This window comes from Eumetopias jubatus, unplaced genomic scaffold (genome assembly GCF_037043125.1).
Source record: "Eumetopias jubatus isolate StellerSeaLion01/CBP00866 unplaced genomic scaffold, mEumJub1_p1.0 scaffold_2, whole genome shotgun sequence".
In the NCBI taxonomy this organism is placed as follows: Eukaryota; Metazoa; Chordata; class Mammalia; order Carnivora; family Otariidae; genus Eumetopias; species Eumetopias jubatus.
The window spans coordinates 165,851,321-166,428,036 of record NW_028274808.1 but is presented as its reverse complement, the minus strand read 5'-3'; the positions used below and the strand labels follow the sequence as shown (position 1 = coordinate 166,428,036).

Here is a 576,716-nt window from a genome sequence, read left to right as displayed (position 1 = left end):
GGTGGTATCATGTGAATGAACCAGAAAAAAAACAAAACAAAAAAGATTTTCTAGCACTCTTTAGATAAATTCCCAGTTTTATTTATTTGAAAACCTCTTCTGTTTTAAATTGTTTTTCAGAATAATACTAATCTCAATAAAATTTAAAATATTCTATAAGAAAAAGTTCTCCCTCAGTTTTAATTATATTTAATTGAAAATATATCATTGTACTGTGTATAATGATAAGATGTTGAGGCTCCTGGGTTGCTAGCTGAATTTGAGTGAGACAAACCATAGTCGAAGACAGCAAAATTTATACATAATGCCAGGCTCTAAAATTAAAGAATGGAAGCAATTATACACTGGCAGATCTATTTTGTAAGAATATTTATACCATTTTATATTTTTAATAGACTTTTTTGAGCAATTTTACATTCACACAAAAATTGAGCAGAAAGTTAGAGAGTTCCCATATACTGCCTATTCTTACACATGCATAGCCTCACTCGTTATTCACATGCTGTACCAGAGTGGTACATTTGATACAATCAATGAACCCACATTGGCTCATCATTATCACCCAAGAACACAATTTACACTAAGTTTACTCTTGCTGTTGTACATTCTATGGATTTACAAAAGTATGATGGCATATATCCACCAGTGAAGTATAATATAGAATAGTTTCACTGCCTTAAAAATCTCCTGTATTCTGACTATCCATGAATTCTCCCCTTTCACCCCTGGCCACTATTGGGTCTTTTACTGTCTCCATAGTTTTGCCTTTTCCAGAACGTCTTTGAGTTAGAATTATGTAGTATGTAGCCTTTTCAGATAGACTTCTTTCACTTAGTAATATGCATTACTAAGTTTAAGAAATATGCCTTACTAGAATTTAAGTTTCCTCCATGCCTTTGAATAGACATTTTTCCGAAGAAGAGATAAAGACGACCATAACAGACACATGAAAAGATGATCAACATCACTCATTTCATTAGGGAAATACAAATCAAAACCACAATGAGCTATCACCTCACATCTGTAAGAATGGATAAAATTAATAATACAAGAAACAACAGGTATTGGAGAGAAGGTGGAGAAAGGTGAACCCTCTTACATTGTTGGTGGGAGTGCAAACTGGTGTAGGCACTCTGGAAAACATTACAGTTTCCTCAGAAAGTTAAAGATAGAACTACCCTACAATCCAATATTTGCACTATTTGGTATTTACCCAAAGGAAACAAAAATACTGATTGAAGGGATACATGGACCCCAGTGTTTATGGCAGCATTATCAACAATAGCCAAAATATGGAAAGAGCCCAAATGTCTACTGACTGATGAATGGATAAAGAATAAGTGGTGTATGTACACACACACACACACACACACACACACACACACACACACTGGAATATTACTCAGCCATTAAAAAGAATGAAATCTTGCCATTTGCAGTAATGTGAATGGAGCTAAAGGGTATTATGCTAAGTGAAATAAGTCAGAAAAAGGCAAATACCATATGATTTCAATCATATGTGGAATTTAAGAAACAAAACATATGAACATGGGGGGAAAAAAAAGAGGCAAACCAAGAAACAGACTCCCAACTGTAGAGACCAAACTGTTGGTTGATGGACAGGAAATGGGGGTGGGGAATGGGTTAAATGGGTGATGGGTATTAAGGAGGGCACTTGTGATGAGCACTGAGTGTTGTTATGTAAGTGATGAATCGCTGGATTCTACACCAGACACTAATATTATACTCTATGTTAACTAACTAGAATTTAAATAAAAATTTGGAGGAAAAAAATGTCCTCCATGTCTTTAATGCCTTAATACCTCAGTTCTTTTTCATACTGAATAATATTCCATAGTCTGGTTGTACCACAGTTTCTCTCTTCACCTACTGAAGGACATCTTGATTGCTACCATGTTTGGGCAATAATGAATAAAGCTGCTATAAACATCTGTTTGTGGGTTGTTGTGTGGACATAAGTTTTCAACTCCTTTGGTTTTAAATACCAAGGGATGAGATTGTGGGATCATATAGTAAGAATATATTTACTTTTGTAAGAAGCTACCAAGTTGTCTTCCAAAGTGGCTATACCATTTTGCATTCCAACCAGCAATGAATTTGAGTTCCTGTTTTTTCAAATCCTTGCCAGTATTTGGTGAGGTCAGTGTTTTGAATTTGGGCTATCCTAATATGTATCTCATTGTTGTTTTAATTTGCATTTCTCTGATGATATACAATATGGAGCACCTTTTCATATGCTTATTTGCCATCTGTTATCTTATTTGGTGAGCTGTCCCTTCTGATCTGTGGTCTATTTTTTAATTGAGTTGTTTGTTTTATTGAGTTTTAAGTGTTCTTTATATACTCTGGATAAGAGTCCTTAAGCAGATATGTCTTTTGCAAATATTTTCTCCCAATGTGTGATTCGTCTTTTCATTCTATTGACATTGTCTTTGCAGAACAGAAGTTTTTAATTTTAGTGAAGTCCATCTTATTAATTATTTCTTTCATGGATCCTGACTTGGTGTTTTATCTAAAAAGTCATTGCCAAACCCAAGGTCATCTAGATTTTCTATGTTATCTTCTAGGAGTTTTAAAGTTTTGTGTTTTTACAATTAGGTTGATCTATGATACATTTTGAGTTAATTTTTGTGAGAGATATAAAAACTGTCTAAATTTAGGTTTTTTTTGCAGGTAGAAATCCGTTGTTCCAGCACCATTTGTTCAAAGACTATGTTTTCTTCGTTGTATTCCATTTGTTCCTTTGTCTAAGATCAGTTGACTGTATTTACATAGGTGTTTTAGATCATTTAATTTTTATTATAAACAATCAGCTCACTTAAAGTCTTTCCTTGGATTTCTTATCTGACTCTCTTAATTATAAATGAGAATGTTTAGGCCTAGAGACTTTCCAGAATTCATTTACCATGGCCAAGACAGGAATCAATAGTTTTGACTTCCAGCCCTGCCCTTTTTTTTTTAAAGATTTTATTTCTTTATTTGACACAGAGAGAACACAAGTAGGCAGAACAGGCAGGCAGAGGGAGAGGGAGAAGCAGGCTCCCTGCTCTGCAGGGAACCTGATGCAGGACTCGATCCCAGAACCCCAGGACCATGACCTGAGCTGAAGGCAGACGCTTAACTGACTGAGCTACCCAGGCGCCCCCCAGCCCTGCCCATTTTTTAATCAGAATTCTGTTGTTAAAAAATTTATTTTTATTTTGATGACATAGTGCTATCATTTATTTATATTTTAGAAATTAAATTTCAATTTATATTAACAACATAATGATACATTACTTTGGCTAGTGAATAAATATTTCAAGAGCGTCAATCAGGTTGTTGTGAGGGACTTCAAAGTTTCTAACATAATTAATTCCATAAGGTCTTTGATAAAGCATGGGGGGAGGGGGCACAAGCCTCATTGAAAGATGCCATAGTCCGGTTTGATCCTTTGTAGTTGCCGTCCTTGTGGCTTCTGCTTGTCTCTGATTGAGGTATATGGATTTCAATTCCTTACCTAATCTTATATTTGAACAACAACAACTGTTCTTTCTTCTCTTCCTTTATTGTTAGATTACTAATCATCCTCAAAGCAACCAAAGCCTCCAGTTGAATAAGAAGTCATATAGAAGGAAACAATTAAAAGAAAGTTACAAGTATACATTTCAAAAAAATATATCCTTCTTATACTGATCATTCTCCATTTAAGTACTTTTACTATGGAACTCGGTTTCATCTCAATCGCTTCCACCTATGAAATCTAAGTATCCCAGTTTCTGGCAGTGTCTTTGGATTTAAAATAAGTCTCATACGTACAGCTTATGTTTTGTTTTTACTCTGCCTGGTAAACTGTCCTTTAATTGGAATGTTCAGTACATTTACATTCAGTGAAATTATTGATATGGTCTGTCTACCATATTCCTCTTCACTTTTTTCTTGTACTATTGTTTCTTTGTTCATCTGTTTTCCCTTTTCTGCTAAGAACAGTGCATGGCACATGGTTGGCATTCAACTCTTGTCCATTCCTATTTCCAAATGATCATTAATTCCTTCAGATATAACTCATTAACCCTTTAAAATTTACACAACTTCTCTCACCCGTTATTACTACTTCCTTTGTTCAGATGATTTTCAGTTCACATCTGGTTAAACAGTTGACATTTAATTTCATGCACCAGTTTTCACCTAAATTTACCATATTACCAGTAGACTTCTCTTTCTAAAATGCCAGTTTGAATATGTCATATTCCTATAGGATCAACCAATGGCTAATTTTTGCTATAGTTTTGGAAAAAAACTGAATGACTTAGGTAGAGCTACAAAGCTTCTCTCCCTTCTATAACCTCATCACATTCTCTGCAACAAATACACTGAACTACATGATGCTCTTCAAACACATTATGTTATTTTTCTGCTTGAAGTCTGAGAATGTTTTCATTTTCCTCGTAAGACAACAAACAAATAAACAAACACACAGTTCATGTAACCTTCACTAAATCAGCCTCCAAAAGAGAGCTAATCACTCATTTTTTTGTTTCAAACACTTCTCGTCCAAAGATATCTATTTTAACATGCCATGTTGAATCACAATGGTTTGTCTGTTCCTTTTGTAAACAGTGGAATCCTTCAGGGCTTGGAAATTAATTTTAAATGTATAATTCTTGAAACATAATAAGCATTGGGTAAATGTTAGTTGTTGTTATTTCCTGTCTATAACAAAAGAACAGTGCTTAGTAGATAGGAGGGATTCATTAACATGTTGAACAAATGTTTCTATGCATGCATGAGTCAGTAAAGGGTGAATAAGCTAAAATATGAAAATATGCACTAAGAGAGAAAACTACGCCAGATGCTAACAAATATTTCACTTCATCTTTTAGAATCTCAGAGGTAATAGCAATGTGAGCATGCACTCATGAGGATATTGCTTATTTTTCCGTTTATATTGAAAATGTCTTTCCTTAACCAGTGTCTGGAGTTGGAAGGCACCATAGAGCTCATGGCAGATTTTGGAGAAATTGTAGTAGTCATATTGACACAGCACTGAAGACTCTTTGAGAACAGCTGTCAGTTAAATATAAATAAGTGTAGAAGGGGAAAAGTACATTTTCTTCTCTTTTCTAAGTTCTCATTTGAGACCCCTATAACAAAAGACAGATTAACAAGAGAAAAACAGTTTATTTACGTGTGTACTTATGTACATATGAGAGATGCCCATGGAAAAATGAGTAAGTCAAAGGTTTGGTTAAAACTTGAGTTTATTTTTGCCCTTGCTTCCCTTGCCTTTGGCGATGTTTCTAGGAAGAAGTTGCTGCGGCTGAGGTCGAAGAGGTTGCTGCCTGTGTTCTCCTTTAGGATTTTGATGGACTCCTGTCTCACATATAGGTCTTTCAACCATTTGGAGTCTATTTTTGTGTGTGGTGTAAGGAAATGGTCCAGATTCATTCTTCTGCATGTTGCTGTCCAATTTTCCCAACACCATTTGTTGAAGAGACTGTCTTTTTTCCATTGGACATTCTTTCCTGCTTTGTCAAAGATTAGTTGACCATAGAGCTGAGGGTCCATTTCTGGGCTCTCTATTCTGTTCCATTGATCTATGTGTCTGCTTTTGTGCCAGTACCATACTGTCAGCAATGTCCATGATAGACAAACTCTGGAAAGAGCCAAGATGTCCATCAACAGATGAATGGATAAAGAAGATGTGGTATATATATACAATGGAATATTATGCAGCCATCAAAAGGAATGGGATCTTGCCATTTGCAACGACGTGGATGGAACTGGAGGGTGTTATGCTAAACGAAATAAGTCAATCAGAGAAAGACATGTATCATATGACCTCACTGATATGAGGAATTCTTAATCTCAGGAAACAAACTGAGGGTTGCTGGAGTGGGGGGGATGGATGGAGTGGCTGGGTGATAGACATTGGGGAGGGTATGTGCTATGGTGAGCACTGTGAATTGTCCAAAACTGTTGAATCACAGATCTGTACCTCTGAAACAAATAATGCAATATATGTTAAGAAAAAAAAAAGAAGAAGATAGCAGGAGGGGAAGAATGAAGGGGGGAAATTGGAGGGGGAGACGAACCATGAGAGACGATGGACTCTGAAAAGCAAACTGAGGGTTCTAGAGGGGAGGGGGGGTGGGAGGACGGGTTAGCCTGGTGATGGGTATTGGGGAGGGCACGTTCTGCATGGAGCACTGGGTGTTATGCACAAACAATGAATCATGGAACACTACATCAAAAACTAATGATGTAATGTATGCTGATTAACATACAATAAAAAATTTTAAAAAACCAAACGAGTTTATATGCTATCTTAGCTTAGGGACAATACATTTTTAGAGAAGTCACAAGACAAAGGAAAAGGCCCTTGAGTTTCTAGGGGCAGCAAATTGTGGGAATGCAAATATATGGGAAACTAATGGTAGATAAAGAAAAGTTAGTAACATTTCTTACGTAGATTTTGCTGTTGCCCTTTCAGGGTGATAGGGATTTCAAATTTCCTCTGGTGATTAACTTTTGTTCTTCCTGGTGGAGAGGGAGGAGGGACACCTTTGAAAATTTGTGTCCTGCTTTTAGGGAAATAGGAGGAAGGTGGGGAGTTTCCTTGTATCTGCTTCTTCTCAATAGCCTTCAGCTCAAAATAATTATTAGGCCTAATTAGCATATTTGGCGGTGACACATTCGGTCACTCTTTAAAAAAAATACATGACTCAACTAAATGTAGTAAAGAAATTTTTTATTAACTAAACAGAAATAAAAAAAACTTCAAATTTCTTTAGTGCATACATTCATACACACACACATAATTTTTTTCATGATAGAGTTTTTAGGCTTTTTTTTTGCTGACTTATTGTTGAACTTTGCAAATCCATGAACAGATAGAATTACATTCTGTATTTCAGAACTCACTTGTTGAATGTGAGCCCAATTTACAATTTATAAGCTAGAGTAGAAAACCTCCCTCTAAGGGATCAGAATTTTATCACTAAATAGAGGTAGTTCACTTTTTTGACTTTCCATATGTCTGTTTTATTCTACGGTGGCCATGGTTTACATGTCTATGTTTATGATTTTTCAGTGTAGGTCAGTACATACCAAACTCAACTTCTCTTCCTCATCTTTGTCTTTAATTATTAATTTATCTAAAACTGGCTTGAATAGTAGTTTCCTATTTTTCAGGGCAAAATCTTCATTAACAATCAAAGTTGTAGGCACTTTTTCTCCTGAAATTTCAAAAGAATCATATTTTCTTTTAAATCCAGAGTTAAAAAGGAAGACATTATAAAGGAAAATGTTGATGCTAAGGTACAAATCCCAAACTTACAGAAAAATGGAAGGAGCTGGACTCTGAAGACTCCCCTGAAAAGGAGTGTAAATCCCACCTCTGATATCTGCCACTCAATAGCTGTGTTAAATAGGGACAATTACAACACCTTTCTGAACCTTAGTTTCCTTATTTTGAAAATGAGGATAATGGTTCAAATTTGTTAAGATTACATATTTCATCAAGGCAAAACTGAGACTATTAGCCTAGAACCTCCATGGGAGCAGAGATCATGCCTCTTTCACTAATTGATAGAGTCAAACATTCAGCACATAAATGGAGCTAAATAAATATTTATTTAAAAATAATAAATGCAGAGAGTCATCCTGAAGATTGATATGTTAATTAATTGGCACATTTGTAGGCACTTAACATTAGCACATATTTCCCTCTTACCAATTTGAGTTGGTCTTTTCAAGTTTTTCACTTTCACAATTTTGTTATAAATATTTTATCATTTTGTTGAAGGTGGTGGTATCTTGCTGAAATTGTTAGCATTTTTTGGACAATACTAATTATCTTTCTGGATAAGCGTATTAGATTTACGTTATACTTAAAATTTATTTTACAGTTGTGTATTCTTACTGGATCTTCAACAATACAAAATTCAATAGGAAAAGTAAAATGCATTAACAATAGAAGAGGAGATTTTCATGGATTTTCTTTAAAATAACTGTGCAGTGGTCCAACATAAAGCTGCTTTTATTATCTTGCTATGTCTGCAGCCCATGGGAAACGCTACAAGTCTCCAGGCAGATTATGGCTCCCTGTAAATGAAGAAAAGAAAATTAAAAGTGTGAGACCTTTCCCACCCTGTGAACAACTCTGTTTAAAGAAAAAATAAATGGCTTTCCTTACTTGTATGTCACAGAGAAACAGGTTTAAATCACTAGAGCTGGGTAATGTGAGACATGTTTAGAAATTCAGCAAAGCATAAGAAAAAAGCTTTCAATGGTAAGTAGAGCATCTGATTGACACAGCTGTCCTTCCAAAGTATCTAAATGCTTCATTTGCGGTAAAGTGTAGCTCAGATTTCTCAAGAGGTTCAAAAAACGGATGAGAACTTGCCTTGACATCACTCCTTGAGCATTAGTTTTAGATTCAGTTCCTTTGTTAAACATTGTTATTTGCCCTCATTTTTTATTTTTCTCTTCAAAGGTGTAACTTATTTAAATTTGGAGAGAATGAACTTACATTATAATATTCCAAGATAGAAAAGATTAAAAACAGTTATTGAACCAATGTCCAACAGTTTCTTAAATGGACTCCACAATAATAACTACGTAAACTTCTCTAGAGAAGTTTCTTTAAACCTGAGTATCCAATCAAATTCACTATTTGTCAAGGAAAACAGCATCAGTGGATACTCAGGTTTAAAGAAAGATCACATCTCTACTTCGGATCCTTTTAAATGCCGATGATTACTAAACTTTTCTATATGTAGCCATCCAGAGCAAATCTAATATTTTTGCATATTACAGAGACACACTCGTTTCATAATGCAAAGTAGTGTCTTCAATTTTAGGTACATTATTTTACCAATGTTTTCCACTTGATTTCAGATGATATATAATAGAAATATTACATTCTAGGATTGTCTATAGTGCACAGATAAGTTACAAAAACAGTATCTATAAAAAAAAAACCTCTCCAATTAATTGGTGCATTTTTAAAAGAAGATGATTTCATTAATTGAACTTTCCAATTTACATAATTTTTGATAAATGGAAGAAAATGTGTATTGACCATTTTTTAAGCAAAATTGTACTTATGTATGCCAGGCACTCTCCTAAACCTTTTACTAATACCAGTTTACTTAATTCCCATAACAACCTACAAAGCAGATACTTTTCTGTTTCTTGTTTTATGGAAAAATAAAACCTGAACATTTGAGAGTAATTTGTCCAAGATCACAGAGCTAGTGTGATCAATAAAAGAGCTGAGATTTGGCAGGTAATCTGCCTCCTGAGTACTTTCTCTTAACCAAGAAATCTTCTAAGGTGGGTACTAGTAGTCTCATTTTACAGATGTGGAAACTGAGGTAGAGAATAAATAATTTTCTCCTAAGTATATATAAGGGCAGAGCTGGAATCCAAATCCTGTAAAAATAATACACAGAAGAACATGTGAAATGCACATTAGTAAGAATAAATGTAAAATAAAAATAAATGAAAGCTCAGTCTTTGCTAAGTTTCATTAAGTTGACTTGACGAATTGAAATTGGTGATACTAAGAGTGTAGATAGAGGCATTTAGGAGTTTATGCCTAAATCCACTAATCAACAGCTCCCACCTTCCAAATAACAAAATTGAAGCTCATCTACTTTTTTTTTTAATCTCTGTGAGTCAATGGGATTACTAAGACATGTAATTCATATTGGTGGCATTGCCTCTATTCACACCTGGTGCAGTTGCTGCTTCCAACACTTCTCTTGACTGTCCACAGATGTTTCTTTTCTCATTTTTTTAATGCCCCCATCCACGTGGCCCCCACACTCTTGTTCAGCTCTGCATGCAGTAACAATGGTCCACCCTGATTTTGATTCACCTAGAAGTATTTTGTTTTCTGTGCTTCACCAATTAGAGCTACATCTCTAGATGCTTCTGTACCCAAAGCTGTTTGAACTAGGAAAATGCCTTTTCTATCTCTTGTACTTGTGTCTCCTGGGTAGAGGACAAATGTTGACTTCGCAGCATCCATTCACAAACAAGCTTTGATTTTCTTCTAGGAAACACAATTCACTCCACTTATAGGCCATCAGGGTTCACTGTGAACTCACAGAATGAGAAGATGACTGAACTTAAGCTAGTATTACAGAAGTGTTTGGTTTTGTGATGGAACTGTGACTCAATCAGGACAATGAAATAAATCTTTTGGCAGAATGTTATATGAAGGGGTCTCTTGATTTTTCTATGGTACCTCAGATTTCAGAACCGAAAAAACACTCTCATTGTATTGCACATGGTGCTCAAGAATAAAAACAAGAAATTGCAAAACAGAACCAAGAATTGGAAAGAAATCTTGTCTGATGATAATTTTGGAGCCCCGAACTGAGTCACTTTTGAAGCCTACACACCACCTGATAGTTCTGATTTAGGTATTATGCAACAGTAACAAAAAAGTTCTGAGTATCTTAATCTGTGATTCTTAGAAAGCCAATTCTGAGGCAAATGCTCATTTGCCACACTCTCATTAGGTCTGCAATTCAGGAAAGCAAGAGTGAGGAATAAAAGAAATGACAGGAAAAGAGAGAGAGCCAACCTGAGACCCCTGGGAGTGACCGATTCTACTAACTTTGCTTCTTTTTAGAAGTTAAAATATCACATCAGCTGTATCTCAGAACATCTTACAGTGATGGAGGGTATGGAGACATGGGATAGTAAATATATCCACCAATTCCTATTTTCTATTGTTCAGAGTTGCAGCCCATTGAGAAGTATTCCTCCCCTCCCCTCATTTCTGGGTTGAAAAATACAAGGTCCAAGCAGGGTCCCAAGGTATTCCAAGCCTTTACACTGCAAAGACTCTCCTCTTAACCAAACTTGAGTCAGGTTCTTCCAAACTCTTTTTCAACTAGGCCTCATTTTGGGCTTTGACTTCAACAGCCAAATCTTGTTAAATCTGCTGAGGGAGAATTCCCCACTCTCAGTATCTGATTGCTCTCTATACCTGATCATATTTTTTTGTCTCCATATGCCCAAGTGGATATCTGATAACCCTGGTCCACCTTCATTCAGCAAGAATCCTATCAATTGGTTTACCAGAAATCCCCCTTGCCTCCTGATATTTCCTCTTAGTAATTCTGCATCCACTGATCTTCACCATGCCCCTTGGCTATAAATTTCCACTGGTTCATGCTGTTGTTAGAATTAAGCCCAGTTCAATACCGAGGTCTCATTTTCAGTCCAAAACTCAGCCTCTTTTCCATTGCACAAATAATTTTAAATAGATAAAAATTCAAATATGAAAACAAACATTTACAGCCATGAGAGTAAATCACAGCAATAAAAGAACAAATACATTGAATGATTAATTGACAGCAGACAAAAATGTAAGAACTCATCATTTAAAAAAAATTAAAAAGTAAAATAAAGGGAAGTATCATTTATTAACAGCAATATATAAAACAATACAAAGCCGATCTCATTATGTAGGTTCTATAGAGTTCTAGATTCTATAGAGTCACCATGAACACTGAATTAGTGAAAAAGAACAACTGTTCCTAGGGGAAAAATAGAGTTAGAATTCTGGAGTCTGTAATTACATTTTTGTTAACCGATCAATATATAGCTTTTTTTTCAACTTTTGTTTAAAGATACCTTATTCAATAGATATTGCTGATTCATCAGACTCACAGCCAACAGCAATATAACTCCTACCAAACGAAGTTTATGTAACACACATATTTCCTCAGGAAGTTTTATCATAGACTTTAGCACTTCTAGGCCGCACTTCAACACTATGCTTGGGGGCCATCGTAAACAGCAGAATCACCAACAAAAAAGCGCACAAATGTGGAAGTCATGGCATTAAATAGATCCGGAAAAGGGTGCTTGTTTTCATTCTGAGACTTAAAACAATGCGAAGTCTTGCCTTGTTCGACCTCGGCTGGGCACATGAACATCAGATGCCGAAAAATTCTCGCCACTCTGTGCATGTTGGCAAATGACCCCAAAGTACCACGCAGATTGATTTGGGGGTAACAGTTAAACATTAGCGAGCTGGCAAATTTGCAAATATGGAATCGGTAAATAATGAGGATCTACTGAAATAGTCTAACATTATAAATTATAGAATTTGAAAATCGAAAATCCAGTGAATTCCAAAAAATCAAGAAATGAGGCATCATTGAATGCTGTGCTGAGGGTGCTCTCTTGGCTTTGAATAAACAACGTGGAAGCAGAGAGAAAAGGTCTTGGCTTCGTTCATTCCGTTCCTTTATCTTCTGCTTCAGGAGATTGAATTGCTAAGTGTAGGGAAAGGGGCAGGCTACAGAGAAGGGGGGCTAATCAATACACTGCAGCAACCCACTAAGCAGGCTTACTTGAGGTTTTATGTAAAGATACATGAATTGTTATCCTGAAAAAAAATCAATGCACTGACTACCTTGTATTTATGTATACTTTAATGTGACTTTGCATTTTGAGATGTTTAACACTACTTGAGATTTCCATGTATGTTATATTCACCCTCAATTTACCTGTTTCAGGTAATAGAGACTTACTTCCTTGGGTGTTTATTTCTTCTTTTTGAGATACATGCTTTCAAAAATTGGTGGGAGACTAATATTTGATTAGAGTCTAACAATATTTGAATACATCTGATGTATAAATTATCCGGAGAACTATGCCGGAGTTAAGAGGTATGATACATTCTCCACCTTAATTATTTCTTTTCTGAGTAGTTTTTTCACATTCAGGATTTTGAAGTAATCACTCCACTGCGTCTGAAGCATTCTTATTAATTGAATAAAGAACTATTATTTTTTTAAGACACAGTAATGCCCTGATTTGCCTAGTTCTTACTGTTTTTCTTAATGAAAAGAAAGCACTTTCAAATTATTTTAAAGAATACTCATGACATTCTTTCCCTAACCTACAACATAGCTATTTAATACAAGCTGCTAATGGATAATTTAAAATTTTTTTCTTGATTTACTGTAGCCACAAAGAACACATTTACAAATATGCAAAGTGAAGTGCTTGATACAGTGCTTGACACATCACAAGGATCAATATGTGGGTTGTGATTAAGAAGTCAAGTTTAGGGGCACCTAGGTGGCTCAGTCGGTTAAGCATCTGCCTTCAGCTCAGGTCATGATCCCAGGGTCCTGGGATCCAGCCCAGCATCGGGCTCCCTGCTCAGCAGGAAGCCTGCTTCTCCCTCTCCCACTCCCCCTGCCTGTGTTCTTTCTCTCTCTGTGTCTCTCTCTGTCAAAATAAAAAAAAAAAAAGTCGAGTTTAATAATAAGCAGCAAAATAAATCAATCGGAGAAAGACAAGTATCATATGATGTCACTGATGTGAGGAATTTGAGAAACAAGACAGAGGATCATAGGGGAAGGGAAGGAAAAATGAAACAAGATGAAACCAGAGAGGGAGACAAACCATAAGAGTCTCTTAATCTCTGGAAACAAACTGAGGGTTGCTGGAGTGGAGGGGGTGGGAGCGATGGGGTGGCTAAGTGATGGACCCTGGGGAGGGTATGTGCTATGGTGAGCTCTGTGAATTATGTAAGACTGATGAATCACAGATCTGTACCCCTTAAACAAATAATACATTATATGTTAATAAAAAATAAAAAATAATAAAGTAAATTAATTTTTACTTTTTGTGAAAAAATTCAATTATTTTTGAAAAGCTTTTCTTTTATGCACATCAAATTGATTAGTAAGAAAAGGGTAAAGTTAACTTTCCAGGTAAAAGATTTCAGAGGTTCATTCTGTTCAAGTACATATAAGAAGAAAAATTAATCAAGAGAAAGTTTTTAACAAACAAGAATTTTAAACATATTCCAATGAAAAAAGAACTCGCTAAGAAATGTAGTTACAATATAATGAGTTACTATGGTGTCAATTCAGTGAGAAGTCTAAAGATAGAGAAAAATGCATTAATGAATGAATGAAATTGAAAGAAGGAACAAAAAAAAGCATTAAAATTGAACATACTGAAAATCTCTTTAAAGATAGTATTTTTTTCAACCTGTCAAATTAGCCAAACTGAAGACAGTTTTTATATTTTAATAGGAAATTAGTTTGCAAGTCTCTTAGGGATTTTTCCAGTTTCTTCCACCATATTGACACTAACACTTCCCATGCATAAACAGTGGCATCACACTCCAACCACCACCATCTTTCAGAATTAAAGTTATTTTGTTATCATATTAAAATACAATAATATTTTGGGGCACCTGGGTGGCTCCGTCAGTTAAGCATCCTACTTTTGATTTCGGTTCGGGTTATGATCTCTCTGTGAGATCAACTCTGCGTTGGGATCCGTGCTCAGCACAGAGTCTGCGTGAGATTCTCTCTCTCTCTCTACCTCTGCTCTTCTACTCGCTCATGCTCTCTCTCTCTCAAATAAATAAATAAAATCTTTAAAATAATATATTGATAAGTTGCTTCAAATCAAAATGTCATAAGATTAGAGTTGAAAATAACTCTATATCCTTAAGTGCTGTGATTGGTACATTTTAATAGAATACACTTGAAGTTTATGTAGTTTGCACAAGATTTTAAAAGACTTGCCTTTGTAAAGCTTCTATTTCTAAAGACAATGCAGCAGAACTCATTGGTTTGGTTTGAGAATCACTCAATAATAAGTCATTTTTGTTTTTTTTAATATTCTAAGGTTATATAAGCATATATTTTGAGGAAAACAATTTTGAAGTTACATTGATTCAGATTCATTATCATACTTACATAAATACTTATACAAATAAATTCATTATGGTACATTTATATAAATAAATTCATACTCAGAACATGATTATCTCACACATAGCAACATCCTCAACTATTAAAGATACAGTCTACTGTTCCATGCTCCCTAAGACAGAGAGGTACATTTATATATTTTAGAGAGCTTTCCAGTGAGGGTAGAAATCAGAGTGATACCTGCCTAACAACCAATTAACAAGAAAACGTCAAGAAAATAGAGTCTGAATTCCTGAGTAGTCTCAATGTTTACTTAGACTTAGATTCAAATAAAAGTTAAATGCTAACTTCCATTTATATGAAATTCTACATATTTTGTTAAAATGTATCATCATTTTATAAGTAAAAATAGACATTGGTTTAGGTATCTAATTATTTCTGAAAATGTGAGACCCACATTTTTCAGAATGAGGCAGGAATTTAGCACCCAGTTCGCTAGACCCAACCCAGATAAGCCTCTTCTTTTCCTGAAGACTGGCATTACTGACATTCCAGTTCTTTTCCAACCTTCAGTGAATACTTCTGCCCCTGGATGCTGGCACTCTCCCTTCACTGCCCTGCGATCAAGATCAACCCTCATGGTGCTTTGAACACTGAAGTCCACTGACGATCCATTCAACATAACCCACAGTTCCTTGATATCTTCAGTTAATCATTTAATTACTTTACTGTTATCCTCTGTAACTATATCAAAGTCTCATTTTGAAACATACCATTTTTTGGCCATCATTTTCATCCTTCATCTCCCTGGGCTACTATACCACTCTGATAAGTGTAAACACAATGACATTTATAATAAACATTAGAATCTCATATCCTCAATTCCCCTGAACCCATTGTAACCTCTATGATCCTGTACTACGTTCATTCCTTTACAAACACTTTACAACTCTTTCCTTATCTCTCCTTTTTTTTCTCAACTGACAAAATTCCAACCCTAGTTAAATCCAGGTTCTCACTTCCATTTAGCCAAAAGTTGCTGTAGAAAGGTATAATGAAGTTTTGACTGAAATCACTTCAGTTATGATTGTAAATGTCAAATGATCTATACTACCAGAAAATATTAGGGCTTTTCCCTTAAAATTTTATTTTCCCACAATCTATGACTGTCATTTCCACAACCTCATATTCTTAACTCTTCGTTACTTCCTGCTTCCTTAAATCTCAGGTAATGACATTTTCTACTTTTTCATAGGAAAATATAAGTATCAGATGAGTTGACTTCTCATTAATTCCAGCAAGTCATTGATACCTGTGCCACATATTCTATCTTCCCTCTTATTATAATGCAAGAAATGTTTCTGTCTTCCTTTTATCATTCTGGACGTCATTTCTTCTTGCAAAAGCCAACAGTCAATTCTCTGACTTTATCTTACACCCTCTTCAACATTTGACACAGATGACAATTCCTTCATTTAAATACTTTCCCCTCTTGAATTCCAGGATATCACTTTGTCCTACGGTTCCTTCTTTTTCTTTTCCCCCATGGGGTTCCTTCTTGAACATGGTTTTCACCGTTGGCTTTTTGTCCTTAACAGGCCTCTAAATATTACAGCAACCAGGACACTATATTCAGCCTCTACCTCTTTTTAACTGCGTTCTATTTTATTTCCTGCATTCTAAATTATTTTATCCAGTTCAACAGCTTCAAATATGATTCTTCATCCTGGGCTCTCACCTGAGCCTTGAACTGAAACATGTATACTACAGTTCCATATATGTAATTGTCTATACATAATTATACTTGAAAACTCCATTTTAATACTTAATAAGCATCTCTAACTAAATATGATGGAAACTGAAGTCTTCATCTCTTCCCGTTGAAACTATTCTCTACCTGAAGTCTTCTCAGACTCAGTAAATGATACCATCATTTATCTAGTTGATTCATCTTTGAGGTTTCTTTTTTCCGCGCAAATTTTTTTTGTATTTTTCTTAATATATCAGCAAGTCATGCTATTTATATCTTCAAAATACATCCATTTCTGAAAGTCTCAGCTACTAATTTTATAGTTCAAATCACCATCCTAACATCTAACATAAAAATAGCCTATGGCTTAATCTCCCTGCTACCATTATTGTCTCTTCAAATGTGAGCCAGCATGATTGTTCTAAAATAGAAATCAGAGCTTGACACAGCTCCACTGAACATCCTCACAAGTCTTCTCATTATTCTTAAAATAAGATCCAACTCCCTAACAATGGCCAGAACTTCATCTCTGACAGTTTCTCTAACTTCATCTTCTTCCTCTCTTGCCACCACTCATTACACTTCAACAAATTTTGCTTTTATTTCTTGCCCCTTAATCAGGAAAAGCATATTGCCATCTCAGGATCTACAAATTTGCTTCTCTGGTTTCTCAAGCTCTTTCCATAAGGCTGCCTAGATTTTCTAGTCCAGGTCTCAATTCACGTGAGACCTCGCCCTAGAGCTTTTCCTTGGCCACCAACTCTGATAGTTACTGTGAACCTCTCATTTCATCTTCTTCATGACATTTGTTAATACCTACCATTGCCCTCTGCATGTGTTTGCTTGTATGTTCATTAGCTAGCTCTCTCTCATTCTATATTATAAACACCTTGCAGGAAAATTCTCACCCTTCTTCCTGTGTTCTACCAACTGAACAGAATCTAGAACATAAAAGGCAGTCTGGGTGGCAGGTACAGAGATTCTAGTCAGAGACTATAACCGTGAATCTGTATAGGTGAGGAATTTTCTCTGATAAGTTTAATCTGGGGGTAAGACAGGAAAGGATACTTGGATTTAACTACATTTAGTTAGATCGAGGGCAGGGCTTGGATCAAGGGTCTTGGAATCAAGAGCAGCAGGTAAGCGAAGTTAAGGTATCCATAAAAGAATAATGGATATGGAAAGGTCACCAATAAGTAAGTAAGGATGTTCAATAAGAAAGGAATTAAATATATATAGAAATGAGGAGGGGGTGTCAAAGGATTGGCAGTGTAGTGGTAGTAGTAACGTAGTGAGAAATCTAGAAGAAAGGTGGTTCATGGTTAAAAAGTGGAATGATTGATTCCTTTGAAAGGAGAAATGCCAAGCTCTGGTGTGGCATAAATTACTGCTTTCAGTTGCTTTTCATTCATTCACAGGCTTATCAATCAAACCTTTATTGAGCCCTCTCAGTGTGCCTGGTGTTGCAGACCCAAAGATGACCTGACTTGCATTGCGCCTGCCATCAAGACACTCACATTCTAGTGTGAGATACAAAGGATGCGGTTACAGGGAGAAATGTTTTCATTGATTTTAGTCTTCCTTTAAAACTATATATGCTTTAAAAGTATGCTATCTATCTAACCACTCTACAACTATAATCATATAACCATGATAATCCCTATTTAACCTTTAATTGATCACAGATTCCTTAATCAGGAGCCACAATATAATTGATTTGGTTTGTTAGCAATACAGATTTTCAAGTTTAATTTAACAAATTCAAATGCCAAAACCTTCAATGTACCATTTTTAACTGTTTTTATTCTCCATGCTTGATTCCTACTCCTATGTAAGTGTAGCTTTCTAGCCCTTAAGGAAATCTGAGAAATATATATTAATTCCTTACCAGAGACAGTTGTTGCTCTTTTACAATCATTGAACAATTAACATTCTCACTTCTTTGCCCTCATAAACCATTTTCTTCTGGTAATGTATCTGATGTCAATGCTCTGTCTATTATTCTTACCCTATTCTGCTTAGGTGAGATTCATAACATATCTTAACCATTTATTTACCACAAACTTTCCTTCAAGTAGTTCTAGATGTAACAGAGCTCATATTGTATAAAAAGGTGCAATTTAAATCTATAAATCTTGGTCCTAATGAAACCAGTCAATATGAAAGACATAAATATTTCTGGAATTAAACTTGATAAAAGTCTTTTATATCAACAGAATGAAGTTGGGCTGGTACCACATATTCTAAACACAGGACTGCATAGATTTAGATTCTATCATATTTTGATAGGACTGTAAAATTACTAACTAGCACTATTTTATTCTTGCTTTATCACATAAAGTTTGGCCTGTCCAATATTTACAGAGCAAATGGATTCTTTTACAATGTTGATGAATTTGGGTTACATTTGACTCTTCCATTTCTACCTTTTTTTTAAGATTTAAAACTTACCTCTGAAAAATTAGAGAATATGACAAAATTGGTAGTAAGAAATCAAGAACAGTGAACACAAAGATTTTTGTGTTACATAGATCTATTTTTATCAAAAAAGCTAAGTACTAATAATTGTGACATTTAATAGCAGCAGTTTTAGATAATAATTTTAATATGTTGTTCTCATTTTATAGAGGAAGAACCAAGGCTTGGAGGCCTGTGTAAAATGTTAAAAATAGTCAAATTATTAAATGATGAGCCATGATTCCAGCAAAGGTCTTTCTAATTCTAATTTTAGACTCCTCATACCCACATTGTTTTGCATGTACTTAGAGGAAGTTTTTTCAGAGGGAGAAATGCGTCTTTTTAGGTAAATATCTGGTGAAGTATATACTTCATTCTTGTGGGCTTAGCGACAAAAAACCTGAATTGTAACAGTAGAAGAATGAATAAAAGAGAATTAGGCCTTAGGCCAAAGGCAGATGGGATTGGAAGATTTAATTTGGTGACTACAACCTGCTCAAAAGTCAAAGGAGGGCAGCAAACCAGAGTGGGCTCTAAAATGATATCTACATGATCCATTCTGGAAGGGTGGGTTCATGGCCATAGATTTCTGTTGGCAGCAATATCCTTTCACTGATTAAAATATTCTTATAGAAAGTTCATTAATGTTTCATAATTTTCTTCATATAAGACCCATACATTCCTTATTAGATACTTACAGCTACTTAATAATGTTTATTTTTTCTATTGTAAATGGAACTATTATTTTCACTATTCCATTGTTTGCATATAAGAAAGCTTTTTGTTGTTGTCATCATTTGGTGTATGTTTGTGTTTATCTTATTATTAGACACTTTAGTAAATTTTTAATAGTTCTAACTATTTTTTCCATTGATTTCCACTGACTTTTTATGGATCAAGTAATGCTGCCTGAAAATGATGATTAAGTCTCTTTTACTACTTTTATCCAAAATACAATATATACTCTGGTCTATTTTAGCTGCCAAAGTTTTTTGCAAACTACAACCCATTTAGTTGACCTCTCTGTCTTTTTTGGGTATCTCTTGTCTAATTATTTTCTTTAATATTTCCCTTACCACTACTTTTGTAAAAAATTTCATAATTTTTTTCTTTTCCAAGTCTCTATTTAAATTCGTTAGTTAACATATAGTGTAGTGTTAGTTTCAGTAGTAGAATTTTCTGATTCATAGCTTACATACAACACTCAGTGCTCATTACAAGTGCCTTCCTTAACACCCATAATCCTACATCTTTATTGTTTCATCTTCTTCAGTGTTAATTATTTCTACAATTCTCAATTTATATTTTATGTACTTAGTGAATTTTGAGCAGTCTTAAACACTTTTCTGAACCCAAACAATATTTTCTATTTCAGATTTCATTTTCAGTCTATTCTCTCTTTATTGCTTTTATCTCTTTTTATTCATCCTAGTGAAATCATCACAGAACTTTCTACAATTTTCTCATGTTTTTAGTAAAATTCACCAAAAGTTTTTCTTTTTATTCATATCCTCATGTATACGTTACTATATCTTCATACATAAGATATTGTTTGTGACATAGACCCCACAGTGGTTTATTTTTTTCAAATTACATCATTTTATCTAATATAGGAATTTGCCATTATTGTAAAACAGTGAAGAAGAGGAAGTAGGTAAGTTATCTCTTGCCCAAAAAAATGAATGACACCTCCACTTGGTCAGGGACCGCAGCTGTTTTGATCATCACAATTTCTACCCTATGTACTTAATGTATTCTTGAATGGGTGAATCATAAAATTTCATTTTTAGTTAACTGAAGAATCAGTTGATATACACAGCTTCTGGTCCAATTAACAGTATCTATCAGGCATTCATCTTCACTGATTTGAGGTGGACTTTCCCCCTTTTCCCACTGCGTAATTCTATTACCATGTGAAGGTAAACAAAAGCAATCACCCTCTACACACACACACACACACACACACACACCAATCTATACTATGTAGTTCTAGTAAGGCTTTTACTGAATTCCAAAGGGCTTTACTTGGGAGGATTTCATTTCCCCGCATACATTGTATCATAGACAGGTATACCACTTTGATTTTTGTGGGAATTGTAGTCTGAAAATCTGAAGGCCAGAGGAGAACTCAAATACTCAAAACCTTATATATCGATGGCAAGTGTTCCTGGATAGTTCAGGGTGCCAGGAATCAAACAAGAAAAAGTGCTTAAGCTTGCCACATCTGTGTTCCAGTAATGCTCTTTCATTAATGGGAGATCTTCCCAGATTTGAAGAATTTACTAACCAAACGTTGATTTTTGGTACTGTCATGAATTTCTATCTTTTTAATGTCTTCATGTTTCACTTCTTTCCCTCCTCCTTGTTTCGCCAGAGCTTCAGAGGCTGCTAGCCATTCGACATTTTATTTTAGAAGATATACATGATTTGTTTGGGATTTTATGACTGCTTTGAGGTATCATCTTCTGGGATTAAACCTGGCCTTAATATCTTATTACACATGTGTGATATTTTCTCAAGAACTGTATAAGGACATGAGAAAGAAATAGCTGGTTGTCCCCAATATCAGTTTACCTCTTTTACTGTCATATTCATATTTATCTTGGAAACTGGCTGCTCAGCAAAAGATCTCTGTTTCCCAGACTGCCTTTTTGTTAGTATGGCCAAAAGATGATGTTCTTGTCAATGGGAGGCAGGTGAAAATTGCCATGTAGCAGATTCCAGGCAACTTTTTTAAGAGCATATGTTTTAAATTTTTATTTTTAATTCTTCCATCCCACTGCTCAGAACATGGGTGCCTGGAATGTAATCGCCACCCTCCTGAACTAAGTTAGTGGAGCATCATGGAACAACAAAATTGAAGATGCTTTATTTCTTGAGTTCTCAGAATATGAAGAGGGCTCAGACTCAATTTCTGGAATTATAATTTAAGATTTTATAAATTACTTACCATTTAATAACAATATATCAGCAGTAAATCCTTGTGTGGAAGATAACAGGAATACAAATAAATAAAATACCCACCCATTATTAGATGAAAGAAAAAGTCACCGTTACAAATAAAAATAACCATTGGAATCTTATGCAATAGGATTTATAAGTTGAAGACATCCTTCAGAAGTCAGTTTGGGACTAGTGTGGATGGTATATCATTTGACTGATCCTTGAATAAAAGTTGTTAATTTGAACCCCACTTAGTCAGAATTTGTGGTAAATTTGAAAAGAACTCATCATTACCTAGGGAGAATAGCTTTACTTTAAAATTGACAATATAAACATTGTTAACGGATTTTGATGCACCATTTTATATGTAAACAAAGATATTTTAATTTCTAATTTCTCTCATCTGCTAAAAGCAGGTCCCCAAACACCTAATTTAGGCACTGCTTGTTTATGCTTGAGTTCCTGTGTGGCCTGGTTAAGAAGAAATCTCAGTTTCTTATGAGCTATTCCCTGGTGAAAATGTTTCATTGGTTTAGAAAAGTTTCATTTTAAACCAAACACATGAAAAGAAAGAACTATCAGAAATTTTAGGTACTTTTCAAGAAAAAGTTCTCACAATAAAGTATAACATAGAGACTTCCAGTCCATCCTGAAGACACTTGCAGAAAAGTTGGAAATGCTGGCCAGGGGAATGCTGGTGAGATTATGTTGCAGCTGCAGTTTTTAACTCTACAGTTAATAACTGATAAAGAAACAAAATAATCTTACTTCTTGCCATCAAAATTATGAGTGCATTTACTCATGGACCCAATAACTCCACTTTAAGAGTATATCCTGCAGATACTGTTGCATATGATTAAAATGCATTTGAGAGTTTATTAATTGACTCTTATTCAGAATTCCAAAATGTAGATAACAGCCCAGTGTTCAATACTACAGGACTGAGTAAGTAAACTACAAAATATCCACACAATGAAATGCTCTGCAACTGTTGAGAACATGAGGGAAAGAAAAAATAAGGACATTCTTCATGTCCTAATGTGAGATTTCCAAGATATGTCGGATCATATGGAATTGATGAAATGTAATAACATAGTAGTTCTTGGGCAGTTTTATGTGGTTCATATTACTAATTGTAAAATAAGCAATTGAGAACCAAGATACAGAAAATGCACGTTATGCTAACTTTTGTGAAAGAAGTGAAGAAATTTATGATTTTGTATGGTTGTATTTTCTTGGAAACAGAAACGTTAATAAAATTAGTTACTTATAGTAGAGAAGTAGGAGGGGCTGGGGTGAGAATGAGGAGTTTCATTGTGAACTTTTATATATTATTTCATTTCTTTAACCAGGTGAATGCATTACTTGTTTTAAAAACCACTTTATTTTTGTACATATTATGCATGATGAATTTTAACCCAGCCTGCTTCTTTTTTTAAAAAGAATTTGTGCTATAAATCTTAAATAAATAAGATAAAACGAGAACTGAGATATTGGTTGCTTCTAAGATGTCTCTTGTCTAATCAAATATTCATTAATAGAGTTTTTAAAATTACAGAATGCCAGAGCTTTAAATACCTTATCTAAAAATGGCATTCTCTTAAAGTCATTTTGTGGTTCAAAAGTATGCATTTATAAGACTTGACTTTGTGTATTCATGCCTGATAAATTAAGACGTTTTACTACAGCATTCTGGCTATTTTTCACAGCCTCATGAGTCTCCCCAACAAAATGTTTATTACTTTCTTTTTCTTGATTACAAATGTAGATATTACAAGGGAGTAAATGGTTATTAACAATAGAATCTTCCACATTTAATGAGCACCTGCTAAGACTGTGGGTCAGTGTGCTTGATGAAACATTTACCAGCTACTTATTATAATTAGCACCATTAGGCCTTTTAAACTGCTGTTCCCATAAGAAGAAAAACATTTTCTTAACCCACTTTGTAAGTGTTTATAATGCCTGCTGATTTTCAGCTGTGAAGGCATCATTTATTATATTCATAGGTTTTTATGGAGAAAAGGCTGCATGAGCTTTTCTACTAAAATACTTTCCCATTTGATTATATCATTCTACACCTAGTGCTTACAGAGAATTTGAATTCATTCATCTGAAAATGCCTCCCTGTAGGTCCTAGACACATGTTTTGTGAGCCATCTAGGTGCCTAAATTTTTATATCTATAGAGAAAATAAAAGGAAGGAATGGAACAGAGTGTAAAAGTTGCAAAGGGCAAAGCCTACTCCTAAGTACTAAATACATAAACAGCAGAATCTTTTACTCATATAATAACGGGCACACAAGATGCTTAACATATATTAAAGGCATTTAATGCTCTTTAGAGACTAACACAGTCTTGAGGAGGTACCTACAACTATTGGCTCTGTTATAAACGAAGAGGAAGCTGAGAGGTTAAACAACCTCCCGCAGTATTACATATGCAGTAAAACCAGGAGAATTTGGGTCCAGCAGCTATGTTGTTAATCATTATGCTACAAGGAATTACCAAATAATTAAAGGAGTGTGCACTACACTGGTTGAATATATGAATAAATGTATGAATGAATGATTAAATGAATGAATGGATAATAGTTTAAGGCAGTGAAATGAACAATACTATGCAACAGATTCAGTTCCAAGTCTACTTCAATTTATTTTCTGCATCTTAGTTGCCTCACCTTCACAATTAAGGTATTGGACTAAGAGATGCTCCCTTCCATTTATAACTACAAGGATTCTGATTCCATAGTGGGGGATAAAATATTTTTTCTTAAACTCAGCCTTGTTCTCTACTACCAGTCTTACTAGATAGATTATAAAATGGGCTAAAAGAATCAATATTTTATTAAAGTAGTTTTAATAGAATGCCTACTATGGTTCAGGGTCTACGTAATACCAAAGGGACATTAAATAAGGCATAATCTCTGCACTTTGTAGATGCGTGTCATCAGGCTAGCACTCTCCATTTGCAGAATGTTCAAGGAACATAGGGCAGCCTGAGGAGTTGGCAGCAGCAGAGACATTTCCCTGAAAAAAGAGTTTGGGCTAGTTCTGGAATATAAGTAGAACAAGACATTAAAGAGGAGAGAAGGACAAGGCAGGGAGTTCAAGTAGTAAGTCCAAGGTCCAGAGGCAAAGGAAAGTGGGTACTTTCAGGGAAATGCTTTAGTTCAAAAATAGTGTTCACCTTTAGTTGGGAGTGGTAGGCGAAATTAGATTGGGAAGACATTTTGGGCTACGACTGACAATTTTAATTTGAACCTGAGTGCAATGCTGAGCTAATGAAGAATTTTAATCTGGAAAGTGGCACTCCTCTGTTCTCCCATACAACAAATAATTATTGACTGCCTACCACATACCAGGCACTGTTCTTGGCTCTTGGAATAACTAGATTTGCAGTTTAGAAAAGATTACTCTGGCTTCAGGGCAGAAAACTGATTGTAGAGACTAAAACATAAGACACAGGGATATCAGTTAGGAAGCTGGTCCTATAACATAGGAACGAAAGTGTTCTGAACTAAAGGAGTAAAAAGTGGCATTGGGAAATGGTGTACAAATTTGAAGGACATTGCAGAGTAAAACCAACAGAACTTAGTGCCTGATTTGATGTGGGATTAGACAGAGTGAGAAAATTCCAGGCTCACTTAAGAACTCTTCTCTCAAACCCCAACTCAAATAGCATTTACTGCCTAGCCTAATTGCATTACAGCAACATGAAGGTGTGAGCAATTAGAAAGACAGACATAACTCTAAATGAGATAATATGGAGAAACCAGTTTCCTGGGAAAAGATGACAAGTTTAGATTTGAACACAGTTATAGATACATGAGGTTATGTCAGAAAGGACATATCCAGTCGGTAATAGCTCCGAGGCTCAGGGGACCAAAATGAACTCTAACAAAATATTAGGTCAGATTTACCCCCCCAGACTTTAGCAAAGTAGTTAATTATTGACCCAGTGTTCCTTTATTCTGTATTATGTCAGCTAATGATAAGAGTCTTTTTTATGATAAAGCTGCCCACATTTGAAGTTTACAATTTGATGTTTGACATAAATTAAACCGCACTATATATACACATGAAATTATATGCATGCATATATGCAAATATGTATGTGAATAGACATGTATATATAAATATGTATGTATATATAGTTTCATATATAATTTTATATAAATCATATATATGGTTTTATATATGTCAAACATCAAGTTGCGTACTTCAAATGTAGACAACATGTATATAGGTGAAACCATCACCACAGTCAAGATAATGCACACAACTGTCTCACCCCAATTTTCTTCCTACTACTTTGGAATCCCTGCTCTGGCCCCTCCTACCAGGCAACAACTGTAACTGCTTCCCATCAGCACAGAGTAGTTTTATATACATAGAATCACACAGTGCACATTCTCTTTTGTCTGGGGCTTCCTTCAATTGGCATAAATACTTTGAGATTCAAGAGGTTCTTGCATGCATCAAGAGTTTATTATTTTTTTGCTGAGTAGTATTTCACTGTATTGATACATCAAAATTTGTTTATTCTGTCATTTGTTCACGAACATTTGGTTCTTTCCATCTGGGGACTATTACAAATAAAGCTGCCCTGAATATTCATATGAAAGTATTTGCATGGACACAGGCTTACGATTCCTTTGGGAAATTCTTATAAGCAGTATGTCTGAATTACATGGTGGGTGCATTTTAGCTTTTTAACAAAATGTCAAATTTTCCGAAGTGACTGTACCATTTTGTATTCCCAACAGTGACGTATCCACTTCGTCTACATCCTTGCCAACACAAAGTGTAGCCAGTTGTTTCAATTGCAGTCATTCTAGTAAGTCTGTAGAGAGTTCACTGTAGTCTCAATTTGCATTTCCCTAATGACTAATGATATTGAGCTTATTCTCATAAGCTTTATATGTCATCCATATATCACTTTAGCAAATTTTTAAAATCTTCTGCCCATTTTTAATTGTATTGATTGTTATTGGTGAGTTCTTAGAATATATATAGACTATAAATAATATATAATACATATATCTTATATGTAATATTTAAAGAATATATAAGATATATATGTATATTTAACAATGTACTGGAGGTCCTAGTCAATGTCATCAGGCAAAAATGAAAAAAATAGAAGGCATTCAGATGGGGAAAGAAGAAGTGAAACTGCTTTTAATTGAAGAGGACATGATCATCTATGTAGAAAATGTTGTGGAACCTAATAACAAAGCTCATGGAACTAATAAATGAGTTTAGCAGCATTGAAGAATACAAGATTGATATAAAAATGAAGTGTATTTTATATACCAGCAACAATTGGAAATTGAAAGTAAAAACACTCTACCATTTACACTGACATCAAAATATATGAAATATTTATATAAACACCAACCAAATCTGTGTAAGACATATATGCCAAAAACTAAAAATTATTGCTGGGAGAAATTAAAAAAATCTTAAATAAATACAGAAGTACAGTTTGTTCATGAGTCAGCAGACTCATTAGTGCTACAATATAAATTCTCCCCAAACTGATGTCTAGATTCACCACAATTCCAATTAAAATTCTTACAGTTTGTTTTTGGTTTTGTTTTTTCACAGAAATCCACAAACTGATCCTAAAAATCAAAATGCTCAGGGTCTGGAATGCTAAAAGAAAAATACCATTCCCTTGAAAAAGAAGAACAAAGTTGGAGGGCTAGTGTTAACTGATTCCTGATTCCACGAATAGTGATGTGGTGATTATAAAGCTGAAGTGATCAAAAGAATCCAGTATTGGTGTAAAAGTAATGAAATAGATCAAAGGAACAGAATTTGGAGGCCAAATATAGACCCACACATTTATGGACAGCTAGTTTCTGACAAAAGTGCAAAAGCAATTAATTCGGTGTAGGAAGGATCTTTTCAACAAATGGTGTTGAATTAATTGGATATTCATATACGAAACAAAGCATGAGCCTCCATGCATCCTTCACATGATAAACAAAAATAACTCAAAATGAATCATGCATCTAAATATAAAATCTGAAACCATACAATTTCTAAAAGAAATAAAATTTTGTTACCTTGGATTAGGCAAAGATTTCTTAGATATAAAACAATCTATAAAACCATAAAAGAATAATTTGGTAAACTGAGCTTCATCAAAATTAAAAGCTTTGCTGTTCTTCAAAAAAAAAATATTAAGAGAATGAAAAGACGTATCACAGACTGGGACAAATACTTGCACAACATATATCTGAAACTATTTTTTGTTTGTTTTTTTTTCATTGCTTATTATATAAGCTACTAAGAGTCCAGGGCCTTGTTTATAATTTTAAGAGCTGTGTCCTCTAAACAGGACTAAAATAGTGCTCTGCACATAATAGGTCCTCAAGAAATATTTCTTTAGTGAAGGAATGACTTAATGAACTAACAAATCAGAATAGAGGTGGGAACAGTGAATTTGGAAAGCTTGAAAGCATGTGACTCTACACTTTAGGGTAAAATGGAGTCATTTTGGAATCTTGTTAGAATCCAGATTTTTGATTTGGTGGTTTCTGAGATGGAACTTGAAGTTCTGCATCTCTAACAAGTTCCAGGTGAGGGCAAAGCTGTTGGCCCTGGCACCACTCACTGAGAGGCAATGGCGTAGGCAATGGTATAACATTTGAGTCAACTCAAGACACACGTATATAAGCAAAAATTAAATTAAAGCATGGAAATGAACATTGTTTTTATGAAAGAATTGACAATTTCCTCATTAAGTTACATGGGGTCCTCTGCTGAGGAATAGTGACATGGAAAACTAGAAAATATTCAGAATAAGGAAAGAGGAAATAAAATAAGAGTTGTTTTCAAAGAGGAAAGCAGGTAAAGTAATTCCCATTGATCTTTTCAAACATATATTAACAGAAAACATTAAAATATAGATTTTATGTATTTTATAAATAAAATAAAAGATATATATTTTATATATGGAAAGTCAATGTTCAAACAAATTAACCCTTTACAAATATCTTCCCAAACTTCAGATCTCATCAGGTTTTGTTTATTTTCCTGCTGCTTATTTTCCCCTGCCCCCAGTCCTTGCTTAAACCAAATAAATGTAAAAGGTCTGAAATGTAAATCAGTTCGGTAGGCCAGCTTGTTAACAATGTCAGGAAGATTTGATAAGGGAAGAAGGTTGGAATTTAATTGCTCAAATGAAATTTGGGATTTGCTCTAGATTTCATTAATGTGCTGCATCTACCTTCCATTTCTACAGAGAATGAAGGGTTGAGAGTAATGAGCACATATTTGATATTCAGGGTGGGTGAAAAAAAACTGTCACCAAAGAATACATTTTACACACTATTAAATTTTATATATTTTATTGAGAAGACAAAACATTTTAGAGACAAGACCCTCCCAATCATATAAGTGACTCATTACATTGCTGAACAGCTCTGCCAGGCAACTCTTCCTTTTATTGAAATCAAAATCTGTCCCCATTCAGTTGTTCTCATTCCCGTAGCCCTATGGAACATAAATTCCAATTCCTCTTCCATGTTTTAGATTTTCAAATACTTGAAAGCAGAAATGGAGCTGCCAACTCCTCTAGGGCTGAATATCTTCTGCACCTGTAAATGTTTCTCAATGACAGGAGCTACACTTTATTATATTGTTCACACGGCTCTTAGTCTGTCTTCAGTGTCTGTGTCCTGTAGAAAAGTGTCCCAACAGCAGTAAATATTACTTCTACACATTGGAGCAAAGGACTTTCTTAACCCAAACACTATGCATGTGCCAATACAGTCCAAGTTTACAATTAGTTTTTACACCGAGTAAGCATCAAGTGAGATTCAGTTTAATTCAGAACTATACTGCTTCTTGTTAGCTTCAGTGAAAACTGGACCCACATATCCTACTTTCTGTCTCTCATTTAGACCACATAATATACTGGGAAAAAGTGACAATATCTCTACCAATTGTTGCATAAACTTAGCAAGTCATATACTCTCTTTTAACTGCAATTTTTCTGTGATGCAAAGAATGTGCCCAATTATATTTGCCTGTCCATAAAAATCATATGCATGAAAGTCCTTTGTGAAAAAAAATCACAAAACTAAGTGTTTACTATTTATTTCAAGTTTTAACAAATTTATTAATAGTAATCAAGCTCAAAAATTTTCAGATTAGGCAAATCTGGATCTAAAATGTAGCTGTATTATTTATTCTATTTGATCTTAAGCAAGTTTTTTAACCTTTCTGACCTTCAGCTATGTTGCCTATACGTGCATTATTACTATCCAACTTGTATCTTTTTGAGGAGGATAGAGATAACTTGTGCAAAGTGTTTCGGCATGGTATAGAGTGAGCAGCTCCTGGGAGACCCATAATGGCCACTCTTCATAGAAGACTTCATCATCAAGAACAATTGTCATTATTTTATCGTATATCTTGGCTGACTTAGAAAGGGAAAAATATATGTGGCGCATTTCAGAGAGTTTCGAATTTAAAAGAACTTTTTAAGAATTAACTCAAAACTCAGGTTTGGTTACGTAAAATGTAAGCAGATTAGCTCATTTGCTTGGAGTACCAGATGTTATTACACATTTTGATTACAAATACGAATCTCAAATAATGTTCCAAAATATGATATTAAAAATAACTATATATTTTTAGAGAATACTTACTTTGTGCTTGGCATTGTGCTAGGTAATTTATGTATCTTACGTGAACCTTACATCAGCCCTGTGGGGAGTTATTATATTTATTTTACAGAGAAAGAATCTGAAACTGAAAGAGGGTATAGCCAGACTGTTTCAAAAAATATGAGGAGAAAAGCAAAACTTTATAAAATGAAGGCCATTAAAACATGGCTCGTTTAAAACAAATGATGAGTGTATACATCCTCTTCAATGTCTAAACCACTAGCTGATGAATCAGAACTTTGAGAAGCAAAAGGGCAATAATAAATCTCTGTGCTGAAAACATTGATTTAATATACTTGCAGGTGAGGGAATAAAGGTCTTAGGGTTTGGAAACACACACACACAAATTAAAAACCTACTTAGTAAGAAAGAGTTAGAGGTTATATTAAATTCTGACATGGGATTAGGTATTTAAGGAATTAAGCATAACTCCAGTGACATCTTATGACAACAAAACTAATGATATTATTTTTTAATTTTATATTTTTGTTCTTTGTAAAGTTTATTTTCGTAAGTAAGCTCTACACCCAATGCGGGGTTCAAACTCACAACCATGAGATGAAGAGTCGCATGCTCATCCAATTGAGCCAGCCAGGTGGCCCAAAACTAACAACATTTTTTAATGTTTTACAGGCTTTCTTTTTTTTAAAGCTCAATACAATAAATGGATATTATGCCATGAAAACTGTCCTTATTTTTTTCAGTTGGGCTATTTCTAAGAAGGTATTTTGCCCAACGTAAGGCTGGTTAACTTTTCCAAACATCATATATAAATAAAGTTTAGGTTTGTTTATTTGTTTTACTTTTAGTTTTTTGTTTTTATTTTAAAGTGAGGTGATTGTTTTCACGGTTTCTTTAGGAATTCAGCAGACAAAAAGAAAACAAGAAGGGAAATAAGAAGACCTAGCCACAAGTCTATGCTGGGTGTTAACAAAAGATGTCAATATCACTTGGCAACTAAGATGTACATTTCCAGACAAAAGGAAATTAAAATTACAATAGTAATCCCCTTTCAGTGAAGTACCACTTTAACCAGACTTCCTTTTCCATGCCATCCAAAATTCTTCTAAAAGATTAGACTTTCGTTACTGATACAATTTTTGTGTCAACATCCTACAAACTTTATTTTAAAAAGTGTAGAAACTTCTACGCATTGATGGTATCTTTCCAAAGTTGGAAATCATGTTCTCTTTGTTTTTTTATGTATGAAAATTAATCACTTCAAGAACATTAAAAAGCTCCTCTGGCAGAAAGCCAGACTCTATTCCAGGCTCCTACTTTACCACAATACTAAAGACATATATATATAGATATAGATATAGCTAGCTAGCTAGATATAGATATATATGAGTATTTGAGCTTTACAAAATTAATTTTCTGATTCTGTTGTACTATTTTTGAGTTTTCTGTTCTTGCTGAGCATCATCTTGTGTTTCTGAAGTTTTAAGTTCAGTGGTTTACTTGAATTTTTAATCATGCATTTGTTTATGAGACATGCATAATGTCAACACCATCGTCAATTACCCTCTACTGAAACATTTGCAGCACAGGTAGAGTGTCAAGAAACAGTTTGGATCAAAGAATTTCCCTTAAGGCCATGACACATTTTCTCTTACCAGTTAATCAGCTTGAAGCTTTGCAATAAATTAGATATAATAATTTGAATTCTTCAAACCAAGAATGACACTAATTTCTGTGAGGAAACCAGCCCTAGTTATAAGTAAGATTTTCTTTGGGGGCTTGTGCCTTGTGTAAAGTACATAGAGAAGGGAAAAAGCAAAGATTGGCCTTAACTGGAGCAAAAATATGGTAATCATAAGTAGCACAATTCTCTTTTGAAAAACATTAGATCATATTAGAAGTAACTGATATTAAGTCTCTTGCTAATATTCTGCTGCCAGTGAATCTTAAATCAACCTTAAAAAATTTCCGAGAACAAAAATTAGATGGCATTGTCTCAGTAAATAAGAGTCTTGATTTATCAATGATTTCCTGTATGTTGATGGGTAATTGGGAGATTTTTTAAAATTATATAAATTTGATAACATGGATATTAGTATGCTATTTCTTTTTAATTTCTCTAAGTATATTTATGGAGACAGAAGGGGGAAGAATTTCAATGCTCTATTCTCAATTAACAATTAAATAAGAGCTTACTTCCCTATTAAGCATCTTCAAAAATATCTTTTTTCCTATGTCCATTGATTCTTTGGAATAGATTTTTATTTCACAAAGCTTCAAAGGAAATGTTATGCATTGACTGAAATTATGCTTTAGAAAATCATAGCCCAGGGGCACCTGGGTGGCTTAGTTGATTGAGGGTCTGACTCTTGGTTTTGGCTCAGATCATGATCTCAGGGTCGTGGGACTGAGCCCTGCATCCAACTCCATGCTCAGTGGGAAATCTGCTTAGGATTCTCTCTCTCTCTCTATCTCTGCCCCCCTCCATTCACCCCCTCTGGAATAAGTAAATAACACTAAAAAAATGTAAAAGAAAATCACAGCCCAGTATTTTAATATATCATAGTATTCTAACAACAGCATCACCTACTAATCCTGGTTGGAGAAAACTTTTACTTCAATATAAATAAGTCTTTTTGTATTAACCCAGTGTCTAATTTTCTTAAAGTGAGTGGTTAGAAGTGGAGATGGAACCTCCAGAAATAGCTTTGGACCAAAATTCTTCTATTTTGACTCCGCTGTCTTAGTATAGAATCCACACACATCAAATATCTATACTTTTTTTTTGTTCTGAATATCTGTACTTTTGAACCCAGTTGACTGTCAATGACTCATAGAGTAAATTGTTCCTCATTCTTGTCTAAGAGAAAGAGCATGATTTTACCACCAATTTTTAAATGGAAATCCTGAGCTTTACTCTGATTAAATTGATTTAGGGTTTCTATGACATTCTCCACCTATTTCCATGGCCTAAGAGAGAGATTACTCCATTAGTTGAGACCAGACTGTCATGCCTACTTCAAGATCAAAGTCAGCTTCCAGTGAAGCGCAGGGAGAGGTTGGAGAGTACTTATTCCTAAGTAGTCAAAATTAGCAAATGTCCACTATCCCAAAGGAAACATAAAACACTCTTTAACTCTTCCTTCAAGAAATTCTCTATTTTGGGTGGTTTTAATAGTGCAGAATAAAATATTGAAATGCCAATACAGATCAGTTATAGGTTTAAGCATCAGTGTCTGTAGTACAATGCTAAATCATGCATGCATTCATAGCAATTCACCAAGTAAATGAAATTAGATAACCTCATTCTTGCCACGTTCTCACTAGGAAAGCTTTTATAGATAAAGATAACTTGGTTCTTATGGGACATTTAGATTGGTGAAGAAGAGAAGGAACAAAATTGAAAGTGACAATTTAGCAGGAGTAAAGGTTGTGTTGGAGGAGAAGGTATAAACTAATTCAACTTGAGTAGTGGGTTGATAATTTAAGCAGAGTAGGAGTTAAGAAGCAAAATAGATTGAGACTCAATTTCAATGTTATTCTATGTCAAGGAATCTTTAATTAATTAATTAATGGAGGATAGAGTAGGAAGCTGAGAACTTAGGAAATTATGCCTAACGATCTATAATAGAAATTTTCTTGGTTTACTCTGAGGTCCAGCTCAGAACTAATATGATTCTCTAAGAATTGAGGATTTAAATATTTGGAGATCATCTATTCTAAATAAGAGAACTTTAAGGGTACCTTAAATTCTTCTTTGATCCATTCTTCCAAACAACTGTTTCTCCTTGATGTTAATAATTCTTGCTTTCAGTCCTCTAATTTATAAACTGGTGATACCTGCTTTTACAAAATAAGAAGACAAATAATTTAAAAGCAAGTTGAATGAGGAAAAGCCTTTCTAATTATGACTCAAATACCACATGCAATTTAAAAAGAAGATAGCTAAATTTGACTACAAAATTTAATGACAAAAAATATATAAGCAAAGTAAAAAGAAATGATAAACTGAAAAAATATCCACAATATATATCAGATAAAGAGCTGATATCCTTAATTTACAGAAACTAAAAATTGATAAAATAATGACCAAAAACTCTATAGAAATGGACAAAATACACAAAAAATTTATAAAAAGAGATTTAAGAATGATCCTTAAATGTTATATGATGTTGATTTCACTCATAATGAGAAATGCAAGTTATACTATAGAGAACTATCACTTCTTGTCCATCAGTTTGACAAGGATTAAAAAAAATAAAATAAATCCACTATGTTGATTTGGTTGTGTGAAAACAGGCCATCTACACGTTGCTGGTAGAATACAAAATAATTCAACTTTTTTGGAGGCAAATTTGGCAAATGGAAATATCTAACAAACTTTGTGTTCATCTCCCCACCCCATTTCCCAAAAGTTCACATTTGGCCATTTTGTTTTTATGAAAAAAAACCCAAAAACCTACATTAATAAGGTAAGAACTGTTTTGTAAAAGTGAAAATCCTCTTCAGATTTCTTTCCACTGGAAAAAACTTCAGTCTTTCATGAAAGTAATGTAGTATAATGCAAACTTTCAGAAAGTGAGGGGATACCTGTATGTGTCTGCTCTTTGAATTCCTTTTTGAACCAATTGTAATACAGTACTTTGTCCTCATTAATTAATGTATTCTTTTTATGTTTGAAAAGAAGCATGAATTTGCCTTTTGGAAAAAAACAATTCTTTAATAATGTGTGTATGTAGAGGTATGTATATAATTTATATTAATACACATACATTTATTTCCTTGCTCTGTCTACTGAACATTCTTGCAGTATAATGAACAGATCTAACACTCAGATCTAGGTCTCTAATATTATTTCCAACTAAAAGGAACCAAGGCTTCTTCTTTTTTTTTAAAGATTTTATTTACTTATTTGACAGAGAGGGAGACAGCGAGAGAGGGAACACAAGCAGGGGGAGTGGGAGAGGGAGAAGCAGGCTTCCCTCTGAGCAGGGAGCCTGATGCGGGGCTCGATCCCAGGAGCCTGATGCGGGGCTCGATCCCATGACCCTGGGACCATGACCAGAGCCGAAGGCAGACGCCTAACGACTGAGCCACCCAGGCGCTCCAGGAACCAAGGCTTCTTGAAGAATTTGCTGTTTTCAGATTTGTAGCAGGGTAAGTACAAAAGTACCTGGGGTATTTTGTGATACCAAAAATAAAAGAAGTGCTCAAAAATGATGGGCACATGTCACACGAACAAAGGAGCTTGCTCAGAGGAGCTCCTTTAGCCAAATCCAAGACACCAAATTAAACACCAAAATCATTAAGTAGGGAAATTAATTATAAACAATTGGAAAAATTGGATTCCATGAGTTTATACGGATAGACAGACAACAGATACACACTTACACACTTGGATGATAGATAAAACAAAAAGGGAGACTTCTTGAAAATAGATGCCAACAAGAAAGAAATGGGATTGGCAAATCATCATTTTGCAACAATCATTTAAAAAATTCTTTTAGAAAAGAATCATGGATGGATGACAAACCTAGGGTAAAATTTTGATGAGGAGGATATTTGTCTCCCTATAGATTACTTAGTAATTACAAGGGAAAAAATAGTGCCTGTGCCACGGAGAAATCAGACAACACCTTGACCAATTAAACATCACCAATAAAGGCTGGATGGATACAGAGCCTCTAGATGTAATACCCACAAAGCACACAGCTTTGGGTTATAATATTTTGGCCAGGAACATATAAACTGAGTTTAATCATGACCAAACACCAGACAAATGAAAATGAGGAAAGAAGTCTCAGTTAAAAGCAAATAGTATACAATGTCTACAGCAGGGAATCTAGGTAAAGAGTATATGAAATATTTCTATTGATCTGACTTTTAAGTTTGAAGTTATTCCCCCAAAAAAGTTGTCTTTGTTTTTGTTTCTTAAGTGCAGTAAGGGGCACCTGGATGGCTCAGTCAGTTGAGTGTCTGACTCTTGATTTTGCCTCAGGTCATGATCTCAGGGTCGTGGGATTGAGACCCATGTCGGGATCCAAAATCAGTGGGGAGCCTGCTTGAGATTCTCTCTCTCCTTTTCACTCCACACACTCCTCTCTCTAAAATAAATAAATAAATCTTTTTTTAAAAAGTGGGGTTAAAATATTAACTTCTCTTGACAGAAGGAATTCCTTTTTTCTTATACTTTCAAATTAGAACATATTTCCATTTAATTTATGTATACTCTGCACTTCTGGAACATTCCAACAGTGAGTTTAAATAAGTGTGCACTTACTTGTATGGCTGAAGTAACTATAGAAATTATCTTTAAAAGTGGCTGACTTGGGGGACATATTTCTAAGTTTTTAAATAAACATTCACACAAACATGTATTTTAATTACTTTGAAAATGAGAGTTTACTTATTAAAAATGAAGAATGTTGGAAGAAAGTTTTAAAGAAGTGGTAAGATACAATCTTCTAAACAGTAGTGAAGGTACTGCAAAACAACTTTTTATTATATGAACATTTCCATCTTATTAAGATTATTTTTTTTCTGTAAGACATTATCCATTTTAAGAATCTATGTAAGCACATTGTGCTGAATTATAAAAAGTTGATTGCATCATATTATGCAGAATTCTGCAAAATGAACATCAGTTTCAAAAATATGTTATATGTAGACATAATGTCTCAATAATCCAGTTAAGAAATGGGCCGAAGATATGAACAGACATTTCTGTGAAGAAAACATACAAATAGCCAAGAGACACATGAAAAAACACTCAGCATCACTCATCATCAGGAAAATAAAAATCAAAACCACAATGAGATACCACCTCACACCTGTCAGAATGGCTAAAATTAACAACTCAGGAAACAGCAGATGTTGGCAAAATATGTGGAGAAAGGAGAACCCTATTGCACTGTTGGTGGGAATGCAAACTGGTGCAGCCACTCTGGAAAACAGCATGGGGGTTCCTCAAAAAGTTAAAAATAGAGCTACCCTATGACTCAGCAGTTGCACTACTAGGTATTTACCCAAAGGATAAAAAATTGCTGATTCGAAGGAGCACATGCACCCCTATGTTTATGGCAGCCCTATCAACAATAGCCAAACTATGGAAAGAGTCCAAATGTCCATTGACTGATGAATGGATAAAGAAGATGTGGTATATTGGGGCACCTGTGTGGCTCAGTCGTTAGGCGTCTGCCTTCGGCTCTGGTCATGGTCCCAGGGTCCTGGGATCGAGCCCCGCATCGGGCTCCCTGCTCAGAGGGAAGCCTGCTTCTCCCTCTCCCACTCCCCCTGCTTGTGTTCCCTCTCTCACTATGTCTCTCTCTGTCAAATAAATAAATAAAATCTTTAAAAAAAAAGATGTGGTATATATGTATGTGTATATTATCCATCAAAAAGAATGAAATCTTGCCATTTGCAACAATGTGGATGGTACTAGAGGATATTATGTTAAGCGAAATAAGTCAGTCAGAGAAAGACAAATACCATATGATTTCACTTATTGTGGAATTTAAGAAACAAAACAGATGAACATAGTGGAAGGGAAAGAAAAATAAAATAAGATAAAAAGAGAGAGGGAAACAACCCATAAGAGATTCTTAACTATAGAGAACAAACTGAGGGTTGTTGTGGGGAGGTGGGAGGGGAGATGAGCTAAATGGGTGATGAACATTAAGAAGAACACTTGGGATGAGTACAGGGTGTTATATGTAAGTGATGAATCACTAAATTTTACTCCTGAAACCAATACTACATATAATTTTTTTTAAAAAGGGTTAAATTAAAAAAAAGAATCTACATAAGCACATTGTGCTGAATTATAAAAAGTTGATCGTGGGGCGCCTGGGTGGCTCAGTCAGTTGAGTATCCGACTCTTGATTTTGGCTCAGGTCATGATCTCAGGGTCATGGGATCAAGCCACATGTGGGCTCTGAGCTCCAGGGGAGTCTGCTTAAGATTTTTTCTCCCTCTCCCTCTGCCCCTCCCACCACACTCTCTCTCTCTCTCTCTCTCTCTCTCTTTCTAAAATAAATAAATAAATTTTTTTAAAAATTGTTGATTGCATCATATTATGTAGAAACCCAGAAATGAATATCAGTTTTAATAATGTCCTATATGTAGACATAATATCATAATTATGTATTTACAAATCATAATTCATGCTTATAAACTACATACATTTTTAGGTCACCAAAGTGTTTTTCATTATGCAAAAATAAATAAATTACAAATCTCAATAAGTTTTCTATTGATTGACATATATACATATATATATATATACACACACACATATATATGTATATATACATATATATAGGTATATTCATCAGTTCATTATTTATTTATGTTTTACTGTTTATATATCCAAATTTGTTCTGGGGGTTTATTTTTTATTTTTGGGGGGGTTATTTTTTAAATAGCCATCTCTGAAATAAGTGGTATATATTGGAAAAGATTTTATTTTGGTAATAAAATGATTTAGTTACATGGAAGTTATGGCAACTCTACGAGCTTGTATTAAAAATATATTAAAAATTAGATATTAAAATATTTCTCTCCTAAGCAAAATGATTAAAATTAGTAAGTGAAATAAATGTTAATTTAATAAGGGGGAAATTGAAATTTAAAAAAATGAGGGAAGGACAAGTTAAATATCATTTGTTGTTTTCTAAAAGTATTAGAATGATGTTTTTTATTATAACAATTATTATATTATATTATTATATATTATTATTAGAATTATTATTACAGAATTATTATTAGAATTATATATTATTACTCTAGAATTGTTATAACAATGCTATTCTTACTTCTAAAGCACTTTCTTCATATAAGGCATTACATTGTTTACTGGGAATGAGTTACAGCTGCTAGTCTATTGCCTAGAATCACCCAATCTCCAAAATGGCTACTAATTCTAATTAGTGGACAAAAAACATCCCCCAGCCACAAAGTGGTTATCCTCACAAAAGTACCTATATGTTCCAAAATACTTATGCTTCAGGTTAATCCATCAGAGCCCAATAACAAAATGCAAATATATTAAAAAGAAAAATAACCATCTAGTAAAGTACCATGCTTGTCCTTTGTCAACCCTGAACATACTAGTTTCAATTTTTATTTATTTATTTCTTATTTATTTATTTATTTATTTGTTTAAAGATTTATTTATTTATTTGACAGAGAGAGACACAGCGAGAGAGGGAACACAAGCAGGGGGAGTGGGAGAGGGAGAAGCAGGCTTCCCGCAGAGCAGGGAGTCCAATGTGGGGCTCGATCCCAGGACCCTGGGATCATGACCTGAGCCGAAGGCAGATGCTTAATGACTGAGCCACCCAGGTGCCCCTCAATTTTTTTTTTAATCAGGCTATTGAAATGTATAGGACATTAAAAAAAAGTCATAAAATAACTATTATGTAGATAAAAATAGAAAAACAAAAGCTATACCGAGGAAGAGTTGGAGAACTCTAAATGAGTCCTACAGGCAAATCTTACCTATATCACCCTTTTGACTGGAAATGGTAAATTGATCAAAATATAGGACCCTCATGGATTTTTTAATGTGTTCTGATACTTAATGCTATGTATGATTCATAGACATTACAATTAAGGAAGCGGATGCCAGAGCCATAAAAGCAGAAAACTATGGCTACCTGCTGCTCTGAAGATCTTGGTTTCACACAGAGTTCCTGAATCTTCAGCTCTAAAGCCTTTATTGACAAAAAGATAATGAGCTAGTGAGCAGACTTCAAAGCGGCTCCACAGATCCAAATTTCTGAATTTCTTCATCATTCGTCTCCTGTGTTATTTAACTTTCATATGGAGATCAAATCATACTAATTGTGATATCTTTCTAATTTAGCTATCATGTTGGGTTAGATCATGGGTAAGCATTCATCTCTTGTCATCCATTAGCAGGATACTGCTATGAGAAATGAGTAATCTATTCTATTAAACAGAAATGTACTTGATTAGCTTGGGGTTCTTTTTCTTTACATGTGAAAAAGGTTAATCAACTAAAGCACAAGTTTGTGTTTTTCTCTCCATGGTTGATGGCTCATTATCTGGCCATTTTGGTATAGATTAGGATTCTGTTGGCAGATATTTCTAGTTAAGACATTACCCATATGACACTATTATGTTCACAATGCTCTATTTGTGTTACTGTTTTAAAACATTTGGAATTGGATATATGCATTTTCCTCAACTAAGAAATCAGATCAGCAATTCAAGTTTAAAGTCCTATTATCTGTCGTGATTTTCCTTTGTTTTATAAAGAAATTTCTCAGTTTTTATTCTTGATATTAAATAGTATGAAAAAGGGACACCTGGGTGGCTCAGTTGGTTAAGCATCTGCCTTCGGCTTAGGTCCTGATCCCAGGGTCCTGGAATCCGGCCCCACATTAGGCCCCCTGCTCAGTGCAGAGCCTGCTTTTCCCTCTGCCCCTCACCCTGCTTGAGCTCCCACTCTCTCTCTTTTTCTCTCTAGCAAATAAATTAACAAAATCTTTAAAAAATATATAAGTAGTATGAAAAATGCTTAAATTGAAGTCTGGATACCTGTTTGTTTTTTTGAAGAAAAATATATTTGTGTTGTTAATTTGATATATTAGCATTGTAGTCAATTTCAGACCTATTATATATCTCCTAGCACTACACACACACACACACACACACACACACACACACGCACATGCACACATGCACACACGCACACACAATTTGGGACAAATTATGTTCAAAGATAGATATTTCAGTTTTTAAATTTGAGTTTTAAAGATCATGCTACAATGTGTTCCTTCTTTATCAGCACATGGCCCTCAAAGCTTTCTTTAAGTGTTGTGCTTTATATGTTTCAACTTAATTTTATTTCTATTCTTTACATCCTCATATGTAGTGAGTCAGCATCATTACATCAATATTTGGTGTATCCAGTTACAGCTCAGGTACTCTAGCATAAAATTATTCTTGTATCAGTTATCTGTTGCCATTATAGTGATGTGTAACAAACAACCATTAAGCCCCAGGGTAGAGTAAACATGACAATATATGTTTATATTTACTCCTCAGTCTGTGGATTGTCTGGTCAGGTGTTTGTATCTGAATTGGGCTCAGTTTGGCTCACTCATGCAATTGCTGTCAGGTGTTGTTTGACTAGATAGATTTGCAGAACTTGCTGGGCTCTGTCACAAGTCTGTTGCCTTAGCTGGATCTTCTGGGGTAACTTGGCTCTGCTTTCTATATTTAATCCCCCAACAGACAAGCCTGAGGGTATTCTGGTGGAGAAAGCAATGGAACAAGAGAAAAGATGGGAGCATGAAAACACTTTTCTAGTATCTTCTTATACCAAGTGGTCTGCTATCCCATCAGCCAGAGCTACTCACATGGCAAAGGACAAAGTCACCTCAGCATGGCAACCACCAAAGGGAGAAGATATGGGAAAACATGAAATATCAATGTCATTAATGAAAACAATCTTCCACAGTCCTATTATTATTTTCCCACAGGATTTTAATTTCTTCTTTTCTTCCTCAATAATACCTTTTTACTGGAAAAGAAAGTAAGTGAATTTAGTTGTTCAATCAATGTGTGTTCATTAAATACCTAATAATATGTTCCAGCATAGAATGTTCATTCAAAGGGTGAGTCCAGCAAAGAACAAGACATAAATAAGTAAAATATATAGTCAGGTAAGTGCTAAGGAGAAAAATGAAGAAGGTGTTGATGAACTATTTTAAGTATGCATTCAGGGAAATCTTCACAGATAAAAAGAAAGAGAGGAGTAAGCCATAAGAGTATCTCTATGATTTTTTTTTCCAGAAAGAAGAAATAGAAAGTTGAAATGTCCTCCAAAAGTTGCAAGAAGACCATTGTGGCTCTTATGGATGCTCAAAGGGGCCAGGAGGAGGGGGTGGGAACAGAGAGCTAATGCAAGCTCATCATACCAGATGGGACATTGTAGGCCATCATGAGGGTTTTGACTTTTATTCTGAGCAAAGTGGTAAAGAATTGGGGGGATTTAAGTAGAGGAGTGAAGAGATCAAACTTACATTTAAAAAGCTTTTTTTTTTTCTTCCCTAGTTGCTATATTGAGAATAGACTTGTAAAGTAGAGTAAAAATTGAGATTTTACTCATTGTGGACTGTGGAAACAGCAGTTTTTTGGACAGGTAGGAGAACAGTCTCCTTGGAAGTGTTTCAAGAGAAAAAAAAGGAAAAGTGGAGGTAATAATATAGATAACTCTTTTGAAGACTTGCGTGAGGAGAATAGTAGTTCAACAGAATGTGATTATCAAGAAAGAGTTTTGCTTACGTGTTTTTTAAGACTGGGGAAATTATAGCGCATTTCCCTGTTCGTGAGAATGAACCACTAAAATGCAATTAAAAAGTAATGAAATAGTGATGTGTGCTTCCATATGGATGAGCCTCAAAAACAGTATGTGAAGTGAAAGAAGCCAGATAAAAAGGAGCCCACTGATAAGAAATATCCAGGAGATACAAATTGATGGAGACAGAAATCAAATCAGCAATTGCCAGGAGCCTGGATTGGGAGTGAGGATTAACTGTGAAAGAGCTCTTAGAAATGTTGTGGGGATGATAGAAATGTTATAAAACTAGATTGCAGTGACGATGGCATAGCCCTATAAATTTACTGAAACATAGTCAATTGTACACTTACAATGGATGAGGTTTATGGTATGTACTTCATAAATACTTTAATAAAGCTGTAAAAAAAAAAAGCAAATAGCTGGAATGGCTTTCTATTATATATTACCAAAAGAGCCTTAATTAAGATATGCCTATATTACTCATCCTGGAATTGACAGAATGCTTGGGAATCATGGAGTCATAGTTCAAACGTCAGGGATATCAAATTGTAGCTTTAGCTTCAATGGTCTTTCTAGTAATGATGACCTGACATAAAAGTTAAGACCTGGTGTCTGACGAGGGAAATTTGTGCAAATTTTAGGTAATAGAGAATTATCCTGGATTTTCTATTTGTCCTTATAGTTCCACACTGTCCTGTGAAGCTGACCTCTATGGGCTGCATCAACTGGGTCTTCTTGACTTCTGACTTCCAATAGGAGGCACCAGGAGGAAATAGGGGTTCACATCCCTGCCTTCTTCACTACTGGGCTTTAGGTGGCGGACAATCCCTGTGTTTTTCTATCAAAAGCCACAGGTTAGTCCTTTTAGCTACAGCTTTAGCTCTCTCCAGGTGCACACGGTCACTGTTCTTTCAGGCCTAGGATTGGTAATGGCTCCTGTTATTGCCAATCCTGGAGTGCTTCAACAGTCTTTATTGGTTTCCTTTAATTCTGATTATATTTTTGCAAATAGTCAATTAATTTTCTCTCTCCTTATTATCTCATTTAAACATCTATCTTTTCCCTGCTAGGAGACTTAAAAAAGAATAATACCAGGAGTACTAAATATTTCTGGTAATTTCTAGCAACCTTACATATTTGAAGATTGCTTGAAACTTGCTTCCAGAAGGAAATGAGGCACTGAATCCTTGCATGTGGAGGAACAATTATAACAATTATTAGTAGGATGGCGTTGAATGAGGGCAGGTTGTGAACAAGGCATTAGGAGATAATTGTGACTACCAAGGCATTTAGTCATTATGGTGACAATGGTGTCACAAAGATTGTAGAGCCAGGAGGCTGCCATTTTCAACCATATTCCAGGCAATTTTTACACTACTGATACTATGGAATTTCATGCATATTACATGAAAAGTTTCCATAGTGAAATAAGTTCTGAAAGGCTGCCTCAAATTTAAACAGATTTAACTATTGGAATGTGATTGAAAATGCCGATTATAATTTTCAAAAAAAAATTTTTTGATTCTTATATAAATGTAGCATGATCTGAAGAATGTCTATAAATTTTTAGTGAAGCACGCTGAACTTAATTCATAAACTCGTCAAAAATTTATTTAATTTATGTATGAAACCAGTAAGATGGTAAAGCTGATTCAAATATTATTTGTTGAAATGAGTAATTTATAAGCAGTGAAAAATAAACATGAGGATAAAATTGGTACATTATATGTAAAACTAGTTAATAACCTACAAGGCAATAAATTCATAACCATAACCTTTGAGGTTATTATTTCTATCAGAATGAAACCATTTGCATAACTATCAGACAAAAATCTACAAATTAGCTTATAATTTCATAGAGTGTGAGCTCTAACTGGGAGTAAAAGGCTAAATCAAACACAGATACATTATCCCAGAAAGCTGAATAAGCCTTTAGTTAGACCTGATAAACAACCAAGTATGACATTAGAAGTACATGCTGCTATCCCTTTCATTATTTCCAAGTTCTAAGTATTTTTTTCTTAACCATATTAAATAATAATCAATATTTTTAATTTTATATTTAATCAAGTGTGATTTGCCATATATTTCATATTCTCGGCAATCAGTGAAATATGGACAATATTATAAAAAAAATTCAGGATTGTTTACTATAAAGTAATGAACATGCTTAGGGTAACAGTAGTGGTTTCCCAAACTTCATGTCAGCTAACATGATTATTTATGTATAGATTCTAATTCTCATAGTAAAAATGTATATACACATGGGTTTTTTTTAAAATCAGGAAAGCCCTTTTGAGTGGTAAGGTAAAAAATATGTACATTTTTCTGAAATCTTCAATTCAGAGCTGAGATTCTTCATTCAAATGAGCCACTGAAAATCTGATTGCCTCTTACATGTTGGAAACACCATTAGAAATCGCTTTTATATGCCAGTTTAAAATTCTACCTGCTCACTAGGAAGCAAAATGTCAGAAAATAATGAATCAACATTATACATATTGAAGTTGCAAGATGGAAAATAGGATTCAGATCAAAGGTCTCTGAGAGACAAAACTTATAAACAAATGAATTTTTGACATTGAGAGGTACATTGCAGCCTAATTTTAAATTCCTATATACAGCCACTGGAGCATACTGAATGGCTTTGTGTTTCTAAATTTCCTTTATATTTTTTCTCAAAAATCTCCTCTGACAGAATGAGGTACTTGTACATACAAAGCTGTCGGTAAACCCATGGATCTTGTGCATTCTCTTGAATATGAAGATAAAAAATATAGTAAATTAATCACTATGAATTTAGATTAACCCCAAAGATTACTTCTAAATCCATCATGGTAATATAAATGCATAACCAAACTCATATGAGAGAGGATGGTGAAATTTGAAAACTATGCTTTACAGCTTCGGTGACAAAGTCACTCACCACTTACAGACACAAAATTTAAAGATTGTCAAATTAATAGTTTGGCTACAGACTCAAAATTTAACTAGGTGAGTTTTTTTTAGACTAAATCTGGATTACCCAATTGCTATCATCCAACATGGTATTTTTCCATCTATCTTTGCTAGTCTTTGGAAAATGAATTTTAGGAGTTGGATTTTATGCTTATAAAGATCTGTTATATGAAAGAGGGTCTTTATGGTCAATACATGTATGAACCTGGATTTCATTCTCATACTACAGAGGTCAGGACACTTAACCAGTGATAAATCAGCAAAATGTAGAAGACAGTTAAAACCTGTCTGAGCCCCAGCACAAACTGGAATAGTACTTAAAATTGGTGAAGGCAAACAATAAAGAGACTGATAGGACAGCGGTAAGATCGAGGAAATACAGAAATGGAAAAGTCGTGTTATCACCAATCTGTGCTGGGAACTTCCCAAGATGACTTCAATAGCCTGATCTGCCAGACTCTTGGGGTGACAGCAAAAGATAATATTTTGTGGAATTGCCACAGGCTGATCTCTTATGCCAGTAAGTATAAGGAGGTCAAATGATCAAAATATACCCAAAAACTTAAAAAATGCAAATCATTTAGTCAAGTAAATTTTGGTTCAAATTCTTCCTTTAATATTTTTGAAATATACTGGGTGCTAATAAAATAAGCAAGCAGTGTGGGCTAAAATTAAAATATAGATATATTCTAATTAAAAAGGTCTATTGATCTTCAAATACTGTATTGCCTGGTTCTATCATTTCCATTTTAAAGCTTAAAAACACAGTCCATGGTGGTTGTTACTTTATAATAACAATGATTGTGGTAGTCATCTATTGCTGTACAATAAATTATTCCAGGACTTAATGGCTAAAAACAATAATCATTTATTATCTCTGTTTCTGAGAGTCAGAATCCTGGAGTAATTTAGCCAAGTGGGTCTTTTTGAGAATGTCTCCTGAGATTGAAGTCAACTTTTCAACTAGGTTGCATTAGCTAAGGTTGTGGCTGAGGTTTGAGAATCTACCTTCAAGAAGGTCCTCTCACATAGCTGTTACCAAGAGTCCAGTTCCTTGCTTGCTTTTGGCTGGAAGCTTTAGTTTCTTATCCTGTGGTTCTCTCCACAGTTATGTCTGAGTGTCCTCAAGGTAGAGCAGCTGGCTTCCTTCAGAGAAAGTGATCTGAAAGAGAGAAAAAATATGAAAGAATGACAGAAGCTGAAGTAGTATTTGTAACCTCATCTCAAAAGTGACATACAGGGGTACCTGTGTGGCTCAGTTGGTTGCGTGTGGGACTCGGCTTTGCTACAGGTCATGACCTCATGGGTGGTGGGATCCAGCGCCATGTCTAGCTCCCCACGCCCCCGCAGGGAGTCGGGCTTGAAGATTCTGTTGCTCTGCTTCTCCACCCACTCTTGTGCTCTTTCTCTCCCTCAAATAAAATAATAAAATAAAATAAATATTTTTTTTTAAAAAGTGACAAACAATCACTTTTGCCATTTTCTGTGGATCACACAAACCAACTCTTATAAAATATGGGAAGGGACTACCCAAAGATGTGAATTTTCCAGGAGACTCAGATAGTTGGGGCCATCTTAGTGGCTAACTAGTAGTTACAGTGACAGAATCAAATAAGTAGTTTACACTGAGAAAATGCATGTCATAATCAACTAACTAACCAATTATCCTAACTACAATAAAAATTAAAAGAAGATATAATATGGTCTATGTGCTTGAATCTGTAAAGAATCTGTAAAGACATCTAATCACGTGGCAAATGAGAACTGAGTTAATTCTAAACTTTACTGCTCTGCCTCCATCTGAGCTTAGAGGGTTAAATTGAATTAAACACATAAACACACAGTGAATGTTTAGTTTGGAAAGGTACTTCTGTTTCACTAACACTGGATACTATTTCAAGGTGTTCAGACTATATATTTTATTTGATAGGAATTAATTTCATACTAGCTATCAAATTTTAAGATGATTTTACATGCAAATATCATATCATCAGTGGCAAATCATAAAAAAGAGAAACATCTCAAAGTAAAGGATATAAACAGAAGAAATAAGAAACACACACACACACACACACACACACACACACACACTATATAAAACCATCTTCCCTGTAGTATATAGAATAATGGTCATCCAATGATGGCCATACTCTAATCCCTGGAATTCATGAAATTGTTATGAAATACAAAACAGGAAATAATATTGCTGACAGAATTAAGGTCACTAATCAGCTGACCTTAAAGTAGAGAAATTATCCTGGATTATCTGTGAGTGCCCAATTTAATCATAAGAATAAGCCTGGAAGAAGTTTTCAGAAGAGGCATTCAGAGTGATATTATGTGAAAAGGATTTGGCCTGATGTTCCTGGCTTTGAAAATGGATGAAATGGGGCCATAAGCCAAGGAGTGCGGGTGTTGGAATCTGGAAAAGACAAGGGAATAGATCCTATCCAGAGCCTACAGAAAGGAATGCAGCCTGTCAACTCGTTGGCTTAGCCCAGTGAGACCTAAGTTAGATTTCTAACCTGCAGAACGCTAAGAGAATATGCTGCATGCCACTAATTTTAGGGTAATTTGTTAAAACCGCAATTGAGAACTAATATGCTCCCTTATTGAGTTAGAAAAATTCAGTAATCTCTTCCTGAGTTAGAAAAAACCTCAGTCTTCGTCCCGTGTCTATCTCCTTTACTTTTACACAGAATACTTCACTTCTGACACTCTGGTCACCAAGTATGTGGGAGCCTTCCCTCGCCAAGGAATTCTCTGACACCAGCTGGGAGTCCTACAACTGAATTCAGTTTTGACACTGCCCACTTGGAGAGAATGTCAGATCCCACAGGTTAAGGGCTCAGTCCCACAAGACTTCCCCCCACTTCTGATGCCAATCAAGAGTAGTAGGTCCCTGGTTACCCACAACTTCTGTCTGACTTGGCTACAAATTAGAGGTTCGCATAACCTCCCCCTTGGAGTTAATTATTTGCCAGAGAGGCTCACAGAACTCAGGGAAACACTTACTTATATTTAGCAGATTATTAAAGGATATGATAAAGGAAACAGATGAAAGGCAGATGAACAGATGCATAAGGACGGTCTGGGAGCTTCTGGAGTTCAGAAGCTTCTGCCCTCCATGGAATTGGGTGGCATTACCTTTCTCATCAACCTGGAAGCTCTGTGAACTCTACACTTTGGGGATTTTTGTAGAGGCTTCATCACTTAGTAGTCATTACCTATCATTAACTTCATTTTGAGCCCCTCTCTTTTCTCACAGAGGATGGTGAGTGGAGCTGAAAATTCCAAGCTTCTCATCATGGCTTGGTTTTTCAGATGACCAGCTGCCACCCAGGAGCCATCCAGGAGCTCACCCAGAGTCACCTCCTTGGAACAAAAGATATTGCTGTCGCCCAGAAATTCCAAGGGTTTAGTGCCCTGTGTCAAGACCCAGGGTCAAAGACCAAATGTTAGAACAAAGGATGCTTCCGGTATTTTTATTAGTCAGGAATTTACAAGGATTTCAGGAGCTCTGTTTAGGGGCAGAAATGAATATATTTGTATTTCCTATTATCTCACACTCCTCAAAGTAGTGACCAAATAAAGGTAAATGAAATTAGAATTTTCAGAGCGTCAGATTAGCAAAAATTTGAAAGACTAACAATACTTACTGTTGAAAGCAATGTGAAGAACTTCATGTTCCTATGTTATTTTCTTATGAGTTTAAATTTAAGGTTGGGAAATGTGTGTTTAATGAAAGAATATAAGCCACCAGGCATACATCCCCCATTCCATCACAATGTCAGCAGGACTATGTATGCAAGTGGTCAGTTTTACCTCCTTCTTTCTTACTACCAAAAGGGAAAAAAGTCCACCCCAGTACAACACCAGTGGATCTTTCCACTGCACTTTGAATCCCAACCCTCTCAACTTCGCAAGGGTTTTACTCCAGTTCCTACGTAGCGTTTCTGTGTTGTCTCTCTCTCCCTCTCTCCTGAGCCATTCCTGTCAGTGTAAAAATGTACCACAGTTTTGCTCATCTTAAAAATCCTTCCTTTGCACTGTTCCTCCATTTCCAATCCAATTTCTTTGCTTCTCCATACCATAATCCTTGAAGAACTCATTTTCTACCCTGCTATTTCTTCTTCTTTATGTCTCACCTGTTTTTATTAGTATTGTCTGAGGTTTTTTTAAACCATAATAATTTTAAAAATTTATTATATATAAATACACACAATTTTACAGAAATGTATAAATGTAATTTCATATGTCATTTCTTTCCCCCCATAAACACTATTTTACTTGGCTTTCCTTTTTCATTTCCTCTTCACCAACGCTAGCTTATCAAAAAAAGTAAGTACACAGATGCATGGTGCATTTGTTTCTCTGTGAGATAAGTGCATATGTGTATACATATAAGTACATATGTATGCATGTAGGATATATATGTATATTCACAAAATATAAAAATACCTAGTCACTGTTTTACAAAAAATATGGTCATATTAAATTTTTTTTACATTTTCTTTTTTTGCTCAACAATATCTAGTGAGAAATCCTCCCAGTCAAGTATCATTTAATTCATTCTTCTCTTTATGATTGCATAACATGACATAGTGTATATATACTATAGATTATTCAGTGACCCCCTTGTTCATTGTAATATACTTTATTCATTTCTTGGATACTATAAAGAGGTTATAAAAATATTCTTATTTCTATGTATATCTATCAATCGATTAATAGATATCATTGCTATGAACTAAATTTCCAGGAGTACAATAGTTGTGAGTGAAGATATATGATTATTTGTAGTTATTTCCAGATTGCTTTCTGAAAAGTCTATAATATTTTACATTTCCACTAGTAACATAAGCCCTTACCCACACATGACTTGAAGAATAGGTGATATAGATCTTGGTGATTATTATTACTCTGAAAGATATAAAATTGTAAAGCTACTTTTCCTGTTGTATTTTCCTAAGTGTAATGAACATTTTTTCGTTAATCTTTTCTTAAAAATAATTATTTCTCTTAAGTAATTTTTTTTTTACTAATTTGTCCAGACATGTTTTGCCCATTTTTTATACATCTGTCAACTTGTTGGTGCTTTGTAGATTATAGTTACTAATTCATTATCTTCTATATTACATGGTTCCTAGTTTTAGGCTTTGTCTAATGATATTGTTAATGAATTTAACATTTAATATTTAAAATTTTTAATATAGTTAAATATATATATTTATTTTCCTTTCCTAGGTATCTTTCCATATCTTTATTTATACTTTTTCCTTTAAGAGAAAACCTATAATCTTAATTATGAGTTTTCAAGTTTAGCTAAGGTTTCCCCTTCTCCTAGCCACGTGTACTATCAAATTTTATGAAATAGTCTATTTATTTTCCTCCTAAACTGAACTGTCATGAATACCATATATTGTGTTCTTTGAAATTCTAGAGTTGATGTCTAGGTTCTTCGTTCTATTCCTCTGGTCTGGTCTATTTCCAAGCCAAAAGCAAATGATTTGATTACAGTGGGTTTATTAGAATAATGCATTTTGATATTGAGTTAAAGAAGTTCCCCCCTCACTGGTCTTTTTTATTTATTTCTTGTTAGTCTCTGATATTCATTTTACCATGTAAACTTTAAGATCCTTTTATCCATACAGCTTCCAGCAATATATTCCTTGTCAATTTAGGGACACTTGATATTTTTGTTAAACAAAGTCTTCTCATATAGAATTTGTATGTCTTTCTATTATTCAGACTGTGTATATATGACATATGACATGGTATCTTATTATCCAAAAATGTTAGTATTCCTCAGTATGTTGTAGCTTTTTGCTACTTAATGGGCACTTTATTTCACACTTCCTTTAGATACTTTTCACAGAGTAGAGAAATAGTTTTGACTTATGGATATTTATATTGAATCCAGCCACTAAACAAAGTCTCATTAATTTTTATTGTTTTGTTTTTCATCTCTATCACTCAAGGTTTTTAGTCATATCATCAGAAAAAATGTATTTTGTTTATTTTTTCCAGTGTTTACATCAGGCATTTAGTATTTTAAATAATAAAATAACTTACAGCATTTTCTAAAATCTCCATATAAACATTAAGTAAAATGAGAAATTCCTGCCGAGTTCCTGGCTTTATTTTACATGGGTTTTGAGTTTCAATATATAGCATCATTTGACATTGATTTGGGGGTAAATAGCAAGTGTTACATTTAGGTAAGAAATGTGGCTTATACTTAAATTTTAGAATGACTACCAAATTGTTACCTTTTCAACATTTGACATCATTTCTTTCATTTGTTCAGATAAATTTTGTATACTTGATATTAAATTATCCCTGTTTCTTAGATGAAACCTTGGTCTAGTCATAGCACAGTCTTCTGCTGATACCCTGTACAATTCCCTTTGCTGGTCATGTAACTGTGGTCTTAGCATTCCTATTAAAAAGAAGGAGTTTTTAGCTACCATACATTGAGTTTTATTGTTTTAAAAAACTGTATATTTTGAATCATTTATTCATCACAAGAACCCTATAAGTTTACATAGAGATTTCCTTTTCTGGACTATTTTTTTTTTTTTAAGATTTTATTTGAGAGAGAAAGAGAGAGCACATGAGCAGGGGGGAGGGGCAGAGGGAGATGGAGAAGCAGACTCCCAGCTGAGCAGGGAGCCTGACACTGGGCTCGATCCCAGGATCCCAGGATCATGACCTGAACCAAAGGCAGACGCTTAACCGACTGAGCCACCCAGGCACCCCTGGACTATTTTTAATCAAGTTTTGGTATTAATGTTTGCATCTTAGTCTGTTCAGGCTGCTATAACAACACACCACTGAGTAGCTCATAAACAATAGAAACTTATTGCTCACAGTTCTGGAGGCTGGGCAGTCACTTCTGACACTCTGGTCACCAAGTATGTGGGAGCCTTCCTTCGCCAAGCAATTGCTTGTCAGCATGGTTGCCTTCTGGTGAGGGTTCTCTTCCTGGTTCAAAGCTGGTGACTTCTTGCTGTGACTTCACAGCCACAGATCTCCCTGAAACCTCTTTTATAAGGACACTAAACACATCATGAGCATTCCATCTTCATGACCTAATCACCTCTCTAGTGCCCCACCTTTTAATACCATCATTTTTGGGGATTAGGGTTTCACCAAATAAATTTGGGGGTGCACAAACGTTCCCACCATGGTAACTTGTATCTTTATATCTTTTAGGGCCTTGTATTGTCTAAAATATTTGAATTAACTGGTTTTTGGTCTTGATGTCATTTTTTAAGATATTTTATTTATTTGACAGCAAGAGAGAGCAAGCAGGGAAGCAGCAGAGGGAGAGGGAGAAGCAGGCTCTCTGCAGTGCAAGAAGCCCAATGCAGGGCTCAATCCCAGAATCCTGGGATCATGGTCTGAGCCGAAGGCAGACGCTTAACCAACTGAGCCACCCAGGTGCCCCTTGATGCTATTTTTAAAGGTGGATCTTTAGTAACTTTTCCACTGTATTTAATGACAAATGGTCTAATCCAGTATTTCGATTTGGGGGGATTAATTTTGTTAATTTTAGTTTTTTCAAGAGATCATTTCCTCTGGCATTCATTCATTCATTCATTTTTCTGACCATAAATTTGCACTGAGAATTATCTTATAATTATTTTAATCACATCAATATCTGCTGTTTAGGATCCTTTCCTTATCCTAATCATGCTTCTTTCCTTCTTAATCTTTTAAATTTTTTTCCCAGCTTCATTGTGATATAATTGGTACACAGAAAACTACATATAATTAATATATACAACTTGGTGAATATGGACATAAGTAGACATTCATGTTCCTATCATCAAAATCCAGGTAATGAGCATATTCATCACCTACAAAAGTTTCTTTGTGTCTCATTGTGGGGTTTTTGTTATTGCTGTTATGATAAGAATACTTAAAAGGAGATCTACTCTCGACAAATTTTTAAGTACATGATACCTATTTGATTACTTGGAACTTGAATACAAATCTCTTAGCTTCTTGTCTGGTAGAGGTGGCTCCATTGTGAAGCTAAAAGAAGTGAAGTTTCAGGTTCCTTTGGCTTCTCTGGCTCCATTTAAAACCCTGGAAGAAGTCAAGCAAAGTGTTCACACAAAATTTTTTTTGGTAAATTTTGCAGATGTGATTTTAACTTCAATCATTTAATAATGCTATTTCTTTCCATTCTAAACTTCCCTCCATCACATTTCCCATTATGTTAAATGTCTTTGCAATAGTCAGGGACATTTTTGGCCATCAGCTAAATTGAGTTGGAAAAACATTTGGCTAGGTTTATGGGGGATATCTATATGATTTTCATTCCTTTCCATGAATTATTAGTGCTGGCCATTTGGAAGTAGTAATTGCTACAAAAAATGCTCTAATGACTGTTGGAGGAGGTCTTCAAGAGAACGTGATGCCAGGTTGACCCTTGAGCTGGACCCAGGCAATTGGAGGACCTCACTGCCTTCCCTGTCCTTGGAATGTATGTTTTGCCCACCACTTCTACAATGGGAGCCATTTTCAATGACACAGCCCTGAGAGAACAATGTGTTGTTGAGACCCTCAGGATAATATATGTGGCTGAACCCAGGTAAAGATTCTATATAAATTTTTAAGATTCTGGTAGGCAGATGGAGAGATCTTGTGGCAACCCAAGACAAGCTTTGTAGATACGTTCCCTTGTTTATGAAACCTGCCACCCACCAACCTGGAGGGGCCTGCCTTTTTCTTTGGTCTCTTCTTGCCTTCCATGTATGGATGCCAGTTTCAGATATCACCAGGGAAATTCCTGAGACTGAGAACTAACAATGACCTGTTTTCATTCATCATTTTAGTTTATAATTTCACATTCTTTTTCTTTAAAAAGATCCCCCAAGTTATATGTTTCAGGATCTGCAAAACCTGTCCAGTACACTTTTCTCTATGTTAAAAATAGTTTCATTAAAGTCTTGTTCTCATATAACATATGTATATATAACAAATAAGACACTTAAATCTAACAAATAAGATACTTAAGCATTATTTATTGTATGACTCTATTTATGCATCATGACTATGAAGACTAATTCAGCAAGGTCCTGCCTTTTAGATGTCCAAATCTAAGGGAGTCATATTTTTAAACAAAATAGAACAGAATAGAATAGAATAATAAATGCTGCAATGATGGTATGGCCAAATGTGCACAGGAGCGATATAGAAGGAAACAGCAGATCTGCTCCAGGAAGTTGGACACAATTCAGTGAGAATAGCATATATGAATTGGGGTAGAATAGAAACGGAACCCATCTAAGACAGAAAATTGCATGATCCAAGGCATAAAAGAATTACAGGTATGTGTTCCAGTGCTGTATAAGGTCAGAAGTTATGGATTTTTCCAAGAATTTGCAAGTCTATGTTTACTTATGGTTATTCACCACTTCAGACATTGATTTATATAATTTGGTGGAATCTATTGTCAACAAGACGCCTAAGGCAATTGCAGCATCTTAAGTAAGAAATAGCAAATTTTCATCCAATGTAGGAGTAAAAATGAGCTTGTTTTTTCGGACTATTCAGCTCAATAAAGGAAATTTCAATAACTGTCTTTGGAGAATCATCCTCTTTAGAAAAAAAAAAAGACTATTGTTTCCTGCATCGTAGAAATATAATTTCCAGTGCTCAAGAAACTCATTTGAAATAACTGTGTAGATTCAATGCTTGGCTAATCAAGAAATGTCATACTGAAAAAATATCATATATTTATTTTATAACATAAACCAACATGATGTACTTTATAAAGGATATTTTGATTTAATTTTAGAAAACCATCTTATCTCTTAATAATGAATTTTGTCATCAGTTTATTTGCAACCAGACTAATTTTTTTTATCACATCATTAACTTGTATTTTTTTATTTATTTGAGAGAGAGAGAGAGAGTATGGGCTGGGGGAGGGACAGAGGGAGAAACAGACCCCCTGCTGAGCAGGGAGCCCAATGTGGGGCTTGATCCCAGGACTCTGGGATCATGACCTGAGCTGAAGGCAGACACTTAACCAACTGAGCCACCCAGGACCCCCCCTTTTTTTCCTTTTTTGAGATTTTATTAAATTCCAGTTAGTTAATGTACAGTGTAATATTAGTTTCAGATGTAGAATGTAGTGATTCATCCCTTCTATACAACATCCAGTGTGGAGCCAGACTAATATTAAAGATTTTTTTAATCATTTGAAATGATTTTAAATAATTTATGGTTTTCATAATTGCATACAACTGATGTTTTTATATCAATTACATAATTATAAACCAGTGATGTCATTCATTTAGAACAGATCACCTTTTATAACTTTAAAAGAAATCTTCAATAAAAAAATTCTACTTCCATGTCTGTCTGAGATGAGATGAGATATCAGCAATAGTGGTCATGAACATGAAAACAGTTTCTTCCAAATCTTTAGTTCCTAAGTATTTTCATATTTTCAGTGGTGTTACAAGGAATATACATTCTGAATTACAATTTTTTTACATATATTTACTTTTATGGTCACTTTGTGGCTTTATTTTTTTGCCAGAATCCATTTTATCTACATAAACTGGAGTTCTGTATCATCATTAGTGCTGTAGTTTTTCACAGTAGTGCAGTTCTGATTATTCTTTCTCTACCAAAATAGCTGCTTTGTAAATGAAATGCTGATATAGTAACTTTATTCTCTAAGTGACTCATGCATGAATTCATGAAAGATCATTTTAAAATTCAAGGCACCAGTGATTTTTGAAATCTATTTTGGAGATATAATACACCCACCATCCTATAAAATTTTAAGATATAGAATCAGGTGATTCCACTCCAAGAACTTTCTTTTACACTTTTTCATAAACTGAATACTTTATTATTACATTTATTGAACCCTATTAATATGGTAGGTACAGTACTATACATATAAATAGATATAGTCACCATTTTGTGGATTCTCATTGGACAATAAATCCAGACACATTTATTTTTCAGATGAATTTAATTTGTTCTTTATCACTTTTCATTATATTATTGAACTTATATTGAATTCTTTCATGCTAATCAAACATTAGACTGAATTAAGGAAAACACATTTTCTCCAAAAAAAACAGTCTTTAAGATAAAAGTATATATTTAAAGTTGCTTTTTTTCATTATTATCACCAAAGATTGCTCTTTTATTAATTCACTTACCAATTTTCTTTTGGTGGCATTTTTGTGGTACCTTAAAATGATTCAAAATCATGTTCTGCTCCTTTAAAATATAGAGTTAAGGGGCACCTGGGTGTCTCAGATGGTTAGGCGTCTGCCTTCAGCTCAGGTCATGATCTCGGGATCCTGGGATGGAGCCCCATGTCTGGCTCCTTGCTCAGTGGGGAGCCTGCTTCTCCCTCTCCCTCTGCCTGCCTCTCTGCCTACTGGTGCTCTCTCTCTCTCTCTCTGTCAAATAAATAAAATCTGAAAAAAATAAATAAAACATAGAGTTAATAGTATTCACAATAAAAATGGAAGAACAGATGGAAATGTAAATATGGTAACAATGGATAATAATGAATTTTTTTTCTATTTCCAAGGAGTTTTTGATTACAAACTAAATTTATTCTGATTGGAGAATAAAACACGTGTAATGTGTGCTACATCCACTTAAGAGATGTTTATGTGCAGGATTACACAGATGGTAGTGGGGGTGCTGAAACACAAATCCAGTCTCACTCAACCCATTTCAGGTGCCTTTTCCACTAGGACTCTCAGTGGTGGGCAGCTCAACATTCAGGGAAATTCAGGGAAAATGTAGGCCAGGGAATCAAGGACAAGGGTCAAAAGTGAGAGGCAGTGAGACAACCAGACTGAGACATGGAAACTCTCAAGACAACTGTACCAGGAAATAAGGAGGTAAAGATAATCAGGAGCAGATTATGGAAGGCCTTATATACCAGCCTTAAAGCAAATATTAAAGGCCAGTCTCCCAATTTGTACATTCCTCCCTATCAGTCAGGATCTTTCACACTCTCAAGAACAACTATAAGCCACCTGAAAAGATTAATAAAACTTCCCAAAGTATCCAAGTTACTTGGCACACTGCTAAGCTAAATATTGCTAACTCTAGGGTTTAGTTTTCATTTCCTTTTGTTTTATTGTTGTGCATAATATATTCTTTGTAAGCAATAAAATCATATGAAGAAAATTGATCATGTTAAGATGTCAAAAAGAAATAAAGAAAAACTTAGAAAAAAAAGTAGTGATGGAAACAGAAACTGAAGATTTCTTAACACAGGAAATAATCTTTCCTAAAAAGTTGTTTCCGAGAATGCCTGAATGTGATGGTTAATATTATGTGCCAACTTGCCTGAGCCATGGGTGCCCAGTATTAAGTTTAACATTATTCTGGATGTAACTGTGAGGGTGTTTCTAGATGATACTGATTTTTGAATCAGACTGAGAAAAGAAGATTACCCTGCCCAATGAGGGTGATCCTCGTCCAATTCACTGAAAACCTAAATAGAGAAAAAAGAGAGAGAAAGAAGGAATTCCCTTTCTCTGATTAATTTCGAGCTGAGACATTGCTCTTTTCCCCTCTTCAGGCTGAAACTGAAAAATCAGCTCTTCTTGGATCTCAAGCCAATCAACCTTCTGTCTGGAACTTACACAACCTGCTCCTCTGATTCTCAGGCCTTTGGACTTGGACTAAAATTATAAAATTTCACCATCAACTTTCTGGGTCTCCGGCTTGCCATCTGCAGATCCTGACACTTCCCAGCCTCCATAACCCCATGAGTCAATTCCTTATGATAAATTTCTGATAGATATAGATATAATAGAGATAAAAATGATACATAGGGATGATACAGATTAGAATCGATATATCTCCAATTGTTCCTGTTTCTTGTAGAACCCAGACTACTGCATCTTATTTGCTGGATTATCTGATGCTTATAAAAGGGTGATTAGCATTACCTTTCTACTGAAATTTCTCAAGTATTTTATTGGTCTAAATGCATAGATTTTTTTAATAATGCAAAGAATTAAAAAGTGAGACATTCAGTCAATATGGAATTTTTTCTTTTCTATCACCTGTACTCTTAAGTTTTTTGCTAATCTAATGAATTGTTTAGCTGAAACAATTTTACCAGCCTTATTTGGGGAGACCTGAAGACCTAGGAATAGGTCTAGACCTAGGAATAGGCATAGTTACCATCATATGTCAACTTTGACTCCAGGTTTCTCTTGATTCCTCCCACTCATTTGCCCATAGTGATGTGAAGTCTGCTGTCCCTGGTTCTTTCTCCTACATAGGCTGGCTGGGTTACACAGGAGGGTTTATCATTGCCCAGGCTGTATCAACCACAGCGGCTCTTCTTTGGTATTGGAGACAAGTACTACGTGTTTATCCTGCTCATCAACTGATTTTATTTTGCTGGAACTCACCTTACCTTAGTATCTAGGTGGTAAGATATAGAATATCAAAGGCTATATGTGAGTTTAGATGGAAAAGAGCTAAGAAGTCACTTAGTCAGCTTTGTGTTTAGTTCTCAGACTTGTTAGCTTTCAAAGAAAAAAATAGAGAAAGGAGAGAGAGGAGGAGAAGTGAGAATTCCATGTGACCTGCTCCACCTTCCGAGAACTTGGGGCCTAAATGCTACATGGAAATAAATCATTTATTCATCTGTCTTCATCTCTTGGTATGCTCACCTCCCAGAAGCCTCACTCAATAGGGCCTTGAGTTCAGTTCAGATGAGTTTATTCATATTTTCATTAAATATAAATTATGCAATCACTATTCCTATAAGTAAACAAATCATGGCATTCAGGAACACTGCATGTAAAGAAGTCTGAATCTCAGAAAGGAAGATAATTGACCTCAGATGGTTTAAATGAAAACATTTAACAGAACATATGTCATTTATACTCACATTCTATTGGCCATGTAAGTTCATGTGGTAAAGCCTGAAATCGATAGTGTGGGAAATAGACCCTACCCTCAGGGAAATGTGGCAGAGCAGAAAGGAAAATGGTTATAAATTAAGAACATAAATAGCTTCAAACAGTTTCCACATATTTTTTAAAGATTTTACTTATTTATTTGAGAGAGAGAGAGGGAGAGAGCATATGCTGGGGGGAGGGACAGAGGAAGCAGGAGAATCAGACTCCCCACTGTGCAGGGAACCCAACATGGGCCTTGATCCCGGGACCCTGAGATCATGACCTGAGCCAAAGGCCGACACTTAACTGACTGAGGCACCCAGGCATCGCCACTTAATTTTTTCTATTTGCTATCATAAACAATTCAATGGATTGTAAATATGTCTGGGTTCATAACCCAGAGTTTATTTTGGCCATATACATCTATATTTGGAGCTGCTAGATTATGAAGTGTATAACTCAACACACAAAATAATGTTGATTTATTTTCAAAAATTGTTTTCCCAATATACAATCTTCCTCAGCTATTTGTCTGCCTCTGGTTTGGGATCAAATTATGAGGGTAAAAATGATATTCCATAGATTGTTTTATTTGAATTTCCATGAATACATATCAGGTTGATTATCTTTCAAGTATTTATTGCTCTTTTAACAAAATGATTGGAAGTAAAAAATGCTAGAGAGTAAGGAAAGTTTTTTTTTTAAGTGAAAGAATAAAAATCTAATAAGGAATTTTAAGTGGCCAAATAATGATATTGTTGGCATCTATTTTTGTAAAATTTGTAAATAATCAAACCATGCTTAATGGTAAAGATGAAGTTTCTTTGAGTGATTTGGTTGTATTATTTTAAGGGAAAACTGTGGTACAGATATTGATTATTGTCTGGTAGAAGTTGACAAATAACAACCCTCATTAATTCACTCAAAAAATATTTATTGAATTCCTACTATGTAGCACTCAGGTTCCAGTTGATAAAGAAACAACAGGAAACAAAAAATTTCCCAACTAAGTAACTTACCTTAGAACAAAGTATGTAATAAAATATATAGCATGTAGATGGTGACAAATATTCTGGAAAAAAATGTAAACCAAAAAAGGGAAATAAGGATCTGGGGGTAGAGGTAGGAGTATGGACTCACAAACTAAATAGGCTCTCAAAGGCAGATGAAAGCCCTTGCCTTCCTGTTGACTATTAGCTTTTAGTCCTGAGATCTTACAGAAAGCTGGTCATTATTTCATCTTTCTCTGACCTTTCCCCCATTTCATCTGCCCTACAACTCCACTCTTGTATTCACCATTCAAACATATTTTGTATTAGGGATATCCCTTTATCAAAACCTGGCATTAAGTAAAAAAGAGGAGAAAATGTATATCCAGTGATCTTTATATAAGAATACGGGAATGCATATCATAGTACTGCTTAGATATTTAAGTGTACCAAGACTTCTCATTCATTTGACCCAGGGCTGTAAAAAACACATTCATTTATTTTCTTCAGTCATTCATTATGAGATTCTATAAGACTAGAATTCTTTATCAGAACATAATCTGGTACTTGAATTTGAGAGAATCGTGATCAGTTGCCTTGTCCTCTGTGTTGCCCCTAAGTTTTAATTTAAGGATAACAATCAAAGTGCAGGTGGTTTTCTGGAGATTAATGATCATGTGGGAGGCATCCATGTCCCTGGGATGAATATCTAATCATTAATCCTAGAGAAATGTAAGGTACGGAAGTCATTATCACTGCCATCAAATGGCACTTCTTTTTTTTTCAAGTACTTACTTTATTTCAAGTTGATAAAAAAGGTCCAAGATGGACATTCTGTAGGCAGAAGGACTCTATTAATTTACTAAACAAGGAAATACCAGATAAGAAAAAAAATCCTGGACAGATAGTGCTATAAATCTGACTCAACAGAAAGGAGTTTTAAATTCAGTAAAGTATATCACTAAACACGGGCAACCTAAATATTCTCCATCACCTGCCATTCTCATATGTTTGGATCATGCTTATTTTCCTAATGAGTGTATTGTTAGTAAAAAAATGCTTTAATTCTTCATGAGATTTTCATCAGATTCAATATGTCCTATCCATAATGTCTTCAAATTGCCATATAAACTCTGGAAATAGGTTTAAGCTTAATTCCCCAATAATAGTCCCTTTTTCTGAATGACTAGTAAGTTGCTATCCTGAAATTAGAGATGAACTCAAACTTTTATAGCAACACTAATTTTTTCAAGTGAAAATATAAAACCACATGTAGAAAATTAATTAATTGTTTCTTTTTTTCAACATATATCTACAAGCATCTATTAAGTGTTAGATACTCTTCTAAAAACAGAGGATAGAGCTGTGAAAAAGAGAGACACATTCTTGTCCTTAAGAGTATATATCATTATGAGGAGAAATGGACTGAATAATAAACACATGAATAATATATGAAGGAAAAGTGCCACGCATAAAATTAAACAGTGATTTAGAGTGGGGTGCAATTTTAGATAGGAAGTTCATGGAAGGTTCTCTGAAATGATACTTGAGTACTCCTAAAGGAAATTAAGGAGCAGTCTATATAAAGATACAAATTAGAAGCTTGCAGAAAAAAAGAAGCCAGAAATACAAAAGCCCTAAGATAATAAAATATTTGGTATATTCAATGAATCTAAAGAAGGTTGGCAGCTGGAACAGAATAATCAAGAGGAGAATGTTGGATCTGATTTTGGATGGACAGACTAGGAAAGAGCATTTAAATCCTTCCATACCACATTAAGGGGTTTCATTCTTCTTTGTGTTATGGCAAACCTTTGGAGAATTTTTTGTAGGGCATGACAGAAATTGATTGACTTTTTCAAAAAAGATTTCTCTGGCTGCTGACAAAGACTATCTCCCTAACCAAATTCTACTCCGACTCCTCTGAGCTATTTTCTTACTTAACTAGGCCACAACCTTGGCCTATAAAAGCTGCAGACTCTCCATCCACCTCCACCCACATCCCGCCCCCACCCACTCAAACACACAAGCAATAAGAGATTCAAACAAACACTAACATATTTCTAGCAGCTCAAACTGCTTTCCTGCATGACTGCAGGCCCCTTAATTTCCTGCCTGGGAAAGCTCAAGGCTGCCAAAAGAATTTACTGTTTGTTCCAGCTAACACCTGAAGATAAGGGTTTTGTCTCCAGTCTCTGTGGGGAGGTAATAGCCTAACTTCAGCAAGTGCCAGTTAGCAAACCCAGATGGTCTAATCACATTAACCAAAGCCCCTTCTCATCTTTTGGAAATTTTCACTTCCCTGATTCTGTCCAAGCTCTTGCTCATCCCCTTCCCTATTCCCTAACTCTCCCTCTAAAATGCCTGGTTACTTCTACACAATTGTAATAGAGTTCAGTTCGTGCTGGACCCTCTACCCTATTATAAGAGTTATTGCTGAATAATCTGTCCTCTGGGCTTTAACTAGTGTCTGGCTTTGTTTATCTTTGACACTGCTTGAAGAATAAAATAACTGTAGGGATGTAAGAATTGAAATAGTGGGAGAAATCAGGAGGTTAAAGACATGGTCTAAAGAAAGATATTGTTTTGGTAGAGTTATAATAATAAAAGTAGTGGGAAATTGCTGGATCTTGGTGAATTTTTGAGGGTAAAATCGTAGTTACTATGAGTGGTGGATCGGATGAAGAATATTAGTACTTCTTTTATTTTTTTTACCTAATTATTACCCTAGAATTTTTCACTGGATATTTTAAAGTTTTTGTAAGTTTATAATTTATTTTTAAAATTTTTTATCATTTACATTATAATGAAATACACAGATCTTAAGAGTATAGTTTGATGAGTTTTGACAAATAGTCACAAGTCATAGTCTTACGAATATATAGAAACTTGAAATGTTCCTTTGTGCCCCTTCTTTCCCAGGCCCGCAACCCAATAGACAATGACTGCTCTAATTTCTTTCAGCATAGATTAGCTTTGCCTGCCCTAGAACTTCACATAAATTGAATCGTAAAGTAAGTACTCTCTGTACATGTTTCCTTTTACTTGGAATAATGTTTTTGAGATTCATGCATGTTATTGCACATCTTAGTAGCATATTTTATTTTATTGCTGAATGTTATGGACTGAATGCTGTGTTCCCCCCAAATTCGTATGTTGAAAGCCTAAGCTCCAATGTGATGGTATATGAAAGTAGGGCCACTTAGGTGAGGTGATTAGGTGAGGTCATCAGGGTAAAGACCCTATGGAATTATTGCCCTTATAAAAAGGGGATGGGGGCGCCTGGGGTGGCTCTGTCGTTAAGCGTCTGCTTTCGACTCAGATCATGATCTCAGGGTCCTGGGATCGAGTTCCACATCGGGCTCCCTGCTCGGCGGGAAGTCTGCTTCTCCCTCTCCCACTCCCCCTGCTTGTGTTCTCTCTCTCGCTGTGTCTTTCTCTGTCAAATAAATAAATAAAATCTTAAAAAAAAAAAAGAAAAAAAAGGGGATGAGATAGCAGAACTTCCTCTCTGCCACGTGAAGACACAACAAGAAGGTAGCCATTTGTAAGCCAGGAAGAGGGCCCTACGAAAGCCTGATTCAGTTGGCACCTTCATCTGGGTCTTCACAGCCTTCAGAACTGTCTGTTGTTTAAGCGGCCTACCCTATGGTATTTTGTTATTGCAAGTGGAGTTGATTAACAAGACACACTGTATGGACCTAATACGGAGTGTTTATCCATTCTTCCCTTGACAAACATTTGAGCAGTTTCCAGTTTGAGAAATGCATCTTTATCATGCATAAAGATGTTATAAACATTCTGTATGAGTCCTTTTTGTATTTGTTTTAATTTTTCTTTTTTAAAAAAAGATTTTATTTTTTTGAGAGAGAAAGAGAGAGCACAAGCAGGGGGAACAGCAGAGGGAGAGGGAGAAGCAGGCCCTCCGCTGAGCACGGAACCGGATGACAGACATGGGGTTTGACCCCAGGACCCTGGGATCATGACCTGAGCCTAAGGCTGATGCTTAACCAACTAAGCCACACAGGCGCCCCTGTTTTAATTTTTATTTTGAGAATATCTAAATATGGAATTGGTAGGTCATAAGAATGTATGTTTAATTATGTGAGAAACTACCAGAATGATTTCCCAAGTGGTTATACAATTTGCAATTCACCAGCAAGGTATAAGAGTTCCAGTTGCTCCACATACATAAACAGGGAATGTTATCTGGCCTTTAAATTTTAGACATTTCTGTGGGTGAAAAAGAGTATCACACTGTGGTTTTAATTTGCATTTCTCTAGTGATTGGTCATGTTAAGCAGCTCTGCATGTGCTTTTGAATTATTTGTTTCTTTACCTGCATAGTGCCCACTTATATCTATTAGCTTTTTCATTCAGTTGTTTTTTTTTTCCTAATCATTGCATTGTAGGTTATTTACATATTCAGAACAGAGGCCCCTTGTCAGATATATGTACAGCAACCATGTTCTGGCAATAAAAAAAAACTTGCATGCCCCAAAACCATGAAGGCATTACCTTCTTTCCTCCCAGAAACTTATTTTTTTTTAGTTTTTACACTTAGGTCTATAATCCATCTCTAATTTTTGTGTTTGCTATAAAATATTGTCACCTTTTATTTCTTACGCAGATATTAAGTTTTTTCTGTATTATGTGTTCAAAAGATTATTCTATTCTCCTCAAATCACTTTAGTAACTTTTACTTAAAAAATCAATTAATTATGTGATTTGTTGTCTATCTTTACTCCTTATTTTCTGTCATTGGTCTATTTATTTACATTTAAGCTAATAGAACACTGTTTACTATAAGCTTGTAGTGAGTCTTGAAAGCAGGTATCATAAATTTTCCAATTTAATTTTTTGCAAGCTTGTTTTCTGGCCAATTTATTACACTTCCCGCTGATACCAACTAACTCTTTGGAACTCCTTCCCCCCACCCCTTCCAGGAGACAGATATAAGCATGACTTCTTAGCTCTTCTCAACAGAAAGACCCACCAAGTAACACTCTTTTACTTGCAAATGGGAATATACATCAGGCCTGAAATCCTTTCTCATGTAACTGAGTTTTCCAGTCAATTCATTACACTTCTGGCTAATCCACAACTTTGCTACTGCTTGTGCTCTCTGGCTTTAGCAAGACAGCAAGATAGCAGGATAGTACCACATCCACTCAACCCCACATGGTGAGGTGGTGGAAGGCCCCAGCTCACCCATTTATGCTAGTGGGGTAGATGTGCAAAATGGTGCAAAAAATGGTGTCTGTTTGTCTCTAGGCAGAGTTTTGACAGTCCCCTGATCTTCCAGCATATGCTTTCAGATTAGCAAATGAATGTCCCTCATGCATAGTCTAACTGCTTTTCAAACCGCTATTTTTTGCCTGGGTCTCAGAGGGAGAAAATCTACACACAAGGCTTTTAAAAGGGAAGCTCAGTTTTCCATAACACTTTGGGTCCTTGGACATCAGCCCTGTTGGTTTTCTAAGCCAAAAGTTTTTGGGCCTCATCTCTCTGGTGTCGATCCCAGGGGTTGGGGCACCTGATGTGGGACACCAAATCCTTGCTCCCCTGGAGAAGTACCCACAAGACTAATGAGATCTCTCTTTATTATGTGTCACTGCAGTGGGGGTGGGGTTTTTGGGACACTGTGTTTCTGCATCTCCCACTTTCTTGATGTGGTCTTTTCACTCCTTTGTTGTAGAGAAGCAATTCACTTGGTTTTCAGATCTTTTTCAGAGGCAAATGATCCATATATAGCTGTACATTTGGTGTGTCCGTGGAAGGAGCTGAGTTTAGAATCTTCCTATGCCACCATCTTGTGGAAATGTCCTCAGTGCTCTGTTTATTGAAGATTAGTCTTTTTGGAATGAGAGAAAAGCTGAGTCAAATCCATATTTTTTAGTTTATTCCCCACTTTAAATATTTGTCAAAGATGGCTCATTTTACTAATAGCAAAGCCATTTTCATCTCTACATTATACATTTGGAAATAAATGAATAAATAAATAGTTTTATAATATTCTCAGCAGGAGTTCCCTACGGTTTCTATTGAAAACCAATGAGCTGAATTTAGACTTTCAATTAATGCTACAATAGAACTATGAAGGAAGCCACAAAACATTTAAAAAATTGCACAATATTCATATAAAAGTTATTATTTTTTTATATCGTTTTGGGGGTAAGCTTGCTATAATATGGTTCTGAAAATTACATTATAGTTTTAAAAGACAACTACTGCATTCTGCAATGGTTTCAGGAGGAAGAGAGGAATTGGGGTAAAATTTACCTTTCTTTCCCTATAGGGTTTTAACCCTTATAGTATATTAACAAAAAATCACTAGTAAAGCAGAAAATAGATATCAAAGTGTACATCTAAATATTGTAGACAATTTGTTCAGATATGCCTGCTGAAATCTGACTGGACCAGACATTGTTTTCTCTTTCCTGCTGCCTTTCTGAAGTCAGCCAGCATGCCCCACCTCCTACACTCTCCGACTACCTAGCTAAAATCTTGGCCTGTCAAGAACTGTCTTTTCTATTGTATATTTCCATAGAACTCAGGAACACCAGCCCCCTCGGCCACCAGAGCCAGGCAATCGAAGGATGTTCCCTGCATGGAGTTTTGGAATGCATTCATATTTAAGTTACTATCACCTTAAAATAGACTTTTATACATAGGATGATACAGGTGAACCTCATGATAACCACAAAACAAAAGCTTATAATAAATACACAAAAGAAAAAGAGAAAGGAATCTAAACATAACCATAAAGAAAGCCATCAAACCACAAGGGAAGAGGGAAGAACAGAGAGGAAATACAAAAACATCCAGAAAACAACTAACAAAATGGCAGTAAGTAGATACCTATCAATAATTGATTTTTTAAAAATTTTTATTTTATTTTATTTTTTATTATATTATGTTAATGACCGTACATTACATCATTAGTTTTTGATGTAGGGTTCCATGTAGTGTTGTAGTGTTCCATGTAGTGATGTAGTGTTCCATGATTCATTGTTTGGTATAACACCCAGTGCTCCATTCAGTACATGCCCTTTTAATACCCATCACCAGGCTAACCCATCCCCCCACGCCCCTTCCCTCTAGAACCCTCAGTTTGTTTCTCAGAGTCCATAGTCTCTTATGGTTTGTATCCCCCTCTGATTCCCCCCCTTCATTTTTCCCTTCCTGCTATCTTCTTTTTTTTTTAACATATAAATATTATTTGTTTCAGAGGTACAGGTCTGTGATTCAACAGCCTTACACAATTCACAGCGCTCACCATAGCACATACCCTCCCCAATGTCTATCACCCAGCCACCCCATCCTTCCCATCCCCCACCACTCCAGCAACTCTGTTTGTTTCCTGAGATTAAGAATCCCTCGTATCAGTGAGGGCTTTATTTAAACCTATTTAAAGTTTATTATATCATAATATTGTCTGAATTTACCACCTTTGTCAAAGCCAACTCAAAGCTTCCAATGTAGTCTGTAATTCCTTAATCAAAGTCAGCAATTTAGGGACAGCTTCAGCATCTATAGTTGACCTTTCACTAGCCAGCAAACTTCCCGAAATAATCGCAGTGATTGAGTCATCTTCTCAAATTCTCTTGCTTTTTTATGTCCCTTTTGAATAACCTCCTCTGGAAGATTAGTTAGCCTCGCTGCATTAAAGCCATAGCTTTTAGGACAAGCTCCCTTAATGAATTTATAGAAGAAGGTAATAGTCTCCCGGCTGGGATCCTCACATTCATTTTCTACCATGCATGCCATGTGACCCAGACACACTGCAACATTTTGAGAATAATCTTCTACTAATGAATGGTGTGGGTAGAAAACAATGTACGACACTTTATGTTCTCAGCAAGTCCTTTAACAACCGCATTTGCTATTGCTGTTCCATCAAATGTTGCAGTACCTCTTCCTAATTCATCCACAAGCACCAGAGAACATGCTGTTGCATGCCTAAGTATACTGGCAGTTTCAGTATACTGAAAGATACATGTCTTTCCCTGATTGACTTATTTCACTCAGCATAATACCCTCCAGTTCTATCCACGTCATTGCAAATGGCAAGATTTCATTCCTTTACATGGCTGCATAATATTCCATTGTATATAATATACCACATCTTCTTTATCCATTCATCTGTCAATGGACATCATGGCTCTTTCCATACTTCGGCTATTGTGGACATTGCTGCTATAAACATCAGGGTGCACGTACCCCTTTGGATCACTACACTTGTATCTTTGGGGTAAATACCCAGTAGTGCAATTGCTGGGTCGTAGGGTAGCTCTATTTTCAAATTTTTGAGGAACCTCCATACTGTTTTCCAGAGTAGCTGCACCAGCTTGCATTCCCACCAACAGTGTAGGAGGGTTCCCTTTCTCTGCATTCCCACCAACATCTGTCGTTTCCTGACTTGTTAATTTTCGCCATTTTGACTGGTGTGAGGTGGTATCTCATTGAGGTTTTGATTTGGATTTCCCTGATGCCAAGCGATGTTGAGCACTTTTTCATGTGTGTGTTGGCCATTTGGATGTCTTCTTTGGAAAAATGTCTCTTCATGTCTTCTGCCCATTTCTTGATTGGATCATTTGTTCTTTGGGTGTTGAGTTTGATAAGTTCTTTTATAGATTTTGGATACTAGCCCTTTATCTGATATGTCATTTGCAAATATCTTCTCCCATTCTGTCGGTTGTCTTTTGGTTTTGTTGACGGTTTCTTTTGCTGTGCAAAACCTTTTTATCTTGATGAAGTCCCAATATTTCATTTTTGCACTTGCTTTCCTTGCCTTTGGTGATGTTTCTAAGAAGAAGTTGCTGTGGCTGAGGTCAAAGAGGTTGCTGCCTGTGTTCTCTTTTAGGATTTCGATGGACTCCTGTCTCACATTTAGGTCTTTCAACCATTTTGAGTCTATTTTTGTGTGTGGTGTAAGGAAATGGTCCAGATTCATTCTTCTGCATGTGGCTGTCCATTTTTCCCAACATCATTTGTTGAAGAGACTGTCTTTTTTCCATTGGACATTCTTTCCTGCTTTGTCAAAGATTAGTTGACCATCGAGTTGAGGGTCCATTTCTGGGCTCTCTATTCTGTTCCATTGATCTATGTGTCTGTTTTTGTGCCAGTACCATACTGTCTTGATGATGACAGCTTTGTCATAGAGCTGGAAGTCCGGAATTGTGATGCCGCCAGCTTTGCTTTTCTTTTTCAACATTCCTCTGGCTATTCGGGGTTTCTTCTGGTTCCATACAGATTTTAGGACTATTTGTCCCATTTCTTTGAAAAAAAATGGGTGGTATTTTGATGGGGATTGCATTAAATGTGTAGATTGCTCTAGGTAGCTTTGACATCTTCACAAAATTTGTTGTTCCAATCCATGAGCATGGAATGTTTTCTATTTCTTTGTGTCTTCCTCAATTTCTTTCATGAGTATTTTATAGTTTTCTGAGTACAGATTCTTTGCCTCTTTGGCTAGATTTATTCCTAGGTATCTTATGGTTTTTGGTGCAATTGTAAATGGGATCAACTCCTTCATTTCTCTTTCTTCTGTCTTGTTGTTGGTGTATAGGAATGTCACAGATTTCTGTGCATTGATTTTATATCCTGCCACTTTACTGAATTCTTGTATGAGTTCTAGCAGTTTTGGGGTGGAGTCTTTTGGGTTTTCCACATCAAGTATCATATCATCTGCAAAGAGTGAGAGTTTGATTTCTCCTTTGGTCATTAGGAGGCCTTTGATTTCCTTTTGTTGCCTGATTGCTGTGGCTAGGACTTCTAATACTATGTTGAATAGCAGTGGTGAGAGTGGACATCCCTGCCGTGTTCCTGACCTTAGGGGGAAAGCTCTCAGTTTTTCCCCATTGAGAATGATATTCGCTGTGGATTTTTCATAGATGACTTTTATGATATTGAGGTATGTACCCTCTATCCCTATACTCTGAAGAGTTTTGATCAAGAGAGGATGCTGTACTTTGTCAAATGCTATTTCTGCATCTATTGAGAGGATCTAATGGTTCTTATTCTTTCTTTTATTAATGTATTGTATCACACTGATTGATTTGAAGATGTTGAACCAACTTGCAGCCCAGCAAAGGCAATCTTAAGAGGAAAGTATATAGCAATACAAGCCTTTCTCAAAAGACAAGAAAGATCTCAAATACACAACCTAACCCTACACCTAAAGGAGCTGGAGAAAGAACAGCAAATAAAGCCTAAATCCAGCAGGAGAAGAGAAATAATAAAGATCAGAGCAGAAATCAATGAGATAGAAAGCAAAAGAATAGTAAAACAGATCAACGAAACTAGGAGCTGGTTCTTTGAAAGAATTAACAAGATTGAAAAACCCCTGGCCAGACTTATCAAAAAGAAAAGAGAAATGGCCCAAATAAATAAAATCATGAATGAAAGAGGAGAGATCACAACCAACACCAAAGAAATATAAACAATTACAAGAACATATTATGAGTAACTATATGCCAGCAAATTAGATAATCTAGAAGAAATGGATGCATTCCTAAATATGTATAAACTACCAAAACTGAACCAGGAAGAAACAGAAAACCTGAACAGACCAATAACCACTAAGGAAATTGAAGCAATAATCAAAGATCTCCTCACAAACAAAAGCCCAGGGCCCGATGGCTTCCCAGGGGAATTCTACCAAACATTTAAAGAAGAATTAATACCTATTTTTCTGAAACTGTTCCAAAAAAAAAAAATAGAAATGGAAGGAAAACTTCCAACTCATTTTATGAGGCCACCATTACCTTGATCCCAAAACCAGACAAAGACCCCATCAAACTCTGAAAAACAAACTGAGGGTTCTAGAGGGGAGGAGGGTGGGGGGATGGGTTAGTCTGGTGCTGGGTATTGGAGAGGGCACATTCCGCGTGGAGCACTGGGTGTTATGCACAAACAATGAATCATGGAACACTACATCAAGAACTAATGATGTAATGTATGGTGATTAACATAACAATAAAAAGTTTTTTAAAAAGACCCCATCAAGAAGGAGAATTACAGACCAATATCCTTGATGAACATGGATGCAAAAATTCTCACCAAATTACTAGCCAATAGGATCCAACAGTACATTAAAAGGATTATTCACCATGACCAAGTGGGATTTATCAACAATTACTTTGAATGTAACTTGGCTTAACTTTCCAATCAAAAGCCATTGAGTGGCTGACTGGATAAAAAAAAAAAGAAAAAAGGAAAACAAGACACATCTATATGCTGCCAATAAAGAATTCACTATTCATTTCAGGTAAGGACACATACTGACTAAAATTGAAGAGATGGAGAAACGTATTCCATGCAAATGGAAACCAAAAGAAAGCTGGAGTATCTGTGTTTATACAGCCAGAATAGACATTAAAACAAAGACTGTAATAAGAAACAAAAAGGTCATTATATAATGAGAAAGGGGTCAACCCAACAAAGAGATATAACATTAGTAAATATTTCTGCACAGCAAAATATTAGCAAACCAAACAATACATTAAAAGAATCATGCACCATGATCAAGTGGGACTTAGCCCAGGGACACAAGGGTGGTTCAACATCTGCAAATCATCAATGTGATGCAGCACATTGACAAAATGAAAGATAAAAACGATGTGATCAACTTAATAGATTCAGAAAAAGCATTTGACAAAATTCAAAATCCATTTATGATAAAAGCTCTCAACAAAGTAGGTACAGAAGGGATGTACCTCAACATAATAAAAGCCATATATGACAAACCCATAGCTATCATCATACTCAACGGGGAAAAGCTGAATCTTTTCCTCTAAGATCAGAAATAAGATAAAAATCCTCACTTTTGTTCACCACAGTATTGGAAGTCCTAGGCACAGCAGTTATCCAAGAAAGGAAATTAAAAAGCATACAAATTTGAAAAGAATAAATAAAAACTGGCACTATTTGCAGATGACACAATCTAGATATAGAAAACCCCAAAGGCCACCCAAAAACTATTAGAACTAATAAATGAATTCAGTAAAGTTCCAGGATACAAAATTAATATACAAAAATCTGTTGTGTTTCCATACACTAATAACCAGAAAGAGAAATCAAGAAAACAATTCCATTTACAACTGCATCAAAAAGAATAAAATGCCTAGGAATAAATTTAGCCAAGAAGATGAAAGATCTATACACTGAAAACTATAAGACATTTACAAAAGAAACTGAAGACACAAATAAATGGAAAGGTATTCCATGTTCACAAATTAGAGAATTAATACAGTTAAAATGTCCATACTACCTAAAGCAATCTACAGATTCAGTACAATCCTTTTCAAATTGCAATGGCATTTTTCAAAGAACTAGAACAAATAATTCTAAAATTAAAATAATAATAATAATTCTAAAATTTATATGGAACCACAAAATACATTGAATAGCCAAAAAAATCTAAGAAAGAAGAACAAAACTGGAGTTGTCATGCTCCCTGATTTGAAACTATATTACAAAGCTACAGTAATCAAAACAATATCATTTTGGCATAAAAACAGACACATAAACTAATGGAACAGAATATAAGGCCCCTTCTCCCCCCCAAAAAAAACATGTTTATATGGTCAATTAATTTACAATGAAGAAGTCAACAATAAACAATGAAGAAAAGACAATCTCTTAAAAAAATGGTGTTGGAAAAACTGACATGTACACGCAAAATAATGAAACTGGACCACTTTCTTACACTATATAAAAAATTAACTCAAAATCAATTAAAAACTTGAACATAAGATTGAGACCATAAAAATCCTAGAAGAAAACATAGGTGGTAAGCTCCCCAACATCAACTTTAGCAATGTTTTCATTGGATCTGACTCTAAAGGCAAGTAAACAAAAGCGAAAATGAACAAATGAAACTAAATCAAACTAAAAAGCTTCTGGCACAGCAAAGGAAACCATTAACAAAATGAAAAGGCAATCTACTGAATGGAAAAAAAAATTGCAAATAATATATCTGATAAGAGGTTAATATCTAAAATCTATAAATAACTCATACAACTAAATAACAGTAAGAAAAACAGAATCCAATTAAAAAATAGGCAAAGGATCTGAATAGACATTTTTCCAAAGAAGAGATGCAGATGGCCGACAGACACATGAAAAGATGCTCAACATCACTAATCATCAGGGAAATGCAAATCAAAACCATGGCAAGATATCACCTTACACCTGTCAGAATGGCTAGTATCAAAAAGACAAAAAATAATGTTTTGGTGAGGATGTGGAGAAAAAGGGACCCTTGTGAGGATGTGGAGAAAAAGGGTGGGAATGCAAATTGGTGCAGCCGTTGTGGAAAACAGTATAAAGTTTCAAAAAAGCAAAACCCGGACCCATAGGTATAGAGAATAGTTTGGTGGTTCCCAGAGGGAGGAAAGTTTGGGGGAGGAGTGTGAAATAGGTGAAGGGGGTCATGATGTACAAACTTCCAGACATGACACTAATCAGTCACGGGGATGTAATGTACAGCACAGTGGATATAGTCAATAATATTGTATTAACTTTGTATGGTTACAGATGGTAACTAGACTCACTGTGGTGATCACTTTGCAATGTATACAATATGGAATCACTATGTCATGCACCTGAAACTAATATAATATTGTATGTCAGTTTGCCTCATTTAAAACAAAAACAGAACACCAAAACCTTAAAACAGTACCATTATCCACTTGGAATATAGCAAGATGAAACCATCAGCAAAATGAAGATATATTTAGAGCTCATAATTTGGGCACCATGACACTTTTTTGACTGCACCACAAACTGGGGGGAATTAATACTCTGTAGAAATTGTGGCCGAGATGTGTAAAGAACTACCTCTGAGAAGATGAAAGTCTATAAAACAGACTGAAAGATACATGTTATCTGAGCTTCTGAAATGCTTAGATGGGCTTGGTGATTTTTGCATCCTCTGAATCTGAATTTTCTATCATGAAACAATCAAAATAATATGATATTGTTGACAGGCTATAGTCAAAGTTGTCTAAAAATAGTGAAGTGGAATAGAGACTGAGATTCTGTTACATGTCGCCACGGGGAAACAAGTAGCATATGTAATGGGAATCTTTAAACTCCTGAGGCTAATTTTAAACAATATGTTTCAGGTCCATGTTCTCCTTCTTTTAAATCCATGTCTTTTATAAGTGCTGCCAAATTAAATGACTGGCTTTCACAAAGGTCCTCTGACTTAGCTCACCCTCTTGTGAAAGTGTTAATGAAGAGTGAGATGGTAACAGAAGCAGCAGCAAAGGGAATAAAGAAGGCCGTTGCGACAAAAGACTATATCGTTTTTGTTCTACTTGTTCTTTAAAACATGGATTATAGACACTGTCCTAATAAAAAGATGCAGATTGCTTCTGGTCCTATATATTTTTCATCTGTCTTTCAGTGATGCATAAAACTTTGTGAGATTGTCTTAGTATATAATGATAATAACCCTCTGGGCACCTGGGTGGCTCAGTTGGTTGAGCATCTGACTCTTGATTTCGGCTCAGGCTGTGATCTCAGGGTCCTGAGATCGAGCCCTGGGTGGGGTCGGGCTCCCTGCTCAGTGAAGAGTCTGCTTGAGGTTCTTTCTCTCTGCCCCTCCCCATGATTTGTACATTCTCTCTCTCTCTCTCTTTCTCAAAATAAATAAATAAATTTTTAAAATAATATAATAATAATAATAATAACCCTCACACAGTCCTCAAAATGAGAAGTGTGTTAAGTAGTTTGCATGCATTATCTCAGTCAATATTTAAATGGTAGAACTGTACAATGTAGGAAGGATAGAGTATAATGTAGTAATTAAAACCCTATCCTGGAGACTGATACATAAGTTAAAATCCCATGTATTGACTGATTTTGAGTAAGTTACTTAAACTGTCCTCTCAGTTTTCTCATCCATAAACCAGAAGTAAAAATAATGACAGAGTAGGCAATCATAGGATTAAGTGAGTTTTTACCTAAAGAATGCTGCAAGCATGCTTGATATATAGTAGGCCCTCAGTAAATTATGTACAGATGCAATAAGTTGGATCCATTTAAAGGAGTTAATTATAATTTTCAAGTTTGCCAGGTAGTTGGTGGGAGAAATAGACCTAAAACCCAGATGTGATTGAAAAATGAATAAAAATAAAAGTTCGCCTTGAATTAATACCCTAATCTACCATCCTCCCTTCATCTAGTTAAGCCTCTAAAATACTGGTGGGCACCATTATATTTGTTGAATACATTTGTAGAATAATGTTTGAAAAGAAATGAGTGATCTGCCACACCAATTGATAAATGGTATTTAAGCAAGGCATTCCCTAGAAGGGATTCTATGATATTTTCAATAATCCCAAGCCACCTCTTAACTCATAAATGATAATTGCTTTCTTCTGTAGAAGACCTTCCTGATCCAACCAGGAAGAGGGCATTTAGAGAGAACCCTTGGACTGATCGCCAGGGCCAGGGCTTCGTCTTCACTCTGTCACTAATCAAATCTGCTGCAAGTAACTTTTTTTTCCCCTCCCAAGATCTCTTTTTCTCATGCATCAAAGAAGGTTTTAACTAGGTTTTCACTAAAACTTGTTACAGGTTCCTTCAAATGCATACCACCAATATCAGAAGGGAGAATGATGGCAGAGCACATGGCTGTTCTGGCAACATCACCAACATCACATCGCTAGCCCAACGTGGGCATCACTTAAGTGCCCGTGTATAACAGAGGACAGCAAAGATATGTCAAATAAGTTGTCTAACATCAGTCTTAGATTTAAGACATAGATAACACAAGGTAGTGTTTAGATTCATAAAAGACATCCCATATTCTCATATTTATAAAAAAGCTTCCATTTAAAGTAAATGTTGAATATTATATTTACCCCATATAGTAGAGATCATTACCCTTTTTTTTCCAGAAAAAGAAAGAGCACCCTAAGAAATTTCAAGATGTCTTATATAATAAGGTTTATAGTAAGTATTCAAACTATGTCTTTCAACATCAAATCCAGTATTTAGTTACTCCATGAGAGCTGGGTGTTTGTAAAGTTACCATGTTTCAACTTTGCAATATTTGCCATCTTTTTAAGTCATTTTTTCTTTTAAAAAATGCAACAAAAATTTGAACCCTGTACATTTGTATCATACAAACCAATATGACAACCCAGAAGTTAAAAATCAAATGGGAAAGAACATTTTATAAAGATTTGAGGACAAGAGTGCATCCTGGTTTGGATGGTGGCTCTACCCCTTGCTGGGTCACTTGGGTCATATCGCTTAACTTCTCTGTCTTAATAACTTCATCTGTGAAACTTAGACCACAGTGCACATTCATCTCATAGGCTGGGAGAACTAAATGTTAATGTTTGTGATGTACTACTCAGCACTATTACTAGTGTCCCTCAATGAACGCTAGTTGACATTATTATTGCTGCTGCAACCACTGCTCTTGTTATTTGAACATAGCCAGACCAAACTGTCCATTGTCATCTTGTCTATGGAATCTTCACCCTGACCACATTATATTCCAAAGTACTATACTGTGTGATTAAATAGAATACAAAATCTACAACCAAATAAATAAACAAAATTCACCCGCCCAAGTCCTGATATATACACAGATAGGAAAACAGAGCAGTTATGTTTGTTTAATATTCACCTATTTTGATGACAAACTCATTTTCCTCATTCAACAAATGGTGTTGGGAAGGCTGGACAACAACATGATGAAGAATAAAACTGGACCACTTTCTCACACCACACACAAAACTAAATTCAAAATGGATGAAAGACCTAAATGTGAGACAGGAAACCATCAAAATCTTAGAGAAGAACACAGGCAACAACTTCTTTGACAAAGGCCATAGCAACTTCTTACTAGATATGTCTCCAGAGGCAAGAGAAACAAAAGCAAAAGTGAATTATTGGGACTTAATCAAGATAAAAAAGCTTCTGCACAGTGAAGGAAACAACAAAACTAGAAGGCAACCTTCAAGATGGGAGAAGATATTTGTGAATGACATATCTGATAAAAGGTTAATATCCAAAACCTATCAAGAATTTATCAAACTCAACACCCAAAAATCAAGTAATCCAGTTAAGAAATGGGCAGAAGACATGAATAGACACTTTTCCAAAGAAGACATCCAGATGGCCAACAGACACATGAAAAGATGCTCAACATCACTCATCACCAGGAAAATACAAATCAAAACTACAATGAGTTACCACCTCACACCTGTGAGAATGGCTAAAATTAACAACACAAGTAACAACAGGTGTTGGCAAGGATGCGGAGAAAGGGGAACCCTCCTGCACTGTTGGTGGGAATGCAAACTGGTGCAGCCACTCTGGAAAACAGTACGGAGGTTCTTCAAAAGTTAAAAATAGCACTACCCAGAAATTGCACTACTAGGTACTTACTCAAAGGATACAAAAATATAGATTCAAAGAGGTACATGTACCCTGATGTTTATAGCAGCATTATCAACAATAGTCAAGCTATGGAAAGTCCCCAAATGTCCATCAACTGATGAATGGACAAAGAAGATGTGGTACACACACACACACACACACACACACACACACACACACACACACAGTAATATTACTCAGTAATCAAAAAAGAATGAAATCTTACCATTTGTAATGAGGTGGATGGAGCTACAGTGTATTATGCTAAGCAAAATAAGTCAGTCAGAGAAAGACAAATATATGACTTCACTCATATGTGGAATTTAAGAATCAAAACAGATGAACATATGGGAGGGAGAAATATCTAATATAAAAATTATTCACAAAAATGTCTAAAATCTTATAAAAATAATTTTAAGACTTCATATTCAAAGAACTACTATATAACATAGAACCTATAGCTAACAATATTCTATCGTATACTTAAAATTTGTTAAGATCTTATGTTATGTCTTCTTACCACAAAAATAACAATGGTAATAATAATAATAATAGGAAACTTTGGGGGGTGATGGATTTGTTTACAACTTGATGGTGATGATGGTTTCACAGATGTATACTTATCTCCAAACTCATTGAACTGTATATGTTAAATATGTACAGCCTTTCATATGTCAATAATACCTCAATAACATGGTTTTAAGAAAAGAATTTCTATTACTATATGAAGATTTCATTGATAGTGCTGAAGTTGACAAATATGAAGGGATTTTGAAATTGGTCAGTGGGTAATTATGTGACCCTATTTCAGGGCGGAAAGTATACTTCATATAGATACATGTGGTAAAACTGTATAATGAATTAAAAATAATTCCAAGAATTCAAAGAGAGCATCAAAATATTCACAAAAGACAGAAAATTGACTAATTTGGAATCAAGGAAAATCAAGTCTTGTTTCAATATACCATCAATACCTTTCTAGCCTCAATTAGATATTGATTAATATGAAGAATCATACTGTCTTTGCTAGTATGCAAAGCTATGTGACAGAAACATAGCACCTGGAACTTGGAGACTGTCAGATGAAAGCCTAAAGTCTTTTTATTAACAAAGGAAAATGTGACTATAAGGAAATACAACTATCTTAAATCTGGCAGACCACAGAACATAATACTATACAAAAATGTTTAAGTTGTGAAATGCACTTTTAGTTCCATTTGTTCTATGTGTAACCATCACACCTCCTATATAAAGGTAAAAACTGGGAGCAAAGATACATCATTAAGTCATTTTATGTCACACACACACACATGCACACACGCACAACCCACATTTCATACAAGGCAGATAGGTCTTGGCATATTGTGACAATAGAAAAGTGTTCCCTACTATAATTTTAATCAAGAATCCTACAGAAAATAATTAACCATTGTTCCTGTTTGAGACTTCCAACATAGAAATTCAACTGAAAACTTTATTTCTCCCTAAGATTCATTTTAGTGCCCACCAAGAAAGCATATATCATAAAATGCTTATGTAACATTCCGAAAAAGGTTCTTCTTTATGTGATTCATTCATATATTTGAAAAAGCATATGCTTTGCATAATTAGGATAAGTGAAAGATGTAAATCATTACTAATTCTCATAAAAAATAATTGCCTGCAGAAATTCAAGTTTCCTCCTACTTAGAGATAATATTATTAAATCTTCTCAATAATCGTAAGGTTGAAAGAGATAGTCTTCTAGCGGTTGTCCAGTCCACACGTGTCTTCTGACACGGTGTTTCCTAAATTATTTTGCACTGACAAAAATGCAAATGATTGTTACTGAGACATGATTTATTCAGAGGAACTTATTTGGCAATACGAGTGGTCTCTTTCAATGTTGCACAAACAGCATAGAGCTTCATAAATTAAGAAGTTTCTTAATTAACATTTAAGAAAAGAGCTTGTTGTCACTTAACTACATTATAGCATAAATCTGCAATGAATAATTATTAACTAGCTCTAACAATGTTAGGTACCGATCCTCTGCCAACTTTTCAAGACATTAATGTATAACATTAATAAGAACATAACTATGGCCTTATTAATTCTCTTATATGTGGCTCCTGTATAACAGACCAAATGTCAACTTCTAAAGCCCAGAAAACATTGTTAAGTGGTGATAAATAGTAGATAAAACTACCTCTTATTTCTTCAGGACTCTATATTTAGCAAAATGACAACAATTTTAACAAAATTATAAGCAATGCTCATGACTTAAGTGGCAGGTTATTTATCTCTAAAGGGTTGAAGTGAACTGTGAAACCATCATGATCTGTGGTTGGGACTTGGTGGGTTAAGTATTGTTTTATGAGCTGTAACATGGACAGAATATGTTTATAATCTTTTTTTGGAGAGATTATGATCAGGCAGAACACAGGTGATTTCTTTAAGTGTCCAGAAATATGCTGTTACTTCTTTATTCACCGAGCTTAAGTGAATGCATGCATTTAGAAATTAGTTGATTGGCTTAGTTAAGTTTTTATAGCATAGTTCCCAACTATTTGATGTTAATTTTGGCTTTTAATTAGAAGAAAAGTCCAAAGAGGAAAAAAAGTGATAAAGGTCTAGTTAAATTAGAATGCAGTTTTTCTTCTGATTTGTGATTCCTAGGGCTAGAACTCAAGTGTATATCTAAATGTATTGTCTTTATATTTGTACTACAGATCTCATTTTGAGGAAAGTCACTCATTTTTGCTCATTTTGAGTAGGAATGGGAAGGCACTATATAATAGCGGTTTATTGGAATGGCTTCTGGATATTAAACCTTCCTCAGTATCAACCGGAGATTTATGTGTTTGACTCTTTGCAGAGAAATGCAAAGAGCTGAACCTGCTGCATACCGCCTGGGGAGTGAAACCTCATTAGGAAGAGATGTGTTTACAGAGGGAGACATGACCAGGTTGGATCAAGTTCTGGTGCTTTTGAAAATAATGCAGAGCCAAGTGAATGGTTTAGTAGAAGGTCAAACTTCTCTATGTTTAGCCATTCTGGTTTGTGTTAATTAATAAGAAATGTTCTGTAAATACACTTTCTTAATTGCAACTAAATTAAATATTCATTTGTAACATTTGCTCTAAAACCTTGATTTCTTAATGAGTATGAAATGAATAGGTCATACTTTTAGTGCACACAGAAGTCTGTAAAAAGAACTAACTGAAAATAGCATTGGTAATTTTTTGAACTTTGCAGGATATACAGAAGTGCTCTCTATGACTGTGAAAGTTCCCTGATACTGTTAATATCCTCCTAAAATATATGTTTATAAAAATCAGTAACTCTTTTGTTTACTCTATAAATATTAAGTATAGTAAGTTGTTTCACTGGGTATACTAGATTTGATCAGCCAAACTTTGTATGTAATTGAAATGGACATATACCAGTCCTGGCGCCCGAATCATCCATAACTACTTTAAGGAAAAATTCCCTGTTCTCATTCCAACAACTTTACTAAATATTCCCACAGCCAGCCATCATAATGTTTCTAAAGAAAAGCATAAATAAATTGATGTCGCTTTGTTGCTCAAATGCTCAAATCATTTCCATCTAAAAAAAGGTAAGAATCAACGTCCTTTCATGACCAAAAGCCCTGGCTGCTTTCTGATGTCCTTAGCTGATCCTTAAACTTTCTATGTACACTCATATCACAGAACACCTAGGACATTATCCCCCCAGAGAGTCATTTGGCTTCCTTCATCCTACCCTCTTTTCTTTTCTTCTTTTTTCTCAAGATTTTTTATTTATTTATTTGACAGAGAGAGACACAGCGAGAGAGGGAACACAAGCAGGGGGAGTGGCAGAGGGAGAAGTCGGCTTCCCACTGAGCAGGGAGCCCAACGTGGGGCTCGATCCAGGACCCTGGGATCATGACCTGAGCTGAAGGCAGATGCTTAACAACTGAGCCACCCAGGTGCCCCTTAATGTCTCTTTTCAAATGTCACTTTATCAGAGGAGTCTTCTCTGATTACCTTAATGATAGCAGCAACCCTACCACTCTTCTCACCTGTATGATGCTTTATTTTATTTCAAAGGACCCATTTCCTCCTGAAATATTGAATATTTACACAGCATTTGTTCCTACATGTCTTTCCCTTATTAAATATGACCTACATTAGAACAGGATTTTGCCTGTTTTGACCACGGTTGTAACCCAGAACCTGGAATAATAAATATAATAATAATAATAAATACTGAATATTATGGGACAAATAACTGAATGAATAGACACAAACCCAAGACAAACCTAAGACACAATTATTGGCCCTTTCCCCTCAGCAGTCCTCCCCTCTCTGAGTACCACTGAGTAAGGTGGGAGCTGGGTAATTCAAAGGTGGCCAATACTTTAATTCAAAGGTGGCCAATACTTTAATTCAAAGGTGGCCAATACTTTAATTCAAGGGTGACCAATACATAAGACAAAGTCCTTTGATAAGACATAGCAGAAAAGAAACTCAAATAGTCTAATCATATGCTTTCTAATTTTTAAATTTGACCTACCATATGTCAAGACAATGAGTATCAAGATAATTAGTGTTAGGAGCTAAATCTGAAGAGATGCTGTGAGAAGTCTGGAGTACAATGGGAACTATGTGGAGTCACAGAGAGCCAAAACCGTTAAGAAGCAGTCATAAGCAGGCCTGAAGATAAGCCAAGATACCGTGAGTACACACCACAAATGAAAGGCAGACATGTAAGTACCTTTTTATTATACTGTCTCCTTTCCTGGGGTATTTTCAGTTCTATGCACAATACAATAAAACAAACAATTTGCTGTCTATACACAATGCAATCAAACAAAGATCCATTTTGTTCCAGTTAATTCAATGAGATGCTCCCCTCCTAAATGGAAGAGGGAGAGGAGAAAAGAAGAAGGAGAAGCAGAAGCAGAAGAAGAGGGAGAAAGAGAAGCAGCAGCAGGAGGAGGGGGGAGGAGAAGGAAGAAACTGTAAAAAGAATTTTTCCAGAATTACTACTGCTAATAATTATAAATGCCAAATAGAGCCTTACACATGGAAAAATCCACTACTGATCTCTTATCTAAAAGTGATCTTTAGAACTTCTGTAGACGCAGAACTTTGTGATGTTGAGGGCCACAGTATGGTTCAACTTCATTCATTTGGTATTCTAACTGAGCATAAAATCTTGGCAATTAATTCCCAAATAGTGGGATCTTGTGTAAGTTTTATCTTTGTGTCTCAGTTTAATATCTTCAAAAGGTGGACTAATGCTCTCACTCGATGGCATTTTTTATGATAACGTACAATCTTTGACACATAGTATATACGTATGTATACAGGTACACACACACAATATTCTCCCAAGAAGTGTAGTAATATTCTTTCGCTCTCTGTCTCTGTCTTTCTCTGTGTATGTGTGTGTATGTGTGTGGGGTGCTCCATCTACGAAGGACTAAAAAGGCAAATTAAAGTAAATTAAGCAATCTAGAAGTGACTTCAGGGACAAATATTTATGGATTTGACATCTTGGTGATTCTTAATTAGAGCTTAAGCCTTATCTTTTCTATGATCTCAGGTCTGTCTATCAGTGGACTCAATTCTGCCAACTGTTTGTATTTGGGTGTCCTAGTCAGCTCAGGCTGCCGTAACACAATGCCATAGACTTATACAACTGGCATTTAATCATTACGGTTCTGGAGGCTGGGCAGTCCGGGATCAAGGTGCCAGCAGATTTGCTTCTCAGTGATGGCCCTGTCTTGCAGATGGCTCCCCTCTTGCTTTGCTTTTACATGGCAGAGAGAGGAAGCTCTAGTGTCTCTTCTTCTTCTTTTCTCCTTCTTCCTCCCCCTCCTCCTCCTCCTTCTTCTTCTTCTTCGTCTTCTTCTTCTTCTGGCACTATCCTCCTCAGGAAGTCTATACCCTCATAACCTCAGCTAGTACTAATTATCTCCTGAAGACTCCACCTCTTAATGCTATCACATCGAGGGCTACAGCCTCAGTGTAAAAATTTGATGGGACACTAACATTCAGTCCATTCTGCCCCTAGCCCCCAAAATTCATGTCCTTCTCACATGCAAATATATTCATTCCATCTCATTTCAGCATCAACTCTAAAGTCTAAAGTCTAAAATCCAAAATTGCATCTGAATATCATCTAACTCAGACATGAGTGAGGCTTAAAGTATGATTTATTCTGAGGGAAAATTCCTCTCCAGCCATGAACCTGTGAAAACAAATAAATTATATGCTATTTAATGGTGAGACAGACATAGGATAGACAGAATTTTGTAAAATATTCCTTGTGTAAGAACAAAAAGGACAGAAAACCAAAGGAAAGTCAGAAAAAGAAGAGCAGTACTACAAAAAAAAAAAAAAAAAAAAGGAGGGGAAGAGTGAGTGAGAGATCTAGTCAAATGCCAAATTTCACTTGCATTCTCTTTACTGAGAATGCCCTCCTTTCTTGGTTAAACTAGCTCTCTAGTTCCTAGAGATAGAACAGCCTCATCTCTACATAATATAGTTCTCTCTCCTCTTCCCTTATTTATTACTCCTGATTTTATTTTCTGACTTACATCATTGACCAACCAAAGTTTCCAAATTATACTCAATAATAATAGTGAAACAGAAATCATTTTTCCTGAATAAAAAGAGAAAGTTTTAAAGTTTTGGTTTAAAATATTTCATTAAAAAAATAAAATATTTCATTAAAGAATAATTCTCTAAAACAATTAAATTCAATTTTAAAACTTGAGATAAGACATTTAAGTTACTAGTGTTGCATATTTAATCAATACTATATATTTTTTTTTATTTGGTAACTAACATATATCATTTCATCACCTATACTTTCACTGTTGGATCAAATCTTTTTGGTAATGCTGAATCATATTTAACTATAGCTGTTAACATTTCTGTTTAAATTTTTTGTTGTGTACATATGCGAAATTGGTAAAGAGTTTTCTATTTTTAATTACTTATCACCATTTTGGGATTAAGATAATAATAACTTCATATGATGAATTTGCTAATCTCATATTATTTTTGTGATCTAGAACAGATAATATAACTTGATAATTGTATTGCTCTTCGAACTTTGAAAGATTTCACCAGTCAACCTGTAAAGACATTGTGACTTTTAATGTAGTATTTTTATATTTTCAATTTTTTTGAGTTATTGTCTACTACTTTTTATAGGTCTGTTATATCAATTCAGCTTTGGATTTTTTTTTTTTAGAAAACAATCAATCTCAATGAATGCCATTTGATTGTAGTATTTATCATGAATTTTATATTCTTCTAATGTATGGCTACTTTTCTCATTTTTTTCCCAGAACCAGCTCCCAGATTTATCAATCCCTGTATTTTATGATGTTGTATAAATCATATAAATTTGTAATAATGGATTTGGTTGGACAATGTTCGCAAATTTCTTTATGCTGAATAGTTGTCCCTCCAAAATTAAATCATTCTGCACTTTCAGGTGTCAGCTTACATTAAGAGATGGTATAGCATGTTAATTCACCATATGGATTCTAGAACCAAATTTTCTAGGCACGACTCTTAGCCCTACCACTTACCAACTGAAAATGTAGAGCAAATTATTATACTTTCTGTGCTTCAGTTATCTCAACTGCAAAATCAGGATAATACTAGTATTTATCTTATAGAATGGTATTGAGGATTAAATGCATTGATTCATGTACAGCATTTAGAGGATTGCTTGACACAGAATAAGTACTGGATAAATATAAGCAATTGTATTGATTTTGGTTCTATTTCATAACCTAACAATGATACAAGTAAATATGATGTGTAAGGGGTTGTTAATGTGACTCCCTTCTACTGCCTGTTTCATTTGCGGCTAAGAAAAACGTTTAGGGATCAGACCTGAAAGAAATGAACTCTTATCTAGCTGTTTGTTTTAATATCTGGGTTTATGACCCATCATCATCTCTCTGGGCAACAGATAAGTGCAGTGACTCACCAGCATTTCTCTGCATATGCATAGCAAATCTCTAACAACAAAATGAAAATACCCAAAGCCGAGTGTATATGTATAATATCCATTCTGGTAAGCAAAAATAGCATAACACCTTAAAACCATAACCATGGGCTACAAGGAGACCAATATAAACAATCATTTGTTGAAAATAAAACAGAGTTTTAAGCAAATATAATAGAGCCAGATACCTTTAGAATCAGCCATAACATATGGAGTTTACTGGATATAACTAGACACTCATTCCTCCTGTACCCCTGCAGTAAAACCTTCTAAAACTAAGCAGATGTAATGTAGATGCTAAGTACGATTCCACCTTTTTTTTTTTTATGATCTGCAAAGGTAGGTAGTTAGTGCTGGAAGTGCTTTCAGGCTTTGATGATAATATGTCCTCAGACTACATCAAGGCAGGGAAGTCTTCTTAGATGCAGGGCCAGATGGTAACAAAAAGCTGGTGCTCCAGGATGCAATTCTGAGGCTTATTCAGGACAATGGCCATAAATAATTTTTGGTATTCATCTTTTCACTTCCTAGACTTCCCATATTTTACTTGCAGGTGTTCCCCATTCTGTTTACTTTCCAAGTATCGTTGGTACTTCAAAGATGTTTATTACTTCATTTAACCTGTGACTTTTTTATAAAAAAGGGGGGGTAGTAAACTAAATGCCATGCACCCATGGGCTAATAGATATTTGAAAATTGGCCGAAAATACGCTTCAGTGTCATGACTTTCTCTGAGAAGTCACTGAAAATGAACGCAAAAATATGTAACCAGGAGAGATATTTTAAAAAGTGTATTCACAAGAATACATAAAAAATGAATTAAGAATGCATTTATATTGACATTTTATCAACAATGTAATTTTAAAAGTAATCAACAAAAAGAGGGCATTTAAGAAGTGTTTGTCTCTGACAATTTTTCATGGAAAGAGAATCTGCTGACTAAAGTTTCTGTGCAATTAATCTGCCAGTCCTCAGTGGAACATGAAATTTGTGATGTACAGACAGTGTCAGACCCAACTAATTATACTGTTTGCCTTATGAATAAACTATTACTATGGATTTTTGCTATTCTGTACTATTTTCCTAGTGTTTTAAAAGCTATAGCCGCTGGTATCTCTTATCCTCTGTTAAATACAAACTCACTCTAAGGAAAATTTTAAGAGTGATTATAATTTTCCCATAGTTGGCTTTATTTTAAATAGAAGATTTCCCGGGACCTACCCAGTCTTCTCTGCGGCGCTCTGTCCCTGCTCCAGATTCTTGTGTAAGTAGGAGACTTAGTAAACAATTTAGCTCTTGGTGACAGAGAAATATCCTCAATATCCATGTAAGTAGACATAAGGGCTGTGATGACTTTGCTCATCACTTTAAAAATAGCTGGTGAGGGTTGCTGGAGGGGAAAGGGGTGGCGGGATGGGGTAATTGAGTGATGGACATTGGAGAGGGTATGTGTTGTAATGAGCACTAGGTGTTATATAAGACTGATGAATCATAGACCTGTACCCCTTAAACAAATACATTATATGTTAATTGAATTTAAATTAAAAAAATAGCTGGTACAATGTAGAAAGTCAGAAAATATATCATGAGTTTTTACATTGGATACTGAGCTGATAAAGAGAAACCAAAATTTCAAAGCATGTGTCTGGAAACACATTCTTCCTTAGCAGATTTTATTACTGTCAGAAGAGAAAGGCACCCCTATTGATGAACTGGACAGAGGGGTGCCAACTACTTGCAAACTCTATGTTATACCCACTGCACCATGTTACCTTCTAAAGAAGAATAAGACATAGTTTCAGTCTTCAAGGGGGCTTTAGTCAATTGGACCAGAAAATAAATCAATAAAAATTATTATAATTTAAAATCTAAATAGATACCAAATTTTATCTTTATCTACAACCCTTCTTGAAAGTTTCCAAATCACACAGACATAGGCAATTCTTTCATCCACAAAAAAAAACATGTTTTTTTCCAATTATCAAATTTACTTTAAAACTGCTTTCTTTTAACTTTTCACTTCCCCAAATTTTGAAAAAAAATCAGTAATAATAGTTATAATGTTCATAAACAAAGGTCTTGCTATCCCCTAGTTATAGGTGTTCTGCGTATATTTTTCACTTACTCCTCAAGGAAAGATATATTTCACAGATTCATCAATGTGGTGTAGAGCACTAAGGTTCTTCGTCTAGGAACCAAATAAGTAGTAGAGCTGGATGCTTTATATAATTCCAGAACACCTGTTCTAAGCAGGATACCATACTGCTTCAAGGGCAACATTATAGCTAAAAATGATTACTTCTCAGCATAAACTTCCTTATCTCTAAATGTTCTGCTTTTTTAAACAGAAAGAGAATGGAGCTTTCTAAGTATCACTGAGATCTCAGAGCACTGGTTGATGTGGCTTTATTTATTTTTTTTTTTAAGATTTTATTTATTTGACAGGGAGACACAGCGAGAGAGGGAACACAAGCAGGGAGAGTGGGAGAGGGAGAAGCAGGCTTCCCATTGAGCAAGGAGCCCGATGCGGGGCTAGATCCCAGGACCCTGGGATCATGACCTGAGCCAAAGGCAGATGCTTAACGACTAAGCCACCCAGGGGCTCCTTGATGTGGCTTTAATTAAGAAGACATGTTGTAATTTCTTACTTCATCTCCTCTTCAATAATTAAAATTCTCGTATCACATTTCCTTACACTCAATGTCTATATTCCCTCAGGTATAATCTGCATTATGTTTATTTAAAAAATGTTAAAAAAAATCCTGATGGTTGTTATTACATAACATGTAAGGGTGCATGTGGGAGGAAATCGGTCCCATGTAATCAAGTCAGTAAATAATACCACAACTCACATAATGGTTTTTAGCCTTCATCACTAGTTGTTATTGTTCATTGTCTTACTTAATGAAAAAAAGTGATATGTGATATATGAAGCATCGTTTTTAAACAGTTTTAGAAAAATACTTAAAAATATTCCTTGGTGCACATTTCCAAATTTTCCAAAGTTCCAGAGGGAAAAAAACTGCTTGTTCCCTATACTCACAAGAGGGACTAGTTCAACACACAATATGCGATAGAAAAGATTACTTTAAAAAGTATCAGGAAAATTAGGAAATTTGCAATTGTATTTAATAATTATAATGCTATACTGCTGAAGAACAATGTGGAGGAATTACAGATGATGTAATTGACAAATAGTATATATTTCCAAAAGAAAATGACATCATAAGATAGCTTTACAAGCCTGATGTTAAAGGGCTTAGGAAAAAGTCAAAAAGATGTTAAAGCCTCATCTTCTCACAAGCCTCCTGTATTATGTAAAAGTGAGCATCCTGCTTGTCAGAAGAAGATAATACATACCCAACAGGGAAGAGTTCTATCAGATTTGACTCTTGTATTCACAAATCTCATTAACTATTCAAGTTGTTAATCCTAGAAAGAGAAATTCAATCTCCAACCAACCAAACCACTTCTCCTCTATTCTTCTTAAAGTGGTCAATTTAACCATATAGTCAGACACTAAAGCTGGAAACTACCAGAATCATCCTGGATCTCTGACTTTCCATCTTCCCCTGGATATGGTCAAGCAGTTCTCAACCTCCCCTCCCTGTCGCACTTCAGACACATGTGTTGAATAGTATGCTAGCACTTCCACAGACAGCACCAATTTTTCAAGGCTGTAAAATAGGTGGTTACACATTTACATACAATGTACAAATTTTACTTGCCTCTTAACTAGTTTCTCTCCAACAAATTCTCCAAACACACAGACACACAGACACACACACACACACAGACACACACACACACACACACACAGACACACACACACACACACACACACACGAGTTGAAAACTACTGATCTCAAGTGCGGTCATTTCTACCTTCTTAATCCTCACTATTGCCTTACCTTGGGCACTCATCTCTCTCCAGAACATAGCAATTGTTACTAGAATAGCTCCTCTGCCCACAGGCTTCCCTCCTTATAGTCTTTTCTTCCCTCTACCCCTATTTTAATATTCAATTCTGATTGCATCACCCCCACTGCTCATAATCTTATTGACTCCCCAGTAATTTTTTTACCAGACTCCCTATGATTCCATAGCACTGATTTAAGTGTTTAAAAATATATTAAAAAATAAATTATTTTCACTAGACAACTATCCATTATGCTGCTTTATTTGTCCTCTGACAAAAGATGTATTTTCTATCAATCAGTATGTGAACTATCACCGATACTCATTCAACTGTGTATAATGTGCTATTCATGAGTTATTATTTTATAGATATTATAAAAAAGTATCCTCAGGTAAATGATATGATGCTCTAAAGAGAGGAAAATATTAGAAATAAGTCATAAGTATAAAATGTTTATTAAAAGCTCCAGCAATAGAATATAGAAAACGGTCAGAATCAAGGGTCAGCATACTGACAGGTGAAGTACTGAAAGCTAATCTTTTTTTAAAATACATTTTAAATTATCATAATCATTTCTATTGCTTTGGTAATGTTCCAATTGACTGAAACCTCTTTAAAGACAAGAACCATGTCCTATTCCTCTTTAGAAAGTAACATTGCATAATAAAAAGTGTATAGCATTTGCAACCAGGTAATTTTGAATACAAAGCCAGCTATTTATTAGATGTAGGAGACTTGGCATGTTACCTCATTACTTGAGCTCCTTTGTCCTTCTTAGATTGGAGATATTAATAACTGAAAGATGTGTGTGAAGATTAAATAAAATCGAGTATGTCAAGCTCCTAGCACAGGGATTACCCATGATGAAAAATCAATAAATGGTTTTGTCCTGTTTCAGGAAGTATTTGTTAAAATAATTACCTGGTTCAATTTTACTCTATAACATTTTATTGCTAATTAAAATATTGACCATTTAGCATATTCTGAAAGTATTTAGGAGAGGAAGATAAAAGATTCAATGTGACTTTAAAAAGGCACAAAAAGGATAAAAGTGAAAAAGAGTCAAGCTAATTAAGCATAATTGCCTGTGTACAAAAATGGAAAAGTTCTAGGCAACGTCTGTCAAAATATTACTAATTAAATAGATTTTCTCCTTTGCATCTTAGTGTAAATTTCATCTGTGTCTTCCCTCTTCAGTTCAACCCAAGAGTACAGATTTAAGCATGATTGCTGTCTTAGTTTGTAATATCTGTTTTATCTTAACCTCTTGCCTCTGAGAATTCTTGATAATATTTGCACAGTAAGTTCTTTAATCAAATTTGAGAAGAACTGCTCTCAAAAGCTCACTTTCAAAAGCAATCATCATATTTTAAAAACAATGTTTCTTTCTTAAAACAGTAGCACATGTAGAATAAAGAATTTTAGACCAGAATTGCATGATTCTGCCACAGTATGAGGAAAGGAAATTAAAGTCCAAATTTAAAGTGACATAAATTTCTTTTTTAAGTGATATAAATTCCAAAAAAATTGAAAAGTAATATTGATAAAATACTGTTGATAAAACAGGATTTTTCGAACTTAGAAGACAAGTTTTGAGGGAAGGAATGTTTCCAAAATATTTTACTCAAATACATCATCATTCAAATATAAAGTTAATCAATGAACATTTCAAACCGGAAAAATAGAGAAAGTATAGGAAAATAAATAGTTTAAAATGACAAAACCAAATGGAGGTAAAAAGAAAAGTGTAAGAAAACAAGTATTTGACAGTTGATTCTAACCAAACAAAATATGTGTAAAGAAGCTCCCATAGCAGGACAAGGACAAATTTTCAAGTCAAAAACTTCTTAAGCAGTATATAGAACTCTGAGATAAAACCCACCAAGATGATCAGAGTCTTTGAAAAAAACTATTTAGCCATAAAAGACCAACACTAAACACGGAGAATTTAAAATTCAAACATGAAGAAATAATGGTTAGAAAATTTTATCGCTGTGTATTTCTGAGAAAGTCTCAATTAGAGCAAATGCAAAAGTCTCTTACATCTAATGAATAGCTGACTTTGTATTTAAAATCAAATTTACCTGGTTGCAAATACTATGTACTTTTCATTATTCAATGTTACTTTCCAAAAAGAAATAGGACATGGTTCTTGTCTTTAAAGAGTTTTCAGTTAGAAAAAAAAAGTTTTCAGGGGTGCCTGGGTGGCTCAGTCGTTAAGCGTCTGCCTTTGGCTCAGGTCATGATCCCGGGGTCCTGGGATCGAGTCCCACATCGGGCTCCCTGCTTGGCGGGAAGACTGCTTCTCCCTCTCCCACTCCCCCTATTTGTGTTCCCTCTCTTGCTGTCTCTCTCTCTGTTGAAAAATAAATAAAATCTTTTTTTTTTAAGTTTTCAGTCAATTGGAACATTAAAAAAGCAATGAAAGTAACTATAATAATTAAAAATGTACAAACCCATAAAACATTAGCAAAGATTATCCTTGTAGAGATTAGCAAAGATTACCCATTAGCTAAATCCTACACTGGGCTGAAAATGTCCAGCTCTATTATTAGTATTAACTGCAGTCATTGTCTGGAAGCAGCTTGGTGGGATCATGGCTTTAGTGTAGACATTGAAGTGTATCCCAAAGGTATTGCAGATGGATGATGCCCACTAACTATACCCACACACTGTCTGAGAAGTGCATTACAAAGGCTGCCATTCCCATGAAAGGAAAGAACCCAATTCAGAGTGCAAATTTAGGATGATTCCAAGAATAACTGGAAGATCCTCATGGACCCTGAGAAGCATGTGTGACCTTCAAGAATCTTAGAAACATTAAAATATACTTTGTATCAATCAGGGTTCTTTCATAGAAACACACACATACATATTATATATATGTATAAATGTATCATATATGTATATATATTATATACACAGCAAGAATTATTTTTTCTCTCCCCAAACCCTTGACCCTTCTTTGAAACAAAAAGTTCTCAGTTCTGATCTTAAGGCCTTTTCACTAATTGAATCCGGCTCACCCAAATTATCTAAGACAATATCATTTGCTTAAATTCAATTGATTGTAATGTTAAGTACATTTCAAAAATACTTTTACAGCAACAGAGTAGAGTCTGATTGAATAATTAGAGCCTAGACAAGTTGACAAATAAAACTGGCCGTAATACTTGCTCCTAAAGAATAAAAATCTGACCCAGAAGGATAATCACTGGGAAATAAACATAACTGAGAAGGACAGAAGGACAAATACTGGAGGTAAGAATGGAAAGGTACACGTTGGGTGGGAGAAAAGGCATATCCCAGAAGAGTCTATAATCAAATATAGCATCTGAGGAGGGGAGTGCTATCTCGTGCTGGAATATGAGGCTGTAGGGAGAATATATTCCTAAACCAGAATAGCCCTGAGAAATGAATAGTTGATCACTGATGTGGGGATAGGGAGCAACCTGAGCCATGAACCTAGGAAAATTACTTCAGAAATCTCCTTTCTTAATAGCTCCTAAAGGCTGTGTGATTTAAACACAGGATCTTAAAGGCACAATATTTAAACCTTTACAAATATTTTTTGAAACTTTGAACATATTTATAGGCTGAGCATTGACAAGAATAAACCATGTTCACAAAGCAAATAAAAAATGTGATCTAGGATTTTAAAATATCATTAAAGAAATGTTTTAAAAAGATGAAAGAAAAGGTAATCAAATTTTTAAAATATCAAAAAATTAAGTATAAAAGTAAGACACACATGAAAGGTAAACAAAATAAAAGAAATAAGCAAAAAATACAGATATTAATATAAATTAACTTAAAAATCTTAAAATGTTATGATTAGACAATAAGAGGATATAGAATGAAAAGTGATAGATCTCAGCAATGAATTACAAAATAAAAATTTCAGACATAAAGATCAAACTAGAAAAAACTATGAAACATTTAAGAATGAAAAAAATATCTGAAATAAAAAATACACTGGAAGTGTTTGCCCACAGATTAGATACTAAAGAAGAAGAAAAAAATCAGTGAACTTGATTTTGTGAAGTCAACTTGATCAGTGAAGTCACAGCTTTTGAAACATTCCAAAATGAAGCACAGAGAGAAAAAAGATTGAAAATAAAATGAGTTGTGACTCAGTGACCTCTGGGAAAGTACCAAGCAGCTCCAGAAAAACAGAGGAGAATACAGGTGGGTAGAAAAAATACTGGAGATAAAATTATTTGCTCACATTAGTAACTATAAATCCACAGACATACAAAGTTCAATGAAACCAACGTAAAAGTAATATAAAGTCAAGTGCATCCAGGTGCATCATAATAAAATTGTTAAAAAGCATTGACAAAGAGAAAAATTTTAAACCATTGTGGAAAAAATATATTTTTTTCCAAGAAACTAAGAATTATAGCAAAATCTCACCTGAAACAACAGCATTCAAAAGACAATGGGACACCATCTTTAGACTACTACAAGGATATAAATGTCAACCTAGAAATTTTGGCTAGCAAAAATGTTCCCAAAATGGAGAACATCAAGTGTAGAACAACAACAACAACAAAAAGCTGAGATCATTCATCAAAAGTGACGTTTACTAAGTGACCTTTTAACAGAGATGTTAAAGAAAGTTCTTTAGGAATAAGAAAAATGATACCAGTTGGAAATTTATACCTATACAAATGAATGAAGAGTGACAGAATCAGTAAATATATGGTCAAACATAAAATATTTGTCCATATTTAAACTATTTAAAATTAACTGATAGTTTAAATCAAAACTAATAACAATATATCATGTGGCTTGTAGTAGGGTGAAATACAATGTATTAGTACAGTAAGACAAAGGGCAAGAGGGATGAAATGGACGGTACTTTTGTAAGATTTTTACAGTATTTGTGTGTGTAAAATGTTATTTGGAAATTTGATAAATAAATATGTGTATTATTAACCTTAAACCAACTACTAAAAATCAAAACTAAGAGTTATAGCTCTTACCCTATTATGAAGATAAAATGGAAATATGAAAATAGTCCAAAAGTTGACCTGGAAGGAAGATAAAAAGAGGTAGGTATGAAGGAGACATATAGAAAACGAATAGCAAGATAGGAGATTTAACATCAGCCAATTTCAATAATTCTGTAAAATGGAAATGGTCTAAACCAGAGATTGGTAAATTTTTTTCTATAGAGGGTCAGATGGTAGATATTTTATGCTTTGTAGTCCACCTACAGTCTCTGTCACATTTTCTTTTTTATTTACTTGTTTGTTTGTTATGTGTTTTTTAAAACAATCATTTAAAAATATAAAATCCAGTCTCAGCTAAGGGCCATAGAAAAACAAGCCATGTCAGGAAACAACAGGTGTTGGGGAGGATGCAGAGAAAGGGGAACCCTCTTACACTGCTGGTGGGAATGCAACCTGGTGCAACCACTCTGGAAAACAGTATGGAGGTTCATCAAAAAGTTGAAAATAGAGCTACCCTATGACCCAGCGATTGCACTACTAGGTATTTATTCAAGGATACAAACACAGTGATCCAAAGGGGCACCTGCACTCCAATGTTTATAGCAGCAATGTCCACAATAGCCAAACTATGGAAAGAGCCCACATGTCCACTGACAGGTGAATGGATAAAGAAGATGCAGTATGTATAGTCAATGGAATACTACTCAGCCATCAAAAAAAAAATGATATCTTACTATTTGCCATCATGTGGATGGAACTAGAGAGTATTACACTAAGCCAAATAAGCCAATCAGAGAAAGACAATTATCATATAATCTCACTGATATGTGGAATTTAAGAAACAAAACAGAGAATCATAGGGGAAGAAAAGGAAAAATGAAACAAGATTAAATCAGAGAGGGAGACAAACCATAAAAGACTCTTAATCATAGGAAACAAACTGAGGGTTGCTGGAGGGGAGGGGGTGGGGGGATGGGGTAACTGGGTGATGGACATTAAGGAGGGCATGGGATGTAATGAGCACTGGGTATTATATAAGACTGATGAATCACAGGCCTGTACCTCTGAAACTAATAATACATTATATGTTTAAAAAAAAAGAAGATAGCAGGAAGGGAAAAATGAAGGGGGAGGAAATCAGAGGGGGAGGCGAACTATGAGAGACGATGGACTCTGAGAAACAAACTGAGGGTTCTAGAGGGGAGAGGGGTGGGGGGATGGGTTAGCCTGGTGATGGGTATTAAAGAGGGTACATTCTGCGTGGAGCACTGGGTGTTATGCACAAACAATGAATCATGGAACACTACATCAAGAACTAATGATGTAACGTATGGTGATTAACATAACATAATAAAATAAAATTTAAAAAAAACAATGTGGATGACAATATTTTACCAACTTCCTGTAAGCAGAAATATTTTCAAATAAGATAACATAGCAAAGCATCCCACATATTCAAACAACCAGAATTCTTAGACAATAATAAAAATAAATTAAATTTTTCACCTTACGTTCTTCTTCATAAGCTGCATGGAAGGAAAAAGGATATGCCAGGAATTTGAAAAATAAAATAAGAAATAAAAAAGTCTTGTTTGCTAATCTCTCTCAAATGATATAAGGGATTTACTGAAAATGACTGCAAATTGCTCACCTGAATTCAAATTCCAGCTCTCCAAAGCCATGGGCCAGTTATTCACCCATTGGCTTCATGAGAAAAATCTAAAAGTAGAAAAACAGCTTAACTGTTTACTATTCAAATATCATTTAGAAGGTGTTGAAAATAACATCACAGTGACTGGTCTTGTTCTGAGTGTAATTTCATTTTTTAAAAAAACTCTGATGTATAAACTAAATTTTGACACTGTAGAGGTAATCATATTTTTTTAATTTTTATTTTTTAAAATTTGTATTTAAATTCTAGTTAGTTAACAGTGTAATATTAGTTTCAGGTCTAAATATAGTAATTCAACGATTCTATGCATCACCTTAAGGTGCACTCCTTAACCCCATCACCTATTTCACCCATCCCCCACCCACCTCCCCTCTGATAACCAACAGTTTGTTCTCTATAGTTAAATGTCTGCTTCTTGGTTTGTCTCTCTCTCTCTCTCTTTTTCCCCTATAAAAGATATTTTTAAGAGCCATATTTAATTGAGAAAGATTTAAAATGGGGCTCAAAGGATTATTTTACCCACCCTGCATGCAAAATAATTTATAATTATAGTTTATAACCATGGTGATTGACATAAAATAAACTACTGGTTTTGAATTGCCTCATTATAAAGATGTGTTGATTTTTTGAGATATTTATCAGTAGAAGCATAAAAATTATTTTTTTCTGCTAAGTATTATCAAGGTAAACCAGGGAATATTCCTTTTTATACTTAAAGCTCTTAACATTTCCTGTCATAATAAAAAATCAACTGCTGTAGAGTCTCAGACTTTTAATAAAAAATATGCATTGATAACCTTAAGATTTCTTGAATCTACATATTTTAATGAATATTCAAGATTCATATTATTCCACCATACAGTATTTATTACTCTAAATTATGGCTTCCTCCATTTTCCTTCTCATTCTTTTTTTCCTCTTTAAAAAATTCTAAATTTAAACTATTAAAGCTGCTAATCCATATAACTTATATCTGAGCTAGATATTGCAGCCTTATGAATTTTAGCCCCAAATCTGCATCGATTCATTCTTGTATTTATACAACAAATGTTTATTGAGGGCCATTTATGTGCCAGGCCTTATTTTAAGTAGGGCACAGCAGTAAGTAAAACAGACAGAATTGTAAAACATTATGTATTATATGATTCCATTTATATAAAATGTCTGGGAAAAGGCAAATCTATGGAGAGAGAAAACAGATTAATGGTTGCTTGGGACTGGAAGTGGGAACCAGGGTTCATAGCAGAGAACACAAGGGATTGTATTTGGGAGGAAAATATATTTTAAATCTGAATTGTGGTGATATATGCACAACTTTGGAAATTTACAAAAAACAATTGAAATTTACACATAAATAGGTATGCAAATTATACCTCAATAAAATATTTAGGAAAATAAATTAATAAAAAACCAACAAAAATCTTTGCCTTTCTAGTGAGGAGATGGGTGTAAATAAGAACCAAATATTGGGGCACCTGGGTGGCTCAGTGAGTTAAGCATCTGACTCCTGATTTTGACTCAGGTCGTGATCTCAGGGTCATGAGATCTAGCCCAGTGTTGGGCTCCACACTGGACATGGAGCCTGCTTAAGATTCTCTCTCTCTCTCAAAAAAAAAAAAAAGAAGAAGAAGAAGAAGAAACAAATATATAATATCAAGTAAATTATTTGAAGAAAAATAAAGCAGGGTCAAAGTATAGATGGTGATGGGGAGTAGGAAGAAGTGGCTATTCTAGATGGACTCATCAGAGAAGATGTTTGAGCTCAGGAGACAGCTATGTTAATATGTTGAAGTTTCAGGCAAAGAGAAGAGGAAGTATGAAGGGCAGAGCCAAAATCAACTTAGCTGAGTTTGAGGTAATGTGGCTGGAAAGGGGTAAATATTGGGGAGAAGAGCCGGAAGTGAACTCAGAGTTAATACCCAAGGGTCCTTTTGTAGAGTAACCACTTTTGGATTTTAGAAAATGTCTTTGGAGTGTCATTTTGGAAGGTCTTTAGTCAGGCCATTGGACACCTTCCTATTTCTCTTTGTATAAATTCTTTAATGTGTGGTCATAAACTTTTAAAAATATAATTTTCAAAGAAATAACAGTAATAAAAAATCTAACTTCTTTCGCATCTGACATCAACTTTGGAAAGCCTTTATTTTATTTTAATTTTCTTTATCTTGATAAATGACATTCTTGACTGAATCCAAATTGATTTTACATTGACCATATTGAAGTGACCTATTCCTTACAAGTAGTTTTTATGCTATAAACAGATTTATAGACTTGAATATGCACGAATGTTTGACGCTTTTTACCTTCTCATAACATAGTATCCTTAGTTCCTTTGAATATTTCTCTTAAATGAGTTACCCAAATTAGAATAAATTATTCTTACCGTAGTCTGACTGATAATTCAATCCAAAAGTTTTAGCATGTGTTGGTCCCAAAGGAGTGTTTTGTTTTTAACGTAGAACTAAACAATTGTGTTCATTGTTGCTGCAATCCTAGTTTTTGCATTAAGGCAATATGCATATTTAAAATAGATCTCTTAACATTTCTTTTTCCAAATGAATATTTAACAAGTCTATTTTGTTGTAACATTCTGTTCTTATTTTAAGACCTTTGATTAAGAACCCTAGTTTGAGATTTCAATCATGTTCATTTACTAAATTCTATAACTCTTTGATACTACTAGTCCTGATTAAGGATTCTAATGTCTCATAATTCATTTGCTAATCTTATTGAGATTTTGTATTTGCTTTGTCTTCCAGATAACTAATAGAAATGTCCAATAAGGACTTATACTAATCTGTATAAGATTTTACCTCATCACACAGTGTAAAGAGCAGTGGATTTTTTCCTTCAATTTTATATAGCATAATACCTATTCAAATAATCACCAAAGATCATTAGAAATATTCCACTTTGCCTTGGGAATACCTAAGTGGTAAACCACAAAGGAAATCTAAGAGAAATAGGCAGAGTACATAATCATTGTGCTCAGGGTGTTGACCATTAGCTCTGCTTAAGAACTAATTCAGAATTGTCCTTTACACAGGACAAAAATATTTCATGTAATGTCTTAAAAGGAGAAGAACCTTTGCAGGGGAAGAAGACAGATCTGTGATGAACATAGAGTTAAAGGGAAAGGACTTTTTTTTTTTTAAAGATTTTACTTACTTATTTGTCAGAAAGAGAGAGAGAGCACAAGAAGGGGGAGAGGCAGGCTTCCCACTGAGCAAGGAGCCTGATGTGGGACTCGATCCTAGGAGCCTGGGGTCATGACCTGAGCTGAAGGCAGCTGCTTAACTGACTGAGTCAACCAGGCATCCTGGGAAATGACTTTTCCATAACATTGTCATTGGGAAGCAAAAAGTTATGGCATTATGACGTTGATGAGCCAGGATGCACATGATAGGAATGTGCAGTGTGGTGGCCAGTCACTAGGAACAGTCTAAAAAACAAATACTCCAGATTAAAGCAAGAGAACGGAAAATTGCAAGAGGGAGATACATCCATGAGGGAATGAGAGAGAGAGAAAAAGAGAGACTTTACTATTTTTAATAACTTACACAGGAAAACAGAAATGGAAAAGTACAAAAAGGAAATACAGACACACTATTTGGGTATACAAGAAACTTTATTTGTAGGTTCATTATTATGAAAAACTTGTCCATTGATTTTTAACTTTCAGAATTACGTTCAAAGTTTCAATACTTACATATAAAACATTACCCATGATATTGAAAATATATAGACAGGGGCACCTGGGTGGCTCAGTCATTAAGTGTCTGCCTTCGGCTCAGGTCATGATCCCAGGGATCCGGGGATAGAGCCCCGCATCAGGTTCCCTGCTCCACGGGAAGCCTGCTTCTCCCTCTCCCACTCCCCCTGCTTGTGTTCCCTCTCTCGCTGTGTCTCTCTCTGTCAAATAAATAAATAAAATCTTTTTAAAAAAAAGAAAAAATATAGATATACACAAAGCAAAGAAGTTGAGAACAGTGAAGGAAAAAAAAGTGGGGTAATGCAAGAGCTTACTACATATTCTCAAAATATGAGAAGTCAAGAAGTGGTATTTTGAGGTAATGGTGCAATACACTTTAAATACATGTACTATTCAGAGTGAGAGAAGTAACCAATAGAGGAATTAAAATAATGATATAATGTATTATTAGAAGGGGAAAGGCAAGGGTGTGGAAGCATGCTTAATCATGATCTACCACAGCAAAAATCAGTAGATAATTTCTCAAATTAGGAAATCAAGAAAGACCAATATCAGCATATTATTTAGAGATACGCTAGTGAACAAAAATAAGAATAATTAAGAGGATTAAAAGCATTTGTTCAGAGTAGTTGCATATAGTATAAGGGAAAGGACTACAAATTTTCATTATAAACCTTCTGTGACCTTCCAATAAAATTGAAAACATAATCATGTTTTTAAAATCTATCTCTACCAAAAATCTGTTTACAGTGTAAAATGGACACTTATGATTCTTCTTGAAACATATATTAGTGAAGTATTTGAAATATAAAAAAATATTTTGTCAACTAGTTTACAAAATCATCATTACTCAGAAAGAGAGATAAAATGAAAAGTTTCTGGGAAGTATCACAGGAAGCACTGAACTTCCTTTCTTGGGTCTATAAAATGGCAGAGAAGAGAGACACAATCAGAGGTTACATTTGCAGGATAGAAGAGTGAAACAGCATAAATGCTCCAGTGAAGAAGAAAAAAATTAGCTACTCTGGGAGTAAAGATAAAAAGGTAATTTTAAAGGTTTGGATAGTTTGTCTTTAAGAAATGAGACTATCAACATGGAAATTAACAGCACACACAAGTTCTATTCTACTATCGTGTAAGTGTGCTGTAAGCACCAGTCTGAAGAAGAGTCAAAGTTAAGAAAAAGTAAGAGACATCATCCCAAGAATGGGATCCAGAGAAAATCTCCAGTGCCTTGGTTAGATACAACTAAGTTTAACATGAAGATATATGTGGGAGTCTCTTGGATGCATCAGACGGTGAAAGGTTCTAGTCTGTAGATATGTGCCATCTAGGATTTTTAAAAACAATTTCTGTATTATTTATAAACACACGATACTTTCAGTTTCACATCACTAATGATGCATAGTTGTAAGTTGAATTTGGTTTGCTCTTGTATAATTCTATTATGCTGTGTTCTTCAAAGTAATGCTTTTATACAGGTAACATAGTGTTACTAGCTTTGACCTTAATGGATCTGAATTCAGTGATACGGTGACTTTATGTCAGATAGTTAGTATTTTGCCTTTGAGAAAGGAATATGATCATTTTTAGAGTATGTAATAGGAGACGGTAAATTATGGGAGTGTGCTGCAGTACAGTGACCTTTTCAATATTCAGTAGTTTGAATAGCTGGTCTTTCTATCCCACTTGATTAAAGCTCCACTAATCATCAAGAAAGTTAATGCAAGATAAAACATTTTTTTTAATGGAACAACATTAATCCTTCCATATGGCAGAAGTTGGAATGGAACTGTTAGACATTTGTAACAAATTTCAATGTCTCTGCTGTAGTTGCAAATCTTTAGACAGCAGCCATTGACTTTGGATGATGAAATTGTGACCTGGTAAAACCTTGATCCAGCACTTTTTAGAGTTATGGTATATTACAAATGTGTTTGCCATACATAGAAAGTAGACATGACCTTGGAAAATTACATGGATGTCTCCCTCGCCCACAGAACATCACACATAAACTGTATCTCCTGAAAATCCCATTTTTAACAATATCCAATGACATCAATTTTATACCTTCAGTAACCGCTGCAAATCATAAACGCTGATGAGAGTTCTTATTTACATTCAGTGAAGAAACTTACAATTGATGTGAATCTGTGTTGTACTGATAGGTAGTTTTTGCTGGCTCTTCAACAGGTATTTATTAATGAGGAACAGCTAATGAGGAACAAAAATCTAATGTTGTAAATATTGTAAGTTTTTATATATTGCCAATTTTTGAGAATTGTAGAAATTATTTTACTAAACAATTTTATCCAAAATATTCAGAGTTAAAGTAAGTTAATTTATATTTCAACACATTGAGGAACACAGTAAATTGTAAATAGATATTCCCTCCTTAATTCAGAGTATACTAAGTATACTAAGTTTTATTTTAATTACCAAGTTTTTTTTAATAGGTGGGTTTTTCTTGTTTTGTTTTCTTTTTCTTTTTTTTAAAGATATTACTTATTTATTTGACAGAGATAGACAGTGAGAGAAGGAACATAAGCAAGGGGAGTGGGAGAGGGAGAAGCAGGCTTCCTACCAAGCAGGGAGCCTGATGCGGGGCTCTATCCCAGGACCCGGGGATCATAACCTGAGCGGAAGGCAGCCACTTAGCAACTGAGCCACCCAGGCATCCCTTAATCACCAAGTTTTATTTTAAAATGTAAGATTTGGGATTTTGTTGCAGGATAGAGTTATTATATTTATTTTTCATAGAAAACACAAGAGCAGGCACTCAATAAATGTATGGACAATATATGACAAAATGATGAATGAGAGCACAGGAATAATTGTGTATGTTAAATTGTCTTCATGCTTTCCATGATACTACCAAGTTAGCATGCAATTGCTTTGAACTATGTTATAGATTTGAAAAGTAGGACTAGTAATTATTGACATAAGAGGTTATGTGGACATATACCTATAAACAATTACTCACCAGAGAGTAGTTCATTAGTTAGTTGGCTAATGAAGAGAATGTTAATTACTTGTGGTTTCACTCAATGACCAGGGTTTGAAATGGATTGAAAGTCAACCAGACATCTCAGTTGAAACAGTTTTGTTTTTCCTTAATTTAATGCAGACATAACTTAGTTCTTTCTTAAAGTTGGTAGTCAGAACATTCTTTTTGTGTGTATGAGATTTTACCACTTCAAAGTAGCAATATTTTTATAATTGTCTCTTAAAGCATCCCTTAGTTTGAAAATGGAGTATTTTCATCCTGTTAGTATTTCCTCAAATCAGAGTTAATACTAGAATATCTGGCTTTTTAGCAGTGTTTTTTCTCGACCTCTGCTGATTCATAAATCATAAATATAAATTGATCCAAATAAAATAAGTCTCCATAAAGTTGAAAACAATATCTATGTATATGTGATATTTTTCATATCTATTTTCAGATAACATAATTTTTCATGTTTTATAAGAATATTTTGCATCTGCGAGGCACAAATAAGTTTTTATTTAATGAATGAATGTTTTACAGAATATAGTATATTTCATTATCCATTGTTTCATTCAAAAAATATTTATAAGGTATCTAGAATGTGTCTAACAGTAGGTGCCAGAAACACTTTGATAAACAGAGTGGAAAAGTGACCTGTTAGTTTACATTCCAGTTGGTAAAAGCAGAATATAAACAAATACAAAATTAATAAATGAAACAATCTCAGCTGATGAAAAATTTATGAAGGCAACAAATGTGGATAATATACAAGAAAATAATTGGGGCTCGTACTTTATTTCTGTATTTCCATTTAGCAAATTAAAAATAACTTTACTATTCTTATCTTACAAGTAAAGAAAATAACTAATAGGACAAATCCGTAAGAGTTCATCAAAACTGCTTACAACTGAATTTGCTAAAACTGGCATATCTTTAATTGTCGGTCTTCTTAAACATAATGTGGTGGTCCTTTTGAATATTGTTTTGTATTAACAAATAATAATTCACTTGGCACTATAAATTTAAAAAAGCAACCTAGTGTTTCTTCTTACGAAAGTAGGCTAATAATTTTATATGGATCCAACCAGCAATGTTAGTTCAATTGTCAAATGTCTTCTAAATTTTATATGTCCTTCTCTTCTGTTGATAAACCAGTAGAGGTGACTCACCCATTTTAAATATTGAAGCATGGATTAAAATTCTAGTAACTTGGCCTCCTCTAGATATCCATAATATAAAACTACCTGTTACCCAAGATTACACAGTCTGAAAAACATGACTGAAAATATTAAATTCTAAATAAAATTGCACAAATTTGGTAGTTAGCAGGATTTATCAATTTTAAGAGAAGGAAATAGTTATATTTTAAAGGAATTCAAAATCCCCCAATAGATTCTTTTTTTTAAAGTTTCAGATAGGAGGTCATACATAAAGTAAGGTGCTAGAGAATCTGGCATCTCTTTCTCTACGGACAATGTAGCACTCTTATTAATCAAAATGGGCTAAGGCAAAATTGGGCTTTATTGCTAAAGCATTTGTGCAAAACTCACAGTAGAAAAAATAATTTCTAACCCACTGATGATGAATCACACTCATTATGGGGACCAGTTCCCAAAGATCAACTATAAACCAGAGATGGGGCTCTGTTCATATTGTAAATATGGAAATAACTGAACCCATACCTTGGGATCACCCTCTTATTTCTTATTGAATTCAAGATTATCTTGAGTGTTTTCCTTAGGTGCATATTTATGAAAGGAATATTCCATAGTTAATGGCATCAGAAGGGAAGGAGAGAGGGAGGGAGAAAGAAAGACGGAGGGTAAAAAGGGGTGAGGACAGAGAGAGAGAGAACCATTCCTACCTTACTTCTCTGTCTCTGATCAAGCTTTTCTCTGACAATATAGAAATTTCCCTAGCTAGGAATTGAACGTAAGTGGCTGTTGTTTTAAGTTAGGAAGACTGTCATTTAAAAGTTGAAAGAAATTTCTGTTTACTTAGTGTTAAAACAAATTTATCTTTGTGCCATTTCCTTTGGACAGTAAAAGATAAATCACTCAGTAGAACCTTGTGAGTTAGGCAAGACCTTAATGCAGGGAAGCAACTCACAGAAAGAATTTATGGATCAAACATTTAAGTGCTATATTTAGTAATGTAAATTTACTTTTTATTGTAGCAGATTTATGTTCTTGCATAGGCTTCATTTAGACTAATGTTTTTTTTTTCCTAAGGAAGAATTTAGACTCTCATATATGGTTTATTGCTGCAGAATTGAGCATGCTACTGGAGAATTGTTCCTGAGGGGATCTGAAATGTAGGCCCTTAAAACAGTAGGATCTCCAGACCTGATAAGCTCTCTACCTTCTATCATAGGTGAGTTGATGAAAACAACCTGAACTAGGAATGCAGAGCATGACTTGGCTCAGAATGATGACATAGAAGGCTCAGAAGACACCAGTGCTATTATTTCTCTTTTTTCTTTTCTTTCTTTCTTTCTTTCTTTTTTTTTGTGCTATTATTTGTGACTAAATTCTTTAGATAATAAAAAATCTACTACATTGAATTATTGGTGTGATAACTTTTGCAAGACCATACCCATGCTGCTATGCACAGCTGCGCAATTCGTATCCTGAGAAAAAGCAGCCTGTCTGGGAACAGATAGAGGTTGAAATTCAGCCTGGCCCATGTCTGGTTCCCAACAGAGGTTTTTTTTCAGTTGGTTTGTTTTGGTTTTTGGTTTGGGTTATTTGCTTTGTTTTATTTTGTTTTGTTTTGTTTGTACAGAGTAGAAGTCTGTGGATCTGCTCCTCTGAGGGGCACTGTTTTCTGTTTGCCTGAATGAGATGTCTTTTTCAAATTCAAATATGGGCTCTGGACATACTTTCAGAAGCCCTGACTGCAACAGGAGTGTGGACAGGAGTGGAGATTTCCCTGAAAGGACTAGATTTATCCATTACCCTGACTGCAACAGGAGTGTGGACAGGAGTGGAGATTTCCCTGAAAAGACTAGATTTATCTATTGCAAATTATCTGGGAAATTATCCAAGAAATAAAGACATGGGAGACTGGGCTTCAATTCAAGTGGAGGGAACTTCATTTCTAAGTATTGGAGTCATTTTTTTTTTCTCGATTCTGAAACATGGCAGTGAATAGATCCTTCCCAACGCCACAGAGTTGTGGTACAGGAATAAGGCAGGGAGGTGACACATTAAAGGTATCTAAAACTAAAAAGTTAATAGAATTTACAAGCTGTATTTACTTCCCTCCAGAATTCTAAAGTTTTAGGAAATTCTTATTAATTGTGATGACTAAAGTTGACTGTTCTGTGGAAAATTGCTATTCCTTGTCTAGGATATAGTTGAAAGAAAAGAGCAATACTGGGGCACCCGGTGGCTCTGTTGGTTAAGCAACCGACTCTTGGTTTCTGCTCATGTCGTCATCCCAAGGTGGTGAGATCGAGCCCCGTGTCAGGCTCCTTGCTCAGTGCTAAGTCTGCTTGAGGGTCTCTCTCTTCCTCTCCCTTTGCTCCTCCCCCCATAAGTAAATAACTAAATAAACAAAAAATATAAATAGGAAAGAAAAAGAGCAGGTTTTCCTTCCTCTATAAATAGGACACCTTTACTTATGGGAAGAGCAACATGTGCAGAGAGATAAGACTTAGAAGTCTGGCTTGGCAAGAAAGTGAAAAAGAACTGATATTTTCACATGGAATATTTTTTTCTTAAATACTATGAACATATTTGGGCCAAACAATGGCTCTACAAGTCACATTTTAAGAATATGGAAAACTGTTCATAATAACTGTGGATAATACTTTTATTAAAATTGATTATTTACTAGCTGAAATTAGTTTTTACATTTTTTCCTCCTCTACCAAAGTGTTCAGTTCCTCTTTCTGAATTATGATGTATATTCAAACAATACAAATCCTTTTTTTTCTTTTTTGATATGTAGCCTGGAAAGGATCACCAAAAAAATATACGATAATCTCAAAAGATGTCAGAGCTTTAGATACAAAGAAATAACTGAATTTAGAACTGGTAAATAAATAATTAAGAAGAATACATTTGGAAAATGCCTTTTATATAAACTTTGTATATATATATATAAATTCATGTGGATGTAAAAAAAATCATTGTGAATAATAGCTTGCGGTAGCGATGGGCTTGTCTGTCTTTTATATAAATTTTTCTTCTTCTCCTATTTTTATTGATAAGCCTTTGTTCTCCTGGATACAAAACTGAGTTTAGAACTCTGTCTGAGCTCATCACCATCAATCTGTCTCCCACAGTATGTGGTTCAGAGAAGTGTACATACTCAACCAGGGACCCTTAGAGGCCTTGTGTGTTATGTATCTATGATCCTGGAGAAAAAATGCTGTCCATCTTTCACTAGCATTCCTAACCTGAAATCTTGTAAAATAGAGTGAGCATAGGACTTAACTCTAGTCACATTAAATAAGCACATCTCCAGTCTGAGAAACCTAAGGCCAACCCACTGAGAACAGCAGAGAAGAGATGAATGGAGACATAGAAATCACTTACAAGCCTATATGAGGGCTGGGATCAAGAAGGGACTGAAGGCAGTACTTTTTTTCTCATGTGGTAAGCAAATTCCCTTGGTTTGAGTTGGGGGTTTCTAATACTAAGATTCTCATTCAAGAAAAGAAAGTTGCGGCAACACTGCTAAGTTGGTGAACCAAATTGGTTGGTTACCAATTTATAAGAGACTTTGTTCCCCTATAAATCATTGTATCTTTAAATCAGGCATTTATTCATTCTGAACCGATCTCATAATCTATTAAAGAAATGTGATAAAATGATCTCATAATTTCCTTTTTTGTTCTAACAATCCCTATTTGAAGGCATATTTTATTTTCACATAAATATAGAACTCTAACTCTGAGAGAAGGTGGTAAAGAAACCATTTGCTGTCCCTATAGCACTGTTTTCCAGCCAGAGAAATCAATGAAGCAGGGTTGCCTTGTATGGATGTTGAAAAATTGCTTGTGACAGTCAACAATGCAATATAACTATACAACTGGCTCATTCATTCAATAACTTTTTATTGAAATATACTTGACATATAACATTGTATAAGTTTAAGATGTAAACTATGTTGATTTGATACACTTACATGTTGCAGTATGATTACTAACATAACATAAGCTATTACCTCTATCCCATCACATAATTATCATTTCTCTTTTCTGTGGTGAGAACAGTTAAGATCTACTCTTTTAGCAACTTCCAAGTACATAATACTGATTTGTTAACTATGATCACAATACTGTGCGTTAGATCCCCTGAACTTACTCATCTTCTCATTGCAAGTTTGTTTCATTTGGTTAACATCTCTATAATTTCCCCACCACCTAGCCCCTGGTAACCACCATTCTACTCCCTGTTTCTATGAGTGTGGCTCTTTTAGATTCCACATATAAGTGAGATCATAGAGCATGTGTTTTTCTCTATTTGACTTATCAAATTTAGCATAATGCCCTCAAGGTCCATCCATGTTTTCCCAAATGGCAGGCAGGATGTCCTTCTTTGTTATAGATATATATAGACATATATTCATGTGTTGACAGATACACACATACATTTATCTATTGATGGACTCTTAAGTTGTTTCCAAATCTTGGCTATTTTTAATAATGTTACAGTAAACATGGTAGTGCAGATATCTTTTCAATATCCTGTTTTCATTTCCTTTGGATATATACCTAGTAGTGATATTACTGAATTATATGGCTCCATATTTTTAATTTTTTCAGGAACCTCCACTCTTCTCCATAGTGACTAAACAAATTTACTTTCCCAACAACAGTGCACTAGGGTTTCTTTTCCTCCACATTCTTTTTTCTTGACGTAAGAAAATATTTTATTTTATTTTTATTAAGTTTTTAATTTTAATTTCATTATAGTTAACATACAGTGTTCCCAACACTTGTTATTTCTTGTCTTGTTTATGACAGACATTATAACAGGTGTAAAGTATTTTCTCATTGTAGTTTTGATTTGCATTTCCCTGATGATTAATAATGTTGAACATCTTTGCATGTACTTGTTGGCCATTTGGATATCTTATTTGAAAAATATCTATTCAGTTCCTCTGCCTATTTTTTTTTCTTAAAGGTTTTATTTATTTATTTGAGAGAGACAGGAGAGCAAACAGGGGGAAGAGCAGAGGGAAAGGGTCAAGTGGACTCTGTACTGAGCACAGAGCCCAATGCGGGGCTCAATCCCATGACCCTGAGATCATGACTTGAGCCAAAATCAAGAGTCAGATGCTTAACCAACTGAGCCACACAGGTACCCCCCCCGCCTATTTTTTAATTGGGTTTTGTTATTGAATTTTGTTATTAATGTATTTTGGATGTGAACCCTTATCCTATATATAGTTTGCAAATATTTCTCCATTCCATAGGTTGCCTTTTCATTTTGGTGATTATTTTCCTTTACTGTGCAGAAACTTTTTAGTTTGAGGTAATCCTACTTGTTGATTTTTTTTTTTCTTTATTGCTTGTGCTTTTAGAGTTAATCAAAAAAATTTTTGCCAAGACCAGTGTGAGGAAGCATTTCCCTTATGTTTTCTTTTAGGAGTTTTATGGTTTCAGGTCATGCCCTTAATCCATTTTGAATTATTTTTTGGTGAGTGGTCAGTGAGACAGGGGTAAAATAGGAATCAATTTAAATTTTTCTGAATGTGGTGATCCAGTTTTGTTAATATTATTCAGTAAAGAAACCATTCTTTCTGCTTTGAGTACTCTTGGCTCCCTTGTCAAATATTATCCCCATATATGTGAGGGTTTATTTCTGGACTCTGTATTCTATTCTATTGGTCTATGTGTCTGTTCTTATGCCAGTCCCATACTGGTTTGATTACTATAGTTTTAAAGCATAGTTTGAAATCAGGGATCATGACAACTCTAGTGTTGTTACTTTCTCAAGTTTTGGCTATTGGGTTTTTTTTTTTCTTTTTTCTTTGGTTCCATAAAAATTTTAGAATTATTTGTTCTATTTCTGTGAAAAATCCTATTGGAATTTTGATAGGGATTGCATAGAATCTATAAATGGCTTTGGGTAGTATTGACATTTCGACAGTATTAATTCTTCCAATCCACAAACACATGCTATCTTTCCATCCATTTGTGTTTTCTTCACTTTCTTTCATCAAAACTTGTAGTTTTTGGATTTTCAATTCCTTGGTTAAATTTATTACTATCTCATTGATTTTTTATGCCATTATGAATGGGATTGTTTATTTCTTTTTTGTGTGTTGTGTTTATTTAATTATTATTAATATATAATGTATTATTTGTTTCAGGGGTACAAGACTGTGATTCATCAGTCTTACACAATACACAGTGCTAACCACAACACATACCCTCCCCAGTGTTTATTTCTTTTTCACATATTTCATCATTAGTGTATAGAAGTGTTACTGATTTCTATATGTTGAATTTACATACTGCAACTTTACTGATTAGTTACATTTTCCCATTGAGTCTTATGCCATCATGATGCTGACATCACCCTCCTCAATAACTATTCTTAAAACTACTTTAGTTAAAATTAATTATTTTAAAAATAATCACTATGAATCAGATCCATTCTAGTTATGGGAATGCAGCAATGACTAATGGAAACAATTCTTCCATAAAGCTTCATTCTGGTGAGATTTTTACAATTAATGTTCCATTTCAAGTTACATTACATTAACAAATAATGGGGTCCTTGGGTGGCCCGGTTAAGCCTCAGACTCAGTTTCAACTCAGGTCATGATCTTAGGGTCATAGGATTGAGCCCCACCTCCAGCCCCATGCTCAGCACAGAATCTGCTTAAGATTTTCACTTTGTCGACAATAGTCAAACTGTGGAAAGAGCCAAGATGTCCATCAACAGATGAATGAATAAAGAAGATGTGATATATATATATATATATATATATACAATGGAATATTATTCAGCCATCAAGAAAAATGAAATCTTGCCATTTGGAACGACATGGATGGAACTAGAGGGTATTATGCTAAGCGAAATATGTCAATCAGAGAAAGACATGTATCATGTGATCTCACTGATACGAGGAATTCTTAATTTCAGGAGACAAACTGAGGATTGCTGGAGTGGTGGAGGGTGGGAGGGATGGGGTTGCTCGGGGATAGACATTGGGGAGGGTATGTGCTATGGTGAGCGCTGTGAATTGTGTAAGACTGATGAATCACAGACCTGTACCTCTGAAACAAATAATGCATTATATATTAAAAAAAAGAAGAAGAAAAAGAAGATAGTAGGAAGGGAAAAATGAAGGGGGTGGAAATTGGAGAGGGAGACGAACCATGAGAGACTATGGACTTTGAGAAACAAACTGAGGGTTCTAGAAGGGGGCTGGGGGGTGGGCTAGCCTGGTGATGGGTATTAAAGAGGGCACGTATTGAATGGATCACTGGGTGTTACACACAAACAATGAATCATGGAACACTACATCATCAAAAACTAACGATGTAATGTATGGTGATTAACACAACATAATAAAATAAAATTAAAAAAAATTCTCTCTTTGTCTCCCTCTGCCCCTCCCCCCACACTCTCTCTCCCTAAAATAAATAAATCTTTAAAAAAACACAAAACATTACATTAACAAGTAAATTAAACAATTTCAAATTAATACAGAAAAACAAAGTTAACAAAGTTACAGACTTTGGGGATAGGATATAGAATGAAGGCCCCCATTTAGTTGATTGTTCAGTGAAAATTCTTCTTTAGAAGGAACATTTGATTTGACACCTGAAAAACATAATAAAGCAATCATGTGAGGATCTTGGAAAGAATAGAAGAAAGATTCCAGGAGTTTGATTGAAGAGGCATGGCAGACTTAGACAGACTACATAGCAATCATTAAGGAAATTAATTATTTATTCAAATTCCTGGTTCTTTACTCCTGAATATACTGATTGAATAAATCTGAAAAAGTGAGAATCGTGTACACTTCATTTCCACCCCCTAATTGTTTTTGGTGCATCTGCGAAGATAATCCAGAGGAAACTCTCGAAGTGGAGACTTCTTTCTTACACAGCTAAGATAGATCAATTGGGCAATTAGGGGGAAAAAGACAGGAGGGTGAAAAAGCAGCACCATCTTCATATTACCTTTATTAAATAGAAATAATTAGAATCAATCATAAATGGAGCTGACTCAAGTCATTCTAAAATAAATATTGAAATTCTACCACTTTTCACATGTACCTGAGCACATAAAATATTTAGAAAATTCTATCTCAGCAAATTGAGAAAACACAGTCAATCTTAACTATCTTCCTTTACTTACAAAGATTTAGAGTGCTTTTGAGAGAAAGGAAAAAAGCTATAACTCATCATTCTAGATCAAGCCAGGACCATTAAAATGCCTGTCACCCTTAAGATAAAAACAAAGATGAGCACAAACTGCTTATGTAGCTGAGAAATGATCGGTAAGCAAATTGACAGTATATTTAGATACTTGGTATTTCAAAAGACAAAAATTTTTCTAGGAAAAAATATAAATACCTGTTTCCATTAATGGAACCAAGCACAATTATCTTAAATCCTTTCTGTCAGAATTTGAATCTTAACTGATAAAACAAACAATATAAATTTTATCCATGTCCTCTTGAGAAGGTACGTTAATTGCTTCATTTGTTAAGATTGATATGAATAGCATTTCTATTTCATATTCCTTCCAATGTGCACTTAAGTCCCACTGCATACACAAATATAACTAAAAGCTACAACGTGGGCTGGGTACCTGATGGATCTAGTAAATTTCAATAAACCAGCCAATAAATGCCAAATCCAGATGAGGCATGGGCTGCATGGTATAGGAAAAAAAGCAAGATACATGAAACTGAAAGCCAACTTCTACTTCTGACACTCTCAATAACTAATTGTCAAGAAATCCCCAGTGGAAAATATATTTTGTACCTGGGGAGTTTTATGATCTCAAGAGTACAGGGGCTGCTCTACAAAGAGGGGTCAACGGCTACTATTGGAAAGAATGTAAAATGCATGCACTTTGGTATGAAGACTGCACCTTTGGAATAATTCAAAAGCCAAAGTCTATGAACCATTTGTCCAGGGTTCTTTAAGACCTCAGATCTCAGGCCCACTCCATGCAAATGCTACACTTTAAGAAGGCCACTTTATAAATAAACTTCAACCTTGAATGGTTAGTTAGTATGGAGGAAAATACAAAATTCTGAAGTAAAATGACCTGGTTTAGTGTCCTGCATAGGATCAGTTTCAAGAGCATGTGACCTTCAAACAGGGATCCATGCTCAGAAGGAGGCCTCAAACCTGGGGGTTAATGCTCGGCAGAAGTAATAGTGAAATTCTCGATCTTATCTCTGAATTTATGTTTGTAAGTGAAGTCTGATGGAACAAGGGATCACGTATGCATTGGGGGCTTGCAGTCTTGGCTCACACATGTCCTGCCTCCCAGCCCCACCATCCCTCCTCGCCTCTCCTGGGTGGGTTCTTTGTCACTTGCCCCCATCTAGCAACTGCTGCCATCCTTCACCCATGAGGGGGAAGTGAGGAGCATATCTTGGCGCCACTCCCGCACATATAGAGTAGGCAGGACATCGTACAAGTCTGCTATCTTCATCCCGTCAATATCCCCATGCTGGAGGGAGCATTACATCAAATGGAAAATTAAAAAAAAAAAAAACACACAAAATAAAACACACCATGACAGCTGAAGAGACAGACTGTCAAGGAAAGGAAAAATCTTTTTTCCTGATTTTTGAACAAGGGACCTTGAATTTTCATTTTCTGCTGGGCCCTCAAATTATGTAGCTGGCCCTGATCCCGGATCTACCACTTTACTAGCTGTATGATCCTTGGCAAATCACTTAATCACTCTAAGTTTGTTTCTTCCTCTGTAAACTGTGGGTTATGTTTTCTGTTACACAGTAGTGCCAACTGAAAAAGCCATTCTCTTGATAGGAAACAGTAGCAGGAGGAAACATAATGAGTTGCCTTTGAGCTGATTCATTCATGGTTCCTTCTGGTTGTAAATCACCTTAAACATACAGATCTATAGATTGTACAAATCTGTAGATTGTTCACTGGAACTACCGATTCTAGTTGTTTCACTGCCAAGTCAGAGGGGAAGATGCGTTTCTCAAAGATCAGGTTGGCACTTGAAAACCTTTTCTGTAGAATTAATTTCATAAATTTTAACCAGGTTCTTTAGTACTCTTTAGTCCTGAATTAAACTATAAAGGAGATTAAATAAGATAATGTTGCCCAGTTTAGAAAATCATTATTTTTAACATTATAATGTCATTATTATAGTCTCGTAAGAAAATGTGTTATGTGTTTTAAAACACCCAAACATACCAAAATGAACTTTGATAATCCAGCCTGTTGGCATGCTGGTAGCAGACTGACCATAATGCGTTTTGAGGAGATTTCAGTAGTGGCTGTTAGGGATATACAAATTAAATAGTACTTTCTTCACCCTCTAGCTCTCTTCTGCCCACATTTCTACTTAGAAATTCACAGGCTAGAGGGAGAGCTAGATCTAAGATACCATGAAGCCATGTACCATGCTTTCTCTCTTTCCCTTCAGCCATTTGTCCCTATATACATCTCTTTACCATCTCTGTAAATTCTCCAGTTAAATATTTTTTCCACCAGTTAAAATTTAAATGAACTAATGCCCATGTCGATTTCTAATTTAATGATGAAAAGGGAAGTAAACATGCATATGAAAATATTCCAGAATTGTTGCAGTTTTCTATCCCTCCTTGTTACCAAGAAATATAGTACTTTCAACACTTAATCCTGAAGAAATATTTAGCCCAGGATACAGAAAGATTATCTTCCTATGTACGGTCAAAAGTAAGTACATATTGGAATCATGTTTCTAAGGACTAATTTTACCATGAAGCCAGAGCTATTAGAAGTACATCTTCCCTGCAAGTAGAATTTAAAATTTATAAGCATACCAGATATGTTGGACTTTATGGCATAGCGGCAACAAATACATAATTTAGTATTTGGGCTGATTCTTATTGCCCTACACACATCAATTATCCTCACTCCCAGCCTGTCTATTAGGTTGACAGCAGGTATTTTTTTTTAATTTTTCTTTAAATTTTTTTATTGTTATGTTAACCACCATACATTCCATCATTAGTTTTTGATGTAGTGTTCCATGATTCATTGTGCATAACACCCAGTGCTCTACGCAGAACATTCCCTCTTTAATACCCATCACCAGGCTAACCCATCCCCCCACCCCACCCCCAGAACCCTCAGTTTGTTTTTCAGAGTCCATCGTCTCTCATGGTTCGTCTCCCCCTCCGATTTCCCCCCCCTTCATTCTTCCCCTCCTGCTATCTTCTTTTTTTTTTCTTAACATATATTGCATTATATGTTTCAGAGGTACAAGTCTGTGATTCATCAGTCTTACACAATTCACAGCGCTCACCATAGCACATACCCTCCCCAATATCTATCACCCAGCCACCCCATCCCTTCCCACCCCACCCCCACTCTGTTTCCTGGGATTAAGAATTCCTCATATCAGTGAGGTCATATGATACATGTCTTTCTCTGATTGACTTATTTCACTCAGCATAACACCCTCCAGTTCCATCCACATGGTTGCAAATGGCAAGCTCTCATTCCTTTTGATGGCTGCATAATATTCCATTGTGTATATATACCACATCTTCTTTATCCGTTCATCTGTCGATGGACATCTTGGCTCTTTCCACAGTTTGGCTATTGTGGACATTGACAGCAGGTATTTAAATGCAGGTCTGTAGATACTTTTCCACTTTCTTATCACACAAAGGGCTACAGGTGTGTGGAGTATATTGGGAAAATTAGCAACACATCTGACTGGGTAAGAATATTCTAACTTAAATGTTTTTTAAAGTTACAGAAGATTATATGATTTTAAGAGGAAAAGGGAATTTTTGCAGCTCTCTCATGTACTGCAATCACTTCAAACTAAAATAATCGGATTATATATAGCAAAAAAATTGAAATTTCAATGGAAACTAATGCTGAATATGTGGTTGAAAGGAGGAAACTTGAAACTTACTTACAAGGGGAGACTCTAAGGGTCTTTAAGGCTTTTACTCCAAAAATATGAAGTGAGAAGACATGCATGGTTCACCAGGCTAAAAATAGACCCCATCTTGCAAATGGGGCTCTGCGTTAATTCTATGAGGCGCTATTCTTTTTTTTAATAAAAAAAATTTTTTTAAAGATTTTATTTACTTTTTGACAGAGAGAGAGCAAGAGAGGGAACACAAGCTGGGGTGGGGGGGCGCTGCGGGTAGAAGGAGAAACAGGACTCAGTCCCAGGACCCTGGAATCATGACCTGAGCCAAGGTGGACGCTTAACAACTGAGCCACCCAGGCGCTCCAAAGGTGCTGTTCTGATATGCTAAGTCCATTTATGAATGTTTCATTTGTCACGTATTTCTACATTCAAAACTCACTGAAAATCTTACATTGAGAATGAAATAAATCATATCACTCAATATTCTGATCATTTTTTGACTCTGTAAACCCCTTCTTCAAACATTGTAACATGAATCATGACACATTTTGTCAGAGATTTGTTGAATGTCCCTTGATTCTACTTCCCTCTTTTCTTCCTTCAAAGATTCTTAAGGTTTTTTTCCTTACTTAGTTTCTTTTTCTCTAGTTTTTATTTTCTCCTATTAAAGAAAGTCACTTAATGCTTTTTAAAATTTAACCATATTTATGTTAAACTTCTTCAAATGAAGTCACAGAAATGTCCTGTGTCTTCATATAATGTCTACAATACATAATGTGCATATGAAATAACATAAAATCATATTTTGGATGTATGTATTCACATATGCACACACATATGCACACAAACACAAACACTCCTACTTCAACTCTTGTGAAACTAATGAAATTCTGTATGGTGATAGAGCTTAAATATTTTTCTACATTTGAATTAGATAGAAGGCAATATGTAATGATTTATATTAATATAAAATTAATGTCCTGAGACTAAGATGACCTTCTAAAATTGTGTTATAAAGTTACTTAAGTTTAGAGCATTTAAAATGTACTGTATACCTTAAATAACATATATGAAGTGAATCCTACTCTCAGTTTGTTTTAAGAAATGTAATCATTAGCCCTAGCCTGTTTTCATTGTTAAGTACAACCTATTAAATATCCATCAATTCTGTTTGCACTGCACATCATACACTGAAAGCTAAACACGTGAATTCTGTCTTCTGTAATTTTGCAAATTATATATATATATATATATACACACACACATATATATCTTTCATTATTAATCCATCTTAGAGGGATAAATCACACAAGTCACTGCAGTGCAGATACAAGAATTTGTTATGACAAAAACCCAAGTTAAAAATAAACTTAATACCCTGTAGTAACCTTCACACAAAAGCAATTTTGGTGATTATTGCCAATTTTGTTTTGTTGTTTTGTGAAATAGGTTTACCTCAGATAGTGGTGATATGGTGTGGCTGAGAAAAGAATTACTGATGGGAATTTTAAGTGTGTTTCAGGAAAGGAGAATGGGAATTGTTTGATACTCATATAGCTCCTGTCATAGGAGGAAAATACAAAAGCTAGCGTTTAGCAGTTATTGAAAATAATAAAAGATGTTCAGCACTTTCTCTTTCGAAGCATTGTTCTAAATGATATCTATTTATATCTATATCCATGTCCATATCTTTCTATCCAGTCATTGAAAGCTTGTGGCTATTCTAGAAAAGTGTTCCAATTGTTGCCATTTAATAGTTGAAGATAGGGAAGCACACAAAAGGTAAGTAACTTGTTTGTGTCCCTCCTGATAAATGGAATTTGATTCAGGATTCTAAGTCAGAACATAGTTTGTTAACAATTACAGCTTAGAGGACTGTTAAATCTCACACACACACACACACACACACACACACACACACACACGACACACACACACAGCTTATTTATATTCCTGTGAATTTATTTTATCACTTTGTAACTCTCTCTCTCTCTCTCTTACTCACAGACCCCACCCTTTCTCTCTCTTTAAAGTACATTAGTTTTGTTTCTCCACAGAGTTTCTCTACACACTGGGAAACATGGGCACAGATAGTTTGACAACTTCATGGTTTCTTCCACGAGTAGACTGGCTTCTTTTCTTAGTTCCCAGTTTTACAACCCGAGAGAAGACCAATGATTGCTTTCTGATAACTGTACACCTCAGCCCCAGTCAATGGTGGCCAAAGAGGAGATCATGTGAGTAGTTAACAGTTCCTCCTTGAGTGGCTAGAAAAGAAAAAGGAGCAGCCCCCAAATTAAGAGGGAGGTGTGAGGACAAGAAAAGGGAGGTAATGCTGGTCAGACAGAAACTAAATAAATACAATAAAAATAATCCACACACTACAAAACAATAGATGGAAGGAAGCTAGGTGAACCTTATTTTTTTTTTTGCTTGTTTGTTTAAAAAGAACAGGAATGGATTTTTATGTTGATCAAGATGATAAATCACTACTATTATGGACCATTAACAACAATTTAGACATACCCTTTGTTAATTCTAGTCGACAGATTGTCTGGATGGTCTAATTGTTAATAATGTTATTCTGCATTATATTATACGCTGGCATTGTACAAGTAGTTCTAATACTTATGAAGATACATGTTGCATAAAATAAATCAACAGTGGGTCCAGTAGTGATAGGATCACCATTTCACTTTATTCCCACAGAAATCTGCCCCTCAAGTGAACAGTAGGTGAAGTTTGCCTTCCTTGGCACCCTCTTCTACTCACACATACGAATGTATGTATGGCATATATATGTCCAGTAAGTTAGGGATTTCCTAGTTATGGCCCTGTCATATTTATGCCCAAGTTTTCATTTTTCTTCCATTTAATTGGTTAAGGATAACATAAGATGCCAAAACAAAATTATAATTAAAATAAATTTGTAAATGAAGTTCTAAACATCTAGGCTCCTTCCATTAATAGCCCATGTGATCTCTTACCGGAAAATATGTCCCTATGTATCTGTTATTCAAGTTCAAAGTCTACTTCTAATAAAGAATTTTAATGAAAGAGACATTATTTTACTTATTTGTTTGATTGTTCATTTGTTTGGTTAAAGCTTTTAATACCTCAAAGATAAATTTTTTGAGAGAGACCTCACAGACTTCCAGTGATGGGGAGGGGTTGGCAGGGAAATGACCCCGGATGCTAGCTCCATTATTCAGTCTGACCCTGAGGATACTACAGAAGAAAACACCATGAAGGGTACACAACCAAAAGACAGTAGCATTTTAAAACATGGACTTCTTTCATCTAAAGGACAAGATGTCAATAATTGTAAACAATATGTAAGAAAATGTGAATATGACTGTGTGTCTTATAAGTAAGGTAATCACACCAAAAATTTAATTTGACAGTATTATTTTTAAGACAGAAGAGGAAATTTTAATCTAACCAGTGGAAGGAAAGATAAAACTAAAATAGATTTTTAATAATATACTAAGAAGAAATGAAATAAGACAGAAGAACTATCCCAATATAATGTATTTGCAATATACATAAGTGGATTAAATTCACTTAATCAAAACATGGAGTCTCAGATTAGAAGAAAACTTTTAAAACCATATACAACAATGTGTGTTATAAAAGATATATAAAATGGTGAAGAAAGGATGAAAATAAAGGAGCAGAAAAAAGATATACCAGTCCATTTTGAAGCATAAGAAAGAGCAAGTAAGACTTTCACATAACATCAAATAAAATTTAAGGCAAAAGTACCATAAAATATAAAAATATTATATACTTGTAAAAGATTATCAAGCTTAATAGAGTGTGATGATTATAATTATATGCACATAATAATAGAGCTTCGAAAATAAATAGAGCAACAACTTACAGAACCATAGGGAGAAATGGATAAATCAACACTGGTACTTAGATTTTTCAAGTGTATTCCTCTCAAAAGCTGAAAGATACATAGAAAAAAATACTAAACAAAATTATACCATACTTTTAAATCACAATTAATAAACTCACATACATAATATCTTTTATCTGTCTGAAGGTACACATATAAACTTTATAGTTGATTAACAGAGAACTCCAAGTACAGGTATAACATAAGCAGAAATCAGTGATAATCTAGTCCAAAAAGGAACCTTCATGAATTCTAAAGTTTTAGCAGAACACAGACTTTGCATTCTAACCCTCTATAATTAAACTTGAAATAAAAAAAAGTAACTGCATACTTTGAAAGCTAATCAATAAGTAAACTTTATACTGAATAAGAAATCAAAAAGAAAATTATAACACTCAGGAATGTATTAAAATAAAAATACTCAAATTAACTGTATAGAATATAGCTAAAGTAATCCTTAAAGGTATATTTGTAGCTTTGAACATATTTATCAGAAAAAAATGAAATAACTGAAAACAAATGAATATTCAATTCAAGAAGACAGTTATAGAGCAACAGAGAAAGCCAGAAGATTAAAAAAGGAAGGAAATAATAAATGCGAATAGAAATTAATGGTATGTATTTTTACATGAGGATGAAAAGGCAAATCTTTGGAAAAATCAATAACAGAAAATCTCCTAGGGTGGAATAAAAAATAAGAGGGGAGATAATAATAAAGCAAAATGAAAATAAGGAAATAAGACAGATAATATTAGAAGACTTAAGAAACAACATATCAATACTACATGTCAATGAATTTTAAAACATTGATCAGAGGAATGAACTGCTGGAACCAGTATAAAATGCCAAATTAAAAAAAAATGGGAATCTTGAACAGACCAATGTTCTTAGATAAATTCAAATACTAGAAAAGCAAAAGAACAGGAAAAAAACATGTATTTCATAAAGTTGCATACATATTAAGGCAAATTTGTTATATACTAAAGTGGGATAGAGAAAATAGGAGTAAAGAAGACCAGGAAGAAAGAACAAAATCATGCAATAATGCATTGCAGTGCAACCCCAAGAGAAATACAGCAATAAAGATTCAAGACTGTTGAATCTTAGCTCTGAAGCAAATAATACATTATATGTTAAAAAAGAAAAAAAGAAGAAGAAGAAGATAGCAGGAGGGGAAGAATGAAGGGGGGGGAAATCGGAGGGGGAGACGAATCATGAGAGACGATGGACTCTGAGAAACAAACTGAGGGTTCTAGAGGGGAGGGGGGTGGGGGGATGGGTTAGCCTGGTGGTGGGTATTAAAGAGGGCACATTCTGCGTGGAGCGCCGGGTGTTATACGCAAACAATGAATCATGGAACACTACATCAAAAACTAATGATGTACTGTATGGTGATTAACATAACAATTAAAAAAAGCTTAAAAAAAAGATTCCTTTGAACAAATGGATGATAGCATTGTCCTAATTACTGGGGAGGAACATAAAATGAGAAAAAAATTATCATATACAGGAAAGAGTATATTTAACTAGCTTTATGTAACCAGGGGAGGAAGTTAACACCCACAATTGTTTACCAACCCTCTGAAAAATGTTCTAAGGATGGCAAATATAGACTCATTAACTACTTACACTGACAGCAATTTTGGATGCAATATCAAGTATCAGATATAAATACCCAAGTAAATGCCAAAAGTATAACATTATTGGTTAGTGTGGCATAGTGAATTTTATTTACATCTGCCACACTCTAAAAATGTTTTAGTTTGATCAGTTTGGGTTATGCAACCATTATACAATAACATAAATAATTTATAGGTCCTCTCTATTTTGAGAAATAGTCCCCAAAAAAGTCTGCATTCATTCAGATGCTTGCAGTATAAACAGGAACGGCAACTAAGAAATGGTGAGACACCCCAAGCTTTCTGCATATAGATTTTCAAGGTTAGATCAAATATGATTTCTGACTTCCTCCTTCAGCTCTGTGGTTATGCGCACACACGCTGGGCATCTGGTTCAATGAGAAAGGTCTGTATTTATGCATATTTATCTGTGAACATGAGGGAAATATTCCCGATAAAACTACTTACTATTGTAAACAAGCAGAAATGTAAACACTCTTCTATTATTCTTTACTTCTCTGTGAGTACTGGCACAAGCCTTACAGTTATTTCAATAATTGAATTTTTATTGGACTTAGTGAAAGACATTCTGTATTTATTTTGAAAGCAAGACACTAGATCAGTGAAAACCACTGCTGAATATTGTTTTCATCTTAGCAGACTGTCCACGCTCACATATTTGCCAAATCCCAGAACAACATAAGCAATTACCCATCCTAAATGATGAGGTGGTGTGATGACTTTATAAGTGACAGCACTTAGGCCATAAGAATTTCCAAATTGATTGTTGTTATAAGATTAATTATTATTTCTAAATCATTCATACTTTGTTCTAAGCCTCTCCTTCAGTACATTCTCAGCAATGTCTTATTTAATGCTTTTGCTATAGGAGTGATTTTGGAAATTTTCTCATTTGTTTACTTTTTTGTACTTCATATTTGAAAGAGGGAAATTGCTTTGGCATATTTCCAATATTTTTACAACTCGGTACCTGAATCAAAAATAACACTAAGACCAACCCTGCCCTACAATTGGCAGAATTATTTCTATAAAGTCAGTTAAAGTCAGAATGCTGTATTCCTAGATCAGAACCTTCTGTAAATTTCTAACGTGCTTAAAACACAACAGACACAGAAACGTGCACACACATGTATGCTCACATGTACACAGCCTATCCAACCACATACCGCCCGTTCCTGCAGTGGTGCTGCCTTTTCTCATGTGCTTTCCATTTCCTGATGCATTCTTTTCCCTTCTTTGCCTGTTATGATTTAATGATTTTACTAACAAGCAAAGAAAAGAGCAGATGACCGAAAGGATGAAATGGATGATTATGCCCTGAATTTTTTGCCTGGACTCATATAACATATATCCTCCTACTCCCTAGACTGAATTGGGTTTTTCACCTTTTATGTACCTATGATGTGTGGGATAATGTCTCCTCCCTCTACCAAAGATGGCTTAAGCCCTGAAATTTCTAACTCTACTACCCTATATGGTAAAAGGGACTTTGCAAATATAATTTAGTTGGGAATCTTCAGATAGGGATATTATGCTGGATTATTGGGTGAATCCAATGGAATCACAAGGGTCTTTATAAGTGGAAGAAGGGGGTTGGACATTACAGATAGAAGAAGCTACTTTGCAGCTTCGAAGATGATAAGGCCACCAACTGAGGAATACAGGTGACCTCTAAGAGCTGAAAAAGGCAAGGAAACAGATCCTCCCCTGAAGCCTCCAGAAGGAACGAAGTTTGCTAACATCTTGATTTTAGGACTTCTGACCTCTAGAATTTAAAGATAATTAATTTGTGTTGTTTTAAGCCACAGCATCTGTGGTCATTTGCTACAGCAGCAACAGGAAACTGATATAGTGTCCATGAACTCTTTACAGACTTCAGAAGCATGTCTGCTTCTCCTTCTTCACCATAAGAGTTTCATGAATATCATGCTTTCTTTACTTGGAAAGGAGAGCTTGCTGTATGTCATATTTTCCTCAAAAAGGGGTTTTGCAATGTCGGCCAGATGTTTTTCTCACTTATTTATTATCTGTTTTAAATTTTACTCTGTTTGCAGATGCAGTATGTAAATATGTCTGTGTTTTTAATATGTTGTCTAGAATAATTTTGGAAGTAGCAAGTATTTTATAATTTAAATGCATGCGCTATTTGGCTAGAAAATAGGACAACACATGGTTCACTCTCAACAAAGTCACATAAAAAGAAATATGACTCCAAGTATCTTGAGGAACAGTGAAAATCATTACTGCTGATTAAACAGGCAATCCCGGGCACATAAAAGAAGCAACTTTACATCTAAAAAATCCCAGAAATTATTCATAAACACTGATCTGCACCCTCCCCTCAATGTTCCAACTCATGACAACTGCTATAATTTCACTCGACTTTTTCTAATCTGTCAAATTTCTTCACTCCCTGTTGTTCTCTCTTATCCTGCTTCTCTCACCTCTTATCAAAATTCCAGCCCATCCCCAGCCCCAAAGAGACTCCATCCACAGCCTCCTGACTGAACATAGCCCCCCATGCTTCAGCTTTTAATGACTAGCCGCAGCATCTCACTGCATATTAGCTGCAGGACAACACATTTCCATGCTCCCTCCCCTTTCTTTACTGATGGTATTTTAAAAGATATTATAAAACATTGATGGAGGGTAATATTCTCAGCTCATTATATCAATACGAAAATAAGACCTAGCTAACTAAAGGGAATCAATTGTACACATGCATTTACCTTCATCTGTTTCCAAAGCTCTACTAAAAAACAGGAGATGAATTTTTAAAGTCATAAACTCCCTAAGACAAAGAGATCAAAAACATATAGCAACACCATTTTAGAATCTAGAAACAAAGGAAACTGGTCGATAGTGCTAAGAAAGTTGAATCCTAAGCCAGTTCGGGAGAAATGAGAGAAAAAAGAAAAGCAACTTGATATACAACTCAAAACAAGCGAAAGACTCAGGATTCCAGAAACCAGGTGCTTTTGGAAGTAGTGATAAAGGTCGATCTTTTGATTGATACTTCCTTCATAGTTAAATTCACATGTACCTGAAGTCTACATAAAAGATGGAAAATAAGGGTGGAGGGAGAAGAAGTTAGAATCCCTCTGATCTCATTTTCCTAATGCAAAGCAGGGTAAGAGATCCCTGCATTAGAGAGAGTGCAGCTGATGAGTGAGCATTAGAGTCTCACAGGAGTTAATGAAAACTTGGCTGTATACTAAGGGCTGAGTCATCCCCACAGACAACACCACCTCTCTCCCCAACTTCCCTCAGATCCTCAACTCAGGAACTCACAAAGGTAGTAGCCAAGCTTATATACCCTCTCAGTAGGAGATTATAAATATATTATTGACTACAGACTCTGACCACCCCAAAGTAACAGATAAACAAGCAAACAAAAAGAACCAATGATACTGACCTAGGGTTACTTATTCAGGCAAACCTAAAAGTGAAGCCTATAGCCAGTTCGCCTCATCCCCATACACAAAGCTTATATTTGGTTTTTAGTTTTTCTTCCCAACTCCTATTTATTAGCAGACAACCAAGGATCACCATATTTAAGAGGAAAGCTTCTATGCTTCAAAATAGAGAACGAAATAGAACAAAACAGATCTTTTTTTAAAGGTTTTGCAGGTGGATTAAAAACATTATGAAAAGTTTCCCATGCAAAAGAAATCCTAATAATTTTTGCAGGTACACACCTGTAAGGAGGTAGCATTATGGAACGAATGTTTGTGTACCCTCACCAAAATTATATGCTGACACCCTAATCCAATGTGATGATATTTGGAGGTTAGGCCTGTAGGAAGTGATAAAATTATGAGGGTGAAGCCTTCATAAATAAAATTAATGTCCTTAAGAGAAGAAGCCAGAGAGCTAACCAACTCTTCCTGCCATGACAAAATACAATGAGAAGTCAGCAGTCTGCAACCTGAAAGACATCTCTCACCAGAACCTGACCATGCTGGTACCCTGATCTCCAACATCTAGACTCCAGAGCCATAAGAAATGTTTCCATTGTTGCTTAAATCACCTAGTCTATGCTGATTTGTTATAGCAGCCTGAACTGACTAAGACAGATAGAGAATAACTCCTTACTCCGTAAGAGTGGGCCATGCATAATGACAACCTTCCAATGAGTACAGGATAGAAAGGGGAAAGAATAACTTTACAGTGGCAAACCCTAATAGACCCTATCTCAACAGCTGATCAAAGTTGGGGTACAGTCCCCTGGCAGAACCCTGGAGATGTGAGCTATGGGGACAGAATCATCCCTTCAGTGGACCCTAAAGTTGGGACCTCCACCCCAGTAGGTCCCGAAGGTGGGACTGCTAACTTAGAGGGCCTGAGAGCAAAGAATCGGTTGAAAGAGGATTATTCCCCAGCTTTCAGATCTAATGGAATTTGCCTTGCTATTTTAGACTTACGTGGCACCCATCACTCCTTCCTTCTTTTTTATCCCTCCCTTTTGGAATGGGAATGTCTATCCTATGGCTGTCCCACTATTGTATTTTGGAAGCGCATAACTTGTCTGCCTTCACAGGTTCACAGCTGGAGAGGAACCTCATTTCAAGATGAATCGTACCTCAAGTCTCACCCATATCTGATTTAGATGATATTTAGATGAAATTTTGGACTTTAAACTTTAGAGTTGATGCTGGAATGAGTTAACTCTCTTGGGGTTGTTGGGATGGAATGAATGTACTTTGCGTGTGAGAAGAGAATGAATTTTGAGGGGCCAGGGTGGAATATTACAGACTGAATATTTACATTTGCACAGAATTCTGATGTTTAAACTCTAATCTCAATGGGATGGTATTTGAAAATGGGATCTTCAGGAGGTGAACAGGCCATGAAGATGGAGCTCTCATGAATGAATAGATTAGTGTCCACATAAAAGAGACCCCAGGAAGCTCTGTCACTCTTTCCACCATGTGAAGATATAATGAGAAGGCAGCCACCTGTAAGCCAGCAGAGGGCTCTCACAAGAACTTTACCACACTGGCACCCTGATCTCAGACTTCCAACTCCCAGAACTATGAGAAATTTTTTTAAAACCTGCAAATCATGGGACAAACCAAAGGCAGACCTTGGTTAAGCATCTGCCTTTGGCTCAGGTCATGATCCTAGGGTCCTGGGATCAAGCCCCTTGTCGGGCTCCACGCTCAATGTGGAGTCTGCTTGTCTGTCTCCCACTGCCCCTTTCCCCTGCTCATGCTCTCTTTCTCTCTCTCTCAAATAAATAAATAAATAAATAATATATTTTTTAAAACCCTGCAAATCATATCAGAGAGAAAAAAAAGTTTTTTTAGTGTATAGTTATAAAAGCCTGTAAACTGATAAGAAATAAGCAATTACCAAAATATAAAATTTGGCAAAAAACATAAACAGTTCATAGAAAAGGAAATACAAATGTCTCTCAAACATCAAAAAAAATCTTCCTTCATCATGAGAATAAAATAAATGTATTAAAAATATACTGGAATACTGTTTTTTACCTGTTTAATTACCAAAATTCAAAACTGACTATGGTGTGCAGCTTTGGAACTATCTATCAGAATTGCAAATGTATATAACATTTGATCTTGAAATTGCACTTTTAGGAATTTAGCTCTGCTCATGCATTAAACATATATTTTCCCATACATTAAGTGGCCTATAAACAGGGTGATTCATTGTGGCATTACTGTCGGAATAAGAAATGGGAATTAATCAAACGTCCATCAAGGGAGAACTCATTAAGTAAACGATTATACATAAAAAAGAATGAAGAAGCTTTCTGTGATCTGCACACACAAAAAAACCCCAAATATTAGGTGATAAAAATAAAGATGTAATATTCTATCTTTTGTGTAAAAAGGAGAAAAATACATTTAAAGATGATTTGTATAAAAATCTTTGTAGAATTTATAAAAGTGTTAATTTTGATGGTTGAGAACTGGATATATGAGTAAGAAGTGAAAGAGTAATGCTTCTCATGGTAAGCTTTTTTATAAAATAAATAAATATTAATTATTCAATAGAATGGAAAGAAGAAATTATCAGGAAACAAATAAAAGCTTTTTGAAAAAAATATATATACAAACATTCAAGACACACATATATGTACACCTACCAAAAAATTAATAAAATTATAATTTTTTAAATCTCAAAAAATACAGAGAAAAAATAAGGCAAAGATATAAAAAAGAAACAAGGTAAAAAGGGAAAGAAGAAAATGTCAGAGATTTTTCAAGATATTATCCTAAAAATTAAGTAAATGCATTTCATTGGAAAATCCCCCAAAAGTGTCCAATACTATGCAAATATATAAATATATCCATCCCAAAGCATATGTTAATGAACTTTCAGAACACTGTGGAAAGGATATACTTTCTGAGAGAATAAAAAAATGAACACATTACTGGGGGAATAAAAATAAAAAATGCTTTGGTTTTATTAATAATGTCATCAGGAATTAGAATGAATTAATAAATTGCTTTTTAACTTTTGAGAGACCTAGAATTCTATACCTAACCATGTTTTCAATCAAATGTGAGGATGGAGTAGGGGTATTTTTAGACATCATGGCTTAAAAAATTGTCTCTCTTGCACATTTTCTCAGGAATCTACTGGAATAAGTGATTCAAGGAGGGAAAAACAAAAAGCCATAACTCAATAAAGTAAAACACATGAGATCCAGGAAACAGGTGATCTAACTGCAGAGAGTTGAAAAGAATTCTCTGGTTGATTGTGATGGAAAATAAGAGGTTAAGTTTCGTGCAGCAATTCTGGAGTACAAAGGGTCCAAACTGGCACAGTTTAGAGGCATTTGAGAGAGAAGACAATAGTGTCAGAATATCGGAATCTTATGACTGTATTACATGAGGGGGAGTGTAAACAACTGCAGGACAGTTTATGGATTAATTAGTGGTAAGTATTTTTATTTTTTAAGATTTTATTTATTTATTCAAGAGAGAGAGAGCAAGAGAGAGAGAGCACAAGCTGGGGGAAGAGGCAGAGGGAGAGAGAGAAACAGGCTCCCCGCTGAGCAGGGAGCCTGATGCAGAGCTTGATCCCAGGACCTTGAGATCATGATCTGAGTCGAAGGCAAACGCTAAACCAACTGAGCCTCCCGGGTGCCCCAATGATAAGTATTTCTAAAATATAAGTGGACAAAACAAGAAAAATATTAATACCAATGACAACAAATGTTGTTAGGAAAAATAATTATATTGTATTACATAGATTAAACTCTCACTAGCTTCAGCATGGTAATATTTATGGAAACAGTAATACTTAGTCTGACCAAAATTATAAATTAACAGTATTAGAAGAATGTAAGTATGAAAACTCCACTATTAGTGGTGAGTAGTGATGCTTAAATCAAGCTGAACCTCACCTTGTCTTCCATGGTGGAAATTTAATAACCTTGTAACAGAAAAATAAAGGGTTTAAGTCCCATATGAGTTGAAAATGATTACTTCTAGAGAGTTTTGGTGGGAAGGGGAAAGGAGATTGTAATTTTGGTTATTAAACTTTATGGAATTATTTGAGGAATACCTGGGTGGCTCAGTTGGTTAAGCATCCAACTTCAGCTCAGGTCATGATCCCAGGGTTCTGGGAAAGAGTCCTGCACTGGGCTCCCTGCTCAGCGGGAGGCCTGCTTCTCCCTCTCCTACTCGCCCTGGTTGTGCTCTCTCTCTCTAACAAATAATAAATAAAATCTTTAGAAATAAATAAATAAACCATGGAATTATTTGATAATTCTTTATTCGCACTTATAACTTACATGCAAATAAAAACTAACAAAAATAAAGACAGAATAATTAAGGTATAATATAAAGTTGACTTTTTCATCATTTTTCACTTTTTCAAAGATAAGAAGAATTTTGTTTTCAAATATCAACAAATATCTCTACTATCACTGATGATTACAAAAAGCTTTGTATGGGTAGTCTAAGTGACAATGAAAATTGCCTTCACATGTAAATCGAGTTAAGAATGGAAACTGGAATTTACTTTTTACTCAAATTTGTCTCAAAATGAAATAATACTAAATCACAGGAATACTCACAGAGTCTAACTCTACTGGAGCTTCAATCTACTCTTCCTACCCCCATATTGTACAAAAAAATCCCCAAGAGCTCTTTTGGAATGGAGACAAACCTAATATTCCAACCTATTCTTGGCTAATAGTGTCACTTACCCTGGGCTCACCTCCTACAACTTCTCACTTTTATTAGGAATTAGGAATTTAGTTCACTAATTAGGAACTTAGTTCACTAACATTCTTCACTAAATTAGGAACTTAGTTCACTAATATTCTGGCCATGGATGTTTAAAATACTAATTTTTCTGTTTTATTTTGAAAAAATATGGAAGTAATGAACAACTGAATTATTCATTTATTGTTGCTGTGCTAGTGATTTTAAAATACATAAATAAAAGTTAAGGTGTCAATGTTCTTATCTTAAAAACTGTGAGCTTCCTTTCAACTTATTTTCTATGCGGCATTTTCTCCCAGAGGATATACTGACATAACGTTGGATAATATTTTAATTAAGAAATCTTTTCTTTAAGCTGAAAAGAAAAGGTGCTAATTAGTAACAAGAACTCATATGAAGAATAAATCCTACTGGGAAGGTAAATATAAAATAAAGGTAGTGGTTAATCACTTATAAAGCTAGTATGAAGATTAAAAGACAAATGTAGTAAAAATAACTATAATTACAATAATTTGTTAAGTGATACACAAGATAAAAAGCTATAACATGTGACATCAAAAACAAAATGTGAAAGGGAATAATAATGTGGAGCTTTACAAAGGGATTAAACTTGTTATTGACTTAAAATAGACTGTTATAGATATAAATTGTTATATGTAAGCTTTGTGGTAATCCCAAAGCAAAAACCTATAGTAAATACATAAAAAATAAAGAGAAAGGAATATAAGCATACCACTAAAGAAAGTTATCAAACCACAAAGGAAGAGAGCAAGAGAAAAAAGAAAAAGAGAGGAACTACAAAAATAGCCAGAAAACAATGAACAAAATGGCAGTAAGTAGATATCTATCAATAATTTTACTTTAAATGTAAATGGGCTTAATTCTCTAACAAAAAGACATAGAGTGGTTGAACAGATAAAAAAACAAGACCCATCTATACGTTGCCTACAAAAGAGTTGTTTTAGATGTAAGGACACACAGAGACTGAAAGTGAAGAGATGGGAAAAAAAAATTTCCATGCAAATGGAAACAAACAAACAAAGCTGGAGTAGCTATACATACATCAGGTAAAATAGACTTTAAAACAAAGTCTATAATGAGAGAAAAAGAAAGGCTTTATATAATGATGAAGGAGTCAATCTAACAAGAACATATGACATTAGTAAATATTTATGCACCCAACATAGGAACACCTAAATATATAAAGCAAACATTAACAGACCTAAAGGAAAAGATAAACAGTAAAATAATAATAGTAGGGGATGTAAATATTCCACTTACATCAATGGATAGGTCACCCACACAGAAAATCAATAAAGAAACATAGACCATAAAATGATACATTAGACCAGATAGACTTAACAGATATTTACAGAACATTTCACCCAAAAGCAACAGAACACACATTCTCAAGTGCACACTTTCCAAAATAGATCATATGTTAGGCCATAAAACAATTCTTAATAAATATAGGAGTATTGGAATCATATCAAGTATCTTTTTCAACCACAATGGTATAGAATTAGAGATTAATTACACAGAGAAAAGTAGAAAATTCACAAACATGTGGAAATTAAACAACATGCTACTGAACAACCAATGGGTCAAAGAAAAAATCAAAACAGAAATAAAAAAATGCCTTGAGACAATAAAATGGAAATACACCAAAATTTATAAGACACAGCAAAAAGCAGTTCTAAGAGGAAGTTAATAGCAATAAATGCTTACCTGAAGGAACAAGAAAAATCAAATAAACAACCTAACCTCACACCTCATGGAACCAGAAAAAGGAGAATGAATAAAGCCCAAGGTTAATAGAAAGAAAGCAATTATAAAGATTAGAACAGAAATGAATGAAATAAAGACTAAAAAGACAACAGAAAAGATCAATGAAACTAAGAGCTGGTTCTTTGAAAAATAAACAAAACCCTTAGCTAGACTCACCAGGAAAAAAAAGAGAAGAGAACTCAAATAAATAAAATCAGAAATGAAAGAAGAGATGTTACAACTGATACCACAGAAATACAAGGGATCATTAAGAGACTACGATGAACAATTATATGCCATAAATTAGGTGACCCAGAAAAAAAATTAATAAATTCCTAGAAACAAAAATTCTACCAAGACTGAATTATGATGAAATAGAAAATCTGAACAGACCAACTAGTAGTAAAGAAGATTAAATCAGTAATCAAAAAGCTCCCAACAAACAAAAATTCAGGACCAGATAGCTTTACTGGTGAATTCTACCAAATATCCAAAGAAGAATTAAAACCAATCCTTCTTTTTCAAAAAACAGAAGAGAAAACTCTTTCAACTCATTTTATGAAGCCAGAATTGCCCTGATACCAAAACCAGACAAGGATGCCACAAAAAAGGAAAAGTATAGGTCAATATCTCTGATGAACCTAAATGCAAAAATTCTCAACAAGATATTAGCAAACAAAATTCAACCATACAGGGGCGCCTGGGTGGCTCAGTTGTTAAGCATCTGCCTTCGGGTTAGGTCACGATTCTGGGGTCCTGAAATTGAGCCCCACATCAGGCTCCCTGCTCAAGGGGAAGCCTGCCTCTCCCTCCCCCACTCCCCCTGCTTGGGTTCCCTCTCTCGCTGTGTCTCTCTCTGTCAAATAAATAAATAAAATCTTTAAAAAAAACTTCAACCATACATTAAAAGATCATTCACCATGATCAAGTGAGATATATCCTGGGGATGCAAGGATGGTTCAACATCCACAAGTGAATCAAAGTGGTACACCACATTAACAAAACAAAGAATAACAATCATATGATCGTCTCAACAGATTTAGAAATAGCATTGGACAAAATTCAACATCCATTTTTAAAAGATTTTATTTATTTATTTATTTACTTGAGAGAGAGAGAGAGAGAGAATGAGTGGTGGGGAGGGGCAGAAGGAGAGAGAGAGAGAGAGAAGGCTCCCTGTGAGCAGGAAGCGTGATGCAGAGCTCCATCCCAGGACCTGGGGATCACGACCTGGGCCGAAGGCAGACACTTAACCGACTGAGCCACCCAGGCGCCCCTCAACATCCATTTATGATAAGGCCTCTCAACAAAGCAGACAGAGAGGGAACATACCTCTACATGATGAAAAGTCCTCCTCCTCCTGCTTCATTTTTTTTGATAGACACTATCAGGTGGGATAGATTTAAATTGTAAGTATACTTTTCTTTGTTTCTCTATAGTCTTCTCTATAGTTTGTTTGGAGTTTGAGTATAGAGTATTGAGTATAGAGTCCTCTATAAGTTGTAGAGTTCTCTATAGTTTGTTTCTCAATAGTTTTTTTTTTTTTTTTTTTTTATGGCAGTTTAGCAAATAAGGCCTTCCTTAGATCTTCCTATAGTTCTATTTATTTCTTTTCTGTTACTATGGGCTTCGGAAATACTACTGATATGCTCCACTCACTACCTTATGCTCCACTCCAGATTTTGGCTGTCACAAACTGTATCCTCTGTTTTTACCCTAAAAACACCTAAAAACTTGAAGCAGAGACACAAAGTTTATATTTCTCCAGAGTATGTCCAATCTAAGGGTAAAATAGGGCAGGCCACAAAGGCAGTTCTAGGTTTCAGGATCATGGCAAGAGATGACTTAGATTTGACTCCTTACTTTCACTTTGTGAAAAGCAGTTCAAAATGTCTACAGCTAAGAATAAAAAGAGTGTACACAGGCCCTCAATGTCTCTCATTGTTCCTCAGGGAGGCACACCAATAATTGGATGGGCTTAGTGTGGGGTGTGGAAGGAGGAATCAGCCAGGTCAGGAAAGCCCAGTAATTTTATCCTCCTTTAAACTACAATGCTGGACCATGTCAGCATTCAAAGGCTCACACGGCTACCATAGAAGGGAATCTTTGTCCTATCACAGTTACACATCTATTTACTCTAATTCTTATCGAAGCATGAGTTCTATTTGTCATTTCAGGGCAACAGCCCTGGCCCTGGCCTACTGTGTGACAGAGAGAGATTTACATCTTACTGAAGGTTTTCTAGAAGGGATCACAGAGGAGTATGACAACACACATAATCTCACTCAATGTCTCTTTTCTCAAGCCACTGATGTCATCCATCTCATAACATCCCCTCCCAACCCACTGGGTAATTTTTCCTATTTGCTCTGCAGACTAGTTTAGGTTGTGCCCCAAACCCATCATGCCACTCCACAAAGAGCCCTTTGGTGCATACTGTCCTGAGAAAGGTATCTGGAATGGTAAATAACAGATGATACTTCCTGTCATTCAGTTGTTCAAGCAAAACACTGAGAACCAATAGTGTGGATTTAGGGAGAATTCTCTCCAGTCTCTTCTGGCCTTCCACAGCATACTTGTAATGCTGTAAGACCCATGTGTCTTAACAACCTTCAAACAATCCAATTAGTGTATTGAAGCATTTCCCAGAAAACTACTTAGAGATTGTAGAGGTTCCAGCACCTTACAATTCATGAGAAAGTTAAGCCATAATTAGAATTTTGCTTTTACATCTGCGCTTAAAAGAATCATTACTCCTTTACTAATATTATGAACATTTTATGAACATAATTTATCTCCATTGCCCTTCTCTTGGTCTGTTTCTGTTGATATATGACACACTCCAAATTGTGAAAAATAAGTTATTACAGTGAGCAATTTCTAATTATTTCCTCTGATTAAAGTTCAGTTATGTCAGGGAACCTGATTCCACATGTTGCTGTTTGATGGGAAAAACTATGCTTTATAATTAATCTCTGCCATTTAAAAAATATATGAATAGGATTTTACATTAATGTCTATGAAATGTTTTAATATTTTTATTTCTCATTTCCTTCTGATTTATTGAGTGCTCAATTACCATAGCCAACATATCTTAGAAGAAATAAAGTACTACTATAATGAATAGGAGTATCATATGCTCCATTTAGTATAAGGGTGAACACAGTTAAGCATCTGTCACAAAAGCTTATACTCGGATGCAAATCTATATGTTGGTCTTTTCACTCATACTTCTACTTAGGGCCTTCTGCAGAGAAAAATATTAATTCTCTGAGGCTCTTGTTTTCCCACTATGCCCTCCCATAAACAAGGGTTTGATGAAAAGTTCAATTTTAATTTTACTGAGAATTTTAAAAACTAATTTTAAAGATTAATAACTCATTATAATCTGACCAAAGAGACAACCATGAAAGAAAACAAAAAATTGGTTAGAAAAGTTTCTCCTACCTTTAACTTCCATGTTGCTCAAGGATCAACTGTATTTCTAATTGAGAATAGGAAATAGGGTCCTAGTTTAAAAAATTGTGATGACTGTTAGTGAAAGGTAGGAAAGAGACAAATTTCATTTCACTCTTTTGCAGGTTAGAGAAAGGAGTGGTTTTAAAAAAAGTTTTGGTGGGGCACCTGGGTGGCTCAGTTGTTAAGCATCTGCCTTCGGCTTAGGTCATGATCCCAGGGTCCTGGGATCGAGGCCCACATCGGGCTCCCTGCTCTGTGGGAAGCCTGCTTCTCCCTCTCCCACTTCCCTTGTGTTCCCTCTCTCGCTGTGTCTCTCTCTGTCAAATAAATAAATAAAATCTTAAAAAAAAAAAAAGCTTTTGCATCTCTTAATGTGGTACATTTCCCTGGGTCTAATTATTTTCTTCCCTACTTATTACAAGTAATAAGGCAGCACACTGTTTTTCTTTTTTAAGTTTCTCCTAAAAATATTACAAAAAGATAGTTTGGGATTTGAAATTAGTTGAACTAAATTTAAACTTTTGATTCTGCCTCTCTTTAGCTCTATAATCTTGGGGCATTGCTTAGTTCCTCAGAGACTGTTTCCTTAGAGGCTGTTTGGAGAGAACATCACCAAATCTAAAGTGGTACTGTCAGGAACAAGTTAAATAATGTTTGTGACTAGTCTTTGTAAAATCGAAACACTGTAGAGATGATAAAGGTTATTTTTCAACTACAATAAAAGACGCTAATTTTCCCTGTATTTAATAGCTCATTGACAAGAAGATACTTGATAGAATCATAAACTGTCTAAAGAGAAACCAAGTGTTCAAGGATCCTTGAACACTAATCTATATCATTATGGAAAATGGTTCATTCCATAGAAAGCAAGTATTAAGAAACCACAAGTAAACAGCTTGTGTCACAAATAATGGAATTATAATAAATATTTAATGATAATTAAGATTCCACCAATTTTTGAGCAAGTCAAGTTAATCTAATTAAAAAATATTAATTCAGCACAATCAAATGCACTGTTCTCAGTTCTGAGCTTAAACAAAGTTAAACAAAACATACCATCTTTATTTTATCATTCCACACTATCTTCATTGTGGTATTTGTGCAGATTTGTGATTAAAAAATCACAAACACAAAAGAAAGTAAAAACAACATGTTAATCTCCAAACTGATGATAATTATAGATTTTTCCTCGGTTTCACTCTATAACTGCAATGGAGACAAAAATAATAAGCTTATGTTCAGCACAAAGAGTAAAGAAAAACTAGAGTAATAAATGAGAATCATTTTTAAATAAAATTGTTGTAACATAGTATGTATGTAAAAACATAGCCCCTAAAGCTATGTTTTTGTTTGTGAAACTTTTATTTTATTAAAATTATTCTGTTTTTTTTTAACTCCTGGCACCAATATGTAATCCAAATAGAATCTATAAACTCAGACTAAAAATAATTTTTTTCTTAGAGTTACAATCATTCTTTAATGTTAACTATTTGGTAAAATGAAGACACCCAAAAGAAGAGCCAAGCTCAAATAACACGTTTGTGTAAGACTTAGGAGTATCAGTGGCTCAGAGTAAGCAAGTAAGGATTAATAAACATTTTCTTCAAGGGGGGATTAAATTGCATGCTGAAATTGCTATACTCAGGAGGAGGCTGACTTAGCGAAGCTGGGGGGAAAGGAAATTTTATTTGTTTAATGAATAATATTTGAGCATCTACTATTTGCCAAGCTATGATCTAGGCACAAAGACGCAGTGGCAAATAAGAAAGAGAATAGGTACTTGTGGTACTTAACATTCTGTTGAGGGAGAGGGACAAGTAAGAAAATTCAAAAAAAAAAAAAAGGAAAGGAAAAACAAAACAAAACACCAAACTCCTCCTCCTAAGGAGGGATTTCTAAAAGATGTGTAGTGAAAGAACGCAGAGTAAGAAACAGAGTATGTCAGTTTCCTATGCTATTTAGGTTAGAGAGTCAGGCATGGTCTCTTAGAGGAGATGACACTGGAGAATAGCAAAAATGAAGTCTCCAAAGCAAGCTTAGTGCTCAAGAAACAGCCAAGCATTCAGTGGGGCTGGAAGTGAGTGGGCCAGAAGAACTCGGAGGAGATCAGGTCACTCACCGAATCCTGATTCAGATTCAAGAGGTTCTTTTATGCCATGAAGACTTTTGATTATTCTAAATGTTATGGAAATCATTGGACTTTGAGTTTAATATGCTCTGAAAAATATTTTTCACCTATATGGAGAATCAACTTGAGGGTGAAGTTGGCGAGAAGGGTGAGAGGTAGGGATGGAAGGAATGAGACCGGTTGGGAGATGTTGCAGTTGTCACTGTCCACATGATGACAACTTGAACAGAATAGCAGTGGAGGCAGTGAGAAGTGATTAGATTCTGGATATATTTGGACATATCTTAGCAGGGCATGTTGATGCATTGGATTTGGGCTGTGAAAGAAAAAGGAAAACAAACATGACTCTAGGCTCTTGTCCTGAGCTACTAGTGAAAAGTAATGGTGAAGACTCAGGGGAAGGTAGCGGGTTTGGAGATACAGATCAGAAGTCCTCATTCAAACATGTTAAAATGTATGTGCCAATCAAATAGGGGAGTCTAGAACCGAGGGAAAGTCTGAGGCTGGTGATATCAATTTGGCAATCATAAGGATAGGGATGGTATTTATGGCCATAGCCTGCATAAAATTACCCAAAGTATGAGTGCGGTTGGAGAGGAGAAGAAGTGCAAGGAATGTGTGATGGGAAATGCTGATAGTTAAATGTCAGAAAGAAGAAAAAGAGCCAATGGAAGAAACTGAGAAGGAGCAGTGTTCTGCGTAGGAGGAAACACAGAGCCAGTAGGGAATACATCCAGGAGCTTTGGGAAGCTGGCTCCCACTATCACATCAAGGCTTGGGTGTGGGGTATTAATGTTGGATTAATTATGCAATCTGCCTTTTAGCAAAAAACGAGTTAAATCCAGTCACCTCAGGGATAAGGTACAATATATTGACAAAGACATTGACAATGCAGAGATTCCCCTCACCTATCTTAGAATTTGTGCAATTCTGTGTATGATTTGTGATATTCTGAGCCTCTGCCCAGGGACCATCAGGGCTTCAGTGGTTCCATTCAAAACACAGGGATGGTTTTGAATCTAGAATTGTCTCTATTTTTCAGAAGCTAATCAGGGTAAACTAATCCTGTGAGCATTTGTCTTTCTTGTAAACAGTTCTATGTAAAAATTACATTTTGCCTTCTTTTGCAGACAGTCACAATCATTGTCGGAGGAAATCAAGGCAAACAAAGTATGGTTGCCATTTATAAGGCTGTGGGAAAGAATTCCCACAATAGTTATTTGCTAACGGCGATGTTTTATTGTCTTAATTATAACACTGCTGGAAAATCATGGAATGTATATACAAATTCATTTACCTCATTTGTTTTTCACCCTTAGGTGCAATATTGTAAACAACTGCATTTGAAATCTGAAACAGAGATTTATTTCCCACCAGTGTTATTTATTCCGAGTAAAATGGACTTCCTTCAAGCAACATGTCATTGTGTATAATACTCTGGGAAGCCAGAGTTTTAATTTCATTAAATGGCGCATTTTTTTATGGCTTCAAATGCTTTTTTGCCACCATTTATTGTGGAAGAACTTAGTAATAATTATAAAATATGAACTCCTGATTACTGGGAAGATATTTTGGTTAAATAATTCACTAATTACCAGCTCCATAAAAATTAACACGAATGAACAGAAACAAGTCTCCAGGAAAGCTACGGCAGTGCATTTCTTTATCACTAAGTGAAATCTAGGCATCTCTGAGAAGTAGATATGACCTTATTTTGAGTGAAGCAAAAGAAAGTAAACAGCACATTTCATGATAGATACAATGAAGTCTAACTAGAAAACCAGACTGATCAATATATTTTTTTTAATCTCTTTTGGGAGATTTTAAAAATCTTATCATTACATATTAGATTCCTTATGGTCTGGATTTCAAGTGAAGGTGTGATAGCAGCAGGAATCTGAATGCATTAGTGAATGATTAGCTTTGGGAGATAGGGGTTGAAGGTCACAGAGAGGATGACGATTCCCCTAACTAACTACCAGAGTGAGACTTGCAGTTTGGTCTGTTCTATAAGTCCTTCCTATGTCTTGCATCTTTAAGGAAGTCGTGGTTCAGCCAAAGCCAAAATTTTCTAGAAGAGAAGATCTGACTGGCTACCTCTCAAAGATGTGTCCATCTTCAAATTGAGCTGCCTACACTTTGTTGGATGCCATAATTCATGTTTAGGAGATGGATGAAATTGCCTGGAAAGGATTATTTTTAAATGTTTTATTAGTCACCATTCTACTCAGGAAATAAAAAAGACTAAAGCACTCTGTGCCTGTATTTAGAAAGAGATTTTCTGTAGGGAAATAGGTAGGTACCCACAAAATTATTGCAAGGGTTGGAGGAATAAAATTTAGAATGGGATTTCAAAGACTGACTCCCAAACCCTGACAATTTGCCGGCCAAGGGAGCTCTTACCCCTGAAGCCACCATGAAAACTATTGAGATGAAGATCACACTGCCATGATTGCATTACAGACATCAGGAATCCAGAGTCAGGAAGCCATCACTACCACAAATGTCTCCCAATTCACAAAACTCGTGCCTGGATCCTGGAACATGGTAACAGCTTCTTTATAATCAGGAAGCTGGAGAAGAGAAACTGGAATGCTGACTGCTGCAGAAAAATGTCCTATCCGCATGACCTTGACCACAGAAAATAGTCAAACACCAAAAGATGGCCTCATTCCCAGTTGGGCTTTCCAAATCTTACATGGGTGGGTCTTTTTTAGTGGGAATCAATTAGCATCTGGAACCTTAGCAACAAAGAATTATTAAAAATGTAATTTTTTGGGCTCCTGGTTGGCTCAGTTGTTAAGCGTCTGCCTTTGGCTCAGGTCATGATCCCAGGGTCCTGGGATCAAGCCCCACATCAGGCTCCCTGCTCAGCGGGAAGCCTGCTTCTCCTTCTCCCACTCCCCCTGCTTGTGGTCCCTCTCTCTCTGTGTCTCTCTCTGTCAAATAAATAAATAAAATCTTTAAAAATAAATTTAAAAATTGGAAAAATATAATTTTTAGTTTTCCAATATTTGCATTAGAAAAATGTACTAGAAGATTGATAGAATGGAGGAAGTGCAAAGCAATCTGCATTACCTAACCACAAATACATGTTTAAAACAAGTGTTATTATTTTCAAATAAAGGTAATATAAGAGAATGCTTTTAATTTTAGATTGCATGAATTCATAGAGTGAAAATGTTTGCTAAACTTTTTCAGATTCCCATTCCTCTCTCCAGTTTACCAGAAGTTCATTCTACAGTAGAGTTATGGAATAAAGCAACGTGACATGACATGTTGTGTTTTTTCCAATTCCTAAATTTTTGATAGACATTATGTATGCTACACTGATGACTTATTCTCACTCATTACTTGACAAACACAAAGACAAGCCATTCAGTCATATGTATTCAAACGTCCATAGTGGTGACAGCATAAACCATGGAAACTGATTTTTATTTTGAATTGGTTAATAAGTTTCTTTGGGAAACTTCCAGTGACAACAATAAATCTGACTTTCTTAGACAATAAGATATTGCCATCATCAGTAAATTTTCTTTCATCTCAAGTGGTCTATTAAACTCATTTTTAGCATTTCTTTTTTGATAAATATGAAATACATTTCCTTTGAAATAATACTATAAATTGAAATTTAAAGTGGCTTTTTTACTCATTTAATTTCTTTAAACAATAGTATCAAAGCTTTGAGTTTCTTTAATATTGTCCTTGATATTTTTACATATACATAAATAAAAATGTCATTTTCATTCGTTTAAAATGTTACCAGTTAACCACCTGAGTTTAATTCTGAATATGGCACTAACAAAGATACCATAATGATAAAATATGGGCAAAGATCTCTTGGAGATAAACAAGAAAAGTAAATACGCTATTGTTCCAAGTGTTTTATAAACTTGTAATGAGTGAGATACAAGGAACAACCGTGTATTTACCATTCTTCTTTTTTCTACTAGAAAGACATCATTTGGGTGACAGAACCTAATGCAACTTCTCCTACTTTCTCATTAAGACTATATGACAGAGTTTTGGAAGGGGTTTTGATAGTCTGGAAGGGGTTTCTTCTCTCTACAGAGTCAATGGAACTGGCCTTAAACATGTGCAACACATATTTGTGAGGATTTTTTGCTGTTTTGGTCTTGTTTTATTTTGATTTTTTCCCCACCTTTGATCTCCTTCCTGTGATTGTGAAATTCCACTCTTCCTCCCAACATTTATGAGATCTGGTAGGAAGCAGAGTCCTCATCGATTTCTGAGGACTGATGTTTGCATATCCAGGCTATCTTTTTGTCTTCCTGCAAACTAAGTCATGAAAAACTAACCCAGGCTAGACCAATCTCATTTGACCTCTTAGGACTCTAAATTTGCATCTAATGATTCCAAGAAGCAGGAAGAGGGAGAAGACTTCATTGTGGCAGTGCCAGAAGCACCCACAATGTTCAGGGGCCAAGGAGCAGTGACAGCAGGGTCAATGGTGTTATGCTGGGTCCAGAGCAGCTGAAGAGGAACAGCTCTTCAGTCTGGTGTTCCATGGTTGTGGCAGTGCTAGGCTCACCAGACTGGACCTGGGTCCCTATCTAGGCTGTTTCTGACTGCCTAGACTTCTATCCATTAACTAACCATTTTCTAAGCTTCATCCCCAAAACTTTATGGGGATCTTCACTAAACTGCCTGGTTTTTGTAGTCAGAAAGGAGCAATTTTTTTCTTCTTGAAACTAAGAATCCCAATTAGTACAGAAATAAATAAAATCAGAATAGTGCACGTAACTCTGATAAATGAAAAGAAATATAATTTGTGATTGTATTAGTTTCCAAGGGATGCTATAACAAATTACCACAAACTTGGTGGTTTAAAACAACAGATATTTATTTTTTCACAGTGCTAGAGGCTGGAAGGCTAAAATGAAAGGTGCTGGCAGAGTTGGACTGCCTCTAAAACTCTAGGGGAAAATATTTCTTTCTCTCCCCTAGCTCCTGGTGGCTCCTGGTATTTCTTGGTTTGTGGTAGCATAGCTCCCATCCCTGCCTTCATCTTTATATGGTTTCTGTATCTCTGTGTGTCCTTTTCTGTCTCTTATAAGGACACTTGCATTGGATTTAGGGCTCACCATAATCCAATATGATCTAATATCTATCCTTACCTTAATTACAACTGCAAAAGTCCTATTTCCAAAATAAAGTCACATTCTGAGGTTTCAGGTGGATGCGAATTTCTAGGGAACACTATTCAATAGACTACAGTGATTACATTTAATTTGACCTGAAGACAGTGAAAATCCACTAGTGAGGAATGGTCCTGGAACCCCTTGGTGAATGGTGACAAACCAGTTAATTAAATCACCCCTTTGAAATGAAGGTAAGTCTTTAGGGACTGCCTTGCTACTTCCAAAACATAAAGTCCATTAGAAAGTCAAGGTCTATGGGAAGAGATAGTTGCCTTTACAGCAATGAACACCATAAGAAAAGAGAATCAAAGTAAAATCTGCAAAATACCTATAACTTTGGCTCAACGTACCAGTGGAGGCTTTGAGATATATTAAAAGGTTTGGCAAACTTTCAATATCAAAGGACAGAAATATCTCAAAATTTAAAAGCACACGACTTTATCCTACAGATGACAAATTCTGACCTCAAGTGAATTCACAATGCTTTCAAGATTATTACGTGAGGACTATGGCACTTACAGGGAAAGAAGAAACCAGGACTGGGATGCATATGTATAGGGGAATTTGGAGGAATCTGCACACCCTGTACCCACAAACCCAATGAGCCAAAACAGCCTTGTCTCTGATTTCCTCTAAGTGTAGTCCTGCGTGCAGGGGACGCTGTCACCCTACAAGAGGGAGCCAGTTCTCTCTGTGCCCCATCTTTTGCCTTCCGCATTATCTCCAGCCCCAAAACTACAGTCTTGTCACAGCCCACTTCTAACTTATAAGGAAGCAGTCGAAAGGTCAGCCCAGGGAGGCTAAGTACATGCCAAAAATTTTTAAACTTTTCTAATTTACATTAGCAAACATTTGGGTAACTAGAAGAGGGACTAATTTAAGGACATCAGAAATAGTAGAGAAGGTAATGTTAGGTGAGGCCATTAACTTTAATATGGATGCACTTCCTGTAGATCTCAGGATCAATGTGTCAACCTGAGCATTTGAAAGTCGTTCTAATGGCTTTCTCAACTGGGTAACCGAAGTCCTTACTAAAGAGTTGCCCTGGCTAAATAGAGTCAGGATATCAGAAAAACAACTTGGTGTGATGTAAAGAAGAAACCCAAATACTCTGTAAAAGAGGAAGGTTAGAGTGGATTTGTCATTAGGGTCGACTCACATATTTCCTTACTATTTCTCAGAAGGCATGCCTTGTATTGAGGTTTTAAGAAATGCACTGTTGCTAGGAGTATCAGTAACTTTAAAAGCATTTAAGTGAATGTGTAATCTTGCTGGGCTAGGATGTTGGTTAGAGATACTTCGGTGCTGCAGTTGAAATAGATTCCCTGATTTCCATGGGGCAGAAAGTTACCGAGTGGGTGAATTAAAGGAGTGCTATAAATACCAGAGCCAGATTTGCAGCAGTAACCACTTCAGGAAGCAGAACACATGATGATCAACATCATTTAACTTCTAGTGATCTTTATAGCAAGTTTCTTGACCATAGCATTGATACAGAATGTGCAGTAAGACTACACTTGAGTAATGCAGCTGAAAAAAATCCAAATGAGATGGGCAGAAGTCTGGAGTGTCATTTCCATAGAGAGTCATAACTTCTTATTGAATTTCCAGACCTAAATCCTATAACAGACCTGGTATCCTTGAATTAAGAGGATGTCAGGTATTTATGAGGAAAGACACCATAATGAAATCACAAATAAATTCTAATAATATATCTCCTGGCCTTCCAAAAGATCCTGCCAAATTTGCTCTTGGGCACTGACTCTGAATTGGTACTAGTTCTTGGGAAAATAGACAAAGGTGTTATTGGCGATCAAATAAAAAGTGCAATTTTGACCTATGGCCACCTCACTGTATACCCAATAGGACACTTGTGTTTGGCTCTTCCAGTTCCAGAGTGTATAGGTTCTGGAAATAATGTAAGCAGTTGACAGAATCTTTAGGAAGAGTTATTATAGAAAGAAGAGCCAAGTTACTATAGTTCATCATATCTAAGAAAATTATATATAAAAAGCAATACTGAATCACTAGAAAAGGCAAAAAAAGATAAGTACCACCATCGAAGACTAAAAACGCAAGAGTGATGGTTTATAGCACAGCCCATTTAACTCTCAGATTTGGCCACTTTCAAAGACTGATGGGTCTGTAAGAATGATTGAATTATTGCAAACTTAAATAGGCAGGGTCTCTGATTGCAGCTGCTCTTCCAGATGTGGAACTGTAGCAAATTAGTAGAGTAGAAAGAGGAGATAAAAGTTGGTATTCCCCCATCAGGATGCATTTCCGGTAATATATCTTACTGTCTCTTTTACATGATAGAGAGATATCCAGAATTAAAAATATGCACAATTCTTTTAGTCAATAGTTAACAGATTAGATAGATTTTCTGGAAGTTGGGAAGGGCAAGACGAGTTCTGGGGGCAAGAAGTTTTGAAGAAGCTGTAAAAAGACATACAGCTCAAGAATTAGCCCAAACTATAAGAATAAATCTGTTTCACATAAATATTTACTAAGGATTCCACTGCACACAAGGCTGTTCAAAAAGACCCAATCACAAGGGACACCTGGGTGGCTCAGTTGGTTAAGCGTCTGCCTTTGACTCGGGTCATGATCCCAGGGTCCTGGGATCGAGTCCCACATCGGACTTCTTGCTCAGCATGGAGTCTGCTTCTCCCTCTGCCTACTATTCTCTCCCCCTGCCCCCGATAAATAAATAAATCAAATCTTTAAAAAAAAAAAAAAACTCAATCAGATAGTTAGTGTGGCTATCACTCTTTGCCGATCCAGTGCTTATTTGCTGGATTCACAAGCACAATACTTGTGGAGAGAGTATCTACAGCCTAAGTGCAGATTTTAACTTGTTTGCTCTTAATTACATTCCCTGCCTTGGTCCTGAAAATTATATTTTCTAGGATTCCCTGATAATTGGCTTCTAGTTAAGGTCAGTTAATGGAATGCATTGGTGGGGTACGGGAGGGCATGAGGAAGGAAAAGCCATTATTTGTCCCTCTCTTTTTCTCCACCTCTAGTGGAATCTACAGATAATAGATTTATCTCCTCTGTATTTTCAGCTCCTGCCAGGCAGCCCCAGCTCTTACAGTCCAACAGTCACTCCTTCCCTAAGTACCCCCTGCCCTAAGGATGGTGCTGAAAAACCCCTGGTTGCTTCATTGAAACCTGTCTAATCTTCAGGCCCTTCCTAAAAGTTTTTGTAATAAGTTCCCTATATGTACAACAGGGAGCCTTTTATTGGACTCCTTCATATGCACTCTCTGTTTTGCTATATGATTCCAGACTGATACACCTGGCCTCCAGGAACCATAGTGAAACTAGGAACTGACTTCAGTCACTGTTGTTTCCATTTTAATGTCTTCTGTTTCCTCACTGGACCATTTCTATGTTTGAAATATTGGCTGCCCAACTTGCCTTTTTTTTAAAGTTATTTTCTGAAATTTGTTCTCCAACTCAGCACCACATTTATCTTGTGAAATTGTGTTGGCCCAGAGTCCGTCCTTAAACCTTGCATATTCTAAACCTGATTTGTCAGCACACCAAGAGTACATCTGTTTCTTGAGTGTAGGCTTAAGTAGAAAGCTCATAAGAAAGATCCACAAATACAGAAAGTTAGTTTCCAGTGATGATAACTTCTGAAGCTTCCATGCTCTTGTCCTCAGGCAATGCCTTTTCTGCCTGAAGGAAAGACATTCATGGGAACTCAAACACAAGAGCCCTTATTTTCTACTTGAATGTATTTCTTTCTTACATAGAGGGTGCTCAGGAAAATCATTATTATAGTCTCCTAACCTAAACCAGCTCTTTAAACATTGACAGTCATAGAAAGATTTCACAAACTACCATTTGACTATACCCAAATACTGGTTTGTACCATTACAAGGCCAACCACAGTCAATGTCAATGACCTTTGCTTTATAATCTGAGAAGTAGCAACAATTCATTTTTTTTTCTTAAGACTATATCTTGGGAGAAGGTGGAGTTAATTTTGTGACTCCTGAAATAAAATTAATTAGAACCTCCTCTGTTAAATGATTTTTAAAGATTGATTTACATCTTCTCCATCCCAAAACCCTATGAAATAAAAAGAAGAGGAAAGCCCATAAAGGCAAAATGAGAAAAATAAAGCAGATGGACAAATGATAAATCATTGGAACCCCTAATAAGCTGAAACTCAATTATGCAATGTAGAAATCAAGAAATAAACTGATCTTTAAAAATCCAGAAAGATTAAGAAATTGGAAGAAACTTATAACTCTAAAAGTAGGAGTGGCAGTAAGGAAAAAAAATAAGAGGAGTAGTTGAAAAAATATGTAAGTAGTTCTTGGATTCCATTAATCTAGAAGGACTGGACTTTGGGGGAAATCAGGCACAAGAGAGACCAGAAATTACCATATTGAAAATCAGCCACATATACTCCTCTTCCCTTAGTCGGTTTCAAATATGTATTTCCCAAGTGACAGACAAGATGACTTCATTATCAAGAAAAATGTACCCAATAGAACAAACCCTGAGTTATGTGGATCTCCACCAGGTGGAGAACACCTTACTATGAATCCCAGCTAGTAACAAGTCTTCTTTTCCCTAAAGCACGTACAAAGATTCTGAAGATTTAGTGTATATGTCTTAAACAGAAATATCTAATCAAGGATCAATAGACATTTCAGAAAATTCTTTGATGTGAAAGACAGAGACTAAAACAATCAGTAAAAGGAAGTCAGAGGAACCAGGGAGAACAGAGAGGACAAAAAGACTTCAAAACATTTTATTTAATATCCAAAGGGATAAAAGAGAAGATACTGCCACTCTGAAACAAGCACGGATGAATATGAGGAGCTAACAGACAAACATGCAGAGAACAGAAGTGATTTAAGAAATTAAAAATATCACAGTAGGGGTGCCTGGGTGGCTCAGTCAGTTAACCATCTAGCTTCAGCTCAGGTCATGATCCCACAGTCCTGGGATCTAGTCCTGAGTTGGGCTCCCTGCTCAGCTGGGAGCCTGCTTCTCCTGCTGCCCCCTCCCCCACAGATAAAAACATGAGTTTGAAGATTCCTCCTAGAAAATAGATTAAAAGGCAAAGTAGGAAAAAAATTAAAAAGGTTAGCAGGAGGTCTATATTAATAGCAATTTTAAAATAGAAGAAATAGAGGGGAAGAAACTATCAAGTAAATAACATGAAAAAGGATTACAGACTCAAAGGGACCAAGCTTCCAGACGTAAAGATATTTTTGCTGCCCAGTGTAATGAAGATAGAAAAAAAGAAAAGACACTAAGGTTCAGAAATGATTGTTGGTTTCAGACTTCTCAAGGGCAATAATGAGTTAGAAGCCCATGCATGGACCATCATCGTTAAATTTTGGGAAAAACATTAACTCCCTCATGAAATTCTAGGTCTGAGGATTGAGAATAGAATAAAGTTATTTTCAGACAATCAACGTGTCAAAAAATCATTTCTTAAATCACTTCTCAGAAAGTGACTTGAGGATATGCTCCAGCAAAATGAGGAATTAAACGAAAAAAAAGGAAAATATGGGACCTCCAACATAAGAAGCGTGTTAGCAACAGAGATGTGAAGGAAATCGACAGGATGGTGGGAACTACAAGTATGGTATTGCCCACTGGACCCAGACAACAGCCAGATTGAGACAGACGGAGGAGAGACTCCAGGAGTGATAATCAAGAAAAAGATGAAATTAGTAGTATCCTTGATGTGTGGGTTTTTGTGGTTTTTTTTTTTAATGTATTAAGAGGAGACATGCTTGGGAGGCCAATTATATTAGAAAGATTAAAATAGTTGGATGATTTTAAAAAGGAGAGTAAGAAATAGCTTTTGAACTCCAAGAAGAATGGAAGAGAAGGGAAATGAAACTAGTATCTCACACCAATTGAATGCTAAAGAAGAGTTTTATGTGCTTGTTGTTGCTGCTGTTGTTTTTGTTACATTTCATGTTATGATGACGTTAATATGTTTACGTCATCATAACAACTGAGTAGTGATATAAGTAAAAATCATAATATAACTGCACTGGAGGATGGGTGAGGGAAATGTCCGTGGTAAGGTTAGAGCTAAATCAACATCATCCTTAATAGGAAGGTAACATATAACACATAAAGATATAGATAAGAAACAGTAATACAAAACTAATGTGGATGTAATTGCCAAAAGAATCAGCTAGGAAAGTGAGATGAAGGGGGCGGCGGGGGGCTGGGGGTATGGAGGGAGGATTTGCTGAAAGGCGGCTAGAAGAAGATGGGAAAGAGACCACTGCCTTTTGTAAAGGCCATTATTTGCCACTGAGACCTATCTTTCCCCATCTCCATGACAAGCAGCACATCTCTTAAATGATATAATCTTCCCTTAGATATGTTAATATACTAAGCATGTCACAACAAACCTTCCAGGTGAGGAAGTCACTTGGTCTCTAAGGGTGACTGCAAGTTCATGCTCTAATCCTTATGTGATGCTGATAATACTTCAACCTTCTTGTTTTATTTACTTAATTTTAACTTCTTGAAATATACTTCCCTCTACTCAGAATAGAAACAGCTGCCAACCCTGATTCAAAAGTTATATCCTTACTTATCACTATAACTTACTTCTTAACAGCCTGTTTTAAACACATTAATTCATGCTTAAAGATCTATACTCTTTGGAGACATGTGTAATTTATTTCACTTTAATGTTTTCTCTTCTCAGCTATATTATAAGCAATGTGAGTGCAGGGATTTTGCATTTGTGTATTTAGGACTCTCTTACAATGCACTGGCTCTGTTCAGAGTGGAAGTTAATTAATTGACAATTTTTAAAATATATTTTTATAGTTATCTGCTGAATGCTTTATACATTAAATTTGCAGCAAACAGTATTAAATAACTTGGGAATTTATTATCTAAAAATATAATTTCCCTTATGCCATAAAGCGTGTAAAAAATTATTAGCATAGGAGCTCTGTTGAAATGTTACTCTTTAAGAATTAAATTGATTTAAAAAATAATGTTGATAAAAATTTGACCTGAGAGCTCAATTAATTTTTAACCTTGTTCCAAGGGCAATAAACACATTCATATGAAGATATAGTAAGATAGATTCTGTATTTCTTGCTAGCTCAGTCAGTTCTGAAGGCACCAACAGGAAAGAGATTACACAAATGAATGATTTCACCCCTTGTGGAATTGGACATACCATATCTCTTTTCAGCACTAATGTTCATACTGTACAATTCCATGGCAAATACTGACCAAATCTGTTAGCAGTGGGTGTATCTATGAACAGGCTTGAAGATCAATGCTACATATTTCCCCCCAAATCTAAATATATATGTTTTTACTTAGATTTTAGGAGAGTTTTAAGGCTACACCTGGGTATGTTCAAGGGACAATACATATTTTTAACACCAGAAAGCAAGATGGCATGTTCATATACTTTCCATCAAAAATTAAAATATATATTTAATTAAAAATTAATGTATAAAGTGTTTTATTGGAAGTGTATTTGGATTGAGTGATTACCTTCACCTTCCAGGTAAATTGAGAGGGTCACAGTTTGTTTCTTCAGATCCAACAGTTCTAAATTACCCTAGTGATTAGAAGTAAAGTATTCTTGTTGTTTTACATATTAGCATAGAAATCCTGAGTTTTCTTTTTTTTTTTTTTTAAGGCTTTTATTTATTTATTTGACATCTCTCTCTGTAGAGAGAGATAGAGAGAGAGAGAGAGAGCACAGGCAGGGTGAGCAGCAGGCAGAGGGAGAGGGAGAAGCAGGCTCTCCGCTGAGCAGGGAGCCCGATGCAGGACTCGATCCCAGGACCCTGGGATCATGACTTGAGCTGAAGGCAGCCGCTTAACCGACTGAGCCACCCAGCACCCAATCCTGAGTTTTCTATCAGTGATGATTAGAAGAAACAAAAAGCGAAAGAAAGGCACCAAGATTATTCAAAGAAGGGGGAAACACTAGATATCATCTAATAAATTCCTGCCAAAATGAGAAGTCCTCTTACAAGATATTCTTCTAGTCTCTGCCTGAATAATTACAGGAAAATGACAGCATCCGATTTGTATGTGTTTGATTTGATTGAATCAAGATTCCTGCTTAGGTGACACTGTAGTGTTGACTCCATGATATTAAGTTGTACCTTCTGCTTCTAGACAAAGATACTTCCAATAGTTGAAGACTGTTACTATGATCCTTGTGGGTCCAGTTTTCCACTGCATAAATATTCTCAATTTCTCATTTGTATCCTTACAAGCCATAGCCTTTTAATCCTTTGCCAAATGGAGGTCTGATTCTGGATAGACCCAGAAACAACGGTGTCTCTCTTAATATGCAGTTTCCATAATGGAGGAAAATATTCTAAAAATGGGACTTTACTCATCCAAACCAGTGATTTTCAGTATTTAAAGCCCCTCTCTCCCAATAAATTTTTGGGACATGTATTTTAAATGTATTTCCCCAGAAATTGGTATGAATAAGAATATTAAAGAAACATTCCAAAGAATTTTGACCTGAACTGTCTACAAGCCATACTTGGAAAACCCTAATATAGACTCTTATTGACAATGAAATCATGACATTCCTTAGTTACTATTGGTTTCCATTAAGCTTAAAGTAAACTCAATTTGAGCTTCTGTTAAGCCAGGTGTCCCAGTTCAGTACTTGTGCAATTGATATTTTTATTGTAAATTTCAATTTTTTTAAATTTTTTTCTGTTAAGATTCTTGTTAATTTGGATCTACAAGACAAGGTTGTTGGGGAAAACTATTGAAAAAATTACTGAACCTTTCATCTGTCATCTAAAACATTAGCTTCCCTTGCCAACATTGTATCACTTGTAACTTTGACAAACCTCCCTTCATCCAAGTGACTGATGAAAATTTATAAGGCGAAATAGAGAATCTTATGACAGGTCACAAAATACCTACCTCAAGGTGACAATCATTTGTTAAACAGCACATTTGCGGGTAGTTATGCATTTATTGAATTGTTCTATCACTTAACACATGCACATTTCTCTAAGTATGTCATACCCAAGAGAATTTGCCAAGTATTTTCCTGGAATTCTGATAAACTGTGTCAAGAATATTTTTCTACTCTTACAGATTTAGCAAAGACAGTTCTGCTGGGGAAGGCAATGGATATTTATTGAATATTTAAGCATCATTTCATTTATGACCACCTTCTAAGATGGTCTTTTTATCCTCCACAAATAGGCACAAAAGCTTGGGGAAGTTGTATGGGCATGTGATGTCACAAAATTAGAAGGCAAGGGGTCCAAGTTCTTTTCCACATGTCACTACTTATTAGTCCTGTGGCAATAAACAAGTCTCTTAATATCTCTGCACTATACATATTTCAAAATATACTCAGCTCTGAATAATAGGTTATGACCTGAATTCTATCTGCTAATTCACATTATATGTACAGAGAACCAGAATAAAAGTGCTTAAAATGTAATAAAAACTTACCTATTCTTCACTTAAAAGTTTGCGATAATAGTCCAAAGCTAGTAAAATGCTCTATTCTATAGAATTCTCAAGATCCCAGGTTCTTTTTACCTTGTTTCTTCATCATTCATGGCCTCCAATCCCAAGGTCAACTCATTGTTCATGATGGCTGCTCCAAATTCCAATTATCACACCCACATTCCAGGCAACAGAAAGGAGGAAGGGTAAAGAATGTACAATGCACAGTTCACAGCCCTCACCATATGTAAGACTGTTGAATCACAGACCCGGACCTCTGAAACAAATAATACATTATATGTTAAAAAAAAAAAAAAAGAAGAAGAAGAAGAAGATAGTAGGAAGGGAAAAATGAAGAGGGGAAAATTGGAGGGGAAGAAGAACCATGAAAGACTATGGACTCTGAGAAACAAACTAAGGGTTCTAGAGGGGAGGGGGTGGGGGATGGGTTAGCTTGGTGATGGGTATTAAAGAGGGCACGTACTGAATGGAACACTGGGTGTTATATGCAAACAATGAATCATGGAACACTGCATCAAAAACTAATTATATAATGTATGGTGATTAACATAACATAATAAAATTAAAAAAAAAAGAATGTACAATGCAAATTTGTTTTAGGCAAGGATTCTGGCCACTGTTACATGACACTTCCACATATATCTTATTATCTAAACGTTAGTCATACAGCCATATCTCGCTTCAAGGAAATCTAGAAAGTGCTTTTTTTAATTTTGTGAGCCCATGTGCCCAGTAAAAAATTATGTGTTCTATTACTATGGAATAAAGAAAATGATCTGGGAGACAATTGTGTATCTCCATCACAAATAAATATAAAATACATTATCAGTATAAAATAAACAAGTTCTGTTTCATATACTTGTTTTTGATGAAACCCACTGATTCTTGAAATATAAACTTTCTGTATCGCTTTAAATATGTTCTAGAAATGTCCAGGGATTTAGCACACTTATTTCTTAATTTATTTATCCAGTCAACAGACATTAATAAAATGGTCCAGATACAACACTAGATATTGCTGTTTTAAGAATCAATTCAAGACACGGTTCCTGTCCTTGAGGAGCTCAAAATATTGTGAAGGAGATAGACTTTTGAACAAATATAGTGTTTCACAACAGAATCATATTCAGAGGAGCCTGGGAGAAGAGTAAGATTAAATTAACTAAATCTTGGAGATTTGAGAAAGACTTTAAAAAGGTAATATTAAGCTGAATTCTGCAGGAAAAATGAATTATTTATCAGTGAAAAGAGGAGTGGTACTCTGGGTAAGATAATATACATGTTAAGGCATAAATTCTAAGTAAAAAAAGAATCACGCTGTTAGATATAAACTGAGTTCAATTTGGTAAGAGCCATGAATGCCATTCCAAATCTATCCTATAAAGGGCACTAAAGACTTTAAATAGAGAAGGATATTATACAATCTGTGGAGATTCTTTTTTGGTGAGTGTTGGCAACATGAATGGAAAATGGAATATTGGAATCAGTGAGAGACTAGAGGCTGGATGGTTATTGCCAGTTAATAATTCAAGTGACAGATGATGAGACTCTCAATATGGCAGAGGGAAAAGATGACTCTCAAATAGGTCATTGATCCTCTCATTAGCTCCTCATGTACTGTTTGCTTTTTCCTTTCTAATTTTGAAATCATCCTTCTTTATGGGAGGCAAGAGCCTAAATAGATGTTATGTAGCTTTCCAATTTGTCTATCATCTGTTACTCCATTCACTCTAAAAAAAACATTGCCCAGCCCCCCTTATTTGCTTATAATGCAGTAACGCCAACAACTGAAAATTTTGTTAACTATATGCAACACTCTATGTCAAGAGCTATACATAAATTATTTCATTTTATTCTCTCTTCACCTATACTTACCTACCTATGAGGTGGGTACTATTATTCAGAGAGATTAAATAACTTTTACAAGAGCACTCAAGTTGGTAAGTAGTGGAGCTTAGATGCCAAATCAAGGCTATCCATCAGTAAGTAGATAACAAATCTAGTGACATGTAGATATTCCGATTATTTACTAATGAATAACAAACATAAGCACATTCAATTTATGAGATTTTAGTATAAACTTCACTTTCATTTGTGCCTTCCACGTGGTGTGTGTGGGTGTGTATTGGTGTGTGTGATTGTTGTTTCTATTGTTCCGTGTATCCTTCTTTCAGCTCTCTTATATACCAAGATTTATCAAGAGGAGATTCCATTCAGCTTCTTAGAGAATGGAAGCTCATGTTCATTCAAACTAAGTTTGTTTCTTTTTGAAATGAGATATTAATATAACATATAAGGAGGACAGTTTTTCTATACAGAGACAACCAACCTACCTGAACCAGAGCATTTTTAATGAAGACCACCTTCTGGATATTGTTCAAATTTGTGGAATTGCACCATCTATTATATTTCTCTGCTTTCTTACCCTTCTCTGTACCAGCTTCTAACTTCACCCTTAAACACATAGTTTAGTATTAACCAAAGTATTATTGATAAGTTTTATTCATAAGTATAATTTGTTAGTAGTAAACAAAACTGGGTTTTCTAGGACAGATTATTATAGAACTTAATTTTTTAATTCTGTCAAAATTAGAATTATACTGCTGATATGAATTTATAGCACACGAAAATGATTAAAAAAATAATTTGTTTAGCTAATACCAAGTACAACTATTTTCAGAAAATATTGATTCTCCAATTTTTATGACTCAATCAGACATTTTACTTGATCTTCTGACATTCATTTCTCTCCTTTTAGGAGCACTATGGCAATGGTAGATAAAAATAAAAACATTTGGAGTCAGAAAGACTTGCTTTCAGGTCAAAAGCCCTACCACTTACCAGTTGTACAACCTTGTACAAGTCACTTAACTTCTCTGATCTCTAATTTCCTAATCTGTAAAATACAGGTAATACCATATATATACATATACATATATCTTAGAGTGAGAATTAAATGAGATTTCACCTATGAGATGTCTAGCACAATGCCTAAAACACGGCTGCTTAATACTGTTAGCCTGGATACAGATTCAAGTGGAACACAATTTGGACCTGCAAGGAAACTCTTGGAGATAATTTAATTGAACTTAATCATTCAACAGATGAGGTCACTGAACCCCACACAGGTGAGGTGATTTGCTCAAAGTTACACCGTCAACTGAGACAGAATGGACACCAGATCCTCTATCACCTTTTTTCAGTTTAGCTGTCACCCACTCCTTTATACCATTTCAACCAGAGGAAAACTCTTTTCAAATTCCATGCAAAAGCATCTGTGTAAAGTATTTTACATCCAGCAGAAAAGGAAAGAATTAAAACAAAATACTGTGATGAAAGACCATTACTATGGGATTTAAGTATGCTATCATGTTGACAAAAAGAAAATTGGGCTTTTAAAATCTACTTAACTGTCCTAGACCATCAGAGCATAGCTTTCAGAAAGTGAAATAAGAATAAGAGAGAAAAGTTAATGCACAAGAAATTGAGTTCAAGGAAATCTACTTAACTCTGATCCATGATAATAGAAAATATAGATTTAAAATAGTAAAATGAGGACATTAGAAATGGCATTTTAAAATTATAGATATAGAAACCAAAGTAGATTTAAGTAGATAAAATATTAAAAGTGACTCTGTATAATAAATTGTTCTGATGCTAATAATAGTAGCAAACCGTATTTTACCCAAATATTATATGTGAAACACTGCGTTAACAATTTATTTCTCATCCTAAGGGTAAATAGTTTTGTAATCCTTCGGTAGGTTCAAATAAAAAAAATAAAAAATAAAAACATGACCAAGAAGTTTAAAAGTGGCAAACAGATGCAAACATCTAACTCTGAAGCCCATCATCTTCCTATCGCATTTCTTGCTGCCAAATAGAAAAGGAATACCCCCTCTTCCATTCCTAACCTGTGACTGAGTAGAGAAGCATTATTACAGTGTTGCTTTTGCTTTTATGTCCTGATCATCTCTTTGTTGCCAGAGACGCTCTTCCTACCTTCCATTCATTCAGAGAAAGCCACTGTCCCAAGGAAGGGGTGATACAGCACAACTGAAAAAAATGGTATCACATTTTTACGTTTATCTTCCAAAGCCTGAAGTTATATTAACAGATGGAAAAAGGAGAGATGTACTAGTTTTACTAGATTTATCTAACCAACCCTCTTCAGACTAAATATTTTCTGAGGAGAAGGAGAGAAGGGTTGTAAAGTTAGTCATGGAAATGTGAATGTAGCTGAGGGTCATAGCCCCTGACCCTCAACCCAAATCAACATTGAATTGGGAATCCCTTTAAGACAACAGATGCTTCTGAGAGAATGGAGAACTGATGCCCAGCTTCTGGTGTTAAGGTCAAAGAAATACCAAGCCGTGTGGAAAAGTTCTGTCTGCGGTACATACTGCTGGAACTTCAGTTGGTAGCCAGTCTCATGCTAACCCCTAGGTTTGACATCTATTTTTTTGAATAAGAGAGACATCTAGGGGAGGCGTAAATAGGGGAAGAAGATCTGATGAAAGTTACAAGCCCCCTGAAGGCTCCTGGTGAGTACAGAGCAGGTGAAACTTTTTCGTGCCTTCTAGGGATTCCAGATTTGACTTAGTTTAAATCTGAGATGACTTACAAAACCCCAAACTGACCTATAAAATTTGACATTTTCTAGATTACTTTTTTTGCCAGCATGCAGAATGGGATCTTGTGGTAGAAATTACTTTCACTTTCATGGAAACAAAGTTTTCTTTTTTGGGATACCTGTGTTTGAAACTTTGAAAATGTGTATCAATACATAATAAAATTAAAGGACTAATATTAAAAAAAATAACCTAAGAGAGGTCTTGACCACAGGGCTGTTTTAATCGGCCCTTCTTTTCTATTTTTAAAGACGTGAGTTATCTGCACACTGCAGCTGGTCTATATTGAAGAGAGTATCATAATTAAATTCCATGGACATTAGGACTATAAGGGAAGCCAAGCTATCTGTCCTATGTGTGAAATAATGAACATCTTGTTTGTAACCATTGCCATTATAGTGTTATTACACAAGCATTAAATTGAAGTTCTTGTTTCACTGCTAAAACAAATGATCGATATCCATTTCCATCCTCTGATGGTTGGAACCAAGATGATATTATTGCAAATGAGCCACAGACAGGTAATGATCCTTTCGCACTGAAATATTCAAAAAAATTCCCCAAAGCTTCTAATTTCCTTCAAGGATGGTACAAATTATCAACAAAGTTATCCGTGTAGGTGAGAAAATGTGCTTAATGTCCTCTGTCCCATGTAATTTCATATTAATATTTGAGACAGAGCCCTGAGACAATAAATTGTCCTACAGAACTATTCCCTGTCCCTCTATCTGGAACCAACCCCACTGAGGAAGTCTCATTTCATTTCTAAGTTGAGCAAGCATGGGTTCTAATGAGCCAGGTGATATATGAGCCTTGTAAGACTGATTTACTGATGGTTTCTGTGTTTGGGGCTCTCTCAGAAATAAATAGATTTCTTGCCATCAATGGCATGTGATTTACTGAAATCATATTCATGGGGAGTGTAAGTTCTATGCTTGAAAAGAGGTAGGTAGAAGTTCAGTAATAAGAGGAAGACAGAAACAGACCACTGGAGAAAAAAACAGTATAAATTTCAGCACTTTTACTCCAAAGAGGAAAAAATTGTTGCATACCTTTGCTTAAAGCTTTATAGGATATGTTTTGATTAAAGTAGATGACATAGAGTATATTATATATAAAATTATACTTATATATTACACGTGCAATTATACATATATTTTCAGAAAAAAAATGCTTGGTATATTAATAACAGTTTATTAACTTTTTTTTCAGTAAGTACCAATTACATGCCAAATAATTGAATACAGCAGTGAAAAGAAACTGTTGTTGTCACTGATGCCGTCCTTCCCAGCCCCCCTCATTCGATGAGCTTCTGTCATGGGCTTAATTGCATCCCTTCCCTTCAAAATCGGTATGTTGAAGTCCTAATCCCCAGTGCCTTAGAATCTGACTGTATTTGGAGATAGAGACTTTCAAGGGGTAATTAAGTTAAAATAAGGTCATTAGGGCAGACCCCAATTCAATATGACTGATGTCCTTAAAAGAAGAGATTAGGACGAAGACACATGTCCAGGGAAGCCTCTGTGAAGAGATGGGGAGAAGAGGACTTTACAGTGGAGGAGAAACCTCATAAGAAACCAACCCTGCCGACATTTCAATCTCAGGCTTCCATCCTGACTAACTGTGAGAAAATAAATTTCTGTTGTTTAAGTCTGTGGCGCTTTTTTGATGGCAGTCCTAACAATCGAATTCAGGCCTGTGAACTGGGAATCTTAAATTGCTGACTTGTCTGTCTGGCATGCTCCTCCCTTGCCATAGTGGTGGCATTCCAGTTTGCCAAGAACGCAGGGAGCAGTCCGGACAGCACCCAATTTATCAGCATCAGGAATGGTAAATGTTATCTTTTTGGCTGCTGAGAAATTAATTCTCAGAAAGATGACTGACCTAGGTCGCATCATTAAAGTATGACAAAACAAGGATAAGAACCCATATTTTTCAGCTAGTTTTTTCTTCATACTTTTTACTATATCCCATACCCCTTGAAGAAGTTCGAGTTTACAATGGAAGAGCCATTCAAACTAAACAAAAAGGTAGTATTTTATCACCATGGATGTGTCCCTTTTCCCAAAACTATAAAATTAAACATATCTTAATTTATTATAAATAGTGAAATGCAGTAGTTAAAAATAGAAGCTATGAAATTTCAACTTCTAAAGAGAAATCAAATATGTTTGACACTACTTAATTTCTGTAAACATGACTTATCTCAATATAAAGGAAAGTATCTTTATTACTATTTCATCTCTGATCTATCCTTATTACTCACAAGAAGCCTAACTGCCTCACAAGCTAAGTTTTAATTAATTCAATATGTAAGAGATTTTTTAGGTCCCTAGGTGTTTTCTGTTCTCTGCTAGACTGAGGAACCCAGAAGAGTTTGAAAACTAGGCCTGTGAAGAACAAACTTACGAAGTTAAATTATAGAACTCTTTGCACTTGTAGACTTGAAGCAGAGATGTAATGACGGAGAATATGATTATTTTCCATTATATGAGGTGGATCAAAGGATAATGATTACCAAGGGCATTCATGACAATGGACAGAATTACACGTAATTCTGAGTAACCAGTTTGGTTAAATGTGTAGTTTAAAATAGACCGAGCTACAATGAAGATTTTAATAATGAATTTCACCCTGTCTTGGAAATACCTAAATTAAAGATGAAAACTACCTATTGCTTTATCTAGGCCATACCCTGGGGTAGCAGCCAGATTATTCTTTACAATTTAATGTCTTTCATTTTGTGCAGTCTATCTCCATATGCTTCTAGCAATGGGGTTTCCCTTGCAAAAGGCAATATCCTTTTCAAAAGGCAATCTTGGCACAATTGATCTCACTGTCAGGGAATCTTTGAAGATATTCTCAATAATTTCCTCATTCTCTTAATCATATATCTATGACAATTTCCCAATTTGGAGCCACAAAGTAAATTAAATAATGGTAATAAAAAAAGACCATGATCTTTTGTTAATAGCCAGCGGAGTAAAACATTATTAACAGGTGCACCCACCATAAGCACTATTCCCTAAATCTGTCACCAGAGAATGAAGAGAGGAATTCACACCCATAAATTCTCCTCATTCCATTTAATTAAGACTTGCTTGCCTTCATGGAGCAAGAAACTCACTAGCAGTGTTTTGGATTGTCCTCAATCCAGAACTAATCACATAATTTAAACTGTAGCGACTACACTATTTAGAGCAGGGGTTGAAAATGACAGTCCATGGACTATATCTACTCCCACATGCATGTGGCTTTCCAGTGTCTCTTTTCTCATAGTTAATTGGCATCATTGAAAATTGACAGAGGCTTTGCACAAAATCTGGCTTTCTGACTCGTACTGAAAAAAAAAAAAACTAAAAAAAAAAGAAGAATTAAAAGGAAAAACTAGGAGACGGTGAGAGGAGTGGAAGGGAATGAAAAGGAAAAGAAGAGGAAAGAACAAAAGAACAGAGAGGAGAGGAGGGGGAGGAGAGAAAAGGCAGGCAGGGGAGAGGCAGGGAGGGGAAAGGGAGAAGAATACTAGTACCTCTGGGCCAACATCATCTCTTGGTAACAACTGGCTTCTCTGAATAGCAGGTATTCTCCTTAAGAAGGCATCTCTTAAAAAAATTTCTAAAAATTAAAAAAAAATTATATGTGATTAAAAAAACAAAAAAAAAAAAGAAGGCATCTCTCTACCTTAAACTTGCTATAATCTTTTCTCTATTTTTTAGCATCTGGCAAATTTTACCTTTTATTTTTTTTAGCCTATTCGACTCCCTGTGGTCATTTAATTTGTGCTCCTTAATGTAGACTTCAAACTCTCTAGGGCAAGCCCAGTGCCTAGCACAGTATCAATTCCACAATAAAAGTTATTTGGGCTGAAGTGAATTGTGTAGAATTGAAGTCTCATCGGGTGCCTGGGTGGCACAGTTGGTTAAGCCACCGGCTCTTGGTTCTGGCTAGGGTCCTGATCTCAGGGCAGTGAGATCAAGCCTGGCCCCGGGCTCCATGCTCAGCACAGAGTCTACTTGAGACTCTCTCTCCTTCTGCCTCTGCCCCTCCCCACCAAATAAATAAATTTTTTTAAAAAGATTTGGAGTCTCATCAAATAGTTCACATTGATTTCCATATCAACTTCTATTAGAAATAGTACTTAGTGTCTTTTTAGTCATTCTTCTTCATTTCCCACTCCCAATATCAAATAGCACCTCTATTTTGTACCTACACTCCTGACCTCATCCCTCCCTAGCAATTACTGTAGCTGTCCCCTTTCAGGGACTTCAAAGCCTCCTGATGAAGCCAGTAGCTCTCAGTCGCTGAAGCCAGAATAGGATTCATCTTAAATGAGAAAGACAAGAAATGTTATCATAAAGTAGCTAGGGCTATAAATCTGCTATTCTTCCTCATTATCTAGAGCAGAAGAACTCTACCCCTTAATTCTGCATTACCAATATTTATTCAAGAATTGTGAATCAACTCTTATTTATCACTTTGCCAAGTAAGACTTTTTAGTCTCATGTAAATTAGTTAATTCTAAGCAATTTGGGATCTTAAAACATAATTAGATTCTTCTCTTTTTACTCACTTTATTTTGAACTTACATCTTCACTTAAGTTTATAACCTGTGTTGTCATCCTCATTAGACTTAAAATAAATTTTAGAATATCATGGCTTCTCATATCGAAACAATTTTAAAAATCCAAATATTGTGCAATTTCACTTTATTAATTATACGATTTTTAAAAGTTTGGATTTTTGGAGGGTTTTTTTTTTTAACATTTTGGGTGCTACATGAGCATACCAGAAATTGGAAGTTTTTCCCATCACAGTGTATTTATTTCACCATATTCTTGGGGTTTTCATTTTTTTCCTACTAGCATACTTCTTCTTACTGACTTCAATTCATAACTCATAACTCTAAACTATTGAAAGACATTCAATTCTTAAAAAGTGTGTTGGTCTTTCACTGGAAAGCTTTTATCTTATTTAGATAAACTTCAGGATTTATGTGCATTTTCCTTTAAAGCATCTTCCTATTTTTCATATATCTTTATTATTTTAACACGGTTACCTTTTCTTCTTATGTGTCATTTAAAGACAAGTATAAGGAGAATTAAATAGTTAGGAGCTCTTAAACATTTTAGATCCAATATTATTTTCATGTCTCTCATTTATTTTCTCTCTAGTATTTCTCTTTGCTTAATATCATTGTAAAAGCCCCACTTACTCTATATAATTCCCATGGCTACAGTTGCTCCTTTTAGTTTTATTTTTTTAAAAACCATTTGTGGTTTATTTTATTTTTTTCTTTTCTTCCTTGAAAGCTTCAACTCATAAAATATGATGTGGTCCCTACTCCTGGTTTTGTAAACACTGACTTGGTTGCTTTGGAAGCCCACTTTAACCATATATGTATGTTTTTTCTTTCTTTTACCTTGCCTTTCCAGAGTGCACATACTCCTGTCTATCTCATTTAGATATAGTTTAAAAGTACTGGATGTTGTCATTAATTTCTTATTCTATTTAGCAAGCTAGAGTTCTTTCTGGTTGAGGGACTGAATCCATTATATAATTATAGTTGATCAAATGTTTTATAATAAATGTGGTAAGAAATTCTTAATGAAAATAAACTCAACCATCAACACCCTCCCACCCCTGTTAGATAAACACTGGTAACATTCACCCCACACACTCATTTTCCATGCTGGGAAACCGTGAAGGGACTTAGAATGACTCAGGATCACCCTAATATGTAAAGTGAGATAACACAGTAGAAGAGAAATTAATCAATTTACTACATAATATTAACAAACCATTTTATTATTGCAAACTTTATTTATAAGAGACACTGCCGATGATTGTTTTGAAACTAAAATTTGGAGCAAGTCTGACAAACACAATTACATTTACAGAGAGACTGAGGCAAGTTCATTAAAAGCAGGGTATGTCTTAAATTCCAGAATAGAAAGGCCCCTCAGCAGAGGGAGAGCTCACTAAGTTGAGGGAATAAATGTTTCTGGCAGGACTGACAGGCCCAGCTAGCTGGCTTGGCTCTGCCTTTCCTGCTGACATGAGCAGGTACCTTTCTCTCCCTGCTATTTTAATTCTTTAAAGGACAATGGGGAGCAAATGTCACATTTTTCCCCCCTTAAAATGCTAACTTCAGGCCCTTTCCATTTCCCAGCTTTGCTAGACACTCCCGTAGTTGCTTCGACAGGACATATGCATACTTGTATTTACAGACTCACAATTAGCCCTGTTCCCTTGGATGACAGGAAATACCAACACTGTTTCTAGACTCTCCAATGACTTAGTTGCTTAAATTCTTTTTTTAAACTATCCACTATCATAAAACAGGGCCAGTGATGAAATAAATACTTAAAATCTTCAGATACTTCATCATTTTTTGAGGTTTTTTATTTTTATTTTTTTGAAAATAAGTTCAGAGAATACTATGCAACTATACTTGGGCCCATTACATGAAATAGGTAAATATTAACAATTTCTTTTTTTTTGTCTTATGTCTTCAGATAAATGAAATAAATTATAATGGATGAAGTTGAAGTCCATTTATACTTTATTCTCAGTCTCACTTCTCTCCATCCCTAGAGACAAGCACTATTATAAATTGATGGATATTCTTTAGTCTATATTTTAATAATAAAAACGAGGAAGAGGAGCAGAAGTAGGGTTAAAAAGTAATGTTTTTTTTATATTTGTTGAGCATTCATTATAAAGTAAGGACTCTTCTAAGTGTTTTTCACATGTTAACTCCTTTAATCATCAGAACAACTGATTTTATAAATAAACTAAGGCACATAGAGTTAAAACAAACTGCAGAATATAAATTCCACCATTCTACCATATATGCAGGTAAATGTATCCTTTGATTATGCTTATTATTTTCTATGTTTTAATACTTGTTTTCCTCATTCAACATTTTATTTTTTAAGATACATTCCTTTTTTGTTTTTGTTTTGTTTTGTTTTGTCAAATCAGGGGTATCTTTACAAATATTTGCAAGAAACTCTTTTTACATATATCTAATAATAGAATTTCTGGACCTAATGATTATGTATTTCTATTTTCAGTACAGATTATTAAATTGTTCTCCTATGTGGTCATATTTACAATTCCACCAGTAGATTTCAAAATTTTATATTTATCCCGGATTCTTCTAGCACTTCCTACTGTCAGACTTTTTTTTTTCCATTTAGATATGTGTGAAATGATAATTAAAAAAAATCATTTCCCTTGTTAGGAGAAAGAGGGATATTTTGGGTTTCTTTTCTTAAATTTTCCTAGTTCTGTGTATTTCCCAATTATCTTTTGAAGTTTTCACATTTTGTCATTGGCATATAAAAATTTTAATAAATTATGAATGCAATCAAATTAATAAATTTGTTGCAAATAAATTCTCCCAGTTTATCACAGGTCTTTTATTTTTTTAAGATTTTATTTATTTATTTATTTATTTATTTATTTATTTATTTATTTATGAGAGAGAGAAGGTGAGAGAGCACACGTGTGCATGAGCAGTGGGAGGGGTAAAAAGAGAGGGAGAGAAACTCAAGCAGACTCCGAGCTGAGCCCAAATTCCCATTCAGGGCTCAATTTCATGACTCCAAGATCATTACCTGAGCTGAAATAAAAAATCTGTCGCTTAACTGACTGAGCTACCCAGGTGTCCTTATCACAGGTCTTTTAATTCACAGATCTTTTTATGTTTCACATTTATTTTCTATTTTGCTATGTTTAATAGGATCTACTCCATTACTCTTACTTTTATAATTTGTGTTTTTTTGGAAACTGTTCCCCTCCTATATGTGATAGCTAACTTTTTTAAATTTTATTTTATTATGTTAATCACCATACATCACATCATTAGTTTTTGATGTAGTGTTCCATGATTCATTGTTTGTGTATAACACCCAGAGCTCCATTCAATACGTGCCCTCTTTAATACCCATGATAGCTAATTTTCTATATTTTCTTTTAATAATTTTAGAATTCTATGAACTTTATGTGTGTAGTATAAGATAATCATATCTAACTTTATCAATTTTCATATAAGGAGTGAATGGTTATATTACCATTTAGTAAATATCTTACACTTTTATTGCTGTCTTATAAATGCCAACTCACAGTCAGTGGCTCACAGGAAGAAATGGGAAAGCCATTTTGTTGTTCATCTGCATTGGTTGTTAAAACTACAAATTGCGTGTTAGAATAGAGAATAAGATTGAAAGTACAAATAGAAAAAAATAAAGTCCAAAATCTGAGAACTTGTAAGTGTGGAAAACCAGATATGGGAGATTCTATTTTCCAAGGATGTCACCAGTTATACCTCTCATCTCATATGCTCTTCTGCAATGTGACTTTGCCCTTCCTCATATCAAGAAATATCAAGTTTTCCTAATGTTTTAGGATGGCCTTCTCTCTCCCATGGACATTCACTTAGGCCTTTAAGTTGGAGTTCTTGGAAGACTTGTTGATTCCTTCTCTCACTCTACAAATCCAACTGGTTCCAAAACCCTGTGACTACTACCAGGGAAATCTTTCTTTAAAATGGCCTTCTATCCATCTTTGCTGACCTAAAAAAAAGGTAGTAGTACCATACCAGTAGCAGTAGCAGTGATGACTATCTGTTTAGTGTTGTGTATAATCACTTTACATAGATTATCACGTTTAATCTACATGCAAATCTTGTAACGTCATAGAATATCATTCATTTAGTACATGGTACAGCCAGGATTCCAAGTCCAAGCATCCAACACAAGAACCTATATTTTCAAGACTTCAAGTTTCATCAATTCCCATCTCAATTTTGGCCTCAGCTCTTTATCTGCCTTTTTCCTCTTGCATTGATGCCCTCCAAACTTTTATAACACACTCCAGTCAAATCTAAGTCAAGTCATTCTACTTTCTAATATCCTACAATGCTTTCACATTTCTTAATGTGTTGAATTTATAACTTTTTCAGGTCAATGAGGTCTGTCATGTTTTGGCTCGCTTCTCAATTCCACCTCATCTTTGGCATATTTTCCTTCATATTCTCTGCACATGTGATGATGAACTACTTTAGGTACCCTCTGACAAGAATGTCTTTCCTAATCCTATAGCTTGGTGGATTAGCTGGAGTAAACTAAACTGCTAGAGCAAAAAGATCCAAAAATATAATGTAGTGACTCAAACATAATAAAGGCTTTTCTTTTTTACACAGTAGGCCAGGGTGGGTGTTTCCATACAAGGAGATCTTCTCTGCGCAGTCATTCAAAGTCCATGGCTGATGGTTGCTCTGCCATTGGCACATGGTTTCTAAGGTTGCTGTCATCGTCATCACACCAGTCCATGGGAGATAGAAAGTCGTGGAAGAGTGTTACCTCCAAATTTTATGGATCTTTCCTAGAAGGAGCCATGCATGATTTCCACTTATCCTCCGTTGGCGGGAGCTTAGTCACATGGTGTTATCTGTCTCCAAAAGGCTGAGGTTTATAGTTCCTACCTGGTAAACTATGCCTGAGATACAACAGCATTGCCATAGAAGAAAAAAATCTAGATTATGGTGGACAGATTTGCCACATATTGTTAACTCTTATTTGTCCTTAGGAACTCAGATCATATGCCATCTGCACTGAAAGATCTTTCTTGACTCCATCAATTACGGTGAAGCAGCCCTATTATGAGCTCTCCCAGTCAATTGCCTGTTGACATATTATCTTTCCAGTTAATAAAGAGTTTCTTGTTGAGAAAGACCCATTTACTGAATGTAATATTCTCAACACCTAGCACTTTGCTTAGCACATAATATAGCAGTTCTCCAGAAAATTAATTGAATTGAACTAAATTGAAATGAAATAATATGCAGCATGCCAAGACTAGGGGGAAAAACACTGGAAACTATGAGAGATTGGTGTTAAGGAAGCCAGGTAAAGGAATGGCTGTGTCAAATACTTCAGAGAAACTAATTATGTCTGAAAAATATTACAAGTTTCAGCTAATGAACAGAGGTAAACAGAGAGATAATAAAGAAAGGGTGAGACAAAAGGTGAAACTAGGTGACAAAAAAATCTAAAGAGGATTTTGTTTGTTTTTCAGTTGAGAAGTCATACCTTTCCCAAAAGGTATCAGAGGCTATGGAAAATAAACAGCTTGTTCTCTAATTGTTCCCGAGTGTCTAGACTTGGGTTCAATTATTTTATACTAAGCATAAATAACATGTGCCCTCTGGCATTCAAGGTTAATGATGTCCAATTTTTGGTTTTCTCAATTGTCAAAGAAGTATACTTTGTAAAATAGCTGAGTAGATATGTAATTAAACAGGCATATTTTATTACTGGAATCAGAGTATTTTGAATGACCTGAGTTTTCAAATGTGTTCCAATTCTCGAAAGGTTATTTCCCCCAAGAGTCGTAACCTTTCTTGTATTCTTACACTAATTGTGATTACATTTTCAAAAAAAAAAATTAATTTTTATATCCCTTTGCTAGCATCAATGCACTATAAGTCATAAATAATGTTTATTGAAGCTTTAATGTAGCTTTCCTTGTCATGTGTTCAAAATAAGCATGCTACACTTTTTTAAAGGCTTTTTGTATGTCAAAAATGAAAATCTTCCACAAAACTCTTCATGTCCTTTCTTCCTTCCCTCTCACTCTGCCCTACTCTAGGGGTATGAAGGTAGATCCTGGCAAATAAGGCAAAGTTATCAGAAGATTAAAAGGTTTTGAGAAAGTGGAAGAGCACCTAACTCTGGAGCATCACCCTACTTACCACTCTCTAGGCATGACTGTATTGGAGTACAGAAACTTCCAGAAGAATAAAGGGATTCAGTGAATAGCAGATATTTTGGAACAAAGGAGACCCTGGAAGAGTCCAACGCTGCAGATTTCTTTTCTTTCTTTCTCCAGTGTTCTTTGGGCCTGGTTATGCATTCCCTGAGTGCCTGGGTTCAGAAAGTACACTCTGTGTTTCCATAGAACCTGCATTAATCATGAAATATCACATAACACACTTTATTGGAATTCTCCAAGGAACCCATTTGGAAAATGCAATTGGCTCAGCTTATGTCACATGTCTACCCCATGACAATCACCTTTGGTTGTGAGAATGGAGTCATACTATACATATCTGGCTGCTGCGGTGGGAGAAGAATTCTTAGAATAGTATTATAGACTAGAGGGATGTTTACTATAGGGACAAATTTCTAGTCAGGATTGAAGAGCACATGTTAAGGCTGTACCTATGAGTTTGCAGATAAGAGAGTAGATTACTTCATCTTGTCAGATTTTGCTTTCTTTAAGATATGAGATTTTATTCTATTTATTTATTTATTTTAAGATATGCGATTTTAGAGATATACAAATTGAGGGTGGTAAAAGAACAAGGATTGAGAAACGCTTTCTATTTACTTAAAAAAATGCCTCTGTTCTTTTTTTTTTTTTTTAATGCAGCAAAACTTACTGGTAATGAATAGGGGTCACTTCAGCAAAGCCTAGTTTCTAATTAGCTATCTAGGTTTCAGAGGGATGAGGAAAAAAATTTCATGAATAATAATTAGCAAGAGTTGATTTTTATTAATTATGAAAAAAAATTTTTCCATTATCTGTTTATAAAGATGTTGTGTATTGCTTTTTCTGAAAGATAATGAGCTGCCTTCAAATAACAAATCTTCAGTGCAATTGGACGAAGATATTAATACTACTCTCATTTTTCTTATATATTGGACCAGTGTTTAAAAAAATACAAATAACTTGTTTATAATTAATTTCAAACTTTTAATATAATCTTTCTTCAAAGTAAATGGCTTCTAACAAGCCAATTCCAGTAGTTCTCATTTTTAACAGATTTATTGAGATATAAGTCACGTACCACAAAATTCATCCTTATTGGGTAATTTTTAGTATTTTCACAAAGTTGTGCAACCATCACCACTATCTGTTTTCAGAATATTTTTATCACCCTCAAAAGAAACTCAGTGACCATTAGCAGTTGTTTCCTTCCCTTCGTCCTCACATCCCCAGACCCAGTTCTAGGCAACCACTAAGGTATTTTATGTCTCTATAGGCGTGCTTATTCTAGACATTTCATATAAATTGAATCATACAATATGTGGTCTTTTGTGACTGGCTTCTTTCACTTAGTATAATGCTTTCAAGGTTCATTTAGGTTGTAACATGTACTATCCTTTTTGTTGCTCAGTAAGTTTCCATTGCAAGGATATATTACATTTTGTTTACACATTAATCAGTAAGTGAAGATTTGGATGTCTCTACGTTTGGGCTATTGTGAATAATATGGATATGAAAATTTTTGCACACAAGTTTTTGTGTGTACACAAATTTTCAATTCTCTTGGATATATACCTAGGAGTAGAATCACAGGGTCATATGACAACCTTATTATAACATTTTGAGAAATTGCCATATTCCTTTGTTAAGCGGCTGCACCATTCTGTATTCCTACAAGAGATTTATGAGGATTGCCATTTTTCGATTTCCTCAATACTGTCATTACACATCTTTTTTATTATAATCCTAGTGAGTCTGAAGTGGATCTTATTGTGGTTTTGATTTGCATTCCCTGATGGCTAACTATGTTGAGCAAACTTTTTGTGTCCTTGTTTGCCCTTAGCATCTTCTTTGGAAAAATACCTATGCAGATTTTTGTCTATTTATTAATTGGCTTATTTGCCTTTTTATTGTTAAGTTGTATGAATTCTTAATATATTTTTGATACATGTTCTTTATCAGAGATTTGTTTTGAAAACATTTCTTCCCATTTTGGGGCCATCTTTCTCAATGGTGTCCTTTGAAGCACAAAGGTTTTTTGAGTATTTTTTCTTTGGTTGCTTATACTTTTGATGTTATATCTAAGAAACCATTGCCCAAACCAAGGTCACAAAGATTGATGCCTGTTTCTTCTAAGAGTTTTATAAATTTAGTTTTTACATTTAGGTCTATGATCAAGTTTGAATTAATTTTTGCATATGGTGTGAGGTAAGGGCCCAGCTTCTATCTTTTGCATGTGAGTATCCAGTTACCCCAAGACCATTCATTAAAAGAACATTTATTTCTTAGTTGAAATATTTGTGGGGAAAGAATTTTAAAAATTATTGATATAGTTGATAATTAGAAAAATTATTGTTAGAATTTATAGGAAAAGAAAAGAATGTCTGAGTAAAAGTCACTAGACTCTGGATGGCTAAGTTACTACTTTCCAAGAAAAAAAGTCTGTCCTATTATTTTCCCTCATAAATTATTTACACATTTTGTCAGAAATGCTATTTCCTTCCCAAAAGGTGGTTAACAGTTGCCTCACCAAAATAGTTTATTTTCCAGGCAAGTTTTTAAAATTTTTTTTAAAAAGCCCTAGTGAACAGGAGATACTGGATTTCCAAGAAATCTACCATTTCTCTAATAAAACTTCTGATAAAATGTTCTTTTGCCACAGGAAGATATAGAACTTAATATAAAAGTAACATTTACATTTAATCCAGTTTCAAATGATAAAGAAAAGTTTATTCTAGCAAACTAAGTGTGAATCCTTTTGCAACAACAAATGTTTTCAGTCATTCAGATGATCACTGGTAAAACAACCAAAGGCCATCTTCTACTTTTTGGGTAGTCCAGATATGTTAGAATCCTGGATGGCTTAAAGGAATACATTATATATTTAAGGAATCTTAGATATTTGTTGTTCTGCTTCTTGTCATATTCTGTTTATTATTATCATTGTCTTTGTGGATTTTTGTTTGAATCCAATCATTGCCTTGGTCCAATTGGACTCAGAAACATAGGTTCACAAATATTGTATAAACCAAAATATCATAAGATTTAAACAATTCTCCTATGCATTCCAAATCAGAGACTGATTTCTAACAGATGATGGGAATAATAGGACTATTCTAAATCCATTTACTATGTTAAAAAAAAAAAGAACAGAGAAGCCATTATGCAAATGAGCTCTTATGCAAAGGTTTTCAGAACCATTCTTCTAGAGAAGATAATGTTTAATATGGAGAAAAGGGGCAAACCAAAATGGGTTTGGCTCATTTGATTTCAAGTCTAATACTCAGTTAATGTTTGTTTTCTGAATGGTTATTAATTAATCATCCTTTGTCACCTGTTTGGCATAAATTTATCTCTGGTCATTATTCCCCATACTTTTAAGTTTCTCTTATTATAAGAATATAAGTTTCAGGACTGTGGAATGTTTTAAAGTGTTGTTTGCTGCTATATTCCATAATCTTGAATGGTGTCTGGCACATAGGAGATACTCAGTAGGAATTTTTTTTACTGAATGTCTCTTTTAATTAGAAATAATGGAAATAGTCTCTCTGCTATACTTTGGGAAATGGTAGAAAGAAAAAGAAAGAGAGTTTCCAGCAAATTTATAAATATTTTGAGTATCAGAAATCTATGTGATATGCTTTTGTATATTCACAACCTAAAGCCTTTCAGGAACAAACACAAACCATTAAACATAAAAGATAACCAATAAATGTTGATGAAATCACCTTGGGTAGTCCATTCCCAATGATGAAATATTAGAGCATATTGAATGTTTTCATTTATATACACTCCAAAAATCCAATTCAACGGATAGTTCCTCATACCATTTCTTTCTCAAAGGTCTCTGAAAGAAAATAAAACCATCTAGCCAATAGTGGTTTTGGAAAAAGTTTTGCTCATTCTTTTATAGCCTGGAAAACCAACTAAACCTTTTCCAGAGAAGCAACCTACTATAAGAGCCCCACTGAATTTGAGGAAGAGAAATTAGTTTGATTATGAATATTTTCCATTATGAAATGAAGCTTGACTTTTCTTTTTGCATTGATCCTAGAGTAGTTTTTACACAACAAAATAATTTCAAATTTTTATTGTCTGAACGAATGGTAATTTTAGTAGATTAGACCTTGCCACAATAGAACAGAATAGGGGAATTGCATTCTTCATTACTAGAGATAACACAAATGTCACTTTCATTTGTCTTGAGGATACCTATTATCTATTCTGTATCTTTATTTAATTATGTGTCTGCCCTAAATTTAGAGGAAATTCAATATAGGTGCAAAATTCTGATCCTAAAGCAGCAATATCTGGATCTAAAACCTAGGTTGTCTCACTTGTTAGATGGGTGATTTTGGAAATTTAGTGTCCTTGCCTGTGAAAGTAAACAAAAAAACAAACAACAATAAAAACATGCTTCCAACAACCTCATAATTTGTTTTAAAAATCAAGTAAGTGAAGGAATACAAAAAACAGAGACCTTGAATGTTTAAGGTTAGCAACTTGCATATAAAAGGGAAAGTTCCCCTATAAATGATAGTCCTCAGCAGGATGCTGTAGAGGCATGATTCCGGAAGGGCCTAGAACTGGTCTAATTTTTCTCAACATTTTCTTGCAATCAACTTTCTAAAGTCCTTTTTAAATCTGAGAATGAACAAGTCTATTTTTGAAAGATGTTTTCTTTTAAATCCTGTCTAGAGTGAGTAGTATCAGTTCCAAAGGCATGGCTTATTCTTGGAATCTAAGAGAAAATGGAAGATGGAAATATCTATATAGCAGAGTATTATTCTTGTTGTTCTTATTGCAAATGAAAAGATTTACCTGTACTATTTGAATTCTGGAAGGCATGATAAAGGCTATAACTTTTGAATATCGCCAAAGTAACTGAGAGTTTTTATTAAGCCCAAATCACTAATTTTTATGATGTTTTCTTTATTTTTCATCACTGTGTGATCTGAAGCAAGTTATTTAGATCTTCTAGATCTCAGGAACCCCAAATGACTTTATAAGTGACCTTCCCAGTCCTCTATGCTGTGCTTTGTGAAATTCTAAACCAGCTCTGCAAATAACCAGCTTCCTCTGGCTTTCTTCCACTGGACTAGCAAAGATGCTGCAGTAACTTTACCTTAGCCAAGCCAGGGCCTCAAGGGAAAAGGTGTCCTCATTGTGAAAAGAGAAAGCCGATGTTTGAGTTTCCCAGGAAAGAAATATTGAACTAAATAGAAGGAAACACACTTTAGTGAGGTTTGGCGGAGGATATAAGGTGGGGGAGAAGTGAGAGCTGAGGGAAAATGTGGAGATCTACAGAACTGAGCTGAAAAACTTGGATGTTAGTTTTTCTTGTTTTAACGAGAAAAGTAACCAAATTCTCAGTAATTCTCCCGGCTAGATTATCTTTTTTATGTTGGCTTCTTCCTGAAGTTGGCTTCCTTCAATGCAAAATGTTTTCCAACAGATATTACAGACTATAGTTATAGATTTCCTCATTTACACTTATGTAGCAATGGTGTTGCTTTCCACAACTATCAAGTAAGTTCTCAGTTTCACTCTGATTGGACTAACATAAACCAATAATCATGACCAGATCAAATATTACCTGGTAGTTGGCTTATGCTTGGGTTGTTGCTCATCCTTGAAACCATGATTTAGCAACAAGGATGGTGATTGTGCCAATTTGTTCACATTACTCTGTGTGTACCCATGGAGCTGGAGGTGGGCAAACACCCATACATATTACATGACTGTCAAACAGGAAAAGAGAAATGTTTTAAGAGATGTGGATTTTCCAATGACTTCTTTTCTAAAAAGAGGTAAGGAGAAAGAAATGGTTGCTAAAGAGATGACTGATTAATGATCACTCCAGACCCAATCAAAAAGTACTTTCAATTCAATTGGTAAATACCATCTCTTTCATTGCAAAATGAGCAAACATTTTGAGACAATATACCTATCGTGTATTGATTATCATACATTCTATTACGAGCCATGTTCAAAACATCTTATTAGTCTTGAAATATATGTTATAGAAATGAAGTTTTAGTTTCTTCATCTTACAACTCACATTCAGGAATCATTGCACCTAGAATTGATCTGTAAGTTTCCCCTTCTATCCAAAAGTAGAGCATTCCCATGAAACCCTTTGCAAGGTGAAATGGCATAAATCAAAGAAGCAATTACCATTAATTTATATGGAATTTTTTTCTATTGTTCCCTGACCCCCAAAAATAAACTCTCTTAGGCTTTTCTAATACTTTAGGACACATCGTGTGGATGGATAAACAAAGTAAATCAAGATAAAGCATAGATGTTCACCACACAGGTCAAAGCTATTGCAGCTTAATGTTGAGAGGTTTGGTGTAGTTCCCAGGGAAGGAGTTTGGTGGGGTCCCACTCACTGCCCAGGGCACACTGTGTATATAAACGCTCACCGCAAAAACAAATGCTAAATGCTATTTTTGCTTTTCACAGTTTTTTTTTTTAAATTTATTTATTTATTTGAGAGAGAGAGAGAGACCATGAGAGGAGGGAGGGTCACAGGGAGAAGCAGACTCCCTGCTGAGCAGGGAGCCTGATGCCTGGCTGATCCCAGGACTCTGAGCTGAAGGCAAATGTTCACCTGACCGAGTCACCCAGGGACCCCTTCATCATTTTTCATAAAAGCAAAAATCCTCTTTGCATTTCTGTCAGGAAAACAGGTATTAATGTAGGCCTTTCATAAAAGCAAAGTTGCACAGCACAAACTCCTGCAAAGCAGATATGTGATCTATGTATCTTATGAGATAAAAATCAAGTTTCATTTTTCCCCATGTGGATCCCTAATTGATCTAGCATCAATTATTTAACAAGCAATCAGTAAAAGATCTGTAATCCAAAAATTATAAAACACTTATGGAAGAAATTGAAGATGACACAAAGAAATGGGAAAACATTCCAGGTTCATGGATTGGAAGAACAAATACTGTTAAAATGTCTATACTAAGCAATCTACACATTTAATGCAATCCCTATCAAAATACCACCATCAAGGGGTACCTGGGTGGCTCAGTTGGTTGAGTGTCCAACTCTTGGTTTCAGCTCAGGTCATGATCTCAGGATCCTCAGAAGGAGCCCTGCCTCAAGCTCCGTGCTCAGGTGGGAGTCAGCTTCAGATTCTCTCCCTTTCCCTTTCCCCCTCCCCCTGCTCTTCCTCTCTCTCTCACTCTCTCTAAAAATAAATAAATAATTAAATCTTTAAAACAAAATACTACTAGCAATTTTCACAGAGCTAGAACAAACAATCCTAAAATTCATGTGGAACCACAAAAGGCCCCAAATAGCCAAAGCAATCTTGAAAAAGAAAAGCAAAGCTGAAGACATCACAATTCTGGACTTGAAGGTATATACGAAGCTATTATGATCAAGACAGTATAGTACTTGCACGAAAACAGACACGTAGATCAGTGGAACAGAATAGAAAATCCAGAAATGGACCGACAACTATTTGGTCAACTAATCTTCAACAATGTAGGATAGAATATCCAATGGAAAGAAGACAGTCTCCTCAACAAATGGTGCTGGGAAAACTGGACAGCAACCTTCAGAAGAATGAAACTGGACCACTTTCTTACACCATACACAAAACTAAATACAAAATGTACAAAAGACCTAAATGTGAGACAGGAAACCATCAAAATCCCAGAGGAGAACACAGGCAGGAACCTCTTTGACATCAGCCATAGCAACTTCTTACCAGATATGTCTCCTGAGAAGGGAAATAAAAGCAAAAATAAACTATTGGGACTTCATCAAGATAAAAACTTCTACATAGCAAAGGAAAAAAAATCAACAAAACTAAAAGGCAGCCTACAAAATGGGAGAAGATATTTGCAAATGACATATCTGTAAAAGGGTTAGTATTGTATCCAAAATCCAAAAAGAACTTATCAAACTCAACACCCAAAAAACAAATAATCCAGTTAAGAAATGGGCAGAAGACATGAATAGACATTTTTCCAAAGAAGACATACAGATGGCTAAGAGACATGTGAAAGATGCTCAACATCACTCATCATCAGGGAATTACAAATCAAAACTACAATGACCTATCACCTCACACCTGTCAGAAGGGCTAAAATTAACAACGTAGGAAACAATAAATGTTGCCGAGGAGAAAGGGGTACCCTCTTACACTGTTGGTAAGAATGCAAACTGCTGCAGTCATTCTGGAAAACATTATGGAGGTTCCTCAAAAAGTTAAAAATAGAACTACCCAATGACCCAGCAATTGCACTACTAGGTATTTACCCAAAGGATACAAAAATACAGATTGAAGGGGATACATGCACCCTGATGTTTATAGCAACATTATCAACAAGGGTCAAATGATGGAAAGAGCCCAAATATCCATCAATGGATGAATGGATAAAGATGTGACATAGATATACAATGAAATATTACTGAACCATTAAAAAAAAAATGACATCTTGCCATTTGCAATGATGTGGATGGAGCTAGAGAGTATTATGCTGTAAATCAGTCAGGGAAAGACAAATACCAACGGATTTCATTCATATGTGGAATTTAAGAAACAAAACAGATGAACATGAGGGAGAAAAAAGAGAGAGGCAGACCATAAAACAGACTCTTAACTATAAACAAGAAACTGAGGGTTGCTGGAGGGGAGGTGGGTGGGGGAACGGATTAAATAGGTGATGGGGATTAAGGAGGGCATTTGTGATGAGCACTGGTTGTTGTATGTAAGTGATGAATCACTAAATCCTACACCTGAAACTAATATTACACTGTATGTTAACTAACTGGAATTTAAATAAAAACGTGGAAGAAAAAATAATAAAAGAAAAGAAAAACAAAATAAAATAAAAGCAATCTTTTTTCATGCTGTCTTGAAGTGCTAGTTTTGTTTTAAACCAATTGTCCACATAGGTATGTAATTGTTTCTGGGTCTTTTATTTTGTTCTATTGGTCCATTTGTTATCTTTACACCAATTCTAAACTTGACTAATTATTGTAGCTTTATAATGCATCTTGCTTTCTAGAATAGCAAATCCTCCAACCTTGATCATCAAGAGTGTCTGAGCTATCGACCCTTTGCATTCCCATGACAATTTTAGGGTTTTTGTTGTTGTTGTTATTCTTGTTAAGTCAGTTCTACATAAAATACTAAAGATTTTGTTGGGATTGCATTGAATCTACTAATTTGAGAATTGACATTTACTAATATCTTAAATGGATAATTAATTTTATTAACTGTTTTTCTGTATGTATTAAAATAATTTTATAATTTTTTCCTTTTATCTTCAAATGGGTAATTTATTTTATAATATTGAACCAACTTTGTATTTCAGTAATATACAATTTTTAACAAAGTACATTATACTTTTTTTTTTTTAAGATTTTATTTATTTATTTGACAGAGAGAGACACACAGCGAGAGAGAGAGCACAAGCAGGGAGAGTGGGAGAGGGAGAAGCAGGCTTCCCGCTGAGCAGGGAGCCCGATGCAGGGCTCGATCCCAGGACCCTAGGATAATGACCTGAGCCGAAGGCAGACGCTTAACGACTGAGCCACCCAGGCACCCCTAAAGTACATTATACTTTTTACACATTTCCACATTTATGATTTTTGCTTCAGTGTTAAAGGGTGAATTTGGTTCATAATTTTCCTTTTTTGTAACATATCACATATCAAGTTTACGCAGGCTTCATAAAGTGAGTTGGGAAGTTTTTCAGTGTTTTTAATTATCTGAAAGAATTTGTATAAGATTGACATTTGTTAGCTGACTGAATGGGCTGTTGATGTGACATAAAACTGAAGTTTTCATTGTGGGAAATTCTTAATGCAATTTTACATTCTTTAATAGTTTAAAAACCTTATTTTCTTTTCATTTTGTGTCCATTTTGGTAAGTTGTAAAATTTGGTAACTCTATTATATATTTATTATATAATATACTATTTTTTAAAATAGCCACAAAATTGAAATAAGGACCTTTTTCTTTTCCTTTTTTTTTTTAAGATTTTATTTATTTATTTATCTGACAAAAAGACAGCAAGAGAGGGAACACAAGCAGGCAGAGTGGGAGAGGGAGAAGGAGAAGCAGGCTCCCCACTGAGCAGGGAGCCGATGCGGGGCACCATTCCAGGACCCTGGGATCTTGACCTGAGCCGAAGGCAGATGCTTAATGACTGAGCCACCCAGGCGCCCCAAGGACCTTTTTCATTTCTATTTGCCTATTTTTGCTTTTGCTGTCTGTGTTTTTGGTGTCATAGTCAAGAAATCATTGCCAAAGGCCAAGCATCAAGAAGCTTTTCCCCTATGTTTTCTGCTAGGAATTTTGGAGAAAACACAAATTTATGAAGAGTAATAGTTCAAGTTCAATAGGGTCAATAGGAAATAGAAACAGCAAATTTCCAAAGATAGAGGCAGAAGTTTAAGAGATTTTAGACAGTGTGGCACAGGGTACATTGGATTGACTTGGTTTTCATGGTAAAGTTAGAAAGGAGAATGAGGAAACGTGATTGGGACTGCAGGTTGGAGGAGAGCAAAGTTTGAAAACTGCTAAGGCCATGAATCCAAAAGTAGGCAAAGATTCATGAAAAGGTTGCTATGTAGCTTCAGTGGGTCAAATGAAGACATATGACACAATTGCTTAGTGGACCCAGTCATCTGAGATGTATGACTCTGACCACCACTGGCTGGTAGGATAAATTCTCAGATAGGAAACTGCTGGGTGAAAGTGCATGTAGATTTTTAAGATCTTATGCATGTTACCAAAACTGCACATCAACAGTGTGTGTATTAGCTTAGGCTGCTATAACAACAACAACAACAACAACATAGACAGGGTGGCTTAAATATCAAACACTATTTCTCATACTTCTGGAGACTGGGAAATTCAAGATCAAGGAACCAGCAGTTCTTGTGTCTAGGAAGGCTTGCTGAGTCCTGACAGGAAACAAAAATGTTTAAAGAAAGTTAGTAATAAAACATATTACTGAGATTGGGGCACCTAGGTGGCTTAGTCAGTTAGGCATCCAACTCTTGATTTTGGCTCAGGTCATGATCTCGGGGTCATGGGAATGGAGCTCCATGCTGGGCTCTGCACTCAGTGGGGAATCGGTTTGAGGATTTTCTCTCTCTCTCCCTCTGCCCCTCCTGCTCTCTCTCTCTCTCTCTCCCTCTAAAATAAACAAATAAATCTTTAAAAAATTTATTACTGAGATAAACAATTTTTCAAAATATCATGTTATGTATTTTTCACATTTTATTATGAAAATTTACAATATCATAATGAGAAAAAAATGCTATTTTTTCCATAAAAGACAAGAAAATAACTCAAAAGTGTAGCTTGGCAAGAAAAAAACAAGAGTAAAGTTCTGGTAAGTAAAAGTTTCTAAGATACCACTACAGTCATCATTCAGTGATGATCCAGGTGTGTTTAGGTGAGCAGCTAGCGTCCATGGATGTTAGTGAAACCAAAATATGCATGTGGGAGACAGGGTAAGAATTAGAGGAAACAGAGCATGGATAGAAGGCTTGAAGTCATGGCGAAGTTGAAAAGAGGCTATGTGGAAGGAAGAAATAGGATTGACAGGAGAGTGGGAGTTTATTGGAATAGATACAGGATTCAAAGCATGAGATTTTTGACATGGAGTGCTTTACATAGGTAATCTGTACACAAAACAGCACCTTGGATGTTTTTAAAAAAAGAGACAGATATCTGTGTCCCTACCCATACCTTCTGAATTATTATCTTTTTAAAGATTTTATTTATTTATTTGACAGAGAGAGAGAGAGAGACAGCGAGAGAGGGAACACAAGCAGGGGGAGTGGGAGAGGGAGAAGCAGATTCCCCGCTGAGCAGGGAGCCCGATGCGGGGCTCGATCCCAGGACCCTGGGATCATGACCTGAGCAGAAGACAGACGCTCAACGACTGAGCCACCCAGGTGCCCTCCTTCTGAATTATTTTCATCAAGTTCTTAATATATACTATAGTTTGAGAATAATTTATTTAAGAACTGGGCAGCAGAAATAGGGGAGAGATAGAGACTATTGAGTTCAAAGTTGAAGGAGTGACACTTTTGAGAAAATGATGAATTAATTATTTTACTTATGTCCTTCATAGAGGAAGGACAAATTATGGCATGAACTAGAGGGGGATGGGTCAGGGGGATGGAGGGAGGGGTTATTTATTGAAAGACAACATGGTAGCAGGTAATAAGAAGAATGCTGTTTCCCTTTCCTGATTATAGGAGAAGGTGCATATTGATTAAAGGGGGGTCTGAGAGAAACAAGTATTTCATAGCTCAGTTCATATAATGTGATCAATGTTTGAGAAAATTTCTGAAGGAATATAATGGCTCGTCACACAAAAGCAAGGGTACAAAAACCACTGTGGATGGAGCATAGGAGATGTGATTCTCCAAAGAATTTGGAAACTCAGTAAAATTGATTTTTTTCTTTTTAACATTTTCTTTTTTAATCATGGATTAACTATTTCCATAAATTATACCAGGAAAAATTAGGTATTACACTTAATTGGTTCTCTTTCTGCATAAAATCAATGCTCTTATTTTAACATTACTTTATATTACATAAATTCCACTGAAATGCATAAAAATAAACTGCTAACAGGGTACACGGATTTTATTTTCTATTTTTATTGCAATCTATTTAGTAACCTGGGAAAAGTTCCTTCTTAATTGCTTAAAGTAATTGGGTCTGTCTTGATTACATTACCAAATAATTAATTAGAGAGAAAATTAAGTGGCTATTGATTACAACTCTGAATTTCCTAATTAATTTTAAGATATAAAAATGTAAGTATTAGTTATGTTTTGGATTTTCTTTCATATCTCTTTTTCTTTTTACTTACAGACCAGTCCAGTTGCAGCCAAACTAGCCCTGGAAAATGGCCCAGGGATAAAATGAAAAGTGAAACTGAGTGCGATTGAGGACCACACACAACCAAAGAGGACCTGACAGAAGATGAGGATGGCCAAAAGAAGGAAATTCAGGAGACCTTGCGAGAGAAATAAAAAAAAGAAGCTTTCAAGGGGCGCCTGGGTGGCTCAGTCGTTAAGCATCTGCCTTCGGCTCAGGTCATGATCCCAGGGTCCTGGGATCGAGTCCCGTATCGGCTCCCTGTTCCGTGGGAAGCCTGCTTCTCCCTCTCCCACTCCCCCTGCTTGTGTTCCCTCTATCGCTGTGTCTCTCTCTGTCAAATAAATAAATAAAATCTTAAAAAAAAAAAAGAAGAAGGTTTTAAGACTGCCAGATCCCTCAGGCACATCTCACTCACAGAAACAATTAATGTGAGACAGAATACATAGTTCAGCCTCTACCTGAAGATATTGCACTTTTTTTGTTTGTATGGATTAAATGCTCTACCACTTGAAAACAAATTAAAAAGTGCTTCTTTCCTAAACATATTAATTTGAGACAATTTCTAATTAATCACTGAAGTGAATAACCAAGACAACCCGCAGCTATTCAGAGAACTATTGTCTTTAACTGAGCTTCAGAAAAGGAAATTATTATATACATTACAGTAGTCATTTCCCCAATAGACGTGTTATTGGCAAATATGGTCAAGAAAGAGACACAGTTCCTAACATCGAGAAAAGCAACATTTAAAATATGATAATTTTGCAGGTAAATGGTGTAATTCTTTTATTGTGATTATTATTGACTGTGGTGGTTTTTAACTATGTGCTAAAATTCTTTGCCATTCCTTTTCCTGAAAAGTGGAGCTGAGTTCCTTTCATCTTTAAGTGTGGCCAGAGCAACTTACTAATAATGAAATGCCTATAACCAATATTTTTTAATTATATGCATTTACCCAATTCTAAAATTATTCTGTTTTTCTCTTTTCTTGTTATGTTTTTACTCTTCTTAGAATTGTAAATATTGTCTGCAACAGAATTTTAAAAAAATTATTGGTTCATCTAGAAAACTTTTCCCTGGCTACTATTGTGTGCTTGTCATTGATTAAATTATTGTTCAAAATATGGATTCTCTTTTCTCGCCTTTTCCCACGTATTGATTCTGAACTTGGTCATGGCCATGTGACTTGCTTTAACCAGTGGATGTTATTATATGTAACACAGGGAGAGGTTTAAAAAATTGTGTGATGGTTGGATTGACTCTCTTGTGTCTCTGCTATCACCAAGAGAATATGCTGTGGTTGGATCCACAAGTTCAAGGAGGGTGAAAGACACATAAATTATAAAATTATATTGTCCTTTCACGATCATCTCCGTTGGAACGTGCCTGGATCAGCCAACCCCCACATGAAGCATAAATGACCTAAATGAGAATGCCATTGAGATTTTGTGGCTATTATGTAGCAATAGGTAAACGAAATCCTTCTTCAGAGTGCCTCACTCAACAACCAGAGTGTTTTGGTTTGGGGTGGATAATAGCAGAGAAAATTTAGATGACATAGTTTACACTGCCATTCTAAATGAATGAATAAATGTTGCAATTCTAAATAAATAAAGGGACAAATAAACAAACAAATGTCCACAATCTGGATTTTGTGTATATGGAAGTGTTATGGAGATAAGAACACCTCTTAACAAAATTCATCATGAAAGGGACACATCTCAGCATTTTATACATTTGAGCATCAAACCTCCTTGACAGACTTGCCTCATTTCCCAACCAAGCCATTCCTTTTCTCATTTCTCCTCTTAGCTATTATCCATTCCACACCAGTCTCCTTTACTCATTCCAACTCTTCAGGGTGGCTTGGAAATTTTGTTGTATCCCCAAACTCATCCTTGGAACCCCTCCATTTTCTCTCTTCATTGACTCTTTAGATAACCTCATCAGCTTTGGGGCTTTAAATATTGCATACATGCTGACTTCTCCTTTAATCCATTCTGTTGTTTGAACTTTAGGTTCATAATTTTTATTTTCTTATTATATTCTCCTCAACATAATTGAACTCTTGAATATCCTCCTGAATCTACCCATCCCCAGTATTACCCACCCTCAGCAATGGCAACTCCATCACTTTAATTTCTCAGGTCAAAACCAATAGTCACTTTTGACTCCTGTCTTCCCCACACATCGTAAAATACTGTTGGGTCCTTCAAAACGTATTCAGAATGTGACTATTTATCAACACAGTTTTTGCTACTTCCCTAGTCCTAGCTTCATTCATCCCTCAGCGGGTCTCTGTTGCCACTCCTGTCCCTTTAAGTCTATTTTCAAATATGCAGTGAGAATGACTGATCTCATTAACATATAAATGCAATTGTGATTCTCTTCTGTTTATAACTCTTTAGTGGGATATCACATTACAGAGTTAAATTCATAATTTTTGCAATAAATTATAAGGCTTTCAAATGATTCTTTACCTTATTAAGTCTCTTTCCCCATGCTTTACTACTATTATATGTACAATTCTTCTTCAGATCTACACTGGACACTTTAGTAAGCTATGTACACTCCATCGTGCTCTTGGGGCTCATTCTTCTGAAAACACTCTTCCCTCAGATTTCTGTATGGCTTGTGTCTCACCTTCTTCAAGTTACCTTCTCAGTGAAGACTTTCCTACTCTGGATTTAAAATTACAACCAACCCCCAAACATTTCCTATTCCACTTTCCTGTTCTACTTCTCTATGAAGCACTCATCATTACCTGATACACTGTGCAACTGGACTCTAAAATTGACAATGTTGGTTTTCAATTTAATTTTATAACTTTAGATTTCATATGTGCTACATATTAAAGATGAATTTTAATTTAGATGAGATTAAAGATGCATTCCAAATTTCTCTTTTCCAAGATGTATAAAGATTAAGAAATGTATAAGACTAAGCTACTGAATTAGTTTCCTAGGGCTGCCATAACAACATATCACATAGTATGTGACTTAAACAACAGAAATTTCTTTTCTTTCAGTTCTGTAGGCTAGAAGTCCAAGACTAAGGTGTCAGCAGAACTAGCTTCTTCTGGAGACTCTGGAAGAAGGATCTGTTCCAGGCTGCTCTCTGGCTTTTGGATGCTATCTTCTCCCTGTGTCTTTATATCATCTTCTTTCTGTCCATGCCTATATCCAAATTGCCTCTTCCTATAAAGATAATAGTCTGCCGTTCTTATCGGTAGATAAGAAGTCTACTTGAGTTAGGACAACAGTTACCTGCCTCATTTTAGCTTAATCACCTCTGTTAAGATCTTGTCTCCAAATGTGGCCACATTCTGAGGTACAGGGAATTAGGACTTCAACATACAAATTTGAGATGGAAGGAAAGAAAGACACAGTTCAGCCCATAACCATAACTAATTCATATTTGAATTCATAAATCTAAAATACAGTTGACTCTGAATTAAGCTATAGATACTGTGAATGAGTGTCTACTGGTTGGAGAGAGGGGAGAAAGCAGGAAAGGGTAGATTGATAAATGAAATGCACTAGGTTTGGACATTCACTCACCATTCAGGTCCTGGGACATTTTCACATTCACCGATAGCCTGCTCCAACATATAGAATATTGTTAAAACAGAATCTGTTAGCTAGTTCTCCAAAGGATGTCTGACTTGTGACTTAGACCTAGAACAAACTTAGACTACAATGCATGGAAGGCTAAAAGCCATTCAAATTATACCTAGTTATATTTATGCTCTTATCTCTGCTGTTTTTTTAAAAGAAATTAGCTGCAAAAATGCTGAATTGAAAATGTCATCTTGATTATTCATCTCTTGGGCCTTGGACTTTTTGATTTTGCCAGGCCACTGAAAGCTGAATAAATGCCTGAGAGCACACACAAAAAAATTGCTGTTGTATTTGTTTATCAACTGGTTTTTTTAAAAGGCCACTTAGGAGACTTCAAATAGATTATTGTTGGGTTTTATTTTGCTTTGAATCCTTGATTCTCAACTACATACTATTCTTGGAAAAGAGTTTAATTCAAATTATTTATTTTTGTAAAAAATCAAGGTGAGAAACTGGGATTTTTAAATATTCTGTGTTTGCCAACAATTGATTTATTGGGCACTTCTGGAAATTAGACACCTACACTGTAAGTAAATTATAATCATTTCCAAGCCTGCCTGCCGGGGAATCTCTATTACGGAATTCAGGTCATGACAGGTTTGTAATGTCATGTAGATGATAAATGATCCTGGAGCTAATTTGCCCCACTCTTTTGCCTCTGACATTTCTCTTCATACTTTGGCTACCAGTTCAAAGAATTTAGATACAGAATTCTGGGGAGTCCTTCATTCTCACTCCTGAAAAATAAGATGAGAACGGCTGATTCCTCCAAAATCCCAGAACAGAAATCTTTTAGAACTTAAAGAGAAATAGGCAGATGATTATTGAAAACCCCTCAGGAGCCAACACCAGGCACTCAAAAAAAGGTTTAGCAGTGCTGTTCACTGACTAAGAGCAGTGTGGCTATAGAAACAACTAACAGTGGGTACAACGTAGACAAAAGCCAACCAGGCCTGGGCACCTAGCAACCAATCACAATCGACTCTAATCATAAACAAGCAAGACAACCTTCTCAGTGCACACCAGCTATGAGGATTCTGGCACATGTGCTTCAAATATTCATCCTATGGTGTGACTTTGAGAAAGTCGTTAAACTCTGCACTACTGTTGTGTTTTGTTTTCTGTGTCCTATATCCTAAAAATACTACTACTTCATAGGATTGTTATAGGATTACAATACAAACAGATAATTAAACAAGATAATATCTGTCAAAGTCTCAGCACACAGCATGTGTAGAGTGCACATATGTGTTTGCAAATATGTACATTATGACGTAGGAAAGATGTCAGAGTTTGAAGTTGATGGCCAAGAAAGAATTCTTGAGAAGTCTCTGGTCCAAAAGGAGGGTGGTTTTATGAAAGCGAAGGGACAGGACCGATGGGCAGAAAGAGAAGCACTGGGGTCATGAAGAGTGGCCCATTATGTACGTTCATGTTGGGAGGGGGTTCGGGATAGCGTAACCTCTAAGGAATTTTAGAAGCAAGGTTTCCAAGACCTTGAGGGGGCTAGCTCTTGTTAGGAAAAGGTCATTTATTGTTGTCTAATAAAACCTTAGTCATGAGACCCTTCAGATGTATATCAGTAGGTCACGTGCTTGGGGGATGGAAAGGAAGGAAGTTTCCAAAGGAATTTTTATATGTTAAAGTAGACTCACAGGATCCTGGGGGTTGGGCTAAGATTGCCTTTTGCTCTATTGACATCGAGGCAGCTTGGTAATAATAATACCTGGTTTGCTAAAATGTAACATGGAGGCCGCTGGAGGACGAGGGAAGGTTTTGGAGAAGGGCATGGGCCTTAGGAATGCTGAAGCCTGCATGATCACTCTGCTGTAGGAATGCAGATGGGGAGTTGCCTTCCCCGAAGCTCTCTTAGCCCAAACAGCGCCCTGTGATCTAAGAGATGTGTGCATTGTACCTTAGGCTATGTTAAGTAGAACACACAGATTAGTATATCTTTTCTTTCCCATAAATCCTCTCAGTTTCAGTAAGACCCTTTGTCACACATCATGTGCTTGAGAAATGGTGATAAGGATTTGTGATTCTCCTGAAGGACCAATAAAAGTGGGAGCAAAGACGAGCAAAGGGTCTTCGTCTCTGAGCATTGACCCCCTTGCCTTCTCCTCTCTTTCGCGGCAAAGTTAGGAGTCATCTTTCATCCATCGGTACAGGGATTGCTGGCCATTTCTGGCAGCAGCTGAGTTCCTAGAAGAATGTCCCTCTGCCTGTTTCAAGGACTTGTCAGTGGGCTGTAGGTAGTAAGGAAATTTAACTTTTCTTTTGCCTTTGTTTCCCACATCACATTAAAAGTTTCTTAAATGCTTTTTCATTTGATTTGGAGTTTATTATTTCATAAGGAATAATTGGGGTGACTAAAAATATGAGAGAAGGGGCAATTTTAAGTGATGTGAAGATATGGAGTATTTTCTCCTTTGAATAATTTTCCCAGACTTGAATAAATTTCCCAGGGCTAAATTGGTCAAGAAGAGCCAGGCACTATGAGGTATCACACAAGAAATAAAAATAAAAACCAGAATTCCATTATTATGACTTAGTATTTGATTGGTTTATGGAAAAACTATTTTGAAAAGCTTTATCTAACAATGATAAAAATAACAATATTAATATTAATAGCGAGCATGTATGTAGTTATTAAAGTGTCCTAGACATTGTTTTGAGTGATTGCTGTATATTAACTTATTTAGTTTTAACATAGTTATTATTATTGTTCCCATTTCATAACTAAGAAAACTGAGGAACAAAGGTCAAGGCTTTGTGATCAAGATCATATCCCTAGTAAGTGCAAGAGCTGGGTCTTGAATCCAAATAGTCTGATTCCAGAATCTATATGCTTGACAACTTCCCCACTTTTCCCTTATGCATTTTGACATGCCAGAAACTTTGAAAAGTTCTTTCATCTTATAACATTAATGCTCTGATAAGACTCCTACCCCAATTCTGTATGATAAGCCTCATAGATGTTAAGTGATTTAAAAGTCAAGCTCCAAGGAAGTGACAGATACAGTATTTTCACTTAGGACTTTCAATCCTGTGTTTCATGCAATACTTACCAATATTACATTGAACATTTTATAATTTTTTTTTTTACCTGTCACTAAGTTTAAAGTAATGAAAGTCTTCCACTTGCTTTACTCAAATTAATTCATCTGGCCATTTATGAGGCCATAAATGGAACCTGAAAGCAGGTTCGCTAGTTTTAACACCTGCAGCAAGGCACAAACAACAGAATGAACTGGGATTGTAGCTGAAGGTTATGATTTATAGTCATTGAAATAGAATCACACTATTTGAGAGTTTGCCAGTTTTCATTTGTGTGGCATCTGGATATTCCTGTAAAATATCTCAAACCACGGCTAATAAAAGATACTGATAATGGAGAACTCCAAATGGAAGGTATAAATTGTCAAGAGGGGAACCACTACTGAGTCCACAGTTTTTTCTACTCTTAAGGTAAAACGTGTTCCCCCATAACGAGAAACGAACATGTGGGTGTCACTGTAAAAGGCTGTGATTGATTTCCTGGGTGACTAGTAACAATCGCCCTCCTCCTTTGGGATCACATCTCATATGTCACAACTCAAAGAACCTTAATGCCAGTTAATGTCTGCACCCAGGAAGAACAAGTAATGGATTCATGGATTGCCTTTCTATACTTCATTTAAGAAAGCTAATTGTTTAGGGAATGGATTCTCCTTGGCTCATTGGTTTAATAATACAGGAAACTCTTCTGGAATTTCACAAATCTTACATTTCACAGTAGGAAGCCAAACTCAGCCTAAATGAACAATTCTCCCTTAATTCACACTTGTGATAAAAGCAAAGAGCCTTACTCCTGATTAAAATGTAAACAGATAACGAATGAATTTAGGGACTATTCCTCCCTGCTGGGGCATTTAGCCTTTGGGTAGCCTTTAGTTCTAAACCATACATAAAGTAAATCCTCATTAATTCGAAGCAAAAGATCACATATTAAAACATTTTGTTCACCAAAATTGATATCTGAGCTCAGCAGACCCCCACCACAAGGATATCTTCAGATCACTTGTGAGAAGTGTCACTGGTATTTTATTATTTTACTATTTCTTGCATTAATTAGCATTGATTCAATATAGCCCTAGAATAATCACACAGTCACAGATTTGCTTTGTGCAAATTCAGATAGGAGAAAAAATATTGAAGTTACAACTACCGTATCCAGAATTGTGTATAATCCTAGGTATACCCAGGAAAATATGTCTCATTTGTCAATGTCATGAGTTATGTGTTTGTAGAAATAAAACAGTTTGAAAACCACTGATTTAGTTGGTTAATATTTTAAGTTTGATTTAAAGAAAGTATTGATTCTCGCAGTCAAAAGTATATATAAGCAGAACAAAATAACAGATAAGTACCCAATCCTTGTCCTTTAAGATTACCTTGTAAAGTAAGTACTATCGTCACAAACTAATAAGTGATGTAGTCACTGTGACAAAGTAAAAGCATAATGATAATATGCTTTAACTGTTAACAATTGCTAAAATTCCTGGAGTTTTTGCTGTATAGCAGATACTAATTTGGTGTCTTACATGCATGATCGTATTTAGTCCTCCCAAGCCCACGGAAGAAATTTTTAGAGAAGAAATATGAGGCTTAGACAGGTTAAATAACTTATCCTAGTAGCCAAAAAATCATGAAGGCAAGGTTTAAACCTAGGGTTTATTCAAAATCATGTGCGTGTGCTTTTACCATATGCCACAGAAATATGTCAACAGCAACCGCAGATCAAATTTAGGTCTGATTTTTAGTCAAGGTCAAAGATGCCTGAAGCTAGGAGAGGGTTGAGAAGGATGCTGTTGCAGTTAAAATTCTATATGGCTCCCACTGACCTCCTACCCTTATATAACCCACTTCCTTTGTGGGGGTGGGATTTTGAATTGGATGGGATATTTCAATTCACATGGTCAAAGTGAAGGGATTTTTAAAATGTAATTAAGGACTCTAATCAGTGCCTTCAAGTTAATCAAAAGAGACTTTTCAGGGTTTTGAAGGTAAGTCCTTCAGCAGAAAATGCATGCCTTCCTCAAACACAAAGGTGCTCTCTGGCTGGCCTTGAAGAAGTTAAGCAACGAGGTTGTAGGAGGGATTATGGAAGGGGCCACAGGGCACGGACCTAAAGGCTGTCTCCAACTGCAAAGAATGGTCCCTCCCCTAGAGCCATCAAGTAAACAAAACATTGTGTTTCTAATCATTGTGGATGATTTCCTAGAGGAAGAATTCAGAAATCCACAGGGCATCATGCTCTGAAATATGGCAAATAGAAGGCAATTTATAAATGGGCATTTGGAGAATGCTACTTTACAAGTGACACTCTGATATAATGCCTAAGCACTATAATTTCCAAACAGCATTAACAAAAGAAAGAAAAAAATAAATTTAATTATGTAGTAAGAAAATAATGACGAGTTCATATAAGGATGTAATTTCTCTCCTAGAAAGCCTGAGTAGAATACAGAGTGAGTGAATCTGTGAAGAAGTTTTGAAATCCAAGTTTAGGTATATTTAATATTTTGTTAGCTTTACTTTATTTGACATGACAAATGCACAGAGATCTCGATAAGCTTTCATATTAAAAAACAAAAAACAAAAAACCTCATTTTGACCAAGAATTTACATCCTAAAAGATCATTTCACCTCTAGGCTGAAATGCAAAATACCACCTCTTGCTTGTCTCTTGTTTGTTTCTGAAGCTTTATAATCTTTCCTTTTCTGATTTCTGGAGGCTCAATTAAGGTGCCCTGAGCGGCATCAAAACTTGAGATTTAATACAGATTGTGACATCTGTATTGGCATTAAAAGCGTAAAGGGAAGTAGGACATCACACCCAAGCCAGGATCATGGAAAATATATAGGAAGCTGAGTCATTAAATGGAAAACAGTACATGATCATGTTATAGCCATAAAGTGAAATATGATTGATGAAGGAACAGAAGGCAAGCTGGGGACAAAGCAGAAGCTGACACCCCACAACACCCCCTCCCAGATGGGATATATGTGACATTCCTCATGCACTCCTGGCTGCCCTAAAGCTAAGGAAAGGGAAAACAAATAGTTGAAACTCACAGGGATCAAAATCCTCCAAAAACTTATAGGAGACAGGAGTCTCCCTCAGTTTATAAACGTCTTCGCAATCTACAAAAACAAAGCATTTCTATCAATAACTTCGCTTCCAGAAGGAAATGTAGATACAATTAAATGTCCTTATAACCTGCAGCCCATTGACAGATACTTGAAGTAGGCAGAGTGTAATGTTCCTCCAGAAGCTACCAGCTATCTTAATGTTAATGCCTTGCTAGAAGGAAAAACAACCTTAACTTGACAATAGCAAGGCCTCCGGTTTCTGGTAGGTCCTCTTTAGCATATGAAAGTTCTTTGGAAAACCTCCCTTTTCCTTAACTCTCCCAACCCCATAGTAAATGATCAGCCACCCTTCACAACCCCGGTGCCGGAGCTCTTTCTGCCCGTGCGTCCCGTCCCAATGTTTTTAATAAACCACCATTTTGCACCAAAGACGTCTCAAGAATTCCTTCTTGGTCGTCGGCTCCGGACCTCACCCCACCGAGCCTCACCTTATATTCCAAACCCCCATCACTATGAAGCTATTATAAATTTCATCGTCAAAATACTTAATGACTTGAAAACATTAGCAGTGGTTAAAATTTAAAAAAAAAAAAAGGATCTTAGTCTAAGGGCTATTTTGTTTAAAAAAATTCAGACAGAAGACAGGATAAGATAGACCATTGTGTTAGCAGCTCTGAGCTCCAGACAGAGGGATTATGTGTAATCTTATCTTAAATGGGCTTTTTCTCTTGCATTTATGCACTTTTATGTATTTATATTGTTCATTAGCATGCAAATTTAAGTGATTTTTATTATTTTTAGAATCAGAAAAAAAATCGAGCTAGGGAAATTGAGCTTCATAGCAAAGCATTAGAATTTGAAATTATCTAGGTGGTCTATAAAAAGTGAACAAAATGCAATCATCGAATCCCTTCCAGCTTCTAGATGCCCTGATTCTAAGTTCGCACAGGGACATGTGCAAAGACAGGAACATTCTTTGGCATTTAGTCAATGTCTATAGTTCACAATGTATCATAAATAAAACATTACTCACTTCCTTAACTATAAAAAGTGGCAGTCACATCAGATGATGAGCTTTATGATATCTTCCAGCTGTAATACTCTGTAGTTCCATACTATGTGACTCATTGGTATAGAGTTCTTATAGATTTTCAGGCTCAGGTGGTATTTAGAAATTTCATTTTGTTTTAAAAAAAAAAACAAACTGAAAACATGCAGCCTTAGAATCTATTATATTATGAATGATCTGGGATGCCAGCAAAGAGACAGTCCATCCTGGCACTGACAAGGTCATAAGCACTGGGGCCAGACTGCCTGTGGTTGAATCATGTCACTGACATATATTAAGTGTGTGACTTGAGACAAGTTACTTAACCTCTCTGTGCTTCAATTTTCCCATCGAGGGATAAGTGCTGACCTCATAGAGCTGGAGTGATGATTAATTAATAGATTTGAGGACTTAGAACAGTGTCTGGCAAATGTTCAATAAATATTAGTTATTATTATATTCCTCACCTGCTGAAGTTGGAAAAAAAATGACTAAAATGAAAAACAGCCCAAGGGGATTGGAGCAATTTATTCTACATTAGAAAAGAGTGAGCAGGGACATCTGAAACTTCTCAGTCAAAGCCACCTTATTAACTTACATGATTGCTTCTCCTCTAAAATCTGATATTTTACCTTTAGAAAGGATGGAGGAGGAATGATGTGGGCATATTGCTAAAGATGGCAAAATAACTCTGAGGTTCTAGCTTAGGGGAGGGAGGATTCTGCACATATCCTGGTTTGCCAATTTATTTTTTACCTTTCTTTCAAGGCCACACTCAAATGTCATTTTCTCTGTTACGTTTTTCTGTTCATCAAAAATAGAAGAGCTCTCTAGCTCATCTATACTCATCCTTTGTGTCAGCATGCACACGGCACTCTTTATAGACTTATTTCATATGGAAGTGTAGCTGTTGTTTCTTCTCCAATAAAATGTATTAATGATTTATTCAATGAACGTTTATGTAGTGCTATGTTCTAAGCTCTGCTCTAAGCGCTTTGCAAATATGATCTCATTTAATCCCGTGGAAGATTGCAAAATATAGCGACGATTCCTCCCATCTGTGTTTGCACACCTTTTTGTAATGTGACCTCGCCACACCTCCCAAGTCTCCTCTTCAAGGCGTTGCCCTTGTGATTTGTTTTGACAGGGTAAAATGAGCAGAAGTGACATTTTGTGGGTTGTGAGGTGGGGCTGAAGAAGTCTCTCAGCTTCTGTTCTTGCTCTCTTGTGGCCCTGAGATTGCCAGGTAGAGGGATCCACACCAGCCTCCTTGAGTGTAAGCAACCCTGTGGAGAGTTGGACAGTCAATGACTACACCCACCTGCCACATAACTGAGTGAAGTTCTTCCATCAGATATCCTCGGGGAAATCACCGGGTGCTTATAGCTGCATGAATGACTCAAGCAAAAGCAGCCAGAGAAATCACCCAGCTGATTCCAGCCGCTAAATTTAATTTGTTTTGCAGCAAGAGCTAACTGATATACTCCTCATACTATTACTATGAACTAGACACGATACTAGTCCAATTTTACAGATTGAAGAAGCTGAATGAAGCAAGCTAAATAAATTGTTCAAGGTTACACAGCCAATGCAATCCCAGATTTTAAACCTAGAATCTGTGGTCTTAACCCTCACACTGTTCTGACTTCTTTAAATTCATATTCCATTTTAGTCTCTTCAGTTATACAAACATTTATGAAGCTTTCTTGTCCTCATTAAAGTCCCCAGGTTCTAGTGACATTCTCATAAGTATCATCTTGTTTGAATCATCCAACTGTCTTGTGAGGTAAGCAGGCCAAATGCCAATATTTTCCAAGTGATAGGTTTGAGAGAAAGATTCCTAGAGGTTAAGCATAATGCCCCAAATTATACATAGGAAGAGAGTAGAGTCTAAAGTATATTTTCCTTTTTACTCACATTGCCCAAGGTGCCAAGTGCCAAGTTTTACCTCAAGGTACACACATTAAAGTATCTAGCATGTAATAAGTTTTCTGCAGATATTTATCGTAAATAAATGCAATGGGCCATATCATTTAATCCTCGCTTAATTTATCTCTCCCCCCCTTTCTTTTGCAAATTAGGTCTTTCATATTTCTTATTTATGTTTCCTCATTGCAGATTTCACATGCCACAAAATATGACAAAGAAAAGGCCTCATAGCCCTCAGGAGTGACGACAATAAAGCAGTGATACCCAGAGAGAAATGAATCTCTCTTCTTGCTGTCTCTGACATGTTTCAATTCAGTACCTAGGGACTGCAGGTGACAATCACCTTAAAATGTGACTGCTTGTGAAAGGAGCAGAGAGGCTTGTAAAAGGCATATAGACAGAATGATAGGTCATACACTCAGGGACAACAGGATTTTGGCATAAATTTATGGCAGAAAAAGGAGGTTATATGTGGGCAATCACTCTATAAAATCAGATTTGACCTCTACAGAGCAAAGTTATGAGTTCTTCATTACGTTCCCATAAAAAGATATATATAGAGAGACATATAAACAGAAAGATATATGTGTGTGTATATATATATATACACACACATATATATATATATACACATATATCTTTACTGCTTGAATAACACATATGATAGCTCTCTGATTTAACTTGAGAGGAAACTTTGCATTATATGTGAACTTCAAGTGCTGATAAAAGCCCAGACACTTTTGATTTATAATTAAATGAATAAATATTACAAATCTTTGGCACACTAAATATCAGGACTCCTGACCTATTCAGATGCTAATGTTTCATTGAAGTCCTCTGTCCCTTGCCTTAGGAAAATAGGGCTTATGGGAGAGTCATTAATGCCAGCCCCAGGAGGCTGAACTTTAAGAACCAATGCAAACACCCACCAGGAAGGCAAGATCTATTTAAGCAGAGAGGATGTACTGAATGGAAAATATAAATATAAATACACTGTTCTTCTTCCTCTTCCCTTTCCTCCCACAGCTGTGTCTTTTGGGAAGATGGAGACAAGAAGGTTTGTCGATTTAGTAAAGTGAGTTCACTGTCAAACTTGAGAAAAAGTAGGAAGCAAATTGATAGTATGACTATAATAATTTAAAATATTTCTAGTGCAAGAAGCGTTCACAATCCAGACAGAATCTGTGCCATTCTGGGTTGACCTAAATTTCAGAGGCTGCATATTACAGTCAGTCATGTGTTTATTTTCATTGGAATCTCTTTTATGCTAAGAAATCCAAGAATCTAAGGGTGGAAACTAGAAGGTGAGAATAGGAGAGAATCAGATACCATATTATTATAGAACACTGAACCACCATATCTAAGAAAATGAAGGATAAAGTTTGCACATTTTTATTATTTCTTTCTTGTCTCCTGGTGCAGAGGGACCTTAATGATTGAACTATTTAAAGGCTAGGATCTGGACTTAGAATTGGAATATATTCAATACTGACACAGTGAATAGAAATGACATACATATCATCTTATATTCAACTCTAGGTCTGAAATTAATCTGGATCTAGAATAATGTTACTAATTCTACTAAAAGCAGTTTATCTTCTAACTTCCTGTCTTAATGATAGTTTCATTACTCAGAAAAAGGAGGAATTTGCTTCATATTTCAGAGATTTTGCATATTTATACCTTCTCCCCTATGGTATTTAACTAATTTAAAAAAAGAGCACAAAGGGGCACCTGGGTGGCTCAGCTGGTTAAGCCTCAGTTGTGATGTTGGAGTTGTGAGATCTAACCCCATGTCCATCTTGGTGCTCAGCAGGGTGTCTGCTTGAGATTTTCTCCCTTGCCCACTACCCCTCCCCCTCAATGCTTTCTCTCTCTCAAATAAATTTTTTAAAAAGCACAAAAATGAAAATAAGGTTTAAAGAATTATATGAGCTTTGTTACCCCAAAACATGGCAAAGAAATTATTAAGTGTAGATATAAGCAGAACTTTTTGTTTCCTTCTACTTTCCTTCCCATCCCTCTAAAAAATGTCCTTAATCTAAATTCTGGTAAAAGTCTAGAGTAAGAACATTCTGTCCCGGAAAAAGTTCTGTTTTCACAGCAAACTCTTACGTATATGCTGACAAGTACAAGATATGTAACACAAGAAGAGGAAGGAGACAACCTAGCACTGCTTCTTAAAATAATCATTCACCTTAATGTGTTCCATAGCACCTGTCTGGAGAGGGACTCTTCCTGTGTTCAGAAAGGGTTTGCAAATACTTTACTGCTGTTTCCTCTGGAGAGTGGGATGGAAATCCATTAGCAAAATATAAGGATATGGGAGGAAAAACCTTGTTCCTTCCTCCTTTAATGAAGAGATGGTAGGAATTGCTACTTTCAACTCAAATTGGACTAATAAGGCAAATGACTAAAGTAGATTCATAAAAGACAAGAACTTTACACCCAAGCCTATTGCTTTAATAGCATAGTTCTGGACAAAGATTATCATAGGATTTATATTCTTTGTCCAAAGAAGGAAAGAAGAAGGCAGGAAGGAAGGAAAGGAAGGAAGGAGGGAAGGAGGGAAGGAAGGAAGGAAAGGAAGGAAAGGAAGGAAGGAGGGAAGGAGGGAAGGAAGGAAGGAAAGGAAGGAAAGGAAGGAAGGAGGGAAGGAGGGAAGGAAGGAAGGGAGGGAGGGAGGGGGAGGGAAGGAAGGAAGAAGAGGAAGAATGGAGGGAGAGAGGAAGAAAGGGAGATAAATTATGAAAAAACTATTAGTATAATTAACTGGAAAAGAGGGAATTCAGAGAATAGAGATTTATCTCGTCCTTTTAAGAATTAAAGAAGACAATTTATTACTTAAAAAATCAGTAAAACATTGTCAAAACAAAAATTGCACTGGACAAAATCAAACCAGCAAGGAAGATTTTATTCAAGGCTACTGCAATAGGGAAGAGAGGCCAGAATTCAATCTGAATCCAGCTCTTCTGATATAAAGGACTGGAGAATATGAAAATCTGGGCTGGGAGAGATTGTAGACGATGTGGGTTTAAGTGCCCTTACCCAAAAGAAAAGTAAACTAGGGAGGAGGTAGTTTTAGAGGTTGGAGCAAGGCTCCCCTGAAATTAGTCTCCTACCCTCCCATAGAGACTGGCAGCTAGAGGAGTAGCTTCCTTGGTGATTACATTCCAAAGACTGTTTCCTGGTCCCTGAGAAAGACACTTCTGGGCTATAAACTGGCTGGGGGCTTTTAAAAAAGGCTTACATCTCAAAGAGGCAGGAGAAGGATTTACAATTTTAAGTGTTCTAAACTGAATGTTCTAGAAAAAGGGAAGTCAGAGGTCTACTCAGGAAAAAGCCTGTCTAAATTTGGTTAAGCTGAAGGGGATGTTAAAGCCTATCTTGGTCAATATCATAAACAAGAATTTTAAAATGGACTAGAGGACATGTTTAAAAATTTGTTAAACAAATGCTAATAATCTAAATAAAGAATAAAAAGGAGTTATTTGACATAAATGTGGCTGTTCACTGAGCTTTCTGAGGAGCACAGATTTACAGTGAACATATGTATAAAAAACTTATAAGATAACCAAGACTGAACATTAAAAGGATAATATCATAAAATAATGTCCAAGATATGAAAAGCAACAATGTGCCAGTGATTCACAGGGACTTGACTTGGCACTAATATTTTCAGCTATGAACAATTTTAAAATAATAATAAGAAAACTCAAAATTCATTTTATTTTATTTTTTTAAAGATTTACTTATTTAGTTTAGAGAGAGAGAGCATGCATGTGTGAGCAGGGGAACGAACAGAGGGAGAGGGAGAGAGAGAGAATCTCAGAGTCCCCACTGAGTGTGGTGCCCACTGCAGAGCTCAAGATACATTTTTCAAAAATAAGATAAATATTGTACTATTTTAGTAGAAAGAAGGCAGGCCCATCCAACCTTGGAGTCTTTAACCCAAGAGACTGATTTTAAAGTAGGAAATGCTAAAGCAAACATCATTAAAAGTAAATTAATCCTCAATAAGAAAAATAGCAAGAGTATCTAGACATTTAAAATAAATTTACATATTGAGGCCCAGGTCCCCAGAAGAGATCATAAAGCTCAACTTTTCAGCATATCTGCAAGGCCCAGAATACTTGCAGAGGGAGTTGCAAGGTTATTCCAACGACATGGTTGAGAACCCATGGAAAACAAGGAGTATGTTGAAAGATTTTCAAGTTAAAGAGTGCAAAAGGGAAAACTTTAAAATTTACCAAATGGTTCCTCTATAGCCTTGACATTTATTTCAGTTGATATGTGGGAATGACTGCTGTGATTACCCACATATAAAAAGAATTAACTGTTTTTTTAATCTAGGATTTACAATGGTTCCAAACATAAGACTAGTTTGAAAGGGAAGAGATGAGTTAAAAATACTGTCTGACTTCTCATAGAAAATACCTCTGTGGGGAGTACCTGGGTGGCTCAGTCGGTTGAACAACCAACTCTTGGTTTTGGCTAAGGTCATGATCTCATGGGTTGTTAAGACAGAGCTCCACTTTGGGCTATGAGCTCAGTGGGCAGTCTGCTTGAAGATTCTCTCCCTCTGCCCCTCCCACCACTTGCATGTGTGCTCTCTCTCTCTCTCAAAGAAAGAAAAGGAGGAAGGGAGGAGGGAAGGAAGGAACAGAAGAGAAGGAAGGAGGGAAGGAGGGAGAGAAGGGAAGGAGGGAGGAAGGAAGGAAGTACCTCTGTAGAAAATCTTTTCATGTAAATAAGAAATATGCATGAAATACATAATATATATTGCATAATCTATGATTCAGCAAGACTTAGATTAAATAATCATTTTTGTGACTCTCAACAATATTAAAATATTTTAAACAAAATATCACATGTCTATTTTTACTTATAAAAACCCTCTGGTTTTACATGTAGAATAAAATTAAAAAACCACATCCAAATATTCGCTGTTATCTTCATATGACTGCTACATTTTATATCTCAAGCAAATCTTAGATAAGACTTACTATCAATGCTTTATCTAATAATTTACGATTTCTCTCTCACATGCAGTAATCTAAGGATAATAATATTATTATAGGTGAAGACTGGATTGAGAATCCCAATCTGTCTTTCTCCATTTTTTTTAACCCATTTTAAAAAACAAACAATTACATCAACAACAAAACCTGGTCATTTATCTTCCATTATCAAAATATATCCTCAGAAAAGATTCTGATATTAATAATTTACATTTGAGGGACGCCTGCGTGGCTCAATCAGTTAAGCGTTTGCCTTCGACTCAGGTCATGATCCCAGGATCCTGGGCTCAAGTCCCACATCAGGCTCCCTGCTTAGTGGAGAGCTTGCTTCCCCTCTGCCTGCCACTCCCCCTGCTTGTGCTCTCTCTTTCTCTCTCTGACAAATAAATAAATAAAATCTTAATAATTAATTAATTAATTTACATTTGAGTATAAATTAAATTTAATTTCTTGTCTCCTCCAAAGGTAATTGCATTTAAATGGTTGGATCACCTGCAACGTATCTTTTAGAGTTTTCCTCTGTTCCCTAACAATATGGGGCAAGTTAGATATCACAACACGGATTCTTAAAGCATTAATTTATTTACTTGAATGATTATCACCTCAGTAGGCAATTCAGTAAGTCTGATGTCCCAAGAAATTCCAAAAACAGATTCCAAATAGTTCCACTGATCTAACCCTAGACCATCCTAGAATGATCTTACTCTTTTATGACTAAAACAAAATCGTTCGATGTAGATTTTTCTGTTTTCTGTTGAATTAATTTATATATATATATATATAAACATATGTGTATTTCACCATAATATTCTTCACCTGTGTTTAGAGTCACTACAAGCATAGTAATGGGCAGTTCGGACTCAGCCGGATCTGCTCTTTCATTTGTTCAAGTTACTACTTTCATCTGGGCTTACCTCACTCTCCAGACCACAAAAAATGCAAGCATTCTGCTGTCTTCTTTTTATCCTACCCTGATTTTCTATAAGGTTGTGGTGATCTATACATGCTCCCCTAAATTCACTGACTTAATACTTGCTATTTCTACTAGCTACACTTGATACACTGTCTTTATCCAAGTCAATAGATTTCTATTCCAAACAGACCTGCTAGAATGAATTTACTCTTTTGGTGTTAAAGGTATTTCAGACAACAAGAAACAGTAAGACATATATTCAGGACAAATAGGTCCTCCTGATGTCCTCAAAAAAGGATATTTGGGATATTTGCTTTGTGATATTTTGTTGTATGTTGATACATGGGTGTCCTCTGCTTTTTGAAAGTTTGCATTAAGCCACTTTACTTTTATGAAAGACTTATAGTAGTACCTGTTTTCGCTAGCCAAAAGAAATCCAAAGAGGATTTTCACTTTTACAAAAAAAGGTGAAAAGTGAAAAAAAAGCAGTCTGTGTTTGCTTTGCAGTCAGTGATACCTCTATGAGCTGTCCGAGAGGCAGCACACTCCCTTGAGCAGCAAGAGGGGCCCAGCCAAGCTCCTTCCTGGGAGCTACACCTCAGCATCTCAGCATCAAGTTGAAGTAGCTCTGAGCTGTGTCTGTGAGCATCCGTGCTTTATTTCCATTTATTTTGCATCCATTAGTAAGATGTGTCCTAAGGTATCAGAAAAGCCTAAGGAGGTTTTTTTGGGTCTGGGAACGCTCAACAACTTTCCATGTAAATTAATGATAATTGCTTCTTCATTTTATGCCATTTCAATTTACAAAAGGTTTCACAGAACGCTCTACTTGGGGATGTGGGGCAAACCTGTATAGGTATTAGGCAAAGAAATCTATGGTGTTTTCACAAGTCTGTTCCCTTACTCCTTCTTCTCTGCAATTGTTTGAGGTGAGGCCTCGCCAGTTACTCACCAGATTACTGCCACAGCCTCTTAACTTGCCTCCGCATCTCCAATATGACCTGTACTTTGTCTCTTCAGGCCTTTCCCACCATTTCTGCACTTACCTATGAAAAGTTTTTTACTTTTTTACTCTACAGAAGACACCACCATTCTCTCTCATGCTTTCTTGCCTTCGCCATCACAGGTCTTCCTCCTCAAACACTTGTCACCTCTTTTCTCTTCCTGGCTGACTCCTTATGGTTCACGGATTAGCTCCCTAAGAAAGCTCCTATGCCCCTCTTGCCTCTCTGCTGGCCATTCTTCTGTCACAGCCAACGAACGACTGTGTGTGAGCACTTGCCATCCAGGGTAACACGTTCTGGTCTATTTCGATCACTCTTTCACCAAGCTATGAGTCTCTTGTAGGTAAGAGACTGTACACGCAGTGCTTCTGTACACACAATGTTTCTCAGGGTAAGTGCTATTGACAACCTTTTCAGTGGAATGATTCTTTACGTGAAATGTTCATTCACGGCCCCAACCAAATCAATCAAATGACCGTTAAGTGGGTGCTGTTATCCTTGATCAGAAACCATTATCCCTCAGCCCCAATATGTGGTATAAAGAAGGCAATTAATTCTGTGTTGAATAAATTAAAGAATGGATAAATGAGTGGATTAACAATGGATGAATGAATGCCTTTTCCTTAGAAAGAATTAGAATTTTCTTGTTAGTTTCCAACAAATGCAAAATAACTTGGTTGTTTTTTTCTCAGATATCTCCAGTCACTCTGAACCAATTAATTCTTCTTTTGGGTACTTTCTAAGTGACAGTGCCTTAAAGGATGCTGATGATATTAATACAGATAATATCTTCATTATTTTAATTTCATAGATAATTCTTTTAGTTCTGTAGCTTTTCTATTAACCTTAAAGCTTAGCCTACATATATTCACAACTTTCATATATAAAAATTATTTCCTTCTTATAAGATACTGCATAACAGGCAGCCATTATTAGAATATTGCCATTCCATGAAGTCTGACATATGGCAACATTTGTTTCTAGATGTGTGAAAAAGCACTCCAAATTCCAACAGATTCATCCCTTAGATCAGTGTGTGTTGTTTTAGCAGAATAGAGACAATACACGATAAATTATGCTTTTATCAATACTTCAGAGTTTCAGTCTTTTAGGCTGTGTGAAAAAAATGGAGCTTTTATAGGTATGGAAATAGTAGTTGTCTCGTGTCAAATAACAAAAATTAAACCAAGTAAATTGGAAAGATCTAACTGACTTTATTAATCACTTCCTGAATGAGGCATACCCCACAGAGCTCGTAGAGGGGAGATCCAAATGGCTACAGAAAGGGAAAGGTTTTCGAAAGCAGGACAAGGACGTCATAAACAGAAAAAAAAGATTATTTCAGGTGAAGTCACCTTCATCTGAGGACGAATGAGTCTTAGGAGGAGGATTATCTCAACTTCCTTTGGGGGATGAAGACGACCCAAGTCACAGATTACCTTACTGGTGCTGACAAGAAAATTCCCGGCTGAAGGCTGACGGTTAGGCTCCTGGTGGGTGGAAACTGCAGTTAGGTTCTCTATTAAGTTCTGTGCTTGTATTTCCTACGATATACCAACACTGGAGCCAACATGATCCACTAAAATTTAACACTGATTATATTACTCTTTTGCTGAAACCTTCAACAGCGCCCGCATTTCACTCAGAAAAACCAGTGTCTCCACCTCTGCGCATCGTAACGCTATTAGGGCTTTAATCCCATTGGCTAGCAGCTTTCCCTTTTACATTTTGTTTTAGTCCCTTTGGCCTCCTCACTCCTGACATGTTAACATGTTCCTGCTTCAGGGGGTTTGCATTTGCTGTTCCCCCTGACTAGAGCTCTCTTATCCTATCTCTCCAAATGGCTTTTTCCTTACCTTTTCAAAATAATTTTAATAGGCTTTCTTTTTTAGAGGAATTTTAGGTTCACATAAAAATTAAGTGGGGTGTACATAGAGTTCTCATGGTTCTCCTCGCCCTGCCCCCCACCTCGAGTTCCCCCTGTTGCTAGCATCTTGCATTAGTGTGGTACATTTGTACAATTGACAGATAATATTGATATAATATAATTAGCCAAAATCCATAGTCTGCAAGTTCATATTAGGGTTTCCTTCCTGTGCTGCAAATTCTGTTTTGAGAAATGTATGACATGGATCCGTTTGACGGTATCAGACAGAAGAGTTTCACTGCCCTTGAAAATCCTTGGACTCCCCACTTGTTCATCCCTTTCCTCTTCTATTGGAGCTCCTGGCAACCTCTTCTCTTTTTACCATCTTCAGGGTCTTACTTTTTCCAGATGTCATATACTTGGAATCACACAGTGTGTATATAGACTTTCCAGATTTACTTGTTTTACTTACCAATATGCATTTAAGATTCCGCCATGTCTTCCTGGGGCTTGATAGTTCATTTCCTTTTATCAATAATATTTCATCGCATGGATGAACCACTCTCTGTTTATATACTTGCCTATCGAAAGACATCTTGGCTGCTTCCAAGTTTTGGCAATTATGAACAAAAACAGTTGTTTGCAGGCTTTTGTGTGGACATGTTTCCAACTCATTTGGATAATAACAAGGAGTGTGATGGCTAGATTGTATGGTAAGAGTATGTTTAGTTTTCTAAGAAATAGTCAAATGGCCTTCCAAAGTTTTCCTTAAGTTTTCAAAATCTTTATTCAAATGTCACTTTCTCAGTTAAAACTTCCCTAAGGATCCTATTTAAAATTGTAAGCTATAGTACCTCAGTCATGGTCTTGAAACTCTCTACCCATTGTCCTTGCTGCAAAGCACTCATCATTATGTAATATATCGTATATCTTACTTATTGAGGTGTCCCCTATGATCTTCCTCCAATTCCACTAGAATGCAAGAACCGTGAGAGTGGGGGATTTTTTCGTTGTTTTTCTTTAGAAGTCTAGAACACCGATGAGATCATAAAGGCCACTTAATGATATTTGTTGGAACAGATGAATAAATTTAAGATTATATAATTGTTATGAACAGTGAAGGGTCTGAGATTTTACTCTATTTACAAGCTTACAAGTTAGTCTACTACAGCTTCATGGGTCCTGGTAGAAGACATGAGACTTCTGGGTCATAGACAAAGGATTTTATTATTTGTGGCATAGCAAGAGACATGAGCTTTATGTGCATAATAATTGTACCTCTTGCTCCCCAAGTGCCATGGAACCAATACTGAAGTGGGTCCAGGTGGTTGTTGCATACATGCATTTGTATCACACCTGAGAAAACCCAAGATGACAGAAATCAATCTTTTAGACTGGGCTGGCAGCAAACTTGCCAAACCTTTGCAGTGGAGAAAGATGCTTTCTTTGTTATACTGGGCACTGAACAAACCTTACTTCTGCTCCAAGTCTGTTGGATAACATCCTTGAAAAGATAGTCTGCAACAAATATGTCAGTGCCTTTGTCTACAAGATGTGCTGACATACAAGAGACTTATGGAGAATTGTGAACCAGTAATAATGATCCAGCTCATTTTTATTTTCCACACATTTTTCTACCCATCCCTGAAGGAGTATCCAGCATTCTAAGCTATTTGGAGATTTCCAAGTAAGTCATGCTATTTCTTTTCTCTCAGTATTTTTGCTTCCTTTCCTTGGAAGAATTTTGACATCCCATTCCACCTGGTGTTCCCCAATTTCTACTTGGTAAGTATCTTCTCTTCTTTCAGGACTGAAGTGGAATATCACTTCCTCAAAAAAAAAAAAAAATAACACTTCATAGCTTTTATTGAGATTCAGATTTTATCAATCAAAGCAAATGAATTCATTTTCAAAGTTTTGTGCTTAAAAAAAAAAGCCTCCACTAAGTATCTTTGTAATGACCGCACCACTTTGGTGCCTGCATTGAGCCCTATACAGACATCTGTCAGAACACCTAAGTGTTACCAGTTTACTAGTACTTCTTAATGTCAAGTGGTCTCTCCCACTGGGTCTTGATATACTGGTGAGGCACACCATACGGTGGAGATTTGCAAACTCATTATTACTAATAATTAAGTATGGGAATTTGCCTCTGCTTTATTTAAATTTTAACACTTTTAAGATAATTTTCACTTATACATGACACTTTCATTTCATTTAAATTTAAATGAGAAAGAAAATGGTAATCTTCCCAAAGACGCCGTGTTTAGAATATCTAGACCCAACATTTTCCCAATTTCTTCCTATAGCATTAGATAACTGAAGAACAGTTCTGTTCTTTTTTTTTATTTACTAAGTTGTCTAAAAACCTATTCAGTCTTGAACTTGATAGTTTACTGTGAATGTGACACTAAATTTGCTACTAAACCAAAGATCCTTTTAGTGCAGTATCAAATTGGCACCAGCTGTATTATTCCACTCAAAATAATTCTTAAATTTCAGCTTAGAAAAGTAATAGAATGTCAGTTACAAAGTTATACTTTTTCCTATACTTTGCTAAAGAAGGGAAAAAATAAAACAACAAAACAGTTATTTTTATAACTTTGGGTCAGAGCTTCTGTTAACTCACTGTGCCTGGAGAATGAAGCAATTGCGTTGCGTCTCATTGTTCAGTGTACTGAGAATACTGCAGTCTCTCTTGGGGTGAGTTACTTGCAGTTTTAATTCTCAGTTGCCTTCCTTTAATTATTTTGTTACAATATTGCTGGAATTTTTATGTGTTTAATATTTAATAATAGGAAAATTTCTTTCACATTCTCTTCAGACAGCTGTCTGTCTGGCTCTTCTATGTAGAGTATATAATCATCGTGCATTTATTGTCTCATACAACCAAATGCATCCTGAAGATATCAAGGAAATAAGCTATCCTGTGAAAACAAAAGAAATATACCCTGGAACTCCAAAAGCTTAAAAGGAAACCCAGGACTATTAAATGTAGTGCTTAGTCTACAATCAATTCACATGGTACCTTGGGGCATACCCTCCCCTAAAAGCAGAAATAAATATGTAATGTAAAATGAAAATAGGATTGTATAGCTTTCTTAAAAAATGATTGTACCCACTTACTGTGAGAATGAAAGTGTAACACACATCTTGACATTGGTGACAAAAATATTTAGGGGGTAAGTCACAAGATATAAGTTCTTTTAGTTTGGAGGTTCATATCACTATTTATTTCATAATTCCAGAGCTAGCATCATCACTGCTATATAGTGGAGGTCCAATAACCATGAGTTAAGAGGCAATATAACAAAGTGCTGAAGCTTGCAAACGTGGGTTAAAATTCCAATAATGTAACCTACCAGTTGTGTGACCTTGGACCAATTAGGCAACTCTTCTGAACTTCAATATTTATATTTATTGAGTGGAGACATCAACACATCCTTATTTTATCTTCACCATATTCATCATCACCATCAATATATTTTGAGATATTTGTCTTACTATGTGCCAAAGACTCTACTAAGCATTTTCTATATATCATCTCATATAACTCTCAGAGCGATACCATAAAGTGTGTTTTATTGATGAGGAAACAGACCCAGAAAAGTTATATCATGTGCTTAACGTCACACAGCTAGAAAGAAGCAAAACCTCCATTAGAACTGATGTGTGTCTGAGTTCAAAGCCTGCCCATTCATCCAAGCTATGAGATTAAATTTTAAAATGCATATTAGGCACAGATAATGTCATAGAGTAAGTGCTCTACTAGATGTGCCCAAGGTAAGTCCCTACACTCAGAATTTTATGGAGGTGGCAGGAAAAAGGAGGGAGCAGGAGAAAGCGCTCAGAATTTGCTATTCCTCCATTTTCTTTAGGGACTCACACCATGAGTCACTCTCATATAGTTTTTAAGAGCCCCCCAAACCACTGATGGGTCTGTGTAGGGGGAAAGAAGAAAATAGACTTTACTAGAGGTAAGTACCGGTTAAGTGAATCAGTGCCCTGGAGGAGCCAGCGAACAGTAAAACAAACGAACAAACAAACAAAAAAAATGGGGCAGTAAACTCCTTCTTAACCTTAAGTGATTTTTACTGGTCATTAGAATAGAATGCAATTGTCAGGAAGGCTGAATGCATTGTGAATTTGCGGTAAACAATGCATGGCTTCCCACTTGCTGATCTATTTTCCTTCACTCGGCTGTCCTTATTCCCTTTGCTCAGCTGTTCTAGCTCCTGCTCGAACCCAGCCCATTGTGCTGCATTTACCCAGTCAGACAAGAGAGAGCAAAGTTTTGGGTCATATCTAAACCACAAATTCATGTGTCCCCCAAATGTTTGTTTTTCTTTTTTTTTTTAAGATTTTATTTATTTATTTGAGAGAGAGAATGAGAGAGAGAGAGAACATGAGAGGAGGGAGGGTCAGAGGGAGAAGCAGACTCCCTGCTGAGCAGGGAGCCCGATGTGGGACTCGATCCTGGGACTCCAGGATCATGACCTGAGCCGAAGGCAGGCAGTCGCTTAACCAACTGAGCCACCCAGGCGCCCAAGTGTTTGTTTTTCTTAACTCCGTGGCATATTTAGCCCTTTTACAGAGATTTCCACTCACAGTCCCACTGAATGAAAGTGTATCCTGATGCTGGCAGAACTCGATATTAAGCATAATGTCTGGTCACTGCATCTCAGAAAGATCCTGAACAAGAACCTGCAATGTGTGGTTGCCACCCGAAGTTAGGCATTACGAGGTGTACTTGCGTGCTCGAGCTGCCATGACAAAATCCCATAGACTAAGGGGCTTACACAGCAGAAATGTCTTTTCTCACAGTTCTGGAGATGCAAGTCTAAGGTCAAGGTGCTGGTAGGGTTGGTTCTTCCGGAGGCGTCTCTCCTTGGCTTGGAGCTGGTCAGGATTCTTGCTGTATCTTCACATGGTTCTTCCTTCTGCCACTGCCCATGTCTCATTGCCTCTTCGCATAAGGACACCAATCACGTTGGCTTAGGGCTGACAAAGATTCTCCCTCAACCAAATTCTACTTAAGTTCCCCTGAACCGTCTTCTCAACTAGGTTGTGACTCTGGGGCTTCTGTGTTCGTCTCTCCATTGTCCAGTTTTAACAAGAATAGTGCATCCTGCTAAAGCAGTTTAGCCAGAACCCCGCAATCTTGATACCTGGTTGCCCTGGTTATCTGGTAGGGTTCCTCATCCTTTGGCATCCCCCGGGTGGTGTCTGATCACCACCCCTGTGCACAGCAAGAATCCTGTCAGGTTGGTCTAGCCAGATGTCTCCTTTATTCCTGATGTTTGCTGTTGGTCATTTTCCATCCACTAACACTCACCCCCAGCCCTAATGACATCATTTTAACTTAATTTTCTCTTTAAAGACCCTCTCAGTCATATTCTGAGATACTGGGGGTTAGCACTTCAAGATATGAATTTGGGGGAGACACAATCTTGCCCATATTACAAGACATTGGTGTACTGCATTGGGCCCTGATTTCAGAACTGGTACCAAAGGCTTATGTCAGGGGCTCCCTTTCTTCTCTTCTTCCTGGTTGCCTTTGATCTAGGATTTAGGCCAGCTCCCTTAGAACCTCTCCCTGAGGTTCTCAGGGAGATAGCAGGATAGCAGGCAACAGTACTGGACTGCATTTCTGATCTGCTTTCTTTGCCTGGGAGCTCTTCATTTTTCAAATGTTCACAGATAAACAGTATGATTTACTCAAACCAATCGTTTGCCTTAGTTTATTAGTTTCCTTTGCAGTGATGAAATTCTAGAAGTCCGTTGATCTAACGATACATTTAGACACAAGAGAAAACCAGCGAAGTTACTATGGGGCTCAGTGAAGTGATCTATGCAGCACCAACGGGCATACACTCATTCCCTACAAATATCTGAAGGGACTAAGAGGGCAGAGGAAAACAGACACTGTATCTCTGCTTTCAACATTCTTCCTTTTGAGCCTCAACAGCCATCCCCACTGGCCCAGTGGGAACAGGCAACTCTGTGCTGTGGTTGTAACAGCTGGTTCTTGTAGCAGGCAGAGGATTTGGGCAAACACGTCTCCTCTCAACCCACACTCACTAATTCATAGAGGACCCGGGTGTCTGGGAGGCAGAATTCAAATTTCCATCCCTTTGCTCACCAACCTGCATGGCAGACACAAACCCTTTGCACATGTGTCACCTCCTACGTGAGCACCAGGAGGAGTCCATCTGGTTTTACAAATACTTTATTCCTGGAGAGTATATAGGCTTTTGTATTTGTGTGTGTATATTTACCTTTCTTACATTTTCCAATGCTAAGACAGAATAACTGGGATTCTTTTTAATGGCAAAAAAAAAAAAAAAATCTGTCCTGAGGCCAGGAGGATGAGTACATTGTGTGTATTCAATACTAAATAAACAAAGGGGAAAGGATAGGTTGTTCTTTGGAAGTGCTCCGAAGGACTCAGCTCTGGGCACATTTTACAAATCAGTGATCTTGGAACTGCTTCTGTTAAAATAAATTAAAATCCCCAGTGAGTCTAGGTAAGGCTTTTCTCCCTTGTTTCTTGTCAGAGGAACATCCAGAAAGAGAGCTGGGTTCCTCTTGGACTTGCTCTAGAGCTGTTTTGACAGATCTTGCTTTTATTCTTTGTAGAGTCATTGTTCTTGCCTTAATTATTATTATTTTTTTTACCACTGTGGCTTGGTATTTCTTCCTGCGGCACAGAACAGAAATTTGCAGAGAGAATGGTCCATTAATCACATCGATCCTAAGTCATTAGTAAGTGTTAATTACGTAACAACAAAAAAACTTAAATGTATCCTATCACTAATCATAAAACCTCTGCAGCCCTTTCTCTGACCACTGAAACTTGCTTTGTTTCTGTCATTATACAGATGTCTTATATTGTATTTGTGAAATAATTCAAGCTCTCAGCCTCCACTGATATAAATGGTTTCTATTTCTCCTGTGGGCTATTTTCATTCATTATTTCCTTTTGCATTTCGCTATTAATATTATAGAGGTTACAGACAGCTATTCCCTGATAAAACAAATTTTAATTTTAATAGCAGAGGTTTCACTATATTGGGAAAACTTAATCATTTGATTGTTTCAAATCAGGCAGGTCCCTTCTTTTCAAAAACTCAAACTGTAGAATTGAAATGAATATTCATCTCTGCCTTCTTCTGTGTTAACTTCCTGAGAAAAGTCCAATTAAATAATCATTTTGTTAAATATAAAGATATAACTGAAAATTACTAGTGGAAGCAGCCTTGAATCTGTAAATATAGATACGCACATTACACACACACACACACACACACACACACACACACACAAAATGCTGGGAGAATCATAAAAGATGAAAGCAAATTTTATTCTTCATAAAAAGCATTTGAACGATTTGCATTTTGTTTATGTTTCCCATGTGAAATGACTTTAAGTACACTAATCATTCACTTCTGATACAAATTCAAAAAAAAGGATTGGATATCATTCATTTCATTCATATCTGATTAAAGCATCTTTGATTTGATAAATTCAACATTTCATCTGTTCTTTCCTTCTTCCCTCCTTCCTGTTTCCTTATCTATTCTTCTTACCTTTTATTTTCTGCTTATTTTTCCTTCACTTTTGACCTTTTCTTTTTTTCTACTCTTCTCATTCTCCTTCTTAAACTATTGTTTTACATTTTTTTAATTTTATTGTTGTATTGTCTTTTCTCAACACTTTCTTTTTTCTAGTTCTTTCTACATTTTCCTGACTTCCCCCCCTCACTCTGCCATTTCTGTTTATCATCCTATAATATAAAATAATACTAAGGTTTTATTTACTCTAGCTTCACTGTAATGCATTATTACTGCCCTTTCTCTCTCTTTTGGCCCTTAAATGATTATTTTCATACTGGATTTTACAATTCATTGCCCAGGGATATAAAATTCTGATTGGCAGGGATAGAGTCATTAGTAAATGATCTGTGTAATGTTCAGAATGTCATGAGTGGAGAATAAGTTTTGAAGTTTAGCAAGGGAACTCCCCATCCCACCACCAATCATAGCAAAAGACAAACTTACCAGAAATATTTTTTTCTAGGCTTCATTTTATAATCCATATTCAGTTACACACCTTGGGACAAGATCTTCTAAAATTCTTTTATTTTCAGACTTCTCTTTTCTCTGCTCCACGAACCATGTAATAACAAAACAAAAACACAGAAGGGCTTCGAACAACCCAGGCACCAGCTTTTCTGCAAAGCAATGAAACCAATTTTATAAAAGAGGAAAGAAAAAAGGAAAGAAAGAGAGAGAGAATGGAGGAAGGGAGGGAGGAAGGGAGAAAAGAGTGAAGGAAGGAGGGAGAGGGTGAGAAGGAGGAAGAAAGGGAGAGAATTTGGTGTCTATAAGGTAATGAATTAAACTTTTTGCTAAGATTGAAATATTTATATCCAGAAACTTCCGAATCAGGGAAATAAGTCCTCTTTTTATGAATACACATGGTTATTAAATGTTCTTATTAGATAGATTGTGGCCATTAGGAACTAGATGAGGTCAAAATAATGGAATCTGCAGGAAGGCTAAGCCTTTATTTCTGGCATCTCTCTGAACAAGCACTTGAGTCTTCTCAGATAGTTCAGATCTCTATAATGGTGTGAGGTTGAAAGTAGTAAGCTGCCAAAGCACCTGTATTAAATACTATTAAAATTCACCTCTGGCAGTGTGTCTTAACTGACAAAACCATGAGGAGTCAGGTACTTGTGACAATGAGGATTCAGAACACGCATGGAAGATAGGGGTCCTAAAAATTTCTAGTTATTAGAAGAACACAAAAGCCTACTTGATTGAAGTATAGCCTCAGGGCACCTGGGTGGCACAGTCGGTTAAGTGTCTGACCCTCAGTTTCTGCTCAGGTCATGATCTCAGTGTCCTGGGATTAAGCCCTGCATCTGCTCTGTGATGGGCACAGAGTCTGCTTGAGATTCTTTCTCTTCCTCTGCCCCTCCCCCTGCTCTGTCTCTTTAAAATAAATAGACAAAGAAACAAACAAACAAATAAATAAATAAATAAGGGGCCCTTGGGTGGCTCAGTTGGTTAAGCGGCTGCCTTCAGCTCAGATCATGGTCCCAGGGTCCTGGGATCAAGCCCTGAGTCGGGTTCCTTGCTCAGTGGGGAGCCTGCTTCTCCCTCGTACTCTGCCTGCTGCTTGCTCTGCTTGTGCTCTCTCTGTCTGTCTGTCAAATAAATAAAGAAAATCTTTAAAATAAGTAAGTAAATAAATAAATCATTTAAAAAAAAGCATAGCCTCTTATTTCTATTACATGTTATATGAAAATAAAGGTTTAGGCATATTTTCATGGAAGATGGAAATCCCTTAAAAAAAAAAAAGGAAGGTCAAGAAAATCTAAATAAGAATCCTAAAAGGAAGTTTAGGTAGAGGCTTTTTACTTATCAGCCCTAGGTTATTGAAGATTTTCTTCTCAAAGATGGTTATATATATATATGTAATTGCATATACCAGCCAGAAACATTTAGAAATTCTTTGATATTTTATTACATAATCCAAATTTTCTAGCAAGATTTTTATTATAACAGGTAGGAGTCTTTTTTTTTTCCACTTTTCATATTTGCTAAATATAGTTTCAGGTATTAATAATTATGAATTAGCTTTTTAGATGGAAATGAGAATTTAGACTTGCTGATGAATTTTGGTAGTTTATTTATTTATTTTTTATTTTTTAACGATTTTATTTATTTATTCATGAGAGACAGGGAGAGAGAGAGGGAGAAGCAGGCTCCCAAGGAGCAGGGAGCCCGACGCAGGACTGGATCCCAGGACCCTGGGATCACGACCTGAGCCGAAGGCAGACGCTTAACGACTGAGCCACCCAGGTGCCCCGAATTTTGGTAGTTTAAAATATGTATATGATCCAAAGGAGAGAAAACAGAAACAATTTAGGGAAACTATGTCATTGAAGAGGCTCTTTAACATTGTGTTTCTAAAACAACTCATTGTTTGACTGGATTTTTCATGTTTTACCAGGGATTCTATGCCACCAATCAGCACCAATACCACCAACTTTGAGGGGCTCATGATGATGGTTTGCTATCATCCCCCAATACAACCTTGATTCTTCTCATAAATTTTACCCTCCCCATATTCACATCATATGAAAGTAACTCTAAGATCTATCAGCTGTAGCAGAAAAGAGCACTACCAACTGTTTTAGGAATTTTTGTTAGACACTTTTTAAAGATCAAAAGATAATAGAGGCATAATGCTGATTTTAATGGGTAGTGGTACAGGGATTTTTTTTTTCTTATTTTATACATACAAAATAATGTCTAACAATCTTGGTGTCAACATGGGTACATGAAACCAAGCATGCAATGATAAATAGGATTTCATTTAAAATAACTCAGATACAAGAAAGTTGACAGGGCATGTGAGGTAGGAGGAAAGAGTTATTGACTCTGAGATAGAAAACACAGAAGAAGACAGATTAAAATAAAATTAAATGGACAATCTTAGTGATATATAACATAGTTGTCTACATTTAACGTATTTGTGCATAAATACTGGAGATAAAATGAAAGTGCTATGTAAATGCATAATGGTATTAAAACAACAGTTTATATTGCTGAATCAATCTATATAGAATTAGATATATATAATTTAAAAATGACAACACATCTGAAAATGAACATACAATTTTACAAAATATAGGTCATACAAAATCCATGCATTACAAGTATAATATATATGTGTATTTTAGACATAGATTACATCTTGGACATTATACTTTATCACTTATTTTATTTTCCTATACTCCTTGACCAGTTAAGGACAGAATAGTTGGGGTAGAAATAACAATATTTTCAAGACATCATTGTCTAAGTTAGGTAAATAAGCCTTCAGTTTCATAGAAATCATGTACACAGACTTATGCTTTTATTCTGTGATATATGAGAAAAATATAAAGTAAGCACCTTCTCCTACCCACCTATATCTTTGAGGACGAGATGGACAAAATGAAATTATCTGTTACTAACTAATAATGTAAATGTGTTCATTCTTCTTTTGTATATTAGGCAAGAGATCATAACCCTTACTCACAAAGACACTGCCTAAATACTGAAGAAATAACAATTGAGAAATAAAAGATATTACTAATGGCCTAGGGAAAAAAGAGTAGAGAAATGGAAATATACATGCTGAGAGTTACTGCGTTAAAGACAAGTTTTAATTAATACAGCAATGGACATGCAAATTAAAATGCTATGGACTATATCTGCAATCAGATTAGAAATAAAATTCAAACTATTAGCAATGTCAAATATGGATAAGCATCGAGGAAGCAGATACAATTAAGCACAACTATAGTCTCCATGGAGATTAATTTAGCTTGATATATTAAAATTGTAATTGGGTAAACCCATCGGCCAGAAATCTCACATCAAAGAAGCTGTCCCAGAGAAATAAAATTTGAGAATATTGTTATATACACACAAGGAAGGAAGTTTTATTGTAACAATAAATATTAGTTTTATTTGTAACAATAAATCTGGAGGCAGACCAAATGTTCATCAGTAACTTATGTTAGACCTCGAATTATGGAATATGATACAGTCATTAAGAACAATTAGCTCTTTATTTACTGATGTGGGGAGATATTCATTAAATTGCTAAAATAGAAAAGCAAATTGCAAACTATTGCATATATGTGATTTCAGTTTAGTGAAAGTAAAAGACATAAGCATGCATATGTATGCATTCATAGATATTTATATAAATGTAAAAAATGTGGAAAACTACACAAAATAAATAATAAATGTATATTGAACTTGTTTAAATTTATTTAACCTCAAGTTTCTTCCAAATTTAAACGAATTTCTGCTACTGTGAGCCAAATCCATTAGTGGTAGTGATGTATAGTTGTTGCCTTTGTTTTTATTTTTCATTTCTTCTTAAAGGTATTCATTTTCTGAGTTCCATCTTTCCCATTCTTCAATTCAATTTATTAACTGTTTTTAATATATCAAATATAAATATATAAAAATATGCATATACACACACAAACACACACACATGCAGACGCACACACACACACAGTTGGTGCTACATGGATACAGAGTTGATAAAGAAGCCAGTTCTAGGATTTTAGAAACATTACATATCAGGAAAAGAATAAGCACATTCTATAACCACAATAAAGCATTCTGAATCTGTAATAATCATAGATGACAAACCAGATTCTGTGGGCACTTGCATTAGGGACAGGTTAGATCTTTGTCAATCAGAAAATGGGAGAAAAATTTGAGACAATTTTCAAGAAACAGTTCTCTCTTTATGAGTGCAGAAGGAAAATTCCAGATGGTAAAATAGTGTAGACAATGATACAGTTTGAAAACCTGGGGTTATTTGTGAAATGATCAATCATGTTGGGCTACAGTGTAAGGTATATAAAAATGACAAATGTGGGAGCTGAAAAAGGATAAAGGGGACATACTGGGATGTGACGCTGCTGTGTCTGTCCAGAGAGAGGACAACTTCAGTCGGGAGGCAGCAAAGAAGACAGTAAAAGAGAAGAATATGTGTTGTCTTTATGCTGAAGCCATCCAAGCGATCATTCAACACTGACTGTCAACCTCAAAACCAGTAAAATGTCAGCTCTGTGATTCTTCTAGACTAATGGCAATATTATATGCACATAGAGAAAAATTAACATATAAAGCCAATAATGTAGAGATTAATACTATGGCTGTGGCTATTTGGACTTTAATGTCTCCAGTGTGTGCGAAACCGGAAGGAGAAAATTTCGTAGATTTCCTGAGAAAGAAAGCAAGTGGTTTTACTTTATGAGTGATAATAAATGTCCTCAGATATACTCGGTGACAAAATTACTAACTATCAAATTCCTAGAGATGAAACTGATCGTGCTGTAGAAATATAAGGAAACCGTGTAAATTTCTGAAATGGAGTAGCATACAGTTTGCTTGGGTGAAAATACTGGAAGAAAATAAAGAGAGATGTTGAAAGAAATGTTTAATAAATACACTTACTTAGAACGCATTATTTTAGGATTTTTACCCCCAAATCAGAGAAGACTTGCTTGTCCTGATGAGGCTTCAAATTAGTTTTCAATAAAGCATGAATGGAAGGTTCACTTATCCAAGCAACAGATATCAGTTTGAAGAACCTTTCAGTGAAGTCCCTTTATTGTCTATTTGCAGTAACATTACAAATATTACCTCTGTTTTTTTTGTTTTGTTTTGTTTTGTTTTGTTTTTCAGACCTCTGGCAATGGGTTATCTTTTAAACAATTATCCAAGCCCAAGCAAGGACAAAGGACATTGGTCTAGTCACTGTTTTCCTTTATAGTGTCTTGCTTCCTTCCTTGATTTCCAAAATAACAATGATAAAGTCCAGGTACGTCTTTTTCTTTATTATTTGGTGCATGAAGAAGGGGGATTCTTCTCTTTGCGAACAGAGTTATTACAGAATCACAAGCAAGCAAAATTGTCTCTTGACAGTGAAAGATGGAAACACTGAAGAAATATTATGCTTTGTTTTGTTCTTTTCACACTGCTACATATTATATAAATTGTTTCTTGGAAATGGAATGGCCTAGGCTGTGTAGTCACTTGGGCTCATAAAAACAGTTTGCTGACTCCTTGTGTTGACAGTGGAAGTAAACATTGTCTGAGGACAAATGTCCAAGAAGCTCCCTTAGCCTACCCAGCCTGTATTGTTTGAGGACCCTTTGGCAGAATGATCCAAGCTATAAATATATTCTGAAATGAAACAAGGGCAATGCACGACAGGATTGTAATCAACCTTATGATGACGAGTTAACTGAAAAAGCTATTAAATCTTCACGGGGTGACCTGGAGATTATAGAGAGAAGGCTAAAAAGGGCTGAGAGCAAACTCTCCCATTGGGTCTCTTTTTTTCTTTTTCTTTTTCTTTTTTTACTTGAACGCAGACCTAGGTTGTTATCACTGGATGCAAGCGATAGGCACTCGTTTATTGGAAGAGTGATGGGGAGTTAAGATCAGACTGGCACCAGGAAACACTGTAGAATAGATCTAGTGTCCTTTAGGGGCATTTTGATTCCTATTTCCCCATTTCAGCCCTCAACTGCCATAACCCATGTCCAACACTCTAAATGCCCCCTTCCTTTGAGAAAGAAAATTGACCCAGGTCATTAACACCTTACTGTAAACAGTTTAATTCCCTTTACCTACTCTAGAATTATTTATACATTTAAAGAGAAAAGAACAACTAATAAAGTAAAAGAAATGAGAACAAATTTCTAGTGTTAAAATTCCAGATAGTGGTACCAGAATAGGTGGTTATAGATGTATTATGGCAATGTGGTCCTTCTTATGCTTCTCAAACCATGCCATAGGGAAAAAAAAAAAAAGTACTTGCACTCACAGCTGAAGGATTCAGGGTTCATTGTGTGCTTATGGCAAAAAGAACAAAATGATAACTATATAAAGACTTTTATGGTATTTGATTAACAAACATAAAGAAAAAATATAGCAAATTAAGCATACCTTTCAATATATGTCAGAAGGCCCACAAATATTCACCTGACCATCCTTGCCTATCTACATAGATCTCTGTAAGTAGCTGAAATTTTAAGTGTTAAAGTTAAAGTAAGATCCTCACTCATGAGAAAGTGTGTCAATTATATTCTATCATACTAGCTAAGACAGAAACATAGATTCTTAAGACTTCTTTAAAAACCAAACAAAAATACAGCGACAACGTCTAAAATCAAAGGGGCACTTAAATTAGCTCAATTAATTAACGCCTCAAATTCATCAGAGATGCAAAATAATGAAACACTGCCATAATGCACGTACCAGAGTTCTTATTTATCTACACACCACCATTTATATAGTAAGACTGAGTTTTATTTAGTTTTGATAATCTGAAGAAAAATTTAATGAAAATTAAATAACTATGGTTGTCTGGGAATAAAACTCAAAGTCATACTTGAGAGCTAGCCAACCAAATCAGCACAAAGGAGAGCAGATTAATTGGCGCCGCTATTCAAGCAACTTGTCAGTGATATGAGGGTGGTCAGGAAGACAGGACAGTGAGATTCTGCCAAACAGCTTCCATTGGTTGCTTTTTGCACCAGATGATGTTAGTCCAACATCATCAGGCTTGGTGATGATATCTCATGTATGAAGAGCTAGGAATAAAGAAAAAAGTATGGTCAGATGGACTAAAGGTGACCATGAATAATGCAGCAGAGTCAACCAGAGGAGGAAAACCAAATGCACGGAAAAACTCCTTTATGCAACTACCTCCCGGTGGCATTAAACCATGCATCTTTAGGAACAAAGGCATATATGCTTACCAACCTTGGAACACTTGAGGCACCGGACATGCGTTTTTCTGGCCCTGGAGATACATGATATAAATGATATATGTGTTATAGATATAGCAGCTAGACAGTGCTGGGTCAGCTTGCTGGTGGTCTTCACAGGACGGGAAGGAAATGTTCTGATATTCACAGAACATGTGATAAAAAGAGATATTGGCATTATAGTTGCAAAGCTAGCCTCTAAATGGGTTTATACAGGCTAATGGGATTTCTGCAGATATTTGAGGTGACAAATAGATGAAACAGTCAACAGGCTGTGACTTAGAATGTGTAATGGGGTATTAAACTTCCCATTCCCAATGTCTGTTTATTAAGAATAGTTTATTCCCCATCTGTATACTCCTATCTTCCTCTAGGTGCATAATTATTGCTGCCAACCTACTTGAACTTACTTTCTGCTAATAATAATGCTATCTCTATTTGTAGTTTATAAAGTACTATGTATTATCTGCTAGATATAGTGGATCTCCACTATATAGCCAAGGAAGAGCTAATTTCAAAAGGCTAAGTGACTTGCCAGTAGGTAGTGAATAACTGGACTGGAATTCCATTTGCATCTGCTGCTCTTTTTACTTAGTTTTAATTCCCATTGACAGTTAAGTTACAATGGTGATAAAAAGCTTATAAAAGGGTTAAGCCAACAGAGGCATTGGTATCAAATGTGCAGAGATATCCTAAGAAAAGAATATATTCTTAATAGCCCTGAGGCTTTCCAATTACTTCACTTCTCTCCATACCCAGTGTTTGCCACCCTGCTTGTTTTTTTTTTTCAAATTTTTATTTAAATTTTAGTTAGTTAACATATAGTGTAATATTAAAAAAAAACATATAATGTAATACTGGCTTCAGGAGTTGTTTCCTGTGTTGTTAATTTTAGACATTCTGACAAGTGTGAGGTGGTATCTCATCCTGGTTTTGACTTGTAATTCCCTAATGATGAGGGATGTTGAGCATCTTTTCATGTGTCTGTTAGCCATCTGTATGTCTTCTTTGGAAAAATGTCTATTCATGTCTTCTGATCATTTCTTAAGTGAATTATTTGTTTTTTGGGTGTTGAGTTTGATAAGTTCTATATAGATTTTAGACACTAACCCTCTATCACATATGTCATTTGCAAATATCTTCTCCCAATCCTCAGGTTGCCTTTTAATTTTGTTGATTGTTTTCTTTGCTGTGCAGAAGCTTTTTATCTTGATGAAGTTCCAATAGTTCATTTTTGTTTTTATTTCCCTTGCCTCTGGCAACCTGTCTAGTAAGAAGTAGCTTTGTCTGAAGTCAAAGAGGTTGCTGCCTGTGTTCTCCTCTAGGATTTTGATGGTTTCCTTTTTCACATTTAGGTCTTTCATCCATTTTGAATTTAGTTTTCTGTACGGTGTAAGAGTGGTCCAGTTTGATTCTTTGGCGTGTTGTTGTCCAGTTTTCCCAACACCACTTGTTGAAGAGGCGATCTTTTTTCCCTTGGATGTTCTTTCCTATTTTATTGAAGATTAGTTGACTATACCATTGTGGGTCCATTTCTGAGTTTCTGAGTTCTCTATTCAGTTCCATTGATCTGTGTGTCTGTTTTTGTGCCTGTACCGCACTGCCTTGATGATTACAGCTTTGTAATAGAGCTTGAAGTCTGGAATCCAGCTTTGGTCTTCTTTTTCAGGATTGCCTTGGCTATTTGGGGTCTTTTGGGGTTCCACATGAATTTTAGGATTATTTTTTCTAGTTCTGTGAAAAATGCTGGTGGTATTTTGATAGGGATTGCATTGAATATGTAGATTGCTTTGGGTAGTATAGACATTTTAGCAATGTTTGTTCTTCTAATCTATGAGCATGGAAATTTTTCCATTTCTTTATGACCTCTTCAATTTCTTTCATAAGTGTTCTATAGTTTTCAGAGCACGAATCTTTTACCCCTTTGGTTAGGTTTATGCTTAGGTGTCTTATTGTTTTTGGTGCAATGGTAAATGGGATTGATTCCTTGATTTCTTGTTCTGCTGCTTCATTATTGGTGTATAGATGTGCAACAGAATTCTGTGTATTAATTTTATATCCTGCGACTTTGCTGAATTCATGTATTAGTTCTAGCAATTTTTGAGCAGAGTCTTTAGGGCTTTCTACATAGAATACCATGTCGTCTGCAAATAGTGAAAGTTTGACTTCTTCCTTGCTGATTAGGATACTTTTTATTTATTTATTTGTTATTGTCTGATTGCTGAGGCTAAGACTTCCAGTTCTGCCCTAAATAGTAATGGTGAGAGTGGACATCCCTGTCTTGTTCCTGACCAGAGAGGAAAAGTTCTCAATTTCTCCCCATTGAGGATGATATCAGCTGTGGGTCTCTTGTATATGGCTTTTTTTTTTTAATTTTTTTTTTTATTTATTAGAGAGAGAGAGAATGAGAGATAGCACGAGAGGGAAGAGGGTCAGAGGGAGAAGCAGACTCCCTGCCGAGCAGGGAGCCCGATGTGGGACTCGATCCCGGGACTCCAAGATCATGACCTGAGCCGAAGGCAGTCGCCCAACCAACTGAGCCACCCAGGCGCCCCTCTCGTATATGGCTTTTATGATGTTGAGATATGTTTCATCTGTATCTACTTCATTGAGAGTTTTTATCAAGAATGGAGGTTGTATTTTGTCAAATGTTTTTTTCTGCATCATTGAGAGGATCATATCACCCTGTTTAAATAGATAATTTCCCCTCTGAATTATTATGAAAGAAGTCCCTCTGGTCATATACAAATTCTTACCTTCCTTCCTCTATAAACACAGTGATAGTCTAACATCTTCACATACTCTCCAATTTCCAAACTTTCATTGACTTCCCATTGCCCATAGGAAAAATGTACAGTCTTTAATATGGCTCAAAACACTCAGGTCTCCACTGACTACTACAGCTTCATCTTCCTACATTCCATCCTCTGGATTTATCTTATTCCTTCAAGTCTTTCTGTTGAATTTGAGAGTATTATTTTTCTCTACAAAAGCATTGTGTCATCCCTTTCACTTCCTCTCTAGATAAATCCAACTAATTCTTCAGATACAAGCCAGATGTCTTCTGGGAGACTTTCCTTTTTCTGTCAGATCATTTAAGATCCGCATGATCTCCTATGGCTTCTGTGCTTCTATTTTGTTAGCTTTCTTTACACCAGCATTATTTATTGTTGTAAACCTCTGTGAGGCCACCACATCTTTTTAACCCATTGACGTTTAATTTGGTAATCAAATAAAAAACAAAAACAAAAATAAAATAAGCAAAAATTTATAATAAATGAATGAATGTGTAAATAAAATGGTGGGTACAGATATGAATTAAAAAAATTAATGGTTCTCTAGCCAGAGCTCCAATTAGCTTTTTTTTTAACTACTCAGTAAAAAAACAAATACTTCAAAAACCAGTATGACAAGTGCATAATGTCAACCTGTGGGGTATTTCTTACATTAATAATTCTTTATGGAATGACTATTTAAAATATAGGAATTAATATTTTGCAAATAAAGAACAAATAGACACAATGATGGATGTAGTGAAAAGGCACATTTATCAGTATAGGAAACTCTGATTATTCAAAATAAAAATTTCCACTATGTCCTTAACTTTGTTACACATGCATCTGTTTCAATATAGACATGGACGACAGCACATGTGAACTGGAAATTTCATATTAATTTGAACACAGGTCCTGTCTGCTCTCCATTTGTAGGTGATTTCCACTATCAACTGGGGAAATTTCAGAAGCTCTGCTTTAAAAATAAATTAGTAAAATAATGTCAGTTTTTTCAATTAAACATTAAAAGCATTAAATGACTTAATGAAACTTTATTTTCTTTTTTTTTAAAGATTTTATTTATTTTTTTGACACAGAGAGAGCACAAGCAGGGGGAGCGGCAGGCAGAGGGAGAAGCAGACACCCTGCTGAGCAGGGAGCCCGATGTGGGACTCGATCCCAGGACCCTAGGATCATGACCTGAGCTGAAGGCAGATGCTTAACTAACTGAGCCACCCAGGTGCCCTATTTTTTTCTTTTTAATTCTAGGAATAATGACCTAAGATTTTTGTTGAGATAATAATAAATATTGTTTATATAGGACTGCAGTGATGATTGTTAAAAGCAAAATTGCTGAATATAAAAAAATGTATTTATGGCACACTTCATTTTTTTCATGTCCCCAGGTGGCAAGAAATAGATTTCTCAGTGACGATTTATTTATTATTAGAAAGATTTTAGTCTGGGGGCCTGGGTGGCTCAGTCGGTTAAGCAACCGACTCTTGGTTTTGACTCAGGTCATGATCTCAGGATCCTGAGATAGAGCCCCACAATCGTGCCTGAGATTCTTCCCCTCTCTCACCCCTCCCCTCCCCACTCAGCTCTCACCCCCCACTCACTCTCTTTCTCTATCTAAAATTAAAATAAAAAATAAATAAATAAATAAAAATCTTTTATAAAGAAAAGAAAGATTCCAGTTTGATATTGGATCGATTTAATTAAGTGTGTTTTGTGCGTAAGTATATTCAGAATTTTATTCTGAAATATTGTTACCAGACCACCAGCGGTTCTACGTGATTATAAACGGCTGCCTTGTCCTCACACATGTGTACTGTCTTAGCTCAAACAGGAAAAAGTCTGAGGGTGTTGAAGTCATGAGGGAGAAGTGAAAAGGCAGCCTATGAAATATGCTAATGATTTAATTCGATTGAGAGTTTATTACTGTGATATCAAAAACGTTTTGTTTGGACTTCAAATTGAAAAGGACTGTTTGAAAATAAGTTTCTAAGAGGCCATTATGCTCTCTTGTTCCAGGCCAGTCCCTGCAGAACCGTACACATCCTGTTCAAAGTGAGACGGATCCTCCCCAACGCTTTGAACCTGTACTTCCGCTGGCGAGTGGTGATCGTGTTTCCTTAATAGAACTTTCCATGTTAAAAAATTCCTCCACTGACAAGTGTTTTCAGAAAGGTGGCTATTCTAAATAGCAAACTTTTACTGCAATCTGATCTAATCATGACTAAGATACGAGCTCTTTTGAAGTGATTGGATTGATTAGTGTGGCAGCTTCCAGCTTGGCCTCTATCACGCGGGCGCCTGATTTCCAGGTACTGAAGGAGGTGATTATTCTGCCATTTAGAAGGCAGGAAACTCTAGAACAATGAAAGCAGTTATGAAAAATGGATTTTTTACTGATCACTATCAGTTTTTGTCCAGGAAAAGAAATCCAGATATAACAGTCAGTGTTTTTATTATCATTAGATCAGAACTGCCAGTATTTTCAGTTATGAGAAATAGCTTTCAACATATCACATATTCTTTGATTTATGTTATTCCACTGCACTTTTATTTTGCACGGTGCATAATTCATCATAGGATTATAATACAATCTCAGAGTGATAAAATCAAGAAGCAAACATATAACTAAAGAGGAAAATGATTGTTCCTGTGGTTTCTGTTCGGTAGGAGTCGAATCATGTTGAATTTGAATTAGGGCGTCTGAGAAGACAGTGAAGGGAACGGTTTGACCCTGTAAGATTCTCTATAATATCAGTGGATAAGCACAGATTTTCTGTGCATAGAAAGTGTACAATTTCGTATTTGTGAAAAAATTTTCTCAGAAAGGACAAACATTAAGATGATGTTAAATTTCAAAACACTGATAGAGCAGGAATGGATAAGAACCTCTAAAAAATCCTTTCCTCCAAAGAAGCAACGAGAAAATTGGCAAAAGTGGTAAAAATCAACTTTTTTAAAACTTTGGAAATTAACCAAAACTTGCAACAATTTAGGGAGTCTTTATTCAAGATTTTACTGAATCTCAGCAATAAAAGTGAGTTTTACTGCATTTCAACCTGATTGATACCCAGACCTCTCTCTCCTGGGTCTGTGCTGGCCTTGAAAACCAACAGCCGACAATCTAAATGAAAACCAGAAGTCTAGCATATTTTGGAAGGAATGAGATGGGGCTGGAGTTCCTCCAAAGAACAATTCCTTCGGTTTCCTGGAAAATCTCACTGACAAGACTTGTTTTTATTCGACCTGACTCAGACTTCTTCTAGTTTGAACAGTCTTTTCTTGAGGGTATTGTTGAAAATAATCAGTGGCAATCGTTTATCATCACAGCTACCTATGAAAGTAACGGGGCAAACAACAAACTGACCAAAATAATTAAAAAGGTAAGCTAGGGAATGATATGTCCAGAGGGGCCTTTGAAAAGCTCCCAAATCAAATCAAATCAATCAAATAGTAAATTAATTAATTAATTAATTTAAAAAAGAAAGACTAAAGCTCCAACTTATTTCTGGGAATCTCCAAGTCCACATGAATTTGTAGGGTTGTGTGCAATAGGGTTGTATGTATGCCTAGGAGGGACCTGAGAATGTCCTAAACTCTCACCACTGGCTGACTTTCAGGCTCTGTGAAAGCAGTAAGTGAAAGCCAAAATGGAGTAATAATCTGTTTGAGTGTTGAAGGCGTGATTTAGAACACACACAAAGCCTCTTGGTAAAGACTAGAAGACTTATTGGTTTAAACATTAAAAAAAAAAGCTTGCAAATCCTTTATCTGATAAGGATCTAGTATCTAAAATATATTAATCATTTTTAAAACTTAACAACAAAAAGATAAACAATACAATTTAAAAGTGAGCAAAGAACCTGAATAAGCCTATTCAAAAAAAAATATATACAGATGGCAAATAAACTCATAAAAAGGTGCTCACCATCATTAATCATTAGGGAAATGCAAATCAAAACCACAACAAAGTACCACTTCACACCTACTAGGATGGCTATAACCAAGACAGACAATAACAAATGTTGTTGAAGATGTCAAGATTGGAGCCCCCACAGACTGCTTGTAGGGATGTAAAATGTTGCAGCCACTGTGAAAAAGAGTTTGGTAGTTCCTCAAAAAGTTAAATATAAAGTCACCATATGATCCAGTAATTCCACTCCTAAGTATATCCCCCAAAGAATTGAATACATATGTTTTCTCAATAAAGTGTACACAAATCTTCCTAGCAGCATCATTTATAATATCCAAAGAGTGGAAACAACCCAAATGTCTATCAACTGATGAATGAATAAATAAAACGTTCCATATCCACACAATAAAATATGATTCAGCCTTGAAAATAAATGAAGTACTGATTCGTGGTACAACATCCATAAACCTTGAAAACATTATGCTAAACTAAAGGAGCTCCATACAAAAGGCCACGTATATGGATCATATATATGAAATGTCCAGAATAGGCAAACCCAGAGAGACTAAAAGTAGGTTAGTGATTGCCAAGGGGCTGGTGGGGGGAAAAAGGGCATTGGGAAATGACTGCTAATGGGTATGCACTTTCTTTATGGGATGATAAAAATGCTCTTGAATTAGATAGCTGTGATGGTTTTGCAATGTTGTGAATATACTAATGACCACTGAATTGTATACTTTAAAAGTGTGAATTTTATGGTAAGTGAGTTATATCTTAAAAAAAAACTAATAACATTTTTCCACTAAAAAAAGAGAGGGAAGAAATTCATTTTGATGTCAATTTTTATGTACATTGAAAATAATCAGATAATGAAATATCATAATATTAAGAAAAACTTAGGGGAAATGTTATCTTTGGAACAAGAGCACCCCCCAAAAAAATTCTTTAGCAGAATCTCAAAGTATATTTGCATTTAGATAATTCCGTTTTACTACACTGATATAGATAGATTTAAATCTTAGATAGAGCAAATATTTACATGGATAAGCATCTAAAATGTCAGCATTGATTTGTGTCAGAGTTTTTTTTTTTAGATTACCTGAGCACACAGAAGATCTCTGTGAAGTTTAGCTATGCTTTTGAAACCTCTGTAAAATAGCACATTTTCTGAAAAGTTTGCATCGCAAAGTAATTTTACTAACAAACAAGGAGCAGCTAAAATGATACAAAATAGACATGCTTTGGTTTCCTGATTCAGAAAATTGATGAATAGTTAATGGGAGGCCATAACTCAGGAGTCTTAAGGTTGCAGCCTGAGTAAAAAATTAGCATGCTATAGCTGAACAAACTGGCCTTAGAGATCATTCATCTGTCTTCAAGTTTCACCTTACAAATTCATGCTACTTTGTTTACTTTCTCATTCATTCATTCACTGATTCATTAATGTATTTATTTGTTCACTTATATTACTTAATTTGGATATTTGATATTTAATTAATCATAAGCATTTATTAAATACCTAATTGTGCAAAATACCACTTAAAGATAATAAATACAAAAGTAGCAGAGATTTTAACTCTCCTTTCATGTAATTATAGAATAAGTCTAAGGCAACATGTGAAAATATTTGGAGATACAACGATCATGTATCTCCAAAAAAATAGTTCAAGTAAGAAAATATCTTCATGGCAAGAAGGAAAGTAGTTGAAAAGGTTTTTGACTAATGCCAAACATTGTTTAAAGTGCCTTACATGTGTTAAATCTTCACAACAACTCTTAGGATAGGCTGCATTATCATCCCCATGTTACATACAGCTACTATGTGGTGGAGATAGGATTTGAACCCAGGCAACGTTTGCTATAATGCGTTGCTCTGGACTTTGATGGGGTTATTGACTTGGTATGAAAAACCTTAGAGGAGAAAGGGAATTCCAGATTTGGAGAATAGAAAGAGCGGAAACAAATAAACAAACAGGAAGAGTATACGTCTGACTAGAACTGAGGATAGGAATTAGGGGCTGGGATGGTGAAATAAAGTGTGGCCAATGGAGAGAGAACTGGGAATCACAGACTGGGCATTTTGGATTTAATCTGGAGGCAGACAGGGAACCACTGAGAGTTTTGAGTGAGGGAGTTTGAAGGATATGAAGGTTTGAAGTTTGAAGGTTTATGAAGGATAATCTTGCCTGGTATGGGTTATTTACTTGATAGGGCATGGGGAGAGCTCTCAGGGATTGATTAATCAATCATGCAATGATGTCAGAATTATGGAAGTCAAACCCTTAGGGAAGAAAGTTGGAATAAGTAGATTCAAATGATTTGGGCACTTCTGGATTCTCTTTAAAACCTAAAATCACCAATTTAAACAATCCCTCTCTGTGGCCACACTCTCCATTCCTTCTGGTTTGCATATACAGCTAGTCTTTCTGAGATCATGCTTTGATTTCTTGCGATTTCCTGTCTAGTATTCACTCTGTTACCCACCCTACCCCCAATCTATTGCTTTCTCTTTTATTCACTTAATTTTTTTAAAAATCCAGTTGAATTTTTAAGGTCCATCTTTTAACTAGCATAGATCCAGAGACTTCTCAGATTCAGCTCTAATGTTTTTGGTAAGAGTACGTTATAGCTGGTGCTATAAGTTTCCTCTTGCTTCTAATCAAGAGGCACTAATGCTTGGGGTCTCTCTACACATGAGGTTAAGATTAGGCAGTGGGATCAGATACTAGCAGCCAGATCCACCCATTGTACGGTTTCCCATTATCTTTTCATGTAATGATTTTAGCAGCCATAGATAACCACCATTTAGGTCCATTATTTCACTAGGGTTTGAGAAATGGTCATATTTTATTTTTATTTCTTAGTCTGCCATGTTTTCAAAAGTGTGAAAATATGGTAGGAAAAGGCTGTGTACTATGTTTCTTGCATTCTCAATCTCTATTTTGTTTCACCAAGTAGGTGAGGACTGAGCTGGCACACTATCTTCAGTTTGGGAGAGGCGGAAGAGAACATTCACACGAGTTAATGAATTTTGTCCCTGTCATTATAAATACTATATTGGTGGACACAAAGGAAGAAGTGGCAAATTTCACTTGATAGCTCATAGTCAGAAATAGCTGGAAAAAAAGGATGCGTGTGTACATTTTTGTACATGGTGACAAAACTGAAGAAAGAGAACAGGCAGAAAATGCAGTCTTCGGGGCGCCTAGGTGGCTCAGTCGTTAAGCGTCTGCCTTCGGCTCAGGTCATGATCCCAGGGTCCTGGGATCGCCCCGCATCGGGCTCCCTGCTCCGTCGGAGCCTGCTTCTCCCTCTCCCACTCCCCCTGCTTGTGTTCCCTCTCTCGCTGTGTCTCTCTCTGTCAAATAAATAAATAAAATCTTAAAAAAAAAAAAGAAAGAAAATGGAGTCTTCATTAGTTATATAAGGTAGTGTGTAAGTTTTTTTCCTCATAGGCAGTAAGATGAAGGGTTTTAAGAAGAGAGTATGAAAGATTTGTGTGGCAGGAAGATCACATTTCTAGCAGCATGAAGGATGGACCGGAAGGAAAAAGGTTGAAAGCAGACCAGTGTAGTCCTTATTACCGAAGTCCAAGTGGAACACGATGAAGGAGTGAACTTGTGGCTGCCGTGGAAAATCCTTTTATATGCCTCTAGTTTAGTACTTGTTAAACTATACCATAATTCCTAGTTTGTCTTCTGTGTTGAACTGCCATGGATATCAAGCATCAGTGATGGGACCAATTTGCCCCAAGTGCAGGCAATAAAAGTAGATAATTGTAAAATGCCAGTAAAACCAACTATCCATTAATCTACTTTTTATTCTTACCAGGCATACACGATTCTAAACGATGTTAGGTTAAAATAATCCTCCCCAGAAAAAAAATAGTTTGTTGGTCTGAGTTCTAATTCACTTGTTTCTTTTCATTTGTTTTAATTAGTTTCCGTTCAGTCTCTTAACAGCATTTTATTTATTTATTTTAAAGATTTTATTTTTTTATTTACTTATTTGAGAGAGTGAGAGAGCGCAAGCAGTGGGTGGGGGGAGCAAAGGCGGAGGGAGAAGCAGGCTTCCCGCCGAGAAGGGAGCCCGATGCGGGACTCCATCCTAGGACCCTGGGATCATGACCTCAGCCGAAGGCAGACGCTTAACAACTGAGCCACCCCGGCGTCCCTCTTAATAGCATTTTAAAGAAAACTTAATTTGCTTCTACTGTAACTCCCTGCTGCTGTAATTAGAGACTGCAGGACATGGGGATAAATAGACTGGTGGGTATTAGAAGAATTTAGTTATGAGGGTATAATCTTGAATATGAAAATTATTATTAAAATAGTCTTCATTAATATATTCTTCAACATAAGGGTTTATTCATTAAAAAACTATACTGAAAAATATATTCAGTGATATTTTTGTGTGAACAATTTTCTATATTTTCACCTACTGCAGTCTTCTTACATATTGAAGACTTGTTTCTTTCCCTGTAGAGTCTCCTTTGCCACACCCTTCCATGGACAAATCCAAATTCTGCTTCTTTCACGTCCCAGCTCAAATTCTACTTCTACCATAAAGCTGTCTCTTTCCTCTAAATCTATGTAGCAATATTTGTGCTTTTATTATAGCCCACGCCACTGCCTACACTTTATCATGGTGATCGTGTACACATCATATGGCTGAAATTAAATCTATATGCTTTTGGGCATTTTTATTATTGCTTATTTCCTGCTGTATCTTCAATACATCTGGTAAAGTGCCTTGCCCATAGTAGGCACTCTAGAAATAGGCACAGATTGCTTTGAATTCATTTATATAGAAAATGTACATGACTTTCAAGATTCAACACTGCAGGTGGGGGATTCTTTTAGCCTATGTATGTTATGCTTCAAAGTGAATGTTTTTAGGACTGAATAAGGGAGAGGGAGAACACTTTTGAAGAAAATAGATTTGATGTTTCAGGGCTTTATAGGAAACTCTTCCAAATTGCATCCTTTTGAAATGAACATAACCATTCTTTCATAATATTTGCTTAACTAACCTAAACTAAAAACACCAATACATGGTCACAGATTATGTTTACTATATGCTAAACAAAAGGTAAACCCTGTGGGGGAGAAGTGATTTTAAGACCTAGTGACTGACTCTCTAGCCGGAGATGCTAAAATCACATTCATCCAAATTGGAATAAACTGGAATATTTTTAAAATACTCATTTGAATAATCTCTCTGTGAGACATTAGCAGTGAGGACCAGTGAGTAGCATTTGGCCTGAAAACATTGTAAAATAGCTTTTAGCAGGTAGTGAGGCAGGAATAGAATCTGTCAAGGACTGCTGTAGAGATTCTTACGTTGAAAAGTGTATTTATTCATTTGCCAAAATTATTAATACCTACTGTGTGCTAAAAGCTGTGTACTCATTGTTTTTCCTCACTCAAAGAAAATTAAGATCTTAACCTATATGAAAAATCTTTCAAACTATACAAATCTTTCAATCTATATACAAATGTATATAGTTATTCCTTTATATTATAAAACTTTGTATGTACATCAAGTCAGCAGGATATTTTTTAAAAGGTCTGAGATGTCTGAAAATGGAATGATTAATAATTCTTCCCTGAGGAATTAAAGAAAATGTTGTAGAATAAGTGCCATTTGAATTGAAACATGTAATATGGGTAAGATTTGAAATGTGAATGAAGTTTGTATGTGTGTATGAGTGTGAGGGGGGCAATTTTTAGTCTTAGCCAATCACTAGTAACTGCTGTGCAGAGTTTGCTTCTAGATGTGAATCTGGAAAGGATAGATTGGATTCACAGTAGATTATGAATGGTCAGAAACTCTTTGTTGTTCCTCTCATGAAGAGGTAGTGTATATTTTCATATCCCTTGAATTTGAGTAGACTTGCTTTGATGAAGAGTATGAAGGGGATGTGATATTGGATGAGTTTCAAGCCCGGCCTCCAATCTCCAGCCTCTGGCCTCACACTCTTCAGACCCTACCACCATGTGAATAAATTTGAGCTAGACTACTGGAGAGCATATGTAGAGAACTGAGGCCAGCTAATTGAAGCTTGTCAATGGCCAAAAATGGAGTGAGGTCATTATAGATTATTTAGCAACTGACAATTACCAGTAAATTATCTAGGTAAGTGCAGGTGAAATCAGTGGAAGAACAGCACAGTGGATCTTAGCCCAAATTGCCAATCCTTAGAATTGTGAGTTGATAAATTGTTTTTAAGCTGCTAAGTTTTAGAAGTGCTTTGTTGCCCAAGAGAGGTAAACTGATATGAAATCACTTTATTAAGGGCCTATAATGTGATACCTGTTTGGATTTTATTCTTCAAAAAATGGGGGGCTCTGATATACCAGAAATGAACAAGTGGAATCTGAAATTAAAAACACACTACAATTTACATTAACACTACCAAAATTAAATGCTTAAATATAAATCTAACAAAATTGGTACAAAATTCTATATAAGAAAAACTACAAAACTCTGATGAATTAAATAAAATAAGAACTAAATAAATAGAGAGATAGTCCATGTTTGTGGATAGAAGACTCAATATTTCCAAGATGTCATTCTTCCCAACTTGATCTAGAGATTCAGTGCAATCCCAATCAAAATTCTAGAGAGGCTTTTTTTTTTTTTGTGGATATCAACAAACTGTTTCTAAAGTTCATATTGAGAGTCAAAAGACTCAATAGCCAACACAATTTTGGAGAAGAACAAAGAAGACTGACACTATCTAATTTCAAGACTTACTATAAAGCTACATTAATCAAGACAGGGTGGTATTGGTGAAAACATAGACAAATGGATCAATGGAATAAAATAGAGACCTCCCAAATAGACCTATATAAATATAGTCAACTGATCTTTGATAAAAGAGTAAAGGCAATACAATGGAGCAAATGGTTCTGAAACAACTGAGCATCTACATGCAAAAATGAATCTGGACACAGACCTTACACCCTTCACAAAAAATTAACTCAAAATGAATCACAGACCAAAAAGCAATAGATGTCAAACCTAAATGTAGAATGAAAAACTACAAATCTCTGGGCGCCTGGGTGGCTCAGTTGGTTAAGCGACTGCCTTCGGCTCAGGTCATGATCCTGGAGTCCCGGGATCGAGTCCCCCATCGGGCTCCCTGCTCGGCGGGGAGTCTGCTTCTCCCTCTGACCCTCTCCCCTCTCATGCTCTCTCTCTATCTCATTCTCTCTCTCAAATAAATAAATAAAAAAAATCTTTAAAAAAAAAAAGAAAAACTACAAATCTCCTAGATTAGAGATAACATAGAAGAAAACCTGATAACCTTGGGTATGGTAAGGATTTTTTAGATACATCACCAAATAAAATATCCATGAAAGAAATAATTAATAAGCTGGACTTCAATTTTTTTAAAAATCAAAAACTTCTGGAGAGCCTGGGTGGTTCAGATGGTTAAGTGTCTGCCTTCAGTTCAGGTCATGATCCCAGGGTTCTGGGATTGAACCCCACATCATGTTCCCCACTCAGTGGGGAGTCTGCTGCTCCTTCTCCCTCTGCCCCTCCACCTACTCATGCTCTCTCTGTCTCTCTTTCTCAAATGAATAAATAAAATCTTAAAAAAAATTAAAAACTTCTATTCTGCAAAAGACAATGTCAAGAGAATGATAAAACAAGCCATAGACTAGGAGAAATAATTGCAAAATAAATATCTGATAAAGGACTGTTATCCAAAATATACAAAGGATTCTTAAAATTCAACAATAAAAAACAAACAACCCCGTTAAAAACTGAGCAAATAACCCTAACAGACATCTCACCTTCTAAAGAAGTGATACAGATGGCAAAAGACCATATGAAAAGATGTTTCACTTTACATGTCATCAGGGAAATGCAAATTAAAACAACAATGAGATACTACTACAAACCTATTAGAATGGCCCAAATCTGGAACACTAGCAATACCAAATGCTGCTGAGGATATGAAAGAATAAGAACTCTTATTTACTGCTGATAGAAATGCAAAATGGTACAACTTCTTTGGAAGACCATTTGATGGATCCATCCTTACAAAACCAAATATGCTCTTACCATATGATCCAGCAATCACACTCCTTGGCATCTATCCAAAGGGTTGAAAACTTATGTCCCCACAAAAACCTATACATGGATGTTTACAGCAGCTTATTCATAGTTGCCATAACTTGGAAGTGACCATGTTGTCTTTCAGTAAGTTGAATGGATAAACTGTGGGACATCTAGACGATGGAATATAATTCGGCACTAAAAATAAATGAGCTAGTAAGCCATGAAAAGACATAGAGGAAACTTGAATATATTTTACTAACTTAAAGAAGCTAATCTGAAAAGTCTATGTACTATATGATTCTGACTATATAACCTTCTGGAAAAGGCAAAACAATGTAGATAGTAAAAAGACCAGATGTGGCAATGTAGGATCATCGATTGTAACAAATGCACCTGTCTGATGGGGGATGTTGATAGCGGAGTAAGCTAGGAATGTGTGGGGCAGGGGGAACACACGCAATCTCGGCACCTTCCTCTCATTTTGCTGTGAACTAAAACCACTCTAAAAGAGTCTAAAAAAAATGGGGAGCCTGGGGTGCCTGGGTGGCTCAGCCGGTTAAGCGTTTGACTCCTGATTTTGGCTCAGGGTCCTGGGCTCCATGCTCAGTGGGGAGTCTGCTTGAGATTTTCTCACTCCCTCTCCCACTGCCCCTCATCCCGTTTGCTCTCTCTCTGTCTCTCTCAAATAAATAAATAAATAAATAAATAAATAAATAAATAAGTAAATCTTTATTAAAAAAGTGGGGAGCCTTATTACTATGGAATGCAGTTGTGTCCATTTATCTTCAAACTGAAATAGCATAGCAGTTACTATCTAAAAGTTTTCAGTTTTGCTAAGTTGCTAGTCTGTCCTTTTCCTGGCTAGAGAGAGCAAGATTTGTGTGTGTGTGTGTGTGTGTGTGTGTGTGTGTGTGTGTGTGTGTTTGTCTGCACCTGTTACTTTTTCTGGGTTACCAGGTACTTCTTCAGCTCCAAGGCTGGGGTTTATGAGGTAAAAAGAAAACCCAGGAAACTCATCACCATATTGTTCTCTGGGGCCCAATATCCCTACCTAGCTTTTCTTCTTCTCTCAGCCTTTCAGAGCCTCTTAAGCATTTTTATATATAATGCCTAGGGTTTTTAGTTATATTTAGTGGGAGGAATAGGGAAAAATACGTCTAGTTTACTTTTCTAAAATTGAATATCTCACAATTAACTTTATTTCCTGTTCTCATTTTAGTACTCAATATGTTTCCTTTTAAAATAACAACAATAAGACATCAGGTCACAAGTTGAGTGTCTACCGTGTAGCAAACAAAGGTATACCATGTGAACTCCATAAATATTCAAAAAGTGTATATGTGAGCTAAAAAATGCATTTACTCTCCATAAATACTCAACTTCAGCATCAGCTTCCAGCACTTTCGGCTTTTGGTGATTCTCCAGATTTTATCTCCTGATTCTTTGGAAAAGGAGATTTATACACCAGTTTTAGCCCAACTCATCTTTAAATCTGGAGTCTCCTTTTGTTTAGGGAAGAGCCCCCATTCCAGGTGCCTTCCTTGATACCCTTGTAACCCCAAATGGGGCCAGCCAGATTCTAGCCTCTGGTGAAAGCATAATGGTTTGGGAGAATCAGACCATAAGTTTCTCCCCAAGGGCAACAGCTGGTAATTCATATTTCTTGAATGTGTTGTTAACCTTTGAGCCAAACACTTGGTGTATGGTAAGTGTTCAATAGGCTATTACTGAAATAGATTCCGATCTACTAAGGATAGACACTCCTTCTTTTGTGATGTAGAGATATAAAGATCTGAAATAGTCCACATGTACTAAATTCTTGCCATTGCAATTCTATTTGAAGTTCTATGTTGGGAAAGAACAGACTAGGGTGTGAAGTGTTTTTCAGATCTATTCCCTGTCCTTCACTGCTGGGCTTTGTATCACAAGGGGATCACCTCTATAAATTACATTTCCCAGGCTCCTTTACCAACTGGTTTCCATTCATGTTGGAACAATGGAGAACATTGGTGAGATACTGGGAACCTGAGATAATGCACCCCCCTCCCCTTACTTTTTGTTTTGCAAGGCATCTGTGGAAGTGACTGACTCTCTAGTGGCTACAGGTCTCACTGGACAGCTTGTTCCTCTGTATTCTAAGTTCTCCATCTGTTAGCCTTGGTTCCTGGATTCTAGTAAGACCGCCGCTTCCCCTTTTCCCTCGATCTCCAGGAGTGGTAGTGATGCTTTTCCTCTGTTACTTAATCTCTGTATTAATATTACCCCCCATTATCCCTAAGATCACACAGGTCATAAATGGTAAAGGTGGGATTTGAACTATGACAAACCAACCACCAACTGTATTCATTTAACCAGCATGTTACAGCTACATCAGGCCATGGCAAGACTCCCAACCTTCCCATACGGAAATGCAGAATTTGAGAGTAGCTCTTTCCCTAAAGCCTGATAGGTAGTTCAAGGTCAATCACATATCTGGGTTTTCTTTAACAGTCCACTGTAGATGGTATTTTGTATAATAGTAGATTGAGAAATCTAAGAACACCTAAAAAATGTATGTAGATTAAAACATTTTTTTTTGTAGATTAAAACATTTTTGAGTTAACAATGCTTATCTCCCTATATTATTAAAGAAATACCACAAGTACTGCTCGACTTCTGTTTTAACCCACCACAGAGATTGAGCTCTATAATTCCTGAAGATATCTTTACCTTCTTTTTCATCCTCTTTGTTAGTGAGATTTCATGATATTATGTATTTCTTTCTATAGAGATGGTGAGGCAAAAACTGTGTAGCCTATGGTAAGAAAGCTCGTTTCCTTATATGCAACCAAGAAGAAATCTCTTGTCATTCAGGTTAACCTTTCAGCTTGCTATTGACATTTTTGTCTCTTAATTTGTAGGAGGTAACTTCCCAATTGTCTTTGGAGAAGCTTTCATGCTGGTTGTCAGCTAAAATAAAAGTTTAGTGTATTCTCAGATGAAGTCTTTTACTCTTGTGGGTTAAGGATTTATTAATCAATCCCACAGCTATCTGGATTGGACTCTACACCCATTTTGAATTATGTTAAAACTCTAACTTGTCAACATTACAGTTGAACATATCATTCTCCAGCCTGGGATTTTAAGGGAACATGGAAGACAGTGTGACAATTGAGTATTTTCAAAGAGAGTCAACAGAAATCAAGGAAGTTTAATATATTTTCCTTTTTTAAATAAATACATAAAGCTCTTTACCATTTTCCTCAATTATTTTGATTAACATGATAATAGGATCTTTCAGAGCATCATTATACCAATTTTCACAGCCTGATGTAAGGACTCATTTCACAGAAATAATCATGACTAGCATTAATAGATGAATGTCAGTGCCATAACACAAGAGCATAAGGCATATTTACACCATCTTAACATACAGAACACCATACACATACACAAAAATATCACAGATCCAGAACAAATAAAATCAATCTCCTAGACAGTTTACATTTATAGGCTTTGCCTGAAACATTTTTTTTGCTTTTTTTTTGTAATTTTTTTTCTTTCCAAGCAACAAACAGATCTTCCCTATGTCTTGTGATTTATTTGTTACATTGTGTTCATGCAAAAATAATAACTTGTTTTATTGCATTAACATTTAAACAGGTTTGGATTTGGGTCCCAAAACCATCATCTAACATTTTATTTGATGTTGCTTCATCCATATTGTCATTTTTGTTGGAGAGATACGATGACTTGTTTTTGGTGAGTTACAAAAAGACAAACATATCCAGTTGACCTCAGTTCAAAAATCAAGATTTAAAGCTTCTTGATCATGCACATTTTACTTTCATTCTTGCAGAATGGTTTGAATCAGATATGCCATTTTGAATAAACATTTATTATTTTTTCTGTTTTTCAAAATCATATTTCTAAAAACAACAACAACAACAAAAAAGAATGAAATAAAATACTGTCCCACATCCACTGTTCACAAAAAGGGAGAGCAGCAAGAATCACACTGACCATCATTAGGATATAACCAGGTGGTGACACTGCAGTAAATGTCGAACGTCATCGAAACACCGCAGGAATGTGACGATTACTATAAGCCATACTTCTGCAACAGTTCAGACTGCCACTGGCGTTTGCGCTCTGGAAAATAATCTGGAATGTGGATTTTTTTAAAATCCTGAATACACTTTTTCATTTCTTCTTCCACACTTAGCTTCTCACAGACTTTCTTTTTGGATAGATTTGTTTCCCGGGACTTGCTGATGAGTGTCTGAAAGAGTTCACTGTTTCTGCGTTTGTCTGGTGGGGGCATCCATTGCACAGGTGCTTTTTTGGAAGGACGATCCAATGTTAAGGTGTTGGGTTGGTGAGCTGTTGCCTGCTGGGCACTGGGCGGGTTGTCCTGGGGAGTGCTCGCCTCTGAGTGGCTGTCACAGCTGGAAGTGGAGAGCTCATTACAGGAAGTCCCACTTTCACTTCCTTTATCTGTGACTTTGTCGTGTTTCCTATCTTCATGTTCTTGTTTAGGTGACACTATTTTCTGAGGTGGTCCTAAAAAGAAAAGAAAAGAAAAGAAAAAAAAAACAAGTAGAAGAATTAAATAAGAAGTGGGAAGGTCAAATTAAATAAGCTTTATATTTTTTAAATTTTTTAAACCAAGAATATTTATCTTCAAAAAATTGCTGTTTGTTGCATTAGTTTACATTTGAGGGATTAAATATGACACCTAGCTTTATTAATGCACATTGAAACATGCAGCATGCTGATTAATTATTTATACAATCAAGTTTAGGGGGTTTTCTTAATGAGAATTTCTGCCATCATAAATCATCAATAACTTCATGCTGAAAAGAAGATTTTTGTTATTTTAGTTACTAGTTCCTGAAATCTAAAAAAGATATCGTATGTAAATATCTTGTTAGTTCCATAACTGTTTCATGAGACAGTTCATTTTTGTTCTAGTTATTGGGCTAGGAGTCCTTTGTGTATATATTTGCCATTACAAAAGCAGAAAGTATCATTGCTCTATTTTACAAAGTAGTGGTATTCTTCAGGCTCATAGGCACAATAGCCTCATTTATGTTTCCAAGTGGGAGACTGGTTTAAATCTTATCCTCAGTCTCTTAATCTTGTTTCCTGTCTGTTTCCTTGAAGAGAATTATGAAAGTGAGGTAAGATATATATGTGCCTAATATGGTGAAAAAATATAGTTGAAATATAGTACTTTCTTAAAATACAAGGTTTACCATTTGAGGTAAATTACCTAGGAGGACGATTTTCAGAAAGTGATAGTTTGCCAAGATAATTATTTCAAATACACTAACAGTTTACTTCCAAGAGGGAGCATACTTTATTCTTCTTGACTCTGCTGTGGGATTAGGACCTCCATTTAACATTTATTGAATGCCACCAGATACCCAGAACTGTAATAAAACCTTGATTAACTAAAGCCCAACCATTGAGAAGTATGTTACTCAAATCTTATTTTTTTCCTGTAGTCAACTTTTATAAACTGGTTATATAAATCAGAATGGGGAGTGGGGAAAGCCATCAGTAAGTTTAAGCAATTGCCCAGAAGATTCTATCATGTAGCCAGAGTTGAGAACAATTGGTCTAACCCATAGGGTCTCAACTTTGGCCACATAAGGAATTACCTGGAAAGCTTAGCTTATTGATGCCCTGGTCTTAACCCTAGACATTCTACTTTAACGAGACGCCATCAGGCCATCGGGCCATTTAATAGAACTAGGTGATTTCAATCTGTAGCCAAGATTATGAAACTTTCTTCAGTCTAATATATAGTAAATGAATTAATAACCAATATGAATACTTTATACTACTCAGAAAAGTGGGAAAACAAATCAACGTGTATGATTCTGACTAATAGACCCATGCTGGTGTTAACCATGTTCTTCAGTGTTACTTGCAGGATCGGTGTTTCAGTGGCATCAGATTTGAGTGGTAATAATATTGAAAAGGAAATGGGTTTAAAGTCCTAGTGATCTGGAATCAAATTCTAGCTCTCTGGCAAACAGTCTAGTGGCCTTGAGCAAGATACATAGCTCCTCTAAGCCTCAATTTTCTCATCTGTAAAATGGGGTAATAGTACTTTCCTCATAGGTTGAGATCAAATGAAATACCATACTAAAGGTTCTAATACAATAAATCTCAACAATCAGCATGTATCACTGTGATTTTCTCTGATGTGCAGATGTTCAGGGCCATCTCTGGAGATTTTAGGTTTTTTTTTTTTTTTTAAAGATTTTATTTATTTATTTGACAGAGAGAGACACAGCAAGAGAAGGAACACAAGCAGGGGGAGTGGGAGAGGGAGAAGCAGGCTTCCCGCCGAGCAGGGAGCCCGATGCGGGGCTCAATCCCAGGACCCTGGGATCATGACCTGAGCCCAAGGCAGACGTCTAACGACTGAGCCACCCAGGTGCCCCTGGAGATTTTAGGTTTGCAGAAGGGTTTGTATGTATGGGTTTATGTGGAGCTCAGGGTGGTGGAGGAAGTATAGCATCTATTTATCTAATTATCTTTCTGGGTGAGTGTGACCTCAAGCTAGCATGAGGCCCACCAGGCTACTCCAAAATAGGATATAAATAAATGCTTTTTACCTTTTCTGTCTGTCTCCTGCCTTACTTTGACCAGAAATCCCTACAGAAAAGTCTATGATTTTCATTCCCAATAATGACTAAAAGATTAACTGCAAATACCTGGGAAAACCAATTTATATCTTAGGATAATTGAATGATGAGAAATCATTTTTCTGTTAATAGGCAGGGGAATAGAGCAGTTGGTAGAGATACCAAGGCAGTAAGGTAACATCAGAGTGGAAAACAGTATAGAAAAAGGGTATTAGGTATCACCAGAGCAAATGTTTCATGATGATATGCTAGGGAGGGTACAGAGTTATATAAAGTCCATGTGTTAGCTAAATAAATTACATATGATTATTATGCCTAATGGCAGATGGATGCAGAAACTCCACAATACAATAAAATGCAACATATGTTTGTTGGAAATGAATTGCTCTTGGAGTATAAGACAGAATATCCTGGAAGACTTCTGTGAAGAAGGCATTAATCAGTTTAGCCAATGGAGTTGTATTGAGTATCACTATGAGCCAGGCACTGTGGTAGGACCCAGAGGAGGCTCATAGTAAGTGCTCAGGTGAAGCTCACAGGCTATTTTATGATATTTTATACACTGAGTGTTTAAAGCGCAAGGACACTTTAGAACGTCTCCCAGTATAGACTTTAAATTCAGAAAAAAAGAAAGTGGGAACCTGAATTTATTATGATCTTAAGAACTTCTTCTTCTTCTTCTTCTTCTTCTTCTTCTTCTTCTTCAAGAACTTAGAATAGGTACAGATATTAACCAGAAACAGCAAATATACACTTCTATTTTTCACTCCTTCTATTTCATAAACTATCTTTAAGCAAGGTGGGCTCCCATCAGCAGACCAAACAGTCTCAGATGTTTCTATTATGACTTAAAGGAAAAGGTTTAACTTTATTTTGTCCACACTTTTGAATGTACAGAATATTAGGACAGTTTTCTGTATAAATCACTGGGAGGAACAAATAGTCTCCTTTTGATTAATGTCAGAAATTTTTATAATGCCTAAAATATTATGTATTTTTATTGCTATTTGATTAAGCATACTTTAAATAATTACTGATAACTTAGTGGATTCAAATTGGGGCTAAGATACAACAATAAAATGATTTATGGGATTTTATGACATGAAATTTAAGAAAAATAAATAAAATTCAGAGGAAATAATAATTTACTCTAGTTGCTTAGTTTTTTTGAGAATGTTTGCTAATTGTAGGCCTCCAGGGATAATTTAAAACTCTAATTTTACATTATTCCATTCAATGAACCAAAGCCACATGAAATGCCCTAAGCATAAGATGAAAAATTATTTAAATAGCACTAAATCCAAGTCTTGCATATATGGGAACAGCATGTGTGTCAGAAACTTCTCTGTGTCTCTTCAACTGTGATAGAATAAAATATATATCTAAATGATTTTCCTAAAAGCATCTTGCCTCCTGAGTTAGAGCACCAATCAGATCGAGTTTTAGAAAAGAAAACAAAATGTAATTTGGTGGTCTTACCAGCTGGGCTTTCTTCCATCACATAAATAAGCTCGCTGGTAATTATTAGAATAAGCAACAAATCAATGAATAAAAAAATCTGTTACTTACTTAAGACTTAACTTTTAAAAGGAGTTAATTATTTAAAAATATCCAATACATACGTATACCTAGAAACTTTCCCAAAAGTATTTGGACTATTAAATCTTTTCATTTGGCTATTTGCCATTAAATACATTAGGATTTTCATCTAGGAGTTGATCGTCTTTCAGGGGGAATGACAGCCTTACCTTGGAGACTTGCAAGCCAGCTAACTAGCTCATGCTTCTCCATAAGTATTATTTTTTTAAGGAACAGTCAGTAGACAACATGCGCACGTGCACACACACACACACACTATACTCATTTATTATGCTCACATTTTTCTTCAGTGTGGGAATGGCCTTGGAAGATCTGGGTTTGAGCTTGGTTAAGCCACTCTAACAAAATGCTTTGAGGTCGTCATGGAACCTCTCTAAAATTTGGTCTTTGTCGGTTAAAATGTTGGGGTTGGCCCCTAAATTCATTTATGTTATGAAGTTCAGTAATTCTAAATTATATAATGAATAGGAAGGGATTTTCCAGGCAGTAAAATTCTATTCAGATATTAAATATAAAACACTAATGAGTGACCATTAATAAAGATTACCTCTTAGAATGTGGAAACAAATTCAATTTCCATTAAAGTACTTCACAGAATTACAGGGTTCAAGGATAACTTTCTCTAAGTTTACTGATAGGAAGTGTAGTTTAGAAGACATTATCAGTTTACATTTGTTTCATTAAATCTGTTCCTGTCATGGAAACACAAACAAAGAGAATAACATTTAAGGAGACACAGTGCAGACTGGCCGGCTCACATCCCAGTTTGACAGTTTACTAGGTGTGTTTTCCTTAGCCGACTTTCTTTGTGCCTCTGTTTCCACATAATTGGGGTAAGGATTAAATGAGCTAACACATGTTAAGCACTTAGGTGGGGCCTGGCATGTGTAAATGCTCACAATGTTAATTATTATTACTCAGCATAAATATCCCATGTGATTTGGCCATCGGTAGTGTGGCCGATTTGTTTATTTGAATTTTGAGAGAACTAATGGAGGAACCCAAATATTTCCACTCTAACTCTGGCTCTACACGTGGTACCTATGAACACATGGCTTCCAGGTGTCTCTTAGCTTCTTTAGGCCTCCGTTTTTTATTTAGTAAAAATGAAATAAGAATATAAACACCTAGTCACAAGGCTATACCAAGAAAGGAGAGAATGTATGTCAAAGCAATTTGCCATGAAGTTCTCTCTGATAGATGTGAGAGGCTATGAAGTATTAAATTTTCATGTCCTAAAAGAAACTTATTTGAGAAAATAAAACACAAAAGCTCTCCTTTAAGATATTACAATATGTGAATTAAAGGCAATAGTAAAAACATTACATTAAACACAATAAAACAAAATGAAAGTATCACAATGGGCCAAAATTGTAAAATTGGGCGAAACAGGGCTTTCGATTAATTCCATTGAGTTATAATACACAGGTACAAAGAGGAGGAAATTATAGCTTCTCTGAGTTATTTGGGTGGCTAGTGTAGTACAGAAATTAAACATTAATATTTTCATCTTTGGAAAAGACAGGTGACTTCTGGGTAGTTCTGGGTGTAAGCATGTTGAATAATTCCATATTTTTTCTTGGAATACACAGGCATTTTCAAATGCAGTCTATGTGTACAACTGCACACCTGAAAAAACCTTTTATTTTAATCTCTTTACCTGCATAGTGATGACAAAAAAGACTGAATATGTAAAATATATCTGCAACAGGCACAGTTCCCAGAAGGGAAATTACCCTTTAATAGTACTAAATTCATTGGTGTGTGAATGGTTATGTCCTACTTGAACAGAATGAACCAATCCATCTTAAATATTAGCACCACATGTCTCTAGGTATTAAACAGTTGAGTCAAAAGGAAAAAAAAAAAACCTCTATTTTGATTTGCTAAACATTTGTTGAGCACCTAATGTGTACCAGGCATAGTGGTAGTTCCAGGAGGAAGGACACACACACACACACACACACACGTACGTCAGGCTCAGGGTGACAGTAATGCACCTGTAACTAAAGTTTGAATAGGCAGGAAGGAGGGAGCAGGGGTCAATTGTGATTGGAGTGAACTAAGGAATGGGCATTATTTTTAATTCATCAGTTAAATTCTCATACTAAATTGAAACTTAAAGTCCATATAGGAGGTGAGTTTATCTTAGAGTAAAAGGCTATTTGAATAAATAAAGATTAACTTTTATATGAGAAAAATTAAACTCATTTCTTTATGTTTTCTAGTCTCTACTATCATTACTTAACCATTTTTATGAATGAAGGGGAATAAAAAAGAAAAGAAAAGAAGTGTAATTTGGAAAGATAAACATGCTGTGGTACTCCTTTTTCCATCCTGACATGATTAGTCACTAGTCCACTCTTTTGACCCACCCTGTACTTGCTAACTTCTGATTGTACTTATTTATTTACAGTGTGTCTCCCAGTCCCAAACCTAAATGCCTCGAAGGTAGAAACTGCCTTTCTAGACTATCATGAAGTCTTAATCAGAGTAATTGCTTGACCAAATTAATAAAATGGTATTTACTCCTCTGAATATCTATAGTATCTACTACTTATTACATCATTGATTACTGAATGAACATTCACTACCTTTTTTGCTACTAAATATTCACCAAGATGACCACAGAGAGGTAAGAAAGCTCCCATGATCCCCACATAAATATATGTCCCAAAGTCACACATCTGCTGTCCTATCTTACGCAAAGTGGTTATGGTTTCCGTGAGGGCAGTGACCATGTCTTGTTTCCTTGGGTCACTCAGTTCAGGAGCTGATTTGTTTTGTCACTTCGTACTAATAAAGTGAATAAGCCCAAATGTAATGTAGCATTAGGAAAAAATGTGAGAGAAAATATATGTTTAATCGAACATATATTTGAGGAGGTTTTCAAAAGTAATCTTATCCTTCCATTTCATATATCTGTGTCTTCCTAGTAGTTATTTCTGTAGAGGAATTCCAAGGTCACCTTTGGCTACCCAGTGGATTCATTTTTTATTTCCAATTACTTCCAGGTCTCGTTAATTCTACTCTTACAGTGGCTCTTAAATCACTCCCTTCATTTCTGTTCCCATTTCTACCACTTCTAACAGGTTTCTCATTACCTCTTACTGTGCCTCTTAACCAGCTCTCTGACTTTGCTTTAGTCCCACTTCAAACTATTTTTGCAATGTTGCTAAATAAATATTCCTGAAGTCTAATTCCATCAAGTGTCTCACTTGTACAAAAACCTTCCAAATAGTTCATTCTGCACACAGGATGAAACTTGAATACGATATTTTGGCATTGAGGATTGTCCTCAGTGTGACCCAAATGATTATCCCAGTCCATCTTGTAGTGCTCTTGATACAGCAGCCAAAATATACGTGTTGCCTCTGGTAAATGCCTTGCTTAACTCATGCCTATTTTCCCTCCCCACGGACTCTCTTCCTTCCACACTCCATACCCTTCAGAACCTGTGCCAAATGGTGTTTTCAGCATAAAACCTTCCATTCTCACATTTGGCTATAATTTCTTGCTCCTACTCTCTTAATGACCCATAGCAGTTTGTTTGAATCTATCTCAAAGTAAGGAGCCTATTTTGTCTTAAATAATAGTCATTTCTGTACTACTTTTAACTTTCATCCCTGTGTTCTGCTCCACAACGCATACACACAGACACACATCCAAACTTTTAGTTAGTCACTGCGGAACAGAGACTGTTTTGTAGCTTTGCATTTCCTGAAGCACCTCCCCCATGACTGGGCTCATACTAATTCAGTAACTCTTTGTTGAACTGAATTAAATGAAATTAGTCTTACCTACAAAAGAATGGCTAAGCACATAGGGAATTGTTTTATTCCCAAAGAACATCTTTTTGTTTTGTTTTCTTTTAACTAAAAAAAGATAAACCCAAGTATAATTAAGCTTACAAGGTGTAACAAAAACAAGTGAAAAATGAAGAGATGAGCCTTTGGCAGTGAGCTATAAGAAGAGGCTTACAGTCTCTCTAGTTACTCTAAATATTTGGGAAGGTCCCTATATTATTCCTTTTAAGTTATTACAGAGAAATAAAAAGTATTTGGGAACCATAAATAATGAGGAAAACCCATTTTCTTTGCTCTGCAGAAGAATTCTACATCACTTACGTGATTGTACTGGATTGTTGCACCTAAATATTTCTAGTAGGAAAGGTATCACGTGTTCACTTGTCCTTTTAGAAGCCTGATCACATGCAAAATGGTTATAGACACCTTGTCTGAGGGCTACATTTAAAACCGCCCTCCACATTTCACTCATGGGAGCTAGGATTCTGTGGCACATTCATCATTTTTGTGTTTAAAAAAATAAATAAACCCCCCTCAAAGAAAAAAAACACCCACAAAACTCCATTAAGATGCCCAGGCTCATTTTGGAATTTGGAATTAAGACCTGTGTAATCCTGGGTTCCCACTTCTGAATCTACCATCCCTTATTATTGATATTGTTAGCAAGTTTTTCCACGTACCTAGGTGGTCACCTTCTAATGACCTCCCTTTTCAAGGGACATTCTGTATAAGACGGATAATTGATCTGTTTTTCAAATTTGTGACCACAAGCCGATTCTTGCTTGTTTCACGTCCACAGACTGTGGATCATAACACCTGCATGGTGCTTGGCAAGGATTAATGAGACATTGTATCTACAACACATCTGACGGCCCTGGGAGGGGACAGAAAAGTGCTTTGTAAATACAGGCTGGGGCTACACTTGTGATGTGCTCTGTATAACAGATTTATGTGAACATAAAACCATGCTGGTTGTAAATTATCGTTGCTGTTATAAATACGAAACAGCTGTCTCAGTCTTGAGAAACAGCGAGAAGGGGGAAGCCTCGGGTAGGAGGAGTGGGGGCAGGGGGAGAGGGAGCCCTGGTCAGGGTCCGGGAGGAGCGGGAGGAGCCCCGGGCAGGAGGAGTGGTGGGGGAGCAGGAGGAGCCCCGCACGGGGTCAGGGAGGAGGAAGGAGCCCTGGGTAAAACAAACAAACAAACAAACAAACAAAAAAACAAAAAAACTTTTGATGACAAAAGGGGAAGAAGAGGTTGTAACGAGGCAAAAAGAAAAAGAAAAGAGGGTAATACTCTTGGATTCCAAAAGCAGCAGAAATTGCAGGCAGAAAGTCACAGTTGAGGGGATTTTTATTTGTCAGATCTCTTCAGATCTTGAGTGCCTGCCTGCCAGTAAGTACTTTCAAGTACTTCTAACAATGGTCAGCGAGATGTAACATTTTGTAGCTGCCATACTATTTAATGTGAGTGCCACCTCTTCTCACTTTGAGATTCATAAAAGTGTGCCTATCACGGAAGCCGCTTAGTGCAGAATCAGTACGGTGAATGGAAAATGGAAGCATAGATGCTCACAGCCGTTTAATGTGAAGTTGTGGGACAGTTAAAAAAAAAAAAAGCTCTGCCTTTGGAAATAGCAAAACTGTGCTTCAAGTGATGTTCTGACACCCACTAGCTATGTGTAGCTAGGGGTGTCTTCAAGACTCTTTTCCCACTCTGCTTAAGAGGGATTAAAAATATGGTGTGTCCCTCCTAGAGTTGCTTTAAGTAAAGGTACGTGTAAGGATGAGTCCTACAGGAGGCTGAAAAAGCAGCCCCAGAAAACATATCCGTTCTTAATATCTGGAATCTGTAAAGTGTCACTTTGTATGATAAAGTCTTTGCAGATGTGATTAAGGGTAGTGAGATGGTGAAATTAGTCTGGATTATCCAGTTAGACCTTAAGTCATTCACAGGTATCCGCACACAGGGGAGTTGGAAGGACATCTGATACACACAGAGGAAAAGGCAGAAGTGAGATCGTGGAGTCAGGGGATTGAAACAGAGGCGGCTAGAAATCAAGGAATACCGGCAGCCACCAGAAAGAAGCTGGGAGAGACAGGCAACGCATTTTCCCCTAGAACGTGTGGAGGCAGCGTGCTCCTGCTGACACCTTGATTTCTGCCCAAAGTGATTTCAGGCTTCAGACTTCTAGAACCCTGAGACAGTAAGTTTTGTTGTTTTAAGCCACCAAGCGTGTGGTAATTTGTTATAGCAGCCACTGGAAACTAATACAAGTCCATTTAGTCTCATGTCTGGCCCTCGGTAGATGTTAAGTTATGGAATTTCTGTAAGAGTAAATATATTATCCTTAACAACCGGATGTTACTGGATCTGAATTACAGGATCTTAGTTTCTCTATTAAAATACAATCTCTTGCAGTCTCTGGCAGATTGTCATCCTATTTCTCTTCCAACTAATAGCCCATAAGATTTTAGAAAACAGTTATCATCTCTAGTCTGTTTTCCCCAATTATATAAATTAACAATTATTTGCAATAATGAGGTTTTTAGTCTCCTAATATCACATCCCAATACACTCTACACTGTAACATTCCCATAAAATTCTCTTTTCTATCTCTTTCTACACACATGCATACTCACACCCACCTACCCTCATACACATATGACATACATATATATACACATATCATATATACACATATACATGCGTGTGCGTGTATATAATGTAATCATACAACTGTCTCTCAACTGTAACTGATTCCACACACATCTAGCAACTGATCATTCCATGAAATTCTAGCACCACGAGTTTACTGCCTTCTGGACATTTCCTAAACTTAAAATACCATATGCCCAAAAAAGAGCTCATTATTCTTTCCCTGTAAACCAGTTCCTCCTGCTATGTTTTCTATTTTTCTTTTTTATAAAAGCACCACAATCTTCATAATCAGCCAGGTTTGCAGTCTTAGAGTCTTCTTCATTATTTCTATTCCTATCCCCCTATTGATTCCCTGCTCGTGTGACAGCCGTGTAATCCCGTTGGGCCTACTTTGATAATGCCTGAGTCACCTCTCATTTCAGTCTTCTCCCCACAGTTATGATCCTCATTAACTCGTATTGAATCTACTGTAATCACCTTCTAACCTCTTCCTGAATCTATTGAAATGACATTCTAGAGATCTATTCATCTCTAATACCTACCTCCTGCTATCCATACTAAAATCCCAGCTACATAACACTGAAATATAGCTCTTATTATAGTACTTGTTCTCAGAAAATGTCAAAGGCTTTCAGCAACATATCCAATCTGCTAAACCCATAAACAAGACTTTCTATGGTGTGGTCCCAATTTAAACTCCAAAACTCATTTTCTATTACTCCCATTTTCTATTCAAGCCAAAGTGGAGACATTGATATTATCCTAAATATCACATGTATTCTTGTCTTCAATGACTCACCTATGCAAATTATAGGTTGATTTTTCTCTTATAGCATACTTAAATAAATGGAATAAATTCTTTATTGGCTGTTGTATATGTGTATCTGAGAATATGCTTGGTGTTCCTATCTATCTTATGTAACAGACCCTAAACCCCAGGCTACAGGAGTGGGTTTATAACCTAGACTGGGCCTGTCATAATACCTTACTAACCCAGCCCCATAATCTAAGGCAAGGATGAGGGTTGGGAGACAACTAATCAGGGTAGTTTAATAACAGGAAATCCCTGGAATACTAAACCACTGATGAGGGGAGAGAAAAAGAAGGCCTTTACACGTCTGGCCAAAAAGCTCTCAGATGTGACTGCCAAGGACTAAGTCCCCCAGTCCCAATCACAGTAGAAGAGAATAAGAACAGAAAGGGAGTTTGGGTGTCTGACTCCATAATCCTTCTGGCCAGCTCCACCTGTTAGATGAGTATTTTAGGCCAGATAAAATATTAATCTTATCAGAAAAATCATTTTTATACACCTGTTTAGATATTTTGTTAGATGCACATAACCTTGAAATGTAACCAAAACCTCTCTTCTGAAGCAAGTTAGTGGTATGTTGACTGTATTGTCATTGGAGAACTGTAACACTTAATGCTAAATGCATAAAGTTAAATTTTTTAATGCACATTTTAAGTTATTGATCAGAAAATCTGGGGAAATTTATATTAAGCAGAAAAAAATATAATCAGTGTGTATATACGAGCAATCAATATAACAACAATATATACAATTTAAGGAATCTCAGGGATTTACTTTTACTCTTCTTAACAGGTCCATGGGCCCCCATCCCTGCCTTAGAGCCTGTGACCAGAGTGGGTAAAATACTATTATTTTCTTACACTAAGTTCTCATCCATTCCTGTGTCCTGGGGGAAAAGATCTGTTTCAAGAAGTAAAACAGGGTGCAAGGTAAACACAGACACACAGACACACAGACACACAGACACAGACACACAGACACACAACACACACACACACACACACACACACACACACAGCCAGTATATATACTTTATTATGGAAGTATAGTCAAATGCAGAAACCAAGATGTATCGTAGTAAAATAAGTGTTTCACACCATCCCATAGCAACCTGTCACTGTGTGTCATCTTTTCCTGTGTAGCCGTTAGTTAAAGGAGAGAATGAGCTTAGAGAAACAAACTTAGTAATGCTACCAAGACAGTTTCTCTTAGTTCCTGGTTTCTCAAGTGAGTACAAGACTATAGGCACATTAAACATTTACTGAACACTTACTATGGGCTGGGCACCATGCTAACTGCATTTACATAGCATCTCATTTCCATTTCACAATAACTTTCTAAAGTAAGGGCCTATCATGCCTATTTTACTCATGAGGAAACCAAGGCTTAGGAGGTTATGTGATTTGACAGGTCAAATTTGGAAGTGGCAGAGACAGGATTCAGAAGTTCATCTGCCAGACTTCAGAGCTTATACTGAGTTAAGCTCTGAGATACACTGCTTCAAAAACCTGAAAATGGTGTTTAAATCAGCTTCCCTGAAATCTTAAACTAGAGTTAGAACTACTCAAATGAGCTTCAAGTCTTCTTAATATGATAAGATTGAAGTGTGATGCACAGCTATAAAAAAATTGGGATAAAAGTGCCAAGGTGTACCTAAGTGTTAGAATTCCTTTAGATCATTTTACAATATAGTATTATTTTATATTATACCTGGCTATCTTGACGAGAAATAAGCTAAAAAGGCTAAATGTACGAAAATGTGGATTGTGCCTTCTAACTCAGTTCCTTGTGACCATTATTGGGACCAAAGCACTTTAACCAGGCAAACTCTATTTATCAAACTTAAGATTTTCCTACTTTAAAACAAGTGTTTATGTTGTCATATCCTCTGAAAAGCATATTTTTGTGAATTTAGACCAATTAAAATGTTTACATTAATTAGATAAACACAGGTCAAGAAGCAAATATGGTTTAAAGAAAAAATATATTTAAGATGTGAATTCCACTATAAAATTTACACAGTGGAAATAACTAGGAAAACAGATAAATAGATGTAGAATTATAACAGAGAAAAACCAGAGAGGATGAGGGAATTATCTTAAGACTCATGACCTGTCAGATATCATAGTTTCCAAAATATCAGAATTATATTTGTACAATAAGGCACCCTTAAAACTGAACCTTTCAGTGATGTGCACCTCTTGAAACATTTTCACATAAGGCCAGAAATTTCTGCTGAGAGCTTTCAGAGCCTAATTAAATAATGAGTAGATTCCATCAGGATTGAGACACCTTGAACTTCTCATGTCACTTAATAGTGCACTTAGTCTAAGCCTAATATTTCAATAGCAGCAGTAACATCAATCTCCCTCTCTGACATTAAAGCCTTACAGATTAAAAGTAAAAGATTGGGAAATGGTGCTAATGAAACCATTGCCACAGAAAAAGATGTACTGGTAATACCTTTGGCGTGAATCAGTCAAAATGGTTATAAAAAGGAAGAATTTGCACTGGGAATACTCATGAAAAAACATGTTTAATTACAAGATGTATTAATAGTCATTCATTAAAAGTTTGAAGATAGACATTTTTTTAACATATGAAGCATTAGTAATAGAGTATGCTCCCAGTAGGATGCATTACAGAACTCTCCACGAAGCTCTGAAAACACAGGATTCACAGAAATGAATATCTGTTCCGACTTCATGTCATTCAGTGAAAAGTAATCTGGGGTGGTCACTATTTGCTCACTTACTTAAACAAGCCATGTAAAGTCTGAATGAAAATTCAAACATATGCATTCTTTCTAGGGCAAATTTTTCCATAACAAGGAACTAAACTTGGGCTACATTTACTCAATTATAAGAAATGTACACAGAGATCACTAATTAATTGGGAATTATGACTTACATTATGATTGATTTTAATACAACTGTGACTATATATCAGCATCAGAGAAGTACAAAAGAACATGTTTAACCAATGATTAAAGATTCACATCTCCTTTGCTTGAATGGCTCCATTTGTCTTTAGTGTGCTGTGAACTATTTTACAAGTAGAACTGCGAGATCAAGGTCAAAGATTATTCAGAAAACTGAGAAGATTCTGAGTGTGTAGATCAAAGAGCAATTGAGAATTATTAATGTTTGTTTTTATTGCATTTGTTCTATTATCCTTTTTTGTTTATAATAGCAAAAATATACGTATAACTAGAGTAAAACTTTATAATCAAAATCCTTAGTATTATGTGTCCAAATTCATATAAACTTAAGCATTTAATGAACAACAAAAAGGTGATTTTATAACTCAATTTTTGATAATACAAATTTTATTAAAAATACTACCTTTTAGCACAGGGTATTCTATAAAACTCAAAGTAATTATAGGGAAAAATGAATTAAACCCACTTCACTTTTATTAGTATATGTATTTATTGCAAATCATCAGGGAAGATGGCATCATGCTTGATGTCATAGAGACTAAGAACATATTCTACCCTCGTGTAATAATAGTCTAGAAGGGACAGAAAAAGAAATGGAGGAGACTGAATCAAAATGGCAGGCCATTTTTTTTTAATTATTCAATCTCTTACAAAACCTTTTAATATGTCATAGCCAAGAAATGGGGAGGAGAGCGGGAACAAATGAACTAAATCCTTGACAGTGCTAGAAAACAAGAAAACCTTCATGAACAGAACAGAAAATACCGGTGACAGAAAGCAGATGGGATCAGTCTAAAGAAGAACAGAGAAAACATTAGCTTGACACACTCACAGGAAAAAGTAAAGTATAATTTAGTAGAACTCAAGCCCAGAGTAAACTAATTAAAAGAAATGGAAGGACTTTTGGGTCAGTTATCAGAAGACGGGCCTTGTTTATATGGCTGGGCTGGTCCATTTCACCAAGTAGAAGGCAGAAGAAGCACTGATCCTAGGACAAAAATCCAACTGTGCTCTGAAGAGAATCAACTTTTCTGGGGATAATTCCTTCAATGGATGAGAGAGAAGGGCTTTGAAGTAATTCCCATGTCTGGTATAGGTGAGGGGGTGGACGGATGGGTCTCTAAAGGGAAAGGAGATCTACCCAGTAAAAGACAAACAAACAAAAACCTCTCCTTGATTTGACTGAAAGTAAGAGGTGGGCATTGTGCATATGTAGTTGGGATGGCCTCAGTCTATGTACCAGTTAAATAACAAAGCATTCTAAAATAAGGTCATCCAGTCAAGAATACTACCCTATTATAAAAGTAGAACATGACAAAATGAACACATAGAAGAACTTGGCTAAAAATAAAATTAATAGTCTGGAATAAAATGTCATGACAATTTCTTAGAATTTGCAGCAAAATGATACATACATAGAGTATAAGATAAGAATCAATCCAGGGCGCCTGAGTGGATCAGCTGGTTAAGCATCTGACTTTTGATTTTGGCTCAGGTCATGATGTCAGGGTCATGAAATCAAGCCCCGAGTGAGGCTCTGTCCTAGGCTTGGAGCCTACTTAAGATTCTCCCTCTCTCCTTCTCTCAATATCCCTTCCTGAACACCCCCACCCCACACAAACACACACTCTCTCTCTCTTTCTGAAAAAAAAAAAAAGAAAAGAAAAGAAAAGATAAGAATCAATCCAGCATGTCCACATCTAAATAATAAGGATTCCTTAAAAAAAGATCAGAGTGAAAGCAGTGGCAATAATAACAAAATAGGGGCACCTGGGTGCCTCAGTCGTTAAGCGTCTGCCTTCGGCTCAGGTCATGATCCCAGGGTCCAGGGATCGAGCCCCGCATTGGGCTCCCCGCTCAGCGGGAGGCCTGCTTCTCCCTCTCCCACTCCCCCTGTTTGTGTTCCCTCTCTCGCTGTCTCTCTCTCTGTCAAATAAATAAATAAAATCTTAAAAAATAATAATAATAACAAAATAAATTATAGAAGAAAAATGTCCCTTGTCTATAAGTATAGTTTTCAGATTGAAAGTGTCACTGAGTTTTAAGCAATGTAAAAAAAAAAAAAAAGGTCATACCTTTATAAATGCATCTCAGTGAATTTTCAGAATTTCAAGGTAAAGGAGAATTCTAAAAACTTCCAGAAGAAAATAAAGCATCCTACAGACAGAAGATTAAGGAAAAGTTTCAGCTTGACAATTTCACTGACTACTCTTGATTTCTAGAAGACCATGAGTCAAAACCTTTGAAGGTCTTAGAAAAAAAAAGTTTGAACTTAGAGACTCATCCTCAGTTATTTTAGCATTCAAACGTACCAATTATTTGTGGAGACACTCAAACATTTTACTACCCAAAGAGCCTCACTGAAAGAATTTGTCAAGGTTATACTCCAGCAAAAATGAATATCAACTTATTAATTTGTTGATTCATACATTTAATATTTGTTGAGACTCAATACATGGATGACATCTTGCTAGACAATGGGAGAAATATGTAAAATGTATAATGATGTTTAATTTCTCTAATGATGATAAACATTCATTTAGTAATCACACAAAGTAATGCAAAGTTGTAACTGCAATAAGAGTGGTATTAACAGATATTATAATAGCATATTTTAGGAAGTTATGTTTTACAAAATGTAAAGGAAGGGCTTTGCTCAGGAAGGAATTGTGAAGGTAAAGAAATTATATAAGATACCGGGTGACCAGGGGAGGGAGGAGCAAGAGATATGAGCATGAGCAAAGTTCCATTTGTAAGGAAGCATGAAAAATCATAAAAACTGAATAAAGGCAGCACACCTATGCAACATGGCCAAAGTTGTCCCACAGAGGTTGTAGACAGTTCACGTTCTTATAAGGCACCATGAAGAAATTTAGCATTTGTCCGATGAACAAAAGGAGTACAGCAGAAAAATTTAAGCCAGAAAAAAGGTTGGGAACAGAATCAAATGTGTATTTTGTAACTACCACCCTGAAATGGAGTGGCTTGGGAGGGGACTGTAGGCAGACAGGGCAGCAGCAACTAAAAGCCTGCCCCCGTTTTCTAGGTGAGAGACGAAAACAAATTACAGTAAAACATTAGTGGTGGTGGTGGGGATGGATGATGGAGAGGGGTGAAAATAGTATAGAATTTTAGAATGCACAAATGAATAGAATCTAGTGATGAATTGGTGGTGGGTAAGAAGAGAGAGCTGTTAGGGAGGTGGATGTATCATGAGGGCACTTAGGTTTCTGGCCTTCATAATAGATTGGATGGTCTGCCATATTGAGGTGGTAGATACTGGTGGAGAACTAACTGTGAGAAAAAAACCGTGAGTTCATTTGTGGTTGAAACTATTAGAAATAGACAGTTTAACATGCCCACATAGAAATTCAGGCATGCTTTTGAACATATACTTCTTTGTATTTCAAAAAATAAGTACCCTGAGTCCAAGAAAGTGGGCCAAGAACATAAGAAAAATTGTTGAAAAAAGAAATCACTAAGTCATAATATAGATATGGTTATGTTAAACAATCTAGAACCAAGATCCAAGTGATTACAAGAGGGAATATGAGGGGGTTGAAAGGAATTAATCGTATACTAGGATATTGGGGAGGAGAATAGATCCTGATTAATTCTCTACAATAATTCTACATATTGTTGGAAAATATGTGAAGCATGTGTTAAAAATTTTAAACTACTAAAAGAATAAAAATACAAAGCATGCTTGGAAAAAATTGAAGTAAAAAATGAAATGGAACAAAATAAGTGACCAGTAAAACATAATATAAATTATCAAGACAAAAACATCAAGTAATAAAAAGTAGTAAGTTGAAAATATGAGGATATTTTTTAATAGGTGACTAATTTGAGGTAAAATCCCTAACTGGGAGAGGTAAAAATAATAACCTGATCGTTTTTCCTATTGAATACTTTAAATATTCAATGTGTGGATATTTTAAATATTCAAAATATGTTTAATATTTGAGTAGCTTCTAACTAGCTTTTTAGTTAAAAACAGGACATATTTTAATACTAGCCATTTTGACTGGTGTGAAGTGATATCTCACTGTGGTTTTGATTTGCATTGCCTTGATGATTAGTGATGTTGAACATCTTTTTATGTGTCTGTTGGCCATCTATATGTTTTCTTTAGACCTCGGCCCATTTTTAATTGGATTATTATATTTTTTTGGTGTTGAGTTGTATAAGTTCTTTATATATTTTGAATATTAACCCCTTATCAAATATATCATTAGCAAATATCTTCTCCCATTAAGTAGATATGAGATATTACCTCACACCAGTCAGAATGGCTAGTATCAAAGGGCAAGAAATAAAAAGTGTTGGCATAGATGTGGAGAAAAAGGAACCTTGTACACTGATGTAAATTGGTACAGTCCTTGTGGAAAATCGTATGGAGATTCCTCAGAAATTAAAAATAGAAATACCATATGACTCAATAATTCCACCTCTAGGTATTTACCGAAAGAAAATGAAAACACTGATTTGAAAAGACACATGCACTCCTATGTTTACTGAACCATTATTTACAACAGTCAAGATATGAAAACAACCCAAGTGTCCATCAGTAGATAAGTGGATAAACAGTGGAATATTACTCAGCCAAAGGCAGATGCCCAACTCACTGAGCCCCCAGGAGCCCCAACCAAGCAGATTCTTAAGTATTGAGAAGAAATTGGTTGTCAGAGTGGTGGGACATGGGAGAAAGGTGAAATAGATCAAGGGGATTAAAAGGTACAAACTTCCAACTATAAAATAAATAAGTTGTGGGAATGAAAAGTACAATATTGAGAATACAGTCATTAATATTGTAATAATATTATATGGTGACAGATGGTGACTACACTTACTGTGGTGAGCACCGAGAATTGTATGGAGTTGTCGAATCAATAAATTGTACACCTAAAACTAATAAAACACTGTATGCAACTATACATTTTTTTTTAAATTTTATTTATTTATTTAGTAATCTCTATGCCAATGTGGGGCTTGAACTCATGATCCCAAGACCAAGAGTTGTGTGCTCCACCAACTGAGCCAGCTGGGTACCGCAGTGAAGCTATATTTTAATAACTGAAAAAAAAACAGGGCAGATTTCATGGTTCACAACCTGTGCAGTCACACGGGGCTCCCCACTCAGAAAGGCCGCATGTTTGATAATGCTTTGTTGTTTTAAAACAACAATTTACATTTTGAACTGTGTTTTATGAGTGAAGTCCAAGAGAACAAGGGAGCATAGGGAGCAGGGGAGATAGCCATGAGTGTCTCAGTCCCTTGCCATCCTATTTGTATATAGTATTTGGATGCCTCATGACTGTAAGATTTCAGAGAGACTCAAAGCAAGTGTAAACATTGTGAAATAGTCTATTTGTGCCCAAGGATCAGATGAGAAAACTGATACCGGAGATAGCAAATGGCTTGATTCTAATACTTGTGTTGTCACTTCCCAGCTGTGTAACCTCAAACAAGCTGCTTGAACTCACCATCCCTTGTTATTCGTTAGATGTAAAACAGATTAAAATGTATCTTTCACAGAGCGTCTGCCTTGTACTCAGTAAGTACTCAATAATACTTTTTTTTAAAGATTTTATTTATTTATTTGACAGAGAGAGAGGGAGACACAGCGAGAGAGGGAACACAAGCAGGGGGAGCGGGAGAGGGAGAAGCAGGCTCCCCGCCGAGCAGGGAGCCCGATGCAGGGCTCGATCCCAGGACCCCGGGATCATGGCCTGAGCCAAAGGCAGACGCCCAAAGACTGAGCCACCCAGGCGCCCCTCAATAATACTTTTTAACTAAATAACTGATTCTTTAAATGCAATGCAAATGGAAAAGTATGAATGCTCTATCACGTTACACAGTCTTTCATGTTTTTTTGTTTGTTAGAGAGACAGCAGGAGCAGGGGGGTGGGGGAAGGGGCAGTGGCAGAGGGAGAAGCAGACTCCCCACTGAGCGTGGAACTGGACACGGGGCTCAATCCCAGGACCCTGAGATCATGACCTGAGCCAAAGTCAGATACTTAACCAACTGAGCCACCCAGGTGCCCCTCTCTTTCATGCTTTTGATCAACACCATCTTCTCAGTGAGTTTGACTCTAAAAACCGTATTTTAAGTCATAATCTACCTCCACTTCTGTCCTCCTGATTCCCAGCCTGAGCGGAAAGTCCTCATGGCATCCTTCCCCTCTGTCCTATGTTATTAGTTATGAGTAAACAAAATTGTTTTCCCACCAAATGTGTGTGTCAACATGTGAACTGAACGTTTTTAAACAAGCATTTATCTCCTTGATTCTTTGGAAGGGGTAAGAACCTGCTGGTACATGTCACCCATGTCAACTGCTACACAAGCAGCAAACATAATATATTAAAAACTCCTTTGTAGCGGATAAAAACAATGTTCTCTACAGAAAGCCTAGGATAATGCTGAAAGATGAAATTGCTTTGCCTGAGGAGTTTTATTAGGTGCTCCAAAGCACGGGGGATGGCTTGCTGCTGAGTTGCTAGCAGAATAAACACGGGCAGAGTAAGCAGGGATGAGAATCAGAGGTACAAGGACCAGGCTGAGGTGATCACACTTGACCTATTTGGTGACATCCGAACTTCTCGTGGAGTTCAAGAGACAAGTATTAAAGAAGTCGCAGGAAGCTGGGACAGGCTAAGAAATCTGGTATCCATTACTGTGTCTTTACTTTTTGAGGGTAAGCAGTGAACATTGCCTTTATGGAGAGGTTCCACGCTTAGAAAAGACAATTTCTTTTCTTAGAAAAGAAAATTTCTCAATTACCTCAGCAATGATCTCTGTCCTATTCATTTCTTTTCTCTGGGGAAACAGTTTCTGATCACTACCATAACTGTAATATAGTAATTGCATTCAGTGTTTGGCCAAAGGCGCTATTGGTAATTATTTTTACAACGGTTTTCTGGAGTTGATACCGCTTGGGGTCATTTCCCAAGTTTGCTCCTGTGTACCCTGGCACAGTGAAGGGCCAGCTAGCAGGGAGGTAATTATCTGGGAGCACAGCCACAAGGACCTTCTGAGAACCACACCACCTCCAGAATGCATCCTAATGAGTAGCCTCTGAATCGCACCTCCACCTCTTACCACTACTTCCATAAAATGAGGCATTCCCTAATGAGGGTCATCACATCAGGCCACAAGTTGGAATTACAAAGTACGTGGAAAACTGCAAAATAACCCGAAATAAGAAGTTTGGTATGCTCCAAAAGTACCATGTATGCAAATTTTTCCTCCTAAAGAGAAAGATTTTGTCTAGCAGTGGAATAATTGAGCTACAGTTATTGAAGCCCTGTGCCTCTTAACTCTCACTGATATATTGCCCTGCCCTTCCATTCATTTGTCCTCATAAAACTCAACTGGAAACTCCCCCACTTAAAAATACCGCAACTACTGAATAAGGCGAAGGCTGCATCACTGTACTGGAATTCGAAAGACTAGGGAGGATTTGTTTATTTCTACGGCGCTTGTCAGTTCTGACTTGAGAGCTGATGTCAAGACAGAGAAAAGTTGAAAGTTGAAGATCCGTCTTTAATCCACCGTCTAAATCTCTGGCAATATGGGGACGATGTTATTTGTTTATTAAGAGACGTTTAGTTTCCTGGCATGTGGATTTTATTTGAGGATTTGTTATTTTAGAAATGGCACGTACTTTCTGTTTAAGTATCCTAATAGAAAAATTAAAACAAAAAGAATAAAAATGTGTTTGTTCTGGAATCTTGGATTTTTACCCCCTCACAAGCAACAAATTTAATGATCTGTTAAAAGAGGTTTTTTTCTAAGGGGTTTTTATTATGCATACGCAGCAGGGCTGGCTTTAAAATGGCTTTTCTTGCAATGAGAAACAGAGGAAAGAGATGCGAGAGAGCAGAGAACTTAATAGAAGAATATGAAATTCAGAATTCCTATTCAAAGGCAAGACACCCACTAGGGAATGTCGGGTTCAAATATGACTTTCATCTTTTTGAGTTCACTCTTTAAGTCAGTAAAATAAAAAGTAAACATTTTATTTTATACACTTTAGAAAAGGGGTCTCCTTTCTCCTCCTTTCACTATATATAAAATAAAAGCATAAGACTGTGAATGAAAAGCAAAAACCAAAAATGAATGTATGAGCAGAGGCACACTGAAGAGCCTGGACAGACGGAGAGTGAATACGTAATGTAAAGTGGGCTGGCTACAGATCCTAGAGAGACCCACAGAGACCCACGGAGACTGGGGCGTTCTAGCTAAGGAACTCCAAGACGTGAAAGCTACTGTGAGTTCTAGAACGGAGGCATGGGATAATAAAAAGCAGAGTTAAAACAGAGAGACCAGAAGGCAAATTGACCTCTCTGAACTCGGTTTGAGATCTATTTGAATGCCCAGCATATACTTTTTCTTGGCACTGTGTAAATATTGCAACAGTGAATCAGATAGCACTTACCTCTCTTACACCTTCCCTTCACAGTTCCTTCCCCGAAAGTGTTTTCCCCCCCGCCTATGTAACATTAACGTGTCCTCCGTGAGTCTGAACCCTTTAAGAGTTTTGGAGATGGGGTGCGGCTATTCAATGGGTATAAAGTTACAGTTATGTAAGGTGAAGAAATTCTAGGGACCCACTGCACAACATGTCATTATAGCCAATAATCTACACTGTCCACTTAAAAATGTGTGAAGAAGGTAAATCTCATGTCATCTGTTCTTACCGCAGTTAAAACAAAAAAGAGAGTTTTAGGAAGTCAGAGGATCGCAGTGGGGAGCCTTCCCATTTCTCTAACTTTCTGGGTGTATCTGTGTATATTTAGCCCGTAATAGTCATAGTCCTTTATTTTAAGGTTTTTTTTTTTATTATTATTATAATATGTTAGTCACCATACAGTACATCATTAGTTTTTGATGTCATCCTTTTGTTTTGAAAGCAAGAAGATAATCTGGAAAATGTTTTTACCAAATAACCAAGAAAGAAGTCTTATCAAATGAGGATATATGTGTAAGTGATTAGGAAATAATAAGGCAGTTTGTTGTAAAAATGAGCAGTTCTTTCTCGCTGCTACTTCATTGTTACTGTCTGCCTCAAAGAGCACCTCTCCATTACTTGTTTTGATAATCACATAGGAAAATAATCTTACCAAAAAATCTGCACAAGATTTCAGTTAAGTCTGATTAATGCTTGGAAGAAGGGAATAAATCAGTTTTTGTAGGAATATGGAGATGGGGCACACCTCCTTCTCTGATGGAGGGGACTACTCTTTCCTGTTTTAAGACGTGCTCAGAGGCTGGGGCTCGCAGCCAGATGTTAAACAGTTGAGGTCCTAGGAGAGTTTTCACTTCAACATAAAGGCAGCAGTAGGAAAGCTTGCTCTCTGGAGGTGAACAGAGAGTCACTGTCACCATCAACGGGAGTAATAGAACGAGGCACGCAGGCAAGTTGGGACTGTAGCAGGGACGAAGCTCACCAGTAATCTAGAAGCAGAAATGTATTCATTATGATTTTGTCTTACGTTTGTAAACAATGTTATATTTGACAAACAGACTTCTCCTTACATTAACTCTGTATATCCTTAAAGTATCTTTAAAATGCCATTATAATACAGGGAATATTATTAGGCTCATTTTGTTTACTTAAAATTTATTATATACTATTTTGTATATACACAAACACATGCAACATTTGTGTTATGTGATGAAATATAATACAGCAAATAACTGTGATCACACCACCAGACTTCAAAAGTAAAACAACCAGCATCCTTTTTTAAAAATTTTTTAAAAGATTTTATTTATTTATTTGACACAGAGAGAGAGCACACGCAGGGAGAGCTGCAGGCAGAGGGAGAGGGAGAAGCGGGCTCCCTGCTGGGCAGGGAGAGCCCGACGCGGGGCTCATCCCAGGCCCCTGGGATCATGACCTGAGCCAAAGGCAGATGCTTAACTGACTGAGCCACCCAGGCACCCAAACGTGCAGCATCCTTAATAAAACCCGTGTCTTCTCGCTAATGTCATTCCTCTGAGGATCCACTAAAGACAGCTATTACCCTTAATTTTTTATTAATTTACCTTGTTTTTAAAAATAGTTTTAGAACACATGAACACACATGCATACACGCACATTTGCTTTGGTTTTCTTATATTTGAGCTTTCTGAAAACGCTGTCATACTTTATTAATCTTTTTCAGTTTAACATTTTATTTCTACGATTTAACCATGTTGTGAGTTGCTGAAGTTCATTCATTTTCACAGGTGTATTCTATACCATTGTTTATCTGTTCTCCCATCAGTGTACACTGGGGCGATTTCCAGTTTTTTGTTAATAAGCACATTGTTGTTGTGAACATTCTGTCTTCTGGTACACTCATGTGCAAATTCTGTAGAGTATATTATGAGCAGAAACAGTTTAACTTTGTAAGGTAATGCCACATATTTTCACATTTTCTTTGTTTACTAGTTCTTTTTGGTCTGTTTGGTTTATACAGAATTAAAAGTGGAAATAAAAATTTCCCATAATCTGTAAAAGTCCCCATGTTTATATATTTTATACTATTTATCATAGCCATTTTATTATTTTTTGTTGTATTTTATTATAGTTTTACAGTATTTATATATTCCTGATAAATTCAAATTTTTATGATTTTATAGTTTTCCTGTTTTTACTTAATATATTCGTGGCTTAAAATTCATTTGTCATTCCAATTACATGACATTCTTAAAATGACAAAATTATGGAAGTAGAACAGGTTGATGGTTAGAGGGTTAGAGATGGGGCCTAGGGTGTGGCTATATCAAAAGATAGCATGAGGGATATTTGTGGTGAAGAAAGAGTTCTGTATCTTGACTGTGGTGGTGGTTACACAAATCTACACATGTAGCAAAACTGCATAGAAATAAATACACACACGAAAATGGGTGCACATAAAACCAGTAAGATCCGAATAAGGTCAATGAGTTGTATCAAGGTTAATTTCTCAGTTGTGATATTGAACGGCAATTATTAAAAATGTTATCACTGGAAGAAACAGAGTACACAGGAGCCCTCTGTACTATTCTTGCAAATGCATGTGAATTTACAATGATTTTAAAATAAAACGTTTAATTTTTTTTAAATACAAGAATTTTTTTTATTAGACTTTACCTGGTATTTGTTTTTTCCATTATTTTCCTTTCAAATTTTATATTTCTTATGTTTTAAATATGACTTTTGTAAATTGTCATTTTTAATCTTATCTGAAAATCTATGAATTTTAGCTGGAAATTTCAGTCCATTTATATTTATGTGAATTACTAATATCTTACTTTTTAATTTTTATTTTCTTTCACTCTCCTTTTCATCCACTATTCCTTTTTTGTTTCTTTTTTTATTTTTTATTTTTTATTTTTATTTTTTATTTTTTTTTTCTTGGGTCTCATATTTTTTATGGGGCTCCTGAACATATGTGTTTCTTTTTTTATTGACTGAAAATTTTAATTATATTTTTATTCTGCCTTCATAGTCTTCCTTCAACTAACATGAGATATATAAACTTTTTATTCTTTTTAATGGGTATAAAAATTTACCATGGATACATAACATCTTTAGACTTCAAACCTAAGCTTAATCAATGTTTTGGCCACCCTCTTGAATAAAGCAAGAGAGTAGAAATTTGAACTCTACCACCCTCTCTACTTATATCTTATTGTTGGCCAGGACTGACTTCTGTTTTATTTTAATTTTTTTTTGTAATTCCACAATGTAGACATTATCATTATTATATTTCACTATATATTTTATAGAGGTTAATTAATTTTTATACTCTTAAGCTTTTCTGCTATAGTGATTTTCTCTCTTTTTGAAATATTTCTTTTATAAATTATTTTCCTGCAGAGAGAACTTGGGTTTCCTTCTACTTGGGTCTAGGTTGTCACAAAATTGATACTCTTTCCTTTACTAGCCCTAGACTAATGCGGAGTATCAGCTTGGCTTCCCTTGTGATAATACAGCCTAGCTTTCCTATTTGACTTTGGCTATTTCAGTTCCCTTATTGGTGTCCACACCCACAGAGGGCTTGGCTATGTTTGGCTTACAGACACTATCCAAATTCTCTTCCCTATCTTCTCCTGCCCCTCCTCTTCCTTCTTTTGAGCATTGGGGATTTCCTTGGAAGCTCAAGAGTCCTTAAGTTATCATTTATGATAATTCATCAATGATCTACTTGTAGAAAGATCGTTCTTTAGAATATATAGTCGGTTTTACTGCTGTAAAAAACCAAAAACAGTTAAGTCCCTTAACCAGCCCATCTTACAGATAAGAAAACTAAAAGAAAGATTATGCGATTTTTCTAAAACAATACAGGTAAAAGGTGGTAAAAGTGGCATTATAACATGATGTCTAGCTCTAATTCCAATATTTCTTCCATCTATTGCAATACTACAATGGACTCTCATGGATGAACTCCATTATTATCAGCTCCCTTGAACTCAAAGGGTAGCATAATATGAACTATCCAGCCCATCATCATTTAGTTTATACTCATTTGTATGGTTCATTTATTTTTAATGCATATCAATTTTGTCTCCTTAGACTGTAAAATCCCTGAGGTTAGGCAATGGTATTGCCCTTATCCCTTTATCTTTTGAATATCTAAGTGAATTCTAAGCACCAACACTTGCTCAGTGATTGTTTATGACTCAACATGATCCATGCGAACCCCTTAGCTCCTACTTTCTTTACCCTGTCTCTCCTCTCTTTCTGCTTGGGACAGTGTCTGAAGTATACAAAAATGCAGTCTTCTCCATATCAAAGGTCTTCTCAGTTCTGCTTAAAAGGGAAATCATGTACTTTAATGACCCATACATATGGTAATATAAGCAATGTTATACAGCTTAACATTTACTAGTATAAAATTAAATCTAAGGTAAACTATCTATCAAAGAAAGTAATGTAACATCATAACCCAGAAAGAAAATAGCTTTATTTTTAAGATTTTTTTCAATTAAAAAATATTAACGAGTGGTAATTCATTTTAAACAAAATTTATATAAAATAATAGAATTCTTTACTTATTTAAATTTAAGTAACATTTAAAAATAGTTTACAATTTTTATATGGAAACATTTTTGTCAATTTTAATTGAAAGCTAAAGACATTTAAATTTCATGTGTATATATTCTGATTGTGATATTTAATTAGGAGGTCAATAAGTTAAATCCTTAAGTCAGATTCTTAGAGAAGTAACAGAAAATGCTGCATAGAATTTTAGCCAGGGACTGTTTTGAGGATCTGGTTATCTTCCCAATTTGTAATGCTTCATTAAACTTATACAGAGATTTAATGAATCCAGAATTATATAATACAAAAGGGACTTTTGGTAACTAGTGGGCCACTATTAATCTGTCTAATTATCCGGAAAGGAAAGAACCCGCAACTGTGAAAAGAGCAGCTTATCTGCCCAAACTGATATCTCTTTCTTAGAGTACAAAATCAGAAACAGATCCCCTGGGCAGTGTCATGTCTATTCTCAGCTTAAAAAAATACTCAAAGGCTGATAATATGGTGAAAGGCAGAAAGAGGCAACTGCTAATGTTCACTTAGCCAAAAGGCATTTTCAATTTTTACGCAGAGAGACCTTGAATAAAAGAAGATAGCGCAGACCAGGAAATCAGTGTTTGTGAAAACTACCTCTGCTACCCAAATGTTTCTGAGTGGCAATTCTAAACCAGAGTTGATGACAATATAAAGAATTCACCATGTTATAAAGATTATCAGTAGATACATCTTGGAATTTCACAGTTTAGTTTTCTTATCATTATTAGCCAAAGTGACTTTTTAATTCATAGATATCAGGTGCAATCACCCACAGATCATTTCCCTAAGAATCTCTAAGATGCCCAGAAATTAAATGAAACAGTCTAATGAAATGACAGCCTATAAGGATTATGATTCCTGACCCCAAAATAGGGATGGACTAGAGAAACAAAGGGACAATTAAATTCATCTATAGGAAAATTTTATTGGCTAGAAGAGAAATACTTGTGGAAGCAACAGCAAAGCTACAAAAACCAGTAGCACCAACACGGAAGCGTGTAAGAGCCATTCAAACTAGTCGCCAGAGGTAAGACACATGAAGCACCGTGTAACATCTGTATTAGGTTTTTGTTGCTGAGTCAAAGGCCTTCCCAAGATTCCTTCCTTGAGCCCCATCTTCCACTCTTTCTGCATCAGTGTAGCTGAGTGAAACAAGAGTTAGAGATACAAGAAAAAGTGAGATTCTGAGTTGAATAATGATTACACTTTCTCTGCTTCATAAAACTGTAACCAGAGCCCTATGGTCATTGACTTTCATAACGCTGGCCTCGTGTTTTCCTAAACATCCCTACACAAGCAATTTCATTCTCCTCTATTCACAGAGCTGTAGTTCACTGTTTTGTATTGTAGGAAATGGCCCCATGCTTTCTTGGCTCACCCACCATCATCCAACCATGAGCCTAACACAGGTTCTCTTCAGCTACTTCAAGAAGTATTAAAAAGGAACCAAATCATAAAATACACTTAGTGAATAAGGCTTTAATAATATGAATTTCAATTTATTTCTGATTTTATCCCCAATCCATGATTTTAGTAATTACTTTATCCAGACAAATTTTTTAAATGTTGCAAGTCAAATTTTCATCATTTTAAGCAAATAGAAATGTCAACATGAAGCAAAGAACCCACAAATACTAATTTTTAGTTTATGTTATGGGTTGAATTATGTACCCCCAGAAAGATATGTTCAAGTCCTAACTCCTAATACCTGGAATGTGATCTTATTTGTAAAAAGGGTTTTTGCTGATCTAACCAAGTTAAGATGCGGTCATACTAGATTAAGGTGATTCTTAATCTGATGACCAGTGTCCTTATAAGATTGGGGGAATTTGGGCACAAAAACACAGAGAAGAATGTCATATGAACAAGAAGGCAGAGGCTGGAGTTATATAGCTACAATTCAAGGAATGCCACGGATTGAAGGCCACCACCTTCAAGCTAGGATGCAGCAAGGGAAGATTCTACCCAGAGTCTCAGAGGGAGCATGACCTTTTGATTTAAGACAACTAGCCTTCAGAACAATGAAAGAATACATTTCTGTTGTTTTAAGCTATCCAAAGTTATGACAGCCGTAGGAAATTCATCACTTTATTATTAAGTATTTGTCATGGTAGTGAATTTTGCACATAATTTTTGGTCACCATATCTGTATAGAAATACAGTTTATAATCATTTTCCAAACAGTGATCTCTATCAGTGAGAATAAAGTTAGGATGATTTAAACATTTTGCCAAAGGCAAATTATCTATAATATTCAGACCAAAGTCATGTGTAATTTATAAATATAAGAGGTTAATGACTTTTTCCTGTAAGTAAAAACTATTATTTGAGTTTTTATGTAGCCAAAATTGAACAGTAGAAAAGATATGAGAGGTACAAACAATTACAAGTCTTGGTTTCTGCATATGCTGAAGGAAAGCATAAAGTTTTTACTTATACAAATCAAAGCAGCACATTGGGTACACAAAATGTTGCCATCAATCATTCCACTGGCTTTACTGCCCATTTATTGATATTGGGCCTTGAACCTTGCCTTTGGATTCAAGATGAGTTCAGAATTTTATCCAATACTAATCTAAGTTAAAGGATAAATTCTAAATAGCTTATCATATAGCTTTTGTAGTAGTTTGAAAGAATGCAGAAAGCTAGAAATAAAATGCTTCTTGTCCATTGTATCTAAATCTCTAAGCTGCACTATGGGTTTCCTTGTGGGGTTGGGCATTCCCAGTGAACTCTGGTAACATGATAGAACCTACATCTGGTATGACGCTAGGTAGGGGAATGCTTGCATTTGAGGTGCTGGTGGAGAATGAGGCCATGCCATCAAAGTGATGGATCTAAATTAATACTATCCCAGGGAAACTGGTATTAAGAGACTGCATGCTCTCATAAATTCAATCAATAGCACCCATGACAAGAGTTATAAAACAGCATGCCCATTCCTTTAAAAAAGTAACGGTGGTGGGGGGGATGGGTTAGCCTGGTGATGGGCATTAAAGAGGGCACGTACTGAATGGAGCACTGGGTGTTATATGCAAACAATGAATCATGAAACACTACATCAAAAACTAATGATGTAATGTATGGTGATTAACATAACATAATAATAAAAAAAAAAAGATGCCAGGAAATCATGGGGATATTGACCAGTGTAATTCAGTCTCACAGTAGCTGTTTATAAATCTGATACTTTAAGAAAAAAAAAATAATGGTGGAATGGCAAGGCAGAGGAGGTTAGAAGAACTTTAATGGGGAGTCAGGTCCCTCCCTTATACAGCTTAATCCCCAAATGGTGGTGTTTCAAAAACTTGGCTACCATGTAGGGGCTATAGAACAGAAGGGATATTTGGGGGTTTCTTTGGAGGTGGAGCATAGAGGTATTCCTCACAGGTTGTAAATAATCAATGACGGTGAAATATTCACTAGTTTTGTTTCTACAAGAGGGAGTAGGTACAAGTAGGTCTGAGAAGGTTACACCTAATGTTGTCTAATACCTGAGATGCAGTAGCAGGAAAACGGGCAGTGATGAAAAGATACATAAGAAATATCCTTGAAGAGTCTCCTCACTAAAAGTTATCTAGTGAGTCTAGACACTAGTTTGATTAGTGAAAAGGTGTGGTGAAAGAAAACAGCACACTCTACCCTTGATCATGCCTCAAACACCATTCAATGCCCCTGTCACATTTCTTTAATAAAGATGTGATTATAAAAATGAAGCTTGTAGTACTAGACATTCTGCTCCTGCTACCCACTTAGGAGCAGTTTGATTTGTACTGCTCTGTAGATTTTCCTCCACAAGGGGATGTGCCTTCTTACACTAAGTTCTTTGGGGCATCTTAACACTGACTAAAGATAAATGAAGTCAGAGGAGGAGAACGATAGCTACCTGGAGCTGCGATCAAAGTTGGAAAGAGTAAGGAGTATTTGGGGTGAAGGATTCGCTGCTCTGGTAGGAAAATGAACAGAAGACGCAAAAAGAAAATGAAAGATGGGTTCTATATCTTCCTTCACAGTGTTTGGGAAATTACTTGTGGTTGAAGGCTTTTGACCACATTACCATTCTGATCCTAGACCATGAACATCTTGGTTTTTTGCTTGTCATATTTTGGGAGACATGTGATGGATTTTGGATCAATAGCCAACACACACAAACACACACACACACACACACACACACACACACACACACACCCCTGAATAAACAGAATAAATCCACCATCCTGAGGAGAGTCAGCAATACATGCCATCATCACTGCATAATGCTGGACCTAAAAATGTGAAATGTAAGAAATACCAGCTGGAATTCCATGATCGTCCATGATTGATATGCTACTAATGTACCAAAGGGCTCTATGGCAGTTTTCAATTTATTGTCTCACAGCTCCAAATTCACCCTTCGTACCTTCTCTGTTAAAATAGACTGGCCTATTTAAGCATTTTGAGTGTTTCTCCTTTACAATGGATATGATGTTAAGAACCTGCAGCAGAGCGTGATGGTGGAACATGGCAGGAGGAATGGAGAAGCTCTTGTTTGAATGTGCTGTGTTTTGCTTTTTCTTCCGTCTGCTGCATGGTCCATCAGGTGTATGTGTGTGCATGTGTGTGTTTATGTGTGTGTGAAGGGACATCCAGCACTGCCCTGTTTTAGCCATGTGCCCAGAGAGGCAGCCCCTTGGAGATCTCACAGACCTGGTTAGGTTGGACGACGACACTGCTAATGCCCTCTTAACACGAAAATGCCTGACTCAGGAGTCACGACCAGACTGGTGCCCCCACTTCCTCAGCATGCCCACCCACCAGCTTCTGCTCATCAGTGCCACAGAGGATTGTTTTCTGAGCAACTTCTTCATCTGCAGATTGCACTTTCACCTTCTTCAAAGAGGTTTGATACCGGATTTGGGGAGCATATTAGTTTCCTAGAGCTACTATCACAAAATACCACAATCTGGCTGGCTTAAAACAACAGAAACTTCTTATCTCACAATTTGGGAGGCTTAGACGTTTGAAATCAAGGTGTTGGCAATTCCATGTTCCCTCTGAAAGCCGTAGGGGAGTCCTTCCTTGCCTCTTACTAATTCCTGGTGGTTTGCCAGTAATCTTTGATGTACTTTGGCTTACAGTGGCTTCACTCCAATCTATGCTTCATTGTCTCATGGCATTCTTGTCTGTCTCTATTTTCACATGGTCATCTTCTTATAAGGACACCAGCTACGTTGGATTAGAGGCCCATCCCACTCCAATACGACTTCTTCTTAACTTAGCTAATTACATCTGCAACAACTCTATTCCAAATGATGTCACACATTCTGAGGTACTGGGGATTAGGACTTCAACATGTAGGTGGACACAGTTTGACCCATAATAAGAAGGAAAACCTTCTTCCAAGTGTGGCCTTCCTTAGATACCCTCCCTTAGCCTTAGGGAGTTACCTAGTTGGAGTTATTATTACATTTTCATACTTATTCTTCCATCATAGTTTAATAAATCTTAATATTAAACTTCCCTGTTTAAACTGATTTGTGTTTTCTGATTCTTAATTGGACCCAGACTAATAGAGACTGGAGAACATACTAAAATTGCAACAATTTTTGGAGACTTCAATTTTGAACTGGATGTACTTATTGGAGGATGAGATTTATGTCTCATCAGTAAGGAATTTTTCAAAAATCCCTAGTGAAATTACTCAATTTTTAAAATGAAGACTCAATATAAGCCCATTTCTTAATAAGGTAGAAACTTTAATTAAGGGTCAGAGAGATAACATGCTAGAAACACTTAACTGTAACTACGGGACTAGAAAATAAGCAGGGCTTAGAACACAAGATAAAAGCATTTTCTAGGAGTAATTGTTAAATCTATCTCAAGGGATTTTTTTCAGATTGGCAAAAATTGTCTGTGAGTTGGAACACAGAAAAAGATGAATAGACATAGAGTTGAGAGTTGCCGTTATCTGAGTTGCTAGAAAGGTTCATCTTAAAAGTTGTAAGTGAAATTTCTGGGCAGAACTGCTTCATCGGTCTCTATCACGTGCATGTCAGAGGAGAAAGGTCCTGGATTCACATACCAGACCCCTAAGCTTGGATCTATGAAACTTACTTTAGGCTTTCCTTCAGGACTTCCAGTCTTCAGGATTCTATAGCAACTTAAAAGAGATTATCTTTATGTGAGTGTGGAAGCTGATGGGACAGCGCAGGCAGCCAGCCTACTGCATCTGTTTGCAGGGTTGAGCCTAAAGTTGCTTTAGAATCATGAAGATTGGAAGTCATGAAGGAAAGCTGAATGTAATGAGAGAGCAATGACAAAATGGAACCTACAGGGACAAATTAAAAACAACTACAAGGACTACTAAAACTGGCTCTTGTCTTTCAAGAGCTCTAACCCTGTTCTTGGGGGTGACCGGCAGGAATAGCTACCCACTTCTCCGCAGCTGCACATATCTGCCTGGGACGTATCTGGGAGCAGATAAGGTTAGAGCTCTGGCCAGAGCTGGGGGGAACCATGGGTTGGGATGCTGCCACAGCCCAAAACATCAGATGTCATAGGTCCTCATGCTCTGCATCATCATTCAGAGAGTTTAAAAAAAAAAAAATGTGGCTGCTGCTTCACTTCCACTTTCCAAATTTCATACAAATTCTATTTTGGGCCCAAGGCTAACTGGTAATTGCACAGAGGACGAATTCTGAGAATTCTAGTTCAGCAGATCAAGCACAAAGCCACTACACATGCCTAACATGCAAACAGAGGCAGAAAGACCCAGAAGGAAAGAAGGGAAAGCAAAAATACCTGGAAGCAAAAAAGAGCTTCAGACTTTTTAGGAAATGACAGCAACAGTGACTGGCTGCTATTCGGTAGGGTGGAGAGTGGCCTTAATACTAGGTTGGAGATGCGGGCAAGGGATTAGCTATAGATGGACTTGTAGGTCATGATGTGGACTATGGGTTTATGGATTGATGTAGAGATTGCAAGGAGGGTATCAATATTGGAAACAGGGATGTTCTACAGTAATCCATATGAGGAATGATGGTGGAGAGAAACTGATGGATTTTTATCGATTTAATTCAGGGGTAGGATCTACAGGACATTTTCTCCCAAGTTGCATTCCTCTAAAGAAGGGGACAAGGATGGCTCATAGGATTTCTGTTTCTGGTGACTGGATAAATGGCAAACACGTTGATGAAGATGGAAAACACTATAAGATTAGATTTGGGGGTCAAGGAGGAAGGAAAATCAAATGTAACATTTACACTTGTTAATCTTGCTAATTTTGAGATGTCTTTGGGACATTCAGGTATGGAAGGGTTAAATAACTTGTTCAAAGTCCTGAGTATTTCTAATAAAGGCATTAGTATTTGACATTAACTGAAGCTTCATAGGTACTCCGAAGCACTTTGGGTCTTTGTTCGTTTTTGCTTACCCTACATATTCAGTAACTCAAAATTTATCCTATTAAGTGAATATTTCACTGGGTAATTTCTATGTTCTCAATATGAAGAGGAATACAATTGACCCTTTACTTCACAAAGCTCCTAGGCTAGTAGTAGCAGAAAAAGAGGTATGCTGCTTACAGAGTCAACACTGAAAGTGCTATGTTAGCTCTGCAAGTTCTGTTTGATTGACTTCTCTTTGTGTTACATGCCTTTCCTCCTTTGTCCTTCCACCCCATTCCTCATATTTGAAGCCTTGTCACTCTTCAATCTAGACCCCAGGTAGACAAATGAAAGCCCATTGGCTTTTCCACTGTTTTTGTAAATAAAGTTTTATTGGAACACATAAATGTTGTGTGCCTATTCCTTTCTGTATGGCTTATGACTGCTTTCATATTACAAAGGCAGAGTTGAGTACCTGCAACCCAGACTATGGCCTACAAGCCTGAAATACTTATTATCTGGCTCTTAGCTGACATTTGCAGATCCCTGATTAAGACTAAAGTATTGTAGTATCCTTTTATGTTTCCTCTCTCTCCTCAATCCAATCTTTCTTAAACATCACTGCTAGATTAAGATCTCAAAGGTTGCTATAATTCTTTCTTTAATCAGACATGGTACACTTAAATAAATGTGAAAAAAATATTCTAAAAATGCCTTTGAATATAAAACACCCACATCCAATTTCTCCACAGCTCTCTACTACCTTATGAATTAAGTATAAAAACCCAATCTGGCATTTGAAAGCCTCCATTATATGATAAAAGCCTAACTGGTTAGGCTTATCTCCAATTACACCTCAGCAGAGGTGCTTCAGCCAAATTGGTCTCTTTCCTTTGTGATTTCTCCTCTCTGGGTCTTTACTCCTATACCGTTCCCTGTACCAGAAAGCCCTTCTCTCTGCCACTCTCTTTGCAGTTTTAATGATATCCGTCTGCATTTATGAGGATAATGTTAGCTCTTAAAACAGACAAACTCTCAATTCTAGTGATAATACAACAAAATGTAGTGATGAGTGAAAAGCCCTTGCATTGGATTTCATTTTGAATATGTTGTTCAGGAAATTATTTTTAGAAGCAAAGGACCCAGAATTTTTTCTATCCCTGTAGTACAAGATTGATATTTGAATGACGTGGGAGGAAATGGACTCAGTGAATGTTTCCTGAGAGACAATATCCCTGAGGTGAGGGTGAGATTCATAGATGGTCCCTACTACAAATTCATGATAACCTTAGAATGCATGTGGCTATACAATTCTAGAAACTAACTGTTATGGGTGACTTGTACTCCCCCTCCCTTAGAGCAAAAAGAGAGATATGTTGAAGTCCTAACTACCAGTACTTCAGAATACAAAGTAGTCTTATCTGGAAATAAGGTCTTTACAGAGATAATCAAATTATAATGAGGTCATTAGAGCAGATTCTATTCCAATATGGCTGGTGTCATTATAAAAAGCAGAAAGCCAGACACAAAGATAAACTCACACAGAAGAAAGATGATGGAAGACACAGAAGGAGAATGTCATGTGAAGATAAAGTAGAGACTGAAGTAACATGGCCACAAGCCAGAGAACATCTGGAGCTCCTGGAAACTGGAAGATGCAAGGGAGAGGTTCAGAGGGAGCGTGGAGTTACTGACATCTTGGTTTTGGACTTCATGCCTCCAGAAATGTGAGACAATAAATTTTTCTGCTCTTTGCATGTCTGGATTTTCTCTTTCTTGTTTGTTCTCATGGCCACTTCCTCAGAGAGGTCTTTTCTTGCCAACAGACCTAAAGCACCACTATTGTGCACTGTTACCCCATCGTAATGTAGTTGAGCATATTTATTGCCTGTGTCCCACCTTAAAATAGAATCTACTTTAGGGCAGGGTATTAGCCTCACTCATTTATTGCCTTAGTACCTCTGGGCATAGCATAGAGACTCATATCGTATAAGGTCTCAATAAACAACTGATGAATGAATGAACGATTGTTCCTTTTGCTTGATATAAAATAGAAACGTGAGATAAATCCTCAAATATTGTCAAACTTCTTACCATATTTTGGATTTAAAACACATAGATTCTGAAGCCAAACTTACTTGGCTCAAATGCCAGCCTTGTCATTTCACAGCTCTGAATTAGGGCAAAGGGAGTAACCTCCTTGTTATTCAATTGCCACCATCTGCAAATTGGAGCTAATATAAGGGAGTAAACTCCTTGTTATTCAATTGCCACCATCTGCAAATTGGAGCTAATATCTATACCTATGGTACTGAAGCATTAGCCTGATGGAATGAAATGTACATAAAGTATTTAGAGGCACACCCAGCACATGGTAAATGCTATATAAATATTTGTTATTATTATTTTATTATTATTGTTACTACTAAAGATATACAAGGTATAGTATTATTTGCCATAGTTGATAAAAAAGAGATTAAGGCTATTTTCTCTGCCCACAAGGACTTTACTATATAGCTAGGGAGACTATAGAAGTTAAGTTATTTATTTACCAATTTAAAGTAGATGAGGTAATACAAATATTAAGATATAATATTGGGGTAATTATGATGAAAATGAATATAATTAACACGATCATGCATCATACAGTTATGCCAAATGAGTGGCACTGCTTAGGACTGACTTCACCATTTCTTGTCATCTGGACTACAAAGTTGTGTTGCAAGAAGCATTGTTTACATGGGACTTCATTAGAGTTTATAAATTAATTCCTTCTGAAGTATTTCTGAGAAAAGTTCTAACGCGAATGATACGAAGAGACACAGTAAATAGCAGAAAGCTATGGCAGAATACAGGGTGTCTAGGGGCCACTTGGCAGGCACCCAAAATTTAGCATGAAAATGGTGCTTATACTCTTGAGTGTTCTTTCTCTTGGGGGAATCCTTGAGCCAAACTTTCAGTTCAGGTTTGCCATTAAAATCTCTTCATATTCAAAGCTTGTCTTCAGGATTTAGACATCTTATTAGAACATACCATTTTCAGTAGCTACCGATTGGGAATACCCAGACTCTCAAGCATAATGGATGGAAAAGAGAGGGGTTTCTGAACCCATCTGGCCATCTGTGCTAAGCGGTTCCAAGCAAACACTCTGGAAAAATTGATTTTGCTTGCAAATTTATAAATTTGGTCCTAAATTCTCCGCGTTTGTTTAGTGTTCCTCCCCTGGGCAGCAGAGATGCTAAGTGGTCACGACAAACTCAGATATGCACATTTAGTTGATTATGTTGCATTCCAAACACCTGAGCCAAGAGTTGGTCCCTATTCATAATCCCAGTTATCCTCCAGCTGCCATGTAACTTGTTTCATATGTAGGATAGGAAAAGATCATCTATCTCACCTGATTTCTCCCCACACAGGCTCTATCTCTGCTTTTCAGGTCTTTCTATAATTGCTTCGATCAATGGCATAACACATTAAATAGATACTTAAGGAAAATCAATTCAAACTGAGGGTTCCGGAGGGGAGGGGCTTGGGGGGATGGGCGAGCCCGGTGATGGGTATTAAGGAGGGCACGTCCTGCGTGGAGCACGGGGTGTTATACGCAAACTATGAATCATGGGACACCGCATCAAAAACCAATGATGGAATGCATGGGGATTAACACAATAATAATAAAAAAATTCAAAACACTATAATTAGCAAACACCGTAAACCTGGAGATTTTGTTGCAAAACACTCAATTCCAGGAAGGGGTTTATCTGTCATAAAACGTGTATAAAATCACCCGTGACATTTACCAATACTGACTTGGTTGATGCTTAAGTCTTGGTTTTTAGTTCATTTTTTTGAGATACTACATGGCCTTTAGCTTATTTTTTCAAACAATGATGATGAAGTTATATTTGACTAAAATGAAATGTTATCTTTGAATATGTAATTTAAATATTTTCAGCATTATCTCAGAAGCATTAAAAACCAATTTTGCACCCTATTGATAAAAATGTTTTAATGTTCTTCATGTATAAGAAAAGGATGCTAAAACATTGAACTATATGTGTTTTTAGTTTCAACTTCTCATAGAAAATTTTTTACCTGGGATGAATCAATCTCTTCCCTTCCCCTCCCTTCCCTTCTCTCCCCTCCTTTCCTGTCCCCTCCCTTCCCAACCCCCTCTCCTCCCTTCCCTTCTTTCCCTTTCCCCTCCCTTCCTCTCCTCTTCCTTCCTCCCCTTCCCCCTCCCCTCCCCTCCCCTTCCTCTCCCTTCCCTTCCCCTCTCTTCCTCTGACTCTGACTCTCTTTATTTTCCTGTGTCTGTCTGATGGAATAGCAAGTTGTTACCAGGCTGATTCTAGGCTGTGACTCCAGAAATGAAATCAGAGTGGTTGCTCTAAAAGTCAAGGGCCAAAACAGAAACCTCTTCAATATCCTCAGGTGTGTGCAAAATGAAGTGAATAGTTTGAAATTGGATAATATTGTCACTATCACTAGTTCGCAAGCTTTTGTGTCTATCAGAATTATCTGAGGAGAGGGTGTGCTGGTTAAAACCCAAATTTCTAGGCCCCCACCACAGAAATTCTGATTCAATACATCTGAACTGAGACCTATTTTTTTGAAAACATCCAGTTGAGTCTTCAGTGATCACTTAAGTGTTAAGTGATCCAGAAATGACATTTTCAGAAACAGAAACAACCATTTCTAGACTAAAGGCTCTTTCACCTTGCTCAAACATTCCTTCTTATCTTTCTTACTGATTAACTTCTCAAGATCTTGCTTTATTTTTCCCAAGGCCCAAGTCTCACCTCTCCGTTATTAATGATTGGAGTGGTCAGGGGAGCTGTCAAAAATTTCAGCAGCAGAACAGACTCAAACCACTCTCCACCCCATTTGCTCCACCATGTCACCTGCCGCATCATAGATCCAGTCTACCCAGCACGGAGTCTGACTGACCGGTAGGTCTGTAAGAGTCATTAACACACCTCAGTTGTCCTGGTAGCTGCATAGCCAGAGAATGAAGTGATCATAACATTCCACTCAATTTACAAAAAAAAAAAAAAAAAAAAGGAATTCAGCAGTGTTTATCCTTCAATAATATAAGAAGCAACTTTGTATTAGTTTTGCCCTCTAAAATATGACAAAGTACATAGATAGAGCTATCACAGTGATAGTTTACTAAACATAAAAAACAAAAAAATTAGGATAATGGTTTCCTTTGGGAAAAGGGCACTCCAACTCTGGCTGGTGTGTTTTATTTCTAAAGTTGGGATATAGGTTTATTCCACTCTTATTTGTTCTATTTGACTTAGTTATTTATTTAAATAAGATGGTACCATATATTTATGTTGGAACATGGAAGTCAATGATAAGCAAGGAAATAGGTAGAACCTGGTTGCCTCTGAGGAGCTACACTGGGAGTGGAAAAGTGGAGGATGGTACAGGGAGCTCTTGTTACAAATCTTCGAGTACTACTTAACCTTTTTAAACTATAGGGTACACTGTTCAATAAGTGCAAAACCTAAATAAAAAATTTAAAGGACACTAGCTTAGCTAATGTTTTTGTTTGTCTGGTTTGGGTTTAGAATTTTTTGTTTTGTTGTTTTCTAGAAACAAGCTAATTAATTTAGGTGCTTACCTTAGGGAACTCTTTCTAGAGGGAAAGTCAAAAAAAGAAGGGTGTGTTTTCCTTTCTATTCATTTTAGTTGTTATCTTTACATAATTATGATCTAGGTTCTTTATTTTACGAGTTTTTTGTTTGCCTGAATATTTTCTGTCTTTTCAGTATCTTCCAAAGCCTCAAGACGTTTTATTAAAGATCAATTCTTGTACCATTCTTTTTTATCTTTCATTTCAATTCGGAGTATTTCTGTTTCTGTGAATCTAATAATCACAAATATAATCTGTTCTTTTTCAAGCAGCTTCCCAATTCATCTCAATGCTGAGTGGTGTTCCAGTTGCCCTGGATTTGTTTACCACTCAGCAATCTGTACAGCATTTGAATCTGTCAATCCCTGATTTCATTAAGATTAAACTTGCTTTATGTAGCAAATCCAGTTACCCCCAGGTTTAGATACAAGGAACTGAAGGGTAGAAAGCAGGTTACTGTCGTATGGAAATGTCAGGTGTACTATGCTGATTTGTCCTTGTTTTGTTTTTCATATAAATTCTATATCTTGGGGGGGATTTCAAGGGTTATCAACATTTAGATTAAGAATACAATTTACCACAAGTTTTCTATTTCCTAAAAAGGAAAAACATAGTTCATATAGTCCCTAAGAGTTTTAAGTATTTTTGCTAAGAATCATGGTTTCTTTAAAATTGTGCATTATTGATACAAGCACACTGTAGAGCATTTCTATAGCCAGTCTGTAAATACAGTAATTTCAAATATTTTCCCATTCATTTATATATTATTTCCTGTTAGCTGCATGACTTTAGGAAAATTGTTTAATTTCTCTGTGCCTCAATTTTCTCTCATATAAAATAAGATTTAAATTACTATCAACACAATAAGACTAAATGGCTTAATAATAAAGCTAACATTTATGCGTAGTACTTAACATGTGTCAGGAACTATTTTAAGCCTCTTGTGTACAAGCATCATTTAATCCTCAAAAGAACCCATGAGAAAGTTACTCTTAACAACATCTGAATTTTATAGATTAGGCAAATGATTCTGCACACTTGAGATATGGTAGTGTCTATGACTGATGACAGACATGGTTTCTATTCTCAGGGAGCTTATAAGAGAATATAGAAAATAAAATCAAGTCTGAGTACTGTTTGGGCATGGGCACACTGGAGGTGGCAAAGAGGCAACAGGAGGTTCCAATCTACTCTACAGGGTGAAGGAAAACCCTTAGGGCAGAACTGGCTCCATTTGATCAAGTAGTAGAAGCTAAGCTCCATGAGAGTTCTGAAGATGACAAGGATGGGCTCAGCAGGTGTCCTTTGTTAGATAGTATCAAAGGGAAGAGCTGAAGAGAAGGAAGCCTTTTTAGGATGAATGGAAGAAAACTGAAGCTACTTTTTCTCTAGTACTATTTGTGTCAACTGGATGGACAAGGTTAGAAGAGAGGAGTCCAGTCCCAGGCAAGGGCAGCCAGCAGGGTGTGGCTAGCCGGCATGGCATCTCTCTGCTTTGACTCTCGGAGAGACAGTGCAGAACACCAAGTCACTCCTTTTGCCTACCCTCCCTATCTCCTTTTAGTCAATGAACATATAAGAGACCACATATGACAGGCCCTGCTAGGAAATAGCAGGGAACATTACAGATACAGTCTGTGCCCCTAGGGCCTTTACATTTTTATGTGAACTGAACAAAATAAAGACTTCACTACTGAAATTATCACTCTTGTTCAGGGAAAAATATTTTAAAAAATTAATATTCTAGAAAAGACAGACTCAGGCTCAATTCTGATTGGTGTTTCCTTTAATGACAGGATTAGCAGATGAGTTTCGTCCAGAGCAACGGCATAAAGAATAAACAGAATATGTGAAGAATTGTGAAGCGGACGGTGATGTTTGCTTGCTTTCCAACTCTTATAACAAATCAAGATCATAAAGTCATTAAATCAAAACCTGAACTGATTGACCACTGTTGAGCAATAATAATAATAATAATATGCTAGTAATAATAATAGAAAAATGACTGAGTCCTTAAAACTTGTCAGGCAGTGAGTGTGCTGTTTTCTATACACAGTATTTCACTCAAACCTTAAAACCTTTTGTACATGAGAAAACAGACTTAGAAAAGCTAAATAACCAGTTTAAGGCCACTTGAAGAGGCAAAACTGAGGTTTAAATCCTTGTCATTATATATAAAGGGATACAGATATAGGTAGATAAATAGATAGATAGATAGAATGGACCAAATAGCTTTCAGTCGACCAATAAAATCCTTATTTTAGTATTTTATTTGTGATTACATCATTTTAATTAGTACACAGAATGTAATAAACAATATCATACATCTTTCAGTTGTGTTGCATACCTCTGTACTTACCCAAAGAGGTTGATGAATCAATTCTCTCCAAAACATGCCGTAAGTATTCTAGGTTTTGATTTTATACACAGTTCATCCTTATTACAATGACTTCCTGTATCAGTCAAGGTCATTGCAGGAAACAGGGCACTCAAGGTGTTGATGGAGTAGAAGTTAATGAAGGGATGTTTGACAAAGGTTGAGTGGGGATAAAAGGAACCCAGTAGGAGATGCTGAAGCACTATAGGGCTATCAAAAGAGGGGAGTCTTTACTGTCTCCAAGACTTGGAGGGCAAGAGGAGAGTATAGCTACCCCGGTTTGGAGAGTGCCTGCAACTGAGTGGAGAGCTGCCCAGCAGGGGCTCTGGCCCCAGGTCCAGGAACACAGCTTACTTCCCACCTGCAGCTAGGGGACTCAATACCCTGACCTCCTTATTCTCCAGTTCTCCTGATATCCTGCAGTGCCTCCCACTGCCAGACCCCTGTGGGAAGCTGGAGTGCAAGTGACCACAACGCAGTATAGAAAGGTCAGCCTCCTGGAGTTTGAAGGGTGAGGTTTAAGTAGGAGTCCAAGTTGGTTCCACGCTTTCTGGCCACACAGTGGACAGTGGGTGTAGCACTCACTTAAAAAAGGAACTGAGAAGAAAAGCATGAGGAGTTCATTTTGAAATCAAGTGTATTACTCTAAAATGAGTTCCATTTTGGAAGAAGTGTTTATTACTTCCCATCCCTTTTAGGGTTTTTAATAATTGTGAGTTGATAGTATTTAATTCTTGCATTTGTAAACATGTAATTTTTAAGCTATATATACAAAAAGAATTTTTAAAAAGATAATTACGTCTCTCCACCTGGGATACTGTGTTTAAATTTGCCTGATGGAAAGGAATGAGATCTTGCCATTTGCAACGACGTGGATGGAACTGGAGGGTGTTATGCTGAGTGAAATAAGTCAATCAGAGAAAGACATGTATCATATGACCTCACTGATATGAGGAATTCTTAATCTCAGGAAACAAACTGAGGGTTGCTGGAGTGGTGGGGGGTGGGAGGGATGGGGTGGCTGGGTGATAGACATCGGGGAGGGTATGTGCTATGGTGAGCACTGTGAATTGTGTAAGACTGATGAATCACAGACCTGTACCTCGGAATCAAATAATACATTATGTATTTAAAAAAAGAAGAAGATAGTAGGAAGGGAAAAATGAAGGGGGGCATCAGAGGGGGAGACGAACCATGAGAGACTATGGACTCTGAGAAACAAACTGAGGGTTCTAGAGGGGAGGGGGGTGGGGGGATGGGTTAGCCCGGTGATGGGTATTAAGGAGGGCACGTTCTGCGTGGAGCACTGGGTGTTATATGCAAACAATGAATCATGGAACACTACATCAAAAACTAATGATGTTATGTATGGTGATTAACATAACATGATAAAATAAAAAATAATTTGCCAGATGGCACACACTGATACACGTTGATAAATCTGTATGGCTACAGAGAGGACAAAAAGAAAGGGCCAGATCTTTTGGAAGATACTGAAGAAACAAAATAAAACAAACAAAAAGAAAGAAAATATAGAAATAGCCAGGAAGGAAGGTGAACATTTATCCACCTTGCCTCTTGCTTCTACAATGGGGAAGGAAGCTCCACTATACTCCTTAGAGGAATAATATGGCAGGAATTCTTCATGTTTCTCTCTTCATACCTTCTCATTTCTCCTCAAGGAAGAAAAGAGTGACATCTAATAGGTGAATGGTTCTAAAGAGTCTTCTCTCTCTTTCTTCCCATTTTTCTCTCAAGATACACAAGATTTCTTCTTTGGGTTAGGCATATAGAGCAAGTTGCTATTTGGTAGACAGAAGTGAGTTTGATGGGGGTGGAGTGGCCCATAGTTCTGAATGAGCAAAATTAATTCAGGAAACGGAATCAGGAAGACCAATTGTGACCTAGATGTAAACTGTATTACCCTACTCAGATTTATCAGTAATAAAACAAACATTTTGATCGCCATTTGTCTAACTTACATATCATTTCAATTGGTTTGCAACTTAGAAGAAGAAGAACGGAATGACCTTTATTACTCTACTCTGTAAAGAAGCCCAGCAAGTACTACCTGTAAGAATAAAAGAGAGAGTCTTTGTTTAACCTGGAGCATATGCTCATTTTGTAGGACCTCTAATCTGCCTCTTTGGAGTAGGAACATCATAGAAGCAGGATGACTCATTAAATAAATCTCAGGTGTTAGAAGGGAGAAACACTGCTGAGAGATTATGCAGAAACCAATGAAACAGCTGAGGTCCAAATTTCACAGTTTTCAGTCATGTGTACATAACACCCAGATCTACTTTTGTCACCACTCCCTCTCCAAACATTCAATTCAAAAGATCAATAAACAAAACAAAACAGAAACCCTCCAATATCTTCCTTTGTTCTCAGAATGAAGTCCGAATCTCTGACAAGATCAGAGCTCTGGACTTTTCTCCCACTCAGGATTCATCTTGTACCACAACCTTCCCCACTTTTTATGTTCTTCATTCCTCAAACCTAACATTCTCCCTCCTGTCACAGGGCCTTTGTATATGCTGTTTATTCTATTTGGAATGTTCTCTTCACCCACCCTTGTCCTAGTTAACTGCTACTCATGATTCCTACTTCACCTTAAGCTTGCTTTCCTCAAGGAAGCTTACTTGACCCTTTAGCTTAGGTTATTTTTTTTTCTTTAAAATAATTTTTTATTGTTATGTTAATTACCATACATTACATCATTAGTTTTTGATGTAGTGTTCCATGATTCATTGTTTGTGCATAACACCCAGTGCTCCACGCAGAATGTGCCCTCTTTAATACCCATCACCAGGCTGACCCCCTCCCCCTCCCCCCTCCCCCTCCCCCCTCCCCCTCCCCCCTCCCCCTCCCCCCTCCCCCCCTCCCCCTCCCCCCTCCCCCCCTCCCCCCCTCCCCCCTAGAACCCTCAGTTTGTTTTTCAGAGTCCATCGTCTCTCATGGTTCGTCTCCCCCTCCGACTTACTCCCCTTCATTCTTCCCCTCCTGCTATCTTCTTCTTTTTTTTTTCTTAACATATATTGCATTATTTGTTTCAGAGGTACAGATCCGTGATTCATCAGTCTAGTACAATTCACAGTGCTCACCATAGCACATACCCTCCCCAATGTCTATCACCTACTGTTACATGCTCTTACAGCTTTGTCTTCTCTCTTTCTCCCCACACCCACCAAGACTTATTCCAGTTGTGGTGTTTCACTTATCAATGGGATTCTTTGACTAATGACTATTTTAACCCAGAATGCAGGTTCTTGAAGGTATTTACAATACAGTTTATACTTATTATTTATAATAGTTTAGAAGAATTTTCATAATTATCTGCTGAAATAATGAATAAAAGAAGGTATGCAAATTAATAAAAAAGGTCACTCATATGTTAATATACCATGTGTATATAGGCAGAAATATGGGTTAAATAGATTTTATGGGTTTTAGGATACAAGATTTCAGTGTATCTCAAGACCATATTTCATACAGAAAAGTAAATTTTTTCTACATTAGATTTTCATAGTATATTTTCTGTTTCTCAAAAAAAAGTTCATTTTATTTTAGTGGCCGTAGTTAAAAAAAAAATCATCTCTGCATGGTTACAGTGGTACAATGAAGTTATTTCTTTACTGTTCACATGATTATCCCATTTTTAAAATCTATATAATTCGTGTATATGGCAGCACTATTACATATTATCTTAACTATTCAAGACATTCCAGTGAATTTTCTAACATTATAAATTAGTTCTAAAATAAATGTTGCATATTCAACAGTCTTATATTAGGTTTGATTTATAAAAGAAAAATCATAAGTTGCTGTGAAGCAGAATAGGGGAAGCAGATTGCTTTGAGGGGGGAAATAGATTACTTGGGTTCTAGTTAATTCCATAAATTGCTAGTCATGTGCAGGGGTAAATTTAAACAACCTGAACATCTGTGTGAATGAGGGAAAAGCTGTCTACTCTGTCTTTACATAAAATAATATTGTCTCATCTCTCGGTAAAATCCAAAGCACAATTCAAATTTAAAATAATCACAGGCTACCTTTAAGCTGTAGCTATTCTGATGCTGTGGCAGACTCTGAACTACATCATACTCTTCCCAAACCCAAGAAGTGTTGAAGTCAAGAACACGGTGTCTAGGGCCAAACAACTGGTCTCAAATTTCAGCTTCCACACTTGCTGGCTGTATGACCTCAGGCAAATTACTTAGCCTCTCTCTGCCTCTGATTCCTCGGTAGCAATGTGAAGGCAATAATATCATGTATCGCATAGTGTTATCATGCAGGTGAAATGAGGTAGCAAATGGTAAATCTGAGATGGTGCCCACCACAGGGTAGGCATCGGTTAAGCATTAACAATCATTCAAAGGACTGGTGCTATTTAACAATTCACTGTCTCACCTATTGGTTCCCTATATTGGGTGGTGTGGGTGATGGCAGTTTATTAATCTGTTCACCATGTGATTCTGCAGCCTTCTGTCCATTTAACACTTCAGAGATATTTTTAAAAGGAGAATATCACTTTAACAATTGGAAATTGACTGTCTTTCTGTTTCACTTTTACTTGGTCTTCTCTCCCAGTGAGCTGTGTGCCTGGTCCTTCTGATTGCCTTACACGTTCATCCCTCGGGCTAGTCCTCCACATTGTCCAAAGTAATTTGGCTTCTAACCTTGCTACCTAGTTTCTCTTGTTCTTGAGGGTACTCTGCTTTGTGATTTGGTAAGCGCTCTTCTCCATTTCATGTCAACTGCCTCCCCGTATGGATTTAGTCATAAAGCAATTGGAGATGCAACCAAACACCAACTCCTTTAGAAATGACTAGAACTTTGCATAGTGCCATTTATCCTGACCCCAATGCCAGTCACCATATGTGAAGTATATTCACTTTGATTCCCATTTAAATCAATTTGCAGAACTGCCTGAGACACTAACAGATGACTCACTGAAATTGAGATGTAACTTTTGCCTTCTTGGCAGCCACAAACAGTGTCCCTCCACCAAAACAGCAATCAAGTGAGTTTTGCATGATTTGCTTTTAAGAGACCCATGGTCTTCATTGTTCACATTTGTTTTATCCTCTAGATGCTGACTACTCCTTTCCTATTCCCTTACTTTATAGTGATTAAAGAGAAATTAGAGAGTCAGTGATTGCCAGAGGCAGGTTGGGCAGCCCCACACACACTTTTCATCACTGTCTTGTATTGCTCCCGGCATACTTTTAATATATGTCCTTAAGTTCACCCATGAATCAGAAATATTATCAGCTGCAGGATTTTATTCTTGTTTGTGTTCATGAATGACTCCATCATCCTTCCAAGGGCTATGACAAGAATCAAGTATTTCCAGGAGCCCGGAGAGAGACAAATCCCCATAGCAACTTTACAATTCTTTAAGGCTGACATTATTACAGTTCTAGAGATCAGCTAGCCATGGTCAAAATAAGGTATTTAGAAATGTGCAGTCTATACAGTCTTTGAGGCTGTTGTTCAAATGTAGTGAAATCAACAGAAATTTCTGTTATTTTACATAATTAACCTGTCAGAAGGCAATCAGAGGAAGATATGTAACAAGGTCTTCACTCTTGCTTCCCTTCTCCATGATCTCGGTCAGAACCACAGTCTCTCAGGTTCAAAACCCTGTCATCGCCATCATACTAACTCTTTCCCCCCTCTACTGCAAAGCTCAAGGATGGCCTGCCTTCTTTTTTGCCAACCATGAAATGCCTAATATGCATTTCCTTTACTTTCTGATAGAGTAGGTTCCAGGCACTGATTATGAATTTTACATACATTTTCTCTTTTATCCAGGAAAAAGAAAACTAGATTGTGTTTCTGATACCGGTATACCTCATAACAGGTCGAAAATCTGTAGGGCTATCAGTGATGGAAAAAGAGATTTATCTTGTGAATGTTGTGTCAGAATTCTGAAAGAAAATTAGGAGGTTGTATTTAGTACAACAATAGACTATATATATGTATATGTGTGTATATATATGTGTCTATTAATTAAATATACACTCACACATTCATTTAGTCCTTGCCAAAACCTCTCTGATTATCTCCATTTCACAAAATGAAACCATAGCATAGAACAATTAAGTAACTTCCAAAGGTCAAACAGCTAAATACATGAGAGAGTCAGGTTTTGGACCCAGGTGGTCTGTCTCCAGAAGGAATTAAAGAAATACTTAAGGAGTACATACTATATGCACTGGGTGGTTACAAAATAAATATTTATTTATGTAATCTTTTCTGTTTAAAAAACTCCACCTATAGAAATCAAATAAATAATACTATATAAGTACTGAATGCTCAGTTCAATGAAGTCAGAGGTGCTAACCACCAAGTGACTTACCCCCTTGAACGGCAGGAGACAGAGTTGACCAGATGTCTGGTAAAACATAACCAAACTTCTGAAAGCATAAGCCCAGAGAGTCCAACCCACATAAAGTAACCTTGTTCCAAACACTGTTTCTGCGTTATACAAAAGACAGGGCAAAAAATACCTGCCTGCAATGAAAACATAATGCTGGACTGGGACCCTCACTTCAACCCTTATGATCATATAAGTAGGCGTCTACTCAAGGGGCCATCATTGTCATTCTCTGGATTAGTCTGTGCCTTGACTCCATCCCATGCTGCCTTTCCAATTCAATTCAGCCGCCTACTTCCATACCACTGACTCCTCCGTGTGCAGCGAATGTAGAGTACAAGGCTTTTTTTTTTTCCTTGTGAAGCAAAACTTATCTTTATTATATTAATTTGGCCTTTAAAAAATGAGAATTCAGGTCAGTAATTCAAGACTTCTGTATCTTGAAAGTGGGATGTTTTTCTCTCCGTGGAGGTAAAAAGGGAAAGTAGGGGCTTTGTACGATGTTGCTCACAGCACATTTCCCAAACCTAGATTCTGGTTTCTTCGCATCCCCACCCCTCCTCTCTCTAAGCAGAGAGGGGGCGCTGATGACATCAGCGTGTCTGTTAAGGAGAAGTAGTGCAAAAAGGCTCACGAGGAATTGGAAAACATCTAACCAGAAGGGCCTGCAGCTCAAAGTGCCCCCTATGTTAAGATTTTAGTCTCAGTAGGGACATGAGAACAAATAATTAGAAAGGAAAATATTACCATTGTGTCACCTTTGGGAAAATTTTTTCTGTGTGTATTTCAATTACCTATTCAGTTAAATATGCATGGCTTCATGTGCTCTAGGGAAGTGTCCTAGCCTCTGGCTAAGCCCTCAGGCCTAGAGAGAATGTTTCAATTTTTAAATAAGACCTCAAAAAGACCTTGGTTAATGTTTTTTGATGGGTTTATCCAAAGTGACTTTTTAATTTTAATTTTTAAAAATATTTTAAGTTTTCCACACATTTTAATCTTCACTGTTGTCAATCAAAAGAAATTTCTGGCACATATTTTAAATTTATTTTTAAACTTTTCATTGAAGTATCAAATTCAGAAAAGTATACATAGATAAAGTGATGGATTTTTACAAACTGAACACTCTCTTATAACCTTCATCCAGACTAAGGAACAGGTATTAACAGCATCCAAACACACCTCCTTTGCTCCCACATAGGCTCTATGCTGCCCCCAGGCGTAGCCACTGTTCAACTTTCTATAACCAGAGTATTTTTAATTCTTAAAATTTATGTACATTAGATCATACAGCATTTACTTTTGTGTGTCAAGCCTTTATCTGTCAACACTGTTTGTGACATTATCCATATTATTTCATGTATTTATAGATGGTTCATTCTCATTGCTACATAGTATCCCATCTTGTGAATATTCTACAATTTATTCATTTGACTGTGGGTAGGCCATTGGTTTCTAGCTTTCAGTATTACAAAGAGTGTTGTTATGAATATTCTAGCAACTCTTTTAATGAATGCATTTTCTGTTAAGGATATACTGAAGAAAGAAATAGTTGTTTCATGAAGTGTATTTTGTATTACTCCTATAACAGATTACCACAAATTTAGTACCTTAAAACAATGCAAAACTATTTTCTACAGTTTGGGAGGTAGATGCCCAAAACAGAGGTATTGCTGGTTCCTTGAGAGAAGAATGGAATGGCTGGGGATTAAGAGCGTTTTCTTTTTCTTTTTAAGATTATTTATTTATTTATTTATTTATTTATTTATTTATTTATTTATCAGAGACACACACAGAGAGAGAGAGAGAGAGCACAAACAGGGGGAGCAGCAGGGAGAGGGAGAAGCAGGCTCCCTGCTGAGCAAGGAGCCCGAAGCAAGACTTGATCCCAGGACCCTGAGATCATGACCTGAGCCAAAAGCAGATGCTTGACCAACTGAGCCACCCAGGGACCCTGGGATCATGACTGGAACTGAAGGTAGATGCTTAACCAACTGAGTCACCCAGGCACCCCAAAAGGGTTTTCTGCCTCCGGAATTTCAGTAGGTTTTAGCACCCACAGCAAAACAGAAGCAACGGCACAGATCTTGCTTGAGTTGAGGTGTTGAGGCCACAGATTCTTCATTAGCCAAGAAAAGCTGCAAATAATGCAAGGATGATTTGATAAAAATGTTGTTTGCCATCACAGGTAAGATGCTGTTATATTTTTGTGCCTGGGCTCTGGGTTTTAAAAAAAAAAAATCTCTGTGCACTCACTAGTTTTACGTTTAGAATTTTATTCCTCAACAAGTAAATTATTTCTGAAGTGGTTAAATCCCATCACACTGGCAGAAATAAGTACAAAATTGATTAGGGAGGATATTCTTACATAAAAAAATAAGGAGGCACAAATATGAGCTCAAAACAATTATGCCACCAGCCATGACAGAGCAAATGGTATCTGACTTTCCCTCCTACCGTTACAACTACAAAACTAGGCAAGATTTAACAAAACTGCCTTCAGTTATTGGACAATAGGAAGAAAGGCTGAGATTCTGGAAATAGGAGAAATACATGAAGTGAACTTCTTATTAACCCGGGTCCTCTAAATGCTCTTACCACAGTGCAGAGAAGTTGGCAGACCTGTGGAGCACAGGAGATGTAGATCAGAATTTGGGGCTGCTGAAGTGTCTGAAATTTTCAGAAAAGACCTGGAGAAGAGAAACTGCATTGGGAGGAATTACAAGTCTATGTTTGTGGGGGCGCCTGGGTGGCTCAGTTGGTTAAGCGTTCAACTCTTGATCTCAGCTCAGGTCTTGATCTCAGGGTCGTGAGTTCAAGCCTTGCACTGGGCCCCACCCTGGGCATGGAGCCCACTGAAAGAAAAGAAAGAAAGGAAAGAAAGAAAGGAAGGAAGAAAGAAAGAAAGAAAGAAAAATCTGTGTTGATGTTCACCACAGACCCTTGGCCAAGCAAGGGCTGGGCTGTGTGTCTGCAGGCTAAGTCGCTGTAAGATCAGGCAACGACTGAATTTTGTAGTCTGAGAACTGGATGCAGGTATCAGAGGTTGAGCAGCACAAGGGATCGCTGGCATCTTGATCCTCAGACCCTCTTTTCCTATCAGGACCTGCATTTATGTTTTTTTCCTCTAAGACTATCACTTATTTCGGAAATATTTTTTTCTGGGAGAGATTGGGAATTATAAACAATTTTATATTTGCAAGTCCTGGGTTGGAAATATTTCCTCTAAGTTCTGCTTATTAACTGAACAATTTGTTATTTATATCCTCTACCTGTCTCCATGCCTTAGCACATACGGCTAAAGGAAACCAGTCAGTACTGTGCATGGAAATCTTCCAAGCCAAATCCACAAATTCATTAGGTATATTTTCCATTCCTTATATTACTGTAGGTGACGGTGTTGCCACATTTTCTATCAATGCATAAGAGAGGTTGTCTTTTTTACCTCCTGCAATAAGATTTCCTCACTGTCCTTATACCATGCACCAACCATTTCCTTAAAGTCCTCCTAGCTTCTGCCCACTACCAACAGTGCATATTTTAGGGTTCAGTCATAATTAAACCCCACTTGCAGGACAAATTTCTGTTTTGGTTACTTATTACTATATAACAAAAACTCCAAAACTCAATGGCAAAAGACAAAACTAATCATTTACTATCTCATGAATCTCTGATTTGACCAAGTAGTTTTTCCACGAATCTCATTTGGGGTCACTCATGTGGCTACAATCAGAGGCCAGATAGAGCTAAAAGAGCCAGGATGGCTTCAATCATTTGTATGTCTGGAGAATTAGAAAGAACTAACGAACAAAAAAGGCTCATACCTCTTCCTATATCCATGTAGGCTCACCTTGAGGGTAGCTTCTTTATATGGCATCTGGATTCCAAACGTCAAAAGATAAGGGAGAAAAAGTAGAAGCTGTGAGCCCTTTGAAAAGCTAGATCTAGAACTGGCATGGCATCACTCCTGCCATGTTCTCTGGATTCTATTTGGTAAAAAACCAACCCCAACCTAAAGTGGAGGACAAATGTTCCACCATAAACGATGTACTGACAATAATTTATAGCCACTTTTATTTTTTGATCAATTAAAAATTTTAAAGCCACTTCTAATCTGCCAGTCACAAACTTTTTCAAAATGACAATGTCTTAAAAGTCATGAAAGAAAAAATTAGAAATATGAGTAGCCTCTATCTATTAAAAAATTGAATTTGTAATAAAAAAACCTTCCCATGAAGAAAACCCCAGACCTAGATGGTTTCACTGGTAAATTTTATGAAATAAGAAATAAAGAAGGTCAACAAAACCATAACTCATTCTTTGAAAAGACTAATGAACTATAAAACCTCTAGCAACATTGAACAAGAACAAAGGAGAAAAGTCATTCATTTCAGAATATGAGAATATGACAAATAATAAAAGCACTTAATGCTTTATTATGCATAACTTTATTCCAATGTTTGTGAAACTTTGACATCTGATTCAAGGAAAAAAATGGAATATCTGAAACAATTTTTAGCTGCTGAATGCACAAGATCAATACATTAAAAGCTATCCTCAAATACAAAATGAAACACGACGTTGAGGAGGTTTTGAAGGTTAGGTTAATGATAAATCTTCAAGTTGTCACTCCCTATAATATGCAGGCTATGCCAGAAAACAGAGGAAAGTACCTTTTTTCAATTTGTGAGACTGCTATATAACTCAATAAAAATTTTAAGTATCTCTTATGAAAAGAAAACCATAAGCCATGTTACATGTGGCTGTAGATGTCAAAATATTAAATAAAACACTAGCAACATCAATCCAGAAGCATACTTTTAAAAAACACATGGGACAGGGTAGAATTCATTTCAGTAAAGCAAGAGTGGCTTAATATGACAAGAATCTATTATTGAAATACTGCACAGTAAATAATAAAGGGAAGTAACCTCTCAGCACATGTAGCAAAGCATTTGAAAAGTTCTACACCTAATTATGATTTTTTAAACAATTTTTAAAGATTTTATTTATTTATTTGAGAGAGAGAGAGAGAGAAAGAGCACAAGTAGGGGGAGCAGCAGGGACCCCGATGTGGGGCCCGATCCCAGGACCCTGGGATCATGACCTGAACCAAAGGCAGCTGCTTAGCCAACTGAACCGCCCAGGTGCCCCCCTAATTATGATTTTTTTTAAAAAATGGTAGACCTAGGAATAAACCTAACCAAAGAGGTGAAAGACCTGTACTCTGAAAACTATAAAACACTGATGAAGAAAATTGAAGATGACACAAAGAAATGGAAAGACATTCCATGCTCATGGACTGGAAGAACAAACATTGTTAAAATGTCTATAGTACCCAAAGCAATCTACACATTTAATGCAAACCCTATCAAAATACCACCAGCATTTCATGAAGCTACAACAATCCTAAAATTTGTATGGAACCAAAAAAGATCCTGAATAGCCAAAGCACCCTTGACAAAGAAAAACAAAGGCATCACAATTCTGGACTTCAAGATATACTACAAAGCTATAGTAATCAAAACAGTATGGCACTGGCACAAAAATAGACCTATAGATCAGTAGAACAGAATAAAAAAATCCATAAATGAACCCACACCTATATGGTCAATTAATCTTTGACAAATCATGAAAGAATATCCAACGGGAAAAAGGCTGTCTCTTCAACAAATGGTGTTGGAAAAATTGGACAGCAACATGCAAAAGGATGAAACTGGACTACTTTCTCACACCCAACACAAAAATAAATTCAAAATGGATGAAAGACCTAAATATGAGATCTGAAATTATAAAAATCCTAGAGGAGAACACAAGCAGTAACTTCTTTGACATTAGCTGTAGCAACTTCTTACTAGACACATCTCTGAGGCAAGGGAAACAAAAACCAAAACAAACTATTGGGACTTCAAAATAAAAAGCTTCTGCACAGTGAAAGGAACCATCAACGGAACTAAAAGGCCACCTGAGGAATGGGAGAAGATATTTTCAAGTGACATATCTGACAAAGGGTTAGTATTCAAAATATATAAAGAACTTATCAAACTCAACACTCAAAAAACAAATAATACAACAAAAAAAGGCATAAGACATGACTAGACATGAATTTTTCCAAAGAAAACATATAGATGGCCAACAGACACATGAAAAAAATGCTCAACATCACTCATTATCAGGGAAACAAATCAAAACTACAATGAGGTATCACCTCACACCCATCAGAATGGTTAAAAATCAACAACAGGAAGCAGGTATTGGCGAGGATGAGGAGAAAGAGTAACGCTCTTACACTGTTGGTAGGAATGCAAACTGGTATAGGCACTCTGGAAAATAGTATGGAGCTTCCTCAGAAAGTTAAAAATAGAACTACCCTATGATCTAGCAGTTGTACTACTAGGTATTTTCCCAAAGAATATAAAAATACTAATTTGAAGACACACATACACCCTCATGTTTATAGCAGCATTATCTACAGTAGCCAAATTATGGAAATAGCCCAAGCGTCCATCAACTAATGAATGGATAAAGATATGGTATATACATACAATGGAATATTACTCAGCCATAAAAAAGAATGAAATCTTGCCATTTGCAATGACATGGATGGAGCTAAAGAGTATTAGCCTAAGCGAAATAAGTCAAAGACAGACAAATACCATATGATTTCACTCATGTGTGGAATTTAAGAAACAAAACAAATGAACAAAGTGGAAAAAAAAGGAGAGAGGCAAACCAAGAAACAGACTCTGAACTACAGAAAACAACGTGATGGTTACCAGAGGGGAGGTGGGTGGGGAAAGGAGCTAAATAGGTAAAGGGGATTCAGGAGGGCACTTCTTGTGATAAGCACTAGGTGTTGTATGGGAGTGTTGAATCACTCTATTGTACACTTGAAACTAATATTACCCTATATGTTAACTAACTGGAATTTAAATAAAAACTTTAAAAAAATCTTAGTAAATTAGGAATAGAAAAGAATGTCTTTTACTCCCCTAAAGATTATCTTCCAAAACCTATGACATATATCATTCTTAATGAGGATATGTTAAAGATACTTTATTTTAAAGGAGCAACAAAATAAGGAAGGCTGCTATCATAAGAATCTATAGCTTTCATAAATGCCAGCAATAAATAATTAGAAAATCTAACTTTAAAATAGAGTTATTTACAATAACAACAAAAACTCAGGTGCATAAGAATAAATATAACCCATGTTATATGGAACTTTTATGGAAAATATATTAAATCTCAAAGAAAGACAAAAAAGACACAAAGGATTGAGAGATTTACTGTGTTTATGTTAGTAAAGACTCAATAAAATAAAAATGTCAGTTCTCCCTAAACTAATCCATGTATTCAGATTATCCCTAATCCACCAGTTGGCCTTTGTTTTTTGTTGTTTTGTTTTGTTTTGTTTTGTGTTTTGCATTTGTCAAACTGATCCTAAAATTTGCACGGAAAGCTGAAGAGATGAATATACCCAAGGGTTAATATTTTGATGATGTGGGAGAAAACTCACCCCACTAGATGATAAGACTTATTAAAAAGATATTGCAGTTACAATATTTTGATATCTGTGAAGAGATAAATATCTCAGTGGAAAGGAATTAAGAGCCCCTGAATAACTTTACATGTAGGAAAAATGGTGAATGTTGCAGGTGACATTACAATTCAGTGGAGCAAAGGATGGATTTTTTTCCATAAATAATACTGGTAAAACTGGCTATCCATATGGAAGAAAAAGAAAGACATATAAAGAAGAAATCATAAAAAAATATCTTTATAATCTTGAAATAGGAAAGAATTTCTTTTTTAAGAAAACATTTTATTTATTTGTTTGAGAGAGAGAGAAAGCATGAGCATGAGCTGGGAGGAAGGGCAGAGGGAGAGGGAGAAGCAGGCTCCCCACTGAGCAGGGAGCCCAATGCAGGGCTCAATCCCAGGACCTGGAGATCATGACCTGAGCCAAAGGCAGAGGCTTAACTGACTGAGCCACCCAGGCACCCCAGGAAGGAATTTCTTAAATAAGAATTTAAACCATGAAGGAAAAAAAATAAAGTGTGATAAATCTGCATACAAGAAACTTTTTTAAAAACCCAAAATGACAAAAAAAGAAAAGAAAAGAAAAGAAAAGAAAAGCCAAGCTTTTGACTTGGAGAAAAACGTTTACATCCTATATAAACTAAATAGTATTCACTTTTCAGACTATATAAAGAAACCTCTGCAAACCAATAAAAATAAGCACAATTAAATAATAATGAGCCAATGAGACAAGCATATTTCTAGGCAGTTCACAAGAGGAAATCTGAAGTTTAGTAAACACATTAAATGGTCATCAACCTCACTCACGTTCAGAGAAAAGCAAAGTCAAACAAGAGAAAGAAGTATTAGTTTCATGGGTAAAGAACATGGACTATGTATGTAAGTGATGAATCACTGAATTATACACCAGAAACGAATAATATACTGTATGTTCACTAACTAGAATTTAAATTTTAAAAAATAATAAAGTAAAAACAAACAAACAAACAAAATAAATAAATAAATAAAAGGAACATGGACTATGAAATCAAACCACTTGGGTTCAATTTCTGGTTTTATCGCTGACTAGCCAAATGACCCTGGGAAAATTACTTTACATCTTTGAGGCTCTGATATCTCAGCCTCTGATATCTCAGCTGTAAAATGGAGATGAAAGTAATACCTCCTCATATGGTTCCCGTGTGTTAGGACATAGTAACCATTTAGATCCCGCTCAACAGAAGCGCTTTACAAGTCAAAGCAATTACCATTAAAACAACAGGGGAATTTTATTTAACGTTCATCAAATAGGCAAAATTTTAAGTCAGATAACACTCAGCATAATACATCAACATAGGAAAGACAGACACCGTCTTCAGAATAGGGGTTACCTCTGGAAGGGGTAAAAGGAAGAAGGGTCTGAGGACAGGACAGGAAGTGTGGCTTTGGAGGTATCTGTGATATTTTCTTTTTTTTTTTAAGATTTTATTTATTGATTTGAGAAAGAGAATGAGCAGGGGGAGGGGCAGAGGGAGAGGGAGAAGCAGGCTTCCCGCGGAGCAGGGAGCCCGATGCGGGGCTCGACCCCAGGACCCTGGGACCATGGCAGACGCTTAACGACTGAGCCACCCAGGCGCCCCTGTGATATTTTCTTTACAGAGAAATAGACAGGGAGAGTAGAAAAAGAAGGAGGAGGAAAGAGAGGAGAAGAAGGGGAATTTGGAGCGAGACAGAGATGGAGGAAGAAAATAGGACAGACTATTAGTGTATATACATTATATATGTTATATGTTATGTACTATACATATAATTTCCGTGTTGCTTATACGGGTACTATATATTTGAGTATAGATCAGGAGTTGGGAAACTACAACCTATGGACCAAGTCCTGCTCATGTAAATAAAGTCTTATTGGCATACAACTGCGCTCATCTGTTTATATGTCATCTATGGCTGCTTTGCATTTTCAGGGCAGAGTTGAACAACTGTGACAGAGACCTTATGGCCCATAAAGTTTTGTTTTTTTTTTGGAGTATATGCCACACTTTATTTTTTTAATTTAAAATCAATTTAATTAACATATAGTATATTATTAGCTTCAGAGGTAGAACTGAGTGATTCATCAGTTGCATATAACATTATGGCCTACAAATTTGAAGATATTTCTTATATGACCCTTTACAGAAAAAAATGTCCATGCTTGGTATAAAGTACAATAAGTGTTTCCCGTATTTTAAAAGTATTTTATATTTTCAAAAACATGTATTAGAATGCAGTGACTTGTAAGGGAATTGATTTTTGGAGTGATTTTATTCAAAAGCCTTGTTAAAGGTAAGCCTTGTTAACTTCTAATTTATTTCAAAGGTGGAAGTCAGAAAAGCTGAAATTAGTCATGAGGAAAAAGATTCATTAACCTATATTTCTTTGTTTATAATAATGAGGATAGGGCGCCTGGGTGGCTCAGTCGTTAAGCGTCTGCCTTCGGCTCGGGTCATGATCCCAGGGTCCTGGGATCGAGTCCCACATCAGGCTCCCTGCTCAGCAGGAGACCTGCTTCTCCCTGCTTCTCCCACTCCCCCTGCTTGTGTTCCTGCTCTCGCTGTGTCTCTCTCTGTCAAATAAATAAATAAAATCTTTTAAAAAAAAAAAAAAAAAAAAAAAAAAAAAAAAAATAATGAGGATATAGGCCTCTTACATTCTAATCCATGTCCCAAATAAAATTTAATGAAAGTCTTACTTTTCTCATTGCAGCTCTTAATACTCAGAATTGTCAAACCTCCTTCATCTATTCTACACCTTCTTCTGCAACTCAGTATTTGGGAGGCCAGAAAATCTTTCCATATTACATAATATTTATTTAGCTGAGACTTGAGTATCAGGGAAAAGAGTGAATTAGTGAGATAGGCTAATTACATCCTGAATGTAATATGGCTCACTAGAATTTTACTTTTGCTCACAAAACAGTCTGAGGCAGGTCCTCCAGGGGGGTGGAGAAACGACTTCATGAAGTTTTGCAGGGACTCAGGCTGCTAGTAGCTTGGTCATCAGCCATACATGGATTTAAGATCCCTCTCTGCGTCATTCATCATCCCAAAGAATACTGATGGGCATTCTTTGGAAGCTTTATGAAACAGGAGTAGATTACAGCACAGATGCCATTTGGTCCCATTTCTTTGGAGATACTTTGATCATATGGCCACACCGAAACTGCAAGTCCATTTGAGAATTGGTATCTGGCTGGGCAAACATAGGTATAGCTATTACAGAGAAGGGGAACACACTATAGATAGAGAGGAGACATTACTGACAGGAAAGCGAAGTATTTTAAAAGACTAAAAGAAAGAGTGAAGTAGGCCAGTTTATTTATTTGTTTTTTTTTTTTTTTGAAGGGGTTGGGTTAGTATTATGGGTGGAGCATAGGAAGAGATGACCCAGAAAAGTAATCAAGTCCCCTATCACTGAGGTTGCCAGTAAAACACAGGCTGTCTGATTAAATTTGAATTTCCGATAAATAATAACTAATTTAAGTATGTCATATGCAATAATGGCATTTGTTAAATCTGGTAGTGCTACATGTCATGAAATTCTTTCATACCATGCCAGAAGTTTACATTCATTCTGGTAATGATGGGTCATTTATTTTTTATTTTTTATTTAAAAGTATGTTTTTTAATGGTGGGTCATTTAAAGGTTTTTAATAGGGCATATGGAAGCTATGGTGATATGAGTGTTACAGAAAGTCATGCTCGCAGCAGAAAGGAATATAGATTTAAAGAGGATAATACCAGAAACAGAAAAAAAAAGAGTAAAGGAATTATTGTATCTCTTTAAAATTCTGATTTCATTTGGATATACATTTAAAGGTGGGATTGCTGCAGATGATAGTCTGTTTTTAATTTTTTGAGGAGCCTCCATGTTCACTGAAGCATTTTATGTTTTCCCCACCAGCCAAAAACGTAGCATACCCATGAAACCTTTCCTAAGCCAAAATGGCATAAAGTGAAGAAGTAATTACCATTTCCTAAAAGCAAAAATCCTCTTTGGATTTCTTTTGGTTAGCAAAAACAGGAGCCTAATATGGGTCATTTGTAAAAGCAAAGTGGCACAAAGTTCTTTGCAGTAGCAGGGGAAACCTGTATTCACAATAGCTAATAGCATACAGAAACAACCTAAATGTCCATTAACAGATGATTGAATAAAGAAATGTGGTTTATATATACAAGAGAACATTATTCTGCCTTAAAAAAAGAAGAAAATTCTGCCATAAGCAAGAGCATAGGTGAACTTGGAAGACAGTATGTTATATGAAATAAGCAAGACATAGAAAGACTAATGCTGCCTGATTCCACTTACACGAGGTACCTAAAGTAGTCACACTCATAAAAACAGACAGTAGAATGAAGTCTTCCAGGTTTGGGGGCTGAGGGAAATGGCGAGCTGCGGTAGAACCAGTATAAAGTTTCAGTTATGCAAGATAAATAAGTTCCAGAGGTCTGTTGTAAAATATTGTGTTTATATTTACCAATGCTGTACTGTGAAATTAAAAATTTGTTAAGAAAAAAAATTGTTAAGAAGATAGATCTCACATTAAGTGTTCTTACAACAGCAAAATAAAATGTTGAAAAAACACTCACCAGCTCAATAAAGAAATTATGGGGCAAAAACAAGAGAGAGAGAAGGGTGACCATAACCGTGTTGATAATAAAAAGAAAAAGAAAAAGAAAAAGAATCAGGAAATAATTAGAAGCTGTAATTATCGAAATGAGTGATTAATTGAATGGTAGGGGCACGGGTCACTAAAAATGCATCTAAGATTATTTTTTCCCCATTTGTAGTTATTGACACCATCAGCAGATAAAGAATACAGAAAAAGAGCCATTTTGAGGAAGTGAAGGGTAGAGATATTAGGGGAGGTATAAGATGGTAAGTTCGGAACAGGTTGATTTCAGTGATTTGTAAGGCACTCCAACAGTGATGACCAGGTGGTAGATATAGTTCTGTTTTGGAGTTCCTTCAAGATGACTGGACTGTGGGCCTAAATTTGACATGGCCACTCTACAAACAATACTACAAATAAAAATTGTCAACTTAAAAAAAAGAAAGCAAAAGGCCTACGACATAATCCTGTGGAAAGCACAAGTTAAGGACACCGAGAGCAAGAAGATCTAGCAATGATCACAACGGAACAGCAGAGAGCCGGACAAACAGGGTCAGAAGATGGCAAGGTCAAATAGGTGCTCGGCATCTCAAAGACCACAGGGAAATATAAGGACTGAGAAATTGCTGCTGGATTTGGGAACAGTCTTCATTGTTGGTTTTGGCAAGGGTATTTCCGGGGTGTGGAGGTGAAAGTGGGGATGAACTAAGACAGATCCCTGGGAGTGAACGTGAAGGGAGGAATTAAAAGCATTAAAGATCGATGGCACTTTAAAGAAGATAAAACAGGAAAACTGAGCAAGAGAAAAAGGAATGGCTAGAAAGTAGCTAATGGACCCAAGCCAAGGAGGTTTATTTTCCTAATCGGAGAAACTTAAGCCTGCTTCTTCTCAAAAAAGAATGTTTTTAGATCAAAGATGTTGAAGAAATTAGATATGATCAATGGAGCACATTCCTTGAAGAAAAACCATAAGTTGAAATGCAAGGAGAGATACTTCATTGTGAAAGATGGAGAAAAAATAGGATGAAATGCAGCAGAGTTTGGTTGTTTGAAGAATATATTTCATACCCAATGACTTCAAATTCCTTCCTAAGTATGAGACAGAATCATGTGCCAGGAAGGAAAGCATTTGAGGTTAGTTTACCTTGAGGATTTTTGCAAAAGTTCAGGCTGGATTTCTAATTAGGTTGAACCAATGGTATGTCAGGATAAATTAGAAGGATTTCCCACGTGACAGAAATAAGTACATTGTACAGATGTCTTCTTATATTGGAATCTGTCATAACTCTGAGTCAGCAATTTGGGGGGATAATCATCATATTATTCTTTTTAATACCCACTAACTAATAAGTTGTGGGGTTGTTTTTGTTGTTTGTTTGTTTTTGGTTTTGTTTGCTTGATCTAGTGTTTATTATCTTCTCACTAAAAAAATTATGAAAAGCTAAAGTATTAAAAGCATATGTAAAAAGTATTGGGAGGATTATATAGGTTATATATTATGCACTGAATCCTTAAGTTATTCAAATTCTTTCAAGCATTTTCTGACCTATTTGGAGGTATCTTAGTTTTAGAAAACCAATTCCAGAATGTTTCGTAAGAGTCAGCTGATTCTTCTGCAATCAGTCTTCTACTTGATTTATTGCTAGATAAGAAAATATACTAATTAAGTTAACTTTAGTGCTGGCATATGGTTATTGGAATATCGACATTTTAACACCAATTAGACTACACTCAATCTCATTTTCTTGATAGTCTCCTTTATCACTTTATTGAATTATGAGAATAATCTTACCTTTCTTTTCTACTTATATCTTTAAAATATTTTTTCTCCTAGAGGAAATTAAAGAAAAGTTCACATACCACTAATACCTGCTATAAAAACCATAACACAGACAAGAACGTACATGTATGTTAACCCAGATTCTATGTATAATGTTAACTAAGTGTCATTTTCTGAGGTTTCCAAACATGAATAGATATATACATTTTGATAACTGCCAACCTTAGCCTCTTCTGAGTATTATTTTGAGCATGCCATATTCCACATTTTCAGTCCTACTGTAAGAATACTAATGTTTTTACATATTTTAAAACATTCTGAGGAGTATTCAATTCATTTCTAGTCTCCCTGCTCCCTTTTCTTCTGCATAAAACCAGCTGGCTAGCCTATCCCCTATTCTCATTATCCTCACAAAACACTTCTTTGTGGATATGTTTTATAGAGTTTTGAAAATCACAAATTCAAAAGTTTGCACTTTTTTTTTGGCCACTTTAAGGAATTGCAAGAGGAGAGGGAAATGTTAGGTATGTTTATTTCACTCTAAGGAAAAAAATGGATAAAATGCACATTTTAAAAAAGTTTTCTGCAATCAAATTTCAGAATCATGAGAAAAGAAGATGAAAAATCAGCCTCTATAAATATCTTTGTGTTTGAATATGGAGATGAAGCCTAAGGAAAATGAAGCTCTGTTTGGAGCTCTGGGAGCAAGAGTATTGATAATAGAATGCGGACATTTTGCTTAAATTAATGTCTCCTGGTAATAGGGTTGTCAGACTGAGCAAATAGAAATGCAGGTTTCTCAGGCAAATTTGAATTCCAGATAATCACATTGAATGATTTATAGTACAAGTCCCCGGTATTTCATGGGTATCTTACAGTCTACCTAGTAACTCTCTCTGGAGACAGTCAGAATGTGGGGGATAATAGGGGAACGGAGAGAAGTCCACATTGCTGAAAGGCTGGGGGATTGGGAAGACTCTTTGGGAGCAAACCATATAGTAGGAAGGCGTCCTGCAGGAGGCTATTGTTGGACAAGAAGTGACAGCAACCTATGAGAAGGTACTCAGCGGGATGAACTGTGATCATGGACAAGAATGTTTCCACGACCAGCCATTCTCATCCTCTTCGTATTCTTTTGTTGTCTAATGACAAGGCAGCTGTGCAGCTCTGGAAATAGATTTAGGTCTTAATCCTGACAGCGCCACTTCTTATAAGTGGATGGTCCTTAGGTTCATTAATATCTCTGAGTCACATCTGTCCCAGCTTGAAAAATGAAAAGGTTATTGTGAAGACCAAATGATTTCTTAAAGCACCTGAATCAGAGTCTTGGCCACACCAAAGAGAGGGCCACTTGTCTTGGCCTCACAATTATGAAGACTGTTTTCCTTAAAACCCAAACAGAATATTTAATACATTTCGCTGGATAATACCTCACTCTATTTTCATACTGGCTCAACTTCCTTTAATCTAAATTGATTGTGAGGATAGTCTTCAATACCTATATTGACATATGAGTTGAGTAGTTTAAAATGTCGGCTCTCTAGCTAGATTGCTTGGACTCCAATCTGGTTCCACCACTTAAAAACTGTGTAATCTTGGGCAAGTACTTAACATCCCTGTGTTTCAGTTTCTTTATCTGTAAAATGGGAATAATAATGATACTTACACCATAAAATTGGTGTGAAATATCTGACACACAGTGCTCATAAATGTTTATTGTATCATTCCTTGCCAATAATTTCTAAATATATGGTTTTCACAATAAATGAAGTGAGTTAGGAAACTCTGGAGCAAATCAGCCTTTTCAAAATTCCCAATACCAATACCAATTAAGCATCCAGCAAAAGACTCTGTTCTGGGTCTGAGATAGTGCCTCCAGGAGTTTTGTTTGCAAAGTTTTGTTTAGTTTTGTCTGACTGATTGATTGATTTACTTATTTTCAGAGTGATAACACATGATCTTCTACATGTAGCAGGTTAGGTAGAGAGATGGTAATTACAGGTACCTTTCCTACATCATGAGGAAATTAGGTATTCCTCAAATATCATTGGCAGGTTCCCACTATAAATCAAGTATAAACATATCACACTAACACTTTGAATCTGGCAAATAAAGCTTCTACTTCCCTTTTCAAACAGAAATAGACATAGGATTATAGAAACAGAGATTCAATAGAGCAGAAAGTAATTATAAGATTTATTTAGTTCATCCTCCTACATCCAAATACTTAAGCCATCCCAAAAAAGTAACAGTCTACTTCAGTCTCTCAAACCTCTTGAAATGGAAATGTATTTTTCTTTGGCAATCTTTTCTAATTTCTTATAATCTGTATGATCAAATAATTCTAAGGCAAGTTCAGGAGTAAAAAAATTGACCACATTTCTGTTTCTTAGTCCTTCTTCTATACATGATTTTTTTCTTCCATAGAAGCTGCCTGGATTTCATCATGACTTTTGTGAAATGTTTGAAGCCATTAATGCTAGACAATTTTGACAGGAGCAAAAAAGTCTAGAGGTATATTGACTTTTTCGTACTTTGTCTTACCCAAAGACACCCTTAAATATTTATTCCAATTGTAAATTGAACATTTTAATCATATGATTACAGGCTCAATTGCATATCTTAAGTACAAATTTGATAGGAAGACTCAATTTCTATATATACTTAAATTTTCCACAAGTTATTTAGGTATTAGGAAGTCAGCCAGAAAAGGAATAGAATGAATTACTAGCCTTTGAAACACTGAAAAAGCTAACCTGGTTGTAAGCAAAAGGAGATAACATCAAATAAAAATCAATATTTTGTTAAAATATAAAAACAATTATTAAACAAATAAGAGAAGTGGTTAATAGGAAGGTAAGTAGGATAACATTAGAAAATATCTGGAATGAAATAAAAAAGTAGGAGGGAGGGACACCTGGATGGCTCACACCATTAAGCATCTGCCTTCGGCTCAGGTCATGATCCCAGGACCCTGGGATTGAGTCCCTCATTGGGCTCCTTGCTTGGCAGGGAGCCTGCTTCTCCCTCTGCCTGCTGCTCCCCTGTTCATGTTTTCTTTCTCTCTCTCTCTCTGACAAATAAATAAATAAAATCTTAAAAATAAATAAATAAAAAAGTAGGAGGGAAATGGAAGTGATAACCATAATTTATTCAACATATGTGAACTGAGCACCTACTATGTTCTAGGTACTAGGAATTCAATATTGAGCAAAGGAGAAGTGTTCATCTTCATGGGACTGACCGCCAGACTGAAAGATCAGTAATAACAAAATAATAGATAAAGGTATATAAAACATAAAGTACTGATAAGTGCTTTGAAGGAAAAAAATGAAACAAGTTAAAAGGATAGAGTGAGGATAGGTGACACTTAAGATCAGGTGATCAAGGAATGTTCCTTGAGGTGCTACCATTTTCCAGCAAGGGCTGGAATTAAGTGAGAGTTGAGCCATGCAAACATCTACACAAAAAGAGTATTCTAGCTCAAGAGCAAAAACTCTTGGGTTCCTGTCATCTGTTTAGAATTTTCGAAGAACACAACAGACAGACCAGTGTAGCGGGAGCTAAGTAAGGAAGAAGTGTGATGGAAAATGAATGATGAGAGCCAACCATGGTCTGCATCATTTAGGTCATGACAGATAGGCCAAGGACTTGGGAAGGTTAGGAGCAGATTAGTGACATGATATATATTTTGTTTTAAAAAGACTCACTCTGATTGCTGTGTGATAAATAAATTTCAATGAAGTAAGACTGGAAGTGGTGAGAACAGTTAGAGCCTATTGAGTTAAAACATGTAAGAGATGAAAGTGGTTTGGAGTAGGGTCTTGGTCATAGGGATTAGAAGTGGTAAGATTTGTGATTTATTTTGAAAGTATAGCTAGTAGAGTTTCTAATGGTTTGCATAGGAGAAATAAGGACAAGAGTGCAGAGGACTCAGGGAAGGTGTCAAAATATTTGAGCTGGGCATCTGGTGAACTTATAGTGGTGTTCACTGAGTTGGGAATCACTGCAGGAGGAAGAGGTTTGGGAGCAAAAATCAAACGCTAAATTTGAAATACCCATGAGATATCCAGTATATCCAGAAAAAACTCCAGTAAGTAGTTAAACATACGAGTCTAGATTTCAGTAGCACGTTTTATTCTATAAATCAAAATTTAGCCATCATCGGAGTATAAAGGCTATTTAAAACCAGGAGAATGAATGAGGTCACCGAAGAAGCTGATACAAATAGACAAAAAAGAGGTCTCAGAATTGAGTCCTGAGCTCTCAGGACTCTCAGCTCATTCAACAATCTCACCATTGGCAAAATAAGCCAGTAACAGAGACTAAGGAGTAATGTTAAGACCGAAGAACAGGAAGAGTACAGTGTCCTAGAAACCAAGGGGAGAAAATACTTAGGAAGAAAGTGAACAGTTCTGTCAAATGCTTCCGAAAAAAAATAATCTATGAACAAGTGTCTACTGAGTTTGACAATGAGGAAGTCATTGGTGACTTTGACAAGATCTTGACTTGATTTTTAAGTAGAGTGATGGGGAACAAAGCTTTGTTATAGTGGGTTCAATAGAGAACAGGAGATGAGGAAGTAGAGATTTCAAAGTATTTTTTCCTTAAGCAGAACAAATGGAGCCATTGCTGCCAAGGGGGATATAAGATCAAATATAAGATCAAGGTCAGTATCTATCTATCTATCTATCTATCTATCTATCTATCTATCTATCTATGATACAAAACAGAAGAGAAAGGATAACTGGTGATAAAGAAGAAAAGGGAAACAGCTGCATGAACAAAATCACTGCAAAAGTAATAAGGGGTAGAATTCATATTAATTATAGAAAGACATTGATTACTTAAGAAAAAAATATACCTCCCTTCCTGCAAGTCACCAGTACCTTAAGGTAAAAAAATGCATTTATTCTTCAATTCTAAGGAGATATTTTGTTATTTTAGAGATAGTTTAATGAGAAAACCTCTAGAAAGTATGAATTAACGTTTATTAGGATCAATGTCTTTTGTCACTGTCTTATGGTAGATAAAAACAACTGATAGAGCCTTAAAAGAAATTGACTTCTGTAATGGTTACATTTCCTCCTTTGGGTTTTCAAAAAATATTAATTAAGTGGGATGAGGGTTGCACACAGGTAGAATAATGAAGCGTGGACTGATCCTTCATTCCCAATTGAAGGCTTAACAGCTTGTTCGAAAATTAATATTCAATATTCTCAGGGGTGTCTTTCAAACTTCAAAGTGAGACTTTCTGATGTTGTAGTTTGTATGAAAACTTGAGCAGAGTGGAGTAGCTGGTATTATGAAATTCAACATATGTTAAATTACCATAATAAGAGATCAGTTTAGGGCAAGGGGTTGCTTGCTATATGAGATTTTTGTGTAATTGTTTTCACTCTGCCCATGACAATTCTGAATTTCTCTCTGACATGTTCTTTCTTCTGCCAGTGCAGCAATGGAAAGCATATGGTAGTTTTTCTTTTTAGGTCTGTAGTTTTATAATCTTTGTCACATTTTAGGCATAACAAGTAAGTTGAAAATCTGCTGCTTTCCTCCTATCAAACATGAACTTCTGGTTGAAAATCTAGGTAGATGAGGAAATGGAGTTGCTTTATTTTTCAAAGAATACAGGTTACATGAACGATGACTAAATCTCTGATTCTTTCAAAGAGAATAAATAGAACACCAAGGTTGTCATGACCTCAAATCAGTATTAATGGAGTTGCCTCTGTGTGAATGCACTGATGTTTGGAGCCTAAAAGTAGTTATTTCTTAATTGTTTGCAGTTGCTTCGAGCCTTTTAAATCCAGATATAAACACTGGGGATTGGTATTGTCTGCAGATGGATTACTCTACCATTAGTTTACCATTTTACTTTGATATTAAAAAACACTGAAAGTTGTAATAATAATAGAAGGAAAGAAAAAGGGAAGGGCAGAGAAAGGGAAGAGAAGGCAATAGCCAGTTTGGGGGAAAATGATTTAAAAATATTGAAAAGTGCTATGGTGAGCACTGTGAATTGTGAAAGACTGTTGAATCACAGACCTGTACCTCTGAAACAAATAATACGTTATATGTTAAAAAAAAAAGAAGAAGATAGCAGGAAGGGAAAAATGAAGGGGGGGGAATCAGAGGGGAAGACAAACCATGAGAGACTATGGACTCAGAAACTGAGGGTTCTAGAGGGGAGGGGGGTGGAGGGTGGGTTAGCCTGGTGATGGGTATTAAGGAGGGCATGTACTACATGGGGCACTGGGTGTTATACGCAAACAATGAATCATGGAACACTACATCAAAAACTAATGATGTAATGTATGGTGATTAACATAACATAATAAAAAAATGGAAAAAATATTGAAAAGTACGAGTCAACAGCCTTCAAATGCCGCAAGAAGTTGAATCCACCACTAAGAAAGGAAGTAGAATCATTTGTCTGTCAACACACTTACTATCAACATCGTAGGTGGACTCATTTCTATAGCAGAAACTGAAGGCATTCCAAAGAAGGCTCTTTTTGTCCCGGACAGTATGACATCACTTGGCATTTCTTTTCTTTTTTAAAGATTTTTTTAAATTTATTTGACAGAGAGATAAGAGAGAGAGCACAAGTAAGCAGAGTGGCAGGCAGAGGGAGAGGGAGAAGCAGGCTCAGCAGAGAGCCGGACATGGGGCTCGATCCCAGGACCCCAGGATCATGACCTGAGCTGAAGGCAGCCGCTTAACCGACTGAGCCACCCAGGTGCCCCTGGCATTTCTTTTCTTTGCAGGGAACCATCTGCAGTCTCTCCCACTCTTTCCAAGTGCCTGGGATATGCAGCCACATTTGACTGTGCCCCAAAGGCTTAATAATTCAGAGCAAATGACTTATCTTCTTTTGCCTAAATTTTCTTGTCTGTAAAACTGGGATAGTATTAATTTCCACCTCAAAGAGTTATTATAGATATTAAACAAAGTAAAAATGGTAAGGTGCTTCAAATTGTATCTATCATATTTTAAATACTCAATGAATATTAGTTTTGTTAACATTACCATTAGTCCTAAAATAACGAAGAAGAGACGTTCCTTATCTCTCTTTTCAAAAGTGAAACTTACTCAAAGTTTGCCCTAGTATTTGAGCCAGAAATCAGTACGGTCCCCGTTAGCCAGTATAAAATCTAAACTTCCTAAACTTAGGACTTCTATACAGCAGCGTTAAATTTTCTTATTTCCCTCATACAAGGGCACTTGTCAAGCCTCATCAGAATATCTGCATTAAAATATAAAGTCCTAGAAACAGTATTAGGTCTTTATTGGAGATTTTCACATACTTATGTCCTAGCACTTGGGTTTAACAGATGCTTTGGGAATATAAGTGGTGTATTACACATAACGAGAAACGTCTGAAAGCACAAAGTGTTGGTTGGCAACCACATTTTTATCAATAATTTTGTTTTATAAGAAATATATATATGTATACATATATGTATATATAGAAACTCATATGTATACACACACACACGCACACACACATACTTACTTTGTTTCATGTGATTTCCATGTCAAGATGATTAGAATTTTCTCTGCATATCTGCACTACTTTTGAATAAGGAGAAGAGTTCTTCTTTTAAACCCACTTATTCTCAGAATATTATTCCTTTCTCCCCATATGCCTCTGTCAACGTTTTTCTTCTTTCATTTCTAAATTTTTTTTAGACTTTAAGAATGCAAAAATAGCAAACCTACCTTTTGACTATATGTATTACAGAAAAACAGCTAGAAAAAATGATGGAACCCCTATACCCCCTCCACACATTATATAAAGGCATGAACTCAGAAGCCAAACTAAAGCTAAAATCCATAAAGAATAACAGTTATACAAGCATCTACACTTATATTATTAATTAAAATCTTAATTTAGTAGAACCACTATTGCCTGTCAGAAGAGATAATATACTTCAAATTCCTCCCATTTGGAGTTCACCCTTATTCAATATTTACATAGAATTCCAATCTTCCAGAAGGAATATTCAACCTAATGAATAAGTAATCAATCATGATAGGGATATAGGGAGTACACCAGATAATTAATTTGCTAAAAACTGTTTCATTGTGGGAGATAAAAGAGCATAATGATTAAGAGTCTATAGTTTTGGATTCCACTTTCTATGTTAAATTCCAATGGCACAGTTTACTGAGTGTGTGACTCTGTTAAGTCCTCTATCAAATGAAGATAATATGATTACCTACACCTCATGGGGCTGTTTTCAGTATGAAATGAGAAGACACACACTAAGTGCCTATACATAGTAATGATCCATCAGTAAATACCCATAATATTATTAACATGAATAAATGTTAGGCTGAGCCATAAGCAACCACTTTTTTGCCAATATCTGTCAAATATTGGAAATGTCATATATTTCAATCTACTGCATGTACATAAAGACCAAATCTCCAGAAGCTTTAAAAGAAACCCCAGAAAAGTGAGCAAAAGGAACATTTTCCTCCACTGACCTTTTGAGAAAGATAAATGATTGTATGAAGACAATTCAAAATGAGAAACTTTATGAACTTGAACTCTAAGAACTGTAAATTATCATTTCATATCATATCGTATCATATCGTATCATATTATCAGATGTTTAAAGTATGTGTAGAATGAAGTGTATTCCCATGTATTTATATTCTTTGAAAAATGATAATCTCAGGGTGCCTGGGTGGCTCAGTCATTAAGCATCTGCCTTCGGCTCAGGTCATGACCCCAGGGTCCTGGGATGGAGCCCCGCATCGGGCTCCCTGCTCCACGGGAAGCCTGCTTCTCCCTCTACCAGTCCCTCGGCTTGTGTTCCTGCTTTAGCTATCTCTCTCTCTCTGTCAAATAAATAAATTGTACTAATGGTAATACAGGGTAAGGCATTGTGCATTTTGATTCGCGCATTAATTCTACAGCTCCATTTTCTTGTCAGTTGTGCATCAGGCACTGGGGACACAATGGTGAGTGAGGCAGGCAGGGTCTCTGCTCTCAAGTAGGCACAGATCACTGGAACTGCTGGAATCTAGTTCTCATTGCAATGCCACCAAAACAGAGCATCAAAAATTCATCAAATACCAAAATTCAAATTCCTTTTCTCACTGTAAGCATTCAGGAGGGCCAGAGTTGATATTTCTGAAAAGGAGAGAGTAAATTGTTCTTATGTAGAAGATTATCCCTCTTCATTTATGAGTCACATCAGATATTAAGAACCACAAAATCTCTTATTTGACTTAAAGAGTTGGATAGCTAACAATAAAACTGGAAAGTGGAAGAATAATAGGTGAATCACAAATCTGCTTAAAGAATTCTGAATGTTATATGACAGTTCATTTCTTCAATGGCTTCTTCCCTAAAGAGAAATATTTCCCAATTTTAAAGAAAATCAAGTGTTCATAAATATTCAAAATGTGACATTCTTTCTTGTGGCATATATAATTCATGATTTTCTCCATGTTGCCATTATACAGGTAAAAATAAGTACATTGAAAGGGTGCTAACTATCCATTTGAATTTAAAAGCTTACTCTCCCAGTAGCAAATGAGTATCTAAAAAAAAGCATGTGTGTACATTTGTCATATGTATATTAACAGACCTCTACATAAATATTTTCTATGAGAAAACAACTAAGACATTTTCAATGTTAGCATCATAAAACCTTAATGAATTTTTCATAACTGAAAGAGTGCAGAGGTTTAGAATATGAATTAGAAATCTTATGAAGAGTAGAAACTATCTCTCAATTCAGTCATTAAACCATGTGGGGAAAAGATGAAGATTTTAGGGAAAAGGAGTCACCTTTCCTGAACTCAGAAAGCAGCTTCTAAACTAAATTGCCAGAGTACTGCACACACAGCCATTTCTTCATTTTTCCCACTGATAATTGAAGGATTCTCTTGTGAAAAATGTATTTTAAGAAATAACGTTGTTAAAAGCAAAAGATGTATGTAACAGGGAAAACACAACATTATTGGTTAAGTCAAATAATCTGGACATTTGTAAAATGACAAAAATGATCAATAATAAACCAAAAATACTATAATGACAATACACTTTATAATTATCTTGTGAAGATGAGCAGATGTTAAGTTGGATTCTCATAGCTATGTTTATCAAAAACCCCAATCAAGTCTAAGAAAACATAGATTATTACTATCTAAAAACTTCTTTATCTTTGTATAAGTCTTTCTGCTGTCTGAAATCATGTAAATAGGCAACAACAGAAAAAGAAAGTCTTAATCAGCTTACTCTTCTAAATTGAAAAAGATCATAAAACCCTACTGGATCTATCTGTCAGTGTCAAAACTTCCTGTACTCAAGTTTAATTCCAGAGATTGTTTCATTGCAATTGAATATTTGGCCAAATTTTAGAGATGGTAACAAAGATTTTATAATACTAGGTTTAGACAGAGATACCTCATAGGCTTAATAAATAATTTCAAGTACGTGTGACTCTCCTTGGAATAATTTAAGGAGACTTCACCTTCCAGCCTCAAGAAAGTCTAAGAATCTAGTGTCATTCTCTTGAATGATGTCAAGTGTTTTTCAGAGACATTTCGTTCTTCTTTTTGTTTCCCCAAAGGTATTCAAATTAATTTACTATTTTCATTTTTCAATCTCCATTATCACTGTCTAAAGACTTCAAATTTCCCCTTGAACCTCTATATCATGAAGCTCCATGTCAGACAAATGCTAATTATAAGATTATAATGACGTTGCATCTTAGTGCTTGCGAGCTTGTCTTGTAATTCTCACCCTATTCTGCCATATTACATTATCAAATTGGACTGAACTTAATTATATCTGAATATCTGAACTTAATTACATTATGTTAATATTTATACAGTCATTCCTTGGCCTATGTCAAGAATTTGGTTGAAAATTACTTGCTCATTCGTGGTGAGAGCTTAAGGTCTGGACTGGGAGATATATCCCTAATAAATTTTATCCTACTTTCTAAAGTAGTCTCAAATTGGAATTACATTGACTAGGCAAATTGCTATAAAGCAAAAATATCTACTCTTCTACCTTCAGAATGGAATAGAATCAATTCAGAGACTGGGATGTGGTCCACTGCAGTCTCTTAATGCTTCTTTACCATTTGCATTGATTAAGGTGTTCTACAAATATACAAAGTTGTGAAGTCATTTTTTTTACCCCAAATGGCTTTTAGGAGGTGAAGTGATATACTGAGAAAATATGTCCTAAAATGATAGCTTGAAATAAAAGTTAATATTGGAAGGTCTTGTTCAAACGATAAATCTTCTATGTATGGGGCAGGATAAAGACCTTCTTCTACTCCTTAATTAAACTGAATGCACAGATAGGGAAAGTATTCTTTAAAAAAGAACATGGGTATGAGACAGGGATCACTTGGAAAATGTAAGACTACATAGTTTCTAACTCCAGATGGAGTGGCTAGGGACAATAGGAAAGTAAAAGATGGCTTCTTAACATTACAAGTGGTGGGGTGCGAACTTATGTAATTTATCAGGTGTTATCTCTATTAGATTTTTTTTACTTTTTCCTTCTATTTTTTTTCTCTTTCCTGTTCTTCTCTTTCCTTCTCTTCCCTTTCTTCCTTCCTTTTATTTTTTTTATGTGAGAATTAAAAAAAAGAAAGATGGTGTAAAGTACCCACAACAGGCATAATGGCTCGAAAACAGAAGAGATCAAGAGTCTTTGGGAATTTCCAAACATTTAGAGGAGGGGGCTTTACTCATCCATAAACTACACAAATGAGGACACAACCTTACTTCAGGTTTATGCGTATAAACTAGAAGATGTTAAAATGTGGTTTAACCAAAGTCAACAATAGACTAAAACACACAATATGGTTTTCAAAGGTAAAAGCATCAGCCTCTTTATCACGTCCTTTACCAGCTTATGTCTTGTGCATCATGGTGGAACAAGCTGGTTTTATAGGTGGAAGCCAGTGCTGGAGTAGGCATGCCCACGTGAGGGGTGGCACTCGGGCAGGTGTGAGTGCCAGACTGGGGCAGGGCGCTCCCAGCAAATGGTGCGGGAGTGTGAAGGGAGAGAAGAGAAGAAGAAAGACAGGAGCAATGCTATCCCCTAAAGCGACCAACAGAAAAGCACAGCAGCTTTTTATTAGCCATCAATTAACCAATTGCTATCAGTTTTAAAAATATTTCTTAAAGGTCTGAATGAAAATGTAACTGAACTTGATCAGGTACCCCCAGACATAATATCTTTTAATGATGTAGTAGTCCATATAGAAATTAATTCTGAAAATTCCTGGTTGTACGATTGGCCTCTGACCCATGTGGATTCAGCTATATGCATTTCTTTTAAAATGAGTTCTCAAGGATCCAGAATTGTTCAAACTTTCTTAGGACACATTTGGTGGCTTTACCCCAGTGGTAATACATATTCCTTAGTTTACACAGAAATTCAAATAAATAATAATGGCACAATAATTATAAAAATAAGGAAACCAAACGTGAGTTATTTGAATTTTATGTGACCACCTGGCTTTACAACTTTATAAACTATGCAACAGAGAAATACAGGTGTCACATTTTTGTTTGGTAAGTGCACATTTTATTTCATATATTAACTACTGAATTTAAAAAGTTCAAATTTACTGCTCTTTCCAGAAATTTAACTGTCTTAAAATTAAAGAGTGAATTGAGAAAAGGATTATTTTGATTGTTATATGAATCTTACTGAAAATTTTGTTAGACAGAGAATGAGATGTTAAAAAGGTGATCTACAGTGATGCTTTGGATCTAGGTACGCCATTGAAACAGAGTACTTGGGTCCAGATACCAGTCCAGCTAACTGTTTTTGTGATTTTAGGCAAGAGGTTAAGTTTCTTTATCTATAATATGGGAATAAAAAAATCCTAACTTCCATAATTTGGCTCTTGTAAATAATGCTGTAATAAACATAGGGGTGAAATATCTTTACAAATTAGTGTTTTCATATTCTTTGGGTAAAGGCCCAGTAGCAGAATTATTGGATCATGTGGTAGTTCTATTTTTAATTTTTTGAGGAACCTCCATACTGTTTTCCATAATGACTGTACCAATTTGGTACCAATTTGGATTCCCGCCGACAGTTCCCTTTTCTCCATATTCTTGCCAACACTTATTATTTCTTGTCTTTTTGATTCTAGCCATTTGACAGGTATACAGTGATATCTCATTGTGATTTTGATTTGCATTCCCCTGCTGATTAGTGATGTTGGGCATCTTTTCATGTGCCTGTTGGCCATCTGCAGGTCTTCTTTAGAAAATATCTATTCAGGTCCTCTGTCCACTTTTAATTGGATTATTTGGGTTTTTGGGTTTTTGTTTGGTGTTCAGTTGTATATGTTCTTTATATATTTTGGACATTAGCCCCTTATTGGATATATCATTTGTAAATATCTTCCCCTATTCAGTATGTTGCCTTTTGTTTTGTTGATGGTTTCCTTAGCAGGGCAAAAAGCTTTTTATTTTGGTGTAGTCCCGATAGTTTCTTTTTGCCTTTGTTTCCTTTGCCCAAAGAGACCTATTTAGAAAAATGTTGCCAAGGCCAATGTCAAAGAAATTACTGCCTATGTTTTCTTCTAGAAATTTTATGGTTTCACGTCTGCACTAGGACTTTGGACTAAGATATTCTTGACTCCAGAATCTGGGTTCTTACTATACCATTATATTCTTACACAAATTTTATTCAGTTCCTAAAGGAGCTTACTGTCTGGTAAAAACAATAAATTATACAGAAAAGTAAACCCACAGTTATTTAAATATTCTCCTATTGCCTCTCCTTCTAGCAATCTCAAAGCCAAGGAATGTGCTCAGTTGTAATAGCTCACTTTAACCTTAATTTCTGGAGACCCATTACCTTCTCTCTGTTTTTCATTACTTAGGGTTTCCAAGATCTTCTGTCTTTGAATGTTTGACTTATAGCAGTGTTTTTGCACAGACATGTATATAAATTAAGACAAGTCCTTTGGGGAAATAATATGTGGGAATATTGGAGAAAAATCCAAACATATAATACTTACAAGTATTAATCAATATTGAATCATTCACACATGATGCTGTATTCTGTATTAATTACAGAATATTCTGTATATGTTCTGTAACTATTCTGTATTCTCCTCTCATTATATCCACAGTAAGTGTCAGGGTTTCTTCCTTTCTCCCACATTTGTCCTTTACTAACCTCACTTTCTTTTCATTCCTATGATAGAAAAAGAAAGATAGCTGTGAAGTGCTTTTTATAGTAGAAATTTTAATTAAAAAGTCAGAATATTGAGAGGGTATAATAGTAATTACTTTCATATTGAATACAAGGGCAATGGTGGAAAGTGAAGGGGCAGCATATTTATAGAGGTGATGGGGAAATAGTTTCGAAACCATAGAGGAAACAGTCAATAGTCATTGGCTCTCTGGGGTCATCCTGGGAAGTCATCCAAACATACTTTAAAATTCTGTTGGAGGTGGAAAACCTACCACACCCATATTGATCAACAGCAGTCAGGTTGAAAAAATGAAAAAGGTCTGAAATCAGAAATGACGAGAGTAACAGTACCTGTTTCAGAGCCAATCCAAGACCACATCTTGTTCTCATCCTTTCTGACCTCTCAATCATGACTCAAAAAGTTGACCACTCTGTCTCCACTATTGCTTAGCTGTGGAGGGAACAGACTCCCCTCACTACCAAGAGCTTCTTCATGCTTTCCCAATGCTTCCTTTGTTGATAGGCTGCAGTTTCACTGCCAGACTCTCTGCTTTCTATTCTTGTTCCTTGTACTCTTAAAGTGGAGAAGCTTCCCCTCTTAGAATCTGTCAGGGTAGGTACTGACTGGTGGAAAGAGCATGGCCTTTAGGATCAAACATTCCTGGGTCTTAGTTTTCATTACACACATCAGCTATGTGAGCTAGGATGCACTGTCCACGACTTTAAGCCTCAGTTTTATCTGTAGAATGGAAATGGTCAAGGCATATTCATTTTCTAATGCCACCATAACAAATATCCACATGAAACTTGTCTAATTTCTGGCCTACAGAATTTCTAGTGGGGAGGAATTGCTGAGGAAACAGATTTCTCTTACCTTTCTGAAGAACTAAGAAATTTCAAAGACACTGCTGAGGCCAAAGCACACCTATAGTAGGAGCATATTAACTAGAGCTAGCCCTGACTTTTCTCCTCCAAAGCAATGGTATAAGACAGCCTTAGAGGTTTCTTTAAACAGGTGGGAGCCACAGGGCAATAGACAAATTATACTGCTAGCCTTGGGGCATCTTTACATACAGCAGCTTAATAGAGGTTTAAAGCAATTGAAGTTATCTTCCCTTCTTCCCCAAACACTCAACTTTTCTATCACTGTCAAGAGTAGCATCCTTTCTTCAGATATCAAAGATGGCAATTACTAATCTAATTACTAAGCAAGAAAACAAATGGGATGCTCCAGAGTGAGGATGGACCCAAACCTTCCTTGTATGCTTTCCCTCACAGCTACGCTGGGTGAGGGAGACTATCACAAGGAATCAAACTCTAGAAGGGGACAGACACATTTCATAATATGCAGCTGTCCTTCTAGCTGGCCAGAATAATACTGATGGTTCTCTTTTTGCACTTTCTCTGTGCTACATACATTTCTTCCATTATGATCTCATAACATCTACCAAATCCAGATGAAATTCTTGCCCCCAACTACTGAGATTGTGCCCTTTGATCGTCTTCTTGAATTTCTTTGGCTTACATACATCATATAAGTACTATCAAGTTTAAATTGCGATATCAAGGTAGTATGGTTGCAGTGTTTGATTAGGAGTAATGTGGAAAGTAAGATGGTATCTCTCCCCAAATAGGTAGCTTAGAGCATAGATGAATTTTTTCTCTTTCTCCAAGAAAACCGTCATTTTTGTAAGGATGAGAGTTCAGAGCCATGAAGTTCAAATTTACCTAATCCAACTATGGTGTTTTAAAAATGAGTAAATTGTTGGGGCATCTGGGTTGTTCAGTGGGTTGAACGCCCAGCTCTTGATTTTGGCTCAGTTCATGAGCTCAGGGTCATGAGATCGAGCCTCAGGTAGAGATCTGCATGGTCCTCTGCACTCAGCAGGAAGTCTTCTTGAGATTCTCTCCCTCTTCCTCCACCCACCTTCCCCGCTCATGCATTCTCTCTCTCGCTCTAAAATAGATAAATAAATCTTTTTAAAAAATGAGTACATTGAGGATAAGAGAAGTTAAATAATTTGCCTAATGTGTCACAGCTTAATTGTGACTAGGGAGGATTTGCAGAAGGGGGGGTCCCATTTACTGTTATTTCCACTGTACTACATGACCCACCCATTTCAAAATTCTGCTAACTTCAGTCAATTTGTGAAACTGTTTCCAGGTATCTGCACCCAAATGAACCAATGTTGATCACATCCTTATTCCTGGTTGTTGAATATTTACTGATTGCAACAGAGTTAAATTTATGGTTGTTCTTTCACACAGAACGCACGCCAATGGTTTCCATTTTATAAAAAGTACATATTTTCCTACTTAGATTTAGAAGAAGCATGTATCCTTCTCTCTTCCTTCTACATATTAAACTACAAATGATTCAAGTTGCAGAGATACCTGCTTCCAGCAACTTCTCTGGGGCACTAGTCCGAAAAACTAATGTATATAATCATTAAATACTGGGGTTTGACTGATAAGAATTTTCTGTATGCCTTCTTCTGTCTAATGATATTAAGACAAAGTTCCCAATTGGTACCTTTGGTGATTTACTGTTCCTGTTCCAATGGTAATGATGGAAAATGCTTTCCCACTATCATTTAATTAGCCCAAAATCCTAGTAGGAATTAATCTTAAAAATGTACCAGCAGAGAAAAGATTGAAAGCAGCTATAAAGAACTTTGCACCAAGACTGGACAACTTTAATAGCAGAGCACTGGTATTAAACACTATCAATAATGGGAGTAATCCTTTACCGTGAAAGAGTTAGAAACAGACGTCCTTTGTTTTTTGAGGCTTGCCTTACCTATCTATATAATGAAGGTGATGGGCCAACACATTTGAAACTTTCATCCCCAAAAGGATATTCTAAAAGAACATGTCCCTGAGGATAAATAGCATGTGGACAAATTGTTTAAAAAGAATGAGAAGTAATTCTAAAACAGTGGAGTAAATCTAACTTGCTTAACTACATATGGCTTGTTATACACCATAGCTTAATCCTTCTAAGTCCTCATGCACTCAGAAAAGTATCTAATCTCTTAAAATATCAAGCATATTTGGGACTACTCTCTTGCATTTCATATAGCAAATATGAACTCATCTGAATTACTGAGAAATCATGGTAACAGCTCAGGACTAATGTACTACTGTAATTAAACAAGAATTAGCAATAGTCAAAGAATCACATTACAATAAAATACCAAATAATGAGGCCACAGTGAATATGAACCAGATACAATAATATGCTATAGAATTGCATAGTGATTTTGAGGCATAGGATAAAAAAACCTGATGAATTACGGTTCTTTTGAGCTTTCCAGCTGATCATGTAAGTGAAGATATCTCTAAGAGGGGAATAATTGTAAGCAAATAAAACAGAATTTGTGTTTTTTATCTGGCAATCAAATGTGTTGACTCCCTTGTAAGAAAAAATAAATACTTCTGCCTTTATGTTTTTTAGTTTTCTTTTTAGCACAATGAAAAATTAGAGACAAACACCGAATAGCACACAAATCAAAAAGATGTAGTCCATCAGTTACATCTTGGCTTCTCAGGCAGGTAAGTGGAAACATCAAACAAATTTTCAATACCAGATTCATCGTAATGCCTTCAGTTTTGATTTTTAACAAATCTGAAAGTCAATCGTGGTCAATTCAAATGTAAGAATGAAAAAGCTATCCAGCTAAACTGAAGTGAAAATATTTTTATCTCAGCACATTGAAATGGACGGGTTTAATTTTTTTAATTATATGAGTATCTGATTCATAGAGAACCTGAGAAAACAAAATGATTAATAATGATTCTTTGTCTTTAAATAAACTGTACAAACTTGAAAAAAACCTATGAAAACCAAAGAAAAAGTAAATATATTTCTGACTAAACTAAACTTCACATATATACCAAGAGACAAATTAATTTAAAAATCTTTATTATAGAGAGGAGTGATTACTCTCTTTATCTAGCAAGGCAATAATGCCAGATGGTTAGAAATAAGAGTTCCAGGGTACTTGCTGGATTTTAAGAAACAAGGATATTTTGAGAGTATTTTATAGAACATGTTATGAAAAGTTGATGTTCTTTTACTAGTCAATCATTTCAACACCTAAATTTCACAATTTAAGGTATTTTGACATTGTTTATTTTATAGCAATGAAAGAATATCACATTACTTGAAGTTTTCCATTTAACATAAGATTAGAGAGATAACCATTAAAAATATTATCCATAGGGGCGCCTGGGTGGCTCAGTCATTAAGCGTGTGCCTTCGGCTCAGGTCATGGTCCCAGGGTCCTGGAATGGAGCCCTGCATCGGGCTCCCTGCTCGGCGGGAAGCCTGCTTCTCCCATTCCAGCTCCCCCTGCTTGTGTTCCCTCTCTCGCTATGTCTCTATCTGTCAAATAAATAAATAAAATCTTTAAAAAAAAATTATCCATAGCTATATATTGGAATTGAGTTTGCAAAAAAATTTTGTTACATTTTCTCATTTAGTACTTCTCTGAGATCCTTCCATTAAACAGAAGAGAAAATTGGGACTTTTTGTCAGTTAATGGGTTTGCTTTCTAATTCTCTGGAAAAAATAAAAACCTGGAAAAAAAAGACTTCCAAAGATTTCCACACCATTTCATATCTACCCACTTATGAGTGACTGCGCCCACTTTCTCCGCTTTCCTGTGACTGCTCTGTCTAAAGCCATTCCCTCTACTGGTATAGTAAATTGTATTCTCTCTCACATGCTCACATACCTTGCTCAAGCATTTGTAATCTCTCTTCCACATCATCAACTTTTTGCCTTCTACATGTGTATTTCTATCAACACAAAAACAATATAAATGTGATGCAGCTTTTTCCCCTAAAATGAAACAAACAACTACTTACTACTACTTATTCAATTTCCTATTCTATTTCTTTACCTCGTAGCAAAGTCCCTTGACAGAGATGTTTATATTTGCTGTCTCCAATTCCTCTCCTAACTCACTCAAATTTTCACCTCCATCACTACACCCAAACTGCTCATCAAGATAAGCAAGAACATTCTTGTTGCCAAATCCAGTGGTCAATTCTCAGCCCTCATCTTATTTGGCTAGTCACTACCATTTGACATGGCTAATCTTTCTCATTTCTTGTTACATATTCTTCATTAGACTTTTCGAACACTACACTCTCCTGGTTTTCCTCCTACCTCCTTTCCAGTCTTCTCTGCAGATTTCTACTCTTTTCCTAAAACTTCAAATATTCTAGTGCTCCCCAGCTCATTTCTTGGCCTCTTCTCATTTCTGTCCATTTACACTCCCTTGGTAAATGTAGGATGTCTCATGACTTGAGGTACCAAGTACATTCCAACAACACAGAATTTTATCTCAGCCCAGACCTCTCTTTGCAATTCCAGGCTCATAATATCCAACTCCTAGAGATTTCAAATTCAACATCTCCAAAACTGAACTCCTGATCTTCTCTTCCAAATATACCCTAAACTTAACCCTTCCCATTTTAATTGATGTCAACTCTATCCTTCTAGTTGTTCAGGCCAAAAACCTTGGAGTCCTCCTTAAATCCTCTTTCTGCCACAACACATCTGTTAGGGATTGCTGTCGGCTCTATCTTCAAAATGCATCTATCATTGAATACTTCTCATCATATCCTATACCGCCACCTTGTTTCTCACTTATAATAATGCAATAGTCTCGTAATAGATAAAAAGTCCAGAGTGGTTGGGCATTTGGATGAAGGAACAAGGTAGATATCAGAAAGAAGGGCCAGAGATAAATTCTTGTAGAGCTTTTTAGGTAAATATAGAAGGCCTGGATTTTATGTCACTGTGATAGGAAACTTGGAATATTTTAAGTAGGAAAGTGAAATATTCTGATCTATGTTTTAAGAAAGAGAACTGCTCCTGGAAGGAGGATGAATGGTATAGGAGCAAGGATAAAAACAGAGGTATCACAGAAGAGGCATTTCAGTAGACCAGGGAGAGATGATGATGAGAGTAGAGATGGAAAAAAGAGGGCAGATTCAAGAATGGGGTAGAGACCACAAGGCCTGATGAGGGACTGGCTCAGGGAAAGTGAGGGAAAGAGAAATTAATGTAACCACCAGGTTCTTAGCTTAAGCAACCTGGTAGATGGTATTATTTACTAAGTCAGGAAATAATTCACTTAGTATTGTTTTATGGCATCTTCAAACATATAACCCAAAGACTATTTACTCTCACTTAAGTATTCTATAGACTTAAACTATATAAATTGCATAAGTTCAATAAAAATTGAGATTTTAAAACTTATTTCATATACCTAACAATGCTTTCTCTGCTTTAAAATTAATTCCTTAGCCACATATTGGTCATATTGATAAACTGTATCCTATAAGGTTAGAATCATTGAGTGGTGTCTATAATGTTTAATATTTCTAAAATACTTGGCTACCATATGCGCTAACAATTCCGGGGGAAGGTAACTCACCTATCCCAGTGACTCTAGCACTGAACTCAACTTTTAAACTTATCTAATCATTAAGACACTTTTCCTTATATTGAGCCAAAATCTACTCTTGGGGTATTTATCTAATAGTCCTGATTCTGCCATCTGTGGTAAATAAATAGCATCTAATCTAAGATGAACAATATCTGTCACTTTCGGCACCAATTTTCATTCTTCTGCTAAGAGCACACATTGCTAATTGATCAATGTGCCCTTTCCTGCTGATCCAGCGCTGGCTTCAGAATCACTCTCAGCACAGTATTCTTGGCAGTCACTACAAATCAATAGCAGATAAATTTAATCCTTCTAAATAAAAAAATGTTTATCGAGTGCTTATTAAGTTTCTGTACTCAAGGAATTCAGTCTAGATTTGTATGCATGCGATTATAAAACAAACTCATAAATACTACTTTAAAAGGAAGTACAGAATACTATGGAAGCAAGAAAAAGGGCACTTGGCCCAGATTAAATAGGATAAGAGCTGCCTTCTTGTTAATAGCCCTTTACTTGGGGCGCCTGGGTGGCTCAGTCGTTAAGCGGCTGCCTTCGGCTCAGGTCATGATCCCAGGGTCCTGAGATAGAGCCCCGCATCAGGTTCCCTGCTCCACGGGAAGCCTGCTTCTCCCTCTTCCACTCCCCCTGCTTGTGTTCCCTCTCTCACTGTCTCTCTCTCTCTGTCAAAATAAATAAATAAAATCTTTAAAAAAAAATAGCCCTTTAGTTGGCTAAATATTATGTGTCTCTTGTTTTCCTTCTGCAGGCCAAATGTCCTTGGTATCTTCAAGCCCATGTGCTAAAAGAAAACGTTAAAGCATATTAGGAAGATATTTCTAATCCTTTTTTATGTAAAAGGTACTTATGACTTGCACATAATTAATATTAGGAGATAGTTGAGAAATGACTGTACAGTTCTAATGTGAAAGTATAAATCAAAAATTGTATACTCAGCCAAGTGTTCCTTCATCTATAATCAACAGAGAGACTCAGGCAACTATGCAAGGGATTAGGCAATTTAGCTCATGGAAGCTTTTTTTTTTGTTTAAACACACAGACATACAAACCAACAATGAAATCTAGCCAACCAAGAGATTAATCAGAATAACTCAATAAATGTAAAATAGTGATGAATCAAAAATACATAATGATGAGTACTGAATCTGTTTAAACATAAAAATTAAGCAAGTGTGGGTTTTGTAAGGTGATAATTTCCTCTTCTCTCCTATCAGGGAGTCTGTGGATACTTTGCATATTTGAAACAGTCAAAAACATATTAATGTCAACTGCCAAGTATATTATTGTAATAATATATTAATAATAAACTAATGATGTAATGTATGGTGATTAACATAACATAATAAAATTAAATTAAAAATAATATATTAATATAACATGGTGATATTAATATTATATGGGGCAATATACCTCAGTAATTATCTATCATAATATGTTAATGTAATCCCTTGCCATAAGCAATCATAGGCCAAAATAAAAAGAAAAATTAAAGTCAGACTACAAAGTTGGGTATAATTATTCTTAGATAAAATAAGATTCCACTTATCCATCATTAAAATACAGATTAGATATAAAATACAAATTAGATTATGATGTGTATTTTTCTTTAGTGACTAGTTATCAGAATTAGGTATATTGGGGGAGAAAATCCAAGAAGTATCAAGTAAGATTTAGTCTTTATTAGTAATTCTTCAATCTGAAAGGGCCTACATTTTCCTATTACAGAAATTTTTATGGGATTCGATTTTATCTTAGAAATACCAGTCATTTGCCAGAAAATTTTTTTAAAATTGTAATTTTTAATTCTAAAATGGTTCAACTGATTTTTTTGCAATGTGTTTACATAGGGACTATGGGAAGTATTTTTCTGGACCTTCTATGGTTGAAGTCCTATTCAAGCTTCCTTTTAAACAAATTTGTAATTATTAAGACACTATAAAATCATTGTAGTTTATTAAGAGATATTGATAAAGTACCCCAGAGAAAATATAAATAAATTTTCAGCTAGTTAAAAAAAACAAAAACAGAGTCTGAACAGATGGCAATCTTATCTAAGCATAGAATTATTATGAAAACTAACACCTCTGTTTTTTTATTTGATTTTTTCCATATAATTTTCTTTTGAAAATTATTTTAAGAACATTTTTTCTTTGTTGATGAGCTTTCCTCATTCAGCCAAAGTTATCAAATATAATCTACCAAGAACATAATCTACCAAATTAACCGAGCTCAAATTATTTTCAAAAGAAATGGTCAGATTGCCCAAATTAAAACCAGATTAATTTACCCCCCATACTTATTGGACCATATTAACCTTAACTGCTACCAAGATTCTGAACTTAGTTCTGTATCTTGATTTATTTTAGGTGTAGGCAAACAATCATAAGTATCTATAGATTCAAGTGTGGATATTAGCACACAGAGAACATAAATCTGATTCATATAAGAAAATGTCAGGAAAAAGCAAATGATATTTATTACTTCATATGCTAGGTTTCCAGGCTTTGATTTTTTTTTTTTTTTTTTGAGGACACTGTGGTAGGTTGGTTGATAGTATTTTAATCAATTGTTGGATGACAGAAAGAAAAGAAAAAGACCTAAGAACCCTTTATCACTGCCCCGAAATAGAGTACACTGTTAAAAATATCAGAGAGAGCCACTAAAAATTCTTTCAGCATTTTGGGGTTAAACAACAGGATCTAGGATGAAAACATTGTCAAACACCTTGTGGAAAGCCAACCAAACAGAATTCCTTTATCAGAAATGTGAAATAATTATTGCATTGAGAATGAGATAAGTCCATATATTCATTTTGTTCAAAAATCTTCATCAACATTTTGTTTTATTAACTTAATTACCAACATAAAAATTTTAACATGGCTACTAATAAGAATTTAAATTAATACAATGACATGCATTTTTGCTTAAGAATTGACAAGGGATAATGCTCATGGCTGGCCATAGTTTAGTGAAGCTGATTTTCAGAAAAATTACAATGTAAATGATATCATGTGATTGTGGAGATAAATCATAAAAAGGATTTGACATATGTAAGTTCCATATAAATACAGAGGAGTGAAAATAAACAATCACATAACTCCTTAACAATATCTCTCCACCTAGTACATTTGGGTCCCTGCAGTCCTGTGGGAATATAGGCAAGAAGGAAGCCAGTCTGACACTTAGAAGCTTAGATTTTATATGTCTCATTTGCCCACTGATACCTATGAGTCATCAAAGCACTGGGAAGGTCATGATACAGGAACACATTCTGACTAAGGCTTTTATAAATCAAAACCAGATTTTCTCATTGTAATGAGAAAATATTTTCTTAAAAGAAAATCTATTCTTTTCTTATGGCATTTAGTTCAAATTCATTTCCTTATCACCCTTCAGCACCATGGAAACTGGTGAGATTATCTGGTTTTGATTTCTAAAAGCATTGGCTCAATGTGATATAGAGCACCTATTCATGAATACTGATAAACAGTTTCCGGATGGGGCCTGATCTTCTTGAAAATGTGTCCCTGAGGTTTTACCTGGGTTCTCACCAAACACCATCGTCAATAGAATGGAAGGACACTGATTTCCCATAACATCCTATGTATCAATTTGTGCACAAGTTTTCAAAATTACATTTTTTTTTTTAAGTTGGACTTGCTTCCCTAACTTAATCTTATGCCAGGCCCAATATACAGAACAGATGAAAGTGGAGCTGGTTTGTTAAAAGCAGAATGAGAAACCAGAACCCTTCATGTTTGAGGCTCCACTTTTCTCTGGCAAAACCCTGGAACATGTCCACTCAGTCTTAATGCCAAGACAACTCAGTGAAAACACCACAGAACTAGAGAAAGGGGAGACAAAACGTTCTAGAACAAGAGGGGGTAAAAGGCTATCCAAAACAGAAAAACTGGAAGGCCATACACATGTTCTCTAATGGGGCCTTCTAGAACTAAGATGCTGGCAATCTTAGCTTTGGCCTGGGCTCAATAGCTCTTATATATGAGGCCCAGGAAAGCCCTCCTGTCAGGTCTTTTGAACTCATTCTCCTTTAATTGACAGTTTCTGGGAAAGGGAAGGAAAGCAAAGGGAAAATTTAGATTTTTTAAATGTTGCAGATAAGTGTGTATTTTATTTGTAGCTGGATATATTTACATCTTTAGATTTTCATATAAGCATTACCTTTCCTTTATTTTGATGTGTAATTATTAATATTGGTGATTCACCAATGATTAATTCAATTTTAACAGTTTTTATTTTTTAAAATATTTAGCCCAGTCCTTTAGTGGATAACTTTAAAATTGTGTAAATCCCCAGATAATTGAAACTAACCTACCCACTCCCCCCCTTAACTGCCTGGCCATCAAAATAATGATTTTCCTTAGTTTGATTCCCAACTCTTATCCACATGGGTTAATTAGCCATTTGTGAACAGGATTAGGGATTAAAAAATCATCAATAATGCTATTATAATAAGTTTCAATCTTTATATTAATGACTTATGGAACATCAGAATTTATAAATCAGTTCTATTTGTCAAAAAAGAATATCTCAGATACCAATATAATCTGCATATGAATTTGTTGACCTTTAACATGTTCACAAAATTATCACACAGTGATGGATCATATTGCATAAGCCCTACTAATATTTTTTTCCCTGAATTCTCATAAAGACATCAGAAAGTTGGGTTTTTGCTTCTTTTTTCAATCTTTAGTTTCTATGATTTTCTGAAAATTAAAAAAAAAAATTTCCTACAATGATAAGCTAAAATTAAAGGAAACAAATTACCTCTAAAAATTTCAAGAACAGTGAGAACCCAAAGTTTTGTTTTTTTTTTTTAAGATTTTATTTATTTATTTGACAGAGAGAGAGACAGCGAGGGAGGGGAACACAAGCAGGGGGAGTGGGAGAGGGAGAAGCAGGCCTCCCACCGAGCAGGGAGCCTGATGCGGGGCTCAATCCCAGAACCCTGGGATCATGACCTGAGCTGAAGGCAGATGCTTAATGGCTGAGCCACCCAGGCGCCCCAAGAACCCAAAGATTATTCTATCTGCAGGGTCACCCGGTCCAAGGTGTGTGAAACATAATTTGAAATAGTCCATTAGATAGTGGAAAATGGCCCCTTCCCATTTTCTTTTACATCAGTAAGACATACTACATTAGGTTCTCCAAATTAACACTACACTCTTAAAGAGTATATTTAATGCTACTGAAGCAGTATACTTTCACAAATATTCTTGGCATATCTATGTGCTAAGCACTGGTTTGATATAAAAGCCCAAATAAAGCATTCAATAATTCAACTGAAACACTAACACATATAAAGCATGCCAGCAATGTGAAGTCCTAAGTTGAAATATAATTCAAAATAATACAGGAAAACCAAAAGCATTTCACAAATAAGTATAATTCAGTAAACAAAACAAATTAAATTAAAATTGCCTAATAGTAATATTTCCAACAAAATTATAAAAAATAATATAGCCATTTAAAATTTCAATTTACATTGCAAATGGTTACATTTTTTTATTGCTTTTGTGCTTTTTTTTTACATAACATGATTCCTTCCTTATTTTTTTTTTAAAGATTTTATTTATTTTTCAACAGAGAAAGAGACAGCGAGAGACGGAACACAAGCAGCGGGAGCGGGGGAGGGAGAAGTAGGCTTCCCGCTGAGCAGGGAGCCCGATGCGGGACTCGATCCCAGGACCCTGGGATCACGACCTGAGCTGAAGGCAGATGCTTAACGACTAAGCCACCCAGGCGCCCATGATTCCTTATTTCTAAGATGCACATTTTTTGTATTTAAATAGATGTCTTCATTTAATATCTTATTCTTCTATCTTTTTTTCTTCTCATAAATTATTAATTAAACAGCAACTTAGGATCAGGAAGATATAGTATATATGTATGTTTTCTTTTTTTAAGGCAAACACTAATTTACCATTACCTTGTACTTTAACACATCTTTAAAAAATAAAGTCCCCTATTAGGATGACCAAAATCTGGAACACTGACAACACCAAATGCTGGTGAGGATGTGGAGCAACAGAAACTCTCATTCATTGCTGGTGGGAATGAAAAGTAGTAGAACCACTTTGGAAGTTTGGTGGTTCCTTACAAAATTAAACATACTCTTAACCATATCATCCAACAATCACACTCTTGGAATTTAGTCAATGGAATTGTAAACTTATATCCACATGAAACCTGCACACAGATATTTATAGCAACTTTTTCATAATTGCTAAAACTTGGAAGCAACTAAGATATTCCTCAGTAGGTGAATGTATAAATAAGCTGTGTTACATCAGAGAATGGAATATATTATTTGGCACTAAAAGGAATAAGCTACCAAGTTGTGAAAACAGATTAAGGAACTTTAAATGCATATTAATAAGTGAGAGAAGCCATCTGAAAAAGCTATGTACTATATGATTCCAATTATACGACTTTGTGGAATAAGTTAAACTATAGAGACAGTAAAAAAAATCAGTGGTTGCCGGAGGTTTGGGGAGGGAGGGTGAAGAAGTAGAGCACAGAGGATTTTTAGGGCAGTGGAAATATTCTGTATAATACCATCATGAAGGTAACATGCCATTGTCCATTTTTTCCAAACCTAAAGAATGTACAACACTAAGACTGAACCATAATGTAAAGTATCGACTCTGGGTGATAATGATGTGTCAAGATTGGTTCATTGGCAACAGATCGCTTCTCTAGTGGGGGATGTTGATAGTGGGGGAGGCTTTGCATGTATGGGGGTGGGAGTTAGTGGTAAATCTCTATACTTTCCCTTCAGTTTTGCTGTGAATCTAAAACTGCTCTCAAAACATAACTTTTTAATTAAAAAATACAATGCTCCCCATATGGCTATCATAGAAGCATCCTGAATAAAGACTGTGTTTATTAATAATATCTAAATAGACTCCTATACCTGCTTCTCCCCAGAAAGAGTTTTCCAAGATCCTAAGGAAGAATATGGCATGTCTTGGACTCTTTATAATCCAAGAGAAAATGTTTATTTTCTAGACATAAGCAATCCTCCATGGTAAATTTAAGACGTCCATGGAACACAACATTTGTGCAATGCCTTTCTAAGACTTCCAAGTACTTCCACATGACGAGTATCTATGGTTCTGCATGGAATTTTACCTCTGGTAATTAGAGGTCTGTCGTGGCTTTAAAAGTAGACAATGGACCCAACATCCTTTTATTGTACATATGACAATTGGTGTATCCATATCTGAGCCTGCACTAGACTAAACTTGGAGTCAATAACCGTCTAATTTATCTCTTTCCTTTCACAAGGAACACAGTGTCTGGTACAGAGTATGTCAGTATTCAAGAAAACAGAAATGGAAGTTGTAATGAAAGATATACACAAGAAGATGTGTATACAAGAATATATACAAAAAGATGCTGCAGAAATAATTAAAGGATGCTGGATCCTAAGTTTCTCTTTCTCTTTCTGTGTTCAGAAGAGGATTCACAGCAGTCCTTCCAGGTCCACTGACACTGAAGACCCCCCTTCATTTCCCACAACTAGTCCATCAGGGCTTCCTTGGTTCGGGAATTAGAAGATGACATGTTTCAGTTATACATATCACCCCAAATGGATCTGGATTCCTGCAGGAAATGGCAGTCTCTACTTTTCCTCACAGAATGCCGACACACTAAGGAGCTGTCCTCTTTATTTTTTTTGTAAGATAAAATTAACTAAAATGAATTAGGGGGAGGGGAGGGAGAATATCATCACCACCACTGACTTTTCCTACATTTTTTTGTTTTAGCAGCAATAAGTATAAATATGTATTAAAATCACCTCAGGGGAAGAGCTAACAGGTCCACAGAAACAATAGGAAATAGCTCCCTGCAAAACTTTCCTATAACTTGCTTCCTGAGAGTCATCTTGACAGTCACAGTGTGAAACAAACTCCCTCAACTGACTGAACTTTTTTTAAAAGTATTGAGAATAGCTATCAGTTTAGAGTTCATACCCACTGGGTCTGTATCCAAGTGACAAAATGCCACCTTCTTAAAGACAGGTGACACCATTTCTGGTTTGGGTAATCCTCATTAGATTCAAAAGAACAGAACGACAGCACAGAAGTTAAATATGAAATAAATATTAATTAAATGACAGCAAATGAAGTAACGAATGAATGAAACCTTTTGAAAAGGCCATTTATTTCCTGTAAATAGACAGACGGCAAAGGTGAAAACATGATAGAATACATATAGTTGCAAACAAATTAATTGCAAGTTTTCAATGGCAATAAAATCTAATTATTCCAAGCCTCTTTGCAAATTGCCATGCAGCTAGGTTGGAAACATAAACATCACTGTAATTTATTTTAATGTAGATTAGTTAAGTATCATTTTTTTCCCATTACAGAAGTGAATACATGCTGTGGAAGCTTAAAAGATTTAAAAAGTGTGACAAAGAATATTAAAAAGCTAAATATCTGCATCACCTAAAGATATGCACTGCTAAAATCCTTATCTAACAGTGGAACAGATGTTTGCAAGGATCTTCTCAGTCTCATCTTCAAAGAAACACTCTTCCTATTCCTCTTTAAAAAGTGGATATGTTATCATGCTTTACTGTCTACAAGTTCTTCTTCCATGTAGCAGCATTCTCAAATAATGAAACTCCAGAATATTTCCACTAAAAGTTTAAAGTAAGACAGCAAACTATTGGTGCTCCTTTCTTCTTGCATAAAAATTTACTGGTTAATTAAAGAAAAAGCTGACTCTAATCTATTTTTAATATGTAATGGAAATTCAGAATTGTCTAAAATGACCTATAGAAGTATAAAATAACATATTGTTTTAGATTATAATTAAGTTTTCCTACTTATGTGTAAATTAGAAGAGATTATAGTCCTCCAAAGTTCTGGTACTTATTAGAAGCACAGTTTCTGTTTCTGCTTTCCAATCATGATTTTTATTGTAGAAATATAAGATAATAGTAAATGTAGAGCACCTTTCAGACTAAATCTAATTCCAAAAATGGTATCAGAAAAAAAGCTTATATTCATATTATACATATTTTATGAGAAAATTATTCTCCGTATTGCCATCTTTTTTTTTTTTTTGAAAGATTTTATTTGTTTATTTGACAGAGAGAGAGAGAGACAGCGAGAGAGGGAATACAAGCGGGGGGGGGGGTGGGAGAGGGAGAAGCAGACTCCTCACAGAGCAGGGAGCCTGATGCGGGGCTCGATCCCAGCCATGACCTGAGCCGAAGGCAGCCGCTTAACGACTGAACCACCCAGGCGCCCTGCCATCTCTTTTTAAATGTATTTTAGTAAAAGACTACAGAAAAGAATAATCAATTTTGGAATCTGAATGAAACAAGAGAAAATGCTATCATATGTAATAATTAGCAAAAAAACCCAAAAAACAAAAAAACACAAAAAAACACCAACCCTAACTACTTTTATGGTATATTTTTTAAATGCTCAGTTGATTAAACATATGCTTTATTCAAATAAATATTCATATTAACATAACTAGAACAAACACATAAAAAACAGAACAGAGTGTATATATATGTATTGCCATCTACAAGAAAGAAAAAAAATAATTAAAAAAAAACAATGCTATGGTGCACCTGGTTGGCTCAGTTGGTTGAGCGTCCAACTCTTGGTTTTGGCTCAGATCGTGATCTCAGGGTTGTGAGATCGAGGCCCATGTCAGTCTCCATGCTCAGCTGGGAGTCTGCTTCTTCCTTCTTCTGCTCCCCACTCCAAGCCCGGCTCACACACATGCTCTCTCTCAAATAAATAAATAAATCTTTTAAAAAAAATCAATGCTAGAGGAGCAAAAAAAAAAAAGGCACACATATAAATAAAAAAATATGTGACAAAAATAAATCTATTTAAAATATCAAGCTAATTATAAATGGAATACACTTTTAAGGTAAAAGATGAAAATTATAATTTGGAATAGTCAAATCTGGCTATTTACTGATTATTTAAAAAAATCCTAAATTTAATGACTCAAATACAGAAAATAAAAGGATATTAAAAAAAACAGACATGTAAAAACCAAGAAGGTGCAGCTATATTAATATTAAATTTTAATGGAAAAGGCATTATCAGAGATAAGGACTCATTTCATGATGATTGAACAATTAAATTCACCAGTGTATTATTTCCAGATTTGTATGCACACAGTATCAAAATATATTTTTAAAAAATTGACAAAGGAATAAGGAAAAACAGACAAACCTATTGTCACACTAGATGATTTTATATTTCCCTGAATTAATAATTGATCAAGCAGAAAGAAACAATTCAACAAGTCAGTAATGCTGTAAAAGATCTGAATAATACAATTAACATGACTGACTTAATATATGTGTGTATGTTTATAACTCTTTATCCCAAAGTGGAAAATGGGGATGTTTTCAAGTTTTTCAAGCACGTTGGACATTTATAAAACCTGGCCTTTAACTTTATCATAAACCAAGTTTCAAAATATTTCAGATTTGCTATCACAATAATCTGATCATATTTTCTGACCCCAAAGCAATTAAACTGGTGATTAATAACAAGAATAATTTCTTGAAATGTTTAGAAAATACTTAAAGAGGAATAATAATATTGCATATCAAAATAGCATTTAGAGCGAAATCCATCTAATGAAATGCTTATATTAGAAAAGAGGAAAGGCTAAAAATTAATAAGCTATGTATTTAACATACACAGTAGTAGATAAAGAATACAAGAATAAACTCAAAGGGGGGAAGAAAAAGAATAAACCCAAAGAAAGTAGAAGGAATGAAATAATAAATATAAAACCAAAACTCATAAAAAGAAAGTGAAGATAAAATAGATAGGAAAATAACGTCAGTTTAAAAAAGAAAAAGGAAGGGGTGCCTGGGTGGCTAGGTCAGTTAAGCGTCTGCCTTCGGCTCAGGTCATGATCCCGGGGTCCTGGGATCAAGCCCCACATAGGGCTCCCTGCTGAGCAGGGAGCCTTCTTCTCCCTCTCCCTCTGCCTGCCACTCCCTTGCTTGTACTCTCTCCCTGTCTAATAAAATAAATAAATAAATAAATAAAACATCTTTAAAAAAATAAAAAAAATAAATAAAAGAGAAAAAGGAAGTAATAGTTGTTAGGTCTTTAATATGCAACAACCACTATGCTATTTGCTTCTTAGTATGATATTATTTAATGTTTAGATCAGTCAAGCATTATATCCTCACTAGCCGGTTAAATAACCATGCCAAGGTCAGGTTGTTAGTAAGGCAGATATTAAAATACGTATCTCCCCAGGTCCAAAGACTTTGTTCTTTTCTAATATACTTTAAATTTCTTCACATGTCTTTATCAAGAATTCTTAATTCATGCTTTGCCAGCTGCATAGATCATACGACCAAAATAAATATTTTTTCAAAAAATTGGTTTTCACAAATTGAAATCGGAAGGCCCAACTTATAAAGTTACCCATATCCCTATTATTCAAAGTATAATTCATGGACTGCTATTTCCTTCAGGCTTGGTAAAAATGCAAACTCTCAGCCCCACCCTGGACGCATGCATCAGAAACTGCATTTTAACAAGATGATCAGGTAATTCATTGGTGTATTAAAGTTTAAGAAGTTATAAATAACTCATTATTCATCTAATATCACATCTACATGAAGATCATGTGGAATACTCACCTCAAATGATCAAGGCATACAATGTTGGGGGACAATAATATATTAGGGAATAGAATCAAGATTCCCAAAGATCTTGGTAGGCTAGAATCTGGCTCAAGACCAATAAACACCGACCTTTTTAAAAATGGCCTACTATCTGCTATACAGTACTAGCTTTTGTTCTTTCCCAAGAAGTCAATGAAGTAATTGTTGCTAACCTTATTTTACAGATGACAAAAAATGACGGGCAAAGAATATAAGAAAAATAGGTTGAGGGGCTCCTGGGGGCCGAATTGGTTAAGCGTCTGGTCATGATCCCAGGGTCCTGGGATCGAGCCCAACATCTGGTTCCTGCTCAGCAGGGAGTGTGCTTCTCCCTCTCCATCTGCCCCTCTCCCCGTTTCTGCTCTCTCTCTCTCTCTCTCTCAAAATAAATAAATAAAATCTTAAAAAGAGAAATAGGTTGATAATTCAGGCCCGTTTGACTCAAAAAGCCTTGTGTTCTCTCCTGTGATGTACCTTGTATTTTCAATTAAAAAAATCATATCCATATACTGAAGACAAAGGTGGATGGTAATTCATGTAAAAAAAAAAAAACCTGAGAATTGTAATAGAAAATAAATGTAACCTAAGTATGCAGTGTAATGTTAACACTTACAATTATATATGCACCCTTAAAACTGCCACGTCCATATTTTGGCAGGATCACCGAATTAGGCTGTACCTTCAACACTACCTTAGTTCCAGAGCTATGTATTAAACAGGTGCATCAACTCAATAAGTTTGGCTATATGAAACAAAAACCCTAACAAAAATTCTTAAACAAGTCAGTGAATTCTTTTTCTCTCACATCAAGACCAATTTAGAGATAGGCAATTCAAAGATGGTATGCTAGTTCTACAAGGTCAGAGATCTACTATCCTTTGATCTTTCTGTTCAGCCATTCTTAGTAAGTGCTTGTTGTCTCATTAACACACAATGACTGATTCACCTCTTGCTTGTGAATTACAGCCAGAAAGAAGAAGGGTAAAAAGAAAAGGTCCATCCATGTGAGTCAATCCCCTTGTAAAGGCATTTTCATGGAAAATATATACATACAACACTTTTTGCTTAAATGTGACTGACCAGAAATTAGTAAATGGCCATCTCAGGGACCTAAGAAATGTGAATTTTTATTGGATTTATCTCCAGTAAAACTGACCTGTTAGTAAAAATGAAAGTAAATATGAATAAACAATTAGCATTCTCTGCCACAGACAGTTAAAAAAGAAGGATGGGATAGAAAAGCAGAGAAAAAAAGCCTTTAATTAACAAATTAAGATTATCTTCAGTAGAAGACGAGCTCCAGAATGGCCATGGTGTCTGAAAAACCAAAAGCTCTGAAGAACAGTTAAAGGCAGCAGGGACATTTCAACTTGAGAAAGTAACTTGACAGCATCTTCAAATAAATGATGAATTATTTAACCATAGTAGCTATGAACAAAAATAATAATTAAGAGTAATAAAGGAACAGAATTGGGCTCAATATAAGAAAGAATATTTTATTAAGTGTTATCCAATCAAAAAGCTAGCAAAGCCAGTTGAGAAGTCCCCACCCCTAAAGAATTTCACCAGAGTGAATGGTAGGAATCTTGTAGAAGAGCTATTTGTCTCAGAGGAAGGTCAGATTAGGAGAAAGGGAAGAGGTCTTCCAAGCCCATGTTTAGGTTCTAGTAATGATGACTGCATACTTTCTTTGTGTATCATACTCTGAATTAATCAAACTTACAGAGGTAGCTTGCTCATCTCTATCTGTTGTGTAAAACTGGTGTGTTATATTGTGAGAAATGACAAAACACCCTCACAGTGTAAAGTCATCTAATATTTGTTTATGTATCATTATTTTCAAGAGTAATATTATTTTTAGAAAATAGCACAGCATTAGATGCACATGTTTTCAATAAAAGTTCAAAATACTGCCTATTATGATGTCAGATTACAAACATGATGTGAACCTTTATTTAAAAAAAAATAATAGACTATTGGGTTTAAAACAAGATTACTTCCACTGTAATTTATTTTCTAATTAATTGCATAATCAAATTTCAAACCCCAAGAGAAAACATTCTGATTCAAGCTGCATATCAGCCGATGGTTTTCATTATATCAACTGACATAATGAGCAAAGTAGAAATTATCATGAAATAGGCCAGTGTACATATTTTTTTTCAAAATGCATAGTCTTATAGCTTATAAATCTATGTACTGAAATAAAATCTCTAGTCAAAAATCCATAAAATTAAAATAGTGTAGAAGTTCAGCGTAAAATATTTTAGAGACCCAGACAGAAGACAGATTCATTAATTATAAAAAGGCTAATATCACTTCTTTAAGCAACTTACAAACATGGGAATATGGCCCACTATTACAGACACTATTGCTTAACTCCATATCCTGAAATATATTCCATCTATTTTTCATATATTAGCTTACTATTATATGTAAATACAACAATTTCCCATTATACGTAGGTGATCCTTTATATCCACATTTATAAGTTAAATAAAATCTTCCATGGGTCAAGATGAAAAAAGAGAAGGTTTAAGCATATGTGATACCTCACAGATGGATATGGCAACAAAACTTTCAAACTGATGTATTAGTAGAGTATAATCAATCATTCCATCAATCAATCAGGTGCTCATTCAATCTGTCTTTAGGAGAGATTAAATTACAGTAAACCTTCTTCTTTTTTCCTAAAAAGGTAGAACCTGTTTCACATTCAGACACTCATTAAGAAGATTATTTAAATCTCATTTTCTTGGTTTAATAGATTGTATACTAATCATAAATCAGCAGAGTCATATATAAACAGGAGAGGAGGAAGTAAGGAAAAACAATGTCAAATTATTTTTTTAAGATTTTATTTATTTTTTTCCTTGAGAGAGCATGGGGGATGAGGGGAGGAGCACAGAGGGAAGAAGAGAATCTTTAGCAGACTCAGTGCTGAGCTCAGAGCCCTCTGTGAGGCTAGACCTCAGGACCTGGAGATCATGACCTCAGCTGAAACCAAGAGTCCCACGCCCAACCAATTGACCCACCCAGGCACACCAACAATGTACAATTTGATCCATTCTTTGTCAGGATCTATATAATATAGTATTGTAGAATTCAATCTGCATATATTTTAGTTTGATTTTATGGATGCATCTTTTAAATAAGGTTGTAATATTTACAAGGATAAATATACTATTAAATGAGAGTAAATATGCTTACATTTATGTACATATTTAATGTTTTAGGCCTTTCTCTTACAAAGTTAAAGATAAAAATAATCAAAGAGATCACAATCTGAAAATAAATATACTAATCAACAAAAACAAAAAAGGCAGACTAACAAAAACATTCACTAAGACACTAAAACAATTTTTAAATGAAATAAAAAGAAATAAATGTTTAATTACTGTCATGTACTTTTCACAGTATAGTTACAAATTAGAAATTCCAGGAGTTTTCCCCCAAATAGAAACTTATAACTAGTTTGAGCAGGAGTAGCAATTACTGATATACAGCATCTAAAGGACATAATTGTACTGAATAATGATCTTGATCAAACATAGTTCAGACAAATAATGTACATAACCTTGACTCATCTTTGATAAACCAAACCAAAGAATTTTACATCTAATATTTAAAAAGCAGGTATTTGAACTCCTAAATTAATTTCAATTTCAAACCTACCTTAGTTACAATAACTTAAAAATAATATTTCACAGAATTTAGTCACCTTGGAAGATTCAGGCATCCCCTGCTTTCTGAAAGTTCGTGTGACACCACTTCACTTTTACAAAAGACCTATATTAGTACAGTAATGGCTATTTATATAAAAGTGAAAGTCCTCCAGGTTTCTTTTGGTTATCAAAAACAGATACTTGGGATGCCTGGGTGGCTCAGTCAGTTAAGCGTCTGCCTTGGGCTCAGGTGATGATCCCGGGGTCCTGGGATCGAGTCCCGCATTGGGCTCCCTTCTCAGTGGGGAGCCTGCTTCTCCCTCTCCCTCTGTTCCTCTTCCTTGCTTGTGCTTTCATTCTCTCTCTCTCTCTCTCTCTCTTGCTATCTCAAATAAATAAAATCGTAAAAAAACAAAAAAAGAAAAAGAAAATAGATACTTATGTAGGTCTTTTGGAAAACTGAAGTGGCTTAACATGAACTTTTGGGAAGCAGGGAATACTCTTCCCTTTACTACATTTCAGTTTATGAAAGGTTTCATAGGAATTCTCTTCTTTTGGATAGTGGGGAAAATCTGTATAAACCTTACAAATCGCATTGTTCTGAGCACTGACAATATACTGGAAATCCAGTATAATCTTTCAGCTATATTTAATTCTCTTACTCATAAAATATTAAGCAACTCATGCTACTGGACTGTATACCTGGGATAAAATGGAGCTAATTATGACTTTCAAAAAGTTATATAAGTTTCACAAGACCCATAATCTTCTTTTCCCATTCTCAACATTTGATATTTCAAATAGAGTTATCCAATAACCACAACTATTAAAATGATAGCAATGTGAAGAATAGTTGCCTACAGAGTACTGAATCTTTGGAGGCAATCTGATCATAAGATTTGTATCATTTTGAGACTTCTAAACCCTTGGAGAGAGCCTTCAAAAAGAAAAAGAGAAAAAAAATTGTATATTCTTTAAAAGCACAGGACCTGGTATTACTAAATTAGATCCAATTGAGAAGAAATAAAATCTTGTTTTGTTTATATGTACCACTTAGAAACACTTGACGTTTTAGAGACGTTTTAGACATCAGTTTGAAACTTAATTATATGTAGCCCGATGAAATGAATAGATTGATAGTATAGATGTTGCTTGTGTAATGGAGACTTTGTGAATAATCTAGCTTTGAACATAAAAACATCCTTAGTACATAATTCCTAGACCAAGAGACACTAAGTGCACTGAAGTGTTGTTGAATTCAATAATTTTTAGTGCTATAATAAAAAAAAGGCAACTTAGTGTTTTATGAAATAATCAAAATATTTAAAATGAGAATGAAAATACAAATCTTTTATACATATTCAGCAAACTAAGGCCTAATGTTTCCTGATATGCTCTAAAACCATAGATATTGCTGATTAATCACTTTCAAAGGAAAAAAACCAAACTACTTCTTCACTATCATATGCTTTATATTTTACCATAAAAAATTTAAACTCTCAATGTTTAAATTAGTTTCACAATAAGGAACAGTGATCCCAACACAATTAGTTACCATCAGTGCACAGACACATTGTAGATGTGATTAAGACACATTTCAGTTATAAATCCTATTTTAATTTCTGAAAATCTTTCAGTTTTCTTTTTTTAGGGGGAAGGGGTAAAGGGAGAGGGAAAGAGAGAGAGAGAGGATCTTAAGCAGGCTCCACACTCAGCACAGAGCCTGACACAGGGCTTGATCTCACAACCCTGAGATCATGACCTGAGCCAAAATCATAAAATTTGGATGCTTTACCAACTGAGCCAAATCTTTCAGTTTGGTCAGTCTTGATATTGTAGGGAATTCATTTTATTTTGCTTGCATGTGCATATTTGTGTAATTATAAAAAGTCAACTATTTTCTGGATTCAGTAGAAAAGATTAGCATTGATAAGCTCATTTCCTTCCCAATGCCTGGAACGTTAAGCAGAGATCACATCATCAGTTTTCCCAAGCAGAGTGGTTCTGCACTCATCTTTCACACACTTCCACACCTCCCATTTCTCATTCCCTTGTATTATCTTCATATAGATCTGAATTTCAGGCTTGGTGATTCCTCTTAAAGTAAATAATTTCCTAAGATCTCTCCTTTAAAGACACAGGCCCTCAAATCCTTCCATAAATAACATTCCCACCAATCTCTTAGAATCAGAGACATGAACAGCCTCTCCTTCTAATAACTTCTTTCTCCTATCATTTGCCTTCTCCAAAATTTTCAAAATTATTTTATAACCACAGTTTAAATGACAATAAAGACGATATCTGCAATAAGCTATCTCCATTACTTTTCTGTCTCATATAGTGTTGCCTTCAAACTCCAAATCATTTTCTGTGGTAATAAAAGGAACTTCTTCTACCACAAAGGTAAATGATAATCATCTTGTCTACCCATCATGTCCAAATCGGTTAGATGAAAATGAAAATTGCTCATTCAACCGCCAATCATATTTAAGTATGGAAAATAATGCTGTCCACTTTCACTTTATTATACTTTGAAATCCAAGAGTCTCCAACAGATACCACAGCATGTCCATTGCAACGTAAAAACACCCAACCCCTTTGCTGATCAGATCGAGAGACTGCTGTTACAAGGTTGGGACCCAAGTGAAAACATAGAACATTTAACATTGAACAAAACATGGCATTACCCAACAAATACAAAAGGAAGAGATAACAAATATGTTTTATAGCATGAAGCTGAGATCAAGTGATTCAGGATCTGCCAAACAGACGGCCAAATTAATTTATTTGCATCTCTAAGCCCCTAAAATTGAATTTTAAAAGTCAAGTGTTATATTTTTATTCCTCTTGGTTTCCTCATAGTCATGTTCTAATCCTGTGTCATCAATCACAGAGGATACTTGGACAGAATTAAGTGAAGAAACTGAGAGGTGGGGACATAATCAGACTACCCTCTCATTTTTCCATAGACACCAGTCGGAACTAAAGGATCATCATCCTCCTCTATGTGTTGTCCTCTCCATTCCAAACACACATTCTCTTTGAGTTTTAGGCATCTTGATTTACAATTTTTTAAAAACATAAAATATGAGTATGAGGACAAGTATGTTTTCAGATTTCAAAATAGTTCAATCTAGGAAAATGTTCTCCAGAGATTTTCCAAATGAACTAGATAGCTCTTTGGGAGCTCCTTCAGAGTGGAGGAACTGTTTTAATTATCTTTGTTTCCCAAAACATATTTTGATGCTCAACAAGTGTTGGAAGTTCTAAGCCAGGTAACTCACTTGAATGGACTGTTAAATTGAACATAATAGACTTCCTACTTGCATTTGCAAACAGAAAGGGCATTCAGGTCAGGACTTGAATCACTCAGGATCAATAATCTGTTATCTTTTTAGGTTACAATAAAGACATATGATTACTATTCATGTTATTTTTTTCTCCTTTCAACCGTTTACTTGTTTTTCAATGCAATACTAAATGAAAATTATCCAAGGTATAAAACCTTAAAAAATAGGAACAGAGAAGAAATAACTATTACATGGATACAGAAATAACTTCTAAATGCATTTTGATTCACCCAGTAAGTAAAGTTTAAGTTTTATGTAAATGTATAAAGAAACCATTACGTATAGCCCACCCTCTGCTGCCTTTAAGATTGAAGTTTCTTTTTTATCCATTCATCTGTCGATGGACATCTTAGCCCTTTCCACAGTTTGGCTATTGTGGAGGAATATTATGCAGCCATCAAAAGGAATGAGATCTTGCCATTTGCAATGACGTGGATGGAACTGGAGGGTGTTATGCTGAGTGAAATAAGTCAATCAGAGAAAGACATGTATCATATGACCTCACTGATATGAGGAATTCTTAATCTCAGGAAACAAACTGAGGGTTGCTGGAGTGGTGGGCGGTGGGAGGGATGGGGTGGCTGGGTGATAGACATTGGGGAGGGTATGTGCTATGGTGAGCACTGTGAATTGTGCAAGACTGTTGAATCACAGATCTGTACTTCTGAAACAAATAATGCAACATATGTTAAGAAAAAAGAAAAAGAAGAAAGAAGATAGCAGGAGGGGAAGAATGAAGGGGGGTAGGTCGGAGGGGGAGACGAACCATGAGAGACGATGGACTCTGAGAAACAAACTGAGGGTTCTAGAGGGGAGGAGGATGGGGGGATGGGTTAGCCTGGTGATGGGTACTAAAGAGGGCACATTCTGCGTGGAGCACTGGGTGTTATGCACAAACAATGGATCATGGAACACTACATCAAGAACTAATGATGTAATGTATGGTGATTAACATAACAATAAAAAAATTTTAAAAAAAGATTGAAGTTTGATACACATCCTTCCATAATTGTCCTCATGCATAAATATGTGTGTTTCTACAAACATACATTGTAAACTGATTATTTGATTCCTTTATTTGCTGTTGGTATTTTATATATGCAATAATGTTAATGGAAAGACAAACAGGCTTGTTCAATGAATGATCCACCAGGCAATGATCATTGCCCGGCAATGCACTAGCTGGGACCAGGATTTTCCTCCTCTCCCAACAAAGGGTGCTGTAGGATCTTAACTTTCCCCAAAGACTCCAACTGGCAGGCAGTTCATACCCTCTGCACTCCATTACTAGCTCATATCCTGGTTCAGACTATTTTTCCAAATTCAGAGACTATTCTAATTTTAGAAGAAAAACTCCCATAAAATGGGAGCACTAGGGTGGTGGGTCACTTCCTTTTCTTCTAACACAGTTCTGTGTGTACCAGCCCAAGCAAGCTTTCTGTGGAATTTCAAGAAAACTCCCTATAAGCTCCAATCAGAGCAAGGTGGAGCTTTACTAGTGTGTGCCCCCAAAACTCTGTGCCTCAATGATATCAAATGTGCGGTGAGCACCACTACTTTGTGCATGTCAAAAGCATTAACTAAGCACACCAACAGAGGGAGTATTAGAGCAGGGAGCGTTAAAACAGGTCACAGTGAAGGTAATGGTAATATGGTCGTGTGACCTGTGGTCTAGAGGTACCTTGAAGCCGGTGGGTCATTTGGCCTTGGTAGGGCACCTATAATCTTAAATTAAATTAGTCTCTGATTTGGTACTTCTAATTGGAAGCACCAGTGGTTGCTGGGTCACAATAAACTCCTCAATGAACACAAGTTTTCTCTTGTTAGTCCTTAGAGATGAGTTGATTTGTGAAGTGATTCAACATTAATAAAGCTGCCATTTGTTTGGTCCATCTATAACTCAGATTCTGTCTAGAAGAATGACATATTTTATTCATTATTGCACTTACCACAAAATTATTGCATGTCTAAAATTTACCCGGCACTGGTTTAAGTAAAGGAGGTACAATATCCTAGTAAGATACAATATCCTAGTAAGAAACATAGATAAATAAATACCTGTAAGACAAGGAAACAGGGACAGGCACAGGATGCTTTGGGAAGAATATCTAACTTCTGACTTGAAGACTAAATCAGGAGTTGGCCAAGGAAGGACTTGAAAGAAATTTCAAATACAGGAAACATTTGCAAAGTACTGGAAGGTAGACTTACCAATGTTAGAGAAATAAATGTAGCTCCACCTTCATGAAAGAGAATAAGAGAGGAAGGAGTCATGAGAAATAAGGCTGAAGAAATAAACCAGTGGCCAGATGATGAATGATCATATAAAATATGGTAAGCATTTTGCCTAAATAAAGTGGAGCTGTAGAAGAAAGGAAATTTGATAAACTCAAGAGATAACAGAAAATTGAATGGACAGGATTTAGGGATTGATTGTATATGGCCAGTCATGAAGATGGAGGGTTAATGATGTCAACTCAAAGTCTACTGTGGGCATCTGGTGGGATGGAGGTCTCACTCATAAAGAAAAGCAAGTTAGACAATGTAGGTTACTTTAGGGCAGTGAGGGGAAACACAAAGAGATCATGAATTGTTTTGGAAATGTGAGTTCAAAATGCTTTGGGACAGACAAGTAGATGCGGCTGGTTGTAGTTGGGTATTTTAGATTGGAATTCTAGAAGATATCTGGGTTGGTGATTTAGATGTGTAATCATCAGAATATAGCTGAAAGATGAAGCAGGCTGAGAAAAAATGGACAGAAAATTGATAAGAAAAAAATGTAGTGTCATGGAAGCAAAGCAATAGCTTTTATTTTCTTGTATAAATGATATATGTTCCTCATAATCTGATCCAAGCAGTAAAATGTTCATTAAGTAAAAAAATGAATCCTGTTTCCTTCACCAATGCAATCTCAATCCTCCGAAGTCATTAGTAACACTTTGGTGTGCATTACATCAGCCATTGTCTGTGTATATATAAATACACACATCTCTATGCATATTTATGCATATTTACACACTGGGGATCATATTCCATATTTTGCAACTTATTTGTTTTATTTATTAGATTGTGGATATATTTCACTGTGAGTACATAGAGATCGATGCTATGCTTTTTAATGGCTGCATCATATTCCATTTTATGAATATATCATGAGTAAATCATTTAAATTTACATTTAAATGCTTATTATAGAAATAATTCAAGGACACAGTGAAAAAATAAAAATAAAATTAAAACTTAAAACATTTTTTCTCTCCTCCAGAGAGAACCACTACCAGTCTTTTCACCTTTTAGGAGCTCTGGAGGTTAAGTTTCTAAATATTATGCTTAAAATTGTATAACATGATTTATCAACTTTATGTCTGTTTTACTCCCCACCTGTAAAAGATGAAATATTTAGGGAACTTATGCAACCTCTCATTTCCTTTGCCCCATATCCAAATCTTTGTTAGTTAATCATTTTAACTTCTCTAAGGTTTGCTTTATTTATTTATTTATTTAAGAGATTGTAATCTATATTTCTTGAGTTAGTTATAACTTTTAATACTATCTAGTTTTCCTCTGGGTTAAAAAAAATGGAAATTAAATACGTAGCCTCTGTCCATTGTTTCTTCCATTTCTCAAAAATTTTAGGTAGAAATTACAGTGGTATATTGTTAAGGCTTATGACTTTGGCATTCTCTTCTGTAAATATAAATGCTAAAGAGAATTTTCTTTGTTTAGCTTAATACTAAAAATGTTTAACCATTGTGAAGAATGTAACATAAGATTATGTACACATTATGTATCATAGAATCAAAAAGTGGGATTGGACCCACAAAGATGTAAGATGATGTCATTTAAACTCTTGTTTCTAGCTTCCTTCTCATCTTCTTTACAAGACTATTTTCGTATTCTATATTGTTCCCCTTTTGGGGTAGATGGGAGAGATTTCCTTTTATTTTCTGAAAAACACCTTCAAGTAACTTTTTTAATAAGTAAACATGCATAGTAAAGTTTATGAGTTACTCTGTATATGAAAAAGTGTGTATTTTACCTTCACTTTTGATTAATAACATACTAGATACAGAACTCTTAAGTTCAAAACATTTTTTCTCAGACTTAGGAAGGGATTGTTGTAGACTCTAATGTTTCTGATGAAAAGTCTGATGTCTTTTTCAGTGCTGATTCTTTGAAATAAACATAATTTAACATAATTACTTTGTTTAGTTTCTTTCTGAATGATTTTAGAATTTCCTCTTTAACTTTGATATTCTAAAATTTTACTGTTTTGGTTCTTTTCACCAATCTTACTCAGCAATTAAAAACTTCGTTTAACCCATGTATTCAGAACATCAGAAAAGGCAAATCAGTGTCTATTTTCCTTCTAACACTTCTTTTAGAAATGCACTGGACTTTCCTGATTTAGTTTTCGTAGACCTTAACTTTCATTTCTGTTTCCTTTTTGCCTGAATTCTTTCAGATTTCCTTGAATTCTCTTTCAGATAACTTGTTCTTGTTTGGGATAATTTCTTCTACTTGTACACCTGAACTATGTCCATTTTTACCATTCAGATTTGACCATCTTTTTATTTCCCCATTTAAAAAAAAATTTGTAATTGATGTTTCCAATAGATGCAATTTATACCAAAGACAATTAAAATTGTCTTTAAGATTTCTTTTGTTCTCTGAATGATGTCTAATCCTCCAGGGCTGGTTTTTCTTTTAGTTTACCTTGGTTCTTCTCTTTCATGATGTTGACTTTTCTCAGATGTCACATGGCCTGCTGTCCATTCGTAAATATAAATTAAGTACTAAGTTAGCTACTAGACGTGGGTAAAATTTGTTTTCTCACCAGCTGTGTAAGTTTCTTCTAGGTGATCTCTTTCTTGAATTGGAAGACCAGCTGCTTTTTATATATATATTTGGACATGTTAACAGGTAATTGTCCCTTAGGTTGTACAGATAAGAAACAGGAAGTCAGACATCTACACTTGCCAGAATAAGGAATAAGTAATTTGGCAGTGGAGAAAATCCTTTCCCTACTAGATGAAATTATATTTAGTTTTATTTCTCTCCTTGTTCTGGGTGTGGGGGAGTGGAGTTGATCTACAGCAGGAGTTGACATACATAAAAATTTATCAGAACACAGCCATGTTCATTTGTTTGTGGAGTGTCCATGGCTGCTTTCACACAAAGGTTCTCATAGCCTAAAATATTTACTATGTATGTGGTCCTTTGTTAAAAACCTTTGCCAACTCCTGGTCTAGGGTACCGTTGGGCTGTAATACTTTTTTCTCACCCTCTAATAGTCACTAGTACCTATGCTCAGGTAGAACCCTTTCTGTGTTTAGAGAAGAATTCTCAGTATTCATCATTGATGTCAAAAACCCCAATTGCTATACACTTGGTTTACAACAGGAAAACGGAAGAAGGGGAGAAAAGCGTCTGTCTCAGGTATTCTAAAGGTGTTTACTTAATAAAGTACCTGGTTGATTCCCAATGGTCTTTGCATTTGTTGACTGTGTAGCTGGAGCATCCCTAGACCTCCTTGGGAAGTACTGGCTTATTTCTGATGTCGGCGGTATATTTCATATAAATTCTATGCTGTCTGCTTTCTATATCCCAACTATCATAAAGTTTCTGATCCATTACTGGCATAAATTATTTCTTTATAATCGTTGTAACCAAACCTTCTCTTTTCATGAAATTTCTTATAAGTCCATGAAAAGTTTGGAAATAAGCTAGATTCTTGTGCTCAAGCTATCATCCAGTACGTGGAACTCCAAAAGAAAAGAAACTGTTCAAGAAGGCGTAATCAATATTGCTAAATACTGAAGACTTCAAGTGAGATGTGGGTGGGAAGGTGGCTCTAGATATAGAAACAAGGGTGGCATTGGTCACCTTGGAGATAGTAGGTCAAGTGAAATAGTGGCCAAAGAGGGCAGAGAGCAGTAGCTTGGGAATGATGGAGATTTGAAGAAATAGATACAGTAAACATATACAACTTTCTAGTTAAAGAGAGGAGAGAAATAGCCTGGTATGTGGCTGGAAATGTGTGATTAAATAGTAGACCTTGGTTGGCTTGTTTATTGTTGTTGCTTTTCCTTTTGAAGATAGAAGTGAATATATCAACCTTTAAATCCAGTGGCTGAAACTTTGAGACAGAAAGACATTTTAGTTGAAGAAAGAGAGAGCAAAGGAAAAAGAATAATTTATGAAATGCATCCTTGAATAGGAAAAAAAAAACAGAATCCTGCACACGGATAGAAGAATATGCTTTAGATAAGATGGTAGATAGGAGAAGAGCAAATGATAGGTGTGGATACTATCAGAAATTAAACAGCAGAAGGTCACAAAAGTTTCATCCTATCACTTTTTTTTCTATGCGAGGTACCAGCTGACCATGTATGTTGGGTGTTCACTAGCCTGGGACATTCAGAGGGTGGGAATATATTGCAACCTCTTCCATAAATAATGGAAAAGAGAGATAATTTGGATACATTGAGTATTGAGGAAGTACTGAGGATCCAAATAAAGGTAGGAATCATTCTTCTATAGTGACACAAGCTTCAGTCTGGAATTTTCTATAACAGCTTTCCACAGTCTCAATGAGGGTGCAGAAGAAGCACATAGCTGGATTTATGGAGACTTGGGGTTTTACCCAGTGAAGAACTGGGAGATTAGCAAGGGACTGAATGAAATTTGACCATGATGTTTAAGATGACTATGAAGGAAGTAAAAGTACAAGGTAACTGATAGGGAGAAAGTGTAGAGGTTAGGAACTGTCTGATAAAAAATATAAGATTGTGTAAAAACATGGAGTGAGAGAGTTGCAGGAAAAGAAGCAGTGATTAGAGAGTAAAATATTTAAATTTAAAATAATAGATAATAAGCATTTCTATGCCATGATCCATCCCTCCTGCAGTTGTGGAAATGAATTATCTAATTAAATTCTCACATTGAAAAATTATTATTAAATTCCTCTGAGAGTCTCAGAATGGTAACTTGAAAAGGTTAGACAAAGCCAAAAAGTGATAGATCTGAAATCTGAAAAGTGTAGATGTTTCTACAGTCAATCCTATGTTCTTCAGGATCTGCTTGTGTCCCAGTAGTATTTCCAGAGAGAGGGGGATAAATAGAGAATAACGGTTCTACGTCCTATTCCCACGAAGCATCAAATCCTGGAACACATTACTCTTATCGCCTCCCACACTTCTTAGCCAACCTTTCAGACACAATTTCACATGAAGAAAATGACCCGATGGTGGAAAAGTTTGAGAACCCCAGATCTGGATAGAATTTTTAATTGCAACTAATTTTTTTTTTCAAGGATGCTTAGAATGGGTATTTCAGATTTTCTTCAGTAGAAATCTCACTCTAGGTTCTGGTACTGCCTTAAATTACAAGAATACATGTTATGATTCAGATATATAGCTATAGCTAGTCGCTGGTACTTTTTTCCTGTAAATATTGTGAAATAAGGCTTCATACACTTTGGTGGTGCAGAGAATCACTGAAAAATAGACCTCATCCAATAAAGCATTTTTATTTCGGAAGCATAATTACAGCCTTAGAGCACTCTGCTAGAATTCATTTTCAGGAAAGGTTTTGAAATTGAAAGACTGGGATGCACAAAGGTAAAGCCACAGTTGTGTAAGAGAAAGTGGAGACAATGTTAATGAATTGATAATAAATTCCCATGCAAGGGTGACTGGAAGAGGAAAATGAAACAAGTGTGAGGTTTATTCCTAATTCTGCAAAAAGCCTAGCAAATCTCCTCTATCCACTCTGTTTAAAACGCTTTAAGAAGTCATGCAAAAGGACAAGATTAGAGTGACAGCAGACGTCTGGTGGAGAAACCAGGAGGCCTCACAAAATGGCATTCCCAGGTGGATTTGCACATGCTATTCTACGTCCCTCGAAGCTGCTCCTTGCTAAGCTCATGCTCCGTTTATTCCATTTTTGTTCCAAAAGTGTATTTGTTCACCCTAGGTAAATGCTTTCTACCTTGCTTTGCCTATGAGTTAACTGTCCATTTCCTTCAGGTATTTATTATAATGCCAGTTTTTACTTATACTTGTTTATTCTCACTTTCCCCGTCCTCTCTCTAAATCCTATTTTTACCATATGGGCAATTAGATCAGGAACAGTGCTGGTTTATGTACCAGTGTCTGCCAAGAACTTTACACACAGTACGCACCAGATTATTACTTGTTGACTTAACTACTTTGCCATCCTCAACTTTATGACAACAGTTTTTCAAAGGCTGACTATAAGACTTAGTTTGTCACTTAGGATTGTATTTGGGTGTAGGCAACACAGACTCTACGATGGCTTATTCAAAGGAGATGGTTGCTTGTTTTGTTTTTTTCATATAACAAAATGTTCAGAGGTAAGTCGTTTAGGAGAGGTGTGACAACTCCACATTAGCACTGTCCTGAGAGCCTCTGATTTTTCTGTTTTTTCAGCCTCAGTATCCTGCAAGAGAGGCTTGAAAATGTAGTTTTTGTTTGCTTATTTGGTTCAACTGGGAATATCACAAAAATATCAGGGTTCTGTTAGTAAGAAGTCTGGGCAGAGAATTCACAGTCTCATATCCACACTACAATGCCTCTTGATTGAAATATAACAACAACAAAATCATCGTCACATAATCTGTATCATTCCGGCAGACCTAATCAGCCGGTTAGACTGTTCTGCACAGGAAACAAAGTTTTTATCAGAAGAAGGCCTGGAGAGAACTGAGTTAAAACAAAGAGCGATAGCTAAATGATATAAATATATAATAGCAGGAGAAGGCAGCCTGACATGTACATACCCACCTTTGGGATGGCCTTTCCAATGAGATAGGAATATTAAAGATTTGTTCAAAAAGGCATCTTTTTCCTCAGACTATATTTATATTGACACAGTCAACTCAATTCTGGGACCCTCTCTTTTCTATACTTCATTTCTGACTTCTTTCTGATGGGCATATTCTTTCTTTGGCTATTTTACTACATTCAGTTAGATTGTTTAGTTTTGCAATTCGAGAAGCCAATCTTCCTCTTTAGGGCAACTTTGCAGATCTCTACTATGTGTTGACTTCACAGTTTAGTTCCCAGAAAGCAATTTCATTTCCACTTTCTCCCCAGGTTCTTCCAGGACATTTCAGCATAGTCATAACATATTGACAAAGAATGTCTGTAATAGACCATACCTTGTTCGCAATCTTAAAATTAATAAATATTCATTGTAAAATATCTTTCAAAGTTTGTTTGATTAGCTTTTCCCTCAGCTGTACCTTAGGCTTGATAATTTTTCCTAATAGTATTTTAGGAATAAGAATCCTCTTGCTAATGTCCCAATATTGATATTGGCTTTCCCTTGGAGACTTGTGGTAAATGTATTATTTTCTTAACCTATGAATTTTTAAAACTTCTGAATGTTGACATCCCTGAACTTCATTTTCTTCATCTGGGGATGTATCTGCCAAGAGATATCATACACCATCATTTTAAATATTACATGACACAGGCATGAGAAAAAGTAAAGTGGAAAGAATCATCTTGGTTAAGGCAAGAATTTCTAAGTGTTAACTTGAAATTTCTATAATTTTGGGCAAAAGAACTTTCAAAACAATTTCTGTTTGAATATACCCAATGCAGATATCTAGCCACAGCTGCTTCTTGGGAGGGTTGGCAGAAGTTTGGATTTGTAAACTAGAATGCTTTGCGTGTGTGTAAGGCCCCTGAAAAAACAGGAGGAATACAAGGTAAAGAGAAAGAGATAAAAACAGCACGCTGGGGGCTGAGGACCAGCCCTCCTCACACTGCCATATTCTAGAATAGAAACCTGAGGAATCGAAGAATTCTAAGTTTAAAATTGGCCTTCCAGATTTTTATGAAAATATCTTGGTCAAGGTATGAAAAAACTTGTTTTACTTAATAATTTGCTAATTTGATGTATAATTTTATTTTTTATTTTATTTTTTTAAAGATTTTATTTATTTGACAGAGAAAGACACAGCGAGAGAGGGAACACAAGCAGGGGGAGTGGGAGAGGGAGAAGCAGGCTTCCCACCGAGCAGGGAGTCCGACGTGGGGCTCGATCCTAAGACCCTGGGACCATGACCTGAGCTGAAGGCAGACGCTTAATGACTGAGCCACCCAGGCGCCCCTGATGTATAATTTTAACTAGTCATACATATAGTATATATTCTTGCCCCAGGCCTGCAAATGTTAGCAGCAGGCTTGCTTACCCTCTCCATATGTAGAAAATACTTATATATAGCTCTACAGAAGGAAGCGTATCCTCATCTCCTTAATTCATGGGGGATATAATTAACCCAGTGTTATAAGGCATAATAAATCCAAAACAGAGCAGGAAGAAACTTATACAGATATAAGATATGCCTTTCATCTGCTTCAAAGAGTGGTGAGGTGGGAAAAATCCAGACTCAGTGCATAACTCCTCAAAATAGAATTCCTGAATATAAAGGGAAAACAAATATGAACAAGGCAGCCATTGTGCAAACAGCCAGATTCAAGATGTGCTCAAAAACATCCAGTTTGAAATGCATATCCTTGTATGGCTTTGCTTTTCCTGTTATGTTCACAACTTTGTACTATTTTGGTTTTTTGTTTGTTTCATTCATTAAATAAATTGAGCATCTTCTACAGCCTTCTGTACATTTTAACATTCAACACTTCCTATTCTGGGTCATTTTTACCTTCATGAACAATAGCATAGCACCAATTATGTTTATAATTAAACATGACTCTCTGTGTGTGTGTGTGTGTGTGTGTATTTTAGTATCTGTCTACATCATCTGGATTATTTTTTCTAAAAACCAGGATTCTATTTTGTGCCATATGCCTTTAATCCCTATGGATTTATAATATGACTAAAACAGTCTGATAGAGTGAAAGTGATTACTGAAAGCCCTCAGTATGAAAAAACCTCAGGTCTATTCTCATATATTTTACTTACCCGCAGGGTTTGGGGCCTGAATTACCAAGATAATTGTTTCACTCTCTATTACATTTGTCTTAACAGTTTAAAGCTTAAGCACCATTTTATCTTCCACATTTTAGCTCATTTTTTTTCTTTGCTGTAAATAGGTTGTGTCTTTCCTCCTGTGCTTTATGCCTTAGTTGTTTGTCTAGTTAGCTCTTTCTCCTTTCTTGTTATTTACTATATGGCCATGACCGATACTCCTGTGTTTCTAATATTTGAACATTTGAAAGCAAGCTGTTTTCCAGAAAGATTCCCATGCATGAGTAACAGGTATTCTGACAGTGAAATTAACCACCTTGTATTCTTCATTCCTTTATTCTTCCAAATGAGAAAACTAATCTTGTTATGTAAGAAGTCATTACTTCATCTACTCATCAGCTGTTTCTGACATGCTCCAGTTGGCTCTCAGTTTGGAAATAAAATTACACAAGGATGAAAATGAAGCCTGTTTCAGAACATTTTCAAGGAAGATTTGTTCCTCTAATAGGCTCTTTGCCGAAAGATATGGTTTTTAATTTGTGCGAAAATAAAAATGCAGTTCAAACAAGTGAAGCATAAAAAGTCAGGGGTCAAAAGACTTTCTTACTTCTATAGCAAGAAAGTTCTAACTCTGTATGAAGTGACACCTCAAACACAATTTTTGCTATGACTTACCTCTCACAGTTCGGACAATTCATCTGCAAACAGCTTAAAATTAAGTCAGGTTTTGATGTCAGTTTTCCATGCATGTTAATCTCAGGATCCAATTTTTTATCCAAGTAAGAATGAAGCATTTTACCTTCTGCCTCACTATCTCTATTTTCTTTCAATTATCGGTCTCTGTCTTACATTTTCTGGCAAATGAAATACTTCCTAATTAATATATGGGGTAATAAAGAATGTTTGCATGATATTCTTCACCATAGCTCTGGTTGCAAGAGATTTTATAAATATTGGAACTGAGAGCAAACCCTAAGGATACAGTGAAATAAACCACCAAGGCTCAGAGAAAACACAAGAATTTGAAATAAAGTTACTTTTTATTATTATTATTATTTAAATGCTTACAAAAGGTAGGAATAAAGAATCTGTACTGGAGATAAACTTTCTGTAGTCATATATCAATATTACAATTGCCTAGGTCTTAAGCTGTGTCATCTTCAGCAAGTTACTCAACAGATCTATGCCTTGATAACCTCATCTTTTGACCCGGGGTGGTGAGGCAGAACGTAAAAATCAGAGTTGTTTTGAAGATTTAATGAATCATTAGAGTTGTCATTTACTGAGACTTTGCTTTGCATCAGACACTGTTCTAAGCAATTTATCATGCCCCAAATGGGTAACTTCAAGTAGTGTTAAGGTACTAATTTACAAAGCACAATGGGAATGTATACACTCCTTCAGGGATACGTCTTTTGACGTAAGTAAAGTAATGCCACTATTTCACATCAAGTACATATTTAATATTTTTGTTAATATTTAGCTGACCTAAATATAGCTCTAACACCTTGTGTTCATTTTCAAATAGGAACACATAATAATCAGATTTATCGGTTATAGAATACACTTTGCACGAAGCATCAACATAAAAACAAACCACTGTAGCTGCTAAATTTGTTGACAACAATGGCAACTATGTTGTAACTGAAAGGATCTTTCCTAACAACTACTGAATACTTTGTTGTGAGTCCAGCAAATACATTTAACTAGGGAAAGGTCTTTGCCCAACTGAGAACTGCATGACCACTTTGTTGAAATATACCCTTTAGCAATCACTATGATTGGCTCTACCCTACATGTGTCTTCTGGTTTATGGCAATTTTCACTCCATACAGGGAGGGCATCCATAAAATATACAGATATTATTGCACATGGTAAGTACTCAAAAATAATTTTAGATGATTTTACAGTAAGAATACAAAACTATTAACTATTCTGAACTAGGCAAAGACCATGAAAGTTAAGCTGCTAAATAATCAGTGCCATCCAGAGAAGTACTTTTAAGCTTAGCAAGTAATAGATGTGGCTGAACTCAGCTAGAGAAAGTGGTTCCAGCTTTTATTGGGTCAAATCTTAACTACCCACAAGTTACTTTGGAAAATCCATTAATCTTTAGTGAGCTCTGAGATTTACTTCATTATTGACGGTCAGTAATGACTGGGTTTGTCTATCAATCCCAGGCAGCTAAGAAGAGAATAGAGAAAAAGAGACTGGGTTCTGGTCCCTGTTCTATAGCCATTTAGATAAATATTGTGTAGGTCACTCATCTTCCCATGGCTTTTGTTTTTCTATCTACATGTTGGCACTAAAACATCTCTTTTAAGATCTTACTAAATTTGGGGGTCATGGGCAGGAAACAGAGTGTTCCTTTTAGAACACAACATTAGAGAAGTAAATATTACCTTAGGGGCTTGGACAAATTAATGGGTTTCAATAGTTTTAAGGATAAATTCACTACCTTTTTTTTTAAGATAGCAAACAATCTCACCATGTTTTTCTTCTAAAATCTGTTCTATTGGGGTGCCTGAGTGGCTCAGTCAGTTAAGCTTCTTCCTTCAGCTCAGGTCATGATCTCAGGGTCCTGGGATCTAGTCCCCCCCACCCCCAAGTTGGGCTCCCTGCTCAGCAGGGAGTCTGCTTTCTCCCTCTCCCTCTGCCACACCCCCATCGTCTCCCTGCCCAATGCACTCTCACGCTCTCTCTCTCTCATAAATAAATAAAATCTTTAAATATCTGTTCTATTTAAAACGTGGAGGTATCAAAAGATGATCATTCACAAATCAATTGTACTTCTGGCAAAGACTTTCTGAATTGAGGGGCTAAAAAGAACCCTGCTGTCTCATTTTGCACGTTTCTTTAAAAGTTTATTACTTTTACTCCTAATTCTTTTTAGAGGGTCTCTCTGTAAGCACTCCTTTCAGTGACATCAAGGGTAGGTGGCGCTGGGCTGAATCAAGCCTCTCTTATTCCTCCTGGCTTGACCAGCTCTCGCCTGTGACTGAATCCGTCATTCAACCTTTCTACTCTAAGTCGCCTCACCTGAAGCAAAGGAGGAGCAAGTGGAAAAGGTGCATTGCTACTGGAAGTGAAACAGCAAAAGCTATCAACAGGACCTTGCAGAAATGCAGATTCTCAGACCACAGCCCAGACTTGTTGAATCAGAACTGACATTTTAATAAAATCCTCAAATGATTCCTATATACATTAAACTTGGAAAAATGTTCAAAGAATGAGGTTTAACAACTATGAAAGTAGTTTGTAAACTGTAAAGCTCTACAGAGATGCAACACATCCATGATTCTCATGTTCTTAATTCTAATCAGAGTTCCAATTAAGCCTTAGCTTTCTCTGTGCAATCAGATTTTAAAAAACAAGCACCCAACACAAACTTTTGTACTAGATTATAAGCAATCAATACAAATTTGTTGAATGAAAAACAAAAGTGAGATGAGAACGTAGAGCAACTGTTCTAAATGTAATATTAATAATAGTCGATCAACATGATCTTCTTATGCAAAGAACTGAAATCTCTACTTTTTGTTTCTCAATGTCATAATGCCTATATGGGTAGGTGGTGAGAGCTAGTGAAAGAGGAAGGTAGACTTTAAAATATAATTCAAATCAATATCTTCTGTACAGGTCATAGATATAAGGGAACTTTCATGGAGTATATACACTAAATCTGGAAATCACTTTAAATAATCCAAATAAATAGCCTTCTGTGTATCTTGGAAAAAGCTTTCCATATAACATTTAAATGTCCATCCTAAATTTGACCTCACAGATCTCAGCTTATTGGAGGCAACAGTGAGTACAACTCTTGACTATTTATTTAAGACCATGGCAGCTTTCACCTATTGGAATTTCCCAAGAATGCCATGATAATTATCACATGAAATTTCATGGCTCGGCACCTCACAATCTGGCCACCGCATCTATTTTATATTCAATATAGAAAAGCCCCAACAGGGCGCCTAGGTGGCTCAGTCAGTTAAGCGTCTGCCTTCAGCTCAGGTCGTGATCCTGGGGTCCTGGGATACAGCCCTGCTCAGTGGGGAGCCTTCTTCTCCCTCTCCTTCTGCCCCTCCCCCTGCTTGTGCGCTCTCTCCTTCTCTCATGCTCTTTCTCTCTCAAATAAAAAGAAAAAAAAAAGAAACAATTCAGGGAAAAAAAATGTACATGAGCCTGTCAGCTTTTTCTATTTTCACTCTATTTTTTAATGTAACTAAAAGCCTCACCTTTCAGATTAGATATGTCTGAAACACAGTGGTTAAGTGGATCTCTGTGTGAGTCCTTTGGCCATCAGGAATATGCTATTAGAACTTCCTGTAAGATGTACAAATGTGGGTCATGCCTCAGACAGATAGTTCACTTACAAAAATTACACCCACACTGTCGATTAGCTTGCAACCTCAGGCCAAAGCTGTCCTCACTTCTCCCTAACACTGTCACTAGATCATTCTCATGTTTTATTTAATTCTTCCCCTCTCAAATGCATCAATTTCTCTTCTTACTTTATGAATTTTTAGAAAGTTTGTATCTCTGGGATTGAGTTTCACATGCCATTTTTGTGCTTTGTTATTCATGGATGTTACCATTATCCCAAGATGTTATCTGTTTTGCAGAGGCTCCAGCCCATCTTTTTAGTAGCTTTTAGGATAAAAACTAAGTTGTTAATTGTGGTATGCAGTTATGGAGAAAAAACTGGAAAATCTAAAATCAGAGACAACTAGCTATAAATCAGAGTCTGACGGTTCCTGGAGGTATGAACTTGAGTAAAATTGCCTTTCTTTGAGCCTCAGTGAATAAAGCTATATATTAGGTTTGAAAATGGCTACCAGAAAGGTTGCCATGAAAATTAAATGAGGTTATATATTCAAGACGCATGGTACACAGTACAAGTAGGACTCAATTTATGCTGGAGTCAGCTGTGATGATAATGATGACAGTGATGTTGAAGACAATGTGTCCATGATGCTGACTCAGAGTTTCGATCACTTTCTCATTTGAGCCAGAGAAGGGAGGGCTTTGGCACAAATGTATTCTCAGTGCACAGAGGAGGCATGCCACACTGTGACACGTCCCCCAACCCCATTCTCATCACATGTCATTAAGGCCTAAGAGATGCTCCTGATAAGACGAGAAAACTTTTACTTTTTGTGGACTACACATGTCAAACAGTTTTCATTAAGGAAGAAATTGTTCCATAATCCCAGGTACTTTGTAAACTAAGAAGGCATTATAGCTTCACATGACTTCTAAAGAAAATCAGTGAAAAAATAAAATATAGGGGCGCCTGGGTGGCTCAGTAGATTAAGCGTCTGCCTTTGGCTCGGGTCATGATCCCAGGGTCCTGGGATCGAGCCCTGTGGGCTCCCTGCTCGGCGGACAGCTTGCTTCTCCCTCTCCCTCCGTCTGCAGCTACTCCTGCTTGTGCTCTCTCTCTCTCTATATGTGTCAAATAAATAAAATATTTTTAAAAAATAAAACTAAAATAAAATATATAAGAAAATTACAGTTTTGAAGCAATCTGCTTTTTCTGTTAGGCAGATTTTTGAAGCCAAAAATAGCTCTAATTGTCAGACCCTAAGTACATATTCTGAATTTTGTAGCCTCTAATAATGCAAGTTAAAAAAATGAGGACAAGAGTATTAATTACATATAGCCACACACAGTGTTGAGGATATTTTAATTCAATGATGATAGGAGTAAAAGTGCCTAAACACTTTAACAATCATAGTATTGTAAAATTATTTTCTTTTAGAAAAATATATAAACTGAAGATAATATTCTTTATTCTATTATAAAGCATTGAAAAAATGATTTGCTATCAATGAGAGAAAACAGATCATGATAAGGTCTTGGTGATGGGATAATTATATTGTTTTTGATATAATGAACGTGACACAAAGTGAATTCAAATCAATCTGCAAGAGGGCTAGAGTTCAGGAATAGAGCATTTGACTGCAAATCAATCTGCAAGAAAAATTGCCATTTTTGAGTAGAAAATTCACTGCTAATATTTCTTGTTGATTTTGGAGGTAGCAATTTACAGAAATTCTATGTCATATGTGTATATATGACATACAAGACAGATACATATATGACATACTATATATATGTGTATATAATATATATATATATGGAGAGAGAATGCATGCAGTCCTACAAGCGTCCATGCAAATAACTAACATTCCGAGATCAATTTTTCAAAAACCTAAAATAAGGGACACATGGTTAGAAATTATTACACAGTTATTCCATAGAAACTAATAGATACCCTCAATTAAAACACAGAAGAGGGGCACCTGAGTGGCTCAGTCGTTAAGCGTCTGCCTTCGGCTCAGGTCATGATCCCAGGGTCCTGGGATCGAGCCCTGCATCGGGCTCCCTGCTCAGCGGGAAACCTGCTTCTCCCTCTCCCAGTCCCCCTGCTTGTGTTCCCTCTCTCGCGCTCTCTCTCTCTGTCAAATAGATAAATAAAATCTTAAAAAACAAAACAAAAAAACAGAACAAATTTCTCTCAGATCATCACCTTTTACCAGACATAAAGTTTAATGCAATATGCTAAAAGAAATAGTTTAAGGAGTCAGAAGACCTAAATTTCACTGATCATTCAATTATTTTCTAGCTACAGAATCTTAAGTAAGTCACCCATCCTCTAAATTTCAGTGTTCTGAATTACCATGAAGGAGCTAGACTTGCTCAGCCAATGTTTTTCTAACTGATCTTCTTAGCAGTTGACTTTTCTTTTCCAATCACAATCTATACAGAATTTCAGTATGTGTCCAACAGATGACAGTGGAGCTGGATTGTTAGAATGAACATGAGAGAAACATGGTCCAGGATCTTCAGGCATGGCTGTCCCACACTGCTCTCATACAAATGTCTTAAATGTTGTTTCAAATCAAGTATTCCACTTCTAAAAAGTATTAATCCCCAGTCTATAAATTTCAGTCTCTCAACATAGAAGAGAATGGAATATTATTCAACATTTTTATTCCCAGTAGAATCATATAGCATAAGTGCTCAATAAATGGTTATTGACTTGAATGCCTTCATTTGCAATTCTACCTTACATTTATGTGCCATTTCACTTTTTACAAAGCACTTTCAGTTTCTCACATTATCTCACTTGCTTTTACCATTAATGAAACAGGCAAGACAAGTATAAATGAAAGAGGAGTAGGTTCTCACTGTATTAGTCTTTCTCTTTAAAAAAAAAAATCTCAATAGTTTCAGAGGTACAGGTTTGTACCTCTGAAACAAACAATACATTATATATTTAAAAAGAAAGAAGATAGTAGGAAGGGAGAAATGAAGGGGGGGAAATCAGTGGGGGAGAGGAACCATGAGAGACTATGGACTCTGAGAAACAAACTGAGGGTTCTAGAGGGGAGGGGAGTGGGGGGGATGGGTTAGCCTGGTGATGGGTGTTAAAGAGGGCACGTACTGCATGCAGCACTGGGTGTTATACGCAAACAATGAATCATGGGACACTACATCAAAAACTAATGATGTAATGTATGGTAATTAACATTAAAAAACTCAATAGTTATGAAAAGACAAATTCATCATACTAATTTCATCATGAATGATTCTATTTTTATAGCACCAGTTATCACACATGTTCCACATTCATGTCGCTCTTTCAAAAATACCTTCTGTTTTATATGATCCAGCAGGGATTCTCAACTGCAGCACTATTGACATTTAAGGTTGGATAATACTTTGTAGTGGTATACAGTGTCCTGTGAATAATAGGATGCTTACCACCATCCCTGGCCTTTTCTCTCCACATTGTTTTTGCACTTTCCCAGTTGGGACAAGCAAAAATATCTCAGACATTGTCAAATGTCCCCTGGGAGGGGAGGGCCAAAGCACTCCCCAACTGAGAACTACTTGATAGACCAACACTGAGGCCAAAGGCAGTGACCAATTCATTTCAATATGCCTGCTGTATTCTCAATGATTAGCACAATTGTCCAGACTGAACAGAGAACAATGCCATTCTTTTTTTTGTTGTTTTTAAATGGCCCAAACAACCAACTCAATTTGGAGCTTTCTCATTTTAACCAAAGGAAACAGTGGAATGAATACCTCAAAGAATATACAGGTACTTTATTAGACCTTGGGAAAAACTGTATCTCTTCATTGATATTGGAAATAAATATATATATAAAAAAACTAATACAGAGCCTGGAAAAGATGTGAGGCCAATAACCAATATTACTGTCTCAAATTACATAGAATAGCAGGTTGTATAGAGAATATCTTGTGCTTATATAAGTCACCAAAAAACCATGTAAGATTTTTACTGGATATGTTCTGGACAAAATCCTGGCTACTTGTCTTAAAGAAAGAAATCAATACTTCCCAAGTACTATGTTTTATCCACATCTTCCAGGTGATTCACAGTTGGCTAGGGCAGAGACGAGCATATGGGCAGATATAATTAAGGTCAAGCTTTCCATGATTACTTTGGTAATCACAGCTGATAGTCCTTCAAGGAATGTCCTGATGACTGCTCCTAACTGACCCCATCATGCATCTTCAAACATTTAATAAGTGATCATTGTATCTAGTAATATGTAAGAGATTAGAAAGTAAAGAAAAGATGATATAGCAACCAAGCTAACGATGTGAGATACTAAAGAGAATGAGGTTGAAAATATGGACATGGAGACTCTTTTGACAGAAGAAATTCAAAAATGAAAAGCAAAAACATAAGGCAAATCCAAATGTAAAAAGGAGTAATGGCTATATTACTAGTTGCCAAGGGAATTAAGGAAAGGAGGGTCGATCACTTTATATACTTAGAAATTAATACTCATAGAATGATATAATATGTACAACCCTTCAAACACTAAAAAGGTATCATTAAAGATATAAAGATTATTGGAAATATAAGAAACTGTAGATACCACTACCAACTTATTATCAATTTAGAAGACAGAAATTAGGACAGAATTTACAGACTAGAATTAATAAAGTTAACAGCTATAGTATATTGAACTTAGCACTCTTCAAAGAGATGTATTTTTTATTCCAGTAAACCACTAAAGAGTTTTTGGAAGTCACTGGATACATTGGGTGTCATGTCTACCATGTGCCAGGCACTCTTCTAGTAATTGGGACACAGCAAAGAACAAAAGATGAAATTCCCTTCATCATGCAGCACACATTTCATTGTAGTAAGCCACCAAAAATCCTCAAAAGATTCCAAAGCAGAAATTATGCAGGATACATCTTCTAATCACAACATGACATGGGAACAAATTAAACTGGGCATATGCAAACAAAGTCCTCACTAGCTTATTATTATTATTGTCATTATTATTACTTTTATTAAGTGTTTACACCAATTTTACTCGGTAATACTACTTCTGAGAGTTTATTCTAAGAAATAACTAGAGGTAGGCATACAGATTTATTTACAAGGGTATTTATCAAGGTATTAGTTAATTACATAAGTCTCATAAGGATTGAATTATAATTAATGGAAGTTTTTAAAGACAACTATATGATGCAATAACATACAGCCACTTAAAATACAGGTTTGAGGAGAATATATAATAATGTCAGAAAATCCTTTAACATAACAACAAAAAATTCAGGATATAAACTAATATATGATCACAAGGGAATAAAACATCAAATTGACAACAGTAAATATTAAGGCTGAGGACAGAAACAAGGGAGGATTACAAGTTCATAAAATAAATATGCCTTGGAAATTTTGAAATACTTTGCTCAACTGTTTACCATCAAAGAGAAATCCAAACATACAATTGCAGATTATCTGGAATACATCCAAAATCAGAATAACATACATAAACATATTTTAATGTTAATACATAATAGGTAAATTCATAAATGATTACATTTTCATCAGACAAGAGACAACATAAAATGGTTTTAGACAGAAATTAAAAGTAGTCAAATAGACAACTAGATACATTTGGTTCTGGCAAAACATTTATTTTTATTTTTTTTCCAAAACATCTTTTTTTAATGAGATAGGTAGAAAGCACAAATAAAGTTAGGATTAAAAACTTACATATAGCACGTATTAAAAATATTTGAAAATTATGGTGCTGTGTATCAGTCTATCCTAACAAAATTGATCATCTTTGGAATTGGAAAATTATTTTTAAGTGGAATTCTTAACAAAAACAAATAAACAAAAATCCTGAAAACCATGAAAAAGATTCTCAGTCTAGGAGATACTTTAATGATGAGAAAGAATATTTTTGTAAAAATGGCAGTTTTTATAGTGAATTGAGAATTATTAGTGAATACAGTATGCTTTCAAGGAACAGATAATATCTGTTATAGGTACAGTATAGATATAGAATAAGAAAAATTATAATTATAATTACCTGGAGAATGCAAAAGAAGGAGAGCATCCTCTGATTCAATGAAAGAAGTATAACCTCAAAGAATCTCTGACCATAACAGAAAAAATAAAGTATAGAAGTATAAAGTTTTAAATTTTTGAATAAAGCATTAGCAAATCTAATTTTATAGAATATTAAAACACTAATCAAAAGTATCTAATAAAAAAATGAAATCTTGCCATTTGCAATGACGTGGATGGAACTAGAGGGTATTATGCTAAGCGAAGTAAGTCAGAGAAAAACAATTATCCTATGATCTCACTGATATGTGGAATTTGAGAAACAAGGCAGAGGATCACAGGGGAAGAGAGGAAAAAATGAAACAAGACGAAATCAGAGAGGGAGACAAACCATAAGAGACTCTTAATCTCAGGAAACAAACTGAGGGTTGCTGGAGTGGTGGGGGGTGGGAAGGATGGGGTGGCTGGGTGATGGACATTGGGAAGGGTTTGTGCTATGGTGAGTGCTGTGAATTGTGTAAGACTGTTGAATCACAGATCTGTGCCCCTGAAACAAATAATACGTTATATGTTAATAAAAATGAAAAAAAATTTTAAAAAGTACCTAATAAAGATTCATCTCAGAAATATGAAATTACTTAATGTTAGAATTACTGATAAAATAATGTATCTTACCAATAGGACAAATTAGCAAAAAGAACATCATGGAACCAAATTTAATTTGGTAAGTTTTAATACCACCCAATTAAAAAATCAGGAATAAAGAGTATTCCCTTAAGTCATGAAGCATGTCATTCTCAAATAGATAGGATTTTTTAAAAACATTTTATTTATTTGACAGAGAGAGAGAGAGTGAGCGCAAGTAGGGGGAGTGGCAGAGGGAGAAGCAGGCTCCCCGCTGAGCAGGGAGTCCGATGCGGGACTCCATCCCAGGACCCCAGGACCGTGACCTGAGCTGAAGGCAGACGCTTAACGACTGAGCCACCCAGGCATCCCTGGATAGCATTTTTTTATGTTTCCATTGAAGGCACCCAAATCAAAAAAACAAAAATTGCTGCTATCTTTGGTCTATAAAATAACAAAAAACATGAAACATAAATAGGAGCTATAATTATAAGAGAAAGTATGACTATTTGCAAAGTATCAGCTGAAAAACTAAAGATAAAAATCCCATTCAAATGGCTAGGAAGAAGATAAAAGTGCAAAAATCACTAACTTTTCTCTGTAGCAGTAACAGAAAATATATAAACAGCCATAATATCATGAAATTAAAATATTCCAAACAATAAATGTGTGACACCTATTGGGAGAAAACTACATACCTTTATTGGGAGATATAAAAAGAACTGATGAGCACTTTGTTAAAAAAAAAAAAGAATAAAATTATATGTCAATTTTCTATATCAAAAGAAATGTAGAATAAAATAAAACTGTTATATAATAAATCTCTATTCAGAGAACCCTTTTATGTTTAAAAATGATTTAAGAAATGATAAATGAAAACAAATAAAGTTAAAATGATGAATGGGAAAATATTTAGAATAAATATGTCAAAAAAGGAATTAATCCAGGAAAGAACCTCAAGGGATACATTATAAAAGAAGAAATGCACATAGGTAGTAAATACCTCCAAAATGTTCAATCTAATAATTAATTACAAAGTAAAACAAATTATAATTGACCTAACTATTGTAGAGCCAATCAGGGATTCTTCTAAAGTATACATTTTGAATTGGACATTTTAGAGGAAGGAAATTGTAGGGAAGATGATGAGGAACCTAACTTGTATTTATAATAGAAAAAATCTCATATTTTAATTTATAAAAATATAAGTCTTATATTTTTATATAAGTCCCTTATATATATACTCACAAGAGAACAGAGTAGAGCAAGAGCTAGTTGAGGCCTTTTTTGAACAGGAGAGCACATTCTGAATTTAAAAGAGAAAATGTAGGATCTCTTTTTCTATTCTTCACCAATCTTGCATGGCAGGGGAATTTAGATTTTGGAGAAAAGAAAAAAAACAGGTCAAAATCATGAAGGTATAATTTAACAGATAAATCTATAGTTTATGCTGGCTGACAATGACTTTATCTCCAAAATGGAGAAATTACTTGCCTAATTTACCTACTAGAGTCATATGAAAACCAAGTATGATATAGGAATTTGTAGTTAGCAAAGTGATGATTAGTTATGATACAACTGACTTCTTTAAAAACTGCAAAAGGCATTTTTTAAAAAGTCAAAATATATAACTATAATTCATGCCTTATTTATTGAGGAAAAAAGAAATACAATATTGGTTAATACATAACAAGAAATTTGGGGATTTGTGTTAGATGTATAGCCAAAAGATCCCTTAACTTGAAAAATAAATTTTAAAATGGGAACTAAGGATTATTCCACAGTTTTCAGAAACCCTAACATTTTAATGGTAAGAAAAAAGACTGTTTTAAAAGTACCATTACATCTGAGGCACCTGGGTGGCTCAGTTGGTTGGGCGTCTGCCTCAGCTCAGGTCACGATCCCAGGACCCTGGGATCAGAGTCCAGCATTGGGCTGCCTGCTCAGCGGGGAGTCTGCTCCTCCTCTGCCCCTCCCCCCGTTCATGCTCTTGCTTGCTCTCTCTCTCTCAAATGAATAAAAAATATTTAAAAAAAAAAGTACCATTATATCAAACAGGGTAACAACTGGATCAATTCAAAAATTGTGTGTGTGTGTGTGTGTGTGTGTGCGTGTGATCATTTGCTCAAAATTTACAAAAAGGAAAAGAATGATTAAGTAGCTAAAACAAGAACACAGAAAGAATCAAATGCTTTGGCATCCCTTACATATATTTTGTTCCTTTCTTTAGTTCATCCCAAATTTGGTCTTTTCTCTCCCCACCTATTACTACACAGCAACAACTGCTTAGCCAACCTCTGATATAACAAAGAGCAGAAAACTATTGGTTCCTGTCTAAGAGGACATAGGGCATTGGACAGCATTTGAAGTTGTAATGGATTTTAAAAGGCAAAACCTGACATCTTTGAGGTGTTATGTCCTATATGAACTAAAAGAATATCCTTGAGAAATTCTTAGAATCTGTGGTAAGCAGAATAATGCTTACCCCACACCCGCCAAAAAAAAAAAAAAGGGCCCTAGACCTAACCCTTAGAACCATGAATGTTACCTTCAGTGACAAAGAACTTTACAGATGTGATTAAGTTTAAGACCTGAAGATGCAGAGATTATTCTGGATTATCAGAGTGGGCCAAATCTAATCAAACCTGTTCTGAAAATGAAAGACAGCAGAAGAGTGGTTTAGAGAGATGCGATATTGAGAACACTCAATCCACTGTTGCTGGCTTTAAATACCAAGGGGGCTACACGCCAAGGAATGCTGGTGGCCTCTAGCGGGGAATGGCCTTCAGTGTACAGCCAACAAGGAACTTAATTCTGCCACAAACCCAGATGAGCAGGAAATTGATTATCCCTTAGCACCTCCAGAAAGGAATGCAGGTCTGTTGACATCTTTTTTTTTTTAAAGACTTTATTTATTTATTTGACAGAGAGAGACACAGCGAGAGGGAACACAAGCAGGGGGAGTGGGAGAGGGAGAAGAAGGCTCTCTGCCGAGCAGGGAGCCCAATGCGGGGCTCGATCCCAGGACCCCGGAATCACGACCTGAGCTGAAGGCAGACTCCTAATGACTGAGCCACTTGACATCTTGATTTCAGATCTGTGAAACCCCTCCTAGGCCTCTGATCCATGCAATCCATACATGTTGTTCAAGCCACTAAATTTGTGAAAATTTGTTATGGAAACAATAAAAAACTCATATAGAATCACATACTTAGAGAAAATGTTAGAAGTCATTTGGTAGAACAAATGACAGTCATAAAATTCTCATGTTCTGTCAAATATAATTAGATCATTAACTGATTATAAAGTATTTATACTAATTATTTAGAGTGTCATTAAATAATATAATCTAAAAAGTATAATTAAAACTAATACTACTAACAACTAATATACATAGAATGTCAGGTGTTATCCTAAATACTTGACTAACATTATCTTATTTAACTTTCAGGAAACCCTTTTGGTAGATTTTATTTTTATCCCTACCTTACAGATAAACAAGTTGAGACTTAGATAAAGTGAATTGCCCAAGGTCATCCAGCTAGTAAAAGGTAGAGATGAAACTCAAACTGCAATCTCTGGGGCACCTGGGTGGCTCAGTCAGTTAAGCGCCTGCCTTCGACTCAGGTCATGATCTTGGGGTCCTGGGATCGAGTGCCGCATCGGGTTCCCTGCTCTGCACAGAGCCTCCTCCCTCTCCTCCCCACTCATGCTCTCTCTCTCTCACTATCTCTGTCTCTCAAATAGATAAAATCTTAAAAAAACAAAAACAAAAACCTCTATCTCTGACAACACCCTTGAGATTATAACACTATAAGTTTTATATGTTGCCCATTAATATAGTTAGCAAATTTGCATTTGTATTATTTGCTCATTTGCATAATTTGAAGGCTCCATGGTCTAGCTGTTTTACTGGATCGCTCAAACACTCAGAACCAGGACTTTCATAGAATAATTAATGACCTATAAAGTTTATAAAACATAATGACATATGAATTCTTAAAGTTTCATTATAAAACACTTCAAACATTGACATTTGCAAATAGGAATGAAATAATATAAATAAGAAGTCAAATTTAAAAGAAATATCCTGCAATTTCTTATTAAAATATCTCCTGAAAGCTCCTCTATTTTTCTAAGCACTGTGGATATAGCACAAGTATTTATTCAAGAGAAGTAAAAATTTATGTTGACACAAAGTATCTACATGAATATCTGTAACCTATCCTTTCATAAACACCAAAAGTAGGTAACAACCCTAATGTAACAAGGAATGGCCAAAGAAACTCTGGCACATCCATACAATGAAATAGTACTTGCAATAAAAAGTAATGAACTATCAATACATGCAGCAATATGAATGACTATCAGATGCATTTTTCAAATGAAAGAGTTGGACCCATAAGGCTGTATACTATCTGATTCCATTTATGTCATATTCTGAAAAAGACAAAAATATAGGGATAGAGAACAGATGAATGGTTGGGTGTGGGAAAACTGGCTGACTATACAGGGTATTAATAGGACATACTATTGTATTGATTATGGTGGTGGACATAATTCTACTCATTTTAAAAAAATATATAACTGTAAAGCAAAAAATAAATTTCACTATGTAAGTTAAAAATAAATAACCAATAGGATAAATATTACAGAATATTTAAAGCTACTCAGGAGGGGCACCTGGGTGGCTCAGTCACTTAAGCGTCTTCCTTCAGCTCAGGTCATGATCCCAGGGTCCTGGGATCAAGCCCCACATCGGGCTCCCTGCTTCTCCCTCTCCTCTCTGCTCGTGGTCTCTATCGTTATCTTTGTCTCTCTCTCCCAAAAAAATAAATAAAATCTTAAAAAGTAAATAAATAAATAAAAAATAAAGCTACGTGGGAAATAGAAAGGTAGAAGGGACAAAAAAACAAAGACCAAATGGCACAAATAGAAAAAAATTAGCAAAACAGGCTGACAATCAACCATATCAATAACTAAACTAATAAATTTATTAACACTCTTAATTAAAAAGGATTATTGGGGCCCCTGGCTGGCTCAGTCAGTTAAGCATCAGCCTTTGGCTCAGGTCATGTTCCCAGGGTCCTGGGATGGAGTCTGGCATCAGGTTTCCTGCTCAGCGGGGAGTCTGCTTCTTCCTCTCCTCCCCCCGCTGTGCTCTCTCTTGCTATCTCTGTCTCTCTCTCTCAGATAAATAAATAAAAAGAACCAATTATCAAAGCGGATTTGAAAAGCAGGAATTGAGTACACGTTAGCTTTTAAAAAAGATTTATTTATTTATTTATTTATTTATTTATTTATTTATGAGAGAGAGCGTGCCAGTGAGCATGGGTGGGGCGGGGGAAGGTAGAGGGAGAGGAGAAAGAATCCTCAGACTCCACGCTGAGCACAGAGCCCAAGGCAGGGCTCTATCATAAGACCCTGAGCTCATGACCAGAGCCAAAATCAAGAGTCCACCGCTTAACCCACTGAGCCTCCCAGGTGCCCCAAATACAGGCTATCTTTAAGAGTTATATTTATATGTTAAATATAAATATAAACACACAGATCGTTTAAAAGTAGACAGATAGCAAAAGATACTACTTGACAACACCAATCCTTAGAAAATTGTAGTGGTTAATATCAAAATGACCTCTGGTTAAGGAGTACTATCAAACAGAGAAAGGGGCGCCTGGGTGGCTCAGTCGGTTAAGCGACAGCCTTCAGCTCAGGTCATGATCCCAGGGTCCTGGGATCGAGCCCCAAATCGGGCTCCCTGCTCAACGAGGAGCCTGCTTCTCCCTCTGCCTCTCCCGCTGCTTGTGCTCTCTTATTCTCTGTCAAATAAATAAATAAATAAATCTTAAAAAAAATAGATGATTCAAACAATAGAAGGATCAATTTGTCAGGAAGACATAACAATTCCAAATGTATATGCACCTAATAGTGGAACTTCAAAATACATAAGACAAAATGACACATCTAAAGTGAGAAATGGACAGTTCTACAATTATATTTCAGAGAACTGCCAATACTTGGAAATTAATCAATTGTTTCATAATCAACTGACAAAATATTTGTACAAAATATAAAAACATTATTCAAACGAATAATTAAAAGATAACTCCTCCAGCCAAATGGAAAAACAATTTGAAAAGACATTTCAAAATAAAAAACACAATGGTCAATAAGCATATAAATGGTGTCCAATAGCATTAGTCATCCGGGAAAAACAAAATAAACCAAAAGATACCACCAAAAACTCACTAAACTAGCTAAATTTAAAGACTGACAGCACCAAAACAATGGCTGCATAAAGCAGAACAGATGCGAATGACCCAGCTTTTTCTTGGTGCTAATCAGTGGCAGGTAAAGCCAGAATGCACTCCTGAAGACAGCAAGAGCTACTGGTCATTGGAGACCTTCCAACCTCCATCTTCAAATTTGAACTTGGAATGGCAGTTCTGTGGAGAAATTCCTGTTTGCCACTATTAAATCCCCATTGTTTAATTCAGTATTCCTGAGGTGTTTTTTTTTTTCAACTAAACATGCTTAGTTAGCACTAAAACCCAGTAAACCATTAATAAGTGTTTTATGTCGCAATTTTGGTATACATCCTTAGTAGAATTAATGAGAAAATTATATAAAATTATATCAGCATTATCAACATTCTGACATTTATGATCAATAAAAGAATTTTACATAAAACTTTTCACTTATAAGATCTAAAAATTAGTTTTAAATATAACAATATTATATGTATAAACCAGAATCATGCTAATGGTAATGCAGGCAGCCATATGCTTCTCCTGGTACCATTAAAGAAATAATTAGATCAATACTTTTATAAAAAAAATAAATGCTATTATTATCCCCGTAGGGCATAATCTTGGCCTTTCACTTGAAATAAGTCGGTAAGTTTCCTTCATGATAAATAATGTAATATTAATATCACAGCCGGAGAACTGTTCTCTGAATACACCCAGCAGGTACAGGAATGAGAGCCCAATTTTACTTGGAAATATACTATTCCTTCCTAATGAGTATGTCTAGCTTCAAATAACATAGAAGGACAGAGTTAAGAACATAATTAAAATGATTGTATGACATAAAAATGAGCACACAGCTTTGCATGGTAAAGTCTATAGGTCAGTGGTGAAAATCCCTAAAGAAAATGACACAGTTAATTGGCCTAAATATTAGATAAGTAAAGCCATTAGTCAAAATCCTATTTTTCTAACTTCCCCTTTCTTAACACAGTTTTAAATAACTGCAATAATGCAGATGGCATATGTAACACCAATCTGAAAGTCACACTCTAGAAAATATAGGTGTAAACCGAGTTAAGGAGATAACTATGTTTAGTTCCATTTGCTTCAACCAGACTAGCCAGAATCACGGATACAAATGCAAACTAAATGGGTATGTGCACCTTCAAAGTTTCTATTCTTGTGATCAATGGTATTCATTCTAATAATGAATATCTGTATAACTTATCTACAGTTGGTTATGATTCTTATATTAATTCCTTATCAAAATTACTTATAAGAAAAAATACACCTACTGCTTCAGAGGGGAGGCGATATTTCCTCAGGGATTTTGACATCATTAAGTTCTAAACCCAAGATTCTAGATTAGTGACCCCTCTCAGGCCCTGTTGCTTACAGCCCCTTCTGCTCACATTAAGAATAGTTATATTTCAGAATCCAAAAAAACAGGTAACACGACCTTTTGGCTGTGTTCACTCTCCTTGTCAGCTTGGCAGCATTTGCGATATTGATTCCCTCCTCCTCAATGAAACTCTTCTCTCTGCTGGCACAGATCTCCTCTTACTACCCTTGAGCCTCCTTTTTTTTTTTTTCTAACTTTTTTTTTCTCTTTCTTAGATTCCACCTCTTTGGATCTACTGTCAGTTCTAGAAACCGCACATTTACAAACTGCATTTCTGACTGAGACTGCAGAAGAACTTCAGTGATGCTAAAGTCATCTTATCATCATCATCATCATCACCTTCATCATCATCCAGGAGCAGCTCTAGCATCTGTCTTCACTTTTTTATTTCCCCACATTAACTATTGTAGAATGAACATTTCTGAGATAGAGGTAGGAGCACATGAGATTTGTTGGGGATAATATCTGTAAAAGACAAAAGGGGAAGAAACACTGGGTAAGGAAAGACTTCAGATTGTGATATAGATGTGGAAAATGTTAAAAAGATTTGGGAGGCTCTTGGGAGGCTCAGCTGGTTAAGCGTCTGCCTTTGGCTCAGGTCATGATCCCAGGGTCCTGGGATTGAGCCCTGCATCAAGCTCCCCACTTAGTGGGGAGCCTGCTCCCCCCCTCCCTCTGCCTGCCACTCCGCCAGCTTGTGCTCTCTCTGTCAAATAAATAAATTCTTAAAAAAAAAAAAAAAAGAAAAGGATTTGGGTGGAAGAAACAAGCAGGACTGGGCAGAGAAAGCCTCAAAACACAGTAAAGATCTGACAAAGTCTTGGCTAACCCAGTGGAAAGCTTTAGAGCAAGGACTTCCTATTATAGCAGCCCCACATTGTTTAGAAATGGCCAGGCTCTAGAACACCTGACCATGCTCAGCCGCTGAGAGAGAGCTGCCCAGGAAAAGCATGACTCTGGTTCAAAAGCCAATGTGGATCCTGAAAGCACTAACAGTAGGAATTGTCCAGCAACGGTACAACTTGCAGCTGACCAGTAGGTTCTTTCTTGAGGGTATGGCTGAGTGGTACAACCCCATGGCAGCCATCCATCCTCTCAATACCTTCCACTTCCATGACTACACTTGACTTCCTCTTGGTGTGTTCCATCCTGACTTCTCCATATCACTCAGTTCTAGACTTAGCCATCAGATTAATTTTCCAAAGCACAATTCTGATTGTACAAATGCCTATTCAAAAGTCTTCAATCTTGTTTAATATTATTACATATTTGTTATTTAATAAGTGAAGTTGAAATTCTTTAACTCAGCATTGAAGGCCCACCAAAATATGAGCCCAGTCATTCTTTACAGATTTGTCTAAGAGACAGTAAGGTGCCATAGAAAAGACACTTCAGAGCCAGAGAGATAGGCTTAAAATGCTGATTCTATCCACCACTTGCTAGGTATGTAACATTATTTTCACCTTTATTTCCTCATTAGTAAAATGAAAATATCTGAGGTACATTTTGCAAGTTTATTGAGATAATTGTAGGACACAAAAAACATTTAATGAATTTTAATTTCCTATTACTATTCTTTCTCCTCTGCATGCATCCAGTCAGATCCTTTACCATACCTTGAATATGTTTCATACTTTGCTGTCTATGCCTTACCTCTAATCCTGTTTAAGCCTTTCTCTACAACATAGCATTTTCCCAAGACCTTTTCAGCTATTCAAATCCTACCCATCACCTGAAGTCTTACAGTCTAACCCCTTCTGATCTCCCCATGTAGATGTTGCTCCATCAGTTAGACAAAAACAAAAACAAAATGAAACAAACCAATTGGTTAACACTCATGGGAAGTCGCATGTTCCTTTTTTTCTGCACCCATTTGTTTTCATTTATTCCTACAGTAAATGGATCATAAGGTTAAGGTCAGTATATGTATTTATTTATATATAAACATAATACCAAACCTTCTAGCATGGCATTTGCAATAGTAAATCCTCATTAAATATTTCAGTGTAACATCATCTGGTGATATGCAAGCTACCAACTTCATGAAATTATTTAGTGATGTTCTAAAGATACCTGTTTATGCATGGTGGCTCCACAAAAGATATATATTTGATAAAATGAAGAAAATATGTTTAGAAAATTTTTGATAGCCACTAATCTATGAAATGCCATCCATGTAAAACAGCATTAAATGAATCAGGAAAACCAGCCCATCCTTTCCATCATTTATTTAACCAAAATTGATTTTCTGCCCTAATCAGCCAAAGTCCTTGAAAGAGCTGTCAATATCTACTTTCTTCCTCATCTCTCCTAGCCTCCTCCTATTCACTGCAATCAGACTTCTGTCCCCTCCACCTGAATACAACCATTCTCACATGCACCAATGTATTCCACGTTGGCTACCTGGAACATTTGAAGGGTACATTTTGATTCACTCAGTATCACAATTTCATTCAGATCTGTCCAAATATAGCTCCTCAGCTTCCCCAAACCTCTACCTATTCCTTTAATGTGCTCTGTCCTCACATACATATTATTTTACCTGACATAGTTAACTATCGACTTTTTAAATTGGTCAATTTTTAAAATCTCCTTTTAAAAACTCCTAATGGAAGTTTAATAAGAACATAGACTTCATCTTATTCGCTGTTTCATCCTCAGCACTTAGAATGGCTCTGTCAGTAAATAACTGTGGCATACATGAATAAGTGATGTTCTGAAGATAACATTATGGGTTAGATAATCCAATATTTTCACCACAGGACTGAAATTAGTTCAATTTTTGGTTATTAAAAACAGGACTTTTGTGCATTAAAAGTACCCAAACAAACCCATTTAGTTAGCAACAAAACCAAGTCAGACATCCATATGGTTTTGGCCATTGCTTCAGAAAAAATAATGGAGACCTGCTGCAAAATTATCTTTGTTACTGACTTTGAAATTGTGTGCACATGAACCATAAGGTTCCCAAGAGGTCTGGGGATCTCAGCAGGAACCCTAAAACTCTGCGGAGATTTCTGAAATAAATAAATCACTGAGTTCTGAGTCTGAAGAGCTTCAGGCTCACACCCCCTCCCACTTGCTTTTTGTTGTTGTTTATTTTATATATTGAAATTCCACACAATATTTCCTTTGGATGAGAAGATTTAAAAAATGAGGTTCTGTTATTTTAACAACATAAAAATCCAGAAAGTATCATTAATTTAAAGTATCAATATGTTCTCATAGGACAAAGAGTTCATAAGATCCTTGAAACATGAATCTGACCTTCCAGTAACTACATTATCTCTCTGCTTAGAACACTACTGAGTACAGAGAGATGGCATCAATTATAGCTATTAGATTGAGCTGAAAAGAATTACTTATTCTTTCTTCAACATTTTAGTTTCACTTTATTAAGTCAACATTCAAACTCCATTAAATGTCCATTCATCTTTGCATATATAGCCCAGTCTAAAAAAGTAAGAAAATATGAAATAATCTACTTTTTTGTTTTTGTTTTTGTAATAAATAGGAGAAAGGAAGAAACCGGCCTGGGAATCTAGTGGACCTCTTGCCTGGTCACCACTAGGAACACAAGCATTCTCTTCCCATTCCATGATTCTTGAAGATTTTGCTCACTTACCTTAGATCAATCACCACCTTGGATACAGCCCAGTATGCATTAAATGAAGCCAGCTTACCTAAATGAAGTCCTTTTTAGCTCTGCTGAACTGACTTTATTCAGCTTACAGTGGCATCACCACATTTATCAATGACCTGTTTGAACTCTACTACCTCTGAAGCACTGACATGCCCACTTGTGATTAAGTATGTGATATATGTGATGATGGTTGGGAAAAGGCACAGCTCCCTTGATGGACAGGGACAGGAAACTCACTAATAAAGAGACTAGAAAGGCATCAGATTTTGTGTGTATGTATAAGTATATATGAGATATATGATATATATAGGAGACACATGATATACATGATACATATGTATATATACATATATATGAATTAAGTATCTTCTAAAATCTTTTGCCCAATTGGGTGGTTTTCTTACTATTTAGTTGTGACATCTCTTTATATATTTTTTATATAGTTCCTTGTCAGATACATATTTTGTAAATATTTCCTCCCAAATGATAGCTTGCCTTTTCATTTTTGTGTCTTTTGAAAGGCAAAATTTCTGACTTTGCTTAAGTCAATTTTTTAAATTTTTACTTTTTTTTTACACTTCATGGTTTTTGTATGCTACAAGTAATCTTTGCCAAATCCAATGTCACTAAGATTTTTCTAAAATTTTTCTTCTAGAAGTTTATACTTTCACTATTATATTTAGGTCTATGATCACTTAGAATTAAATTTTATATAATGTATGAAGTAAGGTTTGGGATTTTTTTTTTTTTCATATGACTACCCAGTTTTTTCAGGCACCATTTTTTAATTACCTTTCTCCACCTAATTGCCTTCTCAACTTTGTGCAGGTTTTATTTCTGGATTCTCTATTTACTTCCAATAATATTTATGTCAACATTTACATCAATACCACCTGTTCTTGATTTCTGTGACTTTATAATAAGTCTTGAAATCAGTAATTTAAGTCCTTCAATTTTTCTTCTTTTTTCAAAATTGGCTTGGTTATTATAGGTACTTGATAATTCCATATAAATTTTATAATCAGCTTGTCAATTTTTACAAAAAATCCTGATGAGATTTTGACTGCGATTGCTCTGAATCTAACAATGTCACTAAGAACTCACATCTTAATATTGAGCTGTCCGAACAATGAACATAGTATAGCTTCCCATTCTGGTAAGTCTTATATAATTTTTCTCATCGATTATTTTTAGTTTTCATCATTTTTAATATATTGACCTTTTTAGATTTAATGTAATTATCAATAGTTTAGGCTTAGAAATCATCTTGCTTTTTTTTCTGTCTCATGTTACTTCTTTTATCTTTTTAAAAATATTTCTGTTGATTAATTGAACATTATTCCATTTTATTTCTTTTTTTAAGATTTATTTATTTCACAGAGAGAGAGAGAGAAAACGAGGGCAAGTGGAGGGAGGGGCAGAAGAAGGAGAGAATCCTTGAGCAGACTCCACCCCATTGAACGCAGAGCCTGACGTGGGGCTCAATCCCAGGACCCTGAGATCATGACCTGAGCCGAAATCAAGAGCCAGCCACCCAACTGACTGAACCACCCAGGCAACCCTCCATCTTATTTTTATCATTTGCCTATTAATTGCACCTATTAAGGGTATTTTTATGGTTGCTCTATGGTTTATAATATGCATATACATCTTTTACTTACAATAACCATACTTTCAAATAACACTATATTACTTTATATATATAATGGAAAAACTTTATAAAAGGATGCTAACACATCTTTGACTGGTACATGTATTACATATCACACAATGTTGCTATTATCTTATTTTAAAGAGTCAACTATATTTTTTTAATTACAAAATGGGAAAATAATCTATTTACATATACCCACATATTTGTCAGTGCCAGCAATCTTAGTTTTCTAACATTCATACATAACTCCATCTTTCCCAATCTTATTACCACTAACCTACTGCTTTATTTGGTCAGGTTTTTTGTTTTTGTTTTTTTGTAGTAAATATAACATGTCTCTCTCTCTCCGATCTCTTTTGTTAAACAAACTATACTATACATTTTTTCTATGATTTTCTATGATAAAATTTTAATCGTATCAGCTTCCAGGCTTAATCTTTTTGATTTTCGCAATTTCTAAATTAAGTAAAAACTTCTTAGATTGACCTAGTGGGCTTCCCACTCCCTGTCCCTAACTAACATTTCCAGATAGTTTGATCCTATTCCTTCCTGCTTACTTTTCATACCAGTGAAACTGGATGACTCTTTCCTAAATATGACATGGAGTCCCATCCGTGAGCAATGGTTCTCTCCATCTGAAACAGCCTTTTCTAGAGCCTTGCCTTCTCCACTTGTCAAAATCACATCTTTAAGGTCCATCTCAGATACTATATGCTTCATGAAGCCTAAAGAAGATAGATGTAAATTCCTTCTTCTGAGCCATTATAATACACTCTTATTTTATTAACTTACTAAGCACTCCGTGTGTGCCACTTACTTTTCTTTTTTAAGATTTTATTTATTTGACAAAGAGAGACAGAGAGCACAAGCATGGGGAGCAGCAGAGGGAGAGGGAGAAGCAGGCTTTTCACGGAGCAGGGAGCCTGATGCAGGGCTTGATCCCAGGGCCCCAGGATCATGACCTGAGCCGAAGGCAGACACTTCACCAACTGAGCCACCCAGGTGACCCTGCCACTTAGTTTTCTAAGTCTGCCAATTATTTCATCCAAGCCTCATAAAGTCCTGCTGAGTGAGTGCTGTAATTATCTTTATCTTACAAATGGGGAAATTAAGGCACAGGGTTGATAAATAAGTTGTCTACATTTGTACTACTTATGCTATGTTACTTTACTCAGCACATCCTTACATTATCATAGATATAAACTGCACGAGGGCACTGGCTTTGCAAAATATTTAGTAAAGACCTTGAATACAGCAGGCATGATACAGTAAGTATTTGTGCCTGCTCTGGAAGGCAGAAAGAGTGAGAAATAATAGCCATGAAATGCTATTCTCTTCTAAAGTTGATATGATTTGGGGAAAATGAATAAAAGCACAAGAATTAGGAAGTTGGCAGTAAATAATAGAATGGTTTTAGCTGCCTTGATACTTTATGTTGAGTAATTGTTTTATTAAAACTAAAAATTGGAGTAGAAAACTTTATGAAAATTGAGTCAACTGAGAAAAATTCAATAACTAACAGTTATCATGGAAATTCCGTTTCCACATAAGTTTAAATTTACCCCTTTATCCAATAAAACATTATTTTTAAAAATTACAAATTATTGTTGAGAAAAATCTTAAAACATAAGATTTCTTATTTCTTTTAAAACAGGGAATACCAAAATATTATTTATTCTTTCTCTTGAAAATCCATTCATTAGAAATATTGATTTCTAAATTAGGCAGTTATAAGGTCATGCCTTCAGGAGTTAGTGAGATCAATGAGGACATTTGCTTTATTGCTGGACATGCTGCTTCTTGTGTCTTCTTCCTCATTAAGAATCATGACACATTGTTTCCATTTTTGGTAACACTAATCTGTGCTGTTAATAGTTTGTGATGTAAAATTCACTAAATTAGGCAATATAAATTCATACATAATTTTAAGAATATTTCCTGCCACTATGGGTGGTTCTAATCCTATTATAATCCTCTATGGACTCTGCAGTATATTTTCCAGTAAGAAATTTTCATTTTTTTCTTAGTGAATTTGTTTTAACTGCTAGAGCTATCAGAATGTGACTTCTACACAAATATTTACATAACTAGGAAAATTTACTATCCAGTGTCTCAGTGAAAATTATTTGGTCTATATATTGAGGGCATGGACACAACCAAGAAACCCAGATTAGCATACTTCTCTGTTCAAGAATATCAATTTCCAACTAAGAATGTTATTTATTCACTTTTTCATTCCATATGGTACAGTGTAGTTACTTAAAATATTCAATAAATGAACAAAGCTATTGGAAGAGTTAAATATAATCATTAAAGAAAATTCATAAAAGTATAGAAAATAATATAATTTACAATAAAGGTTAAAAAAATTAAAAATCTGAGTATAATCATCAACAATAATTTGTAAAGTAATCACTATCTAACCTTGGAAAATAATTACACAAACACACGAATGCACACATTTAACCCTATATATATGTAGATACACTATACATAACTCTTAATCCCATATTGACTTTGTTTCTCATGGCTGAGTAGTACACAACATTTTTACTCTGAATTTTTCCTAGTTTTCAGATTTTGACTACAGCTTAAGAGTGTCTAACTTTGCACGAAAAGTCTTTTTTACTACCTTTCACTTAACTTTACTCTTTTACCTACTTTACATAAAATTTATTAAGATCCTAAAGATTACAAGCAGTTTGCTCTGAGTTAAGAATGATGGATGTATTCTCACTTCTTAATTTTCTTTGCATCATTTTTTTCTTATTTGCAAAATAAAAAAGAAAGGAAAGACTAAGCATTATTAGCTGACAATTATGAGAGTAATTGCTCCTTTCTCTTAACAGGTTCTTAAATCCCCATCCCTTTCTCTATCCCCATCAGGTACCTAGGTCCTAGGCAAGGTAGTATCAAGTGAAAGGAGCAGAATTTATGTGATCCATATTTCATTTCTGACTCAGCCTGCTCTTTATGTAACTTAGAACAAGAGGCCTTATCTATATGAGGATATTAATGACCATGATGGCTATGATACAAAATTGTCATAAGACTCAATAATTCCACATTTAGAACATTTTGAAAACTCTGAACAGTATAAAATTAATAAATATTAGTTTTGTAGAAAATCCTCCATTGTAAGATGTCATACCATTTTCCACAAAACTCAGTTTAAGGGCAGTTATTGAAAAAAAGGCATTTAAAACAAAAACAAAATCTTTGAAGCAAAGATATAAAAATAGTTAACAGTCACATTACATTAATTAGTATCTCTTTCTCTACTGCACCATTTTGTACCCCTTTTAAAGATGAGCAAACTGAAAAACAGGTTAAATAATTTGACAAATGTTACACTAGCAAAGTGGTAGAACACAGGCAACCTGACTCCAGAAGCTGCTCTGGATTGGACCTTTGTTCTTTCTTTGTCAGTCTACCCTTTTCTCCTTCTCTTCCCTCTCATCCATCATTACCAAATCATTGCCACAGACAAAGAGGAATGAATATTTGAATGCATGAAGAATGAACGAATGCAGGCTTCTTCTCTGATTAAGATTAATCCAAGGCACAGATCATTTCATAAAATAACTACATTGGCTCTTCATACAAAAGACCAAACAGCTGAAGTGTATTACAAGAATATTTCAGTCAGAGGATTCTCCTCCTAAAGCCCCAACAGGAGGGAACAAAGAATATTAAGTTAAAGTCCATGAGAAACTGTTCAAAGGAGTCACCAGAATTGGATATATCCTTCAGAGGATGTGAGTGGGAGCCCTATATATAATGGCCACCATTCTGTAACTAACCTAAAATTGAAGGACAAAAATGTAATTAACTTCTGCTTATATTTTTAAGTAGATATTTTACTTTATACATTGTACTTTTTACTTGAATAAATGCTACCCTCTGGTATCATCCAAATAAAAGGAAATATTAAAGTTAAGGAATAATTATATCTGGCATAATAGCCAAGATCCTCTCTAAACACATAAATATTCTTTAATTGGATGTTCTGGATTTCATCTATGTGTTTGTTTTCTATTTCATAATATAGTAAAAAATTAACATATGAAAGAAAAGAAACACTGCCAGAAATATTTTCCTATGATAACCTTGAATGTTATTAAGGTATCTAAATATAGAAGATGAAACTGAGTTGGAAATTTCTACCAAATCCATACAGGAAGGACTTCACAAGGTCAGGGTTTTTTTTTTTTTCCCTCTCTTGAAGCTACACACTTCTTGTAATTTAATATGAGCATAAACATGTTGCTTAAAATATCAAGGTGGGTCACTGCTTAATTAGCAATTTAAAAATTATTTCAATCAAACGCCATTATATTATAAAGGATATGCAGCAGAAAAACTGAAGGTAGCAGAAAGTATACTAATTTAGGAGCTAGTTAATGGAATTCTAGTCCCAGAACCGCTACCAAGTGACATCACTTTCTTCTATAAAGCTTTTTTACTTCTTTATTGAAATAAAGTGATTGTTTCAGATGATCTCTTAGGTGCCATAACATATTAGATTGAGTTATTGTATTTTTTTCTTATTTGAAAAGATTCTTTTTCTTTTTCTATCAGAAATGCAGTGGCCTCTGTTCCTCCAAAGCTCTCCTTTGAGTCAACATATTCTTGATTTTTTAGAGAAAGGTAAGGAGGACTTCCAAGACCAAAACCTTCATGCTATATAACCTGTGAATTCTATTATTATATTATTTCTGAAGTATACAATTTGTTTTCTGATTGCTTGATCTTCTTATTTGTTTTCCATTGCTTTCAAGTTATCATACAATTTTCTTAGTTCTGAATTCCATGTGAAAGGGGGAAGTACTTAAACTTCTACCACATTCCCCCACATAATGCAATCCAATAGTGCTGGAAACAGAGATATTAAAATATAATTCATTTTTAATTATTATGTTCAGTTAGCCAACATATAGTACATCATTAAACCTGCTCGTATTAGCGAGTAATTCATTATGTTAACTGAAGAGGCTGAAGAGGCAGACTGCAAAGGGTTGATTCCTCACTTACCACATACCTGATGAGTGACCTCTTCATCTCGTTGTGCTTCAGTGTCCTTATCCATAGTGACGAAAAACCTACCTTATCAGATATTTTGAAGATTAAATGGATTAGTGAGTGCAAAGATCTTAGGAAATTGCCTGCCACACAGTAAGCACCCCATAATATATATTAACAATTATTATATTGCTTTTTTTTCTATTTTGATACCCATTTAAAAAAGAAATATTATCAATAAGAGAAATATAGAATAACAGTTTATAATCTTGGGGTAAAAAAGGCTACTATAGGTGTGCCTGGGTGGCTCAGTGGTTAAGCATTGGACTCTTGGTTTCAGCTCAGGTCTTCCGGCTCAGGTCTTCAGATCTAGCTGCCTGGGGCTCTGTGCTCAGCAGGGAACATGCTTCTCTCCCTTTTCCTCTGCCTCTTCCTCACCCCCAGCTCTTGCTTTCTCTCCCTCTCTCTCTCAAATAAATAAATTTTTTTAAAAAGAAATGGCTGCCATAAACATGACAGAAAACCATATACTATAAAAGACTGACAGATTAAAAATAGAAAAAAAGTCATTTGCAAAAAATATTTCCACAAACTTTTGTTAAAGAACAAATACTATACTGGAATAAGATATTTGCATCATACATGATAGACAAAAAATAACAACCCTAATTTTAAAAGAGTTCCAATAAGAAATCAATAATAATAAAACAATCCAATTGAAAATAAGGAAAGGCTGGACATTTTCTTACACCATACACAAAAATAAACTCAAAATGAATGAAGGACTTAAATGTGAAACAGGAATCCATCAAAATCCTAGAGAAGAACACAGGCAGCAACCTCTTCAACCTCAGCCACAGAAACTTCTTGGTAGACGTGTCTCCAAAGACAAGGGAAACAAAAGCAAAAATGAACTATTGGGACTTCATCAAGATAAAAAGCTTTTGCACAGCAAAAGAGTCAACAAAACCAAAAGACAACCAACAGAATGGGAGAAGATATTTGCAAATGACATATCAGATAAAGGGCTAGTATCCAAGATCCATAGAGAACTTAAACTCAACACCGAAAGAACAAATAATCCAGTCAAGAAATGGGCAGAAGACATGAACAGACATTTCTCCAAAGAAGACATACAAATGGTCAACAGACACATGAAAAAATGCTCAACGTCACTTGGCATCAGGGATATAAAAAAACCACAATGAAATACCACCTCACACCAGTCAGAATGGCTAAAATTAACAAGTCAGGAAACAACAAATGTTGGTGAGGATGCAGAGAAAGGGGAACCCTTTTATACTATTGATGGGAATGCAAGCTGGGGCAGCCACTCTGGAAAACAGTATGGAGGTTCCTCAGAAAGTTAAAAATAGAGCTACCCTATGACCCAGCAATTGCACCACTAGGTATTTATCCAAAGGATACAGTGATCTGAAGCGGCACCCACACCCTGATGTTTATAGCAGCAATGTCCACAATAGCCAAACTATGGAAAGAGCCCAGATGTCCATTCATAGATGAATAGATAAAGATGTGGTAAATATATATATTTAATGGAATATTACTCAGCCATAAAAAAAAAAAGAAATCTTACCATTTGCCGTGACATGGATGGAACTAGAGGGTATCAGGCTAAGCGAAATAAGTCAATCAGAGAAAGACAATTATATGATCTCACTCATATGTGGAATTTAAGAAACAAAACAGAGGATCTTAGGAGAAGGGAGGGAAAAATAAAATAAGACGAAATCAGAGAGTGAGACAAACCATAAGAAACTCTTAACAATAGGAAACAAACTGAGGATTACTGGAGGGGAAGTGGGTAGGAGGATGGGGTAACTGGGTGCTGGACATTAAGGAGGGCACATGACGTGATGATCACTGGGTGTTATAAGCAACAGATGAATAACTGAACTCTACCTCTGAAACTAATGATACACCATATATTAATTAATTGAATTTGAATTTGATAAAATTTTAAAAATAACTAAATAAAAATAAAAATGAGAAAAGGATATCGATAGGAAAAGATATTCAAATGGTCCCAAACTATAACCTCCTTAACTAAAAAATTGAACAATTAAAATGAGATATCATTTTTTGACTATCAATCTGCCCAAATTAAAAGTATTGTGATTATTATTCATTGTTGGAGAGAATGTGAAAAAACTAATGCTCCAGAGCAACGTACCTGGTGTGAATGGAAATCACAATGTCTTAAGAGAACAATTTGGGTTTGTATGTCAATAACTGAAATCACATACTCTGAACCCAGTATTTCCAGTTCAAGGAAATCTATAATAGAAATAGTCACATCCACTTGCAAAGAAATTCTTTGCAACATTGTTTGTTATAAATAATCAAAAGACTTACATACTCATTAGAAGAGGAATGGCTAAATTCATTTCTAGAACACCCAAGCTATGGAACAATAAGCAGTTATTTTTTTAAAAGGCTAGCTCTATGAATACAAATATACATTATTCTTTTAAAAACACATTACTGAGTAGTTATATATTATAATCATTTTCTTAAAAATTATACAAATTAGGGGGAAAATATTAAGAAGTATATCTCAATGACACAATCATGGACATTAATTTTTTTCTTCATTCTATTGCTGTGTTGTCTTCTCAGTAAGAACCTCTTTCTTAATAAGAGTTGATAATATTTGCTATTAATTATTTTCATGGGAACTAGATTACATGCATGTGACCTTGAAATGACACTTCTTTTATTCGTTAAAGAGGTGATGCATATACTAACACAGGCACTTTGAAGATCATTCAATGCAGTGATTTTACAAATTAAAGTAATGCTATCTTTGTCTGTTATTTTTTTAAAAGGAAAATTATGAGAATTATACCAATTCCATTATCTAGGAATTTTTAACAATACAGACATATAACATTTTAATGACAAAATTATGTTCCTTTTTTATTGAATCAGTGTCCCAAACAAAAATGCCATTCGTGTATATAAATGGTACCAATAGGTATTCATATTGAGGTTTCATGTAAAAGCTCAGTATTAGCTGAAGGATGATTCAGAATGTCAAGCAAGCCTATTCAGTACTGTCCTGAATTTAGCTAATAAATCAAATTGCACAAATGTCATACAAGTGTTTCTATGAAAACATTAGGCAATTCTATTTTCTCTTTTAAAGATGTCTTATATATACTTAAAATACTTATCTTAACAACTGAAAATATATGGCACAGTAAGAAAGGGAGAAAAACACTTAATGAGGACATGAGGGCTGTGTTCAAACACCTGCAGTGTTTTTATGTGAAGAAAGAGTAGACAGACAGACATTCTTTTGCTCCAGAAAGCTGAATTTAGATATGTGGAAATTGTATAGAGAAAGAATTACTTTAGCGGTATAAGACACTTCTAAACTTTCGCTTTTTATTTCATATAATTTTATACTACCTGCATAAATTTTTTAAAAGAAACATCGATTATAAAAAAAGAAACAATTATTTAAAAAAATTTTAAATTACATTCAGAAAAAGGATAGATCAAAAATAAGTAGAATCACTGAGTCTTAAAGAATTGATAGAGAAAGTGATTTTAGCACTGTCCAATAATGGAGAAGATTGTTTCAGAGGACCATTCTTTATCCCAGGAAGCTTTCAATGGATACTACACAATAAATTCCAGAGATATACAGGCCAAGTTCCTTCATTAGGTAGGGATTGAACTAAAAGATCTCAGAAGTCTCTTTAAAGCACAGTAGACTACCATGTCACTGTAACATTTAGTCCTGCACATATATAAACATTATTCCAAGCCTAAAACATCTGGAAACACCTACACAGCAAGTTACTCATTTTGCGAGTAACATGCTTGAATTTGGAGGCATCTCTAGAATGGAAAAAGGGTTAAATACCAACCAACTGAAATTCATTGCTCTGTAATAATAATAATGATCATGATGATGACAAATAAGATGTTATATGTCCTATCTTAACTCCTGGAGAAATTAAGTTATAGGGTACATTTCTCTTAGTTTGCTTAATGATACAAATTTCTGAAGAAAAAATTTAAATACTTATACCAAGACTTGACTTCCTAATTCTCTAATTTTCTGCTTCACTAAATCTTTTTGTTATCAATTTCATGGTTTGATGGATTAAAATCAGTAAGGGATAATAGTGGAATATAGATAGAGAAAGAGAGAAAAGAAGGAGGAGGGGAGGGGAGGGGGTGGAGGAGGTGGAGAGGGAAGAAAGGAGGAGGGGGAGAAGGTAGAGAATACTGACATTCATGATTCAGAAATCCTTTTACAATATATATCTATACGTTGTAAAACATTTACTAATAAACTTTAGAAAGAACTGCCTGATGGACAACAAACTGTCATCTATTATTTTCCTCTGCAGAGAAATGACTATTTGTTGGTTTTGCTCTCGGCATTCAAACCTTCTTCTTAAAAGCACCCAATTTTCTTTTGAGGAATTATATTCTGCTCTCTCTTTCCCAATGTGTGTAGCATTAGTGGAAAGATAATTCTCAGAAACGACTCCCTACACTAAATAACCCCAAAGACCAAATTTCCCTTCTCCTTACATAAAGAGAATCAGGAAGTGATCTAAGCTTGGTAAAGCAAAGGCTCTGCACCATGAATATTGCAACTGAGGAGAAGATGTTCTTGCATAAGCAAGAACAGGTGTAGGAAAGCTGTCACAAAGGCATCATGCTGTCAAACTATAGTTCACACTCCAAGGACTTTGGGGCAGCCTTGGTTCTCACTTGTTTTCAAAACAGATCCCCAGAAACCCAGAAATCTGTGATTTCACTTACATTCTTCTTGTAAATTCTCCTTTGTATAACTTAGCCAAAATTAGTTTGTTGTTGGAAGCTAAAATCCATAGATTATCGGGGGGGGGGGGTGGGCAGTGAAAAGTATATAATTAAAGTACTGAATTTAGATACACAGTGAGAATTACTAACCTTGATATAAAATAATTTTACAAAGATTTACAAAGATGTGAGATAAATAGTTTTATAAGGGTGCTAGATAAATGTTTGTAAAGCATGCTATTTACAACGGTAGGAAAACCAATAAAATACTAGGATTAAATCATAAAAAATGTGCAAGACCTCTTCACAGAAAAACATAACATTACACTGAGTGAAAATAAAGAAGATCTAAAAAACTAGAGAGAGAGATCACATTCATGGATTTGAGGTCTCAACATTTTAAGACATTAGTTCTCCCCAATTTACTCTAGTGATTGAATGAATCCAAGTAAAAATCACAACTTTGTGAAGTATGTGTGTGTAATTTGACAAGTTGATACTAAAAGGTGGAATTGCAAAGAGCCAAGAATAGCTAAGACACTACTGTGGAAGAACAAGGCAAAAAGACTTGCTCTACGGGATATCAGGAGTTATTACAAAAATACAATTAAGACAATTGGCACAAGGACAAACAAGTGAACAAATGGAATGAAATGGAGAGTTCATTACCAGATTCATGCATATACAGACAATTGATTTTTATCACTTCATATCATTTTATACAGTGGGGAATGGACAGTCTCTTTCAATAAATGATTCTAGGACAATTTAAAATCCACAATGGAATAAAATGAAATTAGACATCTCTCTCACATAATACATAAAAATCAATTCTGGGTAAACTATAGAGCAAATGTAAAAGGCAAAACAATAAAGCTTCTAGAACATAATATAGGAAAGTATATGATAGGGTAGAAAAAGATTTCATAAATAGGACACAATAAGCAATACCCATGAAGAAAAAGACTGTTAAATTGGATCACATAAAAATTAATTCTTTATGTTCCCAGCAGATAGCATGAAGAGAGTAAACAGGTAAGCCACACACTGAGAGAAAATATTTGCAACAAATAGACCCAACATAGGATTTTTATACATGTGGGTGTGTGTGTCAATCATAATCAACGGGGTTGGGGGGGAGATAACCCAGTAAAAAAATACGGCAAGAGATTTAAACAAATATTTCACAGATGGCCAAATGGAATTCAACCTAATTAGTCAGATATGCAAATTAAAAGTACACTGGGATACCAGAGCACACTAATCAGAGTGGCTAGACTTTCAAAACCTGACAAATACCATGGTTGGTAGAGAGGTGAAGTAATGGGGAAAATTTCAAATGGCTGGCGGGAGTGCACAGTTCTACCACTCTGGAAAGTTAGGCGTTATCTACTAAAGCTAAAGACACATGGACCTAGCAGTTCCACGTCTAAGTGTATACACCCAAGACACATGAAGATCAAAACTAGAGACAACTTAAATGTCCATGAACAGAACAGATTTAAAAATTCAGAAGTAGTCAAATGATAAATACTTTTAAAGCAATGAAAATCAGCAAAGTACAGCTACACACATGGCTCGGTATCACAAGCATTATGCTGAGTGTAGGAGGCTAGGATGCATATGGCATGATCCCATTTCTTCAAAAAATGGCCAACTAAACATGGTTAGGGATACACCCTTAAGAGTTAAAATTATCAAGAAGGAAATTAATAACATTAAATTGGTAACTTTAAAGTCAACATAAAAATTAACCTGGGAGGCTACGGCACAGATGGTGATTAAGAGGGTAAAGATCTATTTGCTGTCCTGAATGTGGAGGCCCAGGTATTGGCTCTGCAGTAGTGTATAACTTTGCTTTAGAGACTTTTCTGAATATATGTCATACCAATAAAAATTTGAAATAAAAAATAAATTAGATATTTTACTCTCCAAATAATAGTTTTTAAATCAGAAAGCCCCACATATATTAATAGAATAGTACTGTAAAAACTTTTGTTACATAAATATTTGTTTTTCTTATGATTTCATTTTTTCTCTTGCCTAGATTCATTTATTTAGCAAGATTTCAATACACTGTTCCTTCTTCTACTAACTGGCTTTCCCTAACATATCAAATTGTATGATTTTCTTACCCTATTGATACTTTATTGAAATTAATGGCAGGCAAAACTTGTAACAGGAATAAAAATGAATTACATTTTCAATACATCACTTACAAAATGTATTGATCATCCATTATTTGCAGACCGGACAGTAAGCAAACCTCGGAGCCCGGGCAGGAAATGAAGTATATAGGAAACACTAGTGGAATGGCTTCTATATGTGTATTTTCTTGTATTGAAGTCATATAAAATTCAAAACACTCTAATTCATTTTATGCAAGTATCATTGATTTTTCAGAGTTATTTAACTCTGCTATTTTGGTCTTGCTGTTTGTGAGGCTTAATTCAAAGTTTAAACCCATGTAGAACAGTTATATTTTCTCTAGGCTTAGGCAAAATCTCTAAAGACTATTCTGAATAAATTCAACATTGATCAGATTGAGATCAGATAAGACCAGACTGAGACCAGACAAGGCATTTATTTTTAAAAATCTGCATGTAGTTTTCCCCTAAATATTTTGAGGCAATACAGCTTAACAAAACCATACGTTTTTATTCTGCCTTTATGTATTATAGAGTGAATAGATATATACATGTGAATAAGGAATAATGAATTATTTCATCAGGGTTAAAAGCACAGCTGATTATTACTATCAAAGGTACATACACACATCTCTCAAGAACAAAAGTATTTACCCTTACAATAAAGGGAACTGGGAAAATTTCAGTGAATTTTTCCAGTAAATAGAAGCTTACAATAATCCAATACCTAAATGTTTTATATTTTATTAAAACATTTTATTCATAAAAAGGGATTTACGGAATATAATGAAAAAGTAGATTATCCAGATTGCTTCATACCCACTATCCAAATTCTCTAAGAAACTATAAAATGTATATTTGCTTTATGTATACTCAAAGAAAGGATAAAAGAAATCAAGAACTTGCTTTGCACACTAACTGTGTATGGCTTGCTTTCTGTCAGTGCCATCTCAGGATCCTAGAATTACTTTTATTGGACAATTTCACAAAATTCTTAAAGAAAACTTAGATGCAGTCAAAGAAAAAATAGAATTGAAGATGCCAGAAGGAAAACAACAGCTATACTAATGGATGGGTTTAATTATCGTTCTATCTGCTGGACGTCTTGAGAGGTGGACCAATGAATAAGTCTTTCCTTTTTTTGTTTCAAGTTTTTATTTAAATTCTAGTTAGTTAACATAGTGTCATATTGGTTTCAGGAGTAGAATTTAGTGATTCATCACTTACATACAACACCCAGAGCTCATCACAAGTGTTTTCTTTTCTTCTTCTTTTTTTTTTTTTTAGAGAGAGAGAGAGGTGGGGGGCAGAGGGGCAAAGGGAGAGGGAGAGAAAACTCTCAAGCAGACTCCATGCCCAATGCAGAGCCCTACGCTCTCACAACCCTGAGATCATGACCTGAGCTGAAATCAAGAGTTGGACATTCAACCAAATGAGCCACCCAGGCACCCCAACAAGTGTTTTCTTTATTAAATGAATTGAGTGTTCTTTTTCAAACAGCCAGGAGTATCACGAGAAGAGAATGGGAAGGCAAACCTTATATTTGATTAATTTGTTAAAAAGTAACCAAAGTGAAAACAGAGAAATCCTTGAGGAAAACTTTTAGGAAAGCAATCATAAAAATTTAGCATTTAAAGGTTTTTAAATTTTTTTTAAAGATTAACAGTTAATATAAAAGCACAGGTAATAGTTTTTAAACTTCACACTGATGGGCATTAAATATCTCTTAAAGATGCAATCCAGGGAAGATCCTCCTATTTGGGGCCCTTTTGTGCATTTATATTTCATTTACTTACGGGTATATTTCTTTTCATATGGTGTTTTTCCATTTAATTCCCAATATTTCTTCTTCAGTTTCCTCAAATGCTCTTTTCTCTTCCTCTCCCCTTCTATCAAAGTGTGTTATCTTCTCTTCATTCTCTATCTATCGCAAAGCAGAATTTTCCTGAGCAGCATCAGTGAAAGCCATCATATATGCCTTACGCTTACCTAATCTCAAGCAAGGTGTTTTTTTTTCTTCCTTGGTGTTATTCATTCCAAGTTTTTCAATGACATAATTCATTTCTCACCACAATAGCTCTAGGGTTCATTTACCACATTCATTTGTGAAAATCCTTATTTTATAAGGGAGGCTATGAAATCATCTTCCCTTGGGACAATTAAGACTAGAAAAGTTGTCTTCCTGTCAGAAATGGTTTAAGTAAACTTGCCGAAAATATGGAAAATGTATTAGACAGGTTAAGAAGTCTTCCTTAGTCTTATGGTGTCTAATGAGATGTTATGCATTGTTTGAGGCACTGTCTAACATAATCTTTTGAACAAAAGGACATTCAATAATACAATAGAGTCATGTATTCGGAAGGTTTGGGGTCAAAAATAACCTAGATATTCTAAAAATATGAAGTATTAACTAACAATGCCTCAGATTTTTTTTTCCTTAATGGGGATAGATTTGTCAAGCTCTGATACACTAAGGAACATTTCTGCTGTTAGTCAATTTGAGCTAATTTTCTAGATAATAATAATAATAATAAAAATACCCAAAGTGATATCACTCTGAAATGGTCTAACAAGTATTCTTGAGCCACAAAATTACCTCAAAATTTGACAAATTTTTAATGATTTAACATGGAAAAATTCTCTAAGAGGTAATCCTGAAATAATAGGACAATGATGAATATTAAAAATGTAAATGATACCTTAATTCATCAAATAGTTATTGAAAACTTTTTTTTTCTTTATGTCTGATATTGGTCTCAGTGCTGTAAGGATGCATGAGTATAACACTGGCTTTGCAGTTGAGTACCTTATAACCTCTTAGAAAAGATCTCTCTACAGGGGCACCTGGGTGGCACGGTAGGTTAAGCATATGACTCTTGGTTTTGGCTCAGGTCCTGATCTCAGGCTCAGGAGATCGAGCCCCGCATCAGGCTTTGCTCTCAAAGCAAAGTCTGCTTAAGATTCTCTCACCCTCGGGGCACCTGGGTGGCTCAGTCGGTTAAGCGTCTGCCTTTAGCTCGGGTCATGATCCTGGGGTCCTGGGATCGAGCCCCACATCGGGCTCCCTGCTCCGCGGGAAGCCTGCTTCTCCCTCTCCCACTCCCCCTGCTTGTGTTCCCTCTCTCGCTCTCTCTCTCTCTGTCAAATAAATAAATAAAATCTTAAAAAAAAAAAAAGATTCTCTCACCCTCTCCCTTTGCCACTCCCCCCGCACTCATGCCCTCTCTCTCAAATAAATAAATCTTTAAAAAAATTAAAAACTAGTAGTGCAATTGCTGGGTTATAGGGTATTAGGTATTTACCCCAAAGATATGAATGTAGTGATCCGAAGGGGCACCTGTACCCCAATGTTTATAGCAGCAATGTCCACAATAACCAAACTATGGAAAGAGCCCAGATGTCCATCGACAGATGAATGGATAAAGAAGAGGTGGTATGTATACATAATAGAATACTACTCAGCCATCAAAAAAAAAAAAGAAATCTTGCCATTTGCCATGACATGGATGGAACTAGAGGGTATTATGCTAAGCTAAATAAATCTATCAGAGAAAGACAATTACATGTGATCTCACTCATGTGGAATTTAAGATACAAACCAGAGGACCATAGGGGAAGGGAGAGAAAAAGAAAACAAGACAAAATCAGAGAGGCAGACAAACAATAAGAGACAATCATAGGAAACAAACTGAGGGTTGCTGGAGGGAGAAGGGTGGGGGGATAGGGTAACTGGATGATGGCCATTAAGGAGGGCATGTGATGTAATGAGCCCTGGGTATTATAGAAGGACTGATGAAACACTGAACTCTGCCTCTGAAACTAATAATACACTATATGTTAATTAATTGAATTTAAATTAAAAAAATAAAAATAAAAAAAATTTAAAAGATCTCTACACAAGTAACTATTATTCAAAGCAGTCATTATTAATTGTCATAAGAAAACAAACATCAGTGCCCTACAAATATCAGGAAGAAAAAAAGGCCATTTTAGGCTGGCTACATTTAATCAGGAATTTAGAGATGTCATTTCAGGTCACTTTAATGAATTGGAGAGTTCTGTCTGGGTGTTGGCTAAAATGTTGGCCACATACAGGTGAGTTCATATAAGTGTTGAAAGCTTATCTGAGCACAAACTTTGGTTGATTTCATATGTCAAGATAAGAATTCTGGACTGTTTTCTTTAGACAGATGAGAAGTATTAAGGGAACAAGCCCTCTTCATTTAATCCTAACGCCAACTTTTATGAGAGTGCTGACAATACTCTATAGTTAAGGACAGTGAGCCTTAGTGATTAGAGAGTGTGTCCAAAAGCGCAGGGAGAGTAAGTAGCACTTGTTCCAAAATCCATACTCTTTCTACACCACAATGCAGAACAATTACTATAATAATAGGAGCAGAGTAATGTTTGTGGAAGATCAAACAGGGTGTAGTGTGGGACAAAACAGTGTAAGAAAAGACTTTAGTCAGAGACATCAAGAAGTTATAAAAATAAGTCCAGGTTGAAGCGGAAACCTGCAATGGTTGTCACAGGAAAATAATGGGAAAGAAACATTTCAAAGAATACTCCAAAGAATCTACACAACTTCTTTGCTGTGTCATAAAGGGAATACTCAGATAACTTCAAGTGGCTATTTCTTTCTGCATTAAAGGTAAAATAAAAAAAAATTAAAACTTTAACCCAGTTAAGACCAAAAATATTTTAAGAAATAGCAGATATTTAAATACTAAGAAAAAGCTCAACAATTCTAAAAGTAATTCTCTAAATACCAAAAGTGTTATAAGATGTACTTATAATATTTAAGCCATCTGCTTTACGCTTTTTATTGTTGTTGTCTCTATGATTTGGGTTAAAATAACCTGGTAAAGTTAGACAAAAATAAGCATGGTGCTATATGGATTAAAGTATTTCTTGAAATCAGTATTTTCAATTTGTTTATGCCAGAAAGGAGTTTGTATGCAAGATGGTAATTTAACCAAGAAGCTAGAGGAATTAAAAATACATTTCTTTTCCAAATCAACTGAAAACATCATTAATCCTAAGTATTTCCTTGATGCCTGTCACCATGGTATCAAATCTTGGACCTATTAGAAGAGAAGCAGTAAAAGGAACTGACTCCTGTCTTTTTATTCCATTGTAAGTCATATCAAAGCTAAGAAGTAAAAGAAATACTTCCAAATTATTTATTCTAAGGTTAGAGGGGGACATTTAAAAATGTATCTTTGATGTATTCCTGCACATTTTAATATTGAGACTACATCCAGTCTCCACGGGTATGGATCAGGAGCTACGGCATCTAACTGAAAACTTTCTCCCTCCAGCATCAGTGAATGAAGTTCACTGCAAGCCAACAAAGACAAAGATCACAGACTTGAACAAAATGAGAAGCTGTAAGAAGAACCAGGGCAGACAGGGGAGATGTTAAGAAACATAATTTTCCCTCTAGGCACAGCTGTAATTTTACACCAACTTTTGAATAGTCCTTTGTGTGTTTCTAAATAACACACCAGTTCTATTAAAATTATACATTATGGAAGTGTTTTCTGCTAGTGATCTCATCCTAAATTAAAGACTCTTAGAATAAATATAAGTCACTTTTTTTGGCTTTCAAGTAAGCCACTCAGAAGTAGCAAAATATTCATGTCTACATCTAAATCTGTAGTCTTAGTATCAATAACACAGAGGTGTTTTAGGGTTCCAAGCACGGACAAGACATTTGTGGTGTTTGAACAAATGGACACCCACATACAAAAAAAGTCAATAAAACCACAATCCTTACAACTTTCACAAAAATAACTCCAAAATGGATCATGGACCTAAATATAAAGCACAAAACTATAAAACTCCTAGAAGATAAGATGGGAGAAATTTAGATGACCTTGATTTTAGCAATGACATTTCAGATACAACACCAAAAGCACTATGGTGAAAGAAAAAAATCGGTAAATTTGATTTCATTAAAAGTAAAAACTTCTGCTCAGTGAAAGACACTATTAAGAGAATGAAAAGACAATCCATGGAAAAAATTTGCAAAACATATTTCTGATAAAAGACTGTACCCAAAATATATTAAAGAGCTCCTAAAACTCACTGATATAAAAATAAAAAATCCAATTTAAAAATGGTAAAAAGATTTTAATAGACACCACATTGAAGAAGATATATAGATGGAAAATAAGCAGAGCTGATAAAAATTTGTTCAACATAGGTCAATGGAAAATTGCAAATTAAAATAATGTGATAACATTCACACCTATTAGAATGGTTAAAATCGTAAACACTGAGTATCAAATGCAGGTGATGGTGTGGAGCATAGGAACTCTCATTTATTGGTGGTGGGAAAACAAAACGGTACAGCCACTTTGGAAGACAGTCTGACAGCTTCTTACAAAGCTAAACATAGTTTTACCATATAATGCAGCAATTACAATTTATCCAAATGAGTTGAAAACTTACGACCACACAAAACGTTTATACACACAAACGTTTATAGCAACTTTATTCATAATTTCCCCAAATTATGGAAACAACCAAGATGTCTTTCAGTAAATGAACGGATAAACTGTGGTTTGGAATATTATTCAGCGATAAGAAAAAAAATAAGTTATCAAGGCACACAAAGACGTGGAGGAAACTTAAATGTATATTGTTAAGTGAAAGAAGCCCATCTGAAAAGGCTATCTAATATATGGATTTCAACTATGTGACGTTCTGAAAAAGGCAAAACAATAAAGACAGAAAAAATATCAATCCCGGCCTCCAGAGGTTCAGGCAAGGAGTGAGGGTAGGGGGAGAGATGTATAAGCAGAGCACAGAGGATTTTTTGAGTGGTAATACTAATTCTGTATGAACCTATAATGGTAGATATGTGACATTATACATTTTCCAAACCTATAAACTGTACAACGCAAAGAGTGAGTGTTACTATAAGTTATAAACAATACTGAATAATAATGTATCAATACTGGTTCATCAATTATAACAGATGTACCATACTAGTGCAAGAATAGTAGGGGTAATGCTGTTGAGAGGGTGCTGAGCATATGGGAACTCTATCTTCTGCACAATTTTTCTGTAAGCCTAGAAATGTTCTAAAAAACGAAGTCTATTAATGTTTTAAAGATTACATAAAAAAAATTTGTGAATTGTTTAGTCTGAGAAAAACAGGGCTTTGCATAACAGCATCAAGGAAAATGTGTCTTTTAAATGTTGATTGCGTTGAAATTCCTGTACTGCCCCTGAATAAAAAAGTTGACTCCAAAATCTACAAAGAAAGGATATATTATATGAAGCACAGATATACTTTAAAGATATTTAATTATTGTAAATTATTGTAAATGAATTATGGTAAATTATTTTAAATGAATTCCTAAAAGCGAAATGAATACACCAAAACGTGATACAGAGCTGTTGAGAAAAATGACACCAATTAAATATTTAAAAAGCAAATGAAAACAGAAAAAATATCATCTGTGACCTATCAGAAAGGCAAAAAATAATAATCAGACGAAAAATGTCTCTCTCTAGTCTTGACAAAGATGTGATAAAATGGAAACCTTTTCCAAAACTGATAAAACTTAAATTGTTTCAAGCTTTTTGGAGGACAGATACTTCATAAACACACTGAAATTTTAACAAATGGTTGCCAGAGGCGAGCGGGGCAAGGGATGGCAAAATGGGTAAAGGGCAGAGAGAGATACAGGATCCCAGCTGTGGAATGAGTAAGTCAGTAGACTAAAAGGTACAATGCAAGGAATAGAGTCAACGACACTGTAACGGCATTGCACGGTGACCGATGGTAAGCCACACTTGTGGTGAGCACAGCATAACATAAACTTGTCAAATCACTACGTTGTACACCTGAAACTAATGTAACACTATGTATTAACGATACTCAAATAAAAAAAATTTAAAATATATAAAAATATAAATAAGTAAAAGTGTGTACCAAGCGAGCCAGTGATTTCATCTAGATGAAATTAGGATAAATTTCATTTATCCTAAAAAAGAAAATCAGACAAGGATAAAAAGACGTATGTACGAAAATATTCTGCATGTATCCAAATGTGTGTGTTTCACTGTGTGTGTGTGTGTGTGTAAAGAGAGAGAGCTGGGAGCGAATCTTTGCTTTTATTTTTACATCTTAAGAATGTGGAACTAGAAAAAAATAATTAAAACAAGTAAGCAAGCAAGCAAGCAAACAAACCAAACCAGAGAGGCTTACTTACAAGATCTCCATGAGGGAAGACTTACCCTTCCCTACCCATAAGGGAAAGCTGACATATGGATTAGCCGACCTGACTCATAATGATCATCATAGTAAGTGTTGTATCCATAATTCACTGGAACCGGATGTGGACTTAAAAACAGTCATTACCAGTTTCTGTTTAACCTTCTTAATCTTTCTGCTTCAGGAACCCGGTCTTCCCCTTACTGCCCTTCTGTCATTTGTAAAGTCCTCCAAAGCCCTAAACTAAAGGCAGGTAGACACATACACTCCCCTCCCGGTCTTTCGGCTCTTTTCACCCCCACAACCTGAGTGGTCTTTTTAGAAGAGGAATTTCGTATTTCATGTGTTCTATCCTGCTCCCTGAACCACCCGCTTAAAAAACCTTTAGTGAATTCCTATCGCTCTCAAGATAAAGATCAGACGCTTTAAGACCCAGCCTGAGTGGCTGTTACCTACCCACTCCAGCCTCACAGTGAGCCATGCTCTCTACACTCCAGGTCTCCCTGTCTTCCTTCCTTTACCCCCTCAGATTCGCTGGGCTCATAGGCTCTTTAGACAAGCTTCTGCTGCTTCCTTTTCCTATTCCCCCTGTTAACTCCTGCTTTTCTTCCACATGTCATTTCAATCGTCAAGTCCTCAGTGAAGCCCATCTTGACTTCCCAGACCAGGTGAAATCCCTCATTAAGCAACCACATAGCATCATCATGTACCTCTTTTGATGCTCTTATCACAACTGCAATAGATGATATATTTGTTTAATACCTCTCTCCTCTACTTCACAGCAAGCTCCAAGAGTAGAAGGAACATGTCTGTTTTTGCTTACTATTGCTTTGCCAGCACACAGCCTGATACCCAGAAGGAACTCAACAAATAACTCACTGAATGAATAAATGAATGAATGAAATGAATCAATAATCAATCAATCAGTCTCAAAGTTAACAAAGTTCTTAAAGGCTCGTCCTTCATTACTGGATCCAGTTTAGCACATCAGGCTGCAATGTTTACACTGTACATTAAATTTACAACAAGGAATCACGTATGGGAAGACTATCACTGACCTTACAAAGAAGTATTTTTTATTTTTTTAAAGATTTTTTTAAATTTATTCATTTGACAGAGATACAGAGAGAGAGAGAGCATGAGCTGGCGAGAGGGCGGGCGGGAGAGAGAGGGAGAAGCAGGCTCCCCGAGGAGCCAGGAGGCTGATGTGGGACTCAATCCCAGGACCCTAGGATCATTACCTGAGCCGAAGGCTGATGCTTAACCATCTCAGCCACCCAGGTGCCCCACAAAGAAGTATTTTTTAAAAAAAAGTATTTTTAAATATGAGTAAAATGAGAGTAAAAGATATTTTCCCTCAACAGTCAACCTTTTGAGGAACCTCAGCATACTTGAAATTAGAATTATTGTCACTATCCATTCAACTAACTATATTGGCATTACTGAAAATCTCTGAGCCCCTACAGAAAAAAAAAAAAAATGGCGGTGTTTCTTTTTTATTGAATGTAAGTTTGATGATACAGGCAGATGATCTTTTAAATATCTCTCCAGCTACTGGATGTATAAAACATAGCTAGTGGCACCAGAGAAAACCATCACCTATCCAAAGATATTCATGATTTTATTCAATCTTTAAAGCTATCACTGTAGGTTACTATCTGAAACCGTGACAGGGATCCCCACAAAATGAACTGACAAAGTAGGGGGAGAAAATCTTTTTCTTTAGAAAATTTTGTGGTTGCTTTATCAAGACGGCATTGAGCTGAAATCCTCTGATATGAGCAGTCATTACCAATCTTCGAGATTAAGGATAAAACCAGGATTTCACACACACCACATAGAGCTTCCTGAACAGTTTCATCAGTGTCTGGTTTATATTTTTCTTAAAAGCAAATCAGATTCTGCAGGAGCTATACTCCGGAATTCAGCCAATGACTGCTGAAACTCAGTGACACTAAGCTAACAGCAGGGTGCCCATTGACAAAATTACAGTTTGGTGAGATTAAGTGAAGGACCACATTGAATGCATGAAGAATTCCTTTAAACACAGATAGAAAAGGTTATGCCTTAGATCCTTTGACTGCTGGAATTTGTAGGAGGAAGACAAACGCGGATTTTGGCACCCAGAACGGGAACAAGTTTTCTGAAGGGAAAAGATGTTACGTAAACTATAAGGTAAAGAGGTGATCCCAGAAGCAACCAACCACAAATCCTGTTAGACTCATCTTTACCCCTCAGTATCTTCAAAAGCACTGGCTCCAGAGAAAGCAACGTAAACCAGAGTTATGATTCAATATGAAGGGCAATGACATTTGGGGAAAGGATCAAAGTTTTCATAATAATTATGAAAACACACTTTCTAGAAATCTTACCTTCTGGCACATTTCAGTATCTGGCCTGGGCTGCTTCTAACTTGATTTTACACTTGACTGGACTTCAGTGAGTCATCAGCATAGATGCTGCTCAGCTCCTTCTGTCCTTTTTTTGCAAAGTTACATGCAAGCTGATGGTCCAGGTTTTCTATGCCAGCGACTCTACTCAAGTAGTAGCTGAATATACACCCGTGTAAGGAAGACACAGAATGAAAATATTCCTTTCTGGTTAAAGGAGAAAAGTTAGAGTGCTTACGGACATAAAAGAGCTCTAAGCTGGAATAGAACTGCATTAAAGAGAAATACTCCCTCAGCATAGCCTGCAGGAATTAATTGGAGAGAGATTATTTAAGCTCCTTTAAGGTTATCTGTATATCTAATTAGGTCATGTTTAGCCTTCTAGAAAGCAATTCCCAAAGGAAATTTTTTTTCTGCCTTGTATATAATAGGAAAGCTGTGCATAATATTTAGCTCAATCTGTATTCCATAGTTCAAAACCAGATTAAGAGTATGTTTAGGAAAAAATAACCATTCCAATATGCCAGCATGATTTACACATTTTATATGAAAAAGTTGGCAAAGTGTAGAGCACTTAAACATGAAGTCTTTTGAGTTTTGCTGAACTAAGCTGATAATCACTTTTTTTTAGTAAATCGGGTAAGAGGTGATAAAACCTGAGCACAATTGCTTTTACTGGCAGTTCTTTACCGAGTCCTTGCAGGGTTTGTTTTTGTTTTTGTTTTTAATAAACAATACCATACCTGTTGCCTGGAATATCCCCAGAATTTACACAAACTCTCAAGATGTTTTCTGGGTTAAAATTCACTCAGAAATTTCAGAATGGTGAAGAAACTACAAGTTGGATGAGAACAAGTGTCTCCTGACCCTGCAATTAGACCCTGACCCTGCTCCAATTAGTTTCTGCATCTCAGATAGCAAGACTGGGTTATTTTTCCACCTACAGAGTTTACACAAGGAAATATTCTCTTTTACAAAGGTTCCTGGGCATCCATTAGTGTTCCACTACTTTTCTTTTGAACCTTGCTTTCTCACAGAGAGTACATGGGGTCATTTTCTGAACTCAAATTTTTAGTGTCATTGAAAGGATACAATAATTTGACAATGTATAGTTAAGAAGTACCAATTCATTTGAATTGGGTACTCTCACATCTTTGAGATTATAAATGGTTTCCAACTTTCAAGACGGAAATATGGCCAAAATGCAAGCAGAATCAAACTCATATCCAGCAATTCTACATCTAGAAATGTATTCTACCAGAATAATTAGAAATGGGCTCAAAATTTTGCATGGTATTATTCATTAGAGCATAAGTTAAAAATTGGAAAAAATGTAAATCAACCTAAAGACACTGACATAGCAGGTTGGCTAAATAATATGTAACATTAGGATTCTATTCAGCTGCAAATAACCAGTAATCTGACTAAGGGAGGCTTGAACAAATAAGAGTTCATTTTTCTCACAAAGTAAGTCTACTGGTAAGTAGTAGCTGGCACTGCTTTAGGTGCTCAACAATCTCAGTAGGATCCCAGGATTTTTCTGTCTTTCTGCTCTGACATCCTCAGAACGCAACGTTGCTTGTATCCTCATAGTTAAACGATGGCAGACACAGCTCAGACATCATATATTCTTTCAGAAGGTCAGAAATCTCAATACATGCATCCCCTTTATCAAAAAAGCAAAAACTTCCCAGAAATCCAGTAGATGACTTCTACAGAAATCCCACAGGCCATAACTGGGTTACACTGCCAAGGCTCACTGAAAGAGAAGTGTGAAAAGTGTATTTCTTTTCCAGCCTCAATTACCGGAAGTAGAGAGAGGAGGTAGAGATGAATGCTAAGTTTGCCAACCAATAGTATTGGCCACATAAATTACATCTTTAAAATAAATTCACGAAAGCAGGGGTTTTATCTGTTGGCTTTTATATCCCTGAGGTACAGTATACTACTGCTTGGCACATAGAAATGTTCAATGAGTGACTGATAAGTGAATGGAATATAGGCAGTCATTAAAACTATATTGTCAAAAAACTATTAAGAGCATCGGAGACTGTTCACAACAGAATATTAAATGAAGAAAGCAGAATACAATCTATATATTCTGTGATCCCAGTCCTGAAACGTACACATACAAGCAAATTTGGAAATAAATTCCAGATTGTTAAAAGTGATTCTCCTTAGTTAGCATTACTGTGAATTGTAATCCTGCTGTGCTTTAGAATCTACATTGTAAAATGGGTAACATCCCAAGTTCGTTATGATCATGAAGTAAGTATGAAATATGAAATAAGTATCTCGCTTATCTGAAACAAGTATCTGTTATCCAAAAGAATCTGCTTTCTTCCCTTCCCTCTTCTTTGACTAGTGTTTTGGCCAGTTTTAAAATGTTGCTTTAGCTTTGCCTTTCTGCTCCAGAGAACTTAGGCAGCTGTAAAAGTTACTGTAAAAGTTACATTCTGCTGGTTCTGTATTTGAGGCCAATCTCAGCCAAGAAATGGTTAAAAAAGGGGGAGGAGAAATATTGGTGAATATTGGTAACAAGCCTTGTATTTCTAGGGAGTCATGCATTCGCTTTTTCTAGTTGAAATAGCACTATTCCCCACTAGATAATATTTTAGTAGTATTGGGTGATTCAGATTTTAATAAGCAGTGTGTCATGTAATCCATTGGACTGAATATAATACAGTCCCTGCTCTCAAGGGGCTCATAGTCCAGAGAAAGACAAACAGATGTACTAAGAATTATAGGAACATGAGGCAGATGCAAACGTTATAGTGAGGGTATGTGCCCCAGTGTGGAGGAAGGTTACAGGATCTACCCAGGGGCAGGAGGAATCAAGGTGTTTTTAGGAAGGAGGTCATACAGGAGCAGATTCATATTACAGAAACAAGTGGACTTTGAAGGGGAGGGGAGGGAGGTAAAGCATTCAAGGAAAGCCAAGAGAACATCTTTGGAAGGATTATTCATTTCTATGGAAAAAAAACCTGAGGCATTTTTTTTTTTCTTCGTTCACTTTACTCACAAACTTAACTTCAAAATCCAGTGAGTTTCTGATTAAACATCCTTCACTGTGTTGGAAAGAAAAGGCCTTAAGGCCAATAACAGGATGCATTTCCAGGCATAGACTTGTGTCTTAATTTATGTTTCTTAAAACCAAGTCACATTTCAGAGACATTGCCTCAATCCTTTTAAAAACCTGAGACATTATTACAAGTTGCGTGTTTGGTGCAGAGAAATTATCCACATTATCTTTCATTACAGCACAACTATAATTAAAATCCCAGTTGTATCAATGTTGTGCTCCCTTCAGCAGCACATATACCAGTTGTATATGTGTTTTGGAAATCCAGGAAAGGTTTTAGTAGATCATGCACAATACAGAGGACACTTTTCTGTTCAATAATACAGAATGAAACATCTATTTTATATAAAATAAATGTGAAATATTTACATTTACTAAATGTAAATATCTAAGTCTATTTCTACCCTTTTGTCATATCTAAAATGTTTTCTGTAACTCCCTACAGACCAATGCTCAAGAGTGGAGAAAAAATGGCAGCCAACGAAAGGACCTTTGGAAGAAAAAACAAATAAATGAGGCAGATTCCCCATATCACTTAGGAGAGAAAGAAATGGGGTATTCTTTCTGCTCATGAATGTACCATCTAGTGCCCTAAGTCAGGAATTTGTGACCTGAAACCCTAATAGTCTAAGCAACTCTATGCCTAACTTACCCTCTAGATGTGGTCTTTGTTCAAGGAAAACCTGGCTTGTAAACATTTTGGAGTCCCATTAAAATCGTAGTATATTAGGTAAAACCCACATCTTCCTTATAACTTAACCAGATTATCACATTCACTAGCCTGAATTGTTTTTCTTTTACGTTTTCCTTTACATTTCAAAATTGGAGAGTCAAATATTACATAAGCTATTTCCATGTAAGCAGAACATGTGAGACAATAGAGAAGACAGACAACATGGTCAGTGGAGACAGACAGAAGCAACAGGCCAGCTCCCCATCTCAATATCCTTAAATTAACATTAACATATGAGAACAGAGAAGTGTGTACTGGGAGAATGAGGTAAGAAACAGGAAACACAGAAGTCCAGGAAGTGGTGGTGATGTCTGAGGCAGGAGAAAAATGCCAGGCAATTGTTGTTTTTGGTTTTTTTTTTCCTTAAATTTTTTATTGTTATGTTAATCACCATACAGTACATCATTAGTTTTTGATGTAGTGTTCCATGATTCATTGTTTGTGCATAACACCCAGTGCTCCACGCAGAATGTGCCCTCTTTAATACCCATCACCAGGCTAACCCATCCCCCCACCCCCCTCCCCTCTAGAACCCTCAGTTTGTTTTTCAGAGTCCATCGTCTCTCATGGTTCGTCTCCCCCTCCGATTTACTCCCCTTCATTCTTCCCTCCTGCTATCTTCTTCTTCTTTTTTTTCTTAACATATATTGCATTATTTGTTTCAGAAGTACAGATCTGTGATTTAACAGTCTTGCACAATTCACAGCGCTCACCATAGCACATACCCTCCCCAATGTCTATCACCCAGCCACCCCATCCCTCCCACCCCCCACCACTCCAGCAACCCTCAGTTTGTTTCCTGAGATTAAGAATTTCTCATATCAGTGAGGTCATATGATACATGTCTTTCTCTGATTGACTTATTTCACTCACATAACACCCTCCAGTTCCATCCACATCGTTGCAAATGAATGCCAGGCAATTCTAAGTAAAATTGATAAGGACAGAAATCAAGAAGAACATGGTAAGTGAAGGAAGCATTTGAAGTGAAATAAGAAAATATGGGGTGCTGGGGACAGCAGGTAAAATAGTAGTCAACGCGTCAGGAAAGAAGTGCAATGTAAAGGAATTGGGAGAACACTGTGAGATTTTTCTCTGCATTCTTGAGTTTCCAACAGGTGATTTCAAAGACTCCATGGGGTTCAACAGTAGCCAAAGGCTAATAATTCCAGGACCTGCATGTCTAGATCCCATGTTCTCTTGAGCACACCTGCATTGCAGCTGTCTACAGGAAACCTCCTATCACTAAACCCAACTGACAGCAGGGAAGAGAGTGCTTTGAAATAATTCATCTAGATGAGCTTTGCGGTGCACAGAACAGGGTGGAGAGCCTATTGGGAGGGCAGAACAAAGGGTGGCCCTCATGCATGATTTCTCAGTCACGACAGCCCATAAACTGCTCAGCAAAATCATATTGGTTTCCTACCATTAGAAGATTATACTTAATCCCAAGAATCTCCTTTCTACACATGATGAAACACCCTCTGCCTTCATGATTCAGGAAGTATTAGAGTGAATATTTTGCATCTTTCTACCTCCACTTCTTACTCTTTTTCTTCTCTGTCGTCCTAACCCCACCTCAGAAAAGAGTGATTATGTGATTGGAGAGATTATGTGATTATGTGTTTAGAGAGATTGCTGCCACTGGTGAGGATTACTGTTCCTCAGAAAGGAGACTTAGGTTCACCGCCCACAACCCCTCACACACTGCCTGATGCTGTATCAGAGGATCAGGGCCAGATTTCTTCACCCTTCTCCGACCCATGCAGAAGGCACACAGGATCCGACCTGAATCCTTCATTCCTGAGCCAATCCTGGAGCCCTCCTCTAGTATTATGTGGAGCTCTCTGGCCCATCTGCTCATGAGTGCATGAAGATGTGCAAGGCTCCATAAAGTTGGATCGTAAACATTCAGAGCTTCTCCCTACAAAGAGTCCTGAGGCTGAGATTTAATAAAAAGGTTGTAGGGACCCAATTCCCACTTCAGCTTCAAGATATAGTCATGCTCTCAACATACTTTCACAAGGGAGGCATGCACTTTGGGCCTATGGGGTCTTCATTTATAAAGCTTATTTTTCTTAGCCTAAATACCTACGCATCTAGTGTGGATGTGTGCTATCAGTTGGGACCAACAGGAGGAAGAAAACTAAGTGATTTTCATTTCACACCATCAACATATGTAAGAAACACAAAGAATGCTCTCCCTCACTAATACTGGCTATAAGCAAGGCATGGGAATACAGATGTAAATAAATGCCAATAGGAATACAGATGTAAATAAAATGTCCTTTCTACCAAGCAGTTCACATTCAGTTAGGGATAGAAGAGCTGTATCAGGACTAAAAGAAGCAAAGGGACCACCAATAGGGAAATGGTTAATTGTGACCAGAGAAGGTTGGAGATAACTTTTGATCTCAGTCTTGAAGAATATGTGTCAGGTTCCTAGGTGAAGAGTAAGAAAGCACACTCTTGGCAGAGGAGGTAATACAAGCAAAAGTATCAAGTAGCATGGGAGACTGAGAAATCTGTGCTTAACTAGTTATGTCTGGAGCACACAGAATAAGTGAGAAACAGCAGGAAATGATCTTGCAGAAAAGACCTGACACTAACATTTGCAGGACCTAGAGTAAAAATATAAAAGCCTGCATATTGTATGTCTAAATATTTTAAATACATAAATCAAGCTAACCTTCTATTAAATAAAATATGCTCTAGCCTTCTACATTTACAAATAGACAGTCTTAACAACCTGGAGGGCACACTGAAATTTAGAATTTTTATATTCCTTGAGATTTCACACCAGGGCATTGGTAGCATGTGAAGAGGCAGCCTACATTCTCTGGACAGTCTCACCTCTTTTCCCACCCCGGCCTTGTGTGTGTGTGTGTGTGTGTGTGTGTGTGTGTGTGTGTGTGAATATGTGTGTATATATACATATATTATCAGTGAATGAACAAGATATTAAGATAACCTTCACATTTTCTTGATTAAAAATGGTTTTTAACTAATTATCAATTACTGCAATGAACAATATAATGATATAATGATTATATTTTACTAATAAGGCAATCACAAAGAAATACTCATATAAATATCTGGGACTCATCAGTTTCCTATTGGTTGCTGTTACAAATTTTCTATGGCTGTAAATTACCACACACTTGGTGGCTTAACACAACACAAGTGTATTATCTTACAGTTCTGGAAGTTAAAAGTTCACAATCAGTCTTAGTAAGCTAAAATCAAAGTGTCAGCAGGGCTGGTTTTTTCCAGTCTCTAGGGGAGAATGCGTTTGCTTGTCTTCTCTAACTGCTAGAGACTGCCTGCATTCCTCATTCCTTAGCTTGTGGCCCCTTCCTTTCATCAGCAAAGCCAGCAGCATAGCATCTTCCAATCTCTGACTCTGAACCTTTTGTCACTTATAAGACGTTGTGATTACATTGTGCCCACCCAGATAATCCAAGATAATCTCATCTCAATATCCTTAAATTAACATATGCAAAGTCCCTTTAAAATAACGTATTTTCAGGTCTCCAGGATTAGGAGATGGATATCTTTGGGGGGAGCATTCAGGGCCAGTATAAATGCCCAAAATAACACTCCATGCAAATGTAAAAGTCACCTATTCTTTGACAGTACCATGTAAATGGAAAAAAAAAAAAAAAGACCAAATAAAATGAAGTTGTTTATCACTGTTCCTAATCTGCAATGAGCACACCTTGGGAGTAGAGCACACCAGCTAATAAATTCCTGAGACATACTATTAGGTTTTTGCATATGAGGACTGAACATTATCACTGTACATAATAGGTCTTTGACAAATCCTATGTAGGTCATGTGAGTAGTCCATGAAAACTAAAACAGAGTAAAAACCAGTGTGTGGGGGGGCCAGGGGGTGGGGGGGTCTGTCTGTCTTCTGCATCTGTCTGTATGCGTTTTTACATGCATGCCAGGGAGAAAAGAGTGATGACACATCACAATGGATAAATTGGTTAAGAATCAAAATCCCATGTTCCTCATATTTTATTGTAAAATATCCTCTGAGAGATAGCACATTGCAAAGGATACCAGCTTTTTAATTTGACTGAAACACCATATTAATCTAGGTAATGGAATTGTGTATTGTTGCTATGTAAAATTACATTAATTTTTGTATTACTTTTTTAATTTTAATCAATTCTACTGCAAGACCATTATACACACAATAATCTAGCAATTACACAGAACCTGATTTGTATTTTAAAAGTATGCTTAAAGTCTAAAATTTTTATTAGCTCACTTTGTAATCCACTGATATACTAGGTATTTCCTTTGCAATTAAATAAAACCTATTATAATATTTCACATTTCTCTTGTATATCAATGGTAAGTTTAGCATTGTCTGATAAAAGAACAAACTTCCTGGTAGATAGCATGTTTCCTAGCATATACTGTTTTGTTTCCTAAAGTGTCATACTTGAATATACACTTTATCAGTAATTGTGACACTTAGGAACAGCCCCAATCCGAAGTAAATAAAACTCACCTTTTCCCTATTTTTGTGCTATCACAGGACACATCATGCACACCATCCTGAACCTTCCTCACAGCACTTCCACTCTCTAATGTTCAGCAACAGCATTATCAAATTAAGCTATACTAGGTTCTACTCTTCCAGCTCACTTCTACAACTCAGTTAAACATACCTATCCAGACAAGATAGAAGTAAACCAATTACATACTACAAATCAAATGCTGAATGAGCCCATGTTAAAAATCGATATTTTGCCAAAGTGAATATTTTAATTACATAATGAACCTATGAGATACCAGAATAACTCTGAGATTTTATTAAAGTTTAATTATTAATATAATTTTATTATTAAAATGTCTGATATTCAAATTTTAAAAGATCAACATTATTAGTGAAGGACAGATAATTTCTTAGCATAAAGAGTTAGTTACCACATTGCTCCTGTGGTCACCCAATTTCACATCTGCAATCCTACATGCTCATTTTGCAGTGAAAAAAAAAAAAGATATTTAGGGCATACCTCAACTTTCTGTATCGTTTGTTCTTCTCTTCATACCTTTTTATAGTTCCTACATTGTCTGTATTGAAGAAGATTCTTCACAAATCTTATATATGATTTTGAAGGTTACTTTGCTTGTGAAATTGTTGAAGTGCAAAGTTGACAGTCTTTGTCATTCTTGCTTAAAAGATGTGAAGACTTTCAATGTGAACATTTCACTTGTTTAATTCTTAAAAATTAGAATTATGAAGTCATGTAACTATATTCTGCTTTCTCTTATTAAAATTATATAAAAATATTAGTGGGTTCAAAAAGAATATGTTTTTCCTAAGCTATCTATTTAGTACTGTCACTCTTCATAGATCCATTAGATTTCAACATACTTCCAAATTTATTTGGGAATTTTTGATAAATATTTTTCTTAATAAGAATATTCACAATTATTCCTCATTGTAGCATTTTACACTAACATACACTTTTATTTCAATATAAAAATCACATGAGATTTTTCACTCTGTTACCTCTAAAATTTTCATCTATTTTTATTTTTTTTTTAAGATTTATTTATTTATTTGAGAGAGAGAGAGCACACACAGCATGGGGGGGGGGAGGAGCAGAGGGAGATGGAGAGAGAAACTCAAGCAACTCCGCACTGAGCATGAGCCCCATGCAGGGCTTGATCTCAGAATCCTGAGATCATGACCTGAGCAGAAACCAAGAGTCAGGGTGCTTAACCGACAGCACCACCCAGGCACCCCTTAAAACTTTTATAATCATAAAAATATGTTCAAATTTTCAGAATCAGTATAAATGGCATACTCTGTTTGTATTATTGTTACAGTGATTAGACGTACCATCACATGATGGCGAATCCACATGATCTCACATGAGTTCAAGTTTGCTGGAAATGACACAGAGATGGCATTCAGCAAATCAGTCTTCTAAACCCTGAGCCTGGAGCTAAAGCCAACAACTGGTGTTGTCTAAATCTAAAGGCCTATGCCAAACCTCCATATAAGCTGAAAAAAAGACACTTAAAGTCTTGCCAATCATGAAAATTTCAGAAACTTTGACAGACAGGTTGAGAACAAATTTTTGGTCAAGCACCCTTTGCCTTACCTCAACCCACACAGATCTTATTATTTACACGAGTGCTTATTCCATTAACTCAACAGCATTGGACCTATAGGTTTTACTGTCCCTTAAACTTAAATATAAGCCTCTTCCTTATTTTAAGTCATGTTGAGAAAAGACATTAAGGTTTGTGGAAGGAGAGATAGTTAGTCCTTTGAGTGGGCTTATTATGTGACCCTCTCCTACCCCAGAAGTGTTATAGCAGCCTCCCATAGTAATATGCACGGCCTTCTGCAAAAACAAGGCATTAAATATATATTAAATAACATATTTGTTGACCATGTCTTCCAAATCCTAAAAAAAGAAAACACAACTGAACTTGTGGGTTGGTATTTTAATTATCATTACATAGTTTCAACTATCATTGAGTCAGATTACCCATAACATCAAAGTCAACCTTAGTTAAATGGTTTGGGTGTGCTTGGAGAAGACTCTGAATTGCTCCAAACCACCTTGGTTTTCTCTGCCAATATTCATGACGATCTAAAAGTTTGAGGCTGATTCACTCAGATAAAGAACCAAAAAAAAGATGCTTGGTAAGTATTTTTAATCATGCTGATGGTGACAAACTTCTGGAGCTAAGAATAGCCAGGTGAAATAATCCCAAATGGAGGATACAACTTCCCCTCCAGGCTAAATGAGAAGTGTAAAAATGGTGAGATTTGGCTTACAGGCAGAGAATGGTCTCAATTCATCATAATTTCTTCCTCGAACATTGCAATATAAAGTTTATTATAAACTATAGCTCTGTACAGCTGAAAAACATCTATTTTTACCAAATGCCAAAAATAACATCAAATGATATTCATGAGATAAACCTAAATATATCAAATTGTCAGAACAGATAAGGACAGAAAAGCACTTTCTTCCCAGCCTACAATGCAAGAATACTGATCAGTGCTAAGTCATAGTTGGGCAAAGTGCTGACACAGAATCCCCATTCCTGCTGGAAATAGTTAGGCCACAAAATGTGGGAAAAGATGCAATATTGTGATGATAGCAGAGTTGTACTTTTTCCATATTTAAGCATTGATTGTTGTGAGGACAATTCTGTGGCCTTAGATAAACACAGTATTTTTAGGAGCATTATAACAGCAACCTACAGCTTTGCTGGCTCTTCAAAGTACGATCAGGTTTCAGTAAGGGAGACCTGATAGGGACAGGAACAAAAGTTATGCTATTTTCCTAAAATTATAAAGAAAATTAAAAGAAGAACCTAGATTTGGTTTTGCAAATAATATGTTCCTTAGAAAATTACCATCAAAAAATTTTCCTAAAACTGTATTATTCATACACCAGTGGGGTTTAAAGCTAGGTAATCAAAAAATTAGAAAATCAAAATTATACCAATAATGTTTGTAAATGTACTATATATTCAAAATAGCAGCTACTAAAGGTCCCTTTGAAAAAATATATGAAAAAAGGACCTATCTACTTACCCAATATTATAAATATTAAACTCAGTTTTTTAAAAACCCAGTCATAAAATTCAAATGAACATTTTAAAAAATCTACTGTGCAAGAACAATGAAGTTTCTTCATGGTAATTGTAAGAATATTAAAGTATCCTATGAATTATTAATATAAAAGTAAGTGGTATTTAGTAATCCTGCACTAATTATATATTAATTACTTTGAATTTGATAATCTATTAATATGGTTTCAGTCAATGAGAATATAGAGTTCAAGAGAACATAATATTTCCCAACCCTTCTGTATGTTTGTTTATTGTCACTAGTTCACTTTCTTTTAATTGATTAGAAAGTATCAAAAGGAATTTATTTCAAAATATGGACCATTCACTCTAAAATATAATTATGAGTAGAAAACTAAAATGAATCAGAAGAACAAATACCATCTACTACTTGCACCGCAGCATGGCAAAGGCTAGGAGTTTTCACATGAATCATTTCATTTAGTTAAGGATAAGTGTTACTATGCAGAGGAGAAGGTAAAGTAACTAGCAAGTCTGGAGACAATGAAGATGCAGGCAAAGAAACAGAGGTTCAGAAAGATCACTAAGTAGCCCAAGCTCATAATTCATACAAGTGGGATTTGAATACTTGTCTTCTCTGAGTTTCCAAACTCCATGATCCCAACATAAAAATCATAGTTTGTCTCAAAGAAAACTGAATCTCAGCAAAAAGTCATTTTGAAAGTACTCCAGGAGAAAGCCAATGTTTGGGCAATATGTATTCCCATATTATCACATTTAATATCACAAAAACCCCAAGATGTAGTCATTATTGTTCGTATATTAGATTTAATTCCTCAAGATCAAATTCTGATTTCAAACTTAAGTCCGCCTGACCACATAAAACCACACTGAGCTCAAAGCAGGTAACGTGAGCACACAACAGTTTTCCTATTACATGCATGGTGTAAACAGATAAAGCATTCCCCATAGGGGCTTTTGATTACAACTCTAAACCAGGCCAAAGTCTCAAAAAGAAAAACAAAAACCTTAGTTTGATTCAGTGAAGAAACAGATAAGGCATCAATTGGGCAAGAGTTTACCCGAAAGTAAAGGAAAAACTTAGAGTGACAAACACTTTTTCACATTAACAATGCATTTAGGTTCTGAGATAGACCTTGGCCCAGTGACTCAACAATATTAGGACTTAAAACTGTGAATATCTAGGTTTTTTCCTTCATGCATAGTCCTTCGTGTTCTCATCGTGGATGTTCAGGTTTCAGGCATCATAGTGTATTCGGGGCAAGAATGAGGACAAAGGGGTAATGTCTCCCCCTGGTTTTCCCCTTTTAATGAAAAGTAAATCATCTTATATGCACTCCTAGCAGACTTCCTCCTATGTCCATAGCCAAAACCCTGTGAACTTTCCAACCCTACCAGCAAGAAACATGGGGGAAAGTGTTCATCTCTCCAGACTTTACAGACAAGACAGAAATGAAAGAAGGAAGAGGTGAAGGGGTGTTGTGTGATTCAATTACAATGTTTGCCTCAAGAACTACAAGGAAGGAATTTTTTAATGCTTCCAGTTAAAACAGATGCTTGCAATTTTGTTTATCCTCAAAATCAGGTCACAAAAATCTAAAACAACTTCAGCAACTTTTTCATGGATCTGCTTTATAACATGAAACTTCTGAAGAAACAAACAAACACAAAAATGATTTCATTAATGCCTAAGGAAAAAAAAATCAAGCCAGTCTTTGTCTAAGCAATTAGGAAAATATCAGTGGCAGAGTCCACGACTTGCAATGCTCAGTATCTTTTCTCCACTTCTTTACTAAGAGAATCACCTTCCTTAGCATCCAGGAATGGCCTCATTTCAAGCCCATAAAATGGAAATGGAAATTGCTGGAAGGAGTTTTAAGAAAGCTCCTCAAAAGAAAGAAACCAACTAATAAGCTGGCATGTTTCATTGTGCCCTTTGTCTTTTCTTACTTACAGCTTGAAATGCAAACCTGGTGGCTGAACTCTGGCAGCCGATTTGCAATGAGAAAGCGCAGGGGAGTCTGGTTTCTGGGGATACAACTGGGCCTCTATAACATTCCTAGGCTGCCTCCATCTAGCCTTTCACATGAATACAAAATAACCCCTTAATTTCATTAAGCCATCACTTCGGTTCTATTAGCTGGATTATGAATTTTGATTAATTGGACATAAAATAAAGACATCATGACAAACATGAATGAATTAATTTCTATAAAAACGAGGACCACAGAAACATTAAGAAACAGTAGCCTCTTTTATACATCACACACCAATTAGTAAAACCATTTTTATTGATTTATAAGTACCTTGACCATTAGTAGCAAATATTAAGCCCCTTTCTCTATTTAAATATATACATTAATGTGTACATATATTTATGCACATTCATATATTTAAAGATAAAAAATGTGTGTGTGTGTGTGTGTGTGTGTGTGTGTGTGTGGTGTATACACCCACTCACACATATACATACAAACGTATATACATATACACAGGAAAATAATCAGCTGGTAAACAGGAGTTTATGTTATGGCTCGAAACGAAATTAAGGAGTCAAGTCTTACATAAAGACGTGACTAGAATGTCATATGCATAATATTGGTAATAGTATTTTCCGAGTGGTTACATTTGAATAACTTTTTTATTATTATTCTTGAATGTTTCTGTATTGCTTATCTATTTTTTTTAACAATGGGCTTGTATCTTTTTCTTACAAAAGGAACCAAATCATTCTTTAGAAGAAAGACATTAGGATTTATTATTGTTAATGTGTTAAAACTAAAATATACTGGTAAATGTTCTTACTTTGTGAGAACACATTATAAGAATTCTGAACTGTCCTTTAACATGCAATTTATTGCAATTACAGTATCTCACAAATGGAATTAATTTGTTTGCGGTTAAAAGCAGTTGTAGTGTAACAAATTACAGTTAAATCTACATTTTAAAAGAGACTAAATTTCCTTTTATTTAGATGTATTTTTTTAATACAAAGGATTCATTTTACGGCCATGTTCCTACAGTAAAATCATTGATAGAAAGCTGAAATATTTATTCATGGATTCAGAGGCTGAAGCTCAAAAGTGTATTTCATTTTATAGGAGTCCTAAGAAAACCTTTAAAATGATGTTTGTCAGGTAAATGACCAATTTATACAATTCTATGCCCTTAGAGGTCAGTCTTTTATTGATTTTCCTTATTTCCTGAAGTTTATTCCTTGGAAGTAAGTTTAAAAAGTCAACTATTGAAATCCATTAAATCAAGGATGCAAGAAAATGGTGCCAGGATATCTGTGTTAATGTGCCCTCTTTAACACTTGCTACCTTTGGTCCTGAAAGGATTAGACTATCCGTGTCACTTCTCACAAGAAATTAAAAAAAAAAAAAAAGCAAAACTGAAGCATAAACACCAAAGATGAAGTACAAAGAGAAGTGACTTATCCTAAGTCACACAGTGACAACTGATTTATTCATCAAGCATCCACTGTGCATCAACTATATTCTAGCTGTTGCGGACACAGAGTTGATGAAGGGGATACTTGAAGGTATTCTGCTTAGAGCAGCCTTTTAACTCTATCATCTTAGGTCATTTAGGTCTATCACAGAATTAAAGATCCAGAACGAACTTGAGAGGACATCTAGTACAAGCTCATTTTATAGCTGATTTCACTGGGCAGCAAGACAGCAGACCTACTACATATAAAGTAATCAGTTGAACTGATACCTGAGGAAAGACCAGAGTGTGTGAAGGGCCAGATCCATGCTTCGTAATCACATGTGGAGAAAAGTGCGCATGCGGTTCTCACCGAGGGAAGGCCAGAATGATGGGAGCATACTGATGCCAAAGAAGGGAAGTAGGAGTTGAGTTCAGAAAGTAAGCCAGAGCTAGTTCATGTGGACTCCAGGGGACGGAAAAAGTCAATAAACAAATGAGAAAAGACAAAACCTTCCAGAACACCTTCACCCATTTGGTACAGAGGAGAAGGTAAAGTAATTAGCAAGTCTGGACACAATGAAGACAACCAAGACAGAGCTATGTGACAAAAGCCAAGGGACAGAGTTTCAGGTGGGGAAGGGGAGCCGATCAATACTGCCAAACATTGCAGGTCATTCCAAGAGCCAGACTGTGGAGGAGTAAAAAATAATTGACTAGTGAAAGAATTCAGGAACTGGATTTTGCAAGTGATGGGAATAAGAGAAACATCAATGAAGAGAAACCACTCAGATAGAATACTGAAAAAAAAATTCTTGTTGGGATGTGGAAATTTTAGTTTAGATGCAAGTAGAGGTGAAAGAGCCAGTGGAACAGGGAGAGACTGAGGATGTAAGCAGATTGCAAAGGGGGCAGAAGGGAATGGGATCAGAATAAGAGGTGGAAGAGTGGCCCTAAGCAAAGGTTCAGGAGAAGAGATCAATGGTCATTTTTAAAGGAGAGAAAGAGCTAGCCCAGTTCACAAGGGATGGTCCCCCAGAAGGATAAAAGACAACCAACAAAGCATTGAGTGCGTGGCTTGGGGACTTGAGGAGAAACCAAAATTGGTAGCACATATTACATTAAATATCACAAGTTCCCTCACAAAATGAAAAAGAGCAATCAAGTCCTAATAAGGATCTAACTAAGGTTGGATAGCATGAATCACACAACAGAAGAAAAAGGCCCAAATGTAAGTAGGGGTATGTTTATCTCCCTCCAACTGTGAATGGGATAAATCTTTTACAGAACACATACACTAAATGGTATTAAAAATAAATATATTCTTTGTAGATAAGTCAGCTAATCACATTTTTAGATGTTCTCTAAAACAACTTTGAATTTCACTCTATCATTTCTTTCATCCATCACTTTTTTTCTGTGATACAAAGAGACCTCACGCTAGTTAGAAACTAGACAATATACTGTTACTACCAACTCTACTCATCATAGTACATTTCAAATTATATGACTGATATTTTAATTGCCTGTTTCTATGCAAATAAATCTGCATTATTTTATTCCTGGAAGAAGACAGGTTTAAATTTTCTTAATTATATTTAATTTCTGATAAGTTTCTATAAAGTTCCTTCAAATCCTAAAATAATGTCCTGTATTGCCTACCACATAACAACTGCTGAATGTTTGAATCGGACATAAAACACTTAAAAATATTTTAAAGCATGGAGTTCCATTTACTTTCTCGCTGCTTCAATCAGATAGTGATGGTCAGGTCAGATTCATATTCCTGTCTCCTAGTTTCCATCTCTTCTAGCAGGCTGTTACCATGCTCACACTGGAGAAGGAAAAAAAAAAAGACATCAAAAGCAGTTCTTTTAGCACCTTCAGTTCTGCCAGCTCAACCAGTCTCATGGGAATTCACTATATGGCTACTTTATTTTAGTTCAATGAATAAATTTCATGATTTTGTTTTGATCATGAGTTTCTTATGATACAGTTTGGCATGATGCATAAATGCTATAGGTTTATGGTGCTGAGTGCTTTCAAACAAGACTACAACTCCTACTTCCAGTACTTTTCCTCTAGTCAGCATCTCAGAAGCACGAATGCTTTAGAATTCTCTGGAACGACTGGAATTCTTTTTCATCCTTGCTTGTTTTCAGTGTGTTTAGACAGTGTGCAGCTTCTTGCAGCCGTCACTGATTCACTCTCAAAGAGAAAACAGCAGGATAAGCCAACGGTCAGGCACATGGACTGTGAAGTAAAAATATCTGGGTTTAAGTCAACTTTGTATGAGTTACTTTACATCTTTGAGCCTTGGTCTCCTCATTTATAAAGTGTAAATGGAAATAATGCTCAGAGTTGTTGTAAAGATTAAATGAGTTAATATATGCAGGATGTTTCACAATGGACAGAGGACATACTAAATCCTAAATATGTGGCAGCAATCACTATTCTATTTGGGCATCTCTTCTTATTGCCCTGCCTGCACTGCTCCACCAAGAAATTGAAAATTCTATTTTTTTTACATTGTCAAGAGTAACACAGCTCTCCCCAAATAAGTTTATATAAGGGGCCATGAAGTTCTACAAACAGAAATATATGATGAAACATAAAGTAGCCCAACAAAGATTTCCTTAGTTATTCCACTACAGTTTTAAAAAATTCTAAATTACAGAATGACAATCTATATTCTAGAGCAAAACTTGAATCCACAAACGTAAAATAAACCTGGCATCTGAATGACGACATATACAGCAAAGAGATATGTAGCCAGAGAACAGCAACGGAATAAAGGACAACTCGGTTACATTTTTTAACTTTTTAGATTTGAGTTATGCTGCCATTTGATTTTTCATTTCCGTATCTGGATTTAAACCTTTCAACTTCAAATGCTTATTTTCTCTTTTAAGCACAGGCCTTAGCTCAACAGAATAATGTGAACAATAATCTACTAATGCAAATATTCCAAGACCCTATTTCCTCTTGGCATTAGAGTCTCCAACAGAATATCTGTATTTAATTACTATTTAATTGAAATTAATTGTCATATGACATTTAAATATAGTAGAAAGAACAAAAATGCATAAATCCATGCTTTGAAAAATAAAGAGAAAAAGGAAACCACATAGAGAAAGAGACCTAGGGCAGTGTCCCCATTAATCACTGTGTGAATTTAGGCAAACCTCCGGAGTCTGAGAAGCCATCTTACCCAGTAGTGAATAAAGCTTAAGCTTCAAGGCTCCTTCCTCAGCCTGAGGAGGGGCCCTAGCAATTGTATTTACATTTACATTTTCATAAAACTTGCAAAAGATATTTCAACTGAAACTGAATATAATTGCTGTCTTTTCCCATGGTGATTTCTGTCACACACCCCCCTTGTGTCAATTCAGGAATCTGGCTAAGGGGAAGTTGAATTAGGCATACATGGAGTCAGATATATTGAAATGATTTTCAATAGCTTCCATTCTATTAGCCATCCCAGTGTACAAATGGCTTCCAAGAACACTCCTACTGCTCACTGGGACGACTTACTCAGCTCTGCAACACAAAGGCAGAGATTAAATGTGATGATATAAATGTGTCCTTTGGCACCGAGCACTCAAAGCATGTGGTCACTAAAGGAGAAACAAGATTGGAAATAAATGGAGCTAGAAGCTAATCTGTGGGATTTTTTTTTCCATTTATCAAACATTTCAATGTATAATTGAAAATGGGAAATTTACCAACACGGTTCAAACTTAAGACATCTCTTGTCAACATACTCAATAATGCAGCATATATAACTATGAACGCTTGAGGGGGGTTGGAGTTGAACAAAACAGAATTTATCACAATTACTCTGTTTACTGGCCATAAAGTCAGTACGTCTGTATGTAAAGTCACGTGGTTTATGCATCCCAATAATGAAAAAATAAATTTTGATCAATCATACAAGAAGAAAAGCTGAATTATCTTTCTATTTTTTCTCTATAAAAAACTATTGCAAAATCATTTTAATAGGGAGAAGGTCGAGGCACTGCATTTGTTTCCTAGGGCTACCATAACAAAATATTGCAGACTGGGGGGCTTACACAACAGAAATGTATTTCCTCACAGTTCTGGAGGCTGGATGTCCAAACTCAAGGTGTCAGCAGGTTTGTTTTCTCCTCAGGCCTCTCTCCTTGGCTTGCAGATGGCAACCTTCTCACTGTGTCCTCACATGGTCTTCCTTTGTGAGCATACATCCCCAGTGTCCCTTTGTGTGTCTTTCTTCTTCTTCTTATAAGGAGACCAGTCAGACTGGATTAGGGTCTACCCTAAAGGCCTTATTTTAATTTAATTACCTCTTAAAGGCCCTATCTTCATTCTGAGATACTTGGGATGAGAGTCTCAACATACGAATTTTGGGGGAACACAATTCAGCCCATGACAGACACTACAAGTATGTAGCCATAAAATGTAGTGGAAAAAAGTAACCTTTGTAGAAGTATGTCATTTTTATGGACTTTGAAATGTTTTTTGCTATTTTTCACCTTTTTTAAATGTGCAGGTTGTTGTAATTTATTTTCTCGTGTGAGAGAAATTCATTTTCGTATTCACCTAGTTTTGTATTCACAATTTATTTTGTATTCTTTCAGGAGAGCTGCCTGCCCCTGACAGTGCATCGGATTCAGTCCCTACAAAACTAGGATCCACCTCCATCTCAGTTTCAATGACTAATTCAATTGACTAATCTCTAAAATAGAAATCATTTTACTGACATTGAAAAAGATGTCATGTCCATTTTAATATAAGATACCTACATTTGGAAAGACATAGTCATCTCTGAAAAGTCATATATTGAAATTTTTTCCTTAGAAGACCAAAAAATAAAAGGTTATTTTTTCTCCTACTATTCTACTGTCCTTAAATCCAAACATTAAATTCCTTGCTGTGTTCTCATTACATTATATTTCATGTCTTGTTACTATTTCTCTCTATAAAGGTCATGAGTACAAAATTTTTAAATTACCAATGAGAAAATTTTGCCTAGTGACACAAACAAGATCTACATGGGCCTGACATTGCCAAGAAGACAAATAAGTATGACATTTTATCTTTCTGTATTATAATCTATGCATCATTCTTTAATGGGACACTAATTATATAAACCCTGTATAGAGTTTCTCCTAGAACATCAGCATGTCCTTGAGTATGATCCAAATTTTGTCTCCGGCCTAAGGAGATAGAATCCAGAAGAGGAAATAAGCTGAATGACCTCAAAAGCTGTCCAGTTTGACAGACACCCAGGGGACTAATGAGATGAAGTAATTGGGTATCTAATTTATCAAATCCTCATGTTTTGCATTTCAAGAAATCTCCTAACTCACACTCATTCAACATTCTATCATTTTACATTTAATTTCATGTTTGAAGTCACATAAAAGTACTGAAGCTTCAATCAATCTCACTTTCAACATTCCCTGAAATGTTGAGAAGAATTTAGGTCAGACTTTCAGCCACTAAATGCCTCTCTTGTTTCATAATAATCACAGTTCACCTGCATTCGGCAATGTTTGAAGTAAAATATTTTGGGTTTCGTAGGACAAAGCTGCTTTGAAAAGCCTAAAAAAATTATAGTTCAAAGTAGATAACTGCAATTTTATTTTTCTAAATTTATATTTCATGAGGCTTCTTAATTTAGATCTGGATTTCGACCTCCTGAGATCTAATATTCATGATCAAATATACCAGCTTTCGGCCCAACCAAAACAACAATAGAAAAAGAATTTAAAACACCCACACATGGTCCTAGGTTAAAACAACAAAATCACTTGCAAAATGAGCTCTTCTTTAGGGTCAAAGATCTGATCAGCCAGGTCTTTATAATCATGGAAGAGCAGAAGGAGTAGCCACGGCTACTTAGTGTCATTCTTCTTATTTTCTTCTGTTTTCTTCTCAGGATCTTTACTCAAATAGCCCTACTTACCAAGAAGCAGATGTTACCCAGTTTTATCCTAATGCAAGAAAAAAACTAGAAAGTTTCTTAAGGGCGGTCAAGGTTAATGTGGTGATCAAGTGATCAATCATCGCTCTAGATATGAGTATTTTGAAGGACTTTCTCTTTTTCCTCCAGAGAACAAGCAATAAGACAGTTTTTCTCATCCCAAAGCATGGCTTTATGCTCTGAGCCATTCTCATAACAAGGTTTGGTTGGAGAGAACTGGACAAGAGTAGAAGAAAGGGTTGGCCATGCTAGAAGACTGACGTGTTATTTGTCTGCTCAAGAAAGCCCTGCTTTCTTTGAGATCAACACTTTTATCTTGCATTTGTTTGTAAAATTACAGCTAATGAAAAAAAATGTATCATGTCTCCTTTAGATTGAGACGTTTCTGCTTTCTTCATAGCACCCTGGATTCCTCTTCCACTTCCCACAGTGGAACAGCATCCAAGGATAAGGAGATGAATATACAGTGAATATCAGTTCTCAGGTTTAGGTAAAAAAGGGACAAGTTTTTGGTAGTCAGTGCAGTACTCAGAGTATATAATGGATAGCTTTCATGAGTTAAATATAGCTGGGACATTCAACTTCGAAGCATAATTTTATGCATCGAAAGATATGGCTCTGCTCTTAAGTCAAACATGATCTATAAAATATCAAATCTAAGAAAAGGATGTAGGAGCATAAATATCTAAAGGAATGACAACTTTAACCAAAAAAAAGTTGAAGTACAATTTTGGAAAAAAAATATTTATGATTCCAGTGAAGGAGATTCCATCTGTGCTTCTTGTCACATTATTTTTATTCTTAAATTTACATATTGTATTTACAAATGTTTCTGTTCTCAGGTTAATTTTAAGAGCTCAAGTTGGGTATTTAAATGTTTGAATTAAGCATAACAACTAAATAAATATAAGAACACAAATCTTGGATGTTAAATGTTTATAGATGACTAATTTTTCTCCTTAATCCTCAGCAAACAGTTGAGTTCAGTTCCATTTGTCTTATATAGCCCACTAGACATATCCATTTCATATTCCAATCATCATCCCACAATTTTCTAAATGCATTACTTTTTCTTCCTCAAAAAAGTACTGCTTTGCCTTGTCCTTACTTCAGTCAATATTATCACAATCCTGCCAATTATTTAAAACTTAAATTTCAGCATCCTCATTCTCTCATTCATCTCTTTCATTCCCAAACAAGTTCAAAAGATACTGCCTTCAAAAAATCTCCTAATTTATTAACTTAGTCTAGGTTCTCATCATTCTCCTCTCAATTGCTACAACAAACTCCTTATTCATTTTCATGCTTCAAAGACTATCTTTTCAATTACCCTGATATAGTCATCACATTATTTTTTTTTTAATTCAACACTTTCATCATGACATTCCATCAGCCTGGAATCAATCAAATCCTTTATAATTCTTCATCACCTACTGAAACAAGTTTAAACTTTCCAGTCTGTTATTGAGGATAACACTACCTAAATTTCTCTCCTATCAAACCCTACCATTATAATCAGAATATGCTCCTGAAGTCCTACAAATAACCCTAGGTCTCTGACTTGCTGATTTTCTATCCCACACACCAGTCTCCACACAAAGGATGTTCTCCTACTCATGGCCCACTGAATCCTCATGCATCAGAAGCTAATCTGGTCTCATCTCTTCTCTGATTTTTCTTCCCCTTAACGTCATCAGAAGTAGTACAGCAGAGTAGGAAACACATACGCTGAGGTTTCAGGGAACTCTGAGATCAAATCCCAGCCCTGCCATCTATCCACTCTGAAAGGCAAGTTAAATCCTTGAACCTTAGCTTCATTATCTGCAATACAGGCCAAAATAATATGGCCAATGAAAGATTAAATGAAACACTGTATGAAAAGTACTAGCATAGACTAGTGATTTTACTTGGCAGTCTATTAAATATTAATCCATACTTCTAAGTATAATCATAAAATAGTTGTTAAAATTATAACCTTGACTTACTACGTGATCCCTAAGTATTAAACAAAAAGGCAATCTCTCCAGCATACTTTTAGTGCTGCCTATACATTCTACGTTCTATGAACACTTTGAAAATTGATAATATATACCTGGTATATACGTTACATTTAACTATAATTCTTTACTAACAACAACAAAAAATAATCCCCTCAAATGACATATACACAAACAGAAAGACAGGGTTTAATATAGTTAACAGTTGAGAAATTAGTATGAAGATTTTTGAATCAGAAAGACCTGAATGGAAAATTTCTAATCATCCTTTCAGCATTATGATTCTTCTAAGTAAAATGACTGACAAAGAATAAAGTGAGATTTTTATATATCCAAGGGGGACCCCCAAGCAATGTCTGCAGCTCTTCCAAGACAGAACCATCATCTGGTATAAAGCTGTACTGGAAGAATAGTTCACATCCCCTAATGGGCAGGAAGACAAGCTTCTGACTAGAGTAGTTTAGCTGTAAAAGGCATGGTTGTAGCCAGGTCAGCACCCATTTGGAGAAATTATGAGGAATTGATGGGGAAAGAGGGGCAAGTGGCAGCTTGGGAGCTATCCTTAGCATACACAAAAATCATCATTTTAAGGGACATATAGGAACATTTCACCAACTGGATAGAAGTCACTGAGCTAGCAATTTCAACCACATAGAAAAATATGCTCAAGAATCTGCAGGATATCTTGATGAGAACTGAGTAGTATATGGAACTGTTGAATCGCTATGTTGTACACCTGAAACGAATATAACACTGTTATGTTAACTACACTGGAATTAAAATTTTAAAAAAGTTATAAAATATTAACCATATATTAAAAAATATTAACACATGTGGTATGCTGTGAGAGCCTAATGCTGAATTTTCAGAAATTCTGTAAGCCAGTTAAACAAAATCATTATTAAACATTAAATTATATAAACTTACAATTAAATAAATTATTTTAAAAACAAAAAAAGCAAAAAAGAATCTGCAGGGGGGAAAAAGCTTTCAGCAATCTATTTTAGAAACAACTGAATAACCTTCATTACCAGTTTTCTAGTTTGTAGTATATTTTAAAACAGCAAGTGGTTAGAATAAATGATAGAATAAAGTGCCTGAGAAACAGAGAAAAAAACAAAAATGTCAACTGAATGCCTGACATAAAAGACAATAGGAAAAAACTCACAAGAATCCAAAGCATAGGATTCTGGGGCTTTTACTGCAAGCTCCTTCAGCCTTATATGTATATTTTAATTGCTCCTGGGGCATCACTTTATTAATAGCACAATAAAATGACTAGTATTCTTAGTGAGAAACCTTAATTTTAATCATTCTCCAAAAATCTCTTTCTAAAATGTGCTGCACAATTCCCTCTTACTACACATATTACACCAACTCTAATATAGCCTTTTTTCTTTATGTTTCCTGAGACATTGCAATAAAACAGGTAAAATACTTAAACACTTTGAGAATAAAAAGTAAGATCTCTTTACTCTGTAAATTATATAGAAATTGTGTTCAAGCTAATAAGTATGGCCTTCTGTTTGTTGGAGCTCAGCACCATTCAGGATTAATGTCTAGTGACAAATATTGACTAAATAGAATACTCATCACAATAATGATAAACATGCATTGATTGAGCTCTTTCCATGGTTGAACACTAGGTCATGTTCTTTGCCTGTTTCATCTAATTTAATAGTCTCAATAATTTTTATGATATAACTACAATTATTATTCTCATTTTACAGTTGAGAAAACCAAAGCATACAAAGGTTAAGTCATCTGCCCATGTTCATAATGAAAAGGGACAATAGCATATATGCTGTGATCCACAAATGTGGCATTTTCCAAGATGGCTGTACAAAGTAACAACTGTTACATGATAGTTTTTGACATCAAACATGTTTAGGGAACTTAGGGTGGGTTCAACAGACTTTACACAGGACTTCCAAGTGACTTTAACGTCCCAAGGGTCACTAGGTCTCCAAGAACGGTGAATAAAATGTAGAATAATATTCAGTATATCCCACAATTATTTGATAACACATTCCATCTTTCTTAGAGCACCCTAAAAAGAGTATTTCTTGGAAGAAATTTGGAGAAACACTTACTTATAAAAAGTACAATAATTATTTTCATATAATCATTAGTTGTGACATCCTTGGATATGAAGCTAAGAACCTAATGTCAAAAAACACAATTTACAAAAATCTATGTTCTTCCAAATGTGGTACACATGGTGTTATGGGTTAAATTGTGTCCCCCAAATAAGATACATTGCAATTCTAACCCCTAGGACTTCAGAATACTAATTTATTTGGCAACAGGGTTGTTTACCAATGTAATTAGATAAGATGGAGTCATAGTGGAGTAGGGTACGCTCTTATTCTGATATGACTGGTATCCTTATAAGAAGAGGAGAGAAGAAGAAGACAGGAAGAATGCCATGTGAAGACACATAGACACACAGGAGAAATGCCACGTGATGACCCAGGCAGAGATTAAAGTGCTGCCATTGCAAGCCAAGGAAAGCCACAGGCTAACAACCAGAATCAGATAGGAAAAGGCAAGGAAAGAGTCTACTCAAGAGCCTCAGTGAGGGAGAACAGCCCTCCAGGTACCTTGATTTCGGACTTCCCCAGAAATCTAAGAGAATAAATTTCTGTTGTTTTAAGCCACCCAATCTGTGGTACTTTGTTACAACAGCCTCGGAAACTAACATTCATGAGTTACCATAGACAAAATTTTGATACTTTGAACATGGGATAAAATCTAGAATATTTGGAGTAAAGGATCTAGAATACCTAAAGCACAGCATCGTGTCATGATAAAGTAAATGATTTGGGAAGAGACTTGAGAGCAGATATTCATGTAGATAGTTGAATAGATCTACTTGTTTATATTATGCTTTTTTAAAAGCTAATCCACAGTAACAAATTTAACATGTCTGAAACTCAATTTTCTTACCTGGAAAATGGGGCTACCAGCTCATACCTTACAAAATTATGATAGTGAATGACTGGGATATGGGAAGCAAGCAAGACATTCCTACATTAGCTACTTCATTCTATCAATATTATCTCTCCAGCCACCAGCCTTGAGTTACCTCATAAAGCTCCAAAGTTATTTTAGTGAAGAAAGAATAGGTATTATAAATAGGTTCCCAAGTTATAATATAATTTCTCAGACACAGTATCCATAAAATATTATGCATTAGCTTAATGGCTCAGAAGAGTTAGTACAACTTCTAAAAGCAATACATCTACTAGAAGACAGTATGGAGCCATAAATCTTCGAAAATTAGCCTTCTATGAAAGGGATTCCTACAAAATCTGCTTCTTTGATTAATTTGGTAGGCAGACCTTAGCCTAAGATTACAAATTTTAAGAGTATTTAATTGGATAAAATAGTCTTCAAGTATATAATGGAATGCAAAAGAAAGCACTTACTAACTTGACATTCAAAATACAATTTAAAATTAATGTTATTTTTCTAGCCATATTTTCAATTAGCTAAATTATCTAATATGATGTAAAGCTGTTTGCCTAAGACTTCATGTAGATAATTTTTATTTATTCAAAGGGCTTGTCCAAAGGACATACACACACAAAAAAATACTTCTTTTCTTTCTTCTGAGCCCTTTCTCCCAGTTTTCTTACCTTGTCACGATCATGATTCCCTGCTATTGCAATTTATTCATGAGTTCAGGACCTATAAAATGAATAGATAATGCAATAAAATATTGCCTACATGCCATCTAGAAGTCACTCCTGGGTCAAAGATGCTTATTCTGCCCTTATATTTTGCTGTTTAATACAGTATCCTATAATAACACTACCTACTATATCTCATCAGGTCAATGCAAACACATTGCAAACACACTGGAAGACCCTCAAAAAGGAAGATTTATTGTATAATTTACCTAAGCATGAGTACATCTAAATGAGGAGTCAGATTGAAGTACTTGCTAAAATTTAAGAAACTCAGATATGTGCTATAGTAATAAGTAACTGAATTAGCATCCTTAGAAAATGAGCAATTCCATGCAAGTGAACTCCCCAGGTAAATAAAACTTGCAACTTTAAAAGGTAAACTTTGGAAAAGAAATTCTCATTCCTACAGATGGAAATCTTTGAAATATATGACCTCATCTTCTGATTTCTAGTCGGTAAGTAAAAGTACTTGAACTTCAATATAACATTAACCTATAAGGTTATAACTACATAAGGAATAAGATGAGTTATTACAGAAATCTGCCTAAAGGACTACATTTCTCCCAAATCAATGCTTAAAGAGCAGTCTGGAAATCTAATTACAGCATTGTTAAATGTGAAAAATGTCATTATGCAATCAATAGTATTGCCATACCCACAGTAAGATTAGGTAGTTTTGGTAGATAGAATAATGCTTCTGGCAAAACATCCACCCTCTGATCCCCAGAACTTGTGAACATGTTATTTGACACACAAAAGTGAAAAGTGAAAGAAAGTGGCCAAGGAATCGGACAGAGAGACAGAGAGGCAAAGACAGAGAAAGAGACAGAGACTGGTTTGCAATGTACTCTGCTGGCTTTGAAGATGGGAGGGGACCGGGAACCAAGGAATTCGGCAGCTTCTAGAAGCTGGAAAAGCCAGGAAACAGATTGTCTCCTAGAGCCTTCAGAAGAAAACACACCCCTGCCAACACCTAGACTGCAGCCCAGTGAGATCTATTCAGACTTCCGACCTCTAGAACTGTGAGATGTCCATTGTTTTAAGCCTCTAAGTTTGAGGTAATTTGTTAGAGCTGTAATAGGAAGCTAGTATGGTGGTGTTCATAGAATACCGAAAAAAAGAACAGTGAAAAAGAGCAAAAGATTAGTAAGATTTTTTACTCAGGATGACCAAAGGAAAGAGACCCTGAAGTACACTAGTTATTAGAAAGGTGTACTCTTCTTGGTAGGGAGGTCTTGTTGGGCTTTTAGGAAACTTGAATAAAAAATTCCATAAGACAATGTAATTATCTCTGATTTGCTTCTTTGCTCACTGTGCAAACAGCTAATGACTGAATTCTCTAGGATATAAAATGGGGGGAAAAAGTGCTCTGGCTGGTGAATTGTAATTACAAATGCATTGTCTCCACTATCAATGAGCCCAAAGTAGGAGGTATCCCCCGATCTGATGAGTCCATTTTAAAAGATGTGTCCTGACAAACTGAGTGTCTGGCCTGTCATAGCTGAGGATTAGATGGATGGCCACTCTTTCTGAGGTCTCAGGGCCTTGCCATGATCCCTTTATAACACCTTTATTTCACTCCCTTTTATTTTGACACTTCTTCAAATAGATACATTGTAAATTGTTTAAAATATTTTAAAGTTGATTCAGGGGCATTATCACAGTAACATAAAGATAGCAAATATATTTTAAGGGCTTGTTAGGTACCAGGCACTATACTATTAACTTTAACCATCATAAATGTCTTTTAATCTTCAAAATAGTTTCTGAGGCATTGCACAGGTGAAGAAATGATACTTAGAGCAGTTAAGTAACTTATCTAAGATCACACAATTAATAGTGAGCCAGAAATTGAATCCCCATCTGTCTGAACTACAAAGCCCCAAGCTCTGAACAATGATCACTGTCATACAGTGATGTTGTTGGGGGTTACTTTGGTTTTTCACTCACACAGCAAATTGACCTTGAGAGCTAGATTTCTGAAATTCATTTATGGTGTCTTTATCAGTTTTTCCAATCTTGTTATCAGAATTTAACTTATAGCTCCCACAGAAATTAGGAAACAAAGCTTATTAAAAAGTATGTCTAAATTAGAGCTCAACTCTCTAGGACAGCACTTTACATCAGCCTTGAAAATCATTTAAAAATAAAATAATACTATCTATCCTAGTAAAATAGTTACTCAAAAGAATTTGTCACATTTATTTGTAATCATTGGTTGTATGTTTTTCTGGTTAAATTATAAACTACTTGACAGAAAAAACCATGTATTACTTGGGTTTGTATCCCTGTCCAAGGCAAATCCTTAAGAAAAATCTTTTCCATGCGACCTAAAAAAAAACACCAACAGCGCCACTGGAAAAAAGTCTCCTTTTTTGTGGGAAGCTGGTGACATTAGCAAACTGTATAAATTGTATCTATTATCCTAAACAAGCTGCCTTAAGGTTAAGGTGCCTTTTTCCAAAACTAGAGAATGAATGTTGCAATAAGAAAGAAGAACACTGGGGTACCTGGGTGGCTCAGTCGGTTAAGCGTCTGCCTTCAGCTCAGTCATGATCCTAGGGTCCTGAGATCGAGCCCCCCATGTTGGGCTCCTTGCTGAGCAGGGGAGTCTGCTTCTCCCTCTCCGTCTCTCTTTCCCTCCTGCTCTGCCCCTGCTCATGTGCTCTCTCTCTCTCACTCACTCTCTCAAGTAAATAAATAAAATCTTAAAAAAGAAAAAAGACGGATGCCTGGGTGGCTCAGTTGGTTAAGCATCTGTCTTCAGCTCAGGTCATGATCCCAGGGTCCTGGGATCGAGTTCAGTATTGGGCTCCCTGCTCAGTGGGGAGCCTGCTTCTCCCTCTGCTTGCCATTCCCCTTGCCTGTGCTCTCTCTCTCTCTCTTTCTGACAAATAAATAAATTCTTAAAAAAAATTAAAAATAAAAAAAGAAAGAAAACACCAAATAGTCTCTATTTTCCTAGAAATTGCTTGCTCTTATGTTTAAAAAGAGATAAATTTTCTCTGAAGTGTTGCAGGTGAGTTAAAGAAATTACGTTTGAATGTCATCCAAAGATCCATAATTTCTACCCTCAGAAAAAGGAGTCAAAGCCTATCCCCTTACAAAAAGAGCCCCTAAGCCTATAAAGTATTTAACTTGTCTGCAAGGTAAGACACTTCACTTTTTAATCTCAGTCATTAAAAAGAATACTGATAACCTGGAGCCTGGACCTACTGGAACAACTGAATAATTTCAACTTTAGGCAGAGGACCAGAGGAAGTTCTAATCAATTAACTTATGAATATTGCTTAAACCATTTGACCAGAAAATAAATGAATAGTAAAACCATTTTGTCTAGTCTGTGTCTCTTGATATCCTGAGATTTCTGTGTCATTGTGATTTTAAAAATTAAAGCACACTGTTTTCCAGAAAGGCCCATCACCCTGACTTGAGCAAATTCTAGACCTATCCAGAAATGATGGTTATTAGCTTTCAATACACATGTGATTTATTAAATGAGTGAACAAATAAATGAATGATGGAAATGTAAATTGATAAAGTACGTGACATTAGAGAAAAGAAAATCAATATGAAGTTGGCTTTGTAAAGGCTGTGTTTAACTTATCTTTAAAATTCAATTTGCTTAAATGAATATAAACCACTAGACCCAAGAATAGGAAAAGCTGATTACAAATGTTAATTAAAATATTTAATTTTGCTGGGCATGATGAGCTACATGAAAAAATATTATTCACACTCAGATAATTCTCAGAGAACTGCCAGACAAGAAAAAAGTTTAATTTTGTAGCAAATTTAGTTAAACATGCTCTTTGCCTATTTGGCCATGCTTATTTAGGTATAGTTTTGAATACATGTTATGAGATAAGTCATAATAGAAAGGCAAAATAAGTATGCAATTGTTAAGTATTTGTTTCCTAATCAAGAAGTTAAAATTAGTCTTATAACAGCTTTCCAGTTATGGAAAGAGTAAGTCACAGGGATAAAAACACAGGATAGGAAATGTGGTCAATGGTGTTGTAACAACATTACATGGTGACAAATGTCAGTTACACCTGTGGTGTGCACAGCATAACATATAGACTTGTTGAATCACTATGTTGTACACCTGAAATTAATGTTAACATTGTGTGTCAACTCTACTTCAGTAAAAAAAAAGTAAATAAAAAAGAACATACACACACACAAAACTAATCTTATTACTAGAAAATAATGTTAATGACACTAATTGGGTTCATCCAACAAAACTGATTTAAGTCACTATGGTGTTCCAGGCGCTGTGGAGGCTCTGGGTTTACGAAGAGTAAGGTATGTCCCACTCCTCAGTAAACTCAGAATCTAGCAGAACAGACAGGTTCAAACATATCTGGCCTAAACACACTCTGATGAATGCTATGATAGAGATCCTTTCCAATGACTGTGTGAGGACCATTAAGGAGTCACAGATTCTGCCTCATCATTGGAGGAAACCAGGTATGTCTCCACAGAGCACACCACCTAAGCATCTGGCTTTAAAGGATCACAAAGCAAAGAGGGGACATTACATGAACAGAAGGCAGCGTGAGCAAGCAGAACAGTGAAACTAAATGGCAGCACTACAGAGGGTGAATAGACAGATATGGCTAAAACACAGGATTGGTAATGGCCGCTAATTGGAAACAGGGCAAAAACTAAGCAAGAACCAATGGTGGAACAGTTGAAATCTCTTCTGTGACAATAAAATGTGAACTGGACTACCATTCATTCATATATCTTTCTGACCAACTAGAACTTTTCCCAGAGGTTTTAACATTTCTTGTTCGGGACTCTTATGGGTAAGCAAGGGGCCAGGTCAATGTCAATAGTCATGACGGAAGCTGGAAAGGATCAGAGGGTTATTTTTGGAATCTATTGGAGAGGATTAAAGCAGTGGGTGAAAATAATGGAAAAGAGACGAAAGAATCAAAAACAGGCCTTGCTGAACAACTGCAAGTGTATTACAGTGGTCAAGGCATGGTCCTTGGAATCAGACGTGACTTTGTTAGAATTCCAGCTCCCCACCTAGTAGTGTGAAACTTTGTGCAAATCATATTTAACCTCTTGGAGCCTCAGTCTCCTCACCTGTAAAATGGTAAAAACAAATTTTTATTGTGTATCTCCTAAGATTAATTAAGATAATACACAGCACATGAACACACAGAAAATGATACTAAAAGAGTCGCTATCCCTACTGTAATTTTGGATGCATATCCAGTTTCTTCACATGACAACTACTTTGCATATATCCAAATGTGGCTGTACTTAATAAAACTCAAATTATTTTATTATTCTTATTCTCAAATATTCTAATGAAATACATTCAAATACCCTTAACTAATCAAAAAATTGAATCAAGAATTCAAGGAAAATGATGGCAACTGTGGAAACATAATTTTAAATCTTCTGAGTATCTATATAAAAACATACAGACTTAGTACATAGCAAAACTAAGAACCCATGGACAAAATTTACCAAAACTAGGTAACAAGATACTTTGCAAAGCCCCAAAGTAAAAGTGGGTGGGTTCAAAGCACTAACAGCCATATGACCTTCCTGGTATCATCACTTTACGGAAAAAACAAAGGGAAACAATGAAGCCACTGAGAACAAAACAACTCCAAAGTAGCCACTAGGTACTCACTGAAAAGTGCCACCGGCCAGTTCTAAGAGCCATCACTGAATGGATGGCTTTTCCCCACTCCAATAGGGTCTCAAGATAAGGGCTGATGGAGCTAGAACAGTTTAATGGATGTGGCTTCTTCTTCTTTTTTTTAAAGATTTTATTTATTCATTTAAGAGATAGAGAGAGCCAGCTCACAGGAGGGGAGGGGAGGCTCAGAGGGAGAGGAAGGAGCAGACTCCTCCCCACTGAGCAGGGAGCCCCGTGCAGGGTTCAATCCCAGAACCTCAAAATCATGACCTGAACCAAAGGCAGACGCTTAACTGACTGAGCCACCCAGGCACCCCTAATGCATGTGGCTTCTAAAAAGGGACCTTCCAAGCTGTCTTTTTGATACTGAGGAAAAACTGTTTGTAACGGAATCAAAATACAGCAGAATAGAGGCAAAAGGGAGAAAGGAGTAAGAAAGCCCAAGAAAAAAGCAGCCAAGCCAAGAAATCTCAGAAAACAAGGGACCATATTATTTCAATGCTACACAAAAACTACCGACTATTGGGAAATCTACCAAATTACCCGGGTTCTTTAACAGATAAATCATAAGAGGGAGAAGAGGGAGGGGAAGAGGAATGAAGACTTTTGAGTATCACTTGGAGATATAGAGTTGAAAGAGCTTCACTCCCAACTTTAAACAAAATGTGATGGGTGTCTTAGTTCATTAGGCTGCTATAACAGAACACCGTAGATTTGGCAGCTTATAAACATCAGAAATTTATTTCTCAGAGTTGTAGAAGCTGGGAAATGCAAGATCAAGGCACCGGCAGATTCAGTGACTGGTGAGGAGGATGCACTTACTGGCTCAGAGGAGGCCATCTTTCACCTTGTCTTCACCTGGGTGAAAGGTGTGAGGGAGCTCTCTGACACTAATCCCATCCAAGAGAGCTCCACTGCCATGACCTGATCACCTCCCAAAGACCCCCCCCCCTCAAAATACCATTACATCAGACATTAGGATTTAATATATAAATTTTGAGGGGACACAAATATTCAGTCTACAGCAGTGAACAAACAGCAACATGACAACTTAAACTTACTGAAGTCCTAGGTCACAGGGTAAGCAACTGACCCAAAATCTCAGGAGAGTCAGGTGCCTACAGGAAGAGATGAGCAGTGACTTAATTAACCAGGATACATCTGGACAATAGGAAGACGAGATAAATGGTCAACAAACTTTTTCTTCATAGGGCCAGACACTAAATGTTTTCACCTTTGGAGGCCATACAGACTGGGTCATAACCACTCATCTATGTCAAAAACAGTCACAGCTAATAGGTAAATGAGTGAGCGTGGATGTGTCCCAATAGTTTATTCACAAAAAACACAGAGCAGACCATTGTTTGCCACCCCTGAGCTAGATGATGGATCAATTGCTAGAGACTGAGTGTTCACTGGCAAGAGAGAGTAAAGTCCCTGAGAGCTGTAAACATAGACAGAGTTCCCACCCTCTTCCAGGCTTCTCCCCCAGGCACTCAGAGAAAAGATCAGGAAAATCCTGGGGAAGTCTCCCTTGTGAAATAAAATAATAATGCCTAACAGAGCAATTCAGATAGTATTATTCAAGTTACAGGGAAGGATTATAAGACTGTCAGGAAGCTAATTAAAACCTGTCAGAAAATGAAGTCTCTAAAGGAACTACAATTAAACATTTAAAATAGAGTAGGGTTCATGGTCTTCAGTCCTTAGGATGGCACCTGTCCAGAAACAAAAATAAGCTGCTTTTTAGAAGGGGATAGGAGGGGAAAAAAATGACTGACAGTGAATTTCCAACAAAAAGGCAAGGGACTTGTAGAATCTCTTCATGAAGGTATTTTTAAAATTATTGTGTTCTTTTTTCTTTTCTTTGGTCATTTTATTATGTTTTGTTTGATTCAGATAACTGAGATAACATAAGTGGGTTTCCCTGAAAGAAAATGTTTCTTGACACCCCCTGGTTTTATGATATTTACTGATATATAGTATATGTTTCCTTCAAGAAACAGAACAAATTTCTGAAGATAAGGCTTTGCAAAGAACCTACCCAAACAGTTCACAAAAGTCTCATCACAATATAAGCATGATAGGGGTATTGTATGACTCCCTATCACTTACCTACCTTTTCTAATAGATAAAATCCTTGGAAATTTGGAAAAAACATGCAACATCTGTTTCAGATGTTTCAATGTTTGAAGTAATTACTATTGGGAGAAAGCCCAGAATCCTTATAGTATAGAAAAAAAAAAATCACAATGGCCTGTTCATAATAATGTTTATGGTTTCCAATTTTAACTATGGATCTCCTTTTTCTCTTTATTTAAACTATTCTATGCTTAAGAGCAATTATATAATCTGAGTGTGAGTGTGTGCATTAGTTAACTGCTCCGAAAATATATGCCATTCATTCTTATTTTTGTTACTTAGAAATATGTTTCTAAACATCTATGCTAAATGTAATTCACAGCATTCTTTAGCATTGAAATAGAAATCTCAAACTTGACATTCACATCCTTAACTTAGAATGTCACTCACCCCTCCTTAGTTTTTCTATCTACTTATTAGCCATTTGGTGGCTAACTGATTAGACCCCTCTCACCAAGGGAACAATAAAAAGTACTAAATTTAAATCTATCGAATTTTGTTATTAGAAAGTCTCTCAATTTAGAATTAAAATATTTATAATATGAAAATATTTTTCTCCATTATTAACTGCTGGAGTGAATACCTTTGAGAAATATTTATTACTGTGATTTTCTATTTGGGTATGCAGGAGTAGGGGGAGGAGCCAAGAAAGAACATATATTAGAATTCTTTGGAGAGTACATTTCATTTAAAGGAGTTCTCCCAAAATTTGTATTGTGTGCATTTAAAAAAGAAAACTAATTGTTTTCTTTTTTTGAAGTAGAACTAATAGTTTTTGAAGTAGAACTAATAATTTTATTAATATATAAAAATAAAAAAATTAAAACACAATACAACCCTGGATGCTTAGAATCCTGTTACATTGACAGAAATAGCAGAACTTGTAGAAGAAGGTGTTTTTAGGGTACAGTAGACTGAGACAGAAAGAAGAGGGTTTAGAGATGGGTCTGGCTAAGCTTCATTCCAACTGCCCTGCGGGTAGATGTTTTGACCCTGGATAGGAAGCTTAATCATACTGAGCCTCAATTCTCACAGTAGTAGAATGAGAGGAACAATGTCCTCTTCATAGGGCAATTAGGAGATGTAAATGAAATATTATGATGGGCCTAAGATAGTACCAAATACTTAGTTCATATCCAGCAAATACCCCTTTCCATGTCCTCAGCCCATGGTGGTAGTGATGGCTGGTGTTATTGTTGGAGCTGTTGGTTCTGGCTAAGAAAGAGACTGGCCTACAACTCTTATTTTACCAACCATAAATTTGATTGCTTCAGTTTTCAGGTAAATGTTAACACTGATCTAAGTATGTGAATCTCAACTAGGGTGATTTTGCTCCCCAGAAGACATATGGCAATTATCTGGGGACATTTTCGGTTGTTACATTTAGACCAGGGAGACAAAGAGGCTGTGCTACTGGAATCTCTTGGGTAGAGGCTAGGAATGCTACTAAACATCCCACAGAGGTCAGCCCCCACAACAAAGAATTATTGGACCTAAAATGTCAATAGCACTGAAGTCGAGAAGCCCTGACCTAAATTAATAAAGTTGATACATTTATATTGTTTCTTTGGTGAGTATCTTTTATGCAAAGCAGGGTACACGCTTTTCTACTTTTTAGCAATTTTTGAAGTAAGCAATCACAACACTCTGAACACAAAATATTCCATTAGTAAAACAACTATGCTGTTAATTATTTTGTTAATAGTCAAGACATCAGTGAAAAAGAGCTTTTCTGCAGCTCATTAACTGACACAGCTGTGATTCCAGAGAATGTCTACAAGTCTGTCTGCTTAATAAAAAGTGACCCAATTCTTCTGTTAATTTAAACTGGAAAAGGTTCTTGAGAATGGTCCACAAGAGACAATGAACTTCATCTCCCTTTAAAGGCAAACCCAGAATTCTAAAGACAAATGGAGAGTAAAAAGTTAGCTGAGAAAAAAAGCACATAATATATGTACCATGAGATATTGTTTACTTGAATCATCAATGATGAAGAAATATAAGTATTTTTAATCCTATAGAGCTATGAACACAAGGTGAGCTGCTTAAAAACATAAGGGAAGAGCGCTGTAATCAGCAGATCCATATGCCTTCTATACATTCTGATGTTTTATCCTAAAGAGAAGTTTAATTCTTCTGCAGGTATTTAATGAAGCTTCTGAATAAGCCCTGTGACTTGATTTAACAGTAAGCCTTGTGATTTGATTTTACTTACATATTTTCAGGTGCTGATGGTAAAAACAATATATAAATAATATCATAATTTCATACTGAATTATACCTAATAATAAACAACTAATAAAGTTGTACTGAGTAGATAATTTATACAGACACATTTATATAGGTTTTTATCAGACACTATCCATCATTAACCCAAACAAATAGGTTCTTGATCTTACGCAATGAACACTGTCTACTCTTGAGGTCCACAGAGACGCTGTTAACCAATATGGGTTGGCACATCTTTTCTAAAGACATATCTGTGGTCTTAAGGAGACTCTCTTGGATCTCCCACCAACTCCCCCAACTGTTCCTCTGGTCACCATCCAGTCTGGCCATGTACCTATGTCCACCTCTCTATATAGTAGCAGCTCCTAGAGTCTCACTTAATTGTTCTCACTCCCAGCCCAGCTTTCTCAGGGCTCTTTCTACTAAGTGACCCTGCTTTTCTACATTATTCACTAGACCCCTACATATAAACACAATGTAAACAGCTATTCTTTCTTCTCTGTCAATTTTACCTCTGTGCTTATAAGCAAAAATTGTAAAGAAGCATGGGAAATGCAGAACAGAATAACATTTACAAAATGTTAAATACCCCTAAATTCTGTTTAGAAAGTATCAATTGAAAGCAATCCTGCTTGATATTATTGTATGAGGTTTCTCCCTCTATAATCAGGTTCATCCACCAAAAATAAGTTTAACAATTGCTTCCAACATTAACCCTGAAAAGCTAAACACATGTTTACATCATTTAAAATACCCCAAAAAGTCAACTCCAAAAATTAACATGGAAATTATATATAGTTCTACTAATTTAATCATAAAGAATATCTACCAGTAATGTCGGTCATATTGAGAAACACTTCATTGTTATATAATTCCCATTATTAAGGACTGAATTGTGTCCCCCAAACTTAATATGATGAAGTCCTAACCTCCCACCTCAGAATGTGACTATATTTAGAAACAGGATTTTTACCGTGGTAAAGCTTAATGAGATCATTAGGATAGGCCCGAATCTAATATGACTGGTGTCCTTATTAAAAGAGAATATTAGGATACAGACATACCAGGAGGACGCAATCATCTATGAGCCAAGAAGAGAGGCCTTAGAAGAAGCCAACCATACCAACACCTTGATCTTCTGGCCAGACTTCTAGCCTCCAGAACTGAAAATAAATTTCTATTGTTTAAACCACTCAGTCTGTGGTACTGTGTTATGGCAGTCCCAGCGAACCAATACTAAAATTTTGGGAAAAAAATTTTAAAGGGAGAAAAGTTCCCACGATTCATAGTCTATTTCCACTATTAAATGTGATTTACTCATGTTAGTCTATCTGCATCTGAAAAGACAAAAGGTAATAGAGCAGGCTAAAGTTAGTCAGCCAGTCTTCCACTTCTCTTGACACGAAATTTCATGTAACTATGCTGACATTAAATTAAGTCCGACAAAGCAGTTAGTTTTGCATTTATAAACAGAAAGACATATTTCATTTTGGTCTGGAAACAAAATGTTTTTTATTAATAAAAATGTAAGTACTAAGAGGCAGGAACTTAATCCTCAGGACCTAGAACTATATTCTGGACATTGTCATTGCTTAATCAATAGTGGCTGAATGTTGACTCAATGAAGAGAAAATACTAGTGGCTTAAACTGATTCCTAACAAGATGGCAAACCAGCACAGGGTACTGCTTCTTACCTAAAAATCACCCTTAGGAGAAAAGACAGAGGGAATCATAGATCTAAGGAACCAATGTAAAAGCTATGAGAAAGCTGTTGTGGAATTATAATACCATGTGGTGGAGTGTGCGTAGGCACAGTACCTTAGGATTATTTTCAGAGAGACTCTGCTATTGCCTCTCCTAAATGCTGCTTTGGAAGAATCATTGTCTGTCCCTCACTATTTGCCAGACAGGAATTAGCAGCAGCTGTTATCTATATCAAAGATATTTGATTCAAAAGCAATAAAAATCAGCAATCAATAAAAAGAATTGAAAAAGGAAAACCAAGTAAAATACTACTAAATAACATACTTAAAAAGAAAAGAGAAATTATAAAAAAAATAAACGAAATAATGCATATCAACAAGTACAGGACACTTACAAAGTTCCATTTAAATGGAAATTCATTTTAAGTACATTCATCAAGAAAGAAGAAGACTGGAGAAAATGAGCCAATCACTGAACTTGGACAGTGGCAAAAAGAACAGAGCAAATCCAGAGAAACAAGGAGGAAGAAAATAATAAAAACACTAACAAAAATCAATAAATAGAGAACAAACCACAAAAAAAAAAAAATGAGGAAAAAACGATTAAAAGCATAAAGGAGATTAATAAGTAGAATCTAGCAATTCGTTTTGGGAAAGAGAGAGAGAAGGGGAAGGGAGAAAGAAAGAGAGGGAAAGGGGGAGGAAGAGAAGAGGAAGAGACACAGGGGCAGAAGGGGAGAGGGAAGGGTGGAAGGGGAGAGGGAGGGAGGGGGCAGAGAGAGAGGGAGGGAGGGAGGGGGCAGGGAGAGGGGGCGGGAGGGGGCAGGGAGAGGGGAAGGGAGGGAGAGGAGGAGGAAAGGAGAATATACAAATAAAAGGCAGAAGTAAAAAATAACTATAGACACAAAATAATATTAAAATGATAATAAAAGAATATTAGGAGCACCCATATGCTACTAAACTTGAAAATCTAGGCAAAACATATACTACTGGAAAGACACAAAATGTCAAATTAGTATGAAAGGAAATAGAAAACTTGAATGGATCAATAAGTATTAAAGAAATTTAAAGGGGCGCCTGGGTGGCTCAGTCATTAAGCATCTGCCTTCAGCTCAGGTCATGATCCCAGGGTCCTGGGATGGAGCCCCATGTCGGGCTCCCTGCTTGGGGAAAGCCTGCTTCTCCCTCTCCCACTCCCCCTGCTTGTGTTCCCTCTCTTGCTGTGTCTCTCTGTGTCAAATAAATAAACAAAATCTTTAAAAATAAATAAATAAATAAATAGATAGATAGATAGATATAATAAAATAAAGAAATTAAAAAAACAAAGTCTCTTCCTCCCCAAAATTCTCTGTCTGGCCTTGCTGATTTGCAGGTGCATTCTACTGAACTATCAAGGAGCAGATCAGTCTTACCTTTCAAGGAAAAGCAGAAAGAAAGCTGCCTCTTTTATAAGGCTAGTTGTAATCTTAATTTGAAAATTAGATAAACAGTATGAAAAAGAATATTATAGAATATTATAAGCCCATTCAATTACAAATGAATGTGCAAATTCCAAAATAAAATATTAGCCAAATGAAAAGGTATTTAAAATAAAATTCAACATGATCAAGTAAGATTCACCCCAAAATTTTTAATACTAAAAAAGAAACCCCGATATAATTTACCATATCAATATACTAATAAAGGGAAAACATCTAATTATTTCAAGAGATAAAGAAAAACAAACTGTAAAGAATTTAAACCTTATTTGTGATTAAAAAAGAAATTCACTCCCTAGAAATAGAAGGAACAGGCTAAAGTTAGTTATGGTTATAAACTAACTACCTAAAGCAAACACGCTTTAACACTACACTTAAGGGGAAAGCTTTGCACATATTCCTTTTATTTTTTTAATATATTTTTTTAAGATTTTATTTATTTATCAGAGAGAGAGAGACAGAGGCAGGCAGTGGGACTCAATCCCAGGACCCTGAGATCATGACCTGAGCTGAAGGCAGACACTTAACCGACTGAGCTACCCAGGCGTCCCTGCACACATTCCTTTTAAAATTAAGACAGGCATTCATACAAAACTGTATTTGAATTTCGGGTGACTTACAGAACTGCAGGTTGACAAAGAAACTGTAAGACTGTATATGGTCTAGATAGTACTATAAATCTTAGCAACTGCTATAAAAAAAAGACAAAGATATAAAAGTAAGAAGACTGGAAGGGAAAGAATAAAACTGTCCTTTAGATAATATGACGGTCTACAACAGAAAGAAATGATAGGATTAGACAAACTATGAAAACAAAAGAATTTGATCAAATACAAGATCAGTTTACAAAAACCGTGAATGTTTTTCTACATTAGAAACTACCAAATAACCAGCTACAAAATATAATGAGAAATAAAATACCTTTCATAATAAAAGAAAACCTACAAAATAGGAATCAACTTAAGGAAGAATAGATAAAAGGACATTGGTATGAATAAAACTAAGCAAATGGAACAAAACAGAGATGCAGAGACTCTCCAAAGCATAAAAAATAACAATATACAAGTAAGGTCATATCATAAATCAAGGTAATGAGTAAAGTGGTAGCATAAATTAAGGTGGAAAGAATAAATTTCTCTACAGTAATAAAGGATAAATTTCTGTGTAATGGATAGAAAAATAAATAAAATTGCAATCCTGGGGCACCTGAGTGGCTCAGTCGATTGAGTGTCCAGTCTGACTCTTGGTTTGGCTCAGGTCATGATCTTAGAGTTGTGAGATGTAGCCTCACATTGGGCTCCCCACTCAGCACGGAGTCTGCTTGAGATTCCTTCTCACTCCCTCTCTTCTGCTCCCCCTCTCCGCTCTCTCTCTTTCTCATAAATAAATGAATAAAATTAAAAAAAAAAAAACTAATATCCAAAGTAATGGTGTAAAAGAAAACCAAAGCTGGAGGCATCACAAATCTGGACTTACAAAGCTGTAATCATCAAGACAGTATGATAACTGCCACAAAACCAGACACACAGATCAATGGAACAGAATAGAGAACCCAGAAATGAACCCTCAACTCTATGGTCAACTAATCTTTGACAAAGCAGGAAAGAATGTCCAATGGAAAAAAGACAGTCTCTTCAACAAATGGTGTTGGGAAAATTGGACAGCCACATGCAGAAGAATGAAACTGGACCACTTTCTTACACCAGACACAAAAACGAACTCAAAATGCATGAAAGACCTAAATGTGAAACAAGAGTCCATCAAAATCCTAGAGGAGAACACAGGCAGCAACCTCTTTAACCTTGGCCACAGCAACTTCCTGCTAGACACGTCTCCAGAGGCAAGGGAAACAAAGGCAAAAAATGAACTATTGGGACTTCATCAGGATAACAAGCTTCTGCACAGTGAAGGAAATAGTCAAAAAAACTAAAAGGCAACCTGTGGAATGGGAGAAAATATTCGTAAATGACTTATCAGAGAAAGGACTAGTATCCAAAAACCTATAAAAAACTTATCCAACTCACCACCCAAAAAACAAATAATCCAGTCAAAAAATGGGCAGAAGAATGAACAGACATTTTTCCAAAGACATACATATGGGTAACAAACACATGAAAAAATGCTCAACATCACTTAGCATCAGGGAAATACAAATCAAAACCATAATAAGATACCACCTCTGAGAAACAAACTGAGGGGGTGGAAGAATGGGTTAGCCCAGTGATGGGTATTAAGGAGGGCACGTACTGCATGGAGCACTGGGTGTTGTACACAAACAATGAATCATGGAACAGTACATCAAATATTAATGATGTACCATATGGTGACTAACATAACATAATAAAAAATAAATTAAAAAAGAATATATATTCATAAATAAAAAAAAAAAGATAACCACCTCACACCTGTCAGAATGGCTAAAATTAGCAACCCAGGAAACAACAGATATTGGTGAGGATGCAGAGCAAAGGGAACGCTCCTACACTTCTGGTGGGAATGCAAGCTGGTGCAGCCACTCTGTAAAACAGTATGGAGGTTCCTCAAAAAGTTAAAAATAGAGTTACCCTACAACCCAGCAATTACACCACTAGGTATTTACCCAAAGGATACAAACATAATGATTTGAAGGGGCACATGCACCCCAGTGTTTATAGCAGCAATGTCTACAACCGCCAAACTATGGAAAGAGATGTCCATTGACAGATGAATGGATAAAGATGATATATATAATGGAATATTACTCAGCCATCAAAAAGAATGAAATCTTACCATTTGCAACAATGTGGATGGAAATAGAGGGCATTAGGTATTATGTTAAGTGAAATAAGTCAGTCAGAGAAAGACAAATACCATATGATTTCACTCATATGTGGAATTTAAGAAACAAAACAGATGAACATAGGGGAAAGGAAGGAAAAATAAGACAAAAACAGAAAGGGAGACAAACCATAAGAGACTCTTAATCATAGGAAACAAACTGAGGGTTGCTGGAGGGTGAGGGGTGGAGGAATGGGGTATCTGGGTGATGGACATTAAGGAGAGCATTTGATGTAACGAGCACTGGGTGTTAATGCAACTGATGAATAACTAAATTCTACCCCTGAAACTAATAATACAGTATATATTAACTCAATTGAACTTAAAAGCAAAAAAAAAAAAAAAATCTGCAATTCTACCTTTGAATACCACATACAAGAGTACTCCAGATATTTAAAAGACCTTACTATAAAAAGTGAAACTATTAAGTTAATAAAAGTAACATCTTGTACAAGGTTTCCCTTGTCATTTTACATTCTGTGATAGCAGCAGAGCCTAATCCTTTCATTCAACAGCAAAATAGGCCTTGGAGCTTGGGAATTGGGCTAGGTGATTAAGGAATCAAAAATCCGAGATAGATAAGGGCACATGAAACATAATGGAAATTAATTTGCACGGACAAGTTAAAAAGAAGTTCATTCTAAAAATGTTTAAATACAAATATAAAATGTGATAAAAATATATTTTGCATATAACCATAACCTATTTGAAATAAGTTACAAATAGGGAATTTTCCAATGCTTATGCACAGCAAAGAACAAGTATCTTCAGGCTTACATTACTATCAGTGCAGTTTTATTTGTGGTAAGAGGCGATGGCCAACCAATTTGATTTTGACCACTAAATGCGTTAAAGGGAAAAGAGTAATGGCCTGTAGGTCAGGAGCCTAAGTTCAAGTCCTACTTCGGCTCTAGTCAGAATTATTACCCTCGCAAAGTCACTTAACCTCTGAGTTTCAGTTTCCTCATTCAAGAATTAATTAATTAAAATCTTGATTAATATTATCAAAATATTTTTGGATTACAGACCACTTTGAGACTCATGAATAGTAGGGACCTCCTGCTCTCCTAAAAATGCTCAGGTGATTATGCATAAATAATTGTGAATCAAATATCAGAAAATTCACAGACCTTTAAGAGGTCTCTGCGCCTCAGATTAAATATTTCTAAGCTGGCAAACAGCTACAATTCCTTTCAACTCTAAAAGAAAAACAAGAAGAGAAATATGTGAAGGAAGATTACTAGGTTTCTGGCGTAACTATCAGAATGCATAAAATGGCCATTTACTGAAATTGAAATAGGTATTGGTAGGAGAGAAGGAGGGCGATTATGAATTTTGTTCAGAACTTGTTAACTTGAATATAATAAATCAGACATGTCACTCACATATTCACAGCTCTGAATAGGAGTTTAGTTACCACTGGGTATGGCATTCAAGTCTGCTATGGATATAAATTTGGGAGCCATCAGTGAATAAGTGATCATCACATTATGGTGGATTAGATCTCTGACTGACATGGGAATGGTAACAAAACTTCAGTAACTCTAATATTTAATTTCTAGGTAGAGAATGATGGAAACAAGAAGAAGAGACAACGAGATAAGCATAATGTTGTGTCCTACAATTAAGAACCCTAAAAGTGTGGGGCGCCTGGGTGGCTCAGTCGGTTAAAGGCCTGCCTTCAGCTCAGGTCATGGTCCCAGAGTCCTGGGATCATGTCCCACATTGGGCTCCCTGCTCAGCAGGGAGTCTGCTTCTTCCTCACCCTCTGCCCCCGCCTCCAACTCATGCTTGCTGTATCATGCTCTCACACTCTTGCAAATAAATAAAATCTTTAAAAAAAAAAGGATCCTAAAAGTGTCCCTGATGAATGGATGAACAGAAAAATCGCCTTTTTCCTCTGCTCTGGCACTGGTCCAAGCTTTTTTACAAGGCTTGGATAGAGGATTACACCTTTGATTTTATCCCCTCAGTTAGGTGCAAGCTGAACAGCCATATGCACAGAAGCCAACAGAAGGAGGGTTTCAAGACAGAATAGTCAACAATGGCAAGTGCTGATAAGAGATGGAAATAAATAAGGAAGGAAAGACAGCTACTGGATTTAATGGCATGGATGAAAAACACTGGGCTGTTTTAAAGAGGTGCTAAGGACAAAAAGCCAGATAGCTTGATGTGTGCTGAGATGTAAGTGTAAAGTGAAAAAATGGAAATGTTAACATCAAAATAGAGACCAGTGTTTCAAAAAGGTCAGTTGATTAAGGTGGTAACTGGATAAAGATAAGTGATAACTTTCAAAAATTCAAATATGTAAGAGGGTAGTTGGGTTAAAATAAGGAACTTTGAGGACATTTCATTATTGTTTTAATGGAAAGAACCCAGCAAGTTTGAAAGCTAATGGGAAGTATGCAGTTGAGAGAAAGAGAGGTTGAATGCCAAGAAATAAAAGTAATAACCATTAATGTAAGATTCCTAATATGATGGCAGTGATAGGACCCAGAGCATAGAGCTGAAGAACCACCCTCAGACAGAAAGGACAGTTCCTCTCTTACTGTCATGGAAGAAAAGGCACATAAGTTGGATTCAGTTGTGGATAGGTTTGTACCATTGGCAGCAGGAAGATTAATTAATGTAATGGCTTCCATTTTTCTGTAAAGAAAGAGGCAAAGACATTTGCTGAGAGTGATGGACAGGAATAGGTGAGGTAACTGGAGGTTTGGAAAAAAAAAGCTGCAATAAGAATACATTGCGAAGATGAGAAGAGTTTATCAGAAAAGCACAGGAGAATTGTCAGGCAGTGTTGGCTGTCTAATTAAGGCTAGTGTTCATGGATTTTTAATAGAGGTGATCTGTTCTATTATGTGGCTTTCTCCAGCATGTCCAAGTCTCTTGGTTATAACTGGAGAAATTTGTTAGCTGGGTCTAATCAGAGCCACAAGAGGGATTGGGGAAAGAAGAAAAAGGCAGAACAAGAGTGTTCAGGTTATTTCCAGGAAAGTGATGGCAATTAGAAAGCTGTAACCTAAATGAGATAATGAGGGCAGTGGACAAAGGAAGGCTGATGAATTGAAAGAAAGTGGCTATAACAGAGAGTGATCACACAAGCTAGCAGGAGAAGATATTTTGAGCCATGAGATTTTGAATTAATACTTTTGAAATTGAAGCAACTATATATATATATATATATATATATATATATATATGGCATATGGTCTATCTTTGTTGTGTTGAGTTAGTGACCAGAAAAATATTTGAGCCAAAATTTGCGCCATCCCCAACCTTAGTGTCTCCCCTGGTAATCTATCTGTCTAGAGTATTCATTGGCAATCTTCTGTCCATGCAAGCACATTTTGAAAAGAATGGAAGTACAAATTCTCATGGATATGGCTAGGCCAATGATGACCAACTTGATATAATAAATGACTCATCAGCCCTTCCTCTCATCTTCTAGATGCCTGTGAGTTCTTCTAGGCAGTAGGCATGAATGAAAGTATTAGAGTCACCTCTGAATCTACCTCCCCACCTCCCTTGTACTCAATAAGCAGTCCAGAAGTCCTAATGATTAGTTCTTCACCATATTTCTCAGACTCTTCCCCTCTTTTCCATTTACATTGTCATCAGCTCAGTTCAAGCTAGGGCTATCTCATGCCTACACTCCTGAAATCATCACCTCTCAAAGGCTTTTCTGGCTATAATCTACTCCCTTCATGTCTTCCTTTGGCTCTGTATTTTTAATATCTACTTTTATCTTCAGGATAAAGATATTTATTTTGTCCCCCCACTAGTAGGTTCACTGAAATTAAGGATTGTATTTATGATATAGACATGTTGATATCCCTCATCAAAGAATCTAGCCTATAGTGATTACTTGGTAAACACCAATGAATTTGACACATTTTGCTCTGATAACACTGTGATAACACCAGCTTTATCAAACACTTAATAAAAAAAATCTGTAGTTTAAGCTTCCAAAGAATATTCTGGTCTCCTGTGCTCAGGTTTTGTCAGAATAGTTTTTGACAGATATACTCCTAGGTGACCAGAAATCTATGGCAGATTTCAGCCATTTCTCTAAGATGGCCTTTGGGATTTTCCTAACACAGCTGGATTCATGGCCTCAGCTTTTTATCAGACTGATGTTCCCTCTAAATCACTGTACTGATTCTACAAAGTGGTCTGTATTTTTTTTTTTTTTATTTAATCCATGACACTTGGACAGTTTTGGTCTTGATAAAAAAAAACAAAATGGGTAGGAGCTGGAAGTTTGAACACACGTAATCTTCAGAGTATTAGAGGATGGGCCACTCTAGGCAAAATTATGAAGTACATGGATTTGGTTTTCACAAAGAAAGTTCTGCTTTTATTCCATGTTCCTCTCATATCTTTCTATACCTAATTCAGGTATAAAATGCTTTTATGTTCTTTCTTCCTTCCATCCTTATTAAAACAGTCTCTTTAAGACAGTATTCTATCTCTCTGTATTTGTATCTATAATCCAATATGTAGAAATACATCATTTATTAGCTACCAATTTTTAATAATTATCATTTATCTTTAATTCTGAAAGAGTATAAGCTATAATTAAAAGACTTGAAAAAAATAAGTAAAAGTTACTTAAACTCCTACAAGCTAGAAATAACTAAGGGCATTTCCTTCCAGCCTTTTTAATGCATGAACATTGACTTGCATCTTTTTCAATATAATTAACAGCATTCTATGCATACAGATCTCTGTCCTGTTTTTTCACTTAATATTTCAGCAAGATCATAATTTTTCTTAGAACCCACTTGTTTATAATTAAACAGGTTGCTAAAAATTAATCTGGAAAGTGCTTAAAGAAGAATACTCTATAGCACCATCCCCTAGAGATTCTAATTCAGTAGGGAACAAATATTCAATTTTAGTCAACATCCCAGGTGATGCTACTACAAGTTATTTAGACTATCATAGCTTTATTTATGTTTTTACACATCCTGGAAGAAACAATTGGTTCTATCAATTCCTTTTCATCAGCATCCTTAACTAGCTCCACTCCATTTTTCATAAGACCCACACTAAGCATCCACAAAGCTGGGTGAATCCCATTATCTACCCTCTCTACTTCTGTATCCACACCAGAGACTATCTCCCAATCGCACAATTTGTTACCACTACAAATTTACAATTTCCTTTAATTATTTCTAAAATCACTGATGAGCTACTGGTATTGGTAAATCTAATTGATGTTTTCAGTCTTAATCTATGGTCAACCCTCCGTACCATTTACACTGTTGTGCTTAAAACTTGTTTTTCCCATAGATTCTACAACCACTTCTCTCTTCTGATATTTCCAATGTCCAATTGACCTTTCTCAGTATCATTTTACAGGTTCCTCTTTATCTACCTTCAACAGCCTCAGCACATTCTCTGCCTCTCCAAACTTACTGATCATCTGATCTCCAGTACCTGTATATGAGACATCTCCACCTGAAAATTACACAGATAACTCAAATTCAAAAGGTCTAAAACTAACCTCATCATATTCTCCTTAAGGAGAAGGGCAGGTCCTCACTGCTCCAGGATGCCTCATTTCATGTAAGGCCATCACCAACTCTGGAGCCATCCTCTATATCTCTTTCTCTCTCTCACCTACATCCATTAGGTCACAAAGTCTGAGCTGATCCTGACACAGGATCAAAAAATCATATCAGACTCCCATGAAAGAGAGATTAGAGTATCAGACTTAACTAATAATTTTGAGAATAGAGGCACAGATGAAACAAAGAGTGGTCTGGGACGTCCCTTGTGCCTCCCCAGTCCCTTATTTCTGACATAAGATATTTATTCTCTGCCCCCAAATAATCAACGAAGAACTCAAAAAAGGTACCCAGAGAAATAAATAGCTTATGTGGGGGACATGCCTTATAGATTCTTTACTTATTTACTATAAGTCATCCTTTAGCAAGGTCATCTGGCAAAGTCCTTCACTAGAGAAGATCTCTTCTTCCTAGAAATATCATTCATCTATTCACTTGGAGAGCCAGTTAACAAGATTAGACCAAGTCACCTGACTTCTTTGCTTTTTCCCAAGGCATCTTACTGGTAAAGGGAATAAATTAATCATAGGATGACTACCAGATACTTTAACTCTTTCCTCCCAAAGTTCAATTGATTCTATCACCTACACAGCACTAGAATTTATTCCTTACTCCCTATATTTTCTAGAGCATACCAGCTGATCTCTAGCCTGACTGAACCTTTCCAACAACCACGAGCCAACCAAGTAACTTTGGTTTCCCCAATTCCATATATTACTCCACTGCCACAGCTGCTTCTTCAAAATGCATATTTGATCACATCCCTTCAGGGTTTAAAACCCTTTGCTTGACATACAATGTACTGTATTATCTTTCCTCTACCTACATTTCCAGATTTCCCCCCAACACATTCCCTGATACCCAGCCAAATCGAACTTGTCTAACAAGCCATGCCTCACAGAGTTCCCAAGCTCACGTGGATGCTCACCATTCTGTCAATAATTTGCAATGTCAAATGCCTTCTGGGAACCCTCCATTCAGTTCAATTAATAACTACCTCCTCTGTATTACCATTGTTCTTTATAAATAATAAATAAAATAGTTTACTTGAGAAAAACTTGACTTTGAATAAAATGCCATGCCAAGTGATTTATATGCATTCTATCATTTATTCCTCAGTGCACCCTCTGAAATATTTACTATTAGTCCATTAATTTTACAAAAGAGGAAAACAAGGTTTGGAGACAATAGACTGCTTACCCAAAGTCACACAGTTATTAACTAAAAGAGTTGGGATATGAACATAGTACTGGTTTACTCCTTAAACTCACTCATATTATGTCTCTACACGCCCATCACAGAGCTTCTCTAATTAAATCAATAAACATTTGCTAAGTGTCAATTTGGTGCCAGACACAGTATGAGGCTTTACTGAGCAGGGCACAGAGAGTAAATCTAATTTAAAAATTCAGCTTCACTAACTGAAGAAACACAAATTTTCATTTCATTTTAAAAACCTATTTAGGGGCACCTGGGTGGCTCAGTCGGTTAAGCATCTGCCTTCAGCTCAGGTCAAGATCTCGGGGTCCTGGGATCCAGTCCTGAGTCAGGCTTCCTGCTATTGGGTAGTCTGCCTCTCCATTTCCATTTGCCCCTCCCCCCACCCCTGCTCCTGTGCTCTCTCTCAAATAAATAAATAAAATCTTTAAAAAAAACCTATTTAGTACATACCACCCTTCACTACTTCAATCAAGAGAAACAGTACTGTCAGTCTCTTCAACAAATGGTTTTGGGAAAACTAAAGAACTCTATACAAAACAGTGAAACTGGACCACTTTCTTACACTATATACAAAAATAAACTCGAAACGGGTTAAGATCTAAATCTGAGACCTGGAACCATAAAAATCCTAGAAGAGAGCACAGGAAGTAACTTCTCTGACACTGGCCACAGCAACATTTTTTCAGATAGGTCTCCTGAGGCAAGGGACACAAAAGTAAAAATAAACTATTGGGACTACATCAAAATAAAAAAGCTTCCGCACAGCAAAGAAAACAACAAAATTAAAAGACAATCTACTGAATGGGAAAAGATATTTGCGAATGACATGTCTGATAAAATGTTAGTATCCAAAATATATAAAGAACTTACACAACTCAAAACCAAAATAAGAAATAATCCAATCAAAAATGGGCAGAAGACATGACAGACATTTCTCCAAAGAAGACATACAGATAGCCAAGAGTTACATGAAAAGATGTTCAACATCACTCATTATCAGGGAAATGCCAATCGAAACCACAATGAGATATCACCTCACACCTGTCAGAATGGTTAAAATCAACAACACAAGAAACAACAAGCATTAGTGAAAATATGCAGAAAAAGAAGCTCTCATGTTAGCAGAAATGCAAACTGGGGGAGCCACTGTGGAAAATAATATGGAGGTTGTTCAAAAAATCAAAAATAGAACTACCATAAGATCCAGTAATTCCACTACTGGGTATTTGTCCAAAGAAAACAAAAACACTAATTAAAAAAAGATATATGCATATGCAACCCTATGTTTATTGCAGCATTATTTACAATAGCCAAATTATGAAAGCAACCCAAGTGTCCATCAATAGAGGAATGGATAAGGAAGATGTGGTGTGTGTGTGTGTGTATTATTCAGCCATTAAAAAGTATAAAATCTTGTCATTTGAAACAACATGAATGGATCTAGAGAGTATTATGCTAAGTGAAATAAGTCAAACAGAGAAAGACAAATACCATATGATTTCACTCCTACATATAATTCAAGAAACAAAAAAAAGGAACAAAGACAAAAAGAGACAAACCAAAAACCAGATTTGTAACTACAGAAAACAAACTGATAGTTATCAGAGGGGAGGCGGGTAAGGTGGGTGGGGAGATACGTGAAATAGGTAAAGGGGATTAAGAGTATATTTATCATGATGAGCACTAATATATAGAATTGTTGAATCACTGTATTGTACACTTGGAAATAATATAAGACTGTACTTAACCATACTGGAATTAAAATTTAAAAAAAGAGGGACACCTGGGTGGGTCAGTCGATTCAGTGGCTGGCTCTTGATTTTGGCTCAGGTCATGATCTCAGGGTTGGGAGATCTAGCCCAGGAACGGCTCCGTGCCCAGTGCTCAGCGTGGAGCCTGCTTGTCCATCTCCCTCCCCTGCTGCCGCTCCCCCCACTCATGCCCCTGTGTGTGCGCATGGGTGTGCTCTCTCTCTCAAATAAATAAAATCTTTAAAAAAATTAAAAAAAAAAGAAAGAAATAGTACTGTCAGACACACTGTGAGACTTCACTCCACAGAGGGGAGAACATGTCTAATGTGAAATTATCCCCTTAACTCTGGACTAGCTGAAACATCCACATCAGGATTAACAGTGAATTTCTCTGGATAGTTAAAGGAACGTAGTAATTGCTATCATTCATGGGCTTTTGAAAGATTATTTATTACAACGTATAGGCATTATTGTTGCCCGTAATTTCCCTACAACTGCTCCATATCTTGCACCTCATGAATTTAAACTCACATTCCAATGCCAGGCAAAAGTTATTCATCTGGCAAGTAGCTAGTGTAGAAGCCTCAGCTTGTATCTTCACTGTTATGGAGAATGAGTTAGTGCTTTAACCAGCTTCTTCCTCATATTTTAACTCAAAGAAACTTATATTTTGTTATTTCTGGTTCAATTTACATAGTGCAATTCAACCGAGGTGCTAAAAACACCTGACAAGTTATCTCATTTATGCTCAGATCATTTTTCAGGTAAGAGATGGAGAAATAATCTCAAAGTATTTAAGTCATTTTCATTAAATCAATAAACTAGAAAGTGACAGAAGTTAGCCTCTGATTTTCTCTAATCTTCACCAGAATCCATATACACTTTAGGGTAACTACAGAGACACTTGTCTAATGATTTAGCAGATTTTCATTTATTGAAGATTCTAATATGCATATTTTGAAACTACATACTTCCATAATTTAAATATTCCTCAAGTTCTCCAGTGTAATCTGAAGTCTTTCCTATGAGCTCAACCTAAAGTACATGTCTTCAGTTCTTCCTATGATTCCAAGATATGCACATCCTTGATAAATCCCATTCAGCTTAAACTAACTAGAATGCATTTGGTTTTATGTAGCTTAGAAATAGGTCTTATACTAGAGAATATAGTTCTTTGCTGCAATAACAAAACATAAATTATGGTGCTGGTTTATTGTAGCAGGGAGGAGGTCAGGTGGTTGGTGCCAGGATAAAGATGCTACCAACAGGAAAGCTGACAACAACCATCATGTGATGATGACCATTTGGTCAAATTATGATCTGCTGTACCTAAGAAGATAGACACATGCCAACTAAAGCTATAGCATGAGATAAAATGCTAGGACATTTCAGAATATTAGTATGTAGTGTTTGCTTCCTGCTTCTTTCAGCAAAGCCTTATAAGAGAGACCCACCTAGGAAATCTTCCAGAAGAGACAGAAGAGAACCCAGCTCTTCTAAAACAGGTGCTCTTTCCTCCCTCTGCCTGAAGTCCGAAGGATAATTTGAAGGAGAGTCCTAGAATTTGGAAACTTACAGAGTTGGTAAATCTAGCTATTCCATACAGGAAACAGAAACAGTTAAAAGATGCGGCCACAAAATGGCAGGGAATCTTCCAAGGACCTAAGGGGCTGTGTCAAAACAGCACTGAGCCTCTCGCTGGTCAAAGACTGAGCAGTTTGAGCATACAGCAGTAACAAGTGTCATTGACAGAAATGCTTAAATACATAAAATATCCATGATTTCACAACTACACTTGAGAGAGAGAGGGAGGGAGGGAGGGAGGGGGAGAGATTGAGAAAAGCAGCAGCAAAGGAGAAGAATGACAAGAATGAGGACAACAACAACAGGAAGAAAGGAAAAAGGGAAGCCCCCCAAAGACCAAAACAGTTATAACGACTCCCTGAACATCACTAGAAGTTACTCAGGAACCAACTCCTTACTGTGGAAAATGACAACAAAAAAGAAAGAATTATGCATTTTCCCTGCCTTTCCTCTATGAATTGTATTTTAAGTAGTTCTTGAGAGAAAGTTCTTCATTATAAAATTCCACCTGATAAATATGGAAGAAATGATAAAATAAGAAAATCACAATTTTGGCATCCCCTAATATAATAGCTGCATCAGGCAATGGTCATCAATATAAAACTACCAGATCAATGTTTCTTGGGCACTTACAATGACGGGATCAGACTGACACATCTGCAGATTAATTACCACGAAAAATGGGACAACCTGACACTTGAGGAATGGTCACCTATGAACTAACATATTAATAGAGTTACACAGAATCACCTATGAATAGTCTTGCCAAGAAAAAAAAAGCTGAATCTAATCAAGGTTGAGTTAATGTTCATTTACAGAAAAGGTAGAGACAAAGGAACAATTTAAATGAGGTCACAAGAAAGCAAGCAACCATATCCAGAACACAAGGCATTAATTAGGTCACCAGACCCTATTTCCCAAAACAAATTGATGGCATTATATGTAAAGAAATAGAGGCAGAAAAAGAGAGAGAGAACGAGCTATCCTATATTGAGACAGGCACGTAAAAATAACATATACAGTCCCAAGTTTAAAAAAAAATAACTATTAAAAAATCTTTGAGACCGTCTTGGAAATATGATTGTGGATTATGCATCAGATTTTGACAAAAAATATTATTTGTCTTGTTAGAGTTGAAATTGGAAGAGTAGCTATATAAGGAAATATCCTCTTTTTTTGTTTTAGATACTAAAGTAGGTAGGAGTGAAACAACAATGGTTTGGGTTTTCTTTAATGCTTTAGCAAAAATAAAATCAGAGAGATGAAGTGATATTTTGATTATTGCTGAATCTAGAAGATGAATATATGGGAATTTTTCTCAACAATTCTTTTTTTTCATTATGTTTAAAATTTTCATAATATAAAAATTTATGTTAAGAAAACAATAGCAAGGGGGCACCGGGCGGCTCGGTCAGTTAAGCATCTGCCTTGGGCTCAGGTCATGATCTCAGGGTCCTGGAATGGAGCCCTACGTCAGGCTCCCTGCTTCTCCCTTTTCCTCTGCTCCTCCCCCCCACTTGTGCACACTCTCTCTCTCTCTCTGAAATGAATAAATAAAATCTTTAAAAACAAAACAAAACAAAAACAAAAATAAAAACAACAGCAACAACAAAAACCTAACTACAAAACTGCAGCTTTAGCAGGAGGTATAACTCTTTCACACACGGGTGACAGCCCTACTGATGAAGCGAAGACCTTTTTTGAAATGAGAGACTCACAGAGGCCACAAAATAAAGTCTTCAAAATAAATAAATAAAGAGACTAAAAATGATTATGACACAAGATTTTGATGGCTCTTAACTCACTTGTGAAACTGACCAAAAGTACACTACAATTTTGAAGGAATTCTTTTGCCAAAGAAACTGCAAGACTGGCCATCAATAGCCGAGGCTCTTTAACCCTTAAAGCAGCCCGCATTTCTCTGACCCTGCGAAGCGAAGTGCACTGTGAGGTCTGCATGGCTGCCAACAGGGTGTACTACCCAGTGCCTCCTTCAGATGTGGCCCCAGAAGACAGTGAACAGAAAAGAGTCTAGCAGAAAGTTAAGAATGGGACCATAAAGGACAACAGGCAAGGGGGTCTTATTCAATAGCAGAACCAGGTGCTTACCAGATAGTCTTAAGAAATGTATGCTATGGCCAGGAAAGAGAGTCTCCGCCGTCTGCATAGCAAGATTTGCTATAGACCTGGGATGCTGTGTGTTCCACATTCTCCCATTCTTGAAACAAAAGTTCTTACTGAAGTCACCCAAATATCCTATTTGATATCGTTTATGGATACACTGAGGGCAAATAACTTACATAGTCATATATTAATTCACAGGTGAGCATTCCACAAGAAATCACATTCAGACCTCATACAACATACTGCACATCGCCCAAAACAGAGGCAGGGCTGATGAGACTTGAGGTCTCCCCCCCTTGGGAGAAAGGCTAGTAAAATATTCATATGCAAACTTAATAATAATAATAATAAACTTAATAATAAGTTTTTTCCAGCTTAAATTATCTAGAGTGGGGTCTGCTATCTGTAACTAAAACCTCTGTAACACAGAGGACATTTAAAAATCATTGTATTTTCAAACTTTTCCCAGATTTATTACAATATGAAGAGTTTGAAATGAATATATTACTTCACTAGGGCTGCAGTAACAAAGTATCATAAACAGCAAAAATTTATTATCTCACAATTGTGGAAGCTAGAAGTCCAAGATCAAGGTGTTGGAAGGCTTGGTTCTCCCTGAAGGCCACGAGAAGAATCTGTCCCATGGTTCTCTCCTACATTCATGGTTTGTTGCCAATCTATAGCACTCCTTGTCTTGTAGATTCATCAGCCTGAGCTCCACCTTCATGTTCATATGGTGTTCTCGCAGGGTGCATGCACGTCTATATTTCTTTGTCCAAAATCTGTTTTTTAAGATTTTATTTATTTACTTGACAGAGAGAAAGACACAGCAAGAGAGAGAACACAAGCAGGGGGAGTGGGAGAGGGAGAAGAAGGCTTCCAGCGTAGCAGAAAGCCCAATGCGGGGCTCGATCCCAGGACCCGGGGATCATGACCTGAGCCGAAGGCAGACGCCTAACAACTCAGCCACCCAGGCGCCCCTGTCCAAATTTTTTTCCTTTTAATAAGGACACCAGCTATACTGGATTATGGTCCATCCTCATGACCTCATTTTAACTTGATTACCTCTGTAAAGACCCTGTTTCCAAATAAGGTCATATATTCTAAGGTACTGGGGATGAGCATACCAACTTATCTTTTTGGGGAGACACAATACAACCCATAAGATACTGCATACAATTTAATAAAAATTATAGCCATTACTGCCTAGTGTTTGTACTGAAACTGTGGAGTAAATTTGTTATTGTTTTTTTGTTTTTGTTTTTGTTCGTTGTTTATTTTTTTAGTTTTACCAAATACTGAGTATTATTACGCTTCCCAGTATGAATGCTAAGTACCAAATTATAATTATGATAAATATGGCTTGACAGTAGTAGCTATAAAACAGATAGCTTGAAATAACTAAGTTTACTTGACAATCCAAACATGCTAACACAAGAATTAAAAACTGAAATGTTGTAATGGTTCTTTTATGACACAGAAATGCATCATTCCATAGAAGAACTGTAAATAATTATACTAAGCTACAGAATCTTCCATGCTGGACTTCCTAGCATATTTATCCATGGTTCCATTTACCAGCAACATCAACAACTATTAACAAGTTCCATACCTTCTTGTTACAAAACAAATATGTATCTTTTTATCACTGTCTGTGAGTCATGCTAAAATCAACCCATCACAGGTCCACCTGACTGAAATAAAAAGAATACCAACTAACCATTTCAAATTCAAATTCAATCTTAATTATGGAATACCTGTCAAAGGTGACTAGGAGAAGTTTTCATTTTAATTTGATTAGAGGATTTCTTCATGGAGAATAGGCAACATCTATAAGAAATATAGCAACATCTGGTTTATTGAATAGATTTTTCATTTCTTCAAGTGGTAAAATTTCTCATAAGGATTCAGGTGTAATAGAGAAACCAAAAAAATTATAACACTCAAAATACTGAGTTTATCTCTAAATAGGCAAGTTCAACAAATGGTCAAGATCAATAACAGTATTGCATTTTTCTAAAACAAATGTCATTATTCAACCACAGGTCAGAGAGCAAACATTTTTAATTGCCCACAGTGGCCATGGAGTTCTACTGATGCTCCCCCAAAGAATTCTCATGTGTACACACACACACACACACACACACACACACACATACACACTCATGCCTAGACATTTATAATCAAAAATTAGTATGAGATATAAAAAATATATGATCATCTCAGTAGACGATACAGAAAAAAAATCTGACAAAATTCAACATCTGTTCATGATAAAAAAATCTCAACAAAGTGGGTTTACAGGGAACTTATCTCAACACAATAAAGGCCATATATGAAAAACCAACAGCTAACACCATACTCAATGGTGGAAAACAGAGCTTTTCTTCCAAGATCAGGAAGAAGACAAGGATGTCCACCACCATCACTTTTATTCAACATAGTATTGGAAGTTCTAGCTGCAGCAATCAGATAAGAAAAAGAAATAAAAGGCATCCAAATTGGTAAGGAAGAAGTAAAACTTTCACTATTTGCAGATGACATGATACTATATAGAGAAAACTCTAATTTTTTTTAAGATTTTATTTATTTATTTATTTGAGAGAGAGAGAGCACGCATGAGAGAGGGGAGGGTCAGAGGGAGAAGCAGACTCCCCGCCGAGCAGGGAGCCCAATGCGGGACTCTATCCCGGCACTCCAGGATCATGACCTGAGCCAAAGGCAGCAGCCCAACCAACTGAGCCACCCAGGCGCCCCAGACTCCACCAAAAAACTATGTGAATTAATAAATGAATTCAGTAAAGTTGCAGGATACAAATTAATATACAGAAATCTGCTGCATTACTTACACTAATAATGAAGTAGCAGAAAGAGAAATTAAGAAAACAATCCCATTTACCATTACACCAAAAAGAATAAAATATCTAGGAGTAAATTTAACCAAAGAGGGGAAAGACCTATACTCTGAAAACTATAAGACATTGATGAAAGAAATTGAAGACGACAGGAACAAATGAAAGGATATACCAGGCTCATGGATTTGAAGAATCATATCATTAAAATAACCATACTACTCAAAACAATCTACAGATTCAATGCAATCCCTATTAAAATACCAACAGTATTTTTCATAGAACTAGAACAAATAATCCTAAAATTTGTGTGGAACCACAAAAGACCTTAAATTAGCCAAAGCAATCTTCAGAAAGAACAAAGCTCCCAGATTTCAAGATACGTTACAAAAGTGTAGTAATCAAAACAGTATGGTCCTGGCACAAAACTAGACACATAGATCAATGGAAAAGGATAGAGAGGAAATGAACCCGCACCTATATGGTCAATTGATCTATGACAAAAGAGGCAAGAATACACAATGAGGAAAAGACAGTCTCCCCAACAAGTGGTGTTGGGAAAACTGGACAGCCACATACAAAAGAATGAAACTGAATCACTTTCATTCGATACGCAGAAATAAACTCAAAATGAATTAAAAACCTAAATGTCAGACCTGAAACCATAAAACTCCTGAAATGAAACACAGGCAACAATCTCTTGGACATCAGCCTTGACAACATATTTATGGCTGTCTCCTCAGGCAAGGGAAACAAAAGCAAAAAGAAAAAGCACAGCATAAGAAATAGTCAATGATATTGTAACAGGACAGATGGTAGCTATGCTTGTGGTGAACACGGCATAATGTATAAACTTGTTAAATCACTAATTTGTACACCAGAAACTAATGTAACATTGTGCATCAACTATACTAAAAATAAAATATAAAATAAAAATAAATTATCGGAACTACACTAAAAAAATGCATAGCAAAGGAAAGCATCAACAAAACAAAAAGGCAATCTAGTGAATGAGAGAAGATATCTGCAAATGATATATCCAATACGGGGTTAATACCCAAAATATATTTGAAAAAATTATACAACTGAACACCAAGAAAAAAATCTGATTAAAAAATGGGCAAATGATCTGAACAGACATTTTTCCAAAGAGGACACACAGATGGCCAACAGACACTTGAGAAGATGCTCAACATCACTAATCATCAGGGAAATGCAAGTCAAATCCACAAAGAGATATCACCTCACACCCATGAGAATGGCTAGTACCAGAAAGACAAGAAATAGCAAGAGTTGGTGAGGATGTGGAGAAAAGGAAACGCCCGTGCACTGTTGGTGGGAATGTAAATTGGGGTAAACACTGAAAAACAGTACGGAGCTTCCTCAAAAAATTAAAAATAGAAATACCATATGATCCAGTAATCCCCCTACTGGATATTTACCCAAAGAAAACAAAAACGCTAATTCAAAAAGACACACACACTCCTATATTTATTATAGCGTTATTTATAAAAGCCACAATATGGAAGCAACCCAAGTGCATCAACAGATGATTGGATAAACAAGATATGGTAAGTACACAATAGACTATTTCTCAGCCATGAGAAAGAATGAGATCTTGCCATTTGCAACAACATGGATGGACCTAGAGGGTATTAACCTAAGTGAAATAAGTCAAATAGAGAAAGACAAATACCATATGACTTCACTTTACATGTGGAATCTAAAAACAAAACAAATGAACAAACAAACAGAGCCTGAAATACAGAGAACCAACTGGTGGTTGCCAGAGGGGATGTAGGTGAGAGATGAGCAAAACAAATCAAAGAGATTAAGAGTTACAAACTTCCAGTTATAAAATAAAGAAGTCACCAAAATGAAAAGTACAGAACAGGGAATATAGTCAATAATATTGTAATAACTTCATATGGTGACAAATAGTGACTACACTTATTGTGATAAGCATCTAGTAATGTATAGAATTGTCAAATCAATATGTTGTACACCTGAAACCAATATAACATTGTATATCAATTATACTTCAGTATTTTTTTACATGTTAGGAAAATGAAAAGAAAACACAGGAAGAAGCTCATTGATATTGGTCATGGCAATGATATTTTGGATGTGATGCCCAAAGCACAAACAACAAAAGCAAAAATCAAGAAATGGGACTCCATCAAACTCAAAAGCTTCTGCACAACAACAACAACAACAACAAATTAATAAAATGAAAAACCAACCTACAGAATGGGAGAAAATTTTTGCATATCTTAGAAAAGGGGTTAATAACAAAAATACATAAAGAACTCAGTTAACTTAACAAAAAACAAAGAGAATAACTTAAAAATGAACAGAACATTTTTCCAAACAGGGCATCAAAATGGCCAACAGGCACGTGAAAAATGCTCAACATCACAAATCATCAGAAATACGCAAATCAAAATCACAGTGAGATTCCACCTCACATCTGTTAAACGGCTATCACCCAGAATACAGGAGACAACAGGCGTTTGCAAGAATGTGGTGAGAAAGGAGCCCTTATACCTTGTTGGTGGGAATGTAAATTGGTCCAACTACTAAGGATAACAATATGGAGGTTTCTCAAAAAATTAAAAATCTGCCATACAATCAGCAATTCCATTACTGGGTATATACCCAAAGGAAATGAAAACAGGATTTTGATGAGATATATTCATGCCCATGTTTATCACAGAATTATTCACAATAGCCAAGAGATGGAAATGTCTGGAAATGTCTACCAATGGATATATAAATAGATGTGGTACATACACACAGTATAGTATTTTTTTTTAAGATTTATTTATTTATTTATTTATTTGAGAGGGAGAGAGAATGAGAGATAGAGAGCATGAGAGGGAGGAGGGTCAGAGGGAGAAGCAGACTCCCCGCTGAGCAGGGAGCCCGATGCGGGACTTGATCCCGGGACTCCAGGACCATGACCTGAGCTGAAGGCAGTCGCTTAACCAACTGAGCCACCCAGGCACCCCACACAGTATAGTATTATTCAGCCATGAGAAAGGAGAATATACTACTCTTTGTGACAACATGGATGGACCTTGAGCATGTTATGCTAAGCAACATAAGTCAAACAAAAACAAGTACTGTATGATATCACTTATATGTAGAATCTTAAAAAGTTAAACCTGTAAAAAAAATGGAGTAAAATGGTGATTACGAGGGGACTGTATGAGGGGAGCACTAAGAGGATGATGTTTAAGGGTACAAACTATAACCAGCAGTAAATGAGCCATAGAGATCTAAGGCACAGTATATTGAACACAGACAGTAATATTGCACTATAATTACATAATGTGATAAATATGGCTACATGGGCAATCATATTACAATATATAAATGTATCAAGTAACACACTATACCCCTTAAACTTAAAAATACAAAAATCACTGGAATTATATGTATGAATCCTTACCCTCCACCCGCAGAGACATCCTAGATGCAGTTTTCACCAACCAGGAGAAGAGGTCGAAATATGGGAGTTACTTCTGAATGGCTGTGAGGATCTGCCTTAGATCTCTCTGCTTTCTTCAAATACCTGGACTTTCAGTAACTAAAAAGCTTATATTCAAAATGTGTAGCAGAGTTTCAATAGGAGCTAATGAGTTGAAAGCTAACACAGGGACACCTGGGTGGATCAGTTGGTTAAGCGACTGCCTTCGGCTCGGGTCATGATCCTGGAGTCCCGGGATCGAGTCCCACGTCGGGCTCTCTGCGTCGGGCTCTCTGCGTCGGGCTCTCTGCGTCGGGCTCTCTGCTCGGCAGGGAGTCTGCTTCTCCCTCTGACCCTCTTCCTTCTCATCCTCTCTATCTCTCATTCTCTCTCTCTCAAATAAATAAATAATCTTTAAAAAAAAAAAGAAAGCTAACACAGTTTTTTCAAAATTGTAGAAATATGTATTTAAATCCAATTTCTAGCCTAAAATTTTTGGCCAAGTGCCCAAATTCTGAATGATGATGTTTGAGCCCACCTGGCTCTGTGACAATTTGTTCTCTTGCACAAAATTGCTGAAAAATCAAAGCTAAATGCATTCACCAGAAATATAAATATGGAGTCTGATTAAGAGGTGTTTTGCCTAAATACATGCCATAGTTTAGACAATAACCAGTGAAAACCAGTATTCTTGTTAATTGTCAAAATTGACCAGTGACCAGCACTAAAACCTAGAAAAGTACATTTTTCTCCTAAGCAATGAAGAACCAATTAGAATAAACTTATTTTAATAATATTTTGACATTGATTTTATACTTTCTAGCTCAATATTTTTTGTAAAATTTCACTAATGATGATGGGGTCTTTTCAGAGCCATTTCAAAAAAATAAAAATCTTTAAAATAAATAAATAAATAAATTGAAGTGATACTAAATCTTAATTCAGTAACTACCTTAATGGAACCGCCAACATAATCTAGTTCATTCATTAATTTGCACTCTTTTTCAAAAAACAAATATTTGTTGAGTGTTTAATGTGTACTAGCCACTGCACTGGGAGCTGAGAACACAAAAGGAAGACTTGGTGTCAATTTTCAAGGAGAGGACTAATGCAGAAGATCAATATGAAATGAGATTGTCACATGACCCAGCAAAGCCACTTCTGGGTACAGAGCCAAAGGAAAGGAAAACAGGATCTCAAAGAGATACCTGTACTCCCTGTTTATTGCAGCACTATTCACACCAGCCAAGATATGGAATCAACCTAAGTGTCCATCAATGGATGAACAGATACAAAAGGTGTGGTATGTATCTAATGGAATATCATTTAGCCAAGAGAAAGAAAGAAAGAAATCCTGCCATTTGTGACAACATGTACACACCTTGAGGGCATTATGCTAAGTGAGATAAGTCAGATAGAGAAAGACAAATACCTTATGATACCAATTATACATGGAATCTAAGAAAAAGCTTGTAGAAACAGTACAGAATGGTGGTTACCAAGGGCCGACAGATGGGGGAAATGGGGAGATGTTGGTCGAAGGGTACAAACTTCTAGTTATCAGATGATTAAGTTCTGGGATTCTAATGCACAGCATTGTGATTATAGTTAACAATAATGTACTATATACTTGAAGGTTGTTAAAGTAGATCTTACACGTTCTGGCCCCAAAAACAGAATGGTAATTATGTGATATTGAGGTACTGACCAACACTATAGTGGTAATCATATTGCAAGATATAAATGTATCAAATCAACATGTTGTATACTTTAAACTTACTAGATGTTGCATATCAATTATAGCTCAATAAAGTTAGGAAAAATGGGATCTATCAAGAAAGGAATAAAGAGAGAGAAAGGAAATTACATATTGTAGGAAATGCAGTATGGACTCTTCACCGAGGCAAGCACAGAGACTAAATGCAAAAGGATTCTATAGCAAGGGTCACTCGGTGTTGCATGACTATGATACCAAGGAATACACTTAAACCCAATGGGTTAGGATACAACCTTGTAAATAATACAAGCTCAGCATAAAATACTTCATCTACTTTTGGTTTTGAAGGTGCAAAACATAACTAGCCTTGTAGGATAATTAGATTTCATGAAATGCTCCCACACAAAAGTGAATGATGGGAAGTTTACAGCTGATAGGCACAAGACATGTATATCAAGTCAGCAGCTAGAGAGGTTCACCATTACCCTTAGAACTTGTAAAGCAGTTAATCTGTTGGAGTAACTTTGAAATCCTATGAATACAGTTATTCTCATCTTTAGGCAAGTCCTTTCAAAACCTCCAATGGCACAGCCTCTCACTACTAAAAGAATGAACTCAACTGGAAAAGCCACCAGCATGTCTTGCAGGATAGTGGCTGCTCCTAAATGCTGACAGTTTACTCAAATATGCTGAAGTTAATTCAAAAAAGGGTTTGAAAATGACACCTGTAAATAAATATAAATTGAAGGGTAATCTAAAATGCTACTTTCCAAGTACTTCAAATACACATTTATATACAATACATATAATATACAGATTATATAGAGAGAGGGACAGTCAATCTCAACACCCAGCTGGTATTTAATACTGTTTTGAACTTAATTATACTAAGTATATAATTTTATGTCATTAACCAATATCCAGAACCAACAGACTATATGTAATTAACAAAACTGATTTCAACTAAAATGGCCTCTTCATTATGCCACCTTCTAAGAAAAGAACATATAAACATATAAAATGAGTTCTAATACACAAAGTGAAAATGAATTTTCTATAGAAAAGGAGTATGTGACTACCTTAGCACTGTCTAAATTTAAGTCAGTTTATCAAACTTATAAATATGACTTTGAGTCAAATGGTTTTTCTTTAGTTTAAAAAACATTCATAAATATGGTAGCCTTATGCAATAAAAATTAACCCTTTTATCAAATAAAGACACAAAATATGTATTTACTGTATTCTTATGGAAATTTAACATAGAAATATTTGATTCATTCATACATAGTTCACACTACCTTTTTTTGCTTGTAGAACTAAGTTCTAAGTACTCAGCGGACATTGAAATATACTTGTCAAACTGACTGCATGAAACAGGTATAGTTTTTATATGTTTAGGAGGAAGGGCTTTGAAGTAAGAACTATTCAAATTCCATCTCAGCCCCATATAGGTCTATGACCCAGGGATGTTATTTAACCTTCTCAAATCATAGTTTCCTAACTGGAGTAGCAGGGAACCAAGCTCAGGAAGAAGTAAATAAGTAATGTGTATAAAGCACATAAAAAAATTAGGTATACAGTAAATGTTCTTTTTATTACATGTTCTGTATTTTGAAAAAAAATCAACTTTTTTCTAAGCTTACAGGGAAAATATTTAACATCAACATTTATTTATAATACTGTGTGGCAAAGGACATGTATTATACTTTTATTATCTAAGATGTCAGTAAAAATGTTAATGTCATGGGGGAAATGTCATTAAGTATAATAAATGTACAAAACATAACAAAGACAGCATACAAACCATTTGTATAGTACAACTACAATGGATAGAAAAAAGACTGGAAGAAAATAAATCAAGATTTTATTAGCAGTTACTGTTGGTGATTTTTTAAATTTTACTTTTCTTTTATAAAATTCTTAAAACTGCATGTATTACTTTCATAATCAAACAAGAGCTACTTTTAAATGACAAGTTGACAATCATTTTCACATTTTTTATGAATGCCAGTTAATAACTCACGACAGTAGAAGAGATAATAATTGATGCTTATCTTCACACAGATTATTTCTCTTCTTTCCAGGGGATTTTTTTTAAACTAAGGCATGCGCGCGCGCCCACACACCCACACACACACACACACCCACACACACACACACACACACACTGTGAGTTCTGGCAATCTAAGCTACAAAAGTAAAAGAACTTTGTCAATAAAACTTATAATGTCATTTAGTCTTTCAGCTTCATAATCTGAATAACAACTGACCAATAAGAAGCTGTAGAGGTAGCAGGGAAAGCTAAAGTCATAACCCTATAAAAAAAAAAAAAAAAGATCAAGTTTAGAGGCGCCTGTCTTGATTTCAGCACAAGTCATGATCTCAGGGTCTTGAGATCAAGCCGGGTGTGGGGCTCCGGCCTCAATGCAGAGTCCCCTGGAGATTCCCTCTCTCCCTCTCCCTTACCCCTACCCCCGCTCAAATAAATAAATAAGTCTAAAAAAAAAAAAAAAGATCAGGTTTAGAGACAGTACTATGTCAGACATAAAAGTTTAATGCCCTTAAACAGGAACCAAGACCATAGCACAGCCTCCAAACTTTCTGTATCCCAGGGTTTTGGTCATTTTCTGTCTGCTTTATTACTTCACCTGTTTGCATGAAATCGGGATGTTGGTGTTTAAAAAGTTATCTGTTCCTTTTGCTTATTCTCCACTGACTCAAAAGTCATTCCGTCATGTGGTTGCAAAAGAAATTTTCACATTATAATTATAAAAATAACTAGTAAGTCTTTAGAAGGAAAAGAACAGTCTTTTTAAAAAAGAAGTAACAAAATTCTTTTCCATACAACATTTGGTGACAAAAGTAGAAGCACTTTTAGACTAGAAAATAATATAAAAGTTTAAAGAGGGGGAAATCGGAGGGGGAGACGAACCATGAGAGATGATGGACTCTGAAAAACAAACTGAGGGTTCTAGAGGGGAGGGGGGTGGGGGGATGGGTTAGCCTGGTGATGGGTATTAAAGAGGGCACGTTCTGTGTGGAGCACTGGGTGTTATGCACAAACAATGAATCATGGAACACTACATCAAAAACTAATGATGTAATGTATGGTGATTAACATAACATAATAAAAAAATAAATAAATAAAATAAAGGTATGCATCTAAATAGAATAACTTTTTGAAGATGTTTGTTAGAAAGCTTTGAATACAACAGAGCTTATAACATAGGACTAAATAGCTATTTGAATATTTTCAACTCAACTAGCTATCTTCAACCCAACACAGTCAAGTAAACCAGAACAGATTTGAAAGAGTAGATATAAGAATCCATTTTGACAAATCAGAATTCACAGCTCAGTTCAATAATAGCATTAATTCCTAGATCTGGCACTCTCATATGTCACAACAAAAAGAAATGTATACCAAGTTTAAAGTATATCAAGTGCATCCTAGAGAAATGTATACTTTCACACCAAATATTACTCAACCAACCTACGGAGTACAAAACTGGAAGCACTTGAAATAAGAGCAGTACTACCATCTGTAAACACCTGATTGTGAGAAATAAAGGATATATATAATTTTTAACTATGGGTAGTCTACATATCACATGCCAAGCCTATAACTATTTATTGTCGATGTAGTACAATGCCAATATAAAATGCCTTGTCTTCTAGATACAGCTAAAAACAGCCACAAGCACACTTTAACAGACACCCTCCACCCAAAAAAACAAAAAGAACAGAAATCACTCTGCTTTCCCTCGAGAAAAGACAATCTTCAGTATTAAAAGAGTAATGTGGAATGGTAATATGATCAGTATAGGTTGCAGAGTCTAAAAGACTTGGTAAAATAATGAGTTAACACTGAGAATAGATAAAAGTGTCCATCCAGCCAAATGAAGTTGGTATTAAATGTTTAATAGCCTGTATATAACCTTGAGCATTGGAACCCAATGACTTGGATACCAGCACTTAAAGAGATAATGAATCTAGCTCAGTGTTTGTCAGAAAATATTACCAAACTTTCAAGTCCTAGTAGAGGGCATTAAAACACTTCTTGGCCCTGAATGAGAAAAGAGTTCTGTTGGAGTTGACCCAAAAAACTAACTGTAGTATGACTGGCAAACCTAGGTGATTTGAACTTGGCCTGAAAAATCCAAGTTTCAAGAAAGAAATTGTTACTAGATTGGTCATGTCAAACTTATGAAAGTTTATTGTTATCACTGAATTGCAAAATAATTTTCTAATTAACTTTATAATCAAATCAACTCTACTTAGTATATAACAAAGTTAAAATTTAATATTGACAAGAATAATAATCTTGGTATAATATGACTTATAATTGTAACTGCTAACATTTGTTAAGCTTTTATTATATGTCAAGCACTGTTCTAAGGACTTTACTTGTATTCTCAAATCCTATAAAATTGGTACTATAGGGATGCCTGGGTGGCTCAGTCAGTTAGGCGTGTGCCTTCCACTCTGGTCATGGTCCCAGGATCCTGGGATAGAGCCTGGCATCGGGCTCCTTGCTCAGCGGGGAGCCTGCTTCTCCCTCTCCCTCTGCCCCTGCTTGTGTTCCCTCTCTCGCTGTGTCTCTCTCTGCCAAATAAATAAATAAAATCTTAAAAAAAATTGGTATTATAATAACCCTCATTGTAATACAGGTAGAAGAATAGAGACTCAGAAGAAGTAAATAATTTAAGCAAGATCACACATTTGGCAACGGCAGTGTCTGGGATTACCAAACCATTTGCCACTCTCTTCCCATCTATATAGAAATTCAGGGGCAAAAGGGGGAGAGGGAGTAAGGAGCTGAAATTGATGTTCCAGTGTATAAACTACAATTCTATAGTTTTCAGAGCATCTTTATGCTGCTAATTTCACACACAGGGAGAATTTTAAGAGGGGTAAAAATGACTGATACATGTTATACACTAAAGTAAATATTTGTTGAAAAAACTGTGTCAAAGGGGAAATAAAAAATAGTAAGACCTCCTTCTACCTCTAAAACATAGTGGACAAACAAGTTCATTCATTTTGTTTTTATGAATAACACTGAATAGTTTTCTTAAATAGAGACTGCTAAACAAAATAATTATACTCCGTATACTTATACCATTATTTAAGCTGAAGGAAATGGAAATATAAAAATTTTACAGTGTATTTTCATTCACCAATATCAAAAGAAATCCTGTGCAAAATAATCTGTGAAAATATGCTACAATCTATACAAAACATAAAATAAATGCATATACAATAGTATTCAAGATAAATTTTACATCACAAATAGGTTTTATATTACATTTGGTTAGTCAATGACTAGAATACCACTTCAGAAGAACATTATTTAACCTGGGACTGTGTATTTTCCCCCACAGAATAATCACTGAAGAAGGCTGTGGGTTGCTTAGATTTCTAGGACTTTTATGAATGAAGCTCAGAGCTCATTCGTTATGTGAGTACTCTGCACATAGTTATTTGTAATACAGATATTTTATTCTATTTCACACTTCTTCTGGCTCCAGAAGTTAAATATCCTAAATTCCAAATATCTCTCAAATTACCTTATTAGTTAAATTGCATGAGTTTCCCACTGCAATAAAGTATTTTAAGGACGTGCTTTGAAAATTTAGAGACAACCTATGTTCTCTTTATAATCAAAATAAACATGTTCAAGTCCACAACTCTCTAGGGGAAAAAGAAAGCCAACACTGTGAAAGATCGCAAAATGCAAGAATCTTAACCACTGAGCATGTATGCTCATATCTTCTCTAACAAAAACCTCTAGCCAAAAGAGAGTCAAAAGTTCATCTTATCTTCTAAAATGCTTGGAAATACACCCATGTTGGAATGACGTAAATGTTTAAGAGCTAAAATGCTAATAAAGGTCCCACTGATAAAGGATAAAATGTAAACAGTGATGCTAAAAATGTTTTAATTACTTAATATCTACTGAAGAAATCCCAATTTTATGTAAGCAATAAAATATCACCTTCCTTTAGGCAACTTTTCTATCAAACTTTTTTACTGTGCAACAAATAATACCTTGATATAATTAAGAGAATTAGATTTTTATCTACCACTACAGCATGCACTTTCTTTGCTTCTCTGTGAAATGGTTTTCACAGGAAATCCAGCACTATTCAAAAAGACAATCTCACACTAAGGCCCTGTGTGCTGTGTTGTGTCACCGTATCTCCAAGGTTACTAGAACATATAATGAGCACCTTCCAATCAAGCTTGCACCTGTGCAAAAAAAGAAAAAAGTCCTTTCCACTTCTCAAATCAAAATAAAGTGCAATAAATTGCCTAGTTCCCAAACAGTGAGTGAATTACCAAAAGCAACAGATACAATTAAAGCTGGTCTATTTCTATCTTAAGCTGTCAATGATATTCTCCCTCACTCTACAGGCAAGTTTTAAAGCTTCTTGTGTTTTGCCAAAGAACAACCGTTTGCCAAATGATGTTCCTGCTGCCATCCCAGCTGGTTTTTCATTTGCCCAAATAGCTCTCTGGTTGTGGCCCTCCCCGTTTGATAAGCGTCACTGATTACTGTGCTGATCCCATCCCCCCAGCCCCAGTGATATTTGGTGTAGTCCTTGAACTCGATCCACAGGGCCCCCCTTCGGAAGCGCACTACAAAAGGCACCATGCCAAATGCTTTCGGAATCCTCACCCTCATTCTCTCATTTCAGAAAACCACGGCATTTCATTCCCCCCGGGAAAGTGGACTCGATCCCCCTTTTGCACTTGAGGTGCACAGAAAGGACACACACACACACACACACACACACACGTCCGTTCCTAATCTCCAGCCCTGACCGCAGAAGACATTCAAACTCCCGTTCCCTCCACCCTCCACTGTTCAAAACACCCAGCAGTTACGGACAACTGGCGTGGGGGAAATCTGAGGTTTCTGTGAGTCGACGGACACCTCTTTCCCACCAGCTGCTCTCACGCCCCGGCCCCCTGAGCAGCTCCGGAGGCACGGTGGTCCCTTCTCTCGTTGCCCACTTCCGAAAACACCCGTAACTGTAAGCCCCTGCGCCAGACAGGCACCAACTGGAGATGACCCTGGCGTGCGCCGTAATGTCTCGATGCCAAAGTGCCCTCTGTAGGGACCCCTCTGAGACCCACATAAGTTAACCCCCAGGAATTCCGCGGAAGCAGAGAGGGAAGGAAGGAAGGGGACCTATGCGCCCAGCTTTGGGCTCCCGTCTTTTCCCCGCCCTCGGCAGAAGGGAGCCCCGCGCCTCCAAGAGCAGGGCAGGGTGAGGGCAAAATCAGTGAAGTTAAGAAGAAGGAGGGCTGGTTGGGAATTGCGTGCTCTCGAGCTGAAGAGGACGGGAATCGAAAGGGGGATCACTGGGGACGAAACCGTAAACTGTGTCTGCAGCGTGACCGCGCCGTACGCGGGAAGCCCCTCGCACTGCCGAGTTAACCAGCTCCCGCCCGGGACACCGGCCCCGTCGGGGTTCCAGCCGGGCTCAAGCCCGCCGCGCGTCGGCGAAGGGGCGGGGAGAAGCAGGAGACGCGGAGACCGGGAACTCACGGAAAAAGATGTACTCGGTGTAGCTGCTCCAGATCTTGTCGTCGCGGTACTGGTTGACGTAGGCGGCGGTGCCCGAGGAGTTACACGCCACCATGTGGAAGCCAGCCTCGGACAGGCGATCGAACGCCTGCTCCAAGTAGGTGAACTTGAGGTAGAAGCGGGACGTGTACTTCTCGGGCGGCCGGTCAGGGTCGCGGCTCTCGTTGAGCGTGTCCCCGAAGACCTCCTTGGCCAGCGCGATGCGCCCGCACACCATGATGCGCGCCACACGCCGGAACTTGGCGTCCGCCTGGTTGTCTCGCACCGTGGTGTAGGAGCCGCGGTAGCCGAGCGTGAGGAAGCCGGAGCGTTTGTCCGGCGCGCCGCCGCCGCCGCCGCCGCCGCCGCCGCCGCCGCCGTGCGCTCCCGGGCCCGGGGCCGCGGCTGCGGCCGCCCCACGCAGCAACAGCGCGTCGCTGCTGCCCTGGGAGACGTTGTCTTCCAGGTCGCTCTGGCAGCCCTCGTCGTTGAGTGAGTTCTGCTTGGTGACCTTGGGCGACAACAGCTTGACCAGGTCGGTGAGCTGGAAGTACTCGGCCTCGCGCAGGAGCCGCTCCTTCTCCGGGAAGTGCTCCGGCAGCGCGAGCTGCTTGTCCCGCAGATAATCCAGCACGTATCTGAAGAGGAAGCCGTCCCGGTCGATGAAGAAGCGCGCCCGGCTGTCCCTGGGCAGCTCTCCTCGGCGTCGGGCGCCGCCCCGGGGGCTGGAGGGCGAGAACATACTGGCCAGAGTGCTGTCCGGGACGCTGAGCAACGTCGAGTGCTTGGTCACATAGACCTGGCCTCCCACATTGAGCTCCACCACCTCGGGGAAGGGCGAGGGCACACAGGTCCCCGGGGCGGCGGCCGCAGACGCGCCCGGCGAGCTGGACGAGGAGACCATCTCGCTAATGGGCAGGATGGTGCTGCCGCCACTGCCCGTGTCCTTCAAAGCCATGGTCCCCCCGCCGCCGGCCAAGTGACCCGGGAGAGCGGCACTTTCTCCTTCCCGAAGCCCGCGCCTTCCACCCTCGGCGGCCCTCGGCCTTGGCGTGTGCCTGGTGCGCCCTCGGGCCGGGCGGCACGTTCCTTCGGCCGGGGCGTCCCCGTTCAGGGCTCGGGGCAGCGGTGGCGGCGGCGGCGGCGCCCGAGCTCCATCGGGGGAGCGAAGCGCGGGAGAAGAGCTCCGCGGGCGCCGCGGCGGCGGTAGAGGCGCGAGGAGGAGCGGCTGCTCCTTTGGGGTGACGGCGGGGAAGTGTGAGAGAGACTTGCGAGAGGCTGTTAGGCGGCCGCTCGGCTCCCCGCGGGAGGGCGGGGGGGGAGCGGGAGGAGGGGCCGGAGCAAAGAAAACTCGCCGCCCCAGCAGCTTGCGAGCGCGCAGCCAGCCCCGAGCGCGGACGGTGGCGCTAACTACACCTCGCAGCCGGGGCGGCGGCGCTGACGTCAAGCTCCGGACTGGGACCCGAGCCACAGCTGTCACTTAAAGAGATAGGCGCCAGCCGCTGGCTGCGGGGTCCGACGCTAGGGGGCGGGGCGGGGGCCGAGCTGGGAGGAGATGCTCCTTGGCAGCGGGCGGAGAGAGCGAGCAGGGAACCGAAAACCCTGGGGGGAAAAGGACAGCGTCTCTCCTTCCTTCATTGCATTCTTTCCAGCCGTCCGTCCCTCCGTCCCTTCCTTCTTCCTTCTCTTCCGTCTTCCCTACCTTCCTTCCTTATTCTTCGCCCCTGTTCGCCCAGTAAAATTAATTTGGTTGGGGAGGGAAGGGGGTGTTTGGGGCGGGGAGGTACGCTTGCATTGAGGTGGGAAGTGGTGCCGGGAGCGGTGGGCGTCAGGGGGGAGGTAGGAAAGTTTGGATTATAACAAAAATGGGAGGCTCCTAATCTGAAATTACTACAAATGTTGGCGTGCGAGCAGTGATTGCAGACCACATGGCTGTGAATCTCTTGCGGCGCTTTTACCATAGTTTTTGACGTGAAGGGCGAAATGCCCGAACCTCTATTGCAATCAGTTGTCATGATTGCATATTTAACTGCATGCGATACGCGTAACTGAAGAACCTTTAAAATCTGATTTCGGTTCACAAAACTAACAAAGGATTGTAAGGAACGTAACTGTTTTCTTCTTTCATCTTTTCATTATTTGACTCATAGGAAATGCTTAATAAATGTTTATGGAGGAAAAGACGCAACCAGGGAGGAAATCGACTCTCTGTTCCTACTTTCCAATCCTGATCAGTGCCTTCATTAATCTCTCCATTTTCCTTTCAACTCCACTTCTAACCCCAAGAGTCAAGCCACAAGTGAAAATTATATGAATTTAAGCTCACTAATTTCCACCTGTACATAGAACAGGCACAGTCTGCAAGATCAGCATTATTTGTGATAAAGAAGAGTTAGGATGGAGGCGCCTGCGTGGCCCAGTCCATTAAACACGGACTCTTGATTTTGGTTCGGATCATGATCTCTGGGTCATGATCTCAGGGTGGTTAGATATAGGCCCAGCCCCAGGATGGGTGGCTCTGGGTGTGGAGGCTGCTTAAGATTCTCCTTCTCCCTTAAAAAAAAAAAAAAAAAAAAAAGTTACCTAGGATAGCCATGCAAATGAGAAATCTCCTTTCTAGTGGCTATCCACGGGGGCATCCTTTTGCGTTCAAAAACATGAAGAATCATTGATTATAAAATACAAAAGTGAAAAGAGTATACTGTGGCACAAAGTAGTTTGTTTCTATGATTATAATAATATTACAAATGAACTTTATCCACTAATAGATAAAATAATGTATAGACTTTTTTTAATTCTAAATGCCTACTTAGGATTCTTTCTCTGAATCCACCAAAAAAAAAAGTACTGGATTTGAGATAACAGTACTAACCTCAATTTTTTATAAATAATACATTACTCTTTGGAGAGTTATAAATAATATTTAATTAATTGATCCTTATAAGTGACATCCACAGAAAATGTTATGTCAGTTTTTAAGTTAGGTTACCTGAGACTGAGAGAACCTAGTGGACCAATGAAGGAACACAACACATATCTTCTAAGACTGAGACTTAAAACTGGCTTTACAGTATGCATCTCCATGCAGTCCTCTTATATGAGCCTATTGCCCCCCCAAATTTATAAACTGATCAAATTAAGAAGTAAAATTGATTTTCACCTTATTCATTTAAAAGCTAACAGCACAAAGGATTTGGAATTTAAAATAATAGTTCCTGGAAAATGAATTAATAGGAGCTTTATAACCTTTATAGATGAATAAATAGTAATGCCTCAAACCACTACTAATGAAGCCCATTTATCATAAGGCAAATATCCCTAATGATAAGTATTGTACAGACCATAGACTCGCAATGAAGTGGACGTATAATACATATGCATATGTATTTATGAATATGAGATCTCCAATATTATCAGGTTAAAATCCATTTTAATTTTTTAATTACATAATATATGCTTATAAGATAAATGGTCTAAAATTCATACTCTAAATAAATCATCTTAGAAATTCTTTTTTTAAAAAAGATTTTATTTATTTGAGAGAGGGAAATGAGAGAAAGAGAGCACATGAGAGGGGGGAGGGTTAGAGGGAGAAGAAGACTCTCTGCTGAGCAGGGAGCCCTATGCGGGACTCAATCCCAGAACTCGATCCCAGAACTCCAGAATCATGACCTGAGCTGAAAGCAGTTGCTTAACCAACTGAGCCACCGAGGTGCCCTCATCTTAGAAATTCTTAATGAATTGCACTGTGTGCTTTATTGCTTCTTAAAATAATTCCTTCAGTGTTGATTGAACATTTCTCCTTCATCCCTTCCCTCCCCATATTCCTCTGACTCTCACTTCCTCCCATAACTAAATGCTCTAACAAAACCCCAAACCAAACAAACTGCAGATCCAGAATGTCTTTCTGCTAGGAATGCCTTCCTTTTCTACCAGTTCCCTGATCCTTTCCCCCTGTTTATCTCTTCCCTGAGGTCTCAGCTTTAATAGCACTTTCTCTGGAAATCTTCAGCTTTTTACCAAAACAGGTGTTCCCTCAGCACTCTGTGCTCACATGTGGGCAGGGTTTATCACACTGATGTGTCATTGTCTCTCATTAAATTGTAAATATGGCATATAACCATATGCACTATTCTATCCCCAGCATGGTGCCCAGCCCATAAGAGATAGAAAATTTCTATTTGTTGAATGTTTACTGCATGTAAATATGTTCATATCATGAATGGATGATAAAGCGTCAGCTCTGTGCTAGACACTGGGCTACACAACGAGATTGCAGAGATAAGTGAGACTTGGTCCTTCAAAATTCTAATTAGGCAAAGTGAGAACAGAATCTGATCAAAACAAACTCAATCTAAAAGAGAAGGGAAAACTAAAAACAGAGCTACAGGATTGGAACAATCATTTTGATGAACTGAGCAATCAATCAACACAAATACTATACAGGGATACCTCATTTTATCGCACTTCACAGATACTGCAGTTTTTAAAATTGAAGGTTAGTGGCAACCCTGCATTGAGGAAGTCTATTGACCCCATTTTTCCAAAAGCATTTACCTCACTTCATATCTCTGTATCACATTTTCACAATTCTCACAAAATTTCAAACTTTTTCATTATTTTTATATTTGTTATGGTGATTTATGATCAGTGATCTTTAATGTATTATTGTAATTGTTTTGGGGTGTCACAATCCATGTCCATATGTAGCAGCCAGCTATTCCTCCATCTCTCTCCCTCTCCTCTGGCCTCTCTATTTGCTGAGACACAACAACATTGAAATTAGGCCCGTTAATAAACCTACAATGACCTCTAAGTGTTCACGTGAAAGGAAGAGCCCCACTCTCTCACTTTAAATCAAAAGCTACAAATGATTAAGCTTAGTGAGGAAAGCATGTTGAAAGTTGAGATAAGCTAAAAACTAGGGCTCTTGTGCCAAACAGTTAGCAAGTTGTGAATGCAAAGGAAAAATTCTTGAAGGAAATTAAAAGTGCTACTCCAGTGACCACATGAATCATAAGCAGAACAGCCTTGTTGCTGATATGCATAAAGTTTGAGTGGTCTGAATAGAAGATCAAACCAGCCACAACATTCTCCTAAGCCAAAGCCTCATCCAGAGCAAGGCCCTAACTCTCTTAAATTCTATGAAAGCTGAGAGGTGAGGAAGTTGCAGAAGAAAAGTTTGAAGCTAGCAGAGGTTGGTTCATGCAATTTAAGGAAAGAAGCCACTTCCATAACATCAAAGTGCAAGGTGAAGCCATAAGTGCTGATGTAGAAGCTGCAGCAACTTATCCAGATGATCTAGCTAAGATAAATCAGGAAGTGTCTATACTAAACAACAGAGTTTCAATGGAGACAAAACAGCCTTACATTGGAAGATGCCATCTAGGAGTTTCATAGCTAGAGAGGAGAAGTCAATGCCTGACTTCAAAGCTTCAAAAGGCAGGATGATTCTTGTTAGAGGCTAACACAGTTGGTGACTTGAAGTTGAAGCCAATTCTTATTTACCATTCTGAAAATCCTAGGGCCCTTAAGGGCCCTATAAGTTCTCTAGAAGTGGAAAAACAACACCTGGTTGAGAGTATAACTGTTTACAACATGGTTTACTGAATATTTTAAGCCCACTGCTGAGACCTACTGTTCAGAAAAAGAGATTCCGTTCAATATGATTGCTCATTGACAATGCACCTGGTCAACCAAGAACTCTTATGGAGATGTACAATGACATTATGTTATATTCATGCCTGCTAACGCAACATCTATTCTGCAGCCCATGGGCAAACTGTCATTTTGACTTTCAAGTCTTAATACTTAAGAAATACTTTTTGTAAGGCTATAGCTGACACAGAACAGTGATTCCTCTGATGGATCCAAGTAAAGTAAAATTGAAAATCTTCTGGAAAGGATTCAGGATTCTAGATGCCATTAAGAACATTTGTAATTAATTTGAAGAGGTCAAAATATCAACATTAACAGGAATTTGAAGAAGTGGATGACTCACTTATGGATGGATGGAAAGTCATCCATCACTCATGGATGACTGGTAAGGGTTTGAGACTTCAGTGGAGGAAGAAACTGATGTGATGGAAATAGTGAGAGAACTAGAATTAGAAGTGGAGCTTGAAGATGGGACTGATTTGTTGCAATCTCATCATATAACTTGAACACATGAGGAGTTGCTCCTTGCTCCTTTTGAATAAGCAAAAAAAGTGGTTTCTTGAGACGAAATCTACTCCTGGTGAAGATGCTGTGAAGACTGTGAAAGTGGTAAGAAAGAATTTACGATATCACGTAAACATAGTTGATAAAGCAGTGGCAAGGTTTGACAAAATTGACTCCATTTCCGAAAACCCTACTGTAGGTAAAATGCTACGAAAGAACAGACATTGCATGCTACAGAGAAATCGTTCATAAGAGGAAGTCAATCCATATGGCAAACTTCATTGTCTTATTTTAAGAAATTCCCACAGCTACCTTAACCTTCAGCAACCATCACCTTGATCAGTCAGCAACCATCAACATGAAGGTAAGACCCATACCAGCAAAAAGACTATGACTCATTGAAAGCTTAGGGGATGGTTAGCATATTTTAGCAAGAAAGTATTTTTAATTAAGGCATATACACTGTGGGGTTTTTCTTAGACATGATGCTCATGAGTGCTTAAAAGACAACAGTATAGTGTAAACATAACTTTTACATGCACTGAAGCAAACAAAATTCATTTGACTCTCTTTATTGCAGTGGTCTGGAACAGAACACACAATATCTCTGAAGTATGCCTGTAATCAAAACCATTTTTCTCTAAGCTACAGACACCAGTAGTGCTTCCTAGGCCAACTTGATCATAAAGATAGGTCCTTAAGATCTTCTGTTGCTGTGCAAAAATAAGAAATTGAACTTCTCTGACTAGAAACTACAACTAGATCACTTTACATTTCTAAAACATTTTAAAATAACATAGTCAAAACTGTCTCTCAAAGCACAGCAGACTAACCAAAAAGGTTATACTGAGTCCAGATTAAATAATTTATAATTTAAAACAACAAGTAAAATATTTCTCCACTAGGCTGAGAATTACTTAAAAGCAGGTATCTTCTTTGATAGAAGAAGAACATAGAATAAAGTCAGGTCGAACTGGGTTAAAATCTAACTTTGTTTCTTGCTAGCTTTTTGATTTAACCAAGTTACTTATGCCCTCTAAACTTCAGTTTTCTTGTGGATGCAGTGGAAATTATAAAGATCACAGACTTCTCACTGTGATATTATGTCCAATCAGAGGCACATTCAAGTTTAATAAAGTTCACGAAATTTATTATGTCTATTTTACACCATTGTTCTGAGGGATGACAGCAGAGCTACATCCTAACTAGACAGATCTGAGTTCCCAAGCAGATTATTATAATTATATGATTTTAGCAGCTCCACTTTCCTTTCCATTGTCTTACCCCTAGGACCTGAGGTAACATAGTTCTACCATCTTGAACATCCCCACACCATCCCCAGCATGTCCCTCCCTGTCTATAGCCATTGTTGTCCCCTCTCTTGTTGCCCTTTATCATCCTGGACGCTGGTTTAATTTCATTGCTTTAATTTATTTTGGCCCTTTCTTTCTTTCTTTCTTTTCTTTTTTTAAAAACTTTGTTCAGTCATTTGACTGTGATCAAGGCCTTGTATCCAAGGCCAATTACACTTCTAGTTTTCAGGAAACTTCCTGGTATCTGTTTATCTTATTCAAGGCAGTTGAAAGTCTTACCAAACAAACAAAGAAACAAAATTCAATTATATGTAATTCTGTGCAAAAAGTCTGAGTTCTTTCCTGGACCAGGAGCTCTGCAGTTTTTAGAGCACTGGGCTGTTATATAAAAAATATGTCAGCCACACATGTAATTTGAAATATTCTAGTAGCCACATTAAAACAGTAAAAGCGAAGTAGGTGACATTATCTTAATGATGTCATTTATTTAGCCCAATATATCCAAAATATTATCAATTCAACATGTTGTTAATAAAAAAATTATTGATGGCATAATTTACATTTGTTTCCAAACTAGGTTTTCAAAATATGGTATTTGCACTTATAACACATCTCAGTTTGGGTATTTGATGTGCTCAGTGGCCACATGTGTGTTGCACAACACACCTCTGGAGCATTTGTGAGTCTAATACCTACTTGTTTTGAGGATTAAGTAAGATAACATGTCTTTTAAATGATTTCCTTACAGGACTTGTAATGACAGGAGGCTGGAATTCCACGTGAGTGGAATCATTGACACATGAAATAGGGACCAGGAAGCATCTCTCTAGCCAAAAAAAAAAAAAAGAAAGGAAAAGAAGAAAAATAATATATACTCTATTTGTAGAAGAATTTTGGTTCCCCTTTCACAACTATCATACCCCTACATAGTGAAATTTAAGCACATTTTTCTCACACACCACTCTTGTAAAAAAGAAGCCAAGCCAAGGGCCAGTGGCCGTCTACAAGGTAAAAAGCAAAAGGTTTGCTGCCAGAGCAGGGTCAACATTGGTAGGAACAAGACTGAATATAGGATGGGAAAGACCATCTTCAAGTTCAACAACTGCAATAGAATCTGGGGAAACTTGGAAAGCTGAGTATAAACACTAGTTCACTCCAAAAATCTCATATAACAGTTGTCAGAATTTCAATGATGCTATGAAATGAAAAATTTTGCAAATGAGGTATTCAGAAAACAAAGTATTGATGAGTAATGCACATGTTATAGACCATATTTCAGCAATTTAAAAAGCATAATGTGATATGAGTTCTTATTCTATATTATAAATTTTACAGAAGCACTATTAAAGGTTAGGGTGACACATGGTAAAACGTCATTAAATTAAATACCCAAAGAAATTAATGAAAGGGTGTAAAGATTATGGTTCAATATATCTAGGCACTTAGTACAGTGTCTGGCACATAAAAAGTGATCAATAGATGTTTGTGAATAAAATCACTTATAAACCATTTTCATATTAACTTATATGATGTAAAGGTCATGTTTTCAGAGGTGGCTATATAATTAATATATTGAATGTGTGTGGAATGCACATGTTGGGGGTAATTTAGCAACAGATAATCTAGTATTTCATCTTGCCCAATTGGCTGTCTCCTTGAAACATTGCTTAGCTCCCCAAAGCTTGGGGGAATAAAGAAAATAATTCTCCATAACCTTAGGACATTCTGGGTAATAATTTTAGGCTGGAATTTGGGGATAATATTCTGATCCAGATGGATTCTAAACCTTTTCAGATAACATAAACCAGGAGTCTATAACTAGAGATATTATACCCATAATATAAATTTTATCAATTCTGTGCTGCAATTAAACAACAAAACTTCTCACTGATTGGAAGAAGATTCTAAAATATAAGGCAAGGTAATGTTAGTTTCTGATAACTAGTCAGATTTCCCCTTGGAAATGCCCCCAAATTACAAACTTTCCTGAAATTTATTCTGACTAGTAACTATTTATTAACTGATGGGTTTGACTCCATTATCAAAAACCTAATCATAGCAGTAATTCAACCATTTCCTATACTTTTTAACTTTTTGTCCTACTTAGTAGGCTTGTCAAAGGATTATTTATGTAGTGACTGGAAGGTGCTTGATCCTCCTCAAAGGAAGTTATGATGGATCCAAAATAGCATTATTGTAAATATTATACATCTCCTGTGATACTTGTCTCCACTGGGAACAAAGGGTGCATTGGATTTGTGAAATTAGTCCTTCAGTCTGAGGTTTGCAGTTGGTAAAATGTTTGATAACTATCTTAAATCTAAAAAGAAATAATTAAAATTTTAAAATAAATGCTCTCACATAATCTATTATTAAAAGTTATAAATGTAGAGTATAGATGGGAATGCTGATAGTTTGATATAATAAAATATAGTATATATTTATTTACACATAAAATTGACTCTCCTGTCATTGGGATTTTTTAAAGGGATGACTGAACATTTGTCAAATGACTGTGGTCCTTGGTAAGGGTTAATTGTCTGAGCCTGGGACAGTACCTTCACTAAACTGTAAGGTCAGACTGAACCATATGAAATTTTGTAAAATTTTGTAAAAACTGTTGAAAGCTGATAATCTTAGAGGAAAAGAAGGGAAGATGATGGAATAGTAGGAGGACCCTAGGCTTGTCTTGTCCCTCAAGCATAGCTAGATAAATATCAAACCATTCTGAACACCCAAGAAACCTCTCTGAGGACTGACAGAACAAACTGTACAAATAGAGGGAGAGAAGAGGCCACATCATGGAAAGTAGGAGGTGCAGAAACCTGGTTTGGGGGAGAAAAGGGTCGTGGGTGTGCAGAGGGGAGGGAGTCCACCTCACAGAGAGAGACCATTTACATGCATGAGAGAAGAGAGCACAGCAGATGGCCCAAGGAAAACACTTCCCCAAAGCCATTGACTGGGAGAATGAGAGGGGCTGATTTTTGTGAGTTTTTACAACCACTGGGACTCAAAAACTGGAGTTTTAGAGGTCCGGGCTGTGGCTGGTATTGAACCTGTTGGGCACTGCAGAACTCCTGTGGAGAAGGACAGTAAGAATCAAAGCAAACTGAGGATCCCCTGGGATGCACTGGGAGAGACAATTCTTCCTTCTTGGAGTATATCCAGAAGAGGAGGCATTGCCTCTTAGGGGACAAAAGAGCTGGCAGGTGCCATTGTTGTCCCCTGCCCCTTAAACATAGGGGCAGAGACACCCACCGAGGGCAACTAACCTGGACACCTGCTTTTTGCTAGCTTTACTCCAAACTCCAAGCTCCAGTGTGTTGGTGCGACTACCCTTCTGGGATAAACCTGCACCTGTCCCAGTGTGGCGAGACCCTCCCCCAGAGGACCAGTGTGGGTCTGTGCCATACCAGGTCCCTAAAGTTTGGAGTTTTAAAACTCAGCCAGCCTGCCTAAGATAAAACACAGGTGCACTGAACTGCCAGGTACACAAACGGCCAGGATACAGACTGGGTGAAGGCAGGGACCTGAGAGATGCCCAGGACACAGTAGGGAAGACTGCTCTTCTGGGAGGGCTTCCTGGACAGCAGTGGGTGCAAACTCCCCTCTCTGGGGATGAGGGAGACAGCTGGTGCCATTTTTCTCCCTGGTCCCTCAGCATAAACTAACTTCAGTAAGCAGCATAGTGCCAACACTGGAAGCCTAAACCTCTTACACCAAGCCCTGCCTCCCTGTGCTCGGCAGGCCCCTTTTTTACAAGGGCAAGTGTGATTGAGAGCCAGAACAACAGCAGGCCCCTCCCCCGTAAGACCAGCATAAACCCCTGCACACACCAAGTCTGCTAATCATAGAGTGCTGCAAAGCTTCAACTCTAGTGGAAATAGCATCAGATCTCTTTTAACAAGCATACCAGAGCACACGTAATTAAAACTTGCCACACTCTGGTCAAGGGCCAAACACTCTCCACTGCAGGCAAGAAGAAACTCTGCAGGGGACCAACCTGAGGGAAAGAACAGCCAAAACACAGTAGCAGAGTGCACACAGCATACACCAGAAACACTTCCTGAAACACCAGGCCCTGGACAGTATATGACCTCTTCTTAATAAAGCCGTTACTCTCAGGAGCAGAAAACATAACAGGCTTTCCTAACACACAAAAGAAGACAGACCTAGACAAAATGCCAAGATGGAGGAATTCATCCCAAAAGAAAGAGCAACAGTAGGTCACAGCCAGGGATCTAATCAAAACAGATAAAAGTAATATGCCTGATTCAGGATTTAAAACAACAATCATAAGGATACTAAGTGGGCTTAAGAAAACACCAGTGAGTCCCTTACCACAGAGGTAAAAGACCTAAAAACTACTCAGGCTGAAATAAAAAATGCTATAACTGAGATGGAAAACTGACTGAATGTAATGACCACAAGGGTGGAAGAAGCAGAGGAATGAACAAGTGATATAGAAGATAAAATTATGGAAAATAATGAAGCTGAAAAGAAGAGGGAAAGAAAAATATTGGATCATGAATGTAGACTTAGGGAACTCAGACTCCATAAAGCATAAAAACATTCATATCATAGGAGTCCCAGAAGAAGAAGAGAGGGAAAAAGGGACAGAAGTTTTATTTGAGGAAATTATAGCTGAAAACTTCCTTAATCTGGGGAAGGAAGTAAATATCTAAATCAAGGAGGCACAGAGAACTCCCATCAAAATCAACAAAAGCAGGCCAACACCAAGACATATTGTAGTAAAATTTGCAAAATATAAAGATAAGGAAAAAATCCTAAAGGCATCAAGGAAAAAGAAGTTCCTAGCTTACAAGGAAACTCAAATAAGGTTAGTAGCAGACCTTTCCACAGAAACGTGACAGGCCAAAAGAAAGTGGCAGGAAATATTCAACATTCTGAATGGGACAAATATGCAGCCAATATCCTGCAAGACTGTCATTTAGAATAGAAGGAGAGATAAAGAGTTTCTCAGACCAACAAAAACTAAAGGAGTCTGTGACCACTAAACCAGCCCTGCAAGAAATATTAAAGGGGACTCTTTGAGTGGGAAAGAAAGACTAAAGGCAACAAAGACTAGAAAGGAACAGAGAAAATCTCCAGAAACAATGACTTAATAAGTAATACAACGGCACTAAATTCATATCTATCAATAATTACTCTGAATGTAAATGAAATCAGTCCTTCAATCAAAAAACATAGGAGATCAATATGGATAAAAAAAAAAGACCTAGCTATATGCTGCTTACAAGAGACTCATTCCAAACCTAAAGACACCTACAGATTGAAAGTGAGAGGATGGAGAATATTTATCATGCTAATGGATGTCAAAAGAAAGTTGGAGTAGCCATACTTATATCAAACTAGATTTTATTTTTTTAACTTTTAATTTTTTTCAAACTAGATTTTAAACCAAAGACTATACCAAGAGATGAAGAAGGGCACTATATCATAATAAAGGATCTACAATTGTAAAGATCTAACAATTGTAAATATTTATGTCCCCAACATGGGAATATCCAAATATATAAAATGATTAATAACAAACATAAAGGATATCATTGATAATAATACAATATAGGAGGGAACTTTAACATCCCACTTATAGCAATGGACAAATCATCTAAGCAGAAGGTCAACTAGGAAACAATGTCTTTGAATGACACACTGGACCAGATGGACTTAACAGATGTATTCAGAACATTTCATCTTAAAGCAGCAGAATACACATTCTTTTTGAGTGCACGTGGGACATTCTCCAGAATAGATCACATACTAGGTCACAAATCAGGCCTCAACAAACACAAAAAGACTGAGATCATACCATGCATATTCTCTGAATACAATGCTATGAAACTTAAAGTCAACCACAAGAAATAATTTGGAAAGACCACAAATACATGGAGGTTAAAGAACCTCCTACCAAAGAATGAATGGGTTAACCAGGAAATTAAAGAAGAGATTAAAAAATACATGGAAACAAATGAAAATGAAAACATGACAGTCCAAAACCTTTGGGATGTGGCAAAAGCAGTCATAAGAGGCAAGTAGATAGCAATGCAGGCCAACCTCAAGAAACAAGAAAAATCTCAAATACACAACCTAAACTTATACCCAAAAGAGCTAGAAAAAGGACAACAAATGAAGCCTAAAGCCAGCAGAAGAAGGGAATAATAGATTAGAGCAGAAATAAATGATATAGAATCAAAAGAAACAATAGAACAGATCAATATAACTAGGAGCTGGTTCTTTGAAAGAATTAGTAAAATTGATAAACTCATGGCCAACTTTTCAAAAAGAAAAGAGAAAGGACCCAAATAAACAAAACCACAAATGAGAGAGGAGAGATCACAACCAACACCACAGAAATACAAACAATTATAAGAGAGTATTATGAAAAATTATATACCAACAAATTGGGAAATCTGGAAGAAATAGATAAATTCCTAGAGCTGTATAAGCTATCAAAACTGAAACAGGAAGAAATAGAAAATTTGAATAGACCGATAATCAACAAAGTAATTAAATTGGTAATCAAAAATCTCTCAACAAAAGTGCAGGACCAGATGGCTTCCCAGGGGAATTCTACCAAATATTTAAAGAAGAGTTAATGCCTATTCTTCTCAAAATGTCCCAAAAAATAGAAATGGAAGGAAAACTTCCAAACTCATTCTATGAAGTCAACATTACCCTGATACCAAACAAAGACCCCACTAAAAAAAAGAATTACAGAATAATATCACTGATGAACATGGATGCAAAAATTCTCAACAAAATCCTAGCAAATTGAATCCAACAGTAGGTTAAAAGAATCATTCACCACGATCAAGTGGGATTTGTTTCTGGGCTGCAGTTTTGTTTCAATAATTGCAAATCAATCAACATGAAGCACCACATTACTAAAAGAAAAGATGAGAACCATATGATCTTCTCAATAGATGCAAAAAAAGTGCTTGGCACAGTACAGCATCCATTCTCGATAAAAACCCTCCACAAAGTAGGGACAGAGGGAACATAACTCGATAGCATAAAGATGTTATAGGAAAGACCCACAGCTAATATCATCCTCAATGGGGAAAGACTGGCAGCTTTTCCTCTATGGTCAGGAACAAGACAGGGATGTCCACTCTCACCACTGTTATTTAACATAGTACTAGAAGTCCTAGCCACAGCAAACAGACAACAAAAAGAAATAAAAGGCATCCAAATCAGCAAGGAAGAAGTCAAACTTTCAATATTTGCAGATGACATGATACTCTACATAGAAAACCTGAAATACTCCACCAAAAAATTACTAGAACTGATACATGAATTCAGTAAAGTCACAGAATACAAAATCAATACACAGGAATCTGTTATATTTCCATAGACCAATAATGAAGCAGCAGAAAGAGAAATTAAGGAATCGATCCCATTTACAACTGCACCAAAACCCATAAGATACCTAGGAATAAACCTAACTGAAAAAGTAAAAGATCTATACTCTGAAAACTATAGAACACTTATGAAGGAAATTGAAGAGGACACAAAGAAATGGAAAAACTTTCCAAGTTCATGGATCGGAAGAACAAATACTGCTAAAATGTCTATACTACCCAATGCATTCTACACATTTAATACAATCCCTATCAAAATACCACCAGCAGTATTTACAGAGCTAGAACAAACAATCCTAAAATTTGTATGGACCTACAAAAGACCCCAAATAGCCAAAGCAATCTTGAAAAAGCAAAGCAAAGCTGGAGGCATCACAATTCCAGACTTCAGGTTGTATTACAAACCTGTAATCATCAAGACAGCATGGTAATGGCACAAAAACAGACGCGTAGATCAATGGAACAGAATAGAAAACCCAGAAATGGATCCACAGTTGTATGGTCAACTAATCTTCAACAGAACAGGAAAGAATATCCAATGGAAAAAAAGATTGTCTCTTCAACAAATGGTGTCAGGAAAACTGAACAGCAACGTGCAAAAGAATGAAACTGGACCACTTTCTTACACCACACACAGAACTAAATTCAAAATGGATGAAAGACCTAAATGTAAGACAGGAAACCATCAGAATCCTAGAGAGAACACAGGCAGCAACCTCTTTGACCTTGGCCATAGCAACTTCTTACTAACATATCTCCAGAGGCAAGGGAAACAAAAGCAATAATGAACTATTGGGACTTCATAAAGATAAAAAGTTGCTGCACAGTGAAGGAAACAGTCAGCAAAACTAAAAGGCAACCTTCAGAATGGGAGAAGATATTTGTGAATGACATATCGATAAAGGTTTAGTATCTAAAATCTATAAACAATGTATCAAACTCAACACCCAAAAAACAAATAATCCAGTTAAAAAAGGCAGAAGACACAAAGATGTTAACAGACACGTGAAAAGATGCTCAACATCATTCATCATCAGGGAAATACAAATCAAAACTATAATGTGATACCACCTCACACCTATCAGAATGGCTAGAATTAACAACATAGGTAATGACAGATATTGGCAAGGATGTGGAGAAAGGGGAACCCTCTTATACTGTTGGTGGGAAGGCAAACTGGAAAGCCATTCTGGAAAACAGTATGGAGGTTTCTCAAAAAGTTAAAAATTGAACCACCCTGCGATCCCCCAATTACACTATTTTTATCCAAAGAATACAAAAATACTGATTGGAAGGGCCACATAGCACCCCAATGTTTATAGCAGCATTACAGACAATAGCCAAATTATGGAAAGAGCCCAAATGCCCATCAACTGATGAATGGATAAAGATGTGGTCTATATGGATATACAATGGAATATATTCAGCCATCATAAAATCTTTCCATTTGCAAGGATGTGGAAGGAGCTAGAATGTATTATGCCAAGCAAAATAAGTCAGTCAGCGAAAGACAAATACCAAATGACTTCACTCATATGTGGAATTTAAGAAATGAAACAGATGAACATAGAGGGGGGAAAAGAGAGAAAGAGGCAAACCATAAAACAGACTCTTAACTATAAAGAGCAAACTGAAGGTTGATGGAGGTGAGGTAGATGGTTTAAATGGGTGATGGGTATTAAGAGGGGCACTTGTGATGAGCACTGAGTGTTGTATGTAAGTGATGAATCACTTAATTCTACTCCTGAAACTAATATTATACTATATATTTACTAACTAGAATTTAAATAAAAACTGGAAAAAGAAAAACACAATAAAGTCATTTTGTCATAGGGAAGAAAAAGAAAATTGGCAATTTTATAATATTCAACTTAATAGTTTCAGTAACAAGGCCATTCAATGAATCTAGCACCATATCAGTATATGCTTAAATATTTAGAAATGCATAATTCATAACTTGAGTTTTAAACATGCATATGTAAGTGTGCTAAATATTCATAATTTTTCAGAAAGAAAAGTTCTGTCTACCACTTTATTCTTTTTTTCCCTCACTACTTAAATATAGTTTGTACAAAGAACAATTTGTTTCTATTTGGCTTGTTTGTATTCTGAATTATCCTTCACATGTGTCTATTTTCTATCTCTACCCAGATAACAAATTCTCTGAAAACAAGGACTATCCTCCAGTTGTTTTATTTCCAATTCAGTGTTCTGCATACAGGAAGCTTAAAATGATGATGGGCAAATTGTTTATCTACAGTGTGACTAATTAGCAGTGAGCAGACATGTGTGGTACTATTTAATTTTTCTATGTATTACTAAATAGGAAAATATCGATATTTGTATATCTCCAGATTCTATTTTTAAAAGTACATCCATCAAATCAGACTTTTAAAACACAATGCTTCAATCTGGGAGAGCATTCTAATATATAAGGTATAAATTCAGCTAATGAAAACCCATTATAGTGTACTATGTTATTCAGGTTCGGTAAACAGCTTTTTAAAAATCTAGCCTTAAAGTAAATTGTATGTTATAAATTTTCATGCCAATGAATGTTAGGGTGTGTTGTGTTTTCCCCCATTGTTAGTAGAGGGACCAGAGGTCCGAATAAGAAACAGAAGCTCTGAATTTTAATACCAGCCCTAAGAATAACACAGATTTATTAAGTGAACCAAAGCAAGTATCATTTCTGTTCACTTTCCTAGCTGGTCAAATGGACTTGTCCTAACATATTTGGGGAAGTACTGTTCTGTTATCCATTGCTACACAACAAACCACCCCAAATCTTAGGGGCTTAAACAACAATCATTTTATCATTGTCTTTACAGTTCCGGGCTCAACTGGGTGGTTCTTGCTCTGGTCTCTCGCAGGTTGGTATGAGATAGTTGCTTGGCTGCAATTATCTGGTGCCTGATGTATGAAGACACAAATATCTGAGGGCCAGAAGAGATGAGGTTTTTTACTCTCTCTCTCTCTCTCTTTCCCTGTTGTCTGTGTATGTGGTCTTTTCAATGTGGTGACTCAGGGCTCCAAAGTTGCATGACCCAGGAAGTGTCAGCCAAGCAGAAGCTGAGTCATATTTTATAACCTCACCTAGGAAGTCACAAAGTGTCACTTCTATCATATTCTGTTTATCAAAGCAGCCACAAAGGCACTCCCAGTTTTAAGGGGAAGAAAGAGACTCTACTGCTTGAAGGAATCGTGGAAACCTGCTAGAAGAACATGTAAGACCAAAAATATTGTTGTGGCCCTATCTGGAAATTTTACTCTATCACAAAAACTATAAAAAGCAGGTATCATTACACCCTTTATAATATTTATGTAGAGAGAGCTCTGTAAATAGAGCCATACCATTTTGCTGTGATACATATTTTACAGGCTACGCATACCTAATGATGTCGTCTGTTAGTGATGTATGGGGACATATAAACAGGAAGAGGCATACACACATGTACAAGCAGCTAATACAATAATATGATTGTCTGAAATCTTAGGCCAGTATTTAAAGACATGAAAGGATAGCCAGGTATTTCCTTCATTTTTAATAAAAGTCTCCATTTTTTCTGCTCTAGTAAATTGCTTCATCCAATTTGCCTTTGTTCTAGTTAGTCCAGAACTCCTTTCTGCCTCATTCTTTGAACATCCTTTATTACATCTGCAAGCCTTCATTCTCCCTCAGTGAATCACCTCTTCTCGTCTTTTAGATGCTGACCTTGTAAATGCAAATACATCTGTGAACACTTAAAAATTTACTTGTTACCCAGTTTTTCAACAATTTTCTCGACTCTGATCATTATGTAATGGATACTGCTCTACTGTATAAATTTCAGTTTCTGTGTTCCAAAGTTCACTCTTCTCCCTACAAAAGTACTGGCTCTCTATCTAGAAGCACTCATTATGCGAAATTTTCTCATTATTGTCCATATTACTCTCATTTACTCCATCCTACTTCTGTTTCTTATTTACTCAAAGATTAGAAAGACAGTAAATATAATATGCCTTGGTACATGGCCATACATGAAACCACAAATTTTGAATTTTTATGCCCGATCTTAGGGACATTGATCAAATAAAAGGAAATCATTAGTTACCTTAGCCCAAATATCCAAAAAAGATGATATTTATGTTTTAGTCATACACATAGTTTGAAGTAGCTTAAAAATCTAAGTGAATACCAAATTCATTTCAATAAAATTTGAGAATTTATTGAATATCAATTACATACTCTGTTGAGTGCACTGTGGGTTATAAAAATGAACGGTACATATACCATTGCCCTTAAAAACTTACAACATAGGAAAGGAGAATTAGAAAAGCCCACAAATAGCCAGAGATTGAATTACAGAGAGGAGTGAGGTTAATGTGGCAACAGAAGAATACACAAAGTGATATGAGGGTCAGCAGAAAGAGAGAGAGAGAGACAGTACTTCTGGCTGAAGGATTAGAAAATGTTTCAAGAAGTAGGTAGTGGGTAGAATAAACAGGCTCTAAAATGGACAAAATTTTCATAGATTTGGGTGTCAGAGAGTAGTATTTCAAAGCTAAATTTTAGCATAAGCAAAAAAAAAAAAAGAACTAGTTAGTACCAGCACTGTCTCACTGATCTACCTATCTACTCATCTATTCAATATTCACCTACCAATCCTTGCCCTGACTTGTTTCAAAAAGATGGTTTGTAGAGAGCCTAGGATGCTATGAAATATAAGTAGATAAAAATCAGGATAGGGAAAATAGAGCATACAAGATTGAAACCAATAAGAAAATTAGAACATAATTATATATTTCATAGTGTCCTAGGCTATTCAAGTTGACCCAAATCTGGCTTATATGGCATGTGAGATTCCTAGAAGAAGCAAAAGGTGATCAGTTACATGACTCAAATTATCCACAAGGAAAAAGAAATCATTAATGCCTTTGGGAAACCAAAATGATCTGCTAAATGTTTCTATATATTGGGAAGCTTGAGTATCTAATAATGGTCAGTACCACAAATAATATACCTGATATAAATGTAATAGTAGAGTAAGTGTGGTAGCAAATCTAATTATCCTGACTGAGAACTAAGGACCAAACATTAATGTTAACTTAGTTAAAACAATTTCATAGGGGATGTTGGTAATATTTTTGTTTTACAAAATTGAAAATAGAGATTCAGTAATAGTAAGTCAGTCACCACCAAGAATACTCAGCAGGGAACGGTCAGAGTATGAATTTGGATTTGAATCCAGTGTTTCTTCAGTGTGGGAGTAAAAGCTGATTGGTGTAAAGGATAGAAGATTGGTCAAGAGAAAGTCTAGTGGCAGAAATCATCACAGAGTTGGGCTGCAATGAGATTAATTGAGAATATATTATCAGGATGAAAATAAAGACCTTGGGGGCAGGAAAAATGGAATGCCTGTAGGTTAAAAGGAAGCAGCCTGTGGAAAAGCGAAAATCTTAAAGAGAGGCTATTTAGTGGAACAAAGCCTAAAGACAAATGAGATCAAGATTACAGGAAGGGTTCCTCGGCTTTGGCAAAGGCAGAACTAGTCTTCTCTGAACAGAACGCATAAAAGATATATTACCTAAATAGCCCATGAAATGGCCCAATCAGCCTCCCAGCAGGTTTGGGATCAAACTAGGGTTTGTTTAGATCTCTAGACCAAACTTCAGTAACATGTTTTTTTGTTTTTTGAGGGGGGCGCCAGGGTGGCTCAGTTGGTTAAGCGGCTGCCTTTGGCTCAGGTCATGATTCCAGGGTCCTGGGATCGAGTCTTTCATCAGGCTCCCTGCTCAGCAGAGAGCCCGCTTTTCCCTCTCCTTCTGCCTGCTGCTCTGCCTACTTGTGCTCTCTCTCTGTCTCTCTGTAAAATAAATAAATAAAATCTTTTTAAAAAGTTTTTTTTTTTAGATTTATTTCTTTATTTGAGAGAGAGAGAGAGTACACACAAGCGGGAGGGGCACAGGGAGAGGGAGAGAGAATCCCAAGCAGACTCCAGGCTAAGTGCAGAGCCTACTGTGGGGCTCGATCCCAGAACCCTGAGATCATGGTCTGAGCTAAAACCAAGAGTCAGAGGCTTAACCTACTGTGCCACCCATGCTTTCTCTTCAGTAAAATGTTTTATGTCGCTCTCTGGCCCCTAAAGGAACCAACATTTGAGAGCAAAATAACAGGATATCAAGCAGCCATCTTTGTTATTTTAGTCCATTCCCTACTTATATGGAATTAATCATGTCTGGAAACATATATACCAATCTGGGAATCAGAGTAGCTAAATTTCCTTATTAACCATGGGCTTGCCACCAACTTAAGATTTGTATGACATTTTGAAAAATCAGTCCAGTTTCTGGATTATTCACTTTGGACTGCTTACTCACTCTATCAGAACCTCCATATCAATATATAAAACATGAAATTTTAATATTTACTACTTGAATTTTATTAAAGATTAAATGTACCCAGGATTGTGCCCAGCATACCCTAAGCAATCAATAAATGCAAGTCTGTCCCTTCCTGAACCTTAAATCCTCATATAGCCATATCTGACAGCTGGATAAGGATTCTTAATAGAAGAGCAGTAAATGCCTCCTAATCTGGCATTCCTTTGTTATATTGTTACCAATTCTTTCAATAAATATTTATGCAATGCTTTTTATGTGACAGGCACCCAAATCTCCTTAAAAACGATGCATAACCTCAGGTTTAGGCAGCATTACTTTGGCTGTTCTGCTTATCTTGGACCTTGAGTCTATTCCTTGGTTCCAACTATTTTTTAGGTGGTTTGTCACTTTTCCTATATTGGTATTTAAAATCCTGTATCTTGGTACATATCTTGACTCCCTTAAACTAAGAGGCTTGTTTGTTTCCTGTCTCACATCATATTGTGTCTCACGCTATTAGTTTGTTCTGATGCCTGACGGAGCCTGGCCAGGATTAATGAAATAACAAGCCAAATGTGCTTTAAACTTGGAGAAAATAACATGGGCAAGGTCAAACTGTAATTTATTTCTTTTACCAAAAAAAAAATAAAATTCATAATGTATATTCTGAATTAATCATTTCCTATTCAATCCTTCCAAATTAGATTCGTCTCATTTAATCTCCTTTCTCAAAAAGTATCATAAGCATTGTGTCAGACAGGGTCTAGGCAGGAAACCGATAGTACACATTCCTGTTGTTTCACTGATAAGAGTTGGTGGGCATAGGGTTTAAGAAATGTAACAGAAGAAGTATTTGGACTAGTAAGAACAGAAGGGTGATCGCCAGGCCTAAGTCTGAAAGGCAAAGGGAAGGAGCAGTTACTGGAACCTCAGAGATGGAGCTACACAGAGAGGGACTGTGATGTTTGGTAGAGAAGCATCTTCCTGGAGCAACCCAGCAGGAAGGAATGGGAAAAAATAAACACTACTAGTCTTATTCTCCTCCTTATTTTTTACTTTAGTCGACTTTCTATATTATTTTATTTTATTTTAATGCCAGTGAGTATCACTTGATTAAGCCCAACCAAAAGCAAGAAAGCAAGGGAGCCCATTGTTTATTCCATATGGGTCTATATTCTGGAACACAGAGTAAACTATCAAAGAATAAAGAGTGGACTTGGAAGGGCAAATGGGAGCTATATAGAGCAGACCAATAATCCAGTGATGGTGCTGCAATAGCAATGTAAACAAAACGCTAAGGGAAGACAAGCCATGAAAAGAACTGTGGCCAGATTTTCATGGCAGGAAAGGCCAAGGTGGAAGACAAAAGGAAGATTTGGGGCAAAAAGTAATATTCCCAGCTGGGGGGTTATTAAGGGTAAAAACAAACATTTGGTGTCTTTAGAAGATTTTTAGTAACCCTACAGAATTGGAAGTGAGCAAATGGAAATAATAGGCCAAAATAGACTGAAATGCCAACTTAAGTAATTTTGTGTTCATTATATGAGCAGTGGGGACTTATCAGACTATTTGAGGCCAAAGAGTCATATAATTATCCGACTGGTAAAAATAAGATGGAGGGAAAAGCAGGAGGACATTTTAAGGCCATTTAAGAAATTTTTGAAATGATCCAGGCAAGCAGAGAGAAAGACTTGAATTAGATCTGTGGCAGAGAACTGAGTGGAAGAGACAGATTCAGAAAAACCTTTAGCAACAAAATCAACAATACTTAGTGATTCACTGGATGTAGGGGATGAGTTCAAGAAGAGATTTAATGATGGTCAGGTAGGTCATGACCCCATAACTATAATACTTATTCCTGTGCACTCTGTGCCAACAATAGTGTAAGCGCTTTGCTTATATTAAACCATGTATCCTCACAATACACCTTTAAGATAGGTACACTATCATCTTTACCATTACTGAGAATTAAATTGAGGCATAGAATAATTAGATAAGTTCCCTAAACTCACACAGCTAACAAATTGTAGAGGTGAATTTCAAAACCAAGCATTCTGGCTGCAGAGTTACAAAAATAATCGCTTCCTTTTACTAACCCCAATTTCTAGCTCATTGAAGAATTGGTTCATTTATTTCTTTGTTTAATTTTGGGCTGTTGTTTATAAACAGAAGGATTCATATAAAGTTACAGAAGCCTATAACTATTTCCTTTGCAAGTCACTGAAATTTCCTTTTTAACCTTTCTGTGGATCAAACTCATGGCATCCAACCAGATGATTAGATCTAAAGTGAAATGCGTGTTCTTAAATAACAGCCACTGAAAAAATTGTTCCCTTCATTGAGCTGTGGTACCTCATGTTGCCTTATTCTACCTTTTCCTTTTAGACATAATTCTATCCTAGCACTGCCCAAAAGAAATACAATGCAAACCAGAAAAGCAAGACAGGTATGTACTTCTAAATGTTCTAGTTGCCACAATAAACAAATTAATGAGAAACAGGTTGAAAAGTTCAGGAAGGAACTTCTAACACCAACTGAAAGTCTGGGGGTCCTCAAAACCAACCTCAACTGTGACACCAACCGCAAGACCACCCTCATTTTTTGGTAATTTTTTAGAGGTTTTCATTGAACTCACTGAAAGCATTTATATTTGTGGTTAGGGTTTATTACAGTAAAGGGATACCGGTTAAAATCAGCCAAGGGAAGAGATACATGGGCAGAGTCCTGGAAAGTTCTACATGTGGAGCTTCCAGTTGTCCTCTCTCAAAGGTGTCATGGACAATTTTAACCTTCCCAGCATCAACGTGTGGCAATATGCAGAGTATTGCCAACCAAGAAGGCTCATCTAAGACTTGATATCTAAGATTTTAATGCAGCTCCATCCCATGGACATAGTTGGCTGCCCACATGGTTAACCTCAGCCTCCATCCCCCCCCAAGTTTTAGCTGATACCATGTGACTCATGTGACTCATCATAAATCACATTGATAGTACCAAGACTATCAGGTAAATAAGACATTCTTATCAGGCAGGATATCACAGGGCAGAGGCCAGACCTCTCTCTGAGCAAGGTTAAATTCTTTACACAAGTGAAATGGATTTTAATAACATATTTAATTTAGCTCAGGATATCCAAAATATTATCATTTTAACATACAATCTATATGAAATATTATTGAGATATTTTACTTTTTTGTATACTAAGTCTTTGAAATCCTGTGTGTATTTTATGTTTACAGCCAATCTCCATTTGGATTAGCCACATTTCAAGTATTTTGTCTATTTATTTTTAGCTACCTATGGCTAGTGGGTACTCTATTGGGCAGTGCAACTCTATATTCTGCTTATCTTTGCTGAATCTAACAAAGCTTTATATAGTTTTTCTGTAGGCATAATTATCACTGTGTTCTAATATTTTTATCTATCAAACTTTTCCTATCACCCTTAAAATTGATGCTTATAATGTAATGTTTTTTTCCAAACACAAAACCAAAAGCAATATCAGCAAAAAAAGAGAATTTTTTCTATTTGAAATCCAAATTTCTATTCCTTATCTATGAAGTCACTCCTCTGGTGCACTTTGATTTCTTTTTGATTGGTTTCAACGTGTTCTTAAGGTGACACTCTCAGTGGTGAATGATTGTGTTACTTCTAATTCAAGTTTCTACTTTCAGTGTACCTGGTTTTTACATAGCATTTAATGTCCCTTCTCTCTTTCAATGCCAATCCAGTACAATAAGGGTAAGGCTTTATAAAACTCCAAAATATTACTTTTTGTGCAAACTCTCCCCTTACTATAAAAAGGGATGTTTGGCATAATTTTTAATCTTAAAATGAAACTATTTCAAGAAGTTCACAAAAACCTTGAAAATATCTAGGACCTACCTAACATCACCCAAAACGATCAGGAAACACTATTAGCTATTAGAGAAAATTTTCTTTTCAAAATAGTTGCAGTCCAACACTATAAAATTTACATTTAAACTTCAGGGAAGAAAACCCACTTTATAGAATAGTATGTGCTATTTAGCTTATTTTCCTTATTTAGCTTATTTGGCTTATTTTCCTTGTATATAAACATAAAAAAAGGACATTCTAAAATGTAGTTCTAACGGTGGCTTTTGAAATGCCAAGTCGTAAAGGTCAAAGTCAGCCTGCAAGTGCCTTAACATTCCTTCCTGGATTCATTTCTCCATCTGTGGTGTGAGCTCCTATGGTGGAAAGGCACGTGGTGGGCTGGTAGTCAGTTGAAGTGTGCTTAATGATTTTATTTTTTTATTATTATTTTTTAAAGATTTTATTTGTTTGACAGAGAGATAGTGAGAGCAAGAGCACAAGCAGGGGGAGTGGGAGAGCGAGAAGCAGGCTTCCTGCTGAGCAGGGAGCCCCATGAAGGGCTCGATCCAGGACCCCGGGATCATGACCTGAGCCGAAGGCAGACGCTTAATGACTGAGCCACCCAGCCGCCCATAAATGCGCTTATGATTTTATTTATTTATTTATTTTAAAGATTTTATTTATTTATTTGACACAGAGAGACACAGCGAGAGAGGGAACACAAGCAGGGAGAGTGGGAGAGGGAGAAGCAGGCTTCCCGTGCAGCAGAGAGCCCGATGCGGGGCTCCATCCCATCATGACTTGAGCCAAAGGCAGACACTTAACGACTGAGCCACCCAGGCGCCCCGTGCTTAATGATTTTAAATTCACTCTTTCTTCATTAAAATTTTACAATATCCTTAGTCTTATATATTTCCCTTGTTTTCTCCTTTCAAAGATCTTCAAATCATACTATCTTCTACCTTCCATAATGGGTACCTTTCCAACACAGACACCATTGTATGTGAAGTTGTCTCTACATTTTCTGTTGCTTTTCATTATTTGTGTGCTTTTTGTGTATGATCTTTGTCCTTGTTTTATTAACTACATTCCTGAGATAGAAAGTTCTGATTCAGAGTATTCAGAAATTCTGGATTGAGACCATTCTTCTAAATTCTATTCATAGTATTTTTTTCTTATTTTACCTAAATGTGGGAGGTGATTCTTATTTTTAGGGGGTGGGAGAAATCATCTCGACATGAGCTTTTTTTTGCCTAGGAAAATTGATGCTCCTTTTTTGGCCACATTTTCTGGTGTGTGTGTGTGTGTGTGTGTGTGTGTGTGTGTGTGTGTGTTTATCAAGTGATATTCCAAGAATTGTTTGTGACCTTTAAAAGCCCTTTCCCATTTTCCTAATGGTGGACACATCTGTTGCTTCTTTATTAGGACTCTTAATCCCTTTCTCCTCTTATGAGCTAAAAATATAGGATATACTTTTATATAGGGCACAAAGAGAAGGATATAACTCTTCTCGGTGCTTTGCCGTTGTAACATTTATGAACAAATAATTGGTGCTGTTTGATATAGCTGGAACTCTGTCCTTTCCCACTAAAACACTGAGTCATTTTTTTTCCTTTTTTAAATGTTACCTTAAGATCTCCTCCTTTCAAGGCCATAAGTGATTCTTCCTTTAAAGTGTTATATGATTTATTGAATTGGAAATGTCACTTCAAAATAAACTGCATTTTATTGTAAATTAGTAGCCTATCAAAAACCCTTACCACCAACCCAGTCAATACCCTGACCACACATATATGAAGCAGAGCTAGATGAATTTACAACTGATGCATCTTGTTTCGGTCATTTTGGGCTGCTATAGCAGAATCATAGATTGGGCGGCTTAAACAACAAAACATTTATTTCATACAGTTCTAGAGGCTAGAAAGTTCAAGATCAATGTGTTGGCCAGATTCTGTGTCTGGTGGGGGCCCGCTTCTGGTTGAGAGAGGTCCTTCTCTCTGTGTTCTCTGTGGCTGAATGGCTGAAAGAGCTCTCTGGGGCCTCTTTAATAGGAGCACTAATCCCACTCATGAGGGCTCCACTCTCATGACCCCATCTCCTCCCAAAGGCTCAACTTCCCAATACCATCACATTGGGTGTTAGGATTTCAACATCTGAATTTTGGGCGGGACACAAACATGCAGTTCCCAACATATCTCTAGTTACAAATATTTCCGGACATCTACAGAAAGGTAAAATTAGAAAGCTGTGTCTCTCTGAAAAACACACCTATGTTATCGTGGAGTTCAAACAGAGAAAAAGTGAATAAATAAAAAGGATCATTTCATAACTATAAGATAGAGCCAAAATAAACATTTAAAACCAAATCAAGAAAAGGAACTCTTGTGTTGCTGGCCATGGCAATGGCTTTGCTCTTAAATATCCCTGAGTCTACCCATAAGGATAAAAAAAGCTGCATTAGGTTGCCAGATAAAATGTAAGATATCTAGTTAAAACTTGAATACATCTTTAGCACAAGTATGTCTCAAACAGAACATAGGACATAATCATACTAAAAACTATATATTGTTCATCTAAAATTCAAATTTACTGGGCATCCTGAATTTTTATTTGCTAAATATGGCAACTCTTCTTTATTTGCTAAATCTGGAGACAAACACTATAGCTCTGTAGAACTTGTAAGTATCAACATTTGTAGCAGAGGGTAGTAATGATGCATCTTACAGGATTAAGGAGAAACCCTGAACCCCAGCAGGTGCCCCCTGGAAACAGCAGCAAGCCTTTGGGGAACAGAAACTAGGCAGGATCTCCACATTCTCCGAGTTGCCGATGAGTGCTTGGGGTCTGCAGTAAGGTCCAGGGGAAGTAGAGCAGACTGGAGGAGCTCCCTTCAGGATGAAAGGAGAACCCCCTTGGAACAGAATCTAAAATTAGCCAAATAAAGACAGTTGGTGCAAATGAAAATGAAGGTCCAGAAAGTTAGGAAGGGCCACAAGCTAGCATATCTTTAGTCCTCATGTTTGAACAGTTCACAAAGACAGTAGAAGAGGGCTGTGAATTGTGTAAGACTGATGAATCACAGACCTGTACCTCCGAAACAAATAATACATTATATGTTAAAAAAAAAAAAAAAGATAGTAGGAAGGGAAAAATGAAGGGGGGGAAATCGGAGGGGGAGATGAACCATGAGAGACGATGGACTCTGAGAAACAAACCGAGGTTTCTAGAGGGGAAGCGGCTGGGGTGATGGGTTAGCCAGGTGATGGGTATTAAAGAGGGCACATTCTGTGTGGAGCACTGGGTGTTATACGCAAACAATGCATCATGGGCCACTACATCAAAAACTAATGATGTAATGTATGGTGATTAGCATAACATAATAAAATTAAACAAAAAAAAAAAAAAAAGAAAAGGGCACTCTGATACCTGGGAGTTCAAAAAGGTATCCCGATCATTTGTTCCCTCTAAATGTCCATTATTTGGGAACTGGTTGAATAAGTAATAATACATCCACATCATGAATCATGATGAGGTTGTACAAAGAAATAAAGAATATCCGGATATATGACTATGGAGAGATCTCTAGGATATATTTTTACCTGAAAAATGTATACATAGTAATAAACCAGATTAAGAAATATTTTGTGTTCAAATCAAATTTAGACTTATACTAGGAGGAGGTTGTATGTATAAGTTACAGAATAAAAATTCATGTTGAGGGAACTTTTTGTTTTTATTGCTCATTTCTTGAATTTGCCTTCTTGTAGTAATAGAAGAGTAGAGCCAGTATATTCAAGGAGAACTCTTTAGCACAGAAAGCTTTGGCATATAAAAAAGTGCTGCATGGTAATGATAAATTAATAATAGCTTTGAATCCAAGAATAATGTTAATTCTGACAAGCTTTCACGGAGAAGGGAAATGAAAAGGGAGTGCAAGTTCAAATTACAGCAGTGTCTACATGAAATTGTTTTCAGTTATTCTTCACAGACGAGGATATTATAAATAATGCCAAATTATATTTTAAAAGACAATCACATATTAGAAACTGAATGGAAAATATAATAATGGACTTTCCCTGGGGTTTTTTAATTGATGATTTTAGTCTATGAGAAATAAATTTTATTTTTACTTATTTATTTATTTTAAAGATTTTATTTATTTGACAGAGAGAGACACAGTGAGAGAGGGAACACAAACTGGGGGAGTGGGAGAGGGAGAAGCAGGCTTCCCGCGGAGCAGGGAGCCCGATGCGGGGCTCAATCCCAGGACCCTGGGATATGACCTGAGCCGAAGGCAGATGCTTAATGACTCAGCCACCCAGGGACCCCGAGAAATAAATTTTAAAATAAAAGCCACAACAGCTAGGAACAACATAAAAATAATATGCTGGTAAGGTGAGTTTCAGAAAGGTGGTCATATGTCACACTACTTCTCATACTGATGTGATTAGACTATTTAGAAAACTCCTAAGTTTGATTTAGATATACACTTTACATTCCTCAACTAAGCCTTGTACAATACTTTGAAATATCAAAAATATTTGTTAAATTATTAAATTAATAATGATAATCATTAACAAAACAATGTTGCCATTTTAAAATCTAACAGCATATCAAATGGTTTTATTTGTACCTTATAACTTGGTTGCTAATGGTCATGATGGTTGGTTTATTGGTTACTTGGTATGCTTTGATTGGGGTGTTGTTGGGTTGTTGGCTTTTTTGACTCTCAAGAATTAAGTTGATCTTCTCAGTTTATAACTAAACATAAACAGATTATGTTCTATATATTTAAAATGTATTAGTTTCTTGTCTTTCTTCTTTACCTTCCATCCAAGTTAACCCCACCCTTTTAGTGCCAGAGTTTATAATTAATGTACAGCCTTTTGAGCAATTTCTGTATATTTATTTATCTTTATGTACATATAAAAAATTAGTGTTGATTTTCATATATATTTTTAACATAAACAGCATTACAGCACAGTGCTGCAAACTATGTTCTATTTCTTACTTTTTCCATTCAACATTATTTTTGATATCTAGACTAGGTTGCTAGATATTAATAGAGGGTTCTTTTCCTGATTAATATTCTATGATGTACATAGTCATTTACCCATTCATATGTAATAAGCATATTGAAGCTTCCAACTTCTTGCTCATACAATGCTACAGTATTTATAAGGACACATGTCTCTTTGTGTACCTGAAGGAGAGTCTCTTGGGTACATATGTCCCTGAGTGAGTAGGCACTTACTCAATTTTACTAAAATACTGCCAGTTTGTTTCTAAAATGGACTTGCCTAATTTATACTCTCAGAAATAGAGCACAAGATACCCATTTCCTGCTGTCTTTCACAGCCACTGATTTACGCAACGTTTTTATTTTTGCCAATTATATGAATATAAAATGTCATCACATGCTTTTAATTTACTTTTTATTATGAATTAATGCAAGGATGTTTTCAATATTTATTACCTATTTGAATTTTCCTTCTTTAAATTACCTATTTATAACATTTGCCCATTTTTTAAATATAGGAATCATTCTATATTCTAAATTATTAATTTTTTGCCAAACATGTTGTAAAAAGTCCCCAAAACTAAAAAAATACTCAAAATACCTAAAACAATGGGGGTTTGTCAAAGGGGCCCAGGAGCCAACCTAAAGAGCTTCCAACGGCTAAACCGGAACAATTTGAGCAACAAAATAAGTAATGTAGTATTATAAACTAGAGTATAAAATAAATATACATGAGTGCATGCTGATTTAAGTAAATGATTGAAAAATAAATTAATGAGGAGAGTAAGACAAGTCTCCTGTGCAAAAGACCCCCAAAGAACTTAGAGACTGCCCCTACAAGGAAATGGAATTCAACACCTCCTAATCCTTAAGTGTGGGTTCTCAGAGTTGACTCTGAGTATAATATGGAAGGTGTGCGTTAGGGGTGAGAGTAGACGACTAAATGACAGTGGAGAAACCCGATAAAACCTTTGTCAGTAGGTAATCAAGGTTAACATCAAGAATGATAAGTCATGTTGATAAAATTTATCCTTGATATGACATGATGAGAATGGCACTTTACTTCTATGGTTTTTCACTCTAAAACCCATAATTCCAGTTTTGGTCATGAGAAAAAGATCAGCCAAACCCATACTGAGGAGTATTCCACAAAATAAATGACTAGTGCTCCCCAAAACTGTGAAGGTCATCCAAAACAGGGAAAGTTTCAGTCTGTAGGATCCTACGAAGACATGATGACTAAAGGTAATGCACTAACTATCCTGGATAGGATCCTGGAATAGAAAAGAAAAAAAAAAAAGACAGTAGATAAAAACTAAGGAAATCTGAATAAAATGTGAACTTTAGTTAATAATATTATGTAAATATAGATTCATCAGTTATAACAAGAGACTCATGCTAATATGTTAACAACAGGGGGAATTGGCTGCGGGGTATATATAATCTCTTTGTACTATATTTACAATTTTTTGGTAAGTATAAAACTACTCCAAAATTAAAAGGTTTTTTTTTTTTAATGTCACAAATATTTTCTCCTAGTCTGTTAACTGTCTATTAATTTTGTCTATGGTAACTTCATTGAACAGAAATCTAGACATGATGGTTGCTTCAATAAAAGTAATAGTCCTGGAGGTAAAGCGAAGTGGATAGATTTGGGAAATAGTTTAGACAATGGTAAATGAGATCTGAGGAGCAAAAGAAAACAAGACACTGGAATGAACTCTAAACCGTTTTACTTCAGGAACTGCGTGGTTAATCTCTAGAGGCTACATGGTCTTTATTGTGATTGTAAATAGTATCCTATTTTGTATTTCAGTTTCTAAATGTTTATTGCTCTTGCAAAGAAATACTATTGATTTTTGCATATTGATCTTGTTGCAATGTCAATAGTTCTAATAGTTTGTCTGCTGATTATATGGGGTTTTCTCTGTAAATGATCAATTAATTACAAATACGGAGCATTTGTCTTCCTTTTAATTCACATACGTGCTTGTTCCCTTTGTATTTAATTGGACAGAATCTCCAATACTATCTTAAAAGTAGTATATCAGAGTTTCACCTAATTCCTAATATTAAAAGAAATCTTCTGAAATTTCTTTATTAAATATGACATTTGGTATTGGCTTGTATTTATTTATTAATTTGTTTGTTTTGCTTTATATTGCAATTGGGGATGAGTGTCAATAGAGGTGAGGAGAGACGGATTTTATCTGATTAAGGAAGTGTCCTTTTATTTCTGCTTTTGGAAGAACTTTAAAAGAAATCTCAGATGTGTTTTGAACATTATCAAAAGCTTGCTCTGTGCATATTTAGATGGTCATGTGATGTTCCCTCTGCATCCATTATTGTGATAAATTATATTATTACATTACTGATGTTGACTTTCCTTGCATTCCTGAGACAAATCCTTTTTGATTCATGGTGTGTTTTTAAAAATATGCTGCTGAACCTTGTTGGCTAATTAATATTTAGAAATTTTTAATCTATGCTCAAAAGAGAAATTGGCTTATACATTAATTTTCTCAGTGTCTTCACCTAGTTTTAATATTCTACTGAATATTTTTTCATTTGTTCTTTCAATTTATTCTATATTCTCCTCCCTGCTCTGTATCATGGAAGGTGACTGAATAGATTCCTTCAATGGGTTCCTTTGTCCTCTGGCTTCTGGGGTAGCTGTCGAAGATTTCCTGGCAGGGGATTTAAGGGCAGGATGTGAGTGAAGTCTCAGTACCTAACACCCCAATTCCCTTTCTGTTAGATTGCAGTTTGATACATTTTTCTACAAAAATCCCAGCTCCACTCTGGATTTTGTAAATAATACCCTTGAATAGCCCTTTTAGGCCAAAGAGTGATACTGGCTTCTTCTGTTGTAAGTCTGAGTGCAAAACTATTTTCTGTTGGTTTCCTTAAAGTCAGCCCATGCCAAGGTAGAGTCCCTTAATTAAAATCTCCTCAATTACTCAGTTGAATGTGCCAACGACTTCTGCTGGGACCCTGAATGACACAGATATCAAAGGGACACATCAAAACATGAGGTGCACATCTTTTCTTTTCTGCTATAAGAAGTTGTATAAAATAGACGTATATTCCTTGGAAATTTGGTGGAACTCATCCATAACATCCTCTTTTTAGGGGTAAAGATTTGGTAGTAGTTCTTAATATGTACAAATTTTCTGTTATAGTGTCAGTTTGGGGGTATTATATTGTCAAAAATATTTATCTCCTTAGAATTTCAAATTGTTGGCATTTAGCAGTTCATAATTTTTGGGTAACCTGTGGATATCTTTCACACCTGCAACTATTTCCCTTTTGTTTAATTAAAAATTAAATTGGAACACTTGTACATTGCTAATGGGAATATAACGTGTTGCAGCCACTGTGGAAAACGGTTGGATGATTCCTCAATAAGTTAAAAGTACAATGACCATATAACCCAGCAACTCCGCTCCTGGGTAAATACTCCAAAGAACTGAAAACGGGTGTTCAAGCAAAAATTTGTATAAAAATATTCATAGCAGGACTATTTCCAATAGCCAAAAGATGGAAATAACTCAAATGTCTACAAACTGGTGCATGGATAAACAGAATGTGGTATATCCATACAATGGAATAATTTTTCACCATCAAAAGGAATGAAGTTCTGATACCTACTACAACATGGGTGAACACTGAAACATTATGGTAAGTGAAAGAAGCCAGACACAAAAGCCCTATATGCTTCCATTAAATGAAATATCCAGAAGAGGCAAATCCATAGAAAGGGGAAAGAAAGAAATGGTTGCCATGAGCTGGGGGAGGAAAAGGGTAGAGACTGTTTAAAGAGTATGAGGTTTCCTTTTGAGGTGATGAAAATGTTCTGGAATTAGAGAGTAGTGATGGTTGCACAGCATTGTGAATATACAAAATCTTATAGTGAATTTTATGTTAGATATATTTATACAATTAAAATATTAAATTAAGAAGAATAGAAATATGTGTATTTATCTGATTCGACCCCATCTATTCTTTAAAAATTCCTGACCCTTTCCTAAAATACTTACCAAATTATTATTGAGACTCCTGGGGAGCAGAAGAGGGAGAAGGATAGTAAATGCTTAAGAGCAACCTATGGATTAATCCTCCTCAACAATTAGTGTCACTATTTTCTTCCCTTTCAGCACTGCCAGCTGTGATCCTATCTCTTATAGCAACTAATGGCAAAAAAAAAGCTTCATCACAAATATGCACTGAAGGTGCATTCAAATGAGGATGTCAGTGATGCCCAGGCCCCTGAAGTTAGGAGTCTACCTTTTTAAAAAAAATTTTTTTAAAGATTTTATTCATTTATTTGAGAGAGAGAGAGAGAGAGAGAGAGAGAGAGAGAGCGCATGAGCATGGGGAGGACAGAGGGAGAAGGAGAAACAGACTCCCTGCTGAGCAACAGACCTTTGTGGGGCTCGATCCCAGGACCCTGGGATCATGACCTAAGCCAAAGGTAGATGCTTAACTGACTGATCCACCCAGGTAACTGAAGAGGCTGCCTTTTTTGGTTGCTTTTTTGCTGTTATTAATTCATTTATAATCCACCTCATTCCAAAAATGGCTCGAGTTGATAAATGCCTAAATCAAGAGCACTGATGTCTGTGCCCATGATTGCCAAAACTCCCTACATACATGTGGCTAATGCTTCAGAGAGGAATTTCACAGATAGATTTTAATAAAATAACTGCTGTAGTTTATACTGTTCTTTTATTGGAGGTGGTTGACCTATAACTCAGAACGGAAGTCCTAAAATGTCTCAGTGTTGGGACTATCTCACTGTCCCTCCCAGTGGTATACTGGGAGGATTTTCATTCAAGAGCTACCAGCATATGGTCCCTTGACCAGTGGCAGAAATGATGCTAGGTTGTGCCACGGGGCTTTGCTCCAAGCCTGTCCTGCAGGGAGAAATTCTCCACCTCCCTACTCTCCTTGCAATATCTCAGAATACTTGTAAGCAAAGGAAAGTGGTGATGTTCAAAAGAAACCTTTTTTTTTTACTTTAATTTCAATTCAATTAGCCAACATCTAGTACATCGTTAGTTTCAAATGTAGAGGTCAGTTATTCATCAGTTGCATATAACACCCAGTGCTCAGCACATCACGTGCCCTCCTTAATGTCCATCATCCAGTTACTCCATACCCCCACCCACCCACCTCCCCTCCAACAACCCTCAGTTTGTTTCCTACAGTTAAGAGTTTCTCATGGTTTGTCTCCGTCTCTGATAACTTCCCATTTAGTTTTCCCTCCCTTCCCCTATGATCCTCTACACTGTTTTTTATATTCCACATACGAGTGAAACCATATTAATTGTCTTTCTCTGATTGACTTATTTCACTCAGCATAATACCCTCCATATACGTTGATATAAATGGTAAGATTTCATCCTTTCTGATGGCTAATATTCCATTGTATGTATATATATATATATATATATATACCACATCTTCTTTATCCATTCATCTGTTGATGGACATCTGGGCTCTTTCCATAGTTGAGCTATTGTGGACACAGGCAGCAACCACTTTGACCTTGGCTGCAGCAAATTTTTGCTAGACATGTTTCCAAAGTCAAGGGAAACAAAGGCAGAAGAAACCTAACATGTATATGCATAGATAATCTATTTGAGATTTTTCCTGAAACAAGAGGGGGATAAAACATCCTTCTGTGACAGTGCCTTTGAAACAAACAAAACAAACAAACAAACAAAAAACCATAGTAGGGTCTAGTAATCTTTGGGTGTGAGATACATACATACATATATATATATATATATATATATTTAAAGATTTTATGAACAGAGAGAAAATGTGGTTTCTCCTATGGATATAGAAAACGCAAGTTCTATGAAGATAAAGTGGGAAAAGCAAGCTGATTAAAAATGCCTATTTTAAAACAGAAACAAACTCATATATACAGAGAGTAAATTGGTGGCTACCACAGCGAAAAGGAGTTGAAGGGTAGGCAAAAGAGGTAAAGGGGGTCATTTGTAGGGTGATGGATGGTAATTAGAATTTTTGGAGTGATTACCTTATAGTGTATTCCAATGTCGAATTATAATGTACCCTTGAAATATATATTAAAAAGGTTGATTTAAAAATGAAACCAGGGCGCCTGGGTGGCTCAGTCGTTAAGCGTCTGCGTTCGGCTCAGGTCATGGTCCTGGGGTCCTGGGATCGAGCCCCACATCAGGCTCCCGGCTCCGTGGGAAGCCTGCTTCTCCCTCCCCCACTCCCCCTGCTTGTGTTCCCTCTCTCACTGTATCTCTCTCTATCAAATAAATAAATAAAATCTTTAAAAAAAATAAAAAAATAAAAATAAAAATGAAACCAGATACCTCTGCTCAGAGAAATTCTCTGAATTAAATAACATCAAAGATGGAACCATATTACAAACATCAATAATACTACTAAATTGGGTTACATTTAAATCTAATGCTTTAAGAGGGATCCATTTAAATGACATTATTTTTTTAAATCTTCTATCTACCAAAAAGAAATCTCTATGTAATCTATGTATTATCCATGCCCAGTGCCTAATAAAAGTATATTCAATGAGTGAATAAAGAGCTAATATTGGAGATAATTAACTTTATAGAAATTTCTTCAGAATAGGGAAACCTCCATTTGGCACTAATTTTCTATAATGCAGTTTTATTTGTTAAATCTTCAAAATGAGGAAAATTTTTCTTATACTACTGTGTCATTTTTAAAGAATATGAGAATGTCATTATGTCATGATGACCAGATAATATGTGAGGATAAAATGGCATTTCTTTGTTCAAGGCAACTAAAATTTTTTGACAAAAGGAAGATTTATTTGGCATTCTAGAAAATAATTTTATTAGGGGACTGAAAATTCAGGAAAAACTTGAAAGAAAGAGAAATCTCCAATGGAATTCCTATAAAACAAATTAAATTAGAACTCACTGATGTTAAAATAAAGAAAAGTAAGCTCAATAATGGGAAGAGGTAAAAAAATATCTGGCCAAAATTAGAGAATTATTCATATGAAGCAAAAAAGTATGCTGTGGTCCTAAATATGACCTTGGAATGAAAAGTAGAATAACTAGTATACATGTTATAAGATATATAAATCACTGGTAAGCTGGAAAGAAAAATGGAAGAGTCTGATAATTTGTGAATAGAAAAAGGTTAGTAGTGATAAAGAAATTGACAAACTAAAAATTGTAATAATAATCATGTTAATTCCCTCAGCAATCATTTTTTGAAAACCTACCATGCGTTGATCTTAAGTGCTAGGAATACAAAACTGGACAGATGATTTGCACACCTCTAGGAGTTCACATTCTAGAGATAGAAAAGGATGTATATGGAGAAAAAAATAAATATTAATACAAAAAATAATATAATACAAATTGATATGTGTTTTTTTTTAAAGAGGCATGAATAACATGTTTTAACAGCATAAAGATGGGGGGAGGTGTTAGTCTCCTGAGTTGCCAAAAGCCCCTCAGAGAGGTGGCAGGTCGGCAGGGTACTACTGAGCTCTTGACGAGGGAAGCACTGGACAGTCCCCGATGATGGGAGATGACTGTGGGTGAGAGCATGGTAAACACAAGAAGCAAATGCCAAGTCTTTTAAAGCCGGATTCTTTTTTTTTTCAATTATGTTATGTTAGTCACCATACATCATTAGTTTTTTTATATGGTGATCCACAATCCATTGTTTTCATATAATACCCAGTGCTCCATGCAGTACGTGCCCTCCTTAAAACCCACCACCGGGCTAACCAATCCTCCCTCCCCCCTCCCCTCTAAAACCTTGTTCATCTGTCAGAGTCCATGGTCTCTCATGGTTTATCTCTCCCTCAGATTTCCCTCCCTTCATTTTTCCCTTCCTTCTCCTAATGTCCTCCCTGCTATTCCTTATGTTCCACAAATAAGTGAAACCATATGATAATTGACTTTCTCTGCTTGACTTAGTTCACTGAGCATAATCTCCTCCAGTCCCATCCATGTTGATGTAAAAGTTGGGTATTCATCCTTTCTGATGGCTGAGTCATATTCCACTGTAGATATGGACCACATCTTCTTTATCCATCCATCTGTTGATGGGCATCTCGGCTCTTTCCACAGTTTGGCTATTGCGGACATTGCTGCTATGAACGTTGGGGTGCATATGGCCCTTATTTTCACTACATCTGTGTCTTTGGGGTAAATACCCAGAAGTGCAATTGCTGGATCATAGGGGAGCTCTATTTTTAAATTTTTGAGGAACCTCCACACTGTTTTCCAAAGTGGCTGTACCAACTTGCATTCCCACCAATAGTGTAAGAGGGTTCCCCTTTCTCCACAACCTCTCCAACATTTGTTGTTTCTTTCCCTGTCCATATTTGCCATTCTAACTGGTGCAAGGTGGTATCTCAATGTGGTTTTGATTTGAATTTCCCTGATGGCTAATGATGATGAACATTTTTTCATGTGTCTGTTAGCCATTTGTATGTCTTCTTCAGAGAAGTGTCTTTTCATATCTTCTGCCCACTTTTTGACTGGATTATTTGTTTTTTGGGTGTTGAGTTTGAGAAGTTCTTTATAGATTTTGGATACCAGCCCTTTATCTGTAGTGTCATTTGCAAATATCTTCTCCTATTCTGTGGGTTGCCTCTTTGTTTTGTTGACTGTTTCCTTTGCTGTGCAGAAGCTTTTTATCTTGATGAAGTCCCAAAAGTTCACCTTTGCTTTTGTTTCACTAGCCTTTGGAGATGTATCTCGAAAGAAGTCGCTGTGGGCGATGTCAAAGAGGTTACTGCCTATGTTCTCCTCTAGGATTTTGATGGATTCCTGTCTCACATTGAGAGCTTTCATCCATTTGAGTTTATCTTTGTGTATGGTGTTAGAGAATGGCTGAGTTTCATTCTTCTGCATGTGGCTGTCCAATTTTCCCAGCACCATTTATTGAAGAGACTGTCTTTTTTCCACTGCATGTTTTCTCCTGCTTTCTCAAAGCTTATTTGACCATAGAGTTGAGAGTCCATATCTGGGTTCTCTATTCTGTTCCATTGGTCTACATGTCTGTTTTTGTGCCAGTACCATGCTGTCTTGGTGATCACAGCTTTGTAATAAAGCTTGAACTCAGGCAACGTGATGCCCCCAGCTTTGTTTTTCTTTTTCAACATTTCCTTGGCGATTCGGGGTCTTTTCTGATCCATACAAATTTTAGGATTGTGTGTTCCAGCACTTTGAAGAATGTCATTGGAATTTTGATCGGGATGGCATTGAAGGTACAGATTGCTCTGGGTAGCATAGACATTTTAACAATGTTTATTCTTCCGATCCATGAGCATGGAATATTTTTCCATCTTTTTGTGTGTTCTTCAATTTCTTTCATGAGTGTTCTGTAGTTCCTAGAGTATAGATCCTTTATCTCTTTGGTTACGTTTATTCCGAGGTATCTTATGGTTTTTGCTTCTATTGTAAATGGAATCGTTTCTCTAATTTCTCTTTCTGCAGTTGTGTTGTTATTGTATAAGAAAGCAACTGATTTCTGGGCATTGATTTTGTATCCTGCCACATTGCTGAACTGCTGTGTGAGTTCTAGTAATTTGGGGGTGGAGCCTTTGAGTTTTCCACATAAAGTATCAAGTCATCTGAGAAGAGAGAAAGTTTGACTTCTTCTTTGCCAATTTGAATATGTTTCATTTCTTTTTGTTGTCTGATTGCTATTGCTAGGCCTTCTAGTACTATGTTGAACAATAGTGGCAAGAGGGGGCATCCTTGACATATTCCTGATCTTAAGGGAAAGGCGCTCAGCTTTTCCCCATTGAGGATGATATTCACTGTGGGTTTTTCATAGATGGATTTTATGAACTTGAGGAATGTTCCCTCTATCCCTATAGTCTGAAGAGTTTTAATCAGGAAAGGATATTGTATTTGGTCAAATGATTTTTCTGCATCAATTGAGAGGACCAGAGGGTTCGTCTCCCTCCTCTTATTAATGTGTTCTATCACACTGATTGATTTGCGAATGTTGAACCACCCTTGCATCCCGGGGATAAATCCCACTTGGTCATGGTGGATGATCCTTTTAATGTATTGTTGGATCCTATTAGCCAGGATTTTGTTGAGGATTTTGGAATCCATATTCATCAGGGATATCGGTCTGAAATTCTCCTTTTTGATGGGGTCTTTGCCTGGTTTGGGGATTAAGGTAATGCTGGCCTCTTAGAATGAGTTTGGAAGTTCTCCTTCTGTTGCTATTTTTTGAAACAGCTTCAGTGGAATAGGTATTATTTCTTTTTTGAATGTTTTGTCGAATTCCCCAGGGAATCCATCAGGCCCTGAACTCTTGTTTTTGGGAGGTTTTTGATCAGTGCTTCAAACTCGTTACTGGTTATTGCCTATACAGGTTGTCAATTTCTTCCTGTTTCAGTCTTGGCAGCTTATAGGTTTCCAGGAAGGCCTCCATTTCATCCAGATTGCTCAGCTTATTGGCATATAGTTGTTGATAATAATTTCTAATAATTGTTTCTATTTCCTTGGTGTTAGTCATGATAGCTCCCCTTTCATTCATGTTTTTATTAATTTGGGTCCTTTCTCTTTTCTTTTGGATAAGTCTGGCCAGTGGTTTATCGAGCTTATTAATTCTTTCAAAGAACAAACTCCTAGTTTTGTTGGTCTGATCTATTGTGTTTCTGGTTTCTAATTCATTGATCTCTGCTCTGATTTTAATTATTTCTCTTCTAATGCGCAGCTTAGGCATCGTTTGTTGCTTTTTCTCTAGTTCTTTGAGGTGTAGAGTTAGTTGGTGAATTTGGGATTTTTCTATTTTTTTGAGTGAGGCTTGGATGGCTATGTATTTCCCCCTTAGGACCACCTTTGCAGTATCCCATAGGTTTTGGACCGATGTGTTTTTGTTCTCATTGATTTCCAAGAATTGTTTAAGTTCTCCTTTGATTTCCTGGTTGACCCAAACATTCTTGAGCAGAGTGGTCTTTAGCTTCCAAGTGTTTGAATTTCTGCCAAATTTCTTCTTGTGATTGAGTTCCAGTTTTAAAGCATTGTTTTCTGAAAATATGCAGGAAATAATCTGAATCTTTTGGTATTGGTTGAGACCTGATTTGTGACCCAGTATGTGGTCTATTCTGGAGAAAATTCCATGTGTGCTCGAGAAGAATGAGTATTCTGTTGTTTTAGGGTGGAATGTTCTGTATATATCTATGAGGTCCATCTGGTCCAGTGTATCATCAAGGCTCTTGTTTCCTTGTTGATTTTCTGCTTAGATGATCTGTCCATTGCTGAGAGTGCAGTATTGAGGTCTCCTACAATTAATGTATTGTTATCAGTATGACTCTTTATTTTGGTTAACAGTTGGCTTATGTAGATGGCTGCTCCCATGTTGAGGGCATAGATATTTACAATTGTTAGATCTTCTTGTTGGATAGACTCTTTAAGAATGATATAGTGTCCTTCTGTGTCTCTAATTACAGACTTTAGTTTAAAATCTAATTTGTCTGATATAAAAATTGCTACCCCAGCTTTCTTTTGAGGCCCGCTAGCATGGAAGATGGATCTCCATCCCTTCACTTTCAGTCTGGATGTATCTTTAGGTTCAAAATGAGTCTCTTGTAGGCAGCATATGAATAGGGTCCTGACTTTTTATCCAATCTGCAACCCTGTGCCGTTTTATGGGAGCATTTAGGCCATTCACGCTGAGAGTGATTATTGAAAGATATGAATTGATTGTCATCATGTTGCCTGTGAAGACGTTGTTTTTGTAGATTGTCCCTGTAAATTTCTGTTGTATATCACTCTTGGGATCTTTCTCCTTTCATGGAACCCCCTTAATATTTCTTGCAGGGCCGGCTTAGTGGTCACATATTCTTTCAGTTTCTGCCAGTCGTGGAAGCTCGGCATCTCTCCATCCATTCTAAATGACAGCTTTGCCAGATAAAGTGTTCTTGGCTCTGCATGTTCTTCTCATTTAGTACCCTGATTATGTCTTGCCAGGCCTTTCTGGCTTGCCAGGTCTCTGTGGATGGGTCTGATATTATTCTGATGTTCCTCCCTCTGTACGTAAGGAATCTCTTCCCCCTAACTGCCCTTAAGTTGGTTTCCTTGGTTCTAAGATTTGCACGTTTTACTATTTTTTTTAAAAGATTTTTATTTATTTATTTGACAGAGAGAGACACAGCGAGAGAGGGAACACAAGCAGGGGGATTGGGAGACGGAGAAGCAGGCTTCCCACTGAGCAGGGAGCCCGATGCAGGGCTCGATCCCAGGACTCCAGGACCATGACCTGAGCCGAAGGCAGACGCCTAATGACTGAGCCACCCAGGCACCCCGCACGTTTTCCTATTACATGCCGGGGTGTTGGTCTGTTTTCCTTGATCTTGGGAGGAGTCCTCTCTGCCTCTAGGACGCGAATGTTTGTTTCATTCCCTAGACTAGGGAAGTTCTCAGGTACGATTTGCTCAAATACATCTTCTAGTCCTGTCTCTCTCTCCACTGCCTCCGGGATTCAAATTATTCTGACATTGGAACGCTTCAGGTGTCACTTATTTCTCTCAATCTATTTTCATGGATTCTGAGTTGTTTTTCCCTGGCCTCCTCTTTTCCCTTTTTATTATATTGTCTTCCAGGTCGCTTATTCATTCTTCTGCCTCACTTACCCTAGCTGTTAGATTATCTAGATTGGATTGGATCTCATTGATAGCATTTTCAAGTTCTGCCAATTCAGCTTTCATTTCTGCCCTTAGAGACTCTCTGTTGCCATTAATTGATTTCTCCATTCTAGCCACTGTCTTCACAATTGCTAGCCTGAATTCCATCTCCGACATCTTGGTTATATCTGCATCCATTTGTAAATCTGCAGCATAAGTCATAATCTCTGAGTCTTTTCTATTTTGGGGTTCCTCCTCCTAGTCATTCTGTTGATGGGTGTTTGAGGGAATGTATAGAGTCCAAATTATTGACCAGAACTCAAGCAAGATGCAGCTGTTTTCTTGGGACCTTAGGGTTGCTGGCCTCTTGTTTTCCCAGCCTGTCTTCTGGGGGAGGGGCCTGCTGTGCTGTTACTCAGGCAACCCTTTTTGGGCGGAGTTTCCCTGCCCCGCTATGGCAGGGGATGGGCTCAGTGGGAATCAGTTTTTGGGGCTTTTGTTCTCTGGCGGCTTTCCTCATCTCTTCCACGAGTCAGAGCAGAAGAGACTATTTCCAACTTTCTGCCTCAGAGCAGAGAGATGGCAATCTGTTCTTCAGTGCGCTCTCCAGGCCACATTCTCTCCGTTTCTGTCCGTTCTGCTATAAACTGTAGCGGCCTGGGTTGTGTGCCCCTCCACAGCACCCCCAGTCTTGCCTCTAGGTCAGGGCTCGTCTCTGCCCTTGTGCTTCTAAAACTGCCAGCCACTCCCAGTTTGCTCGCGTGACCCCACCACTCTGGGTTTCTGCTCCGGGGGCTGCCCTAAAGTCCTTTCCCTGCTGCTACCGGTCTGCAAGTCTGTGCCCTGTCCCCAGCAAGCAAAGCTGTCGCTCACCAGTGGTGTAGGGTCCCCACGGCCAGGCTCCCTCCCACTGCTGTTTATCGTCCGATATCTGCCCACAGAATCACGGCTCTCCACTTCGTACCTCAAAACCAACCACCTGCGATATTCTGTTTGTAGAAATCCAGATCTTCTTACATCTCAGGTAGGTTTTGTAGGTGCTCCGAGTCGTCTGGTAGATATCCAGCTCAATTCTGGGGACCGGTTGAAGTAGTGTCCCCTACTCCTCCACCATCTTTCCTTCCTCCTAAAGCCGGATTCTTACCACTCTGAGTTTGACATTAGTCATAGCTAGCCATCCACTGACATGGATGTGCCTAAGAGTCACATCACTTTGCTTCTCTGTAATTTTATCCCCATCGTTCCTCTATCATGACATCTAAAGTTAAGCACTTTTGTGCATATCTTGGCATTGGCTGCAACACTTCCTTCTCCTCTTCTGCTCCGAGTTAATTACAGACATGATTTGTCTGTTTCCTCTAATGTTTTACTAATTACCTCTTTCTAATTTCCACCACAGTGTGTGGGTGTGCGTGTGTGTGTGTGTGTGTGTGTGTGTGTGTGTGTGTACACACACGTGCTGATTGGTTATTTTCTGGTCACTGAATTAACAAAGAGACCGTGTTTGAAATAGGCAAGATTTTTTTGTATGCTACCTTGAAGGCCCCTTTCAGACTCTAAGGTATTCTTTCTTGGCCCTGGCATCCCCAGGTATAAAAACTCATTAATAATTTAGATTCAAAACATCTCTTCTCCCAAGTAGCATTTGCATTCTAAAGGAGGTTAGAATAAAAATTCTCTATAATATCATTTTAGCATCTGTAGCAGATGAGAGAGAAAGATCCTTGCGGGGAGGGTGAGCCTTCATTGTATTCCATACTGTACCGTGTTCCTCCCCCATGTAATGCAAACACCTATTTCTCCCCAAGGTAATGCAAACTTTGAATATAAAGTCTTTCTAAGTTATAATAAGTATTTTAATTCATTTAATTAGTCAATTTAAGGGACGCCTGGGTGGCTCAGTTGGTTGAGCGACTGCCTTCGGCTCAGGTCATGATCCTGGAGTCCCGGGATCGAGTCCCGCATCGGGCTCCCTGCTCAGTGAGGAACCTGCTTCTCCCTCTGGCCCTCCCCCCCCTCATGTGCTCTCTCTCTCTCTCTCTCATTCTCACTCTCTCAAAATAAATAAATAAATCTTTTAAAAAAATTAGTCAATTTAAAAAAGAATCTTTTTTTAAAAAGATTTTATTTGTTTATTTGTTAGAAAGGGTGAGAGAGAGAGAACACAAGCTGGGGGGATGGCAGGCAGAGGGAGAAAGACCCCAGGATCATGACCTGAGCCCAAGGCAGATGCCTAACCAACTGAGCTACCCAGGCGTCCCTAAAAAAGAAATCTTAAAAAAGAATAATATCACATTATTTTTGTTAATAAAGAATCTTACAAAGCATTTTTACTTGCCTGGTTTTATTTAAGCCTTAAGATAGCCATTGGTGGTGTTTTTATTTTTATCCCCATTTTAGAGATGGACCAAGTGAGGCTCAGTGAGGAATTAAGTGGATTGCTCCAAGTTATACACCTAGTAAGTGATAAATCCTGGACTTCAATTCAAGCATTGTGTGTCTCAGTTGACTGTTTTTTGTTTTTGTTTTTTTTCCACTACGTCTATGTTCCTTGCTCTGTTCTTTGCTACCTACAAGTTTCTCATCTGAGAGTGCTGGGCCCACCCACAGAAATAATAATTCACTTTGTGTCAGCTCACAAAGATGCCTTCTTCATATCTCAAGTTGTGAAAAACACAGCTCCAGAAACTATCATGGGTGATTATGGAGGTCAGAGTAGGACAGAAGAAGGGTTAGTACTCCAATTAATCAGAGTCAACCCAAGGTAAAAGCAGGTCTTTGATAAAACAGATTAGTCCTTCTACCTCCAGCTTTTCCTCCTCTGGCGCACCCACCTGCTGCACTCTCCAGTCCTGGGAAACTATAAGATAGGTGCCCTTGCTCTGTAACACCCAACCCAGCTTGGCCCTGCAGTGTCTTATGCTGCCCACATGCCTTAAATTCTTATTCCCCCAGATTAGGAAAGGGCTACCATTTAAACTCCATTTAGTGGTTTTTATTAGAAGAAAAGTGGGAAGGTTTTTACTCTTTCCAGTGAATTTCATTTGAATCTGGAAATAAAAAAAGAAGATTGTGGAATGAAAGCAATCAGGAGGGTAGAGGAACTTTGTCATTCCAAAATTATTGCACAAAAATAGCCACATATTCTGAAAATACATAGGGCTCCTCTAGCATTTCTGAATAGCTATTACTGTTATTATTTCTTTAAATAGAGCCTTATTGTTTTGTTCTGCTGGGTTTTGTTTATATTATAGAATCATGTGTTGCATAGAACATCTATAAAGAATGATGATTTAAGATGTAGATTAGTACTTTTATTTGGAAGTTTTAACAAATAAGGTTAATGACCAGGATATATACCATGACAGTAATGTGTGTCAGCTGTGAAGGCAGCCTGATTCAAATATCATACAGTCACCTGCTTACTAGGTGACAATCATACCTCAATGCCTCATCTGTAAAATGGGGATAAAAATACTTGGGGGAAAATGAAACTAAATAATGGGGGTAGACTATTCAGTCTTCAATAAAGACTGATTTTTTTTAAAAGATTTTATTTATTTGATAGAGAGAGAGACACAGCGGGAGAGGGAACACAAGCAGGGGGAGTGGGAGAGGGAGAAGCAGGCTTCCTGCTGAGCAGGAAGCCGAATGCGGGGCTCAATCCCAGGACTCTGGGATCATGACCTGAGCCGAAGGCAGACGCTTAATGACTGAGCCACCCAGGCGCCCCAAGACTGATTATTATTGAAAGGCAATACACTTGATTCTCATATTCATGATAGTTTTGTTCTTATACAGTAGCTGTGAACAACAAATTAGCAAAGGCTGAACCATTGTTCCTAGAAGAAAGAGAGGGTTAGGTTCCTGTAAGACTTTGGTCACAACATTTTTGTCAACTGAACAATACAAAATCTTGTTTTATATGTGTTTTGTTTAAAGACACTTCAATTCATAGATATGGTTGATTCATTAACATTTAACTCATGGCCAACAGCACTATAACTCATACCTAAATGAAGCTGATCCAACACATGTATTTTACCTGTAAGGCACAGCACAGGCTTCTTACCCTTTGGAACACTAGGCAGCATTTCAGCACCTCTGTTTGGATGCCATTTTAAACAGAGAAATCACCAACAAAAATTACAAAAATTCAAAAACCATGGCACTAAATAGATCATGAGAAAGATACCTGTTTACAATATGAAAAAAGAAGGCAGAGCATCCGTCACCTTGTTGGACCTCAATTGGGAGTATGCATGTGTGGTGACTCAAAGTTTTTGATCTATCGCACATGTCTGCAAATGACCACAAAAGGGTGGCAAGTATTGATTTGGGGGTTAGAAATAAATATTAACGAATAGAGGAATTCAATATAAAATCCAAGAATAGTGAGGATGGACCGTGTAAGGTCGTAGCTAAGGGCTCGTGGTCTGTCATCAGTCTGGCCTCACTGCTCACCATCTATGTAGTATTGGGAAAGTGATTTGTCTACTCTCAGTCTCAGTTCTCTCACCTGGGAAATAAAAATAATATCTCTAAACTCTTGTACATGTGATGAGAATTACAGGAAAATCTGCATGTAAAGTGTTTACCTGACACATGACAAATCACCAAAAACATAAATTACTAATGCAAGGAAGACTAAACAAGGCAACAAGAATTAACTTTAACAGAAGTAGAATTTTCTAACCTCTCTTAAAATGCTGGGGGTAAAAGATTTGACTGAATAATTTACTACTTCCTCTTATGTCCTGTTTAAGAGCAGAACCAATTTTAGTGACAGATATAAAGGGTGTTATATTCTAATATACAAATGATTTTGGTGAAGTATTATAAATCAATAATGTCCTTTTGAGGGTCTTAATGAAGTATGCAGGTGCTAACTTTTAAATTGGCCCTTGTGATAGAATTTCAATTAATGCAAATGAAATAGAAAGTTGAACTATAAGTACTAATTTTATTTGCCTAGATTAAGCCGAAAAAATGAGATCATGTCTCTAAGGATCTGATCTCAATGCTGAAAGATAAATGCACAGAAACAGTCACATGACTTAAATTTCATCTCTTTTGCTATGTTTTAAGTCGTTCCTATTTTTTTAAGTTGTTCCTTTTTTAAAAAAACCTAGCTTCTGGGGCGCCTGGGTGGCTCAGTCAGTTAAGCAAGCAGCTGCCTTCGGCTCAGGTCATGATCCCAGGGTCCTGGGATCAAGCCCCATGTCAGGCTCTCTGCTGGGGTGGGGGGGGAGCCTGCTTCTCCTTCTCCCTCTGTCTGCCACTCTGCCTGCTTGTGCGCACACTCTCTCTCTCTCTGTCAAATAAAGAAAGAAGAAAATCTTAAAAAAAAAAACTATCTTCTGCTAGAAATCTCAGTAAGGTATTTTCAAACTTTACTATCCAGCTGTGCAATGACAAAAGAGAAAAAGTGAAAAACGACATTAGTTATTGACCCAAAAATTCTGCTCAAAAACCAGTGCTTGTTTAACATTTCATTGAAAGAATACTTAAATTATGTCTCACTTTATTTCAATTAGGTATATTCAATATTCAAAATTTCACCAGTTAGTACAAAACAAAATAATGGATGATGAAATCAGAAAGAGAGCAAATGAGTGGGAGTTTTTTCATGTGCTACTTTGTGATTACAAAATACCTAGAGGTGAAATGACAAACATTTCAGGTTGTACATACATCATTCAATTAAAAATGTCATCAAAATGAGCTAGAGAAAAATATACTCTATAGATGTGGTTCTCAACTATTTCTGGATTACTTTGAGAATCTAAAAAAAATAAAAAAATAAAAATACCAAATATATATATATATATATATATATATACACACACACATTTTAAATACACATATGTTTCTTTTTTTTTTTTTTTTTTTACAATGTTAGTGGGTTTAAAGCTGTACTGGGGGTCCATGTACCTGGTGTTAATAATCCAAAGAGGCAGAGAATGTCACTTTTAATAATTTTTCACAGATAAAGTTTTGAAAATAATTGAAAAATAATAATTTAAACTATTTTAAGGAAGTTAAAGTATATGCTATACCTTTTTTGGAGTTTGCTTCCCCAATCCTCTTCCTCAGATATGAACTAAAACTGCTGTTTAGAAAAAAACAAAGCAGCTTCTAACGTTTATTTATCCTTTTTGTACTGAGAGAACTTTGTGGATTTTCAGTAAATTGGTATAGACACTGCAGGGATTTGCCTAGTGAAAAGTCTACACATCCCATTGATTTCAATAAGGAAGGAAAAAAAGGAGAACTGTGAGCACAATGACTCTTAAGAGTAAGAAATAGGAAGACATCATTCCATTCTATGATGTTTAATGGGTACTATTTGAAGTAATTATTCACTTCCTCCCTCAGCCTATGGCCTAAAGCAAGGTATTATCATCACTTGGGTCAACAAGTGTCCTATGTGGCCACAACCTCTATTCTTACATATTTCACAGTTCATTATGCTCCATAGACGTACCAGGGGGGGGATTCATCTCAATCACATTACAAAAACATTCAAAGACTGGAAGCAATTCACTTTTCAAAGATCTACTGGTCACATCACTTGGTTTTAATAGAAATATACAGTTGTAGCTGATAATGCCATCTAACACACTATGATCCAGTTTCAATCTGACATCCTTTGGTGTTTATCTTTGGCGTCATCCAGAAGTTAAATCTGATGCCAAGCTTGGTCATGCAGAGAATGTAAATTTAAAGAGCCATTTTCATTTATAACAAACAGACCCAGCTGGGAACACAGCTGTTAAATGAGAAGGCAAAGCAAAATTTCCTGCTACCTGGAAGGGCCTAATTATAAAACCACCTAGACAAGCTTTCAAAATTCATAAATGAACTAGCCCACCCTCAACAAGGGTTTAACTTAGAAAGAGAAAAAAAAAAAGTTAAATTACCTGAATCACGTTTTACAGAAGTGATCACAAGTATTTTTATAAAGTCCAAAATCTATATATGTCTTAATTGAAGCTACTTTTGATTCTTAACCTAGATTACTGGCTTCTCTATATACAAAATTAAAATATAAAGTTTGGAATCATCCAGACGAAAAAGAAATTTGAATTACAAAATTTTTATACCTCTATTCCAAAGTCCTTCACTAAGAATAAACAAGAAAAGACCCATACATACAGTGTATGAAAACAAAATCTAGAAATTTAAAGATAATAACAAGGGTTTTCAATAGTCAAGGGAGATAAATTCATTTACATATAAAGTGTCTGTGGCATTCGCTAACATTTTAGCAAGTTATAACATAAAATTTCATTGTCACTGTGGTATGTTGCTCATGGTTGTACTTTTTTTAAACTGACCTTGGGAAATAAAGTGATATTTATTCTACATTATTTGAACCAACATATTAGCTGATCAGTATCTATTCATTGTGCATCAGAGGCCTCCCAATACACCAACCTGGGACCCCACAGACTACAGAAAGGTCCTAAAGAGGGAGAACTTCATAGTATTTCATTCCCTTCACCCCTTGTCTCCTTCCATCTTACTTTCTGAAACACAACCAATATTCCTAAGATAGATGTATAAAATATATTTAACATCTTTCCAGTAGTTACTCTCTAATAGGTGATAAACTTCTAAAGGTTTCTACATCTTAGTCTCTGTGTGCAGTGTTAGAACCTCACTGGAAACTTGTAGGTGTTTCGCAGATACTACTTAGATTTGGCTTTGAACTCATTCCATTTTGTAATTTATCCAAGAAGACACATCCTATAACTAAGCCCTGGCAGCAGTTATGATGACTGACCTTGAGAAGTCATAGTTTTTAAGAGCATAAGTTGAATTTGAGGCTTTAATTTTTAATTTATATTACTTCCCTTCTGCTTATCAAATACTTTGACTCTTTATGTGAAAAAAAGATTTCATATTATTACCAAACTCTCACAAAATGTTTTTTAATGGGAATGTACTTTATGTAATATAATTTGGTCTGGACTGTATCTAACAGATATCCGAGAAAACAAGGTAATTTAAAGAAAAACATCATAGAAATCAAACTTGTTCAACCTTTTCTTCACGTGTATAGCATTTTGACACAGTCATAATTCTTCCCTTTTTCACTTTTCTGTATTTATATTTAGACTTGTCACCTTTCCAATTAATGTCATATCTTGTGGTTAAATGCTTCCTGCTTTATAACAGTGATTGCTATTCAAATACTCCAACAAAATAATGCTAGTATATTAGTAAAAGTAAAAGATAGATTTCCAAAAGCCCCTAAAAGAATGAGCACAAATGTGGTGCTCTTCAAAGGAACTTCCTCAGGGAAGTAATAAAGGAATAACAGGAGGAAAATAAAGAGAAGGGAACAATATTATTAATGGTTAGAATTTATAAAGTGTCTGGCACTACTCTAAACAATATATTAATTTTCCCATGCAATCCTCACAAGAATCTTATGAGGTATGATTTTCCAGATAAGAAAATTGGCACTAAGATTGAATTTACCTATTAAATATGCCTACTAAATTTGCTATTAGGCTTCTGGAATAATTTGTCCTAGAGTTCTTTGTAGTTGGGTTTGATATTGGCTCAGGAAGAAGAGACTCTAAAACAGGGGTTGTTAAAACTCAGAATTTTCTGGTGAGGGATCCATGGTTGAACTCAATGTATTAATAAACCCAGTGGAATGTTGTCCAAAGCAGTCTGAGCGCATTCGTGGATTTTTTTCACAATTATATCCATAACTTTTATGAGATCCACAAAAAGATCCCAGAGTAATAAAACCAACAACAACTAAAAGCTTAAGAACCAGTGTTCTAAAGGGGGGACATAGTGAGGATAGTGGAGTGAGGACATTTGAAAGCTTCCCCTCCAATAAAAGTACTTAGATAACTGGAAAAAATTATCAGAATCAATTTTTTAGAATCCTGGAAATTAAGCAAAAGCTTATAACAGTTCAGAGAATGGGGAGCATTTAGTGGGGAAAGTTAGCTAAATCTCGGTAAGAACAGTGAGATTTGTGGCATCTTTTACTTGCCCTGCCTAGTCCCATCCCACCTCTAGCTCCCCTGTAACACATCAGTCTTAAGAATATCACCCAGCACTCATAGAACCAGAGGGAGCAGAACAGTGTTGGAATTCTTTCAAGACCTCATTCCCAAAGAGGAGTCCTTATTTGCCCCAAGTGGTGGTTCCCTGAAAGATCCCACTTGAAAAGTTTGCCTTTATGGACCTCAGCTGAACTTACCCTGTGCTAAAAGCCTCTTCCCAGAGGCCACTTGTTGGATATTTTAACATCACTACTGCCTGAGGCAACAGATAACAGTTGGAGCAAATAATATAATAACCAATAAGTTTAAAAGGAAAAGTTGAGAAAGGAGATGTCCTCAGAGGCTTTGAAAAAACTCCAACATATTCCTGGGAATTTAGAATGCTACATGCAAGTGTAGAGTTTTTTGTATACTCAGAAAAAATCTGAGAAGTCCCTCGACTCTCACCTCTGATTGGTCTTGAGGGTCTGCAAGCAGGAAATGAAGGCTAAGTCAGAGTTGTAAATTGAACAACTGAAATAGAAGACAGGTCTTAACATGCACACAGAAACTTCAGAGAGAAAAAAAGTTTCCAGATATTTAAAGAAATCTCTGTCTAATCATTAGCTGATCCTAAGCTAACTGATTAGAGACTTCAGTGGCAACATACAACAAAGATATGTAACTTACAGAATTAGTTTAGGAAAGTCAATAAACAAACTACAACCACAACAGGAAGCAGCAAAAACAAACCCTGGGGAAGGGGGAGAATCTGATTTTCAGAGCTGTCAAATCATATCATTTATTTTTTAAATATTTTATTTACTTATTTGACAGAGAGAGAGAGAGCATGAGCATAAGCAGGGGGAGCAGCAGGCAGAAGGAGAGGGAGAAGCAGGCTCCCTGCTGAGGACCCTGGGATCATGTCTGAGCTGAAGGCAGATGCACTTAACTGACCGAGCCACCCAGGCACCCCAAATCATATCATTTAAAATGTCCAATTTTCAACAAAAATTAGAAAACAAGCAAAGAAACAATCAAGTTAAGAAATTAATCTATTAAAAAGAACAAAGTTGGAGGACCAATGCCTCTTGACCTCAAGACTTACTATTAAGCTACAGTAATCAAGACAACAGGTATTAACCAAAAAATAGATGAATATCAATGGAACAGAAAGGGGAGCCCAACAGTAGACCAACATAAATATATTGACTAATTTTGACAAAAGAGCAAAGGTAATATATTGGAGCAAAAATAGTGTTTTCAACAAATGCTGGAACAACTAGACATCCACATGCAAAAAAAATTTTTTTGATGCAAAAAATTACGCTATTCACAAAAATTAACTCAAAATGGATCACCAACCTAAATGTAAACTGTAAAACTATAAAACTGCTAGAATATAACATAGGAGAAAACCTAGATAACCTTGGGTATGGTGATGATGTTTTTTACATACAACACCACAGATACAATCTATGAAAGAAATAATTAATAAGCTGGACTTCATTAAAATTAAACTTCTGCTCTCTGAAAGGCAATGTCAATAAAATGAGAGGACAATTCATAGACAGGGAGGAAATATTTTCAAAACATACATGTGAGGGCGCCTGGGTGGCTCAGTCAGTTAAGTGTCCACCTTGGCTCAGGTCATGATCTCAGGGTCCTGGGATCGAGTCCCGCATCAGGCTCCCTGCTCAGCAGGGAGTCTGCTTCTCCCTCTCCCTCTGCCTCTGCCCCCAACTAATGCACTCTCTCTCTCTCTCAATTACATAAATAAATAGAATCTTTAAAAAAGTATATACATCTGATATAGGACTGTTAGCTAAAATATAGAAAGAACTCTTAAAACTAAGCAATAAGGAAACAACCTGATTTGAAAATGAGCCAAAGATTTTTAACAGACACCTCACCATGAAGATATACAGATCACAAAAAAGCATATGAAAAAAATGCTGCACAGTACATGCCATCAAAAAAATGCAAGTTAAAACAACAATGAGATACCACTACACATCCAGTAGAATGGTCAAAATCTGGAACACTGACAAAACCAAATTCTAGCAAGGATGTAAAGCAACAGGGACTCTCACTCATTGCTGGTAAGAACACAAAATGGTACAGCCACTTTGGAAAACAGATTGGCAGTTTCTTATAAAACTAAACATACTTTTACCATATGATCCAGCAATTGCACTCCTTGGTATTTATCCAAAGGTGTTGAAAACTTATGTCAACACAAAACACTGCACACAGACGTTCACCACATCTTTATTCATAATTACCAGAACTTAGTAGCAACCAAGATGTCCTTCAGTAGGTGAATGGAATGTTCACACAACTGAATGTTATTCGGCACTAAAAAGAAATTAGTTATCAAGCCATGAAAAGAGACGTTTTAACTGAAAGGCATATCACTAAGAGAAAGAAACCAATCTGAACACATACATACTGTAAGTTTCCAACTCTATGACATTCTGGAAAAGGCAAAACTATGGAGACAGTAAAAAATCAGTGGTTTCCAGGGGTTGAAAGTTGAGAAGGGACAACAGGTGGCACACGGAGGATTCTTAGGGCAGTGACAATACTCTGTAAGACACCATAATGTAGGTTACATGTCATTCTATATTCACTGAAATCCGTAGAATATACAACACCTAAAGTGAACTGTAGTGTAAACTCTGGACTTTGGGTAATTATGATGTATCAATGTATGCTCATATATTATAACAAAAATGACACTTTGATAGAGGATGTTGATAATAGGGGAGGCTATGCATGTGTGGGGGCAGGAAGAAAATGGGAAATCTCTATACCTCCCCTTAATTTTGTTGTGAATATAAAAATGCCCTAAAAAAATCATGTTAATAAAAACAAACAAGCAACAACAGCAAAAACACTGGATTCAAACTTGGCATTAAATCCATCCAGAAATCCTGTTAATCATGTTAAAAAATTAATCTACATGTCCAAGAAGTTCAAGAAAGTCCAAGCATGGTAAACTCAAAGAGATTCATACCTAAACACACCATAAAGAAATTTTTGAGAACCAAAGACAATAAGAGAATCTAGAAAACAGTATGAGAGATGACTTACCAAATACAAGGTATCCTAAATAAGATTAACAACTAATTTCATTTTTTTTAAGGTTTTATTTATTTATTTGAGAGAGAGAGCATGAGCGGGGGCAGAGAGAGAGAGGGAGAGGCAGACTCCCTTCTTCCCTCCCTGTGTGGGGCTCCATCCCAGGATCCCAAGATCATGACCTGAGCCGAAGGCAAATGCTTACCCCACTGAACCATCCAGGTGCCCCAACAACTAATTTATTATCAGAAACTATGGAGGCCAGAAGATAGCATGATATATTCAAAGTGCTTGAAAGAAAAAAAGTCAATCAAACCAATCTTTCAAAAAAGAAGGAGAAATTAAGATACATCCAGATTTTTTTTAAATTGAGATAATTTGTTATTTTACCTGCCTTACAAGAAATAATAAAGGGAGTCCTCCAAAATGAAATGAAAGGACACTAGACAGTAACTCACACCCACATGAAGAAATAGAGAATATCAATAAAAATAACGACACAGGTAATAAAAAGATAAATATAAAAAAAGTATCAGTGTATTTTTTTATTTTTGACCAATATTATTTAAAATACAATTGCATGATGCAATCTATAAATCTATGTTGATGGGCACACAAAGTACAAAGATATAATTTGTGAAAATAGCAGCAAAAAGGTGATAAAATGAAGCTATATAGGAGCAGAGTTTTTATATACTATTCATATTAAGTTGCTGTTCAGGACTTTATTATTATAAATAAAGTGGTTAATGGTAATTCTCAGGACCACCACTAAGAAAGTAATTTTTTTTTAAGATTTTATTTATTTATTTATTTGACAAAGAGAGATACAGCGAGAGAGGGAACACAAGCAGGGGGAGCGGGAGAGGGAGAAGCAGGCTCCCCACTGAGCAGGGAGCCCGATGAGGGGCTCATTCCCAGCACCCTGGGATCATAATCTGAGCTGAAGACAGATGCTTAAGGACTGAGCCACCCAGGCACCCCAAAAGTAATGTTTTAAAAAATGTAGAAGAGGGGCACCTGGGTGGCTCAGTCAGACTCTTGGTTTCAGCTCAGGTCATGATCTCAGGGTCAGTTTTATATTCAGATCAAATCAGGTAATATATGTGAAAGTACTTCATAATGGAATGCCAAGGCTGTTTTCAACATTATTATTGTATTGTACTTATAGTTGTTGGCGTCAATGATGGGTCTTGTATATTACAGTTCTCCTTCAGTTTGAGATTTATAAATAAAATACAAAACAGGGTTTTAGGTCTTAAGAAACTTTTAATGTGACAAAGAAGTATCATTTTATTTTTGTTCATGGATGTGAATATTCAATTTTGCATTTTTACTAGCCCTTTATGCTTATTGAGATTGAGGAAGGACCATTGCTACTGTGATCTTCTTGTTGGAAACTAGAAATAGTTGATCCATATAAGGAATTATTTTGTGAAACACCTCTAAATTTTAAAAATGGTGACATAAATAAACTCATATGTCTGGCTTCAATCAGACAGAGAGAAAAATCATTAAGACAAAATAAGAGTAGGTTAAGTTTAAATGATAAAAGTTCAGGCAGAGAAAAGAAAATAGTTTTGGATTAAAAGAAGCTACATTCTCAGTTGTTTCAATGCACTGTGTTCTCTGTTTAAGAAAAAAGGGGGAGAGGAGAAATAATAGGGAAAGGAAAAAATGTGCAGTTGACCTACAGAAATTTTTAGATTATGGGAAGATTAAGAACATAGTTATGGAACCTACCTCAACATGCTCAAGGGTATCTGGAAAACAGGCTCCTGTGGCTGCAAAACATCCAGGGTCGGGATTATCTTATTCCGAACTGCTGCTAATTCTCCTGTACTCCATAAATCAGCCCATGCCGCTGACTGCCTGATTCCTACTATGGCTTCTACTACAGGGGAACCCAAATGCGCTCCACATGTCTTGGCTCTTGCCATATAAGAACCCTGGGAAAGCCTAGAAGCAGTGCCAGAAAATTGATAGAGTGGTCAGGGACACTACTGTGATGCTCACAGCAAAGTGATTAAAGGTCGAGGTTGGGAGTCCAATCTGGCTCAAATCCCCATTTTGCTGCCATTTAGTAGCTTGTGACCTTGGGCAATTTACTTAATCTAAGTCTCAGATTTTTCACCTGCAAAATATGGATAGGATCAACCTCATAGGATTTTTGTAAGGGTTACATGATAATACACGCAAATTGCTTACCAAAAATCTCTGCTAATAATAAATGCTGAAGAATTGTTAGTAACTTTTACTGCCATTCTGACGAAAAAGGGCAATAAAAGCAAAATACAGAAAATAGATGATGGTAGCCCTTTTATTAATCATGGCCTGTTCACTAATTTTTTAAACTGCTTTCAGCTTTTCCAAAGTGAAAATAAACAGAATTATGAAAATATGACTAGTTTCACTATGTAAGTTGATTTGCAAACTGTTTTTCGAGTTTATAAAGCTCTTGATCTCTCAGTAAAGTATTCCTGTATTTGTTGGGGTTAGTTTCTGGAAGGAGCGCTCATGTAGACTGCTGGCTGAGTCTTCAACTTCCTGTCCTAGGGCTACATCGGTTGAGTCAGGCCCATAATGGAATTCTCTGTGCAGTTTTTTAGAATGCAAAATACACACAAACTGCTTGGGTTTGCCAGTATTAATACATCCCCGAGGTCACCAAGCACACACATATGCTTAAAGCTGTCAAAAGTTAATACTGGAATTTGGAGGAAAAGTGAGTAAGGCATTTTGCAATGAAATGAGTGTAAGAGATTCATTTTTGAATGTGCGATTTTGTTTGTTTGACTCCTACCTATAAACAATGTCATGCTAGGATTAGAGGTGGCTCCAAATATATGCAGGAGCTGGAAAAGGACTGAGAATATTTCTCAGTGGGATGTACCTGCCTCTTCTGTACTCCCTGAAGAATCAATACCCAAGCTAAGGAAAAAAATTTTAACCTGACCTACTGAAGTTGTTAGACTACAGGACGATTAAGAATGTAGTTATAGAAACTACCTCTACATGCCCAGAGACATCTGGGAAACAGACTTCTGGGGCAGAAGTCATAAAATATGCACTGACTCAGCACTCATTAAGAAGCACTGTGAATTCTTCCACACTCCATAATAGTCAGTGCCCCTGATTGCATGGTATGCTAATGAGTTCTAGAGCCCATGATTCAGTGACTCCCAAAAGTATGGTCTTTGACCAGTAGCGTATCACCTGGGAGCTTGTTGGAAATGTAAATTCTCAGGCCCCACCCTTAGCCACTGATTTGGAAACTATCTAAAAAACCCCTAGGTGATTCTGATGTATCCTCAAGTTTGAGAACCACTGACATAACAGAGTAACCATGTGGGCTATGGAGGGGTTATGGAGAATGACCAAGAAGACCTCCAGGTCAGGTTCCCAAGAACCCAGCAGCAAAATGTATAACAAAGAGGCAGGTTTTGCCATGGAATTTTATGGGAAAGTTAGGGAAAACTGTAGTTCAAACTGAGACCCTGGAAGCTCATGTGGAACCTTTTTGAGAGTAAACATGTTTGCCTTCTTACGGGAGGAAGTCACTAGTTATGTTACTGATGCAAATTGATGTTTGTATTCGAGAAAACGTAAATGCTGGAAGAATTCTTGCAGAGGCTCTGCCTTTCTAGAAACAATAGAAAAGATTCTACACAGAAACCAAATCTAGGAAGGAAGCCAGAAAGTCAAGGGAATTCAAAGGTGATGAATAGAAATTAAAACTGACATCAAAAAGTTGAAAAGCAGAACAATGTGATAAAAAGGGAAAAAGAAGAAAATAAATTTAGGACCATTTTAGCTAACTGGAAGTTATGACCTCTTCCCAGATAGCATTAATTCAGAACTTCTGATGTCACATCTTGTACAACAATAAAGAGGATTCATAAACACAATCAACTATAATAAATCTTTTGAATACAAGTGGAAGACACACAATGCTAAAAGGTATGAAACCGGCAAGATACGGTTGAAAATTTGAGATGCTACTTTTGAATGTGACCAGAGACACACGGAAAGGCATTCTCAACCATTCTCTGCTCCTTTTAGTTTATGAAGGATTTCATAACTCAGGCACAATAAACATGAACTATATCCCTATTGATCTTGAAGTCTTTGATAGGGAAGAGAATATATGGGAGTTTTTTCTCTTCCTTTTTTAAAAATTTTATTTATTTATTTGAGAGAGACAGAGAGAGAGAATGAGCAGGGGAAGGGGTAGAGGCAGAGGGAGAAGCAGACTCCTCGCTGAGCAGGGAGCCCGATGCGGGGCTCAATCCCAGGACCCTGGGATCATGACCTGAGTGGAAGGCAGATGCTTTAATGACTGAGCCACCCAGGTGCCCCCTCTTCTTTTTAATTGAAGACTAAGTTTGGGAAGAGAATTTGGCAGAAGGCATGAAGGGAAAACAAAGAAGAACTTATCAAAAAAACAGTGTTTCTTTTTTTATTCTAATATAAGGAAATTAGATGATCAGTGAGGATAAAGACTGAAAATAACATTTTCACCCAGGGCATCACAATATGGTCCAGTGGATTCAAAACAGAAAAAGAAGGTAAAGTTTCAAATAAACTTCCAATAAACAAACAGACTAAACACAAAACAAAACAAACCTTCTGTAATGAAAAATAGATTACAGAAAAAAAAAGAATAGCAATAATGACCAAAAATCCTTTAAAAAAGTAGGAAAGAGGAAAAAATAGAGCTGTGGATGTCTTTATCTGTAATGAATTTTAATAAAAAGAAGTAACTCTGGTCCCACAAACATCACCAGTTCCTGGTGATGGGACACATGATTGCCAGGAAAATGGTAAGATATGCCTATTTAAAAGATGATGCATAGTGGGATATAGAAATATTTGCTAAAGATATACTTGTATAAAACTCCCAAAACCAACAGTATATGGGAGATTGAGAGCAGGTGGATGAGGGGAAAGGAAGGAGACATGGTATCATCATGGTGTCACACTTAGCACTGTCTAGTCAATCACACTGAGTAGGGTGGTCACCTGCCTAATAAAGAGAGCAAAACTGGAGCAGAAGTTATTAGTGGTTGGGGACTTCAATTATCTGGACATCTGCTAGATGCTTCATTCAGCTAAGGCCATAACAGCTGATAAAATATTGCTAAAAATGTCACTTCAGAGAAGACAGAATCACATAGTTTTAAGTGCAAAAAAAAAAAGTTTTCATGAAAGTTCAATTCCCTCCTGTCAAATTTAAATACAGGAAAACCAAGGCCTGGAGAGGCTGCAGAGTTAATTATATATGAGACATGAGACAAATAAAATATACATCCCATATCATGAACTCACTCTTCAAATATTCGTGGAATTCCTTCTATATGCCAGGCACTATTTTAGGCACTTAGAATATATTAGTGAAGAATTGGATAAAAATCTCTGCATTCAATGATCTTATATTCCTATATTCTAGTTGGAGATAACAGTAAATAACATAAAATGTAAGTAGACAATCTAATAAAGCATGGTGTTATCTGGTAGCCACTGGTCACATGTAGCTATTTAAATTTAAATTTAAATTAATTAAAAGTAGAGGCGCCTCAGTGGCTCAGTTGGTTAAGTGACATTCTCTTGATTTCAGTGCAGGTTGTGATCTCGGGGTCATGGGATTGAGCCCCATGTTGGGCTCTGCACGCAGCAGGGAGTCTGCTGGAGAGTCTCTCTCTGCCCCCCCCATGCTCTCTCTCTAAATAAATAAATATATAATCTTAAAAAAATTAAAAGTAAAAAATCAGTTCCTTAGTCACACTAGCCACAATCTTTCAATAACCTAATCTCAGCAATTAAGCCATGGTCTAATTCCTCAATAGCCACATATGGCTAGTGACTATTGCCTTAACAGAGCAAAACTAATATGATAAAGGTAATAAATGGAATAGAAAACTATATCTCCATATATTAGTTATCAGCTGCTATTTTACAAAGCACCTGAAAATGTAGCCCCTTAAAATGACTGACACTCACTATCTCACACAGTTTCAGAAGGTCAGAAATCTGGAAGCAGCTTTCCTATAATTTGTCAGCCCGGGCTGTAGTTCACTGACTCTCACTCACATGGCTGGTGAAAGGCATTTTCATTACCTCTCCAGGGGAGTCTCTCCAAAGGACTGCTCATATGACATAGCGGCTGGCATCACTCAGAGCAAATGATCTAGGAGAGAGGGAGAGAGAGGGAGAGAGAAGGAGAGAGAGAGAGAAAACCCAAGACAGAAGCCACAAGCTTTCAATAACCTAATCTCAGCAATGACATCCCATCATTTCTGCCACATTCTATTCAATAGAAGAGTCACTAAGTCCAGCCACACTCAAGGAAAAGGACTCAAGCTCAAGCTGCCCGTCTTGAGAAGAGTTATATCATTAATTCTTTTTTTTTTTAATTTTGTTTATTTACTTGAGAGAGAGAGCATGAGCTGGGGGAGGGGGCAGGGAGAGGCAGAGGAAAAGGGAGAAGCAGGCTCCCCACCGAGCAGGGAGTCTGATGTGGGGCTCGAACCCAGGACCATGAGATCATGATCTGAGCCAAAATTAGAAGTCAGACGCTTAACAGACTGAGCCACCCAGGCACCCCTATCATTAATTCTTCTAATCCATGAGCATAGCATATCTTTCCATTTGTTTCTGTGATCTTTAATTTATTTCATCAATGTCTTGTAGTTTCCAGAGTATAGGTTTTTCACCTCTTTGGTTAAATTTTTTCCTAGGTATTTTATTCTTTCTGGTGCAGTTGTAAATGGGATTGTTTTCTTAATTTCTCCTTCTGCACTTAGTTGATAGTGTATAGGAATGCTGTATATTAATTTTGTATCCTGCAACTTCACTGAATTCATTTATTAGTTCTAATAGCTTTTTGAAGGAATCTATGGTTTTCTATATATAGTGCCATGTCATCTGCAAATAATGGTGGTTTAACATCTTCCTTACCAATTTGGATGCCCTTTATTTCTTTTTCTTATCTGATTGCTGCAGCTAGGACTTCCAGTATTACGTTGAGGAAAAATGGTGAGAGTGGACATCCATGTCTTATTCCTGATATTCCAGAAAAAGTATTCAGTTTTTCACCACTGAATATGGTGTTAGCTATGAATTTTTCATATACGACCTTAATTACGTTCCCTCTAAACTCATTTTGTTGACAGTTTTTATTGTGAACAGAAGTTGAATTTTATCAAATGTTTTTTCTGCATTTATTGAGATGATTATATGATTTTTACCTTTTGTTTTATTGATGTGGTGTATCACGTTGATTGATATACAAATATTGAACCATCCTTGCATTCCCAGAAAAAAATCCCACTTCATCATGGTAAATGCTCTTGTTAATGCATTACTGAGTGTGGTTATCTAATATTTTGTTGACGATTTTTGTATCTATGTTCATCAGAAATATAGGCCTATAGTTTTCTTTGGGGTGGGGGGGGGATGTCATTGTCTGGTTTTGGTATCAGGGTAATGGAGGCAAGTACCCAGCCAATATTTTTGGCGAGGCCTTGGGTGTAGTAAAGAAAAATAAATCAAGTATCTTCAGCCTGAGATAGTAAATGTTTCATTCAGTCTTGTGAATTAGATGCATTTACAGATCTATAACCCAGCTGATTTAGAGACACCAGTATACTTTTTTCTAAACATGGATTTAGATTGCTCTCTACCAGAGAGTTATCTCAGGAGATAGCATTTTCTTAATGAAGTGCTTGCTCAGAGAAGATAGAGGGGAGCAAAGAAGTAGAGCAAGAGGGGTATGCCAGTCTCATCTTCCCTCACTTTTATTCTGGAGCAAGGCTTGTGAAGAAGGAAAGATCTTGATGCAGCATAATCTGAATTAGAAAATAAACAAATAAATCTTATAAATATATGCCCTAAGATAAGAGGCCAGGGTATATCCTTATGTATAGGAGTAGGACTGTCCAAGAAGGAATGGATGTCTCCATTGTCACTTGTCCTTGAAAGAGATCAGTCTGGAGGCATAGAATACAGTAGGTTTTGGACTTGCAGAGGAAATCTTTCCTTTTTTTTCTAAGACTGGGGTTCGGTTCAGCCCAAACTCCAAGCTGTGGAGATAAACCTGGAATAATCTTAGAGCAGCAGTGAGCTGACCACTAGGGAGACAGAGGAGACAGAGATGGTTTACAAAGGAATTCTTAGGCCTGAAGGCTCTAAGAAAAGAAACTTGGGGCACCTGGGTGACTCTGTCAGTTGAGTGGCCAACTCTTGATTTCAGCTCAGGTCATAATCTCAGGGTCCTGGGATGAAGCCCTGCATCAGGCACCACACTCAGCAGGGAGTTTGCTTCAGGATTCTCTCTCTCTCCCTCTCCCTCTGGCCCTCCCTTTGCTCACCCACTCTCTCTCTCTAAAATAAGTAAATAAATCCTCAAAAAAAAAAGAAAAGAAACTTCCAGTATTAATCAAAAGTTAGTCTCAGTGCATACATTCAATATGTCTAACTTTAAAGGTGATGGGGCTCCTGTTTAAAAGATTAGCCTGTTCACAATGCATTTATTACAAATATTAACTGAGTGCCTACCATATTATAGGGCAGGCATTGCTTGAGGTGCAAGAGGCACGGCAATGAACAAAATAGGCAAAGGTTCTGTCCTTCCTGATGGAAAAGACAGAAAGTAATCAAATAAGCAAATTAACATATAAAATGATGGCTGATAGCAATAAGTACTATGAAAAAAAGTAAAGTCAGGTAGGTCAAAGATAAAATAAATGAAGCTATGCTATCTTAGTTATGGTGGTATTAGTTGAGAAGAAATTTCAAGGAAGTGACTCTATCATATGGATATCAGAAGGAAAAGTATTCCATGCAGAGTGAACAGCAATTGCAAAGTTCTAAGGAAGGTATACAGGTAGCATGTTCATAGAACATCAAGGAAGCGAGCAGTAGGAGAAAGGCTGGAGAGGATGCTGAGGGGCCAGATCACACAGGACCTTGTAGAGAAGCATGGACTTTGGAGTTTATTCTTTGTGTGGAGGATGCCATTAGGTAGGTTCAGGGAGGGGGGTAACAAGATCAGATGGGCACTGTAAAAGAACACTGAAGCTGCTGTATGGAGAATAGAATCTAAAAGGGCAAGCATCAAAGAAGAGAGACCAATTGATTTTTAGATAATCACATAGGCAAAGTCTGTTTTGCATGTAAGGCAACATATTTACAGCCTCTGAAGATTAGCCTACCACAGAGGTCTCTGTTAACTACAAATTTAACAAAAGTCAATATTGCAATGCAGCTAGTGAAAAGATCATGTTCATGGAAATTAATAATTCTGTTTTAAGATCATAGATCTCTCATGTAACCATATTCTCTTTCTTAGTGCACAGCTCTAATATCAGAGCGGCAAAAGCTCCTTTACTTAATTTATCCTTTTTGTTTTTTACACTCCCCACTCAGGAATTTGGCCTTAGTTTCTAGATGGGCCTAGTCAAAACACAGATTCATAGTCCTGGGGCTACCCCTTCAACTGACTCTGCCCCATCTCCTTTGCTATGCAGGATTGTTGGTCTCTGAGATCCTATGCTGTCAACGACACACCATAAAAGATTAAAGGATTGCCATTGTTCCTAAACCCTTGGAAGTTTTAGTTCTGTGGATTAACCATCAAATCCAGAGTGTTTGGTCAGTTTCTCTTTTCCATTAAACTTCCATTCTACCAAAAAGAATGTCTACAATCTATATTCCTTACCCATACCAACCTACCTTATCATACCTGAATTTGCAGTGGATACATATATAGTTGAGACCTTCATTCACTAGAATCAATGGGAGGGGAACTGTTTTGAGCCTGGGCTTGGCAGGCAGATAGAATTTTGACAAGCATACAGGGCCGGGTTAAGGGGAAAAAATCCAACTCTAAAGGCAGAATCACAAAAGTTTGAGGCATATTTGGGGAATCGCAAAAAATTCACTTAGATGCGAACCTTATTCACATTTTCAGTGCTCTTGAGATAAAATTAGAAAATATCACATGTGTATCTTAGCTAATAGGCTGTGTTTTTTGTTACTGTGGCTTTTTTTGTATTTATAGGCTTAACTCATCTGAAACACAAAGCTGTTAAAATTATTCTTTATGCAGAAAGAAGTATAATATCATTATTGTTGGAAAACTTACCTGCTGTGTTTATAATGCTCTTGTTGACTACCCCTGGGAAGTTCATTATGATGAATTGATTAAGTTTGTGAACTCATTGGTGCATAAATGAGAACCACTGCTGAATGAAGATATTCCCTACTTTCATAAAGAAGACTTTTTTCTTTCTTTCTTTCTTTCTTTCTTTCTTTCTTTCTTTCTTTCTTTCTTTCTTTTACTTTCTTTCTTTCTTCTTTTTTCTTTCTTTCTTCTTTCTTTCTTTTCTTTCTTCTTTCTCTTTTTCTTTCCACCTATGCACTGGTAACCCATTCGTTAAGGAGAAGCGCATGACTTGTACACAGAAAGCATATTTTTCTTACTTTCTCTTATACCTAATTTGAAGGTAGTTCCTTCTCTCAGGTAACTTCTCTAAATTAAAAAATAAATTAAATTAAAAGACGTCTAATTATACTTAGTAAATCAAAGTTCTCAAATGAGCCTTTTAAAAGAGGTTTTTACAAGGTATCTGGCTTATTAACCCTGGTGATTAACATTGGTAATTGGTTATCTGTGATCCTTGTCATAGATTTAAAAGTATCTCTATCAAAAGTGGCAAACTGGAAGCCCATGGGCTTAACCATTGTTAAATTAATAAATAAGGTGGCCATTAGACCGAGGAAGATCTAATGTCATGGTGGCCTATGTAAGCAAACCGAAATCTAAGCCTGTGAATTCTTCAAGGTTATGAAATCAAAACGCTAAGGACAACCAATCACAAGCAGCCAATTAGACAGCTAGAGCCAATCAAATTACCTCTTTTTTTTTTTGCTTCAGCACTTTTTTCTATATAAATTTTTCCTCTGGCTCCTGTCTCGGAAGCATTCCTAACCACTTCCAGTTTGGCACTGCCTAATGGAATCGATGTTTGCTCAAATAAACTCTTAAAAATTTTAATATGCCTCAGTTTATCTTTTGACACTGCGTTGGCTGATATGTTTGATTTTGCCAATAAGTGTTTTATGATGTTTACATTTCACAAAATTATAAGTTATTTATTTTCTATTTGATAATGGAATTCAGCAATACACTGAGCTGGGACTCCTGCATAGTATCAATTACATTAAACTATTGAGTTTATTGGAGCCGGAGGCTTCATGCTTTTCCTCACTATCTTCTGCCTGGCCTTCTCCACTCCTTTATGCTTCCTTGCAGGTTCTGGAGGCATTTGAGTTTGCCCTATGATTACTTTGGTGTTTACTTTGGAATTTAATTGTTTAAAACCATTTTTGTAATTTAAGCCAGTCAAATAAATGTTATATCCATCATATCGTGCAAGGAAAGAAGTACCCAGTCAAGGTAAATCCTTTACAGACCTCTAAAAAGCTTATAAAGACTATTCCTACCCTACTCCCTACCCAGCGCTTAGCTTGAACCTTCTTCTCAGACTTCCCACACAGTGGTAAAGAAGTATAAGAGGCAAGGTCTCGGAGGGTGTATGTTTATTTGCTAATATGTTATTGTCTGAAAGAGAGAATGCATGTCATATTTCACTCAATTTCATACCACCACAGGGAAAGAGAAAAACACACAATGAAAACCAATAGTTTGTTGCTTTAAATTAAAAAGATAAAGAGAAAAGGGGGGAAAAAGCACAAACAAAAACTCCAATCTTTTCATTCTTCCTTTTTAAAAAAAATTATTCCATTATTATAAGGACATAACTCTTTGGTGGGAATTGAGTAGACTTTAATAGTAGATCTTAATTTGCCTCTTGGCATTATAATATAATTAAGATTTACTGAACCCTATTTATATTATTTTCATCAGTAAAGCAAGGCTGTTAGTACCTAAGCCATAGCATTGCTATGAGGCTCCAGGAAATATATGCAAAAACTGAGCACAGTGGAAGTGAATAATCGGCACCATGCTATTATAATTTGAGCTAAATAGCTGCACCTAACCTCTAACTTCTGGAGACAGAAACAGTTGCTAAGAACATGATTTAGACACATTGCAGTGTTAAAGGAAGACTTCTGATTATTAACCCCAACCTTTCATGAACCCAGCCATCTGCTTTCTCTAAACTGGGGCTCACAAAGTGAGCACAGCTAGGAAAAAAAAAAAAAAAGGAATCATGTAACTGGGCAGATTTCACTATATATTTTGACAGCTGAATTTAAATAGGTATCGAACACTATCTGGTTACCACTATCTGGTAATCCTACCATTGTTTTCCCTTCAGTTTGTTCTGCAAAGATTAGTTCATTAACTTCTCACTTTTCAAATCCCAACTCCTTGCCTCCCCCTTGTTTACAGCTGATGCCTTATGTTTCCCTGATAAAAGCCAATTAGTGTGCCAGAAGTGCTCACATTGCCGTCACTAAATCTACAGGGCACATGTCCTTTCCACCCTCCCTCTTGCTCCGGAGTAGGCAGTGTCACATCTCCCATCACAGGCTGATTTTGCCGCGCTGCCTCCTTGTCCTGCATTTTCAAGGACCTTGATCCTTAGATATTCTCTGTACACTCTCATCGCTCTCCCTCTCATCGAGGTGTAACCTTTACAGACACAAACACACATGTTTCATCTTAAACAACTTCTTCTTGACCCTGTATTAGCTATCGCTTCTATCCTCTGTTCCCATCCCATTCCAAACCACACGCGTGCTGTGTTCACTCCTTACCATCTCAGCCATTCTTCAACCCATTCCAATCTGGATTCTACCCCTCGTCACTGAAATAGCCTTTATTAACCTGCCAAAGATCTCTATTTGGCCTCATTCAAAAGTTAATTTTATGTTTGTTTCTCAAATTTTATATGCATATGAATCACCTGGGGATCTTTTTAAAAACGCAGATTCAGATTCAGGAGATCTGAAGTCATACCCAAGATTCTGCCCTGCATATGAGGTCCCAGGGGATGTTAATGCTTCTCATCTGTGGACCAATCTTTGAGCAGCAAGTGCTTTCAGATCTTGTGTTTTTGTTTTTGTTTTTTTGTATTTTTTTTCTTGTTTCTTCCTCCTCAAAAATTCTTCTTTCTTTTGCTTTGCATGTGGGGTCCTTCTTATTTTTCAGGTCTCAGTTCAAAATTGGCCTCCTCAAAAAGCCCTTACTGGACCACCCATTTAGTGTGGATGCTTGATATATTTCTCTAAGTATAACAAGAAACAGACAGTTAAATGATTGATAGATTTAAAAACAAAAGCATTTTATTCTTTTACTGTACAATTTCTGTTTGTTTTCTTCTTTTTTGTTGACTTCCGCACTATATTACAAATTACAGAGAATGGGAACCATGTTGTCATTATTCACCACTCTACTCCAGTGTAAACCTAAGCATATAGCAAGAGTTTAGTAAACACTGAATTAATGAATACTGGTATTTCTACTAGATCATGTTCTTTGAGTTCAAACTGGAGTTTGAAACTCCTTAAAGTTTTGCTAACCTTGGTGTGTTTTTCCATGCAAACCCACTGTAATACCAGGTTTCCTGCTCCTATCTTCAAATATTTACCTCCCATAACTCTTTCTCCGGTCTCACTTCACACTTGGTGATGCTCTGAAGCCAAACCACAGCTAAGCCCCTACTCTTCTTTGGAGATTTCCCAACTAATATAGCCCACTGGCTTCTTCCTGCCTGAGACTCATGGAAATTTAATATATAATACTTTCAACAGGTCGCCTTTTTTCTGGTATTTATCATCACCCTCCTTAAATGTGTAGTAATTTCCTAGAGTTCAAGGACCAAATCATAATGGTGACAATTTACTAAATACCAACCATACATCAGTGCCTTACATAAATAATGTGTAACCTTCAGAAAAATTCTGGTAATTCTTACTGTGTCAGTTTTAAAAATAAGGAAATTATGGTCTAAGATGTTACTTGCCCAAGGTCACCTGGCAAAAAGTGGATGAGTGTGAACACAAAATCAATGTTCTTTCCACCATGATGCCTTTTCCTATCACCCCACGTCTCCTACATTGCAATCTCCAGCACCTAGCAAAACTCACTCACATTATAAGGGTGCAAGAACCATGAGCAAAAATCCTGGCCCATATCCTCTCTGGAACATGAGTCAGAAGGAGCCTAAAATAACTAGAGATTCCCATAATCCATTTTGTTTCCCAGCGATACCTATACTAAACAGTGCATGACCTCAAGAACCCACTAATGTTATGTTTTCTAATCCTCTTATAATTTTTAGAGAGGGAAAGGAAACTTGTAATAGCTCTCTTTTGGAAAAACATATAGTGAAAGTACTCATAAGTTTTCTCATTTTGATGGCAGTTTTTGGAGAATATTTACTTTGATAAGATAGTAAAACCTTAGAGGAATTTAGGAATAAATATACAATAATCATTTTCCTCTCTTAGAATTTCATAACTTTTGCCTTTGGGAATAAAAAACACTCTAAAATCAGGGACATAATGAGAAAAAAATTATTCCTCCTCAGATGAGCAGGGAATCAGTTTAGTCTCCAAAGTGGGAGTATGGAGATGGAAACAGGGCTCATTGTGCTTTTTAATCCCTTCTGAGTGTTGTAAGGCTTTATTCAGTGGGACAGCTAAACCCTCACACTTCTCAGCAAACTCTGGTATTAAGCACACAGTTGGGAAGTGTATTCTATCCAGCCATAAAAAGGAGAACAGGCCTGTCTTAAAAGTCTACTATTAAGCATACCCTAGAAGAGACATGGGAGTTACCTGCTAAAATCATACTGGATTGAGAGACCCAAAAATGAAAAAAATAAACTTGTGAAAACTTCAGAGTGATAAATCAGTACCCAGGCAGGTCCCCAAGCTGGAGGCTGTCTTAACAACTAGAACTAAGGAGACATCAATTCCTGGTAAATGGGCCTTCCTTCCCAGGGCAGCTACAGGAAAAACAGGGAGGGCCCTCAGACGGGACCACTCAGAAGGCTCCACGTTTCTCTCAGATGTAATATTTGCTTCACAGGAGCAATTTACCCTGACATAAATAACTCCTCAGTTAATACTCAAGGGACTTAAATGTGTATCTCTGTTTTGTTTTTGGCGTTGTGTTTATTTTTCTCTCTTCCTGAAATCGCCCTGTCAATTTCCTCTGCTTAAATGACTCATAAAATGAAGCTGCGTTACTTAGTAGTGATGACCACCAATATCTCGGCCCATGTGGTGAAGAGTGACTTCTCCCACAGCAGACACTTTTATGTGGTAAGGAGACAGGATAATTGTCTTGAGATTCTTTCATTAAATAGTAGCAGAATACACACAAATAGATAACAAGTAAAACTGAATGTGCTCAGTGATGCCCCATGTGACAGTTTCAAAGAGTTTTTAAGTAAATGATGGAAAGGTCTCAATGCTTGTTTCTCATTCTAGTTTTTCCTCCAAAACTCTGGCCAGATTTTTTTAAATCTCCTTTCCTTTCTTCTGTTCAGTCTCCTAACAGAATCAATGTTTGGGTGGGCGGTGGGGGGTGGGGGATGGAGTTTTTCAAAAAGCCAGTAGTAGCACCTAGAAACATAACAAACAATAATCCAGAAATGGAACAGTTTGTCCTTTACCAAATTTCCACTTACAATACCAAAAGAAGCAATACCAGGAACCAATTCTGAACAAGTGGATGTTTGTTTTAATGGGAGATTCTCACAATTTATTCATGCCATTAAGGGTATGAAAGTTTTATCACTGAGGTTTTATTGAAAATTACTGAAAAGACTCTGGGATGGAGAGAAGGAGCTAAGGGGAGAGGGAGTAGGAAAGAAATGTGCTTAGCTGAGGAGGTAAATTTGTTGATCTTGCTACATCTAATGTCAGAGTGGTATAATGGGAAGCTTGAATCTCCACATCGTTTTTCTCACCCTGATGCCATGACCCAGGTATCCTCAGGGCCTCTTCCCACTTCTTCTTGCTGTACCATCGAGGATGCCCCGGGGCCCACTTTTCTCGTCCACACAAGCATGCTGTTTCTGATGAGGATGTGAATAACCTAAACTTTGCTTAGAGAAACAAAGCACTAATCTGTAACATGCCAGGATGTTTGCCAGACACTTGAGTAATAAATCAGGAAATAATATTTTCTATATGAAAAGTGTTCATGGAATGACTCTGCATTCTTGGTAAAGACAACACTGGTTAGCTTAGTCATGAAAATGGCCAACAAGAGCATTCCATTTCCAATTGTATCTCCATGTATTAAACTTACACGGAAGTTTTATATCCTTTTGGACTCAAATGATTCATGAAGCACTTACCTCTAAATAAGAATCTGGTTCTGTGGAAGCAGAAATAATCACACACCTTAGCTGACTCTAAATTCCAAACTGAAAAAAAGTGTTCCATGGACATCTATGGTTTGAACTGCAAATGGTTGATGTTGATTTAATATCAGCTTTGGAGACTGCCTCACTTTTGCTTTGATAAATATTGAGATTCTAGGTTTTAAAGAATCCGTGTCTTCCATTTTTGCTCAAAGTACTATTGAGTAAAGGCTTATAATAAACCTCCTTTTGAATATATCAGTAGATTTATAACCTTGGACTTTACCTTTTTTTGATAGATGCTGCTTCCTGTGATAGCTCAAATTACCACTTTTACCACTTTTTAAATTTTCAACCATTTAGGGGCACCTGGGTGATTCAGTCAGTTGAGCACCCAACTCTTGATTTTGGCTCAGGTCGGGATCTCAGTGTTGGTCTCTGTGCTGGGCATGGAGCCTGCTTAAGAATCTGTCTCTCTCCCTCTCCCTCTGCCCCTTTCCCCTCTCACACTCTCTCCCTTTCTTTAAAAAAAAAATTTCCAACCATTTAGCATAACTCCATGGATTTGTAAGTTGTTCAATTTATATACTTTCAATTGTTTATCACAGTTCTTTGAATATCATGACTAGAGTTTTAGCATTGATGGGGATCGAGAGAGAAGTGTAACATTTCATAGCTCATCTTAGTCATCATTTTGAGAACTTATTTTCATTAATGTGCAAAGTATCTAAGAGACTAGAACACTTAGAAAATATTGTAAAAATAATTCTTTGTTCCAGAGGGAAACACATGAAGCCCAAGCAGTTTGATTTTATAATGCTTCAGTTGCCTAAGTAATTTCTTACAAATGTTCGCCAGACATTTAAAATATAGCTTTTGGGGGTAAGCTTAAGTTCTTTTTACTAAGTGGCTTGGTTATGAGATTTCATCCCTGAAGAGCTTGGGTTGTGGATATTACATGTGTCAGCGAAGCAAGAGAAAGTACACTCATGTGCGTCTAGCGGGCTCAGCCCTTTGCAGTGTTCTGCATCTGTAAGAAGGTCACATCACAGCTGGAGAGGCCGAATCGGCACAGTTTTTCACAGGAATGACTAATGTCTTTTAAGAAGGAGTACTGTGTCCCTGAAATTAGCAGGCACCGGTCTTAGATATTTGATACTTTCTTGTGTTTTTTTTTTAAACATAATAAAAAATCAACTGCACAAACCCAGCCAGCAGAATGAATCATAGTGGAACTTCCTATTTCCTGATTGATTCCCTTCCCCTCCTCCCCCTCCACCTGATCCAAACCACAGAACATCAAACAAATATTACGTAGCAGCCATCATCATCAATTATAACATAGATGTCAACTGGTCATCTTATCGTTTAGAATTTAAATATAATTAGATTCAGTTCCTTACTCTGTATTCTGTCCTTTCAAAGATTTCTGTGAGTTTGGTGGGGAACTTAACGTATTTACAGACATTTCTAGCTAAAAATTCCAAGATCAGTGGAAACTTGAACCAGTTTATGTCTCATCCCCTCGGAGTCATTCACTTCTCTGTGCTCTGTGCCAGTCTAAAGGGGGAAATCAACTCTTTTCCTTGATTTGTCCTCTAAAACACACTTAAACATATTTGCGTGGTTAGCAGGTTCCAGAAGAAGTTTGGAACAAAATAGAATGCATTATACAGTGAGGCAACAAATTTAAAATTTATCCACGCAACAAATATATAATGGCTACGTACTCTGTGCTAGCCACTGCTCTGTGGTCTGGGACTGTAGGATTAAATGAAACGAACATCTCTCCTCTTGTGGAACTTAAAGCCTTATGGGGAGAGAGACTATAAAAAAATACATACATATGTAATAAAACCAAACTGTATCTACAGAAATAAAAATAAAAAGTGTTGAGGAGGATGAGAGTGAGATGGGGTAAAAGATTTTTTAATCAGGAGTTAGAGTAGACCTCTCGTCATATCTGAGCTGAGCCTGGAAGGAAGGAAGAACAGAAGCACCAGTGATAAGCTCCTTAAGGCAGAAAATTGTTTGGTTTGTCAATAGAACCAGAAGGAGACCAGTGAGCCTGGAGGAGAGTGTTCAAGAGGGAGAAAGAAGTCAGATAGATAGATATCAACTCATGCTAGTTCAGAGTTTGGGGTTGGATATACAAGGAAATATTGTCTGTGGACAGAGATTTCTAACTTAATTTATCCTTTTATTTTTTTTGAGAATATTTTAGAATATAGGTATATTCTATATTCTATGCCTTAGAATATAGTCTCTGGCATTTTCTGATAGTCACATTGTTGATGAATAGAATGTCTCCTGCCTGCCAGACTGTTTTCTCTCTTCAGCATTCTGCATGTCTCCCTTACCTCCCAGAGTTCTTCCATGGTGGGGTCCATTCAGGCATTGGAGCAGGCTCTTCCGGAGCAGAAGCCTGCTAGGCTTCATTTGGCTCAACACCTGATCACACTGGCATTGGTCTTAAGAAAATGGAGCATGCTTTGGAGCACTTGGCTCAAGGGCACAACAAAAGGGCATCTTTTATCACAGTTACAACTACCTGACTCTATGTCGGCATCTTCTGAAAGCAGTGTTTTGTGTTGCCAGAGATAATTGTTCATGTTTGCACTAGAGACCATGGGTTTGTGCACCAGTATCACAATGATCTTGGGATGAAGCAATCAGAAATGGGCGGCTTTCTCTGAACCAAGGTTTGATGTCAGCCTCTCCCTCTGAGACAGAATGGCAAATAGTGATCATGCCACAAGTACTTTTTCAATAAGAAGGGCAACTGTAAATTATTTTCACTCTGTATTTTCAACTTTTTAAGCTGCTGTGAAAGCTTTTTTAAACTTGGAAAGGCATTTACTCAATGCATTTTTGGGGGCACCTATGTGAAAGTGCTGTTTTATATCCTAAAATTTAAAGTTTAAAATTTTAGGATATAGAACTAAAATTTAAAGTCACCTGAGTTTTGTTTGTTTGTTTTCTGCCATAATGGACCATGTTATAACCTAGAAGGTCTCAAACAGCAGCTGGAACAGAAGCAGAACAATCCTCATCAAACACGGCAGGGACCAAAAAAACCAGGTGAACTTGCAGAAGTGGGCAAACCATCAGGGAAGTTCCAAAGATTAGAAGTAGAAGGTACAGACTGGTGTTGATGGCTGAAACAATGGATGGGAAAAAGATAGAAGGTACGATGGAGAAGATCATAGATAAATCCTACTGGGAAATCTGCACAAGAGAAGGAATGTAATCAGAAAGTCTATGGTTAGCATGTAAGACTCCTCTTAAAAAGACTTAAGGGGAGCCTGGGTGGCTCAGTCAGCTAGGTGCCTGATTCTTGGTTTCTGCTCATGTTTTGATCTTGGCGTCATCCCCACAGGGGGCTCCACACTCGGTGCGGAGTCTGCTTGTCCCTCTCCTTTTGCTCCGCCTCCCGCTTGCTCTTTCTGTCTCAAATAAATCAATAAATAAAATCTTTAAAAAAAAAGATGGAAAGACAAGTACAAACTTTAGTTCTAGAGGAATCTGAGCTAATGAACAGAGGATCAAGGTATAAATTCTAGCAATATAAGAAGGTAAGTCTGTTACTTCAACTGAGGTATGGAAACATATGCCTGACATTGTGCTAAGTGTTATGAGAAAAAATGTATGTATATAAGAATATCTAGTTTCTTCTCTTTTTTCAGTTCTAAGCTAGATTTGGAAGGTGGATTTTTTAAAAAATATTTATTATAGTAAGTGAAAATGTTATGGTAAAAATTCCAAGGTCATTATGGGAATTGATAAGGAAACAATTATTTTTGTTAGGGAAACGCAGAAAATATTCCTGGCAAATGTTGAAGTTTTGTTTCTAAGGTCACATGCAAATTATCAAGAAAACATGTATCATAGGACCAATTCCTCTGGTTCCTCTGGTTAAAATAAACAGTTTTGAGTGGAATTGATAAAGACTTTTAAGTGTGGCTTGGGGACAAAAATAACTTCTTCCTAGTGGAAAGAGGACAGACTATAGCATCAGATAAACATTGAGCAAGTTACAACCTGAGACTCAGAGATTTGTGTAATTGCAAATCACATAGTATAGAGTTCTCCTGCATTCAGTAAATGTCATTGTCCACTTTACAAATCTTTAGGATATGGGAGGATTAGATTTTCATCCTGTTATGGTATGTTGAGAATCTATTTGTGTAGATGTAGATAGAGGGAAAATACTGTTCTCAAACTGTAAACATAGTTTCTGGAAAGCTTGGTAATATAATTCCTATTTAATTACAATAGCTACCAGTCCACGAATGACAAGGAAATTTCTCAATTTATTACTTTAAGAAAACACACAAAATATTTTAAGTAAAGACTTTGGACTTTGCAGAGGAAAGGCACTTTACAAATCAATATGTGTATTAGTTTTGTTACTGTAATAGCTAAACATTAATGTCTAGTCAAAAGTTTTATAGGAAGACCAAATGCAGAAAAGCTAGTCAATTGGTTTCCATAAAATAATGCTGGTTCTGTTTTATGTAACATTTTTCAAAGATATGTGGTAATATCCTAATGAGGAATAACTAAAAAATATTGGGAATCTTCTCCTTATAATCATTTTACAGATTAAATGGCTCCAGTGGAAGAAATAAAAGTTCTCTTCAGGTGAAACACTTCAAAGAATCAGTTACATGGACCTACTCCCTATGAATAGCATGCTGCTCAGAAGTAAAACAAAGCCAAAATACAAAGAACGTACTAAGCTAGCCATAATGAAGGGATGTTTCTTATGGTGGATGGGAAAGGAAACCATTAAGAAAGACATTTTAATTACTCCAAAGCTATTTATTGAGCCTCTAATATCTGCCAGACAATTTGCTGAGTGGCAAGACGAAGGATGGCAAATTGTGTATTCCAAAAATGCTGCAACAATATCTCTTATTCTACAGTCTTCTTAAAATGTGACTGCCATTCTTCTCATAGAGCTTTGGGGGTCAGTGTTCCCTCCCTTTGAATCTGGACAAGCTATGACTCTGGTGAAAATGAGGCTCTATAACTTCTGAGGTTAAATCATAGAAGGTGATACAATTCCTGCCTGAATCTCTTGGAAACCTTGCCAGTTTCAGGCATGAGTCATCTTAAAGTAGATCCTTGAGTGTAGCTTGAATTGGGCCACCCCCATTAATACCACAGAGAACAGAAACACACTTTCCCTCTCAGAGACTGCTGATATTGTATATTTGTGTGCAAAATAAGTGATTGTTGCTGTATTAAGGCTCTGTGCTTTGGGATGGTTTGTTACATAGCCAGAGCTAACTGGAACGGTGAGATACTAGTCAGATTTGCACCCTTCTGAAGCTTACAGTGAATGATAAATAAACTTAAACAAGCAATTATAATATAATGTGGGAATTGTTCTAATAACAGCAGTACATTAACGTATGGGCATATTTGGAGGATGGATTAAGTTTTCAACAATAATAGGTTCTCTGAAGAAGTAAAACCTAAGATGACACACGCAGGATGAGTGCAAAAAAGAAGGTGTATATTTTAGAGACGGAAAACAAAAAGTATGATGGGAGTGGAGAGCATGGGGGCATGGGAGAAAAAATAGGAAGAAAAGAACATATGCAAAAACTCAATAAAATCACGTTAAAGAAAGTTGAAATTTATTCTAAAATAAATGATAATCCAAAGTAATCTTTTAATTACCTAAGGATGCAGTCAGCGTTGCATTTTCAAAAGCTTAGGAACCAAAGGGGTGTGCAGACTACTTAGGTAGTAACAATGAATGATTCAATCCTTCTCTATCTGCAGAGTTTCTCTGTCCTTTTATTTTTTTTTTTAAGATTCATTTATTTATTTGGGAGAGAGAGAGAGAGAGACCCCGAGCAAAGGTAGGGCAGAGGAGACAGAGCGAATCTCAAGCAGACTCTTCGCTGAGCACAGAACCTGAAGCGGAGCACAGTCTCATGACCCTGAGATCATGACCTGAGCCAAAATCAAGAGATGGACGCTCAATCTACTGAGCTACCCAGGCACCCCAACTCTGCCTTTTAAACGCTCAGACTAAAAACCTCAGAGGCATCCTTAACTCTACTCCATCCTATCTATTTGCAAGTTCTGTCCTATATCTCTTTAAAATATATCTAGAATCTGACCATTTTTAACTTCTGCATTGCTACCATCCTGGTCAAAACCACCATCTCTCACATCAGTTATTCAAAAGCTTTCTAAAACATACCTCTGTTATTACATTTGCCCAACATACCTAAAAGTCTAGTCCCAACGCCGCAGTCAGAGTAAACTTTTAAAGCCAAAATCAGATCATCTCACACCTTTGCTCAAAACTGTGTAGAGGCTCTCCATTTCCTTCAGAGTAAAAGCCAGAGTCAGTACAAGACCTAAAAAGCTGCACATAATCAGGCTCCCTGTTTTCAGCCCAACTTTCTCTTCAACTCTTCTCCCGGTCTGTTCATGTCACACCAGGACACACTAATACACCAGGAGACTTCCAACCTCAGACTTTTGTCTTAGCTGTTGTTTCAGCCTAGAAGGCCTTTCCACGGACATCTAATTTCCTCAGCTCCTTCAAACCTTTGATCAAATCTCACCTACCTAGAACTGCAGTTAGCAATGCTCTCACTTACCATCCCTCTTAAACTTCTTTACATTGCTCTATCATTGTTCTTTTTCTCAAAGCCTATATCACCCTATAACATACCATTTAATTAATTAATTTATTCGTTCATTCATTCATTCAGTCATTATATCTACTATAGTAGTTCCCTTTATCCGTGGGAGATATGTTTAAAACCCCCCAGTGGATGCCTGAAGCCATGGGTAGTACTGAACCCTGTATATGCTATGCTTTTCTTTTTTATTTTTAACATTTTATTCATTTATTTGACACAGAGAAAGAGAGAGAGACAGTTAGAGCAGGAACACAAGCAAGCGGATGGGGAGACGGAGAAGCAGGTTTCCCGCCGAGCAGGGAGCCTGATGTGGGGCTCAATCCCAGGACCCTGGGATCATGACCTGAGCCGAAGGCAGACGCTTAATGACTGAGGCACCCAGGTGCCCCTCAAGAGTTGGACTCTTAACCAACTGAGCCACCCAGGTGCCCCTATACTATATTTTTCTTATATATTTACATATCTGTGATAAAGTTCAATTTTTAAATAAGGCACAGTAAGAGATTTACAACAACAGCTAATAATAAAATAGAACAATTATAAGAATACACTGAAATAAAAATGATGTGAATGTGGTCTCTCTCCCTCTCAAAATATGTTATTGTACTGTCCCTACCCTCTTCTTGTGTTGTGACATGATAAAATGCCCATGTAATAAGATGAAGTGAAGTGACTGACACAGGCATTGCGACCTAGCATGAGGCTACCACTGACCTTCTGACTATATGTTAGAGGAGAATCATCTGCTTCTGAGCAATGGTTGACCAGAGGGACCTGAAGCCACAGAATGTGAAACCATAGAGAAGCAGGGACTACTGTGTTCTTTTCTATGTCTTCACTTCTACCTGCCCACATTCTTGATAGAATGTAAGGGGGGGATGATGAGGGTGAAAATCATTTGTTCACTGATATAAAAAATTACCTCAAGATGTATCTGGTGCTTAGTGGGCATTAAATATTTGTTGACTGATGACTAGATGATAGGGGACAGAGGTGAAAGAGCTGCCCCTATTCTTTCCTCCACATCTAATTCATCTTTTATAATTTAACACAACTTTTGACATGCCCTTTTCTCTGCGGAAATTTTACCACTGGGTTGTTTGCATTCTCCTTTTTTCTCTTCACTGTGACTGTCATTGGAATTTAATCAACTATCAAAGTCATCTTGGCTTCTTGACCAGACCAAATACCAGTTAGAGTATTTCAAATATTAATACTCATGCCATCCTAGGGAGGAAAATAGGAGTGGCCTACATAGTAATCAGACATTTAAGTGGCTTATTCAAGGTCACTTTTTCAATAAATATGGAAAATAATGAGTACCTTAAAGGTCAGGATTTAAATTTAATATATTTGGAGGAATTGACAGGATGATAAAGAGCACACTGAATGAAATTAAGTAGAAACAAGTGTTGGGTAGGACAAAACTGTGTGTGTGTGTGTGTGTGTGTGTGTGTGTGTGTGTGTGTGTGTATACATATATATAGAGAGTCCTTCCCTTTGTTATAACACAGCTATGTTTGGATTCACCCATCCTATATCTGAATTCCACTCTTCTCTTCTGATAGTGGGTTATAAGAAACAACTTTCTCAGATTCCCTTCAGAATCACATGATGGTTCATAGTCATCTCATATCTTAAATAATAATTCTTCTTTCATTTTATTGAGAATCTATTATATATGTATCACAAATGTACCAAGGCCCTGAGAATGTAGGAAGAAACAAAACATACATGATTTGTTTATTCATGGAAGTCAAGGGTCTGGATCTTCCAATAATGAATGGAAGCAGCGATACTTGACTAGAGTTCAGGTACTACATCTGCCAGTTCTCCTGGTATGTTTTACAGATGCTAAGATATTGTTCTACCTCTTACCCTAGTCTTGGCCTCTTAGGGAAGTAAAAGTAATTAGAGAAGATACGAGATGCTTTTGATTTCTTTCATCTGAGAAAATTGTATTGATATTATTTCTAGGATTTCTAGAATATTCAGCATATTTTTTCTTGAGCATTTGTTCTGGATACTGTTCTAAATATTAGAATCAGTGGTAAACAAGATATACATAGTTGCTGGCCCCATAGATATTCCAATAAAATGGAAGTAGATATCTGGTCCTAAACCAGAATCAATGAAAGAAACTTCCACAAAATTATAAATCGTATAAATCATGATGATTGAATATTTTCTCTAACTTTCTCCCATTTTTCATGGCCATGACAATCTACCAAAGATGGGGAGTCAGGAGCTGGAAAAATTAAGGGTGAGGTCTTTACTGGGGTTTCTCTGCTTTCCTGTTATCCATGGCTCACTATACACCTAAGTTGTTATGGTCTTGTGTATTGTCAACTATCCCAAAATTTTCATTACGTGATATGTTAAATCTGGCATGTGACTTTTTTAAAAAAGATTTATTTATTTATCTAGAAAGAGTGTACAAGAAGGGAGAGGGGCAGAAGGAGAGAGAGGAGAGAGAATCTTAAGCAGACTCTGCACTGAGCACAGAGCCCGAAATGGGTCTCAATCTCAGGACCTGGAGATCATGATCTGAATGAAATCAAGTGTCAGATGTTTAACCAACTGAGCCACCTAGGCACCGCTGAATCTGGCATGTGCTTTTAATGTTCAGTCTCTATAGGTAAAATCCTAGCATTTATAGATACTATACACTACAGAGAAAAGTCTATGTCTGTATCACAAGGGACACAGAAGTAAAATAGTATGGGAAGGAATTCTAAGGCAAATAGCAGGACAACAAATTAAAGAAAAGGAATCATTTTAAAAATATAAGGTCATTTTAGGCTAAAACACCCTGACACCATATTCTACTTCAAATTAAAACAGTGTTTCACAATTCTTTCTCTCCCGCATTCTATTCCCATGGGTACCTTCAGTAATTATATTCTGTTCCTCAAAAATATTAAAGTTGTGATATAGTCCTATATTCATAGGTATTGTATAACTATAAAATTAAAATTAAAATTATAAGCTAAAGACAAACAAAGCCATAAAACCAACAAAATTAAAACATTAATGTTGGAGTTCTTTTGCTTCTAGTCAAAATAAAGTAACAGGGAAAGGATTTAGCCTCCTGTTGGAAATATGACTCAAGTCATTGAAAATCAGACCATGAAGGAGAGTGATCTCTGAACAGTGGGAACAAACACAATGAACTTTGAAACTGCCCAAGCTTGCCACCTAGAGAAAATTTCTAGGCTACAGTTTAGGGAAGGAGGAAGCCAGGCAGAGTCTGGACATCTTCCTAAGTTGAGGAGACATAGTTGAGAGTTTGGGTAGACCAAAGTGGACAGGAGTTTGCAAGAAAGCATACCAGACAGCAAAAAGCTCTTAGGAAAAGAACTCTTGAGATCCAGAGACAGTCTACTTCAAGTATTCAGGTGAATTCTAATCAGCACAGGCATGTGAGGAAATTATCCAAGGCTGAGAAAAGAAATGCCCAAAGAATTAGAGGAAATAATCTCTGGAACACACATAGGAACTGAAATAGTGCCTGTTTCTATCAATTGTAGTAAAAATTATATAATTCACAGGGTATCAGATGGCATACTCAGAAGTCTTTTGCCAAGCTTGCTGTGGTCTGATACAAAACGTTTAAAAGTAAGATGTAAAAAAATCATGGAACACTACCTCAAAAACTAATGGTGCAATGTATGGTGATTAACATAACATAATTTAAAAAAGAAAAAAAGAATCAAACAATTCCCAAATAACTGTATCTCAGGGCAAACTCCAAAATTTCCCTAATAACATAAATATATCCAACACTCAACAGGTAAAATTTGCAGTATCTGGCATCCAATCAAAATGTATCAGGCACGGAAAGAGGACAATGAGACTGTAAAGGAGAAAATGTATAAAAACCCAGAAATTCTATGAATGATGGAATTAGTAAATAAGAATATTAAAAGTTAACTATTTCATGTTTAAGGAGAAATATTGGACATGTTTAGAAGAGATATCAAAGATATACAAAAGACTCAAATTGAACTTCTAGAGATGAAAACTACAATATTTGAGGGGCACCTGGGGGGCTCAGTCAGTTAAGCATCTGCCTTCAGCTCAGGTTATGATCCTGGGGTCCTGGGATCAAGTCCCGCATCCCTCTCCCTCAGCTACCCCCCCCGTTTGTGCTCTCTCTCTCTAATAAATAAATAAAATCTTAAAAAAAAGAAAACTACAATATTGAAATTAGAAATACACTTGCTGGGATGAATGAAGATTAGAAACTTTAGTGAACTTGAAAATAGCAGTAGAAACTACCCAAATGAAACAGAGAGTAAAACATGTTTTAAAAAGAATAAAGAATCAGTGAGCTGTGGGATAATATCAAGCAACCTAATATATGAATGAATGTAATTGCCAAAGAGAGGAGAAAAATTAAATGAATAATGACTAAACATTTTCCAAATTTGATAAATATTATAAACTCACAGATCCAAGAAGCTCAATGAACCTCAAACAAAAGAAACATAATGAAAATTAGGCCAAGCCACATTATAATAAAACCACTTAACACCAACAATAAGGAGAAAAACCTTGAAAGCAGCCGGAGAAAATAACACACAGAGGAAAATAAATTTCTTAATTTTTTTTGTTTTTATTTAAATTCCAGTTAGCTAATATATAGTGTAATATTAGGTTCAGGTGTTCAATATAGTGATTCAACACTTCCGTACATCACCTTCTGCTCATCACAAGTGGACTCCTTAATCTCTATCACCTATTTAACTCATCCCACTCACCCACCTCCCCTCAGGTCACCATGAGTTTGTTCTCGATAGTTAAGAGTCTGTTTCTTGATTTACCTCTCTCTCTCTTTTTTTCTCATTTGTTTTGTTTCTTAAATTCCACATGAGTGCAATCATATGGTATCTATCTTTCTCTGACTGACTTATTACTCTCTAGCTCCATCCATGTCATTGCAAATGGCAAGATTTCATTCTTCTTTATGGCTGAGTAAAATTCTTTGTGACTGTGTGTGTGTGTGTGTGTGTCTGTCTGTGTGTGTGTTTGTGTGTGTGTGTACATACCACATCTTTTTTATCCATTCATCAGTTGATGGATGGTTGTTTCCATAATTTGGCTACCGTAGATAATGCTGCTATAAATATCAGGGTGCATATATCCTTTTGAATTAGTATTTTTGTATTCTTTGGGTAAATATCTAGTAGTGCAATTGCTGGATTGTGGGATAGTTCTATTTTTACCTTTTTGAGGAAACTCCATACTGTTTTCCAGAGTGGCTGCAACAGTTTACATTCCCAACAACAGTGCAAGAAGTTTCCCCTTTCTCCCCATCCTTGCCATCACTTGCTGTTTCTTGTGTTGTTGATTTTAGCCATTCTGACGGGCATGAGATAATATCGCATTGTCATTTCAATTTGTATTTCCCTGATGATGCACTCATCAAAGATGATGATACAAAATGTATGAAAGACTTGATACAAAGATGATGTTGAGCATCTTTTCATGTATCTGTTGGCCATCTGTATGTCTTCTTTGGAAAAATGTCTGTTTGTGTCTTCTGCCCATTTTTTTAACTGGATTTTTTGTTTTGGGAGTGTTGAGTTTATAAGTTCTCTATAGATTTTGGATACTAACCCTTTATTAGATATGTCATTTGCAAACATCTTCTCCCTTTCTATACGTGCCCTTTTAATTTTGTTGATTTTTTCCTTCACTATGCAGAAGCTTCTTATTTACTTTGATGAAGTCTCAATAGTCAATTTTTGCTTTTGTTCCCCTTACCTCAGGAGATATATCTAGAAAGAAGTTGCAATAGCCAATGTCAAATTTCTTGATTGAAACAATGGAGCTAAAAAACCATGGGGTAATACCTTTAAGAAACAGAAAGAAAAAAAAAATCCATCAACCCTAGAATTTTTTCTCACGGAAAATATCTTTCAAAACAAATGTGAAATGGAAATACTTTCAGACATGCAAATCCAGAAGAATTAATGAGCAGCCCATCTATTCTAAAGAAATATTAAAGGAGAAGTAAAATGATACTAAATAAAAACCTGTGTCTATGAAAAGGAATGAGGAACATAGGAAATGGTAATTATGTGGGTAGAAACTTTTTTTCTATTTCAAAATTTTTAAGGATTAAATAATAACAATTTACTGTGGGCTTTATGATATTAGAGAGGTAAAATTCATGACAACAATAATACAAAGGCCCAGTAGAGAGAAGTTAAAGTATACATTTACTATATATGAAGTTGTATAATATCACATGAATATTGGTGTTTTTATATTAAAGGTATATACTATGAATTCCAAAGCCACCAGTAAATAGAGTTTAAGAAAAAACAAAAGTTATATCTAATAATCCAAGAAGATAAATTAAATAATGTGAAATGATACAAAAGAGGACAGAAAAAAAGGAAGAAAAACAAATGGACAAAGAAAAAAAAGCAAAATGGTAGATTTAAATATTATCATATCAATAATCACATTAAATGTATAGTTAGTCCTCATTATTTGTGGATTCTATATTTGCAAATTTGTCTACTCACTAACATTTATTTGTAACCCCCCAAATCAATTATTGCTATGCTTTCCCTGTCATCTATGGACTTGGGCAAATCAATAAAAAATTTAAGTGCTGGACATGTAAGTTCTCAGATGAAGTTAAACAAAACGATACTCTGCCTTCTTGTTTCAGTTCTCCTACTATAAGCAAATGTCCTTTTTGTAATCTACTTAGTGTCACATTTTTTTGCATTTTTGTGTTTTTGGTTGGTGATTTGGGCATTTAAAATGGCCCCCAAGCACAGTGCTCAAAAGCTGTGGAGTGTTCCTAAGAATAAGAACGTTGTGCCTTACCATGACAATGAGTGTGTTAGACAAACTTCATTTGGGCATGAGCTGGCTGTGAGGTCATTGTTAATGAATCAGGAATATATATTCGATAAGGTATCTTTAAAAAGAAACACACATAAAACAAGTTTAAATATTGATTGGCTGGCAAATAAGTTATAGGCAGAGGCTCCGGGAAATAACTTTGTATTTCCCAAAGGAACAATAATTAGATATTCACCAATTCAGTGATCATGGTGACTTTATATAACAACTATTGCATATATCAAGAATCAACTGAAAAGCTGTTAATAATCCAATTAAATGGCAGAGATTGTCAGACTGGATTAAAAAAAGCAAGACCCAACTAATTTGCCTAAAAGAAAATTACTTTAAATATAATGACACAGGTGGGTTTTAAAAATAGATGGAAAAAGTTACACCATGATAATACTAATCAAAAGAAAGCTGATTTATATCAAAGGAAATTTCAGAGCAAGAATATTATGGGGGTAAAGAAAGAAATTTCATAATGAAGATAAATAGATCAATTCTTTAAGATGTAACAATTCTAAGCATTTCTGCACCTAACATCAGAGCTTCTAAATATATGATGTAAAAACTGATATTACTGCAAAGAGAAATACACAAATCCACAATTAGAGTTGAAGATTTCAACACACATCTTTCTGTAATTGATAAACAGGTAGGCAGAATGTCAGTAACAACAGAGAAGATTTGAGCAGCACTTTTAACCACCTTGATTTAATTGACACTATAGAACACTCTGCCCAATAATAACAAAACATATATTTTTTCTGAGAACATTTACTAAGATAGATCAGATACTAGAAAAAGGGAAATAATAAAAATGAGAGTGAAAATCAGTAAAACAAAGAACAAAGAAGAAATTGAGAAAAATCAATAAAACAAAAAAAATGGGGGATGATAATAAACTTGGAAAAATCTAGCTAGATTGATCAGGAAAAAAACTCGAAAGATATCAATTACCAATATCAAAAATGAGAAATGACATCTGTACTCTACAAATATTAAAGGATAGTAAGATAATATTCTGAACATTATGCCAATAAATTTAATTTATATGAAATTGAAAAATTCCTTGAAAGAAAAACTGCCAAAGCTCACTCAAAACAAAAAACAAAAAACAAAAATAGATAATCAGGATAGCTCTATATCTATTAAAGTATTTGACTGTAGCTAAAAACCTTTCTACAAAGGAAATTCTAGGTCCAGATTTCTTCAGTAGTGAATTTTTCTTTAAGGAAGAAATATCAATTCTTCAGAAAATCTAGGAATTATTTTAAAGCATTTTTAAAAATTTTAAATTTGTGTTCAACATTATATTAAATGATTAAACATGATGATCAAGTAGGACTTGCCCCAGCAATACAAATTTGCTTCAATATTTGGAAAATCAATCAATGTAATTCAGTGAGATGTCTTTGTCATATGTTAACTTGTCTAGGCTGAAATACAGTTGACCCTTGAACAACATGGGAATTGGGCACCAACCGCTTGGCAGTCAAAAATTCCCATATAATTTCTGACTCCCCCAAAACTTAAATACTAATAGTCTACTGTTGATCGGAAGCCTTGCCAATAATGTAAGCAGTCAATTAACACATATTTTATATGTTATATGTTTTATATACTCTATTCTTACAATAAATAAGCCAAAGAAGAGAACATGTTATTCAGAAAAGCATAAGAAGAGAAAACACATTTACAGTTCTATATAAATATTTATTGAAAAACATGTGAGAACCACCTACTCTGCACCACCACCACGACCAGCACCAATCGCCAACACAAAAACAGTGGCAGCAGTAGTCCTGGTCACAGCATGGCAATGTTCTGCAGCCTAGTGGCCTCAGCTCAGCAGTGGTACCTCTGTCCTGGAGGCATACAATAGCTGCCCCATCTACCTAGAAGTGTACCACCTGCCGATGGCCACCAGCAGCTACATTTGCACATGAGTGAGTCAGCTTCCGGAGGCAGTGAGGTTGAGGCAACCTCTTGGGAAGGAGGGAAAGTAGGTGGAAGGGCTGCCAAGAGCACATGGCTCCCTGCAGCCCTGCCTTGTACTGAGCCCTTACAGGCTACTGATGACCTCAGTGGGCCTCCCCAGGACTCAGAGGGCAGCAGACCCTCTCTGCCATACACCTCTGATTTGGTCCCTGGAGACTGGGGTGGTAGGTATAAATAAATGCTTTGTGGCTTTCACTGTCAACTCTTAAAAAAAAAAAAATCACATATAAGTTTATAAGTAGATCTGCACAGTTCAAACCTGTGTTGCTCACTGGTCACCTGTTTATTTCTGAGAATTCCTATCCTTGTGTGTTTTTGGCTAGAGTGGACCACAATAAGGATTCTTGTGTGAAGATTACAAGGTAAAAAATTGAAGCAGTAAGCATTTTGTAGCTCAAACACAATGTTGCTTATCTGCACTCTCATCCCCCTGGTCTGGAGCAGCAGCTGGAACTGCAACTACTGTACCTATATCCAAACCTCCTTCAGCTCTTCTTACTCATGGATCAGGTATGACTTCAGCTCCCCATGAAGGAAATCAACTCTTCCATCAGAGAACCCATGCAATCAAGGTTAATTACAAAAATCTGCCATGAGTTTTAATATGTCATGGCTTCCAAGTCATGTTTGTGGGCTGCATTTGGTCTTTGCTCCCCCAAGCCTACTAGACATCTACCTTTCCTTCCTAACTGCCTACCCTGTAGACATCAAACTTCAACATTAGACATAAAGACTACAAAGACTGCTTAACTGGATACCCAAATTAATAAGGTAAAATTCCTATAATAAATCCCTTATAAAACTACATACTGATTATGCTTCTGATTGAACTCTGATGGATACATTTACCATACCAGAAGATCTAAAAAGAAAAAGTTATATGATCATCTCAATAGAGAGAGAAAAAGAGTTTGACAAAATTGAACATCTCTTTCTGTCCAAAACTCTTAGCAAACTAGGAATAGAAGGAGACATCTTCAACATGATAAAGAGCATCTACAAAAACTCTACAGCTACTATTGTACTTAATGGTGAAAAGCTGAATATTTCCCCCTAAGATCAGGAACAAGGTAAAGACATCAACTCTTACTACTTCTATTCAACATTGTACTGAAGATTCCAACTAAGGAAGTAAAATTTAAAATAATAACAATAACAATAATAATAATAAAAGGCAAATAGATTGAAAAGAATCAAAACTTTATGCACAGATGATGCCATCATCTGTATAGAAAATATGATGAAATCTAAACAATGCTGCTAGGACTAATAAGTGAATTTTGACAAGATGACAATATATAAGATCAATGTACAACAATGAATTGTGTTTCTATATTCTATCAGGGAACAACTGAAAGCTAACCTAAAAAATAGACTATATTAGAATGAGAAGTATGCAGATCTTAAGGATGAATCTGACAAAATATGTGAAAGACATATATTTAAACCTACAAAATATTACTGAGAAAAACAGAAAACCAGAATAAATTGAGAGGTATCATATCCATGGATTAAAAAACTCAGTACTGTTAAGATGTTAATTCTTCCCACAGTAATCTATAGATTTAATGCAATCCCAATAAAATCTTAATAAGTTTGTTGTAGAAATTGATAAACTATTTCTAAAATTTATATAAAAAAACAGAGGACCTAGAATAACTGAAACAACTTTGAAAAAGAAGAGCAAAGTTGGAGGACTTATGCTCCCTAACTTCAAGACTTATTATAAAGCTACAGTAATCAAGACAGTGTGGTATTGGGTACAGAAATAAAGATAAATAGATAAATTCAATACAATAGAACATTCAGAAATAGACCCACACATTTATGATCAAAATGGTATAAAAGCAATTAAGTGAGAAAAGAGAAACTCTTCAACAAATGGTACTGAAACAATTGGATAACCAGAGATAAGGTGAAATTTTATCATACCTTACACCATATAATGCAATACTTAAAACTAGAAAACTTGAAGAAAGCAGGAGAAAATCTTTGTGTCCTTTTTTAGATACAACACCAAAAGCATGATCCATAAAAGAAAAACTGGTACATTAGACTTTATATAAACTATAGTTTATATAAAAGTTTATAACAAACTTTCTATACTTTCAAAGACACTATTGAGAATGAAAATAAAAACACAGACTAAAAAAAATTTGCAAATCATATTTCTGATGAGTGAATTGTATCCAAAATGTATTTTTTAAAACTTTCAAAAATCAAAATAAAGCTACAAAATCTGAATGGAAATTCAAAAAATTTTTAAGTATTTTAAAAGATTTTATTTATTTATTTGACAGAGAGAAAGAGAAGGAGGGAGAGAGAGCACAAGCAGGGAGAGCAGCAGAGGGAGAGGGAGAAGCAGACTCCCCACTGAGTAGGGAGCCTGATGTGGGACTCAATCCTAGGACCCTGGGATCATGACCTGGGCTGAAGGCAGACCCTTAACCGACTGAGCCACCCAGGCATCCCGAAATTCAAGATTTTATTTTTTTATTAACATATAATGTATTATTTGTTTCAGGGATATAGGCCTGTGATTCATTACTCTTACACAATTCCAAATTCAAGATTTTAAAGACATTTCAACAAAGAAGATATATGGATGACAATTAAGTACATGAAAAAATGCTCAACATCATTCATCATTAGGGAGCTATAAATTAAAACCACAGTAAATTATTATCACACAAATATTAGTATGGCTAAAATAAAAGTATCTGGTCATATCAAAGGTTGGCAGGATGTGGAGGAATTGAAACTCTTATATATTGCTAGTGGGAAAGTGAAATGATACAACGACTTCGAAAAATAGCTTGGTACTTTTGTAAAATGCAAAACATACATCTACTACATGATCCCTCTACTGCACCTAAGAAAAATGAATGCATATATCCATACAAAAACCTACATGCAAGTGTTCATAGCTGCTTTATTTTTAATAACCAAACTATAGGCAATCCTTATGTTTATCTACAGGTAAATCAATAAATAAATTGTGTTCTATCTGTTCAATTGAAAAGTATTTGACATTAAAACAGAACGAAGTATTGATAAATACAACAGAGATGATCCAAAATAATTATTCTGAGTGAAAGAAGCCAGGCTAAAAGAGTGCATACTCTATCATTCCATTTATTAAACATCCTAGAAAATACAAACTAATCTGTAGACTGAAAGCAGAGTAGTGGCTGCCAGAGAATGGTGTGGTGAGGAGGAGAGGGGTGTATTAGGAAAGGTCATGAGAAAACTTTTGGGGGTAATAAATACGTTCATATCTTGATTTTGCTGATGGTTCCATGGTTGTATTAATGTCAAACTTGCAAAATTGTTTAAGTATGTGCATTTTATTTGATGTCAATTATCCCTCAGTAAAATAGTTCTAAAAATTAGTGGAATTTGCTTTTAATAATTGCATTTTTAACAGGATTTACTATATTGTGGAAATTGTTCTATATACTTCACATATATTAATACAAGCCTTATGTCAACTAGAAGAAGCAGGACAATTATAACTCCTATTCTCAGGGTAATAAAACTGAGACACAGAGAAGTTAACTAAAATTTCCCAAATTCATGCTTCCAGTAGTTTACACAGCTAGGCTGTCTGGTTCCATAGTCCATGTACTTGTCCCCTGTGGTTACAGCAATCTTTGAGAAGAATTGAGTTGCTATACTGAAATTAGGTCATCATGCCTAAAATGAAAAAGATCCTGGTTTCTATTGCATTTTTTTTCCCCTTGAGTTCAGCAGACCTGCACTACCATGCTCTTTGTGTTGGTTCAAATCTTCCACCATTTCTTTGCTGAACTACTTGTTTATCTAATGCAGGATGACATCATTTTTGTTTTTTATTAAGTCAGTTCGGCATAAAGTTCACGGTTGTTTTTTTTTTCTAATTAGTACACAACAATTAGATTAGTAGTATATGGTACTTATGGAAATCATAAAGATAACAGCAATCACAAACACTGAAGTTGCCAGCATTATTTGATTATAATATAGTCAGCCAGATGATCTAGAGGATGTTTACACTAATATTTTCTTACTATCATCAAACAGAAAACAATTTTAAGGGTGAGGGCAGATAACTTGGGAGCTTTCAGAAGTGTGTCTACCAACATCCAGACATCTATGAAACCCAGTTGGAGAAACATCGATCTACAAGATGGAAAAGCTAAACAAGTTTGTTTTAAGTTCTTCACTCTGTAACTTGGTAGCGAAGTGCAGTTTTCCACAATTCCAGTTAAATAATCACATTTAAGCTTTCTATCTCATAACCATGGACCATTTAATTTCAGCTAAGGTTCAGTTTCTTCAACTATTACATTGAAATCATAGTATCTTGCTCCATAGATATTTCCCTTTAAAACAGAATATACATATGAAATTGTTTTTCACATTTTTTTAAGGTTTTGATATAGTTGAAGAGAATTTCCTTTTATTTTTTTATTTTTTTAAGATTTTTTTAAATTTATTTATTTGAGACAGAGAGATACAGAGAGAGAGAGAGAACATGAGCAGGAGGAGAGGCAGAGAGAGAGGGAGAAGCAGACTCTCCGCTGAGCAGGGATCCCAACATGCGGCTCAATCCCAGGACCTGGAGATCATGACCTGAGCTGAAGGCAGATGCTTAACCATCTGAGCTGCCCAGGCACCCTGAGAATTTCTTTTGTTTTTTCTTTAAAATTTTTTATTGTTATGTTAATCACCATACATTACATCATTAGTTTTTGATGTAGTGTTCTATGATTCATTCTTTGTGCATAACACCCAGTGCTCCATGCAGAATGTGCCCTCTTTAATACCCATCACCAGGCTAACCCATCCCCCCACCCCCTCCCCTCTAGAACCCTTAGTTTGTTTCTCAGAGTCCATCGTCTCTCATGGTTCGGATCCCCCTCCGATTTACGCCCCTTCATTCTTCCCCTCCTGCTATCTTCTTTTTTTTTTTAACATATATTGCATTATTTGTTTCAGAAGTACAGATCTGTGACTCAACAGTCTTGCATAATTCACAGTGCTCACCATAGCACATACCCTCCCCAAAGTCTATCACCCAGCCACCCCATCCCTCCCACCCCATCCCCACTCCAGCAACCCTCCGTTTGTTTCCTGAGATTAAGAATTCCTCATATCAGTGAGGTCATATGATATATGTCTTTCTCTGATTGACTTATTTCACTCAGCATAACACCCCCAGTTCCACCCACGTCATTGCAAATGGCAAGATCTCCTTCCTTTTGATGGCCGCATAATATTCCACTGTATATATATACCACATCTTCTTTATCCATTCATCTGTCGATGGACATCTTGGCTCTTTCCACAGTTTGGCTATTGTGGACATTGCTGCTATAAACATCAGGGTGCATGTACCCCTTTGGATCCCTACATTTGTATCCTTGGGGTAAATACCCAGTAGTGCAATTGCTGGATTGTATGGTAGCTCTATTTTCAACTTTTTGAGGAACCTCCATACTGTTTTCCAGAGTGGTTGCATGAGCTTGCATTTCCACCAACACCGTAGGAGGGTTCCCCTTACTCCACATCTCCGCCAACATCCGTCGTTTCCTGATTTGTTAATTTTAGCCATTCTGACTGGTGTGAGGTGGTATCTTACTGAGGTTTTGACTTGGATTTCCCTGATGCCGAGTGATGTTGAGCACTTTTTCATGTGTCTGTTGGCCATTTGGATGTCTTCTTTGGAAAAATGTCTGTTCATGTCTTCTGCCTATTTCTTGATTGGATTATTTGTTCTTTGGGTGTTGAGTTTGATAAATTCTTTATAGATTTTGGATACTAGCCCTTATCTGATATGTCATTTGCAAATATTTTCTCCCATTCTGTTGGTTTTCTTTTGGTTTTGTTGACTCTTTTGCTGTGCAAAAGCTTTTTATCTTGATGAAATCCCAATAGTTCATTTTTGCCCTTGCTTCCCTTGCCTTTGGCGATGTTTCTAGGAAGAAGTTGCTGCGGCTGAGGTCGAAGAGGTTGCTGCCTGTGTTCTCCTTTAGGATTTTGATGGACTCCTGTCTCATGTTTAGGTCTTTCAACCATTTTGAGTCTATTTTTGTGTGTGGTGTAAGGAAATGGTCCAGTTTCATTCTTCTGCATGTGGCTGTCCAATTTTCCCAACACCATTTGTTGAAGAGACTGTCTTTTTTCCATTGGACATTCTCTCCTGCTTTGTCAAATATTAGTTGACCATAGAGTTGAGGGTCCATTTCTGGACTCTCGATTCTGTTCCATTGATCTATGTGTCTGTTTTTGTGCCAGTACCATACTGTCTTGATGATGACAGCTTTGTAATAGAGCTGGAAGTCTGGAATTGTGATGCCACCAGCTTTGTTTTTCTTTTTCAACATTCCTCTGGCTATTCGGGGTCTTTTCTGGTTCCATACAAATTTTAGGATTATTTGTTCCATTTCTTTGAAAAAAGTAGATGGTATTTTGATGGGGATTGCATTGAATGTGTAGATTGCTCTAGGTAGCATCGACATCTTCACAGTATTTGTTCTTCCAATCCATGAGCATGGAACGTTTTGCCATTTCTTTGTGTCTTCTTCAATTTCTTTCATGAGTATTTTATAGTTTTCTGAGTACAGATCCTTTGCCTCTTTGGTTAAATTTATTCCTAGGTGTCTTATGGTTTTAGGTGCAATTGTAAATGGGATTGACTCCTTAATTTCTCTCTCTCCTGTCTTGTTGTTGGTGTATAGGAATGCCACTGATATCTGCACATTGATTTTATATCCTGCCACTTTACTATGAGTTCTAGCAGTTTTGGGGTGGAGTCTTTTGGGTTTTCCACATAAAGTATCATATCATCTGCAAACAGTGAGAGTTTGACTTCTTCTTTGCCAATTTGGATGCCTTTGATTTCTTGTTGTTGTCTGATTGCTGTGGCTAGGACTTCTAAAACAATGTTGAATAGCAGTGGTGTTAGTGGACATCCCTGCCACATTCCTGACCTCAGGGGGAAAGCTCTCAGGTTTTCCCCATTGAGAATGATATTCGCTGTAGGTTTTTCATAGATGGCTTTTAGGATATTGAGGTATGTACCTTCTATCCCTATACTCTGAAGAGTTTTGATCAAGAAAGGATGCTGTACTTTGTCAAATGCTTTTTCTGCATCTATTGAGAGGATCATATGGTTCTTGTTCTTTCTTTTGTTAATGTACTGTATCACGTTGATTGATTTGCGCATGTTGAACCAACCTTGCAGCCCAGGGATAAATCCCACTTGGTCATGGTGAATAATCCTTTTAATGTACTATTGGATCTTATTGGCTAGTATTTTGGTGAGAATTTTTGCATCCGTGTTCATCAAGGATATTGGTCTGTAATTCTCCTTTTTGATGGCGTTTTTGTCTGGTTTTGGGATCAAGGTAATGGTGGCCTCATAAAATGAGTTTGGAAGTTTTCCTTCAATTTCTATTTTTTGGAACAGTTTCAGGAGAATAGGTATTAATTCTTCTTTAAATGTTTGGTAGAATTCCCCTGGGAAGCCATCTGGCCCTGGGCTTTTGTTTGTTGGGAGATTTTTGATGACTGCTTCAATTTCCTTAGTGGTTACAGGTCTATTCAGGTTTTCTATTTCTTCCTGGTTCAGTTTGGGTAGTTGATACATCTCTAGGAATGCATCCATTTCTTCCAGGTTATCTGATTTGCTGGCATAGAGTTGCTCATAATATGTTCTTATAGTTGTTTGTATGTCTTTGGTGTTGGTTGTGATCTTTCCTCTTTCATTCATGATTTTGTTGATTTGGGTCATTTCTCTTTTCTTTTGGATAAGTCTGGCCAGGGGTTTATCAATCTTGTTAATTCTTTCAAAGAAGCAGCTCCTAGTTTCGTTGATCTGTTCTACTGTTCTTTTGGTTTCTATTTCATTGATTTCTGCTCTGATCTTTATTATTTCTCTTCTCCTGCTGGGTTTAGGCTTTATTTGCTGTTTTTTCTCTAGTTCCTTTAGGTGTAGGGTTAGTTTATGTATTTGAGACCTTTTTTGTTTCTTGAGAAAGGCTTGTATTGTTATATACTTTCCTCTTAAGACTGCCTTTGCTGCATCCCAAAGATTTTGAACAGTTGTGTTTTCATTATCACTGGTTTTGAGGAAGGACACTATATCCTACTTAAAGGATCTATCCAACAAGAAGATCTAACAATTGTAAATATCTATGCCCCTAACATGGGAGCAGCCAATTATATAAGGCAATTAATAACAAAAGCAAAGAAACACATTGACAACAATACAATAATAGTGGGGACTTTAACACCCCCCTGACTGAAATGGACAGATCATCTAAGCAAAAGATCAACAAAGAAATAAAGACTTTAAATGACACACTGGACCAAATGGACTTCACAGACATATTCAGAACATTCCATCCCAAAGCAATGGAATACACATTCTTCTCTAGTGCCTATGGAACATTCTCCAGAATAGATCACATCCTAGGTCACAAATCAGGTCTCAACTGGTACCAAAAGATTGGGATTATTCGCTGCATATTTTCAGACCACAATGCTTTGAAACTAGAACTCAATCACAAGAGGAAAGTTGGAAAGAACTCAAATACATGGAGACCAAAGACCATCCTACTAAAGAATTAATGGGTCAACCAGGAAATTAAAGAAGAGTTGAAAAAATTCAGAGAATTTCCTTTTTAAACTGATCTCACTTCCTATTTGTCTAATTTGTTGTTCTCCATGTATTGCCACCTCCACAATTTATTAGCTGCATAATCTTGGACAAGTTATTCATCCTCTCTCTACCTTGGATTCCTCACATGTAAAATGGGTATGATAAGAGACTTACTTCATGATACCATTAGGAGAATTCAATGAGTTAAATTTTTGAAGCTGTTAGAACAGTGCCCGGCCATGGAAACACTCCGTAAGTGTTAGCCTCTAGGAGAGTGGAATATTTTTCAAGAACCATTTTTTTTTTTTAAGGAAGAAACATTTTCCCTTTCTCTTTGAGAAGCTATACAATTTTCTTTCCTCTCCAAAATTTTGCATAAAAATAATCTTTTCCATAATCTACTTCTTTAGCAACAGAAACCGGTAAAACACAAGACTAAAGAGGGATGTGGAATTTAATTTTTTTTCAAATCTAGAATTTTAAAAATAACTGATAGGCTATTGAAAGATTGCTTTTAGGATAAATAAAAAGAAATGTTCATGTCACAGAAGGTTAGGCAAACTATAGACTTCAATAACCTAAACTGTGATATGGAGTAGGAAAATATTTACGTTTTTAGCAGTTTAAACAAATTGATCACAATGTATTACTGTAGTTATAGGAAAGATTATAGGTTTGTAACTCTGAATTCTTGTATTCTCTAAATTTTTCCTTTTAGAGCCCCTGGGTGGCTCAGTTGGTTAAGCGACTGACTTTGGCTCAGGTCATGATCCTGGAGTCCTGGGATCGAGTCCTGCATCGGGCTCCCTGCTCAGCAGTGAGTCTGCTTCTCCCTTGGACCCTCCCCCCTCTGATGCTCTCTCTCTCTCTCTATCTCATTCTCTCTCTCAAATAAATAAATAAAAATCTTTAAAAAATTTTTTTCCTTTTGTTTTAATCTCCATATGCTACATTTAAATGTTTAAAATTTTTTTCTTCTTTTTGTTTTTCAGAGGCTAGTAATGGAAATAGTAGAAGGAGGAAAGGTCTTTCCCCCTATTATTTAATATCTTCCTGAGTTTGGTTTCATTTCTCTCTAGGCTTCTCTCTAGAATTACAGGAAATGAATCATCATTGTTCAATAAAATGGTAACATCAGGGCTTTATTAACAATAAGGATACTAATGACGTTATGTCAGTTTATAGTGAACACAGTACATGAACACCCACAGTCATGTAGTCCTCACAACAATCTCATGATATAAACATGTACTAAAAAGCACATATTTTGCAAGTGAAGCAACCAAGACTCAGTGACTTTAAATAACTTGCCCAAGATTGCTATAGAAGAGCGTAGGTCAGCATGAATCTCTCAGTGCATTTCTGGAACACATTGCCAAGTTTTTTATTTTGTTTCTAATCCCTTTCTTATGATCCCTGGCATTGTGTTGACTTTTTGGCCCTGAAAGCACATAGGGACACTTTCTGTAGGGCACTATCTGCATCCCTTTTTTTAAAAATTTAATTTAATTTTATTATTTTTTTATTTTCATTTTAACATTTTATTTTTTGTTTACATTTTTATTTTATTTTTTTCTTTTTATTTTTTTAAATTTTATTATGTTATGTTAGTCACCATACAATACATCTGCATCCCTTCTAAAATGCTTCCTTTATCTACACCAGTAGCTTAGAATCCACCTTCCTATATATGTTAAGATCATTTTTATCCCCTTCAATCAACCAGTGTAGATCCTCTTGTAGTGTAGTGTAGGACTTTAGTTTGGAACTTTACAAACTGAATAAACCTAAAGTCACCTCCAAAATTGGAAGATTCACTGTTACTTCCCTATCATCAAATATTTCAGGGTTTATACTATGTCTTATATATCTTTGTTTTATTTTATTTTACAAATATTGATATAATGCTTACTAAGTGCTAAGTCATGTTCTAAAGGTTTTACAAATGTTAGTTTTTCAATCCTTATAAGCTAAGTACCATTATTAACTTCATTTTAGAGGTAGGGCAGGGAGACACACTTGCTAAAGGCACCAGGTTAGTAAATGGCAGAATTTTGCACAGTAACAATTATAAACAATGGAATTGCAACAGCACCATAAGTCCAACTGTTGAAATTCTACCATGTAGACTGAAATTTGAACAGTCTCAGAGAATTTTACACTAAGTCTAGCAGCTCTAACACTGAAATCAAGAAATAACTGTGACCAATATGGGTTATAAATGTCTGCATGGTAGATTAGAGGGCAGGGTAGGAATAGTTCAATGAAAGAGGAGGAGGAACTAGATTCATAATGTTACCTGGACTCCTGGCTAAGCTTGACGTGTGTATACACATACAATCTGTTAGCTAAATGTTATTGCCATCAAATAACTAAATATGGAGCATTTCCTTGAGAGAACTGATTTCTTAGTTATTAACCTTTTTGTAGCCTTAATGCCCAGAGTTAAAATAACTCCTTCAAGTATTGTTAGGGAGAATTTTGATCCATGAGGTAGATCTAAATCACATTTATAGTCACCCTGAAAGGAAAGATAAAGTAACCCTCTAGTTTTTGTTTAAAATACATATTACTTTTAAACACCACCACCAAAAAAATGACTAAATTTATTTTTCACAGATCAGTTGTCCCTACCTACTCTTTCAAATAAACAATTTGTGTGAAACTATCTTAAAGTCTATTTAAAAAAACACACACACACAATAATATTTAACAATTTAAGCACTTCATTTGTGCCAGGCCCTTTTCTAAGAGCTCTATATGATTGCCTCACTCAATTCCTATAAAAGCCCTATGAAGTAGATACGATTATTATTTCCATTTTACACATAAAGGAATTAAAACAGAATTTACATAATCAACCCAAGGTCATTTAGCTAGTCAGTGGAGCAAATTTAACCCCAAAAGTCTGACTTCAGAACTTACACTACTAACCATTAATGATAGACATTGTTGTCAGAATATGATTATAGTTGAAGAATTTGGCATTCAGAAGCCTTGTCCATATTCCTATTTTAATTTGGCAAAAGTCCCCGGAAAACTAATGAATATCAACCACAGAGGAAACCAAAGTGTGATGTCTCCCAAATACTAAGAGAAAAGGAAGACTATCATATAAAACCTCCACTGATAACTGTTAACACAGTGCTACCTGAAATTGAATGTCTATAGAAGTCATTTTAAAAGACTATTTATTACCTTGTGGCTTATGATCACTGCCTAAGAAAAGGATAAGGTCTTCTGCTGGATTCTAAGAACATAATAGACTTAAGTTTTTGACAAACAATTCCACATTATCAGTTTTATGTGTTTTTAAGACTCTTTTTTTTTGTGTCCTTTTTAAAAATATTTTATTATGTTATGTTAGTCACCATATAATACATCATTAGTTTTTGATGTAGTGTTCCATGATTCATTGTTTTCGTATAACACCCAGTGCTCCATGAAGTATGTGCCCTTCTTAATACCCATAACTGGGCTAACCCATACCCCTACCCCCACCCCAAAACCCTCAGTTTGTTTCTCAGAGTCCATAGTCTCTCATGGAGAAAGACTATGTTTGTCTCCCCCTCCGATTCCCCCCCTTCATTTTTCCCTTCCTTCTCCTAATGTCTTCCCTGCTACTCCTTATAAGTGAAACCATATGATAATTGACTTTCTCTGCTTGACTTATTTCACTTAGCATAATCTCCTCCAGTCCCATCCATGTTGATGTAAAAGTTGGGTATTCATCCTTTCTGATGGCTGTGTAATATTCCATTGTAGATATGGACCACATCTTCTTTATCCATTCATCTGTTGAAGGGCATCTCGGCTCTTTCCACAGTTTGGCTATTGTGGACATTGCTGCTATGAACATTGGGGTGCATATGGCCCTTCTTTCACTACATCTGTGTCTTTGGGGTAAATACCCAGAAGTGCAATTGCTGGGTCATAGGGTAGCTCTATTTTTAAGTTTTTGAGGAACCTCCACACTGTTTTTCAAAGTAACTATACAAACTTGCATTCCCACCAATAGTGTAAGAGGGTTCCCCTTTCTCCACAACCTCTCCAACATTTGTTGAGTGTTGCCCTGTTCATTTTTGCCATTCTAACTGGTGTAAGCTGGTATCTCAATGTGGTTTTGATTTAAATTTCCCTGATGGCTAATGATGATGAATATTTTTTCATGTGTCTGTTAGCCATTTGCATGTTTTCTTCAGAGAAATGTCTGTTCATGTCTTCTGCCCATTTTTTGACAATCTGGATGAAATGGATGCCTTCCTGGAAACGTATAAACTGCTAAGACCGAAACAGGAAGAAATTGACAAGCTGAATAGGCCAATAACTGGTAACGAGATTGAAGCAGTGATCAAAAACCTCCCAAAAAACAAGTCCAGGGCCTGATGGATTCCCTGGGGAATTTGACCAAACATTCAAAGAAGAAATAATGCCTATTCTCCTGAAGCTGTTTCAAAAAATAGAAACAGAAGGAAAGCTTCCAGACTCATTCTATGAGGCCAGCATTACCTTAATCCCCAAACCAGGCAAAGACCCCATCAAAAAGGAGAATTTCAGACCGATATCCCTGATGAATATGGATTCCAAAATCCTCAACAAAATCCTAGCTAATAGAATCCAACAATACATTAAAAGGATCATCCACCATGACCAAGTGGGATTTATCCCCGGGATACAAGGGTAATTCAACATTCGCAAATCAATCAATGTGATAGAACACATCAAACTTGTTTTCTTTTGGGCTAGTAGATGTCCAGGCTCTCTCTTTTACTTCACATTATCTATTCCACTCTTGATAAGAAGCTGGAAGTTGAATCAGATAAGCAAGATCCATGTCTACCCTCTTGTTGTTGAAGGGTACCAATGCATTGTGAAGATTTTTAAAAAGTCAGGCTGAATTTGGGCTGTTTTGGGGAGCAGGGAGGTCAGGCCAAAGTTTCCACCCCTGTATTTAGGACTTTCGAGTTTCAAGGCCAGAGTTCTCCATAAACAGCCCCAGAGGACCAATGCTCAGGACCTAGTTGTTGTCCTTTCATACAAATCTTCTTATGCCATCCTGAACCGATGCAATAATAATTTATTCACATCTTTCCTCTGGAAACATGTTTAAATTGCACTTCAACCACTGCCTGATTCCAAGTTCCTACAGAGTAGCCTTGTAATAGCTCTTTTGCTTTAATACATGTGCCCATATGGTCTTTATAGGTCCAGGAAATCAAGTGTTAGGTTCTAAAGTGGAGACAGGAGCTGAATCTGAATAGAGGAAAGAACCATTAGAGAAACCCTCAGAGATGATATGGGGTTACCCAAAGGACAATAGGTACTCCATTTTCAGTTCCTGACATGTTATTGGGCTGCCCTGAAAGAAACACATAGAAATCATTACACTCTGGGAGCTAAGCAGAATTTTTGCAATGTTATATTGCTTTCATTTTATATCTCAGAAATACCTGAAATAATGTGAATTTTCATTGGGGAATTTAAGTGTTCTTTCAGTGTTTTGACATAAGCACATGAAGGAGCCAGAGGCACCCACAACATTGACACTGAAATTCAAAGAAACAGAATGAAGAACAAACCCAGGATTTGTCTGTGGATTTCTTACTTCAGAACTCCCCCAGCCATTGGCTCCTAGACTACTTAGAAATGATGTAAACTCAGAGGGCTCTGGGATTGGAAATAAAGGATTTAAGTGCACAAGGTCTGACTGGGAATCTGGTTATGCTTATGGCATAATTCTAAAACTAAATGAAAATTATTATTTGATTAATCAAAATTTGTGCCAACTAACAATCACTGACTACAATGATATTATTTTTTTTTAAGATTTTATTTAATTATTTGACAGAGAGAGCACAAGCAGGGAGAACAACAGGCTGAAGGGGAGGGAGAAGCAGGCCCCCCATGGAGCAGAGAGCCTGATATAAGGCTAGATCCCAGGACCCTGAGATCATGACCTGAGGCAAAGGCCGACGCTTACCTGACTGAGCCACCCAGGCGTCCCATACAATGCTATTCTTTAAAAGGGCAGCAATCTTACTGTTGGTGGGAATGCAAACTGGAGCAGCCACTGTGGAAAACAGTATGGAGGTTCCTCAAAAAGTTAAAAATAGTACTACCCTATGATCCAGCAATTGCACTACTAGGTATTTACCCAAAGAATACAAAAATACTAATTCAAAGGGATACATGCACCTTGATGTTTATAATAGCCAAATAATGGAAATAGTTCAAGTGTCCATTGATAGATGAATAGATAAAGATGTGCTACATATATATAACATGCATATTGTATATATAATATATATGCATTATATATATATATATATATAATGAAATATTATTTAGCCATAAAAAGGAATGAGATTTTGCCATTTGCAACGACATGGTTGGAGCTAGAGAGTATTATGCTCAGTGAAATAGGTCATTCAGAGAGGGATAAATACCATATGATTTCACTCATGTGGAATTTAAGAAATAAATAAGTAAAGGGGAAAAGAGAGAGAGGCAAACCAAGAAACACACTCTTAACTATAGAGACCACACTGATGGTTACCAGAGGGCAGGTGGGTGGGTTGGGGGATGGGTGAAGCAGGTAATGGGGATTAAGGAGTGCACCTGTGCGAGCAGAAGGTGATGTATGGAAGTGTTAAATCAATTTATTTTACACCTGAAACTAATATTACACTGTTTATTAACTACCTGGAATTTAACTAAAAACTTAAAAAAAAAAAGGGCAGCAATTTTATTCTTATTCAGACAAAGCACATCCTGAAGAAACATGAGGAAAATCTACTTAGAATGGTTGGCATTTGTCTCCTGGACATTACTAGGAAGGCTGCCAGTTTACTTACCTTCAAAAAGACAAAGACAAACTCTCAAAAGCAAATTGGTTCTTGTAATGCATTGAGATTTATTACCTAAACTCCAGTAAAGAAGATAATATAAATACTCTGCAATGAATTCATGAAAAGATAATGTTCTGTCAAATTGAAGTTATTATAATTATAATCATGTACCATTAGGAAGACATTCACAGTGTTTCAGTCATGTACTGGCTCTAGACAAAATTTAACATCAATATAACATTGTGCTATACAGCAATTATGATAATAGACATCTAATTCAGTATTAGATGGATTCACAACCATAATGAAGTAATTCCATGAACAATTAATAAAGCATATTGACCCTCGTGGCATATCAAATTCTATATATTTTACCCGAGAAATACTATTTTTAACTTAAAGTGGTAGGATGGTATTTCGACTTTGTGGAATAAAAAACATACATTATTTTAGAACATGCTGTTGAAGTGGGCATTACAAAAACAGAATTTTATATTCATTATATATAACAACTAAAACTATACTGAGACATGCTTTAATATATCTTATATTTAATCAAATATATATATTTACTCAAACTGCCATAATAAAACACCAGAGACTGGTAGCTTAAACAACAGATATTTCTTTTCTCATAGTCTGGAAGCTAAAAGTTTAAGATCACAATGCCAGCAGAGCTGGTTTCTGATGAAGCTGCCCTTCCCGGCCTGCAGAAAGCCACCTTCTCCCTTCATCTCTACTTAGCTTTTCCTTTGCGTATGCATGCAAAGAAAGAGAGAGGTCTGTTGTCTCTTCCTCTTCCTATAAGATCATTAGTCCTGTCAGACTAGGGCTCCACCCTTATGATCTCGTTTAACTTTAATCACCTCCTTAAAGACCTTATCTCCAAATACAGTCACATTGATGCTTATGGCTAGAACATGTAAATTTTTGAGGCAATGCAATTCAGTCCATAACAAAATGTATAAACAAAAAGCACATTCCCCTTTTCACTCATTTAAAAAAAATACATTACCTTTTAAGCTTAGATATCCCCGGTTCATACCGTTAATAAGCTAGTAGAGCTAGAGAAGTATGTTGATTCTTTCATGCCACGGGGTCCTTTTGGGGCACTGTGGAAATAATAACCTAAAATGGTACTGTTTAGTTGTGAGACAATTCACCAATATCTTCCTAATAGAAAGTAAGTTAATGTGCCCATCTGAACACACATTGTATTTTATGTAGATAATTTATTTCTGTGATACCCTTGCTTTAAAAATATGTTATAATGAATGGAATTAGACATCTTGGTTCTTATTCATTGAGAAAACCAACAAGCTTCCTTAATCTTTGATATTCTTCTTCTTATTTTTTTAAAGATTGACTTATTTATTTTTAAGAGAGAGAGAGAGCGTGTGCGAGTGAGAGGGACAGAGGGAGAGGGAGAAAGAATTCCAAGCAGACTCTGCACTGAGTGCGGAGCCTGACTCTGGATTTGATCTCCTGACACTGAGATCATGACCTGAGCCAAAACCAGGAACGTTTAACCAACTGCACCACCCAGGCATCCCTTCTTATTATTTTTAAATTAAAAAAGACCCTGCACCAAAGTTCAATAGCAATAAGTAGCAGCGCCTGAATCCAGTTCTTTTAGAAGAACTTTTTTCTCCTAATTCCTTACTACATAGGATAAGAGTGCTATATGATTTATGAGTCCAAATAATGTTTGTTATTGCTGTTATTGTTTTTTTTTATGAAGTTCAGGCTGAAAGAAAGAAATGTTCTGAGTAATTCAGGGTGGGATGATGTTTACTTACTTTCATATTTTGGATTTGGAAAAGCACATTTTGTCCATATGAAGAAAGAGCAATTGCATCCATAGTAGCTCAAGTGTGGGGAGAAGGATAACAGACGATTGGGGCAAGTGAAGTAAAGCAGTGTGAATTAGCACCTGCCTCCCTAGGATGTGTAAAGCAGCATAACGCAAGGTGCAGTGGGTTATTAAATAATATATTAGTAGCCACTAGTCCTCAAGTGTCAACTATATGACAGCCAGTGTTAACAGGGCGCTTTTGGCCATCGTTTTCTCATTTAATCTTTATAACTCTATGCATTGCTATCAGAATTTTCTCTTTTTTAAAAGATGAGAAGTTCAGAGAGGTTAATTAGTTACGCAGTAAGTATCCAGGTCAGCATTTATACCTAGGACCAATATTTATATCCATGTATGTTCTCTTTATGCCACAACTCCCACCCATATGCCTTCAGAAAAACAAAGTATGTTTTATAATCTCAGTTTATAGAATATTTTATATTCTAAATAATATAAAAAGAGTAAGGCAAAGGGTATGTATCCCTCCAATTGGTGTGAATAGAAGACAATCAGAAGAATGTGGTGATAGTTACCATGAGCTATGAGAACACCTGGCCAAATCTGATTGCCTACATGTATGACATGTGTATATGTGAGGCTCCATCTTGAACTAGCTGCTCTTTTTGTTCTTCATGCTTTCCAACCATCTTGGAATTCTTATTTCTTTAACCTATCTAATTCCACCAATTCTTTAAGGAACAGCCAAAGTCTAATTCTTAGAAGCTTTTGTCAAACATTTTAACCAAATGATCTCATTGCATTTATGGTCTTTACCTGGCTTTTTGGTCTTGCTAAAAACTATATGAGGTTTTCTTCTATTTTCTTGTCCAAGCATCGTTGGTCCCTCTATAGCCAGGTTTGGCACATAGCAAATGCTTAAAATCGGTTATTTGATTAATGAGTGGTCAGATCAAATATGTCTTTTAAATTATGTATGTGGTAACTGGTCCATTTGTTAGAGTAAGGAGTCAAAAGTACACATATATTCCTGTCAAACCAATATGTTCTGCATAAAACTAAACTCTGTTCCAACTCTGAGACTATTCCCAAACTCCAACAGCCATTTCAGACAAGAGAATATAGATGTCTCATTCACTCAAACAGAAATTCACTGAAAACTTCTGTCTTGAATTTAGCATAAGAAACTCATGATACAGAGATGAATCAGTGAGTCCTCAATATCTATAAGGTACCTAACATAAGTCATTCACTGTACTTGTTATTAATGAAGGAACAGCCAACCAATTAAAATTATGTTTTCCCTTAACAGAACTTACATTCTAATAGGAAATGTATTTTCAATAATTACAGTAAGATATGATGGCTGTTAATGGTTAGGTGGGGTTGGGGGAGACACTTACTTCCTACTCCCAATATTTCCTTCCATGTGGACAGAACTCTAAGACAGACATAACCTCAGAATCTTCTGTCTCCTCACTCATCTGTCTCCTGAGGAGGAGGAGTAAATTTTCTAAAAGGTAAATTTTGGAGAAAAATATTAGGTATGCATGGCCCTTAGTCCCTTCACTCTTCCTTAATTGCTCACCTACCTGAAAAGATCATGTACTCTCTTCTGCCATGTAATGGGAGGGGCCTGTGCTCCATCACTGCCAGTGACTAAAGTTCTGAAGTTCAGATTAGAAAAGCCATAGAATGGCAAATATAAGCTGCATTCTCCAATATTAACTTTATTAATAATGGAGGAGGTAATTTTGCCTCCATCAGCCATAATCTTTTATGCAATTCTCATTTGATTCAAAACTCAAGAGGGGAGGAGAGAGTTATTTGTTGGATAGCTCGAACCCCAGATAGTTATGACATAGGCAAAGCAACATATTTATGAGGGATTAAATTTAATCTAGAAAGACAGGAATGTTTGTCAAGGCAGGTGATGCTTGGACACAAGTTGGTCAGTAAAAGAGAAGATGAGTCTGGAACAGAGCAGGACCATCCTCTCTCATTTCTAGATGGGCACTGTCTATGGCTCTTTTCACCTCCCTTTATTTATGGCGACATATTCTCTTTTCAGACATATCAATTCCATTTTTACTCTTCAAGATCATTAGAAATGTCAAAAGAGCTAGCCTTCTTCTTGGGCTATATCCTTACTTTTCTGTTAGAGGAAAGTTTTCAATAATCCATTTAAATTATTGCCTCCTTACACATTATTTTCCATGATTTATTAATAATATTAGCTATAATTATTGAGTACTTACTGTCTGTCAGAGACCCTGCAAGAAACTTTATATACTTGATCTCATTTGATCCTTATAAAACTCTAAAAGAATGGTGTTAGTATGCCTGTGTTCAGATGAGAACATTAAGGCATACAAATTTGTCCCCAGGTCACATAGCTAGTGGGTGGCAGAGTCAGCATGGGATCTAACTGCATTATTTTAACTCCAGTGTCCATCCTAACAATCAGAGTTCATGTCCTTCGATGCTAATGTTATTTCTAAATTTTGCATTACTTGTCTTAGCTGCTGAGTATAACAAAACCATGTGAACAAATGTTTATAAGATGTCAGCAAGGGGTGCCTGGGTGGCTCAGTTGGTTAAGCGACTGCCTTCGGCTCAGGTCATGATCCCGGAGTCCGGGGATGGAGTCCTGCATCCGGCTTCCTGCTCGGCGAGGAGCCTGCTTCTCCCTCTGACCCTCCCCCCTCTCATGTACTCTCTCTCTCTCTCTCTCTCATTCTTGCTCTCTCAAATAAATAAATCTTTAAAAAAAAAAAGATGTCAGCAAGAAGAGAGGTGATGCAGAGCATCCAATCCATGCCACTGCCAATCCAAACTATAAGACCCTTTGATGCAGAGTAAAATGTGTGGTCTTCATATAGAGAACAATGTAGATTCACTCAAACCCAAACAGAATTAGTTTTAATAAAGTATCACATAATTTTGGAAATATATTTACCTATAGGTCAATGTACAATGTGATGCCTAAATCAATATGTTCCTTCCTGAGACTTTCTCATGAACAATTTTTGAACCACAGAGACACGCACTTTGAATTAATTAAGTTCAATTCAACAACAATTTATTAAGCACTAACAATATGCAAAGCATTGTGCCAGGAACAATAGAGAATGCAAACTCTATCTTCAAGGCCATCACAGTGCCTTATGATTCCTTATTGTCACTTTTATTCACAGAAGTAATTTTATTGTTTTCTAAGTGAGCTTCCTGTTTTCCTTCTCCTATTTGTTTTGTTGCCCAATATAAATGAGAGACGGTTTCCTTCATAAACCATATTTTTATTGCTTTGCACCATAGCAAAGAAAAAAAGACAGGTGAATAAGAGTTTTCTGTTTCTAACTAAAATTTTAAATAGCACCTAGAACACTGTCATCATAAAAAAAATAATTGATTGTGGTACTGGTGCCAGCATTTATTTCCTTGTCACTTTATTTGACTGAAGGCATTGCAGTGAATGAGAGCTCTACCCATTCTAAATATCACAAATAGGCTGACAAATATCCGCCTATATTCTAAAGCCTTTCTGAGACATGTATAGCTATCTGCTTCAAATTAACCACACCCGTAGACAACTGATGCACCACCCCACTCCTCAGGGGCAGAGAGTATAAAAGGAGAGGTCAGGAAGAATGAGAGCACACTTAGGAAAAACCGTCCTAGCAGAAAGCAGGATTTTGTGAAAGGCGCCTCCACCTTTTTACAGAGGCAACTTATTATAAGTTTTTGGAATGCAAACTAGAAGTTTGCCTTCTATTTCTTAGTATGTCACGTGATAGTCAAGGTATACACCCCATAGACGTCAAGTGAAAACCACTTCTTACTGATTGATTCTGGGTGTCCTTAACTATGGCCTCGATCTTCCACGTTTCAATCTATACTGATAAGATGTTAATTGAAGATGAAAATACAACTCTTTTACGGAAGGTATGCAGAGAATGAGAAATAGAAGAATTGAGAAAGTCTTTTCACCAGCTCAGTGAGTCGAGATCAGAGAGAGAAAAATAAAGAATGGTGTTCTGAATCAGCTTGTCTTTCTGTAATTACAACAATCACTTTCAAGAACTGTCTGGATATTAAAGTAGTAAAACTAAAATCAATCTAATTATCCATACTGAACCTTCCTTCCATCAATTCCCATTACAGAAGAAACAAAATTGGCCATTACTTACCACTTCAATATTAATGCCGGCTGCAGCCCCACTGAGAGGTACTTAGATGCACACCATTTGTTAGAAATCTGAAAGTGATTCCTTTGACTATTAGCACATGTATAGCAAGAGAAAAGAGATGGGGAGAAATTACTAATTCATTTTTTTTCTTTCAACAAATAAGCACTGGGCTTATCCCTGGGACTATAAACATGTATAAGATGTTATTTCTTTATTCAAGGAATTCAGAGTCTGGTTGGGGAGACAAACACATAAATAGATAATAATGAAACAATGTGATAAAAGCAATGATAAAGAGATTCACATAATGCTGAGAACCAGAAACTAGTCATGTCAGGATGTTTGTAAAAGACACGGAGAAGGATGTTAGTTGGGGAAGCAGATGAGCTTTTTTCTTGGGAGGAATTGGAGGGAGGAAGAGAACATTTCCTCTAGAAATGCCTGAATTAAAACATGGAGGTCAGAAATGCTGGGAGGTCAATAAGCAGCCACAAGCAATTTGCATTCTATAACATGGTAAACCAGGCAGAGACTGTCAAAGAAGCAATGAGGCAGTAAGGAATATTCTGTGTCTCATGTTAAAGCAGAAATTTTGCCTAATAAGAAATGGGGGAGTCAAATGTTTGCAAGTAATGGAGCTAGGCTGTAGGATCTGTGTGCTGGATCATTCTACTGCCCTTCCAGATCCATTCTCCACCTTCCTCAATTCTGTGCTCTGCCCTGGAGACAAACCAGTACAGACTACATCAAAGAGTTCTCACGCCTTCTGATTTCCAGGTGGGTTTGGCTAATAGGGAGCCTGGGTCAGGAGATCAGAGAGGGAGTGGAAGGGAGGACAGTGTATTTATCTGGTATGGTCTGAACATGCCTTGGTTTGGGGCGTCCCTTGATTAATAAAAGAGCTCTACCTCTTTCAAATTAGCCCTCGCTACCCACTTAATTTTCCCATATACCAGTAACCACTTGCTCACTTCATCTAATGGAATCTAAGGTGATAACACTTTGGCCATATTACTACAACATCTATTGTGGTTGTTCTTACACACAAACCCATGGAAACTGTCTCTTTGGGAATGAAGTTTCCTTGAATATCTTATTCTGAAAATGTCTTTTGTTTCCTACTGAGACCTGAGCTGATACACTTTGCATTTAGGCCAGCCACACTGGAGGCACTAAAGGATATGGCGGCCCAGCTGAGACACGGTGAAGGACTAAACTGTATTAATGAAAATTGAGATAAGGAAGCAGGAAAAATGTTTGAGAAATACTTGGAGGTAAAATCTGTAGAAGGTATTGATTGATTGGGTAGGGAAGGGAGTGAAAGACAGGGGGAAATCAATTTCCCAATTTTCCAACTTTCAAATATTTAATTTCAGTGACATGCTGGTTGATGGTTCTACCTATGAAGACTGTAGATGAAGGAGCAGGTTTGTGGGTGAAGATGCTATGTTCACTTTTACAGGTGTTGACCTTGAGGTGCCTAGGTCTGCTAAATATATGAAAATAAATGGCCAGGACTAAAATAATAGCTTTGAAAGTTGTCAACATATCAGTATGTGGTACATAAACCATGAGACTAAGAACAGTGAGCTGGGAAAGAAACTCCAGAGAGGGCCAATATTAAAGGAAATTGTTCTCAAATTTTAACACTTGTTAAGTTTCAGTCAGTAAGCTTGTTAAAATGCACAATCCAGAGTCTATAGTATAATGACTGATTCAATAGGTACAGTGGTGGATTCAGAGTTTGTGGGTTCCAAATGCAAATCCTAA

The 576,716-nt window shown here is 36.1% G+C and overlaps 1 protein-coding gene and 1 pseudogene across 1 annotated transcript; both read right to left on the bottom strand.

Annotated features, from left to right (window-relative positions):
• Positions 1–68,173: 68,173 nt before the first annotated feature.
• On the bottom strand, positions 68,174–192,164 carry LOC148164923 (DNA mismatch repair protein Msh6 pseudogene; annotated as a pseudogene).
• A 44,093-nt stretch (positions 192,165–236,257) lies between these two features.
• KCTD8 (potassium channel tetramerization domain containing 8) lies at positions 236,258–468,207 on the bottom strand. Its single transcript, XM_028088623.2, has 2 exons — positions 466,716–468,207; positions 236,258–236,718 (listed from the first exon to the last, which is right to left on the bottom strand). The coding sequence occupies exons 1-2, from the start codon at positions 467,689–467,691 to the stop codon at positions 236,258–236,260; spliced, it is 1,437 nt and encodes a 478-aa protein (XP_027944424.2). The 5' UTR covers positions 467,692–468,207.
• Between the last annotated feature and the right edge of the window lie 108,509 nt (positions 468,208–576,716).

Excerpts from the sequence above, each read along its gene's own strand:
- KCTD8 (XM_028088623.2), bottom strand. The coding sequence starts at position 467,691 with ATGGCTTTGAAGGACACGGGCAGTGGCGGCAGCACCATCCTGCCCATT. Across the intron at positions 236,719-466,715 it reads CACCGAGTACATCTTTTTCC|GACCACCTCAGAAAATAGTG; the intron begins GTGAGTTCCCGG and ends TTTTCTTTTTAG.